This window comes from Nycticebus coucang, chromosome 6, assembly GCF_027406575.1.
Source record: "Nycticebus coucang isolate mNycCou1 chromosome 6, mNycCou1.pri, whole genome shotgun sequence".
Taxonomy (NCBI): Eukaryota; Metazoa; Chordata; class Mammalia; order Primates; family Lorisidae; genus Nycticebus; species Nycticebus coucang.
Window position 1 is genome coordinate 77,905,925 of NC_069785.1, and position 568,337 is coordinate 78,474,261.

At 47.9% G+C, this 568,337-nt stretch overlaps 13 protein-coding genes, 1 long non-coding RNA gene, 2 other non-coding genes and 3 pseudogenes across 28 annotated transcripts; 10 read left to right on the forward strand and 9 right to left on the reverse strand.

The window, feature by feature from the left end:
- The first annotated feature begins 72,992 nt into the window (after nucleotides 1-72,992).
- Nucleotides 72,993-73,100, forward strand: LOC128589374 (U6 spliceosomal RNA). The gene has a single exon (XR_008380966.1). It is a non-coding gene; the product is annotated as a U6 spliceosomal RNA (small nuclear RNA).
- Nucleotides 73,101-80,886: 7,786 nt separating this feature from the next.
- Nucleotides 80,887-94,968, forward strand: C6H15orf39 (chromosome 6 C15orf39 homolog). Of its 3 annotated transcripts, XM_053595991.1 has the most exons (4): nucleotides 80,887-80,991; nucleotides 87,184-87,282; nucleotides 90,539-93,331; nucleotides 94,536-94,968. In XM_053595991.1, exons 3-4 carry the CDS (start codon nucleotides 90,589-90,591, stop codon nucleotides 94,901-94,903), a joined length of 3,111 nt encoding a protein of 1,036 aa, XP_053451966.1. In that variant the 5' UTR covers nucleotides 80,887-80,991; nucleotides 87,184-87,282; nucleotides 90,539-90,588; the 3' UTR covers nucleotides 94,904-94,968. The 3 variants fall into 3 exon arrangements, with proteins under 3 accessions (XP_053451966.1, XP_053451967.1, XP_053451965.1); XM_053595992.1 differs by lacking the exon at nucleotides 80,887-80,991 and having other exon boundaries at nucleotides 87,092-87,282; nucleotides 90,539-93,391; nucleotides 94,536-94,671; XM_053595990.1 differs by lacking the exon at nucleotides 80,887-80,991 and having other exon boundaries at nucleotides 87,093-87,282.
- A 54,042-nt stretch (nucleotides 94,969-149,010) lies between these two features.
- On the forward strand, nucleotides 149,011-153,323 carry COMMD4 (COMM domain containing 4). Its single transcript, XM_053596023.1, has 8 exons — nucleotides 149,011-149,080; nucleotides 151,143-151,214; nucleotides 151,430-151,495; nucleotides 151,727-151,766; nucleotides 152,060-152,179; nucleotides 152,362-152,442; nucleotides 152,756-152,932; nucleotides 153,033-153,323. Exons 1-8 carry the CDS (start codon nucleotides 149,078-149,080, stop codon nucleotides 153,071-153,073), a joined length of 600 nt encoding a protein of 199 aa, XP_053451998.1. The 5' UTR covers nucleotides 149,011-149,077; the 3' UTR covers nucleotides 153,074-153,323.
- Nucleotides 153,324-154,869: 1,546 nt separating this feature from the next.
- LOC128588725 (polyadenylate-binding protein 2-like) lies at nucleotides 154,870-156,424 on the reverse strand (annotated as a pseudogene).
- A 2,093-nt stretch (nucleotides 156,425-158,517) lies between these two features.
- On the reverse strand, nucleotides 158,518-162,066 carry LOC128588726 (importin-13-like; annotated as a pseudogene).
- A 4,184-nt stretch (nucleotides 162,067-166,250) lies between these two features.
- On the forward strand, nucleotides 166,251-166,722 carry LOC128589114 (40S ribosomal protein S17-like). Its single transcript, XM_053596035.1, has one exon. It carries the CDS (start codon nucleotides 166,251-166,253, stop codon nucleotides 166,665-166,667), a length of 417 nt encoding a protein of 138 aa, XP_053452010.1. The 3' UTR covers nucleotides 166,668-166,722.
- A 1,005-nt stretch (nucleotides 166,723-167,727) lies between these two features.
- Nucleotides 167,728-174,963, forward strand: NEIL1 (nei like DNA glycosylase 1). The gene is made up of 11 exons (XM_053596013.1): nucleotides 167,728-168,088; nucleotides 168,309-168,433; nucleotides 169,499-169,955; nucleotides 172,384-172,503; nucleotides 172,595-172,658; nucleotides 172,867-172,966; nucleotides 173,365-173,492; nucleotides 173,980-174,007; nucleotides 174,183-174,244; nucleotides 174,382-174,547; nucleotides 174,699-174,963. The coding sequence occupies exons 3-11, from the start codon at nucleotides 169,522-169,524 to the stop codon at nucleotides 174,767-174,769; spliced, it is 1,173 nt and encodes a 390-aa protein (XP_053451988.1). The 5' UTR covers nucleotides 167,728-168,088; nucleotides 168,309-168,433; nucleotides 169,499-169,521; the 3' UTR covers nucleotides 174,770-174,963.
- A 622-nt stretch (nucleotides 174,964-175,585) lies between these two features.
- On the reverse strand, nucleotides 175,586-189,834 carry MAN2C1 (mannosidase alpha class 2C member 1). 3 transcript variants are annotated; one of them, XM_053595987.1, is made up of 26 exons: nucleotides 188,029-189,834; nucleotides 187,648-187,773; nucleotides 187,079-187,202; nucleotides 186,068-186,138; nucleotides 182,996-183,173; nucleotides 182,515-182,704; nucleotides 181,382-181,488; nucleotides 181,068-181,178; nucleotides 180,608-180,700; nucleotides 180,360-180,476; nucleotides 180,050-180,145; nucleotides 179,819-179,964; nucleotides 179,342-179,465; nucleotides 178,889-179,010; nucleotides 178,700-178,785; nucleotides 178,423-178,578; nucleotides 178,138-178,235; nucleotides 177,873-177,967; nucleotides 177,515-177,619; nucleotides 177,278-177,434; nucleotides 177,023-177,166; nucleotides 176,597-176,706; nucleotides 176,411-176,490; nucleotides 176,115-176,263; nucleotides 175,905-176,014; nucleotides 175,586-175,827 (listed from the first exon to the last, which is right to left on the reverse strand). In XM_053595987.1, the coding sequence occupies exons 1-26, from the start codon at nucleotides 188,211-188,213 to the stop codon at nucleotides 175,701-175,703; spliced, it is 3,207 nt and encodes a 1,068-aa protein (XP_053451962.1). In that variant the 5' UTR covers nucleotides 188,214-189,834; the 3' UTR covers nucleotides 175,586-175,700. The 3 variants fall into 3 exon arrangements, with proteins under 3 accessions (XP_053451962.1, XP_053451961.1, XP_053451963.1); XM_053595986.1 differs by having other exon boundaries at nucleotides 178,423-178,593; XM_053595988.1 differs by having other exon boundaries at nucleotides 177,873-178,248.
- A 273-nt stretch (nucleotides 189,835-190,107) lies between these two features.
- On the reverse strand, nucleotides 190,108-280,687 carry SIN3A (SIN3 transcription regulator family member A). Of its 3 annotated transcripts, none has more exons than XM_053595985.1 (21): nucleotides 280,344-280,687; nucleotides 251,889-252,110; nucleotides 246,591-246,767; nucleotides 238,508-238,614; nucleotides 237,978-238,260; nucleotides 235,032-235,283; nucleotides 233,965-234,117; nucleotides 233,664-233,822; nucleotides 231,514-231,603; nucleotides 226,728-226,846; nucleotides 225,948-226,158; nucleotides 225,518-225,634; nucleotides 220,702-220,940; nucleotides 218,725-218,908; nucleotides 215,449-216,022; nucleotides 212,617-212,786; nucleotides 207,169-207,342; nucleotides 203,706-203,798; nucleotides 202,563-202,657; nucleotides 195,675-195,882; nucleotides 190,108-191,443 (listed from the first exon to the last, which is right to left on the reverse strand). In XM_053595985.1, exons 2-21 carry the CDS (start codon nucleotides 252,075-252,077, stop codon nucleotides 191,213-191,215), a joined length of 3,825 nt encoding a protein of 1,274 aa, XP_053451960.1. In that variant the 5' UTR covers nucleotides 252,078-252,110; nucleotides 280,344-280,687; the 3' UTR covers nucleotides 190,108-191,212. The 3 variants fall into 3 exon arrangements, with proteins under 3 accessions (XP_053451960.1, XP_053451959.1, XP_053451958.1); XM_053595984.1 differs by lacking the exon at nucleotides 280,344-280,687 and adding an exon at nucleotides 275,968-276,684; XM_053595983.1 differs by lacking the exon at nucleotides 280,344-280,687 and adding an exon at nucleotides 275,903-276,180.
- Nucleotides 280,688-280,712: 25 nt separating this feature from the next.
- Nucleotides 280,713-296,677, forward strand: LOC128589118 (uncharacterized). Of its 3 annotated transcripts, XR_008380846.1 has the most exons (4): nucleotides 280,713-280,861; nucleotides 284,020-284,137; nucleotides 295,138-295,248; nucleotides 296,349-296,677. It is a non-coding gene; the product is annotated as an uncharacterized LOC128589118 (long non-coding RNA). The 3 variants fall into 3 exon arrangements; XR_008380845.1 differs by lacking the exon at nucleotides 284,020-284,137; XR_008380847.1 differs by lacking the exon at nucleotides 284,020-284,137 and having other exon boundaries at nucleotides 295,138-295,243.
- On the reverse strand, nucleotides 290,951-394,212 carry PTPN9 (protein tyrosine phosphatase non-receptor type 9). 2 transcript variants are annotated; one of them, XM_053595995.1, is made up of 14 exons: nucleotides 393,503-394,212; nucleotides 346,600-346,743; nucleotides 340,907-340,996; nucleotides 339,450-339,574; nucleotides 336,510-336,615; nucleotides 322,808-322,918; nucleotides 317,837-318,165; nucleotides 311,424-311,517; nucleotides 306,318-306,384; nucleotides 297,320-297,398; nucleotides 295,078-295,228; nucleotides 294,152-294,359; nucleotides 292,592-292,798; nucleotides 290,951-291,593 (listed from the first exon to the last, which is right to left on the reverse strand). In XM_053595995.1, exons 1-14 carry the CDS (start codon nucleotides 393,563-393,565, stop codon nucleotides 291,574-291,576), a joined length of 1,794 nt encoding a protein of 597 aa, XP_053451970.1. In that variant the 5' UTR covers nucleotides 393,566-394,212; the 3' UTR covers nucleotides 290,951-291,573. The 2 variants fall into 2 exon arrangements, with proteins under 2 accessions (XP_053451970.1, XP_053451971.1); XM_053595996.1 differs by having other exon boundaries at nucleotides 291,011-292,798; nucleotides 393,503-394,210.
- On the forward strand, nucleotides 371,820-372,268 carry LOC128589115 (40S ribosomal protein S26). Its single transcript, XM_053596036.1, has one exon. It carries the CDS (start codon nucleotides 371,842-371,844, stop codon nucleotides 372,187-372,189), a length of 348 nt encoding a protein of 115 aa, XP_053452011.1. The 5' UTR covers nucleotides 371,820-371,841; the 3' UTR covers nucleotides 372,190-372,268.
- On the reverse strand, nucleotides 372,582-372,689 carry LOC128589404 (U6 spliceosomal RNA). Its single transcript, XR_008380994.1, has one exon. It is a non-coding gene; the product is annotated as a U6 spliceosomal RNA (small nuclear RNA).
- Nucleotides 394,213-413,857: 19,645 nt separating the features above from the next.
- On the reverse strand, nucleotides 413,858-447,721 carry SNUPN (snurportin 1). 3 transcript variants are annotated; one of them, XM_053593781.1, is made up of 10 exons: nucleotides 447,313-447,721; nucleotides 444,037-444,151; nucleotides 440,381-440,543; nucleotides 435,685-435,829; nucleotides 430,195-430,299; nucleotides 429,869-429,965; nucleotides 427,271-427,368; nucleotides 421,538-421,615; nucleotides 417,369-417,449; nucleotides 413,858-414,447 (listed from the first exon to the last, which is right to left on the reverse strand). In XM_053593781.1, the coding sequence occupies exons 3-10, from the start codon at nucleotides 440,536-440,538 to the stop codon at nucleotides 414,124-414,126; spliced, it is 1,086 nt and encodes a 361-aa protein (XP_053449756.1). In that variant the 5' UTR covers nucleotides 440,539-440,543; nucleotides 444,037-444,151; nucleotides 447,313-447,721; the 3' UTR covers nucleotides 413,858-414,123. The 3 variants fall into 3 exon arrangements, with proteins under 3 accessions (XP_053449756.1, XP_053449755.1, XP_053449757.1); XM_053593780.1 differs by lacking the exon at nucleotides 444,037-444,151 and having other exon boundaries at nucleotides 447,313-447,720; XM_053593782.1 differs by lacking the exons at nucleotides 417,369-417,449; nucleotides 444,037-444,151.
- Nucleotides 415,331-415,905, forward strand: LOC128587529 (PEST proteolytic signal-containing nuclear protein-like; annotated as a pseudogene). The gene has a single exon (XR_008380610.1). The product of XR_008380610.1 is annotated as a PEST proteolytic signal-containing nuclear protein-like (transcript).
- A 20,764-nt stretch (nucleotides 447,722-468,485) lies between the features above and the next one.
- On the reverse strand, nucleotides 468,486-469,611 carry IMP3 (IMP U3 small nucleolar ribonucleoprotein 3). Its single transcript, XM_053593783.1, has one exon. The coding sequence runs from the start codon at nucleotides 469,461-469,463 to the stop codon at nucleotides 468,909-468,911; it is 555 nt and encodes a 184-aa protein (XP_053449758.1). The 5' UTR covers nucleotides 469,464-469,611; the 3' UTR covers nucleotides 468,486-468,908.
- A 6,030-nt stretch (nucleotides 469,612-475,641) lies between these two features.
- SNX33 (sorting nexin 33) lies at nucleotides 475,642-490,227 on the forward strand. The gene is made up of 2 exons (XM_053593784.1): nucleotides 475,642-478,480; nucleotides 484,983-490,227. The coding sequence occupies exons 1-2, from the start codon at nucleotides 477,010-477,012 to the stop codon at nucleotides 485,234-485,236; spliced, it is 1,725 nt and encodes a 574-aa protein (XP_053449759.1). The 5' UTR covers nucleotides 475,642-477,009; the 3' UTR covers nucleotides 485,237-490,227.
- Nucleotides 490,228-503,993: 13,766 nt separating this feature from the next.
- On the reverse strand, nucleotides 503,994-546,363 carry CSPG4 (chondroitin sulfate proteoglycan 4). Its single transcript, XM_053595313.1, has 10 exons — nucleotides 546,155-546,363; nucleotides 523,053-523,216; nucleotides 517,515-521,051; nucleotides 515,698-516,180; nucleotides 515,232-515,408; nucleotides 513,205-513,403; nucleotides 512,985-513,119; nucleotides 512,704-512,870; nucleotides 507,010-507,193; nucleotides 503,994-506,703 (listed from the first exon to the last, which is right to left on the reverse strand). Exons 1-10 carry the CDS (start codon nucleotides 546,252-546,254, stop codon nucleotides 504,875-504,877), a joined length of 6,975 nt encoding a protein of 2,324 aa, XP_053451288.1. The 5' UTR covers nucleotides 546,255-546,363; the 3' UTR covers nucleotides 503,994-504,874.
- An 11,076-nt stretch (nucleotides 546,364-557,439) lies between these two features.
- On the forward strand, nucleotides 557,440-560,878 carry ODF3L1 (outer dense fiber of sperm tails 3 like 1). Its single transcript, XM_053595314.1, has 4 exons — nucleotides 557,440-557,560; nucleotides 558,635-558,745; nucleotides 559,566-559,679; nucleotides 560,276-560,878. The coding sequence occupies exons 1-4, from the start codon at nucleotides 557,440-557,442 to the stop codon at nucleotides 560,755-560,757; spliced, it is 828 nt and encodes a 275-aa protein (XP_053451289.1). The 3' UTR covers nucleotides 560,758-560,878.
- The last annotated feature ends 7,459 nt before the right edge of the window (nucleotides 560,879-568,337 follow it).

The following is a 568,337-nucleotide window of genomic DNA, read 5'->3' on the forward strand; positions in this document are numbered from 1 at the left end:
TAATATATAGAGATGATGAACATTTTTTCATGTGTTTGTTAGCCATTCGTCTGTCGTCTTTAGAGAAAGTTCTATTCATGTCTCTTGCCCATTGATATAAGGGATTGTTGGCTTTTTTCATGTGGATTAATTTGAGTTCTCTATAGATCCTAGTTATCAAGCTTTTCTCTGATTGAAAATATGCAAATATCCTTTCCCATTGTGTAGATTGTCTCTTTGCTTTGGTTATTGTCTCCTTAGCTGTACAGAAGCTTTTCAGTTTAATGAAGTCCCATTTGTTTATTTTTGTTGTTGTTGCAATTGCCATGGCAGTCTTCTTCATGAAGTCTTTCCCCAGGCCAATATCTTCCAGTGTTTTTCCTATGCTTTCTTGGAGGATTTTTATTGTTTCATGCCTTAAATTTAAGTCCTTTATCCATCTTGAATCAATTTTTGTGAGTGGGGAAAGGTGTGGGTCCAGTTTCAGTCTTTTACATGTAGACATCCAGTTCTCCCAACACCATTTATTGAATAGGGAGTCTTTCCCCCAAGGTATGTTCTTGTTTGGTTTATCAAAGATTAGGTGGTTGTAAAATGTTAGTTTCATTTCTTGGTTTTCAATTCGATTCCAAGTGTCTATGTCTCTGTTTTTGTGCCAGTACCATGCTGTCTTGAGCACTATGGCTTTGTAGTACAGACTAAAATCTGGTATGCTGATGCCCCCACCTTTATGTTTGTTACAGAGAACTGCCTTAGCTATACGGGGTTGCCACCCGCTATCTTAATACTAATCTTCTACTCCATAAGCATGGGATGTTTAGGTCATTTTAAATTTCTTTAAACAATGTTTTGATTTTCAGAGTATCAACTTTTAAAAACATTTATTAAGCTGGGCGCAGTGGCTCATGCCTGTAATCCCAACACTTGGAAGGCCGAGCCCGGTGGATTGCCTGATCTCACAGGTTCGAGATCAGCCTGAGCCAGAGCGAGACCTCATCTCTAAAAAAAATAGCTAGGCATTGTGGTGGGCACATGTAGTCCCAGCTACTTGGGAGGGTGTGGCAAGAGAATTACTTGAGCCCAAGAGTTTGAGGTTGCTGTGAGCTGTGATGCCACAGCACTCTACCAAAGGTGACAAAGTGAGACTACGTTTAAAAAAAAAGAAAGAAAAACAACATTTATTAAGCATTTTATCATTTTTGATGCTTGAAAATAGAATCATTTTCTGAACTTTATTTTTATATTGTTCATTGGTAACAGAGAAATATGGTTGACTTTTATATGCTGATATTGTACTCTTTTTTCTTTCTTTTTTTTCTTTTTTTGGCTGGGGCTAGGTTTGAACCCGCCACCTCCAGCATATGGGGCCGGCGCCCTACTCCATTGAGCCACAGGTGCTGCCCAATACTGTACTCTTAAAACTGTTTGGATTTGTTTATTAGTTGATTCTTGAGGATTTTCTGTGTATGAGATGATGTCCTCTGCAAATAGACATAGGTTTACTTGTATCATTCTCATTTTAACAAAATTTGAAATGGACTTTAATTGCTTTGGCTATTATCTCCAGTACAATGTTGAAAAGGTGGTGAGAATGGACATTCTTATGTGGTTCCCAGTCTTAGGAAGGAACTTTCAATTTTTCACCATAAAGTTCAATATTTTCACTTCAGTTAGTGGTGGGTTTTTCATAGATAGCCCTTAAACCCTTAACATAATTGAGGAAGTTCCCCTCTATTTCTAGTTTGCTGAGTGTTTTTATCATGAAACAATGTTAGATTTTGTCAATAGTTTTTATGCATCATTGAGATCATCCTATGGTTTTCTTCCTTTATTCTGTTAATATGATGCATTACATTGATTTTCATAAATTCGGCCAACCTTGCATTCTTGGGAAAATCCCACTTGGCCATAATGTACAATCTGCTTCATGTATTGCTAGATTCAGATTGATAGTATTTTTTTTTTTTTTTTTTTTGTAGAGACAGAGTCTCATTGTACTGCCCTCGGTAGAGTGCCGTGGTGTCACACGGCTCACAGCAACCTCCAACTCTTGAGCTTACGCGATTCTCTTGCCTCAGCCTCCCGAGCAGCTGGGACTACAGGCGCCCGCCACAGCACCCAGCTATTTTTTTTTGTTGTTGTTGCAGTTTGGCCGGGGCTGGGTTTGAACCCGCCACCCTCGGTATATGGGGTCGGCGCCCTACTCACTGAGCCACAGGTGCCGCCCGATAGTATTTTCTTTTTTTTTAAGAGAAAAGCTCTTGCTCTGTTACCCAGGCTAGAGTAATCATTGCATTGCTCACTGCAGCTCAAATTCTTGGGTTCAAGAAGTACTCCTATTTTAGCCTCCCAAGTAGCTAGGACTATAACTGTGTGCCACCACACTCAACTAAATGTTTTACTTTTTGTACAGACAGAGTTTCTCTCTGTTTCCCAGGCTGGTTTTAAACTCCTAGCCTCAAGCAGTCCTCCAGCCTTAGCCTCCCAAAGTGCTGGGATTATAGGTATAAGCCACTGTGTCTAGCCACAGTTTGAAAGCATAGTAGAACGTCCATAGTTAACCATCTACCTACATTGATCACCTTATTTTTATTTTTCTTTCTTTTTTCTTTTTTTGAGACAGAGCCTCAAGCTGTCACCCTGGGTAGAGTGCCATAGCATCACAGCTCGCAGCAACCTCCAACTTCTGGGCTCAAGCAATTCTCTTGCCTCCACCTTCCAAGTAGCTGGGACTACAGGTGCCTGCCACAATGCCTGGCTATTTTTTGGTTGCAGCCGTCATTGTTTTGTGGGCCCAGGGCTGGATTTGAACCTGCCAGCTCAGTTGTATGTGGCTGGCACCACTTGAGCCACAGGCACCAAGCCAGAACGGTGATTTTTAATTCTTTTTTTTTTTTGATGAACACAATTTAAATGTGCCATGGAAGTTTAACTATAGGTTCAAGTAGGCTGTGAGATTAAAAAAAAAAAAAGTTGAAAAGCACTGGCATAGATTATTGATATTTGATTTTTTCCCCATTCTAGTATAAACATTTTGAACTATAAATTTCTCTCTAAGCATTGCTTTAATGGTATGCAAAAAATTTTGATATGCTATGTATCAATTTTCATTCAGTTCCACATTACCTGATTTCCATTGTGTTTTCATTTTGACCCATGGGTATTTAGAAGTTCCTGGATTAGTTTCCAAATACTTGGGGATTTCCCAATTTTCTTCTTTTATTGGTTTCTAGTGGAGAACATATTTTGTATGATTCCATTTTTTTTTTTGTTTTTGTTTTTAAGAGACAGATTTTCACTCTGTCACTCAGGCTAGAGTATAGTGGCATAATCATAGCTCACTCTAACCTCAAGAGATCAACCTCAAGAAATCCTCCTGCCGGGCAGTGCCTGTGGCTCAAAGGAGTAGGGCGCCGGCCCCATATACCTGAGGTGGTGGGTTCAAACCCAGCCCCGGCCAAAAAAAAAAAAAAAGAAATCCTTCTGCCTCAGCCTCCCCAGTAGCTAAGACTACAGATGCCCACCACCTTACCTCATTACTATTATTTAGAGACAGAGTCTCATTTTGTCACCCTCGGTAGTATGCTATGGCGTCACAGCTCACAGCTACTTCCAGCTCTTGGGCTAGGGAGATTCTCTTGCCTCAGCCTCCCGAGTTGCTGGGACTATAGGCATCGCCACAACACCCAGCTATTTTTGTTGGCAGTTGCCACTGCTGTTTTAGCTGGCTGGGGCCAGGTTCGAACCCTCTACCCTCAGTATATGGGGCCAGCTCCCTACCCACTGAGCCACAGGCACTGCCTATTTTTCATTTTTTGTATTGATGGGATCTCACTCTGTTACCCAGGCTGGTCTCATATTCTTGGGCTTCAAGCAATCCTCCTGAGTCTGCCTCCCAGAGTGCTGGGATTATAGGTGTGAGCCTTTTTGTGCAGCCTATCATGTTGTGTTATTTTCTTAGTAGCTGTTTAACAATTATAATTCTGGGCGGCGCCTGTGGCTCAGTGAGCAGGGTGCCGGCCCCATATGCCGAGGGTGGCGGGTTCAAACCCAGCCCTGGCCAAACTGCCACAAAAAAATAGCCGGGTGTTTTGGTGGGCGCCTGTAGTCCCAGCTGCTCGGGAGGCTGAGGCAGGAGAATCGCCTAAGCCCAGGAGTTGGAGGTTGCTGTGAGCTGTGTGATGCCACGGCCCTCTATGGAGGGCAATAAAGTGAAACTCTGTCTCTACCAAAAAAAAAAAAAAAAAAAAAAGAATTATAATTCTAACTTAACCACTATGTGTTTTATAGTGACTTAGTTCTGCCAAAATATAGCAATTTTCCTCTATTTCCTCTTCCCTATTTTGTGCTATCACTTTCATACATGTTACATTTATATATGTTATAAACCTAACAATATTGTGGTATAATTATTGCTTTATACAATTATAGGCTTTTTTAAAGTAGTTTTTTGAATTAAGCCTAACAAATGAACAAATATTAAATGGTTCTTATATGAGGTTTTTAGCAGAGTTAAATTCATAGAAACAGAAAGTAAAATGGTGATTGTAGGGGTCAGGGTTGAGAGGAGAACAGGGAGTTAGTATTTAATGGATAAAGAATTTCAGACAGGGCAGTGCCCACAGCTCAGTGTGTAGGGCCACTGGCCACATACACGGAGGCCGGTGGGCCTGAACCCGGGCCAGACCAGCTAAAACAACAATTATAACTGCAACAAAATAGCCAGGCATAGTGTGTGGGGGAGCACCTGTAGTGCTAGCTACTTGGGAGGCTGAGGCAAGAGAATTGCTTAAGCCCAAGAGTTTGAGGTTGCTATGAGCTATGACAGCTCAGCACTGTACCAAGGGCAGCATAGTAAGACTGTCTCAAAAAAAAAGAAAAGAATTTCAGTCAGGGAAGATGAGAAAGTTCTGGAGCACGATGATGGTGATGGTTGAATAACAATAGGAATGTAGTTGATGCCACAGAATTGACGCCACCTAAACATGATTAAAATGATACATTTTAAAATTAAAATTAAAAACATCTCAGAAAACTGAAGAGAAGAAAAAAGAAAAATATAATTACATTCTCCTTTATTTACCCAATTATTTACCATTTACAATGCTATTCATTTTTTCCTGTGAATTTCAACTACCATCTACTGTCTTTATTTTTCAGCCTGAAGAACTTTACTATTTCTTTTTTTTTTTTTTTTGTAGAGACAGAGTCTCACTGTATCGCCCTCGGGTAGAGTGCCGTGGCGTCACACGGCTCACAGCAACCTCTAACTCTTGGACTTACGCTATTCTCTTGCCTCAGCCTCCCGAGCAGCTGGGACTATAGGCGCGTGCCACAACGCCCGGCTATTTTTCTGTTGTGGTTTGGCTGGGGCTAGGTCCGAACCCGCCACCCTTGGCATATGGGGCCGGCGCCCTCCTCACTGAGCCACAGGCACCACCCAGAACTTTACTATTTCTACTAAGAGGGTGGAACTGCTAGCAATGGGTTCTATGTTTTTGTTTTTTAAACTATGAATGTCTCTGTTTTGACTTCAGTTTTGAAGAATAATGCTTCTGGATATAGACTTCTTGGTTGGCAGGGTTTTTGTTTGTTTAAACCCCTAGCATTCTGAATGTGTGATCTTGCTGCCTCTGACTGTCATTGTTTCTGAAAAGTCACCTGTTACTGGTATTATTGTTTCTTTTTAGTTGATGAGTCATTTTTTTTTTTTTGTCGAGGCAGAGTTTTACCCGTCGGAGCTCACTGCAACCTCATACTCTGGCTGTGGGCTCCCTGCTGCCTCAGCCTCTAGGGCCGCTGGGATTACAGGCACTCGTCACTGCACCCAGCTGGGTTTTTCCATTTTTTTCACAAGTTGGGGGTCTCACTCTTGCTCAGACAAGCCTCGAACTCCTGAGCTCAAGCAATCCTCCCGCCTCAGCCTCCCACAGTGCTGGGATTACAGGCGTGATCTATTCCTACTTTCCATATTTTCTGCTTTCAGTAGTTTATCTATGATACTTAGTTTATCCTACTTGGGGTTTGTTGACCTTCTTGGATCTGTAGTTTATTAGTACATCAACTTGGGGAAGTTTTCAGTCATTATTTCTTTAAACATTTTTTTGGTCCCTTTCTCTCACTATTCTCTTGGGAGTTTCATTACATTACACATAAATTGACATACTCAATCTTGTCTCTGAAACTCAGTTTATGTTTCTTCATTCTTTTTTTTTTTTTCTCTGTTCTTCGGATTGGCTACTTTTTTTTTTTTTTTTTTTTGAGACAGAGTCTCACTCTGCCACTCAGGCTAAAGTATAGTGGCTTCATCATGGCTCACTATAACCAGTAACTCCTGGGCTCCAGCAATCCTCTTCTCTCAGCCTCCCAAGTAGCTTGGACTACATGTGTGCACCACTGTACCTGCCTAATATCTCTTTCTCTAGTAGTAGTAGAGACGGGTCCTCTTGCTCAGGCTGGTCTCAAATTCCTGAACTCAAGAGATCCTCCTGACTCCCAGACTGCTTGTGGTATGGGAAAATTCAACTTGCATTCACAATGGATGTCGAGGGAATATAAAATTATAAGAATCTACTACAGTTATTTTTGGAAAATGTGTCCAGCTTTATTTTTATTTTGGAAGACAGTATTGAGAATATTTACCAACCTCTTTCAAACTACCACAGCCCAAGTTTCCCCTGTCACTGACTTTTGAGAAACCTTTACATATTTTGAATACTAGTCCTTTATCAAATATTGGCATTGCTAATATTTTCTCCCAGGCTGTGGCTTGTCTTTCCATCTACTTAACATTATGTCTTTTTTTTTTATTTGAGACAGAGTCTCACTATGTCACCCTGGGTAGAGTGCCATGGTGTCACAGCTCACAACCTCAAACTCTTGGGCTTAAGCAATTCTCTTGCCTCAGTCTCCTGAGTAGCTGGGACTACAGGTGCCCACCACAACGCCTGGCTATTTTTTTGTTTGCAGTTTTCACTGTTGTTTAGCAGGCCCAGGCTGGGCTCAAACCTGCTAGCCTCAGTGCATGTGGCTGATACCCTACTCACTGAGCTATAGGGGCTGAGCCTTAACATTATGTCTTGAGGGAGCTCTGAGACCCTAAGTGGAGTGGAAGTGCAGATTGGCTTAGTGGTGTGACCATGTAGGGCCCCAGGGTAAGGTCAGCTGGCCCCAAACCCAACCAAGGAAACTGTTCAAGTGCCGGTGGGTGTTGAATTGGGAGCGGTGACTGAAGCACCAGGTGGTTAGGGCTGTGATAGACACAGGGCTGATCACAAGGCACCATCTCACATAGCAGGCTTCCAGGGCACACGCCAACGTTACTCTGTCAAGGAAGAAGCACAGGAAACTTCTCCAGCAGATCCGGCTTACTCAGAAAGATAAGGCAGCCATGGAAGTGGAAGCCCCTTCAAAGCCGGCCAGCACTAGAGAAGAAGCACAGCCCAAACAGCAAAAGAGGACAAAAGCCTGCCAGAACGTAGACTTGAAGGACCTTGAAAATGAGAACTAAAGTTCTTACCTCTTCCACCACAAGTTTTCAGTTGGAGCCATAAGGACTCCAGAGGTTGTTTCACAGGACTTCGGAGAAAGCATTGCCCCTTTTCAGCTCTCCCCAGATTCCTCTTCCACAATGGCCTACTTGACCTGCCCTGTAGGGATGAATTGTGAGGAAACAGAATATGAAGAAAACTAGGGAGAGGCCTGTCTAGCAGTCAACATCATTTGAGAGCTAAAAAACAAAACAAAACAAAAAAAAAAACCCACCAAAATTGAAAGACTTTTATGAAATATAATTTATTGATTTTTTACTTTTGTGGTTTGTACTTGGCATAATATCTAATACATTTTTGCCTGACCCAAGATCACAAATATTTTTCTACAACTTTTTTCTAGAAGGTTTATATTAACACCTTTACATTTCTGTCTATGGTCTTTGAATTACTTTTAAAACAATATGTGAATTGTGGGTCAAAGTTCTTATTAAATGAATGTGCAATTGTTCCAGCACAATTTGTTGAACAAACTATTATTTCTCCATTCAATTGACTTGGTGTGCACCGTGTGTGTGTGTCTTTAATTCTGTATTCACGTTCTACTACATTAATATGTGTATCTATCCTTTTATGAATATTATACCATCTTCAATATTGTGCCCCTATATTAAATCTAGAAAATCAAGTACTGTGTCTTCCAGTTTTTTTCCTAAGTTTTATCGGATAATCAAATTTCTTTGTATTTCATTATTTATTTATTTATTTTAGAGATAGAGTCTCATTTTATCGCCCTCAGTAGAGTGCTATGGCGTCATAGTCCACAGCAACCTCCAACTCCTGGGCTTAGGTGATTTTCTTGCTTCAGCCTCCCAAGTAGCTGGGACTACAGGCACCTGCCACAACACCTGGCTACTGGGCGGTGCCTGTGGCTCAAGGAATAGGGTGCTAGTTCCATATGCTGGAGGTGGCGGGTTCAAACCCAGCCCCGGCCAAAACAAACAAACAAACAAACACCCGGCTACTTTTTGTTGCAATTTGGCCGGGGCTGGGTTTGAACCTGCCACCCTCGGTATATGTGGCAAGTGCCCTACCCACTGAGCCACAGGTGCTGCCCTTTTCATTAGTATTTTAGAATCAGCTTGATTTTATGGAAAAGTCTGCTGGGATTTGATTGGAATTGCATTAAATCTGTTGATCACACTGCCACTTAATTTTTTCAATTTATAAAAATTTCAGCATATTGATAATTGTACATTTTTTTAGATTTATACAAAGTGTGAATATGTTTTGTTTGTTTTTTTTGAGACAGAGTCTCACTTTGTCGCCCTTGGTAGAGTACTGTAGTGTAACAGCTCAAAACAACCTCAATCTGTTGGGCTCACGTGATTCTTTTGCCTCAGCCTCCCAAGTAGCTGGGACTACAGGTGCCTGCCACAACAGCCAGCTGTTTTCAGAGACGGGCCCGGAGGTGGGTGGTGGTGGTGGTGGTGGTGGTTTATCTCACTCTTGTTTGGGCTGATCTCAAACCTGTGAGTTCCGGCAATCCACCCGCCTCGGCCTTCCAGAGTGCTAGGATTATAGGTGTGATCCACTGCACCCAGCCTATAAATCTCTTTTTTATGTTATTATAAGTGCTACTATTTTTAAAATTTCCATTTTATTTGTACATTGCTAATATATGAAAAATACAGTTGATTTTTCTATGTTGATCTTATATCCTATAACTTTGCTAAACTCCCTCATTCATGATAGTAGTAACTTATTTGTAGATTCTTTGTAATATTCTACATAGACAATTATGTATTCTGCTAACAGAGATAGGTTTATTTCTTCATGTTCAATCTGTAAGTCTTTTATTTATTTTTCTTGACTTATTGCACTGGTTAGGACCCCCAGTAAAATGACAAATAGAAGTGGTAAGAGTGGACATTCTTACTTATTCCTGAACTTAAGAGTGAAAGCATTCAGGATTTTACCATAAAATCTGACAGTAGATGTAGGTTCTTTGTGGATCTCTATCAGTCCCCTTTAATTCTTAGTTTGCAGATAAATTTTAGCATGAATAAATGTTCAATTTCTTCCATGACTCTTAACTTCTTTTTCATATTTCACCTTTTTCTTTTTATTAAAATTTGTTTTTTGTTTGTTTAGAGACAGAGTCTCACTTTGTCGCCCTTGGTAGAGTGCCGTGGCGTCACACAACTCACAGCAACCTCCAAATTCTTGGGCTTAGGCGATTCTCTTGACTCAGCCTCCCAGGTAGCTGGGACTACAGGTGCCCGCCACAACCCCCGGCTATTTTTTGTTGCAGTTTGGCCAAGGCCGGGTTTCCACCTTGTACAGTATTTGGGTCTCGATACATGGGGCCTGTGCCATATTCACTGAACGGTGCTGCCATATTTCACCTTTTTATCATTCTTTGCATTATTTCTTACTAATTTCTTAAGCTTTATATTTCAATTTACACTCTTCATCTTTAGTCTGCTTTTTAATTTTTCTTTTGAAGTTTTTAATTTTAATAATTACAGTTTCGGGCGGCCCCTGTGGCTCAGTGAGCAGGGCGCCGGCCCCCTATACCGAGGGTGGCGGGTTCAAACCCGGCCCCGGCCAAACTGCAACAAAAAAATAGCCGGGCGTTGTGGCAGGTGCCTGTAGTCCCAGCTACTCGGGAGGCTGAGGCAGGAGAATCGCCTAAGCCCAGGAGTTGGAGGTTGCTGTGAGCTGTGTGACCTCACGGCACTCTACCGAGGGTGATAAAGTGAAACTCTGTCTCTACAAAAAAAAAATAATAATAATAATAATTATTACAGTTTCATTTCTAAAAGATTTATCTGGATCATCTTCAAATATGCCTAATTGTTTCTTTTTTTTCTGCAAACAGAGTCTCACTTTGTCACCCTTGGTAGAATGCCAGGACATCACAGCTCACAGCAACCTAAACTCTTGGGCTCAAGCAATTCTCTTACCTCAACCTACCAAGTAGCAGGGACTACAGGCGCCTGCCACAATCCCTGGCCATTTTTTGTCGCAGTTGTCTTTGTTGTTTTGCTGGCCTAGGCTAGATTCTAACCCACCAGCTTCAGTGTATGTGGCTGGCGCCCTTACCTACTGAGCTATGGGCGCCACCCTGTTTCTTTGTTGTCATATTTTCAGTATCCTTTTTCACTTCTTTGAACATACTAAAATACTTGTTTTCTATTCCGTGTCTCATCATTCCATCTTGTACAGTATTTTGGGTCTCATCTTATTGCTTGTTGTTTCTGCTAACTCACCCTCCTTGTTTGTTTCCTCATGAGTTTATTGATGTTTGATTATGAGCTCATGTTTCTTTGAATTCTTGGCGGGAGTTCTTGGAATCTGTGTTTAATATATATTATTCCAGAAAGGATTTTTGTTTTCTTCTCCCAGGAAGCTAGGGGAACTTAACTCAGAACCACTTAAAATTTTCTTTCAGCTTACAGTTTTTCTAATCACACAGGGAATATGATTTGAGGCTTCCCTCTATGCAAAATGCATTTTGCTGGACTTCTGTTTACCCTATGTTCCAACTCTAGCCATCTACTCTTTCCTGAGTAGATACAGGAAAGTCTTCTGTGGCTGAGCTGTTTTTCCTTCCCTGTATTTCTCCCCTAGGACACTGACTTTCGAAAAGTCCCCAGTTTAGGGCAGCACCTGTAGCTCAAGGAGTAGGGCGCCGGTCACATATGCCGGAGGTGGCGGGTTCAAACCTAGCCCGGGCCAAAAAACCAAAAAAAAAAAAAGAAAAGTCCCCAGTTTAGAGGAGGGGCAGGGTCTATGATAATCTACCTCCCAGGACCAGATCTCAGGCCTTTTCTTCACTTCCCTGTTTTGTTTAGGTTCTCCTAAAAGCAGAACCTCAGGGAAAGGCTTGTGTATAATTAACTTGGAAAGTGATTGCAAGGAGCAGGAGTAAGGGATGGAGAGAGTGAAATAAAGAAAGAAAGAGGGTGGCGCCTGTGGCTCAAGGAGTAGGGTGCGGGCTCCATATACCAGAGATGGTGGGTTCAAACAGGGCCCTGGCCAAAAAAAAAAAAAAAAAAAACTGTAGGAAAAAAAAGAAAGAAAGAAAGAGGAAAAACCGGTACATGGTGGCCTTATCAAGGGAAACTCTTACAGGTGCTTGATTCTCCTAAGAATCAGGGGCCTTATGAAATGGAAAATAAAAAGGAAAAACATTATTTATTATTTTCTTATGTGACTCACTGGTCAAGAGTGGCCCCTCAGACACTACCTCCTCTGAACTTAGGGTTTGCACATGTGGAAGGTCCAAAGAATTCCCAAGAGTATCTCATTGCTGTGGAGTCAGAGAGACACGGACAGGAAGGAGAAGTAGGCCCCGTGTGCCTGAGATGAGCTGGAACCTGCAGGAGGCTGGTTGAAGCCACGTGAATCTCATCCCCCCTAGCTGTCATTGGAATCAGAGTGGGGGCCAAGAAGTCGGAAGTGATGCCCAAGAGGTGCCTGATGCTCTGGCCATTTACAGGCTTCCGGGAGCATGGGCTGCAGTGCAGGCTTACCCTGACGGCATCGTGCTCTCCTGTTGTTCTGGCTCCGACTGATGCCCTTATTCAACATCAGTTCATCTGTGCTTTCACATAAACGTTTTTTTTTTTTCACATAAACGTTTTTGATATTTTATTCACCATGTTTAGAAACTGACTTCCCTACATATTTCCTGATATAGGAATAAATGGTCGTTCTTTTCAAAATGCATATACAAGCTGGGCATTACAGTGCCTCATGCCTGTAATCCTAGCACTCTGGGAGGCTGAGGCAGGTGGACTGCTTGAGCTTATGAGTTCAAGACCAGCCTGAGCAAAAGCAAAACCCCCATCTCTACTAAAATTAGAAAAACTGAGGCAAGAGGATCGCTTGAGCCCAAGAGTTGAGGTTGCTGTGAGCTTTGACACCACAGCACTCTACCCAAGGCAAAAGTTGAGACTGTCTCTAAAAAAAATGCATATACATATACTTTTATATTCATTGGATTATTATTTGATGAGTATTGGATTCAAGCATCTTTTCAAGCCAGTCAATAATAACATCAGCAGCAGCTACCAGGTTTTGAACACCTGTTAGGTGCCCCACATTTGCTGTGGAATTATATCAGTAAATTCTCAGATCCATCCTAGGATAGGCACTCTGCTTCCCCTTTGACAGATAAGGAAACTGTGTCCTAGGAAGGTTGCTCAAGGCCACACAGCATTTACCTTGTTGAGCCAGGATTCAGTGTAGTTTCTCCACTTTCTCTAGGCAGCGTGCCTTTCTGTGGGTAAAAGTTGTCTTCTCTCCCCGTCCTGCTTCCAAAATGCACATTCAACTACAGGAGCTCTTAAGCTCCAGGGTTCCTTGACGGCTGATTGGGGTGGGCAAGGGAGCCAGTCAGCATACATAGAACTTTCTATCCTATTCGCCCAGGAAACCTCCAAGGCCTCCGATAAGCCGTTAGAGGCCAGTGCTGGCAAATTTCAATTCCACAGGCAAATCATGAATTCACCCCCCTTGCAGACTAGTTAATGCCCCTGCTGGAGCTCTGTGGAAGTGAGTGGAAACACAGGCTCAGGGAGGGGCTACCGAGCCAGAGCCAGCTGCCCCTGCACCCAAGCCCAGGGGCTACCCAGTGAGCATCCCGGTCTCCTCAGTGATACAGTCAGGGTTAAAAGTAAGTTGCAGCTGAGAGCTGGCCACACAGGTATAGGACCCTTTCTGGTCACAATGTGTGGGAATAGGGGCTGGGAGAGATCACTGGGATACTCAGGGAACTGGAGCATCACTGGGATAATCCTCTGGCTTGAGTCTTCATGAGTGTGTATGTACTTCCAACACCATAGAATATTATTGTCGGTGTGGGCAAGGACCTTGAGAACAGAGAGATATTAAGGCCAACAGCTTGTTTTACAGATCCTTAAATTGAGGCCCAGAGACCAGTGGCCTGGGGAAGGAGCAGGGTTTGAGTACAGGCCATCTTGCCCAGAGTGCAGTACCGAGTCTCCTCCCTGGCCCTGACTCGGTGGTTGCACATGACTGTGTGTATAAATGTGTTTATGCATTGGAGGGCACGCCTTTGTGTCTCATGAGTGAAGGCACTAGAAGTGAGTATGGAGGCAGGAGAAGGTAGGGGGTATAACACCAGACAAAGCAGAGTGCAACAAGGGGACACACTCCTGTCTTCTGGTCCCAACCATGTTTGGAGAAGACAGGCGTTTTCTCATGTACGGGCATGAAGGGAGGAGAGTGTCTCCAGTTTACTGACCCCATGGCTGTGCTGATTTGTGTCATGGACCATGTGGAAGCTACCAAGATACTGGGCACCATTGTTCTTAGCCACGGCCCACTTGCAACGATGGCCATCACCCTTACTGTGTGTGGGGGCAGCACAGTCCCCAGGGCCCTGCAGGATGGTCAGAGATGTATGTCCTTGCCCTGGGACGTCCTAGTCTTCTCTGACCTTTCTGGGCTCCCAACCCCACGCCCTTTATCTCTTCAGGAGAAGGAACTTGTCCTCTACCTGGACCTGAGCTCTCAGAGGCCAGAATCACATCTTCTCTTGTTCCCACAGATCTGGCATTTCATCCAGGATGGGTTGGTAAATGTGTAACTAAAGCAGGGGAGTGTGGAGGGAAAGCTGGCGGAGCTGCAGGGGCATGGGGCACACCTCTTCCCCAGGAGTCTCAGCTTCAGTGTTGATCCTGTATCTGCGAGTGGCATCACTGTCTATGTAGCTCTGCAAGTTACAAATTGGGAGTCAATCTACCTCACACTACTGTTGACTTTCAATCAATCTGGTGAAAAAAGCCTCCAAAAAGTACATAACTCAAGATTTGGGACAGGAGCTATAACAAATGAGTCCTCACTGTACCGTTATGATACTAGAGAATGCTATGAAACACTACTGGGGTCCTGTCAAAAGGACACAAGAGCCAACCTGAGTACAATTCCAATAGCCAGTGGCAGGATTATTTGAGCCTCAGTAAGATCAATAACTGCAATGGATCAACACTTGTCAAACATATGTAAATCCACTGACTCACATATGGTTTAAAAAATAACTCACTTATCACCTTTGGGGGATATAAGTCAATGAGTAAATAAGGAGAAGCATTCAACATTTATTCTGTTCTCCCTTGGGGTGATTAAATAATCAATGAAGGGAAGTTTCACTGTATAGAAGTATGCAGGCTAATAAAAGAAGAAATAACACGGTTAAAATATCCCTATTTTGCAGCTTCTCGTGAATCTAGGCAATACTCATCAGCGGTTGCAAATTTCACAAAAAGAAATACAACCAGAAATTAGGTGCCTCCCAATGGAAGCACACATCACCAGCTTGAAAGTCGTCTTGAAATGAGAGTGGGACCTGAATTTCTTCAAACCTCTATACCTAAAAATCTATAGAAAATACAGAAGATGGAGTAACATATCAAATGGTACCACAGAGATGCAAATTCAGCCAAATTCAGACTGTGAGAGACTATGAGGATGAGCAGCTTGATTTCTTTAACAAAACAGTGTCACAAGAGAAAAAAGAAAGAGGAGGGGACTTACATATTTAAAATCTATCAACCAGCTCGGCACCCATACATAGCACAGTGGTTACAGGACCAGCCACACACCCTGAGGGTGGCGCGTTCAAACGCAGCCTGGGCCAGCTAAACAACAATGACAACTACAACAACAACAAAAGAAAAGCTGGGCATTGTGGCGGGTGCCTGTAGTCCCAGCTACTTGGGAGGCTGAGGCAAGAGAATCTTTTAAGCTCAAAAGTTTGAGGTTGCTTCAAGCTGTGACGCCACAGCACTCTACCAAGGGCAACATAGAGAGACTCTGTCTCAAAAAAAAAAAAAAAAGCTCTATGAACCAAGCCCTATTTGTAGTCCTTAATTGGCTGTCAATTCAAACAACTGTTAACATAAAAATGAAAAAACCGAAAATTATAAGATAATTGAAGAAATAGGAAACACTGGATTTCTATTGATGGGATTGATTTTTTATATGATAAAGTATCATCTTTTTTATATTTTTATTTATTTATTTATTTATTGTAGAGACAGAGTCTCACTTTATCGCCCTCAGTAGAGTGCCATGGCGTCACACAACTCACAGCAACCTCCAACTCCTGGGCTTAGGCGATTCTCTTGCCTCAGCCTCCCGAGTAGCTGAGACTACAGGCACCCACCAGATGCCCGGCTATTTTTTTGTTGCAGTTCAGCCGGGGAGGGTCTGAACCCGCCACCCTCGGTATATGGGGTCAGCACCTCACCCAGTGAGCCACAGGCACCGCTCATGAAGTATTATCTTTTTAAAAAATCTCTTATCTTTAAAAGCTATATACGAAAAATTTACAGACGAAATAATATAATGTGTTTAGTTAGCTTCAAAATAATCCAGGGGACCAAGGTGGGAGAATCACTTGAGGCCAGGAGTTTGAGACAAGTTTGGGCAATGTAGCAAGACCTCATCTCTACAAAAAAATTAAAATTAGCTGGACAGAGTGGTACACACCTGCAGTGTGGCGCTAGCTACTTGGGAGACAGAGACAGTAGGTTCCCTTGAGCCCAGAGCTATGATAGCACTATTGCACTCCAGTCTGGGTGACAGAGTGAGACTTCCTTCAAAAAAAAAACAAAAAAGGCATGATGGCTCATGCCTATAATCCCGGTGTCATCCCAACACTTTGGGAGACCAAGGCTGGAAGATCACCTGAGGCCAGGAGTGTGAAACCAGCCTGGGCAACAACATAGCCAGATTCAGTCTCTACAAAAAAATTTAAAATAAGCCAAGTGCAGTGGTATGCACCTGTAGCCCCATCTGTTGAACAGGCTGAGGCAAGAAGATAGCTTGAGCCTGGAGTTCAAGGTTACAGTGAGCTATGTTTGCATCACTGCTCCCCAGACTAGGTGACAGAGTGAGACTCTGTCTCTAAAAAGAGTAAAAATAAAAATAAAATAATATTCAGGATGAATCTGGGCAGAGGACATGAGATTGCCTTAGCCAAAGATGGGATAAATCATAATCATTGCCTTTAAAACCTCTGTACTTCTGCTCAGAAGCAGGACACTGTACTTTAAGATAGGAATCTGACAGCTCCCTCATTTGCTGGCAAATTAATAAACTTCTCTTTCCTTCTAAAAAAAAAAAAAAACCATTAATACTAAATCAAGAGTTAAGAGAAAAGTGGGTGAGTGCAGAGGCAAAACAAGATTGGCCATATGATACACAGGTCCCCAGAGGTTCATTATATTCTTCTTTCTCCTTTTGTATATGTCTGAGATTTTCCATAACAAAAAAAAAAATATTGTAATGCCCCTGCATTAGTCTGTTTTGCTACAATGTAGCTGCATAACAGAGGACCCCCCAAACTCAGAAACTCATCTATCATGAAAAGGCACTAAACTACCAATCTGACTTGGCTGTCTGACATTAGTCAGCTTCAGTCATTGGCCACCCTGGTGCTGGCACAAAGGACACATAAGGAAGTAACCACAGTCAGAGAAATGGAGCCTACGCTGGGGCCCAACAAACAGCATAGGCTCCCACTAACCAAGGCTGAGTTAGCTGCTGTTGGTATTGAATGTCCAACCTGCCAGCAAAGGAGATGAATTCTGAATTCCCCATAGATCACCATTCCTGAAGGATACCAATTACCTCCTTGGGAGCAAGTTAACTATTTTAGGTCCCTTCCATCCAGCAAAGGCCAGTGACTCATTATCATAGGATAATCATATTTCAAATAGCATCTTAACCAGATAATCCCAACCAGTAAGATATACATTCATTTCTTTTTTTTTTTTTGGCCGGGGCTGGGTTTGAACCCGCCACCTCCGGCATATGGGACCGGCGCCCTACTCCTTGAGCCACAGGCGCTGCCCGATGTACATTCATTTCAATCGCTAGACCCAAGTCCCTCCAGAAAGGTCATGGTAAGCAATGTTGACCATGTTTTCCTATGGTAACTCATACCAACAACCTGATAGGACCCACAGTGAAGGTCTTAGGCTACTATACCCCCATCTGTGAAGCAATGCCCTAGGAGTCTACCCTGTAATCTCACTAGCAGTCTGCACATGAATTTAAACCACCTCAGTACTCTACTTACTGCTTTCAAAATGTTGTTGGATTGCAAGTTTTGCTATCTGTCAATGGATGGCTGAGGTTATAAAAGCCTGCTAAATGCCATTATAAAATAGTTATTTGTGGTCCACAAAACAACAGCTCAGATGCTGAAAACAATGATCATTTACTGTCATGCTTATGGGTCTGTAGGTCAGCTGTATCTTGACTGATCTAGGCTGGACTCAAAGCTGCAGGCTCCAAGATGTGGGCTGAATTCAAGTCTATTCTACAAGTCTCTCATTTTCCTAGGACCAGCACCCATCCAGGGCACATGGTCTGTTGCTAAAGACTCATTTCCAGACACAGTCTGAAGGAGTCACATGGGGCACAAGCCATCATGGCAGATTACTGTACCACCAGAAGGTGTGTCTGACTGGGAGAGCACGTTTCAAAACTTCTCATGCCAGGTTCACAAATTTCCTATTGTCCAAAGCAAGTCAAACGTAAAGTCAAAATATAGGAAAGTATTCTCTGTCCACCATGGCAAGGGTGTGGATGGATAATTCTTATGACTGGAAGCAAAGATTTGGACAAATAATTCAATCTATCACAATCTTTTCAGCCCATACCACTGACTTGGCTCAAGCCCCCATAGTTCTCATCAGGACAAAAGGAATATCCTGCTAGGGGTCCTCCCTACCTCTAGTGTGGCCTCTTTAAACATTGCTGCAGTGATTTTTTGTAATATCTCTTCTCTAGCTTTGTTAGTGTTGTTTGTTTATTTATGTGTGTGTGTGTGTGTGTGTGTGTGGGGTAAAAAAGAAAAAAATGCGTAAGGCCAGGTGCAGTGGCTCATACCTATAATCCTAGCACTTTGAGAGGCCAAGTTGGGAGAACTGTTTGATGCCAGACAGGAGTTTAAGACCAGCTGGGGCAACATAGAAAAATAGAAAAATTAGGGCGGCGCCTGTGGCTCAGTGGGTAGGGCGCCCGCCCCATGTACCAAGGGTGGCGGGTTCGAACACAGCTCCGGCCAAACTGCAACAAAAAAATAGCTGGGCATTGTGGTGGGCACCTGTAGTCCCAGCTACTTGGGAGGCTGAGGCAAGAGAATCACCTAAGCACAGGAGTTCGAGGATGCTGTGAGCTGTGACACCATGGCACGTCACCAAGGGCAATAAAGTGAGACTCTGTCTGTACAAAAGAAAAATAGAAAAATTAGCCAGGTGTGGTGGTGGGCACCTATAGTCCCAACTAATCAGGAGGCTGAGGCAGGAGGATCACTTAAACTCAGGAATTTGAGGTTGCAGTGAGCTATGGTGATGCCATTGCACTCTAGCCCAGGCAACAGAGTGAGACCCTGTCTCAAAAAAAAAAAAAAAGGTACAATTTGCCTTTATAACCATTTCTAAGGGTACAGTTCAGTAGTGTTGAGTATATTCACTTTGTTGAGTAACAGAGAGAGCAGAGCTTTCTTATCTTGCAAAACTGAAACTTTGTATAATTCCCCATCCCTACCCTCCTAATCTCCTAGCAACCAGTATTCTACTTTCAGTTTCTATGAATATGACTACTCTAGATACCTAATATAAGTGGAATCACATAGTATTTGGGCTGGCTTATTTGACTTAGTATAATGCTCTCAAGGTTCACCCATAACAGCATGTGTTAGAATTTCTTTCCCTTTTTTTTCTTTTTTTTGAGACAGAGTCTTACTATGTCACCCTGAGTAGAGTGCTGTGCTGTCACAGTTCACAGCAACCTCCAACTCCTGGGTTTAAGCAATTCTCTTGCCTCAGCCTCCCATGTAGCTGGGACTATGGGTGCCCACCACAATGCCCAGCTATTTTTTGTTGCAGTTGTCATTGTTGTTTTAGCTGGCCAGAGCCAGATTCGAACCCATCAGCCTCGGTGTATATGGCTGGCACCGTTGCACACCAAGCCAGAATTTCCTTCCTTTTAAAGGCTGAGTAATATTCCATTGTATTTCTTTCTTTTTTTCTCTCTCTTTAATACTATATTTGGGAAGAGAAAATTAAAATTCAGGACAAACATTCAGAGCAAAGAGATGGTTGGGAGTTTTATAAAAAGGGGAAATGTTAGCTATTGTTCCTCCAGAAATTCCATTGGTCCTGGTAAGTTTTCGGAGTGCTGGCAAGTTCCTCTGGTAGCAGCAGCAGTGAGTGACCATCTTGGACTGGAGCAGGTCATCTCAAAGGCTGAAAATCTCATCCAGCTCATCATAATTTTCATTCAATCCCTTCCACAGCACAAATTGCTTTTTCTGGTTGAACACAAAGTTATCCCGACAGCGTTTAAATTCTATTACAGACATGATGTCCACTTTAGCCCCTCCCTGATAGATCCCACGAAGTCCCCTATGCATTTCTTTCTTTTTTTTTTTTTTAGACAGAGTGTCACTATGTCACCCTCAGTAGAGTGCCGTGGCATCACAGCTCATAGCAACCTCTAACTCTTGGCTTAAGCGATTCCTTTGTCTCAGCCTCCTAAGTAGCTGGGACTACAGGTGCCCGCCACAATGCCTGGCTATTTTATTGTTGTTGTTGTTTTTGAAATTGTCATTGTTGTTTAGCTGGCCTGGGCCGGGTTTGAACCCACCAGCCTGGGTGTATGTGGCTGGTCCCCTACCCACTGAGCTATGGGCGCCGCCACCTATGCATTTCTGGGTCACCGTGGTAGTAGAGAGGGGCAGCAAAGATGGTCAGGCTCAGTTTTGGGTTCCCGGTCAGAAAGTCAACCATGTGCCCTGCACAGTCCAGGTGACCTCGTAGTGGTGGTCAGGGGGCATCTCCTGGAACCAAGTCAGGAAGCCCACTTCTGCGTGCATGAGGAGAGGTCCCAGAACAGACCTGGTTTCAGAAGACCCCCCCTGTGGAAGGAGCCAGATGAGTTGCTGTTCTCATTCCCTTTCACTTCGAAGCAGAGCCAGGTGTCCTTCTGACCACGGAGGGCAGGTGTGTTGTTAAACTGCTTGTAGAATGTGTTTGGAGACTTTCGCTCCATTGGGTCACTGAAAATCTCATCCAGTTTAGAGACCAGTTCTTCATAGTTGTTTTTCGTTTTGTTCCCTTTATTGACCCAAGGATTTTCTGAGTTGACAGTTTTCCCCAGAGTGTTCAAGTTCTTCAGAGGACATGATACGCACCTGGGCCCCTTGCTCAGCACCCTGAGCAGCCCCTGGCGGTAATCCTGTCTCCAGGAGTAGTAGATGTGGGCAGCGTAGATGGTCAGGCTCACATTTGGATGTTTGTCCAGGAAGTCAGTAACTTGCCATGCACAGTCAGTGCAGGGACTCCAGGACAAGTACTAGGTGACCTGGTAGCAGTGGTCACGGGACTGCGTGGACCTGACCCAGGTCAGGAAGCACACTTCAGTGTGCCAACGAGAATGTTGAGGGCCCTGTTTCTAAAAGACCCCACTGTTGAAGGGGCCAGGTGAGTTGTCCTTGTTTGTTTTCACCCAAAGCACAGCCAGGTGTCATTCTAGAAAGAAAGTATGGGTCTATTGTTAAAGAGGTAGGAGAATGTACCTGCAGACATTCGCACCTTTGGCTTTCTGATCTGTGCAATCATCCTACAGCCTTGTCCCCGCCCTCCTCTTTGTCAGGGGAAGTAAGATTTCATTTTCTGCTTTGGTGGCCCTTGGGGTAAGACACCCCTCCCTAAAGTCTACATTGTATTTCTATACTATATATTTTGACCCATTCATCCGTCAATGGACACTTGGGTTGCTTCCCATCTCTTGGCTACTGTAAACAGTGCTGTTGTGAATGTGGTCTGCAAATAAATCTTTGAGATCTTGTTATAAATTATTTTGGATATGTACTCAGAAGTGAGATTGCTGGATCTTATGACAATTCTATTTTTAGTTTTTGAGGAATTGCTATATTGTTTTGAGAGAGGATACCCGAGAAGGGTGAGGTCTAGGAGAACAGGTCTTCTCAAGGAGACACAAGGATACACCTGCAGGGTCCTCTCCACGGTGACTCAGCTCTTGGGAATTTGTAAACTTAACTTCCTGAAACTTGGAAATTTCCAAGTTCTGTGAAATCCTGTAGTTCTGTAGGGGCGGGAATAGCTTCTCCCGCTTGATTCAAACTGGCCAATGAGAAGGGTACCTGTGGGGTGGAACTTTTTGACTGTCAATAAAAAGGGAAAGACCAAGGCAGTCGGGGAGCATGGCCATTTGAATTCTTCTATGCTGTAACCTCCCAGCTGGTGAATAAAGCCCTTCCTCTTATAAACGTGGTGTTTGGGTGCTCTTTCTCTCCGTTGGGCCTTGTCTTCCTGCAACAGTTTTCCATAGCAGCTGCACCATTTCCCATTCCCACCAGTAGTTCAGAAGGGTTCCAGTTTTTCCATTTTCTTGCCAATACTTGTTATTTTCTGTTTTGGGGTTTGTTTTTTTTTTTGAAACAGTCTCATTTTGTCACCCTCGGTAGAGTGCCGCAGCATCACAGCTCACAGCAACCTCCAGCTCTTGGGTTTAAACGATTCTCTTGCCTCAGCCTCCCATGTAGCTGGGACTACAGGCGCCTGCCACAGCTCGGCTATTTTTTGGTTGCAGTTGTCATTGTTGTTTAGCAGGCTGCCTGCCATCTTCAGTGTATGTGGCCTGATACCCTACTCACTGAACTACGGGTGCCAAGCCTGTTAATATCATTTCTGATTTCATCAGAAAAGTATTTTAAGTACTAGGAAGCTTATCAAATTCACCACAATGGATACAAATTTTCCAAATTTCTAATTTGCTTGAAAGTTTAAATTTTATCATTGTCAACAATTACTGTTAGTTGTTATGGTGTGAAAGACTCACTTCATTCATTGTTGAGAAAATATCTGCTAAATACCAGTGGTAACCAAGTTTGTCAGTCTTTTTTTTTTTTTAAGTAAAAACAGTGTTCAGTGAAAGAAAAGACAGCTAATTTGGCTGGCAACTCGATCACACAAGCACTTTTCCTTAAAATAACCATTATCTTTTGGTAAGCAGCAGAAGTGCTTTATGCATCACTTCTTTGTCAATCAAAATATTAAAAAAGGACAGTGCCTGTGGCTCAAGGAGTAGGGCACCAGCCCCATATGCTGGAGGTGGTGGGTTCAAGCCCAGCCCCGGCCAAAAAAAAATATTAAAAAGACAGAGATATACACTATTCATAGATTGAGATTTAATAAATAATATTGGCTCTTGGGGTAAGACACCCAGCTAATATTGGCCAGGTGTGGTGGCTCACGCCTGTAGTCCTAGTGCTATGGGAGGCTGAAGCGGGTGGATTGCCTAAGCTCAGAGAATGAGCCGGAGTGAGCCAGAGTGAGACCCCAACTCTAACAAAAAAAAGCTGGGCATTGTGGCGGGCACCTGTAGTCCCAGCTACTTGGGAGACAAAGGGCAAGAGAATCCCTAAAGGAAGAAAAGAAAAAAATAGTAAATAAATAAAATAAAGCTAATATTTTACTGCTCCACCAAGATCATTCATTAGTGAAATGTTTTTAAATTCCAATTACATAGCAATGAAGAATACAATGACCACTAGTACAGTTTGGTGTGTCAGGGAGGAAAATTTTTTTCTCTATCCCAGTGGTTCTCAACCTGCCTAATGCCGCAACCCTTTAATACAGTTCCTGTGGGTCGCGACCCACAGGTTGAGAACCACTGCTCTATTCTCTTAGGATCCTTGATTGGAGGTCGACAAATTAAACTAACAAAAGACAGATTAACAGGAGAAAAGGCACACAACTTTTATTAATATTTTTGTGCACAGGAGTTCACAGGAAAGAATTGAAACTCGAAGAAATAAGTAGTGACTTACATACCACTTTAACAGGAAAGAGGCTTTGGGCTTTAAGGGTGATAAACTGTGGGGAAGTTGGCAGGAAATATATGGAGGAAGTATGGAAGATAAGGGTTATTTTAGTAAAGTCTTTTATGCAAGCTCATCTTGGTGTTCCCAAAGGGAAATGTATGCCCTGCTTTTTGCAAATAAGAGGACAGAGAACTCTTCCAGTGTCTGTTGGTTTTCATTTTTTTTTTTTGCAGTTTTTGGCTGGGGCCAGGTTTGAATCCACCACCTCCGGTATATGGGGCTGGCGCCCTACTCCTTGAGCCATAGGTGGCACCCTGTCTGTTGGTTTTCAATTGCCTTCTGCTCAAAATAATCATTACGCAATAGTGGCTTATATGGGGGTTGCATATTTTGATCCTCTGCAGGTGCTACTGCCTTACTTTGTGCTAATGCAGTAACGATTTCACTTGCCATTGCTTTCGAGCAGTTAGTCACATGATAACACAGTGGCATATGATGTCTTAGTATTAACTTTTTTTTTTTTGAGACAGTCTCACTTTGTCACCCTGGGTAGAGGGCCATGGCATCATAGCTCACAGCAACCTCAAACTCTTGGGCTTGAGCAATCCTCTTGCCTCAGTTTCTCTGTTTTTCTTTTTAGTGGAGATAGGGTCTCACTCTTGCTCAGACTGGTCTTGAAACCCTGGGCTCAAGCAATCCACCCACCTGGGCTTACCGGAGTGCTAGGATTACAGGAGTGATCCACTAAAAAGGTAATTTTAAAGCTCTATGGCTCCCCACCAATGAATATAAAGTACAAATGTCTTGGCCTAAGATCCAGTGCCCCGAGTGACTGGCCTTTGCCTCCTTGTCTCCAGTGCATCCTTGCCCTATATCCTAGCACCAGCCATGCTACACAAGTTACCTGGGATGCCTGGGATGTATTGGCATGTGATTCTGTCCTTCCATCCATCTCCACTTTCTCCTAAGAAATCTTTAAGCCCCAGTCCCACAATCATTCTCCCTCACTTCCCCAAGACAAGGGTGGTGCTACAGTGATCCGTGAATGTTTGTGGATGTGCAGGTGGGGTGGGATGCAGAGCAATTGACCAGGCATCCTCCTAGAGCCTAGTTTGCTATAGGATCTCTGTGTTAAAGCTAAAATTTTGTGTAGGAAGAATAGAGGCAGGTGCTGGAGACAGAGGAATTCTGTTGGGAACTCTGGAGGACACCACAGAGGGCCATGCCTGCCTTTTTGTACCAAGGTATTGGCTCTCTCTATGCCTTAAGGCAGGGGTGTCTGGGAGTGGTCCCTGCGAGGGACCAATGGGGATCCCAGTGGGGCTGGCCTGGGGTTGTCAGATGAAAATAGAGTTTGCTTAAAATTGGATTTAAGGCCCTGCTTGGTGGCTCATACTTGTAATCTTGGTGGCTCATACTTGGAGGCCAAGGCAGGTGGATTGCTTGAGCTCAGGAGTTCAAGACAAGTCTAAGCAAGAGTGACACCCCGTCTCTAGTAAAAATAGAAAAACTAGCCAGGCATTACCAGAGGTGTCTGTAGTCCCCAGGTATTCAGGAAGCTGAGGCAGGAGGATTACTTGAGCTTAGGAGTGTGAGGTTGCTGTGAGCTGGGCTGAGGCCATGCCAGTCTAGCCTGGGTGACAGAATGAAACTCTGTCTCAAAAAAAAAAATTGGCCTGGCTTATTGTACCCTCAATGAATCCCCAACAATAAAAAAAAAAAATTGGATTTAAGATAAACAACAATTTTTAGTAATAACATGAGTATATCCCAAATATTGCATGGGACATATTTAAACTAGAGAACAATATTCAGAGCTAATAATCTCATATATCACTGGGGAAGAGACATAAATAGAACCTTCTCTAAAGAAGACAGATGAATGGCTAGCAAACATATGAAAAAAATCTCATCACCCCTAATCATCAGAGAAATACAAATTAAAACCACCCTGAGATAGCACCTAACCCCAGTGAGAATAACCCACATCACAAAGTCTCAAAGCTGCAGATGCTGGTGTGGATGTGGAGAAAAGGGAACACTTTTCTGCTGGTGAGACTGCAAACTTTTTGGAAGGAAAAAACTCAAAGAACTCAAATTAGATCTCCTATTTGATCCTGCAATTCCATTACTAGGCATCTACCCAGAAGAAAAAAAATCATTTTATCATAAGGACACCTTGCACTAGACTATTTATCAGAGCTCAATTTACAATCACCAAAATGTGGAAACAACTTAAATGCCCCACCAACCTTAGGACTGGATTAACAAACTGTGATATATATATATCATAGAATACTATTCAGCCATTAAAAAAAAAATGGAAGGCCAGGTGCTGTGGCTCATGTCTATAATCCTAGCACTCTGGGAGGCCAAAATGAGTGGATTGCTTGAGCTCACAAGTTTGAGACCAGCCTGAGCAACAGTGAGACCTCATCTCTAAAAATAGCTGGGTGGTTCGGTGCCCATAACTCAGTGGTTAGGGTGCCGGCTACATGCACTGGGATTGGCAGATTTGAACCCAGCCAGGGCCTGCTAAACAACGACAACAACAACAACAAAATAGCCAAGCGTCATGTAAGAGCATTGGATAGCATGTAGTCTCAGCTATTTGAGAGGCTGAAGCAAGAGAATCACTTAAGCCCAAGAATTTGAGGTTGCTGTGAGCTATGACACCATGGCACTCTACTGAGGGTGACATAGTGAGACTGTCTCAAAAAAAAAAAGATGGGTAGTGTCACATGCCACAGCACTCAACCGAGGGTGACAAAGTGAGGCTCTATCTCAAAAATAAAATAAAATAAAATAAAATAAAAAAGATGGAGCCTCTACATCTTTTGTATTAACCTGGATTGAGTTGGAATGCATTCTTCTAAGTAAAGCATCACAGGAATGGAGAGACAAGAATCCAGTGTACTAGGGCGGCACCTGTGGCTCAGTCAGTAAGGCGCCGGCCCATATACCGAGGGTGGCGGGTTCAAACCCGGCCCCGGCCAAACTGCAACCAAAAAATAGCTGGGCGTTGTGGTGGGCGCCTGTAGTCCCAGCTACTCAGGAGGCTGAGGCAACAGAATCGCTTAAGCCCAGGAGTTGCAGGTTGCTGTGAGCTGTGTGAGGCCACGGCACTCTACTGAGGGTCATAAAGTGAGACTCTGTCTCTACAAAAAAAAAAAAAAAAAAAAAAGAATCCAGTGTACTCAATTCTAACATGAAGACAGTAGATGATCTAATACAAGGTGGGGAGTAGGGGAATGAGGGACCATGGAGAGAGAAGAAAGAAGATAGGGGGTTACGGTGTATGGCATACCTCTTGGAGGTATGACACAATTACAAGAGGGACTTTACCTAACAAATTCAATCAGTGTACCTAATTCTTTGTACCCTCAATGAATCCCAATTAAAAAAATAATGAAACTATGTCAGAAAAAAAATGAAAAGAATATTCAGTGCTTATCTGAAATTCAAATTTAGCTAGGAATTCTGTATTTTTGTTTGCTAATTTTGGTAACCCCAGGCAGGCCATTAATATTGAGCACTCCAAGTAGGCCCTTAATATTGAGCACTCCAAACAAAGTGCCCTTTTCACATACCTTGCCACCTGCTTGGCTTTCCCAGCCCTAGTCCCTGCTGCCTCCAAGGAGGTGCACAGCTAACTGAAATGAGTACGCTCAGTCCCAAAGCCACCCAGGGCCAGGGAGCTGAGGCGAACTGTGAGCTGGAGTGGACACTGGGAATTAGGCCATGCTTTTGGCTAGCTAACTCCTCCCACAGAGGGGGCTATCTTACAGCTTAGACCTTTTGGAGGTGCCCATGGGGACATGTCCCCTGCCCCATCTACTTCTCTCTCTGACCTTCTTGGGTTGGGTCTCTGCAATCCCTCCCCCCAGGACTGGCCGACACCCCCCAAAGGGACGGAAATCCAGTTGTAGCCCTGCACTGGTGCCTGGGATTCCCCTGGTGTGATGTCTGGGATTCTCCCCTGAGGTAGGGAATGATGATGAGTTTTCCCTCCTAGCCAGTGGCTCTCTACCTCCCACAGCTTCCTCGAGTTTTCTCCTATTAAGGACCCAAGGGCAAACTCTCCTTTCCTCTGGGAAGATTTGGAGGAGCTAGGTAAAGACAGGCCTGGGACCTAAGTTGAACTACCCCAGACTATGAAATCAGGTGCCATGAACATCCCCCATTGTTGGGCACTGGTCTAGGGTAACGGTGGTCATCAACACCAGCACAGGTTTGCCTCCACAAAGGCAGGATGGAGTGTGCTCCGGGAGGAGGTCCCATGTTCTCCTAGGGAGGGTAACAGGAGAGCTGGACTTTGTCTGAAGCTGTGGTGATTATTACTGGGTATGGGGAAGTGAGCAAATGTTTTAGAGCCATCCCTTCCAGCCCAACCCTATCAATGCACAGATAAAGAAACTGATCCCAATAGCCGGGCGTTGTGGCGGGCACCTGTAGTCCCAGCTGCTTGGGAGGCTGAGGCAAGAGAATCACGTAAGCCCAAGAGCTGGAGGTTGCTGTGAGCCGTGTGACGCCACGGCACTCTACCGAGGGCAGTGAAGTGAGACTCTGTCTCTACAAAAAAAAAAAAAGAAAAAAAAGAAACTGATCCCCAGAAGAGAGGTGACTTACCCAACATCACATGGTGATCTAGTCAAGCCTAGAACCCACGGTTCTGGGCTCTCTTTCAGGAAAAGTGGCCTAACTCACAGTTATGTGCCAGATTCTTCCCCTGCTCCTGAAGGGAAAAGGTGAGGCTTCTTGATGAGTCTTGGCCAGAAATAACTCTCAGGGCTAATTCAAACATTTCTGCCCTGTTTGGCATACTTGGTATGATCTTGACCCATGCCCTAGTTGCCATTGCTTGGATTTGCAAGCCACTGCTCACAGACTGGCTGTGGGATCCTGGCTGGACACTTTCTGGTTTCAACAGGATAAACATTCACATTCATAGGTGTGGGTACCCTGGTCTGACTGGCACAAGACTGCCACCACCCCTGTCCTTGTACAGCAAGAGTACTTATGGCGGCCCCTACCTGTGCCTGGCTCCACCTCTCTTCCATGGCAGATTGTATATTTCTTTTTTTTTTTGTAGAGACAGAGTCTCACTTTATGGCCCTCGGTAGAGTGCCGTGGCCTCACACAGCTCACAGCAACCTCCAACTCCTGGGCTTAAGCGAGGCCGGGTTTGAACCCGCCACCCTCGGTATATGGGGCCGGCGCCCTACCGACTGAGCCACAGGCGCTGCCCCAGATTGTATATTTCAATGATAACCTCACAATATATCCCAATCCCTATATTCTTCTTACAATGTATACTTTGATTCTTTTCCATTGAGAGCCTTTGTCCCCTGCCCCCTAATTTGGGCAGGTTTATGACTATAGCAGAAATGCTGCTACTGTGTGACTTCTGTGACTGGGTCACAAAGGATAATACAGCTTCTGCCTGATTCCTTGGGGCACACTTGCTTTGGACCCTGGCTGCCATGGGAAAGCCCAGGCCACACAGGACACTAACCTTGGTGCAAGTGCTCTGCCCACAGCCAGCATCTGAGTGAGGAACTTCAGAAATGACGTTAAGTGTAGCCACCATCTGAGAGCAACCACGTAAGAGACCCCAAAAGAGAATTTCCCAGAGGAACCAGTCAACCCCCAGAACTATGAGGCATAATAATGAAATGATTGTTGTTTGAGTCAGAGTCTCACTCTGTGGCCCCAGGCCCCAGTGCTGTAGAGTCATAGCTCACAGCAATCTTAAATTCTTGGGCTAAAGTCATCCTCTTGCCTCAGCTTCCCAAGTAACTGGGACTACCAACACCCGCCTCAATGCCTGGCTAGTTTTTCTATTATTAGCAGAGATGGGGTCTTGCTTTTGCTCAGACTGGTCTTGAACTCCTGAGCTTAAGGGATCCTCCTATCTCAGCCTCCCAGCCTCAGCTAGAATTACAGGTGGGAGTCACCGTGCCCAGCCTGATTGTTGTTTTTTTAGAGACAGGGTCTCCCTATGTTGCCTGGGCTGGAACGCAGTGGTTATTCACAGGTGCTATCATAGCTCACTGCAGACTTGAACTCCTGGGCTCAAGTTATCCTCCTGCCTCAGTCTCTGGAGTAGCTGAGACTACAGGTGCCTACCACCATGCCCAGCTACATCCATCTTGTGCTGATCTTCATCCTGCCCTGCCCTACTAGGCTCACTGTCTTCAATGCCCAGATGAGAACACTGAGACTCACAGAAAGTGACATGTATGGGTCAGGGGCATATCATCTAGATGGAGCCATGGCAGGGCACTCTCCATTTTACCAGGGTGCTTCAAAGCCTCGCCGTGGCTTAAGATACTTGACTGAGCATTTCTTAGGAATAATGCCTCCCTACTTTTGTTTAAAAACAACATCAGGGCGGCGCTTGTGGCTCAGTCGAAAAGGCGCTGGCCCCATATGCCGAGGGTGGCAGGCTCAAGCCCGGCCCTGGCTGAACTGCAACCAAAAAATAGCCGGGCGTTGTGGCGGGCGCCTGTAGTCCCAGCTACTCGGGAGGCTGAGGCAAGAGAATCACTTAGGCCCAGGAGTTGGAGGTTGCTGTGAGCTGTGTGATGCCATGGCACTCTACCGAGGGCCATAAAGTGAGACTCTGTCTCTACAAAAAAAAAAAAAAAAAAAACATCAAAGTTAAAACTGCTTAGGCCTAAGCAGTAGCCCCATGAAGCCTGAATTAGGAAAGGCTGGCCTTGACCCCAGGGATAAGAACAGAGCTTGAAGGGCTGGAGGCATCCAGCTCCCATGGCCAGGAACCCATGCCTATGGAGATCATCAAACCAAGCTGGTGGAGCCTCATCTATCTCTTTAGCTCCCCATCAAGCAATCTTTTTATCAGCTGCCCAGTCTTTCAACCTCATGTCCACACCAGGACTCTCTTTTAAAACAGTTTGGCCTTGAGAGAGGCGATCTGCTTCTTATCTTTCTGTTTTGCTCTGTATTGGCTTCCTGGCAGGTTATCAGGGAGCCTTTAGTTTTTCTGTCTCTTGTTATCTCCCTGCTGGGCTTCAAAGCTGCCCTCTGAGCTGCTGGCAGCCTGAGCTGTCTTAACTGCAGAGACCGAGAGCTGGAGGGGGAGGGGCAGCAACTGGGCTCTACCAGAGCCTGCCCTTCTAGCAGGGTCGCCTGAGCACCCATCCTCAACACCTAGAACTTTCCAGGGAGTCCTTTTCTGCCTCAGCTCTTATCCAGGCAGGCTGGTCGTCACTTGCGACTTCTCCAGGGACATATTACACCATGAAGGAGGACCACACGGAGCCACGATCTGGGGAAAACCAGGTTGGGCCTGATGGTTCACACCCGAGGATGGCTTGAGACCAGGAGTTTGAGACCAACATAGGCCACATAGTGAGACCTCCCACCCCCACATCTACAAAATATAAAAAAAATTAGCTGGGCACTGTGACATACACCTGTAGTCCCAGCTGCTTGGGAGGTTGAAGCAGGAGAATTACTGGAACCCAGGAATTTAAGGCTGCAGTGAGCTATGATAATTCCATCATATTCTTCCCCAGGGAACAGAGGGAGACCCTGTCTCAAAAAAAAAAAAAAATTAGGGAAACCAATGTGGACTTCTCACTCCAACTCCTGGGCTTAAGCAATTCTCTTGCTTCAGCCTCCTAAGTAGCTGGTACTACAGGCGCCTGCCACAATGTCCAGCTATTTATTGTTGCAGGTGTCATTGTTGTTGTTGTTTTTTATTTATTTATTTTTTTTGTAGAGACAGAGTCTCACTTTACCGCCTTCAGTAGAGTGCCATGATGTCATGTCACAGGACTCACAGCAACCTCTAGCTCTTGGGCTTCCGCAATTCTCCTGCCTCAGCCTCCCGAGCAGCTGGGACTACAGGCGCCTGCCACAACGCCCACGCCCGGCTATTTTTTGGTTGCAGTTCAGCTGGGGCTGGGTTTGAACCCGCCACCCTCGGTATATGGGGCCGGCGCCCTACTCACTGAGCCACAGGCGCCACCCCAGATGTCATTGTTGTTTAGCTGTCCTGGGCCAGGTTTGAACCCGCCAGCCTCAGTGTATGTGGCTGATGCTGTAACCACCATGCTATGGGCACTGAGCCTTCTCACTTCATCTTTGTTTGTTTATTTGTTTTCCAACTACAATACAATATAAAAAGTAACTTCTATTTCTTAAAAAAAAAGAAGGGGCTTGGCACCCATAGCTCAGTGGTTAGGGCACCGGCCACATACACCAGGGCTGGCGGGTTCAAACCTGGCCTGGGCCTGCTAAACAAAATGACAACTACAAGAAAAAAAAATATTAAAAAAAGAAAAAAAAAGGGCGACGCCTGTGGCTCAAAGGAGTGGGGCCCCAACCCCATATGCTGGAGGTGGTGGGTTCAAACCCGGCCCCAGCCAAAAACTGCAAAATAGAAAGTAAAAAAAGGTAGCCAGGAATTGTGGGGGCGCCTATAGTCCCAACTACTTGGGAGGCAAGAGAAACACTTAAGCCCAAGAGTTGGAGGTTGCTGTGAGCTGTGACGCCACCACACTCTACAGAGGGCAACAAAGTGAGACTGTCTCAAAATAAATAAATAAATAAAAGGGCATTTAACTCTAGTGGGAAAGTTATGATGTCAGATGAAAACAATTGTGTTCCCTCACTCCCAGCTCCACCCCTTGCCAAGAAAGGACAGCTGGCAACCTCACATAACCCTAAGGCCTGGGAAAGCCTTGTCTGGGCTGCATCAGCCCCTGGGCAGATATTAAGACCCAGATCTGAGGAAAAGAGGCTCCTGGAACCCCACAGAGCTGCCATGCCCTTGCACATCATGCTTACCTTCCTCTTCCCCTGTCATACTCGCACTCACAGTCACGCTTTGCATGCAGCTCGGGCATCTCCTCTTTCCGGCAGGGCTGGCTTTATGGGGGTGAGAGCTGTCACACAGATCCCTGTGCTCAAAAGGGTTCTGTGCTTGCTTTAATGCTCTGCGATTGCCATCTTTTTTTTTTTTTTTGTAGAGACAGAGTCTCACTTTACTACCCTCGGTAGAGTACCGTGGCATCACACGGCTCATAGCAACCTCCAGCTCTTGGGCTTACGTGATTCTTTTGCCTCAGCCTCCCAAGCAGCTGGGACTACAGGCGCCCGTCACAATGCCCAGCTATTTTTTATTTATTTATTTATTTTTTGCAGTTTGGCCAGGGTCAGGTTTGAACCTGCCACCCTCAGCATATGGGGCTGGCACCCTGCCCACTGAGCCACAGGTGCTGCCCCCGGCTATTTTTTTGTTGCAGTTTGGCTGGGGCTGGGTTTGAACCCACCACCCTCGGTATATGGGGCCGGCACCCTACTCACTGAGCCACAGGCGCCGCCCCATTGCCATCTTAAAACTGAACAAGAGGCCTTGCATTTTCTTTTCTTTTCTTTTTTTTTTTTTTATTAAATCATAGCTGTGTACATTGATATGATCATGGGGCATCATTCACTAGCTTTACAGACCGTTGAGGCCTTGCATTTTCCTTCTCCACTGGGCCATACAAATAATGCTGCCACCATAACATCTTTCTTTTTTTTTTTTTCTTTTGTAGAGACAGAGTCTCACTTTACCACCCTTGGTAGAGTGCCATGACATCACAGGACTCACAGCAACCTCCAGCTCTTGGGCTTTCGCGATTCTCCTGCCTCAGCCTCCCGAGCAGCTGGGACTACAGGCGCCCGCCACAACGCCCGGCTGTTTTTTTGGTTGCAGTTCAGCTGGGGCCGGGTTTGAACCCGCCACCCTCGGTATATGGGGCCAGCGCCCTACTCACTGAGCCATAGGCACCACTCCATAACATCTTTCTAATGTTATTTCTCAACCTAAGCTGAATCCAGTGTCTCCCCTAGGTTCACACAGCCCCTGCCTACCAGCCTTGATCACACTAAAGTGTGAGCCTTTACTCACTTTTCTGTCTCGCTTCTAGACCAGTGTTTCTCAACTTTCCTAATGCGGCAATGTATTTTCATTATAACAAAGGGGTCACGGCTGGGTGCCTGTGGCTCAAGCGGCTAAGGTGCCAGCCACATACACCTGAGCTGGCGGGTTAGAATCCAGCCTGGGCCCGCCAAACAACAATGATGGCTGCAACCAAAAAATAGCTGGGCGTTGTGGCAGGCGCCTGTAGTCCCAGCTACTTGGGAGGCTGAGGCAGGAGAACTGCTTGAGCCCAGGATTTGGAGGTTGCTGTGAGCTGTGATGCCAAGGCACTCTACCGAGAGTGATAGTCTGGGGCGGCACCTGTGGCTCAGTTGGTAAGGCGCCGGCCCCATATACCGAGGGTGGCGGGTTCAAGCCCGGCCCCGGCCAAACTGCAACAAAAAAATGGCCGGGTGTTGTGGCAGGCGCCTGTAGTCCCAGCTACTAGGGAGGCTGAGGCAAGAGAATCACTTAAGCCCAGGAGTTGGAGGTTGCTATGAGCTGTGTGATGCCATGGCACTCTACCGAGGGCCATAAAATGAAACTCTGTCTCTATAAAAAAAAAAGAGAGAGAGTGACAGCCTGAGGCTCTGTCTCAAAACAAAACAAAACAACAAAACAAAGGGGTCACAACTCACACACTGAGAACCTGCTGCTCTAGACGCTGGGCTGCTTGAGGGCTGGGGCAGAGTCTACTTGAACTTGCACAGAACTTAGCACATAGCAAGTACTGTGTGTTGAAATGAACAGTCCAACGGGGGAAGGCCTGGCCCAGCTTCCTACATGATTCTGGCCAGAGCTGGGCTCCCACCCATTTCTCTTGCTTTAAGGCCAAGACAATCCTTCTTGCCCTCTCAATCTCCTGACCAATGGCCAAAGGCCAAAAACAACCCAGACCAAAGCCAAATATAAATTTGTTTTTCTGACCTAGGACCCAAATTAACGTATTTTGGTTTTCCCATTTTTTACCATTTTCTAGAACAATTCAAACCGACTAACTCAGAAATCCTAACACCCAAGGAAGACTGGAGGCCCTGCTGGGTCACAGGGGGCTCAAACTGGATCCAGAGGCAAGGAATTAGTGAGCTGTGTGCAGTCACACCCTTGTATGTGTGTGTGGGCTATTTGGATCAATTTTACAGTGGCTGGAGAAGGAACCGTATGGGTTATACCAGTTTGGCCAAATCTACCAGGCATCCCCTTGCAGCTTTCATTTGTTCATTCATCCATTGAAGCAGAAAATGTTACAGTGAAGAAGACAGATCAAGTTCCAGTCTTTTTTTTTTTTTTTTTTGTAGAGACAGAGTCTCACATTGCTGCCCTTGGTAGAGTGCTATGGTGTCACCGCTCACAGCAACCTCCAACTTCTGGGCGTAGGCGATTCTCTTGCCTCAGCCTCCCAAGTAGCTGGGACTACAGGTGCCCGCCACAACACCCGGCTATTCTTTTGTTCCAGTTTGGCCCGGGCCAGGTTCGAACCCACCACCCTCAGTATATGGGACTGGTGCCCTACTCACTGATCCACAGGTGCAGCCCAAACTTCTAGTCTTTATGATGCTTATATTCCAATCCTCTTTGAAATAAAAGAGTCCACCAGTATAAGGGGGACTTGGGGTGTGGGGGACAAGCCAAAGGAACCCACCTGGCTCCCTGTGCTGAGAAGACTCCATAGAAGCACCCTCTGGCCTTTGCTGTCTGTAATGGCAGCCCCCTTCTTGGCCCTGGGACCCAGGCCCAAGTCCAGAAGCTGGTTAAGGCCAGTGGTTGATGTGAGTATGCAGCAGGAAACACCATGCTGTGTTGTGGACTATCATCTCCCCGACAGGGGCCAACGGCTCCTTAATTCTCTTCTAACTAAGCTGAACTGTCAGCAGGCTCTGGACCCCATCTGACCAGTTGCTATTGGAGTCCAGACCCATGGCCACTAGGAGTGTGTGAGTTTCAAAGGGCCATGACCTCCAGTGAATACTTCCAGAGCACCCTCTAGAGTGTGGCCAGCACCAGAAGGAAAAGGCGCTGACCTGTCTTCTAGAAGTCTGATGTCCATTGTAGGCACCCCAGAAAGTGTTGACAAAGGACTGAATGGTCGGCTTGGCGCCTGTAGCTCAGCAGCTAGGGTGCCAACCACATACACCGGAGCTGGTGGGTTCGAATCAGCCCGGGCCAACTACAGCCAAAAAATAGCCGGGTGTTGTGGCCAGCGCCTGCCAGCTTCTTGAGAGCCAAGGCAAGAGAATTGCTTAAGCCCAAGAGTTTGAGGTTGCTGTGAGCTGTGACATCACCGTACTCTACCGATGGCAACATAGTGAGACTCTGTCTCAAAAAAAAAAAAGGACTGAATAGCCGGGTCAGGGCATTCCGGACAATCTGGAGTTTGGGTACAATCTGGTGCTTGGCTGTTCAGAAACGGGAGAATTCAGGAACGTAGGGCAGGGTGAAAATAAAACTATTATCTAAATTCATAAAAGGGAAAAAAAAATTGGGGGGAATCCAGCGCCAAGCCAGGAACAAGTCATACAGACAGAGTTGCAACCTGGCCCGATCAATCTCTGACAACGTTACTTCAGCGCTGAGAGCCAGCCAATCAGCAAAGGTCTTACTCCAGCAATCTGCTTCTGTAACTCAGTCAATCCCTAAACGCCAAGGCTGAATGTCAGCCAATGCACAAACAGTACAGCTTCTGAAAACCAGCCAATTGCTGAGCGCTATGCTTCCCTCACCTATTTAAGATCAGCCCTCAGTGAGGGGAGCTTAGAGTCTGTGGGTTTTGGTAAGGAAGTCTGCTCTTAGTTCCTGCACGTGTTGAAATCAGCTTCACTGTCTCCCATATACATGCTGGGGAAGGGGGGCTTGCACTCCGAACACATCTCGGCAGCCGTGGTACTGCGCCTCCACACACACTCAGGCTGGATCCCCTGGCCACAGTCACCTCAGTGGCATTTTGGGGCCTCTTGGCTGCTTCGCTAAATCCTTGTGTCCTTCGTTCTCCTGTGGTGTCCAGGAGAACCGGGAGGGAAGCCGTGGCTGAGGAAACTGGATGGAAGGGATATTTCTCCACAAAGTCTCTTGTGGGGTCCACAGGCGAGAGGGAGAGGCTCAGTCTAAGGGACAGCCACTGGGAGTGAGACACAATATTGCTGTCCAAGTGCCAGTCTGAGAGAGACATGGTGAGGGCACATTCCATGACATAATGCCTGATTGGAGTGACAGTGTGATGAGGGAGTCATGACTCCTAAGAGCACCCAAAAAAACACCTCTGAAGATTCCAGACCACATGGGGTCTGATGTATCTTCTGGGGTGCATGCTAAGTACTTAGGTGGCGTGGGGATGGAGAGGGTCAGTGAGGGAAAGCTTCCTTGAATCAGAGGATGGGAAAGGACAACAAGGCTCACCCCTCTCTGTCTTCTAGTCCCGTACCCAGTGTCACAGCCTCTGATGAGGTGAGTCCAAGGCAAGAGATCCTTTCAGGAGAGAAGTCAGTAAAGGACTCACCTGTTCATGTGCTGGAAGAGGAGGCCTAGGTTGGCCTGGAAGATGGGGCACTTCAAATGGTTTGGAGGAGTAAGCTGAATCCCCTGCTGCAAGGATTCTGGATCCTCTGCTTGCTGAGCCCTGCTGTGTTCTCCCCCAAAACCTGTCCCCAAACCTCCCTTTCCCATCAGTGCTTCAGGCTTCTCTTTGTGCCACAGGTGCAGCACCCACCCATGCCTCCTCCCCGCAGTCTGGCTACAGGTGCTCCGTCTTGGGCCTCCCCACCTCCACCCTCACATCATGCAAACCTCAAAGAAGCGTAGCATTTTGCCTGTGTTTGCCTGATGGCTTCTCTCTCACTTTGGAACCAGCTGAGAACTCTTCGGGTTCTCTGGTTGCAAGGAGCTCTACGTTTGCCTGCTTAGGAGGACTGGGTCCCTCAGTCCTCCAGAGGTCAGATGGGGACTAGAGCCAAGCAAGCAAGGTGCCTAGGGCAAAAGACATTTGAGGAGGCCCTCCCCACAAGGTGCACTTTTAGGGCCCTTAGGGTAAGTGCCTCCTTAATTTGTTTGCCCTAGGTGCCTCTCTGTGCCCATCCTACCCCTCGGTTGAGCTCTGATCCTTCAGGGGATGTTCTGGCTTCTAAAGTATGAAATCTCATCAAATATGCCCTAAAGCAGGGGTCCTCAAACTGCAGCCCATGGGCCACACCAGGCGGTGTGATTGTATTTGTTCCCGTTTTGTTTTTTTTCTTCAAAATAAGATATGTGCAGTGTGCATAGGAATTTGTTCATAGGTTTTTTTTTTTAAACTATAGTCCAACCCTCCGACGGTCTGAGGGACAGTTTAAAAAGTTTGAGGACGCCTGCCCTAAAGGCTGTTAGTCCCAGAGTCCTTGGGCTGGCCTGAGCTACCAGGTGCTTGTCTTCCTCCCCTGCTGCCCACCCCTGAGCCCTGTTGGGAACTGGGGTTAGAAGAGGTACAGTTTCACCGGGCGTGGTGGCTCACGCCTGTAATCCCAGCACTGTGGGAGGCTGAGGAGGGAGGATTGCTTGAGCTCAGGAGTTCGAGGTTTGTCTGAGCGAGAGTGAGACCCCGACTCATGGAAAAAAAATGGAAAAACCCAGATGGGCGCCGCCGCGAGCGCCTGTAATCCCAGCGGCTTCGGAGGCTGAGGCAGCAGGATGCCCACAGCCGGAGTCTGAGGTTGCAGTGAGCTACGATGCCATTGCCCTCTGCTCAGGGCATAGGGTACAACTCTGTCTCGACAAAAAAACAAAAAAAAAAAAAAAAGAAGAGGTACAGTTTCGGGTGCGTGGGTCTGGGAGGTCAATATAAAGATGGGGACCCCACCCCCAGGAACTGAAAACCATGTTGAAAGGACCTTGGCATGGTCTGCTGCATGGGGAACTAAGCAGGCCAGGCTGTATCGAAACCTAGAACCCCAAGCTAAACTTGACCCCACAATGACCTACCCAGGGATTACCTGGCTTTTCCAGGAGACATGTGAATGGCTCTGGGAAATGCCAGGCTGATGCGGGGGCTTTAAACCCCAGGTTTCTGATAGCAGTGTTCCTGCTTCATGGACAATTGTGAGCGCCGGGAGAGACAGGTCAGTAAAGGACTCACCTGCTCATGTGCTGGAGGTGAGGGTTGTAAACTAAAATAAAATCTAAGCCCCCTCTGCTGACTTAATGGACTCCCTCTTAGCTAAGGGGACCCCTCAAAAGCTGAGTTGCTGGCCATGAGGGGGAGGTTAGACATGCCTCATCATGCCCTCCTCTCTAGGAGATATCCTTTATAACTTATTAAAAGTCTTGAGGCTATGCAAGACAAGCCTAAACCACACCTCCAAGTAATCAATGTACTTAACAGATCACTTAAGTCTGAGTATCTGTCCAGCAAATGTCCAGTGCAGCCTTTAGACAAAGCTTCATGTCTTCATTTCTTTAACAAATTAAAAATCAGAGACTCTTTTTTTTTTTTTTTTTTTTTAATTTGGCCGGGGCTGGGCTTGAACCCGCCACCTCCGGCATATGGGACTGGTGCCCTACCCGCTGAGCCACAGGCACCGCCCAAAATCAGAGACTCTTTAAACTCACCTATAAGTTGTAATATCCTTCTTAGAATTGTCCTCTAAGACATGTCCTCTAAGGCATGGATGTATGCCTTCCATGTGTTGGTGTATGACTTGACATGTAATTCCTGTCTCCCTAAAAAGTATAAGACCAAACTGTAACCCAACCACAGCCACAGCATTTGCTCAAGGCTTCTAGGGCATGGCTCTCCAGTCTGTGGTTATACGTATTCAGCTCAGAATAGACTTTTTTTTTTTTTGACACAGTCTCAAGCTGTTGCCCTCATAGAGTGCTGCGGCGTCACAGCTCATAGCAACCTCAAACTCTTGGGCTTAAGTGATTCTTTTGCCTCAGCCTCCCAAGTAGCTGGAGCTACAGGCCGGGTTCGAACCCACCAGCCACGGTGTATGTGGCTGGCGCCCTAACTACTGATATATGGGCACTGAGCCAGTATAAACCTCTTTAAATTATGTTATGGACTTCTGGTTTTTCATTTTTTTCCATTGACAAGGCAGTGAGGACATTGCCATTGCCATTGCCATGCCTCAGTCCCTAGTAGGGCACTGGGGCGACCTCCCCCTATCTCAGCCATCCCAGGCTGTGCCCTGGATCCTCTCTGCCTGCCCCCTTTTCACTCTGCCCTGAGCCCTCAGGCATCCCTCCTGCTTTCAAAACTCTTCCTGAGCCTGGAGCCTCCCCATTGTAATCTTTTCCTAATTTAGTCTTGGGGATAACCAAGTGAGGACACCCGACTCTGGTGAGTTGCTACAAGCAGAGATAGCCGTGCTCTATGAGAGCCCTGACTGGGGGAGAGCCAGGCTTGGGAGAGGAGGCAGCACAACAAAACACATGAAGTAGCAGAAGCATTTTACTGCTCACAGATCTGTGAGAAGCACGGTGCCCACAGGGCCAACGGGGAGACCAGAGACAGTGTGTGCTGAAGCAGCAGGCAGAGAAAGAGAAGCTGTTGGACAAAGCCTTTATGGAGTCCAGGAAGTTACTCAAGCGGGTTACCTGCAGGAAGTTTTAATTGGTGGGTTTAGAGCAAGCAGGCCCACATGGTGACTGAGAAGGGTCCCTGTGGCACATCTGCACAGTCCACGTGGGGAATGGGGTCAGTGGGATAGGCCAGCAGGCTGTGTCTAGCTGTCCCATAGGGAGATGGTCACCAGGAGACAGCTATATAAGGCAGACATCTGGACTGAGCATGGTGAGGAGCTGGGAGGAGAGGGACAACTGGAAACTGTCTCAGGTGGCTGAGCCCTGCTTCTGGTATGAGAGAACCCAGCTTATTTTCAGAATGGACACTGAGGCCGCATGACAGTATAGGAATCCACTACTTTCCATCTGGGTCTGGGTCACTATCTGTGGTCTTTGAGAAGTGTTTTCCTGAGCCTAGTTGAAGGAGGGCATGTCCCTGCTCACAGGCCTCTTCTAGAGGTTGGGTGGGGTTGGAGGTGTGTAGGCCCATGGCAGGAAGGGAGGAGGGTATACCAAGTGCAGGGCAAGCATCCTCCTATGTCTTGGAGGTGCTGAGTTGGAGCTAGGATGTGTGTTTCTGAGGAGGGGCTGCTCCCCAGTTGTTGCGGGCTAAAAGTCTTCTGCATTCCATTCCCTGCATGTTTAGGAGGCGTAAGGTCACTGGACAAACCTCACCCTTGCACCTGGCAGGCAGGGCATTGCTTTCAGGAGGTATTTTCTTACTTTTGTTTGGGAAAAGAGAAAACAAAAGTGACATAGCTGCTTGGTGGCCCAGGGTGGGAAGTGATCTCAAAGTCCCAGCCTCTTACATCTCTCCTCTCACCTTCCCTAGGGCTGGACAAGCCTCAGTAGGATTGAGACTCAGCTTCCACCCAACACTTAGGAGACCTCTGAAAGGCAGATTTCTAGCCTTGGCTTGCATTCTTCCAGTGATGGGGAGCTGACTTCCCTCCAGAGAGTATTAGGTGATTAACAGGACAGACTGGGCAGTGCCTGTGGCTCAAAGGAGTAGGGTGCCAGCAAGGTGGTGTGTTCCAAACCCAGTCCCGGCCCAAACTGCAAAAAAACAAAACAAAACAAAACAGGACAGACTTTGGAGCCGGGGCTGAGAGGCAGTGGCCTGGGGACACTGGAAGGACTTGATCATAAGTCAGAACTAGGGGAACAGATGCCACAAGATCACTCCCCACCTATGACAGTGTCTGGAGCAAGGTCTGTTATGGGGTAAGTTCCAGGGAGGCAGATTTCAGCTCAACAGGAAGGACTTCTCAGCAGAGCTAGGAGCCAGTGATAAGGCATTGGGAGAGTACAGGTAGAGAGTAAGTAGACCATGGTCAGGGTTCCTGGGGCTCCCAGAAGTTCCCTTAGCTGAAGAGATAGGATCTTATCTACACTAGAAGAATGGCCAGAAAGAGAGTCCCCTCCAGAATCTGAGCTGGACTGTCTGAGAGGGCTGGGGATAGGAGGATGGGGAGATGGAGCCTGAGCATTACTTGCGCATCTCACTCTCAGGAATAGGCCTCCCCTCGGGGGGGTGGGGGGCAGAAGTCTGCCCTTGGCTTCCTCCCCCAGCCCTTTTTCTTTTCTTTTTTTTTTTTTGAGACAGAGTCTCAAGCTGTCGCCCTGGATAGAGTGCTATGGCTTCACAGCTCACAGCAACTTTCAACTCCTGGGTTGAAAGGATTCTCCTGCCTCATCCTCCCAAGTAGCTGGGACTACAGGCGCCCGCCATAACGCCCGGCTATTTTTTGGTTGCAGCCATCATTGTTTGGCGGGCCTGGGCTGGATTTGAACCCACCAGCTCAGGTATATGTGGCTGGCACCTTAGCCGCTTGAGCCACAGGCGCCGAGCCCCCCAGCCCTTTTTCTTTCTCAGCCCATCGCCTCACTTAGCTCATTTTCACAGCCAGGTGATGGGAGGACTAGAAGTGTACAGGTCAACTATGCCCAGCAGAAGAGTGGGATACCCCCTCAGACTCTTCAGGTACCTCTTAGAGCCAGGTGAGTGAGAGGGCATCTCTCCTCACGGCCCTGACTTGTTGTGGGTTAAGTGTCTGATGTCTGATAAACAGGCCTTCTCCCTCCCCAGGGAGAACTGCATGCGGGGCTGCTGACACAGACAGGGTGGGCTGATAGGGAACTGGTGTCTGGTGATACTGCCCGGAGAGGTGTTTGGAAGCCAGAAGTGGATCTCCCTAAGTCCTAGGATCCTATAGGTCTGCCTACTGTGGGTGTGAGAGCTCGGGGGCCTATTCAAATGAGATGCAAATCAACTTTGTAATGCTCTAGGGCAGTGGCTCTCAACTGTCTTAATGCCTCAATGTATTTTCATTTTTTTTTTTTTTGTAGAGACCGAGTCTCACTTTATGGCCCTCGGTAGAGTGCTGTGGCATCACACAGCTCACAGCAACCTCCAACTCCTGGGCTTAGGCGATTCTCTTGCCTCAGCCTTCCTAGTAGCTGGGACTACAGGCGCCCGCCACAACGCCTGGCTATCTTTTTGTTGTGGTTTGGCTGGGGCCAGGTTTGAACCTACCACCCTCGGCATATGGGGCCGGTGCCCTACCTGCTGAGCCACAGGTGCCGCCCTATTTTCATTGTTAAAAAGAGGTCACGACCCACAAGTTGAGAAGGAACCACTACCTAGCGGCTAGCCAATCTTAGTCCCTCCTCCCCCTTCTTCTGCCTAATGGCCCCGGAAAACTAGGTGTGAGCAGTCCTGGAGAGAGTATGGAGCTGGGTCAGGCTCTTGCCCTCAGTTTCACTCCCAGGAGATGTTCCTTCGCTCTCTCAGCCTCAGTCTCCCCATTTGATGAGCTTGTCTCAGGTGAACTGAGGTCTCCTGGGGATGCAAGTAAAGTAGAGAATGGGGAAGTCTTGGAGGACAGTGTATAACAGAGGTAAAGGTCTGAAAAAAGGCAAAATGTATTACAAGTTGTCTCTCTAACCCCTCCCCACTTTTGGGTAATTAAAACCTGCATTCCTGTCCAAGGCCAGTAATCACAGGGGCAGAGGAACGTTCTTTGTTTTCTAGTATATTAAAGCACAGGAGATGCAAATGTAATTGTCTGAGTGAAGGTCATGGGATCATTGTCACCAGAGATAAAGTTGACCAGAACCACCAACCATAGTTAAACAAGCAATAGCCCAAAGCTGAAAATCCCTTTTAAAAGCTTTGTATGTATTTCTGCTTAAAGGGAGGGTGAGGGTTTTTTAAGAGGAGAGTCTGCCATCCTCCCCATTTCCTAGCAAATTAATAAACTTCTCAAGGGTGGCGGGTTCAAACCCGGCCCCGGCCAAACTGCAACCAAAAAATAGCCGGGCGTTGTGGCGGACGCCTGTAGTCCCAGCTACTCGGGAGGCTGAGGCAAGAGAATCGCTTAAGCCCAGGAGTTGGAGGTTGCTGTGAGCTGTGTGAGGCCACGGCACTCTACCGAGGGCCATAAAGTGAAACTCTATCTCTACAAAATAAATAAATAAACAAACAAATAAATAAATAAATAAATAAACTTCTCTTTCCATTTCCTAAAACCACTTGCCTGTATTCGTTGTTAGGCCTCAGGCACAAATACTAAACTTTCTGTAATAGGAGAAAGGAGGAAGTAGTCTCAGCCCTGAGGCCTGACACCAACCATGTGGCTGTCAGCCACTGGCTCAAAGGTGACATTCTATTTTAATAAAATAGAATGAAATTTATCTGCCATTTATTTATTTGAGACAGAGTCTCACTATGTAGCCCTCAGTAGAGTGCTGTAGCATCACAGTTTACAGCAACCTCAAACTCTTGGGCGTAAGCGATTCTCTTTGCCTCAGCCTCCCAAGTAACAGGGACTACAGGCACCCACCATAATGCCTGGCTATTTTTTGTTGCAGTTGTCATTGTTGTTTAGTTGGCCTGGGCTGGGTTTGAATCCACCAGCCTCCGTGTATGTGGCTGGCGCTGTAACCACTGTGCTACAGGTGCCAAGCCACCTATCTGCCTTTTATTCTCTCCATGTTCTGGTAATTCTAAACAATGTAAAAGATAAAATACTCCTCTCTGAAAAAGTCTCTTATTGGTCAAAGTTCTAAATGATTTCTGTAATTACTATTGAATTTTAATAATATATAACATAAGCTTTAATTTAGCACCTTTATTGCTTATTCTGTAATAAACATCATATTCTATGAAAGTTAATTTGGAAAATTCCCTGTTGTACATACGCAAATCGACTATAAGCATGTATTTCACCTGTTCTTCCTAATGGGTTTCTCCTTCTTTCTACTACTTGGTATTCTTGTCTCAGTTCCTGTGTTCCATGTTCTCATGTTTTAACAGTGGATTGCAAATAAACAATGATAGCACAGTTATTATAAAGATGAAGAAAAACTTGGAGGTTGTATTTGGGTTTACATTTTCAAATAGTTAAATAGTGCAGAGTATGAGGTATAATTATTTTGTTGGATAAATGCAAATTTTAGTTCTTGATTGTCTCAGTCTGTTCCTGCTGCTATACCAATTAACATAGACTGAGTAATTTATAAATAATAGAAATTTGTTGCTCACACTTCTGGAGGCTAGAAAGCCCAAGATGAAGAAGGCTCCAGCCACCTCAGTGCCTAATGAGGGCTCACCCTCATAGATGGCGGCTTCTCACTGCAACTTCACACGGCAGAAGGGGCAAACCCTATGTTCTCCCATGCTGGAAAGCTAAAAGGGGCAAACATGGTGGCTCACGCCTGCAATCCTAGCCCTCTGAAAGGCTGAGGCGGGTGGACTGCCTGAGCTCACAGGTTTGAGATCAGCCTGAGCCAGAGCTAGACCTTGTCTCTAAAAGTAGCTGGGCATTGTGGCAGGACCTGTAATCCCAGCTACTTGGGAGATTGAGGCAAGAGAATCACTTAAACCCAAGAGTTGGAGGTTGCTGTGAGCTGTGACGCCTCGGCACTCTACCTAGGGCGACATAGTGAGACTATGTCTCAAAAAAAAAAAAAAAAAAAAATGATTGTGGGCAGCGCCTGTGGCTCAGTCGGTAAGGAGCCGGCCCCATATACTGAGGGTGGTGGGTTCAAACCCGGCCCCGGCTTAACTGCAACCAAAAAATAGCCAGGTGTTGTGGCGGGCGCCTGTAGTCCCAGCTACTCGGGAGGCTGAGGCAGGAGAATAGCTGAAGCCCAGGAGTTGGAGGTTCCTGTGAGCTGTGTGAGGCCACGGCACTCTACCGAGGGCTATAAAGTGAGACTCTGTCTCTATAAAAAAAAAAAAAAAGATCGTATGGGGATGGCTGAGAAAAGTGGACAGCCTCGGGCAGCGCCTGTGGCTCAGTGAGTAGGGCACCGGCCCCACATACCACCAAGGGTGGCAGGTTCGATCCTGGCCTTGGCCAAACTGCAAAACAAAAAAATAGCTGGGCGTCATGGCGGGCGCCTGTAGTCCTAGCTCCTGGGGAGGCTGAGGCAAGAGAATCACCTAAGCCCAAGAGCTGGAGGTTGCTGTGAGCTGTGACACCATGGCACACTACCGAGGGCAGCAAAGTGAGACTCTGTCTCTAAAAAAAAAGAAAAGTGGACAGCCTCTATGGTCAGAGAAATGCCCTGGGTTTAACCTCCAATCCTGCACTTTCTATTCTAACACAGTCTTCTCCACCCCCACTCCAGCTCAATTCATCTAGGGATGAGATTCCCCAAGAGTGGCCTGCAGCCACCCCATTGCTGAGGGGGAGGGGAGATGAAATGGTTCCAGCTTAGCCCTGAGCAAACTCTAATAAAGAGCAGAGACCCCAAGTATGTCAGGTGCCCTCCAGCCTGGTCCTATCGTGCCCCTCCCCTGTAATGATGGAAGAGGTGCAAAATACATATCTCTGTGACATAAGGATTATTTTGAGCTGAAGACATTTGAGAATCATCGGATACAAGAAGAAGATTTTTTTTCTGAACTCCTCTTATCTGCCTAAAAGCAGAGTCTTCCAAAAGAATTTAAGTGTCATAAATCCCCTCCTCAAAGTTTGGGAGTTTCCCAACCAGGGTAGATTGGTTTCTTTTACCAGACTAGAAGAGAAATCACACCAAGATAAGGAGTCACTTCAACAAACATTGTCATATCTCCCATCATATCTCCCATCTATTCTTCTAAGGGCCCATTTATCTTTACTTAAAGTCATTTGTTTTCCCAAAAGTGCCCTTTCTCTCCATTTTTTCCCCTATTGAGATGTTGTATCAGCCCTAAATTCTTTTTTTGTTTTTTTTAGAGACAGAGTCTCACTTTGTCCCCTCGGTAGAGAGTGCCATGGCGTGACAGCTTATAGTAACTTCCAACTCCTGGGCTTAGGTGATTCTCTTGCCTCAGCCTCCTGAGTAGCTGGGACTACAGGCGCCCGCCACAACGCCCGGCTATTTTTTATTGCAGTTTGGCCGGGGCTGGGTTCAAACCTGCCACCTTGATATATGGGGCCGGCGCCCTACTCACTGGGCCACAGGCACCACCCTCAGCCCTAAATTCTAGGGCCACATTTTCTGTTTTTCTGCAAATAAACTTTGTCTTTTTGCCTGTTTGTCAGTTTAATTCACAGGCCCCCAGCACTGAACCTGAGCTGGTAGAGGAAGTTTCTGAGACTCTGTCTCTACAAAAATAAATAAATAAATAAATAAATAAATAAATAGAGGGCGTCTTACTCCTCATCCTAGAATGAAGTGATGTCATCATAGCTCACAATAACCTCAAACTCCTGGGCTCAAAGGATCCTCCTGCCTTAGTCTCCTGAGTAGTTGGGGCTATAGGCACCTGCCACCACACCTGACTAATTTTTTCTGTTTTTGGTAGAGATGGGGTCTCCCTCTTATTCAGACTGGTCTTGAATTTCTGACCTCAGCAATCTTCCTGCTTTGGCCTCTAGGAGTGCTAGGATTACAGGTGAGCAACCACTTCAGCAGGCCCTGTTCTAAACCTTTATTTATTTATTTTTTATTATTGCAGTTGTCATTGTTGTTTTAGCTGGCCCGAGCCAGGTTCAAACCCGCCAGCCTCAGTATATGTGGCTGGCGCCGTAACCACTGTGCTACGGGCGCCAAGCCTAAACCTTTATATATATATACTATCTGATCTAATCTGCATAGCAAGGTTTGAGGTGTTATTGTTAGTCTCACCTTATAAATGAAAAAATCAAGACCCAAAGAAGATAAATGATTTGCCCAAGGCACGGAGTATAGGTGGTAGAACTGGAATTTGAAAGTAGTCACTCCCAAAGTTTAAAGCTTTGTGTTTGGGCAGGGCCACAGGTGCTCTGAGTCTTGCTTTTGGCTCTGCCACCCCTGGCTGTGCAACCTTGGGTCTCAGTTTCCCTGTCTTCAATATGAGGAGGCAAGGTCACTCTTGGCTCTGATAGTCCTCAATCACAAGAAGGGGCTGGCAAGAAGAACACTCCTTTTTTTTTTGTAGAGACAGAGTCTCACTTTATCGCCCTTGGTAGAGTGTCGTGACATCACAGCTCACAGCAACCTCCAGCTCCTGGGCTTAGGTGATTCTCTTGCCTCAGCCTCCCCAGTAGCTGGGACTACAGGCGCCCGCCACAACACCCGGCTATTTTTTGTTACAGTTTGGCTGGGGCTGGGTTTGACCCCGCCACCCTTGGCATATGGGGCCGGCACCCTACTCACTGAGCCACAGGCGCCGCCACTCTTTTTTTTTTTTTTTTTTGAGAGACAGTCTAATTTTGTCACCCTCAGTAAAGTGCTGTGGAGTCACAGCTCACAGCAATCTCCAGCTCTTGGGCTTAGGTGATTCTCCGGCCTCATCCTCCCGAGTAGCTGGGACTATAGGAGCCTACCATAATGCCTGGCTATTGTTTTTGTGGCAGTTTGGGGCAGAGTTCAAACCCGCCACCTTTGGTATATGGGGCTGGCTGGCCCCTTACTCACTGAGCCACAGGTGCCGCCTATTTTTTCTTTTCTTTCTTTCTTTTTTTTTTTTTAATGAGACAGTCTCACTTTGTCACCCTTGGTAGAGTGCTGTGCTATGATAGCTCACAGCAACCTCAAACTCTTGTGCTCAAGTGATTCTCTTGCCTCAGCCTCCCAAGTAGCTGGGACTATAAGCACCTACCACAACACCCGGCTATTTTTTAGAGATGGGGTCTTGCTCTTGCTTAGGCTGGTCTCAAACTCATGAGCTCAGGCAATCTGCCCACCTTGGACTCCCAGAGTGCTAGGATTACAGGAGTAAACCACCACACCTGACCTGAAGGACACTACCTTGAGTGAGGTCATCTGCATGGTCAGCAGAGAGAAGCCTTGGCTACAGAGGGAGGAGCTCTGGACTGAAGGCCTTGGATTGCCCAGGTTGGCTGTTCTGCTCAGCTCTGCCCCTGCCTTGCTATGGGCCTTTGGGCCAGTTGCCTGCCTGCCCTCTCTGACAGTGCCTTCCCTTCTCATCTACTCCATCCTCAGTCTAGGATCAGAGGAGAGGATGGAGAGTATACTCACAGTGAAGAGTGGATAAACTGCATGATGTGGTGACCATAGCATCTTATCAGCATCAACACCTGAGGGCTGCCTAATTTGCATATTTATCAGAATGATAACTAGATTTGATGGGTTGTGGAGCCAGCGTATGCACTAATCCTATCAAGATGAACACTTAAGTTGGACGTGGTGGTTCATACCTGTACTCCTAGCACTCCTGGAGGCTGAAGTTGGTGGATTGCTTAAGTTCAGGAGTTGAAGACCAACCTGAGCAGGAGTGAGGCCAGGTCTCAACTAAAAATAGAGAAAACAAGCTGGGCATTATGGTGCATGTCTATAGTCCCAGCTACTTGGGAGACTGAAGCAAGAGGATCGCTTAAGCCCAAGAGTTTGAGATTGTTGAGAGCTATGACGGCACAGCACTCTACCCAGGGCGACAGAGTGAGACTCTGTCTCAAAAAAGAAAAAAAAAAAAAAGATAAACATTTAAAGTTAACTGATTTGCATTTAGCAACCTAGAGGGTATTTGCATAAATGGCAATACCCCTAGGGAACCTGTGGTGTATATGAAAATATAGTTTACATCAATATTATATATAATATGTTTTTACCTTGAGTTCTAGGAACAGAGCTCCTAAAACCCTTAGAATTCCTTGGTGAAAAAAAAAAAGAATTCCTTGGTGATAAGCAGTGTCTTTTGGGACAGGCATGGTGGCTCACACCTGTAAGCCTAGCACTCTGGGAGGCCAAGGTGGGTGGATTACCTGAGCTCACAGGTTTGAGACCAGCCTGAGCAAGTGCAAGAGCCAGTCTCTAAAAATAACCAGGCGTTGTGGTGGGTGCCTGTAGTACCTGTAGTTGGGAGGCTGAGGCAAGATAATTACTTGAGCCCAAGAGTTTGAGGTTGCTGTGAGCCATGACGTCAGAGTACTTTACCGAGGGTGACAAATAAGACTCTGTCTCAAAAACAAAAAAAAGTGTCTTTTATTATTCATGAGTCCCTTGATTACACCTGAGTTTATGCTAATGAGATGGCTCAGGGTAGGGCCTCTACATAGCTTCCAGATAGGGTGGGTCTCTAGAAAGACCTCATATATCCTTGGAGGTGGAGAACAGGGAGGGGACTGGAAATCCAGAGGTGAATTATTTTTTCTCCTTTTTTTCTTTTTTGACAGTTTAATTTTGTCACCCTCAGTAGGGTACTCTGGAGTCATAGCTCACAGCAACCTCAAACTCTTGGGCTCAAGTGATTTTCTTGCCTCTTGGGCTCAAGCTATTCTGTTGTCTCAGCCTCCTGGGTAGCTGGGACTACAAGTGCCTGCCACAACGCCCGGCTATTTTTTTTTCTTTTTTTAAAACAGAGTCTTACTATGTCGCCCTCTGTAGAGTGCAATAGCATCACAGCTCACAGCAACCTCAAACTCTTGGGCTTAAGCAATTCTCTTGCCTTAGTCTCCCAAGTAGCTGGGACTACAGGTGCCCGTCACAACACCCGGCTATTTTTTGTTGCAGTTGTCATTGTTGGTTAGCTGGCCCAGGCTGGGTTCAAACCCACCAACTTCAGTGTATGTGGCTGGCACCGAAACCACTGTGCTACGGGCGCCAAGCCATGCCCGGTTATTTATAGAGATGGGAGTCTTGCTCTTGCTCAGGCTGGTAGCAAAACTGTGAGCTCAGGCAATGGAGCCACCTCGGCCCCCAGAGTCCTAGGATTACAGGCGTAAGCCACTACACCAGGCCTGCTTATAAAACTCTTAAAAATGAGATTGTTGGGCGGCGCCTGTGGCTCAGTCGGTAGGGCGCCGGCCCCATATACCGAGGGTGGCGGGTTCAAACCCGGCCCCGGCCAAACTGCAACCAAAAACTAGCCGGGCGTTGTGGCGGGCGCCTGTAGTCCCAGCTACTCTGGAGGCTGAGGCAAGAGAATCGCTTAAGCCCAGGAGTTGGAGGTTGCTGTGAGCTGTGTGAGGCCACGGCACTCTACAGAGGGCCATAAAGTGAGACTCTGTCTCTACCAAAAAAAAAAAAAAAAAATGAGATTGTTGACCTTTCATGCTAGTGAACACTTTAGAGTTCTAGGGGGGTACGCCTCCTCCCCACTTACCTTATCCTATGCATCTCTCCCATTTGTTTGTTTGTTTATAATAAACCTGTAAATATAATTAGTATTGTCCTGATTTCTGTCAGTCATTCTAGCAGAGTATGGAACTGGGGGTGGGGGTGTAGGAAGCCCATCTGTGGTCAATTGTAGAAAACCCCAATTTATACTCAGCCCAGCCATAGTGTGGGCAGCCTAAGCACCCCATTTGTGCTAGCATCTGAAGTGTGGGGGAATCGTGTAGAAATAAGATACTTGTAGTATCTCATATTAACTCCAGATAGGTGGTGTTGGAATTGAATTGTTGGTGTCAGAGAATTGACCACTGATGTAATAAAAACTTCTCATAGGAAACAATTACAAAAAGATAGACCTTGTCTTAGTTTCTTTGGGCAGCTATAACACAATACCTTAGACTGGGTAATTTATTTATTGCTCAGAGTTTTAGAGTCTGCGAAGTCCGTGATCGGCACCAGCAGGTTCAGAGTCTGGTGAGAGTGCATTCTGTGTCCTCACATGATTGAAGGGGTTAACAAGCTCCTTTCTTTTTTAAGGGCACTAATTGCATTTGAGAAGGTTTTGCCCTCATCACTTAATCACCTTCTTAAGGACCCACCTCTTAATACTTTTGCTTTGGAGATTAAATTTTAACATATGTATTTTGGCATACACACATTCAGACCAGAGTAGGTACCCACTGCAGAGCATAAGAACTCCAAACTTTCTCACCACGTGGTACTTGCTCCCATGTTAGGGTGCATGCTGTCCCTCAGCAGCCCTAAAGTTTGAAATAAACAGCAGGTCTATGGCAGGAGAATCTAAGTATTTCTATGAAGAGAATTTCCAAGCAGGTCTGATGCAGAAGAACATTCTAGGAAGCCACCACCATTGGAGAGAGAGAGACAGAGAGACTATACAAGTAAGGTAAATCACAACCTCCCTAGAGCTTAAGGTATAGAGGCTCATTTAGTTCTGCCCCAAAGGAAGGTGGTGTATGTGTGGTATATATTAATAGAAATTTGTATGTAAATAGGTGAAATGATTCTATATTGAGTACTTTTATGTTGGTAGTCCTATTGTATGAATAATTTGGAAATCTTACCCATCTTAGCCTGGGTCTTCTAAGAAACAGACCTTGGTGCAGGGTTAAGGTGCTAATACTTTATCAGGAAGCGCCAAGCCCAGTGAGAGTGACAAATGGGGGAAGTAAGGCCAGGGTGGGTGGAAGCAACATGGCTAAGGAGGTACTGTGCTGCCCACTGCTTCCAGCAAGCGGGTGGCTCAGTAGACATGTAGCTCTGCATGGGGTCATGGCTTGCAAAGAGGAACCACACCTTAGAGCAGTCCAAGGAGAGAGAAAGGAGGGAGAATTTATCTGCCAGCTCATTCCCATCCCTTATTTTGTACTGGTCCAGTTTCACCAGCTGGAAGAGCTGACTTGTATATTTGGGTTTCTTCAGCAAACTCCTCAGTGGCCTGACCCATGCCCTGCAAAGTGGTATTTCATGCAATTCTAAAAGTAGGAGAGTGGCTGGCACTGGTGGTGTGCAATCAAGAGAAATAGATTGCAGAGGGAATATAAGTAGTCACTCAAAGTTTGCATCCCCAGTTTTGGGGAGATCCAAAATTTGGTGTTTCCAAAAATTACTTTGAAGTCAATAGAATCAGTGTAACAAGCTCAATGCAGGTTAAGCTGCAGTTTCTTCACTTGTGTAAAGAAGATAAAATATCTGAGGATGACCTTCCCCAACATCACTCCCAACCCCCAGTTTTGACTGTTTGCTGGGGAAAAAGGCTTGTAGGGGCCCATCACAGCTCCCTCACTGGCCACCTGCTGATATCTCGACCACACCTCCACAAGAGTTCCACCCACATTTCCACATTCCCTAGGACCACATACTGTGCACCAGGGACAAAGAAGTGAATCAGACTATTTGATTGCTAATAAGAATAATAATGGCCACCAGTTACCATCTTTTGCTGAACACCAGCTTTGTGTTGGACCAATAAACATGTACATGTGCTCCTTCCTTCCTTCCTTCCTTCCTTCCTTCCTTCCTTCCTTCCCTCCTTCCCTCCCTCCCTTCCTTTCTCTCTTTCACAGAGTCTCACTTTGTCACCCTCGGTAGAGTGCTGTGGCATCACAGCTCACAGCAACTTCCAGCTCTTGGGCTTAGGCGATTCTCTTGGCTCAGCCTCCCGAGTAGTTGGGACTACAGGCATCTGCCACAACGCCTGGCTATTTTTTTGGTTGCAGTTTGGCTGGAGCCAATGTGCACCTTCTTTAATACCATAATCTTAAAGATAAGGATCATTTTCCCATTTTAGAGATGGAGACACTGAGGCTTGGATATGCTCTGGAATTTGCTCAAGATCACGGAGTTCACAGGGCCTGGTTTAGACCGAAACAGTCTGTGGTTTGAATATCCATGAGGAAACCCATTGAAGGAAGCTAGAGGATGTTCACTGTCTGTCATCACATGGGTTCTATTACTTTGCTATAAAGTGGTTTGCATCCCTTAGATCTGCACACACTTCAAGACAAGCTACCTGGCCTGGCTCTCGCCTGGGTAAGTGTGTGTGCATGTGAGTGCTCACCAGGACAGGGAGGCTCCCCTTCCCCTTCCCTTTCCACAGTGCAGCACAGTCCTGGCACCAGTGGGCCTAGTGAGCCTGGGCTTTCAGTAGTGGAATTATCATCTGAACAGAGCTTGGGGGTAGACAGAGTGGGGACTGAACTTGTGTCAACAGACTATGGGGTCCTTTGTCCTTTGCCCTCTTATCTTTTTTTTTTTTTGTAGAGACAGAGTCTCACTGTACTGCCCTCGGGTAGAGTGCTGTGGCGTCACACGGCTCACAGCAACCTCTAACTCTTGGGCTTACATGATTCTCTTGCCTCAGCCTCCCGAGCAGCTGGGACTACAGGTGCCCGCCATAACGCCTGGCTATTGCCCTCTGATCTTTGGTCTCTCCTCCCTGGAAAGATGCCCTCTCTCCTGACTCAGAACATCTAGCCACTTGTGAGAAACTGAACCTGTACTACCATGGCCAGGGGCCAGCAGGGTATGAGAAGTACTCCTTCTAAATTCTCTCTATCAGGAAGTTGATGCCTGGGACATCACGGTCAGTCACCTCAAAAGAACAGATAATCACTCTTGGTAAATGAAAATATTGTTTAAGCCAAAAACCTACTGTTCTAAATTTGCTGAAATTGGGTCAGTAATTTGGCTTCAATCCCCAGGACAAATATCAGTATGGAGAAAACTTTCACAGTTGTGGGTGCTCTATAGGCCAACAAATGCAGCCAATTATACGTTGTACAAGTGTATGAATTGTACAACAATTAAGTGTATGAAAATGTTATCTTTCGGGGCGGTGCCTATGGCTCAGTTGGTAAGGCGCCGGCCCCATATACCGAGGGTGGTGGGTTCAAACCCAGCCCCGGCCAAACTACAACCAAAAAATAGCTGGGTATGTGGCGGGTGCCTGTAGTCCCAGCTACTCGGGAGGCTGAGGCAAGAGAATCGCTTAAGCCCAGGAGTTGGAGGTTGCTGTGTGCTGTGTGAGGCCACAGCACTCTATCGAGGGCCATAAAGTGAGACTCTGTCTCTACAAAAAAAAAAAAAGAAAATGTTATCTTTCACCTGTCTAGAAACATAAGATATATTATTCTTTTTTTGAGACAGAGTTTCACTATCTTTCCCCCAGCAGAGTACTATGGCATCACAGCTCACAGCAACGTCAAACTCTTAGGTTTAAGTGATTCTCTTGCCTCAGCCTCCCAAGTAGCTGGGACTATAGGCGCCCACCACAATGCCCAGCTATTTTTTTTGGTTGTAGTTGTCATTGTTGTTTGGCAGGCCTGAGCTGGGTATGAACCCACCGGCACCAGTGTATGTGGCTGGAACCCTAGCCTCTGAACTACAGGTGCCGAGCCATGAGATACATTTTTCAAAAAAAGAAAAGTGGCACCATGCAAACATAAAACGAAAGTGACAATGCATATGGTTGGTGAGAACTGTTCCATAACAAGTCTGTATTTTTTTTTTGGTAGAGACAGTGTCTCACTTTATGGCCCTCGGTAGAGTGCCATGGCATCACACAGCTCACAGCAACCTCCAACTCCTGGGCTTAAGCGATTCTCTTGCCTCAGCCTCCCGAGTAGCTGGGACTACAGGCGCCTGCCACAACGCCCAGCTATTTTTTGGTTGCAGTTCAGCCGGGGCTGGGTTTGAACCCGCCACCCTCGGTATATGGGCGCGGTGCCTTACCGACTGAGCCACAGGCGCCGCCCCAAGTCTGTATTTTTTATTTAACGAGTGTTTGCCAAGTTGCAATGCCTCATACTTCCCCCAAGTGGAGGAGAGATTTCTCTCTGAGGAGGGGGCTTTGTGATTCTCTTTGGCTTTTACTCCCCCCAGACCCCCAGGTATTACTGATGTGGGAACTGGCCTTCCCAGGGAAGGTCCTCTCACTTGGAAGCCACATACAGTCCATGCACCCAGAGCAGCCCACAAACAGGGCCCTACACAAAGAGGGGCCCAAGCTTGGTTTAATGTGCTGGGATAAATTGGCACCTTGAAATTCCTCACAATTTTATGTTTGACTTTGTGTTTTGTAAGTAAAGGCCAATGAGATCATAGAGCATGTCTTCAGAGCTTGGAGCCTCAGCTCACAGTGTGGTCCTGCCTCCTGCCACCTCCTTGCTTCCTGGGATGTGTATCCCTCACCTTCTGGTGCCCTGACCCAGCCTGGTCTCCTTCTTCTCACCCCCACCCCACAACACTACCACCCATGGCTCCCTCAAGGGCTTGGCAGGTGCAGGAGACACCAGGGTCAAGTGCATGTACCCCACAGTGTCAGGGTGGGACAGATGGTGGTCATCCTGCCCCGAACTGGCAGCATTATGGCATATTCAGTGGGGCACCTCGGGGAAGATGAGCCTCTCTCCTGTCTGGGTGCCTAAAGTGTTCTGGCTTGGACGTTGTGACATGGGTTGGGACTATGGGCCTGTGGCAAGGGAAGATGCCTGAACTTGCTTCCTGGGGAGTCTGTCCGGGGGCTGACAGGAGGGAGAACCTGCTGGTTAGCAGGCCTCCTATGGGTTCCCCACAACTGCAAGGGTACACTCTTGTCCTGTGAGTGTCCCTATGCTAAAGGAAGTGAGACATTAAACAGGAAATTTCTTTTTCTTTTTTTTTTTTTTTGTAGAGACAGAGTTTCACTTTATTGCCCTTGGTAGAGTGCCGTGGCGTCACATGGCTCACAGCAACCTCCAACTCTTGGGCTTAGGCGATTCTCCTGCCTCAGCCTCCCGAGTAGCTGGGACTACAGGCGCCTGCCACAACGCCCGGCTATTTTTTTGTTGCAGTTTGGCTGGGCCTGGGTTTGAACCCACCACCCTCGGCATATGGGGGCGGCGCCCTACTCACTGAGCCACAGGCACCACCCTAAACAGGAAATTTTTTAAATACCTTGACAGGTTGAGAGTGAGATCATGGTAAAAAGGGAAAAGATTTTCCTCTGATTCTTGCACAAGGGATCCTGCAATTTCATTTTGTACTGAGCCCTGCAAATTATGTAGCCAATCCTGCCTGTAGTGTCACCCTGTAGTATCACACTGCAGCCAGCTTGCTCTAGCTTCCACTTCTTTTTTTTTTTTTTTAGACAGAGCCTCAAGCTTTCGCCCTCCTGGGCTTAAGCGATTCTCCTGCCTCCACCTCCCAAGTAGCTGAGACTACAGGTGCCTGCCACAACGCCCAGCTATTTTTTGGTTGCAGCCGTCATTATTGTTTGGCAGGCCCAGGTGGATTTGAACCTGCCAGCTCAGGTGTATGTGGCTGGCGCCTTAGCTGCTTGAGCCACAGACGCCGAGCCTCTAGCTTCCACTTCTGCCTTCACTGACATCATGCTTGTAGCTTGAAATGGCCATGGTAGAGTATTAACAGCACAGAAATTGGCCAAATACTACAAAACAGAAATTTTTTCAGAATTGTTGTTAGACTGGGCTTGGTGGGCTCACAACTGTAATCCTAGCACTCTGGGAGGCTAAGGCAGGAAGATCTCTTGAGCTCAGAAGTTTGAGACCTTGTCTCTACTAAAAACAGAAAAATTAGCTGGGTTTTGTGGCAGGCACCTGTAGTCCTAGCTACTGGAGAGGCTGAAGCAGGAGGATTGCTTGAACCTAGGAGTTTGAGGTTGCTGTGAGGTAGACTGTGGCCATGGTACTCTACCTGGGGTAACAGAGTGAGATTTTGTCTCAAAAAAAAAATTGGTTGTTAAACATTTGCCAGCACACCATTATACAGAGCACTCAGAGTTGGAAATTCCTTTTTTTTTTTTTTTCTGTTGCAGTTTTCGGCAGTGGTGGGGCCTGAACCTGCCACCTCCAGTATATGGGGCAGCCCCTACTCCTTGAATCACAGGTGCCGCCTGAAACTCCTTTTCCTTGTTAATTAATTAATTAATTAATTTTTTGCTGTTTTTGGCCAGGGCTGGGCTTGAACCCGCCACCTCCAGCATATGGGGCTGGCACCCTATCCCTTTGAGCCACAGGCACCGCCCCTTCCTTGTTAATTTAATTGGTTTAATAAGGCAGGCCAAAACTTCTAGGTGGACACTGTGGAGCTGTGGAAGGACGGCTCAGGAAGAACGCAGGTTACTAAGGCATTGATCCCCTTCGGGGATGAGGAAACAAGCTCAGAGAGGTAATGGGAATCACCCAGACCATATAGCAGGCCCACTACTAGCTGACATTTGGACCCAAAGTTTTATCTCTTCCAACGCAAGGCTTTAAATCCATATGCCCCTGTTCCTGCGCAGCGTTTCTGAACTTCAGAAATGAACTGGGGGCTCAGGAGGAGTAAGTGGGAGGGGAGCTGGGGGAAAGGCCCAGAAGTCCCAACCCTGCACTCTTGTACTCTTTCAGAATCTTCACAACCTGAGCCAGAAGCCTAGATGAATGGGAGGCAGGACTGAAAGATCAAAGGCACAAATATTTACATAGCCCAGGGGCCTCTCCAACATCCTAGCAGAGTCAGGATGAGCAAATATATGGGCTTCTCTTTCTGAGGGAGGGTGGGAGAAGCCCCTTAAAGAGTCTCCTTAGGCCAGGTAACATGTTGACTCAAGCCTGTAATCCTAGCACTCTGGGAGGCTGAGGCAGGTGGATTGCTTGAGCTCAGGAGTTCAGGACTAGCCTAAGAGTGAGACCTCGTTTCTACTAAAAATAGGAAAACTAGCCAGGTGTAGTATGTAGTGGTGAACACTTGTAGTCCCATCTACTCGGCAGGCTGAGGCAAAAGGATTGCTCAAGCCCAAAAGTTTGAGGTTGCTGTGAGCTCTGATGCCATGGCCCTCTACTCAGGGTGATAGAGTCACCAAAGAAAAAGAGTCTCCCTGATTTCCAGCCTCTTTGTTGGATTGGTATCTAAGGCCTTCACACCCTCAAGAGTGTGAAACCCTTGGGTGGTGCCTGTGGCTCAGTGAGTAGGGTGCTGGCCCCATAGACCAAGGGTGGTGGGTTCGAACTCTGCCGGCTGTGGCAAGCGCCTGTTATCCAAGCTACTCAGGAGGCTGAGACAAGAGAATCCCCTAAGCCCAGGAGTTGGAGGTTGCTGTGAGCTGTGATGCCACAACATTCTACCAAGGCCAATAAAGTGAGACTCAGTCTCTAAAAAAACAAAACAACAACAACAAAAAGACAGTGAAACCCAGTCACAAAGCACCTTCTCAGCCATGGGTTGAGTGGGGAGCTGATCCCCATTTTGCAGATGAGGAAACTGAGGCCCACTGAGGGAAGACAAGTGCAAAGTGAGAAGGCTGGGGAATGGGGGAGTCTGAAGTGGAAGACAGAACTGGAAACCCTGCCCCCAATGCCAACAATCCCCATCTCTGTATCTGTCTACCACGCCCTACTCCAGAACATCCCTCGACCTTGGCTGGCCTGGATGAAGTTGCTGCTTCTTGACTGACCCCAGACCATTTTCTCTGTTCAGGCCTCTCCCATATTCTTGCTTCCTACCGCCCCTGCCAGCTGCTCTCTTCCCAGGTAAGAAGAACAGCCCCCCTTTCTCCTTATCTCCCAGCCCAGGGAGCCCGCCCTATCCCACACCTTTCCAAATCCAGTCTCCTGCCTCCTTGAGCTCAGGCCTGGCTTCTCATCCTGGAAGCCCTCCTGGACTGCTCCCACTCACATCCTTTCAGGAGCACATGAGGACCAGGAAACAGGGGTCTGGGTCCTAGTCACAGTTACCATCAACTTGCTGAGTGACTTGGGGCTCCCTCATCTCTACTCAGCCTGCCTCACCAGGGAATTGAGAGTCTGGATGAGAAGCCCTGGCAGTGGGCACGGGTCACAGCTGCTGGGGTTAAGCTCCAAGCTTGGATGCCATCCAGACCCATTGTCATCCAACCACACACTGTCTTGTTCTAACTCTCCCCTGGGGGTGGGAGAGCTCAGCTGGGGCACTGTGAGCCCAGGGACTCTTTCTCTCCCACACTGGTACCAGGGAGCTAGGCCTGGGCTTGGGGCTAGAAAGAGCCCTAGTGGGCCCCAGCCCTAAGCAGTTTTGACTCTCGACCCTCTCTAGGGCATGAATAACTTTCCTAACCAAGAGCAAACTCTCCCTTCCCACCAGCAAAATCAGTAAGAGCCCCTGGGAAATGCCATTTTTGTCCACTGAAGCAGATTTCTGGGGAGTCCGAAGAAAAGCTCCCCACAGTGCCTCCAATCTGAGACTGTCAGACAATGCATCAGATGAAACCAGAGGAGGAAAGGGACCCAGGAAGATGAGGAAATCTGCTCCCAGTGCGGTGGAGACGCTGAGTTTCTGATAGGTGGTCCCTGGTCCTGAAGCCACAGGGCAGAGCAAGCTCCAGGTTTTTAGTCATTTTGAACACTAGAACTGTTGTGGGGGCTCTGACGGGAACGGTGGCCGCTCAGGCCCTTTCAGAGTCGCCCTGGGGGCGGGTCTCAGAACGTTTAAGGCGGAAACGGCACCGAACCCCACTGGCGCCCAGCGCCCCCGAAGCGGGAGGGCGGCTCAGGGCACTGGCGGGCTGGCTGAGGACCCGCGGGGACGATGGGCGGGCCCGGGGCGGGGCGGCCACCGGGTAAACAAGCGGCGGGCAGCGCCATGGGGCAGCTCCTGCAAGCCGGGCGCGGGGTTACATCACGGGTCCCCCGAGCTTGCCGCCCCGGCTGCCGGTCCCGCGCGGCCTGAGCCCGCCCCCGCCTGTGTCCAAGGAGCGGAGAGCTGGCGTGGCACCCGGCTCCCCCGGCCCGCAGGACGGGAAGGCTTACAAGTCTCCTCCGCAGGCCCCTGGGGCTTCGTTGAAATCGGGTTCAGGCCGACGGTGGGGACTCTGCTGCGGGCAGGAGCCGCGCCTCAGTTTCTCTGTCCGTGAAATCTGGAGGGTGTGGGGGGTTCTGTGCCTCCCAGCGAGGGGACAGAGAGACGCAGCCCGGGCGAGGGGCATCCGCTAAGATGGGCTGTGACTAGAGCCCAGCTACCTAGTGGTTAGTAGTCAAGCGCTGCTCACAAGGTCACGGTCCTCGAATGCACTGTGTCCCCCGCCCACCCACCCCCAGAGGCCTTGGAGACGACTGGACGGTCTTGCAGTGTCCTAGCATACAAATCTCCCAACTTGCTGTGGGGCATTGACCCTCTAGGTAAGATGGAAAAAATACTTACTGCCTGCCACCCTCACAGGGGGGTTGTGCCAGTGCCTTGGAAAAGGTATTGCGTTGCGCAACTAGTGGGGAGATTTCTGCTCAACATCAACGGCGTCTTCTGTCTACCTCGGAGCCTGGCCTGCCAGCCTGGAAGAGGCTGCCGGAAGAGGTAGCAGGCACTACAACATAGCAGAGTAGGGGCCAGGATTTCTAGGAGCTGCCCAGTTCTGGGAATCTGTGATTTGGTAATTCTGCACCTGCGCCCTTTGGTAACGCAGCCACTAGCCACATCTGACCATTGAACGCTTGAAATACGTGGGGACCTACTTGGAATTACAGAGTTCGCATAAAGCTGAAGACATTTGAGATTCAACAGATGCAGGTTGGGGGTGGTGGAAAAAGCTGCCTAAGAGCTTCCTTTAGTTGAGTAGGCTTCCGGGGAGTAAGGGTACCATAAAGGGAGGGAGAGTCTCTGGCCCTGAAGTTGGAAAGACCACTCAGACCTGTATAGAGAAATATCTTCACAAACTTTTTTTTATCTCCTGTCTATTCTCTTACAAATCCATTTGTCTTTCCTAAAGAAATCCTTTTTTCCCACAGAAACCTTTCCCTTCTGCCCCCTTGTCCTGTAAGTTAGGTATCTCAGCCTAATACTTAACAAGCCAGCCCCTCCCTTCCTTCCTTCCTTCCTTCCTCTTTCTCTCTCTCTTTCTTTCTTTTTTTTAGAGACAGAGTCTCACCTTATCACCCTTGGTAGAGTGCTGTGGTGTCACAGCTCACAGCAACCTCTAACTCCTGGGCTTAGGTGATTCTCTTGCCTCGGCCTCCCAAGTAGCTGGGACTACAGGCGCCCACCACAACACCCGGCTATTTTTTTGTTGCAGTTTGGCTGGGGCTGGGTTTGAACCCACTGCCGCCCTCAATATATGGGGGCCTGCGCCTTACCCACTGAGCCACAGGCACCACTTCCACCTCCTTTATTGGCACAGTATACATAACATAATAAACTTTTTCTCTTGTTAATCTGTCATTTGTCACAAGGCTCTAATCACAGGGCAGAAGAGCTAGAGGCCAGTATGCACTGATATGTAAAATGAGTGTAAAATATACACAGGATTTCAAAGACCAAGCATGAAACAAAAGAATGTAAAATAGGTCAATAAATTTGTATATTGAGTAAATGTAAAAATGGTAATATTTTTGGTAAATTGAGTTAAATATATAAAATTAATTTCACCTGGTTTTTACTTTCTTAGCCATCTGCTAGAAAATTTTAAATAACATGTGACTCATTTTATATATATATTTTTTCATGTTATATTTCTTTTGGATAAAACTGCCAAATAAATGTCAGGTGACCTTGGATCTTTGGATTGGTTTCTACGAAACAAAATCAACACATCTCTATTAAGTGAATGCTATGTGTGTCAGGTCCTGAACAGCTTAGTCAGTAGAGGGTGATGGGGGGAAGGCACAGTGCCAGCCCTCGGGGAGCTGCCAGGCCCCTCTAGGCTTCCAGCTCATCCTGGCCAAATTCTCCTGTAGTCCTGCCTCCCCTCCTTCACAGGACAGTTAGGCCAGAAGGCTGGGCAGAGGGTTCTGAGAACTCAGGGAGGGAGCTCCACGTGGGCCCAGGATTCAGAAGACAGTGTGGCCAGGCACCATGGCTGGTTCCCATGGCCAGGAACACAGATGTGCCTTTCAGCTGCCCAGTCCTGGGCCTCACTGCCCAGTACCTCCTGGCTGTCTCTTAGTGGCAGTAGAGCTCACTGCCAACTCTGCCAAGCACCATCTGGCTATGGTGGAATGGGCTCCCCCCTTACCCATTCTCTCTGCCACCTTCCATTCCCCTGGCCCTGCTTGATTAAAAGATTTTCTTGATAATCATTCAGAGATACAGACTGAGGTCTGAGAAAGGAAGCTATCCCAGGCTCCAGAAAAACAAGATGAGACAACAAACTTCTGCAGCTGGTATTTCTGATAAACAGTCCACACCTGGCAATTTAGAGGGATGGTCCTGGTTGGTATGACCCAAGTTTAACCCCTGCAGCTGATATGAGTGTGACAGCTTTATAGCCCTGTAAAGCTAACCAGATCTGTACATAGTTAAACAACCTTATCTAACATTCCTTTTTCTTCTACTATATAAACTTACTCATAATAGCAGCTAATACTCATACCATGCTGACTGTGTGCCAGGCACTGCAGTAGGATTTTGTATCTTTTTTTTTTTTGCCGTTTTTGGCCAGGGCTGTGTTTGAACCCGCCACCTCCGGCATATGGGGCCGGCACTCTACCCCTTTGAGCTACAAGCGCCGCCCAGATTTTGTATCTTTTAATTCATTTAATTTGCATGAAATTGGATTTCAGGCACAAAACCCTATCAGGTAAGTACTTTTGTGAGCTGTAGTTCACAGGTGAAGAAGGTAAGGCGCAGAGAGGTTACATGAACTTGCTCAACATCACACAGCCAGAAAGGCAAAATTGGGATCGAAACCCAGCAATCTAGCTCAGCGTTTGTGCTCTAAATCACTACATTACATGGCTTCCTTTAGAATGCTGGAGGAATCAATTATGTTTTGTTTTCCTTAACTAGTTCCCTTGCTAAACAGCTTATGATAACCTGTGACACTTGTTTACAATCCAAAACATGTCTGGGACTGACTTTAACAAATTAAAAATGATGAGATGGGAAAGTGACCAAATCATGGAGAAGAAGAAAAAAAAATCCCAAGAAAATAAATCTTGCTGCCATCCTCTGTCCGTTTGTCTGTGTGGGTGGGCAAGGGAACATTACCTAAGACTGGAGGCAGCTTGTTAAAAGACTGGAAACATTACCTAAGACTGGAGGTTGCTGCATGGTGGGACACACCTATGGTGCATCTTACAAGGGTACATGTGAAATTTACTAAGTGTAGAATATAAATGTCTTAACACAATAACTAAGAAAATGCTGTGAAGGCTATGTTAACCAGTTTGATGAAAATATTTCAAATTGTATATAAAACCAGCACATGATTGCATTAATGTACACAGCTATGATAAAAAAAAAAAAAAAAAGATAAACTGCAGCTGAAGGCTGCAGCCTGGATTGATAGGTGCCCCTAGTTTAGTAAGCTGAGTGGGCTTCAAATTGGAAACATCCCTGGTTTGCAGAGGTAGGAGTTGAGGACTAAATGGTTCTGAATGGGAGTGAAAGAAGCCTTTCAGACAGGGAGGAGAGAGTTGTTGAGAGGGAGAGAGAAACCCAAGAAGATGTCAGCAAACCATGACCTGAGTGGAGTGTAGAAGGACAGCAAACAGCTTATGGGTTTTCAGACCATTTAATTGTCCCCGTGGCTTGTGCTGAGCTGGAATGTTGTTCTCCATCCCCTGACCTTTCAAAGCTTAACTTGAGCACTGTTCTGTGCTAGTCAGTGCTGAGGGACTAAGGAATGGGGGTGGGTGGGGGGAGGGGCGGGGGGAGCATGCTGCTTGGAGAGGAATGGGCCTGGAGGTCATGGCCGCGGGGTAAGACATAAGCCTCTCTGCCATCCTCAGAATCACTAGGGGCACTGGGTTCCTCCTAGGGACAGGTTGGGTGATGCAGCCAAAGTAGCATCTAGCCCCTAAAATCCAGCGTGTGCTCTCCTCCCGAGTGAGATGTCTAGCACAGGGCTCTGTCTGCAGAGTGGGGTCTTCTCTCATCCATGTGGACTGGCAGGACCCTGCATGGAGCCTCTGCTGAAAGCTGAAGACTTTAGGTCCCTAGGCTGCTGCTCTAGCCCCTCCTGAATAAGAGAGGCCTCTTTGGCCCCCAGCCTTCTTCTGGGCCACCCTTGGCCAGCCTCCTCTGGGCAGTGCGCCTCTACAAGTGGGCCCTCATAGGGACGCTATGATGGGGAAGCAGACTCAAGGTCTAATTCATTTTTTATGCACTCCTTCCTATTTATATTCACCCATACATCAGATACATAGGTTTTCTAATTTAGTGTCATACATACCTTAAAGTATTTTTTTCAGTTTTTTTTTTTTTTTTTTTGGGCCAGGGCTGGGTTTGAACCCACCACCTCCGGCATATGGGACCGGCGCCCTACTCCTTGAGCCACAGGCACCGCCCGTATTTTTTTCAGTTTTTAAAAAATTTTTAAATTTCTGGGCGGCGCCTGTGGCTCAGTCGGTAAGGCGCCGGCCCCATATACCGAGGGTGGCGGGTTCAAACCCAGCCCCGGCCAAACTGCAACCAAAAAATAGCCGGGCATTGTGGCGGGCGCTTGTAGTCCCAGCTACTCGGGAGGCTGAGGCAAGAGAATCGCTTAAGCCCAGGAGTTGGAGGTTGCTGTGAGCTGTGTGAGGCCACGGCACTCTACCGAGGGCTATAAAGTGAGACTCTGTCTCTACAAAAAAAAAAAAAAAAATTTTTAAATTTCAGATTAATATAAGGGTATATACCTTTTAGGTTACATAATTTGCCAAGGTTAAAGTTGTAGTTGGAGCTGTGTCCTACACCCAAGGAGTATGCCATATATTCATGCATTGTACCCATTGGGTAGAAAGCTCCTGAACCCCCTCCTTCCACCCTCCTTTCTTGAATTTAATTGAGATTTTTCTCTCGTGTGGGTCTGTGATAATGTCCTAGTTTCACATCAGTAGTGAGTGCGTGTGATGGTTGTTTTTCCAATCCTGCGATACGTAGGAGAATGTTCTCCAAATCCATCCAGGTTTTTACAAAAGGTGTAAAATCTCCATCTTAAAAAAAAAAAAAGGCTCAGCACCTGTAGCACAGCGCTTACGGCACCAGCCACATACACCAAGGGTGGTGGGTTCGAACCCAGCCCGGGCCAACTAAACAACTTTAATAAAAAAATATCTAAGGGCAGCGCCCATGGCTCAGTGAGTAGGGCACCAGCCCCATGTGCTGAGGGTGGTGGGTTCGAACCCGGTCCTATCCAAACTGCAACAACAAAAAAAAATAGCCAGGTATTGTGGTGGGCGAATCGCTTAAGCCCAGGAGCTGGAAGTTGCTGTGAGCTGCAATGCCACAGCACTATACCGAGGGCGACAGAGTGAGACTCTGTCTCTAAGAAAAAAAAAAGGGGGGTGGGGCAATAGCTGAGCATTGTGGTGGGTGCCTGAAGTCCCAGCTACTTGGGAGGCTGAGGCAAGAGAATCGCTTATGCCCAAGAGTTGGAGGTTACTGTGGGCTGTGATGCCACAGCACTCTACCAAGGGCAACACAGTGAGACTCTGTCTCAAAAAAAAAAAACAAAAAAAAAACCCTCCATCTTTTTATGGTGGAATATATTCCATGGTATACATACACCACAGTTTATTAATCCATTCATGTTTTGATGGACACTTGGGTTGTTTTCACATCCTTGTAATCATGAACTGAGCTGCTATGAACAGTTGAGTACAACCTTAAGGCATTTTTATTGTTGAGTTACAGATGAGGAAACAGAGGGGTCAGAGTGGCTGGGACCCAACCACTGTGTGGATTATACTGGTTGTCTGCTTGATGGTGGTGAGATGGTGGTAGCCTTGGCCCAGGACCTTGAAGTGGAAGAGGGGATAAAGGGAGCTAAGTGGACATGTGGACCATAACCCACACAGGAGCCACGCCCAGGCAGGGCAGGGGATTGTGAAAGAGAAGGCAGGTGAGACTCAGGACAAAAATGGGAAAAGGGGGCCCAGCACCTGTGGCTCAGTGAGTAGGGCGCTAGCCCCATATACTGAGGGTGGCAGGTTCGAACCCGGCCCCGGCCAAACTGCAACGAAAAAATAGCTGGGCATTGTGGCAGGTGCCTGTAGTCCCAGCTACTTGGGAGGCTGAAACAAGAGAATTGCCTAAGCCCAGACTGGAGGTTGCTGTGAGTTGTGATGTCACAGCACTCTACCAAGGGTGACAAAGTGAAACCCTGTCTCTAAAAAAAAAAAAAATAATGGGAAAAGGGGACAAGGTACCCTTCAGGCTCTGCAGAAGCAGGACTCAGGGCAGGTAGAGGCTAGATGGGGTGGGATGGAGGTGGGTGCCCTGCAGGGATCACTCTGCAGGAGAGGTCCCCAGGCAGAAAGTGATGAAACTGTGTTGGTGGGGTGCAACCCACCACACAACTTCCTCTTCCTTTGGGCTGAGGAGGGAAGGGATCCAGCTGGGTGAACTGAGCATTCAGCTATGTAGGGACTGTCCAGGTGTCTGAAGGGGTGGGCCAGCCCTGTCCCTGGCAGGTGGGAGAGGGTGAGCAGGTAAGTAATGTGCTAGTTGCTTTTCATTCAGGGCTACACCCAATGAAAAAGGCATGATAGCCCCATTTTATTCTTTATTCCTTTTTTTTTTTTTATTCAGACAAGGTCTCCCTCAGTTGCCCAGGCTAGAATGCAGTAAACCTCATCATAGCTCTCAGCAACCTCAAACTCTTGGGCTCAAGTGATCCTCCTATCTCAGCCTCCGGAGTAGCTGGGACTACAGGTGCCCACCACCACACCCAGCTAACCATTTTAGAGGTGCAAACACTGGGGCCAGCCATTTCCAGTGAGCTGCCTGAGGTCACAAAGTTAGGATTGAGGTATGTCTAGGACGCAAACTTGCCTTTGCTAGTCTGGGTATAAATAGAAACCCCAAAGCAGTGGGGGCTGGGGCTTCAGTGATGGGTGAGCAAAATCGGAAGGGGAGGTAGAACAGTGGGTTATTGAACACCACACCCCAACACGTGCTTATTCTGGACTTAGGCTAGGGGGCCTGCTATGGCCCTCCTGCCTTAGGCATTAGCCAGTGCTGTGGACACCCACAGAGGTTACACCTGGGTATAGTAGGCCTGGCAGAGTGCTCTGAGGAAAGGAGAGGGGAGTGAAGAGAAGATGGGGAAGGAGGGCGAAGGAAGAGAGGGAGAGGGGGAGGGTGAAAGAATGAATGAAAAGCCATGCTGCGTGTTTGTGCCTGGCTGGGTCTGTGTCTGTGTCGGTGCGTACACACTCACACTGTGCACATCTTTTTCTCCTTGGTTCTCTAAGCTTCTGTAAGTCCCACCAGGTCAGGGCATGGTGTTAGGAGCCTCCACCTTGCTTGACTCCTGGAACTGCTGCTTCCTGGAAGTGTCATCCTGAACAAGGTACTCCACCTTGGTGTCCCCCTGTCTAAAACACACCTGACAACCTGTGGTGATCGCCTGATCACTGTCCACGAAAGTAATTACAAACCCTAAGGCTCCAGACTGATGTTATCCTCATCATAAGAAGAGCAAAAAACCCCAGGCATCGTCCATGGGCATTTCAGGATCAGGAGGTGCAGGCTTCAGGCTCGGGGGGTGACTGAAGGGGCAGTGAATACTCCCCACAACCCTATACTGGGGGAGGGGCACTCTCTCGGTTGTCCCAAACCACACAGTCCCCCAGACTTGCAGGTGTACCCCTGCACCGCACAGCAAGCATTGGGCATTGCTGCACCTGGGTCCTGTGCTGGTCTCTTCATGTCTACAGACTCACTCGAGCTGCCTGATTATCCCATGAGCTGGGTAATAGGTATCCCGAGTTTTACATCTGTGTAAACTGAGCTTCAAACAGATGGAGTGACTTGCCTGAGGCAGTACAGCTAAGAAGTAGCAGAGACAGAATTTGAATTCAGGAGGCCTGAATATCAGTCTCAGCGCCCCCCCAGCCCTCCAGCAAAGAATGTGGGTCCCCTTCCCTCTGCCCCACCCCACTCCAGCCTCAGGAGTGGGCCTGGGTTCAGGTTCAGGGAGGGCCTCCTGCTCTGTGAGGCCTGCCTTGACTTGTTCTGGGTGGGGAGCCCAGCCCCCTAATGGAAGCAGATCAAGTCACAGTGACAGTCCTTGCTCCCAGGGACTGGCTCCCAGTCACAGCTTGGAGGGGGTGGTGGGCACTGTACATCCACTGAACCTGACCACAGGGCTAGCCAGTCAAAGAGCCCCTCAAAGTCCATCAGGGTGCTGGGGACCAGTAGGATTGTAGTAGTACACGAGAGGTAGCCAGGCTCTGGCTGAGAAATAAAGAGGGCTTCTCAGAGAGTGCACATGTAGGCCTTGGATGGCTGGGCCCCAGGTAGAGCAGGCCTTTCATGTGCCAACCCAGACCCACTTTCCTACTACCTCCCTCTGCCCCACAGCTCAGCTGAGCAGTGGGCACAGTGTCCTCAGTTGCCCCCACATACCTTCGCTGGCCTTTTGTCTTCAAGGCTGCATGCTGCACTCTGGAAACAAACAGAGATTGGGGTCACAGGTGGGGTCAGGCTGACCACTCCTACCTTCCACCTGGCTGCAGTTAGCATCTCAGCACACAATGCCGGGGGTTGTCGGTGAGTCACAGGAAGCCCTATGGACTTCTGGAGAGTTCCACTCAGAAGATACATAGTGGGCAAGGAGGACCAGCATGCAGGGGGCAATGAGTGCCCCTGGATTGCCTGTTGCAGATGGACAAGGAGCCTTGTGAATTTCTGAGTCCCTTCCCCTTGATCGAACAAGCCCACCTCAAGGTCTTTTGTTCCTAGGGTTGTCCTGGTGTGTTTATTGATTGTTGCCTCAGGATTGAGATAGGAAATGGAATGGGGAGCTGGGATCAGGATGGAGGTGGGCTGGTCTTGATGCAGCTGGGGGTGGGGGCAGGAGGTTTGAAAGCAGAAGGATTTGATTGCAAGGACCTGTCTACCTGCTCTCTGCTCCAGCATTGAGCCTTTGGAGTAGTGATTTTCTTTTTATTTATTTATTTTATTATTATTATTTTTTTTTTGTAGAGACAGAGTCTCACTTTATCGCCCTCAGTAGAGTGCCGTGGCATCACACGGCTCACAGCAACCTCCAGCTCTTGGGCTTATGTGATTCTCTTGCCTCAGCCTCCCGAGCAGCTGGGACTACAGGCGCCCGCCACATGCCCAGCTATTTTTTTGTTGCAGTTCTGCCGGGGCTGGGTTTGAACCCACCACCCTTGGTATATGGGGCTGGCACCCTACTCACTGAGCCACAGGTGCCGCCCTGGAGTAGTGATTTTCAACCAGTGTGCTGAGAACATTTTAAAAGACCATTAATTAAATTATTTTCGAAAGAAGCTCAAAGCACCGTAAGTATATTCTTTTTTTGATCAACATTTATTTATTTATTTATTTTTTTGTAGAGACAGAGTCTCACTTTATGGCCCTCGGTAGAGTGCCATGGCGTCACACGGCTCACAGCAACCTCCAACTCCTGGGCTTAGGCGATTCTCTTGCCTCAGCCTCCCGAGTAGCTGGGACTACAGGCGCCCGCCACAACGCCCGGCTATTTTTTTGTTGCAGTTTGGCTGGGGCTGGGTTTGAACCCGCCACCCTCGGTATATGGGGCCGGTGCCCTGCTCACTGAGCCACAGGCGCCGCCCTGATCAACATTTATTGAAGTATGGCACAGAAGTTTAACTATAAGTTCAAGTGTCCCGTGAGATGAAAAAGGTTGACACTGCTGCAGAGGAAGGGCGGACTGGGGAGGTGGTTTGGGCTTCCTGGCCTTCCCACTGTGACTCACAGAGCTCCTTTCCAGAGAAGGGGGAGGAGACTTCAGCTTGCACCTTTTCCAGCTGGTTCCCAGGAGCTGGCCTGCGGATAGAGAAAGAGCACAGGCCGGGCAGCGCCTATGGCTCAGTGAGTAGGGCGCCAGCCCCATATACCAGAGGTGGCGGGTTCAAACCCGGCCCCAGTCAAAAACTGTAAAAAACAAAAAAGAAAGAAAGCACAGGCCTCTGGGCACTCACTGCCTGCCAGGCCAGGTGTATGAGAACACTGGGCACGTAACTCCCACTGCAAACCTAGGGGTACAATCACCATCCCACAGTCAAGGACCCTGGTACTCAGAGGCTTGCTTGAGGTTCCACAGCCCGGAGTGGCAAATTAGGATTGGGGCATGGGTTAGGTGGCTGGTGTGTCTCTAAGAAGGTAATGCTAATCCAAGGAAAGAGACAATAATTGTAGGTTTCTGTGCCAGGACAGTGAGGTGGCAGGGTCCCATCAGTGGGACTTTTTAGGATGGAGCTAGAGACCCATTTGATAGTCGAGCTCTGCTCCAGCCAAGCCTTCTCCCCAGCTACAGGGGCAATATCTGCCTGTCTCCTACTGCTGGGGCTGTAATCTCATGACTGGCCCAGCTCAAAGTCAGCCCCAGGTCACCCTTCAGTCTGGAGGCCTGAGCTTGGGGATTTACTGCCTATCTAGGTCCCCTGTGCCTCTCACCCTGTGCTATGCCCTTCACACTGGTTACCCAGGCCAGAGCAGTACCCTTTGAACTCCCACTGAGATCTCTCTCCCTGGGCCAGGGGTGCCTGGTGTCTGGGGGAGTGAAATAGAGATGTCCCTGTGGCTGGAATGCTACCTCTGCTGGCCTCCTACACCACAGCGCCACTGATCACCACATACCCAGCCTTTGGTAATCCTTTATGGCAGAGGTCCCCAATCTTTTTTGGGGACCTCTTTCATGGAACCATAGGACCAGTTTCATAGAAGTCAATTTTTCCCTGGACTGGGGTCAGGGGATGCTTTCAGGATGATTCAAGTGCATTACATTGATTGTGTATTTCATTTCTATTATTATTACACTGTAATACATAATGAAATAGTTGTATGTGTACAACTCTCCATAATGCAGAATCAGGGTGGGTCCTGAGCCTGTTTTCTTGCTACTAGATAGTCCTATCTGGGGGTGATAGGAGACGGTGACACTGAAGTGTGTTGCTTATGTTCAGTCTCTCTGTGATCTGGTTTGGGTTGCTGTCACTGCAGGAAACCCTCCTTCACAAAGACAGGATGTTGGAAATGCAAGAGGCTTTTCAGTAGTTTTGTGCAATCTCAGGATATTCTGCCTTGACTTTAATCCAGAACCTGTGGAGATGTAAGGTTGTCTCAAACATACTTTTAAGGCCACTGTCATTTGTGATCTCAAGCAGTTGATCCTCTCCTAGCACAAGGCTGATTCACCTGGCTTATTCACAAATGGGTTGTGGATCCATTTCTTCACAGTTGGAGGTCTTCTGTGGCTGGGAAGTAATGCTCAAACTTTTTTTTTTTTTTGTAGAGACAGAGTCTCACTTTATGGCCCTCGGTAGAGTGCCATGGCATCACACAGCTCACAGCAACCTCCAACTCCTGGGCTTAAGCGATTCTCTTGCCTCAGTCTCCTGAGTAGCTGGGACTACAGGCGCCTGCCACAACGCCCAGCTATTTTTTGGTTGCAGTTCAGCAGAGGCCAGGTTTGAACCCGCCACCCTGGGTATATGGGGCCGGCGCCTTACCGACTGAGCCACAGGCGCCGCCCACTTTTTTTTTTTTTTGAGACAGAGCCTCAAGCTGTCACCCTAGGTAGAGTGCTGTGACATCACAGCTCACAGCAACCTTCAACTCCTGGGCTTAAGCATTTCTCTTGCCTCAGCCTCCCAAGTAGCTGGGACTATAGGCACCCACCACAATGCCTGGCTTTTTTGTTGTTGTTGTTGTTGTAGTTGTCATTGTTGTTTGGCTGGCCCAGGCTGGATTCGAACCCACCAGCTCTGGTGTAAGTGGCTGGCACCTTAGCTGCTTGAGCTACAGGTGCCAAGCCCTCAAACTATTGAAAGCTGAGATAAGTGATCACGCACCAACTGGGAGAAAGAAGGTGCTGACTCAGTATCTTTCAAAAATCTCTGCTGGTGGCGCCTGTGGCTCTGTGAGTAGGGCACCGGCCCCATATACCGAGGGTGGTGGGTTCGAACCCAGCCTTGGCCAAACTGCAACAACAACAAAAATAGCTGGGCGTTGTAGTGGGCACCTGTAGTCCCAGCTATTCGGGAGGCTGAGGCAAGAGAATCGCCTAAGCCCAAGAACTGGAGGTTGCTATGAGCTGTGATGCCACGGCACTCTACCAAGGGTGACAAAGTGAGACTCTGTCTCTAAAAAAAAAAAAAATATCTCTGCTGAATGGCTCAGTGCCTGTAGCACAGTGGTTACGGCGTCAGCTACATACACCGCAGGTGGCGAGTTCGAACCCGGCCAAGGCCAGGTAGACAACAATGACAACTGCAACAAAAAATAGCTGAGCATTGTGGTGGGCACCTGTGGTCCCAGCTACTTGGGAGGCTGAGGCAAGAGAATCACTTAAGCCCAGAGTTGGACGTTGCTGTGAGCTGTAACACCATGGCACTCTACCAAGGGTGACATAGTGAGACTCTGTCTCAAAAAAAAAAAAAAAAAAAATCTCTGCTGAAATGTCAAAAATCCGTGTTGGGTGGCGCCTGTGGCTCAGTGAGTAGGGCGCCAGCCCCATATACCAAGGGTGGCGGGTTCAAACCTGGCCCCAGCCAAACTGCAACAAAAATATAGCCGGGTGTTGTGGCAGGTGCCTGTAGTCCCAGCTACTCAGGAGGCTGAGGCAAGAGAATCACTGTTCCCAAGAGTTTGAGGTTGCTGTGAGCTGTGCGACACCACGGCCCTGTACCCAGGGCAATAAAGTGAGACTTTATCTCTAAAAAAAAAAAAAAAAATCCCAGTGTTTACTTGTCTCCCCCATAATTCCAGTTTAACTTTGTAGCCATTTTATCTGCTGGCTTAAACACTGTTGTTCTCTCCTGAAGTGACAGATTGAGTTTGTTGAGCAGTTTGAATATGTCACACAGCAAGCTTTGTGATCTGTGTCACTGAAATGTGCTGCCCGTGGTGACTGTTTTTCTAAAAGTATGCTCTGGGGACCTTGGCTCACACCTGTAATCCCAGCACTCTGGGAGGCCAAGACAGGTGGATTGCCTGAGCTCAGGAGTTAGAGACCCACCTGAGCTAGAGTGAGACCTCATCTGTAAAAAATAGCTGGGCATTGTGGCTGGCGCCTATAGTCCCAGATACTTGGGAGCCTGAGGGAAGATGATCAGTTGAGCCCAAGAATTAGAGGTTGCTGCTGTGAGCTATGATGCCAAGGCAATCTACCGTGGGCAACAAAGTGAAAGTCTGTTTCAAAAAGAAAACAAAAGTGCTTGCTTCGGCAGCACATATACTAAAATTGGAATGATACAGAGAAGATTAGCTATGGCCTCTGCACAAGGATGACACACAAATTTGTGAAGTGTTCCATATTAAAAAAAAAAAAAAAAGGGGTGGCTCCCATAGCTCAGTGAGTAGGGCGCCTGCCACATACACCTAGGCTGGTGGATTCAAACCCAGCCTGGGTCAGCTAAAATCAACAACAACAAAAATCGCCTGGTGTTATGGTGAGCGCCTGTAGTCCCAGCTACTTGGGAAGCTGAGGCAAGAGAATCGCTTAAGCCCAAGTTTGAGATTGCTGTGAGCTGTGACACCATGGCACACTACTGAGGGCGACATAGTGAGACTCTGTCTCAAAAGAAATCACTGGGCCAAGTGCAGTGGATTATACCTATAATCCTAGCACTCTTGGGAGGCCAAAGTGGGAGGATCATTTAGCTAAAGGGTTCTAGCCCAGTCTGAACAAAAGCAAGACCCCATCTCTCCTAAAATTAGAAAAGATTAGCCGTTCATTGTGCTGAATGCCTGTAGTCCTAGCTACTTGGGAGGCTGAGGCAAGAGGATCGCTTGAGCTTAGGAGTTTGAGGTTACTGTGAGCTAGGCTGACCCCATAGCACTCTAGCCTGGGGCAACAGAGTGAGAGTCTGTCTCCAAAAAGAAAAAAAAGAAAGAAATCTCTGGAACGGCTCTTATAACTCAGAAACTCTGGCCAATCATCTACCTTTAAAAGCCATTTCACTTTTGTGTATGAAATGTGTGCACTCTGTGCCTATCTCCTCACAGGGCTCTGCGAGCAGACGTGCATTAAAGGGTATGTACTTTAACATGGCTGATAATTTTACTCACATCCTGAAAATGTTGTTTAGTTCAGGTGACGTTTTTTGGCTAGCCTGCATTTCTCTAGGGCTGACATAGTGCACAGACTCACATTCAGAACTGACCTCCTTGACCTGAGTAGTAAAACCAGAAAGCCGTCCAGTCATGGCAGCTGCTCCACCGTGCATTTACTGACATAAAATGACCAATTCAGTCTTCCTGACATGTAATTATTCAAAGCCTTGGATAGTCCTGCAGCTGTGGTGTTGGTTGGCAACAGAAGTGCACATACCATATTCTCTTGCACATCCTCCTGAAAATATATCTCATAAAATCAAGCATGTTGCCTTGTTGTCAACATTAGTAGACTGCAATTTTGATTGCATGCCACAGTGACTCATTACTCCTCTCTAATCCTCTCTCTATTCCATCCATCTACTTATGGTGCTAGAGGAATGCGCGCCACCTTTGGAACTGCAGCCTCTCCTGAAAGTTCATGGCAAATGACCATAGCAGCAGGTGGGATCAACTCTCCACCAACAGTAAAGGGCTTCTTAGCTTTAGCAGTGCAGTTAGCCACTGAGAGTGATGATCTTAGTACAGACACATTTGATGAAGTGGTGGCTTTCAGTAATTGTTTTTGTTCTTTGGGTTCCTGTTTTTTTCCTTTGATAAACTCCAAAGACTTGTCTTTTTTTTTTTTTTTTTCTGAGTCAGAGCCTCAAGCTGTCGCCCTGGATAGAGTGCTATGGCATCACAGCTCACAGCAACCTCCAAGTCCTAGGCTCAAGCGATTCTGCCTCTGCCTCCCAAGTAGCTGGGACTACAGGCGCCCGCCACAACACCCAGCTATTTTTTGTTGCAGCCATCATTGTTGTTGGTGGGCCCAGGCTGGATTCGAACCCGCCAGCTCAGGTATATGTAGCTGGCGCCTTAGCCACTTGAGCCACAGGCACCGAGCCCAAAGATTTGTCTTTTAATGCAGGATGCTTGGTCTCCATATGGAGAAAGCAATTTTGAAGTTTCCATGGCTTCAGCTGATTGCCATATGTTATACAAAACAGACTTGGAGAATATGACTCACCTATTGTAATGAGCCCTTAATTTAAGTAGACACTTGGTTTGTTGTTGTTGTTGTTGGTTTGTTTTTGTTTTCTGAGGCAGAGCCTCACTCTGTCGCCCAGGCTAGAATGCTGTGGTATCAGCCTAGCTCACAGCAACTTGAACTCCTAGACTCAAGTGATCCTCCTGTCTCAGCCTCCTGAGTGGCTGAGAATACAGGCATGTGCCACCATAAATTTTTCTATTTTTGGTACAGATGGGGTCTCATTCTTGCTCAGGCTGGTCTTGAGCTCAAGAAATCCACCCACTTCGGCCTCTCAGAGATCTAGGATTACAGGTGTGAGCCATTGCACTGGGCCAGTATTTTTGTTTAAATGCAGCTTTATTTTTTTGGCAGTCTCAGAGTCTTCTGCTGTCTCATCATTGGGTCTTCCTCCCTTGTCAGAGACACTCTCCAGCAACACTTGTTTTCTTTTTTTGCAGTTTTTTTTTTTTTTTGGCCAGGGCTGGGTTTGAACCCACTACCTCTAGCGTATGGGGCTGGCGCCCTACTCCTTTAAGCCACAGGTGCCACCCCAACACTTATTTTTCACTCGTTTTTTTATAGGGTTAGCTGTGAGCTTAACAAAACTGTGACTGAGACAAGTGTGGAGGGAAGTGGCAAATAAAATAATGGATGGGTCCACCTGCCACCAGATGCAGCTGTACAATTGAAGTAAGATGTTCATTCTTTATTATTTATTTATTTAGAGACAGAGCCTCCTGCTGTTATGAGTAGAGTGCTGTGGCATCACAGCTCACAGCAACCTCCAACTCCTGGGCTCAAGCGAGTCTCCTGCCTCTGCCTTTCAAGTAGCTGGGACCACAGGCACCTACCACAACACCCAGCTATTTTTTTTGGTTGCAGCCATCATTGTTGTTTGGCGGGCCTGGGCTGGATTCAAACCTGCCAGCTCAGGTGTATGTGGCTGGCGCCTTAGCCGCTTGAGCCACAGGTGCCAAGCCTGTTTTTTATTTTTTTATTGTTTGGGATTCATTGAGGGTACAAATAATTAGGTTACACTGATTGCGTTTGTTAGATGAAGTCCCTCTTGTAATTGTGTCGCTCCCCCAAGAGGTGTGCGGTACATTGTGACCCTCCATCCTCCTCCCCTCTCCCTGCCCCCTCATTCCCCTACCTTCCCTTGTATTAGCTCATCTACTGCCTTCATATTAGAATTGAGTACACTAGATTCTTGCTTCTCCAGTCTTGTGATGTTTTACTAAGAAAAATGTGTTCCACCTCAATCCATGTTAATACAAAGGATGTAAATTCTCCATCTTTTTAGTGGCTAAATAGTATTCCATGGTATATGTATGCCACAGCTTGTTGGTGGGCATTTAGGTTGTTTCCTTTATTTTTTCTTAATCAGATCCATGCGAGGTTCCAATTCTCCATCCCAGATTTTCAGGGCCAGCACTCCAAGTACTGAGCTCAGGACCAGCTGAAATAAGATGTCACTTGCCACTATAAAGCCTGCCATCAGGCCTGTCATGCGCCCCCTCACTGTTAGGGTTTTGCTATGAGTCTATAAGCAATTGATTTATTATGGTCTCTGTGCAGTCAAACCTCTCTGCTAAAGATAATCTGTATTTGCAACCACTCCCCAGTGCTAGCATCACCACCTCAGCCCACCTCAGATCATCGGGCATCAGATTATCATAAGGAGCCGTAACCTAGCTCCCTCGCGTGTGCAGTTTACTGTAGGGTCCTCACTCCTATGAGAGTCTAATGCCACTCCAACCTGACAGGAGGGAGCAGCAGTGGGGGACCAGCTGTGAGGCTTCTTTGGCTTGCTGGCTGCTCACTCCCTACTGTGCAACCCTGTTCCTAACATGGACTTGTACTGGCCCACAGCCCAGGGGTCAGGGACCATAGCTCTATGGAACCTCTATTGTTTCTGTGTTAAAAGAAGCTGGGGAGGGCAGCGCCTGTGGCTCAGTGAGCAGGGCGCCGGCCCCATATACTGAGGGTGGCAGGTTCAAACCCGGCCCCGGCCAAACTGCAACCAAAAAATAGCCGGGCGTTGTGGCGGGCGCCTGTAGTCCCAGCTGCTCGGGAGGCTGAGGCAGGAGAATCGCCTAAGCCCAGGAGTTGGAGATTGCTGTGAGCTGTGTGATGCCACGGCACTCTACCGAGGGCGATAAAGTAAGACCCTGTCTCTACAAAAAAAAAAAAAAAGAAAGAAAGAAGCTAGGGAAACTGAGCTCAGTAAGAGGAAGCCTCAGCCTGCCCCTTATCCCAGAGCCATTCCACTCCACTGCGCTGTGGTGCCCACTCGGTCCCTGGCCACACTTCCTTCTCTTTCTGTCTCTTGCAGGGCCTTCTCTGACTCCACCAGCAACAGGTCGCCCCCATCCCCTGGCTTCAGCTCTGGCCACCTTCACAGCCAGAGCCCAGAATCCAGCCACCTTCAGCCTGACCGTGGGTGGGTGGGGGGGCATGCTGCTCACTTCAAGGACTGTGGGACTCTGAGGCGAAAGACTGATCCCAGGGACCATAGGGGTACCAATGGGGTAAAGCTGGACAGAGTCTGGGCAGAAAGGAATGACCCCAGGCCAGGAGGCCCCTGACAAGGCCATGGCACAGTGTAAATTTCAGAGAGCACCCACCTTTCCCTTGTTGCCTTGACCCCAACCATGTATGGCTCCTAACCTTCCACTGGCTGCCAGGGCTCACAGATCAGCAGAGACGGCTGAGGAAGGTGTGAGTGCTATACAGGGTCTTGTCCTAAGATCCTCTCTTAGGCCTGCACCCAATTCAGAGGGATGTTGGGGCCTCCTGCCCAGGTACCTGTGGGTGCAGGGAGGTTGACTGGGGCCTTCTAGCCTAGACTTGTCCCAGCTCTGGGCCCTGAGGTCACAGAGACCTCCTGAAGCCCTCCTCAGGGGAGCTGTTCACAGGCAGACAGGCCTGATGAGGTGCTAATTGCTGAACTAATTTGGAGCCTGAGGTGGTTGACAGGAGGTGAGGACTGCAGGAGGAGAGGGGGCTGCAGCATAGGGTAGGAAGGAAGCTGAGGCCCAGGGTTGGTACAGAGCTGGCTGTTTGTCTAGAAATTGTTGATTTATTAGCTGTTCAGGAATTGCTGATTTATTAGCGATGACCAAGGTGCTTTGAAATGTATCCTGCTCTCCTCCATACCTCCATCCTGGCCCTGGTTTTCTCTCTGGGAAACAATTTGTGTTCTGAACCATTGCTTGTTGGGAAGGGTTCATAGAACACACTGGGGCAGAGTGCTGTGCTCTGGGGAGTAACTGAGGAAGAGGGAGGGCCACAGACTGTCCTGGGGAGTCCAGGCCTGCTTCAGCCCAGACAGACATGGCACCGGATGGTGCTGGGAAACAGCCTTGAAAACAGAGGTGACATCACTGAGTCTGGTCATTTTGGAGGGTCCTGGAGCTCATCCCATGCCAGCCCTGGCTCTTTCTGGACCTTGGCCTGGACTCTGTCCCTTCGAGAATAGCTGCTGTGTGGCCTCCCATAGGGGCCAGAGAGCCCAGGAACATGGCCTTGTGCTTGTTGACTATAGAGGCCTCACAAGTAGGAGATGAGATTATCTGCTCCCCAGATATCAGGCAGGGGAGTTAGTGAGCCCACCTTGTTGCAGCCAGAAAGGAAAGGTCCTCAGATCATCTCTCTTCCCCCAGACTCCCTTCTTCATAGCCCACCTGCTTCTGACACAAGTAACACTTGGACCTGAGCAGACTTTGGTCACTTAGGGCTAGACTCCACTCAGCAGGGCATTGTGTGGCTGTCACTCACACTGGTCCCAGCCCGCTACCTAGGTGTCTCAGTACAGCCCAGCCCAGCTCTAATCTGATTGGCTCCTCATGGCTCCTGACCAGCTCCGCACCCTCTCTGATTCCCTGGCCTATGTTTTTTTTTGTTTTTTGTGGTTTTTGGCCGGGGCTGGGTTTGAACCCGCCACCTCCGGCATATGGGACCGGCGCCCTACTCCTTTGAGCCACAGGCGCCGCCCCTCCCAGGCCTATGTTTTGCTGCCTCTCTCTGCCCTGTGGGCTCCTCCTGCCTGACCTCCAACATACCCTGCCCTTGCCTCACCATACCCCAGCCCAGGGCCCAGGACCCAGATTGTTGATTATCTGGAGAGAAAGCAGGGCCCAGCTGAAGGCTTGTCCTCCTCCCTCCCAGGATGCTCGGAGAACTAAATGAAATTACAGATAGGAAAAGATTTTTTTTTTTTTTTGAGACAGTCTCAAGCTGTCGCCCTGGGTAGAGTGCTGTGGCATCACAGCTCATAGCAACCTCCAACTCTTGGGCTTAAGTGATTCTCTTGGCTCAGCCTCCCAAGTAGCTGGGACTACAGGTGCCCTCTACAAAGCCTGGCTATTTTTTGGTTCTAGTTCTCATTGTTGTTTGGGGGGCCTGGGCTGGATTCGAACCCACCAGCTCCCGTGTATGTGGCTGGCACCCTAGCCGCTGAGCTATACGTGCTAAGCCAGGAAAAGATTTTGATAACAGTAGTGGCTTAATGACTATGATAATTGCTTCAATTTTATGAGTACCCATTTCTGAGCCAGGTGTGGTGTTAGGTACTCCCTGTGCAGGTCTCCTCACAGCAACCCTCCAGCGCTGGACCAAAGCTCAGAGAAGCCAAGCAATACATCCAAAGTCACACAGCTCCTAAGTAACAGTCTGGGAACTCCAAAGTCATTACCCCTCACCATGGGAGGGGGTTGTTATTATTATTATTATTTTTGCCAGCTTGCTTCTTTCCCCCTTTTCCCCCCCTCCCTACCTGTTATCATCTGCCTGGTGAGTTTGCATCATTACTAGGGCCCAGGGGTCCAATTAGGGCATTCCCCCAAGGAAGCTGACTGAGGCAATCCCTGCCCCAACTGGGCCCCCCTGAGCTGAAGTTTTAATTAGCCTTCACTGCTCTTCCTGAAACTCTGACCTGCCGGTGGCTCTGCCAGCCCAGGCTGGCTTTGAGGCAGGAGGCAGGACTGACAGCCAAACCAGCAGCTCAGCCAAAGCTGCCTGTACGGGAAGGAGGGTATAGCTGGGCCTCTGTCCCAGGCAGTTCCCTGCATCCACCTCAGCATTACCTCATTTAATCCAATAAATGGATTAATAAAATAAATGGATTAAGTGACTTTATCCATTCAATGGATTAAATAAATTAAATGAGTTAATATTTGTAAAGTATTTCAAACAGTGCCTGGTACAAGGTAAAGGGTATATGAGTGTTTGCTAAATTAAAACAAGTCAGCAGGGATGGGGGAGCAAGGAGCTGGGGTGGGAGGCAGGGCTATTCTTGAAAATGAAGGTGACACATTCCTAGGTTACCTGGCCATGGCAGGTGGCCATGTGTGGGCTGTTGGCATCTGCAATCCTGTCCCCTGCAATGTGGGAAGCTTGGGGCTGAATGTACAGCCTGGCTTGGGGGGTACATGAACAGGTTCTACGAGGGGCTCCACTGCTCTCATATACTGTGCGCTGCCCTAAGAGACAGACTAGCATCTCATTCTAGAAACAAGGCCGTCAACCTGTCCGAGATCATACAACCATTAAGAGGCAGAGTAGGATTTAGATCCAAAGTCTGAGCCCTAAACACTGGGAATCTGATTCCTTGTGTCTCCCACTTCAGGACACAAGGCCACACCCCTAACCCCCAAAATGCCCCTGTCTGCTCCCACACAGCCTCCCTTTGACTTCCTGGAAGCTTGAAGAAAGGCTGAGTGTGGCTGTTTGTATCGAGGACCTGAAACCCCTTTTGTGGGGTGGGCTTATGAGTCTAAGTTGAGATGAGGACAGTTTCTGAAGCATCACCCCTACCCCTCCTGGGAGCAAGAGCCCTCCTGACCATGACCCCAGCCCCCCACCCTGCTGGGCTGCTCTCCTCTGTCTCAGCCACTGCTGTTGTGCCAGCCCTGAGCCAGAGCCAAGCCCTCCCTGGACGCGGTTGCCTGGTAACCAGCCCTAAGTGACGGAAACCCCAGCGGGCCACTAATGAGGGGGCAGCAGCCAACCACCTGGCCAGACCCTGCTGTCCCAGCCGGCCTTAGGAAGGCTTTGATGATGGTCCACCTGGCCTGCCCCCACGGTAGGAGGGAAGGGTGCCCCAGCACTGGGGGAGGGGGCATGGTGGGGGAAGGAGGAGCAGGTTGGCAGGCCCCTAAAACCTTTGAACTGGGGAGCTGGGGGGAAGCTGATTCCCAGTGGAGGACTAAGGCCCAGCCCAAGCCAGGGACAGGCACTGAGCTGGAGTCAGGGTTATGGGTATTGCTTGCCCAAGCCCAAACCACTGTCCTGGAAACAGCTGGGAAGGCTCTGCCCAGGGTACTGAGGTTGGGGGAGGAGGTTCCCAGAGAGAGGCCCTGGACAAGGAAAGGGAAGGAGGTGATCAGGGAGGCTGCCAGGAGGCCAGGCTCTGGGGAGGGCCAGCCACTCCTGCAACTCTGAGGGGGAAATACATCAGCCTCTCCCACTTCACAGGGGTCTCCTTTTCTCCCCCTCACCCTCAGGCTCAGGGCCTCCAAGGAGGGAGCTACAGGCAGCATGAGGCAGGCAGGTGGAGCTCAGCCAGGTGTTTTTCCATCTGGGTCTGAGGAGGGAAGATGGGGAGGGAAGGTCAGTGTCAGAACAAGGAGGTAGTCTGGTACCTCTGACAGGCCTGAAGGATTCTAGACCCACCTGCCTGAGATCCTGACTATGTAGCTGCCCCTCTCTGAGCCTCAGCTGTCCTATGTTGAATCAGGGTCTGGGTGCAGCTATTGTTGATCTGAAGCCTGGTATTACAGGTCCTAAGAAGCTGGGGTGGGGGGTGAAGAGGCTTCAGAGGAGTTTGGGGCATCAGGCTTTCATCTCTGGGCCTGGGTAGGGTTTTCTGCTTTTCTTCCCTTTCAGATATGCAGAGTCCTCCTTCACTATTAAATCTTTAGTTCATACCACAGCCAGACTCAGTCCTATGCTGGGCATTAGATTCCCAGCCAGAGGGCAGCTGCAAGCCCTGCCCTGGAGGAGGTACTTCTCCAGTCTAGGAGGGAAGCCAGGCTTGTAACCAAGCAATTTTAGCACATGGAACTGAGGTTAGGATGGAGGTGAATTCAAGAATGCTACAGGGCCTCAGGAGAGATGGGCAAATCCAGCCTGGAGCTCAGGAAAGGCTTCCTGGAAGAGGGGGCCTGAACCAAGTCTTTTTTTTTTTTTTTTTGAGACAGTCTCACTTTGTCACCCTCAGTAGAGTGCTCCAAACAAAGCCCAACCTCTAACTCTTGGGCTCAAGGGATTCTCTTGCCTCAGCCTCCCGAGTAGCTGGGACTACAGGTGCCTGCCACAATGCCTGGCTATTTTTTTTTAGAGACAGTTTCACTTTATCAACTCGGTAGAGTGCCATGGCATCACAGCTCACAGTAACCTCCAACTCCTGGGCTTAGGTGATTCTCTCGCCTCAGCCTCCCAAGTATCTGGGACTACAGGCCTGGCTATTTTTTTGTTGCAGTTTGGCCGGGGCTGGGTTTGAACCCACCATCCTCAGTATATGGGGCCAGCGCCCTACCCACTGAGCCACAGAGGCTGCCCACGCCTGGCTATTTTTAGAGACGAGGTCTCGTCTCTGGCTCAGGCTGGTCTTGAACCTGTGAGCTTAGGCAATCCACCTACCTTGGCCTCACAAGTGCTAGGATTACAGGCGTGAGCTACCATGCCTGACCTGAGCCAAGTCTTAAAGACTAATAGGAATTAGCAAAGAAAGCCAGGCAAGCAGCCAGGGTGGAGGAAGAGCATATTTCAAAGTGTGAAGGTATCTTACAAGGGACTTTGGCTGGTTGGGGAGGGACAACCCAGAGACATGCAGAAGACAGAGTGGGGATTTGGAACCTAGGGTAGTGAGGAGGCACCAGAGACTCCAAGCTGGGAGCGACAGATATAGACATTAAAAAGACCCCTTTGGAGGTGGGGAGGGAATATTTCCCACTGTCTTCAGCACCAAGACTCCAGTGGCTGCACTCTGGGACAGCCATGATGAGGGACATCATGTTTCTTCCTCCCCCAACTCAAGGCCTAGCACCCTATCCCTGAGGCCTCTCTCCTGCTGTGGCAGCCCTGCCTGGACACAAGCACCCACTGTACTGTAGTGCATGGTCTGTTTTAAGTCTGTCCTTCGCACTGCGCTGGGAGACAGCACCTGGGCCCATCCATTGTTGTACCCTCCATGCCAGCATAAAGCCAGGGTATCCTCAGTATTTGGTGGAAGGAAGGATGGAAAGGAGAGAAGGAAGATCAGTCCACCCTGGTTGTTAATTAGACAGTGACCCCTCCCCTGCAGGGGGCCCTACTTTTGTGTGTGTGTGGAGACAGTCTCACTATGTTGCCTTTGGTAGAGTGCCATGTCATCACAACTGACAGCAAACTCAAACTCTTGGGCTTAAGCAATTCTCTTGCCTCAGCCTCCCAAGTAGCTGGGACTACAGGCACCTGCCACAACGCCTAGCTATGTTTTTGTTGTTGTAGTAGTCATTATTGTTTAGCAGGTGCAGGCTGGGTTTGAACTCACCAGCTCCAGTGCATGTGGCTGGCGCCCTACACACTGAGCTACAGGCGCCACCAAGGGGCCCCCACATTTTTGTGGATGGGCTTTTCTCTAGCCGCTCAGACCTTCAGAGGTGTCTGTGAAGGCCAACACCCCTTTCCCAGTCTTCAGGGTTCCCCTCTGAGATTCTGCTTTTCTCTGTGGTGGGGTGGGTGGGGCTCCTTCAGTCTGGAAGGCTCCCCACAGCCCACTCACCCTGGCAGAGAAGCAGGCCACTGCCTCCTGGCCTCCCCTGCAGAGGGAAGCTCTGGTGTGGCAGCACACTTTTGGAAAGTGGCTCACCTCACCCCAATCAGATCCCATGACCCTGCCCCCACCCCCAGGGCCTATCCAGCCCAGATGCCCTAAGATGCTCTCAACTGAGGCTAATGGCCACTGACAGCCCAGCTTCCATCTCTGCTTGCTTAGATGGCAGAGGGTTCTTGACTGCCAATTGTGTCTGAGCCCTCTCAGAAGGGCCTGGGGTCACACAGTGCTGAGGGGAAAATTTCAGCATCTCCATTTCTTAGCTATGGGGACAAATGGCTTCATCTTTCCTTCTCTAGAACTACTACTGGTTGAGGGCCAACTATAAGCTGTCAAGTCAGTAACCTGCACATTTGACAGATGAGCAAACTGGTTAACAGGCTTGCCTATGTTTGGTTATTTTTCAAACTCCTACCTCATGTGATTGTAAGAAGTAAATGAGGGCTCAGCGCCAGTCACATACATCTGAGCTGGGGGGTTCGAATCTAGCCTGGGCCGGCCAAACAACAATGACAGCTGCAACCAAAAAATAGCTGGGTGTTGTGGCGGGCACCTGTAGTCCCAGCTGCTTGGGAGGCTGAGGCAAGAGAATCTGTTAAGCCCAGGAGTTGGAGGTTGGAGCTGTGATGCCATGGCACTCTACCCAGGGTGACAGCTTGAGGCTGTCTCAAAAAAAAAAAAAAGCCTCATTAAAAAAAAAAAAAAAGAAATAGTAAATGAGAACTTATATTAAGTGGCTGATACAGGGTCAGGCTCCAAGTAGAAGCTCCTTGCCCTGCCCAGCCACTGAGAGTCCTCTTCTAGTGGGAAGGAGGGAAGAGAAAGTAGGGAGTGCAGTAGCAGCAGTTTGGGGAGCCTTCCGGGAGGAGTCAGTGTCTTTAGTTGAGTCTGAAAATATGGAGGGCAGCATTGCTGTGTGTCTTAGGGAAAGGTGCCACACATCTCTGTTTTTCTGCCTGTGGAGTAGCTGCCATTTCCACTTCTCCCTCCTCTGGGGTGAGGGAGCTCCTCTGAGGAAGGAAGGAGATTTGTAAATAGCAGGTGTGGCCTCATTAGAGGGAGTGACATTGTTATTAATAACCTTAACATAACGAGCTCAGGTTTAGACAGCTGACCTTTTACCTGGCTGTCCCAGGGAGCCAGAAGAAGCAATCCACATCTGGGGTGGGGTGGAGGAGAAGTGTTTGTGGAGCCTGTGCAGACCCTGTGATGATGGGGGTGGGAGTAGAGAGAAACCTCCTTTCCTACACTATGTTTTTCTTTGTTAACTCCATCCACAAAGCCCACGTAAGGACACACTATTCCCTTCTCTGCTTTTATTCACACTAATCATTCCAGTTGGGGGTACAACTTCTCTCAAGACCCCATTGCTAATAAAACATGCAGGGGCTCCCAAGACAGTCCCCTTATATGGATCTGACCCTTCTGGTACAGAGGGAAAGGGCACAATCAGAGCCTTGAGGAGCTCACAGTCCACCAACACTAGAGCTGTCTACAGCTTTTCAGCAATTTGCTGTACTCATGTTGCTGGACACCACAGACAATAAGCCAGCCTCCCACTGCTCCCATTGTGCAAGGAGGAAATTTGAGGCTCAGAAAGTTACAAAGTAGCTCCCAAGTCCATTCCCCCACACACACTATGTCCTTTCTTTGGTGGTCCAGACCTTTAAGTGATGCCAATAGGAATGGACAAAATACTGATTAATGGGGCTTGCCATATGTTTCTGAATCAACAGGCAACTGGGGGGCACTGTAGAATCTTAACTGGCCCCTAGGGTCTCATCAGGCTTATCCTGGCCTGAGTTGGTCCCACTCTGGCTCAGAGATAGTGGAAAGACCACCAGGCACACCTGAGTACACAATGAGAATCCTAGACCCCAAGAGCTAAAAACATGGCCCTCCTCCTTCTCTTCCCCACCCACAGGGCAGGGATGGGGGAATGGTGCTATCCTGGAGAATGGAGAGGGGAAAGTAGGGTAGCAAAAGTGGGGAAGAACAGCCTGTGGCCCACAGGACTATAGGCTGGGGTTAAAGAACGAGGCCTGGTGTGAGCCAGGTATTTTAGCTGTCAGCACACAAATGTATTTTCCTGGCATTAAGGTCAGGAAGATCCCCAGCATAGGCGTCAGGAGGTCCAAAGACCTAGCCTGCTGTGTGACCCTGGGAAGGCCCTAACACTCTCTGAGTCTCTCCTCCCCAAATCTTTCCAGACTCCATTTCTAAGATTCTTCCAGCTCTAATTGGAGCCACACTCTTCCCCACTCCTCAGGGGACCTCACTTCCTCTTCCTCTTCCTACTTGCAGCCCTCCTCTAAAGCTCCAGCTGCTCCATGACTCTTGGGACATGCAGCCTCAGGCCTGTGCTGCTCTGACTCAGGCAGCCCTGACCTTTGGGATTTGAGGAGGTGGCCTGGGTGGTTTTGTCCCATGAACTTACTCTGACCTTTGGCATGTCCACCTGTCTTTCCATCCCCCACTGCACACACCTGTCCCCATTCCTCAGGCAGCTCAGGAACTTTAAGGGACTAGATTCCTTCAGATAAAGTAGTAGCTCCGAGGGGCCCTTATCCACAGTTAGGTGACCCAGAGAAACAGAGCAAACAGGGGCAGCCCTTCCACCCTTCCAGCCCCTCTTTGCAACATACCATCTTGGCAGGGAACGCCCCACCCCCATCATCTCCCAGGCTGCACGTGCTCAGGCCTGTCTTCGTGGGGGAGACTACAGCAAACGTTCAGGTACCTAGTGAGGCCACTTAGCAACCCCTCCCCCAGCACCCTCATATTTGGCCAGCTACAGGGGTGGGAGTATTATCGTTTCCTCAGACAGCTGCCATGCCCTAACACAGGTTGGGATACATCTCTCTGAAATTTGCCCTCGCCGACTACACCAAAACCAGGAGAAAAAATAACGAGCCCTTCTCCAGCCCCTTAATACAACAGCCCCCTAAAAGAACTAGTGCGGGACAGGGAAGTCGCGGCATCTACTGTGTGCCAGGTATTTTAGTAACAACCTCAATGCTTTACTACACCACCACTGAGAGGAAGACAATTCCAATTTACAAATAAGGAAACTGAAGCTTAGCGAGGTCAAGTGGCAGGCACGAGGTCACATAGGTAGAAAGTGGCAGTGGATGAATGTTCTAACGGAGTGACTGAACAAGGACGCGTGACTGGCCCGCCGATTACTGGCTCGCGGAGGCGGCGGGTACAGAGAGAGCACGGCGCCCGCGGCCGGGTGCCGGGAGAGCCAGCCCCACCTAGGCCCTCTCACCCCCAGGCCCAGGGGAGGGCAGGCTCCCAGAGGCGCGTCCGGGCTCTGCCCCCACCCCGCGGGCCGCCCCGCCCCCGCTCCGCCCCCAGCCCGCCCCGCCCGGGACCGCAGACGGCGCCCGGCGGCGGCGCGAACGGCAGCGAGGAGGGTGGCTCTGGGCTCGCTTCTCACCGCAACTTCCCGCGCAGGGTCCGGCTAGACAAGGACCCGCGGCCTGGGCGGCATTGGAGGATGCGGTCGCGGCTGCGGCCCCGGCTAGCGGCAGCAGGAAGCCTGGAGCCTTGCAGGTAGGAGCTCGTCCGCTGGGCGGGCGCGGAAACTTGGGCCGAGTTTGCGGGCGGCGCGTGGGGCAGGGGCGGGTGGCTCTGCCCCAGGGCGCCCCTGCTGGCTGGCCCTGGGATGGAGGGCGCCGGGCCTGGGCCAAGGTGCTGCGGCTTCTGGCAGCCCCGGGCCCCCGGAGGGCGGGCTGCAGGGCAGGGGTCGCCCGGTTGCTTTTGACTGGCCCCGGACTTCGAGGCTCCCTGGGCCTGGTAGGCTTTGGGGCTCTGGCATGGCCCGCGCGCCTGCTCTGGAGCCTGTTCAGACTGAGCCCTCGGGCCTCGCGTGGGGCCCGGCTCACGTGGATTGCCAGAGCGGCGATGTGGCAACCGGGGGTTGGGTCTGGGGGAGAGCGGGCACTGAGGCCCCCGGGGCCCTGGACGCGCCCTGCTGGGACGGGACGGCCCTGCGGTTTCCTCGCCATCACTTGACTCATCCTCTGGCCTCAGCCCAGGCTGGCGGGATCGCCCAGAGGCGGTGGCTGCCGGGACTCTGCAAGCCAGGCCGCCCCTGCCCCAAGACCTCCCGCCAGTCTGCAGGCGTCCGTCCGTTCGTGTGTGGGTGCGCCGGCCTGCTGTGTGCACCCAACTGCCCGGGGCCCGAGCGAGGGGGGATCACAGTTCTGAGCTGGTATGTGTGCAGATGTGAGCCTTGCACGTACGTGCAGGCATGGGTTTGCATGCGTGGCGGCGGCCTGTGTGTCAGCCTGCTGGGGTGCACGTGCGCCCCAGCGCGGCCGGGAGGGGCTCGGGGACACCCGGAAGCCCGCAGGGTCCGGCGCCTGGCAGCCCCAAAGCGAGGTCGGCTGTGAGACACAGGCACCAGAGTTAACAGGCTGGGCTGGTAGAGGAAAACGGGTGGAGGCTGATCCCACCACTCTTCCCCCTCCACTGGAGACTGTGGGCTGCCCCAGGTTGGGGTTGTAGTGTCTGGAGAGCTCTGAGCCTCAGTTAGGGGTATTAGGACACCAGCGTTCAGGTCCAGCCCTCCAGGATAGTCCAGATGCTGGCCACAACTGGGCTGTATGCACACTCTTCTTCCTGGTCTCTCCTAAAGTCCATCCAGAGTGCCCAAAGAAGTGAAAGTGGGAATTGGGCCGTGGAGTTGTTTCTCTTGCTGTGCAGGGTTAGTGCACAGGTTGGGGCGTCTTCTGGACCCTGGCCGGTTTTGGAGTTCAGCTGATAAGGCCAACAGAACTACCACAAGGATGATGTGAACCTGCTCCCTGGGGCTCTGCCCTCTCCAAGTGCTTGCCTGCCTTCTCAGTATGTGGGTCAGAGAAAGAGGCACCTACATTTTGGTTAGGTTTGAATAGGGGAGGGGAATCGCCTGAGGGTGTGTATACTGTGCTCTCCATCTTCTATTGGCAGGAGATAAGGTCACCCCCACACACCTCTCAGAGTTCTCTGTTGGCTCCCTGGAGCCCCATCCCTGTCCCCAGAGACTTCTAAGGGTCCCAGGAGGCTTTGTGTCTATAAGTTGGATCCCAAGGGCAGTCCCCAGAAGTCTCCCGGGCAAAGGGCAATCCTTGGGCTGAGCTCAGAAAGAAGGACTCCTGGGGCTTGGAGCAGACCCCAAGGAGAGCATGTAGGGGAGGTGAAACCAGAGCCAGCACTTAGTTAACCCAGAGCTTCCCAGGGCAAGGGTCAGAACCCCTAAAACCGTGCAATTCTTACAACATTGCTGTAGAGCAAAATGGGGCCTTTCCACCAGAATACAGGTCCCTGTCATAGGACACTGCTATTGGTACTGTCACCTGTGTCCTGATGGCCCCTCCTGTCTTCTCTAGGCTGACCTGAGGTGTCGGATTCTGTCTGGGAGGTGAGCCAACTTTCTCTCTGAGAGTTCTGTCTGGCTTCCTTGGTGCGTCAGGCCATGGTGGGAGTGAGCGTTTGTTCCTGTGCTATCCTCACCTTTCCTGTGCCCAAAATGTACTAGTTTGAATCTGTGGCTCTCATCAGCCACCAGCCAGAAGGGACCAGAAACCTGTGACACTTGGCTCATGGCCTAATCATAGCAAAACTGAACTGAATGATCCTTTCTAAACCACTGGGAGTTTTAGGAAGCAGAGTGTTGGGTGGGGGAGGTAGAGACAGGTCAGTATGGCCCCAGAAGACAGGCTTCAGATAGAGTCCCTAGTGGGTCATAGGGTGCCTGCTGTGCTAGGGAAACCCATACTTAACTTCTCTGGTCCTCCCATCCTTCCTGTCTTATCTTAGCATCTTAGTCTTTCTTGGCACTTAGTTTTTCGATTAGCACAATGGGAGTAGTTGCCAACTCGCATTGCCTCCTTCCCTGGACTTTCTCACACACATGCCCTACCCCTGGTGCTGTCTTGCCCCACGTGCCTTGGAATAGCCGCCTGCAGCTTGATAATTAGGGAAATTGAGGATGAGCACTGGGACCTTCCCTCTGGCACCACAGCACCATCTTCTGGACAGCCTTGACCTTTCTGCTGAGAGAGGGTGGCTGGGCGAGAGGGGCGTGGCTTGTACCTATCACTGTCTTTCAGAGCCAACCCTAGTAGCTTAGCCGTTGGCTCTGGGCCTAGGAACCTGAGTTTGAGGTATGCCTCTGCCATTTTTTTTTATAAGCCTGCCAGAAATCTGTGAATTTATAGTCAATACCCGATTCCAAGTCTTGGCTGCAGTGGGCATCTGCAAAGATCATTATGGCATCTTTAAGATAGAAGCCTGCATGAGAGAGAGGCAGAAGGCCTGCTTTTCATCTTGTCTCTTTCATTTGGTGACTGGGATGGCTGGGTCTCCTCTGTATATGGAAGGGCAGCAGGGTAAGCCAAGCCAGGCGAACCTCAGCCTGTGCCACATGAAGTCTGAATCCCCAAGGAGAAGGTGTCTTTTTGTTGTTGTTGCAGTTTTTGGCTGGGGCTGGGTTTGAACCTGCCCCTGGCATATGGGGCCAGCACCCTACTCCTTGAGCTACAGGAACCACCCAGGAGAAGGGGTCTTGAGAGTTGTATGGGGGAAATAAAACAGAAGGGGCTATTGGAATGGGGTGGGGATATGTGTAGAAGAATTCATGAAAGAAGGGTTCTGCAGCTTAATAAATCAGATTTGGAAGCCTCTGCATTTTATGGCTCATGCATTCATAGTCTTAACTGGCATCGGTAAGTGCCAGGTTCTTATGTGTGGCAGTGAGCCGGTGAGAGCAGCTCACTGCATATAGCCTGTTTCTGACAACTCTGTCTTTCTCCTTGTCTCCCAGGTCAGCAATTGAGTAGCACGGGCCTGGGAAGGCTTCAAGCCTTCGCAGCAATGGCAGAGAAGCGGCCACTGGGGACCCTGGGGCCTGTAATGTATGGCAAGTTGCCCCGCCTGGAGGCAGATACAGGGTCTGGGCACAGCCTGCTTCCCCCTGCTGGAAGCCAGGACTCCTGCAGCTACAAGGGGGCCTACTTCTCCTGTCCCATGGGGGGCATGCCCAAAGCAGGGTCTGAGCGGATGGCATCTTGGACCCCATACCCACCGTTGTACCCCACCAGCATGGCAGGACCTCCACTTAGGGCCGACAACCTGCTGACCAACTGCCTGCTCTACCGCCCACCCACAGAAGGCCCTGAGAAGATACAGGATTCCAGCCCTGTTGAGCTCCCGCCCTTCAGTCCCCAGGCTCATTCCTACCCAGGCCCACCACTGGCAGCACCCAAACCTGTCTACAGAAACCCTCTGTGTTATGGGCTCTCAACTTGCTTGGGAGAAGGGGCAGCAAAGAGACCACTGGATGTTGATTGGACACTGGTTGCTGGGCCCCTGTTGCCCTCAGCTGACGCACCCTGTTCTTTGGCCCCACCTGCTGGCAAGGGCCAGTCCCTGGATGGCACCTTCTTGCGTGGGGTGCCAGCTGAAGGGTCCAGCAAAGACTCCTCAATGAGCTTCTCTCCATGCCAAGCATTCCTGGAGAAGTATCGGACCATCCACAGCACAGGCTTCCTGGCCTCCAAGTACACAGTTCCTTACTCAGGGGACCCCAAGCAAGCCATGTCCAAGGGATCCTCCAGTCCTTGGACCCAGCCAGCCCCGCCCCTAGGGCCACCCTGCCAGGATGTCATGCCCACCCACTACCCACTGCCCCACCATCCACAGGCACTGCCTTGTCCTCCAGCCTGTCGGCACCCAGAGAAGCCGGGTACTTACAGCTCAGGGCTCCCACTGCAGCCTCTGGGATCCCACAAGGGTGCTGGTTACCAGGCGGGGGAACTTGGCAGCCCCTATCTGAGGCAGCAGGCAGTCCAGACACCCTACATGCCCCCTGTGGGACTGGACACTTACTCCTACCCCTCTGCTCCACTCCCAGCACCCTCACCAGGCCTCAAGCTGGAGGCACCTCTTGCTCCACGGTGCCCACTGGACTTTGCCCCCCACACTCTGAATTTTCCTTATGCCCGGGATGACCTCTCTCTCTATGGAGCATCCCCAGGGCTTGGAGGGATGCCACCTTCCCAGAACAGCTTGCAGGCTGTCCCACAGCCTGGCGCCTTCCAGCGTGTGTGCCAGCCTTTACCAGCCAGCCAGCTGTGCTCAGAGCCTGTGAGGCCTTCAGAGAAGCCAGCGCGGGAAGCTGAGGAGAAGATGTGGCTTCCTAGCTGCAGGAAAGAGCAGCTGCAGCCCCGGCTTAATGAGCACCCCGGGGCACCCATTGTCATCCGGGATAGTCCAGTTCCCCGCACCCCGCCGGCACTTCCCACTTGTGCCCAGGAGCGTCAGTCTCTTCCACAGAAGGTGGGTGCAAGACCACCCAGCTCTCCACCAATGCCCATTATCGACAATGTCTTCAGCCTGGCCCCCTACCGTGACTATCTGGATGTGCAGGCACCTGAGGCCACAGCTGACACTCCAGCCACCAATGAGAGCCATGACAAAGGCTGCAGGGAGACCCTGCCTGCCCAAGAGGGCCCCTCGGGAGCTCACTGCTCACGTAAGGAGGAGGTGGCCCTGGATTTGAGTGTGAAGAAGCCCATAGCAGAGGCTTCTCCCATCAAGGTCCATAGTCCTGTGGTACATGCTAAGCCTACTGAAGCCATGGATGTGCCAGATGTGGGGAACCCAGTGTCAGATCTGCCAGGCCTGAAAAAGATAGTCACCAAAGCCCCAGCATTGCCTGGGGAGCCAGTGACCACAGAAGCCATGCCAAGGACCAACTTCCATAGCTCTGTGGCTTTCATGTTTCGAAAGTTCAAAATTCTCCGACCAGCACCCTTGCCTGCAGCTGTCGTCCCATCCACACCCACCTCAGCTCCTGCCCCTGCACCCGCGCAGCCTGCCCCCACTCCCACATCTGTACCTATTGGACTGCAGATTTTCAGTCAGCCCTTGCCTATGGCCTGCTTCAACCTGGCACTGCCCAGCCCTCCGGCCATAGCCATGGCCTCCCCTACTCCCACCCCTGCTCCAGCTCCAGCCCTGGCTCCCACTCCAGTTCCATCTCCTGCCCCTGTTCCAGCTCCTGTCCCTGCTCCAGCTTCAGCTGCAGGCCCTGCTCCAGCATCTACAGCAACCCCAGCAGACTCCCCAGAGCAGCACTTTACAGGGCTGCATGCATCCCTGTGCGATGCCATTTCAGGCTCAGTGGCCCACTCCCCACCGGAGAAGCTGCGCGAGTGGCTCGAGATGGCTGGGCCTTGGGGCAAGGCTGCATGGCAGGACTGCCAGGCTGTACAGGGGTTGCTAAGCAAGCTGCTGTCCCAGCTACAGAACTTCGTGTATACACAGCAGTGTCCCTTCCCCCATGTGGTGCGAGCCGGTGCCATCTTTGTGCCCATCCACCTGGTGAAGGAGCGGCTCTTTCCACGACTGCCACCTGCTTCCGTAGACCATGTACTGCAGGAACATCGTGTGGAGCTGCGGCCTACCACGCTGTCAGAGGAGCGGGCACTGCGGGAACGCGCTCTGCATGGTTGCACCTCGCGAATGCTGAAGTTGCTGGCGCTGCGCCAACTTCCTGACATCTACCCAGACCTGCTGGGCCTGCAGTGGCACGATTGTGTACGCCGCCAGCTGGGTGAGCATGGGGCAGCCCCAGTAGCCACCAGAGCTGTGTGACACGAGTGCAATGTGACAGGTGTGTGAGTGGGTCACAGCCAGAGCTGAGTGGTTCTAAGAACTTCCAGAGCAGGGCTTTAGGGACCCTCCCCATTTGACCCTTGAGGCACCAGTGACCACCTTCATAGTGTTCTTTGTAGGCTTCTGAACCCGCCAGCTGCTCTGATCTGGGGCAACTCTTTCTCAGCCTCCCTGCAATCTGTCCTTCCTGCCCTGACTTCAGCTTGCAAGAGTTTGGCGCTTGGTAAGGAAGGGACTGGGGCACAGGGTCCTGCCACTGGCAGGATTTTGGTGTCCCTGTCCCACTTTCTCCCCCATCTTTAGAGGCCACCCTTCTTAAGAGACAGAGTCTCACTTTATCTCCCTCTGTAGAGTGCTGTGGCATCACAGCTCATAGCAACATCCAGCTCCTGGGCTTAGGCAATTCTCTTGCCTCAGCCTCCCGAGTAGCTGGGACTACAGGCGCCTGCCATAATGCCCGGCTATTTTTTGTTGCAGTTCGGCCCAGGTGGGGTTTGAACCCGCCACCCTTAGTATATGGGGCCAGCGCCCTACCCACTGAGCCACAGGTACCACCCTAGAGGCCACCCTTCTAGACAGTTACTTCTGCCCTCATTTCTCATGGGCTCCTGTGCTTCCCCACCACTCTCCTTCCTGGGAGGTATGCTCTCATTCCCTCTGCCACCCCCACCCTCCACCATTCAGGGAGGGGCCCTGCCTGGGTTGGGTCCTGGCTCTTTTTTAGGCGGGGGGCCTGGCTCTTGCTTCCGCTCTGCAGGTCATATGCAGAAAGGTGATGGCTCTCTTACATATGGCAGGGCCCTCTCTTTCTATGCCTCAGTTTCCTCACTTGAATACTGGGGCTTTAGATCAGGCTAAATTGGTTCCTGGCCTTCTGGGTTCCCTCCCTCTCATCCTTGTACCCAAGGAGCCTCTCTTGAGCAGTGCTCTCATCAGATAGAGTTCTGGTGTCACCTGGGGAGAAATGCCTTTTTGGTTTGGATGGTCTGGCCAGCGGGCATATATGGAGAAGAGTTGTGATATCTGTGACCTGACTGGTGCCATCCTGGCCTGGGGCAGAGCAGAACTAGATTGTTGTAAATGGCTTTAAAGGGACTTGAGGGTGTGGGGGTCTGCAGCCTGACTATTTGTTCATTTTCCAGGTGACTTTGACTCTGAGGCTGGTGCTGTGTCCCCCTCAGAACCCTCCATGGTCAGAGATGAGCCAGAGAGCCCAGTCCTGGCTCGGAAGTCACCAGCCCCCAAGGTCAGGAAGCCAGGGAGAAAGCCATCAACCCCTGGCCCGGAGAAAGCAGAGGCAACCACTGGGGGAGAGTCTGATGGTGGCTCACCTGCCCCTGCTGGGCGTGACAGCCCACCTGGCCCCACCCTGAGGGCCCGATTCCGCAGCCTGCTGGAAACTGCCTGGCTCAATGGCCTGGCATTGCCCACTTGGGGCCACAAGGCCTCAGGACCAGACCGGCCCTCGCCCCACCCACAGCTACTGGGTGGCCAGAGCCACCACCTGTAACTCTAGTTGCTGGTACTATGTAGGCAACTGCCTGGGGCTCACTCTACTCCCCAGCTTCTGCCTGTCCAGTCCTGGGCCAGGAGTGGATGCTAGGCCCATGGCATCTCCCTTGAGGGTCCCCAGCTGTTACCCCAGGCCCACCTAGGCTGGCTTGAGGATCTTTTATTAGCTGGGAGTACTTTCTGTTTCTTCCCTAGAGAAAACACATTGGCTTTGAAGCCGGACAGATGTGGGCAAGACACTTCACCCTGTTGAGCCCTCATTCCCCATTTGTAAAATAGGACAACGCAACCTACCTCACAGGGCTGTCGTGGGGATATGCCTGACATACACACATTCACTTTGGTCTCTGCTTCCTCTGTGGGACAGGGCCTGGAATAGGCTGAGACAGCAGAACCTTCCTGTAGAGTCTTTATGTCATAGGACTTGGCTGTCTTAGAGTGGTACATTGTACAGTGTATATGACTCACACTTCCTGTAATCACCCTTGCCCCCTCCCCCCAGCCTGGAGCTCCCTGAGGGAGCCTGCTGTCCCCACTGTCCCTGCTACTGGTGGGGACAGGCCTAGGGCTGGCATGCTTGTTCTGGGCCTGTTGTTCCCACCCTTGAAAGCTCTAAGCCTGGCCTGAGTTGACATAAGTCGACTTCCCTAAGCTGCTGCCTCCTCCACCCCAGGCACTGTCCTGGGAAAGCTGTTTCTGGAAGCAGCAGTTGCAGGGACTCAGGGATGGGGCAGGCAGTTTGAGAGGCAGCTCAGTCCTAGGAGGTCACAGATCAGGATTGGGGAACATGGCACTCCTGGAGCCCAGCAGGCCTGCTGTGGGCCACCTGCCTGTGAAGTGCTAAGCTGAGCCAGGTGCTGGCACAAAGGGCATTGGCTTTAAGGGTTTGTGACGAGCTTATGGTTCCTGGAGGCAGGCCATTAAAGTTTCTGGGTTGATTTTGGAACAGGAGCCTGGCTGTGTGTTTGTGGAGGATGGTTTAGTTCTTCACCACTGTACTAGCCCTTCTCTATCCCTGCGCACAGCCTGGAAGGTGCTCAGGGTCCCCAGCACCATTGTTCTGGTTGGCTCTGGCCCTGTGGGACCTGGTAATTGGTCAGCAGCTTACTGCCCAGTGAGAAATGCTGGTCACCAGATGCTGGTGTTTTTCCCTCTCCCAGGAACAAGAATGTGCCCTTCACAGTCCTGCTGGGAAGTGTCACCCATTCCATATGCTGGGAACCATGCATCCCAGTGACCTTAGCTGGTGGGACACTGAGCAACCCCTCCAGAGACCCCCACCCTTGCTGGGCTCTATTACACCAGAGGTTTGTTCTCAGGGAAGCTGGGGTGGCTTCCTGAGCCTGGTTTCCCACTCTGCATGGGCCAACGCCCAGTCCTCAAGTGCTCATTAGGTCTGCCCAACAACTTGGTGGGTGTTCACTGGGCCAGCTAAGCTGCCGCTCCTGTACCAGCTTGGAGGGGATAGATAGAACACACTGTAGTGACAACCGGGGGGTGGGGAATGCTTGGGAGAGGTCTCCTTGGGTATCAGAGAGGTGATGTCTGAAATGAACCTTGAAGACAAGTTGGTGAGGGTACATGCAAAACAGGGTCTGAGTAGAGATGGGCTGGAACTGGGAGATCCTTGGGTGCAGCTAGAACTCTAGGACCTAAAAGGGACATGAGGAGCTGAGAAGTCTGGCTCCAAATAAACCTCAACATGGGGTGTATAGCCAGGCACCCTGGCTCACACCTGTAATCCTGACACTCTGGGAAGCTGAGGCGGATGGATTGCTTGAGCTCAGGAGTTGAAGACGAACCTAAGCTAGAGTGAGACCCCATCTCTAGAAATAATGAGGTGTTATGGCAGGCACCTATACGCCTAGTTCGGAGGCTGAGGCAAGAGGATTGCTTGAACCCAAGAGTTTGAGGTTGCTGTGAGCTGTGAAGGCACAGCACTCCACCCTGAGGCGACAGAGTGAGACTTACCTCAAAAAAAAAAAAAAAACAACCCTCATGGTGGCTCATGCCTGTAATCCCAGCACTTAGGGAGGCCAATGCAGGTAGATTGCCTGAGCTCAGGAGTTCAAGACCAGTCTAAGCCAGAGACCCCCCCTCTTAAAACAGTACAGGCATTGTGGCAGGTGCCTGTAGTCCCAGTTACTAGGGAGGCTGAGGCAAGAAAATCACCTGAGCCCAAGAGTTAGAGGTTGCTCTGAGCTATCATATCACAGCACACTACCAAGGGTGACAAAGTGAGACTACGGGGTCCAGGCGCAGTGGCTTATGCCTGAAATCCTATACTCTGGGAGGCCCAGGTTGGTAGATAGCTTTGAGTTCACAGGTTCGAGACCAGCCTAAGCAAAAAGTGAGACCCTGTCTCTAGTAAAAATAGAAAAATCTAGCTCGGTGCCTGTAGCTCAGCGGCTAGGGCACCAGCCATATACATCAGAACTGGTGGGTTCAAATCCAGCCTGGGCCTGCCAAACAATGACAACTACAACCAAAAATTAGCTGGGCTTTGTGGCCGGTGCTTGTAGTCCCAGCTACTTGGGAGGCTGAGGCAGGAGAATTGCTCGAGCCCAGGAGCTAGAGGTTGCTGTGAGCTGTGATGCTACAGCACTCTACTGAGGATGACAAAAAAACTCAAAAAAAAAAAGTCTGAGGCAAGAGGATCACTTGATAGGCGGCGCCTGTGGCTCAGTTGGTAAGGCTCCGGCCCCATATACCGAGGGTGGCGGGTTCAAACCCGGCCCTGGCCGAACTGCAACCAAAAAATAGCCGGGCGTTGTGGCGGGCGCCTGTAGTCCCAGCTACTCGGGAGGCTGAGGCAAGAGAAACACTTAAGCCCAGGAGTTGGAGGTTGCTGTGAGCTGTGTGAGGCCACGGCACTCTACCGAGGGCCATAAAGTGAGACTCTGTCTCTACAAAAAAAAAAAAAAAGAGGATCACTTGAGCCAAAGAGTTTGAGGTTGCTATGAGCTATCACGCCATGGCACTCTACCCAGGGCGACAGCTTGAGACTGTCTAAAAAAAATAAAAAGAGGGCGGCGCCTGTGGCTCAGTCAGTAGGGCGCCGGCCCCATATACCGAGGGTTGCGGGTTCAAGCCCGGCCCTGGCCAAACTGCAACCAAAAAATAGCCGGGCGTTGTGGCAGGCGCCTGTAGTCCCAGCTACTCGGGAGGCTGAGGCAAGAGAATCGCTTGAGCCCAGGAGTTGGAGGTTGCTGTGAGCTGTGTGAGGCCATGGCACTCTACCGAGGGCCATAAAGTGAGACTCTGTCTCTACAAAAAAAAAAAGAATGGTGGTGTGGGCCAGGAGATGCTCCTGAGAGGAGAGAATGAGCAAGTGGGGCTGCTCTCAATCCCAGGCTTCCCCAGGCCCAGGCAGCAGTGGGCACCTTCAGCCCCCTTATCATACCCACCTCATTGCCAGGGCCTTCGATAGGGCCATTTCTTTCCTTCAGTCCTCCCACGCTGGAGTGGCTGTGCCCCTCCATACATTATGCCAATGGCTTCAGGGCAGAGTGAGGCCTCAGAACAGGCAGTGCTCATTCCACTGTTACCCCCAGAGGACCCATAATGGTACAGAGAGCAGGTTGAGTGATGTAAGGCTGGAGGGAGGTGGCTATCCCCAGGTGGCTATCCCACAGCTCTGATCCAGGAGTCCTGCCCAGCTTTAGTGGGGGTTTGGGGGGGTCCTTATCCTGCCCTGAGGATTCTAGTCTAAGGGAAGCAGTGACTGTCCCAAGGACTACCGCTTGAGATAGTGGGGCAGGAATGTAACTGCCCCTGCTTGCATGAGGGAGGCAGTGCCCTGCTCTGGCTACCACCCCTCACAGTTTGTCACAAACTGTTGGGGGTGGAAAGCGTTGAGGGCAGGGAGGGAGTACGCGGAAGCTTGGCGAGGAGGACCCCCAGCCCTGAAGGAAATCAGAACTCACCTCAGCCTGGTTGAATGTGGCTCTTACCATCTGAGTCTTCTGGGCTGGACCCAACCAGGGAGGGCTTCTCAGAACCATCTGGAAATGGTTTCAACAATGGTCTTAGGCAGAGCCCAGGATCTGGGTTTTAATCAAACTCTCAAGATGATTCTGAGTCAGGTGTTCAGGAGCCATATTTTGAGTAACACCACCAACGTGCCCCTCCTGCCAGGTGACAGATGGGGAAACAGCAGGTCAAGTCTGTGTCAAGACCCGGCTGAGTGGGCTGTGACCCCTCTGCTCTGCTCAGCCCGCCTCCACCACCCCACCACCCCAACCTGCCTAACCTGCACCTGCCCTCTGCCAGGTTCCTCCCCTGTCCCAGGTGGCTTTAGCTGGGCCCATGTGTGCCTCTTGCCCCTAAGTTAAAAGGATGGAGCTCAGGTAAGATTCTAGTTTGGTGAGGCCCAGCCTCCTGCATGCCCCACCTGGACCCCAGCCCCGTACAAAAGTCTAGGAGTCCCAAGCAGCCAGCTTTACTGACCAGTCAAGCTTGTGAGGAGGTGAATGGGAGCCAGTGTCATGGAGAGGAAGGGCTGTATTCAGCATGCTTATTGAGACCCCCATCCCTTTGGTGAGTTCTAGGTGGCTCCTTCCCTGTCTTGTTCTTACTAAGGGGTCGAACTGGATGGGTCTTCCCCAACCCCCAGGGGTGCTGGGAGCAGGGCCCCCTCTGACTTGACTAGCTGTGCCTCCTCTGGGGATGGGTGAGGTGCTTCCAGCCCAGGGACCTGAACCCCCAACCCAGCCTACTGCCCCAGGCAGGCGTGGTATGAGGAAGGTTGTCAGGACGCCCCAAATGGGGGATGCTGGGCCTTGCTGCTGGCTATTACCCCCAGGCAGCTCCCTTGAATCCCACCTCCAGATACCTCCCCCTCCCTAGAGGGAGACCCCAGGTCAGTGCAGCCCTTCCAGGCCCCTCTCTGCTTCCAAAGATGAGGACAGCTCTAGGGCAAAGGAGGGTGCTGCAGAGCCCCTCCTAACTCCTTTCCAACTGGACACAAGCCCTGTGCTGGACTGAGGGGGGTGCTCATGGGAACCTCAACTCTGGGCATTCTAGCCACAGCATCAGCTGAGCTCTCTACCCCTCCCTGATGTACAACACCTAGCCTGAGCCTGAGCCTGAGCCTGGCCTGCTCACTGTGCCTCCAGCTTTCCTGCCTCTGCCCTACCCTGTGACTTCTTGGGACAATGAGACCTCCGCTCCTGGGAAGTGGGCGCTGATTCTCTGAGCCCCTTGGAAAGACCTTTAGAGGCCTGTTCTATGCCTACAAGGCCTGCCAGGGGGTCCCTTTTCTAAGAGTCATCAGATAAAGGTGTCTGTAGACATGATGGGACCAGGGCAGGCCCCTCTCCAAGCCATAACACCTACCTATAACTCCCAGCCTGGGACCCCCAGCTTGGTGGCTGCTAATCCTCAAACCATACAAACCTCTCAGACCCAAGCCCTCCCTTTAGAGAGGCTGGGGCTTCAACTTGGAGCACCACAGCACAAAAGCCAGTGGCTTCTGCCAGCCTCTTCAGTGAGACCTGGGCTCCTGGCTGCCTTCAGTGGACAAGAGGCCCTGGAGACAGCCCCTACTTAAGAGATGTGGGTTTCCCAACAGGTCTGGGGCCCTGCCTACCTTTCCATAAGCCTTGTACCGCCTCTGTGCAGGAAAGCCAGGGTAGCCCTGCCCAGTCTTTGCTACCACACCTCAGCTTGCCACTTCCTGGCCCTGTGGACGCATCAGGGCTCCAGCTTCTAGAGGCCAGCTCTCCCCCATCCCTGCCCATCTCCACCCTGGCATTGCCAAGCTTAGCAGGCAGCAAGGAGGGTCCCCAGCTATTAAGGCTGGTCCCCACTACATCTGCCTTGTGCTTCCCCTGTGTAGTCTTCCAGCCCAGCAGCCATCCAGGCCCCCAGCTTCCGGCAACCCAGCCCCTTCCTGGTGCTGCCAGCTTGGCGCTGCCTTATGGACCTGTGAGTGCTGTCCTATCTGGAGTTAGTTTTGACCCCTTTTTTGGTCTTATGAGCACTTCTGGCCCTAAGCCCCCAGCAGCCTGGTCTCTAGCATGCCTCAGGACCAGTGGCTCTGTCAGCTCAGCTGCCATCATTATGTATCCCAGAATTGCTTTCCTTGTCCCAGCAGGTAGCCTCGTTCCCCTGTAGCTTCCAGGCCCACCCCCTGACATGGGCCCCCAACCTCCAGCCGGGCCTGCCCAGGCAGAGGAGGTGTCCAAAGCTTCTGCAACAGTTACTCTTGTGCCAGTCTCCCAGGGAGCCCTCTGGAGCCTGGGATCAGAGCTCAGGAGAACACAGTGTAGGTCCCCTTCCCTCTCACCCTTGCAGGGATATGTTCATCAAGGCCCATGACCGCTGGGGGACCCACATCCACAGTCCCCTTCTTCTTTTTTTTTTTTTTTTAACCTGGCCCTGGCCAGGTTCAAACCCACCAGCCTCAGTGTATGTGGTCAGTGCCCTACCCACTGAGCTATGGGTGCTGCCAGCCCTCTTCTTTCTGACTGCTAGCCCTTCCACATCTTGGACACTTGAGCCCTGTCCAGAAGCTTGATGACCCATAGGGTGTTCTTTGTTTTTCTGCAGTTTTTGGCTGGGGCTGGGTTTGAACCCGCCACCTCTGGCATATGGGGCCAGCGCCCTACTCCTTTGAGCCACAGGTGCTGCTCTCCCATAGGATGTTCTTAAGTAGAAAGGCTGCTTAGCACCAGGCCCTGGCTCCCTGCACTGAGCTGGGCAGTGAAGTGTCTCCAAGGCTCCCTGGGCAGAGGGGTTCAACCCTGAGGAAACAGCCTGGGAACCCAGCTCTGCCCCAGTGGCTGCTAGAAACACCATCCTGATTCATCCACGGGTCGTGGAGACCACTCCAGGAAGCCACAGCCAACTGGGAGGTGTGCCTGGTGTTTCTGCATTCTTCTCTGTGGGGCTCCCTTGGGTGGGAGAGGCCGCAGACTCAGGTGACACCCTTGGGTGAGTGGGCTCCCAGCTCCAGAGTTTGACTGGAAGGATGGGGCTACCCTATCACAGGGGGAGGCCTGAATAGCCCAGGCTGAGCTCTATCTGGCCTCAAGCAGGGCCCCTCCCTGTGCACTTCCCCAGCTGGCCAGCAATGTCCTGGTGATCTCTGTTCCATTCGGCTGTGTCACACTCTCCAAAGGGAGTCCAGCTCCAGTTCGGGCCTGGAACTCAGATCCCTATGAATTGGAGGCCACATCTGCCAGAGGGGAACGGCCCAATCTGCTCGTGGCCAGGGCAGGAACCCTGTCAGCAGCCCCTCTGTTCACCACAATTCCCATACTCCCTTTCCACTTCTGTCTCGTGCATATCACCTGCATACTGTTCCTGATGCATCCGGGCTCTGTCAGCTGTCACTAGCTCGGCTGGAAGCCATGATGCCAGTACAAACAGTGCCACTGAGTTAGGGGCCAAGAAGGGACAGCCTGACGTGGGTGGGTGGAAGAGGTTATGGGGGTCATTGTGAAAGTTTTGAGATACACAAAAAAATCAAGAAATTGGGCCAGTCATGGTGGCTCACACCTGTAATCCTAGCACTCTGGGAGGCCAAGGCAGGTGGATTGCTTGAGCTCAGGAGTTTGAAACTAGCCTAATCAAGAGTAAAACCCCATCTCTAAAAATAACCGAGCACTGTGGCAGGTGCCTGTAGTCCCAGATATTTGGGAGGCTGAGGCAAGAGGATCACTTGAGCCCAAGAGTATGAGCTATGATACTATGGCACTCTACCAAGGACAACAAAGTGAGACTCTGTTTCAGAAAAAAAAAAAAAAAAATCAAGAAACATAAAATCTGTGCAGACAAAAACAAATGAAGCCTCCCAGCAACACCGATAAGCTGAGCAAGTTGAAACTTACATGGCTGCACTAGAAAGAATGCTGTCAACTATGTTTCTTGGAAATGAAATAGCGGACCATATCACAGTCTGTCTCAAAAACTTTTGTAGTGGCCAGGCACGGTGGCTCACACCTATAATCCTAGCACTCTGGGAGGCTGAGGCAGGAGGATCACTTGAGCTCAGGAGTTTGAGGTTGCTGTGAGCTAAGCTGAGACTACCACACTCTAGCCTGGGTGACAAAGTGAGACTCTGTCTCAAAAAAGAAAAATTTTTGTAGGGACCCACATAGCTTTCCTTCTACTTTGTCCACAAAGAAGACATTTTCTCCTTGTCCCTCTCCTGCCCCTGAACACACACAACACAGCCCTGGGTCTGCCTGCCTTTGGATATAGCCCGTCTACCTCCCTGGGGCCCCTGTCAGGTGCAATTGTCCCTGCTCTGCTCAGAGAGTGCAAACTGAGGCAGAGATTAGGAAAGGCTCTGTCATAGCTCTGGGTGGTAGTGGCTGAGTTGAGACCAGTCCTTCTCTGAGTGGTCGGGTCCAGTGGACACCAAACTTGCAGGCCTCCCCTCGTCACAGCCCTCTCCTCTCAGTGCACGCACGTGCTGTCCTCTGTGTCTGGTTTCCTAGGAATCCCCATAACCTTAAAGTAATCTTGGCTCTTGGGGTTGAGTGGGGCTGCTAGACCTGGGGTTGGTGCCCTCTCCATCCTAGTCCCCATCTCCCTCTCAAGCCTTATCCAGGCTGGGAAAGGGCCCTGGCTACCATTGCTGGCTAGCCCCCACCTCCACACTCCTCCTCCCCCCCCACCCCCCGGCTGAGTCTGTTCACACCTGCTCCTTGCAGCTTAGGGCGTCTATCTGGGTGCAGAGCTGGTTGGAGCTCCAGGGGCAGATTCTGTCCCTAGCCCAGACCTGGGGCAGGAGCCACAGTGCACTAGCACGTGCATGCGTACTTTTCCTGGCTTTGGACTGGCCTCCTTCAGCTCCAGTGGCCAATGTGAGGTTATTTGCTATCTTTCGGAACTTTCCCACCACTATACCTGTGACCCTCCTGGGCTCCCTGGCAGACTTTTGAGAGGGCCTGTTACCTACCCCTCTGGCTGCTGTAGGGCCTAGCTCAAACCCCAAGAACCTTTTCCTGAAGGGTCTTCTCCTTCCTCAGGGCCCCTCACTTCAGAGCTTTTGGTGGGGTCAGTGCAAGGGTCAAATTTATGCTACCAGTCTGGGAGAAATTGTCCCTAGGATTGTGTATCAGGAGATGATGTGAAGATTTAGACAAGGACCCAGAGAGCTGAAACTCCTAAAGGGCAAGGCCCTTAGCTACCCCGACTTCACACAGCCCTTGCTCTAACCTGACCACCTGGGATAGGTGGAGCTGTGTGCCTTTGGTATTGAGCCCTGCTGGGAACTCTGGTTGCCCTTGCTTACTTAACTTGACTTTCAAGGTGATACTGACATCCCCTGAGAGACAGAGGGGTGGGCTAAGACCTAGTATGGGGTTGCTATAGCCAAGCAGAGCTTAGGTCTTGGCCCATGGCGCCTTGGTGGCCCTTTTAAGGTTTTCCCCAATACCCCTGGCTTTGGTGCCCTTCAGGGTATCCCTGTGGCCCTTGGAGCCTGAAAGGCTTCCCCTCACATTTGTGATCCCTAGGCTCAATCCTTAATTGTGATGAAAGCCAGCCCAAACCTGCCGAACAGCCTGATGGAACAGCTGCCACCTCGGCCTCTGATCTGGGAGGATGTCATCTCAGCAGTACATGCTGGGAACAGAATCGGGCAGGTGGGGGTGTCCTCTCCAAGGGTAGCTCTGGGCTCCATGCTTGGGTCTTCTTAACCTGGCCCTTCCCCTGTGATTCTCCCTGACAAAGAAGGTAGCTTGCTCCAGGCTATCTGATGAGTAGGGACCAGTGAAGGACCTTACTCTTCCTTACCTAGTGGTTATTCCACCCTGTCCCCCAGGTGAGAGAGAGCCTGGCAGCCTGTGTCCTGTGGGAGATCCCATCTTTATTCAGCGAGGGGGTGAGAAGCCAGCTTAGGGTGGGAGGGAAGAAGGATCTGGGGCTCTCCTAGTCCTGCCTTCCCAGCTGACCCTTGCATTTGAGTAGGGGTGGCATCAAGACTGTGACATCAGTGGTTTAGGCTAGACAGGGCATTCCTCATGTCTGTGACCTGTAAGCTGCCCTGCTGCTCTTACCTGGGCTCCTGCCTCACTAAAGGTCCTCAGGGCCCCTGTCGCCTGTGTTAGGTGCCCAAAGCCTTCCCCACCTCCCTCCCAGAACAAAAGGCCTACCTGGCCCACCCTAAGAGCCCACTGGAAAGACCCTAGCCTGCCAAAGCCTTCCAGCAACCTATGGAATTCCCTCCCCCTACCCTGGTATACCCAGCCCCCAACCTGCTCTCAGTGCAGCTGCCATCTTTGCCCAGGCAGGTCTCAGTCCCCTTTCATTAAACTTGGCCTGAACCTCCCCTGGTCTCCTCTCTGAGCACATCGCCAAACCCCTTTCACCCTGGGTTCCACACCCCTCCCCAGCATAGAATCTTTTTTTTTTTTTTTTTTAAGACAGAGTCTCACTATGTCGCCCTTGGTAGAGTGCTGTGGTGTCACAGCTCACAGCAACCTTAAACTTAAACGAGTCTCTTGCCTCAGCCTCCCAAGTAGCTGGGACTACAGGCACTCGCAACAACAGCCGGCTATTTTTTGTTGCAGTTGTTGTTTGGCAGGCCTGGGCCAGGTTTGAACCTGCCAGCCCCAGTGTATGTGGCTGGCGCCCTAGCCGCCAAGCCTGTCCTGGAAGGAAGAATCTTAACAGATTCTTCTCTGTGACACAGCTTTGCTGGGTGGCCCAGGCTGGGCTAGGTCCCCTGTCCCCAACATTAACACTTTTGTGAGTCTCAACCAGACCATGAGCTGCTGCCTCAGGGTTAGGATAGGGACTGACTTAAGTTTGGACATGCCCCAGGACAAGGGGGGTTCTTGATGGTGTCATTTCAGCTCAAGTTCTCGGCTCCTATGGTTTCTTTTTGGCATGATGACCTCCTGCCCCAGGCTTAGGTGCCCAACTGTGGCCACAAGTGCCTCTGGCTTCCCTACCACTGTCCCTACCTGTGGATCTAGGCAGAACCAGAGGTAGAACCAGGCCAGCGTGGTGTTCACCCTGGCCAATAGCCCTGCTCCCTTGCTGGGGTTGGTTTGTGACACCCACCATTCCAGTCCTTTGTGGGCCCAAAATGACTTCTGCCCCTCCTGTGCCTGCCAGGCCTCTCTTCTTGACTGTCATCAACAAATGATTTATAGAGCCACTTGGGGACATCACATCTTCTGTTTACCAGGCCCTCGCCAGAGAGGTAGGGCTGGGGGTAGGTTTGGGATAGTTAGGGACCGTACTTGCCTATTGGGACCTACTCCCAGGGGCTTCAATCAGGGTGGTGGCCTGGTGAGTGGCTGCCCTTCTGCCCTGCTTGGGGATGTAGAGTGGGGAGGAAGGTCAGGCAAATGAAGGAGCTGAGGAAATCTCACCCCCAAATATGACTACTTGGCATAAAGAATACTTTGAGTTAAAGGCCATTGGAGATTAGAAAGCACTGGAAGGAGCTTTCCCTCTATTTGCATAAAACTGGACGGACCTGATCAGGGGATCAAAAGGGGCAACTGACTTCCTTTCCTCCCCCGAATGCCTACAGACCTAGCCCAAATCATTTAAAACACAATACCTATCTCTCAGGCCAATTTACAGGTCAACCTATTTCCCCACCATCTATTCCTCCTCTTAGCAACCACTTTCTGCATCTGTATTCCACATTCGCCCACTCCCTTCAAAAAGATATCTCGGTTTTTTTTTTCCTTTGAGACACAGTCTCACTTTCTTGCCCTGGGTAAAATGTCATGGTGTCATCATAGCTCACAGCAACCTCAAAGTCCTGTACTCAAGAAATCCTCTTGCCTCAGTTTTTCTGTTTTTAGTAGAGACCGGTCTCTCTCTTGCTCAGGCTGGTCTCAAACTCCCAAGTTCAAGCAATTCACCCGTAAAAGGCATCTCTAAAGGTATCTGACTGTCACTGAGACATAGGGTAATCGCTCTTGTGGTTCTCCTCATGTGCATAGTATTTGGAAATAAACGTTTGTTCTTATTAATCTTCCTTAATTGTGACTCAATCTTCCAGCGAACTTTAGGAGAAAAGGGCAAGTTTCCTTTTGCCCTATAGGAAGACCTGCTTCCTGTTTCTCACCTCCTACAGGGGATGGCGCTGTGCTCCTTCCTTGGGCAGATGCTGGCTGCAGACTTTCAGGGAGTGCTGTGGGGGTGGGCTTTAGTGCCCTCCCAGGGCCTGGGGAACTCTTGGTTCAATGAGGCTGGGCCTGGACTGTTTCCTACTCTGTCGCCTCTCCAAACTTGGCGCTGCATGCTCTGTCCCCTGGGTGGGGTGAGGGAGGCGACAGAGCTACACTTTCTGGGGTTGGGTCCTCTTGGTGTGGGGATGTAGTGGACAATGAAGGCTCTGGAACTGGTGGACTGAGCCAGCCCTGCCACTCTGGCCCTGGGCCAGTTATCCATGCCCTGCGTCCCTTCCCCCAAGCAGTAAAATGAGGGTAACAGCACCTCTTTTACGGGTACTTGAGTGCTTGGCTGTATTATGAACAGCCTCTAGAGGGGTTCCAGGCAGATGCTGGGCACTACCTGAATAGGGTTGCTGTGACAACAAGGTTATGTGATGGGGGAGCAGGGGTCGGGTGGGGGGTGGGACTCTGGAGGTGAGGTGAGCCGTGGAAGAACGTTCTGAATGTCCCATGTTGCCAACAGGGCAAATTCTCTTAGCAAAGACTTACTGTGTCTGTGTGGTCCTTTCATTATCCTACAGAACCTAGTGGTGGCCATCCAGCCTGGTGGCCACCTGGCTGGCTCATCTGTCCAGGTGGACCCTTTCTCCTATATAATGCAAATACCACTGTGGTACCTCCAGAGAGGCCGGCTGTTACTGCATGAAGAGGGTCCAGCCGTCTGTCACTGTCAGCCAAAATTCAGAGACAGGGATAGGTCTGCCAAACTTTACTTGTCAAAAGGCCAGTGATTCTGAGAATAGTGACAGTAGCCTCTCCACACTGTTCTATTTCCAAAACCACAATTTTATACATAAAGGTTCAAAGCAAAAACCACATTAACTCTTATTTTAAATAATAATTAACATAACTCAGTGACCTATTACATTTCCAATTCAAAAGTTAATTTCTGAAGTCAATTCTTCTAAACTACTCAAGATAGGTATATTTAAGGTGGGAGCTAAAATATAAAACAACAAGAATGAGAGGCAGGAGGTAAAAGTCACTTAGGACCTAAACCGACCAGACCAGTTGTGTCATGTTGGCCCTGGCCTGACTGACTCCATCTTATTCTTCCTGCTTGTGCTCTCAACACTAGCCCTTGGGGTTCTCTGCTTCGTAACCCCCATTCCTCCCACCCCAGTACAGACAAAGCCTGCTGTATTCACTGCGGATGTTTGAACTACATCTTCTTTTTTTTTTTTTAGAGACAGAGTCTAACTTTATCGCCCTCAGTAGAGTGCTGTGGCATCACAGCTCACAGCAACCTCCAGCTCTTGGGCTTAGGTGATTCTCTTTCCTCAGCCTCCCGAGTAGCTGGGACTACAGACGCCTGCCACAATGCCTGGCTATTTTTTTGTTGCACTTTGGCCAGGGCCAGGTTTGAACCTGCCGCCCTCAGTATATGGGGCCAGCGCCCTACCCACTGAACCATAGGTGCCACCCTGAACTACATCTTTGTGTGACGCCTCATGTAAGGCTTGAAACAGCTTGGCTTGCAGAGGGCCAGGAAACCAAAGCCTGAAGTGGGCGAGGGTCTCCCAGAGCTGCTGCTGGTCCCACCCATTCCCTCCTATAATACCTGCAAGAGCTTCTAAAGAACAAGGCTGCTGTGACCTTCCCTAGGAGGAGAAGCCCAAATGGGTGTTTTAGGCATCATGACAGCCTGAGGAAAGGCTTCCAGGGACCCCTGCCATACCTTGCCTGCCTGGCTCTAGCCTTATTTGTGGGTTCTGACCATAAGAGAGGGGGGCTGACCTATGTATCAGGCTGGGTTTCAGGATACTGATGTCGGGGGAGCAGCCCTTCAGGGCTGGAAATGAGAGGCTTGTATATCCCAGAGGTACAGAGGAACCTGCCACCAGCCACAGTCAATCCCCACGTGATCTGCTGACCTTTTGCATCTTGGTACTAGCCACTGTCTTTGGCCAGGTAAGATTATGGTCTGGGGTCCTGGGATACATGTGCTGGGCCTGTGGCTGTCCATAGGCAAGCGAGACTCTGGGCAGGACTGTACCTCACTCCTTACCTTTTATTTTATTTATATATTTATTTATTTTTAAGACAGAGTCTCACTTTGTCATCCTTGATTGAGTGCTGTAGCATCATAGCTCACAGCAACCTCAAACTCTTGGGCTCAAGCCATTCTCTTGTCTCAGCCTCCCAAGTAGCTGGGACTATAGGCACCCTCCACAACACCTGGCTATTTTTAGAAATGAGGTCTCATCTGGCTCAAGCTGCTCTCGAACCCATAAGCTCAGGTGATCCACCCGCCTTGGCCTCCCAGAGTGTTGGAATTACAGGCATGAGCCACCACACCCAGCAATCCTGCCCTTTTAGATCAGGGGTTTTAAAAATCATCCCCAGGTTCCACTGCCACCAAATCTCTCCTGGGCCCTGGTAGGCCTAGGAGCTTTCTAAGTTAAGGCCTTTGCGCCTACCTCTGTGTCCCCTAGGAGGTTTCCAGGCCTACCCCCTATAACTCTACACCTAAGCCAGTGAGGGGACTGCAGGGGTTGGCCTCGGTCCCAGACCTCCCTAAGTAGGATAACTTGCCCTGGGAGCCTGACTGCACCCTCCCATCCCCGCCCTTGACCGCTAGGCAGTCTTTCTCCTCTTGGTGGACTCCTCTCTGGGGTTCTCCCATTCTCATCTCATATTGAATGACTGGCTAATGTTTAGAAATAAAAGCAATTTTTTTTTTTTTTTTTTACCAACTTCGTATTAGGGTATGGAAGAGTTAGAAAGCAAAGGACCAGAGTTTCTCTCTCTCCTTTTTTTTTGAGACCAAATCTCACTCTGTCACCTTGGATTGAGTGCCGTGGCTCACAACAACCTCAAGCCTTGGGCTCAGGTGATCCCCATGCCTCAGCCTCCTGAGTAGCTGGGACTACAGATGCCTGGCACAACGCCTGGCTAGTTTTTCTATTTTTGTTAGAGACGGGGTCTTGTCTCACTCAGGCTGTTCTCAAACTTCTGAGCTCAGGCAATTCACCTGCCTGGGCCTCTCAGAGTGCTGGGATTATAGCTGTGGGCCACCACACCTGGCCTCAGAACCTGGCCTCAGAGTTTCTCTTAAGACCAAGAATGCAGGGGCAGCACCTGTGGCTCAAAGGAGTAGGGCTCTGGACCCATATACCAGAGGTGGCAGGTTCAAACCCGGCCCCGGTCAAAAACTGGAAAAATTAAAAATAAAATAAATTAAAAAAACAAAGACCGAGAATGCCAGGTGGCGCCTGTGGCTCAGGGAGTAGGGTGCCGGCCCCATATACCAGAGGTGGCGGGTTCAAACCCAGCCCTGGCCAAAAACTGCAACAACAACAAAAAATAAATAAATAAACCCAATCAGCAGAGGACAGAGTGGTTTAAAAAAAAAAGACCAATAATGCCTCTGGCACTCCAGGCCAGGCTGGCCTCAAGGGTGCCCTCTAGAGGGAGGGTTTCCATCTCCCTTCCTGCCCAACCCCCTGGCCCAGGGAGGGAGGTACCCTATGAGAGGGCTGCCCAGCTCCTGTTTCTCTGGGTTCTGTTCCCTGAGTCCCATGGTGCTGGGCCATGCCCAGGGCCTGCCTGAGTGCCCCACCCCTGAGGGCTCTGTAGACACACGTGCACGTCCAGGATCAGAGCTTGCCCCTTCCTCCACCTGCCCCCTTCTCAGCCCCCTCCTGGGTACTAGGGGAAGGGCTCTTGGCGACAGTTTCCTTCCCTGTAAGCAGTGACCTGAGTAGAGGCAAGAGACTGTGTGAGGCCAGGAAGCACTTGGAATGGGACTGGCCTGAGTAAGAATGGGTTTTCCCCAGCTTTATGTACCTCGGGGTGGGGTGTGGTGCAATGGGGAGCCCCTCTTCCCAGCATAGGTGACGAGGTGTTTTCCCCCACCTCACTTCTGTCCTGACCCTGAGAGCCCAGTCTTTGGGTGTCATGAGAGGGAAGAGGCCTCTCTTGCTGTGTGACCTCAGACTGGTGCCCTGCCCTCTCTGGCTCTGGCTTCCTGGGAAAGTCAGGATGCTGGAGCTCCAGATTCATTCTTTAGGGTGGGGAGGTATTGCCTGTGGAAGCCCTAGGGCAAAGTGAAGGGTCAGAAGAGCTTTGGAGTTTCAGTGGAGGGAGCAGCACCGTGAGGGGCCTCCTGGGGGTAGAGAAAAGAGGACCAAAGCCAGGAGTCAGGAGTAACTAAACATCCCCAGAATGGTGCTATCCACCCTGTCCACACACCCCTCCCTGGCAGAGGGGACGCAAGGCCAAGAGACGAGGGGGAAACTGGGTTGGGCCACGTGGGTCCTCAGGCAATGGGAGGTCGGGGGAAGCAAGATCCTCTCCCTGCTTCTCCTCTTCCCTCCCAGTCCTCCTGGTCTCCTGTGGGGGCCTGTGTGGAGGAGTCTACCTGACCAGCCCTGGCCACTGCCCAGGGCAGAGGGGATGAGCTTACGGGGCATACCAACCTCACCACCTGGGCACTGCCACCAGCACTGCCTGGGAAATGATTATGTGAGGCATTGGTGGCCAGAAGGGCAAAGCGCGCCCACAGAATAAACACTGGGGGATCAGGGAGGGTGGATCTCCACTTGCCTGTCTGGAGAGGGTCTTTTGTGCCTCATGGTACACGCCTACTCTGGGAACGAGGCTTCGGGTCCCCCAGGCTGAACACCCCAAAGCAAGCCCTCTGCTTTAGCACCTTGGCGAGAAGAGTAGGGTACCTGGGATCAGGCCTAGCCTCCTGGCCAGAAACCTCTGGCTCCAGCTAGAAGCTGAGACATCCCTGGGCTCAGGTGTGGAGTGAACGGAAGGGGGGTCTGCTGACCACTCAGCCAGACTCCAAGGTCAAGGGGGCAAAGGCTCAGGCTGCCCCCCAGGAAGGAGCCCCCAGCCAGATGCTCACCAAGACAAAGAGGAGTGAGACAAATAGGAGGCCCAGGACGAGGAGAGCCACAGCATAGCTGGGGAGGGAGATGGCAGGCCAGTCTGAGACTTCAGGGTGGCGGGTGCCTGTAGCAGACCAGGAAGACCATAGCCCATGGGGCCCCTATTCCCAGGCTACGATCCTCTGGGAAGCCCAGCCCCTCAGAAAAGCCCTGGTGCAGGGTCCTGGCCCAGCAGGTGCTGCATGAACAGAGGCTAGGGACACCTTGGAGGGCTCCCACAAGGAGAGAGGCTTCAGATCAGAGTGGGCAGGAACAGCAAGCCTGAGGGAGGAGGCAGGTGGATGGAGGACACAGACAGAGGGAAGGAGGCAGAGGCACTGACCGAGGTCTGGGATGATCATTTCTACAAAGAGACACTCAGCCTGCCACAGGGTGTACAGACCCCGGCGCACACAATCCTGCACGATGGCCTGGGCTGGCGCAGCCCTGAAGAAGGTGACATTCACTCTGGCAGTCAGTGGGTCCGGCCTGGGAGAAGAATCATCATGGATTTTAGGAGGCTGGGCAGCCTGGGGGTACTTAGAGAGGTCATCTCTTCCAGCCTCCTGCCCCCACCCGCAGAGGCCAGGCCTGAGCTCCAGGTCACCTAGAATCACCACGGACTCACCTAAATTCCTCCACTACCACTTGGCCAAAATTCTGCAGTGGCCTGAGGATGGTGGTCAGCTGGGGGTCAGGAGAGGAGGAAGAGGGTCACAACTCTATTGAAGTCTTGTCCAGTCTACTTTCACAACCCCCATCCAGGGCCTCCATCTTCCTCTCCTCCCCACCCTCCATCCCTCCACTTCACCCATCTCATCAGCAGCCTCTGAAGCTCCAGGAACTCAGGGCTGTTTTTGTCCTCCAAGTCCATAGTGAAGGGTTGGCCCAGGATCTGCAGCCACACCTCATACAACACCAGCTCTGCCTTCTCCCCTAGAGTGACAGTGGGATGGTGGCATCAGCCTGGCCCCTCTCTCCTGGGAGTCCTGACACAGGCCGGGCCCAGGCCCCACCCAGCTGCACATGGAGCTCTAATGCTTCCTTCAGCAGTCAGCGAAGACCAATCCCTTGCTGCCTGTTTCTGCATGGCCTGTGAGCTACCAAAAGCTCGTATGTGTTTAAATGGTTGAAGAATAATGTTTTGTGACACATGGAAATTATGTGAAATACAAGTACCATAAACAATGTTTTTTTGGGAACACAGACAGCTCATTTGTTGCCATATTGCCTGGGGCTTCTGAATCACTGTGACAGAGACCCAAGGGCTCACAGAGCCTGGAAGATTATTTTCTGGCCCTTTATAGAAAATGTTTGCCAGCCCCTGCATTAATCTCTCTAATGGAATAAGGAAAGTTACCCTGCTCACTCTGAGAGGTGCTGTGAATACGCTGTTTGGGTTTTTATTTTTCCCTGTCCTGCTCTGGCGGGAGAAGTGTAAGAAGATTCAAACTCTGGTAGGGAGGTCTTGGGAGAGGCTTGTGGCCCTGGACAGCCAGCACTCTCTAAGAGGAAGGTGGGAGGCACTATTGTCTGCTGCAAGGGGTGCAATGGGTCTTCTGGTTTTGATGGAGGAGAAATGCTACTCCCTGAGAGCAGAGGAGACAAGCCCATCTAGTCTGCGGTGGGCGGAGGCCCAAACCCATTCCCTGCTCTCTGGGGCTGCTGGCGCAGGGACAGCAGTGTAAGGGTGACTGTGAGGGCAGAGCCTGAGGGAGGCAGCACTGACGCCCCCAGAGGAGGCGGTGGGGTTGGGGGCTGGCACTGTAGGTAGACCACACCTTCTGTGGCTGAGGGGGTCCCCTGAGCAGCACCAGGCCATGTAGCTCTTGGGGACTGACTGGGCCTAAAATTCTCTTGACTTGGGCACTGAACTGCTGTCTCTGTGGATGGCACAAGCCTGTGTAAATCTGCCTATCAGAGAGGCCCCAAGAGGAGACACTGGGCTTCCTGCAGGTTCTGCACAAGGGGTAGAGCTGGGTATTTCTACCCTAGGACTTGGTGGGACAGATCTTGTCACATATGTGAGGACTAAAGAGATCCTGGGCAATAAGAGATGACTGGACCCTTTTGTCTCTCTGATCCCAGCATCTAGCCTTTATCCATTTTCTCCTAAAGCTCTATCTATGTCCACTTCCCCTCTGGGGCCCCAGCACATGAATATTTGTAGTCAAAGTTCTTCCCATTCTCCAGAAGGGGAATACTGAGGCCCAAAGAGATTAAGTGGCTACTGGCCCAAAGACACACAAAGACCCCAGCCCTGACTCACCATTGGCCATAATACTGGATTTCTGGAGAGGCAGATCCATTGTGTTTCGGGCCAGGTAATCGGCCAGGCCTTGGAGGTGGGCAGGGATGGGGGTCTGGAACTTGTATTCAATGTAAACATTCACCCACTGGTCTGTGTTACTAGGGAAGTACAAGGGGAGAGTACAAGGGTCACAAGCTCTTTGCCAGCATGTTTCTAGAAGCAGGTGTAGTGTCCCCACTTATATACCCTAAGGTGTGGGGGTCCCCACTTCCCAGGACAGAATTCTGCACAAGTAGCTGGAGCTACCCGAATAACCCCCAAATCCATGATTTTTGCATCCTGGCCCTTGGATCATGGGGTAGAGCTGCCCTCTGCCCCAAGACAGCCTCCAAGAGAGCAGAACAGGCTAGGAGGGAAGGAGAGGGACTGACCTACCTAAAGAAGAGCAAGGGGCTTTCCTGTGGCTGTGCCTTATAGAACTCTGACACCAGAGGTGTGACCTGCAAGGAGGCCTGGAGGTCAGTGTGGACCTCGGAGCTGTCTCTCCTGAGATCCAACATGGGGCAGGGATAGGTGAGCCAGCCCCTTCTTCAACATGATGTCCTGGGTAGGGGTGTCTGAATACAAAGCCTGGCTATGTCCCTCTTGGACAGACAGCCCCCTCCCCCTGGACAGGGCTGTGTGCCTTCCCCACAGTGCCTTGGGCTAGGTGCTGTCTTCAGAGGGGGCCACTGCACTGGAGCCCACCTTCAGGGAAGGCCATGTGAGCATCCCAGGCCCCAGAAGTGGGGCAGAGGCCACCTTACCTGTTGGAGGATCTGTCCCCTCAGTAGGATAAAGAGGAAAGAACCAGGGACAAGGAGCTGGGGCAGAAAGGGCCGCATGGCAGTGAAGCTGATGCTGACAGTCTCCCGGGCCAGGTCCGTGAGGTCGCACTCTGCGGAGCCATTGAGGTCAGGGGAGGCATTCAGAGGCCCCAGGAGCCTCCTCATTCACCACACTCTGCTTCAGGGTCAGGGAAGGAGCTGGATTTCTCTAAGGAGCCCACCCAATACCCCTATAGGCAGGTAAGCAGGCACTGGGTTAGAGGTGCGGTGCAGGCCAGGGAGAGGACTCACCGTCAGAGGCAAGGCTGTTCTCCTCCAAGGATAAGTGCCCCAACATCTGCCTTGAGGCCTTCACTTTGTGGTACAAAGTCCAGAGAACTTCACAGGCAGAGGGGACCGGGGCACGGCCCCCAAATACAAGGGAGGCATTCACAGCTACAGAGCTGGGCCTGGGTGCAGAGCCACATCCTCACTTGGGGTTCGGTGGGGGCATGGAGGGCCCCAAGGGCCAAGTAGGGACCTGGCTGGCATGTGAGTTGGCACCCAAGGGAAGGAAATCTATAGGGGAAGCCATGGGCTACACAGAGAGGATCCTCCCTGTGCGACTCAAAGCAGGTCACTTCACCCCTCTGGGTGCCTCCTTGGTAAAATGGAGATAACGATCCTTTTCCTGGAGGACTATGTTAGGCCTGAATGACACTCCCACCAAAGCACAAAACCAAATTCTTTTATGGAAGCTAGTCTCAGTCACATTGAGAAAAATATTTTTGGTTGCATTACAAAGAGCAGAGGATCTGGAGAGAGGGAGGTGAATCTCTGAAAGCCTGTGGGAGATGGACCAATTACCCATGTCCTGAGGAGGCAGCCTGGCCTTAGGAAGGGGCTGAAGGAGATCTGGGGGAGAAACTTGGAAACAGGCAGTCTCAGGACCTACAGTAACTTTTGCCTTTCCCTTAGCACCTATTTTGTGCTATACCATCCCAAGTTTGGGGAGATAAAACTTCGGTTCAGGCCCAAGGTAGAGAAGTCACAGAGGAAGACTTGAGTTTATTAAAAGGAAAAACTTTCAGGCGGCTCCTGTGGCTCAAGGAGTAGGGTGCCGGTCCCATATGCCGGAGGTGGCGGGTTCAAGCCTAGCCCCGGCCAAAAAAACAAAGGAAAAACTTTCTAGCCAGCTAGAGAGAACATGGCCTGCAAAGATAATGAGTTCCCCGTCATTGGCCATATTCAAGCCTCTAAATTACCTACAGGATTCATGGTCTGCACTGAGCTCACAACTCAAATGGGGCTGTGATGATATGGACCTTCTCAACTTTTCTCATGAAATTGCAGGGCTGACATCCACTAGCAAATTTGGTCTTGTATGTCTTCCAACCTCCTCTTGCCCTAGAGCAGTGCTTCTCAACCTGTGGGTCGCGACCCACAAGAACTATATTAAAGGGTTGAGGCATTAGGAAGGCTGAGAACCACTGCCCTAGAGACTCGGAACTGGATGGGGTCCTAGCCCAGAGGGGCTGTATCTATTTCTATCATTCACATGCCTGATGCTCTTGGTGCCTCTACACTCACACAATGGCTGGCATTCCTGTCCAAATACTGCACATGGAACCAGGCTCTGCAAAGGCCAAAGGCCATCTGAGGTCACACAGCACAGCCAGTGATGGCAGATGCAGATGCAGGAACCTCCTCCTGCCCTTCTCTCTAGGTGCTCCTGAACATGGTGGGGAACAGGCAGGGCTGTGCAGTCTGGGAAAGTGGCCTCAAGACTGAGAAGGTATAGACCAGCTGAAGGGGCAGGGTTGGGCTGTGACAGCCATGCACACTCACCTGAAGACCAGGGCATCGATGCCCTTGAAGCTGGGGAAGGCCTCCTGATAGACAGCCTGGAGCTAAGGATAGGCAGAAACATATGGGAGAATGGCAAGCTCCCCCTTCTCTGTACCATCAGTTCCTCCTGCCCTAGTGCACCCCTCTCTGTATCCCAGCACTTACTCTCACCTACCCTTATCATCTCTGGCCTGGCCCCCACAATGGCCTCCTCACTGACCACATGGGCTGCCCAGGCCCTGCCCTAGCTGTTCCCCACACAGCAGCCAGAGATAACCTGCCGATCACCGTCTACAGAAAAACCCAGGGAGCAGCAAACACCCAGGCTCCCAAGCTGTTTCCTTTCTTTATCTGATTTCTTGAAAACCACTCTCCAATCCAATCATTCTCAACTCTGTGGAACCGGCCTGGATGATCGCTCCTCCTCCTAACGGGTCTCAGCTCCCACTCTCTGCCCTGCCCCCAGTTCTCTACACAGCCTGCCTCCCCGTGGCCGTTGGCCTCAGCTGCTTCTGACCACCTTTCAACTCTGGGTCCTTGAACTACTGTGTCTTCTGCCTACAGAGCCCCTTCTCAGTAATCAGACCACCTTCTCTGTCCCAGTTACAGTTCCCCTTTCTCAGAAAGGCATTCTCTGGGCAGCAGCCTCCCCCGGCAGTCCGCCTACCCACTCTGCACATCCCCCCCATGGCTGCCCATGACTTTAACTGCATCTGTGCCTCCCCCACAGCCTGCAGGCTCCCTGGGGAGCTTGTTTTGCTCACTGTCGTGCTCCCAGCACTTGGCACAGTGCCTGGTGCAGTAGACAGGTAGTTGTGGGCAGAAGTGAATCAGTCAAATGAATGAATGAACCAATCAACTAATGGACAGAGGCTCAGATAGAGTTGCCCCGGATGATAGGCAAGAAGTGGCACTTCCTGGCTTCTTTTTTTTTTTTTGTAGAGACAGAGTCTCTCACTTTATTGCCCTCAGTAGAGTGCCGTGGCATCGCACAGCTCACAGGAACCTCCAACTCCTGGGCTTAGGTGATTCTCTTGCCTCAGCTTCCCGAGTAGCTGGGACCACAAGGCGCCTGCCACAATGCCCGGCTATTTTTTTGTTGCCGTTTGGCTGGGGCTGGGTTTGAACCCGCCACCCTCGGTATATGGGGCCGGTGCCCGCCTCACTGAGCCATAGGCACCACCCAACTTCCTGGCTTCTGTCAGCTGTTCTTGCCAGACTCTCCTGTCTCAGCCTGATGCTCCTACCAGGCCACAAAATCCCTAAGAGCAGCTGGGTACAGAGCCAGGCACACATGGGGGTTCTGGGAATGCTGAATGAGTGAGCACCCAGCCTGCCTATGGGTCCAGAACCAAGGCAGGAGGTGGGTTTGGTTTTAGATTCAGTTACTGTGCCTTGTTCTGCCAGGGGGTAAGGTCCTGTTGGTCTGTAATGGTGCTTTGAGCAGAGCAAAATGCCAGTGGCCACACTGGGAGAGCCTCGTCCAGCTTCCTGGCAGGTGCATAAGAAGTGCCGTCTCCCCACACCTATTCCCAGAAGCATTCCTGCCTGGCCTTCCCCACAGGCTGCAAGCTCCTCTCAGCCTTCTACTTCTTCGGATCTCATCTCTACTCCACAAACCCTCTGGAGGAGAAGCACAGGGTGGGTTCGCATTAATTCCTTCAGCACTCCCAGAGCCCCCATGTGTGCCTGGCTCTGCACCCAGCTGCCCTCAGGGAGCTTTGGCCCAGTGTGAGCAGCAGACTGGGATAGGACAGTGCGGCAATGGCAGCTGACAGAGGGAGAGGTAGGTCCTGACTCTACAAGGGCAAGAGTCTGAGCTACTAGGAGTGGTTGCTCCAAGGAGGCAGCTGTCACAAGGCAGAAAAAGAAGTGGAGGGTGCAAAATGATGAGGGAGAGGGCTAGCAAGCACGATAGCACCAGGGTGTGACTTTCTGGCATGCTCAGAAAGTAAGGGGACAGACAAGGGCCAGGACTCAGCCATTGCCCACTGCACTGTGGGAGGTGTCCTTACCTGGTGGCAGATGCTCTTACTCAGCAGCTGATGCTCCCAGGAGGCAGGGCTTGAGAGCACAGCTTCCTTGGTGATTCTGAAGGTCACAAAGCGGGTCACATGACTGGGCCTTGGGCTGGAGAAGATGGAGTCCCGCTTCGAGGGCGCCTGGCCAGGATGCAGCAAGGCAGAAGACTGGGTGGGATTGACAACCTCGGGAATCCTGGAGGAGCCAAGGCTAAGTGGGGCAGGGGGAAGGTTGGTGGCCATGGGGGCCAGGCTGGCAGGGCCCCCTGGCCTAGGCTTGCCTGTCCCCTGAAGAGTGGCTGGCTCTGGAACCATCAGGGGTGGCAGAGCAGATTCGAGGCTGGAGAGATTGAAGGGGGAGTTAGTGGCTGTGGGGTGGAACACAGACATGGAAGGGTCTGGAAAGGTTCTGGCTCTGCTAGTTACAGGAGAAATCTGTACCAGGGATGGTGATGTTGTCAGTGACTGAAATGGCAGTGGTGATGGTGGTGGGGAAAGTGACAGTGACAATGACAAAGGTGGAACTGCAGGTGATGAGGACAGGGGCAATGCTGGTAAAGGATGTGGAGAGAAGGGTGGTGACATCCATGAAGATGGTGCTGCTGAGGGCAAAAAAGAAGGGCCACCAGGCTGTGGGTCCAGACTGGAAGCCACAGCCTCTCTGGGTGATCCTGAGCCCAGCATGAGGGCAGAGGAAGTCATGGCCTGCCCTGACCACTCTGGAGCTACAGCGGAAAGAGGCTCTGTGACTGGCAATGCATTAGCAATCAACGTAAATACAGGTCGGCCCGGGGGTACTGAGGACTCAGCCTCCCCTGGGGCCCCTGGAGCCAGTGTCAGAGGTAAGGAGGCTTCTGGCTCAATGGTGCCAGCTCCTGATGCAGATGGTGTCCCGGTGTTGGGACCTAAGGTGTGCCTGTCCAGGAGTGAAGCCAGCAGTTGTGGGGATCCCCACACAGGTGCAGGGGTAGTGGGGGCAGAGGTTGCTCTGGCTGATTGCTGGGTTGGTCTAAGGGTGACAGGGGCAGGAACATGGACTATCACAGACAACCCAGGGGCCTCACTGGACTTCTGCCCAGACTCAAGGTGGTGTGAACCAGGAGAAGCCCCTGACGGTGACGTGGCAGCCATCTCTGGAGATCCAGGGGCCCGTGTCTCCTCTGCACATCTAGCCACAGAGGACACTGGCTGGGACTTGGGGGCTCTGTGGGCTATGGGCTTGGCCAGTGCTGATGGAGATGGTCCAGGAGGGTTCCTGCCTGAGGAGCCAACAGTTCCCAAAGGGCTAGGCTGGTCCAAGAGGGAACCCAAAGCTACAGGAGCTTCCTGGTCCCCAGACGACTCCTGAGAAAGGGCTCCTGCCCTCGTGCCAGGAGGCTTCCCTTTCCTGTCAGCCGAGGCAGCAGCTCCCGCAATGGCTGATGTCAAGGTGTTCAGAGACAGGAGTATCTTTTTATTGTCGCTTTGCACAGCAGACATGCCTGGGGCTGAGGGAGAGTAGCTGGGGACTTTCAGAGGAGGAAGAAGAGGCAGGGCAGAAGTGGAGACCACCAGGAGAGCTGCAAACCAGGAGGAGCCTATTTTGCCAGCTGCCAGTGGGCTGGGATGTCCCAAGCCTCTTAGATGTCCACCTCCCTCATTAAGAGCCTGAGGAGACCCAAACCCTGGCCCAGCTCTGCTTCCTGAGCTAGCCCAGGAAATTAGTTGGATCCTAGTCCACCAGGGACACGTGATGAAACCAGGCCCGCCTCCCAGGAAGGGGCACCTCGAGGACAGAGGAGCACACCTCAAGGACCCTCTCCATCTCCCACCCCAACTACACCCCACTGCTGGTCTCCTTTCCAAGAGAAGTCTTCTGGTCTTCCAGAGCTTCCCTGGAGAATGGGCTTTCCCAGTGTGGCCCTGGGTTGCTCTGTGTGAATGACTCGTGGGGCCCAGGCCAGCCCAGGGATGCTGGGAAGTACTGCTTGGAACTCTATCATGGAACAAGGCTGTGGCCTCACCATGTTCCCAGAACACAGGATGCACTTTGAGACAGGACCTTGAGGTGTGTATGGGCACCTCAGAGAGCCTTGGGGCTAACACTTGCCCTGTGCCAGGCTCTCCCAGGCATATGACCCTGAGTCCCATCAGGGAGCTTCAAGCCTGGGGGCTGAGGAGGGTACCTGAACCCTGCCTCAGCATCCTCCAGGCTGGCTGAGGCCAGACTCACATGAGGACAGCGGAGGTCAGTCCTGATGTGGATGCCGTGGGGGTTCACTGAGGAGGGCTCCTGTCCCTCCCCACCAGGTAGCAGCAGCCTGTTTCACCCTTACTCTCTTACCTGCCAGGAGAATACCCATGCTAAAGGCTCCTGCCCAGGCTTCAGAGGCGTCAGAATCTGGTGGCAGGCACAGAGATGCCCTCTCCTGTTCCCCTTCAAGAAAGGACTTGTGGGCTCGGTGCCTGTAGCACAGTTGTTACAGCACCAACCACATACACCAAGGCTGGCAGGCTCGAACCTGGCCCAGGCCAGCTAAACAACAACGACACCTGCAACAAAAAATAGCCGGGCGTTGTGGCAGGTGCCTGTAGTCCCAGCTACTTGGGAGGCTGAGGCAAGAGAATCGCTTAAGCCAAAGGGTTTGAGGTTGCTGTGAGCTGTGACACTACGGCACTCTACTGAGGATAACAAAGTGAGACTCTGTCTCAAAAAAAAGAAAGAAAGAAAGAAAGGACTTGTGTTACCAACAGTGAGCGCTTCTGCCCAGGCCCCTCCACATTCTCACCCTTGCACTTGGGTGCAGGCTCAGATGCCCTAGCTCACCTGCTGGCCTCCAGCAAAGCCCTGGTCCCCTGAATGTGCTGGCCTTATAGCCTGGGGGTTATGGGCCTGAAAACATGCTTAGGAAATGTTTGATGTCCTGTCAAGTGTGAGGTGAGTGGTCTCCCTGAGGTGGTGACAGTGTTGTTGATGACAAGGAGTGATTAGTCTTTATTTGGGGCGTGGTGGGGAGTGTCTGAGGTGCTGCTGGGGCTGTCGAGACAATGGGTAGTGGCCACGTTGTCAGGACAGTGGAGGTGCGGATGTGGTCAGGTGGGAGCCCCGTGTCCAGGTGGACAGTGTGTGCTGAGTAGGGCTAAGTATCCACCTCTGTGGCCCAGGCCCTGCCCCAGCTCCTGTCTCAGGTTGACCCTGCTCCCATTCAATCAGGCTGAGTGGGGGTGTGGAGGAGGCAGATCAGGGGAGAACAGTCCCCCTCCCTCAATGTTGAGCCCATGTGGAATTCCACTCAGAGCCCTAGACCAGGCACCACATGGCGAGCATGGAGGTGGGCAGGCCTCTGGTAGAGGGTCCTTCCCGATCCCCTCTGCTCCCTCTTTCCACTCCTGCCCTTGACCCTCCCCTGCCTTAGACATAGGAGAAGGGCTAGAGCAGACCTAAGAAGGAAGCTTAGAGCTCTGAGGGAGATGCGGGAAGGCTAGTGCCTCGTGGGAGCAGCTTAGATCTCAGACCCAGCTCCCCACCCCACCTCCTAGGGCCATGGAAAGCCTGCAAATTCTCTCCCACCAAGGCTCCTGGCCTCTGTGATCCTGCTGCGACAGTCAATATGTGTCCCAGATCATCAGAATCTCCTTTGTTGGGAAAATAATCTCTAGAACACTTGAGTAGGAAATCAGACCTGGGGAGGGCCACAGCCAGACCCCTAGACTGCCCTTTCCCCTTAACACCACCAGCTCCTTCCACCTGGACACACCCTGTACCCCAACCAGCTCCCCTTCCTGGCCTGCCCCACTGCAACACACACATCCCAGGGTCATACCCAGCTCCTTGCCCAGCCCTGTTGGCACACCCAGAGGCTGCCCTTTGGGTGCAGATAGGTTAAGAGGCCAGCCTGGCCAGGTGAGAGTGGACAGGGATGCTCTCCCCAGGAGAGGGAGGGAGGCTTTAGCCACTGGCAGATCTTCCTCCAGGCCTGGTTTCATTGCCCTGAACCGCCCTACCTAACCTGCTTCCCGGTGACCCCGTCCCCAGGCCAGCCAATCCTTTCTGGTGCCCCATTCTGCCTCCTTGCCTGTGCTCCCAGCATGCCCAGGTCTTACCTGCTGGGCCTGGTGCTGCCAAGAAGCCTCTGTCTGTGGAGGTTCTGGTGTCTGCAGACGAGGAGGTGAGAGCAGCATCAGTCCCTCTGCCCAACCCCAGCAGGGCCACCCCCTTCGTAGGCACACTTAGGGCCAGGGAGATCTAGTTTCTGATGGCTCCGCCTATACCCTGGGACACTGGGTCAGGCTGGCTGGAGCCAAAGCTGGGGGCAGGGATCTGGCCAGAGATTCTCTCTGCACTGAGGTCCACCTAGAGACACTGGTAAAAGCAGGACCTATCTGGCACATGACAAGGGGTAAGGGACAATGGGCTCTGGGATGAGACTCCCATAGTAGAGAAGAGACACGGAGGCCAGGCACATGCTCATTCTCCCCACCAATCCTCTCCTGATCAAGGACAATTTTAGAGAAAATTCAGTCAAGAACTGGAGATCAGGGCACAGTGTGGGGCTGGAGTCAGGACTCAGTCTTTGTCAACTATCAGGGCTCAGGGTCAGTGCTCAGTCTGTGATAAGTGTCAGGGCTCAGTGTGGGGCCAGGACTGGGCCAGTGAGGAACTGGAAATCTGTTCCAGGCTGCCCTGAGTGCCCTCTCTCTCATACTGCTCTTCCTGCACTGATTTCCTGTCTGAATGTGTGAAATGAATGGCAATTCTGACCTCAGACCTAGAAAGAATTCAACAAAGAAACTTTTTTTTTTTTTTTGCAGTTTTTGCCCGGGCTCGGTTTGAACCTGCTACCTTTGGCATACGGGGCCAGAGCCCTACTCCTTTGAACCACAGGCGCTGCCCAACAAATAAACTTTTAAAAGACCCACAACTTCTAGGCCAAGATGGGGTCTGGCCTTGAGGCTTGGGTGATGTTCTTCTCTTGGGCCAGCTCAGGCAGATCCTCAGCCAGGACCTCCCCGGCCCTCCAGCTATGGCAGTGATTCCCTCCTTCTCTGAGCTCCAGGGCCCCAACTGGCCAGCTGCTCCGTGGTAGGGGCCTGGCCCTGTCCACACCCCTCCTCAGCACTGCACATACAGAGAGAGCCCTCTCTTGGTGACATGCAGAGGCCGTGGCATCCCACACGCTTCTTCCTGCTTGGCTGCCCAGGGCAGGAGGCTACACTGAGGGGTCTTCCTGTGTCCTTGGTCCAGTGCCAGAGGAGAGGGTGTATGGACACCCACAGGGGCCTGGAGAGTAGCTCAGTGGCAGGCAAGGGGGGACCCCAAGGGGAGGAGCAGGACAGAGGAAGGCCATCCAGCTGAGCCAGGCTGACATTTGCCTAGACACACAGGCGGTGAGGCCAACGGATACTCTGCTTTGCCTGTGTAGCTCTGAGGTAAGCCCCCACCTGCAGGGGTGCGCTGCCCCTTCCTGGCTCTTCCTTCCTGGCCCTCAGCCTGAGCTCCAGTGCAGCGGGATGGCACGTTCCTGTGGAACCCTTGGCAAGTGCCTGCCAGCTCCAGACCTTAGTTTCCTGTCAGCGCATCAGAGGGGACCTGTGACGGTTTGAGGGCTCAGGCCCCTCGGCCAGGACAGAGCCAGGAGCTCATAGGAAGAGAGAAAAGGGTGGGGAAGCCTCTGCTAAATTCCTAATCCTCCATGTGGCCTTCAAGGGCTTGGTGCTCCCTCCCGTCCCCAGCCTGCCTTGCTGACCCCACTCCTGGGGCTGATGGGCAGGAAGTGCTCACTATCCCACCTCTCCTCCACCCTCCAGCAACATTCTAGAGCCCTCCAAGTCCCTTCTTCCCTCAGGCCAAGGATCTTGGGTTGCAGCCCTACCCACTTCCCCTTCACCCAAATATCTGGGATGTCACCCACAGCTCCCAAGCAGGTTGAAGGGTCAGAATCATGGTGTGAACTCCTGTCAGGGGCAAGGACAAGTGGACATTCCCCAATGAACTAGGTTGGCCCCCTGTCCCCCAGCGCAGCCTAGTCCCACCGGCTGCTTGTCCCTTCTCCCTGGGAGTAATGGTGCCTCAAGCCCAAGACCTGCCCTTTATCCTTAAAGGCACTTACCCCTGCTTAGGGGTCTGACACCCAGTGTCACTCCTCCTGGGTTTTCCTGCAGGGTTGGCATCTGTCCCACAGGAGCCTCTAGCTGAATCATTCCCTTTGTCAAGCCAGGCTGTGTGTAGTATTGAAAGATAATTTTTTTTTTTTTTGAGATAGAGTCTCATTTTGTTGCCCTCGATACAGTGCTATGACATTATAGCTCACAGCAACCTCAAAATCCCGGATTCAAGTGATCTTCTTGCCTTAGTCTCCCAAGTAGCTGGAACTAACAGGCACCTACCACAATGCCTGGCTAGTTTTTGTTTTTAGTAGAGACAGAGGTCTCACTCTTGCTCAGGCTGGTCTCGAACTCCTGAGCTGAGAGAATCCACCAGCTTCAGCCTTCCAAAGTGCTAAGATTACAGGTGTGAGCCACCATGCCTGGCCGTCTGAAAGATAAGTTTTTTGTTTTTTTTTTGTAGAGACAGAGTCTCACTGTACTGCCCTCGGGTAGAGTGCTGTGGCGTCCCACGGCTCACAGCAACCTCTAACTTTTGGGCTTACGTGATTCTCTTGCCTCAGACTCCTGAGCAGCTGGGACTACAGGCGCCCGCCACAACACCTGGCTATTTTTTTGTTGCAGTTTGGCTGGGGCTGGGTTTGAACCCGCCACCCTCGGCATATGGGGCTGGCGCCCTACTGACTGAGCCATAGGCGCCTCCAGATAAGTTTTTTTTTTGTTTTTCTTTTTTTTGAGACAGAGTCTCACTACGTTGCCCTTGGAAGAGTGCATGGCGTCACAGCTCATAGCAACCTGAAACTCTTGGGGTTAAGTGATTCTCTTGCCTCAGCCTCCCAAGTAGCTGAGACTACAGACACCTGCCACAATACCCTACTATTTTTTGTTGCAGTTGTCATCGTTTAGCTGGCCCTGGCTGGGTTGGAACCTGCCAACCTCGGTGCACGTGGCCAGTGCCATAACCACTGTACTACGGGCACCGAGCCTGAAAGATAATTTTTTAAAAAAGAAATATCTTGACTCTCATATAGATATAAAATGAACATATGTTAAACATTGTATTTAACTCATTATTAAGGACAGAACCAGGAAGAGGTTAGAACAGCAGTTCTCAACCTGTGGGTCGAGACCCACGAGAACTATATTAAAGAACCGGGGCATTAGGAAGGTTGAGAACCACTGGGTTAGTTAGAATCAGTTCAAAGGTGAAGACAAAGCAGGGGACATTTGTGTAGAGTAAAGAGTGTTAAAGTAATTTACAAATAGATGTGAAATTGGCTTTTTCTATTGGGAGAGGAAGTCAATTTAATCTCCCGGGGCAATTTATTTGCATGATTATAGACATGAATCAGCAGGAATCATTGCTCCCTGTCTTCAGAGTTGTAAACTAACTCAAAGGCAATGAAAGGCTGGAATAGAATTATAATCCAGAAGGGTGTGCTCTAATCAAAACAACAAGAAGTTTTCCATTAGAAGCATCTCATACTTTTTTTTCTTAGTGCAAATATCCTTAGGGTGCCCAGACTCTCTGAGCTGTAGGGCCACGGAAAAGGGACTTCAGAAGAACTGGAGCTGTCAGGGAATATTTCCTGGAGGAGAGGAAAAGACAAGGTATGAGAGAAACCTCTAGTAGAGACCACCACTTGTCCCCAAAGAATAATTCTCCCATTTGTTAAAATAATTAATTGGGTCAGGCACAGTGGCTCACGTCTGTAATCCTAGCACTCTGGGAGGCCAAGCACTCGGGAGGCTGAGGGAAGCTGAGGGAAGAGGATCGCTTAAGCCTAAGAGACTGGGGTTGCTGTGATCTGTGACATCATAGCACTCTACCCAGGGCAACAGAGACTCTGTCTCAAAAAATAATAATAATAAAACAAAAATAAATAAATAAATGAACAAATAAAATAATTGGGAGGCCATTAGGCTCTAGGATGCCAAGTTCTCTTTTGTTTTGAGACAGAGTCTCAAGCTGTCACCCTGGGTAGAGTGCCGTAGCATCACAGCTCATAGTAACCTCAAACTCTTGGGCTTAAGCGATTCTCTTGCCTCAGCCTCCCATGTAGCTGGGACTACAGGTGCCTGCCATAACTTCTGGATATTTTTTGGTTGTAGTTGTCATTGTTGCTTGGCTGGCCTGGGCTGGGTTGGAACCTGCCAGCTCCAGTGTATGTGGTACCCTAGCCGCTGAGCTATAGGTGCCGAGCCAAGGACCCCAAGTTTTTTTTTTTGGCCGGGGCTGGGTTTGAACCCGCCACTTCCGGCATATGGGACTAGTGCCCTACTCCTTGAGCCACAGGCGCTGCCCAGGACCCCAAGTTTTTATGTGAGCAAACTGAAACCCAAACCCAATTCACCATGAACGATCATATCCCAAGAAATAAAACTTAAGCTTTACCAAATCAGAAACTGCCAACTAACCTCTAACGAGGGACATTAAAGGTACTGCTCAACTTTAACCAAAGGTTTTCTTTCCCTTGATTCCGTGTGCACCTTATGAAAGTTTTCCCCTTGTGTCCCTTTAGTAGTGGAGCCTCAAACCACCTGTTAGCCTGGCACTGCCTAATTGATGAATTGCTGTTTGCTCAAATAAACTAAAATTTTAACGTGCTTGGGTGTACTTTTTAAACACATTTTTTTTTTTTTTTAATTTGGCCGGGGCTGGGTTTGAACCCGCCACCTCCGGCATATGGGACCAGCGCCCTACCCGCTGAGCCACAGGCACTGCCCTTTAAACACATTTCTAATTAGTGAGAGTAGTCCTGAATTTTAACTGGATATGTGGTGCTCCAGAACAAAGGCTGTATTTCCCTGCCTCCCTGTAGGTTGTGACCATGTGACTCAGTTCTGGCTGACAGGATGTGTGTGTGTGTGTGTGTGATGGAGGACTTAGGGAACATGTCCCTGAAAGGAAAAGCTGTTACTCTTTGCCTTTTGCTCCTTGCTGGCTGGTATGTGGAGCTCAAGCTCTTAGCATGTGTGAGAGAGGGTGTGAGTAGAAGAGGGTGGAGCAAGAAGAAACAAAATTCCAAGACATCTTTGTGAAACCACCTTTCCAAGTGCAGACTACCACCTCCACACGTGTTTTGGTGTGAAGGAGAAAAGAACTTCTCTCTCATTTGAACCACTATTATTTGGGGTTTCTTCACCACTCTAACACTGCCTTATGCACCCATGCCTGACACACACCCACCTCACGCACCCTACGCTGACAGCTCCGTACCCAGCCGCCTTGCGCAGGGCTCACCAGTGTAGGCAAAGGGCAGTCGGTGTACAGGCTTCCCCTTTCAGTGGGTCTGTCCTGCCAAACACTCTTGTCCTTTCCTGATTTTCCTCTCTTTTCCCTTCCCCGTGTCTTCATAACAAAAAAGAACCTTCCACTAAAGGCCGGGGGAGCCCTCCTTCTCCCAGGCTTATTCCCATCTCTTTGCTTTTTCTCCTGCCTCCAGGAGTGGGCTGTATGAATAGCCTATTAACCAAGGTAAAAAGCAGAAAAGCAGTGACATTTTTACCTTTCATAAACACTCTGGCTGAAAGAAAACAAAAATCTGTTTGAAGACATCCCGGAGTTAACAAGATAGTGAAGAATTCCTGGACCAAGATACAGGGGAAGACAGAAACCCACAGATGGAGCCCAGCAGCAGGAGCTGCTTACCGCTGGGGATGTTTGCCCATTTAAAAAAAATTGGCTGAGAAGGTGAGCAGTACTTTGAACAGCCTCTAGTAGTATGGGGACAAAAGTTAGGGGTCCAGGGCCTGCCAAAGCTTGGGGCAGGGTGTTGTGTATAATAGGTCTTGTAAACCATAGAACATTCTCCAAAAGCAGAACTTGGGGTAAAAACTGTGGCTTCAAGTAGTTTTTTAGGAGGTAATTCCAGGAGGCCAGATTAAGAAAAGGAGAAGTGAGGTGGGAAGAAAAGCTGATACAGGGTGTGTTATGGAGCTGTTGACGGCCCTTGGCTCTTGGTTTTCCTGGGGTTCTCTGAGGAGCTGTGTCAGAATACCTTCAGAATTTCCCACTAATGGGGAGGGAGGCTGGGGAACTGATTCTGAATTATTCTTAAGGACACTAACTCCCAAGCACACTGCCACCCCACCCCCCACCCATCCACTGAGATTTCTGGGATGTGCCTGTTTGCAGACTGAATAAGCATTCCCAGTCTTGAGGAAGAAAATCCAAGGTAGAAAGACTGAGCATTCCCAGGAAATCCATCAGGTAAGCAAAATGGACCTTCTATCAGGGGCTCTGAGGTTAGCATAAGAGGCCCATTACTGTTGAACCCTTGCAGTTCTATCATTCTTATAGTTAAATTCCATGCCTAGCTTTCATCCCATTCTGTTCTCCAGGGGCAGGAGAAGAGGGTTTCTTAAATCTTAACAGACTTTCTGGTTTCTGCAACATTCTTTGAGCTGATAGGCTTAAGTTTGACATTCTCTTTCTAGAAGATTTCTCTCTCCTTCCTTCCCTTCCCTTCCTTCCTTCCTTCCTTCCTTCCTTCCTTCCTTCCTTCCTTCCTTCTTTCCTTTTCCTTTCTCCTCCCTCCCTCCCTTCCTTTCTGACAGGGTCTTATTCTGTCACCCAGGCTAGAGTGCAGTGTCATCATCACAACTCACAGCAACTTCAAACTCCTGGACTCAAGCAATCCTCCTGTGTCAGCCTCCCAAGTAGCTGGGTCTCCTGGTGTGCGCTGCCACGCCTGTCTAGTAAAGTAATGGGATCCTGACACTTGGTATGGGGAAATTTGGATACATCTGAGAACCTTGAATTTCCAGTCTCTCCTGAATGCTCTAGGTAAAAGAAGTAGCCTCCTCCCTTTGCTAGAGAAGAGTGGCTGCCCCTTGCCTGAAGACGAGGCAAAGAACACCGAGCAGGTGTAAACCTTATAGCACAATGAGGTGTGTCCTTCTCGCTACTGCCCCACATTGCCACAGATCAGTAACTAGGAACCAACCTCATCATGGCCCAAGATCACAAGCACAATCTGCTCCAGGGAGCAGGAGATATTCAGGAGCTGCCAAGTATGTACTGGCAAAATCTTGGACAGGAAGTGAAGCAGAGAATATGATAGTGTTGGACCATGGGTGGAATAATACATGAGAATTTACTGAGCTGGGAGCACCCTCCTGTGACTAACAATGCTGGAGATATAGCAGGATTCTGAGCCATCCAGGGTTTCCACTCTTGCAGTCACAGGTCTTGTTGAATATCATATGAAGGCTTAGAAGGCCTGCCTTTGGATTAAGGAAGATTCCCTAGAAATAAGGGCAATACCAAAAACAACTCACCCTAACAAAACCTAAAACCAAGCCGGGATGTACATGATCAGGTTAATCCATCAGTTAATTAATTCTCTTCCAGAACAAAACTCAACGCTATTTACAGTAAGATAAAATAATCCACATCTCTCTAATGTACGTTCATGATGTCTAGCATATCAAAAAAATATTTACTAGTCATGTGAAAAAGAAAATATGTATACTAAAATTAAGAGAAAAACTAGTCAATACAAATAGACCCCAGAATGGTTCAGCTATTGGAATGAGCTGACAAGGGCTTTAAAATAACTATACACATGCATTAAAGAATTTAGATAGAATTTTAGTATAAGTATGTCCTAAATAAGTATGGTACATACTTATACTAAAAATTATTCATTATTTATTAGAAAGCTAAATTTTACTGAGCATCCTATATCTTGTTTAGAAGGCCCTGGCCAGGTTCAAACCCTCCAGCCCCAGTGCACGGGGCCAGTACTCTAACCATTGAGCTACAGGCACCCAGCCTAGCATGCTATATCTTGTCTGTCAACTCTACTCCAAAGCCAAGCAGGTGAGAGTACATAGTCCCATCTTCCTGCAGGTGACCTCATGTGGGGCAGGGCCTGGCTAGGAGCAATTATATATTGGATGGATTAGATATGCTCAATAATTTACTGTGTTAAAGGTTTTTCTAGACCTACATATAGTCATTATTATTTTTATTTAACATTGTATCTAAATCAACATTTTAATTGTTTTTTGTTTTGTTTTGTTTTGTTTTGGACAGAGTCTCACTTTGTCGCCCTCTGTAGAGTGCTGTGGCGTAACAAGCTCATAGCAACCTCCAACTCTTGGGCTTAGCTGATTCTTTTGCCTCAGCCTCCCAAGTAGCTGGAACTACAGGTGCCTGCCATAATGCCTGGCTATTATTTTGTTGCAGTTTGGACGGGGCCGGGTTTGAACCCGTCACCCTTTTATATGGGGCCAGTGCCCTATCCACTGAGCCACAGGTGCCGCCCTAAATTTTTGTTTTGTTTTGCAGTTTTCGGCTGGGGCCGGGTTTGAACCCACCACCTCTGATATATGGGGCCAGCACCCTACTCCTTGAGCCATAGGCGCTGCACTAACATTTGTTTTGAAATAATTATAGATTTATAAGAAATTTCAAAGATGGTACAGAGATTCCACATACACTTCACTCAGTTTCCTCTAATGATTACATTTTACATAAGTATAGTATAATATCACTATCATTTGTATAGGTCTGCATTTTTTTTTTTTTTTTTGGTTGCAGTTTGGCCGGGGCTGGGTTTGAACCCGTCACCCTCGGTATATGGGGCCAGCGCCTTACCGACTGAGCCACAGGCGCTGCCCAGGTCTGCATTTTATCACATATAAAATGTGATAAATATGTAGATTCACGTAATCACCACGAAAATCTAGACAATACGGAACTGTTTCAACACTGCAAAAATCTCCCTGTTGCTGCTTTTCTATAGTCATACCTACCTCCTTCCCTCCACCACCCCATCCCCTGGCAACTACCAGTCTGCTCTCCCTCTCTATAATCTTGTCATTTCAAGATGTTATATAAATAGAATATGGTATATAAACTTTCCAGACTGGCTTTTACTCAGCATAATATCCCTCGAGATGCATCTAAGATGTTGCGTGTTCCTTTTTAAAGCTGAATACTATTTTCATAGTTTGGATATACCACAGTTTGCTTAGCCATTCACCTATTGAGGGATTTTAGTTGTTTCCAGTTTGGGGCCATTACAAATAAGTCTTCCATGAACAATCATGTACAGATGTTAAGTTTTTAGTTTTTCTAGCATAAATGCTCAGGTGTGATTGGTGGGATGTATATAGAGGTATGTGTTAAGTTTTTAAAGAAACTGCCAAACTATTTTCCAGCAATGGTGTCTGTACCATTTTATATTCCCACCAGCAATGTATGACTCAGTTGAGTCTGTATCCTAAGATTAGATATTATCATTGGTTTTAATTTTAGCTGTTCAAATGAGTATGTAGTGGTATCTTAACCATGATTTTAATTTGCATTTTCCTAATGATTGGTGTTGTTGAACATCTATTCATGGGCTTTATATCAACTCATTTTAACAAATTACATAAATGTATTTAAAAAGGAAACTTTTGATTAGGCCCTCTCAAAATGTGCTCCCTGAATCAACCATATCAGTATCACCTAAGAACTTGTCAAAAATGCAAATTCTCAGGCTCCACACCACACCTCCTGAATTAGAAACTCTGAGAAGTGGGTTCGGCAATCTGTGATTTTTTTTGAGACAGAGTCTTACTTTGTCACCCTCTCTAGAGTACTATGGAGTCATAGCTCACAGCAACCTCAAAATCTTGGGCTTAAGTGATTCTTTTGCCTCAGCCTCTCTAGTAGCTGAGACTACAGGCTCCTGCCCCAACACCCGGCTATTTTTAGAGATGGGGTCTCACTCTGGCTCAGTCTGGTCTGGAACTCCTGAGCTCAGGCAATTCACCCTCCTTGGCCTCTCAGAGTGGTAGGATTGCAGGTGTGAGCCTAGCAATCTGTGATTTAACAAGCCCCCAGTTGATTCTGATACACCGTGTTTTATTTTTTTAATTTTCAAAAATTGTTTTAGAGATGGGGGTCTTGATATGTTGCCCAGGCTGGTCCCGGACTCCTGGCCTTAAATTCCTGGCCTCAACTAATCCTCCTGCCTGGGCCTCCCAAAGAGCTAGGATTACAGGTATGAGCCACCATGTCTGGCCTCAGATACACAATACATGAAAAATCAGTATCGTTTACTCCAACAGAAGGTCATAAATAAATGCATCTTCTGCCTACAATCCTCTTGTGGACCACCAGGTGCACACACCACACTTCTGAGTAGGGGCTCCACTCACAGAGGTTATGGCCAGAATGCCTCTCCCCTTGGAGTTGTCCTGTGCACATTCCACAACAGATTTACGTGGCGGTTCTTACTTTGGGAAACACTGATTTAGTCCTACTCACACCCTTTCCAGTCCTTAATTCAACCAAGAAAACCAAGGCCTTGAGGAGGGTGGGACTTGCCCAACATCACCCAGCAACAAGGTCAGACTCCCCAACCAGAGCCCTCACCCCTGCTGGGACATCAGGGCAGGACCCTCACAATGCTCAAAAACCTACCCTGTCTAAAACCTATCCTTTTCCCTGAGTGAAAAATCAGGCTCTAAACCAGAATATGGGGTAGGTTACTGTCCTGTGAAAATTCTATTTATAGTTGCATAAACGCGGGGGGAAACGTCAGAAAAGACTGTGGGAGCAGTTCTTTGGGGAGAGAAGGGGTTTGCTAATTTTTTTTTTTTAACTTTTCTGTATTTTGTGATTTTTGTTTGTTTGTTTTGAGACAGAGTCTCAAGCTGTCGCCCTGAGTTGAGTGTCATGGAGTCACAGCTCATAGTAACCTCAAACTCTTGGGCTTAAGTGATTCTCTTGCCTCAGCCTCCCAAGTAGCTGGGACTACAGATGCCCGCCACAATGCCCGGCTAATATTTTGTGATTTTTATCACAATAATGTCTAGTTGTATATTAAAGTGTATTAAATATAATCTGGGCTCAGTGGCTCACATCTGTAATCTTAGCCCCCTGGGAGGCTGAGGCCAGTGAATTGCTTAAGCTCAGGAGTTCAAGACCACCTTAAGCAAGAGTGAGACCCTGACTCTAAACATAGCCGAGTGTTGTAGCAGGCGTGTGTAGTCCTAGGTACATGGGAGGCTGAGGGAAGGGGATTGCTTGAGCCCAAGAATTTGAAGTTTCTATGAGGTATGATGCTATGGCATTCTACCCAGGGAGACAAAGTGAGACTCTGTTTCAATAAATAAATAAATAAATAAATAAATAAAGTGTGATAGATATCATTTTAAAAATTGGCATGAAGGGGTGGCGCCTGTGGCTCAGTGGGTAGGGTGCTGGCCCTATATTCCAAGGGTGACGGGTTCAAACCCGGCCCTGGCCAAATTGCAACAAAACAATAGCTGGGAGTTATGGTGGACACCTGTAGTCCCAGCTGCTTGGGGGGCTGAGGCAAGGGAATCGCCTAAGCCCAGAAGTTGGAGCTTGTTGTGAGCTGTGTGATGCCACGGCACTCTACCTGAGAGCGATAAAGTGAGACTCTGTCTCTACAAACAACAACAACAACAACAACAACAACAAAAAGAAAAACAACAACAAAATAAAAATTGGCATGAAGACTTTATTTGTGATCCAGCTGGGGCCTATAGTTGGCAGGATGAGGAAGCCTTCCAGATGGGCCCTGCCTGCCCCAGGTCCACGCCCCAGGACTGTGCACATGCTGGGCCCTCTACCTGGACACTCTTGATCCGTGCTCACATCTACCTCCCTCCACATTCCCACTCACCATCACCTCCTGCAGGTGAAGCCCTCTCCTGCATCCAGCCCTGGGGGCCCCTAACCAAAGGATACCTCATGGTCTGTGAGTCTCTCTTGTCTCTGAATAGAGGGCCCTCAGGATGCACGGCTGCTTGGCCCGTCACACCTGGCCTGGCACAGGAAGGTGCACAGTAGGTATGAGATAGATAAGCAAGTGAATGACAGAAAGTGGAGCTAATCCCCACAAGCCAATTCCTAAAGCCCTTCTCAACCCGTCCAGGAGAGACCAGTTCCACTTTTAACATTCTCCGGGGCAAAGCCAAGAGTGAGGGGGATGTGTGTGAGGAGCCAGGTGCTCGAAGTCTGGGGAGCAGGCTGCCCAGACAGGGGGCTTGCTGTAGTAGTCTCAGGGAGCCCTAGAATCCCTCAGTCTACCCCCAGGCCTGGCTTGTGGTGAGGGTGCACATGGACTGGACTGGAGTGGCCTGGTCCAGCCTTCAGCTCCCACTCAGGGAAACACTCAGTCTGCTGGGCCTGGGCCTTAGACGCCAGAAGTTCACACTCTGGCCAGAGGCTGGGCTGCACCCACACCTTGGTCTGTCAGGGAAAAGGGATGGGACCTTTACCTTGCCCCGGCGTTCCAGGTTCTGGTCAGGGCCTGCAGCTTTTAGGCTCAGTGACTTGGGCTGCCTCTGCCTCTCCTTGGGAAGAGACCCATCAGTGAAGCCAGGGCTGGGCCAGGGCCCTGAAGCAAGCTCAAACTGATTATTTTATGTGTGTACCGTGATGTTATTTTTTTAGAGACAAAGTCTCATTATGTTGCCCTTGGTAGAGTGCTGTAGTGTCAGAGCTCACAGCATCCTCAAACTCTTGGGCTTAAGTGATTCTCTTGCCTCAGCCTCCCAAGTAGCTGGGACTATAGGCACCCGCCACAGCACCTGGCTATTTTTGTTTTTGTTATAGGTGTCATTGCTGTTTGGCAGGCCCAGGATGGGTTCAAACCTGCCAGCTCCTGCCAAACAACAATGACAGCTACAACCAAAATACAGCCAGTCATTGTGGTGGGCACCTGTAGTCCCAGCTACTTGGGATGCTGAGACAAGACAATCGCTTTAGCTCAGGAGTTTGAGGTTGCTGTGAGCTGTGATGCCACAGCACTCTACCCAGGGCAATAGCTTGAGGCTTTGTCTCAAAAAACTTTTTTAAATAAATAAATAATTATATATATATTTGTGATTCTAATATATATATATATATATATAATTAAGTCCCATTTTTCTTTTTCTTTTCTTTTCTTTTGCCGGGGGCCAGGTTTGAACCCACCACCTCCAGTATATGGGGTCGGTGAAAAGACCAAGCTAACTCTATTTTGTTAAAAGTAACTCCATTTTGTCTCACAGCCTTCACTGACTCCACTTTGCCCCACAGCCTTCAATTTTCAGCTGCATACCAAAGGTGATAGGCAACCTGCTTCCTCCCCCGGCTCCAGTATGTCTGCTTGGATAACGGCACCCACCCTCAGCCCCAGTAGTAGTAAATCCTTCCCCTAGGCTAATCAGCCCAGATCAAACATTGTCCAGTTCCCTAACCCCCATCTCCCCCTCCCTTTTTCCTTTCTGTATCCTTAAAACTACTCTTCCCTCTGCGGTCGGGGCTTCTCTGCTCTTCTGCTGCATCAGGAACGGAGAAGCCCAAGCCCAAGCTTGTGAATAAACTACCTCTTGCTTTTGCATTGGACTTGGTCTTCAGGTGATTATGAGGGGTACCCCAGAACCTGGGCACAACATTTGGGGGGCTTGTCCGGGATTTGCCTCACAAAATCACCGAGAACCTATTCTGGAGGTGAGTGCATGTGTGCTGGCATTGTCTATTTGTCTTGTCCTATTCTGTGTTGGTTTCATTTGTTAAGTCTACAGTCGGGACGCAGAACCCCTGACTGTTGGGACGTGGAACCCCTGACAGAGTAGGAGAGGAAACGGATGGGAGACTGGGACATGGAACCCCCAGTCCCTGGTCAAGAAAACCAGGCGATTCCTCTGGTTGAGAGACAAGGCAGGTTGCAACCGCTGGGTGAAGTTACACCGTTGTCTCATTTTCAGTTTTGACTGGAAACCGGCAAGGGCAGGCTCTTGCTTTCTGGAAGTATCTTGTGTGCTATTTGTTTTGTGTGGGTCTTGTTATATTTAGAGGGTGACATGGGACAGAGGCAGATGACACCCCTTTCCCTAACTTTGGCTCATTTCCAGGATTTCAAAGACAAAGCCCGAGAGTACGGTTTCAACGTGTCTAGAAATAAACTTGTGACTCTTTGCAGAAATGAATGGCCGGCGTTACACACCAGATGGCCACCTGCTGGCACTTTTCATCTCCCCATTATCTTTCAGGTCAAAAATATAATCTACCCATCTGGGACAGGGCACCCAGATCAAATCCCATATATAACTGCTTGGCAGGACCTCGTGGAGGACCCACCATCATGGTTAAAACCTTTTCTTTCCCCGCCAGACAAAGAAGTGGCCAAGCTCCTAGCCTTGAAGGAGAAAAAGGAGAAGTCTCCTGAACCCACTGCCCTTTCCCCAGTCCTCCAAGGAGGAACTGATCCAGAAGTGCTTTTCCCCCCTCATCAACCCTCACCTCGGGGGGCACCTGTCCCTCTGAGTCCGCCAGGCAACAAGGCCACTCCAGCCCCAGGTCCAGTGAGTAATCTCCAGAGCCCATCCCACACCCGCTGTAGAGCTCTGCATGATCCGGCCGCAGACTCCACTGTGCTGCCCCTTCACGCAATGGCCCCCCCCCACATAGAGCAAACCCCCCAAACCAAGAATATCACTATTGGCCCTTTGCCACAAGTGATCTTTATAACTGGATGATGCAGAATCCTAAATTCTCTGAAAAACCTACTGCTTTAATTGACCTCTTAGACTCAATTCTTTTTACTCATCAGCCCACTTGGGATGATTATCAGCAGCTTTTACAGGTCCTTTTTACCACCGAGCAGCAGAACCGCATCGTGGCTGAGGCCAGGAAGGCCGTTGAAAGTCCGGATGGGAACCCCACTACCAATCAGGCTCTCATAGATGCAACCTTCCCCCTCACACGTCCTGAGTGGAATTTTATTTATTTATTTATTATTATTTTTGGTAGAGACAGAGTCTCACTGTACGGCCTCGGGTAGAGTGCCATGACGTCACACAGCTCACAGCAACCTCCAGCTCTTGGGCTTCCACGATTCTCTTGCCTCAGCCTCCCAAGCAGCTGGGACTGCTGGTGCCCACCACAACACCCGGCTATTTTTTTGTTGCAGTTTGGCTGGGGCTGGGTTTGAACCCGCCACCCTCGGCATATGGGGCCAGCGCCCTACTCACTGAGCCACAGGGGCCGCCCCCTGAGTGGAATTTTAATACGGGAACAGGTCAGGCGAGACTCCAAGCCTACCACCAGACTCTAATAAGGGGTCTCCATAAAGCGTCTAGAAAGCCGACTGATTTGGCCAAGGTAGGTAATGTGCAGCAGGAAAAGACAGAACCCCCCGCAGCTTTCTTAGAAAGATTATGGAGGCATTCTGTATGCACACTCCCCTAGATCCTGAAGCTGTAGAGAATAGAGCAGCAGTGTCATGTTCTTCGTTAACCAGTCAGCTCCAGACATTAAGCGCAAGCTGCAGAGAATAGATAGACTGGGTGAGAAGTCCTGTAAGGACCTCCTAGAAGTTGCTGAAAGAGTCTACAACAACTGGGAGACCCCTGAGGAAAAGCAAATGAAGGCGGCTAAACGACAGACCCAGGAATTGGCCAGGATCCTCCTGGCCTCCACGGCTGCAACTCCGGACAAAAAAGAAAGGCGACTGCACTGACTGGCGGCAGGAGGTAAGGAGGGCTCCCCAGGTGGGGAAAGACTCCGCCTCTAGAAGGACTAGTGTGCCTGGTAAGGAACGTGGACACTGGGCCTGTGAGTGCCCCAAGAAACAGACCCCCAGACCTTCATGCCCCTGCCTCAGTGCCAGTCTTGGAGCTAAGCGGGCTCGAAGGATAGGGAGGTCAGGGCTCGTCACCCCTCCCTGAGCCCCGGGTAACTCTCAGAGTGGAGGGGACCCCAATAAATTTCCTAGTGGATACTGGGACCAAGCACTCAGTCCTGACCCAGGACCACGGCTCTATGGATACCTGGAAATCATGAGTCCAGGGGGCCACAGGCATCAAACAATATTCATGGACTACCCAAAGAACTGTGGACTTAGGCATGGGCTGGGTATCTCACGCGTTCATGGTTATCCCAGACTGCCCCTACCCCATCCTTGGGAGAGAACTCCTAACTAAAGTAGGGGCTCATATCATCTTCAAAGATGAAGGACGCCTTGTCACAGATCAGTATGGGAGTCCCATACAAATATTCACCTTACAACTTGAACATGAGTACAGACTGCACCAACAGCAGCCTGAGGGCCATCAGCCGACAGATATCACTGTATGGCTGAAAACCTACCTGCTTGCCTGGGCTGAGACTGGAGGAGTGGGGCTAGCTGCCCACCGACCACCGGTCATCGTAGAGCTCAAGCCAATGGCTGAACCCGTACGAGTACGGCAGTATCCCATGTCTCAAGAAGCCTGGCGGGGCATCACGCCTCAAATCCGGAGGCTTTTTAAGAGCAGGATACTAGTGCCCTATCAATCTGCATGGAACACTCCCCTGTTGCCTGTAAAAAAGCCACTGACTAATGACTATAGACCAGTCCAGGACCTAAGAGAGGACAACAAGCAGGTACTAGACATCCACCCCACCGTCCCAAACCCTTATACACTATTAAGTGCTCTCACCCCTGATTGAGCATGGGACACTGTTCTTGACTTAAAAGATGCCTTCTTCAGCCTCCCGCTAGCCCCCAGAGCCAGGCAATGTTTGCCTTTGAGTGGAACAATGTAGAGCAAGGGATCCATGGTCAACTTACCTGGACCCGGCTGCCACAAGGGTTCAAAAACTCCCCCATCATCTTCAATGAAGCTTTACATGAAGACCTGAGTGAGTACCAGCAGCAAAACCCTCACCTGACTCTTTTACAGTATGTAGATGACATTCTGATTGCAGCCGAGACAGAAGCAGAATGCCACCAAGGCACCCAGGACTTGCTGACTGCATTAGAAGCTCTAGGGTACCGGGCCTCTGCCAAGAAGGCTCAGATTTGTCAACAAACTGTGAGTTATCTGGGGTACATCCTTAAAGATGGGCAGTGGTGGCTGTCCCAGGCAAGAAAAAAAACAGTTCTGAACCGCCCCCCCCGGCCCCCACCGACCACACAGCGAGGGGTGCAGGAGTTCCTTGGGTCAGCTGGGTTCTGCCGTCTGTGGATTCTGGGGTTCACAGAGATAGCAAAGCCCCTCTATGAGGCCACCCAGGACAGCCTGCCTTTCCACTGGAGCACAGAACAAGAAAGAGCTTTCCAGGCCCTGAAACAAGCCTTGCTCTCGGCCCCGGCCCTAGGACTCCCAGATATTACCAAGCCCTTTCATCTGTATGTAGAGAGCAGAAAGGAATAGCAAAAGGAGTGCTTGCTCAATCACTTGGTCCCTGGACCCCCTGGACACGGCCAGTCGCCTACCTGTCAAAGAAACTGGCCCCCATGCCTACGCATCATTGCAGCCACTGCGTTGCTGGTTAAGGATGCAGATAAATTTACTTTAGGGCAGGAGCTTTTGATCACGACCCCTCATGCCATTGATGGAGTCCTCAAACAGCCACCGGATTGATGGGTTAGCAATGCCCAGCTTGCCCACCACCAGGGCCTTTTACTAAATCCTCCACGAATCCAATTTCTGCCAAAGACCTCTCTCAATCCAGTGACTCTATTGCCAGACCCGGACCTAGATGCCCCCCTGCATGACTGTGTTGACATCCTGGCCCAGGTCCACAGCGTACGCCAGGACCTCATGGACCAGCCTCTCCCAGATGCAGAAGCCACTTGGTGCACAGATGGGAGCAGCTTCATACAGGATGGATGCAGGTATGCAGGGGCGGCAGTGGTGTCTGAGACTGAGATTGTTTGGGCAGAGCCCCTCCCGGCTGGAATGTCAGCTCAAAGGGCTGAACTTATAGCCCTAACACAAACTATGACCTTGGGACAGGGCCTGAGACTTAACATCTTTACTGATAGCCAATATGCTTTTGCCACTGCCCACATACATGGGGCAATCTATCAGGAGAGAGGGCTCCTCACGGCAGAAAGAAAGACTATTAAAAATAAAGAAGAAATACTTAACCTCCTAAAAGCCTTATGGCTTCCCCAGAAGCTAGCTATCATCCACTGCCCTGGCCATCAGCGGGGCGATTCCCCTGTGGCCAGAGGCAACCGGCAGGCCGACCAGGTCGCCAAAACTATAGCCACTTCAATTACCCAAGAGCTTCCTACTACCATGTTGCCAGACCCTGGGCCCCCAACACTCCCGCTATCTCCAGAGTATACCCCGGAGGACTTAGAATGGATAAAGCAGATCCCACAGGCCCACTCCCCTGAAAAGTACAACGGATGGTACGTCGCCTCTGATGACAAAGTGCTTATGCAGGCAAAACTGGGACAGGAAATCCTCAATAGAATCCACTCCTCCACCCACCTGAGGTCGCACAAAATGAAAGACTTGCTGCGCCATGCCAAAATCAAGATACAAAACCAGAATGCCAAAATTGATGAAGTTATAGCTTCATGCAAAATATGTATTATGACTAACAGTGTATTTAGCTCCCACAATCCAGGGTCCAGGGAGCATGGAACAGAGCCAGGTGCATATTGGGAAGTGGACTTTACTGAAGTTAAGCCAGGTAAATATGGATATAAATATCTCCTTGTTTTCGTAGACACTTTCTCAGGATGGGTAGAAGCATTTCCTACCAAAAACGAGACTGCACAGGTAGTAGTAAAGAAGATATTAGAAGATATAATGCCTAGGTTTGGGTGAGATAATGGCCCAGCCTTTGCTTCTCAGATAGTGCAGTTTGGCAGAAGCCTTGAGGACTAATTGGAAATTGCATTGCACTTATTGGCTCCAAAGTTCAAGGCAGGTAGAGCAGATGAACCGCACTCTAAAAGAGACCCTGACCAAATTAATCATGGAGACTGGCGGTGACTGGGTGTCTCTCCTCCCCTTTGCCCTATACCGTGTGTGAAACTCACCCTACTTAATAGGGAAAACTCCCTATGAAATTCTCTTTGGAAGGCAACCCCCTATAATCCCTAAGGTATACTGCAAGGCCTTCACCTCAGAGGATCCTGACCTTAAAACTTGGAAAGATTATGCAGTAACTTTGCATTTTTACCAAAAGGCACAACGAGCTGATTGGGAGAGACTCATAGCCCTCTACCACTCAGGACCTGTCCCTGAACCGCACGCTTTCCAACCTGGAGACTGGGTGTATGTGAAACGTCACTGGCAAGAGGCATTGGAGCCCCGGTGGAAGGGCCCGTACACCGTGGTCCTCGTCACCCCCACCTCACTCAAGGTTGACAGCATCACCTCCTGGATACATTACACGCACGCTCACCTAGCTGACCCATTCGCCACCAAAGAGGACTCCACCCCCCAGTGGAAATCCGCCTGGACACTGACAATCCACTGAAACTCAAGCTGCAGAAATGCCAGGACCCCTGAGGTTACCGTGTGTGTATTACTTACCGACTTGCTCCGCCTTATTGTCTATTTCCTTCACTACTAACCCCCATCGTCCCATTCAAGTAACCTGGCTAGTTACTCATGCTGGCACAGGAACCGTGCTCAACCAAACCTCTGGAATTCACCCTAAAGGTACTTGGTTCCCGGAGCTCATGGTAGAACTCCATGATTTACTAGGCATCACCAAACTTTGGTGTCCTCCTAGAATGACCAAGTGGATTCATATCTTCCCCGGGCACCTTCCTGATAAGTGTGGAGGAGCATATTACTGTTTCTGTAAGTCACGGGACTGTGTCTCCACTGGGCAAATATGGTGGGACCCCTCCTAGAAAAGGAGACTTGATTGAAGTAAAGTGAAAACATAAATGTCCTCCCATGAAGTCAGGGACCTGTAACCCAGAAGACAACCCCAGATGTGATAAGCTTAGCATCAACTTCACTGAAAGAGGAAAACAGTCAGTCGAATGGGAACGTGGCAAATGGTGGGGTATACAATTGTATGACTCTGCTCAGACAGATCCAGGTGCTGTTTTCCAACTCAGAGTCATATACACCCCAGTTAATGACAGGCCCACTGCAGTAGGACCCAACATGGTGCTTAAACCTCCCCCTGTAGCCACACCTAAGTCCTCCGACTCCCCTAGCTCCCCAGGCCAAGTACTCAGCATTCAAGGTTTGATTCTAAACCACACATTTGCGCCTACCTTGGATCCTGATCCACTTTGGAAATTGGTTGCTGCTATGTACCAGGTTTTAAATACTTCCAGACTAGACCTTACTAAGTCTTGTTGGTTGTGTGCAGAAGCTAAACCCCCCTATTATGAGGGAATTGCCCCAATAAGTAAACCTAAAGTCATTTCCCAAGCTAGTGACTGCTGCTGGCAGCAGTACGGGCCGCGAGTCACCTTACAGTCCATTCTAGGACAAGGAACCTGTATAGGTCAACGCCCCCCAATACCAGCATTTATGCAATCAAACTTTCTGCTGGGATGGAACGGGGTGTGTGATTCCTGCCAACAGTTCCTGGTGGGCTTGCTCTACAGGAGTCACCCTGTGCTTACACGGGGCAGTTCTTAACCTAACCCGATATTTTTGTGTATTAGTACAGCTCATTCCCAAGCTGCTCTATCACTCGGAAGAAGATCTGTACCGAGCATATGAGCCAGTTATGAGCACAATTAATAGAATTAAAAGAGAACTGGTCACTGCAATAACTCTAGCCATGCTCATGGGACTTAGCATAGCAGGGGCAGGTACAGGAATCTCATCCTTAGTTCTCTAAGATAAAAATCATGGTGCCTTGTGTGCTGCAATAGACTTAGACATAGAAAGAATTGAAAATTCCATCTCCCACCTTCAAGAATCTCTAACTTCCCTCTGAAGTAGTGCTCCAAAACAGGCGGGGGCTGGACTTACTGTTCCTTCAGCAAGGTGGATTGTGCTCAGCCTTAAAAGAAGAATGCTGTTTTTATGCTGATCACTCAGGAGTAGTTAAGCAGTCAATGGAATTAATAAGGGAAAGTCTGCGTAAAAGGAAACTTGAACGGGAACAGTCCCAGAGCTGGTATGAATCTGTGTTCAGCAAATCCCCCTGGCTCACAACCTTAATTTTGACTATAGCAGGCTCACTTGTAATCCTATTACTACTGTTGACTTTCTGTCCCTGCATAATTAACAAGTTACTAGCCCTCATCCGATCCAGGATCAATGCGGTTCAAATAATGGTTTTACGGGCACAGTATACTCCCCTCAGCTCTGGATTCACTGGTGATGACATAGAGCTAGGGCCTGTAAAACCTGCTGAAGACTCATGATTGGATTTTCTATGGACTAGAATAAGGGGGAATGAAATGACCAAGCTAACTCCATTTTGTTAAAACTAACTCCATTTTGTCTCACAGCCTTCGCTGACCCCACAGTCTCCAATTTACAGCTGCATACCAAAGGTGATAGGCAACCTGCTTCCTCCCCCACCCCTGGCTCCAGTATGTCTGCCTGGATAACGGCACCCACCCTGGGCCCCAAAAGTAGTAAATCCTTCCCCAAGCTAATAAGCCCAGATCAAACATTGTCCAGTTCCCTAAGCCCCTATCCCCCCTCCCTTTTTCCTTTCTGTATCCTTAAAACTGCTCTTCCCTCTGCGGTTGGGGCTTCTCTGCTCTCCTGCTGCGTCAGGAAGGGAGAAGCCCAATCCCCAGCTTGTGAATAAACTACCTCTTGCTTTTGCATCGGACTTGGTCTTCGGGTGATTTATGAGGGGTACCCCGTGACCTGGGCACAACACCGGCACCCTACTCTTTAAAGCCACAGGTGCCATCCCCATTTTTATTTTTCTTGTTGCTGTATTCACCTGTGGGGGTTAGTCATAAATTCTTTGCTTAGGCCTATGTCAGGAAGATTTTTTCCTACGTTTTCTTCTAAAATTTTTATGATTTCATGCCTTTCATTTAAGTCTTTAATCCATCTTGAATGAATTTTTATATTCAGAGAGAGATAAGAGTTTCATTCTTCTGCTTGTGGCCATCCAGTTTCCTCAATCTGTTTTTGTCTGCTTTGTTGAAGATCAGTTGTAGCTATATGGCTTTTTTTCTGGGTTCTCTATTCTGTTCCATTGGTCTATACCTTTACTTTTGTATAGTATCATGCTGTTTTGGTTACTATACCCTTGTAGTACAATTTGAAGTCAAGTAATGTGATACTTCCAGATTTCTTGTTTTTGTTTAAGATTGATTTGGTGATTTCAGCTCCTTTTTGGTTCCAAATGAAATTTAGAATTATTTTTTCTAGATCTGTGAAACAAAAATATTGGCATTTTGATGGGATTTTTTATTTTAAGAACATAATAATAGCTCAACATCATATTAATAGGTTAAAAAAGAGGGAAAAATAGATTTGGAAAATCATTGATTAAAAATTAGATAAGGCCAGACACAGTGGCTCACGCCTGTAATCCCAGCACATGGTGGATTGCCTGAACTCATAGGTTTAAGACCAGCCTGAGCCAGAGTGAGACTTTATCTCTAAAAATAGCTGGGTGTTATGGGGGGTGCCTGTAGTCCCAGATACTTGGGAGGCTGAAGCAAGAGAATTGCGTAAGCCCAGGAGTTTAAGAAGGATGACAAAGTGAACTTCTGTCTCAAAAAATAAACAAATAAAGCGAGTAGGGCGCCGGCCCCATATACCGAGGGTGGCAGGTTCAGGCCCCGCCCCGGCCAAAGTGCAACAACAACAAAAAAATAGCTGGGCGTTGTGGCAGGCGCCTATAATCCCAGCTGCTCAGGAGGCTGAGGCAAGAGAATCACGTAAGCCCAAGAGCTGGAGGTTGCTGTGAGTCCTGTGACATCATGGCACTCTACCGAGGGCAGTAAAGTGAGACTCTGCCTCTACAAAAAAAAAAAAAAGAAAAATAGATAGTCAAACAAATAAATAAAAATTAGATGAAAATTATTGTAAGCTGATAGAGTATTTGAAAAACAAAACAGCAGGGCGGGGCCTGTGGCTCAGTGAGCAGGGTGCCGGCCCCATATGCCAAGGGTGGCGGGTTCAAACCCAGCCCCGGCCAAACTGCAACAAAAAAATAGCCAGGCATTGTGGCGGGCGCCTGTAGTCCCAGCTACTCGGGGGGCTGAGGCAGGAGAATCGCCTAAGCCCAGGAGTTGGAGGTTGCTGTGAGCTGTGTGATGCTCAATTTACCATTGCCAAAATGTGGAAACAGCCTAAATGCCCACCAACCCAGGAATGGATTAACAAGCTGTGGTATATGTATACCATGGAATACTATTCAGCCATTAAAAAAAATGGAGACTTTACATCCTTCGTATTAACCTGGATGGAAGTGGAAGACATTATTCTTAGTAAAGCATCACAAAAATGGAGAAGCATGAATCCTATGTACTCAATCTTGATATGAGGACAATTAATGACAATTAAGGTTATGGGGGGGAAGCAGAAAGAGGGATGGAGGGAGGAGGGTGGGGCCTTAGTGTGTGTCACATTTTATGGGGGCAAGACATGATTGCAAGAGGGACTTTACCTAACAATTGCAATCAGTGTAACTGGCTTATTGTACCCTCAATGAATCCCCAACAATAAAAAAAAAAAAAAAAAATTCCAAAAAAAAGAAAATATTAAAAAAAATTTTTTTAAAGGGCAGCGCCTGTGGCTCAAAGGAGTAGAGTGCTGGTCCCATACGCTGGAGGTGGTGGGTTCAAACCCAGCCCTGGCCAAAACCTGCAATAAATAAATAAATAAAATGGAGATAATTAATTTTTTTTTTTTAGAGACAGAGTCTCACTTTGCCGCCCTCAGTAGTGTGCTGTGGCGTCACTGCTCACAGCAACCTCCAGCTCTTGGGCTTAGGCGATTCTCTTGCCTCAGCCTCCCCAGGAGCTGGGACTACAGGCGCCCACCATGACGCCCAGCTATTTTTTGTTTTGCAGTTTGGCCGGGGCCGGTATTGAACCCGCCACCCTCGGCTGTATGTGGGGACGGGCCCTAATCAAACCCAGCCCCTGGCCGGGCGGCGCCTGTGGCTCAGTCGGTAAGGCGCCGGCCCCATATACCGAGGGTGGTGGGTTCAAACCCAGCCCCGGCCAAATTGCAACCAAAAAATAGCCAGGCGTTGTCGCGGGTGCCTGTAGTCCCAGTTGCTGGGGAGGCTGAGGCAAGAGAATCGCTTAAGCCCAGGAGTTGGAGGTTGCTGTGAGCTGTGTGAGGCCACGGCACTCTACAGAGGGCCATAAAGTGAGACTGTCTCTACAAAAAAAATAAATAAATAAAAAAAAAAGGGTAGCGCCTATGGCTCAAAGGAGTAGGGCGCTGGCCCTATATACTGGAGGTGGCGGGTTCAAACCCAGCCCCTGGCCAAAAACTGCAAAAAAAAAAAAAAAATCCCCCAAATATTTTATTTTATTTTTTATAATTTTTTTTTTTTTTTTTGAGACAGAGCCTCAAGCTGTCACCCTGGATAGAGTGCCATGGCGTCACAGCTCACAGCAACCTCCAATTCTTGGGCTCAAGCGATTCTCTTGCCTCTGCCTCCCAAGTAGCTGGGACTACAGGCGCCCACCACAACTCCTGGCTAGTTTTTGGTTGCAGCCATCATTGTTGTTTGGCGGACCCGGGCTGGATTCGAAACGGCCAGCTCAGTGTATGTGGCTGGCGCCTTAGCTGCTTGAGCCACAGGAGCCGAGCCCCAAAAAATATTTTTAAAAAACAATAAAAATGGGCTCCGTGCCCATAGCTCAGGGAGTAGGGTGCCCGCCACATGCACCAAGGCTGGCAGATTGGAGCCCGGCCTGGGCCTGCTAAACAATGACAATTGCAACCAAAAAAATAGTCAGATATTGTGGCTGGCACCTGTAGTCCCAGCTATTTGGGAGGCTGAGGCAAGAGAACTGCTTAAACCCAAGAGTTTGACATTGCTTTGCGCTGTGACACCAGGAGGGTGACACTCTATGGAGGGTGACAAAGTGAGACTGTCTCAAACAAAACAAAATAAAACAATAAAAATGAATACAATTTTTGGGCCAGGTGCAGTGGCTCACACCTGTAATCCTAGGACGCTGGGAGGCTTTGGTGGGATGATCCCTTAAGCTCAGGAGTTCCAGACCAGCCTGAGCAGTAGCGAGACCCTGTCTCTACTAACGAGAGAAATACGAGCCAGGCCTTATGAGTCCCTATAGTCTCAGCTACTGGGGAGGCTGAGGCAGGAGGATCGCTTGAATCCAGGAGTTGGAGGTTACTGTGAGCTAGACTGATGCTACTGCACCCTAGCCTGAGCAGCAGAGTGAGAATTCTGTCTCAAAAAACTCCCACAAATAACAATTTTTAAAAACTACTATGTAACAGCCGTTCGCATAGCATGTATTAGGTAATATAAGTAATCTCGAGATGTTTTAAAATATAAAGGAGGATTTGTGTAGATTTTATGTAAAAACTAAGCCGTTTTGTATCATGAACTTGAGCATCTGTGAATTTTGATATCTCAAGGGTCCTGAAACCCATGACCTGAGGATGCTAAGGGACAACTGTATTCAATTTCTTCTTTGGTTATTAGTCTATTCTCTAGTGCATTTTTTGTAGTTTTGTATTTTTGTTTTTGCTTCAAGTCAATGTCAGAAACTTCATTTTCCTACACACCATCCATTTTCTGACAGTCACCGGTAAGCAGGCTATTGGAATTTAAAGTAACTGATTTTTTTTCAGATTGGCAAAAATTAATGTAAGTATCCAATGTTGGTGAAGCTGTAGCAAACGTTTTCCCGACACCTAAGAGGATTCATCAAAATGAAATAAAATACCCGTACTATGGATATGAAGGAGCTATCTGGGGGTCCTGGTAATGCTGTATATCCTTATATGGGTGCTGGTTAAGTGCGACGTAGAGGTTACGAAAATTCATTAAGTTTTATAATATGTACAATTTTCTGCATATGTTTTATATTTCAATAAAGCCTTAAAAGTATGTCTTTTGACACAGCTATATATAATGGTATTGCTTGGTGGAAAACATGAAAATGACCTTAACACCCATGGCTCTGGCGGTCCCGTCCCTTGAAGCTAGACAAATGAAATGATTTCACTCCTTCGTCACTGCCTCGATTCTAGCCTCGGTCAAACCGTGGGTTGACGCCGGTTGTTTGCAGAGAAGGGTTCTAGGGACAGGAGGCTCTAGCATTGCGCCCCCAGATACGTACGTAACTCCGGCGAACAGCAATCCTCCCACACTCCCAGGGCCAGAGCCCCGCCCTCCCGGGCACCGAGAGGCAGTCACGTGATCGTCAGATCAGCTGACCCGGGGCGACCGGAAAAAGAAATTCCTGGGCTCCAGCGTCCTGGCACGATGGTGAGAGTCAAGGGGTAGTGCGAGGCAGGAGAAGCTGGGGTAGGACGATGGGGCCAGTGACTCTGGAAGTGAGGAGAGGAGAAGTCTGCAAAAACAATGGGTATGGTCGTGGGGCCAAGTTAAGGGGGGTCTGGTAGAGAAAAGTCCACCCGAACCCCGCTGCGAGCCCTGCAGGTGGGACAAATCAAGACGCCCGGCTTAAGAGTCCAGGGTTCTTACTTGGAACAGCAGAAGCTGGGGCTTGTCGGGAGCGGGAGTCTTTCCAGGCCTTCTCCAACCTCCGGAGGACCTCCCAAGCGTGCCCACGTCCCCACGTCCCCAGCCCGCCTGTGGGTCTTTAACCAGAACTTGCCTAGAACTTCCTTTTCATACTGTTAAGGAGCCTCTCCACTCTTTCCAGAGCCAGAAAGGAGTAGTTTAGGGATTGAAATTTCCAATTCATCCCTCCCTCCCTCCAATTCATTCAACAGAGAATGTTTTTAGTGCCTAGTGTATACCATGCAGTGTGCCAGGGAGTGGGACTTCAGCTGCAGTAGGGGAAGTCGGAGGGTTAAGTTGCCAGTTCTAGTTAAGATGCTCAATGCAGAGAGACCTAACTACGCCTTGCGTCGTTTTAGGAAAGCTTCCTGAGGGTGACGTCAACTTGGGAAGGGGTAGGGGGAGAAGGCAAGGGAAGCTGCCTTGGTGCAGTGCAGTTGGTGTACCAGAGGTTGGGAGGCAAGGATAGAGGAAATGTATCTTCAAATAGGGAACAACATGTTCAAAGGCTTTAGGTGAGAGCCAGCATGGCCCCCTAGGTGTGAATGCATTTCACCCAGCTGGAAGAGTGTCATCTGGAGGTTACTGAAAGGTGAGGCCAGGCAAGTAAACAAAGACTAATCTTGGCTGGGCACAGTGGCTCATGCCTGTAATCGCAACTATCTGAGGCTGAAGTGGGTAGATCATGTGAGGCTGGGAATTTTTTTTTTTTTTTTTGAGACAGAGTCTCACTCTGTTGCCCTCGGTAGAGTGCAGTGGTGTCACAGCTCACAGCAACCTCCAACTCTTGGGCTTAAGCGATTCTCTTGCCTCAGCCTCCCAAGTAGCTGGGCCTACAGGCGCCTGCCACAATGCCGGCTTTTTTATTGCTGTTCTCGTTTTTTGGCTGGCCTGGCTGGGTTCAAACTCGCCAGTCCTGTTGTATGTGGCCGGCACCCTACCCACTGAGCTACAGGTGCTGCCGAGGCTGGGAATTCTAAACCAGCCTTGGTGACATGCAGACCCCATCTCTAAAAAAAACTGTTTTAATCAGCTGGGCATGTGCCACCATGTCAGCTATTCAGAAGACTAAGGCAGGAGGATCACCTCAGCCTAGGAGTTTTAGGCAGTGAGTTGTGATTGTGCCACTGCATTCCAGCCTGGGCAACAGAGTGAGACCCTGTGTGAAAAAAAACGACCAAATCTTGCTGGGTCTTGGATCGCCTCACCATAATCAAGATAATGAACATAGCCATCCAAAATTTCCTTCGGTGAGGGGCTATTTTAGAAAGTCTGATCAGGCAGGGCCTGTCTGCTCAGGTCTCATTTGAAAAGAGACCTGGGGCGGTGCCTGTGGCTCAAAGGAATAGGGCGCCAGCCCTATATGCTGGAGGTGGCAGGTTCAAACCCTGCCCCAGCCGAAAACTCCAAAAAAAAGAAAAGAGATCTGAATAAAATGAAGGAGAATAAGCCATGCTGAGGGGCATCAGGGACAAAGTGGGTGTGGGGTTGGATATAGAGAACGGGTGAGAGAGGCTGCTTGTGTCTGTGAGGCCCAGGACTCTGTTTTATACCCTGCTGTCCACCCAGCACTTAGAATGAGGTCTACAACAGAGAAGGTGCTGAATAATGTTTGCTAAGTAGACATCAGAAGAGGGTTTGGTGGCAGGGTAGGTCGGGGAGCGAGTTCTTTAAACAGTGGCCAGTGGCCAAATGATACTCATCCTAGATTAGGTCCTTGCTGAGCAAAGTGTGGGACACACACGGATCCTGGCCCCACCTGCACCCTCCCTCCAGCCTGATCACCTGCCTCATTCCCTTGCAGAGGTTCCGGTTCTGTGGTGATCTGGACTGTCCTGACTGGGTCCTGGCAGAGATCAGCACACTATCCAAGATTGTTGAGTACACGGGGTCTATTTGGGACTGGGGGAGGGGGCTTGAGGTTGGAGGAGTGGGGGTTGGTGAGCTTACTAGGGGGTTGGGGCCTCAGTGTTCTCAGTCTGTGCTACCATGCTATATGACCTTGATCGCCTGGCTGGCCCTTCTGAACCAGCCTCCACAATGTGGGGGTGAGGTAGGCCAGTCTGGCTGACATAAGGACTTCTCTTTCAGTCCTCTGTGAAGCTGCGGCTGCTGTGCAGCCAGGTACTAAAGGAGCTTCTGGGACAGGGGATTGATGTGAGTAGAGGACCCAGTACCCATTGTTCCATGACCTCGTGACCCCCCCCCCCCCCGGCCCAGAAACTTCTCCAAGCCCAGGGAGGGCGTGAGCCTGGCCTCTTGACCTCCCTCAACACCTCCCATCCTTCTTTCCAGCCCCAGCCTCTTCCTCACCACAGCATTCAGTCTGGGGGCGAGGGGCTGGTATGCAGTGGTCTGTCACCCTCTGAGGGTCTCCTTTCCCCATAGTATGAGAAGATCCTGAAGCTCACTGCTGATGCCAAGTTTGGTGAGTGCCCCGTGGAGTCCACAGACCTTGGCAACCCTGGGTGCTCAGCCCAGTGCCTGACACAGAGGCCCCCCCCCTTCCTGGAGCCCTTCCTGACCCATCTGCCTTAGGAGGAACAGGAGGGGAAGAGAGACATTGACAGCCCTCCTTCCTGTCCTCTGACAGCTCCTGGTAGAGCAGCAGCAGCGCATGTGGCTGCAGGAGGCCTGGGGGCTTTGAACTAAAGATAACAGGGCAACAGGGAGGGGCTGGGGCCACAGTAACACTCCCTGCCTCACCCACTGTTCCCCCAGAGTCTGGTGATGTGAAGGCCACGGTGGCAGTACTGAGTTTCATCCTCTCCAGTGCGGCAAAGCACAGCGTTGATGGTGAATCCTTGTCTAGTGAACTGCAACAGCTGGGGCTGCCCAAAGGTACAGGGTCAAAGGGTTGTGAGCGGGCAGGCGCATGAGCTGTGTGGGCCAGAGGCTGCTGGAGAGCAGGCCAGGCCGTGTGACCTTGAGGTGCACCTTGCCCTCTCTGGGCCAGGAGCCTAAAACTGGCTTCTGCCCCAGACTCCACCTGCTACTTCAAGAGATCTCCATTCTGCCCCCAGAGCATGCAGCTAGCCTGTGCCGCTGTTATGAGGAGAAGCAAAGCCCTCTGCAGGAGCACCTGCGGGCCTGCAGTCTGCGCGGTAAGTGTGGGGCCAGCCGGGGCAGAGTCTGGGCTCCATTCTGGAAGGTACATGTGGCAGGCAAAGCACCAGTCCTTAGACAGAAGACTTAACTACGGTCACACACCAGACAGTCACGGGGCAGGGGTGAGAGGTGGGTGTTTCTTTTCACTGAGTTCTGCTGTGGATAATCTCAGTTCCTAATTATTGAGCAGTGTTTCAAGCCTGGGTCAGAGGCACAAGGGCTTCTTAGAAGCGATGCAGTCTTGAAGGGTAGAGGGCTGCCTGGCTTGCCTGCCTGTGATCCCAAGAGCCACCTCACCTTGTCTCATAGTGAATAGGTTGGCAGGAGTGGGCTGGCGGGTAGACTACACCCTGAGCTCCAGCCTGCTGCAATCCGTGGAAGAGCCCATGGTGCACCTGCGGCTGGAGGTGGCATCTGGCCCAGGTGTCCCAGCACAGCCTGTTATCATGTCCCTCTCAGCAGACAAGTTCCAGGTCCTCCTGGCAGGTGAGGCTTAGCTCTGCCTAGAGATGGGTAAGGGGCCTTCCAGATCCTGCCTGACGGACTGCCTGCCACCTACCCACCCCTCTATCTCTCCTGCCTCCAGAACTGAAGCAGGCCCAGGCCCTGATGAACTCTCTGGGCTGAGGAAAAGGGTATTCCAGGCCTGTGTGGAACTGCCCTATCTGTGTGGAGTTGCTGCCCTCTGAACTCCAGGAGGTGGCTCCAGTTCAAGGATGCGGGGGCCTGGTCTCTACCCTTGCCTCCCAGATCCCTGGCTGCCCTGCCTCCCACTTGAGAATTCAGCGTAGGACTCCTGAGGACCTTTCCCTGTGAAAGGCACTTGTCAATGTGTTTTCATGAGCGGGAAGAATAAACAGAAATATAAAGAACTGTATGCATGAGTTTTTTTTTTTTCGGAGACAGAACCTCAAGCTGTCTGAGTAGAGTGCTGTGGTGTCGCAGCTCACAGCAACCTCCAACTCCTGGGCTTAAGCGATTCTCTTGCCTCAGCCTCCCAAGTAACTGCGACTACAGGCGCCTGCCACAATGCCTGGTTATTTTTTGGTTGTAGTGGTCATTGTTGTTTGGCGGCCCAGGCTGGATTCAAACCCGCCAGCTCTGGTGTATGTGGCTGCCTCCTTAGCTGCTTGAGCTATAGGCACCAAGCATGCATGAGGTTTTTTTTTCAGGTTCAGGTCCAGGGTTTTTGTGAGGGAGACTAAGGTGACATACAGACCTTCTGGGCCATTGCTCATTTTCTTTTCTCAGTTGCTGATTGAGGCAGGTGAGGGGGTGAGGCATACTGAGGACCAAAATGAGTCAGCTTGTCTGTAGAGAAGAACATCAGAGTTCTAGCTCCCAGTCCTGGGATGCTCTTGATTCTGCCATCTTTTTTTTTTTTTTTAAGTATATGAAATGGGAGGGAATGAGGAAGTGGCTTAAGTTTCCTTTTTGTTGTTGTTTTGGACTTTTTTTGAGACAGAGTCTCACTTTATTGTCCTGGCTACATTGCATCATCGCAGCTCACTGCCACTTCCAGCTCCTGGGCTCAAGTGATCTCCTCCCTCAACATCCTAAGTAGCTGGAACTATAGGTAAATGGCTAATTTATTTTATTTTTTTTTTATTTTCAAAAACAACTTTATTCATGACACATATTAAAAAAAATTCCCTCCCCCTGGAAATGAGCTAAAAAAATAAACAAAATCCACCTTCCACTTCCCTGTTCCCATTTCCTCCCATTCCCTCCAAATAAAAGGAAAAAAAAAAGCAAAGAAAAAAACAAAACAAAAAAGCTGAAAAATAAAAACACCTCAAAGCCCCCCAAAACAAGGTAGTGCATTCCCCCAAGGGGAAGGGGAATTTATACTGGAGCGGCTGGGAGCAGAACAGAGATCATCTGGCTACAGAAACCTGCAAAGAAAGACACTCAAAACAGAAAAAAGAAACACTAAAGGAAACAAAATAGATCACCAGGCAATGTGGAGGGGCAGGGAGCCGGAAAAGAGGGGTGGGGTGGGTGGTAGACCTGGCAGGACAGGAGCAGGCAGGGAGGGACTGTGCAGACGGGGAGAAGACGGAGGGAATATCACCAGCAGAACAGTTTGGTGTCCTTCTAGAGCCCTAGGTAAAAAAACCCCTCCTACCACCCATGCCCACCTACCCTTGAGCAACCCTGTGGAGGTGAAGTAGGTCAGGGAAACATAGGAAGCAGCTTGCACAGTTGAGACATGTCCGTGGCAAATCCCCAGAGTGAATGAGCAGCCCCCCGCCCCCACTCCCTGGGCCTTCCCCTATTTCCCCAAAGTAGGCCCTTCCTCAGCAGTTAGTTATGGGATTCTCCCCCCTTCCACAGTATATCTTTTTTAAAAAATACATATATTCTTTTCCATCAAGGTCATCTTTTTTTTTTTTTTTTTTTTAATTCTTTTTTTCTCTTTCCTCTTTTTTTCCTCTCTCTCCTCCTAATACACACTTTTTTTAGTAAGGGGAATACCATGATGTCGCTCTAGCCCGGCCCCTGTAGATGCAACCCTGGGGCCTGCTGTTAAAACCACCATAGAATCGGGCGGCGCCTGTGGCTCAGTCGGTAGGGCGCTGGCCCCATATACCGAGGGTGGCGGGTTTAAACCCGGCCCTGGCTGAACTGCAACCAAAAAATAGCCAGGCATTGTGGCGGGCGCCTGTAGTCCCAGCTACTCGGGAGGCTGAGGCAAGAGAATCGCTTAAGCCCAGGAGTTGGAGGTTGCTGTGAGCTGTGTGAGGCCATGGCACTCTACCCAGGACCATAAAGTGAGACTCTGTCTCTACAAAAAAAAAAAAAACCACCATAGAATCGAGAGCTGGAACTGTTGTAGTTGGTGGTCCTGGCGCGGTAGCGGGCTCATGGGAAACCCCGGTCTGTTGTGCTGATGCCTGGTCTGTTGGTTCGTTTTGGGATCACCTTGATTTGTCTTCCTCTAAATAGGGACTCATCTAAGGCCAGGAAGTCCTCACTGACTCTTTGTCTGAGAACTCTGTATATGCAAACCCTTTGGGATGGCCACTAAATTTGTCACAGAGTATGGTAACACAGTAGACTGAACCACAGCCACGAAAGTGAGCTTCTAGCTCTTCTGCTGTTGCACCATAGTCCACATTGTCAACATAGATGGAACGGGCATCAGCCTCCATCTTCTCTTCAATGGACATGATTACTGGGCCAGCATTGCCTGGAGGTAGACTCATTCATCTGCTTCTCTACCTCGTTCTGTAGCTCTTTTAGCTTCTCAGCTTCTTTCTCCGTCTCCTGGACCCGAGCTTTGATTGCTTCCAGCTCCTCAGAAACTGGGCATCTTAAAGTAGAGTCACAGTCACTTAAGATTTCACTGAGAACTACTTCAGCCATTTCAGCTCCAGCGCTCTGGGAGAACTAAAGTTGAGCACCGAGGACAAGCACTAATCTATTTTATTTTATTTTTTGAGACATAGTCTCACTATATCGCCCTGGGTAGAGTGCTGTGGCGTCACAGCTCACAGCAACCTCAAATTCTTGGGCTTAAGTGATTCTTTTGCCTCAGCCTCCTAAGTAGCTGGGACTATAGGCGCCGCCACAACACCTGGCTATTTTTGTTGCAGTTGTCATTGTTGGTTAGCTGGCGCAGGCAGTGTTCGAACCCGCCACCTTCGGTGTATGTGGCTGGCACCATAACTACTGTGCTACAGACACTGAGCCAAATGGCTAATTTTTAAAAAAATCTTTTAGTAGAGACAGGCATCTCGGTCTTGATCAGGCTTGTCTCAAATTCCTGAGCTCAAGCAGTCCTTCTGTCTCAGCCTCCCAGAGTGCCAGGATTACCGGTGTGAGCCACTGTGCCTGGTGGCTCCACCCTCTTTATACTGGCTCTGTCCTCACGCTGGCAGTGAGAGGGTGGTCCCCATGCCAGGTGCCCCATGTAGAGAAAGGAGAGAGCCCTTGTCTCCTTGCCATCTTCTTTAGGGAGACAGAAGAGCCCATGCCTGGAGCATTCACTGGTAAGAGGAATGGTTTGAAGGATTTAATGTTTGTGTGCTTGTGAGCCCTGAAAGAAAGTGATTGTCAGGCCCCGTGTGGTGGCTCACGCCTGTAATCCTAGTGGCCAAGGCAAGTGGACTGCCTGAGCCCACAGGTTCAAGACCAGCCTTAGCCAGAGAGACCCCACCTCTAAAAATAGCCAGGCATGGCAGGCACCTGAAGTCCCAGCCACTTGGGAGGCTGAGGCAAGAGAATCGCTTGAGCCCAAGAGTTTGAGGTTGCTGTGAGCTATGATGCCACTGCACTCTACGGAGGGTGACATAGTGAGACTCTGTCTCAAAAAAAAAAAAATTGTCAAGCTGATTTCTGTATTCAGTGGCTTTTACTTCAAGAATAAAGGTGGAAATCAAGATGTTCTCAGATGAAAGACAACAGATAAGAGGCCAGGCCCGTGGTTCATGCCTGTAATCCTAGCACTGTGGGAGGCTGAGGCGGGTGGATTGCTTGAGCTCAAGTGTTCAAGACCAGCCTAAGCAAGAGCGAGACCCTGTCTCTACTAAAAATAGAAAAAACGAACTGGGCATTATGGTGCATGCCTGTAGTCTCAGCTATTTGGGAGGCTGAGGCAAGAGGATTGCTTGAGCCCAAGAGTTTGAGGTTGCTGTGAGCTATGACACCATGGCACTCTACCCAGGGTGACAAAGAGACAAGAAAGACAACAGGTTACTAGTAGACCTGACCTTTAAAAAATGAAATGGCTGGCTGGGGATAGTAGTTCATGCCCAGAATCCAAGCCCTTTGGGAGGCAGAGGCAAGAGGACCGCTTGATACTAGGAGCTCAAGATCTACCTAAGCAATCTGGTGAGAAACTATGTCTGCAAACAATAGAAAAATTAGCGGGTCGTTATGTGCTTAGGGGGCTGGGGCAGGAGGATCGCTTGAGTCCAGGAGTTTGAGGATGCACTGAGATAATAATGACGCCACTGCACTCTAGCCTGGGTGACAGAGGAAGACCCTGTCCCCCCAAATATATATATTTGTAAACAGAAATGAAATGATAAAAGAGGGAATGTTGGAATATTGGGGAAGGAAAACAGAACAATGGAAAGAGTAAAAGTGTGTGGTGGGGCTCTGTACCTATAGCTCAAAGCGGCTAAGGCGCCAGACACATACACCAGAGCTGGCGGGTTGAAATTCAGCCCAGGCTTGCTAAACAATGACAACTACAACCAGAAAATAGCCAGATGCTGTGGTGGGCACCTGTAGTCCCAGCTACTTGGGAGGCTGAGGCAAGAGAATCGCTTAAGCCCAGGAGTTTGAGGTTGCTATGCTCTATGATGATGCCATGGCACGCTACCCTGGGCAATACCTTGAGACTGCCTCAAAATTTAAAAAAGTAAAAGTGTAGAGGCACAGTGACTTTCCATCTCAGATGTTTTAAATATTTTTTTTTGAGACTGAGTCTCAAGTTGTCACCCTGGGTAGAGTGCCGTGGCGTCACAGCTCACAGCAACCTCAAACTCTTGGGTTTAAGCAATTTTCTTGCCTCAGCCTCCCAAGTAGCTGGGACTATAGGCACCCGCCACAATACCCAGCTATTTTTTGGTTGTAGTGGTCGTCATTTGGCAAGCCTGGGCTGGGTTTGAACCCGCCAGCTCTGGTGTATATGGCTAGTGCCTTAGCTGCTGAGTTACAGGTGCCAAGCCTCAGGTGTTTTAAATTATGAACAGGTGAATCAAAACTCATCACACTGTTCAGTGTGTTTCTCTATATAGAGGAAACAGTTAAGATCATAAACAGGAGGCTCAGAGCCTGTAGCTCAAGTGGCTAAGGTGCCAGCCACATACACCAGAGCTGGTGGGTTCGAATCCAGCCCGGGCCTGCCAAACAACAATGACAACTACAACCAAAAAATAGCTGGGCATTGTGGTGGGCGCCTGTAGTCCCAGCTACTTGGGAGGCTGAGGCAAGAGAATCGCTTAGGCCCAGGAGTTGGAGGTTGCTGTGAGCTGTGATGCCATGACACTCTACCCAGGGTGAGCTTGAGGCTCTGTCTCAAAAAAAAAAGAAAAAAAGAGGGTTTTTTTTTTTTTTTTTTAAGGGTCCAGGTTTATTCTTTGGGGATAGGGAGGGATGAGAAGGGGTGGGTGGGACGAGGGTGCCTCTCGATAGTCAGCTGTGTAATCTGTGCCATGCAGCCCCAGCACAGCAGTGTGAACTCCTTCACCATCTCCTTTACCCGCCTCTTGTTCACTTGCTCCTGAAGGATCTGTTGGCTGAAGTTGTCCTTCTGTTCAGGGCTGAGGCTTCCAGAAGAAAACCAGGTGGCTGTAGTGCCGCTTTGATCCACATGTGCAGAAGACTGAAGCAATGTTTGTTCAGTGCAAACAGGATGTTGGCAAAGCAGTCCATGAGGCTGCGGGAGGCCTGGTCCCCAGTGGCCTCTAGCACTGCTATGAGCATCATACGACTGTCCTTCTGGACCACCTTTCCTACAGATTCTACTTCCCCACACCGAGGCAGCAGCTTTGACTGCAGAGGATGGCGATGCCCATCAGCCCCAGCTCCTTCCCACCTCTCCCTGAGGACAAGAGCTGCACATCACACCCCTACCCTCTGGAGTACTGGGCAGTGTTTTTTTGTTTATTTATTTATTATTATTATTTTTTTTGTAGAGACAGAGTCTCACCTTATCACCCTCGGTGGAGAGCCGTGGCGTCACACAGCTCACAGCAACCTCCAAATCCTTGGGCTTAGGCGATTCTCTTGACTCAGCCTCCCAAGTAGCTGGGACTACAGGCGCCCACCACAAGGCCCGGCTGTATTTATTTATTTTTTATTGAGACAAAGTTTCACTTTGTTGCCCTCTGTAGAGTGCTATGACCTCATAGCTCACAGCACCTCAAACTCTTGGGCTCAGTGATACTTTTGCCTCAGCCTCCCTAAATAGCTGAAACTACAGCCACCTACCACATTTTTTTTGTTTTTGTTGTTCAGCAGGCCCAGGCCAGGCTAGCTGGGTTCAAACCTACCAGCCCCAGTGTATGTAGCCAGCACCCTAACCACTGAGCTATGGGCACCCTGAACAGGAGAGGTTAAAGAGGTATTTTTCTACACTTTCCTCAAATTGATCAAATGTCAACACCAATGAACTGTGATATGTTATGTACGCATAATTTAAAAGCTAGAACAACCACTACAAAAGCTCTACAGCGTAATACACTGAAAAACAGTACACCCCTCAGTGGACAAATGATTACAAATGTGGATTAGCTACAAAATGGATTACTATTTAAAATTCTGTCATTTGCAACAACCTGGACCTACCTACAGGGCATTATTCTGTGTAAAATAAGCCAGACACAGAGACAAATGCTGTATCATCTCACATGTAAAATATTTTAAAAAGTCAAACACATAGGGGCGGTGCCTGTGGCTCAAAGGAGTAGGGTGCCGGCCCCATATGCCATAGGTGGTGGGTGCAAACCCAGCCCCGGCCAAAAACTGCAAAAAAAAAAAAGTTAAAAAAATCAAACTCGGGCAGCGCCTGTGGCTCAGTGAGCAGGGCGCCGGCCCCATATGCCGAGGGTGGCGGGTTCAAGCCCAGCCCCGGCCAAACTGCAACAAAAAAATAGCCGGGCATTGTGGCGGGCGCCTGTAGTCCCAGCTGCTCGGGAGGCTGAGACAGGAGAATTGCTTAAGCCCAGGAGTTGGAGGTTGCTGTGAGCTGTGTGATGCCACGGCACTCTACCGAGGGCAATAAAGTGAAACCCTGTCTCTACAAAAAAAAAAAAAAAAAAAATCAAACTCATAGAAGTAAAGAACAGAACGGTAGTTTTCAGAAGCTAGGGGAGGGGTAGACAGGGAGATGTTGGTCAAAAGGTGCAAAGTTTCTGACAAGAAAAATAAGTTCTGTTGATCTATTGCACAACATGGTGACTATACAGGTAAATAATGTGAATTTCAAAATAGCTAAAAGGATTTTATGGCAAGGATCAGTGGCTCACACCAGTAATCCTAGCACTCAGGGAGGCCAAGGTGGGAGGTTTGCTTAAGCTTAGGAGTTCAAGACCAGCCTCAGCAGGAGCAAGACCCTGTTTCTACTGAAAATAGAAAAATTATCTGGGTGTTGTGGCAGGTGCCTGTAGTCCCAGCTACTTGGGAGGCTGAGGCAAGAGTATTGCTTGAGCCCAAGAGTTAAGAGGTTGCCGTGAGCTATGATGTAAGGACGCTCTATGGAGGGTGACGAAGTGAGACTCTATCTCGAAAAAAAAAGTCCAAGACCAGCCTAAGCAAAAGTGAGACCTCATTTCTACTAAAAATAGAGAAAACAAGCTGGGCATTAGGGTGCATGCCTGTAGTCCCAGCTACTCGGGAGGCTAAGACAGGAAGATTGCTGGCACCCAGGAGTCTGAGGTTGCTGTGAGCTATGATGACTCTGTGGTACTCTAGCCTGGGCAATACAGTGAGACTCTGTCTCAAACAAACAGACAAATCTAAAAGGATTTTTTTTTTCTTTTTTTTGTAGAGACAGAGTCTCACTTTATGGCCCTCGGTAGAGTGCTGTGGCCTCACATAGCTCACAGCAACCTCCAACTCCTGGGCTTAAGCGATTCTCTTGCCTCAGCCTCCCGAGCAGCTGGGACTACAGGCGCCCGCCACAACGCCCAGCTATTTTTTGGTTGCAGTTTGGCCAGGGCCGGGTTTGAACCCGCCACCCTCGGTATATGGGGCCAGTGCCCTACTGACTGAGCCACAGGCGCCGCCCAATCTAAAAGGATTTTAAATGTTCTTATCACAAAGAAATGATACATATTTGAGGTGGTGAACCTATTTAATTGGCCTGATTTGATGATTCTGCAATGTATATATGCAACAGAACATCACGTTACCCCATGCATTTTTACAATTAATATCTGGCTAAAATGAACTTTAAATACAGATAGGTCAAACCGGCATTCTCTCTCTTCTTTTTTTTTTGAGACAGAGCCTCAAGCCGTTGCCCTGGGTAGAGTGCTGTGGCGTCACAGCTCACAGCAATCTCCAACTCCTGGGCTTAGACAATTCCCTTGCCTCAGCCTCCCGAGTATCTGGGACTACAGACGCCCGCCATAATGCCTGGCTATTTTTTTGTTGCAGTTTGGCCGGGGCTGGCTTTGAACCCACCACCCTTGGTATATGGGGCCAGCACCCTACCCACTGAGCCACAGGTGCCGCCTCCCAAAGGCATCTTCGTTCCCCAAGGCCAGCTTGTTCCCTGAGTTTCCTAAAGATAGGAATTGTGTTTCCATGTTTATATAGTGCCAATACCTAATAAAGTATTCTTTCAATAAATAGGAGGAAACAAGCACTGCAGAGGACTTAAAGATGGTGAATGAAGCTGGGCAACACAGTGAGACCCTGTCTCTAAACACGTTTTTAAAAATAGGTGGATGCAGAAGAATAAGCCTGTAGTCCCAGCTACTCAGGAGGCTGAGCGAACCCAGGAGTTGGAGGCCAGCCTCAGTAATATAACAAGACCCCCATCTCAACAACAACAAAACAATGTTGACTGTTAAAAATCCACGAGTCCATAATGATACTCTAAGAAGAAAAAGCCCCTTTCAAAACCAAACCAATCCTAATTTGTTACCAGGGGATGTCATTATTGCACTGAATTATCTTTATTTATTTATTTTTTTTGAGACAGAGTCTCACCATGTTGCCTTTGGTAGAGTGCCGTGGTGTCACAACTCATAGCAACTGCGAACTCTTGGGCTTAAGCAATTCTCTTGCCTTAGCCTTCCAAGTAGCTGGGACTACAGGTGCCTGCCACAACGCCTGACTAGTTTTTTTTTTTTGTTATAGTTGTCATTGTGGTTTAGCTGGCTGGCCCTGGCTGGGTTCCAACCTGCCATCCTTGGTGTACGTGGCTGGTGCTGTAACCGCTGTGCTATGGGCGCCAAGCATATCACACTGAATTCTTAATCTAAAAATTAATAGGTAAAAGAGAAGGAGTTAGAGTTTATCCTGTCATTTTTTTTTTTTTTGAGACAAAGTCTTATTATGTCACCCTCGGTAGAGTGCTGTGGCGTCACAGCTCACAGCAACCTCAAACTCTTGGGCTCAAGCAATTCTCTTTCCTCAGCCTCTCAAGTAGCTGGGCTACAGGTGCCCACTGTAACGCTCGGCTATTTTTTTGTTGTTGTCATTGTTGCTTAGCAGGCTCTGGCTGGGTTCAAGCCTACCAGCCCCGGTGCATGTGGCTGGTGCCCTAATCACTGAGCTATAGGTGCTGAGCCTATCCTGTCATTTTAGCATTTCAGGATAACCAAATGTAGGTAAAGCTTTACTTTATACAAGAATTTCAGCTAATGTATAAGGAATGACAGAATTAGAAAATTACCATTTTGTAACTCCCATTTAAACACTCAAGGCAGGATCATCAAAGATGCTAAAACCCTTAGGTGAAAAGTTGATGTGAAACTGGATATTTTTGTGGTGCTAAATAATCACCCCATATAAACAAACAAAATGTTCCTTAACTGGTAAATGGGTAAACAAACATGTGTCTACATGGTGGAATGCTGCTCACTAAAAATGGAATGAACTAGCAAGCATGGATCTTATGGATGAATTGCAAATGTGTTATGTTAAGAGAAAGAAACCACAATCAAAAGGCTGTGTATCCAGCCTGAGCAAGTCAGAGACCCTGTCTCTACTAAAAATAAAAAAATCAACTGGGTGTTGTGGGGTCCGTAGTCCCAGCTACTCAGGAGACTGAGGCAGGAGGATCGCTTGAGCCGGGGAATTTGAGGTTGCTGTGAGCTAGGCTCATGCCATGGCACTCTAGCCTGGGTGACAGAGGGAGACTCTATTTCCCAACGAAACAAAGCAAAAAGATGAGGATTGGGAGTGGAGGATATTGACTACAAAGGTACAAGGGCAAATTTTGGGAGATGATGAAATGTAGTCTCTCTCTCTCTCACTATTGTGGTAAGAACACTTAACATGGCTCGGCACCTGTGGCTCAAGCGGCTAAGGTGCCAGCCACATACACCTGAGCAGGCAGGTTCGAATCCAGCCCAGGCCCGCCAAACAATGACGGCTGCAACCAAAACATAGCCGGGTGTTGTGGCAGGCGCCTGTAATCCCAGCTACTTGGGAGGCGGAGGCAGGAGAATCGCTTGAGCCCAGGAGTTGGAGGTTGCTGTGAGCTATGATGTCACAGCGCTCTACCCAGGGCGAGAGCTTGAGGCTCTGTCTCAAAACAAAAAACAAAAAACAACAAAAAACCCCACTTAACATGAGCTCTATCCCTCTTAACAAATGTTTAAATGTACAATACAGTGTTGTTAAAGGTGGAACATTGTACCACAGATGTGCGGAACTTACTCATCTTGCATAACTAAACTTTCTATCTGTTGGATATGGACTGCCTGATTCCTCTTCTCCCCTCCCCATCCTGGCTCCTGGCAACCACAATTCTATTGGCTGTGTCTATGTGTTTGCCTATTTCAGATACCTCATATTAGTGGAACTGTGCTGCATTTGTTTTTCTGTGACTGACTTATTTCATTTGGCATAAAGTCCTCAAGGTTATCCATGTTGTTGCATGTGACAGGATTTTCTTTCTTTCTTTTTTTTTTTTTTTTGCAGTTTTTGACCAGGGCTGGGCTTGAACCCACCACCTCCGGCATATGGGGCTGGCGCCACAGGCACCACCCAAGGATTTCCTTTTTGATATGGCGGAATAACAGTCCATTGAATACTACTTTTTTTCTTTTTTTTGAGACATTGTCTCACTCAGTTGTCCTGGGGTTGAGCACTGTGATATCATAACTCACAGCAACCTCAAACTCTTGGACTCAAGCGATCTGCTTGCTTTAGCCTCTGAAATAGCTGAGACTACAGGCACCTGCCACCATGCTTGGCTAGTTTTTCTATTTTTAGTAGAGACAGGGTCTTGCTCTTACTCAAGCTAGTCTCAAACTTGTGAGCTCAGGCAATCTACCCACCTCAGCCTCCTAGAGTGGCTGAGCAGCATTACGGCCAGCTGCATACTACATTTTTAAAAAATCCATTAATCTGGCTTGGCGCCTGTGGTTCAAGCGGCTAAGGCACCCACCACATACACCTCAGCTGGCAGGTTCAAATCCAGCCCAGGCCCACCAAACAACAATGACGGCTGCAACCAAAAAATAGGCGGGCATTGTGGTGTCCCAGCTACTTGGGAGGCAGAGGCAGGAGAATCGCTTGAGCCCAGGAGTTGGAGGTTGCTGTGAGCCGTGATGCCACGGCATCCTACCCAGGGTGACAGCTTGAGGCTCTGTCTCAAAACAAAACAAAACAAAACAAAACAAAATCCATTTATCTGTTGATGGACGTGTAGGTTATTTCTACACCTTGACTACTGTGAATAATGTTGCAATGTGTGTTATCTCTTGATTGTGGCTGAGTTACATGACTCTATGTATTTGTCACTCTAAAAAGGTGAATTTTACTACATTTATTTGATACCTATTTAAACAAAAAGAGAACAGCAAAACAAATAAATTACTCCCATAGATTACTTACTGGTCACAAGATGTGAAACATACCTTTTACAATGGCAGACGCCTGGCTCGGCACCTATAGCTCAAGTGGCTAGGGTGCCAGCCACATACACCAGAGCTGGTGGGTTCGAATTCAGCCCAGGCCTGCCAAACAACAATGGCAACTACAACCAAAAAATAGCTGGGCGTTGTGGTGGGCGCATGTAGTCCCAGCTACTTGGGAGGCTGGGGCAAGACAATCGCTTAAGTCCAAGAGTTGGAGGTTGCTGTGAGCTGGGACAGAACAGCACTCTAGGGTGACAGCTTGAGACTCTGTCTCAAAAAAAGAAAAGAAAAGAAAAGAAAATTATAATGGCAGAGGCCTTCAGCTTGATCAATTTCAGCCTTACTAAAGTGGGAAGACCAGCTATGGGATGCTTCTTCATGTGATACATTTCAAAGTACAGAGCAACATTTAGGAGGTGTCCCTCAGTATATACATAATCAAGCCTTTAAATCTAATTCCCAGTGTGCAGCAAAAGCTACAGACAGAGGAACAAGTTAACAACACAAGAAACATTCAGACAAATCCAGAATGTGATGGAGTATCTATTTCTAAGAACTGGACTCTTCAGAGAGGTCTATATTATGATGACCAAAAAACCAAGAAAAAGGTGGGATGGGCAAAGCGAGGTGGCCCATACCTCTAATCCTAGCACTCTGGGAAGCCGAGGCAGACCCAGGCTGAACAGGAGCAAGACCAGAGCCCAGGAGTTTGAGGTTGCAGCGAGCTATGAAGACACTATTGGATTCTAGTCCAGGCAACAGAGCAAGACCTTGTCTCAAAAAGAAAAAAGTTAAAAAAAAAGAAAAAAGAAAAAAGTTGGGGAGGAGTGGGATGGAATGGGATGGAGTGAGGTGGTTCCATCTAGATTAAAAATTATTAAAGAGGGGTGGCGCCTGTGGCTCAGTGAGTAGGGTGCCAGCCCCATATGCTGAGGGTGGCGGGTTCAAACCCAGCCCCGGCCAAACTGCAACGAAAAAATAGCTGGGCGTTGTGGCGGGCGCCTGTAGTCCCAGCTGCTCAGGAGGCTGAGGCAAGAGAATCTCATAAGCCCAGAAGTTGGAGGTTGCTGTGAGCCGTGTGACCTCATGGTACTCTACCCGAGGGTGGTACTGTGAGACTCTGTCTCTACAAAACAAACAAACAAACAAAAAAACATTATTAAAGAGACATATAATCCTTGATTGGAATCTGCCATTAGAAAACAGCTATAGGTACTTCCTCTTTCCTCTTTTGCCAAGGACCCGCGAACATGGGCCGCATTCATGGGCCGCATTCCAAAACCGTGGAGAAGGCAGCCCGGGTCATCATCGAGAAGTACTACACCCGTCTGGGCAACGACTTTCACACGAACAAGCGCGTGTGCGAGGAGATCGCCATCATTCCCAGCAAGAAGCTACGCAACAAGATAGCCGGCTATATCACATACCTGATGAAACGGATCCAGAGGGGCCCAGTGAGAGGCATCTCCATCAAGCTGCAGGAAGAGGAGAGGGAGAGGAGAGACAACTATGTCCCTGAGGTCTCAGCCCTAGATCAGGAGATCATTGAAGTAGATCCTGACACTAAGGAAATGCTGAAGCTTTTGGACTTTGGCAGTCTGTCCAACCTCCAGGTCACTCAGCCTACAGTTGGGATGAATTTCAAACCACCACGTGGAACTGTTTGAATCTATCTTCTGTGTGCTGTAATATTTTAATAAATCTGGGACAACGGCAAAAAAATAAAATAAAACAGCTATAAAGACAATTTGGAGATAAATGGGAAATTTGTGGACTAGCTATTAGATGATATTAAGAATTTATTGTTAACTTCATTAGATGTCATAAGTTGGCTTTGTAGGAAATTGGGTTTTATTTTTACTTATTTGCTTGTTTTTTAGAGACAGAGTCTAGCTCTGTTGCCTGGGCAGGAGGGCAGTGGCGTCATCATAGCCCACAGCAGCCTTGAACTCATGGGCTCCAGTGATTCTCTCATCTCATTGTCCCCAAGTGCTGGGATTACAGGCATGAGCCACTGCACCTGTCCTGGAAATTGGGTATTAGAAATGCATGGTGGCGGCATAGCCTATGGCTCAAGGAGTAGGGCCCTGGCCCATATACCAGAGGTGGTGGGTTCAAACCCAGCCCTGGCCAAAAAAAAAAAAAAGAAAAGAAATGCATGCATGTTAATGTACTGGGATTGAAATGTCATGATTTTTCTAATTTGCTTTCAAATACTTCTGCTAAAATAAACGAATACATAGAGGCAGGGAGGAACAGAAGTAGTGTGAAGGAGGGGAGAAAGATGGCTGTGGCTCAGGCTCAGAATTAGAATAACATGCAAACTCTAGACATGCCCTCCCCAGGAAGTGTTTGCCTCTCAGGCCTCACTTCTCTCTCTCTCCTCCTCCTCCTCCCTTTCTCTCCCCCTCCGGTCGACTGGGGGGGCCTTTGCACTAGCCGGCTTATTGCCTTGACCCAAGCCTTGTCCTGGCTTTTTGCAGGCTGGTTCCTGACTTCTGAGCCTAAAGGTCATTGCAGAGACTCTTTTTCCCCACAGAGCTGTCTGAAGTGGGTTCTACTTCTCAGCTGCTGTTTATTTTTTGCTTGGTTGCAGTTCCCACTTGCAGGCAGTGATGGTGTTTATGTTTAGGTGCTGTGTCTGTGTGTTGATGATTAAGGTCACCACCGGGTCCCCAGGGCCTGTGTTCGTCGCGCACCTGTACAAGCTCTGCGCACAGCTGCAGGCCCCACTACACAGGACAGCTGCAGTTTCCTGCTGGGGATGCCGACCCAGCCCCGGACTTCCCCCAGCCACAGACAGCTGTGACCCGCAGCCTCAGATGACCCAGATTCCGCGGAGTTGGTCAATGGGAAGCCAGGTTCCTCTGCCACCTTCCAGCCAGGTGACTGCTCCCAAAGCCTGCCCACCACGTAGCGCCCCCAGCTCGGGTTCTCCACCTCAACAGCATCTGCCGCCTCCCTGAAACTACAATTCCCAGCAGGCGCGGAAGGACAACCCCAGCTCCCAGCGCGTTCTTAGCCTCGCCTGCCCCTGGCATTAACACTTTAGTTCCTGCAGCCCGGCCGCGAGCTGGATTGTGCGCAGGTACCGCGGAGCGGAGGCGGGGAGATGCGGGCCGGCGGGCGCAGCGGGGCTGATGAGGGTGGGATCTGGGGGTCCTGAGAGGAAGGGATCCGGGGTTAACGGAGAAAGAGCCGCAGTTGTGGAGAGGGCGGGCCATAGAGCGGCGCCCCTCACAAAACTAGGAATCTGGACGTTCGCCTTTTTCCGCAAAACGAATCTTTTCCGGATTCACTTGGCCCAGGTGGTGCTGAGCCGGTGTAGGGCGAGGTAAAGGCGTCAGTGAAGACCACCCCTCTCGTCGCCCCGACACTCATCTTCGCCTCCAATCCCGAAACGTCAGGGAGCAGAGGAAAGTGGAAGAAGAAGGTGAGGGCGTTGAGGTCGTTTCCCTGGGGACCGCGGCGCTGAAGTGCGCCTTCCCTTAACGATTCCCCAGACCGCGGCTCAAAGCTCGGGGAGCCCCTCTTGGCGCCCGGCTCCGCCCCCTGCGGAGCTGTGGAAGCCGGCACCAGCGCTATCGTGGCATTCCCTCCGCCTCGTCCTGGCTCCGGCCCTGACCCGAGCGCGGCCCGTCCTGGCCAGCGGTCGATGGCAAGCTTGTGACTGACTGCTAGCTGACCTTCCTTCGGTCTGAGCGGTGGGGTGATGAGCGAGCAGAGCTCACACCTGGCTGGGAGCGCAGGAAGGGGCACCCTCAAGAGCCTTTCAGATTGTGGGAGCGCAAAGGGGGACAGGGGAAGAGAGTGAGTCGGGCAGCCTGGGCCCAACAAGGGTGTGGACTGTACTCTAAAAGCCTAGGGCACCAGCCATATACACCGGAGCTGGCAGGTTCGAACCCAGCCCGGGCCTGCCAAACGCAATGACAACTGCAATCAAAAAAATAACCATGCGTTGTGGCGGGCGAAGACTAGGGCGCCAGCCACATACACCGGAGCTGGCAGGTTCGAACCCAGCCTGGGCCTGCCAAACGCAATGACAACTGCAATCGAAAAAATAACCATGCTTGTGGCGGGCGCCTGTAGTCCCAGCTACTTGGGAAGCTGAGGCAAGAGAATCGCTTATGCCCAGGAGTTTGAGGTTGCTGTGAGCTGTGATTCTACAGCACTCTACTAGGCAATATAGTGAAACTCTGTCTCAAAATAAATAAATAAATAATAAAATAAAAGCACCCCTGCTAGACTTTGGAGGGAAGGTGTTAATGAGTAAGGCAGAGGCCTGCTGCCCCCAACCTGTTCTTCCAGCACTCAGGACTTTACCAGCACTTGGGAGTGTGTGTGGGAGGAGGAGGGAGAGTAGCAGAGGTTTGAGCAACTGTGACCCATGCAGCCCTTTCCTGCCAGTTCTGCTGGGCACATTCCCCTGTGATCCTGACCTCTGTTTTGTAAAATGGGGGTGATGAGCACTGGTTCAACATGCTGTCCTCCCCCACAGGACCCTGCCACACTTCCCACAGAATGCCGGAGGGCCCTGAGCTGCACCTGGCCAGCCACTTTGTGAATGAGGCATGCAGAGGGCTGGTGTTCGGAGGGTGTGTGGAGAAGTCTCCCATCAGCCGCAACCCCGAAGTCCCCTTTGAGAGCACTGCCTACTGTATCTCAGCTTCAGCACGTGGCAAGGAGCTGCGCCTGACACTGAGTCCTCTGCCTGGGGCGCAGCCCCCACGGGAGCCAGTGGCCCTCGTCTTCCGCTTTGGCATGACTGGCTCCTTTCAGTTGGCACCTGGAGATGCGCTGCCACCCCATGCCCATCTGCGCTTTTACACGGCTCCACCTGGTCCCCGGCTTGCCCTGTGTTTTGTAGACATCCGCCGCTTTGGCCACTGGGACCTGGGGGGCGAGTGGCAGCCGGGCCGGGGACCCTGTGTCTTGCAGGAATATGAGCAGTTCAGGTAGGCCCAGCACCAGGTGGGATGAACACAGGCCTGGTCTCCAGGCCTGGCTCTGTTAGTGCCTTGTTAGCCAACAGTGAATCTCAGCCCCTCTGGGCCTATCTCTTCATCTGTAGACCAAGACAGTGTCTCTGCCTTGGGTCAGCTCCTTGAACCAATAGACATGGAAATTCAAAATTAATGTGGGAAGAGAGATGAGGAGCCAAGAAGAGGCTGGGTGGACACTTCCCTGAGGATTTATAGCCTGTTAATGTCAAAGATGATGTCAGGACCCAGAATCCTACATGGCCTCTTGGTGCTCCCAGGAGACTAAGGTGGAAGGGCCTTAACAACACAGGAAGAAGTAAGGCTGTGCTGGCTCGGGGGCTCACATCTATAGTCCTAGCACTCTGGGAGGCTGAAGTGGGAGGATCACTTGAGGCCAGCCTGAGCAAGAGTGAGACCCTGTCTCTAGTAAAAATAGAAAACTTAGCTAGGTGCAGTGGCATGTGCCTGTAGTCCCAGCTACACACGGAGGCTGAGGCAGAAATTACATGAGCCCAGGAGTTTGAAGTGTTGTGAGCTATGACACCACTGTACTCTAACCTGAGCAACAGAGCAAGACCCTGTCTCAGGAAAAAAAAAAAAAAAAAGCCTGAGCAGGAATTGTTTCAAGGATGGGGAGGGAACTGTGTTAAGACCTGGTTTTTGGTGGGCTTGCATGTACTGCCTGCCCACTAGTCTGTCTTGTGGTCTCCTCTGTGACTGTTTCCTGCCTGCAAGAGGGTGTAACAGCCCCATCTGGGACGTGACACGGGTCACCTAAGATCTATGGTAATACCAACTTCCTTTCCTCTGAAGAGGAAATATGTATGAATCTCTGCTTTGTGCCAGGCCTTGTTATAGGTGCTAGGGGTACAGCACTGAGCATAGAACTGATGCTTGGACAAGTGGTGGGGGGCAGAGAAACAAACAAGATGGCTTCAAATGGACACATGCCTGAGGAAAAGTCCAACAGGCAAAGAAGGTGAAGGTAGAGAGTTACTTTTGGGTAGGAGAGTAGAGGGGCAAATTAGAATGGGCACTCTTAGGGAGGTGACATTTGAGCTGAGACCTGACTGATGAGAAGAAGCCAGCCAGGCAGAGCTGTAGAGGAAGAATCATAGACACAAGGCCTGGAGTGGACTCAGCGAGTTCTCACTTCCTAGGGGACACTGTGCCTTCATTTGGCCCCTTGGAGACCTAGTTGCCTGTGGGATGGGTCAGAGATCTGACACCACAGAACACGGTTGACTCCTTACCTCAGGCCTGAACCCCAAGTGCATCCCCATGGAAATGGATTTCTCTCACTTCACTTTTCCTAGGGAGTCAGGCCGAAGGCTAACTCTGCCAGCTGACTCTGAAGAGCACTTTGGCTGTTTTCTTATTCCTGCAGCTGGGGGTGTGTAGTAGTCTACAGGGATTAGAGCACCACCCAAGCTACCCTTCCACTTCTATCTTTACTCCAGAGACTCTGGCTTCTGGTCCCCTCATCAACTCTCTTCATGTCCAGCACTGAGTCAGTCTTGTCATGATCCTTTTCCACAAAGAAACAAGATGCATTTCCTCTTCATGGTGGTGAGGAAAGACCTATGACCTACCTTGGAAGTAGCGTGAGGGCTGCTGGGACACTCACTAGCCAGGACTCACCCCTACACAGCTGCTGCACAGAGGCAATCTTCAGGGTATTGAGAAGAGTGGAACCCACCAATGTCAAATCTACTTGTGTGCCAGAGCTGGTGGCTCCACACCTGTAATCCTAGCACTCTGTGAGGATAAGGGGGGAGGATGGCTTGCGCTCCGGAGTTTGAGTCCAACCTGAGCAAGAGCCAGACTCCATCTCTACTAAAAATAGAAAAATTAGCAGGGCAAGGTCATGGGCGCCTGTAGTCCCAGCTACTTGGGAGGCTGAGGTAGGAGGATTGCTTAAGCCAGGAGTTTAAGGTTGGAGTGAGCTGTGATCATGCCATGGTACTCTAGCCTCAGCAAAAGAACAAGACCCTATCTCACAAAAAGAGAAAAAATCCACATGTGGTTTCTAACCCACTCTGAATCCTAGACAGGGAGTTCCAGACTACAGACACATCTGAGGTCCTGTGATCACCTTGTTCTCAAGTGTCCTCAGGGGTCTCTGAGGCACTTTGGTAATAAACACACAACCACATATACAGACTCATATGTGTTCTCTTGAATACATTTGCTTTTCATCAGTATTTTTCATTTTTCACAATGAATTTAAATCCTGTATCATTCCCATTTAACAGATAGGAAAACTGAGGCAAATAGAGGGAGCTGGGACTTGCAGTTTCCTTCCTCTTGTACTCAGAAACGTTCTATCGGCCCTTCTACCCCATCCCATGGAGGGTGAGGGCAAGGATAAGTTCCAGGCACCCACACTATGTCCCTCCAGAGAAAATGTGCTACGAAACCTAGCGGACAAGGCCTTTGACCGGCCCATCTGCGAGGCCCTCCTGGACCAGAGGTTCTTCAATGGCATTGGCAACTATCTGCGGGCAGAGATCCTGTTCCGGTTAGTGGGCAGGTGGTGGGCATGAGGGCAAGGGTGAGCCAGGTATGCCCACCTTCCCCACTGCTTAGTAAGACTCCCCATCCCTCCCCAGGCTGAGGATTCCCCCCTTTGAGAAGGCCCGTACAGTTCTGGAGGCCCTGCAGCAGCGCAGACCGGTGAGGAGACAGAGCTGGCATACATGTGTGGGCGCACTGGTGTTGACATGGGCTGGCAGGTTAAGTAAGGTGTCTCCAGCTTAACAATGGGGGGTGAGGGGAGAACAAAGAGCCTAAGGTACCACCTAGCTCAAGGGGGAGATCTGCTGCCTTCTTAGTGGCACTGCTCCTTGCTAATAACCAGTCCCTGCCCTTGCCCCTTCCTCAGAGCCCAGAGCTGACCCTAAGCCAGAAGATCAGGGACAAGCTGCAGAACCCGGACCTGCTGGAGCTGTGCCACTCAGTGCCCAAGGAAGTGGTCCAGCTGGGTGAGGCCTGGAGAAACAAAGATGGCAACCACCTCTGCTTTAGCACATTGAAAAACCCCGGGGCAGTTGTCCCTCTCTGGGCCTGACTCCCCACTTAGAGAATGGATGTTTATAGTCCCAGTTGCTGCTGAATGGATTAGGCCTCCTCACTTGTCAAAGGTCTATTTCCTTCAAGCAGCCCATGAGATAGGAGTCTGAAACCCAGTCCAGGATGGGGAAGTCATGGCCCAGAGGGGGAAGATACCAGCCTAGGTCACACAGAGGGAGGAGGGAGAGCTTGGCCCCTGACTTAGTCCATCAGCTTGTGTAGCTGAGGTCTGAGCCAGGTCTGACCCAGCTTCTCACTCCTCCTTACCTGAGTTTCCCTTCCAATCTCTGCCTGTTCCTCTGTCCCACAGGGGGCAAAGGCTATGGGACAGAGATTGGGGAGGAAGACTTTGCTGCCTTTAGAGCCTGGCTGCAGTGCTATGGTGTGCCGGGCATGAGCTCCTTGCGGGATAGGCATGGCCGCACCATCTGGTTCCAGGTTTGAGCCTTTCTGCTCACACAAGGAAATAAAGACCCCAGGGAAGCTTGTGGGGTGGAGTCGTGTGGTTGCAGCAGGGCAGGAACTGGGGTCTTCTCCAGGTGGAGATGCCCAGAACCTACCTAGGTGTCCCACGGGTCACACTGCTGAGGGTCATGCTATTCCCCTCCCATCCTGTTGAGTTCCAGGGTCTCAGCTAGTGGAGCAGCTCAAGGGCAGGGCAACCTTGTTGATGCTGATATTGGAGGAGGTCTCAGTTTCCTTCTCCTTGTATCCTAGAAATAGGTTCTCTTAGCTGCTCTTCCCTATCCCATGAGGGTGGAGATAGGTCTCATGTACCCAGGCTGTGTCCTTGTAGGGAGAATGTTCTTGGGAACCTAGTGGACAGGGTTCCTGGTTGTAGTTATATGGGGAGTCCTGCATCTCCAAGGAACACTGCCCTAGCCACAACCTGGGGTGATTCCTGAACTGCCTCATTCCATTTTAGGGGGATCCTGGACCCCTGGCACCCAAAGGTAAGCTGCTCCTACTATAAGAGCTAAGAGAACAGAAAGGACTTATCTGCAAGGGCTCCAAGCCCCCTCTTTTCCACCAGCCCCCTCTAGCCCTGGGCACCCCCAGGCAGAGGGGGAAGTCTGGAGAAAGGGGCTGGGCCTATGACTCTCCGACTATAGCACAGATGTCCTGCAGGGTGCAAGTCCCGCCAAAAGAAATCCAAGGCAAAACAGCTGAGTCCTGAGGACAGAGTGGAGGTATGTCTGCCTGCTCTTCCTTAGCACTTTCCTGCCCAGGCTGTGGGCAGCTGTCTTCCCCTGAGAAGGGGCATGGTGAGCCCTAATCAACTTCTGAACTGCTGAGCCCCTCAGAGACCTGTGTCTCCTCCACCCAGGACCCTCCACCTCTAAGCAGGACCTCTTCCAGGATACAAAAGGCACAGAGAAACCTTGCTGAGAAGACTGCAACCCAGCAGCCTGAAGGGGCCAGCATCCAACAGGACCCAGAAGCTCTCATAGTCCCTAACAAAGGGAGGAAGAAGAGGAGACAGGCTACTACTGGTAGGCTTTCCTTAGCACCCACTACAGATACTGGCCCTTCAGGAGAGGTTGGAATGACAGTGTAGGACCACATGGACAAAGGTGGGAGGAAGGCCGTCAGGTTGGCCCGGCCTGGGAGTCTGAGCTGACTATCTCACCTACTTTCTCCCAGGCCATCGCAGAGTGCAGAAGATTAAGGGTGATAACCCATCCTCAGAACCAGAGGGGACCTCAGCCTCTTAGCCGGAGGGTCTTCTTGCTTGCGTCTACCCTTTCCTGATATCTTGCTGTAAACTGGGGGCCTGTCTGAATACCTAGAGGCAAGCAGTATCTGAAAAGGGGGCTGTATGCCTCAGGCCAAGTGACTGTTCCTTGCACAACTGTTTTTAGTGTGCCATGGGAAAATGCTGTATTTTCCGTAAACTGATAAATTTGAACATCTTGGCACTTCTTGGGCTGCCTGCATAAGGTCGGAGATGGCCAGGTTGGGAGGGCCTGCTGCCTGGCTCCAGTGACACAGGGCACACTGAGCCCCCATCCCAGACCTCAAGGTTCTGGCTAGTGAAGGACAGCCTCTCAGAGGTGATGCAATGACCCTGGCTCCAGGCAGCCCAGGTGCCTAAGCTCCTCTAGTCCAGCATTCTCCAGGGCCTGTATTGCTCGGCTATGGGCCAGAATGTACCCTCAGCCTACTCTCTAGCCTCACACAGGGGAAGCATTTCTTTTTTTTTTGTGTAGAGACAGGGTCTCACTTTATGGCCCTCGGTAGAGTGCCGTGGCCTCACACAGCTCACAGCAACCTTCAACTCCTGGGCTTAAGCGATTCTCTTGCCTCAGCCTCCCAAGTAGCTGGGACTACAGGTGCCCGCCACAACACCCGGCTAGAGGGGAAGCATTTCTTACCTCATGGTCTCCAGCCATCTTGTGGTCACCCAAAGTCCTCAATCTCTCTTGGTGGAGCTACAGCCCAGACCCTGCACACACCAGTACCTTAGTTCTCCCCCAACTCCTAAGCCTGAGGGTGTACACTAAAAGGAGTGAGGGGAGCTACCAGCATGGTTCCTGATCGGTAGGTTTATTATACAAGAGGCGACTGATCTGTGCTTCAGGCTGGGGAGGCAAAAATGAGGAGTCCCTAAAGCCTTCTACAGCCCAAACCCCATCCCTAGGGGACTCAGTTTGGGGGAGGCTGAAGCACGAGCAACAGAGACCGCACTTGAAAGGGAGAGAAGGTGAGCTTCAAGCGGTTGTCCCGAAGTGGCAAGTGCCCAGCAGGGTCTCGCTGCTCCAGAAGATCGCAGCTGGAGAACAGGAGGGGCGGTGAGGCCCTGTGAGGGCAGGATTCCTACTCCCACCCCCAACCTGTGCTGCAACTCACAGAATGGCCTCCTGAACAGGCAGCGACGTGTGTAGCCAGCAGTCCACATGGCAGCCGTGGGCCTCATACAGCCTCAGGACTAGCGTGCGGCTGTGGGTGTTGGTCTCCGCCTGCAGGAATTGGTGGGTAGGTGGCGAGGCGGGCAGTGGCCGGGGCCAGACGGGCTCAGACCGGAACCCCGCGGGCTCGCCCATTTGCCCCGCCTCTTGCCTGCTTGACCGTCTCCAACACGACTTCAGGTGAGGACAGGGAAAAGGCACTCCAGGAGGTGGCAGGCGCTGGGCCTGGGACTGGCAGCGCCAACAAGGGGAAGTTGAGGCTGTAGGCAGCACGGATAACTCCAGCGTCTTGAAAGGAGCCTAGAGTATGACCGGAAAGCGAGGCTAGTGAAGAATAGGGCTTAGTTCCCAAGCCCCTAGAGGGGCACAGGGCCAGGCTGCTAGAGTTTGGGCTCAGAGAAGGGCAAAGGAGGGCTGCAGGAGGGCCCCACAGTCTTCAGCACTCACCCTTGTGTGGCATCAATGCATAGGTGAACTCATGACGCCCCATGTCAGCAGTGGCATCCGGGGCCTTAGGTGCCCGCAAGCTGAGATGAGGATGAAGGATATGGACCAGGCTGAAGCTGCTGAGTTCCACCCCAAGAAGACCCACACCCTCATGCCAGCTCCCGGGCTGGCTGAGTACCCACTCACAGAGAGAGGCTGAGGATGCTGCCTCGCACTGATGCACCATACTTGCAGTCATTGAGCAGGGCCAGCCCAAAGCCGTGCTCTGACAGATCCATCCAGCGGTGGGCCCACACCTGGAAGGAAGATCTGAGACCCACTTGGTGGCCCTGTGCCCCTTCTTGTGCTCCCAAATCCCAGACTTCCTGTCACTAGTGTGAGAACAAGCTCTAAAACCACAAGACTGAATATCCAGCTCCCACTTTAGGAGGCCCTGGGCATGCCACCCAACCTGCATAAGCCTTATTTGTAAAATGGGAATAAGAAATAGTACTCACCCCACCATATGGTCACACATGTCATCCTCCTCCTCCCCAACCCACCGCACACATTTATTCTCTCTCTAGCCTGTGAGGAGTCCAAGCCCATCCCCTACCCCTTGCCATGTCAGACCTCAAATCGTGCCCAGTCCCAAGAGGTGTTGTAGTGAGTGGGCCGCTGCAGGTGGCCAAACTGGATCTCATAGGTGGCCTGGGAACTCCGCACACGGGCAGGAAACTCTACCTTCAGGAACTTGTGGGCCTCATGCCAGTGCACCTGGGGGTGGAATGGAAGATGGAGATGAAGAAGAAAGGGCTGTGGCCCCTTCTCACCAGGCACACGTGGGGAAGATAATCACCACCCTACCCTGACCTGCCCCTCTGCTACCTCGGTGTGGAAGCGAACATAGGGGCAGCCAACATCCAGCACCACCTCCTGGCTGAGCCGGCTGTTGGGAGTGATCTGCAGTAAGAACCAGGCACTGCCCCGCAGACCGCCTTCAGTGCCCACTGCCAAGGTCCCTGCTTGGCCCAGCACAGGCTTCCTATGGGATGGGAAAGGAGGCACTGAGCCAGAGCAGCTTGTGCACCATCCCACCACCCTCAAGTCCTGGCCAGCCCATACCGGGTCTCTAGGTGGTAGTCCATGACATCCCAAGCGTCCCAATACAAAGGCACATCATCAAACAGCACGAATTGGTTCCCCACAGCACCCTCAGCAATGGCTTCCCTGGAAAAACATTTGGATCAGTGCATTACAACCATGTGACTTCAACCCTTCTAGTTGTTTATGGTGGCACGGTACAGAGTGAAAAGACCCAGGCAACAGAGGACCCCAGCCCACTCTGCCCTATTCTGTGTGAGCCATATAGCCCAGTGCCACTGGTGGGCTGCTGTGGGCAGTGTTGTGGTCATGAGACAGAGGAAACAGTGTCTGGGACCTACTGGGTAGGCACTGGGAAAGTATAGTGAGGAGTTGGCACCTGCCAGAGGCCACCAGGACCAGGGACGTCAGCCGGCCAGTTGGGTCCAGCCTCACCCGGATAATGCCGTTGTCCAGAGTCACGGAACCATCAGTCTTGGTGAAAGGGGTCCGTGAGACTGAGTCTGTAGGAGCTTCCCACAGCCAACTCACCCCCAGCCCCAGCCCCACATTTGCCACTTGCTCCATGTTGGAGTTCAGGCCCCCCCAAGATGTTAGGAGCACCCCAGGACAGCCCTTGCCCCCCAGGACTTGCTGGGACTCACCTCTTGCACTACGAACACAGGCTGTTGGGGCAGCAGGGGCTGCACTGAAGTGGGGGCAGGAACAGGAGCATAGCCCATGCTGGGCACTGTCACCAGGGCTGGGGGTGAGGCCTAGGCATCAGCGCAGCCTCCTGACCTTCCTGGAACCTCACTCATGTAGGGGTCAGGATGGTGGAGACTGTGGCTACTATACTCCAGCCTGGAGCACCCCCCAGGTGCGATCCCCAGGGGTGTCTGGCCCCGATCCCTCCTGATGTAGTAGCAACCTTTCCCCTTGGCTCATACCTAGGCTGTGGGCCCCACCAGGCTTAGGCAGGGCCAACACTTCGGTGCGCTTCCAGGGCAGTGTGTTGACAATGAGGAGGCCCTCAGGACCTGGTTCCCCAGCACACAGGGCTGTGGCCGCAGTGCTGAGCAGCGTATTACCATGGGAACGAATGTCTGAGGAGAGACTAGCTGGTCATGCGTAAGCAATGGGTCTGGGATGACCCCTCAGTGTCCCATAGGGGACTCTCTGGGCTCAGTCCTAAGGTTGGAGTGGTGGGACTGTTGTCAGCCTCACCTGCATAGTGGCACATGGCATCCTCTGCCACCAGCTGGATGCAGCTTCCAGTCACCACATCATGAAACTGGTTCAGAAGCAAGAGCCTGCAGGGGCCAAGGGCAGGGATGGGGAAGCCTGGGACAGACAGCCACAGAGCAACTAGGGTGAGAGGTCAGGTGGGTGGCAGGGGGCAGAAGTTAGGCTGACCTCCAGAGGTGTTGCAGCTGGGCTGCAGGGTACAGGAACTGGGTGCTGCGGGCCAGGGCCAGGCTACTGAGCAGCTCCACGTCATGTAGGATCCGCTCACACTCACGGTTCCCCTTCTTAATCTAAGCCCAGGCAGGAAGATCAGTCTGGAGTCTGCTCAAACATCCTGGGATGCCTTCCAAAGCCCTCTCTTGCTCAGAACCCCTGAGGGCTCCCCAGGGCCTCTGGATAAGGCCTCTTGTGGGTGACCTGACTCAAATGCCCTTCCTCCTCTCCCCTCAGCCCAAACCCTCTTTCTTTAGGGATGCTCAGTGTTGCCTTCTCCAAGCTCCTCCTTGGAACATGAGCTTCTTCCCCCAGGATCTGGGCTGGCTCTCTCCTCTACCTCCTTCTCTGACCCTCTGCAGACCAAGGGTACACCCTCCCTGCTTGGCTCCATAGCCTTCCCCTGACCTGGGCATGGGTGGTGTAGGTGCCATTGTGCAGCTCCAGGAAGAGCTCCCCGACCCATGTGCACAGCTGCCCCGAGTCACCCTCCAGTGCTGAGAAGAGCTGCTTTGGAGAAGATAGCTGCACCCTGAGGGAAACCACAAGCCTGGGTCTCCCAGCCTTGGGGACCACGTGGTTCACCTTCTTCCATGCCAGAGCAGATAACCGATCTCCCCAAAGAGAAGAACTTCTCCAGAAAGCTCTCCATCCACCTAGTGCCAGCCCTGGATACCCCAGAAGAGCTGCTCTCTCTGATGGATTCAAGCTTCTTCCTTTCCCCACCCTCAGCTTACCCCTTACCACCCTCATGGCAGGACTTTGGAGGAGCCGGTGGTCCAGGATTGGAGCAGGACCAGGCCCAGAGGAGGATTTGGGCCTACTGTCTAAGTGGAAGGCAGGGCTCATGGCATGAGCTGAGGGTTGATAGAGGCCTGGACTGACCTGGGCAGCCCATCCGTGTTGCCTAGCCGCTTCAAACGATCCAGCATGGTCTGGGTGGGGCCACCGCCCCCATCCCCAAAACCAAAGAGGAAGGCACTGTGGTTAGTCCTCCCCTTGTCCCGATTATTGACCACAGTTTTCAGCACCTAGACAGGTAGGGGCAGGTCAGCATAGGTCAGCCTAGTATAGGCCTGCCCTCTCCAGACTGCTCCCTTCCAAGTATCCCCTCACCTCCTCCACGCTGCCCTGCATCCCATAGGAATCACCAGGTGGAAAGTGGACCAGTACACGGGAGCCGTCCAGCCCCTCCCAGAAAAAGGTATGGTGCTGTTGGGAAATACACAAGGGAGAGCGGCCAGAGTCAGGGCTGAGTCAGATCTGGTCCTGCCCCTGCCTGCAGTGTGATCCTGCTGGAGGCCTACCCTCTTTGGGTGGGGGTTTGGTAGTCTGTCCAGGACTTCTCAAATGAGCCTTGGGAGAGATAAATGGGCCATGTGAGACCAAGGCTGACTCTCACCCTCATCCCCTGGGGTCTGCTCACCGGAAAGGAGTTCACCAAGTTCCAGCTCAATTTCTGGGTCAGAAAGTGCCTGATGCCACAGCCACGCATGATCTGGGGGAGCTGTGCTGAGTAGCCGAATGTGTCTGGCAGCCAGAACTGTAGAGAAGAAGGCCACGGAGGGTGGTAATCATGGCTCTGTTTGGAGCCACCCCAGCCTCAGCTCCTCAGGACTCTGGGTCAAGCAAAGCCACCCACTCAACACCTTGGTGCAGCAGCTCCTGGCCTACCTCAGAGCACATCTTCCCAAATTCCTGCAGAAAGAAGTTCTGGCCCTGTAGGAACTGCCTGACCATAGCTTCTCCACTGGGCAGGTTCCCATCCTGGTAGTGAGGGAGGAGGGACAGCCCAGGTAAGATGGGAAATAGGCAGGTCAGGTCTGCCACACTCCCTGCAGGAGATGCCAGGCTGCTCTGACATAAGGGTTACAGCCAGGCCCAGCAAGTGTCCCACTCCTTGCTTCAGACCTGACTATCCATTTGCCTGAGCAAGGGGCCTGAGACCAGCCATGCTGGAGACATTCTCCTCCTTGGAGTGTCAGGCCTTGGGGTTCTAGGGTCTAATGAGCCCTGCCACAAAGTGGGTATGAATGGCCTGCAGCAAGTCACCAACATAGCCCAGGGTCCTGGCACCATGAGGGAAGGCCGTAGCTACATGGATAGAGGCTGAGGAAGTGCTGAATGCTCTTACCATCTCCACCCAGGTGCCCCCCACAGGCACAAACTGCCCACGGCAGGCAAACTCCTGGAGCCGGGAGTGCAGCCCAGGGTAGCGGCTCTTCACCCACTCAAGCTGCTGCGCCTGTGAGGAAGGTGGGGTGGGAGATAAGTCGGAAATGATGAAGACCCTACGTAGTGCTGAGCATTTGGGGCACAGTGGATGGCTGAGGGTGAGGAACAGAGCTGTTCCTCAGGACTGAGAAGCCCTCAGAACCAGTTGAGCTCCAGGGAGTACCAGGTGCCTGCCCTGTCCCTCCCCCCCGCCCCCCAAGGTATCCCTCTGACCTGGGAGCAGGCAAAGATGAACTCAGGGTTCTGTTTCATGAGCTGCATGGCTGTCACCCAGCTCCGGGCACATTTCCTTATGGTCTCCTTGAAGGGCCAAAGCCAGGCTAGATGATGGGGGTGGGGGAGCAGAGGGTAGAGAGAGCAGCAAGGTACCAACAGGTCCCCAGCCCTACCCCTACTCCAGTATCCTGACCAGGCCAAGACTGGGACTCCAGAGGGTTACCTGGCTCTCCTCCCATCCCTCTGGAAAGTCCTATGGCATCCCTCCTGAGCAGTTACTTCAAACCACTCCTGCAAAGTGGGAGGAGGAGATTGGGAAAGGAGACCAGCTGGCTCAATTCTACAGGTCAGGAAATGGAGACCCTTGGCCCAGGAATGGCCTCAGTCTGAGGCTGAGTTGCCCCCCAGAGGCAAAAGGAATTACCCTGCCTTTGCACACACTGAGGATACCCTAGAACAGGGGGCATAGTTTCCAGGATGGACTTAGTTGCCAGCTGACCCTAGGCAGTTACTTCCTCATCAGCCCAGAACTCACATCCTATCCCACATCTCGGCACAGGAGACAGCCCTCATTCTGAGATTCAGAAACTTTACTTGTATCACACTCAATAGCTTGGGGAGCTTGTTAAACATATGGCTTTCTCATAAACCTCACAGTTTGAGCCCCCAGCTCAATAATTCCCTTCCTCTCTGAGAAATTGGGCACTGCTGTTAAAGCTCTACTCATTCTTAGTTCAAGGTTACCTTGTCCAGGAAGCTTCTCTGTAATCCCCCTGAACAAGCTGAGAGTTAAATGACTATCCTGAAATCCCTAGCCTCCCACACTTATCTTCACTGTGGCACACCTATGTCTGCCAATTCTGCGATCACCAGTCTCTGGAATCCTACCCTCCACTCCCATATCTAGCATGGAACTTCCTGAGGCATCAGATTTTGTCACAAGAAGAAATGAAGCTGTAGCTAGCAGATCCCACAGTCCAGTCCTCCAGCCCCATCTTACAGATGGAGGAAAACTGAGGCCAAGAGGGACAGGAACTTGTTGACGATCACATGGAGCTTCTAAGGCAAAGCCAGGGCTTCCAGGGCATTCCTGCCTTCCCAGCCAATTCTCCCCATTCCTGCAGGCCTACCTGTATCAATGTGGCAGTGCCCTGTGGCATGGATAGTGTGTTGGCTTTCACCACCACGTTGGCCAAAGAACTGGGAGGCCAGGGTCTGGGCCAGTGGGAAGGTCTCAGGCTTGGCAGGGTCACACACATTCACCATCTGGTTAGCTGTGTACAAGGCCTGGAAGCTGCGCTGGTTATCTTCCCCGAGGCCCTGCAGCAAAGTTCTGCCCCTTAATCCCTGTCTCAAGCACAGCCTCCAGAACTAGGCCTAGGGGATCTCCCAAGATTCTGAGCAGAGTTCCCCTCAACTCCAACCCTTTGCTCCTGCTGCCTTCTGCTCAGCACCATTTCCCTCCGCCCTTTACACAGGAAAATCCTCTCTCCCTCAGGCAGGCATAAACTGTCTTCCTTCTCTAGATTCTGAGTCCCACTTACCTGACCCAAGAAATAATCAGCCTAGAGGGATCTAGAGGATGACAGGGGAACAGAGGATGTTGAGTACCTTGGCTATGCCCAGCAGCAGCTCCAGATCCACCAGGAGCTTGTGGACATCCCTGCAGAACACAGCCAGCTCGGCCCGGCTCAGCTGGAACATCTTCTCAGGATCAGGGGCTGCAATCATGCTTCCCTTCCCAGCACCCAGGAGCCCATTGCAGGCCACTTCCACATAGAGGGTCAGGCTACAAATGAGGAAGCAGCCTCAGGACAAGGAACTGGCAGAGGACTTTGAGGACTTGGGGAGGGGGCACCAGGAGGCATCCATTTGATCCCTCCTTATTTGCCTCCAGGATCTACCACCCAGAAGATCCTGCAGTGTGGCAGCTGTGCATGTGTGGGTTGGTGAAGGTGGAAACACCAGACTGACCTTGCTAATGGTTGGTTTGCCTCAGTCAAGGAAAATAAGTAATAAAGGATGTAACTATGTGAATGACACTGCTATTTACCTTTTTATTTCCAAATAAGCTGTCTTCTTTTGCCTCAGTCTCCCGAATAGCTGGGACTACAGGCACCTGCCACAATGCCTGGCTATTTTTTGGTTGAGGTTGTCATTGTTTAATTGGTCTGGGCTGGGCTCAAACCCACCAGCCTTGGTGTATGTGGCTGGCGTCCTACTCACTGAGCTACGGGTGCCAAGGCATCTCTACAACACCTTTAAAAATTTTTTTTTTTTTTGAGGGCGGCGCCTGTGGCTCAGTCGGTGAGGCGCCGGCCCCATATACCAAGGGTGGTGGGTTCAAACCCGGCCCCGGCCAAACTGCAACCAAAAAATAGCCGGGCGTTGTGGCGGGCGCCTGTAGTCCCAGCTACTCAGGAGGCTGAGGCAAGAGAATCGCTTAAGCCCAGGAAGTTGGAGGTTGCTGTGAGCTGTGTGAGGCCACGGCACTCTACCGAGGGCCATAAAGTGAGACTCTGTCTCTACAAAAAAAAAAAAAAAAAAAAATTTTTTTTTGAGACAAGAGTCTCTTTCTGTCACTCTGGGTAGAGTGTCCTGGGTAGACTGCTGTGGCATCATCATCATAGCTTACAGCAACCTTGAACTCCTGGGCTCAAGTGATCATCCTGCTTTGGCTTTTTTTTTTAGTAAAGAGGGGTCTTTTGCTCTGGCTGGTCTCAAACTCCTGAGCTCAAGCCATCTGCCCATCTCAACCTCCCAGAGTTTTAGGATTACAGGCTCACCTTTTAGACCCAAGATCCATCAGCTGTGGTGAAGCTCTACTCGGACTTCCTTAGGGAAGCCTCCCTGACCCTCCACTAAGTCTAGAACAGCTTTCTCACATGAGCTCCCAGTAATCTCTTTTGGGGCCCTCATTCTTTTTGTAATTATATGAGTACATCTATCTCCCTTTGCTGTTAAGAACTACATTATTCGCCACCATAGTCCCAGTGTCTTGGAGGCATCTGAAACACAGTGTTCAATACATATAAAATTCTATGATGTCTAAAAAATACTTTTAATGGTGTCATAAATGCCCATGTTATAATATGGTATATAAAAAGTCAGGGGCTCAGCATCTGTGGCTCAAGCGGCTGAGGCGCCAGCCACATACACTTGAGCCGGCGGGTTCAAATCCAGCCTGAGCCCGCCAAACAACAATGACGGCTGCAACCAAAAAATAGCCAGGCATTGTGGCAGGTGCCTATACTCCCAGCTACTTGGGAGGTGGAGGCAGGAGAATTGCTTGAGTCCAGGAGTTGGAGGTTGCTATGAGCTGTGATGCCACGGCACTCTATCCAGGGTGACAGCTTGAGGCTATGCCTCAAAAAAAAAAAAAAAAAAGTCAGGAAGTATGGCAGCGTCTGTAGCTCAGTGGGTAGGGTGCCAGCCACATACACTGAGGCTGTAAGTTCAAACCCAGGCCGGGGTAGCTAAAACAATGACAACTGCAACAACAGTTGCAGTCTGGGTGTGGGGTGGGCACCTGTAGTCCCAGCTACTTGGGAGGCTGAGGCAAGAGAATCGCTTAAGCCCAAGAGTTTGAGGTTGGTGTGAGCTGTGATGCCACAGTAATCTATCTAGGGTGACAGCTTGAGACTCTCTCTCAAAAAAAAAAAAAAGAAAGAAAAGAAAAGAAAAGAAAGTCAGGAAGCAAAATGTCAAAGAAATTCTGTCTCAGTTAGTAAAAACTATGCCTGAAAGAAATACTAATGGCTGGTCATGGTAGCTCACGCCTATAATACTAGCATTTTGGGAGGTCAAGGCAGGTGGACTGCTTGAGCTGAGGAGTTCAAGACCAGCCTGAGCAAGAGGGAGACATTGTCTCTAAAAATAGCTGGGCATTGTGGCAGGTGCCTGTGATCCCAGCTACTCGGGAAGCTGAGGCAAGAGGATGGCTTGAGCCCAAGAATTTCAGATTGCTGTGAGTTATGACATTCTACCTGGGCAACAAAGTGAGACTCTTTCTCAAAAAAAAAAAAAAAAAAAAGAAGGGCGGTGCCTGTGGCTCAGTGAGCAGGGTGCCGGCCCCATATACCAAGGGTGGCGGGTTCAAACCCGGCCCCGGCCAAACTGCAACAAAAAAAAAATAGCCGGGCGTTGTGGCAGGAGCCTGTAGTCCCAGCTACTCGGGAGGCTGAGGCAGGAGACTCGCCTAAGCCCAGAAGTTGGAGGTTGCTGTGAGCTGTGTGACGCCACGGCACTCTACTGAGGGCGATAAAGTGAAACTCTGTCTCTACAAAAAAAAAAAAAAAGGGAAGGAAAAAGAAACACTAAGAATGTGAATGCTGAGATGTTAATAATGATCATCTCTACTCTAGGTAGTGGGATAATAGTAGTTATTTACTTCTTTGTGGTTCCTGTATTTACCTATAAGAAAGCAAATATTGCCTTTATAGTTAGGAAAAAATTATGCTTTCTAAAAACAAATGAGATTTGAGGAGTTGCTTCTGAGATCACTCGGGGTTGCTTCTGAGATCACTCGGGGCCTCAGCTCTTGAGTTGCTTCTGAGATCACTCGGAGTTGCTTCTGAGATCACTCGGGGTTGCTTCTGAGATCACTCAGGGCCTCAGCTCTTCTTTGCCTACCGGTACCTCCTCCACGAACATTGGTTGACCAGGGCATAGGGACTCACTCACCTTCGGGGTTCTCCTTCCCCCAGCCTGTCAGTCAGGACATAGCTGGTCTTCTCACCCTCTTTGGTGAAACCCTGGCAGGGAAGGGGGAGTGAGAGATGGGGCCTGAGAACTTTGGACAGTTCAGGTCAAGTGTGAACCAAGAGAGGTTAAGCCGTTCCACCTGGTCCCCAGCTCTGGGTCCTCTCTCTGAAGCAGGGCCAAGATTGACAAATTGGGGACCCTGGTAGCAGGTACCCCACCTTCCATGGCAACCAGCACCACGACCACCAAATAACAACTGTTTACTCGTGAAAAAGCCCAATATCTTTAAGGGCCATAGACAGGGGTCAGGAGGCATGGATGTGGTTTCTGGTGGCCTCTGAACTCCTGTAAACATCTGAAGGAAACTCCATAGTCAGGGACAGGTTTACCTCATTCCTTATTTTATCTCCAGTGCTTAGAACAAGGTCTGGCCCAAAATGGACACCAAGAGACATGTGCTGAGCCAGAGAAATAAAAGAGAGAATGGCTCTGCCTTCTTTTAGCACGACAGTGAGAAGAATGATAGCCCTAACCCCAGTCCAATTTGGAACGGAAGCTGTGTAAACCTGAGCAAATGAAAAAACCTTGACATATCTCAGTTTTTTAAAATGTAGTGGGCATAAAGACCTACCACAAAGGATTATAAGGATTAAACATGATATGGTTGGATGCGTGAATAAGACACTTAACAGTGGTTACATCTGGGGAATGGGATGGGGTAGTAGGGAGAGATTCATTACTTCAGGGGAAGAGTACTTAAGTTTTTACTTTTTACTATCTAGAACTTCTTGGGATTTATTCCCACAAACATGTATTACACATAATAAAAATTAGTTTGTTGAAACTAAGGACTGATTACAAAGGTGCCCAAGTGGCAACTTCCCCAGTACTGAAATCCTGATACCACCCCGCAGATAGCCACTCAGCTGTGGCTTCTCCAGAGACCAGGACTGAACTGTGGTCATAACTGATCAGGGCAGGGCTTCTCACCTGGACAGGTTCCCCATCACGCCACACCAGACCTTCTCCATCACTTTCCCAGCAAAGGTGAACTTCCTGGCCCACCCATGCCTCTGGGATGGTCAGCTCTACCCGGAACCAGCAGGTCCACCATCTGCAAGAGAGCCCTTTTGATGGGCCTAGGGATGGATACCCTGGCCTGAAATACTTCCTTCAGCTAAGAGTCAGCAAAGGCTTGAGACTTTCTCCAAAAATCGGTAGCATCACAAGGTACTCAGATTTGAGCCACAAGAAAGGAACAAGGGGAGGAGCAAGGTGAGAGAAAGAAGCAGAGAAATCAGGGGTCCGTGATCCAACTAGGGTGCCCTTCATAAAGGGTGTGCAGACGCAGAGATGGGGAGATGAAAACTCTCCCTTTAAGACTCTGACGGACCAGGGAGCTGTTCCCAGTAGAGGGTGCTGCTCTGTCCCTTGAAGCTGTCTAGGGCAGGTAGCCGACAAAGAAGGTGTCGCCGAGGCCGTGTGGGGAGCTGGATGTGGGGTGTGGCGTTCGTTCCCTTAGGCCCGCTGGCCCCGCCTTCCCGTCGGGAGTTACTCACGTCGGTCCGAAGCTGTCGCCGATCTGCGCCGGGCTGAAGTTCTGCTGGATTGCCTCCTGGTAGGAAAGCCTCTCGGGCGTCAGGAAGCTGGAGAGGGCGGCCACGGGGCACGTTTCCCCAAAGAGCCTGGGCAGAAGGGTCTGGTGGGCAGGCGCTCGAGGCCGCCCCTTTTCTGCCCATGGGCCAGCCAGGCGGTGGGGAGAGGGTTGTCTGGCAACCCACAGCACATCCTATCTCCTCCCCTTCCCTTCTGCACCCTTTCCCTGTCCTCGGCGGGCAGTTTGTCCCACGGCCCAGGTGGCTGCAGCTTAGGTTTCCCCCCGGAAGGAAAGGCTGAGACGCATGGATACGTCCCGCGGCTCCTCAGACTAGGGGCCACACCTGCCGCGGAGGTTACAGTCAGTAAAGTAGAGCGGCGACACGAACTTCTCCACCCGCTCCAGCGTGGTGCGCCAATGCTTCAAAGCCGGCGCTCCCGCCATCGTCACGCCCTGGCTCCTCTCCCCGGAAGGCCTCCCTGGCACTGCCGGCTTGGTCCACTGACTGAAACCAAAGGTTCCGGCCATCTGGAGAACGCCTTCCAGCCCCGGGCAGCTTTTCTTGCAACACCGGCGGCTTCTACAAGCCAGTTGCTGTCGAGACCTTTGAGCCAGGAGTTGGAAGCTAGAAGCTGTACTTTCCAGGTCCGAGCTAGTCACCTATAAGGTAAACCCTTAAATAAAATGGGAAGATTAACGATTAAAGCCCCCGTAGATCCCTGAATAGACTTTGGGTCATTCAGCAGGAAGGCAGGAACCTCGGCTGCTGCAGACCCAGCCTCCGAAGCCAGCACTAGCTCTGGTTATTTCCCCGAACACGAAAACAGGCATGTTTTCACACTGGAAGACATGATGTTAAGGAGCAGGAAGGACAGCTTCAGTGATCCCAGTTTCCTCTGTTACACGTTTTACTTTACGTATATATGGCTAATTCTTGCCTATCACCAGAAACTCTGTAAAGATTTTGAGATGGCAGATCACAGAGCACTGAAGATTCCCCACAGAATAATATATTTCACTGTACTGGTCTGCAAAGTCCAGGGAAGCCCTAATTCCAGAAACAGACTTCCAATTTCATTCTCATCTCTAGTATTCCACTAGCAGCTTTATTTTTTCCCTCCCGGGGCTGCCAGAGTCCTTGTCTATAAAATCAGGAAGAAAAACTATATATACAACATTAGCCCTGATGTTTTAATGGAAATACTGACCAGGTTTACATTTTAAGTGCAAATCACAAGGTGACCTAGTACAGAATACCAAATATGATTTAAAATAAAGGTAACTTTCTGCTGTATATAATGCAGGTTGGGTTTAGAGCTTGGAATTTAAATGTCAAACAGCAGGAAGAATGAAACTGCTGCTTGTAAAAACCCACCTGGCAGGCAAAGCTCCTTTTTATGTTGGTTGCATTAGTGGGTTGGGGTTTTCTCTGGCAGGCAGATGCTCTGGAGCTGACACTGTGTGGTGTTGGGAGGGTGAGGTAGAGATATGGCTAGGGCTTCCCCTGATCACATCTCATCAATTTCCCCTGTAATTAAAGGTCAAAGTCTTTCTTGAGGGGGCATGAGGGATAAGTAAATTATGGCTTAGAAAACCTCAAGATCTTTCTCCTCACTGAGTACATTATTATTCTTCCTCCAAGTCAGGCACCGCCCCAGGTCTACCCTAGAATTCTTCTCCCACAAGACTTTTGCCACGTTATACTGTGGCTCACACACTTCTGTCCACCTACAACAAAAAAGCCATGTGTTTTCAAAGTCCAGGAGCCAAAAAAATTTTTCTTTTTGGTGGTGGTGTTGGGAGGTTTTAACTAAAAAGTGAATGTAAATCACAGAAAACACTGTTGGTTATTATCTAAGATTAGGGTAACAGTTCCTGGAGAAAAATCCACCAGAGTACTGGGATGGACTCAGTGGTCTTTGTTTATAAAGTCCAGGCTAACCACATATAAAAACCCTAATCATTCATGTTCAAATGTCTGCCAGATTAAATTTATATAATTAAAAATATATCTATATATCCCATTGGCAACTGCTAAAGAGATGTATCAAATCCTTTCCCTTCCAACTCCACTTTATACCACATACTATATACACATTTCTTTCAAACACTGGCTTGGTTTTTAGTTGTTCACCCCCATCCCCAATAAGGATAAGAAAAAATATATAGAAATACAAACTACATAGCTCCACAACTTACCCAAATATAAAATATTTTCAAATAGCTGAATAAGGGGAAAAAATCTGTACTAAAAGAATTGAAATATTCTATATTAAAATTTTGGAATATTTTGATTTGGGACAAGTGCAAATGAATTATTTAAAGGAAAATCCTGTTCATACCCTGGATAAGTAAATGAAGCCAAATGCTCTGCTTCACAAGAGTTCTCTGGTGAGGACAAGGGACTTGGGTTGAGAGTTTATTCCTTAAGTAAGAACCAAGCTTTATTTATTTACAAAAAAAAAAAAAAAAAAAAGAAAGAAAAAAGAAAAAGAAAAAGTTGGGGGCAAGGAGGAAGACAAGTTTTACACAAAAGTACTACAATGGTAACTCCCTTTGGTAAAAAGTGTAATAAATGTCTTGTACATCTGTTCATAGGTACTAAATCTGAAGCCACATATTACTATGGTACACAATAAGCTAGAGCAGTTATGCTAGCACATCAAAGCATATTTCTTTTAATAAAAAATTGACATTATGTACATTATTTACAAAAAAAGAAAAAGCAAGTTAAAATTGTGTGTGCACGTGTGTGTCAGAGTAAAGCTGGTGGATGGCACTAGGGTAGACTAGTAAAGAAGCAGATACAAAACAGTTCCACGGGAGCTAAAAAGGACGACTGATTTGAACTTGAGGTTGAGAACCAAAGGAGAGAGAAAAGGGTGGGGCAGCAAGGGATTCATCAGGGATCAAATCCACAAGATGATCAATTCCAAAGCCAAACTGCAGATCCCAGTTAAAACCTAATGTGTGATCTTAGGTGTGCTCAGGTGAGGGAGGGAGGCAGGGGGAGGGTGTGAGTATTAAATCTGTTTTTTTTTTTTTCCTTTTGGGGGTAGAGAAGAGGAGCAGTGACCATCACAGTTACAATCCATCTGAGCATTAAGTCCTTCCCCAGTCTGTTTTGTAAATGCACCTCCATCCAAAGTGTGAACAGCATCCAGTTCCCTCTTTGAAGGTCAGGCCACAGAAGACTCCAGTCTTAGCTCTGCTGGTGTGTGCAAGCAAGCTGCTTGTCTCTGTGCTTGCATGGATCTCCTTCCCCTCCAGGGCAGGCTAGTTCCCTAACCCACTTGGGGAAAGTTCCAGCTCCACCTTTGTAAGTATGTATTCATGTTCCTTAAAGGTAGCCCACTTAATGCCAATTTGCACCAGCCACACAGATCAGGTGGCCATGTCCCAGAGAGGCCCAGTGAGGCTTGAAAGGCATCTTCCTTGTTTCTTCAGTGTGTGTGAGTGCACATGCTCACCACAGAGACACACACACACACACACACACCTTTAAGTTACTTGCTCTGGCTTTGCAGTTAAGGAGCTTTGAATACTGTGCCGTATTTGACACGATACTTGTTAATGCTCACAAAATGCAGGGTCTCTGTATCACAGGTGGTGGTACAGGGCACCAGGCCCTCCAGCCCCTCACCCATGAGCCACTTGCTGGTCTCTGCTGCCATTTCACGGGGCACATGCTCCTTGGTCCATTTATCTACCCAGGCCTGGAACCTCTGATGTAGACGCTTGCTTACACGTTCATGAGACTGCAAAACAGAAAAAGAGAGAAAAAATTAAGTAGGACCAAAAAAAGCCCTTCAAATAAAAAGACCAACTTTCTCTTTAAAGTAGCAAAGGAAAGATGTGGACTCAAAGTCTTAGACATTATTGGCTAGTTTCAAAAAAACAAAAGGGAGAAAAAAGTTTTTTTTTTTTTTTTTTTTTTTTTTTTTGGCCGGGGCTGGGTTTGAACCCGCCACCTCCGGCATATGGGACCGGCGCCCTACCCGCTGAGCCACAGGAGCCGCCCGAGAAAAAAGTTTTTAAAGAGGGGAACTGAAAGAGGCAAGAACATATAGAGCATGTTAAGGTAAAGGAAACCCATAAAGCCCCCAAAGAAATGTCAACACAGGCTCTGAGCAGAACAAGCTCACTGTTCAATTTTAGCATGCATCAATATGACTGGGGAACATGTAAAAATACAGATTTTCTTGGTTCCACAAATCTGCATTTTAAGCCAGCTACAGTAAGCTACAGGTATTAGTCACTTCTGTTGGCATGGAGATCCACTTCTAAGACAGTGAAAAGCAAAAGGCTTAAAACCCACTCTCCCTTGACTGTATTACCCCACCCTTGCTAGAAGAGTCCAAAGCACAGCAGATCTTCAGTGGAGTATTATGTTCCCACCTCTGCACTCACTAAATACTTCCTGGTGGCCACGTGTAAGCATAGTATGGGATACAAAGATAAAATTGGTGTTGCCCAGCTCCCTGAAGAATTTGAATCGGAGACATATAGACACACAACACATAGCAGTTACACTCAGTGCCAAGAAAGATAGTATAGCTGATCCTTAAACAAGGTGGGTTTGAACTATGTGGGGCCATTTATATGCAAATTTTCTTCTGGACTGCAGCCTCTTCCTCATTCCTCTTCCCACTTGATATGAAGACCTTTATGATCATCCACTTCCACTTAATGAACAGTAAATGTATTTTCTCTTCCTTAAGATTTTAACATTTTCTATTCTCCAATTTAACCTTACTGTAAGAATATAGTATATTCATATATACAGTTATAAAACCTATAACATGTATTAATAAACTGTTTATACTATTAGTAAGGCTTCTGGTCAACAGTGGCTATTAAGTTTTTGGGATGTCAAGTTATGCCTAGGCTTGGGACCTGTAGCTCAAGCGGCTAAGGCAGAGTAGGTGGGTTTGAATCTCGCCCAAACTGCCAAACAACAATGACAACTACAACCAAAAAATAGCCAGGCGTTGTGGTGGGCGCCTGTAGTCCCAGCTATTTGGGAGGCTGAGGCAAGAGGACTGTTTAAGCTCAAGAGTTAGAGGTTGCTGTGAGCTGTGATGCCACAGCATTCTACCCACGACCACAACTTGAGACTATCTCAAGAAAAAAAACAACAACAAGATATGCCCAGATTTGACTGTGTGAGAAAGGAGGGTCAGCATTCCAACCTCTGTGTTGTTCAAGGGTCAACTGCATATTAAACTGCTCACTCAACATCCTCTTTACTCTTTCACAGTTCTTTCAAATGTTAGTTCAAAACAGAGTGTTTCACCTGCCTTTTTTTTTTTTAAGAGATGGAGTCTTTTTACCTTGTCACCCTTGGTAGAGTGCTGTGGCGTCACAGCGACCGACACAACGCCCGGCTATTTTTTGTTTCCAGTTTGGCCAGGGCCAGGTTCGAACTCACCACCCTAGGTATATGGGGCTGGCGCCCTACTCACTGAGCCGCAGGCACCTCCTGACTCTTTCCTATTAACAAATGAACGCCTAAACTTTCAGATTACGCAGAAACAAAAACCCCACCAACCCCCCAAATCAGTCATCTGCCTTGATGTCCTCCTTTTGCTTACCTCCCAACATTTGATCCACCATCACATCCTGTCAATTATATTTCTGAATATCTACAATCCAATTCCTACAATGCTACTGCCATCCCAGTAGTCTGGATAGCTATTATATCTCACTGGAACAAGGACAGCCTTTTGAGTGCTTTACAACTTTGTAGCCACACTCACTCCCTCACAGAAGTCTGAAGTCCAAGCTATCTTTGTCAATGATGTCCCAAAGCACTTTTGACAAAATCCAAACCTTGGCCTATGAGGCACAAGTACTGTGGCCCCTGTCTATCCTAACTTCATATAAGTTATGAAGGTAGCCTTGGGCCACAATGGTGTTTTCAGTTTCTAAAGCATGCCAAGTCCTTAGGAGGCTGAGGCAAGAGAATCACTTGAGCCCAAGAGTTTAAGGTTGCTGTGTGCTATGACGCCAAGCCAAGCCGTTTCCTCTCTCCCAGCCTTGCATTGCGTTTTTTTTTTTTTTTTTTGCCTAGCAAACACGTGCCCTCAACTTTTCATTAGGTTAGCTCCTTGTCATTATTCAGGCCTCACACATCACCTCCTTACAGAAGCCTCCTCTAATGAAAGCAAGGCCTGCCATAACATCTGGTACATAAACGTACCCAGGTGGTCTCAAAACTGGGGTATAATGTGAAAATAGGTAGGATTCACACAGTAGAAGATCAGACGCTGGGGCCAGGCCTGGTGGACTGCCTGAGTTCACGGATTCGAGACCAGACCTGTCTCTAAAAGAAAATATAGCCAGGTGTTGTAGCAGGCACCTGTAGTCCCAGCTACTTGGGAAGCTGAGGCAAAAGGATCACTTGAGCCCAACAGTTTGAGTTTGCTATGAGCTATGACACCAGCGCATTCTACTGCAGGTGACAAAGTGAGACTCTGTCTCAAAAAAAAAAAAAAATTCAGACACTGCTTGAAATGTATATGTTGGGAATAGGGAATAGCTTCACCAGAAGAAAGTGTCACCAGGTATTTACCTGCTGCTTATGTGGGTTGAATTGTGCCCCCTAAACCCCATTTTTTTTCCTTATTGAGAAGAGTTTCATTTTGTTGCCCTTGGTAGAGTACCATGGCATCATAGCTCACAGCAACAAACTCTTGGGCTCAAGTGATTATCTTAGCCTCCCAGTCTCTTAGCTGGGACTACTCAGGTGCCCGGCTATTTAGAGATGGGGATCTTGCTCTTGCTCAGGCTGGTCTCAAACCTGTGAGCTCCGTCAATCCATCCACCTCAGCCTCCCAGAGTGCTAGGATTACAGGTGTGACCCACTGCACCTGGCCCTTCAACCCAAATTTGTATGTTGAAGTCCTAGTACTCAGTACTGAGGACAGTCTACAGAACTCAGAACATTACCTTATTTGGACACAGTCACACAGGTACCATATGAAAATAAAGGCAGGGATCTACTCAAGAATGCCAAAGATGGCCAATAAAGTGTCAGATTCTCCCTCACAGCTCTCAGAAGTAATCAACGCTGCCAATACCCTAACCTTGGACTTTCTGGCCTCTAAAACTGCAAGACAATAAATGTCTATTATTTAAGCCACACAGTCTGTGGTATGTTGTTATAGCATCTTTTTTACATAGCAAAGTAATAAATGTGCTCCCTCAACAATATTCAGCTCCAAAAACAGTTTTTTTTTTTTTTTTGGAGACAGTCTCACTTGGTCACCCTTGGTAGAGTGCTGTGGCGTCACAGCTCACAGCAACCTCAAACTCCTGGGCTTAAGCAATTCTCTTGCCTCAGCCTCCCAAGGCAGCTGGGACTATAGGTGCCTGCCACCACGCCTGGCTATTTTTTTTTCTTCCAGTTTTGGTCAGGGTGGGGTTTGAACCCGCCACCCCGGTATACGGACCTGGCGCTCTAATCCTGGAGCCACAGGTGCTGCTCTACGCCTGGCTATTTTTAGAGATGAGGTCTGGCTCTGGCTGGTCTTTTTTTTTGTCTTGAGACAGAGTCTCAAGCTATTGCCTTGGGTAGAGTGCTGTAGTGTCACAGCTCACAGCAACCTCCAACTCCTGGGCTTAAGCAATTCTCTTGCCTCAGCCTCCCAAGTAGCTGGGACTACAGGTGCCCGTCACAACACCCAGCTATTTTTTGGTTGTAGTTGTCCTTGTTGTTTGGCAGGCCTGGGCTGGATTCGAACCTGCCAGCTCCGGTGTGTGTGGCTGGTGCCCTAGCCTCTTGAGCTACAGGTGCCGAGCCACTCAGGCTGGTCTTGAACCTATGAGCTCAGGTAGTCCACCCACCTTGGCCTCCCAAGTGCTGGGATTACAGGCATGAACCACTGCAACTGGTCAAAACAGGTTTTCATAAAGAAAGAAGAATCACTTCCCTAGTCCTAGTAGGAGAAAGAAATGTGTAGAGAAATTCCAGTGACTCGTTCTTACCTGATGGGCCCGGAGCAAGGCAGTCCTCCGATACATGTAGTCCTCTGACTTGATCACATACACCATCTTGTAGGAATTCAGCTTGAATCTACACTCTAGCTTATCCAGGCTATCTACATTCTCCATGGTCTTCTTGCTGTTTCCTTCCTTCCCTTCCTTTTCCTGTTGCTCTCGACCACGTTGACATTTCCGAATCCGCCGAAGATTCCTACAGAGCAGAAGAGTCCTACAGGATGAGAGCTCATCGAGACAGATACCCATGACTCCCCCCAAATGAGTTGTCCTTATTAGTTACATATATACAAAAATGTTTGATGGTTTTATTGTGTAAAAAAAATTTCAACTACAAGGATACATAGAAAAGTAGAAATCTTCAACAAATTCCCTACCTACACTTCTCCAATCCCATTTGCCTTGGTAGAGGCAGCCACTTGTTAGCAGTTATAATTTGAAACTTCTAGGCCTCTTTGAATTTATGTAGCATCACAGCTCACAGCAACCTCCAACTCTTGGGCTCAAGCAATTCTCTTGCCTCAGTCTCCTGAGTAGATGGGACTACAGGTGGCCTCACAACACCAGGCTATTTTTAGAGATGAGGTCTTGCTCTGGCTTAGAATGGTCACCAACTCCTAAGGTCAAGCAATCTACTTGCCTTGGCCTCCCAGAATGCTAGGATTAAAAGCCTTCCCTTTTTTTTTTTTTTTTTTGAGACAGAGTCTCACTTGGTCACCCTGGGTAGAAAGCTTGACGTCATAGCTCACAGCAACCTCAAATTCTTGGGCTCAAGTGATCCTCTTGCCTCAGCCTCCCTAGTACGGGCACCTGCCAAAATGCCCAGCTATATTAAAGAGGCTGGGTCTTGCTCTTGCTCAGGCTGGTCTTGAACCTGTGAGTTCAGGCAATCCACATGCCTCAGCCTCCCAGAGTGCTAGGATTACAGGCATGAGCCATTGCGCCCAGCCCTATAGTTCTGCTTTGTGGTTTTTTTTTTTTAATTTTTTTAGAGATAGAGTCTTACTTTGTCGCCCTCAGTAGAGTGCTGTACTGTCACAGCTCACAGCAACCTCCAGCTCTCAGACTTAGGCAGTTCTCTTGCCTCAGCCTCCCAAGTACCTGGGACTACAGGTGCTTGCCACAACTCCTGGCTATTTTTTTGTTGTTGCAGTTGTCATTGTTGTTTAGCTGGCCCAGGCCGGGTTCGAATCTACCAGCTTGGGTGTATTGGCTGGTGCCCTAGCCACTGAGCTACGGGCACCACTAAGGTTTATTTTTAAAAGAAATAGGATCATACTACGTATTTTGTCCACAACTTTTCACTTATTGTCATGAAGATTGTTTTTAAATTTCACTACATAAAATTGGCACATTATCTCTAACTGTTGCAGAGGAACGTACCCCAATTAAACCATTCCTTAACAGCCTCTCTCAACTGAGGTCCTTAACTGAAGCACATAATAAAAAATTATCTGAGTGGCTTTTTTTTTTTGAGACAGAGCCTCAAAGCTGTCAACCTGGGTAGAGTGGCGTGGCATCATAGCTCACAGCAACCTCCAACTTTTGGGCTCAAGCCATACTCCTGTCTCTGTCTCCCATGTAGCTGGGACTACAGGCGCCCGCCACAATGCCTGGCTAATTTTTTGGTTGCAGCCGTCATCGTTGTTTGTCGGGCCTGGGCTGGATTCAAACCTGCCAGCTCAGGTGTATGTGGCTGGCACTTTAGCGGCTTGAGCTACAGGCGCCAAGCCCTGAGTGTCTATTTTTAAAAATTCTCATGAAGACATTACAAACTAGTGCCATTCTACACACATAGGAAAGAAGATAATTAATCTCATCAATGGATGCCCTTGGTGTGGGGTGCTAAGTCTTTTCAACATCTAGTGGAACAAGGCTATCGGCTAGACAATTATATCGGCATCCCATACTTACTTTGCTACTAAAAACATTGCTTCATTGAATATCTTTGTATGCATATATTTTTACAGGACAATAATTCTTTTATCCAATGACCCTGGTGGGGAGTCCCCAGGACCCCTACAGGATGTCAGTGAGATCAACACTAATATGAAAATATTATTTGGCCTCCCCCCTTTTTTTTTGAGACGGAGCCTCACTTTGTTTCCCTCAGTAGAGTGCCATAGTATCACAGCAACCTCAAACTCTTGGGCTTAAGCGATTCTCTTATATCAGCCTCCCAAGTAGCTGGGACTACAGGGGCCTACCACAACGCCTGGCTATTTTGAGAGATGAGGTCTCACTCTGGCCCATGCTGGTCTTGAACTGGTGCGCTCAGGCAATCCACCTGCTTCGGTCTCCCAAGTGCTAGGATTACAGGTGTAAGCCACCTGACCTGCCTGACTATTTGCCTTTTTCACTGTTTTGATTTGTACTGGCTGTATAAAAGTAATGGTGAAAAAAATGCTGGTGGTTGGGCCAAACTGTACTTTGTATTCTGTTCTGACCATACACTGACATTAAGGGAAAAGGCCAGTTTCACTTAACAATGTCTTTGATGAAGAAGAAATAACATGGCTGGGTGCCCATAGTACAGTGGTAACGGCGCCAGCCACCTACACCAAGGGTGGAGGGTTTGAACTGGGCCTGGGCCAGCTAAGCAACAATGACAACTGCAACAACAAAAAAATAGCCGGGTGTTGTGGTGGGCGCCTATGGTCCCAGCTACTTGGGAGGCTGAGGCAAGAGAACCGCTTGGGCCCAAGAGTTTGAGATTGCTGTGAGCTATGGTGCCACGGCACTATACTGAAGGTGACATGGTGAGACTCTCAGAAAAAAAAAAAAAAAAAAGAAGCAATAACATTTTTTGCCCTTATACCATATAAAGGCAAGGAATAACATTAAAAAAATTAAATCCCATCCCCTCCATTCATATCATTTTTGACACGTTGTATGATAAAATGGGAACTACACATAACTTCAGTGTACTAAAGTACAATGGTATTCTTGGAGAAAAGCACTTAAGTAATTGCTTGATTTATAAATGGATCACCATTTGCACCTGAAAGAATGACTGGCTCAATTTAGCTTTAGCCAAGAATTGGTAGATAATTTCTCAAAAATGAATAAGGGACCTATCACGCCAAGGTAAACAACGTTGTCATTAGTAAGATTTAAATTTTCAAACAAAAGTAGGAATTTTGGTAAAGCTGGGATCCACCAGCCTGAGCTTGATACGTTCCCAATACTTGGAAGATGTGTTTGACAAGACAATGGTGATATTAATGAATGAGATTCTGGTGGGGGGTGGGGGGTATTGTAAAATGTGTCGATATTTAGTAGGTCTTCATGTCTTAAGTGAGCTAGGTTTTTTTTTTTTTTTGGAGAGAGTCTCACTTTGCTGCCCTTGGTAGAGTGCTGTGGCCTCATAGCTCACAGCAACCTCATACTCTTGGGCTTAAGTGATTCTCATCTCTGCCTCCTAAGTAGCTGGAACTACAGGCACCCACCATAATGCCTAGCTATTTTGAGAGATGGGGTCTTGCTCTGGGCTGGTCTTGAAACTGTGATCTGAATCCACCCACCTTGGCCTCCCAGAGAGCTGAGATTACAGGCATGAGCCAGCTTGCTTGGCCTTAAATAAGCTAGTTTTGAAATCACCAATTGCATGAAGTTACAAAATCATGAATGAAAAAAGATTCACTCGAAGTACAAGATAAACCAATGGGTTAACTAAATGAAAAATTCATTGATATCTGGATTGATATTACAAGTAACCTTTTAAAAACTACCAACTACCACTGATAGTATTTTTTTTTAAATTTTATTTTATTTATTTATTTTTTTGAGACAGAGCCTCAAGCTGTTGCCCTGGGTAGAGTGCCATGGCATCAAAGCTCATAGCAACCTCCAATTCCTGGGCTCAAGTGATTCTCTTGCCTTAGCCTCCCAAGTAGCTGGGTCTGCAGGCGCCCGCTACAACGCCTGGCTATTTTTTTGGTTGTAGTTGTCATTGTTGTTTGGCAGGCCCGGGCTGGATCCGAACGCACCAGCTCTGGTGTATGTGGCTGGCGCCCTAGCTACAGGCACTGAGCCACTGATAGTTTTCTTATTATATCAAAGAAAAATTTCCACAGTTACCAATTCAGCTTTGATTTTTAACATGAAAAATATTACTAGCACAATCCACATAAATAAAAGGTCTCTGGAATATTCAAGCTCTCTTATTAGAGAATATTGGGTCTCAAGGCCAAAAAGACTCAGAATCTTAAAGACAAACAAATCATTAGAAACTGAAGTTCTAGGGTGAACATTCCATGCATTTTAACTGACCTATCCTCAGAATGACTGTATCAATTTCTTTTCTTATAATATATTAGAGTGCCCCTAACATCTTCTGTAATACAGATTATAAATCTTTTTAGAACTCTGCCAATCTGGTGAGAAATACATTAATAGTATGTATGTTTACGGTAATTGTCAAAAGGGTGTTCAACCTTTTGGCTTCTCTGAACCACACCAAGAGAAGAACTGTCTTGGGCCAGACATTAAATACACAAACACTAACAAAAACTAACAAGCAAAAAAACAAAACAAAACAAAAAATTCTGTGCTTAAATTTCATGACATCCACCATCACAGATAAGCAAAAAAGAAGTCCTCACAAAATCCACAACTGGTTTGTAGGCCACAAGTCGGACACACCTGATTGTAGACTATGTCTGTTGTGTTGTGAGGGGGCCTTGACACAGAGCAAATACTTGAAATCTATTAAATAAATGAATGCATGACTGGAGAACCTGCAAGGTTTTTCTTTGCAGGTACCCTTTCTCCACGTTCTCATTAGGGAATTAAGTCTAATAATACCAGGAAGATAACATTTTGGAAATGTTAAGACATGAGATTTCAATTCTAAACTTTTAGGAAGGAACAAAGTCACTTTATCTAGTTTTTTTTTTTTTTTTTTGTAGAGACAGAGTCTCACTTTATGGCCCTTGGTAGAGTGCCATGGCATCACACAGCTCACAGCAACCTCCAACTACTGGGCTTAGGCGATTCTCTTGCCTCAGCCTCCCAAGCAGCTGGGACTCTACAGGCGCCCGCCACAACGCCCGGCTATTTTTTGGTTGCAGTTCAGCCGGGGCCGGGTTTGAACCCGCCACCCTCGGTATATGGGGCCGGCGCCTTACCGACTGAGCCACAGGCACCGCCCACTTTATCTAGTTTTATTTCTGAAATTTGTTTTCATACCAAGAGGGCCAGCATTACAATTTGCCTGTATATGGGGGAAAATTTTTTAAATTCTGTGCAGAAAAAAGTTAATAGGTAGGTGTGTATGTGTGTGTGTAAGTTCATCCCTGTAATGTTAACACTCTGGGAGGCGAAGGTGGAAGGATTGCTTGAGGCCAGGAGTTTGAGATCAGCCTGAGCAATAAATATAGCAAGACCTCATCTCTACAAAAAATAGAAAAATTAGCCAAGTATGGTGGCACATGCTTGTAGAGTCAGCTATTCAGGGGGCTGAGACAGGAGGACTGCTTGAGCCCAGAAGTTTGAGGTTGTAGTGAGCTATGACGATATGATTATATTCAGAACTCTGTCTCAAGGAAGAAAAAAAATGTTGACATAGTAGGTCTAAGATTGCTAACCTTTGAAAGTCCTGCTTATAAAATAAGACTGGCCCTTGGCTGGGGTCTGAGATCTTGTATTTTGGGAAAGTTTCTACTATTCTCTAAATTACGTTAGTAGCTCACAGTACCTAAACTGTTTGTACCAACTATGGCTTATGTTGAAAACTTGCTTTCCTTCTGAGAGTTTGGAATTTTGGTACAAACTAGGCATAGAGTACCTATATGACCAGAATGCCATAAAAACCCTGGTACAGACCAGGCAAGGTAGCTCACGCCTATAATCCTAGCACTCTGGGAGGCTGAGGCAGATGGACTGCTGCCTGAGCTCAGGAGTCCGAGACCAACCTGAGCAAACATAGACCCCAACTCTACTAAAAATATAAAAACTAGGGCGGTGCCTGTGGCTCAGTGGGTAGGGCGCCAGCCTCATATACCGAGGGTGGTGGGTTCAAACCGGCCCTGGCCAAACTGCAACAAAAAAATAGCCAGGCGTTGTGGTGGTTGCCTATAGTCCCAGCTACTCGGGAGGCTGAAGCAAGAGAATTACCTAAGCCCAGGAGTTGGAGGTTGCTGTGAGCTGTGACACCACAGCACTCCTCCGAGGGTGACAGAGAGAGAGGCTGTCTCTTAAAGAATATATATATATATATATATATATATATACACACACACACACAAAAACTAGCTGGGTGTTGTGTAGTCCCAGCTACTGGGGATGCTGATGCAAGAGGACTGCTTGAGCCCACGAGTTTGAGGTTGCTGTGAGCTATGAAGCTGCAGCACTTTACCCAGGGGATAGTGTAAGACTCTGTCTCAAAACAAAATAAAATGTGGTGCAGTCTCTAATGAGCTTCCCTGGTAGACAGTATTTCATATGTGTTGTCACAACTTCTTGTTGGAGGAATTAGAGCATCCTGCGTGACTCCACTGGGAGAGACTCTTGGAAGCTTGAGTTGGCTTCCTCCAACTCTGCCACAGGCAACTTTTCCCTTGGGTTTTTGCTGTAAATAAATCAGTTATAGGTATGATTACATGCTGAGTCCTGTGAACCTATATTCATTCACATCCAATGTAGAGAAGTAATTGCGGATTTCTCTAAAACTTTCATCTCCCTGATGCTTTGACCCGTGCTCCAGGTAAACACATGTAGTAACAGCCATACAGACATTGAAATAGCATCCTCAGCAGATAGAACAAATGAACAGAATGAGTGAGAACCAAGAATCGGAAAGTCATTCAACTCTCCATTTCCTCAACTGTGCACAAGTATTATATATAATGCTGACAAGTGACTCAGCTCACTTACCTTGGGAGAAATACTGGTTTCTGTGCCAGATGTTCTCGAAGCTCAGGAGAGGTAGTATCAGAATTCATGTATCGCTCCACATAGTCTGACCAGCGCTAGGACGGTAAACACAAAACAGAGGTGGAGAAAGACCACAAACCCGAGCTTCAGCCTCATCGGTTAGTGTAGTAAATCCTGACTAAGATGTCTAAAACCAATAAATTTCAAGATCCGTGAAGTCTCTTTCCATAATGACATGCTTGTTATGATGTGGTATTGGAACACAGATTAAAAATTCTGTTAGCCATCAATACCACACCTTTCTCTGAGATGCTCACGTTATCATAAGTCATACATGGTTAGAAGGTGGCTCACTGACAAGTTTTATTTCATCACAGAGGCCTTTGTTAAAGAACAGAATATACAGTGGCGGATGGATTCTTCACTTGAAAATAAGGATTTCTGGCATCTCTTGAAGAAAAACAATTGAAACGTTTGGCAACAAGTCAATATTCACGTTAGTCTCCCTGCATGTCCTCCCGACATCATACATATAGCCTACGAGACTCAACTAAGATAATCCATTTCTCCATCTACTCTGTGGGCTGAGAACTCCTAGCTTCGTCTGTCCAATAAAAATGAAACATGACTCAAAGGATCAAGATGACACTGGGAAGATGGCACCTCAGTTGTTGTTTCTTATACATTAGGAAAAAGCTAGAAAGCAGTCAACCACAAAACTTCCTCAGAGGAGATAGCTTCACTGAGTGAAAGATGAGGTCCTCATCTATACCCAAGCAGCCCTTTTATTCAGTGGAAAAGGTGTCTGGACCAGGAGTCTTCAAACTTTTTAAACAGGGGGCCAGTTCACTGTCCCTTAGACCATTGGAGGGCCGGACTACAGTTAAAAAAAAAAACAAATCTATGAACAAATTCCTATGCACACTGCACATATATTATTTTGAAGTAAAATAAAACGGGAACAAATACAATTATACCGCCTCATGTGGCCTGTGGGCTGCAGTTTGAGGACCCCTGATCCATACTTTAAGCATCCTGGTTCTGATCCTTAAATGGGCCTAAGGTAGATGGGCCTTGGAGAGGGTGACTGGGCAAACGATCAGGACTTGTCAGGACATAAGGGCTCTGTGTACTTGCCCATACCTCTGCTTCCACAGGGTCATCGGAATTTTCCTCTTCTGTGTCCAGAAGCTCAATGGTCAACTGAACCTGGCCTTGGCTCTGAACGAACATAAGCTGCAAATAAGAAAACCTGAGTGTAAACAAAAGATCATTTCCAAAGCTATAACCCATCTTCTCAGGGGTTGGAGATGAAGGGGCAAAAGTTATAAAACTTTGCTCCAATTGCAGAGATAATGAAGATATGCAAAAGCCAGTGATAAAAAAAGCAAAGTCCATTCTTGCCACCAGTAAAACGAAATTATCTTAGAACAAAAAGTATCCTGTTTCAAATGTCTTTAATAAAACAATAATCAATGCCAGTAAAGAGTGCTTTTAAAAACAAGTATACTGGGCGGCGCCTGTGGCTCAGTGAGTAGGGCGCTGGCTCCATATACCGAGGGTGGTGGGTTCAAACCAGACCCCGGCCAAACTGCAACCAAAAAATAGCCGGGCGTTGTAGTGGGTCCCTGTAGTCCCAGCTACTCGGGAGGCTGAGACTAAAGAATCGCCTAAGCCCAGTAGTTGGAGGTTGCTGTGAGCTGTGACGCCACAGCACTAAAAGGGCAATAAAGTGAGACTCTGTCTCTACAAAAAAAACCCCCAAAACAAGTATTCTTTTCATTAGAAATATGGCATAAAATGTCAATGCCTTTTCAACTAATAGGACTTAATATAAAGATATAAACAAATCTAGATAGAGGAAAAAGTAATAAAGAAAATTTCATACCAAAGTTAAGTGGAAAACATTAAATACAACAAAGATGAACAATTTACATTTATACTGCAATAAAGACTATGGAAGAAATCTAAATATCCTTGAAATAAGGAACAAAAAAATATGAATAATGTTAGTAAGTGCTTTTTTTTAGACAGAGTCTAACTATGTTACTCTGGGTAGAGTGCTGTGGCGTCACAGTTCACAGCAACCTCAAACTCTTGGACTTACTCAATTCTCTTGCCTCAGCCTCCCAAGTAGCTGGGACTATAGGCACACACTACAACACCCAGCTATTTTTTAGAGACAGGGGTTGGGGCTGTGTGTGTGTCTCACTCTTGCTCAGGCTGGTCTCGGATCCGTAAGCTCAGGCAATGCCCCTGCCTCGGCCTCCCAGAGTGCTAGGATTATAGCATGAGCCACTAGGCCTGGCTTTGAAATTCTTAAAATTGAGTTCTGCTAATGTTATATGATTTTTTAAAAATTCATACTTTAAAGCAACACACTGCTAAAGGCAAACGCACCATATTTTGCATAAAACTATCAACAGTGATGGCACAAGGCTCTCCCCTTGAGAACCCTGGGGTTTTCAAGGTGTAAGGGCTTTCTATAGGCAAGGTAACTATCAGAAGCACACAGAGAAGATTAGAGCTGGAAAGAAACTGGAGAATTATTTATTTCAACCTTCTTCATTTTACACAGGGAGAAAACAAATTGAGAGAGTGGCTTTGAGAAATCACAAATCACTAGTTAATAAAGACAAAGTACCAGATGCAAGATCTGGCTCTCAGTGTTCTTTTAAAGAAGATTTAAATATTCCTATCTGTTAGAAAAATTTACAAATTTATGTTCTTGTTTACTAATGGAAAAAACAACAATCACACACACAAACATAGTTACTTCTAAAATAAATGAGAGGGGAAAAACCCTGCATTTGTATAATTTACTTTTAAGAACTGCAAAATATGCCATCCAGTATTCATAACAGGCTTTCCTTAACCAATCCCCACAGTAGGGTGGACATCTAGGTTGTTCCCAACTATCTTCTTTTATAATTAGCCATTATAATGCTGAAAAACTGGAAACAGCCTAATGCTCAGCAATAGTAAAAGCATTAATTCTCTATACTACTAAATACCCATTAAAAAAAAGGAGTTGGACAGTGCCTGTGGTTCAAGGAGTAGGGCGCCGGCCCCATATACCGGAGGCAGCGGGTTAAAAAATCCAGTCCCAGCCAAAAACTGCAAAAACAAACAAAAAAAAAAAGGTAGTTGAAGACCTGAGGCTTTGCTAGTTCAGCAAAATTAAGTTAAAAAACATTTTGCTGAGTGGCGCCTGTGGCTCAAAGGAGTAGGGTGCCGGCCTCATATTCCTGAGGTGGCAGGTTCAAACCCAGCCCTGGCCAAAAACTGCAAAAAAACAAAACAAAACAAAAAAAACATTTTGCTTAGTGTAATCCCTTTGAAAATATGTATTCAAGAAAAGTCTAGCCAAGTGGGGTAGGAGGATTTAAAAAAAAAGATTAATCGTTATGTTTATTTCTTTTTTCTTTTTTTTTTTTGGAGATAGGGTCTGGCTCTGTCACCGAGGCTGGAGCAATGGCATCATCATAGCTCACAGCAACCTCAAACTCTTGGGCTTAAGCAATACTCCTGCCTCAGGCTCCCAGGTAGTAAAGACTATAGGCGAATGCCACCATGTCCAGCTATTTAATTTTAACTTTTTAGTAGAGACAGGGTCTCAATTATGTTGCTCAGGCTGCTTAGGCTTGTCCCCAGGCAATCCCCCTGCCTCAGCCCCCAAAGTGCTATCATTAAAGAAGTGAGCCATCTTGCCTGGCCTGAAATTTTTTTTTTATTATGGCCGCAGATTTAATGCATAAACTTTTTTTTTTTTTTGGAGACAGCCTAATTTTGTCACCCTAGGTAGAGTGCTGTGGCAAATAACCTCAAACTCTTCAGCTCAAGCGATCCTCTTGCCTCCGCCTTCCAAGTAGCTGGGACTATATAGGCACCCACCACAACACCTGGCTGTTTTTAGAGACAGGGGTCTCTCACTGGCTCAAGCTGGTCTTGAACTCCTGAGCTCAGGCAATCTACCTGCTCTGGCCTCCCAGAGTGCTAAGATTATAGACATGAGCCATTGCACCTGGCCTGCATAAACATTTTTTCAACAATAAAAATTATAAAGCATTATAATACAAAAAATGTTCAGAGAAAAAGATAAAATGTAAAATTATAAAAATCATAAACTTTTTTTTTTTTTTGAGACAGAGCCTCAAGCTGTTGCCCTGGGTAGAGTGCCTTGGCATCACAACTCAGAGCAACCTCCAACTCCTGGGCTCAAGCAATTCTCCTGCCTCCGCCTCCCAAGTAGCTGGGACTATAGGTGCCTGCCACAATGCTGGGCTATTTTTTAGTTGCAGCTGTCATTGTTGTTTTGGCAGGCCTGAGCTAGATTTGAACCCGCCAGTGCAGGTGTATGTGGCTGGCACCTTAGCCGCTTGAGCCACAGGCACTGAGCTGACAACAACCAACTTTTCTAAGGGCAGGAAAGATACCTACTTCCACTTTTCCGAGTTATTTATATTTCCTCTGATGAGCTCATTAGAATTCTAAAGTTTCAGGACTGGTATCACTGGGTCAAAGAACACTGGCTTTAACTCTTAGTTTACAGAGTACTAACAATTTACACCAGCAAGGTCCTTGGCTACATGAGCAACTCTCTCACCTTAAAGCAATTCTCATCTGACATAAGCTGCTCGGCTTTCCGCTGATACGTTGACTCCAGGAGGCTCCTTGAAGTCTGTGTGTTCAGCTGGCCTCCGGTGGCCCCATTATTATTTTCTGCCAGGTAAAGGTCAGTCACCTGCACACAGATCTCATCACTTACAATGTGCTGCAGCTGGAATCAAGTGGAGGCAAGTTGTTAGTGAATCAAGAAACTATTTTTTCCTGTTATACCTTCCTTTGATCCAGTCATTCAACTCAAAAAAGGATTTTTTAGGGGGCTAGTAATTTTAGAAAATCAATCACACAAACCATTGTTATTTTCTTGGAGAATAACCAAGCCAAGATTGTCTACCATATCACTGGTCCATGAATAAAAGTTCCATATCTATTTAAAAGCAAAACCAGGTAACTTAGATTAATGGGTCACTTACTTAAAATTCTAAGGATCTATAAATTTACATGGCTCCTTTGATCCTCACAATTACCCTGGGAAACAGGCTCAAGAGGCAGGGTATGTGCTGTTATGAGACAGATTCATGTAAGTTGGAAAAACTCGCTGTGTAAACTGGGGTAGAGAGAGGCCTTGGAGAACCACAAAAGCAAGGTAGGTCCATGTCATGTTGCCCATAGTGGAGTGGAGAGCAGTAGTGTCAGCTTAGCTCACAGCAACCTCAAACTCATGGGCTCAAGCAATCCTCCTGCTTCAGTCTCCTGAGTAGCTGGGACTACAGGCACCTGCCACAAAGCTGGGCTAATTTTTTCTATTTTTAGTAGAGACAGGGTCTCCCCTTCTCAGGGTAGACACGAACCTCCTGAGCACAAGTGATCCTCTCACCTTAGCCTCCCAGAATGTTAGGATTACAGAGTGAGCCACTTTACTCAGCTAACGAAGTCATTTTCTTTTTGTTTTTTTCTTTTAGAGTCTCACTTTATCACCCTCAGTACAGTGCCGTAGCGTCATAGCTCACAGCACCCTCCAACTCCTGGGCTTAGGCGATTCTCTTGCCTCAGCCTCCCGAGTAGCTGGGACTACAGGCGCCTGCCACAACACCCAGCTATTTTTTTGATGCAGTTTGGCCAGGGCCAGGTTCGAACCTGCCACCCTCGGTATATGGGGCTGGTGCCCTACCTGTTGAGCCACAGATGCTGCCCTAAAGTAACTAACTTTCAATACAGGCCAGCCATGCAATGCTAGGTCACAATTGATAACTTTTATGAGAATCTTATTTAACTACCTAACTGACTAGAAAGCTGAACCTTTCAGTTCATAGGGAATGAAGTCCCATTCTCACAGGTCATAAGGTATTTCTATTTGAAATAAAAATTCCCACAAATGAAACTTTACCCATCAAAATGACAGAGAATGTGAAAAGCGGAAGAAAGTAAAACGTTAATTTTAGTATCAATTTGTCTATTTTGCTTTAAAATTCTCATAACCACCAAGCCATCTTACTTTTAGGAAGATACATTTTTTTTCTTTTTTTGAGACAGTCTCAATATGCTGTCCTCGGTAGAGTACCGTGGGATCACAGCTCACAGCAACCTCCAACTCTTGGGCTCAAGTGATTCTCTTGCTTCCTCCCAAGTAGCTGGGACTACAGGCACCCACCACAAAGCCCGGCTATTTTTGGGTTGTAGTTGTCATTGTTGTTTGGCAGTCCCGGGCTGGGTTTGAACCCGCCAGCTCCAGTGTATGTGGCTGGCTCCCCAGCTGCTGAGCTATAGGTGCTGAGCCGGTACATTTTTTTTGAAGTGTAACTATGACAACCACTTATTTTTAACATTAAATAAAGTGTTCAATGACAATTATGTGTATTAGTAGATAACTGGACATAGGGCAAGGTCAAGGGCTCCAGCAACTGCAGAAGGTTAAATAAATTAGAATCAAATGGATTCAGATACAACCATTAAAATACTGCCTTTGATGACTTGATTAGCATAGGGAAAAGCTTAAAATATAGTGTTTAAGAGAAAACGAGTACACCCAAAGCATAATCTCTACCATGTAGATAATTTTCCTGCTTCACATTTTCTTATCAAAGTAGACTATGCTACTGACTCCTCACTCACATCTTCTCTTTAGATATGTGACCCCTTCCTGAGTCTGTAGGAAAGGCAGCACTACAAGTCTGGGACAACCAGGCAAGACCGGTCCCATGCCTAGCTGGTGAGATTTTTTGTCCTGCTAATTTGAAATGACACATAGAGTATCTGGAAGATTTTCATCAGAGGAGCATCTGTATGCAAAAGCCAAATAATGCTGGGGCCAGAGGCACCACTGTGGCAAGCCAAAGCCTTTGAGGGCTGGAAAAGCCTGAAGTAGGTGCCCAATGTCCGTGTGAAGAGAGAAGCACAGCAATGGAGCACAAGTCTGGAACGAAGGCATTCAGGAGAAAAATAAAATGTGTAGCCCACTCTTTACATGGTGTGGCCATATTTTGACTTCTGTACATAGATGTCTGTGACATGGCCTATTCTGTTCTCAAAATGAATCCCTCTTAAATCAGCCTGGAAAAGGTAAAATAAATATATGGCTTTGACTTGGAAATGTATGTTCTACTCCCAGTTCATAATAAAGTCTGTGGGGAATACCAAATGAGTTGAGAAGAATGAGAGAAGAGATGCCTCCAACTGAAGGAGTTTAAGATGGGAGGCTTGGACATGTATTAAAACATCAATGATTCTGGGTTTTTCCGGATTAAACATGTTTCTATAAAAAAAGAATTGAGAGGGCGGTGCCTGTGGCTCAAAGGGGTAGGGTGCTGGCCCCATATGCCAGAGGTGATGGGTTCAAACCCAGCCCTGGCCAATAAAAAAAAAAAAAAAAAAAAAAAAAGAGTTGAGATCATATATATATATATATATATATATATATATATATATATATATATATATATATATATATGTATGTATGTATGTTACTGACTCAAAATCCTAACTAGATGCTTCTAGTAAATGAACTAATTGTATCTTTTATTTCAAAAACCAACCTCTGGCTTATGAAACATGTTTTATTGGACTTTTTCTTGAGACAGAGTTTCTGTTGCCTGGGCTAGAGTGTCATGGCATCAATCTAGCACACAGTAACCTCCAACTCCTGGGCTCAAGTGGGCCTCTTGTGTTAGCCTCCCAAATAGCTGGGATGACTATAGGTGCATGCCCCCATACCCAGCTAATCTATTTTTAGTAGCAACAGGGTCTTGCTTTGCTCAGGCTGGTCTGGAACTCCTGAACTCAAGTGATCCTCCAATCTTGGCCTCCCGGAGTGCTAGGGTTACAGATATGAGCCACCCTGCTCTGCCTATTGGAGTTCTTTTAAGGCCGTGTTGGCAGCCAGGCATGGTGGCTCATGCCTGTAATTCTAGCATTCTGAGAAGCCAAGGCAGGTTTATTGGTTGAGCTCCCAAGTTCAAAAACAGCCTGAGCAAGAGCAAGAACCCTGTCTTTAAAAATAGCTGGGTGTTGTGGCAGCCACCTATATACTCCCACCCAGCTACTCAGGAGGCTGCTTGAGCCCAAGAGTTTGAGGTTGCTATGAGATATGATGCCATAGTACTTTACTGAGGGTGACAAAAGTGAGACTGTCAGCTCAGCACCTGTGGCTCAAGCAGCTGAGGTGCCGGCCACATACACCTGAGCTGGCAGGTTCGAATCCAGCCCGGGCCTGCCAAACAACAATGACGGCTGCAACCAAAAAAAATAGCCAGGCGTTGTGGCAGGCGCCTGTAGTCCCAGCTACTTGGGAGGCAGAGGCAGGAGAATCACTTGAGCCCAGGAGTTGGAGGTTGCTGTGAGCTGTGATGCCACAGCACTCTACCCAGGGCAACAGCTTGAAGCTCTGTCTCAAAAAAAAAGCCATGCTGGTGACAAGGAAGACTTTGTTCCTAGCTGTAACATCAGCAAACTTATGAGCAAAAACTGCTTAAGCACAGGGGAATCTCTATTTTATACAAATTTAGGAGAAGTTAACAGAAATTAGTCTCTCAAAAATTATGTCTACTGGCTTGGTGCCTGTGGCTCAGCACCCAGGGCACCAGCCACATACACCAGAGCTGGCAGGTTCAAATCCAGCCCTGGCTTGCCAAACAATGACAACAACAATAACAACAAAAATTATGTCTACAGCTGACTGTATTTGTGTAATGATTTCCTTTTTCTTTCTTTCTTTTTTTTTTTTATTGTTGAGGGTTCATTGAGGGTAGTGTGTAATGATTTCTGATAGTCAGCATCTAGACCCCTTATGAGAAGGCCTAATAACTCACTTTTAGGGATAAACTATTTGCTTTACAACTTTCCCCAACATGCCAAGATTCATTTATGGAGAAGTCAGAACCTTCAATGAGGAAGAAAAGAACTTCAAGGTTTCACGTGGCCTGTGTCAATGCCCAGGCTCTTCAGCATGTGGGCAAAAAGAGCCAAGGAAGCTGCAGAACAGGATGTTGAAAAAAAAGAAAGCCTTATTGGAGACTTGTAGTAAAACAAAGGTAAAACTGGGTCTCAAAAACAAAAACAAAGAACAAACACACAAAAAAGTAGCATTCCAACAATGGACTCTGATCTCTTTGGGAGTTCAGAATTCAAGTCCGAGGATTAGAAACGCATGTGTTGGGCGGCGCCTGTGGCTCAGGGAGTAGGGCGCTGGTCCCATGTGCTGGAGGTGGCAGGTTCAAACCTAGCCCCGGCCAAAAACCACAAAAAAAAAAAAAAAAAAAAAAAAAAAGAAACGCATGTGTTACAAGCTATTTGTTAAAAAGATATCACTGTTGTAAAGACTATATATTTAGAACCTCTCAGGGGGCAACAGGAAAAAAAACACAGAACCAACCAAAATGTTCTAAGAGGGAAACTCAGAAGAGTGAGTGGGCAAAGTACTATAAAAGATTTATATAAAACCTTTACCATAAGAAGAATTTCAAATAGCAAACAAAGCAAGTGTATAGAATAAAAACTCCTATGGAAGAGGAAATGTTACACACTATGTGCTCATCCTGGCGGACGAGGTAACATATGTGCCAATAGGGCAGGGAGCTGGGGTCAGAACCAATGTACTGCCCAGAGGTAGCCCACAAGAAAGGGTCTGAGAGTAGGCTCACAATAAGAAAAGTAAAGGAGCCAATTATGTGGCTGGAACACTCCCATTTTGTTAACATGAGAAATAACGACATCACATTAACCCCCTCTTCCTGTCTTCAGCTATGCTCATGAACACTGTTACAGGAGAAAATTGCCTTTCCTTTCTTTCTTTTTTTTGTAATTTTTGGCCGGGGCCAGGTTTGAACCCGCCACCTCTGGCATATGGGGCCAGCGCCCTACCCCTTGGAGCCACAGGCGCCACCCAGAGAAAATCACCTTTCCTTTTTAACAGAAATTCTGCCTTTTCTTTCCCTGATCCATTGTTAAGTAAGGACTTCTTCCCAGACCCACTCTAGCTCCAGCATGCCCTCACCTGTCTGACAATACTCTGGATCAGTTTGTCCATGGTAAAGGCAATGTAGGCATGAATGGTGAACATCTCTCTCAGGGAATCTTCATACTGTGATGAGTCTATGTTGCCATCCAGCAGGCTCCGCACCATGTCCAGGAATGCTGGGTAATAATCTTCTACATCAACATCCACTGTGGGAGAGATGGGATAGGTGAGGCCTTACCCTACTAAGAAAAGGAGGAGGCTAGAGTGCAAGCAACCCTATAGCTAGCCTAAATGACATCTGAAAGAATACTAGGTATTCCAAACATGCCCACTCAATCCACGATGGACAGATGAAACCTGACAAGTGGCTACAATCACTAGCACTGCCTGTCAGAGGAAAAGTGATTCTGCAACTTCTAACATTTTGACTGTCCATGCTAGGAAAACACTTCTTTATAGCACTGCTGGCTCTGCATGACAGGAGAAGAAAATATCCCAGGGAAGCTAGTCCTTCAAAAAGTTGTTGGCTCCTCTGCTGAGAGAGGAATCTGCTCTTTTAGCCTGTACAAGAGCATTCTTTACATGGGTCACTTGCTCCTATAGCTATTTCAATGAAGCATAAAGTACAGATGAGAAAAGGCAGATACAGCCATACCCTAGAGCTGGGAAACCTCTCAAAAAGAAAAAAATAGCTGTGCAAATTAAATCCTATATGAGTAATAAAGTAATCTGCATTTGTCAAAGTCCTTTTGTTTAAAAATGGATTTGCAACACTGTACTTCACAAATTGCATTAAATGATCTGTACTTGTTATACATGATTCATTTCAACCACTAGCTAAAATATAGCTTATCAGTTGTTACGGAGACACCTGGCAACTAGCAGAGGGCACAAGGAATGGTGAAAGAGTCCTGCCTTTGGCTTACTAAAATAAGATTCATTTATATAAAGTTTGAAAACAGGCAGATCTAATCTCTAGTGTTAGAAATCAAGATAGTGGTAGGAGGCTATTGGGGTACTGGTTATGTTCTGAGTCTTTTTTCTTTTTGAAAGACGTAAGGTCTCACTTTGTTGCTCATGATGGAGCACAGTGGTGCAGTCTTGAACTCCTGGGCTCAAGCAACCCTTTCACTGCAACCTCCTGAGTAGCTAGTACTACAAGGCAGGACATCATACCTAGATATTTCTTAAGAAAAAAAAAAAAAAAAACTTTTTAAAGATGGGGTCTGGCTGTATTGCCCAGGCTGGTCTTAAGTGATTCCCCTGCTCTGGCCTCCCAAAGTGCTGGGATTAGAGGTGTGAGGCATGGAACCTGGACTTCTTAAGACAGGGTCTTACTATGTCATCCAGGCTGGCTTTATGAAATCTTTCTGCTGTAGCTACCCCCAAGTACAGATAGGTACACTGCAGTGCCCAGCTGCTCTAGGTTGCTTGCTCTGTGTTTTTAACACAGGTCGGTTTATGCTGTAAAAATTCACTGAGCTGTACAATTCTGGCTTATATACTTTATATATGTTGTACCTCGATAAAAAGTTGGCTAAAAGAAAATTATAAAAAATTCATCAACTGGTTACCTGTTTGTCCTGGGGACAAAGGCTAAGAGCAAAACTGAGTCTATCTGCATTTATCTGAAGTATAACAGAATCACTAAAGACAGAACAACAGAAAAATTGTTTAAAATAAGCAAACAGCTTGCATTCATCACAGACTATCACTGTTTAGTCCCAGAGAATACATGAGCCTCTGAAATATGCTGTGACTATGAAAAATGTCTTATGCCATAATAAAGATTGACTCTAAACCACAGACTATGATCAGGGTGAGGGTTGGCATTATCACCCTAGACCAAATTATGTAAACCTCAAACCAGGTCAAATCAGTAGTCAAGCCAAGATCAGTGCCACCCAGGATCAGGCCATTTTATCTCTTAATTTCTACCCAAGCAGATGGAATCACCAAGAGGTACACAATTTATATCTTTCAAGCTAGAACTAACCCAGACAAGGGCTTTTAGAATTAACTTTCAGTGTCATAAACTCATCAAGAGATAGGCAGCTGGGGCCACACATGAGCTTTCTACATAAGCTAAACTAAAAAAAGAAAAAGGAAAAAAAAGATACACTTCTCAGATTGGCTATTTCCTCAAGAGCCCCGAAGAAAGACTTCATGAAACAGCTTTTCCTTCACAGTTCAAGTACCTAATTTATGAACTGAACTGTCATCTAGAAGTAACACAGAATTACTTACTGCAAACGATGGTTTCCTTAACCCACACTGTTCCTGATTTCTCTATCTTCATTCCTATTCATCCTTTTCTACTGTCTCACATCATCTCTAGAGTTCCAATCTCCTTTCCATAACGATTTCTACTTATTAGCAATGAGCCAATGAACCTCACTAGTTAAACAGAAGTCTTGTCCAAACACATATGAGAAAATTCTCATCTGTCTTAGCCATGGAGAAGCAGGAATTTATGTTCTGTCATGGAGTGGAATGATTGTGACATTTTAGTTTCTATCTGTCCTTGGACTTTGCAGTAACCCAGAGAGCTGCCATTTGGGAAACTAATGGCAATTGATACTAAGTCAGTACTAATCGCTGACTGATTACCCATGATCACAGCATTATCCAGGGTGCTTTGCAAAAAGTAACCCTGCAAGGCAACAAGCAGTACCCCATAAGAATGAATTTTTCCCACAAACAGATTCAAAGAGTTTTAAGTAAGGCCACACAACCAATAAATTACGGAACCCAACTAGAGGTCTAAAGCCTATGCTTTCTTCACAAAAGAGCAATCTTGAGTCTAACTAGGTTCTGAGGTCCTCAAACCCACACATCCTCCATAAACCTATAATAAAAGCAACTCACTAGGTTCTTTGAGACGTAACTGGATGGCAGGGCTGTCACTCTTGTCACGTTTTATGCCCAGCACTTCCCGTTCCCACTCTCTCTCTCGGTTTTCCTCTTCAATTTGTCGTTCAGCTTGGGAACAAATCCGCAGAAGCCTCAAGCAGAGAATCTGATGCAGCCGCATAAAGATATACCAGTTGTTATTGACGTAGAAGAGATTATATACTTCATCCATACCTCTTAATTTTTGAGCTGCTGTGTTATTAAACATTAGCTTGGATTTAGGGGGACTGCCCCCAACACCATTGTGCTTCTTAGCTGCCCCTGTAGCCTCATCTACATCCATCTCTTCTTCTTCCTCTTCTTCCACATCCGAGAGATCACCTCTCTGAGCAAAGAGCAGATCTGGAATGAAATGATGCATGATTTGCTTGATTTTGTATTTGTCCTCCTTCTGAATGCCTGTCTGCCTCTTCACATGGTGGATAATCAGAGCAGCAGCATCTTCCAGTATTTGTTTATCTTCATAAGCAAGTGAGAGGTGTGGGCCAACAGGTACACCAGCGTTCTCTTCTGTAGCCTGCTCTTGCCTCTGATAGGAGAGACACATAAAAGTATTCTATGATCCATCTATAGCAAAAACAATGCCTACCAAACTATACTAGAAGCACATTCCATTCTTAACCATAGTGGCTATATTTTTCCAATCCAAAACTTAGGACCTGACCTTAACAATTTTTGTGCTTTTTCCAGAAACAAATGGGTAATGTGGGATACGTGGTTTTATGCCAAAATACTGGTACTTATGAATTTTCATAATTTATTAGGATAGTGGGATAGAATTGGGACCATCTTTTATTTATTTATTTTTTTTTGTAGAGAGAGTGTCACTGTACCATCCTCAGGTAGAGTGCTGTGGCGTCACATGGCTCACAGCAACCTCTAACTCTTGGGCTTACGTGATTCTCTTGCCTCAGCCTCCCGAGCAGCTTGGACTACAGGCGCCCGCCACAACGCCCGGCTATTTTTTTGTTGCAGTTTGGCCGAGGCTGGGTCTGAACTCGCCAACCTCGGCATATGGGGCCGGCGCCCTACTCACTGAGCCACAGGCACTGCCCTGGGACCATCTTTTAAAATCCTAAATTAGGATTTATGGAAGATACGATGTAAGGTCTGGAATTCACATTAAAATACTTTTGGGGTATGCGAAAAGTAATGGTATAACAATATCAGCAAAACATGGATGATTATGTTTATGTAAGAATTGTTTTTCTTTTCCTTTTTTTTTTTTTGAGACAGTCTCAAGCTGTCACCCTGGGTAGAGTGCTGTGGCGTTATAGCTCACAGCAACCTCCAACTCCTGGGCTTAAGCGATCCTCTTGCCTCAGTTTTTCTATTTTTAGTAGAGATGGGGGTCTCGCTTTTGCTCAGGCTGATCTTGAACTTGTGAGCTCAAGCAATCCACCCACCTCAGCCTCCCAGAGTGCTAGGATTATATGTGTGAGCCACCTTGCCTGGCCAGAACTAATTTTTTTTTTTCTTCTCCTGGCTAGCATGTAGTGTGACATCATAGCTCACAGCAATCTCCAACTCCTGGGCTCAAGTGACTCTCCTGTGTTAGCCTCCCAAGTAGTTGGGACTATAGGCTCACACCACCTTGTCCAACTAATTTTTCTATTTTTTGTAAGGACAGAGTCTTGCTCTTGCTCAGGGCCGGTTTTGAACTCCTCTAGATATAAACCCCTGCCCACCTCCCATCTTAAGAGTACTAAGATTACAAATGTGAGCCACCTTCCCTAGTTTTTTTTTGTTTGTTTGAGACAGATTCTCACTATGTCACCCTCAGTAGAGTGCCATGGTGTCACAGCTCACAGAAACCTCTAACTCTTAGGCTTAAGTGATTCTCTTGTCTCAGCCTTCCAAGTAGCTGGGACTATAGGCACCCGCTACAATGCCTGGCTATTTTTTTGTTACAGTTGTCATTGTTGTTCAGCTGGCCCAGGCCAGGTTTGAACTCACCAGCCTGGGTGTATGTGGCTGGCGCCTTAACCACTGTGCTGAGCCTTCCCTGGCTTTTTTGACTTTTTTTTTTTTCTTTAAAGAGATAAGGTCTCATTCTATCATCCAGGCTACAGTGCAGTGGCACAATTACAGTTCAACATAATCTCAAATTCCTGGGCTCAAGTGATCCTCCCACCCCAGCCTCCTAAAATGTGGGATTATAGGTGTGTGCCACCATGCTCTTTAAAGCTGAGAATCACACCACTCTGGGAATTCTCAGTTGTACTGCGTTTATGTTTCTATCCATCTCCTAAGATTGTAAGCAGAGAAAACAGGATTAGTTTCTTATTCACATCTGTATCCTAGCTCCTAAAACTATTTGTAGTCCTGGTTAAGTGTACTTAATAATTAAGCCTTACAAAGAATTTGGGGGCTAATGGGAAGTTGTTAAGGTGTAGTAAGCTGGGATGGTCGACATGAATACAAAGTATTTGAGGAAAACAGATGAGAGAAGTGGAAGAGGGAAGCATGAGGTATAAACTGAAACCAGGATGATAAATTAGGAAACTAGTCAAACAGCTTAGTACAAAGGTTAAATGGTAGAATCAGGGCCAGATGCGGTGGCTCATGCCTATAATCCTAATAATACTTTGGGAGGCTGAGGCAGGTGGATTGCCTCAGCTTACAGGTTTGAGACTAGCCTGAGCCAGAGCAAGACTTCATCTCTAAAAACTACTGGCCAGGAGGGAGGCTGAAGCAAGAGAGTCACTTGAGCCCAAGAGTTTGAGGTTGCTGTGAGCTATCATGCCATGGCACTCTACCAAGGGCAACAAAGTGAGACTCTGTCTCAAAAAAAAATAAAATAAGGCTCCGCGCTTGTGGCTCAGCCACATACACTTGAGCTGGTAGATCGAATCTAGCCTGGACCCGTCAAACAACAATGATGGCTGCAACAAAAAAAATAGCCATGGGTTGTGGCAGGCATCTGTAGTCCCAGCTACTTGGGAGGCGGAGGCAGGAGAATCGCTTGAGCCCAGGAGTTGGAGGTTGCTGTGAGCTGTGATGCCACAGCACTCTACCCAGGGTGACAGCTTGAGGCTCGGTCTCAAAAAAAATTAAAAAAATAAAAATAAAACGGTAGAATCAGGAATAGAAAAGCCTACTACAGTTATGATGTAAAAATGAACAGGCCTTGAAGAGTCTCACCTAAATATAACAAAGGAATTCCCAGAAATCAAACTAGGCTGAATATAATGACTAGAGCTGTTTCCTGGATATAGACATCCTGCTCACCTCATCGTAGATACTCTCAATCTCATTGAGTAAGCTCTTAGACCTCAAGACCTTGGTGTCATTCTGTTTAAAGTTGATGCCCTGGTGGTCCAGAGACTTCAAGTAGTATTTCTCATTTTGTTCTCGCCACACCTTGTTAAAGCCTCTCTGAGCTTCTCGCCATTCTTCCTCTTTCATCTTCAACCTAGTGGGATGAGAAGGGAAATGGAAACAACATTTGGCAATTCAGAGGGCTTAGATGTGAAAAATATTCCAGGCTTATTTTATTTCAAAAGTCAAAATTATACTAGGTCTGTTTAAATTATAACTTGGGATAAATACTATCAAACCAGTCTTGAACCATTACATGAGGAACTGACTCATTCAGAATTTACTTCAGGGAAGTAATTTATCTCAAAGTTGGAAATCTTACCTAGAACACTTATTTCTTTCTTTCTTTCTTTTTTGTAGAGACAGAGTCTCACTTTACTGCCTTAGAGTGCCATGATGTCACAGGACTCACAGCAACCTCTAGCTCTTGGGCTTCAGCGATTCTCCTGCCTCAGCCTCCTGAGCAGCTGGGACCACAGGCGCCCGTCACAACGCCCGGCTATTTTTTGGTTGCAGTTCAGCCGGGGCTAGGATTTGAACCCGCCACCCCCTCAGTATATGGGGCAGGCACCCTACTCACTGAGCCACAGGCGCCACCCTGAACACTTATTTCTTAAATAGCATTCCCCAGAATACCCTTGAGATGTCAGTAAGCACTCCTTGAAAACCGCATTCTCTTTCTCAGGCAGCAAAAACAAAGTTAAACAAGTTTCTTTGCTGCAGGACTTCTGAGAACGTTTACTATGCTAAAGGAGACACGAAAGCCCAAGGGCAGAGAATTTGCACAGTGATGTTTCTCTGAGCACAGTCTGGAAAATTCTGATCCGAGCAATGGATTCTAATATTCCAGAATAGGATACAGTAAAATCCAAAAAGAACACTACAACTGAAGAATAACTTACATGGCAAAAGCCAGAATTTAAGTTAAATGCTAGCAACAAGAGGAAACGGTTAATATGTGCCAATCCTCGAGAGGAAGATTAGAGAAGAAAAATAAAATTTGAGCATTTGTTAACTAATTTTCACAAGGTGATACCAAGAAAGACCCCAGCTCTGAGCAAAGGATTCACAGTGTTGTCAAAAGAGTGACATGGTTTTAGAGGACCCTGTGGCTCAGCCCAGTCTCTGGCTGCCTACTTGATGCCTGGCCTTAGATGGGTTGAACCCCTTTATATCTACCTAAGTCTGACTTAAATCTAGTAAGTTCACAAGGACTTTTTATGAAAAAGAAGACATCCTTGGTAAAAATAATAAACCAAATCTTTTTTTATAATGAACATATATTACATTTTACAAAGACAAATAATGATCTTCCTTATTTTATTTATTTTTTGGTCACCCTCAGTAGAGTGCTGTGGCATCACAGCTCACAGCAACCCCCAGCTCTTGGGCTAGGGCGAGTCTCTTGCCTCAGCCTCCCGAGTACCTGGGACTATAGGCACCCGCCACAACGCCTGGCTATTTTTTTTCCAGTTGCCACTGCTATGTTAGCTGGCCGGGGCTGGGTTGGAACCCATCAGCCTCACCCACTGAGCCACAGGCACCACCCATGATCTTCCTTATTAAAATACGAAGATGTTAACAACAGTTAGCACAAGTGATAGAAACATGGGTGGTTGCTTTCTTCTTTGCTTTTTTCCTGGTATTTTAAAATATCCGCTCAAACATACGTACAGAGCATTCCACCACAGACCTTCAGGTTTGTTTTCTAAAGTTGATTACACAGAATCCCAACAAGATAATCCACTCTGCACCTGAATTCCAATGACTAGGGTGGCGAGAAAGGTCTCACGGGACAACTAGATTGACTATGAGAGCCTTATTTAATGAGACATTATACCTGTCGTGAAATACACTCAAGCAGGAAGAGCATATTTGCTCAGGTACCTTTTAAGGACAATTGGAACAGCAATGGAGGGGTTCTTTCTCAGACCATCAATGATGTCAGCTGCTTTATCAGCATATATCCTTTGGAGTGCTTTTCGATGGATGACTTCTGATGTTCCCCCAAGGGTGTTGTCCAAGCGAAATTTGGCTTGTTCTTCAGCAGACAAGCGGGAAAGCTTCTTTTGTATTGCTTCTAGAACCCGGATTGTTGCCAGATTAGTCTCTAAAACTACGTCAAGCTAAAGTGGAAGACAAAGAAGGGTGTTCAGGACCCCAATCACAATATGGCAGTGGTCAGGAGAATAAAATAAGGAGTCAAAACTCCCTGTATTTGAATCTTGGCTTGGCTACATTGGCCATATGAGGCTGTTTCCTTATCTGTAAAATAGGGACAGCAGCACGTGCTACTCTTATAAGGTTGTTCTCTAGAGTAAATGACACCATCCATACAAGAGTGTTTAGCACAATGCCTGGCACACAAGAAACACACAATTAAGATGGATAAGTGGTAGTTATTATCTCTATTACTGCCACCACCAGAGTGTGCTTTGCTTATGGTGGCTGATTCTGCACCAGAGGAACCAACAGGAGACAATTAACTTTCCTGAATTGCTAAGATTTATTACAAACCAAAATCACTCCAAAGGACCACACAAGATTATAAATCAGTCTAAATTTGGCATAACTTGAAACATTTAAAAATACTCAAACATTTAAATATTCAATAGCTTTGTTCCCCACCTAGTAGTAATAAGAGCAGTGATTATCATTCCTTAAAGAGCTCAGTGCTGTATCTGTGGGTAACCATTTAAAAAAAATTTTTTTTTTTACCATTTAAATTCTTACTGAACTCCTGGCACTTATTTTCTGGCAGTGGCCTAGGCTGTCCTAGTTAAAGAAATGACTGGTCACCTTTGAGTCTACTTTTTCTAGGCTTAACACAAGATTATCCAAATGAGAAACAGAAAATGAAGTAAACAAGCAGTCTCAAGGGCCTATACCAAATACTAGTACAAGTGTTTCCCTACGATTTTTTGTTTTGGGATGTTGGTAGACATTTGTTAATATTTGCAGCCTCCCTGTTCCTCAAGTATGAATAAGTAATGAACTCAACTTCCCAGCTCCCTTATGACTGGATAGAACATGTAACTAGTTCTGACAAATCAGTTATGAGATGAGCAGTAGTAATGTTTATTACTTCTAGGCTTAAGTATTTAAGGGTACGAGATCCTTCTGAGCCTTCTTTTCTCTCTGGTGTCTAGCAATATTCTTTTTTTTTTTTTTTTTTGTAGAGACAGAGTTTCACTTTATGGCCCTTGGTAGAGTGCCATGGCATCATACAGCTCACAGCAACCTCCAACTCCTGGGCTTAAGCGATTCTCTTGCCTCAGCCTCCCGAGTAGCTGGGACTACAGGTGCCCGCCACAATGCCCGGCTATTTTTTTTTTTTTTGGTTACAGTTCAGCCGGGGCCGGGTTTGAACCTGCCACCCTCGGTATATGGGGCCGGCGCCTTACTGAATGAGCCAAAAGCGCCGCCCTCTAGCAATATTCATGATGGTGGCACTCTTTCATTGTGGGTCCCCAAGTAATTCTGATGAGCAAAATCCCTGCCAAATATCAATGTACACATAGAATGATGAAAAAAAATAAATCCTTTGTTTTTAAAAGGCATTGAGATCTGGGGGTTGTCTGTACTGCAGTATTACTAACCTATTATGACTGATAAAGGGACGGCCCCTACAAACTAGTCAATTGCATCAAATCCTAAGCACTGTACACACCATACATTTGAAGATTCATAGATGGGAAATATGAATGCTGCCTCTTATTTGCAGGCATACCAATTGAGAAAGAATAGGAACATCTTGTCAACAAGAGATACCACGCTGGGGTTTTTTTTGTTTGTTTGTTTTGTTTCTAAAGAGATCAGGTCTTGCTCTGTCACCTGGATGCTAGGATGTGGTACCATGGTCATAGCTTGCCACTGTCTAAATCGCTTAGGTTCAAGTGATCCTCCTGTCTCAGCCTCCTAAGTAGCTGAGATTACAGATGTGATCCACCATGCTTAGCCCAAGTTTTGCTTTCTAACTCATTATCTTCTAAACTTACTAAACACAGGTAATAAAGAATTGATTTCTTTTCATTTTTTTTTTTTTTTTTGAGACAGAATCTCACTCTGTTACCCTGGGTAGAGTGGCATGACATCATCATAGCTCATCGCAACCTCAAACTCATGTGCTCAAGCAAATCCTCCTGCCTCAGCCTCCTGAATAGCTGGGACTATAGATACCCACCACAATGCCTGGCTAGTTTTTCTTTTTCTTTTTTTTTTTTTTTTTTTCAGTAGAGACAGGGCCTTATCAGTCTGGTCTTGAACTCCTGAGCTCAAACAACCCACCTGCTTCAGCCTTCAAGAGTGCTAGGATTATAGGCATGAGCCACCTGACAATTGATTTCTTTAGCTTGATAAAACTTCCCAAGAAGTTAACATGTATCACAACTTAGATTTTTGCAAATTGTTTAAACTCTTTATAAATTCTGGGGCAAAGATGGCCAACTACCTGCCAGTGGCCAGGCAGCTTGTAGCTCTTTATTCAAAACACTCTGAAAATAGGGGAAGCAAATGTGAAAAGGGAAAACTAGCAGTTATATCAGTACAGATTAAAAAAAAAAAAAAAGGAAGATATCTCCCCCCATGTGAATAAGTATACGTAGCCAGGTGATTTAATATAAAAGATACACTAAATAGGATATATGTCATTTTACCCAGGTAGATGCATCAAACTTCTCTTTTTGGTCATATTAGTGAACCAGATATCCTAATACACTAGAGATTGTGAGCTCACTTTCAATGCTCCCCCCTCCTCACAGGGATCCTCTACCAGCTCATTTATTCACTCCACTCTTCTTTTTTCTTTTTTTAGAGACAGAGTCTCACTTTTTGGCCCTCAGTAGAGTGCCGTGGCCTCACACAGCTCATAGCAACCTCCAACTCCTGGGCTTAAGCGATTTTCTTGCCTCAGCCTCCCGAGTAGCTAGGACTACAGGCGTCCACTCTTCTTTACACAGTGTTTTATTTTATTTTTTAAGACAGAGTCTCATTTTGTCACCCTCAACAGAGTGCTGTGGTATCATAACTCACAGGAACCTCAAATTCTTGGGCTCAAGTAATTCTCTTGCTTCAGCCTCCCAAGTTAGCTGGGACTAAGAGGTGCCAGAACACAACACCCGGGTATTTTTTATTTTTTGAGACAGAGCTTCAAGCTGTCGCCCTGTGTAGAGTGCCGTAGTATCACAGTTCACAGCAACCTCCAACTCCTAGGCTCAAGAGATTCTCCTGCCTCCACCTCCCAAGTAGCTGGGACTACAGGTGCCAGCCACAACGCCTGGCTATTTTTTGGTTGCAGCCGTCATTGTTTGGTGGGCCCAGGTTGGATTTGAACCTGCCAGCTCAGGTGAATGTGGCTGGTGCCTTAGCCGCTTGAGCCACAGACACCGAGCCAGCCAGCTATTTTTTTAAAGATCGGGTCTTGCTCTTGTTCAGGCTGGTCCTGAACTCCTGAGCTCAGGCAATCCACCTGCCTCTGCCTCTCAGAGTGCTAGGATTATAGGCGTGAGCCACCTCACCTGGCTCTTCTGACGTATTTTAAAGTCTCTAATTTAACTTTCTTTCAAAAGAAGCCAAATCAAACCATATGTATAAGAGAAGAATTCCAGTTCTCATAGCAGTGCTAGTTTGCCAACCATGTCAAGATATCTGCACAGTTTAACAATATACACAGACCTTAAAATATAGGGTGTCCATAAAGTTCGATCTAATTTAAATTGTAACTTTTCAGACACCCTGTAAATCATGTAAAAACAGCTTCAAGAAAGCCCTATATAGGCCTTAGGAGGCTAATTTTCTATTCCTTATAAAACACAATGATCTTTTTTTGGGGGGTGGGGGGGACAGACTTTCACTCTGCTGTCCTAGAGGGCTGTGGCGTTATAACTCACAGCAACCTCAAAATCTTAGGCTCAATCTGTCTTCAGTAGCTGGGATTACAAGCATCTGCCACAATGCCCAGCTAGTTTTTTTACTTTTAGTAGAGACAGGGTCTCACTCTTGCATAGGCTGGACTCTAACTCCTGAGCTCAGGTGACCACCTGCCCTGGCCTCTCAGAGAAAACACAATAATCTTTAAAATGCCATTCAAAGTTCAAAGGACTATTATTCAGTCATCAATGTACAATTTCAGTTAAAAGGGCTAAAGTGTTGGCCAGGCAAGGTGATTCACGCCTGTAATCCTAGTACTCTGAGAGGCTGAGGCAGGTGGATTGCCTGAGTTCATGAGTTTGAGACCAGCCTTAACAAGAGTGAGACCCTGGCTCTAAAAATAGTTGGGCATCATGGCAGGCACCTGTAGTCCCAGCTACTTGGAAGGCTAAGGCAAGAGAATCATTTGAGTCTAAGAGTTTGAGGTTGCTGTAAGCATCATGGCACTCTACTGAGGGCGACAAAGTGAGACTCAGGCTCAAAAAAGAAAAAAAGTGTAAAGTGGCCTAAAAAGGTCATATTTGGCATAAAAAATTTACTAAAATATTTGCATAAATCATAGTAAGTACCGCAACCAGTATTCACCCACACATTTTATTATTCTCCTCAGATTTTTATATATGTTTAAAAATTTCCACAATCAGCTGGGTGCCTGTAATTGTAGGACTCTGGCATTTCAGTCCTAAAAAGCCAACCTTCAAATCTTGCAATGTAAAGATGCCTTTCGGAAGCATCTTGCATTTCCCAAAACTTCAAAAAACAAAGGAGCTTGTACCTCAAAGCGTTCATCTTCACAACGATAAATATGTTCTTCATACTGTGTCTTCTTGGAACTAACAAAGGTAGAGTCCTCAGACCATGAAGGGAAGGAAACCCAGGTATCATTTAAAACCTTTGGGTAGAAGAAGACAGACTGAAACAAAAGCCCAAAAAAAGCTTTCTGGCAATTAAATATTCTCAATAAAAAGATAGAGGTAACTCTATGGGAGGTGAGAAATAGCTAACGTTGCTCCACAAATTTCATCTTACGCAAATTTACAAAATGATTGTAAGTATGGAAAAGGCTCTCTAAATATATGTAAAAAATTTTCTTTTCAAAAAGAGAGAAGTTTCTTGATTTCAACATATATACATACAAATTCTCAACCTCTGGTTCTGGAGAAACTATAGGGTAGAGGGCTGACCATTACTAGGGAAGGCCTTACCTCTTTACAGAGAGGAGTCCGTCCTGTACACTTGGGCTGCTGGTAACTCTTGGGTAGGGCACGATAGCTGGAGCCTAATCGTTTACAAGAGGCGTAATCTATCTCCATTGCAATGCCCTCTGTGGCTCGTTCCTTTGGAAAAGTTTCCAGATGTACAGACTCTTTATAGCCCAGAAAGTTTTTAAACCAAGTAAATAATTCAGGGAATTTCCTGAAGAACCAAACCAAAAACTAGTAAGCAATTAAAGACATGATGCAGTTATCCTGCGTTTACTTCTGGCCCATTTGGTTTGGGGTCAGAACTCTACTACCAATTAAAAATTATTTCCTTCCTAAGAAGCACTGCTGTTAAGCTTCTGCTTTCCCTTTTTGTATAGAATGCTCTCAGTTAAAGTGGTAATGAAAAAGCTGCACTGAAAACAGGCAATAACCAACTATTCTTTTAATTGAGAATATTGCTTTAATGTTCACATAATTTTTAGGCTGTCAAACACATTCGAGATTCTAAAGCCCTAGAAGAGATCTATCTTTATAAACATTTAGCACTGGTCAGAGGATGATGAGACCACTAGTTTGGCCATTAGTCCATAAATACTTCAGTGTTTTCTCTATTTTCTTATTTCTAGAGTTCAAATGGAAAACTTCTCAGGACTCTTTTGACACTAACATTTGAACCATCCTACCTCAATTAAATGAGCTCTGCCTATCATACATTCTCACAGACCAAGTATTACCTGGCCTCCACATGATGATCAGGGCTGAGTCCATAATTTCACTTACCCCAGGAAAGGAGAGACTAGTTGTACAAGCTCAGCCCGAGAGATCACCTCCTGGTTAAAAATAACAAGACAGCGCAGGAAATTTTCATATGCCTCTGTGCTCCGAAGAGCCTTTCGGACCTTTTGGAGACAACGGAAAGAAAAAAGATTAACTGGGAAACAGATCCAGGACTACATTTTTAAAATTGGAGAAACTGGAACTGACATTTGATGATACTAAGGAATCAGTGTTAGTTTTCTTAGATGTCATAATGATTATTTTTGAAAAAAGTAGTCGTTTAAAAAAGAAATTTACTATAATATTTACGAATAAAATAATGTATGACATTTGGCTCCAGTTTATCTGGGATGGGTAAGAGTATGTATGAAAAGAATATACTGGCTAGAAGCTGAGAATTGCTCAAGCTGGATAGTAGGTTCTTCAGGGACCATTTTATTATTCTCCTTAGTTTTTTATATATGTTTAAAATTTTCCACAATCAGCTGGGTGCGGCTTATGCCCGTAATTGTAGGGTTCTAAAAGGCCAAGGCAGGAAGACTGCTTAAGCTGAGGAGTTAGAGACCAGCCTGAGCAAGAGTGAGACCCCATCTCTATTGGAAAAAAAAAAAAAAAAAATTAGGGCCAGGTGCGGTGGCAATAGTGCCTGTAATCCTAGCATTCTGGGAGGCCAAGGCGGATGGATTGCCAGAGCTCATAGGTTGGAGACCAGTCTGAGCTAGAGCAAGATCCTGTCTCTAAAAATAGCCAGGCGTTGTGGCAGGCACCTGGAGTCCCACCTACTAGGGAGGCTGAGGCAAGAGAATTGCTTGAGCATAAGAGTTTGAAGTTGCAGTGAGCTATGACGCCACGGTATTCTACTGAGGGCAACAAAGTGAGACTGTCTCAAAAAAAAAAAATTAGCTGAGCATCATAGTAGGCATTTGTAGTTCCAGCTACTCAGGAGGCTGAGGCAGGAGGATTGCTTAAACCCAGGAGTTTGAAGTTACTTGGGCTAGACTGATGCCATGGCACTCTAGCCTAGATGACAGAGTGAGACTCTGTCTATAAAAAAAAAAAAAATTCAGGCTGGGTCAGTGGCTCACAGCTGTAATCCTTGCCCTCTGGGCGATTGAAGTGGGTGGATTGCTTGAGCTCAGCAGTTCAAGACCAGTCTGAGGTAAGACAAGGTCCCATCTCTACTAAAAAAAAAAAATAGAAAAATTAGCTGGGTATTGTAGTGGGCACCTGTAGTCCCAGCAACTCAGGAAGCTGAAGCATAGACTGTTTGAGCCCAAAAGACTAAGGATTGCTACCAGCTCTGACAACATGGCATTAAACCCCAGGATGACAGGAGTGATATCCTGTCTCAAAAAAAAAAAAAAAAAAAAAAAAAAAATGTAAAAAGTGAAATCCTGAAGTATATCTCCCTTTTTTTTTTTTTTTGAGATAGAGTCTTACTTATTGTCCTCAGTGCCATGGCATCACAGCTCACAGCAACCTCCAACTCCTGAGCTTAGGTAATTTTCTTGTCTCAGTCTCCTGAGTAGGTGGGACTACAGGTGTCTGCCACAATGCTTGGCTATTTTTTGTTGCAGCTTGGTGGGGTTCAAACCCACCACCTGTGATATATGGGGCCGGCGCCCTACCCACTGAGCCACAGACACCACCCTATATCTTTTTTTTTTTTTTGAGACAGAGCCTCAAGCTGTCGCCCTGGGTAGAGTGCCATGGTATCACAGCTCACATCAACCTCAAACTTCTGGGCCCAAGTGATTCTCTTGTCTCAGCCTCCCAAGTAGCTGGGACTACAGGTGCCCGCCACAACGCCAGGCTATTTTTGGTTGTAGTTATCATTATTGTTTGGCAGGCCCAGGTTGGATTTGAACCCGCCAGCTCTGGTGTATGTGGCTGGCGCCTTAGCTGCTTGAGCTATAGGCGCCGAGCCTATTTCTCCTTTTCATATGCTGCTTCTGTAGACCAGTGGTTCTCGACCTTCCTAATGCCGCAAGTCTTTAATACAGTTCCTGTGGGTCACGACCCATAGGCTGAGAACCGCTGCTCTAGACCATATCAAAGTTATGCAACATTTGTTGCCTTTCCTAAAAGATGTTTGTTTACAGCAAGAATTTTTGCCAACATGGTTTCAAATTCTGACAATCTTGAAAAAAATGATACATAAGTAAGATATTTGAGTAAGAAAATTCTGTCCTCTGACCTGATCCTTTCCTCCCTATATGTACAATACTGAGCATTTTAATTTCAAAATACCTAAAATGTTCAACAGTACAAAGTAAAACTAGCCTGGTTAGATGACCAATGTAGTTTCAATTCCCAAAGTAAATATTTAGCACCGTGGTTCTTTGGTGTGGACTGTAGACTATACTCACACCAAAAGGCTTATCAATAACCCTCGCTCTCAACTTCTCGTATACTTTTTTAACTGTTCATTAGGAGACACTATAGGGAATATGGACTTTTAAATTTAAATATAAAAGAGTACTGCACCTATTATACCACATGTGTGTATGCCCATTTATTTGATTTTAAAGATATATAAAAGTAGAAAACAAAACCTATGTACTGACCCAACCTCAATGATTAATACATATTAAATTTTATTTCCTCTATACCCATTTCCCCACTACTGAATTTCAAAGCAAATTCTAGATGTTCCATCTATACATACTTCAGTATGTATTCCTAAGAAAAAGTACTCCTAAAATATCACTCCTCTTAAAATTACCTTATTTTCAAAGCATTCCTTAATAGCATTTAAATACTGAGTTTATGCATAAATTTCAAGTGTCTAATGTCTTTCAAAACCTGTTTAAATTCTGAATCCAAACAAAGTCTACATGTCACCGAATCTATAACAGTTTCCCTTTCTCATCCACCCCCTTTATTTTTTGGGGAGATAGAGCCACAAGCTGTTGCCCTTGGTAGAGTGCCGTGGCATCATAGCTCACAGCAACCTCAAACTCTTGGGCTTAATTAAGTGATTCTTTTGCCTCAGCCTCCCAAGTAGCTGGGACTACAGGCGCCCACCAAAACACCTGGCTATTTTTTGGTTGTAGTTGTCACTGTTGTTTGGCGGGCCCAGGCTGGATTCGAACCTGCCAGCTGTGGTGCATGTGGCTGGAGCCTTAGCCAGTTGAGCTACAGGCACCGAGCCACCCCCACCCCCCTTTTTAAAGAGAGAGTCTTACTCTGTCCCCCTGGGTAGAGTACCATGGCATCATCATAGCTCACAGAAACCTCAAACTCTTAGGCCTGAGCAATCCTCTCACCTCAGCCTCCCATGTCACTGGGACTATATGTACCCAGCAAAAAACCTGGCTAGGTTTTTTTTCTAAGTAGAGACAGGATCTTGCTCTTGTTCAGCCTGGTCTTGAACTCTCAAGCTCAAGCAATCTACCGGGTCTCCCAAAGTGCTAGGACAACAGGCATGAACTGCTATACCTGCCGTCCTTACCCTTTCCTTGCCATTTATTGGTGGTGATCAGGAATTCTACATAAAAGGACCAAGTGCCCAAGCAGTCCTCAGAAGTGGTTCAAGTCAGAGTCCCTTTTACACAGCTATCATAGGAATAGCAGACAGAAAGGATCAGAAGGTACCAAGCATGAAGATGTTATTATATCATTTGCCCTTCTTCAAAACCTGAGTAGCAAAATGGACTAAATCATCACATATCAATCCAGGCTGGTTTCTGCCAACAAAAAAGTCCAACAGTTGCCAACTACCCTGATCAAAGTTGCTAATCACCAACTTTACTCCAACAATGAATGAAGTCAGACACAGGAATGAAGACAAACTAAAGCACCACACAACACTGTTTAACACCAATAATCTAAACTCTGGCTGCTCAGAGGACCTGGGGAGCTCTGAAAATATATAGTTAAATCAGAATTCCCATGAACCTGGTATATGCATACCAAAAATAAGTATCACAACAATTACACAATTAAAAGTCATCTTAAGTCCTCAACAATTGATGGAAGCACCTATACTCTCCATTGTACAGACTTGGATATCTACAATGGGGAGCTCCAAACATCATTTGTGAGAAACATGATGCATTTTCTAAAACCTGTCTTCCGGCTGGATGTGGTGGCTCGTGCCTATAATCCCAGCTAACCAAAATGACAACTTCAACAAAAAATAGCCAGGCGTTGTGGCAGGCACCTGTAGTTCTAGCTACTTGGGATGCTGAGGCAAGAGAATCATTTAAGCCCAGGAGTTTGAGGTTGCTGTGAGCTGTGATGCCACGATACTCTACCCAGGGTAACAGCTTGACGCTCTGTTTCAGAAAAAATAAGAGACAAGGTCTTGCTCTGGCTCAAGCTGGTCTCGAATTCCTGAGCTCAGGCAATTCACCCTCCTCCGCCTCTCAGGTGCTAGGATTACAGGCATGAACCACTGCACCAGGCTGTGTAACAATTATTTCTACTTTGTTTTCTCTGATACTTCACAAAACAAAGCAGACAATGCTACCATTTCTTTAGCTGTGGTAACAGTGCTGGCAGATTGTAAGGACTCACCATTTGTAAACTATGTTTAAAAACAGAAAGTCCTGGGTGGCGCCTGTGGCTCAAAGGGGTAGGGCGCCAGCCCCATATGCCAGAGGTGTTGGGTTCAAACCCAGTCCCGGCCAAAAACTGCAAAAAACAAACAAACAAACAAACAAACAAAAAAAAAAAAACAGAAAGTCCTAATCAGCTTGATGCCTTTAAAAGAAAATCCTCTTGGGATGGGGTCATTTTCTCGTCATTAACAGCTAATATCAAATTTAACTCATCCATTACTTACCTTATCAAAAAATAATGATTCAGTTCCTACACCATGCTTGCTGGCATCTGCCATAGAGGACTCCTTTAGGCTGAGCAGTTTGGGTTTCTTCTGCAAAGAAGGAAAAACACAAACAAGTAAGATTCAAAGAGTAAATTTCTCTTATTTTCATCTGTGTTCCATGGTTTCATCACTGAAAATGATGATTAATAATTTAAAACAAATGAGAGAATCCAAGTCACTAACTCACTTTTAACACTCAGGGATTTCTACTCCTCTATTTCAGTTTGCCTGTCAGCTTCTTTCTCCACCAGAGTCCTGGTTCATTCTCCTCCCTAAATGTTCTCTCCAGAAACAAATCACAGCATTATGTGTGACAAAGTAATAGAATTAATATCCTTACTTTTTCCCAGAGGCCAAAAGTAACTTTACTTGGAATCTAATGCCACTGCTTTGTTTTCCTACCTGTTGAGGGAGAAGATGCTGTTTGTAAAAAGAGCTGATGCACATTGCCTAGAGTACACAGAAATCAATGTTTAAACTTTAATAATATTTCAAGTAAAAGTCATGAAAAAAGCAGCTTACTTTCCTGTTACAAGAAGTAACTATCTTGTCAGCAATACCCACTCACACTAATTTAATATTGTTCTTTTAAAGGGAATAAACAGGTTATGATATCCTCTGTCAGGCAAGAATTTACTTTTAAAAATCCACCTCTCACTATCTGCGAAGAAATGAACAAACTTTGTGAGAAGCAGCACATTTACCTCCACCATCTCAGAGTACACTTTCTTAGGAGCCATACCCTCTGCTTACACTGCCTGAGGAGAAAGTAGGTGGAGAATTGTAAGCGCCTGATGTACTGTTTCCACCTGTAGATAATTAAGTGTGGGCGGAGACAAATCTATGAATGTAACATTTACTGAGCTGATTCTTGTTACCTCTTACTATTAGAAATTCCGCTAATTTTGGTTATTCTTTAATTTCTGCAGACATATTGTCTCTTCATATTACATACTGCTTAGAATTCACTGAGGAATTCAACATTCAGTACACACAACTAGCCTTCTCCCTATCACCAGTAGAATTCATCTAAGAAAGGACAAACTTAGCTTTCTATATGCAGACCACCAGTGTTTATGATAATAAAAACTTCCCTCTGCTACGCGCAAAGGTTCTGCTTTGGAGATTAAAAAGATACAGATAAGACCTGGCCATCTGGCTCACATTTATAATCCCAGCAGTTTGGGGAGGCCAAGGCAGGAGAATCACTTGAAGTCAGGAGTTTGAGGTTACAGTAAGTTATCATCATACCACTGGACTCCAGCCTAGGTGAGAGTGATACCTTATCTCTTAAAAAAAAAAAAAAAAAAAAAAAAAAAGAGCGAGCAAGCGAGCTCTGGCAACCCAACAAAAGACTTTAAGCAGGATAATCAAAGAGATCTCACAAGCACATGCACTTTACTTAACAAGATGACTTTAGAGACCACTCACTTATTTCCGAAACAATTATCAAGGTTAAGCTTTCTCTTTCTTTGAATTGTTTCCAACACATAGAAATGACAAATACGAAGGTCATGGACACCTCAAACACCCTAAACTTGATCATTACACATTCCATGTATATAACAAAATTACACACATACTCCATAAATATGTAAAATATGCATCAATAAAAATGTTTTAAAATATAGTTTAGCCAGAAATGTAGGTATTGGTAGTAATATTTTGGTTTTAACCTATGTTAAAAAAAAAAAAAACTGTTCACGGAGTATACAACTGGAATGCCCTTTATGAACAATTTATGTTTGGGAAATTAAAAAAAAAATCTTTCTTAGCACAAGGCAGGGTTAGAAGGGAAAAATATTTAAGTCTTGGAAAGCCTTGGCAGCGAACAAAAAATAAAAGGCAGCTCATAGCAAACAGAGATAATATAGGAAGAAAACAATAAGAATTCAAAAAGCACAGTAATCTAAGCAATTAGTATTCTAACATTCTTTTGGAAAGCCAGATAAGAAAGCTTTGCTGAGTTTCTACAACACACAGCAACTTGCTCTCTAGGATCTAACTCTCATCTCAACAAGCTTAAGATAACAGGTGGCCACCCCAGAGTAGCTGTCCATTAGAATTGCCTGTGAAAGTCAAAATGAGCAGCCACTGCCCATTCTCACCTTCACTGGAGGGGTGGTTCCTGACCCAGAGTGCCTGCGGATCTGGCAGCCATTCTGGCTGGGCCTCTGTGGCTTGTTGTTCAGTTGGGGCTTCTTCACAGTGCCCCCATGGTCGTTCCTCACAGAATCAACCTTCTCAGCAGTTGTTTTGCTTAAAAGCTGATTAAAACACATGAAAGAGATAAAAGCTCTTATCAAGGCAAGTAAGTACCATTTGGTTAAGTTCTCTTCTGATTAACTTTTCAATTTATCTAAGACAATTATCCTAAATAGTGTAAATCTTCCTCAAAATAAAACTTACCACAGAGCTATTGGCATCTGGGAGGAACTGTCCAAACTCTGACAATAGATCCTCCTGGTTTTTAAAGAGACGAGCTACCTGGGCATATACCTCCTGCTCAGTCAATGCCGGGGTATAGTTTCCTCCAGCTTCCTTGGCATTTCTCTGTTCTTTCTGAAGAATTGCAAAGGGGAAGAGATCATATTAGAGGGTCATTCTTTTGAATCACTCACTTTTGCACATTTTCCGGGATGTCTAATAGGAACATTATTATCTACTTAGGCTGCACTTAAAAATAAAGCCTATGTTCTCAGCACCAGTTTTGCTTTTTTTTTTAGTCCAGACCAGATTTATTGAGCTTAGCACCAGTTTTGTCTGTAGACTTTTAAGTTGAGAAAGGGGCAGAAGATGGTATATGACAATTCCTTTTAACAAAAGGGCAGTAAATGTGAATGCCTAGGCAACCACTAACAACCAATAAACACTGGAGAAATTTCTCTTTCTATTGTAGATTAACTGGATTATACGAATCATCTAAACTTCCCAGGTAAAACAGATATTCATGTCATAGGACAGTGACGTTAAAAATCCTGACTAAGACCAGGTATAGTAGCTTACACTTGTAATCCTATCACTTTCAGAGGCCAAGGTGGGAGGATTGCTTGAGGCCAAGAGTTCAAGACCAGTGTGAGCAAGAGGGAGATCCCCGTCTTTACAAAATAATAGAAAAATTAGAAGAGCGTGGTGCTGCATGCCTGTAGTCCCAGCTACTTGGGAAGGTGAGGCAGGAGGATCGCTTGTGTGCATGAATTTGAGGCTGCTGTGAGCTAGGGTGAAACCACGGCACCCTAGCATGGGCAACAGAGCTAGACTCTGTCTCAGAAAAATCCAGAGTTGTGTCTTAGATACTACAGAGCAATCAAGTTTAGCAAATAAAACTGGCTTTAACAAACACAATCATAGTTTCTAACTGGTTCATTCCCAAAAAGAATTAATGGACACAGTAATGGTTACTCAAGTTCTTCTTGGACTAGATGGCCTCAGAGGGTGGACTGGTTTAAGACAAGCTGAAGGGACAACCTGCTTACCTGATATGTGTGCAAGATCTCCAGGAATGCTTTATAGATGTCTGGTTGGCCCTGGAATCTGTTCTTGATCTTATTAACATAGTTGATAGCATGATTGAACTCCACAGGCTGATTGTTCTGCAAGGATGGGGCTGTTCCCAATGAGATTGTCACTGGTGTATGAGGCTGAACCGGTGGAGAACGTGGGGATGCATATGGTGGAAGTGGGGGAGTCTGCTGACTGGCTGGAGTATGTGCTTGTAGTTGTGAAGGCTAAAAAGGAAAAAGTCTTTATTCTCCTCAGGAGCACAGATGGCTTGACATAGGGAAAGAAAGTTCAAACTAAAGAGAAACAAGGTGTACCTGATTGACTTATGTCCTTTACTTGTTCATTCAGACCAGGCCATTTTAGCCCAAATCAAATAATACTGAGCACGGGTAGTAGCTATGCATGGTTCACACATTCTTATACAAATATCTGTCTCAGATTTTCTAAATAAAACTTTAAAACTGGTACCATCCCCAATTACAGGGAAGAATTATTTATTTGCAATTTTAAACGCACTAGCTCAACAGGTGCAGATGGGAGGGGGGAAAATCACCCTCATTCTGTATAGATCTTTAAGGTCAAAAAAGACAACACCTCAATTATTACAGTAACTCCATAAAAAACAGTCTTTGAGGCAAGCTCTACAATAGAACCAAGATGATGGGAATGCTCTTTATCTGTACCATCTTACAATATCTGACAATTAAGTTCATGAACTTTCCACCAAGCACCAGCACTGGCAGCACTGTATAAACAACTAGATAAGGTTTCATAACTTTGGCATGTTCAATGTCTCACAGCTGTGTTTGTGTGGCATGTGGCAGTGTCTTGCTGTGTGCTGTGTAGTATTCATTATTGTTGTGTGTTTTTGTGTGCCATTGTAAGACTATCGGAGTTTGAATTAGAGCAATGAACATTTGTAAATCTTGCCTAGAAATACAGCAGAGATCTTACTGGACTACAGTGATGGTTGTGACCAGGTACTTTGGCCTACTAATGTTCAGGGACTAGCAGGTAAGAAAAGCAATGGCTGGTGGTGCCCATAGCTCAGTGAGGAGGGCGCCGGCCACACATACCAAGGCTGGTGGGTTCGAGCCCGGCCCAGACCTGCTAAACAACAATGATAACTGCGACCAAAAAATAGCCAGGCATTGTGGCGTGCACCTGTAAGCCCAGCTGCTCGTGAGGATGAGGCAGGAGAGTTGCTTAAGCCCAGGAGTGAGCTGTGACGCTGCAGCACCCTACTGAGGGTGACATAATAAGACTGTCTCAAAAAAAAAAAAAAGGATGGCCATCTGACCAGAAGTAATTGACACTGGTCAGGAGTTTCTTGTAAAACATGGCAATGGTGGAAGTGAGATCATGGACATGTTAGTCCAAATTTATGGAGATAATGCCATGAAGAAAACAGTACCGTACAAATGAATTAAATGTTTTTCATTATGTCACCCTTGGTAGGGTGCCATGGCATCACAGCTCATAGCAACTCTTGGACTTAAGTGATTCTCTTGCCTCAGCCTCCCAGTAGCTGGGGCTACAGGCGTCCACCACAACGCCCGGCTATTTTTTTTTTGTTGTTGTTGTTGTTGTTGTTGTTGTTGTAGTCGTCATTGTTGTTTAGCTGGCCTGGGCCAGGTTCAAACCTGCCAGCCTGGGTGTATGTGGCTGGTGCCCTACCCACTGAGCTACGGATGCCACCCAAATTAAATGTTTTTTTGAGGGGAGAGCAAGTGTCACTGATGAAGAGGTCAAGGCAGTCAGTAAAGAGCAGAACTGACAAAAACACTGCAAAAATTTTTGTTGAATTGTGCATCAAAATCGTTGGCTGACTGTGAGAAGAAGTGTAGCAGACCAAGTAAACATCAACAGAGAAACAAGAAAACCATAACTGAAAATCTTGGCCAAGAACTCATGGCTTTTATATCATGATCATGTACCAGCTCACACAACACTATCTGTGAGGGAATTTTTAGCCAGTAAATAAATAACCATATTGGAACACACTCCCTTACTACTCACCTGATCTGGCCCCTAGTGACTTTTTTCTTTCCCAAACATAAAGGGAATATTGAAAGGAAGACATTTTGTTGACATTCAGGACATCCAGGGTAATAAGACAACAGCTTTGATGGCCATTCCAGAAAGAGAGTTCCAAAAGTGCTTTGAAGGGTGGATTAGGCATTGGTGTCAGTGCATAGCTTCCCAATGGAAGAACTTCAAATGTGATTGTTATCATAGTGATATTCAATAATGAGGTATGTAGCACTTTTTCTAGGAAGAGTGCTTGAACTTAATTGTCAGACCTCATATACAATAGTCATTAGTCACATGTGGCTGCTGAGCACTTAAAATGTACCTAGTGCATGGGTGGCGTGTGTGGTTCACAGGAGTAGGGCACCGGCCCCATATGCCAGAGGTGCGGGTTCAAACCCAGCCCCGGCCAAAAACTGCAAAAAAAAAAAAAGGTTCCTAGTGCAACTGAAAAACTAAATTTATTTTAACTCATTTAAATAGTCACACATGGCTAGTGGCTGCTATATCAGACAGTGCCATTCTATCCCAAATAACACCCCATTGTCATTGTCATCATCAGTAGGATCTGGTGCTTAGCTTGATATGACCTAACCTAGTGAATAAAATAACTTTTATAAAAGATGACGGTGTGGGCAGTAGCATTATTTGACCATGCTATAATAACCTTTTCTGCCCGCATGAAGTACTGCTACATAAAAAGTCAGTCTGTTGGGATCTTCATGGGTTCAGTAAGAAGACACAGGGAATAAAAAAGTCCTTAGAGTTTCCTGATGTGTTGATTTAAATAGATACCTCTATTTAACTCTTACATAAAAGGGAAATGTCAAAGGAGGGTGCTTTGTAGGGATGCGTTTCACACAATGCAATATTTTCTAGGTGCTTACCTTGCTGACTTTGGTAGGTGGGGCTTGAGGAGCTGGCTGGGCAGGAGCTGGGGCTGATTGGGCTGAAGGCTGGGAAGGATGTTGGGGTGGTGGTTGGGGCTGAGGCTGGATGCCATGGGTAGGGATCTGATGAACCTGGCCAGGAGTTGTTACATTCACCATATCATTCGTTTGCACCTCAATTTTGTAGCCAGGGGGCAAGAAGGTATTGAAGCCCATTATCAAATCAGGGTGGCCTTTGAATAGCTGAGACACACGACTAATCACTCCTGGCGTGTCAATGCTAACAACAACAAAAAAAAAAAGGTAAGAAAAAGTTATCAATGTAGAGAAAACAAAAAGTCCAGTGGCTATAATTTCCATCAACAAAGCAATACAAATACTCAAAAATAAAGGCATGATACTAAAAATTCAACCCCCAAAAGGGAGTATTCTTTATCTTTCAGCAGGTACGAATAAGCTGTATCTTCCTACTTTCAAAATCGATACACCAAGCCCAAAGCTTGAGTACAACCACATGTGTCTTTTACCTTTGAGATTTAAATTCTTTCATGATGTCAAGAAAATCGTTGTAGACCTGAGGTTGACTACCAAACTGCAACTTCACCTGGTCAAGATAGGATAGCGCATCTTCCACCTAAGTTAGGGATAAATCTCAGTTACAAAAATAATTACAAAAAAACAAATGTTTATGTTTAAATAAACTTAAACATAGTAAATGAAATAGAAAGTATTAAAAGTTAGTATGGATGCCAATATTAAAACTCAAGTCTAAAACAAAAATGAACTCATATCTGTAGCCTTGCTTTAGATAATTTTGGATAGAATGATCAGTAAAGAATAATCACATTGGGCAGCGCTTGTAACTCAGTGGGTAGGGCACCGGCCCCATATACCAAGATGGCGGGTTTGAGCCCAGCCCCGGCCAAACTGTAACAACAAAAAATAAATAGCCGGGCATTGTGGCAGCTGGGTGCCTGTAGTCCAGCTACTCGGGAGGCTGAGGCAAGAGAATCGCCTAAGCCCAGAAGTTTAGAGGTTGCTGTAAGCTGTGACACCACAGCACTCTACGGAGGGTGATAAAGTGAGAATCTGTCTCTTAAAAATAAAAAAGAATAATAACATTAAAATACCATTCATTTATAAATTAATTTCTTCATTGCACAAGTATCTACTAAGCTACAAAATGCCATGACAAGTACTAAGGATTCGATGACAAGTAATTGACAGCCTCTACAGAAGTTTGTTCACATCTAGCTGGGAGTCATAATACAGTGTGTAAGTGATCACTGAATTCCTGTAGAGTACACAACAAAAGTGAGCCTTGCCTAGGAGGTGATGTATATAAACTCATATAAACTCAAACTAGGGAAAAGTACAAGTTAGCTAAAGTGAAAACCAATGAAGAAAATAAGAGGCAAAAGTATGGACAAAAATCCTAGACAGGATACCATATGACACATTTGGAAATCTGAAAATAGTTTAGTTTGATTGGAGGATCTGTGGTGAAAAAGAGTATTGAAAGGAATAAGAGATAAGACAGGAGAAAAAGCAGATCCAGAAAAGACTTGTCAATCTTGTTAAAAAGCAATTGAGATTTTTATCATAGCATTTTCAAGTACTCAATTTGGCAACAGTGTGGAGAAAAAAGTGGCACAGGGTAGGATAGACTGAAAATAAGTAGGAAGATCAGTTGCGTTGTAGAGATAACTGGATAACTCACGTGAGAATAGTGACTTGAATTATAGTACCAAGCAAGAGAATAGAACTACATAGACTGAAAAACATTTTAGAAGGTAGAAGTGACAGGATTTAGAGATTGAGTGACTATGGTAGATAAATGAGAGCTAAGCATTGGAAACTGACCCACCATGAAAAGAAGGACTCACCATGAAGAGAAGGTTTGAAGGACTAAAAGGTTGAGTCTGATTTAGGACAACTTAATTTCTGGTTACTCAGGAGATAGCCAAGGCAAAAATGCTCACTAGGTACTTCCTATACTCTGGGATACATGCATATATTTTTTTGAGACAGAGTCTCACTATGTTGCCTTTGGTAGAGTGCCGTGACGTCACAGCTCACAGCAACCTCAAACTCTTGAGCTTAAGCAATCCTCTTGCCTCAGCCTCCCAAGTAGCTGGGACTACAGGCACCCGCCACAACACCTGGCTATTTTTTGTTGCTGTTGTCATTGTTGTTTAGCAGGCCCAGCTGGGTTCAAACCCACCAGCCTCGGTGCACGTGGCCAGTGCATAACCACTGTGCTACAGGTGCCAAGGCTGGAATAAATACTTTACATTACACAAAATATGATGTTTCAGAAAGTTCCAGAAATACACACCTAATTTGATATAAGCCACACTCTTTTACTATATTGTGAATTGGAATATTTATGTTCAAATAAACCATTAAATGGTGCTATGGTCTGAATGTGTTCCCCCAAATTCATAGTATGTTGAAACTTAAGCAGCAATGTGATAGTCTTGGCCTGGTGTGACAGCTCACGCCTGTAATCCTAGCACTCTGGAAGGCCGAGGCGAGTGGACTGACTGAGCTCAGGAGTTTGAGACCAGCCTGAGCAAGAGCAAAACCTCACCTCTAAAAAAAAAAATAGCCAGGCATTGTGGTGGGTGCCTGTAGTCTCAGCTAGGACTCCATTGTAGTACTATCCTTCAACTATCTCTACAGTTGAAAAGCAAAGAGAGGGAGGGGGGTGGGGCTTTAGTGTGTGTCACACTTTATGGGGGCAAGACATGATTGCAAGAGGGACTTTACCTAACAATTGCAATCAGTGTAACTGGCTTATTGTACCCTCAATGAATCCCCAACAATAAAAAAAAAGAAAAGCAAAGAGAATGTGTGTGTGTGGGGGGTGGGGTGGTATTTGTTGTTGTTGTTGTTTTCTGTTTAGAGACAGAGTCTCTTTCACTTTATCACCCTCGGTACAGTGCCGTGGCATCACAGCTCATAGCAACCTCCAACTTCTGGGCTTAGGTGATTCTCTTGCCTTAGCCTCCCGAGTAGCTGGGACTACGTAGGTGCCCGCCACAACGCCCCGCTATTTTTTGTTGCACTCTGGCCAGGCTGGGTTTGAACCCGCTACCCTCAGTATATGGGGCCGGCGCCCTACCCACTGAGCCACAGGTGCCACCCTTGTTGTTGTTTTTTTGAAACAGAGTATCACTCTACTGCCCTGGGTAGAGTGCTATGGTCTCACAGCTCACGGCAATCTCAAGCTGTTGGGCTAAAGCAACCCTCTTGCCTCAGCCTCCCAAGTAGCTAGAACTACAGCACGAGCCCTTGTCTCTAAAAATAGCAGGACACTGTGGTGGCCTCCCTTATAAAGGGGCTAGGAGGAACTAGCATTGTTGTCCCTTTTGCCCTTTCTCCTTCCACCATGCGAGAACAGAGGTTCAGGTACCATCCTGGAAGCAGCAATCAGGGCCTCACCAGACATTAAACCTCCCAGTACCTTGATCTTGGATTTCCCAGCATCCAGAACTTCCCCAGAACTGTGAGAAGTGAATTTCTACTACCCAGTCTCAGGTATTTTGTTATAGCAGCACTGTGATAGACTGAGCCAAATGTATTTAGTTGTCCTAACTTCCATTACAGTCACAGTTAATCAGTCTTTCAGTGTTGAGAAAGTGTACAGATTATATACTTGGTCAATAACCACCTGTTTGATGATTGGCTTTTCTATACTTTCAGCTTCCCATACTGAAATGTTTCATTAATGACCAAGTTGACAGAAAACAAAACTCCTTAAATTTATAGAAGGAACAAAAATCTTGGAACAGCATTCATCATCACATGACAGTTAAGTTATCAAATATAAACCAAAATGGTTGGGTGCCCATAGCTCAGTAGTTAGGGTGCCGGCCATAAGCTCCAGAGCTGGTGGGTTCAAACTTGGCCTGGGCCTACTAAAAAAAAAAATAAAAATAGCCGGGCATTGTGGCAGGTGCCTGTAGTTCCAGCTAAGAGGGAGGCTGAGGCAAGAGAATCGCTTAAGCCCAAGAGTTTGAGGTTGCTGTGAGCTGTGATACCACACCACTGTACCCGGGGTGACATAGTGAGACGCTGTCTCAAAAAAAAAATTTTAAGTAGCTAGGTGTGAGTCTTGGTGACCATAACTCAGTGGTTAGGGCGCCGGCCACATGCATCAGGACTGGTGGGTTCAAATCCAGCCAAGGCCTGCTAAACAATGACGACAATAACAAAAAAATAACCAGGTGCCTGTAGTCCCAGCTATTTGGGAGGCTGAGGCAAGAGAATCACCTAAGTCCAAGAGTTTGAGGTTGCTGTGAGCTATGACACCATAGCACTCTATCAAGGGCAACATGGTAAGACTCTGTCTCAAAAAAAAAAAAAAAAAAAATGGAAATTAGTTAGGTATGGTGGTGGGTGCCTTTAGTACTAGCTACTTGGGAGGCTGAGGCAGGAGGATCACTTGAGCCCAGGATTTTAAGATTACGGTTAGCGGGTGACTGGTGGGATTACACCTATGGTGCATCTTACAAGGGTACATGTGAAACTTAGTAAATGTAGAATATAAATTTCTCAACACAATAACTAAGAAAATGCCAGGATGGTTATATTAACCGGTGTGATGAAAATATGTCAAATGGTATATAAAACCAGTGTATGGTGCCCCATGATCGCATTATGATTTAATAAAAAAAAAAAAAAAAATCAGCCTGAAAAAAAAAAAAAAGATTATAGTCAGCTATGATCATACCACTTCACTCCAGCCTGGATGACAGAGACCCTATCCCTAAAAAAAAAATAAGTAAAGGAATAAATAACAAAAAATAATTTTCAAAATCAACATAGATGTAGTATCTGAAAGCTATAGATTTAACAAAGCACGTGGGAAGCACCCTTAGACTCTGCTGATGTATATTCTTGGCTCATTTTACCAGGAATTTATTACTAAGGTCTTAAAGCTCCTGAAGTCTGTGATCTTGCTGGGGAGACAAAAACAAGAAAGCGTAAGGAGAATCTGCTAAATATGTACCAAATATCAGCATTCAACAAATAATCAAATCACACCAAATGTGCCTCAAATTTATTACTCAAATTTCTTTTTTCACCAATTTGCCAAAGACCAACAAAAAGTATACACAATATTAAAGCTTGAAATAATGTAAGCAAGCATTCTCACTGAATATTTCCTTATTACAGAATATAAATGATTTATTAAAGTTGATTCAAATGCTTGTAAAGCATTTTAAGACTGATCCAGGCTTGGCACCTGTGGCTGAAGCAGCTAAGGCAGCAGCCACATAAACCTGAGCTGGCGGGTTCGAATCCAGCCCCAGCCCGCCAAACAACAATGATGGCTACAACCAAAAAATAGCTGGGTGTTGTGGCGGGTGCCTGTAGTCCCAGCTGCTTGGGAGGCAGAGGCAGGAGAATCGCTTGAGCCCAGGAGTTGGAGGTTGCTGTGAGCTGTGATGCCACAGCACTCTACCCAGGGCGACAGCTGGGGGCTCTGTCTCAAAAAAAGAAAAAAAAACAAAAAACAAAAAAGACTGATCCAAAAATGGCAGGCAATGTGGGAATACTGCCATAAATTACATGGAGGCACAGAAGGATCTTGCCTCTCTTCATTAGAAAGGAAATTCAGCAAGTTATTTTATTTAGGAATATAGGTAAGAGCTTGTAAGTAAAAGGAAAGAGCAAGTAATCCTAACTCTACCCATGATTCACTCTATAACCCCAAATGCAAAGCCCTTCCTGGTTTCCGTGTCCAGTTTCTGTAAAACAAACAAAGCACAATCCGTATACTTATACCCAATACTCCCACTGTGAGGAGGTAAGGAAAATAGGTGTTGTGCTTTGATAGGACTAGTTGAAAGGGTTACATAAATAAATATGATTTTGTAAGTTTAATAGCAAGTTTATTTATTTATTTATTTTTTGGAGACAAAGAATCTCCCTCTGTGTGTAGAATGCCATGGTGTCACAGTTTATAGCAACCTCAAACTCCTGGACTCTAGCGATCTTGTCTGGACTACGGGCACCTGCCATGATGTGGGGCTAGTTTTTCTATTTTTAGTAGAGATGGGATCTCACTCTTGCTCAGGCTGGTCTCGAACTCCTGAGCTCAAGCAATCCACTGGCCTCAGGCTCCCAGAGTGCTAGGATTATAGGCATGAGCCACCACACCCAACCGAATAGCAAGTTTATAAGCTTTATTGCAATGTTAAGGTATTAATTGCTGAATACATTATTAATACAGAATTAAATCACATCCAACCAAGATTTTTTAAAAGCATTTTAAGAACTTGGTGCAGTATTAAGTCCATAGCAAAAATATATTTTGATACACAGTCATCACCCTATAAGCAGAGAGTGAAAATGTTTTTTTAAAAAAATACAAAAAACAAGAACACCAACATTGTTAATTTAAATTTTCCCAAAGATAGAGTCCAGAATGAAATTTTAGGACTTCATAGTCTCTTTAAAGACTATACCTTAATCTATATTATTTAATATATATTATTTAATACAATAGAGATAGTAAATTTTACAAAATTCCTATAAATAGCCTAGTTCGGGTATGCTCTATGGTATTTATATGGCATTCAATGTCCTTAGGCCAATATTAAATAAGTTCCTAAAAAACCAAACCAATGAAGGAGAACCAAGTACCAGAGAAAACAAAGTAGAAATAATTGTTACACAGCCTGGTGCAGTGGTTCATGCCTCTAATCTAGCACTTGAGAGGCAAAGGAGGGTGGACTGCCTGAGCTCAGGAGTTAAGAGACCAGCTTGAGCCAGAGCAAGACCTTGTCTCTTATTTTTTCTAAGACAGAGCCTCAAGATGTTGCCCTGGGTAGAGTATCGTGGCATCACAGCTCACAGCAACCTCAAACTCCTGGGCTTAAGCAATTCTCTTGCTTCAGCCTCCCAAGTAGCTCGGACTACAGGCGCCTGCCACAATGCCTGGTTAGTTTTTGTTTGCAGTTGTCATTGTTGTTTGGCAGGCCCGGGTTGGGTTTGAACCTGCCAGCTGTGGTGTATGTGGCTAGTGCCTTAGCCACTTGAGCTACAGGCGCTGAGCCAAGACCTTGTCTCTTAAAAAAAAAAAAAACAAAAGAAAGAAAGAAAAAAAGAAAAAAAAATAGCCAGGCATTATGGTGGTTGCCTATAGTCCCAGCTACTCTGAGGCTGAGGCAAGAGAATCACTTCAGCCCAAGAGTTTGAGGTTGCTGTGAGCTATGACAACATGGCTCCTGGGCACTAGCTGAGGGCAACAAAGTAAGACTCTGTCTCAAAAAAAAAAAAAAGAAAGAAGGAAATATTTGCTATTATACATGTATATGTCCTTCAAGGGAACACTGTTCATTCCTACCCATAAGCAACTTGATATAATCAGGCTGATTTGACCAAATGAAGATCTAACATCTTCTTTTTTTTGTGTGTGTGACAGAGTCTCAGGCTGTCACCCTGGGTTGAGTGCCATGGTGTCACAGCTCACAGCAACCTAAAATTCTTGGGCTTAAGTGATTCTTTTGCCTCAGCCTCCCAAGTAGCTGGAACTACAGGCGCCCGCCACAATGCCCAGCTATTTTTGTTGTTGTTGTTGTAATTGTCGTTGATGTTCAGCAGGCCCAGCTTGGTTTTGAACAGGCCAGTCCCAGTGCATGTGGTCAAGCACCCTAGCCGCTGAGCTATGGGCGGTAAGCCCTAACATCTTATTTCTTTATAGTTCTTTCGCTTACATTTCTTGCACTCAATTGTAAATTTTACATAAATGTAAAAATTAGAAAAATCTGGAATTCTTTTTTTTTTTTTAAGTTTTTTTTTTTTTTTTTATTGTTGGGGATTCATTGAGGGTACAATAAGCCAGTTACACTGATTGCAATTGTTAGGTAAAGTCCCTCTTGCAATCATGTCTTGCCCCCATAAAGTGTGACACACACTAAGGCCCCACCCTCCTCCCTCCATCCCTCTTTCTGCTTCCAAAATCTGGAATTCTTATTGCAACTATTATAATTTTGAAAATACAAGAAAGAAGAGTACGCAAACATCATTTTGCCATAATACCTCATAAATTTCAAAGCACTGAAAACCTACCACAGAAGATGAAAACACTGACACTTCATTTGCAATTACAATTTCTACCAAACTTCATAAGGATTCCCCCAAAGGAGCATGTGTTTTTACTAAGGATGGACTTGCAGATGCCAGCCAATTTAGCTATTCATAAACAGGAACAAAAAGATTAAACTCTAACATTATTTTGTACATGCCTATAGCCAATCATGTGAGTGCCTAATAAAACCTATACAACATTAAGAACTCAAAAGTTCAAATGGAAGCATCAAAAAAAATGAACATTAAGGTCAATTTTGTATGAAAATAGCACCTCACTTCTGGTAACACTGAAATAGCATGCATTCATACATTCCACAAACACTTAAGTATATTCTTCACTAGGTCAGACACTGGTGCTAAGATGGGAAATATAACCAGATTTCAAAAAAAAAAAAAAAAGTAGAACTTCTTGTGATTCACTTCTCAACTCAAAATTTGTAACATTATCATTAATAGGCTACTAAAGATAAACTTTTTGACCCAAGAAAAGGAGCTGAATACCACCTTGAGCCTTTGAAACTGCTGCTGTCCCTGCACTGGTGCAACTGGTGGGGCTGGATGAGCATGACTCTGGACCACCTGACCTCCATGGGGCTGCACAGCTGTTGGGTGATGATGGCTGCTATGAACTGCTGCAATGGTGGGCCCATGACTGCCAGAGCTCTGTGGCACAGCTGAAACCTGAGGTGGACAAAATGCAAAAAAGAAACATCAAGGCTTGTACATTCTTTCCCAAATGTGTCTGGAGAAATAACACAAACGCGCAAAGCATGCATATGTATCTTTGTATGCACAAAGATAATTAATTTTAAACCCAAATCTCCAATGAAAGAAAACTGGTAAAATAATAACTTATACCCCATTTATGTTACAAAAGAATTATTTGTAGCTATTAAAAAAATGATATAGCTGGCGGTACCCATTGTTCAGTGGGTAGGGTGCTAGCCACATACACAGAGGCTGGCAGGTTCAAACTCTGCCCTGGCCAGCTAAAACAATGACGACTGCAACAAAAAAAAAATAGCTGGGCGTTGTGGCAGGCACCTGTAGTCCCAGCTACTTGGGAGGCTGAGGCAAGGGAATCACTTAAGCCCAAGAGTTTGAGGTTGTTGTGAGCTGTGAACCCACTGGCACTCTACCCAGGGGGACAGCTTGAGACTTTGTCTTAAAAAAAACAAAAATGATACAGCTTAGTGCTTCTCGAATTACCTGTGATGAAGGATCCATTTGTCTGTGTTTTTAGCTTTTCTTTCTTTCTTTTTTTTTTGTGGAGACAAAGTCTTGTTTTATCACCTAGGCTGATATTGAACTTCTAGCCTCAAGTGATCCTCCTGTCTCAGCCTCCCAAGTATACTAGAGGTATATGCCATTGTACTCAGCTATTCTATTTTTTCTTTCTTCTTCTTTTTATTAGAGACAGAGTCTCACTATATTCTCTAGGTTGGTCTCAAACTCCTGGTCAAGTGATCCTGTTATCTCACCCTCCAAAATAGCTGAGATTACAGGTGTGAGCTACCAAGCTCAGCTCCTCAGTTACTCTTTTTGTTAAATTACCATCCATCGTGGTCCAGTAATTTTATAAAATATCATAAAAATAAATTTTTAAAAAGTGAAAAATTATGTCAACTCATAATTTTCATTATTTGATTTTTATAGATAAAAAATTATGATGTCCAATCAGTACAAAGTTCCTAAACAGTCTCAATTCTGTACTTACCTCATTACAGACCAATTAATAAAATACACAAACCAGCCATTTATAACCACCCTTTGACGAGCACTGATAAAAGATGCACATACATATATGTATGTATTTATTATTATTATTTTTTAGATAGAGTCTTACTCTGTCACCCAGGATAGAGTGCCCTGGCATCATCATAGCTCACAGCAACTTCAAACTCTTAGGCTCAGGAGATCCTCTTGCCTCAGCCTCCTCAGTAGCTGGGACTACAGGCACCCACCAGACCCCTGCTAATTTTCCTATTTTTAGTTGAGACAGGGGTCTCCCTCTTGCTCAGGCTGGCGTCAAACTCCTGAGCTCAAGCAATCCATCCACATTGGCCTCCAAGAGTGCTAAGATTTCAGGCATGAGCCACTATACCTGGCCTACTGATGCATATATTTTAACAAAATGTTCAAAACCCATAAACTGAATGTGTTGATGTACTGCATATTGTTTTAAATTTTTAAATAATTTTTTAAAATACAGTACAAATCCGGCCAGGTGTGGTGGCTCATGCCTGTAATCCTAGCACTCTGCGGGACCGAGGCAGGTAGATTGCTTGAGCTCACGAGTTGGAGACCAGCCTGAGCAAGAGTGAGACCCTGTCTCTACTAAAAATGAAAAACTGAGGCAAGAAGACTGCTTGCACCCAAGAGCTTGAGGTTGTTGTGAGCTATGACATCACAGCATTCTACCAAGGGGTGACAAAGTGAGACTCTGTCTCAAAAAAAAAAAAAAAAACAAGAAAAAACAGTACAAATCAGTGTATAACAAAATAATAAGATTTTAAGCCCTATTCAATGAATATATATAGCAAACTGTCAGCATTTAATTTTGTGATAGTAGAATTAGAGAAGACTGTGTGGTGCCTGTGGCTCAGTGAGTAGGGTGCCATCCCCATATACCAAGGGTGGCGGGTTCGAAACTGCAACAAAAAAATTAGCCAGGTGTTGTGGCAGGTGCCTGTAGTCCCAGCTACTTGGGAGACTGAGGCAAGAGAATTGCCTAAGCCCAAAAGCTGAAGGTTGCTGTGAGCTGTGCTGCCACAGCACTCTACTGAGGGTAACAAAATGAGACACTGTCTCTAAAAAAAAAAATTAGAGAAGACTTTTACTTTGTTTTATTTACTTATTTTGGTTATCTTTATTTGCTACAGTGACCAAGTATTATTTGTTCCTTCTTTTCTTTTCTTTTTCAAAAAATTTCTTTGTGGAGGCTTGGCGCCTATAGCTCAGCAGATAGGGTGCTGCAACATGCACCAAAGGGCGGTGCCTGTGGCTCAAAAGAGTAGGGTGCTAGCCCCATATGCTGGAGGTGGTGGGTTCAAACCCAGCCCCGGACAAAAACTGCAAAAAAAAAAAAAAAAGTTCATCAAAAATTAGGTGGTTGTAAAATGTTAGTTTCATTTCTTGGTTTTCAATTCGATTCCAAGTGTCTATGTCTCTGTTTTTGTGCCAGTACCATGCTGTCTTGAGCACTATGGCTTTGTAGTACAGACTAAAATCTGGTATGCTGATGCCCCCAGCTTTATTTTTGTTACAGAGAACTGCCTTAGCTATACGGGGTTTTTTCCGGTTCCATACAAAATGCAGAATCATTTTTTCCAAATCTTGAAAGTACGATGTTGGTATTTTGATAGGAATGGCATTGAATAGGTAGATTGCTTTGGGAAACTAGTACAACCTTTCTGGAAGGAAGTATGGAGAAACCTCAAAGCACTCAAGCTAGACCTCCCATTTGATCCTGCAATCCCATTACTGGGCATCTACCCAGAAGGAAAGAAATCCTTTTATCATAAGGACACTTGTACTAGACTGTTTATTGCAGCTCAATTTACAATCGCCAAAATGTGGAAACAGCCTAAATGCCCACCAACCCAGGAATGGATTAACAAGCTGTGGTATATGTATACCATGGAATACTATTCAGCCATTAAAAAAAAATGGCGACTTTACATCCTTCGTATTAACCTGGATGGACGTGGAAGACATTATTCTTAGTAAAGCATCACAAGAATGGAGAAGCATGAATCCTATGTACTCAATTTTGATATGAGGACAATTAATGACAATTATGGTTATGGGGGGGGGAACAGAAAGAGGGAAGGAGGGAGGGGGGTGGGGCCTTGGTGTGTGTCACACTTTATGGGGGCAAGACATGATTGCAAGAGGGACTTTACCTAACAATTGCAATCAGTGTAACCTGGCTTATTGTACCCTCAATGAATCCTCAACAATAAAAAAAATAGTTCAAAAAATAGACTAGGCAAAGTGGCTCACATCTGTAATCCTAGCCCTCTGGGAGGCTGACATGGGAGGGCTGCTTGAGCTCAGCAGTTCAAGACCAGCCTGAACAAGACTGAGACCCAGTCTCTACTAATAGAAAAATTAGCTGGATACTGTGGCACACTGTAGTCCCAGCTACTTGGGAGGCTGAGGCAGGAGTTACAGGTTACTGTGAGCTAAGCTAATGCCACAGCACTTTACTGAGGGCAAAAGAGTGAGACTCTATCTCAAAGAAAAAGAAAAAAAAGGGAAAGAAAGAGAGAAGCTGGGCACGGTGGCTCATACCTGCCTGTAATCCCAGCACTCTAGGAGGCCGAGGCAGGTGGATTGGTTGAGCTCGGGAGTTTGAGACCAGTCTGAGCAAGTTTGAGACCCCGTCTCTAAAAAACAGCAGGGTGTTGTGGAAGGCGCCTGAGGTCCCAACTCCTCAGGAGGCTGAAGCAAGAGAATCATTTGTACCCCAAGAGTTTGAGGTTGCTGAGAGCTATGATACCAGGGCACTCAATCCCCGGGTGACTAAGAGAGACTCTGTCTCTGAAGGAAAAAAAAAAAAAAGAAAGAGAAAAAAAAAAGCATTCAAAAATAGGCGGGGCATGGTAGTTCCCATCTAATCCAAGCCCAGTAGGAGCCAGGCAGGAGACTACTTGAGGCCAGCCAGGCATTTGAGACTAGCCTGAGTAATAGAGCAAGATATCTGTATAAAAATAGGCAGGGACAGCATCTCTAATCCCAGCACTCTAAGAGGCCTAGGATTGCTTGAGCTCAGGAGTTTGAGACAAGTCTGAGCAAGAGCAAGACCTCATCTCTAAAAAACAGCCAGGGTGATGATGGTGGGTACTTATAGTCCCAACTACTCGGGAGGCTAAGACAAGAGAATTGCTAGAGCCCAGGAATTTGAGTTTGCTGTGAGTTGTGATGCCATGGTACTTTACCAAGGGGTACAAAGCTGGACTCTGTCTCCATAAAAGAAAAAATGAAAAAAAAAAAAAAAAATAGCCAGGTGTAGGGTGCCTATAGTGCCAGCTACTCAGGAGGCTGAAGTAGGACTATTCCTTGAGCCCAGTAGTTCAAGGTTGCAGTGAGCTATGATCTGGCCGCTGCACTCTAGCCAGGGTGACAGAACAAGACCCTGTCTGTAGAGGGAACAAAAAAAAAAGAGAAAGAGAGAGAAAGAAAGAAAATTCAAAAATACCCGAACTAGCAATTATATTATTTAGAGATTTTAAAAAAAAAAGTAAAGAAAGTCAAGAGAATGATAAATACAAAGTTTAGATCAGTGGCTAGCTCTGAAGGGAGGGGAAAAAAGGGAAATGTACTTCAAAAATTCTTTTTATTCTTTTATACTTTTTTTTTTTTGTTGTTGGAGACAGTCTCACTTTGTCGCCCTTGGTAGAGTGCTTTGGTGTTACAGCCCACAGCAACCTTGGACTTGGACTTAGGTGATTCTCTTGCCTCAGCCTCCTGAGTAGCTGGAACTACCGGTGCCCGCCACAACGCCCGGCTACCTTTTTGTTGCAGTTTGGCCGGTGCCGGGTTCGAACCCACCACCCCCTGTATATGGGACCGGCACCCTACTCACTGAGCTACAGGCACCACCCGACATTCTTTTTATTCTAAACTGCATGGTGAGTACATAAATGTACAATGTTTTTATTACTTTTTTATACCTTACACATACTTCATAAATTTTTTGGAGCATCTAACTCAGTGCTTAATAAAACATTTTTTAACTGGATAAAAATCACCAACCATCTACCCTCAAGCCTAGTCCCTTGGATGGCTCCAGTTTACCTGGTAGCTGGGTGTTACAGAGTACTGAATTCCTGTGGCTGACTGCATGGTCTCAGACACTGCTTCATACACAGGAGGGGCAGGGGCAAGCACCCGGTGCTGGTGAGGAAAAGCTTCTGTACTGCCAGGAATCCGACGCTGCTGGGCCGCATACACCGGTGACTCCTGGTCATCTAAACGTCGCTTCATTCTGCACTCATGCTCAGGGATGCACTATAAAACCTGCAGAAACCAAAACACGTAGGTCAATTCCTACTCTGGTATGTTGTATACAACTCAACACTGATCACCAAGATTTAGTATAAAGCTGGACTCCCTGAACTTATGATTATATATTTCATCCGAGAGATTATCACTGGTAGTTCAAGCGCACGTGCACATGGGAATGCACACACTCGTTTCATGGCGCACAAGTTATAACTAAAAAAGGCAAAAATTCAAATAACATAGTTTTAATTAACTTGGTCTGCTAAGTTGAAAATCGGCCTCCAGTCTAAAAACAAACACAACCTTCCTTTAATTGTATTCTCATGGCTCGGCATCCGTAGCTCAGTGGTTAGGGCACTGGCCGTGTATACCTGGGCTGGTGAGTCTGAACCTGGCCAGGGCCTGCTAAACAATGACAATAATAACAATAAAAATAGCCGGGCATTGTGGCAGACCCCTGTAGTTGCAATTACTTGGGAGGCTTGAGGCAAGAGCATCACTTAAGCCCAAGAATTTGAGGTTGCTGTGAGCTGTGACACATAGCACTCTACCGAGGGTGACATAGTTAACCTGTTGCAAAAAAAACAAACAAAAAATTTTATTCTCTAGTTTTCTCCACAAATGCTATCATTCCTGATATTAATTACATATTTACGTGTAAATTATTCAAAATAATTTACCAAACCATTCAAATGCTTCTTTTTAACTCTTCTCAAAACCTAGTATTATAATTGTGGTCTAATTTTAAAAATTGTTTCAAGTAAATGGGTGCAGTATCTTGCTCCTGTAATCCTATTTAGTTAGGAGACTGAGGCATCAGGATTTAGAGACCAGCCTAGGCAACAGAGCCAGACCCCATCTCTACAAAGTAAAGATAAAAATATCAGCCAGGTGTAGTGGCATGCACCTGGGGTCCCAGACACTCCAGAGGCTGAAGTGGGAAGATCACATGAGCCCAGGAGTTGTAGATTGCAGTGAGTTATGATCAATGCCACTGCACTCCAGCCTGGGTGACAGAACAAGACCTCCATCTCTTTAAACAAAACAAACAAACAAAAAAAAAGGCAGGGCTTAGCTCATGCGTTCAAGAGCAACCTGAGCAAAAGCAAGACTCCATCTCTACTAAAAATAGAAAAAACTGAGGCAAGAGGATCGCTTGAGCCCAAGAATGGAGGCTGCTGTGAGCTATGATGCCACACCCAGGGCAATAGCTTGAGACTGTCTCAAAAAAAAAAAAAATGTTGGGCTAGGTGCTGTGGCTCACACATGTAATCCTTACATTCTGGGGAGGCCAAGGAGGGTGAATTTCCTGAGCTTAGGAGTTGGAAACCAGCCTGAGCAAGAAGGAGACTCCATCTCTAAAACCAGCCAGGTGTTGTGGTAGGCAGCTGTAGTTCCAGCTACTCAGGAGGCTGAGGCAAGAGGACTGCTAGAGCCCAAGAGTTTGAGGTTGCTGTCAGTTACGATGACACCTCACTCTATCTACTAAGGGTGACAAAGTGAGACTCTGACTCAAAAAAAAAAAAATTGTTTCAACAATAATGGTATGGAAAGAACACTGGGCCAGAAATAAAGAGGACAAAGTTCTAAACTTGCCAATTTAAGAAGCTGTGTACATTTCAGTAAGTTCCTCATTCTATGTGAGTTTCAGTTTCTCCAACTATAAAATAAGAAAGCAGGAATAGATCACTTCTAAATTTTCTTCTGGCTCTATTGTTTTGAAACAGGGTCTTGCTCTGTCTCTAGAACTGGAGTACAATGGCATCATCGTGGCTTACTGCAGCCTCAAATTCCTGGGTTTGACCAATTCTCCTGCCTCTGCTTGAGTAGCTAGAATTAGAGACCCACAACATTGTACCCAGCTAATTTTTCTTTTCTTTTTGAGACAGAGTCGCACTATGTCACCCTCAGTAGAGTGTCTTGGCGTCACAGCTCACAGCAACCTCCAACTCTTAGGCTTAAGTGATTCTCTTGCCTCAGCCCTGGGTAGCTGGGACTACAGGCGCCTGCCACAACACCTAGCTATTTTTTGTTGCAGTTGTCATTATTGTTTAGCTGGCCCGGGTCAGGTTCAAACCTGACAGCCTCAGTGTATGTGGCTGGCACTGTAAGCACTGTGCTACAACGGGCGCTGAGCCAATTTTTCTATTTTTTTTTTTTTTTTTTGTAGAGACAGAGTCTCACTTTATGGCCCTTGGTAGAGTGCCGTGGCCTCACACAGCTCACAGCAACCTCCAACTCCTGGGCTTAAGCGATTCTCTTGCCTCAGCCTCCCGAGTAGCTGGGACTACAGGCGCCCGCCACAACGCCCGGCTATTTTTATTTTTTTTTTTTGTTGCAGTTTGGCCGGGTCTGGGTTTGAACCCGCCACCCTCGGCACATGGGGCCGGCGCCTTACCGACTGAGCCACAGGCGCCGCCCCAATTTTTCTATTTTTTGTAGAGACGGGGTCTAGGTCTTAAACTCTTGGATTCAAGCGATCCTCAACCTACCTCAGCCTCCCAAAGTACTAGGATTAAAGAGATAAGCCACTATGCCCAGACATCTTGCTCTTTTTAACATTCTTTAACACAAGAACAGATTCCCTTAGCTTATAACACTTCTGCTGGGGAGACTTTACTTCCTGCAGGACATAAGAACTCTACTAACACTGCCCAGAAATCCACATGGATGTTTCCAGTGCTTTTCCAACAGCTGTGTCACTAACAGAAGCAGAACACACCATTAATAAGAAAGAATGCTGGGCGGCGCCTGTGGCTCAGTCGCTAAGGTGCCCGCCCCATATACCGAGGGTGGCGGGTTCAAACCCGGCCCCGGCCAAACTGCAACCAAAAAATAGCCAGGCGTTGTGGTGGGTGCCTGTAGTCCCAGCTACTCGGGAGGCTGAGGCAAGAGAATCGCTTAAGCCCAGGAGTTGGAGGTTGCTGTGAGCTGTGTGACGCCACGGCACTCTACCAAGGCCATAAAGTGAGACTCTGTCTCTACAAAAAAAAAAAAAAAAAATAAGAAAGAATGCTCTAGTCATCCAAAGAAAAATGGAGTCAAGCCCTACCATTTTACAGTCCCAAAAAATCTCTTAAATAAGACACCATTGCAATGGTAAGAAGATAAAAATTATAGTGATAGTGGCAGATTTTAGCAGACCAATCCCATCACCTGAAGTAAGGCTCTTTTTGTAAGTTAAAGCCCAATTTTTCAGTCCACTCATCCACTATTTCTTCATACTCTGGGAGCATAGGATGAAAAGAAAGCAGTCTTCATAATCAGTGTTTCACCTCTTCCTAGTCCTCAACCTGCCTGCCACTCTTTAATGCTTGCTTAGCCTTGACAAAGTTTTAGGTTTTTCTCATGTCTTACAAACCCAAGTGAGTCCCTGACAGAGGAACACAACTGTTTAATTTGCAAACTTTTATTTTTTATTTATTTATTTTTTTTTTGAGACAGAGCCTCAAGCTATTGCCCTAGGTAGAGTGCCGTCGTGTCACAGCTCATAGCAACCTCCAACAGGGCTCAAGCGATTCTCTTGCCTCAGCCTCCCAAGTAGCTGGGACTACAGGCATCCACCACAACGCCTGGCTATTTTTTGGTTGTAGTTGTCATTGTTTGGCAGGCCCAGGTCCGATTCGAACCCGCCAGCTCTGCTGTATGTGGCTGGCACCATAGCCGCTTGAGCTACAGGCGCCACCTGCCACTTTTAATATCTTTTTGTAAAACTCAGGTCACAAATATGCTCCCTCTATAGCCTATTACAAGTCTGTGTGTATGATAGTATGTTGAATGCAGTTAAATAAAGCTGAAAACACACTGCTGACAGCTTCAGAGGAGACAAAATCTAAAATGTTATAACTGGCTATGTCTTCCTAGGTTTTTCTGGTATGAAGAAGTATGTTCAGCTTAATATTTCAAAAATTTTCAGACATATTAAAGAATTGGAAATATAGATTTATACATGCTATTTTATATTTTAAGCACCACTGTCGAAGACTAGCCCAGTGGCTCACGCCTGTAATCCTAGCACTCTGGGAGGCTGAGGTGGGTGGATTGCTTGAGCTCATGAGTTAGAGACCAGCCTGAGCAAAACCGAGACCCTGTCTCTACTAAAAGTAGAATTACCTATGCAGGCATGGTGCTGCATGCTTGTAGTCCCAGTTACTCAGGAGGCTAAGGCAAGAGGATCGCTTGAACCCAGGAGTCTGAGGTTGCTGTGAGCTATGATGATGCCATGACACTCTACCTTGGGCAACAGAGTAAGACTTGGTCTCAAAAGGCAGTGACCATATCTCAGTGGGTAGGGCGCTGGCTACATAAACCAAAGCAGAAAGTTCAAACCCAGCCCGGGCCAGCTAAAACAACAACGACAACTGCAACAACAACAATGACGACAATAAAATAGCCGGCCGTTGTGGCAGGCGCCTGTAGTCCTAGCTACTTGGGAGGCTGAGGCAAGAGCGTCATTTAAGCCCAAGAGTTTGAGATTGCTGTGAGCTGTGATGCCACAGCACTCTACCCACTGTAATAGCTTGAGACCTTGTCTCAAAAAAAAAAAAAAAAGCCAATCAAATCACTATGAACACTAAACCTCAACCTATTTGGGGATGAGGAAGTGGACAGAGTAAAAAGTCTACAAAGACTTTCTTGGCTGCTACTTCTCTTACATCCATGACCTACCTAAACCGTAGTTTGATCTTGGGTTCTAATGGCTTGAAACCTAGATTGCTTAGCTCACCTGAGATTAATCTCTGTAACTGAAAGCCAAGTTAATACTTTATAAATAGTAAACCAATTTTAAATCTGAACATAGATCAGATCTGCATAGGACTGTGGAAAATACACTAGAATACTTGTCAAGAACTGGATTCTAGTCCAAATTCTATCACGAAGATTTGTAACTTTGGACCTATTTTCTGATCTGCAAAGGAAGGGTTTAGACTATATTAATAATTCTCAGATGCTGATCTATGGACCAGACTATAGGAAAAGGGGGGGAAGGGGAATTACAGTGAGACCTTCATACATCAACCACTAGAGTAGTAGGCTTTATTCTGATAATGTGTCCTATCTTTTTGCAATTAAAATATCATTTCTTCTACTTAGGAGGCTGAGGCAAGAGAATCATTTAAGCCCAGGAGTTTGAGGTTGCTGTCAGCTGTGACGCCATGGCACTCCACCAAGGGTGATAAAGTGAGACTGTGTCTCAAAAAAAGAAAAAAAAAAATCGGGTGGTGCTTGTGGCTCAGTCAGTAAGGTGCCGGCCCCATATACCGAGGGTGGCGGGTTCAAACCCGACCCCAGCTGAACTGCAACCAAAAAAAAAAATAGCCGGGCGTTGTGGCAGGTGCCTGTAGTCCCAGCTACTTGGGAGGCTGAGGCAAGAGAATCGCTTAAGCCTAGGAGTTGGAGGTTGCTGTGAGCTGTACGATGCCATGGCACTCTACCAAGGGCCATAATAAAGTGAAACTCTGTCTCTACAAAAAAAAAAAAAAAAAAAATCATTTCTTTTGGGTCAGGTGCAGTGGCTTACTCCTGTAATCCCAGCATTTAGAAAAGGGCTGAGGTGGAAGATTGCGTGAACCCAGGAGTTCAAGACCAGCTTGGGCAACAATCGAGACCCTATCTCTACAAAAATAGCCAGGCATAGTGGTGCATGCACTTGTAGTCCCACCTACTTGGGAGGTTGAAGCAGAAGGATGGCTTCAGCACAGGGGCTCAAGTTTACAGTGAACTATAATGATGCCACCGCATTGCTAGCCTGGGCAACAGAGTGAGACATTGTCTCCAAAAAACAAAACACCCCAAACCCCACATCATTTCTTTTATAAAGTGACTGTGATTTTAAATAAAATATGTAATTTCATTCACATCTAGAGTTTGCTTTCCAGACTGCCTCTACAACACGGAGGAGATTTTATCTTCTCTAAACTATACTTTACTCCTTTAACAAATCATCATTCATAATCCTATTTCCTAAATCTCTCTCAAATCAATCCCTTCCCATCTAGTCATACAGTTACTCCCTCACAGTCAGGCCCTTTCATCCCTCACCTCAAATCTTGTCAATGCGCTTCTTTCCTTTCCCCAGTCTAGCCTCTATATTGCTTTCAAAATGATCTGCCTCAAACACAAATTCAACCAAAAAAAAACCCGAAAAACCCACAAATCCAATCCAGCTATAAATCCATCACTGGCTTCCCATCACTTAAAATATAATCCAAATTCCTTAGTTTAGCCTACAAAATCATTCCTTACAGATTGGGGGAGGAATTTAAGTTATTCATTATCTCCTTCAGGTCCATATCTAGCCCTGATCTTACTGTTCCCCTAAACAAGTCTTAAGTCTATAAGCGTCTTCAAAGTAGAATCCTTTCAACTTTGTTTATATTCCCCACAGGCCTAACACATTACAGACATTCAAATACAGTTGTCCCTCAGTATCCGTGGTGATTCATTCCAGGGCCTCCATGGATACCAAAATCCATGAATGCTCAATTCCCTTACATAAAATGGCACAGAATTCGCAAATAACCTACACACATCCTTCCTTATATTTTAAATCATCTCTAGATTATGTATAATACCTAATAATGCCTACACATCACTTCATTTGTATGGATTTGGCATAGCATTCAGCGTATGGCAAATTCAAGTTTTGCTTTTTGGAACTCTATAAGACTTTTTATTTCCTGAATAATTTTGATCCATGATTGGCTGAATCCATGGATAAAAGGGGCCAATTGTACTATATTTACAAAAAGGAAAGAATAACGGTTAAATAATATATTGAGTCCCAAACACACTCTATACAATTTACAAATATTAATTTATTTAAACCTCAAGCAACTCTATAAGTAAGGTACTGCTATTCTCTTTTTACAAAATGAGGAATCTGAAATACAAAGATTAAAAAACTGCCCAAGGATGCATGGCTAATAGGAGGCAAAGCAGGGATATGAACCCAGGAAATCTGCCTCCAGAGCCTGAACTCTTAACCACTTCACTATCCTATTTCTTACAAAAGAGAAGAAAAGAAAAGGAAGACTCCCCTTACTTATTTAAGGTACACATGCATTAAGCAATTCTGGCTTTTTTTAACTTCTCACACACTTAGCTTACTCATCCTTTCTTCAACCTCAACCTAATAAAGCAGGAATACTCGGGTAGCATCCACTCATTCAATCAGGAAATGTTCACTGGGAAGATGTGAAGTTGGTAGATGATTCTGAGCCCTTGCCCTCAGCTTTAAAACTACTGGTAATGAGAAGACCATACATAGTCTCACTAGTAATCAAAAAAAAAAAAAAAGTAAAATATTATTTATCTGAAGAAACTGGCAAAAAATAAAAAAATGGTAACAGTGTGGGCAAGGGTACCCACTATTGGCATAAACTTTGTTTTCTGTGAGACAGGTTCTTGCTCTGTCCCTTAGACTAGAGAGCGATGGAATGATAACAGCTAACTGCAACCCCACTCCCTAGGCTTCAGTAATCCTCCTGGCTCAGCCTCCTAAGTAGCTAGAACTATAGGTGTACACCATTATGGCTGACTGATTTTTTTCAATTTTTTGTAGAGAAGAGGGTCTAACTGTGTTGCCCAGGCGGTTTCAAACTCCTGGCTTCAAGCAATCCTCTGACCTCAGCCTCCCAAAGTGCTGGGATTACAGACATGAGCCACTGTTCTCAAAAACTTATAGGTATTTATTAAAATTTAAAAGGTGCACATCCTGTAAACTAGCAACAACACTTCCAGGTCTCTATCCTACACATTTGTCAAGTATATTTATTGCAGCAATGAAAATCTAAATGTCCATCAAAACATAAGTAAACTTGATACATCCTTATTACTATGTAGCAATTAGACAAAATTTCATCTACAAGTACAAGGTAAGAACTTTAAGACATACCAAGTTGGGCGGCGCCTGTGGCTCAGTGAGTAGGGCGCCGGCCCCATATGCTGAGGGTGGCGGTTCAAACCCAGCCCAGGCCAAACTGCAACAACAACAACAACAAAAAAAAAAAAGTAGCCGGGCGTTGTGGCGGGCAGTCCCAGCTGCTGGGGAGGCTGAGGCAAGAGAATCGCGTTAAGCCCAAGAGTTAGAGGTTGCTGTGAGCCGTGTGAGGCCACGGCCCTCTACCGAGGGCAGTAAAGTGAGACTCTGTCTCTACAAAAAAAAAAAAAAAAAAAGACATACCAAGTCGGCCTAGCGTCCATAGCACAATGGTTACGGTGCCAACCACATACACGGAAGGTGGAAGATTCGAACCTGACTGGGACCAGCTAACCAACAATGACAATTGCAACAAAAAATAGCTGGGCGTTGTGGTGGGCACCTGTAGTCCCAGCTACTTGGGAGGCTGAGGCAAGAGAATCGCTTGAACCCAAGAGTTTGAGGTTGCTGTGAGATGTGACGCCACAGCATTCTATTGAGGGTGACATAATGAGACTCTGTCTCGAAACAAACAAAAAAAGATATACCAAGTGAAATGAGCAAGCTGTAGAATATATGGTATCATCTCATATGTATACACACACACACAATGTACTAAAGATTTCCACTTTTCCTTATATATAAATTTTGCATCAAAAGAAAAAATGGCCTGAGCAAGAGTAAGAACCTCATCTCTATTAAAAAAAAAAAAAAAAGACAAACATGAAAAATTAGCCAAACATAGTGGCATACACCCACAGTCCCAGCTACTCAAGAGGCTGAGGAAGATCACTTGAACCCTGGAATTTGAGGTTGAAGTAAGTCATGACAGAGATGACAGAGTGAGACCATGTCAGAAAAAAGAAAAGAAAGGGAAGGGGAAAGGGAGGGGAAAGGAAAGGGAAAGGAAAGAACTCTAGTCTATGAAGACAGAATTATAAAAAGAAAAACAAAAGTACTTTGAGAGACAAAACCAAGGGGAGATGATTAAAGTAAACAATGGCAACAGAAGACCCAAAGTCATGTAAAAGTGAGTTATAGTAAAACGTTAAGAAATGACTAGCCGGGTATTGTGACAGGTGCCTGTAGTCCAAACAATTTGGGAGGCTGAAGCAAAAAGATCACTTGTGCCCAAGAGTTTGGGGTTGCTGTAAACTATGAAACCACAGCACTCTACTGAGGGTGACAAAGTAAGACCCTGTCTCAAAAAAAAGAAAGAAAGTGAGAAATAGCTCCAAACTATGCAGGGGAGTCATAATTCCCAAATAAAGCAAGCAGAAATGGTGATTCTGACATTGTAGGCAATTTCTAGAAAACGGTGGAACAACTGGGGAGAAAAGACATATTTCAGACAAATGCTAGAAAGGCAGAGATAAAAGCTAACCCTTTCAGAAGAAAAATAGGTCAATTTTCTAGTTCTACAACCTAAACCCAGTCATTTCTCCGTGATTATTAAAATCCAAATGGAACATCAAACTTAAAAGAGTATCTTTCAGTGAGATTAAATTGAACAAATAATTGGTTTAAATGAATGCAAAATAATTACTTGAGGGTAAACTCAAATAGTGTATGTAGAATAAAAACTGCCCTATCCCAAAAGATTTTAGGAAACTAAAGCATACATTATTGTTTAATAATGCATTTACTTTATGGCTGACCCTATAGTACCTCTTAAGTTTGTATCGATATAATCTTGAATCAAACCAAAAGAAAAATTTGTTTTCTTGTTTTTTTTTTTTTTTTTTTTTGAGACAGAGTTTTGCCCTGTCTCCCTGGCTAGAGTGCAGTGGCATCATCATAGTTCACTGCAATCTCAAACTTTTGCGCTCAAGCGATCTCCTGCCTCAGCCTCTGAGTAACTGGGATCATAAGGCATGCCTGGTGGGTGCCTATAGTTCCAGATACTTGGGAGACCGAGGCAAGACAATCACTTGAGCCCAAGAGTTTGAGGCTGCTGTGAGCTATGACTCCATGGCAGTCTACCAGGGGTGACAAAGTGAGACTCTGTCTCCCCCTCACCAAAAAAAAAATCACGTTCAAAGCTTAGCTCAGTGGTATGCCTATAGTTCTAGCTACTGGGGAGGCTGCGGTGGGAGGATTGTTTGAACCAGGCAGAAGTTTGTGAGAGTAATCAGGACAACATATTGTGATCTAGTCTTTAAAAAAACAAAAACAAAACAAACAACAAAAAAACACCCCACCAGGTATGATGACATGCAATTGTAGTTCTAAGCTCAGAAGTTCAAGATTACAGCGAGCTACAATGACCACTATACTTTAGCCTGGGAGACAGAGCAAGACCCAGTCCTTTTTTTTTTGTGGTTTTTGGCTGGGGCTGAATTTGAACCTGCCACCTCCGGAATATGGGGCCAGTGCCCTACCCCTTTGAGCCACAGGCGCCGCCCAAGACCCAATCTTTTTAAAAAGAAAAAAGAAGGGCGGTGCCTGTGGCTCAAGGAGTAGGGCGCTGGTCCCATATGCCGGAGGTGGCAGGTTCAAACCCAGCCCCGGCCAAAAACCAAAAAAAAAAACGAAAGGGATACCAATAAAAAAAAAACTTAAAAGTTGTTAAAAAAGAAAAAAGAAAAAAGAAAAATCACATTCTAAAGTCCTTGTTGAATGACTACTTGGATGAAGACAATGTTTTTCTTCTTTTTCTTTCAGAAATTTATTGTACACTCATAAATTCTTAAGTTTGGGAAAACCATCTAGGGCATAATCATCTAAATACATACTCATGTTTTGTGACTTGGCTTATACCATCAATTTCACTATCAGCGTAGCACTCTAAAAGTGCTGCTGTCACACTGCACTTATCTACTAGTTCCTTTAACAACTGTAAAACACTTCCATCAATCAATCTTCTCGTTGCCATTATGAAAATAAGGAAAATGAAAAATTATGGATTCCCTGTCAAATATGTTTAATGAAAGCTGAAAAGTTATAAAAATAGTTTAAAATTGTCATATACTCTTCATCCAAATGTTAACACCTTATATAATGCCTAAGCTGTTCTCCTGACTTCTTTTACACTATTTTGAAAGATGCTGTAATGTTTCGGGCAAGGTAGTAAGAAAATTGAAGTGTTACAAGAATAATTTATTTTACTGCCGCATTATCCTTTTAAGCAATTCCATCATTCTCCCATTATCCTATTATTTTAGTCTTCTTTTTAGCATATTTGGGAATAATTAATGAGTAATGATAAAATAATCCTAGGATGATGAAATACCAAAGTATGTCAAGATACAGGAAAAATAAGATCACTAAGACCATGTAACATGTCTTAGATAAATAAATAATAACAGCTAAAATGAGTTTACTCTTTTAAAAAAAAGTAAATTTTCTCTTTCACAAAAAGTCACGAAACACACATCATTACAAGTAGTTGGGTCTACTCAAAAATTAAAACTGGGGCAGCGCCTGTGGCTCAAGGAGTAGGGCGCCGGTCCCATATGCCGGAGGTGGCGGGTTCAAACCCAGCCCTGGCCAAAGAAAAAAAAAAAAATCACAAAAAAAAAAAAACCAAAAAACAAAAATTAAAACTGGGTCCAACTGACACTGATGTTATGTCTATTGTTCTAGATAGGAAATGAATAGGAAACAAGTTAAATTCAAAAAGTATTATTAATTATTAGCAATGTTAATTTTCTGATTTAGTTCATTGGATTATGGTTTTGAAAAATGCACTTGCAGAATCTGGATGATGGTTATGTAGCAATTCTTTGGATTATTTTTCCAACATTTATGAAGTCTAAAATTACTTTTGTTAAATGAAAAATTTTAAAAATTTCAAGAATTCACAGTAGGCAGATATAATAGAAAGAAATCATGTTTCCCTATTTTCAAGGCAATTAACATTTAGTGTGCCAAACTTTCTATAAATTAAGAATGATGTAAAACAACAGAGTAAGTGTAACAGGAGATATGCTGGCTACAACTATAAAGAAAGCATTACAGGCTTGGTGCTTGTAGCTCAGCAGCTAGGGCGCCAGCCACATACACTGGAGCTGGCAGGTTCAAGCCTGGGCCTGCCAAACAACGACAACAGCAACCAAAAAATAGCTGGGCATTGTGGCAAGTGCTTAAGTCCCAGCTACTTGGGAGGCTGAGGCAAGATAATCGCTTAAGCCCAAGATTTGAGGTTGCTGTGAGCTGTTATGCTACAGCACTCTACCGAGGGTGACACAGAGAGACTTTGTCTCAAATAAATAAATAAATAAAATAAAGAATGTATTACAAGCTGGGTGTGGTGGTTCAAGCTTGTAGTCCCAGCTACAAGACCTGGCAGGCTGAGACAGGAGGAGCCAAGAGTTGGGAGTTCAGCCTGGGCAACATAGCAAGACCCTGTCTCATTAATAAAAGTTTGATAGCCGGGCATTGTGGCGGGCGCCTGTAGTCCCAGCTACTCGGGAGGCTGAGGCAAGAGAATCACTTAAGCCCAGGAGTTGGAGGTTGCTGTGAGCTGTGTGAGGTCACGGCACTCTATCGAGGGCCATAAAGTGAGATGCTGTCTCTACAAAAAAAAAAAATAAATAAATAAAAAATAAAAGTTTGAAAGAGGATTGGCACCTGTAGCTCAGCAGCTAAAGCGCCAGCCACATACACCAGAGCTGGCGGGTGCAAATCTAGCCCGGGCATGCCAAACAGCAATGACAACTACAACCAAAAAATAGCTGAGGGTGGCGCCTGTGGCTCAGTGAGTAGGGCACCGGCCCCATATACTGACGGTGGCAGGTTCAAACCCAGCCCCGGCCAAACTGCAACAACAACAACAAAAAAAAATAGCCAGGCGTTGCAGCGGGCACCTGTAGTCCCAGTTGCTTGGGAGGCTGAGGCAAGAGAATCACGTAAGCCCAAGAGCTGGAGGTTGCTGTGAGTCCTGTGATGTCATGGCACTCTACCAAGGGCGGTAAAATGAGACTCTGTCTCCACAAAAAAAAAAAAGAAAGAAAAGAAAAATAGTGTTGTGGCAGGTGTCTGTAGTCCCAGCTACTTGGGAGGCTGAAGCAACAGAATCGCTTAAGCCCAAGAGTTTGAGGTTGCTGTGAGCTGGGACACCACAGCACTCTACCCAGGGCAACATAAAGATTCTGTCTCAAAAAAGAAAAACAGTTCAAAAAAGAAAAATAAAGGGGAGAATGTATTACAAATAGGACTTGAGATGGTTCTTAAGAGCTAGATGTGTCAGTCATCTGACATTGCTTTTATCATACATAAGCTATAATTGTGCTCCGATATACACAAGGGCACATATATCTTTAATCATCAGTATATACTATGTGTATTTTAGGAGATGGAGATATAACAATAAACAAAAATAAAAATCACTTCTAACATTTTAATGGGAGAAACATAACAAATAAGACAAACAAGTGTTTAAAATATTAGAAAGCGGGCGGCGCCTGTGGCTCAGTTGGTAAGGCGCCGGCCCCATATACCGAGGGTGGCGGGTTCAAACCCGGCCCCGGCCAAACTGCAACCAAAAAATAGCCGGGCGTTGTGGCGGGCGCCTGTAGTCCCAGCTACTCGGGAGGCTGAGGCAAGAGAATTGCTTAAGCCCAGGAGTTGGAGGTTGCTGTGAGCTATGTGATGCCACGGCACTCTACCAAGGGCCATAAAGTGAGACTCTGTCTCTACAAAAAAAAAAAAATATATATATATATTAGAAAGCAACAATTGCAAAGAAAAAAAAGCAGGGAAGGATTTTTGAAATTTTAGGTAAGAATGACCAAAAAATACCTCACTGAAAAGGTAAATTTAGTAAACTGAAGAATAGCTACCCACATGGAAATCAGTGGAAGCAGCATTCTAGGCAGAGAGGACAGCAAATGCAAAGACCTTGAGGTACATATGGGTTTGATAGTTTTCAAAAACAGCAAGAAGCTCAGCACCTGTGGCTCAAGCAGCTAAGGCACCAGCCACATACACCTGAGCTGGTGGGTTCGAATCTGACCTGGGCCCGCCAAACAACAATGACGGCTACAACCAAAAAACAGCCAGGCATTGTGGTGGGCGCCTGTAGTCCCAGCTACTTGGGAGGCGGAGGCAGGAGAATCGCTTGAGCCCAGGAGTTGGAGGTTGCTGTGAGCTGTGATGCCAAGGTACTCTACCAGGGCGACCGCTTGAGGCTCTGTCTCAAATGAAAAAAAAGAAAAAAACACAGCAAGAAGACTGTTTAAAGTTGGCAAAGAATAAAGGAGATACTAGTCAGAAATGTACTCATGGGCCGGACAAGTGGGTTGCCTGAGCTCAGGAGTTCATGATCAGCCTGAGCAGGAGCAAGACCCTATCTCTAAAAATAGTCAGGCACTGTAGGCACCTGTAGTCCCAGCTACTTGGGAGGCTGAGGCAAGAGGATCTCTTGAGCCCAAGAGTTTGAGGTTGCTGTGAGCTATGATGCCACAGTACTCTGGGGGCGGGGTGGGGGTTGGGGACAAAGTAAAACTCTGTCTCAAAAAAAAGTAGTCAGAGAGGTTGGTACAAAACTTGAGTAGTATGTCAAGTTTGTTCTTGTAGGTCATAATAAGGCCTCTGACTTAATATTCAGACCAAAATGGGTAGCCAGTGGATGGTTTTAAGCAGAGCATGGACAAGGTCTGACTTAGCTTTTTTTTTTGGAGACGGAGCCTTACTTTGTTACTTCCCCCAGCCCCACCCACCCCGAGAGTACTGTGCCATCATAGCTCACAGCAATCTAAAACTCCTGGGCTCAAGCGATCCTCTTCCCTAAGCCTCACGAGTAGCTGGGACTATAGGCACGCAATGCAATGCCTGGCTGTTTTTCTATTTTTTTTTTTTTTTTTTTTGTAGAGACAGAGTCTCACTTTATCACCCTCGGTAGAGTGCCGTAGCATCACACAGCTCACAGCAACCTCTAACTCTTGGGCTTAGGCGATTCTCTTGCCTCAGCCTCCTGAGCAGCTGGGACTACAGGCGCCCGCCACACGCCCTGCTATTTTTTTGTTGCAGTTTGGCCGGGGCTGGGCTTGAACCCACCACCCTCGGCATATGGGGCCGGCGCCTTACTCACTGAGCCACAGGCGCTGCCCCTGTTTTTCTATTTTTAGAAGAAATGGGATCTCACTGTAGCTCAGTTTGGTCTCAAACTCCTAAACTTAAGCAATCCACCAGCCTCAGCTTCCCAGGGTGCTAGGATTATCGGCAAGAGCCACTGTGACCCGCCTGACTTAGATTTTAAAAGAATAATTTGGGCTCCATTGTTGAGAACAGAACAGACTTAAGGAGAGGCAATAACAAAGCAGAGACCAGAATCCAAGCTAAAGATGCTGCTGGTACTGTGTAGTGGGGATTGGGGGTATGTAGGTAGTAAGGGGTCAAATTCTGCACAGTATTTCAAATATGGACCAAGTAACATTTGCTAACCGATGACACAGAAAAAAAGAGACAAGAAAGGAGTCAAGGATGCCTATTAGCTACCCAAGAGGATAGACATTACCAGGGCCACTGGACGCATTAGTAGGTAGGAGAGGAAGAGGTCTCAGAGACAGAAATTGCGGAGTTATCAGCATTGTTTTAATTTTAGAAAGGTAATATAATACAAAAATTGTAAATCACATTCCTGTACCAGGAATTGGGTTGGGGTAGTTCCCCATTATCAAGTAGTCACATTTCTGCATTAGGCAGGGCAGCCTAGATCAGGCTGTATCCCTAAATTAGTTGTGGAACCAAACGTACCAAAAAACAAACAAAAACTCTTGCATTTTAGAATGCAAACAAGGGACTGTGGACCCATATATTCTTCAAGAGCCTAGTCAAGCCCAGCTCTGGAGGACACCAGCAGGACTAAGAAAGGTCCTGTCACGATGCTGTTAATAAAATTCTAATCTAAACAGACTGGTTGCCACTGGTGCAGCAATCTAAAACTATCAGATAGTTGCCCTGCATATATACCCAGACAAAACCTCTATACATTTGGTTGTAATAGTCTGAAAACAAATCCTTAAAGCTAGTCTTTGATGAAAAGAGAAATTTACACAATTAAAGGAAGCCATGCTTTGGAAGGATGTATGGGAAGATCTTGAGCCCAGGAGTTTGAGGTTGCATTGAGCTATGGTAACATTGCTACACTCTAGCCCTAGCAAATCAAGACAAAAGACCCTGCCTCAAGAAAAAAATAATTAGAAAGAATATAATGCAATAATGGCAAACTGATTCACAGACTATTCAAGTATGCTGCTAAATAGGTCACCACATTATTTAGCTTTCACTTCAACAAAATAAAATATTCAGAATTATGTACTTAAAAACAACACAGGGAGAGGTTAAAAGTCCTAAGATACCACTTCTATTAACTTTTAAAAGTAGCAGAAACAGGAAGGCACGTGAAAGAATAAAAGTAGGCTTGGCGCCTGTAGCTCAGCAGCTAGGGTGTTGGACACATACATATAGGCTGGCGGTTTTGAATGCAGCTGGGCCTGCTAAACAATGACAACTACAACAAAAAAATAGCCAGGTCTTGTGACCAGCGCCTGTAGTCCCAGCTACTTGAGAGGCTGAGGCAAGAGGATTGCTTGAACCCAAGAGTTTGAGGTTGCTGCAAGCTGTGACGCTAAGGCACTCTACCAAGGGTAATATAGTGAGACTCTCAAAAGAAAAAAAAAAAAAGAAAGAAAGAATAAAAGTATTAGGGAACATAGTAATAGCTGACCATATTAGTGAGATGTATCAAACTTCGACATACATGTAAAGTCCATAATGTCTTTACTGTATTTTTTTTTTTTTTACTTAATTTTCCCCCTCCTTTTTTTTTCTTTTTAAACAAACAGGGGTTTCGATATGTTGCCCACGTTGGACTACAGTGGCTATTTACAGGTATGGTCACAGTGTACTACAGCCTCAAATTACTGGGCTCAAGCAATCCTCCTGCCTTAGCCTCCTGAGTAGCTAAGACTACAAGTGTGTGCCCCCATCTCTGCTTGTGATTCTTAAATACCTCCCATAGTACTAGAAGGGATCAGGTTGCAAATTGAAGAGAGCACAGTTCACAAGCTATGGAATAAAGACTTTAGTTCAAGGCTGGGTAACCGGTGGCTCATGCCTGTAATCCTAGCACTCTGGGAGGCCAAGCTCACAGGCTGGAAACCAGCTTGAGCCGGAGCAAGACGTCCTCTCTAAAAACAGCCTGGTGTTGTGGCAGGCGCCTGTAGTCCCAGCTACTTGGGAGGCTGAGGCAAGAGAATCACTTGAGCCCAAGAGTTTGAGGTTGCTGTGACCTGTGACGCCACACCACTCTACCGAGGGCAACAAAGTAAGACCCTGTCTTAAAAATAAAAAGAGAATTCAATTTCAACATGATATCACCACTTCTAACATTCCAAAGCACTTGCAAGGACACTTTGGGTGAGACAAAGACATTTAACAACTCACTTCCACTGGATCTCATATTTCAGACTTCTTCATGTTTCTTATGGTGCCTCTCTTCCTCCACCCCAAAGATGGCCTGTCTTTCCTTAGAATTCCTTATTGCAATTTGTACTCATGGGCAGTAAAATCATCACGTGTCTCTTTGCTTTTCCATGTAAGTACGTTAACTTCTTGGGACCAAGACTCTCACGACATCAGCCCAGAGCTATTTAAGCAGGTGTTTAATGAATGAATATTGACCCACAAATCACCTGCAGAATTTGAGTCCCAATCTTTTCCTTCAAAGATGTTTTCAAAAGCACATTAATGGTTCCTACAAAAAACTAACAACACAATCACTAGGCGGGGCAGTGGATCACACCTGTAATCCTAGCACTTTGGAAGGCCAAGGCAGGAAAACTAGTTGAGCTCAGGAATTTGAAACCAGGCTGATGAAGAATAAGACCCCATGTCTACAAAAAATTAACCAGGTGGATGGCACATGCCTATAGTCCCAGCTACTGGGGAGGCTGAGGCAGGAGGATCACTTGAGCTCAAGAATTAGAGGTTGGGGCGGTGCCTGTGGCTCAAAGGAGTAGGGCGCTAGCCCCATATGCCAGAGGTGGCAGGTTCAAACCTAGCCCTATCCAAAAACCGCAAAAAAAAAGAGTCAGAGGTTTCAGTGAGGTGAGGTTGCCAATGCACTCTACCCAGGGTACCAGAGTGAGACTGTCTCAAAAAAATAAAAGAGAGAATCACTATATAATCTAGTAATTCCACTTCCAGGTATATACCCAAAAGAACTGATAGCAGTCATCTGAACAGGTATTTGCATACCAATGTTCATAGCACCATTATTAATAATAGCCAAAAGCTGGAAGCAATTCAACTGCCAGTTGACAGAAATAGAATGAGATAGTTCTAACCTGTGTTACAACACGAATGAACCTTGAAGATGATGCTAAGTGAAATAAGCCAGACACAAAAAGACAAATTTATCTGATTCCACTTATATAAAGTACCAACAGTAGTTAAATACACAGAGAGAGGATAGAATTGTGCTTCCCAGGGCTGGGGAAAGGTGGGATGACCAGTTATTGTTCAATAGGTACCAAGTTTCAGTTTGGGAAGATGTACCTAGTTCTAAAGGTAGACAGTGGAGATGGTTGCACAACAATGTGAATGTATTTAATGCCACTGAACTGGAAAACATTTAAAATGGTAAATTTTGCTATGTACGTTTTACGCCAATTTTTTATTAAGCAGCTCAGGCCTGTCTGTAACCCCAGCACTTTGGGAGGCCACAGTGGGACTGCTTAAAGCTAGTTCAACTAGCCCAGCAACAAATCAAGATCACAGGTCTACAGAATATTAAAAACTTAGCAAGGTGGGTGGTATGTGCCTACCGTCCCAGCTACTTGGGAGGCTGAAGCAAGAGGATCCCTTGAGGCAGGAGTTTGAGGCTGCAGTAAGCTATGATGGCACCACAGCCTTGAAAACAAAGCAAGACACCATCTCTAAAAAAATAAAACAAAATAAAATCAAAAGCACAGGGATGGCACCGGTAGCACAGTGGTTACAGTGCCAGCCACATGCACCAAGGGTGGCAGGCTGGAACCCGGCCGGTTTTGCTAAAACAACAATGACAAGAGCAATAAAGAAATAACCGGGGGGCGGCGCCTGTGGCTCAAAGGAGTAGGGCACTGGCCCCATATGCCAGAGGTGGTGGGTTCAAACCCAGCCCTGGCCAAAAACTGCAAAAAATAAAATAAAATAACCGGGCGTTGTGGTGGGCGCCTATAGTCCCAGCTACTTGGGAAGCTAAGGCAAGAGAATCGCTTAAGCCCAAGAGTTTGAGGTTGCTGTGAGATGTGACACCACAACATTCTACCAAGGGCGACATAGAGAAACTCTGTCTCAAAAAAAAGAAAAAAAAAAAAAAAATCAAAAGCACACTGCTCCTTCTTTGTTCTATCCTTAGTCCAGAGGCAGCTGGAAGTATAAGGTTTAAGGGACTCCAGAACAAGACTGCTAGGTTCAGATCCTGGCTTGGCCACAGCCTACGGAAAGTATAACTTAACAAACTGTTGTCTGGCGGAATTACCCAGTAGAGTGAGAAAACTTTGAAAAGCATTGCACCAGAGGCAACACCTGTAGCTCAGTGGGTAGGGCACTGGCCACATGCAACAGAACTGGTGGGTTTCAACCCAGCCGGCCCGCTAAAACAAAAACATAGCCAGGCATCGTGGTGGACGCCTGTAGTCCCAGCTACTCAAGAGGCCGAGGCAAGAGAATTGCTTGAGCCCAGGAGTTTGAGGTTACTGTGAGCTGTGACGCCACAGCACTCTACTGAGGGTGACATAATAAGACTCTGTCTCCAAAAAAAAAGAAAGAAAAGCACTACACCAGACCAGTTAAGATCTTAAGACCCTGGACAGAACCTCTTTTTTTTGGAGACAGAGTCTCACCTCGTTGCCCTTGATAGAGCACTATGGTGTCACAGCTCATGGCACTGTACCCATAGTGGCAGAGTAAGACTCTGTCTCAATGAATGAATAAATTAAGTACAGACAGGGTTTTGTTAGTGATCAGGATGGTCTCCTAACACTAAACGATCCCCCCACCTCAGCCTTCCAAAGTGCAAGGATTACAGGCATGGGCCACTGCACCCAGGTGACATAACCTTTTAATCCCAACTGTAATTCCCAGGTATTAACATCTGGTCTGCATAGCTGTCCAGTATCTTGCTTTTTTGCCCTGACAGGTGCAAGATGTAAATAGATCTACGCTTCACCAGGAATCTTATCCAATTAATACAAACCTCCTTCCTTAAAAAAGATAAAAAACCTACTCCTTCTTTAGATGAAGTATTAAAACCCTCTTAATTATAAAATGCCAATCTTGGCTCGGCATCTGTGGCTCAAGTGGCTAAGGCGCCAGTCACACACACTTGAGCTGGCGGGTTCAAATGCAGCCCGGCCCGCAAAACAACAATGATGGCTGCAACCAAAAAAAATAGCCGGGCGTTGTGGTGGGTGCCTATAGTCCCAGCTACTTGGGAGGCAGAGGCAGGAGAATAGCTTGAGCCCAGGAGTTGGAGGTTGCTGTGAGCTGTGATGCTACAGCACTCTACCCAGGGTGACAGCTTGAGGCGCTGTCTCAAAAAATAAATAAATAAATAATAAATAAAATACTGATATCCAGGCTGGACACAATGGCTCACATCTGTAATCCTAACACTCTGGGAGGCCAAGTCAGGAGGATCACTGGAGCTCAGAAGTTAGAGACCAGCCTGAGCAAACCAAGACCCCATCTCTACCAAAAATAGAAAAAGAATTACCCTGGTGACCAACCAGGTGCCTGGAGTCTCAGCTACTCTCAAGGCTGAGAAAGGAGGATCACCTGAGGTTGCTGTCAGCTAGGCTGACGCTATGGCACTCTAGCCTGGGCAAGAGAGTGGGACTGTTTCAAAAAAAACAAACAAAAAGAAATCAAACCCCCCCTGATTTCACACCTGTAATGCTAGCACTTGGGAAGCCAAGGTGGGTGGATTGCCTGAGGTCATGGGTTCAAGACCAGCCTGAGCCAGAGTGAGTCCTCGTCTCTAAAAAAATAATGGGGCGTTGTGGCGGGTGCCTGTAGTCCCAGCTACTCAGGAGGCTGAGGCAAGAGAATCACTTAAGTCCAAGAGTTTGAGGTTGCTGTGAGCTGCGACACCAAAGCAATAAGGGCAATAAGGTGAGACTCTGTCTCAAAAAACAAACAAACAGGGCAGCACCTGTGGCTCAAAGGGGTAGGGTGCCGTCCCACACGCCGGAGGTGGCGGGTTCAAACCCAGCCCTGGCCAAAACCCACAAATAAATAAATAAATAAATAAAAAGAAAATATTAAAAAAAAGAAAAATAATTTAAAAAAACAAACAAACAAAAAAAAAAACCCGGTATTTGGAAAGCAAGAAGCATTTATGAAAACTTTCCTAATAACAGCATAACGAAGTTCTTAACTGAAACCTTCAAACCTATGTGTAACTTCTGACACTGGCACACCAACCAAAGATTATTTTTAATGGCATTATGTAGGTTCTCCTGTGTTTTCCAGTATATGACACTGCAAATGGTAAGAACAATTATATTTTGACCAAATTTTCCTCAATTGTAAATTTTCCACTATCTTTACTAGTTCATAGCATCAGGAAAAACATCCAGGTTTTCAGTCTCCAGACCAATTCTATTACAGCTATCACTGTAAAGTACTACTGTTGCAATTTCCTTAGCTGAGGTGGTTCTAACTCACACTGTGTAGTATAACACATAGCACAAAAGTAGATTTTTACTTGAGCTCAGGTAATTAACCAGAGGCTCATTTAGATGTCAAAGCATAAACATTAATTCCATGTTTCTTTTCCCATGAAAAATGTCAAAAACATTTCTCTTAAAAGTAAAAGACAATGGGGGGTGGGGGGCGCCTGTGGCTCAGTGAGTAGGGCGCCGGCCCCATAAGCCAGGGGTGGCGGGTTCAAACCGAGCCCCCGCCAAACTGCAACGAAAAAATAGCCGGGCGTTGTGGCGGGCGCTTGTAGTCCCAGCTGCTCGGGAGACTGAGGCAAGAGAATCGCGTAAACCCAAGAGCTGGAGGTTGCTGTGAGCCGTGTGACGTCATGGCACTCTACAAGAGGGCGGTACAGTGAGACTGTCTCTACAAAAAAAAAAAAAAAAAAAAGACAATGGGCCAGGCGAGGTGACACACCACTGTAATCCTAGTACTCTGGGAAGCAGAGGTGGGTGGATTGCTCGAGCTCAGGAGTTCGAGACCAGCCTGAGCCAGAGCAAGACCTCGTCTCTAAAAAAATAATGGTGGTTCTCCACAGGCATTGTGGTGGGCGCCTGTATTCCCAGTTACTCCGGAGGCTGAGGCAAGACAATCGCTTAAGCCCAAGAGTTTGAGGTTGTTTTGCGCTGTGATTGCCACAGCACTCTACGGAGGGCGACAAAGTGAGACTCTGTCTAAAAAAAAAAGTAAAAGACAATACATCAAATCAGAAGAAAAACCTCATCTAATGTGTATACATTCAACCTGAAATGCCTTGAAGTGACTCCCCGATACAGTCTGGAGGGAAATATACACAGTCTACACTAGTCCACAACTTCACCGTACTCTAAAATAAAAAAGGCAAGAACACCATGTTCTACAGACTATTAATAGAAAGTGGTCTAACAGAATTACGTAAAACCAGAAAGAGAAGACTTTTCACCTATAGTTATCTAAATCAAAATTTATTTCTTTGGGAAACTAAGTTTATACAGCTGAACCATCTGTACGACTAAAGCATTAAAAAATACAAGTGTTGAAGAAGTTATTTTATTCAAAGTCTGAGTTTTTAAAAAACCACCATCTTTAAAACAGACCAGTGTTCAGATTAAAATGTAAATCCAAACATCTTTCCTGTTATAAAACTGAGCCTTGTGAAGAGCAGGAGCATTCACTGCTTTTTCATGGCTAACCGAGTTTAAAGTCCTAAGGCACCCGACGAAACAGTGCCAAGTTTAGGTACACGCTACTCCACAGGCTCAAAGGGAGCCCCGGCCCATACAGCCACGGTAACTGAACGTCGAGGGAACTCCGAGAAAGATTGTTCCCGGCCACAGTTCTCTCCAAGACTCCCCGCTCCTCCCCCTCACTACCGTTTAAGTACGGTCACAAAACTAGCAGCACACACTCCTACCAAAGGTCCTAGAGCACCTCGCCCAAGAGTTACAACCAAGAGAGGTGTAGTCGTGACCATGTTCCCACTTTCCTAGCTGCACAGTGCCATCCACGACGCGTGGAGTAAAGAGGATACAACAGATCTGGCACAGAAACCTCGTGCCCCAACCAGAAGGCAAGGCCGCCACTAGAGTAAGTCCGGACACCTCCGCAACTCCCAGTCAGCGGGGGCCCCTCCTACCCCACGGAGACTTAGGGCGGGGCAGACCTAGGCGCCGCGACTCCCAGCCAGACTGGACAGCGGGATTTCCCTAGCACCGTCTTACTGCCAAGGAGGAGGAAACCCGGAGGGGGGGGGAAGGCAAAGGGGAGTGGCACTGCCGCTCGGTACAGCCCCTCCGGCCAACCGGATCCTGAGAAGGCGGAGGAACGCAGACTGCACGCCCCCTCCCTGCCGCGCCCAACAGCCACTTGCGGGAGACCCCCTAGCCGTCCCCCTAACCCAGAAGGCCAGAGCTCGGCCACTCGCCAAAGGCCCTGCCCGCCCCGGGAGGAATGAAGAGGATGGTCTGCAGTAAACACCACTTAGCTCGAGGCCGGCCCCGCCCCTTTCTCCACAATCGCACGCGCGCGTCGGCCCCGCCTCTGAGCGGCGGCGCGAGAGCCCGCCCCCTCCGCGCGCACCGGGACTACGCTCTCCCCCTCCCGCACCGAGAGCTACCCCGCTCCGCCCCCCACCCCCCCATACATCCACACACCTCCCGCCCGTCTGCTCTACGGGAAGCCGAGGAGGTCAGCCCCCCCTAAAAATACACACCCTCGAGTCCGGCGTTACCCCGCCACTCAGGCTCCCGCCCGGACTCCAGCCCAGCGTGCTCTCACCGCAAAGCTGCTTCACTCGCTCGTCACTGCGTGTCTCTCTCGGCGTGAGCCTCGGGCTCAGCAAGGAGGCCCCGAGAACGGCGCGGGGCAAAGGCCTGCCGAAGAGGACTGGCAGCTACCTTTCCACTAACGAAGCGGTCACAGGCCCCGGTGCCCAGACTGGGAGGGAGGGAGGGAGGGAGGGAAACTCCAAGGGGGGAAGGGGAGGGGGGGAAGATGGAGAAACCGTCTCCGCCGCCTCTACCGCCGCGGCCGCTTCTCTGTTACCCGGGAAATCCCGCCCACTCCCCCGGCCCGCCCCGCAGAGGGAAAGACTCAGCTTCGTTCTGCCACAGGGCGCATTATCCGCCCGTCAAAAGATTAGCCAATCACTGAGCCCGTCTGCCAACTTCCCGCCCCTTCCCTCAACTGAGAGGGGAGGGGAACCGCTCACCTTCTCCACGCCCCTATTGGCGGGGAGCTTCCCTAACTCAACCCCGCCTATTGGAGATGGATAGCTGAATCCCACCCCCAAGCTGCAACACTATTGGAGGATGCGAGGAAGCTCTTCACGTCTCATTGGAAGACTCAATATATCCCGCCCCGTAGCATCTCAGCCACAGGCCTAACAAGTTGCCTCCCGCCTCCGCCGGTCATCGCATTGGAAGGCTAGCCCTGGCTCTCCCACCGCCCCAGGAAGGTAAGTAACTGATGTGGGGTAAAATGTCTGTTAAATGAAATAGACTCCTCCTACCACACTGCCGGGGCAGGCCCCGCCCCCAACAGTTGGATTGGATATCTTGGCACCGGTAGGAGCTCCTATTGGCCACGGCGCCCGTCTAGGAAGGAACTGATTCTGTCCAGCGCCAGGAGGCTGTACCCTATCAGTCCTTTTGTGGAATGTTTACACTAGAGACATGAAGCTCCGAGTTCCAGGGCCAAGACAGGAGGTGACGCGGAGCTCAGCTGAGGAGACCCGATACGCTGGTTTTTGCAGGGGGAAAGCTGTAGCATTATCACCCTGGAGGACCCCCTTACAGAAAAATGAGAATGAGAACCTCATCCTTCCCATCCAGTTATCTTTACAATTTACATTCCACAAAGTGCGTCTTTATAATCACAAATATCTGGAAAAGCCGGAAGATCCTTTCAGCAAGTATAGAACTGGAGTACAGGTTGGAGACCTAAGCCGAGATATAACCCCAGAGATTGCTAGCTCGCTGCTAGAGGTGGCTGCAGTCTTCTAACTCCAACACACCCTATCCTGAATATGCAGTCCCACGAGGGCGGAGATAACCAAAAGAAAGGCGGGCCCTAACAGCCACCGCCCGGGCAAGCCTCCGTAAGGCGGAGCGTGAGGCATGAGGTACTCCGGATCTCCAGGGTAGACCTGGGCATAAATTCAGACTGCAGGAAATGGAGAGAGAAAAGACCAAAACAGGTCACTACACAAATAACCTTGGAAAGACACCACACTCGGAGAAAAGATGAGATTTCGGGAGTTAGAGACAAAAAGAACATCTTTTCACTTTCTTTTTCGCCAAAGAATGTTAATGGCAGTGCCTAAGCCCTCTCTGTTTAGGTAATAGTGACAGCTCGAATACACAAAGTGCTTGAGACACCTAGGTTCTTTTTATTTATTCACCAACTAGAACGTGGGCCTGACGCAAGCCTTGCTTTGGGGGGCGCTCTCGCAGCGCCAGGAGAGGGCGGGACTAGACTCTTCCCGCTCTCCGGAGCACACAGGATACTCCCACCAGAGCTGAGTGGGGCCCCGAGGGACAGGCCCTAGGGAACCCACTCCTAGGTCCAGCTCTGTCCTCCCTACCCTAATCCAGTGGAGATTGCCAGAAACGAGCACTAGCAACAGGTGGGTCCGACTCCAAGAATGGCTTCGAGCCGCGATGCCATGGCAGCACTGTGAGCTCCACGAGTAAACCGACAGGTGAGAACAGTCTCCCAGTAGCTGTGCCCAGCCCCGGCATGGAGCTCTAAAAATAAGGCGGACCGCGAAAGCGACCACTGACCAAAGTGCTCAGAGATTATGAAGCGGCACTCCAGCAAAACTGACCAAAAGCTACCTTTAATTCTGAGCTGCCCTCCCCCACCTACAATGGCTGCCACATGGCACTCCCACCAAGAAATCCAAAATCACTCAGAACCCTAGCCAGGACTAGGCCTCCCCCAACTTCTCCTGACCACAGGGCATGGGCTGCCCTGGATCTTGCCTAAGACTTCCAGGCCAACCCGAGGCTGTCACACTTAGTAGGAAGCAAAGACACTATGCAGGCTCTGCTGAATTCTCTCTCAAGCTTAAACTCAGAGAAGTCAAGAGGCGCAGGAACAGCCAAGCCATAGGGTTCAGAATTTTAGTACTTTGCTCCGGCCCAGAAGGGCAGATCCCACCCACTGCAGAAGCCCGTGAGCCACGCTTCCCCAGTAGCAGTCCACACGGTAATCCTCTAACTTCACTCCGAAGGCTTCCAGATCTCAGGCCCGGGTGAAATCTTTGTGTGCTTTCTCAGTTCTCCCCGCCCCCCCTCGCCAAGGGCGCCGAAACCAGAACTTCCGGGCGGGAGGGCAGTTCTGAGGAGCTAGGCGGGCCTCACACATGTGCGAAGCGCGCTCACAGGCAAAGTGGGGGGCGGGGAACAGGGGCGGATTTCCCCCTCAGAGCTCTCTCCGCTGGAGGCGGGGCCATCCGAGGCCACCAATCATAAATAGGGGTGGGACCGCGCGCCTCAACGTAACCTCAGGAATCTTCCCTCCTCCCTTTACAGAAAAAAAAATCCCAGTAACTTAAACTCCAGCCCGTCCTCCCTATAGGTGGAGCTCTAGAGAATGTCATCCAATCCATATCCACGAAGGGAAAAAGGGAGTCTCGCCTAGCCAGTGGAAGACAAGAGAAGGAGGGGCTTCTGGAAGAGCCTGAGGTAGGCGGGAGAGGAAACAGCCCCGCCCCGCAGCTCCCCTCCCGGCTGGTTGCACAAGCCACCGGCAGAGTAGATAGTAAACAGTCTGTGTGGAGGAGTGGAGGCAGGGGCAGCCCCGCGGTCTGCGGACCCGGCCCTGCACCTCCTCTACCAGAGTTGCCCACCCGCGGACCCGACAATTCGCGCCGGCGCCCCGCCTCCCCACCCGGTGCAGCCATCGCGACTGACAGACGCGCCCCCTGCGCCCCTCCCCGCCCGCTGATGCACTTCCTTTTCCCGATTCCAAGCGTGGAGACTGTTTTCCCAGTTTCCGACCTTCACTGCCCCTTTCAGGCCACCCCCTCATGGGTGCGTGCCCACGCCGGTTCCCTCACCTCCGTCCCCGCCCCATCCGTGGCCCAGCGGCCCGCAGCGGCACCTCGCGGGAAGGGGGAGCCCGGCAGTGGCACCGCTGGGGGAGGAGAAGGGAGCAGTCACCGCCGCCTTGGGGTGGGCGGGGAAGGAGGCGGCTCCATGTTTGCAAGGGGATCAGCTGGGGCCGCGGGTCGAAGCCGCTGAGTTCCTGGAGGCTTTCCACACACACCCCAGGTCCGAGGTCCGCGCCGCCTCGCGGCCTAGCGGGTTCCGGCTCGACCGCCACGGCCCGGCAGTGCGGTGAGCTCTGGCGGCTCGCAGAACTAGTAGAGAGGCGGAGGGAGCTCTTCCCGGTGGCTTCTCCTGGCCGCCCCTCCCGCAAGTCTGGTGTCGCTCCCGCCCCCAGAGTCCTTAACAACCGCGGGCCCCCAGCGCCCGCGCCTCTCCGGAGCGCGCCCCCAGCCCTCTTGGACAAGTTTTCGGGCAGAAACAAAACCCTCCGGGTGGCTGCTTCCCCCGACCAGCGCGATAAGCCAAGAAAGCCGCGCGGGCCCTGGCTAGCTCCCTAACTCCGGCTCTCGAGCAACTCCGGGCGCCGTGGGTTTAGTGGGCCCAGCCGGCCAGGCTCGAGCTGCCGCCCCCTGCTGAGCCCGCGCGCTGCAGCCCGGGCCCAGTTCCAGTCCGTGTGCAGAATCCCCTTTTCTTCTTTACAATATTTTTCTTTTTAAAAAAAAGGACACAAGAAGAGTGAGGGGTCTCCCTTGTCCGCTTCCTCCGCAGTCTACCGCCAAAACCTACCGAAGCCGACTACCCGGCGAAATAAACTAGACGGCACGGCTGGCGCATGGGCGACCCCAAATCGGGCAGACCCCCTCCCCACGGCTCCAGCCCCGCTTGGAAACACACTGGCGAGCAGGCGGCGCCAAGAGCTCTTCTTCCTGGCCTGCCCCTCGCCTACCTTGGCCGCGGGACTCCGAGCCTGCCCCAGCTCAGTCCCAGGGCCGTGGCGCCCACACCAACGTCCAGCCGGCCAAACCGAAAAGCCGGCGAAGTAGCCCCCCAAACGCCCGAGATTGGGGGGACTAAATTAAAAGCAGCTGTTTAACATACCTTCCGAGCCAGGCGAGGAGTCCTGAATGGGGGAACGCCCCCCACAGACCATTGGCTCCCTGGCGCTCACGTCAGTCGACCTCGGCCCGCCTCCTCCCTTTACCCCGCCTCTTCCCCTTCCCTGAACCTCCTCCTTTCAAAAAAATATTTAAAAAATAAATAAAACTAGCCGCGAGTGGGAGACGCATCCGAGCAGACGCTCCTATATATATCGCACTGTAGACGTGAGTTCCTTTCTTGAGGCCCTCGGACTGGAGGGAGGCCTTCTGGGACTCGGAGATCCGCAGAGTAGACACGGAGGAGGAGCCTGCAGAGCTACCCGCCCCAACTTCCTTCGCACGCACGGCTCATTTGGAGGTTGGTAGTGAAACGAGTAGAGGTGCCCTGGCGACTTGCTTGAACGTCCTCCTTTGGCTGTGTAACCTGTGTCCGGCCAACTCTGTTATGCGCCTAAAGATGAGAGATGCAAACGGGAAGCCCTGCGTCCAGGGCAACAGGCACTTGTCTGAGCGCCTACGGTGAGTGAGGCCGAAATTCAGGCCGCACCTACTGCTCTGTGCAATTATAGGCTGGACGAGATGCTTACTCTACTCTCCAAAGACTGCGGGTTCAGTCGAGGAGATGCTACAGAAAAATCTAAGGCAAGGCAGGAATGTATATATAGCTTCCATAGGAGACCAGAAAAGAGAGATTCCTAGATATAGGAAAATTGAAAAAGACTTCAGGGAGGAGGTGGCATTCAATTTGGGTCTTAAGTCATGAGGTTTGGCGCCTGTAGTTTAGTGAGTAGGGCACCGGCCACATACACCAAAGCTGGAGGGTTCGAGACCGGCCAGGGCCTGCTAAACAATGACCACTGCAACCAAAAAATAGCCAGGCATTGCGGCGGGCGCCTGTAGTCCCAGCTATTCTAGAGGCTGAGGCAAGAGAATCGCTTAAACCTAAGAGTTTGAGGTTGCTGTGAGCTGTGATGCAACAGCACTCTACCGAGGATGACATAGTGAGACCCTGTCTCAAAAAAAAAAAAAAAAGATTCATGAGGCAAAATGGAGTGCAAATCATTTTCAGCACTGGGTACGCAAATGGAAAACATTAAGGACCTTCACATGTGTAGTAATGAAAATCGCGGTAGGAAAGACAAAATCAGTGAAAGATTTTTAGTAGTTGGTTAAGATCTTGGACTTGCACAGCAAAATGTGCCAGCAGCATGGTCACAGGACTACAGGCCCGGAACTATGGTGTAAAATGGTCAGCATGCTAGCAGCCGGATGAGTTCAGAGTATGTACTGAACAAGAGGTGCCTATAAGTAGCCAGAAGCACAGAGATGTTGTAATACTGGATTTGGATACTCCAGAGGTACATATTGTGGAAAGGATAGGTGGGGTGAGCCAAGAGAAAGCTTCTATTCTCTATCCCAGCCACCCAATGCAGGAAACCTTCCCCACCTTCAGTGGCCCTGAAAGTTGCATTCCGATAGTGGGTGTCGACTGACCCCACCAACTTTTTTTTGCATATTCTGTTGTCCTGCTTAAACAGATGTACAAAAACCTGGTCAGTGAGTCAGTCCATAATACCCCCATTGGAATGCAACTTTAAGTCAAAGCTCCATCTCAGATCCTTCCTTATATCATTTGCTGTGTTTATCTTAACTTCCTATCAAAAGAAGTTTCTTCAAAGCAGAGGTTACCCCACATCTGTGTCAACAAAGCCAAGCCTATAGAGCCAAGGATGCACAGTATGTGAGCAAGAAAGTTTGTTGGGCATTGGGGAAAGGCAGTGAGGATGAGGCAGGGTGTACATATTGTGAAGGGCCTTACAGTCCACTGGGCATAATGGTGGCTTACTGCCAGTTGAAGACACTATACTAATAATTCAGGTGACATATAAAAAGGACTTGGCCAGAACAATGACAATGGATGAGAATAAAAAAGAGTGAGTGTTGAGAAAGACTCAAGGCGAGTGACTGATTCAGTGTGGGGAGTAGAGTGAAAGTAGAAACCCCTAGCCTGCTGTGCAAAAAGAAGGAAGAACTTGAGGCTACTGGTTGGGTAATCTGGGTCCTACACTTAACATGGTTAGTGACTGGTATTACAGTGTTAGACAAGTTCCTTCCCCCTTCTGGGCCTCAGTTTCCTTGTGAAATGGGGTTGGAAATTGGAGTAGAAAGATAGGCTGTAAGGACTCCTTCTCAAGAGTCCATACAGGGGGCCAGGCGCAGTGACTCATGCCTATAATCACAGCAATTGGGAGGCCGAGGCAGGTGGATTGCCTGAGCTCACAGGTTTGAGACCAGTTTGGACAAGAGCAAGACCCCGTCTCTAAAAAATAGCCAGGCATTGTGGCAGGTGCCTGTAGTCCCAGCTACTTGGGAGACTGAGGCAAGAGAATCGTTTCAGCCCAGGAGTTTGAGGTTGCTGTGAGCTGTGAAAGTGAGACTCTGTCTCAAAAAAAAAAAAAAAAAAAAAAGCCTATGCAAGGGAAGCTTGCCATTAAGGAGAGAGGTCAGGTGGGAAGAATTGATTTGGGAAGGGCAGTGAGTACCCCAGGTGGAGTTTGGGGACTAGAATGTGGGTGGTAGGTCAGTTGATGAAACCATGGAGGGAAAAAGGTAAGGAAGAAAAAAGGGCAGAAGATGAGGACTATGGGTTCATTAGGAATCTCAGCCCTCACAGAGACATTGAAGTCAAGGTTCATCCTCCCTAGGGTGAAGATCAGGTTTTCAGAGAGTCCCTGGTGTCTGAATTCCCATTTTGGATACCTGCTCTATTTCCTAAGGGGCTATGCCCCAGCTGAAGGCATAACAGATACCGTGTCAATGTGAGATGAAGCAGAGTGGTAGACCTGAAATACTAGTCTGGAAGTTGAGTCTCTGGTTCCCACTTAGTCCCTTCCTATCTGTGGATCATACTCCTCTCCTGTATAAGAGGATAACATAGCAATCCTAGGCCTGTTAGGAGGTTCAAATGTGATGATAAAATGTGCCCTGTCACCTAGTAAGGTTCTGAGTGTCTGTGGAATGCAAAAGCCTGATCATTTCATGGTGATCCAGGCAGCAAGTGGTGTGCTATAGATGAAGTTACTTAGGGAGGATTTGCAACTAGAATGGTTGCTCAGCACCTGTATCTCAGTGGCTAGGGTGCAGGCCATCCAGCCCAGGCCTGCTGAACAACAATGACAACTACAACAAAAAAATAGACGAGCATTGTGGCGGACGCCTGTAGTTCTTCCAGGTACTTAAGGTAGGTGTTACTGATGGCTTGCACTTCAGGGACTGTGCCAAAAAGATTGGTGCTAACACCTTTTTGACAGAACCTCTGAGAATACAGAAGAGGACCAGGATCGCTCAGGAATATCCAGATGAGGGGAACCTGAGGCTAGGTCCCCACTCATAACCTCTAGGTTTGAGAAAAGCTCAAGCTATTGGTCAGAATCCCAGTTTAACAATTTCCTAGCAGGATGATTTTGGTAAGTCATTTGTCTTTTTAGTTTTTTTATCTATAAGAATTTATGTGAGATGAAGCAGAGTTTTCTTACCTATAAATTCTTTTATTTCTATAAAATAAGCATACCTACTTCAATGGGTGTTGAGATTTAAAATTAAGTATGCCTAACATTCACTCAAGAGTTCTCAGACCTTTTCCTCCTTAATCTCATCCCAACCCCATTCTTCTCCAGGCCACTCAAATGCAAAGTTCCTGGAGTTGCAGTTTGAGAGATGAGCCGCCAGTAGGCCTGAAGGACCAAACAATCCCACTGTGTGAACAAACTCCATTTCTCTGGAAACCAGCTTTAGGTTGTATAAATTCCATTACTTCTGATTCCTGGGTGGGTCTGGAGGCTTGGAGACTGCTACTCACTACCTTGAAATGTTTCCTCTAGCAGAACATGAGGTTACCATTCTGGATCACTCAGCATGTTCCCCACTTTACCTGGCTTTAAATTTTCAAAGTGTTTATTTTGTATGCCAGTTGTTTAGTGACTTTTTTTTTTTTTTTAAGCAGAACTCCCTTTGTTCAAATGCAATCTTATTCAGAAGCCTAATACATAAAAGATAAAGGTGGGCCTTGTTTTGGTTGAAGTAAAAACAGCCTGAGCCCTGCAGACTCCACTCCCTAACAGCCATTAAGTCCCTTCAAAGACCTCCAGTGAGCCCCCATTTCTGAGTCTTGTTTATTCATCACAGCCACTTCCTACCTCTTGGCAGCCAGTGACAGTGCAAGCTGGCCTTGTCCTAGGTTACCTCTGCCTATGGATCAGTATTCTTCAGGGGCTTTTTTTTACTCTACCCATTCCCCAACTATTGGTAGTCTCTCTGGTCTACTGTCATCCTCATTCTTCACTTCATTGCTTCTATCTAAATAAAGTTCCAAATTGACATCTCCAGCCCAGTATCTGCCCTGAACATGACTCCAGATTTCTGTGGCTGGTGGCCATGGAAAAGGTATTCATTAAAACTCAAGAAAGTTAGGGCCAGGCAAGGTGGCTCACACCTGTAATCCTAGCACTCTGGGAGGCTGAGATGGTTGGATTGTTTGAGCTCAGGAGTTTGAGACCAGCCTGAGCAAGAATGAGACCCTGTTTCTACTAAAAAGAAAAACTAATCTCTACTAAAAACAGAAAAACTATCCAGGCATTGTAGCAGGTGCCTGTAGCCCTGACTACTGGGGAGGCTGAGACGAGAGGATCACTTGAGCCCAAGAGACTGAGATTGCTGTGAGTTATGATGGCATGGGCACTCATCCCAGCTGGGGGACAGAGTGAGACTCTGTCTCAAAAAACTCTAGAAAAGACCTGGTATGGTGGCTCACACCTGTAATCCTAGCACTATGGGAGGCTGAGGTGGGTGGATCGCCTGAGCTCACAGGTTCAAGACCAGGCTGAGCAAGAGCAAGACCCCATCTCTAAAAAATAGCCAGGCATTGTGGCAGGCACTTGTAGTTCCAGCTACTCAGGAGGCTGAGACAAGAGAATCACTTGAGCCCAAGAGTTTAAGGTTGCTGTGAACCGTGACTCCAGGGTACTCAGAGTGACAAAGTGAGATTCTTATAACAAACACAAAAAAAAAACTAAAGAAAATTAAGACACCCCACAAGATGAAAAGGCTGACTTTAACTCAGCTGTGCATCTGGCCAGTTTATTTTTATTTTTTGCAGTTTTTGGCTGGGGCCAGCTTTGAACCCGCCACCTCCAGTATATGGGGCCGGTACCCTACTCCTTGAGCCACAGGTGCTGCCCTGGCCAATTTTTTTTTTTTTTTGAGACGCTTGATAAAGTGTCCTGGCATCCTATCTCACAGCAACCTCAAACTCTTGGGCTCGAGCAATTCTCTTGCCTCACCTTCCCAAGTAGCTGAGACTATAGGCACCCACCACAATTCCTGTCTTTTTTTTTTTTTGTAGAGATAGAGTCGCCCTCGGTAGAGTGCTGTGGCATTACAGCTCACAGCAGCCTCTAGCTCTTGGACTTAGGTGATTCTCTTGCCTCAGTCTCCCGAGTAGCTGGGACCACAGGCGCCTGCCACAACGCCTGGCTATTTTTTGTTGCAGTTTGGCTGGGGCTGGATTTGAACTTCGGTATATGGGGCTGGCACCCTACTCACTGAGCCACAGGTGCCGCCTATTTTTTTTTTTTAAAGAGACCGAGGTCTCACTCTGGCTCAGGCTGGTCTTGAACCCATGAGTTCAGGCAATCCACCTGCCTGGGCCTCCCAGAGTTCTAAGATTACAGGCATGAGCCAACTCGGCCGGCCTGTCCATCTAGCCAATCTTGAGGCTTAAGACAAACTACATAGCAGCTTAGAGAAGCAGCCAGATTCTAATGTGGGGGGAGGGGAAGAAGAAAGTGAGCCTAGAGTGGGGAAAGTAGCTATGGGCCTTTTTTGACTCCCTTCTGCACATCTCACTGTCTTGCCTTCCTACTCTAGTCATCATAGTCTTAACCATCAGAACATATTACGTTCAACTGCTGAAGGTACTGCAGTTCCCAAACTCCATCTAACACTCCTGGCTAGGATGGCAGTGTAATTAGCTATGTCTCCTACAGCTTTAGCCTGATACCCTGATACCCTGTTTCCCCAAAAATAAGACATCCTCCGAAAATAAGACCTACTTATAGGAAAGATAAGACATCCCCTGAAAATAAGACCTAGCGCATCTTTGGGAGCACACCTTAAAATAAGACACTGTCTTATTTTTGGGGAAACGGTATTTAAGACTGCAGCATCTCAGATTCAGTTTAAACAGGAGGAAGAATTTTATAATAGCTAAAGTGAAGGAAGACTTAAATATTGTAAAAGGCTTCAGAGTGCTAGATTTGTGAAGACCCTGTGGTCATCTAAAAGCAATGTAATCGAAAAACACACTTGATATTCCCAAGTGCTGTGTGATGGGTTTTTTTGTTGTTTGAGACAGAGTCTCAAGCTGTTGCCTTGGGTAGAGTGCCGTCGTGTCATAGCTCACAGCAACCTCAAACACTTGGTCTGAAGCGATCCTCTTGCCTCAGTTTTTCTATTTTAGTAGAGACAGGTCTCACTTTTGCTCAGGCTGGTCTCAAACTCGTGAGCTCAAGCAATCCACCTGCCTCCTCAGCATCCCAGAGTGCTAGGAATACAGGCATGAGCCACCGCACCTGGCCAGTGTGATGGTTAATTATGGGGCAGAAATCTCCCAAGAGAAAATGTAGTTTGTAGGCCAAAGCTTCACTCCTGCCTTTGGTAAGCTAACAGTGGTCTGCGGGTAGTGATGAAGGCTTAAAACAAATCTAAGATACAGGTTGGGAGTTCTGGGACCCTTGCTCAGATTCTTTGCCTCTGAATCATTGTGTCTACCCTAGCACCTACAGCAACAAGGCAGCCTTAAGGCCTACAAGGTTGGTCTTGAAAATTACAGAGAAGACTTGATCTTTTTCTTATCTATCTTTTTTTTTCCCATGTGGGAAAAGAACTGAGGGACTATAGCTGAGAGACAGCTGCTTGAAAGAAAATACTTTGAAAATAAGCTACAAATGAGGAGTGCAAGTGTGAGCTGACGCAATCGAAGTGAGGGCCTGATAGTTCCTCCAGGGGTGTCTATAGTGTCTAAAAAAGAACTAGACCCAGCTCAGTGCCTGTAGCACAGTGGTTATGGCGCCAGCCACATACACAGAGGCTGGCGGGTTCAAATCTGACCCGGCCCAGCTAAACAACAACTCCGATAAAAAATAGCCAGGTATTGTGGTGGGTGCCTGTAGTCCCAGCTACTTGGGCGGCTGAGGCAAGAGAATTGGTTAAGACCAGGAGTTTGAGGTTCCTGTGAGCTGTGATGCCACGGCACTCTACCGAGGGTGACATAATCAAACTTTGTCTCAAAAAAAAAACAACAAAAAAAACTAGACCCTTAGTCAGACTTTTAGTAGGAAGATCATCTAATGCAGCCCTTTCTTTTACAGAGGGAAATGAAGATTTGGGTTGGGTTGAATGGAAAGACCTCAAAACTACCAAAGAGCTCTGGCCATTCTTAAAAAGCTTTTCTACCTGCCTGATGACTCTTGGCCTCCCTCTTTCCAAGTCTCTCTAATATATGGGAGTCTATGTCTCATTATTCCTAGAGATAGCAAACATCTCTTTCAGGGGGGAAGCCACATCTTCCTAAGGCCCTGATGCTAAGTAGTCCAATCCATCAAGAATAGCCCCTACTCTGTCATTTACCTGGATATTGTCACATGGAAACAGACAATGGTGAGCCTCCTGAGTTGAAGATGGTGGAGTACCCGTTATCTCAGGAGGCCTATCCTACCCCACAGGGATAAGCAGGGTGCAGAAACAATAGAAAAAGAGATGACAGGAGGATTATCTCTTGTGTTTGAAAAATTATGGCCAGGCACATTGGCTCACGCCTATAATCCCAATATTCTGGGAGGCCCAGGCGGGTGGATTGTTTGAGAGCAGCTTAAGCAAAGCCAGACCTCATCTCTACGAATAGAAAAACTAGCTGTGTGTTTGTGGTAGGCACCTGTAGTCCCAGCTACCTGGGAGGCTGAGATAAAAGGATCACCTGAGCCCAACAATTTGAGGTTGCTGTGAGCTATGACACCATGGCAGTCAACCCCAGGGTGACTGAGACTGTCTAAAAAAAAAAAAAAAAATTTATATATAAACACACACACACACACACACACACATGAGAATGTTAGTTAGGTGACAAAACAGCAAAGGAAGCTTGGCACCTATAGCTCAATGGCTAGGGCACCAGCCACATACACCAGACCTGGCAGGTTCAAATCCAGCCCTGGCCTGTCAAACAATGACAACACCAACCAAAAAATAGCTGGGCGTTGTGGCAGGTACCTGTGGTTCCAGCTACTTGAGAGGCTGAGGCAAGAAAATTACTTCAGCCTAAGAGTTTGAGTTTGCTGTGAGCTGTGATGCCACAGCACTCTACTGAGAGTGACATTGTAAGACTGTCTCAAAAAAAAAAAAAACAGCAAAGGAGAAGCAGAACCCGGTTTTGGTCCAGAAAGCTTTCTTCTCTCCCCTGAATGCTTTTCTCTTGCTTTGTTCACTAAGTCTCCTGTGTGAGAACCTTGACTTCCTGAACAGATTCTCTGCTTTCCCTTTGCTTTACTTCTTCCTTCAATACCTAGCACAGCTAAGCTCACACTGGTAAAAACTACAAAGGTGGTAGGGGAAAGCTACTGGTCCCTTTCTCTCAGTTTTACCTAAAACTGAGGAGATATCCATTTGCTCACTCTCCCCAGAGTCAGGGATGAGCTAAGTCACTGGTTCCCAAACCTGGATCATTCTGTCACTCAACCACCTCCTGGGTGAGCCCAGGAATCTGCATTTTAATGGAGCTCTACAAGTGATTACTTCAGTGATCCTCAATTATGCAATGAATAATTCATGTGTAAGTTTGAATTTATAGGACAGTTGGGTCATAGCCTCTTCAAATAAATGAGTTTGAAGTTACCTCCTCCAGACCTTTTACCATTAATCCCATTTCCTATCTATTCCAATGCCCTAACCTCTGATTTCTCAGATTTGAAAGAATTTCTGATCATTTCTTGCTTGCTTGCCCCCATGAGAATGGAGGCTCATCTGGGGCAAAGATTGCTTTAAACTTCTGCTTTATACTTCGGCTCTTGATTAAGGTAAGAAACTCAAGAAAAATGTGTTGGCAGATCAAGAGATGGATTCTTAGATGGATTCCAGTGCAAGAGTTAAAAGTAAATACTTTCGAGTCAGATGGTCCAGTTTCCTACATCTCAGTGTTTTTCTTCCATCACTATCTACTTCAAAAGGTTGTTGACAATAAATGAGATGATACCTAGAAATTACTCTAAATAGCACCTACAATAGAGTAACATCCAGTATACATTAGCAGCTATTATTGTTGTACACAACACCCCAGTATTTGCTGGCTGGAACTGTCCCAACTAAGCAGGCTGTCATTGGCCAACAGGTATGTGAGAGTGGTGGTACAAGGACAAAGCTTTTGGTTCCATCTTTTCTAAGGGACAAATGCAAATAACTCAATATCTTCCCACAAAGACCAATATGTTCATATACATGGAGTTTCCCCCTGAGAGAATGACCCCTTTGGTACTCTGCAGACCTGATGACCCTGTATCAGGAGGTCCCAACTAGGATAATCAGTCACAAACCCTGTCACCCTTTGGATCCACATGAAGCATGAATTCAAGATCAACTACCTGGCTAGGCGAGGTGGAACATAACTCTAATCCTAGCACTCTGGGAGGCTACAGTGGGTAGATTGTTTGAGCTCAGGAGGTGGCTCATACCTCTAATCCTAGAACTCTGGGAGGCCATGGCGGGTGGATTGCTTGAGCTCAGGAGTTCTAGACCAGCCTGAACAAGAGAGAGACCTTGTCTCTAAAAAGGCCAGGCATGGTGGCTCATGCCTATAATCCCAGCAATTGGGAGGCTGATGCAGGTGGATTGCCTGAGCTCACAGGTTTGAGACCAGCCTGAGAAATAGCAAGACCCCATCTCTAAAAAACAGCCAGGCATTGTGGTGGGTACATGTAGTCCCAGCTACTTGGGAGGGTAAGGCAAGAGAATCACTTGAGCCCAGGAGTTTGAGGTTGCTGTAAGCTCTGATGCCATGGCATTCTACCTAGGGCAACAAAGAGAGACTCTGTCTCAAACAAACAACAAAAAAACCTTCTAGTTGCCAAAGGCAAAGTACTATCTCCATCTTTAATGCAATGAAGAAATAAAGGACTTTGTAAACCACCTTGAGCTCCAATTTTAGAGCAAATCACTGTAACCCTGTTGACCCCACCTTCGTCTATATAGAAAGGGGAAAAGGATAGATAGGGAAAAGAGAGAGAGGATAATGTCTCACTGGATTGTTGAGAGGTTTGAATGAGATAATGGGAGGGAAAGCACCTATCATAGAGTTGGCACATAGCAAACACTTAACTGTGTTGGGTCCCTTTGTTTAGAGCTAGGGCCCTGGCCTACAGACAAGGTGGGTAGCTCTCTGAATTGAAAGTCTCAGATACTGAAGCCTTGGGTCCCTCCCTGCTTCCCCATCCCTCCCAGATCAATCCTAGACCCCCTCCTCACCTTCCCAGCCTCAGACTGCTAAATTGATGAAGCTAAAAGGGTTTTGATCATGTCAGTATATTTATATGTAAATACAAAATTGTATCACTTGTAAGATATTATGAACATTACAACTATTTTCTGAATCTGACTCAGTCCATTGATGTTAAATACAAAATGAAATGATTGTAAAAAATAAGAATATGCATATTCAAAGAACTTATTACAGTATAAAATTATTGAGGTCTGATCAGCCACCAACCTCTTCTGTGATGGGGGAACATTTAAGGTTCCTAGAATTTTCTTAGGAATGTGGAGTGCTGGGGACTCTTGATTTCATCCCTGGCACATCAGGATGGGTGGACTGGGAGCAGAAAGGGACTGGGTGCAGTGGGTAGACAACCACTTCACCCAGCCAGAGAGTTAAACTTTTTATTGGCACAGAACCCACCGAGCTTGAGTTCTAGGGTCTGGCAGGCTAGCAGACAGAAATGGGCATCTCAGTAGACAGGGCCCAACTGCATAAGAAAAGGAACCATCCACCAAAGAAAAAAGGGCCCCAGTTTCTTCTCCCAGGGAGGGATTCTCATAGTAGTGTCCTCTCTTACACCTGGGCTCCCCTTCTTTCCTTCTAAGACTTCGTACCGCTTGCTTTTGGCTCTGGCTCCTCAGTGAGTTCATCCCTACCCCTCGTTTTGCATCCCTGGGGTAGTGAGAGGAAAGAGAGAACATGGAATCACAGTGGAGGTCTGTTCCCCAAAATAGCCAAGTAAAAAGAGAACAATAATCAATGATAAGGGCAATCTGTGCTGACTTAACCCCATGTCACCACAAACCAACATCCTTGGCTCCAACATGCAGCATCCGGAGGGAGGTTAAGTCCTTAGTAAAGGGTGAGGGCCCATGGCAAGAACACAGAGGAGATATGTGTGTGTGTGTGTCCTCTTTCACCACTCCGTGGTCCGACAACAGGAGATGTGATCCCCAAATCCAGCAACTCCAGGATAAACAATAGGGCCTAAGAAACAAGGAGTCCTAACTACAACATGGAGCCCCAGGAACTTCTACAGAGGAGTATCTGTGTGTATATGTATTTATAGAATACGATCATATTATCACATACAATATATATTATATACACGTACATGTGGACCCATACACATAAGTGCACAGACGCACGCACACACACAGACTGACAGAAAAGATTGGAATACACGCCCTATGTATAAACGTGCTTGGCACTCAGGATGATCTGTAGAATATGTAACTTGGTCAAGCTCTTGGGGTAGAAGGTGAATACTTGCCAAACTTTCCCATAAAATCTTAGCAAAGGGAAGGAGTGGGAGAGAGGAGACCTCCAGAAGGAGAATGAAATTGGGAAAGGGGGAGGGAGGTTCCTTCCCCACTTACCTTGGGCCCCTGGCAAAAATCAATAGCCACAATTTGGTTTTAATAAGGCACAGTTTGATAGCAGGTGCTAGGAATTAAGAACACATTGCTGCTGGCCCTTTCTAGTGGCAAACTGACCACATTTATCTAGCCAAAGGGAAAGACTGCCTTGTGTGCACATGTGTGCCAGTAGACAAAGAGGTTGATCCATGGCTTCAGCATAACTGTTGGCAACCTATAGGCTCAGCGGTGTCCAGGATAATTTAAGGAAGGCTGGCCAGCAGGTAGGAGGCTCATGGGAGAGTTACTGACCCTCCATGGCCAGCAGGTTGTGGCCAGAGGACACCATGCCCTCTTTCTCTGCAAACTCCAGGATGGCCTTGTAGCAAAAATAGTACTGCTCAGGGGTCTGGATGCTGAAGGCCCTCTGGGTCCTCATGCGTGACACTGTCTGGAACACATTAAGGGTGCCGAGCTCCTCCAGCTGTGCCAGGCAGATGTCCAGTGAGCAGAAGGTACCTGAAGAAAGAAGGAAGGGATCACATGTAGTTTATTTCTCCTATTGTCCTCCCTCTACAAAGTAACTCAGGCAGACTCAGATAAATGAATTCAAAGGCAATGTGTCTCATGGCAGGAGGCCAGATGGCCTTGGACTAACAGAACTTCAAGAATAGGTCACAGGGAGTGCTGACGGCCAGAGAAATGAGAAGGCCACTTGTCTCTCAGGATATACATGGTGGTAACAGGAAGAGTAGGAAGTGACACAAGGAACTTCCTGCTTCAATCTCAGACAGACTGATAGCACTCCCACAGTTTTTTCCTTTTTTTAAGACAGAGTCTCTGTCACCCTGGGTAGAGTGCCATAGTGTAGTCATAGCTCACATCAACCTAGTCCCACACTTAATGTCTAGAGACTCTACAACTCTAGAGGCCTAACATAAAACTATTCTTTCTAATTTTCTCCCAAAAGGACCTCTAAAACTAGAAAAGCCAACGATTCCTGTAATGCACATCCCCTTAAGCAGCGGTTCTCAACCTGTGGGTTGCGACCCCTTTGTAACAATGAAAATACATCCTGCAGATCAGATATTTACATTATGATTCATAACAGTAGCAAAATTACAGTTATGAAGTAGCAATGAAAATAATTTTATGGTTGGGGGTCACCACACCATGAGGAACTGTATTAAAGGGTCGCAACATTTGGAGGCATTAGGAAGGTTGAGAACCACTGCCTTTAAGGCAAAAGGTGCTAACTGGCTCCACAATGAGAACACAGCACAGGGTGACGAGTCTCCCCAGGAGGGAGGAGGGGAGAGATGGGAAGGAAGTAGCAAACCAGCAGAATTCTCTGAGACACCCACAGTGACAGGGTCAGAAGATAACCATACTGATGGGGTATATAAACCCTAGAGAGCTTAGCCTGTCAAGTATATCTTCTGGGCTCAGTGCCTGTAGCTCAGTGGTTAGGACACCAGCCACATGCACTGGGGCTGATGGGTTTGAACCTGGCCAGGGCCTGCTAAACAATGACAGTAACAACAACAACAAAATAGCCGGGTGTTGTGGCAGGTGCCTATAGTCCCGATACCTGGGAGGCTGAGGCAAGAGAATAGCTTAAGCCCAAGAGTTTGAGGTTGCTGTGAGCTGTGATACCATAGCACTCTACCGAGGGTGACCAAAAAAAAAAAAATCTGGGAAGCACCTAGCACTATGGATACCAATGGATCCATAAATTATACCAAGGATAATTTTTCACAGCAATTTACCACCAAGGGATTAAATGAGTTCTTTTTCCAAATCATAGATATGGCTAAGAGTTTTTCCCCACCCACTGCCTCTGGAGGCACCAAGAGGTGCCTGGTACATTACCTGTCCTGCCAATGCCTGCACTGCAATGAACCACAATGGGTGGCTCAGGACACTGCCCTTTGGGGCGTCCTCCCATGCTGCTCACAGCCAGACTCTGCTGGTTTCTGACCACTCTCAAAAAGTCAATGAGGGAAGCTGCTGAGGAAGGGACGCCATAATCTGGCCAGCTCAGGAACTGGAAGTGGGTCACCTGGCGTTTCTGCCGCTCCTTAGGTGAGAAAAGCAGCACAAGTTAATGAGGAGATTTCTACCTGCCCCAACCACCTCCAGCTTTTCAGGATTCTCAATACCCTGCTATCCCCAACATGGTTCCTGTCTACCTCTGTCAACATTACCAATTGCTTCTATTAACACTTAACTTCCCTACTATAAACCCAAAGGAAGGGTTAAATGTTTGAAAAAGGCAGAATTCCTATATTGTAAGATACAGATTTCTTTTTTTTTTTTTTTTTTTGTAGAGACAGAGTCTCACTTATGGCCCTCGGTAGAGTGCCGTGGCCTCACACAGCTCACAGCAACCTCCAACTCCTGGGCTTAAGTGATTCTCTTGCCTCAGCCTCCCGAGTAGCTGGGACTACAGGCGCCCGCCACAACGCCCGGCTATTTTTTGGTTGCAGTTTGGCTGGGGCTGGGTCCGAACCCACCACCCTCGGTACATGGGGCTGGCGCCTTACCGACTGAGCCACAGGCGCCGCCCAAGATACAGATTTCTTTAGTTATAAGCTTTATTCCTATATAATGCCACTGTGATGTTGAGGTAGTACGGGCAATAAAAGCTGTGAGTTGAATATCCTCATCCCGTTCCCAGAAAAACAGAAACAACTTATAACCTCCCTGGAATCCTGCCCATTCCCTCTGGAGATTTTCTTTACAGTAGTGGTTCTCTCCTAGTTTCAAAAGGTAAGAAAACAGAAACCTGGATTTACCTCCATGTTGAGAATTTCCAGTGTTGTTTTCTTGTAATGGTTCATGTTCTCCACACCTAGATTGGTAACTGTGAGGAAGCCAAATCGGATCCGAGAGTCTTTTTCTAAAGGCCAGTACTGGCCACACTTTCTTCTGCCACCTTCCTCAAAGCTGAAAAGACACAGGGTAAGGTAAGCCTCCACCGTAGTAACCCAGCTCCCCCGAAGACCTGCTACCCTTAGGCATCAGTGTCATCCCCTGCATTAGTTCTAACTTACATCTTTGATTCTCAGCAGAAGAGGAAGGAATCCTCTTTATTCTGTTTTTTTTTCTGAGACAGAGATTCACTATGTTGCCCTCGGTAGAGTACGTGGCGTCACAGCTCACAGCAACCTCAAACTCTTGGGCTTAAGCAATTCTCCTGCCTAGCCTCCCAAGTAGCTGGGACAACAGGTGCCTGCCACAATGCCTGGCTTTTTTTTTTTAGAGACAGTCTCACTTTATCACCCTCAGTAGAGTGCCATGGCGTCATGGCTCACAGCAACCTCCAAATCTTGGCTTAGGCGATTCTCTTGCCTCAGCCTTCCGAGTAGCTGGGACTAAGGCGCCTGCCACAACACCTGGCTATTTTTTTGTTGTTGAAGTTTGGCCGGGGTCAGGTTCGAACACTCCACCTCAGTATATGGGGCCGGCGCCCTACCCACTGAGCCATAGGTGCTGCCCAAAGCTTCTTTATTCTAAACAGATGTAATAACCGCTAAAGTTGCTGCATGGACTTCTTTAGCCAACATTTACTGAACACTTTACTATATCATTTAGTCTCTCTGCTGATACCTCCTGGTATTTCTCCTGGTATATCTGGGATATATAATGAGAGGAGACAAAAACAGTAGACGGAATATGATGGCTCACAGAGAACACTCTGGTTTGTACCTCAGCCACTGCTCAGTCTCTTCAACAATAGGGGTTGTTAGCTGAGAAAGGACTGGGAAAGACACACTCCCATGCTAGTGGGAGGTTTATGTAAAGGCCTAAAGTCCACCCCACCACTTCAGTGGCCCCAAAGTACTCCAAGGTGGTACTTCTCTCAGTACCTCTGCTCCAAATCAAGGTGGTTCTAATAGTGCTCTGAGGAAGGGAACTGAGCAAATATTCCCATTCATTTTTTTCTTATCATCTGAAATAACTTATAATGATAATGATATTGATGATATAGGTAATTTCTTAAATTTGGCAAACTTGTACACCAAAATTTCAAAAATACTCCTTTTTTTTTTTTGCGGTTCTACAGTGAAAGTATCTACAACCAGAAAAATGGTCAAAAGTAGCAAATGGAGAAGAGAGCAAAGAGGAACTGGTACTTCAGGAACCAAGAAGAAAGCTTCCTTCTAGAAACAGGATTTTCTGTCTAAAGGTGAATTCAACAGATTGAAGGTGAATTGCTCCATGTTTCCCAGTACTTCTTTTACTGGATAAGGCCAGGACCTCAGAATAGGTTAGAACTGGCACAGGGTCACCAGAGCCATGGACTAGCAGGCATCCTCAAACTACGGCCCACGGGCCACATGAGGCGGTGTGATTGTATTTGTTCCCGTTTTGTTTTTTTACTTCAAAATAAGATATGTGCAGTGCGCATAGGAATTTGTTCATAGTTTTTTTTTAAACGATAGTCCGGCCCTCTAACGGTCTGAGGGACAGTGAACTGGGCCCCTGTTTAAAAAGTTTGAGGACCCCTGGACTAAAGCATTGATAAATTAGACCTTTGAATCTCCACCATCGTATTAACATTTGACCAGCTGAGAAAAATCTAAGATATCTCCAAATCTTTGCTATGGCTTTCCTAATCTTCACTGTATCTTTTTTTTTTTTCCCTTTTCTTTTCTTTTTTGTTGAGACAAAGTCTTGCTCTGTTGCCCAGGCTGGAGTATTTATAGCTCACTGCAGCCTCCAAATCCTGGGCTCAAGTGATTCTCCCACCTCAGCCTCCCAAGTAGCTGGGTCTGTAAGCAAGCCTAATCATACCCAGCTGAGTTTGAAATTTCTTTTGTAGAGACAGGATCTCAATATGTTGTCCAAGCTGGTCTCAAATTCCTAGCCTTTAATGACCATCTGGTTTTGGCTTCCCAAAGCACTGGAATTACACATGTGAGCCACTACCCCCAGCCTCATCCTCACTATTTCTAAGAGCTAAAATTCCTTCTTGAATCACCCATGCTTAGGGACACAGGGTGGGAATCATTGGGGAAAAAGGGATTAACTCACCGGGTGGTCATGACAATCACCAAGACTTTCTGCTCCCATACCATAAGCCAGAAATCACGGTAAGTGTTCTCCAAAGGGCCTGGAATGAAAGGAGAAAACAAGGACCATGACCCTGGGAAGCCTTTGTTCTTTCTTAGGCTCTTCTGGGTTCTTCTTCCCACCCCACCCCCACCCCCATATTAACTCCAAACCACAGATGTTAGCTCCCTGCTCGTATCTCCACAATCCTGATTTTCAGTGTGGTCCTTGGACCAACAGCACCACCATTATATGGAAGAGTGTTAGAAATGCAGAATCCAGCTGGATCACAGCTGTGATCTTAGCTGGGACGTTGAGGCAGGTGGATTGCCTGAGCTCAGGACTTCAAGACCAGCTTGAGCAAGAGCAAGACTCCATCTCTACTAAAAATAGAAAAAGTTAGCTGGGTATTGTGGTGGGCCCCTGTGGTTCTAGCTACTGGGAAGGCTGAGGTAGGAGGATCACTCCTGAGCTCAGGCAATCCACTTGCCTTGGCCTCCCAGAATGATATCAAGTTCTACTTTTATATAACAGAACCTGCACAGGGCTGAGCACTTGATAAGAACTTTGAAAATACTTGTGGACACCAACTCCCTTTCAATCAAGAAAGTTACAACTCAGGATAATTCTTTGTACTTTCCCAGTACTTTTTCATGTTTCTGCTTTCAGAGAAGCAGGGCAGCACTAAGAGTAATTTTGGCCTAGAAATCTGGTTCCATTAGCATTTTTGCTAAGTCTTTTAGCAGGGACTAAAATCTTATGATACCGGAATTCCCACTTTATAGAAGCAGAAACTGCCAAAAGCATGTGAGATCTTGGAAATAAATTAAATGTAGTAAAAGAGGAAATTATATTAGTTACACAGCATACCCATAATTTATGTAGACCATAAAGCCCATGTAAGATCTGTATTTTTTGTCATTAAAAGGTATTCACTAGATATCATTAACTGAAAAAAGAGACAATGTACAGAAAGTATATTTGGGGCGGTGCCTGTGACTCACTGAGTAGGGTGCCAGCCCCATATGCCCAGGGTGGCGGGTTCAAACCTGACCCTGGCCAAAACTGCAACAACAACAAAAAATAGCCAGGTGTTGTGGCGGGTGCCTATAGTCCCAGCTACTCAGGAGACTGAGGCAAGAGAATCACCTAAGCCCAAGAGCTAGAGGTTGCTGTGAGCTGTGACACCACAGTACTCTACTGTGGGTGACAAAATGAGACTCTGTCTCTAAAAAAAAAAAAAGAAAGTCTATTTTAATTATATGATTATATCTATATGTATGCATAGACAAAGATCTAGGAGGAACTGCTGCAAACTTTTAACATTATCTCTGGATGCTAGGGTTAGAGTGATTTTTTTTTTTTTTTTTTTTGGCCGGGGCTGGATTTGAACCCGCCACCTCTGACATATGGGACCAGCGCCCTACTCCTTAAGCCACAGGTGCCGCCCTGGTTAGAGTGATTTTTAAAACCCTTTATTATCTATATGTTCTATAAGAGACATGTATCATCCTAGTGTGTACACATCAAGAAGATAACAAGAACACCATTTCCACATCTCTGATCCCCACCGTCATCGCCAGCCTCCTATTCTGCATCACACTCTCATATACTTTATTTTCCACATTCAAACCTCTTGCAGAATTGGGATTGCTGAGTAAACAGAGGACCTGGTAACCCAGATACAAGACTCAGGCTAAGCAGAAAGGGTCAAACTTTCCCAAAGGCAGAAGAGAGAGACTGAGGAAGGACAGTTGTACTTCCTAAGTTAGTGCCTTTAACAATAGACTTCTCTGGAGGCTTGGTGCCAAGGCTCATGCCTGTAATCCTAGCACTCTGGGAGGCCAAGGCGGATGGATTGCCTGAGCTGAGCATTTCAAAACCAGCCTGAGCAAAAGCGAGACCTTGTCTCTAAAAATAGCTGGGCATTGTGGCAAGCATCTGTAGGCTCAGCTACTTAGGAGGCTAAGGCAAGAGGATTGCATAAACCCAGGAGTTTGAGGTTCTTGTGAAATATGATGCCATGGCACTCTACCCAGGGAGACAGAGTAAGACCCTGTCTTTAAAAAAAAGAAAAGATTTCTCTGAAGAAATAGTGATATATACTGACACAGGTGAAACAATCTCTTGACTTGGCTTGCAAGGGCTTCTGAATCAAACAAATATGGGTTCAAATCCTGGCACTGTCACTTCATAGTTGTGTACCCTTTGGGCTTCAGTTTGCTCAACTACAAAATAAACTAACAAACCTACCTTATAGAGTCTATAATGATTAGATAGCAATTATGCCCCTGATAGATACTAGGGTGCTTTTAGTAGATGACATTATAAATAGAAATATTATTATGAATAAGAATCCAAATACTCGGGCGACACCTGTGCTCAGTGAGTAGGGCACCAGCCCTATATACCTAGGATGGTAGGTTCAAACCTGGCCCCGGCCAAACTGCAACAAAAAATAGCTGGACATTGTGGTGGCCGCCTGTAGTCCCAGCTACTTGGGAGGCTGAGGCAAGAGAATCGCTTCCGCCCAAGAGCTGGAGGTTACTGTGAGCTGTGATGCCATGGCACTCTATGGAGGGGGACAGAGACTTTGTCTCTAAGAAAAAAAAAAAATCCAAATACTAAATACAGCCAAGAAGTTTAGTCAAACAAATTAAACTAGCCTTCTCAACACCATAGGACCTATTTTCTGGTCCTAATAGAGTACTGAAGCTCCCTAAAGATGATCAGTGCTTGGCTCGGCACCTGTACCTCAGTGGCGAAGGCGCCAGCCACATACACCAAAGCTGGCAGGTTTGAATCCAGCCCAGGCCTGCCAAACAACAATGACAACTACAACTAAAAAATAGCTGGGCATTGTGGTGGGCACCTGTAATCCCAGCTACTCAGGAGGCTGAGGCAAGAGAATCACTTAAACCCAAGACTTTGAGGTTGCTGTGAGCTGTGACACCACAGCACTTTACCCAGGGAGACAGCTTGAAACTCTGTCTCAAAAAAAAAAAAAAAGATGGGTGTTTGACTCAAAAAATCCTCCCCTCTTAGCTCTTTCCCTGCCACTGCTGAGTTGTACAGGAGTACAGGCTTGGATGCAAGATTCAGCTTCACCCATCACCATAGCCAAGAAAGACATTGCTATTGCAGGTGTGACAAAAGTTACTTTTTATTTTTTGTAAGACAGAGTTCCACTCTGACCCCTTGGATAGAGTGCCATGGCATCATCATAGCTCACAGGAAATTCAAACTCTTCGGCAGGCGTCCTCAAACTTTTTAAACAGGGGGCCAGGTCACTGTCCCTCAGACCGTTGGAGAGTCGGATTATGGTTTAAAAAAAACAAACAAACAAAACTATGAGCAAATTCCTATGCACACTGCACATATCTTATTTTGAAGTAAAAAAACAAAATGGGAGCAAATACAATCACACCACCTCATGTGGCCCATGGGCTGCAGTTTGAGGACTCCTGGGCTAGAGTAATCCTTTTGCCTCAGCCTCCCAAGTAGCTGGGACTACAGGTGCATACCATTACACCTGGCTAGTTTTTCTATTTTTAGTAGAGATAGGGTCTCACTCTTGCTCAGGCTGGTTTCAAACTCCTAAGCTCAGGCAATCCACCTGCCTTGATACCCCATTGTACTAGGATTACAGGCATGAGCCAGTGTACTCAGCCTGACAGAAGTTAAGTCTACTTTACAAGAGGTACTAAAGACCACACTTATCCACAACAGCCTATTATGTGCAACTCATAAAGCTGCTAAAAATCTTAGAAAAGCTCCAAACCTATCTTTGTGTGCTTATATTCAACTGTGATGAGCCTATCTATGTCAAGATGGTGGAGGCCATTTGTGCTGAACACCAAGTCAACCTAATTAAGGTTGATCACACTGAGAAAATAGAAGAACAGGCTGGGCATGGTGGCTCACACCTGTAATCCTAGCACTCTGGGAGGCTGAGGCTTAGGCTGGTCTTGAACTGACGAGTGAGCAAAAATGAGACCCTATCTCTACTAAAAATAGAAAAAAACTGAGGCAAGAAGATCCCTGAGGCCAAGAGTTGGAGGCTGCTATGAGTTATGATGCCATGGCACTCTACCCAAGGTGACAACTTGAGACTCTGTCTCAAAAAAAAAAAAAAAAAGGAGGAGAACAGGTTGGCCTCTAGTTGCAGTTATATAGCAGGTAAGGACTACAGCAAAAACTCATAGTCCTGGGGGCACCTATAGCTCAGTGGTTAGGGTACCAGCCACATGCTCCGGGACTGGTGAGTTTGATCCTAATCCCAATCTGGGGCCTGCTTAAAAAAAAAAAAAAGGTAGCCAGGCGTTGTGACGGGCAACTGTAGTCCCAGCTACTAGGGAGGCTGAGGTAAGAGAATTGCTTGAGCCCAAAAGTTTGAGGCTGCTGTGAGCTATGACGCCAGGGCACTCTTCCAAGGGTAACAAAGTGAGACTGGGTGGTGACTTTGGCTCAAAAAGAGTAGGACGCAGGCCCCATATGCTGAGGTGGTGGGTTCAAACCCAGCCCCAGCCAAAAACTGCCAAAAAAAAAAAACCTCTAATCAGTACCGTCTCCCTTCTTTTTTTAAGACTGAGTCTCAAGCTTCGCCATGTAGACTGCCGTGGCATCACAGCTCACAGCAACCTCAAACTTTTGAACTTAAGTGATTCTCTTGCCTCAGCCTCCCATGTAGCTGGGACTATCGGCACCTGCCACAACATCTAGCTGTTTTGTTGTTGTTGCAGTTGTCATTGTTGTTTTAGCTAGCTTAGGCCAGGTTTGAACCCACCAGCTGGCGCCCTACCTACTGAGCTATAGTGCCGCTACCAGTGCCATCTCCTTAAAAGCCTAGAGAAATGGGTGGCGCCTGTGGCTCGGTGGGAGGGCTCAGTGAGTAGGGCGCGGCCCTGGCCAAACTGCAACAAAAAAAAATAGCCTGGCTTGTGGCAGGCGCCTGTAGTCCCAGCTACGCAGGAGGCTGAGGCAAGAGAATTCCTAAGCCCAAGACCTAGAGGTTGCTGTGAGCTATGACGTTACAGCACTCTATCGAGGGCGACAAAGTAAGACTCTGTCTCTAAAGAAAAAAAAGCCTAGAGAAAGAAGCATTCTGAGACCCCCTAGAAGCATTCTGAGACCCCCTTAGCCTCCATGTCATACCCTAAACCTGCCATACATTTTCCTGATAATTCGTTTGTTTCTTTACAAGGTCTCAAAAGGACTCCTTATGGAGTCAGAAGTACTAGGGCAAAAAAATAAACTTGTGACAATCAGTCCAATTAAGAAATGTCCTAAGAATCCAAAGCCCCCTTTCCCTTTTTTCTACCCCAACTTTCATTTTGAACAAGTTCAAAACTATGAAGAAATTTTTTTTTTTTTGTAGAGACAGAGTTTCACTTTATCGCCCTCAGTAGAGTGCCATGGCATCACACAGCTCACAGCAACCTCCAACTCCTGGGCTGACGCAATTCTCTTGCCTCAGCCTCCCGAGTAGCTGGGACTACAGGCGCCCGCCACAACGCCCAGCTATTTTTTTAGTTTGCAGTTCAGCTGGGGCCGGGTTTGAACCCACCACCCTCCGTATATGGGGCCGGCGCCTTACTGACTGAGCCACAGGCGCCGCCCGAAGAAATTTATTTATTTATTTTATTTTTGAGAGAGTCTCACTATGTCACCCTCGGTAGAGTGCCATGGCGTCATAGCTCATAGCAACCTAAAACTCTTGGGCTTAAGCGATTCTCTTGCCTCAGCCTCCCAAGTAGCTGGGACTACAGGTGCCCACCACAATGCCCAACTATTTTTTGTTGCAGTTGTCATTATTGGTTAGCTGGCCCGGGTGGGGTTCAAACCCGCCAACTTCGGTGTATATGGCTAGAGCCTTAACCCCTGTGCAACAGGCGCCAAGCCCCTATGAGAGAAGTTTAAAGAGGAGTATAATTCACCCATACATTCTTTAGCTATAAAGCTATCATTTTGCAACATTCACTTCTCTCTCTACACACACATATTTTTCCTTTTTACAGAATCATGTAAAAGAAAGATGTAAACTTAACAATACTGTTTTGTGAATGTAAAAATTTAAGAGGGTAGGTCTCAAGTTTTCTTACAATAAAAAAAAGTTACAGACGGGCGGTGCCTGTGGCTCAGTCGGTAGGGCGCCGGCCCCATATACCGAGGGTGGCGGGTTCAAACCCGGCCCCGGCTGAACTGCAACCAAAAAAACAGCCGGGCGTTGTGGCAGGCACCTGTAGTCCCAGCTACTCGGGAGGCTGAGGCAAGAGAATCGCTGAAGCCCAGGAGTTGGAGGTTGCTGTGAGCTGTGTGAGGCCACGGCACTCTACCGAGGGCCATAAAGTGAGACTCTGTCTCTACAAAAAAAAAAAAAAAAAGTTACAGATATAATGATATTTCACTCCTAAATACTTGAGCAGGTTATTAGGAAAACAAGAATATGCCCCTATAGAACAATACCATTATCACGCTAATACAATTAAACACTGATATGATAGCTAATACAAAGTCTCCATTTTTTTTTTTTTTTTTTAGACAGAGTTTCACTTTGTCACCCAGGACTAGAGTACCTTGTCGCATAGTTCACAGCAACCTCACACTCTTGGGCTCAAGCAACCTTCTTGCCTCAGCCTCCCATGCACCTGGGACTACTGGCACCCACCACAACACCTGGCTATTTTTTCTATTTTTAGAGACAGGGCCTTGCTCTTGCTCAGACTGGTCTTCAACTCCTGAGCTTAAGCAATCCACCTGCCTAGGTCCTCCAGAGTGTTAGAATCACTGCACCCCACCACTAATTTTTTTTAATTTAATAGAACTGTTGGCCAGGCGTGGCGGCTCACATCTATACTCTTACCACTCTGCGAGGCCAAGGCAAGTAGATTGCCTGTGCTTGGAAGTTCAAGACAAGCCTGAGCAAAAGCTAGACCCCGTCTCTACTCAAACTAGAAAATCTAGTTGGGAGTTGTGGCATGTGCCTGTAGTTCTAGTTACTGAGGAGGCTGAGGCAAAGGGATTACTTGAATCCAAGAGTTTGAGATTGCTGTGAGCTATGATGCTACGGCACTCAACCTAGAGCAACAGAGTGAGATTCTTCTGTCTTAAAACAAACAAACAAACAAAAAACAGGGCCAGGTGCACTGGTTCATGCCTGTAATCCTAGCACTCTGGGAGGCCAAGGCAGATGGATCACTTGAGCTCATGAGTTCAAGCCCAGCCTGAGAAAGAGTGAGACACGGTCTCTAAAAAATAGCTGGGTATTGTGGCAGCCAGCTGTAGTCCCAGCCACTCGAGAGGCTGAGGCAAGAGAATCACTTGAGCCCAAGAGTGTGAGATTGCTGTGAGGTATGATGCCATGACACTCTACCAAGGACAAAAAAGTTAAGACTTTTATCTCAAAAAAAAAAAATAAATAAATAAATAAAAACAATTTAGTAAAGACCGTGTTTCCTTATGTTGCTCAGGCTGCTCTTAGATTCCTGGCCTCAAGCAATTCTTCTGGCCTCAGCCTCCCAAAGAACTGGGATTACTGCCCCTGATAGATACTGGGTGCTTTCAGTAGATGACATTATTAGTTATCTAAATTACCTCAGCCTCCCAAAGTGCTGGCATGAGCCACCATGTCCAGCCCTCTCACTGTCCTAATAGTTTGCCATTAATAGTTTTTTTTTCTAAAATAGAGGATTTAATCACAGATTACACATTGTCTTTGGTTATCTCTTGGTCTCTTTTACTCTAGAACAATTTTGCTTTTTTTTTTTGGTTTTTCATGACAGTAACTTCGAAGAGTCTGAGCCAGTTTTCTTATAGTATGTCCCACAATGTGGATTTGTTTGGTTTGTTTTTCATGATGAGGTTTATATTTGAAAACTGTCAACATACAATATAGGTGATGTACATCACATCAGAAAGCATATACAGGCTCGGTGCCCGTAACTCAGTGAGTAGGGCACCGGCCACATATACCAAAGCTGGCGGGTTAGAGCCTGGCCTGGGCCTGCTAAACAACGACAACTGCAACCAAAAATAGCCATGCGTAGTGGTGGGTGCCTGTAGTTCCAGCTACTTAAGAAGCTGAGGCAAGAGAATCGCTTAAGCCCAAGAGTTTGAGGTTGCTGTGAGCAGTGATGCCACAGTCCTCTACTGAGGGTGACATAGTGAGACTCTGTCTCAAAAAAAAAAAAAAAAAACAAACCCAGAAAGCATATACAATGTCCAGTTGTCCCTTATTGGTGATGTTACATTTGATTACTTCACTTAGTTAAGGAGTTATCCACCAAATCTCTTGCTGGCCATGTTCTACAATCGTCAAAGTCCCTTAAGGCCTTAAGCCCATATGGTGGCCTCTTTTGTTTTCTTGTGTAGTGATCTTCTCCCACCCTCTCTTCCTCCCACCCTCTCTAAAGGATATACCAGAAGTCAGGTCAGGAGAAGTACTAGGCCCATAGGAGTGTTTATAAATGCTTCATTTGAAATCTTCCTAAGGTATAGTACTTCACTGTCAGACATAGCACAGAATATTTGTATGAGTGCTCTGTGATGGTACAGGGACCAACGAAGACCTGTTAGGACAGCAATGATCACTCATTTCTGCATTGTATTCAAATTCCAGGAAACCCCACTGCCATTCACAGCCTCTTACTTACCATGAACATACCATTGGCTGGTGAATCCTGCTACCCTATCCTCTTGGATTGGGAATATTAAGATGTAGCCCCAAACCTTGCAGGCAATAGTGCTATGTGTTTAAATCTCCAGTTTATCTCTATGCAGTGAGTTTCCAGGCACACCTGGTACCAAAACCCTACACCACTCATCTGCCTTTATCAACTGCCACCAATATTTATGAAAGGTCAGGATTTAATGGCCATATCAATTCAAGTTACCAGTTCATCTAAAAATTATGCCATCATCTGACAAAAGGAATCACAGCTACATGGCATCAAACCAAAGTGTAAGGGCCAGAGCAGCTTACCTTGTGTACCAATGTAAGCATTCTTCTGCTTATAGCCATCCATGAAACTGGCGTTGATGTAATCTGTCTAATGATAAAAAGGAGACATCATTTCAGTTGCATGGAATATATACCATTTGGGCCATAAAATGATGTACTGGATAAGTACAACTGAAGGTGTGAATACTGCCTTGTTCAAGCAGAAAGTGAGGAGTAAAGGGGCCAATTCAAAACCTCACTTCAACAAATGGTGCTGGGACAACTGGATATCTAATTGCAAAAAAAAAAATCCAGTTAACCCTTCCTTATATCATACAGGTAAATGAACTCAAAATGGATCACAGACCTAATGTAAGAGATTAAAACTAAAACTCTAAGATGAAAATAAAGGAGTTATGGCTCAGCACTTGTAGCTCAGTGGTTAGGGTGCCAGCCACATGCACCAGGTCTGGTGGGTTAGAACCCGGCCAAGGCCTGCTAAACAATAATTACAACTACAATGAAAAAAAAAAGCCAGGTGTTGTGGTAGGCGCTTACAGTCTTAGCTACTCGGGAGGCTGAGGCAAGAGAATCGCCTAAGCCCAGGAGTTGAAGGTTGCTGTAAACTATGACACCATAGCACTCTACTGAGGGCGATAAAGTGAGACTCTGTCTCTAAAAAAAATAAAAGCAAATTATAGGCACAAATCGACCAATTCATTGATAAACCTGAAACTTCTAAATAACAGTATATTGTATATTTGAAAACTGCTCAACGAGTGTCTTTTAGAGCCGGGAGAGATGGCTCACACCTGTAATCCTAGCACTCTGGGAAGCTGAGACGGTTGGATTGCCTGAGCCAGAGCGAGACCTCATCTCTAAAAATACCCGGCTGTTGTGGTGGGTACCTGTAGTCCTAGCTACTTGGGAAACTGAGGCAAAAGAATCACTCTTAAGCCCAAGAGTTAGAGGTTGCTGTGAGCTATGACACCATGGCACCTATTAAGGGTAACAAAGTGAGACTCTGTTGCAAAAAAAAAAAACCAAAAACCAGAATGTATTTTAAATGTTTTCACTGCACAAAAAAAAATGTGAGGTAATACCTTTAGTTTGATTTAGCTAATGTATACCTATATCAAAATATTATGTCGTATACTATAAATACATAAATTTTTGTCAATTGAAATAAATCTCAAGAAACAAAATAAGAAAGAATGCCACAGAGGTAGAAATATCATGAAAGATTATGTCTCTGAAGTTAAATAAATAATTAAATGTCAGACCTGGTACCATGGCCCACACCTATAACCCCAGCACTTTGGGAGCCAAGGCAGGAGGATCACTTGAGGCCAGAAGTTTAAGACCAGTGTGAGTAACACAGTGAGACCCTATCTCTAAAAAAAACAAAATTTTTTTAAGAGTCTCAAGCTGTTGCCCTGGGTAGAATGCTGTAGCATCATAGCTCACAGCAACCTCTAACTCTTCGCTTCAAGTGATCCTCTTGCCTCGTTTTTTTCTATTTTTAATAAAAATGGAGTCTTGCTTTTGCTTAGGCCGGTCTTGAACCTGTGAGCTCAAGCAATCTACCTGCCTCGGCCTCCCAGAGTGTTAGGATTGCGTGAGCCACTGCACCTGGCCATAAAAATAAAAAATGCATTAAACTTAACCAGGCATGCTAGTGCACATCTTTACTCCTAGCTACTTGGAAGGCTGAGGAGGGAGGATTGCTCTTAAGCCCAGGAGCTAGTTGGAGGCTTCAGTAAACTATGATAGCACCAATTCACTCCAAACTAGGTGATAGAGTTAGATCTTGTCTCAAAAAAATAATTTTTTTTTTTTTTGGCCGGGGCTGGGTTTGAACCTGCTACCTCCGGCATATGGGGCCGGCGCCCTACTACTTTGAGCCACAGGCACCACCCTCAAAAAAATAATTTTTTGCTTTCTATTTGTGCCCTCCCCAAAAATAAATAAATAAAATAATGTCAAACAAAATGAAACAAAAACAAAATTAAAAGCCTCTGATAATGTTTATAGTAATGAAAGAGACTAAAAATCAGGCAGTGATCTTCAGATTAACCAAAGGATGGAAGAATGGTTACTGGTACACTGAGACTGACTCATTCACAAATATTCCCTGAGTATCTGATATGTGCCAGGTACCACTCTAGGTATTAAGAACAGAGGAGGCGGGCGGCGCCTGTGGCTCAGTTGGTAAGGCGCCGGCCCCATATGCCGAGGGTGGCGGGTTCAAACCCGGCCCCGGCCGAACTGCAACAAAAAAAAAATAGCCGGGTGTTGTGGCGGGCACCTGTAGTCCCAGCTACTTGGGAGGCTGAGGCAAGAGAATCGCTTAAGCCCAGGAGTTGGAGGTTGCTGTGAGCTATGTGATGCCATGGCACTCTACCTAGGGCCATAAAGTGAAACTCTGTCTCTACAAAAAAAAAAAAAAAAAAGAACAGAGGAGGCAACAAAACAGATAAATACAGTTATCTCTGAATCCATAGCCACAACCAACCATTGTACTCCCCTCCTTCAGAATATACACTATGACAAGCTCAGCAGTACCAATGAATTTACTCTCAAGTTTGCCAGACTTTTAGCAAATGTTCCTGCTGGAAAACCCTCTAAAAGGGTCTGGACAAGTCTGTAAATTCAGTTTATTTACTTTACTTAACGGTAGGGCAAGAAAGATTAAGACCATGATTCTCTTAAAGAATAAGACCAAAGATTAAGACCATGATTCTCAGGACCTGACCTGACCATGTGTGCCCAAAAACAAGGCAATGATGTTTCCAAAATTTATCCCCTAGAAAAAGAGGGAAGAAAGGTGATATGACAAGTCCTTATAACGTGTGTCATGTTAAAGAGGCATTTTTTAAATCCCTTTACTATTTAAATCCCTATACTATGACCAGCAACTTCACCAGACAAAATTCTTATATCAGAAGGGAAAAAAAGGAATATAACACCTATTCAGTCTTTTCAGATTATATTAATGAGGATTTTAAAACAGAATAAGTGAATCATGTTACAGAGGATGCATGAGATGCAGGGTGGATAAAAAGAAAAACCTGTATGGCGGCGCCTGTGGTTCAAGGAGTGGGGCGCCGGTCCCATATGCCGGAGGTGGCAGGTTCGAGCCTAGCCCCGGCCAAAAACCAAAAAAAAAAAAGAAAAACCTGTCCTAATGTTATCCTAATAGATGTTTTTGGTTTAGGATAAACTGTCCAGTGATACAAACACACACCTACAAGGAAATAAAGATGCTGTGCTCTAAAAAACCATGTTAGATTGACTAAAAAAGTGGCTCGAATGAGGACAAAGATACCAAAGTTAAAGGTATATGTGAAGAGTTTGAATAATTTTTTTTTTTCTTGAGATAGGGCTTTGCTCAGACACCTACACAGGAGGGCAGTGGCATGATCATGCTCCAGCAATCTGCTGCCTTAGTCTCCCAAGTACCAGGACTACAGGCATTTACCACCATGCCACACTAATTCTTCTTATTTTTGGTAGAGAGAAACTCTCATTATGTTACCCAGACTGGTCTTGAACTCCTGGCCTCAAGTAATCCTTCTGCCTCCGCCTCCCAAAGTGCTGGAATTAAAGGTGTGGGCCACCTCTCCCAGCCTGTGATTAGTAATATGTACAGATGTCAAATTAACATATTAAATAGTAAAGTAATTTGACCATTTCATCTCAATCTCTAGACATTTATATATAAACTATCCCAAATTTTTTCAGATCTAAATGGAAAAATCAGAGGTCACTTACAATCAATGTTGCCTTGCATCAGTACAAAATACCCTGCCCAACAGAACTGGACCATAAGACCATGACTTTACAACTAAGGAGTAAAAGGAAAAATACTTGGGCGGCGCCTGTGGCTCAGTGAGTAGGGCGTTGGCTCCATATGCCGAGGGTGGTGGGTTCAAACCCAGCCCCGACCAAACTGCAACAAAAAAATAGCCGGGCGTTGTGGCGGGCGCCTGTAGTCCCAGCTGCTCGGGAGGCTGAGGCAAGAGAATCGCGTAAGCCCAAGAGTTAGAGGTTGCTGTGAGCCGTGTGATGCCACGGCACTCTATCCGAGGGCGGTACAGTGAGACTCTGTCTCTACAAAAAAAAAAAAAAAAAAGGAAAAATACTTAAACATTTATCAATAACATGCGCACAATCAGGCTGGGTGCAGTGGCTCATGCCTGTAATCCTAGCACCTGGAGGCCATGGTGGGTGGATTGCCTGAGGTCACAGGTTCAAGACCAGCCTAAGCCAAAGCGAGAGCTCGTCTCTAAAAATAGGCTGGTGTTGTGGTGGGCGCCTGTAGTCCCAGCTACTCGGGAGGCTGAGGCAAGAGAATTGCTTAAGTAGGGCCTGGTTAGTACTTGGATGGGAGAATTGCTTAAGCCCAGGATTTTGAGGTTGCTGTGAACTATGACACCAGGGCACTCTACCATGGGTAACAAAGTGAGACTCTGTCTAAAAAAAAAAAAAAAAAAATTTTAAAAAGCAGCTCAGCACCTGTAGCACAGTGCTTACAGGACCAGCCACATACACCAAAGTTGGCGAGTTCAAATCTGGCTAGGCCAGCTAACCAACAATGACAACTGCAACAAAAAATAGCTGGGCATTGTGGCGGGCGCCTGTAGTCCCAGCTACTTGGGAGGCTGAGGCAAGAGAATCGCTTAAGCCCAAGAGCTAAAGCTTGTTGTGAGCTATGATGACACTGCACTCTACGGAGGGTGACATAGTGAGAATCTGTCTCAAAAAATGAAAGAGGGCGGTGCCTGTGGCTTAAAAGAGTAGAGCGCCAGCCCCATATACCGGAGGCGGCGGGTTCAAACCCAGCCCCAGCCAAAAATTACAAAAAATAAAAATTAAATTAAATTAAAAAAAGAAAGAAAGAGAGAAAGAACTTGTATTATCAGCATTCACATAAAGAATTTCATTTAATTTCCACTCAGTACTGTGAGATAGATATATAGGGACTTGCCTATGTATATAGACTACTATACAGTAAAATATGAACTCGAATCTTATCTCTCTGTCTTCAGAGTCCATTTAGGTTCTACTACAGTATTAATAAGTTCTACTTTGGAAGAAGTTCAATTTCCCTAAGTGCTCCTAAAAAGATAGCATTTATCTGTCTACCTGAGTATGGCCACTTCGCTTTGTCAGCTTCACTCTAGTTTGGTCCAGGCAGGGTACATCCCCATAACGGTTCTTCTCTAGGTTTCCTGGAGACCTGAAAGAAATGAAACAAACAAGCTAGAATAAAGAAAAAGTGGTTCGGGGCGGCGCCGGCCCCATATACCAAGGGTGACGGGTTCAAACCCGGCCCCGGCCAAACTGCAACCAAAAAATAGCCGGGCGTTGTGGCGGGCCCCTGTAGTCCCAGCTACTCAAGAGGCTGAGGCAAGAGAATCGCTGAAGCCCAGGAGTTGGAGGTTGCTGTGAGCTGTGTGAGGCCACAGCACTCTACCGCGGGCCATAAAGTGAGACTCTGTCTCTACAAAAAAAAAAAAAAGAAAAAGTGGTTCGAGAGTTGGTTTTCAGATGCAAGAAAAACAAGAAAAAGTGGAGGCTGTGTGTGTGTTCAAAGTCTGGCAATGCAAATATGAGTGTTAATAACTATTGGGAGGGACAGGAGAGCTTTTCACTCTATTAGTCTATAGTTTCCATCATCTAATGTGTTTTATGACAATATGCACTATGTGAAATAAATATATTTCTTTTCAAAAGAGAGAGGGAGTTGAATGGACTAAGACAGAAATTGTGACTGAAAAAAGGTGCAGTTGTAACAAATCCTAAAAATGTGGAATTAGCTTTAGAACGGGGTCACGGGAAGAGGCTCAAAGAATCTGGAGATTCATGCTATCAAAGAGCCTACATTGCTGTGAACAGAGAATAAACAGCAATTCTCATAAAAGCTCAGAAAAGAAGAGCTATGGAGAAAGCCTCAATTTTCTTAGAGATTACCTAAACAATCACGATCAAAGTGTTGGTAGAAATAAGGATGGTAAAGGACATTCTTGGGCTGGGTGCAGTGGCTCACGCCTGTAATCCTAGCACTCTAGGAGACTAGGCAGGTGGATTGCCCTGAGCTCACAGGTTCAAGACCAACCTTACCAAACGCAAGAACACCATCTCTAAAAATAGCCGGGTGTTGAGAATCCCTTGAGCCCAAGAGTTTAAGGTTCCTATGAGCTGGGATACCACGCCACTCTACCAAGAGTGACAAAGTAACACTCTGTTTCAAAAAAATAAAAGCAAAAAAATATATATATGGGTGGCACCTGTGGCTCAGTGGGTAAGGTGCCAGCCCCATATACCAACAGTGGAAGGATGGAACCCGGCCCCGGCCAAACTGCAACAAAAAAACACTGGGCATTGTGGCGGGCCCCTGTAGTCCCAGCTACTCAGGAGGCTGAGGCAAGAGAATCACCTAAGCCCAGGAGTTGGAGGTTGCTGTGAACAGTGTGACACCATGGCACTCTACCAAGGGCGAGAAAATGAGACTCTGTCTCTACAAAAAAATAATAACTGCCTGTGGCTCAGTGAGTAGGGTGCTGGCCCCATATACCGAGGGTGGTGGGTTCAAACCCAGCCCCGGCCAAACTATAACAAAAAAATAGCCGGGCGTTGTGGCAGGCACCTGTAGTCCCATCTACTCGGAAGGCTGAGGCAAGAGAATCGCCTAAACCCAGGAGTTTAGAGTGCTGATGCCACCGCACTCTACCGAGGGTGATAAAGTGAGACTCTGTCTCTAATAAATAAATAAACAAAAAATAATAATAAATAAATAAAGGGCATTCTGATGAGATCTCAAACAAAAAGGAGGAACATGTGTATAAAAAAGAGAGAGAGGGAATGAGGGAAAGAGAAATGGGGTATAACCCCAAAATATCTGGGCAGATAAAATTTTTATTATTCATTTATCAAAAGATGTTCAAATAAAATCTCTCTTTTTTTTGTTGAAACAGAGTCTCATTATGTCACCCTCGGTAGAATGCCGTGGCATCACAGCTCATAGCAACCTCAAACTCTTGGGCGTAAGCAGTTCTCTTGCCTCGCCTCCCAAGTATCTGGGACTACAGGCGCCCGCCACAACACCCGGCTATTTTTTGTTGCAGTTGTCATTGTTGTTTAGCTGGCCCGGGCTGGGTTCAAACACCACCCTTGGTGTATGTGGCTGGCGCTGTAACCACTGTGCTACGGGCACTGAGCCCAAAGCAAATCTCTTAAATTCCAGTTTAATATGGTAGGTTGATAACACACGTCAACTCCACTCCATCTACCAAGTAGCCTCATTGAAATGATAATAAAGGAACTCTTTGGTATAAATCCAAAAAGTGGCAATGCAGACAGTGCAAAAAGATTTCAACCTGTTTTGGCAGAGAGAAAGCACCTGGGAGGATTTGGGGAGATTGGGCCAAATGTAGGAGGCTAGGACCTAAGAAGGTACTGAAAAACAAAATGACTAATCTTCAGAACTCTTACACCCTGAAGATAAAAAGAGGCACAAAGCTAAAAGGAAAATGAGAAATACAAGAAAATGCCTGTCCCATTCTCCCTGCCCTTTGCTATATTCATCAACAAGTGTGGATCCCATAAGGCAAGAGACAGGAGAACTCTCCTCATGAAAAAATGAATAGCACCGGGTAAAAGAATTCTGTTATTTGGCATACACCAACAACAAGCTAGCTGTCTGATCATTTTAATTTGGAAAAACAATTTAGACATAGTCTTTTTTTCTTTTTTTTTTGCAGTTTTTGGCCGGGGCTGGGTTTGATTCCACCACCTCCAGTATATGGGGCCAGCACCCTACTCCTTTGAGCCACAGGCACCGCCCAACATAGGATTCAATAAAAACAGTGACAGGCCAGGCAAGGTGGCTCACTCCTGTAATCCTAGCACTCTGGGAGGCCAAGATGAGTGAATTGCCTGAGCTCTCGAGTTTGAGACCAGACTGAACAAGAGCAAGACTCCATCTCTAAAAAATAGCCGGGCATTGTGGCAGGCACCTGTGATCCAGCTACAAGGGAGGCTAAAGCACGAGAATTGTTTTGAGCCCAAAAGTTTAAGGTTGCTATGACTTATGACGCAATGGAATTCTATCCAGGGTGACAAAATAAGACTCTGTCAAAAAAAGAAAAAAAAATTATGGCACGTTGGCTTGGCGCCTATAGCTCAGAGTCTAGGGTGCCAGCCACATACACCAGAGCTGGAGGGTTCAAATCCAGCCAGGGCCTGTCAAACAACGACAACTACGATGAAAAAAGTAGCTGGGTATTGTGGCGGGGGCCTGTAGTCCAGGCAAGAGAATCGCTTAAGCCAAGAGTTTGAGGTTGCTGTGAGCTATGATGCCATAGCACTCTACCGAGGGCGACATAATGAAACTCTGTCTCAAAAAAAAAAAAGACACAAAATTAGTACACATTGGAAAAATACTCAAAAGGGAAGTAGAGACATGGTATAAGAACTAAATGCTCACCTACAATAAAAATCTACAAACTTTTACATTCATTTTAATTTAGAATTATGAAAGAAATGGCCATGAGGTAGCTCACGCCTATAATCCTAGCACTCTGGGAGGCTGCGGTGGGTGGATTGAGCTCACTAGTTTGAGACTACCCTGAACAAGAGCAAAACCTCATCTCTAAAAACAGCTGGGCATTGTAGTAGGTGCCTTGAAGTCCCAGCTACTTGGGAAGCTGAGGCAAGAGGATCACTTGAGCCCAAGAGTTTGAGGTTGCAGTGAGCTATGACAGTCTACCAACGGCGACAAAGTGAGACTCTGTCTCAAAAACAAACAAAAAAAGAAATTATGAAATAAGTTGGGCATGGTGGCTCACTCCTACAATCCTAGCACTCTGGGAAGCCAAGGTGTGCAGCTAGGTTGAGCTCACAAGTTTGAGACCAGCCTGAGCAAAAGTGAGACCCCCTTCTCTACTAAAAATAGGAAGAAGAAAAAAAAAAAAAAACTGAGGCAAGAGGATTGCTTGGCCACAAGAGTTGGAGATTGCTATGATGCCACAGCACCCTACCTGGGGCAACAGATTAAGAGTGTGTCTCAAAAAAAAGAATAAAACAAAAAAAGAAATACCAGGAGAAACAGCCACAAGAGTTGAAAACATATGACCACAGTAAAACTGAGGTAAGGCAGAAGACTGCTGTTTATCATTGCTTTTTTTTTTTGGGGGGGGGGGGTGCCTTTTGGATTTGAAAAATTATTTGTATATGTTATAGACTGAAAGCAAAAAAATTTAAAGGTCATACATATAAAATAATATTCTATCTTTTTCTTTTTTTGAGACAGAGTCTTACTTTGTAGCCCTTAGTAGAGTGCTGTGACATCACAGCTCACAGCAACATCAAACTCTTGGGCTCAAGAAATCCCCTTGCCTCAGCCTACCAATCAGGCGCCCGCTATAACGCCCAACTTTTTAGAGATGGGGTCTCATTCTGGCTCAGGCTGATCTTGAACCTGTGAGCTCAGGCAATCCACCTGCCTCAGCCTCCCAGAGTGCTAGAATTACAGGTGTGAGCCACTGTGCCCAGCCCTAAAATGATATTCTATATTGTTCATGGGCACATGTGTATATCTAACAGTATAAATAAAATGAACTACAAAAAAACATACCAGGGCCTGGTACGGTGGCTCACACCATAATCCTAGCACTCTGGAAGGCTGAGGTGGTGGATTAGCTGAGCTCATGAGTTTGAGACCCACCTGAGCCACAGAGAGACATCATCTCTAAAAATAGCCAGGTCTTGTTGGCAGCCACCTATATTCCCAGCTACTTGGGAGACTGAGACAAGGGGATCATTTGAGCCCAAGAGTTTGAGGTTGCTGTGAGCTGTGATACCACAGCACTGTACCGAAAGTAACAAAGTGAGACTCTGTCTAAAAAAAACAAACAAACCATATTCACACTAATACTTGTGGGGAATGGGGAAAACTAAAGCTTATAAGGGATTTGAGACTTGTAATTAATAACTTCACAATTAATTAATATAATTAATTTTATATAATAAAAACAAAGTCTTAAAGCGAACATGACAACGTATGAATAAATATCAGTGTCAAGTCTGGTGGCAGGAACATAATTGTCATGTTATACTCTGTACCTTTCTGTATCTTAACCCACCCCCTTTGTTTGAAAGAGTCTTACTCTGTCCCCATGGGTAGAGTGCCTTGACATCATAGCTTACAGCAACCTCAAACTCTTGGGCTCAAGCGATATTCTTGCATCAGTCTCCCTGTAGCTGGGACTATAGGTGCCCACCATGACACTGTGCTAGTTTTTTCTGCTTTTAGTAGAAATGGGGTCTCATTGTTGCTCAGGCTGGTCTCAAACTACTAAGCTCAGGTTATCCACCCACTTCTGCCTCCCAGACAAAAATTTCCCTCTTCCCATACAAATATGCCCAGTTGTCAGCTTATTTTGGGGGTTTTTTTTTGAGACAGAGTCTCACTATGTTGCCCTCAGTAGAGTGCTGTGACGTCACAGCTCACAGCAACCTCAAACTCTTGGGCTTAAGAAATTCCCTTTCCTTAGCTTCCCAAGTAGCTGGGACTACAGGGGTACACCACAACACCCAGCTACTTTTTGGTTGCAGTTGTCATTGTTGTTTAGCAGGCCCGGGGCCAAGATCGAACCTACCAGCCTCAGTGTATGTGGCTGCTGCTCTACTCACTGAGTTATGGGTATCGAGCCCCAGCTGATTTTTTTATGAATTTGCAAAAAACTTTATTTATGTATTTATTCATATGTCATCGTGTTTGCGTCAAGATTTTGTTTTTAGGCTCAGTGCCTATAGCTCAGTGGCTAGGGTGCCAGCCACATACACTAGAGCTGGGAGGTTCGAATCCAGCCGGGGCCTGCCAAACAACAATGACAATTACAACCAAAAAATAGCCGGGCATTGTGGCGGGTGCCTGTAGTCCCAGCTACTTGGGAGGCTGAGGCAAGAGAATTGCTTAAGCCTAGGAATTGGAGGTTTGCTGTGAGCTGTGATGCCACAGCACTCTACCCAGAGTGACAGCTTGAGGTTCTGTCTCAAAAAATAAATAAATAAAGCTATAAATAAATAAATGCTCTAGGGAGAAAATGCCCAAATCAACAGACCAGCACTCACACAAAGGACAGGAATAGTGAGCAGTCCATTCTAAGCCAACACTGTTTTTTTAAGCTTGCATTTTAGGAATAGTCCCAAAATATGTCTAACAGGGTTCCCGTGTTGGCACCAAAAAGACTTTCAGAAATTTCAGAGCATAGGATGTTGGTAACAAGTACCAAAGTAGAAGGTACCTCTTTCCAAAAGAGAGAAATCATCATTTAATAAGCGTGATGCTGGGTGGTGCCTGTGGCTCAAGGAGTAGGGCACTGGCCCCATATACCAGAGGTGTTGGGTTCAAACCTGGCCCTGGCCAAAAACTGAAAAAACAAAAAACAAAAATAAGTGTGATGCTCCTTAACATAAGGACTAGCCTCTGGTAAGGAAGCAAGGTGTGGAAGGAGCTGTTACAACCAATTGTGGCCCAAACGTCTCCTACTTACATGGAACAATGGAAAGTGCCAACGGGGTTCTCACGACGAATGTCTTCATACTCCTCATATATTCCCTGCTTTTGCCTGGTATTAACATGGTCCACCAACTCTTGGATGGTCATAGCATGGGGACCTGGAACGTGTACTGAGTCCCAGTCTAAGGCAGGAGGGAGAGAGAACTGGATGATCTCATCGAAGGGATCTGGGTGGCCATTCACCTGGGGTAGAAACTGGAAATTCCAAGTGTCGAGGTCAATTTTGACATATCCACCCAGGTTTTCTGGAAGGCACTCCCTAGGCAGGTGGTGGGTGACCTCAGATGTCTTTAATATTTGAATCTGAAAGGCCAGAAAGAACCACATGAGTATATAGTGAGCAGATATAAAGAATTAGTATGCTTGTATTAGGTTTGGAAAATGAGATTTGCTTGAGATACTAGGTATAACTGTAAATGAAATGATAGTCTTACTATGTTGCTCTCGGTAGAGTGCGATGATGTCACAGCTCACAGCAACCTCAAACTCCTAGGCTTAAACGCTGTTCTTACCTCAGCCTACCACGTAGCTGGGACTATAGGTATTTACCACAACGCCTGGCTATTTTTTGGAGTTGTCATTGTTGTTTAGCAGGCCCCGGCCAGGTTTGAGCCCGCCTGCCTTGGTGTATGTGGCCGGCACCCTAACCACTAAGCTACAGGCTCCAAGCCTTTTTTTTCTTTTTTGAGACATAGTTTCACTCTGTTGCCCTCGGTAGAGTGCCATGCCATCATAGCTCACAGCAACCTCAAACTCCTGGACTCAAGCAATTCTTTTACCTGAGCCTCCTGAGTAGCTAGGACTATAAGAGCCTGCCACAATGCCTGACTAGTTTTTCTTTCTTTTTTTTTTTTTGAGACAGTCTTATTATGTTGCCCTCAGTAGAGTACTATGGCATCACAGCTCACAGCAACCTCAAACACTTCGGCTTAAGCAATTCTCTTGCCTCAGCCTCCCCAGTAGCTGGGACTACAGGTGCCCTCTACAATGCCTGGCAATTTTTTGTTGCAGTTGTCATTGTTGTTTAGCTGGCCCAGGCTGGGTTTGAACTCGCCAGCCTTGGTATATGGGGCTGATGCTGTAAACATGGTGCTACGAGCACCGAAGCAGCCTGAATAGTTTTTCTATTTTTGCTAGAGACGGGGTGTCACTCTTGCTCAGGCTGATCTTAAACTCCTAAGCTCAGGCGATCCACCTGCCTTGGCCTCCCAGAGTATTTGGTTACAGGTGTGTGTCACCGTGCGTGGCAAGTAGACTACATTTTATCTGCCTGGGATTGAAGTCCTATGAATTTGCCATATAAAAAGTCTGAATTTCCAGAATGTATATCAAATTCACTCTTGGAATAAGGAGCCATTTATTTTATTATTATTATTTTTTTAATTTTTAGAGACAGAGTTTCACTTTGTCACCCTCGGTAGAGTGCTGTGACGCCACAGCTCACAGCAACCTCCAGCTCTTGGGCTTAGGCAATTCTCTTGCCTCAGCCTCCTGAGTAGCTGGGCTACAGGTGCCTGCCACAATGCCCAGCTATTTTTTGTTGCAGTTAGGCTGGGGCCAGGTTTGAACTTGCCACCCTTGGTATATGGGGCCAGCGCCCTACTCACTGAGCCACAGGTACCACCTAGAATTAGGAGCCTTGTTATTTATCTTCTGAAAGGACAGAATAATGAACAAAGCTTTACACTTCCCAGTACTATCTCATGCTTATACTCTCTTTTTGGCCACTAAGAATGCATAGGTAGTAGTTATTTGTTTCAATCTTATACTAAGGCAGCCAATTCTAGGCCTATTAGATGTGTTGTACTAACTGTTTGGTATGGGTGTTCACAAAGATAGCTTTCTGTGAAAGCAAACCACTCAGGCAGGATAGCTCAGGAAAAATGTTAGGATAGTAATCATAATACTTAATTCTGTTCTCTGCGCCAACACAACCATGCTAGAGCAAATTAGCCTAGTTGGTTCTCCTGAGACTCTGTAGAAATGCTGTTTCTCCCAAAAGCTTCTCTCTCTTCCTATTACTTCTTCTCGGAATACCCTCTGTTCCTCCTCTGCCTCCTCAAGAACCAGTACATAGCTCACATTTTCTGTGAAGCCCTTCCTGACCGTGCTCCTGTAGAGCTAAAGTTCTTTAATATGTTTATCTGTGTTCCCTATCAAGACCATGAGCTTCTCAAGAGTAAAAACTGTCTCACTTCATTGTTAATTCTTAGGATGCAGTGCCTGTACTGTAAAAGAATATATTTTTAGTTTATACATGCATGTATAATTTATATGATTTATATGAATCATATAATTTATATGATTCAAGTGTGAGAACTACCCTAAGGAGGCCTCTCAAAGAGTTATCTTAGGAAAGATGTTATTTTAGGAAATATGACCTAAGTCATAAAGTCTCCAAGTAGCTTCCACAAAAACAAATGTCTTCACTTGGCTTCACCAATTTAATTCACCTCAGCTATGAAGACCAGTATTATTATTAATTTAATTTCCTATTTCTTGGCACAAAAATTGCTGACAATAATATTTCAAAAGAAATGTCGATTAACCCTGGTATGCCAATGTTTCATATACCCTATCTTTCAAAGGCTGTAATCAGTGACAGAAACCATTATATCTTCTTTCAGTCCTGGAACACTCAGAAGATTATAATAAAATTAAGGCAATTCTGGACAACATTTAAAAAACAAGGAAGCAAAAAACTGTTTTAAGAAAAAAATGCCAGGCAGTACCTGTAGTTCAGTGGGTAGGGTGCCGGCCCCATATACCGAGGGTGGTAGGTTCAAACCTGGCCCCGGCCAAACTGCAACAAAAAAATGGCTGGGTGTTGTGGCGGGCGCCTGTAGTCCCAGCTACTCGGGAGGCTGAGGCAAGAGAATCGCGTAAGCCCAAGAACTGGAGGTTGCTGTGAGCTGTAACGCTATGACACTCTACCAAGGGTGATAAAGTGAGACTCTGTCTCTACAAAAAATAAAAATAAAAAAGAAAGAAGGAAAAAGAAAAAATGACAAGTATAGGCCAAACACAGTGGTTCACTAGCACTCTGGGAGGCCAAGGTGAGAGAATTGCTTGTGGTCAGCAATTTGAGACCAGCCTAAGGAAGACCAAGATTCCATCTCTACTAAAAATAAGAAAATTAACTGGGCATGGTGGTACACATGGGTAGTCTCACCTACTTGGGATGCTGAGGCAGGAGGATTGCCTGAGCCTGGGACTTTTTTTTTTTTTTTTTGAGACAGTCTCACTTTGTAGCCCTCGGTAGAGTGCCATAGTGTCATAGCTCACAGCAACCTCAAACACTTGGGCTCAAGTGATTCTCTTGCCCCAGCCTCCCAAGTAGCTGGGACTACAGGCACCCAGCACAGCACCTAGAGATGGGGTCTTCCTCTTTCTCAGGCTGGTCTCAAAAGCTGTGAGCTTAGGCAATCCACCTGCCTCAGCCTCCCAGAGTGGAAGGATTACAGGCGTGAGCCACCGTGCCCAGCCTCCTAAGCCCAGGACTTTTGAGGTTGCAGTGAGTCACTGTACCCTAGCCTAGGCAATAGTATTAGACTTTGCCTCCAAAAAAAAAAAGTAGGGGGAGGGACTGGGCGCAGTGGCTCACACCTGTAATCCTAACACTCTGGGAGGGCGGGTGGATTGCTTTAGCTCAGGAGTTCGAGACCAGCCTGAGCAAGATTGAGACCTCGTCTCTAAAAATAGCTGGGTGTTACAGCAGTTATCTGTAGTCTCAACTACTTGGGAGGCTAAGGCAAGAGAATCACTTGACCCGAAGAGTTCGAGCTCAAGTTCCTGTGAGCTATGATGCCACAGCACCCTACCCAGGGCAAAAAAGTAAGACTCTGTCTCAAAAAAAAAAAAAAAATGACAAGAATATATATAGATGGCTCAGCGCCTGTAGCTAGCTCAGCAGCTAGGGCACTGGCCACATACACCTGGGGTTGACAGGTTCAAACCTGGCCCAGGCTTACTCAACAACAGTGACAACTACAACAACAACAAAATAGCCAAGCATTGTGGCAGGTGCCTGTAGTCCTAGATACTCAGGAGGCTGAGGGAAGAGAATTGTTTAAACCCAAGAGTTTGAGTTTGCTGTGAGCTGTGACATCATGGCATTCTACTGAAGGCAACATAGTGAGATTCTGACTAAAAATAAAAAAGAATATATATAGAACGAGACTACATTATATTAAATATTAAAGGCCTGTGAAACACAAGGTTAATTTTGTTTTTTGTTTTTTTTAGAGACAGAGTTTCACTTTGCTGCCCTTGGTAGAGTGCTGTGGCATCACACTGCTCAGAGCAACCTCCAACTCCTGGATTTAGGCGATTCTCTTGCCTCAGCCTCCCAAGTAGCTGGGACTACAGGTGCCTGCCACAACACCCGGCTATTTTTTGTTGCAGTTTGGCTGGGGCTGGGTTTGAACCCGCCACCCTCGGTAAATGGGGCCAGCGCCCTACTCACTGAGCCACAGGCGCCACCCCAACGTTAATTTTGGAAGTAGTAGCCATCACTAAATTATTTCCAGGACAGATTCCTTAAGTACTTTATCTTATATAAAGTACTTTGAAGAGGCAGAGCCAGATAAACTGGTTCCTCCATTTTGAGGAGCTTATAGGATAGCAAGAAAGACAATCTGTTCCAAGCTGACTAATGAATAGACAATGTGAATGAAAACACCAACAGAAACAAAAAGTGCTCTAGGACACAAGCTGGGAGGATATTTTTGAAGGTAGTTTTTTTTTTTGAGACAAAGTCTCCCTCTGTCACCTTGGGGTTGAGTACTATGGCATCAGAGCTCACAGCAACCTCAAACTCCTGGATTCAAGCGATCCTCCTGCCTCAGCCTCCCAAGAAGGTAGAAAATTAATTGGCAGGATTTCACCAGTAGAGCTGGGAATATATCTATTTTCCTCCAAATAAGAAAAGGCCTGCTTGCCTTACCCTTTCCCGGACTTTGTCCTTCAGGAGGAGGCTGATGATGGAATAGGGCACTCGGAACCATATGGGTGCTCCCACAATTAGCACCTTCTTCAAACGAGCTGGAAATGCTCCCTGTAGAGAAAATATAAGAGGATTTAAAGCCAAATGGGAATTGTGACTGTAACTAAAATCCCAGAGTTTAGGCTTTGTGCTCTTCTTCACATTCTTACCCAGTAGGGGGAGTCTACAGCCTAATTCAGGCTTTAACTTAGTAGCTAGAGGACAAGTGGCTAAAGAAAGAAAGAAATCAGAAGTTGATTCACCTTGTAAAAATAACTATGTTAAATTCATGTTAACCATAATCTTTACGGATCAAAAACTATTCTGACTTTTCTTATCAGTTATCCTATGCATGTCACACATTACCACACACATATGCATCTCAAAAATATTCTGCTTATTAAAACTAAGGTAAAATAAGATCATGAATAAATTGAACATTAAAGAAACATTTCTCAACTGGGCATGGTGGCTCATACTCAAAAACAAAAAACAGTCATGGGGGCGGTGCCTGTGGCTCAGTGAGTAGGGCACCAGCCCCATATACCGAGGGTGGCAAGTACGAACCCAGCCCTGGCCAAACTGCAACAAAAAAAATAGCCAGGCATTATAGCGGGCACCTGTAAGTACCAGCTACTCAGGAGGCTGAGGCAAGAGAATCACCTAAGTCCAAGAGCTGGAGGTTGCTATGAGCTTGACACCACAGCACTCTACTGAGTGTGACAAAGTGAAACTCTGTCAAGAAAGAAAGACAGAAAGAAAGAGAGGAAAGAGAGGAAGGAAGGAAGAGAAGGGAGGAAGGGAAGGAAGGAAGGGAAGGGAGGGAAGGAAGGGAGGGAAGGAAGGATGGAAAGGAAGGAAGGAAGGAAGAAAAAGAAAATCCCAGCTGGGCAGTGTGGGGAGCGCCTGTAACCCCAGTGGCTTCCCGAGGCTGAGGCAGCAGGATGCCCACAGCTTGAGTCTGAGGTTGCAATGAGCTATGATGCCATTGCACTCTGCTCAGGGCATAGGGAGGGACTCTGTCTCAATAACAAAAAAAAAGAATAGTAGCTAAATATCTTCTACCCTATTCTTTTTACCCTTATTATTATTGTTATTATTTTTTAGAGTCAGAGTCTCACTTTATTGCCCTTGGTAGAGTGCTGTGGCGTTACAGCTTACAGCAACCTCCAGCTCTTGGATTCTCTTGCCTCACCTCCCAAGTAGCTGGGACCACAGGCGCCTGCCAGAACACCCGGCTATTTTTTTGTTGCAGTTTGGCCAGGGCTGGGTTCAAACCTGCCACCCTTGGTATATGGGGCCAGCGTCTACCCACTGAGCCATAGTCTCTTCCCTTTACCCTTATTATTGTTGTTGCTTTCAAAAGACTATTTCTCAATTTGATAAGTCATTATCTGTTATTTTCAGTTATTCTTCAGTTCTACTGACTTAGGGGATCCCCAAACACTCCTTCACAGAGAATGTATAGCACCCAGAAGAAAATTCTCCATGGCCCTTGCTAAAGTCTGATAAACTACCTTTGAACTCTTCCTCCAAAGATGTGACAACTTATTTCGGGGTTTCATTCCCAAAGCCCCTTGAAGTCCAAGATCAAAAATCCATCTAGAGAAATACCTGTATTTCCATAAAATGAGAAATCAAAAGTAGAAGCCATTATATCGTCTTCCTCAGAGCATAGATCCAAAGTCCCCATTTAAATGACTGTACAGGATCCTGATACTGTCAGAAAACTGGTTAATACCTTGGGAAAGATATATGGCTTTATATCCTTTAAAAAGTCCACATATTGAGGAATTCCGTTTTCCTAGATTCTGTCCGAAGGAAATAATTAGAAACATAAAGATGTATGAAAAGAATATTTGCTGTAAATGTATGTATGCACATATGTATGTATTTATTTATTTTTGGAGACAGAGTCTTACTCTGTTGCCCATGCAAGAGTGCTATGGCTTCAACAGCAAATAGCAACATCAAACTCCTGAGTTCAAGTAATCCTCCTGCCTTAGTCTCCTTAGCACCTGGGACTACAAGCGTTTGCCACCATGCCTGGTTAATTTTTCTGTTTTTAATAAAGACAGGGTCTCATTCTTACTCAGGCTGGTCTCCAACTCCTGAGCTCAGGAGATCCTCCCACCTCAGCCTCACAAAGTACCACTACGCCCAGCCTATGAATTTATTTATTCATTTTTATTATTTATTTATTTTTTTTTTTGTAGAGACAGAGTCTCACTTTACCGGCCTCGGTAGAGTGCCATGACGTCACTCGGCTCACAGCAACCTCCAGCTTTTTTTGGGCTTATGCGATTCTCTTGTCTCAGCCTCCCGAGCAGCTGGGACTACCGGCACCCACCACAACGCCCGGCTATTTTTTGGTTGCAGTTTGGCCGAGGCCAGGTTTGAACCCACTACCCTCGGTATATGACGGGGCGGGTGCCCTACTCACTGAGCCACAGGCGCCACCCGAATTTATTTATTTTTATTTTTGAGACAGAGTCTCACTCTGTTGCCCCGGGTAGGACGCTATGGCATCATCATAGCTCTCAGCAATCTCAAACTCTTGGGCTCAAGCAATCCTCTTGCCTCAACCTCCCGAGTAGCTGGGACTACAGGCGACTGTCATAACACCTAGTTAGTTTTTCTATTTTTATAGAAGAGATAGGGGTCTCATTCTTACTCAGGCTGGTATGGAACTCATGAGCTCACATAGCCCACCCACTTCAGCCTCTCAGAATGCTAGGATTACAGGCTTAAGCTGTTATGCCTGAACAGCACTGTTGGGTTTTTTTTGTTTTTGTTTTTTTTGAGACAGAGTCTCACTACATCACCATGGTAGAGTGCCATGGCAGGACAGCTCACAGCAACCTCAAACTCTTGGGTTTAACTGATTCTCTTGGCTCAGCCTTCCAAGCTGGGACTTTAGGCGCCTGCCACAACACCCAGCTATTTTTTTGTTGTAGTTGTCATTGTTGTTCAGCTAGCCAGGGCTGGGTTCAAATCCCATAGCCTGGGTGTATGTGGCTGAGGCCATAACCATTGTGCTACAGGCATGGAGCCAGCAAGGTTTTTTTTAATGTGTACTGGTCTTTGTCTAACATTTTCTACAATTCCCACTGCTAAATTTGACTGGCTTAAAATAAATAAATAAATAAATAAATATTTTCTACAATTGAAGTTTCTTTCATCCCAAAAGGGAAAATGGAAAATTGTAGCCAAATGTACCTTCATTTACAAAATATTCTTTTATTTATTTATTTATTTTTTTTGTGTGTGTGTGTGTGGTTTTTGGCTGGGGCTGGGTTTGAACCCGCCACCTCTGGCATATTATGGGACCGGCGCCCTACTCCTTGAGCCACAGGCGCCGCCCTACAAAATATTCTCTACCCATTGGTCACTTTTTTCTACACACAAAGGGTTCTCTCCCACACATGACAAACATGTTCCAAGGTATCTGTTGTTACACAAACTTGTTAATTTTTTCTACGCATGGCAACTTTTGGGACACCCCGTATAAAAGATGAATATGGAAGAAAATAGTCACCCTATATATAATAAGCATTAAAGTATAATGGGAAAACATCTGGGCCAGGCTTGGTGGCACATGCCTATAATACTAGCATGCTAGGAGCCAGAGGTGGGAGGATCACTTGAGTTCAAGAGTTCCAGATCAGGCTGAGCAAGAGCAAAAAATATATAAAATATAAAATTTATTTATAAAATATAAAACTTAGCCACACATTGTGGTGGGTGCCTATAATCCCAGGTACTTGGGAGGCTGAGGCAGGAGGACAGCTTTAACCTAGGAGTCTGAGGTTGTTGAGAGGCCATGGCACTCTACTCTGGCACTCTTTCTCTGTCTCAAAGAAAAGAAAGAAAGAAAAAGATTTATTGGGCTGGGTGCTGTGGCTCATGCCTGTAATCCCAGCCCTTAAGAGGCAGAGGTGGGTGGCTTGCCTAAGCTTGAGACCAGACTGAGGAAGAGTGAGACCCTATCTCTAAAAAATAGCAAGGCATTGTGGCGGGCGCAGGTAGTCCCAGCTACTTGTGAGGCCAAGGCAAGAGAATCCCTTAAGCCCAAGAGTTTGAGGTTGCTGTGAGCTGTGACTATCACAAGCCCAAGAGTTTGAGGTTGCTGTGAGCTGTGACTATCACAGCGCTCTATTGAGGGCAACAAAATTAGACTGTCTCCCCCAAAAAAGATTTATCCTTTTTATCTGTTATGCTATAAAACACTATATACTATATGTACATTATATATATATACACTCTTTTTTTATTACATCTATATGAAAGCAATATTTTATATTTCTATTAAAATATAATATTATAACTAACAATATATATGCTTTACATGCACACGCATTTTTCAAACCCAAGAATAGAAATATACAATAAAAAATAATTTTAAAATTTTATTGAAAGACCTAAGAAGAGACCATAAGCAATGAAACACACACATACAAACAAGCAAAAAATAGAAACATAGCATTCCTGGATGGGGGAAGACAGCATTGTAAATATATCCATTCTCAGGCCAGACATGATAGCTCACATTATAATTCCAGCACTTGGTGAGGCAGAAGGATCACTTTCAGACCAGCCTAGGAAACAAGCAAGACCATGTCTCTACAAAAAAAAAATTTTTTAAAATTAGCCAGGTGTGGGCGGCGCCTGTGGCTCAGTCGGTAAGGCGCCGGCCCCATATACCGAGGGTGGTGGGTTCAAACCCGGCCCCGGCCAAACTGCAACCAAAAAATAGCCGGGCGTTGTGGCGGGCGCCTGTAGTCCCAGCTACTCGGGAGGCTGAGGCAAGAGAATCGCTTAAGCTCAGGAGTTGGAGGTTGCTGTGAGCTGTGTGAGGCCACGGCACTCTACCGAGGGCCATAAAGTGAAACTCTGTCTCTACAAAAAAAAAAAAAAAAAATTAGCCAGGTGTGGTGGCATGCACGTATATTCCTGGCTACTGGAAAAGCTAAGGTGGGAGGATAGCTTGAGCCCAGGAGTTCAAGGCTTTAGTAAGCTATGATCATGCTACTGCACTCCAGACCGGGTGACAAAGTGTGACCCTATCTCTGAAAAATAAAAGGAAATTTTAAAAACAATTTTTTTTTTTGAGACAGAGCCTCAAGTTGTCACCCTGGGTAGAGTGCCGTGGCATCACAGCTCACAGCAACCTCCAACTCCTGGGCTCAAGCGATTCTCCTGCCTCCATCTCCCAAGTAGGTAGGACTACAGTACCCAGCTATTTTTTGGTTGCAGCCATCATTGTTGTTTGGTGGGCCCCGGCTGGATTGGAACCCACCAGCTCAAGTGTATGTGGCTGGTGCCTTAGGTGCTTGAGCCACAAGCATCGAGCCACAATTTTTTTTTTTTTTTGAGAGAGTCTATGTCATCCACTGTAGAGTGCTATAGCATCACAGTTCACAGCAACCTCAAACTCTTGGGCTTAAGTGATTCTCTTGCTTTAGCCTCCTAAGTAGCTGGGACTACAGGTGCCTGCCACAACGCTCAGCTGTTTTTTGTTGTTGTCGTCATTGTTGCTTAGCAGGCCCGGCCCGGTTCAAACCCGCCAGCCCTGGTGTACGTGGCTGGCACCCTAACCACTAAGCTATGGGCACTGAGCCAAAAATATTTTTTTTAATTTAAAAAAAGATGCCAGGCCAGTTGCTCATGCCTATAATCCTAGCACTCTGGGAGGCCAAGGCAGGAGGACTGCCTGAGCTCAAGAGTTTGAGACCAGCCTGAACAAGAGCAAGATCTCATCTCTAAAAAATAGCTGGGCATTGTGGAGGACTATACTTCCAGCTACTTGGAAGATTAAGGCAAGAAGATCACTAGTGCCCAAGAGTTTGAGGATGCTGTGAGCTATGATGTGACAGCACTCTACCAAAGGTGACAAAGTAAAACTCTGTCTCAAAACAAAACAGCAACGAAAAAAGATAACAGTTCTCCCCCATTAGTTTATTTATTTTTTTTTTGGTTTTTGGCCGGGGCTGGGTTTGAACCCGCCACCTCCAGTATATGGGACCGGCACCCTACTCCTTGAGCCACAGGCGCCGCCCCCTCCCCCATTAGTTTATAAAGTCACTATATCCAAACAAAATCTTGAATGTTTTATTTCTTAGAAGTAGAAAAAATGACTCTAAAATCTCTCTAATCAAAAGATGGAAATGAGTCTCCTTTTAAAAATATTTTCCAGAGCGGCACCTGTGGCTCAAAGGAGTAGGGTGCCGGCCCTATATGCCAGAGGTGGCAGGTTTAAACCCAGCCCCGGCCAAAAAAAAACTGCAAAAAAAAATATTTTCCCGTCAGATTAATAATTTTGATTCTTTATTTCTTTTTTAATTAATTTTTTTTTGTAGAGATAGAGTTTCACTTTATCGCCCTCATTAGAGTGCTATGGCGTCACAGCTCATAGCAACCTCCAACTCCGTGGCTTAGCGTAGGCCAGGTGTCCTCAAACTGCAGCTCGTGGGCCACATGAAGCGGTGTGAATTGTATTTGTTCCCGTTTTGTTTTTTACTTCAAAATAAGATATGTGCAGTGTGCATAGGAATTTGTTCATAGTTTTATTTTTCCTTTTTTTGTAGAGATAGAGTCTCACTTTATGGCCCTCAGTAGAGTGCCATGGCATCACACAGCTCACAGCAACCTCCAGCTCCTGGGCTTAAGTGATTCTCTTGCCTCAGCCTCCCAAGTAGCTGGGACTACAGGCGCCCGCCACAACACTCAGCTATTTTTTGGTTGCAGTTCAGCTGGGGCCGGGTTTGAACCCGCCACCCTCGGTATATGGGGCCAGCGCCTTACCAACTGAGCCACAGCGCCGCCCAGTTTTTTTTTTTTTTTTAACTATAGTCCGGCCCTCCAACGGTCTCCTGTTTAAAAAGTTTGAGGACACCTGGCTTAGGCAATTCTCTTGCCTCAGACTCCTGAGTAGCTGGAACTACAGGTGCCTGCCACAACACCCAGCTATTTCTTTGTTGCAGTTTGGCCAGGGCCAGGTTCAAACACACCACCCTTGGTATATGGGGCCGGTGCCCTACTCACTGAGCCACAGATTAATAATTTTGAAAATATAGTTACCTTTAGGGAATGGTACTAAGGGTGTCAAACTTTTCCTTAAATTATTTCATAATTGCTTTCACAATTAAAAAACTAGTTAGAAAATAAAGTTCATTTTCAGTATGCATATTATATATAAGTAACATTTTATATAAAGGCACATAAAAGTAGATATATAACAAAAATACAAAAATTGTGAAAAGTTTTGGAAATTAAAACATGAAGGTTGTCCTATAATGATTATAGTGATTATAACACTACAATAAATAAAGTAGTACATATGTCAGTCTAGATGGCTAGATTTACACCAACCCTTTGATCTTATAAATCCACTTATGGCAATTTATCCTAATAGGCAAAAAATATGTGAAGATTATGTGCACTAAAGGCTTCAAAACAAAATAAAACAAAATAAAATGGCATGAACTTGGCACTTCTTTTTTTTTTTTTGCAATTTCTGGCCGGGGCTGGGTTTGAACCTGCCACCTCCGGCATATGGGGCTGGCGCCATACCCCTTTGAGCCACAGGCACTGCCCAAAATGGCATGAACTTAAAGGAGTTTGAGGATACTGTGAGCTATGATGCCAGAGCACTCTAGGTAAGGGCAACAGAATGAGATTCTGCAGCAAAAAAACAAACAAACAAATAAAGAATATTCATAATCTTTGGCCAAATAATCCCAGTCTTAGAAATATCATCTTAAAATGGTTTGTTTGTTTATTTATTTATTTATTGAGACAGAACCTCAAGCTGTCATGCTGGGTAGAGTGCAGTAGCATCACAGCTCACAGCAACCTCCAACTCCTAGGCTCAAGTGATTCTCTGCCTCCGCCTCCCAAGTAGCTGGGACTACAGGCGCCCGCCACAGTGCCCGGCTATTTTTTGGTTGCAACCATCATTGTTGTTTGGCGGGCCCGGGCTGCATTTGAACCCACCAGCTCAGGTGTATGTGGCTGGTGCCTTACCCACTTGAGCCACAGGCACCGAGCCATCTTAAAATGGTTTAAAAGGAAAAGCCAAAACAAACATATCTACATTATTTAAACCTGGAAACAACCTGAATAATACAAAGTGATGGTTGGATAGCTCATTAACTTACCAATGGTATATATTAGTTCCTGAGGATATTGTGACTTTGTTAAACTGTCAAATAGAAAGTTTAAATTTGGGAAAGGAGGGACTATTTATATTTAATACTGGAAAACAAAACAGCTACCCATATAGGAAAAAAAGTCAGATTCCTACATCTTTTTTTTTTTTTTGGTAGAGACAAAAGTTTCACTTTATTGCCCTTGGTAGAGTGCTGTGGCATCACACAGTAACCTCCAACTCCTGGGCTTAGGCGATTCCCTTGCCTCACAGCCTCCCTAGTAGCTGGGACTACAGGCACCCGCCACAACGCCCGGGACCCGGTTTGAACCCGCCACCCTCAGTATATGGGGCCAGCGCCCTGCCCACTGAGCCACAGGCGCCACCCAGAGTCCTACATCTTATACCATGCTCAAAAATCAACTTCAGAGGGGAGACTTCCAACTTGGGTCTTCCCCTTTGCCAGAAGCTCTGGTGCTTTTTACTCCTTCTGTATTCCTTTCTGACTAATAAAATCTTACCACTGGGGGGAGGAGGGGAGGAGGAATCAACTGCAGATAGATGAAGGAATCAAATGACAAAAACAAAAGTTTAAGTTTTTGTAGAAAATAGCTACTTTGCCGGGTATGTTGGGTCATGCCTGTAATCCTAGCTCTTTGGGAGGATAAGAGATAAGATGGGAGGACTGCCTGAGCCCAGAAGCTTGAGGTTTCCACTGCACTCTACAGTGGTGAACAGAGCAACAATCTGTTTCAAAAAAAGAGAAAAACATGGCTCCTCAAAAAGTTAAACATAGAAATTATTATATGACCCAACAATTCCCCCTCTAGGTTTATGTCCAAAAGAATTGAAAGCAGAGATTCAAACAGATACTTGTGTACCAATGTTCATAACAGCATTATTCATAATATCCCAAAAGTGTAAACGACCTAGAGGCCTACCATCAGATGAGTAGATAAGCAAAATGTCCTACAAACAATGGGATTATTATTCAGCAGTACAAAGGAATGAAATTCTGATATGAGCTACAATATGATTGAAGCCTGAAAACATTATGCTAAGTAATGTAACGTAAAGTAAGATAAAACATCCACAAAAGGACCAATGCAGTACAATTCAACTAACATGAGGACCTATAATAAACAAATTTATAGAGATGAACAGTACACTAGAGGTTATTAGGGATGGGGGAGGAGGGAATAGAGAAATAGCATTTAATGGGTACAGAGTATTTGTCTGGGATGATTACCAGTTTTGAAAATGGATAGTACTGATGGTTGCATTGCAGAAGTACTTAGTACTATTTGTTTTTCCTTTGATGTAGGGAAGGATTTAAGATACAAAACAGAAAAGAAATTTTTATTTATTTATTTATTTTTGAGTCAGAGTCTTATTTTGTAGCCCTCAGTAGAGTGCCAAGATGTCACAGTTCACAGTAACTGCAAACTCTTCGGCTCAAGAAATCCTCTTACCTCAGTCTCCCGAGAAGCTGGGACTACACGTCCACCACAACATCCCGCTAGTTTTGGTTTTTTTATTTTAATTTTTTTTTTGAGACAGAGTCTCACTTTGTTGCCCTCAGTGGAGTGTGTCACAGTTCACAGCAACCTGTAACTCGTGGGCTCAAGCAATTCTCTTTCCTCAGCTTCCCAAGTAGCAGGGACTACAGGTGCCCACCACAATGCCCGGCTATTTTTAGAGGTGGGGTCTCACTCTGGCTCAGGCTGGTCTCCAACCAGTGAGATCAAGCAATCCACCCACCTCAGCCTCTCAGAGTGCTGGGATTACAGGCGTGAGTCACTGTGCCTGGCCTACAACATGTTATTTATATCCATTTCATTGGTAAAGACATTAAGAAGTCTGACATTAGCAAATTTTGAAGATGTGGATCAATGGAAGTTTTTGCACAAGTGGGTACAACCACTTTAACAAGCAATTCAACATTGTCTTATAAACTTAAATCTTCATAGGCCTCATGACCCAGTAATCCACTCCTAGGTGTACATTCTGTTCTTTTTCAATGGGGGTGATGTCACTCCTATAGGGGGTAAAATTAGTTAAGGGGCAGCAAGCAAGAAAAACCTCTTTTATATAAAAAGAGTACACAAAGTGATTTATAGTATATCTACAGAATTAAAATTTCATTCAAAGAGAAAGTACTAGGGGAAAAAATGTTAAATAAAATGTTCGTAACACAGGTTGAGTATCCTTTGTAGAAAATGGTTTGGGCTGGACCTAGTGGCTCATGCCTATTATCCTAGCACTCTTGAGAGGCCAACGTGGGAGAATTGCATGAGTCAGGAGTTCCAGACTAGCCTTAGTAAGAGCAAGACGTTGTTTCTACCAAAAATAGAAAAAATTAGCTAGGCATGATGGTGTGCACCTGTAGTCTCAGCTACTCAGGAGGCTCAGAGAGGAGAATTGCTTGACCCCAGAAATTTGAGGTTGTAGTGAGCTATGATCATGTCACTGCACTCTACCCAGGGCAACAGAGGAAAAAAAAAAAAAAAAAAAAGAGGAAAAGGAGAGGGAGGGGAGTGGAGGGGAAGAGGAGGGAGAGTGAGGAGAGATTTTTTTATTTTATCTCAAAATAAAAAAATGTTTTTAATAATTTTGTGCGTGAAACAAGGTTTTGATGACTTTTGATTGTGACTTGTCACATGATGTCAAGTATGGAATTTTCCAATTATATGGTCATATTAGTGCTCAAAAAGTTTGGATTTTGGAACATTTCAGATTTTTATTTTTTTTTTGAGAGAGAGTCTTACTTTGTTGCCCTCAGTAGAGTGCTGTGGCATCATAACTTATAGCAATCTCAAATTCTGGGGCTCAAACGATCCTCTCGCCTCAGCCTCCTAAGTAGCTGGGATACAGGTGGCTGCCACAATGCCTGGCTGTTTTTTTTAGAGATGGGGTCTCGCTCTTGCTCAGGCTTATCTCAGATTCCTGTGAGCCACCATGCCTAGCCTAGCATTTCAGATTTTGAATCAGGCCTCCTCAACCTGTAACAAGTCAGTTAACAACCCAAGGCCAAGCCACCAATAAAAGAATAAATGTGAATAAACTCGTATTCACCAATGGATAAGGAATGAAAAGGTATGACTCCTTCAGTCCCACAATGACAAAGAATGAATCCCAGCTACATGATAAAATTATGAATTCTAATAATAAAATATAATGTTGAGTAAAAAAAAACAAGACCACGGGGGGCGGCACCTGTGGCTCAAAGGAGTAGGGCGGCGGCCCCATATGCCAGAGGTGGTGAGTTCAAATCCAGCCCCCGCCAAAAACTGCAAAAAACCCCCCAAAAAATCAAGACCAGGCACGGCGCCCATAGTACAGTGGCTACAGTGTCAGCCACATGCACCAAGGCTGGCAGGTTCAAGCCTGGCCCAAGCCAGCTACACAACAATGACAACTGCAACAGTAACAACAAAAAATAGCTGGGCGTTGTGGCAGGCACCTGTGGTACCAGCTACTTGGAAGGCTGAGGCAAGAGAATCACTTAAGCCCAAGAGTTTGAGGTTGCTATGAGCTGTGATGTCACGGCACTCTACCAAGGGCAAAGAACAACATAATGAGACTCTATCTCAAAAAAAAAAAAAAAAAAAAAAAAAAGACCTGGCGGTGCCTGTGGCTCAGTGGGTAGGGCGGGTTCAAACCCGGCCCTGGCCAAACTGCACCAAAAAAATAGCTGGGCATTGTGGTGGGAGCCTGTAGTCCCAGCTACTTGGGAGACTGAGGCAAGAGAATCACCTAAGCCCAGGAGTGGGAGGTTGCTGTGAGCTGTGTGACACCGTAGCACTCTACCAAGGGTGACAAAGTGAGACTCTGTCTCTACAAAAAAAACCCCCAAGACCAAGAGAACAACATAAAGTATAATACCCTTTTTATACAATGTCTGTTATAGAGCTCTAAAGTAAATAAACACTTCTAAAAATGTAGTTTGGGGAGAGGATAAGGAATAAAAACTCACCTGGTGGGTACAATGCACACTATTCTGGTGATGGGCACACTAAAAGCCCTAACTTCAGGATTATATGATTCATCCATGTAACAAGAACACTTGTACCCCCTAATATTTTGAAATAAAATATTTAAATAAATAAGCAAACAAATAAATAAATATAAAAATCTAGTTTAACAGTACTCCCAAATGAGGTCCTGGAATAAAGACTGTATAGATTTGTAGGCCAATGTTTTTCAAACTACAGGGTGTGATTAATAAGTCCTAAAATCAGTTTAGTTAGAGATGACTGACATTCTAGAAATATGAAATGGAAAAGCATAAAGTGAATATACATAAGGATGAATCTTTTTTTGTGATACTTTTTTGTTTTGTTGTATAAATATGTACACATAAAAACACACACCCTCATTCTCAATTCTAAAATCTAAATAGATTTAAAAACTTTAGGTTTCTTTTTTAAGTTTGGCTCATTCACTGGGAAACAAAATCTGACCTGAAGGTGGCGCCTGTGGCTCAGTGGGTAGAGCACGGGACCCATACACCGAAGGTGGCAGGTGCAAACCCAGCCCCAGGCCAACTAAAACAGCAATAACAACTGCAACAACGATGACAACAAAAGCTGGGCATTGTGGTGGGCACCTGTAGTCCCAGCTACTCAGGAGGCTGAGGCAAGATCGCTTGAGCCCAAGAGTTTGAGGTTGCTGTGAGCTGTGACATTACAGCAGTCTACCAAGGGGGACAAAGTGAAGCTCTGTCACAAAAATAAATAAATAAATAATAATAAATAAAAAAAACAAAAACAAAAACAAAATCTGACCTGAAAAGGCATACGCTTTACTCTGCTCTAGTCACTATGAATAATAATACATTTTATTGCTTAATACTGTGTTTGATTATATTATAGCATATATACATTATCTTTTAAATTTCAAAAACTTAAAAACATCTCAAAATATCGAGCAGCGCCTGCAGCTCAGTGAGTAGGGTGCTGGCACCATATACCAAGGATGGTGGGTTCGAACCTGGCCCCGGCCAAACTGCAACAACAAAAAAAAATAGCCGGGCATTGTGGCAGGCACCTGTAGTCCCAGCTTCTCAGGAGGCTGAGGCAAGAGAATCGCCTAAGCCCAAGAGCTGGAGGTTGCTGTGAGCTGTGATGCCACAGCACTCTACCAAGGGTGACAAAAGTGAGACTCTGTCTCTAAAAAAATAATAAAAAAATTAAAAAACTCACGATATCTAAAAAGTCACTGGCTAAGTGCTTTTTTTCACAGGCGCCATACCTAAGCCTTCAATAGTTCATCATCTACATACCTCCAAGAAAGGGACATCCCACATTTATAACTTGGAATGTTCCCGTGTGTTTTTTTATTTTAATTCCTCCCACTTCATTTTTAGGAGAATTTCTCATTCTAAGGAAGCAGATTATTAGTGGCCTTTAAATTGAACATAATGTCTGAAGTTTATACCATTCCTAAATCTTTTCTCAAAGAATATTTTAAAAATCCTAATCACTGAAGGAGAGTTGAGAGTTGCAGCCTTACCTTCAGCAGGTTTAGGACTTTCTTGCCAAGATCCAGCTCAAAGTTGGTGTAATTAGAACCACACATGTCATAGATAAACACCAGTCCATTCCTTTGAGTTTCAAAGCTGTAAGCCAACCATTGAACAAAAACATATGTAAGTAATAAGATGGACAAGGAAGGTTGAAAACCTACTACAGAACAAAGAGATATGGGACACATCTAGGACTAAAATAACTGCTGGGCTGAATACTGGTCTTATAAAAAGATGGTTTATCTTTGGTATCGCCTATGTTTATTAATCCAGGTTTACCAAATGCTAAGACATAGCTTCAGAATGCCCCAGAACAACTAGATTATTAAAATTTGAACTGTTTTCACCCACCCCTCTGAATCTACTTAACCAAATCCTAAAATATACTCCACACTCAATCCAAAAGTTTCCTCTTCTTTAAGGGTCTCGCTGATAACTGTAATCAAATGTACTACCATCCTTCACTCTGTTAAAGACTCAAAAGTTTCCTGTGGATTTTTCTTGTGCTCTTCACATACTTTGACTTTTTATACCAAGTGATTCTCCCCTAGAGGGTGAGAACCTGTCAAGCACAGAGCTTGTATATAAATGGTCACTGGGCTGTAATTTGGTAGCCTGGAATCCCATCTCTAAGAAAATATTTTAGACTTGTGGAATACGGTGTAGAAGAAAACTTCTCTAAGTTCACTGATGGTGAATTATCTCTTATATCTCAAAGGAGAAAAAAAACAGACCCACAAATAGTCTTTGGAAAGCATTTTAAAAAGTAGACCAGGCCAGGTATAGTGGCTCACACCTATAATCCTAGCCCTTTGGGATGCCCAGGCAGGAGGATGGCTTGAGCCCAAGAATTAGGAATTGCAGTGAGCTATGATCGTAAGACAAGGATAACCACATTCTCACCACTATTATTCAACATAGTGACTGCAAGTCTTAGCTAGAACAATCAGACAAGAGAAAGAAATAAAAGGCCAGGCATGGTGGCTCATGCCTATAATCCTTGAGCTCATGCGTTGGAGAACAACCTGAGCAAGAGGGAGACCCATATGTACTAAAAATGAAAAACTAAGGCAAGAGTTGCTTGAGCCGAAGAGTTTGAAGTTTCTGTGAGCTATGATACTATGGCACTTTACCAAGTGTGACAAAGTAAGAAAAGAAAGAAAGGGAGGGGAGGGGAGGAGGAGGGAAGGGGGAGGGAAGGGAAGGAGAGGGAGGAAGAGAGGAAGGGAGGGAGGAAGGAAGGAAGGAAATTGGAAAAGAAGAAGTCAAATTATCCTTGTTTGCAGACAATATGATCTTATATCTAAAGAAACCCAAAGACTCCACCCAAAACTATTAGAACTGACAAATTCAGTAAAATTGCAGAATAAAATAAACATACAAAAATCAGTAGCATATCTATATGCCAACAGTAAATAATCTGAAAAAGAAACCAAGAAAGTAATCTCATTCATAATAGCTACAAATAAAATAAAACAACTAGGAATAAACTTAATCAAAGAAGTGAGAAATCTCTATAATGAAAACTATAAAACACTAATAAAAGTTGACAAGGGTTGGACATGGTGGCTCACATCTATCCAAGCACTCTTGGCTGAGGCAGGAGGATCCCTTAAGGTCAGGAGTTGGAGGCCAGCCTGAACACGAGTGAGACCGCCATCTCAACTAAACATAGAAAATATTAGCTGGGCATTGTGGGTGGCGGCTATAGTCCCTGCTACTCAGAAAGCTCAGGTAAAGGATCTCCTGAACCCAGGAGCGTGAGGTTGCTGTGAGCTATGACATCACAGCACTCTATAGGGCAACAGAGGGAGACTCTGTCCAAAAAAAAAAAAAAAAAAATTTTTTTTTTTTTTCTTAACTTTACTCTTTTGGACTCCTCTCTCCCGAAAGTTGATTCTCAAGATCCTCTGAGCTAAACGGCACTATTCCTGTTTTACAGAGAAAGAAACTGAACAACACCCCACCCCACCCCAACAACTCAGGAGGGAAAAGTAAGTCTTGCTGGAGGCCAGAATTTCAAGACCAGCCTGAGTAACATAGCAAGCCTCTATCTCAAAAAAAAAAAGATATTTTTTGAGACAGAGTCTCAAGCTGTTGCCATGGGTAGAGTGCTGTGGCATCATAGCTCACAGCAACCTCCAACTCTTGGCTCAAGTGATCCTCTTGCCTTGGTTTTTTCTATTTTAGTAGAGACAGACGGGGTCTCACTCTTGCTCAGTCTGGTCTCAAATTCGTGAGCTTAAGCTATCCACCTGCCTCAGCTTCCCAGAGTGCTAGGATTACAGGTGTGAGCCATCACACCCAGCCCATCTCTAAATTTTTGTTTTTTAAGTTTTTGGCCAGAGGGGCCGGGTTTGAACCTACCACCTCTGGTATATGGGGCCAGCACCCTACTCCTTGAGCCACAGGCGCCACCCCATCTCTAAAAATTAAAACAAAACAAAACAAAACTAGCCAGGCATGGTGGCACAAGCCTGTAGTCCCAGCTACTTAGGAGGCTGAGGCAGGAAGAGGAGGCTCTTCCTGCAGGAGTTAGAGGCTGCATTAAGCTATGATCACACCACTGCACTGCAACCTAAGTGACAGAGTGAGACCCACTCTTGATTATGAGCAAAAAAATCAACATAAGTCATCTCTCTCTCACTCTCTTCCAATAAGTAATTCTCTATACATTGAGGATTGATAACAATTGACTTTCTCAGCTTCTGAAACATAGTCAAGGTGGTAAAGAGAGAGAATACCCACCATTCTTACAATACTTAAAACATGTCTACCCCTCAAAGACATGAACTATTTTCTATTCATAGAACTGTATGGGACATACCCTAAAAACAGGGTAAAGGCGTTGCTAAATTTAATAAGTCAAAAATTATCACTTTCCTATATGAATGTAGACCACCTAAAAAAATAATCTCAATGCTTACCTATCCACTGCTCTGTCTAGCAAGTAAAATAGAGCCTGAAGTACCACATGTTGGACTGACTTGTGGGGATGATGCAATCTGGCAGTAAACAGAGCTATGGAAGCTCCTGTTGGGTCTCGAACATTCTAGAGCAAATAAAACAAGAAATATTAAGAAATCAAATAGAAAATCACAAGAATAAAAAGGCTTATGTGGTGGATAAGGGTATGATAAATAAAAAGAATGAATGCTAGCAACACTCCCCTGACTTGCATCAACTGCTCCCCAAAGGAAAAATTATTAATATTTTTTTGTTGTTGTTGAGATAGAGTCTCACTATGTCACCCTTGGTCAAGTGCCATGGCATCACAGCTCACAGCAACCTCAAACTCTTGGGCTTAAGTGATTTTCTTCCCTCAGCCTCCCAAGTAGCTGGGACTACAGGCATTTGCCACTGCGCCCAGGTATTTTTTTGCTGCAGTTGTCATTCTTATTTAGCTAACCCAGGCCAGGTTCAAACATGCCACCCTCGGTGTACATGGCTAGCACCCTAACCACTGTACTAAGGGTGCCAAGCCCGGAAAAATTAATAATTAATAAGTGGTATCATCCCATATCTGATTCTCTCAGCACTCCTGGACCCTATTACTATGGTAAGAAAAAAAAAACCACATTCTTGACCAGGCACGATGGCTCACGCCTGATAATCCTAGTATTCTGGGAGGCCCAGGTGGGTGGATTGCTTGAGTTTAGGAGTTCAAGACCAACTGAGCAAGAGTGAGACACAGTCTCTACTAAAAATAGACAAACAAGCTGGGTATTGTGGCAGGTGCCTATAGTCCCAGCTACTTGGGAGGCTGAGGCAAGAGGGTCATTCTAACCCAAGAGCTTGAGGTTGCTGTGAAGGCCATGGCAATCTACACAGAGCAACAGAATGAGACTCTATCTCAAAACAAAACAAAACAACAACAACCCCACACACACACAGTCTCTTTGCTTTTCACATGCAAAAATCAAAAGATAGTACTGCACTGGAGTCCTAGCTAATTTTTCAGGCAGGATGGCAAACGAATTAAGTGGCAGGAGAGAATCATAGAAAAGGACCATGGTTTCCATACTTTGCCTTAAAAGTAGCATCATATACTTACTGAAAGGCTGAGGGCTCTAGTGAAGAGCTTGTGTTAAATAAGGAAGGATGGGTGTCATCCCAAAGACCTTAATGGACCAATGAAGAAACTTTTCTAAGTGTGCTATACAAGTGATTCACCATAATTCATTTAATTATTATTAGTAACTTGAATTACCAAAAATTATCACTAAAATAATTTTGTGCCAAAGTGCATAGTTGTTTTACATCTGTTCCTGACTGTGGATACTCTCTCAATTCATGAGATATCTAGGAACAAAGTCCAAATAAGACAAGAACTACAAAAGGAATTAGTAATGAGGCCCTATAAGAGGCATCCATAAAGACTCACTAAGATGGTAAATTTTCCACTGAGGATTTCAGAACGGAGAGGTTCCTCATGAGGTTTCAGCTTCACAATGCCTTCCTTCCTTCGAGTTTCCTAAAAAGCAAACACAGAAAGATGTATTAATATAAAAATACTAAAGCGGCGCCTGTGGCTCAAAGAAGTAGGGTGCCAGCCCCATATGCCGGAGGTGGCGGGTTCAAACCCAGCCCTGGCCAAAAAATACAAAAAAAAAAAAAAAAACCACAACGATATATTGGGATGGTGCCTGTGGCTCAGTGGGTAGGGTGCTGGCCCCAGGCCTGCCAAACAATAATGACGACAACAACAACAATAACAAAAAATAGCTGGGCATTGTGGTGGGTGCCTGTAGTCCCAGCTACCTGGGAGGCTGAGGGTGATGGGTTCGAACCCAGCCCTAGCCAGCTAAAAAAAAAAGAAAAAAAACAGCAACAATAAAACAAAATCATTTCATTTAAATAAGAAATACTATATATCCAGGTGGTGCACACCTGTAATCGTAGCATTCTGGGAGGCTCAGGCAGATGGACTGCCTGAGCTCAATGAGTTCAAGACGAGCCTGAGCCATAGAGAAACCTCATCTCTAAAATAATAAAGCCAGTAGTCTCAGCTACTTGGGAGGTTGAGGCAAGAAAATCGCTTAAGCTCAAGAGTTTGAGGTTACTGTGAGCTGTGATGCCAGGGCACTCTACCAAGGGTGCAAAGTGAGTCTCTGTCTCAAAAAAAAAAAAAAAGCGGTACCCATAGCTCAGTGAGTATGTTACTGGCCACATACATGGAGACTGGCAGATTTTAACCTGGCCTGGGCCTGCTAAACAACAATGACGACAACAACAACAATAAAAAAATAGCCAGGCGTTGTGGTAGGCGCCTGTAGTCCCAGCTACTTGGGAGGCTAACACAAGAGAATTCCTTAAGCCCAAGAGTTTGAGATTGTTGTGAGCTGTGATGCCACGGCACTCTGCCAAGGGCAACATAGTAAGACTCTGCCTCAAAAAAAAAAAGGCTGCTGTAGCTCAGCAGCTTGGGTGCCAGCCACATACACCAGAGCTGGCAGGTTCAAATCCAGCCTGGGCCTGCCAAACAACAATAACAACCCCAACCAAAAAATAGCCAGGCTGGGCGGTGCCTGTGGCTCAGCGGGTAGGGCGCCGGCCCCATATGCCGAGGGTGGCGGGTTCAAACCCAGCCCCGGCCAAACTGCAACAAAAAAAATAGCCGGGCGTTGTGGCGGGCGCCTGTAGTCCCAGCTACTTCGGAGGCTGAGTCAAGAGAATCGCCTAAGCCCAAGGATTTAGAGGTTGCTGTGAGCTGTGTGACGCCACGGCACTCTACCGAGGGCGATAAGGTGAGACTCTGTCTCTACAAAAAAAAAAAAAAAATAGCCAGGCATTATGGCGGGCACCTGTAGTCCCAGCTACTTGGGAGGCTAATGCAAGAAAATCACTTAAGCCCAAGAGTTTGAGGTTGCTATGAGCTGACTCCACAGCACTCTACCCAGGGCGACAGCTTGAGACTCAAAAAAACCAACAAACTATATATCCAGGATAGCTTCATGTAAACCCCAAATCTCAGAGATAAAGGAATTTAGAAGTCAACTGAACGAATCATTAATTCCTTTGTAACCCCTTTCCAGGCCAGCAAAGTATTATCAGAATTCCTATCCAAAGCCACTTTACCAGCTCCTTAGGTCAGGTATTTTTCTTTTTCTTTTTTTTTTTTTTTTCTTTAGGTCAGGTATTTTTCTCTGGAAGAAGAATACAGAGAAGAATCCCAACCCTGAACACCAACCAATATGTAACTTTAGGGTTCAAGTCAAAGTTCTAAAACATGCAGCAGCACTGACATTATGCCATGATACTAAAATATGGATCTAGAAATTATCTGGAAGCGGCAGTGCCTGTGGCTCAGTGAGTAGGGCGCTGACCCCATATGCCGAGGGTGGCGGGTTCAAACCCAGCCCTGGCCAAACTGTAACAAAAAATAGCCAGGTGTTGTGGCGGGCGCCTGTAGCCCCTGCTACTGGGGAGGCTGAGGCAAGAGAATCACCTAAGCCCAGGAGCTAGAGGTTGCTGTGAGCTGTGATGCCACGACACTCTACCAAGGGCGATAAAGTGAGACTCTGTCTCTACAAAAAAAAAAAAAAAAAAAAGAAATTATCTGGAAGCATATATCATCATACATCCTCCAGACTTAGCCTTCTTCTACCTTGAACAGGAGCTCTCTCTCCACTTAACACCCCCTCCAATAGTAGCCAACACGACATCATTTTCCTCATCTCAGAAAGACCAGATTCTTTTTTCCCCCGTTTTCTTCTTCATTTTTTCCAGATTAATATGAGAGTACAAACAATTAGGTTACAATGTTTGCATTTTTTAGGTAAAATTTCTTTCTTTTTTTTTTTTTTTGTAGAGACAGAGTCTCACTTTATGGCCCTCTGTAGAGTGCCGTGGCCTCACACAGCTCACAGCAACCTCCAACTCCTGGGCTTAAGCGATTCTCCTGCCTCAGCCTCCCGAGCAGCTGGGACTACAGGCGCCCGCCACAACGCCCGGCTATTTTTTTGGTTGCAGTTTGGCCGGGGCTGGGTTTGAACCCGCCACCCTCGGTATATGGGGCCAGCGCCCCACTGACTGAGCCACAGGCGCCGCCCTTCTTTTTTTTTAGGTAAAATTTCTGTTGTTATTGTGTCCTGCAGCCAGGAGGTGTGCCATATACCTTACATGGTGTCCATTAGGTGGGTGCAAACCAGGCCAGATTCTTGAGAGACAGGGTATTGTTATGTTGACCAGGCTGGCCTTGCCCCAAATTTCTGGCCTTAAGCAACCTTCCTACCTCAGCCTCCTGCAAGGCTCAGATTACAGGAATACACCCAACTTGATGGTCAGATTCTTTAAATTCATCCCCAGTTCCCAGACCCTCAGTTCACTCTATTCTGGTTTCTTCCCAATCCAACTACTAAATTGAAAGCCCCCGCTACAATGAGCAAGACCTTCATGTAACTGAATCTACTGAACTTTCAGTCTTCTTTTTCTTTCTTTCTTTTTTTTTTTTAGAGACAGAGTCTCACTTTATTGGCCTCGGTAGAGTGCTATGGCATCGCAGCTCACAGCAACCTCCAGCTCTTGGGCTTAGGTGATGCTCTTGCCTCAGCCTCCTGAGTAGCTGGGACTACAGGTGTCTGCCACAAAACCCGGCTATTTTTTTGTTGCAGTTTGGCCAGGGCTGGGTTCAAACCCGCCACCCTCAGTATATGGGGCCGATGCCCTATTCACTGAGCCACAGGTACCGCCCAGAAAAAAAAATCTTTTCAGAATGCAAACATGACCAAATAATTCCACTGTTCATAATGTCAATGAATTTCTCTGCCCTTCAAGAAAAGCAGACTCTCTGGCCTTGCTTTCTTCTGCTGTTTAATCTCTTACCATGTCCCCCACTCCCACTCAACATTTCTACTCAGCTTTCTTTCTTTCCACTAAGCCTTTGAACTTGCTGTTCTCTCTGCCATATCTCCTCACCTGCTCTATTCCTACTTATATTTCAGATCTTAATTTAGAAGTCATTTCTTTCAGGAAAGCTTCCTTGACTCTAAGGAAATGTGGTTTCACAGAATCCATAGGGTCCTATCATAACATTCCTGTAACTGTTTACTCTCCTTCCAGATAGTAATCTCTGTGCCTAAAACAGAGTAGGTCTACAAGAAATATCTGTCGAACAAATGAATATTGAAAAGCTGACCCACAAGATAAGTCAGAGTATTAGTCCTAAACTAATCCTAATGCTTATCTTAATTTTCTCGGCTTGGCGCCCGTAGCTCAGTGGTTAGGATGTAAGCCACATACACTGGGCCTGATGGGTGTTTTGTTGTTGACAACTAGAACAACAAAAAAAAAATAGCCAGGCGTTGTGGCAGGTGCCTATAGTCCCAGCTACTTGGGAGGCTGAGGCAAGAGAATTGCTTAAGCCCAGGAGTTGGAGGTTGCTGTGAGCTGTGACACCACAGCACTCTACTGAGGGTGACATAGTGAGACTCTGTCTCAAAAAAAAAAAAAAAAAAGGCTGGAGCCAGGTGCAGTGACTCACGCCTGGCTGACTCCCAGTACTATGGGATGCTGAGGAGGGAGAATTGCTTGAGCCCAGGAGTTCAAGACTCGCTTGAGCAAGAGTGAGACCCCGACTCATGAAAAAAATGGAAAAACCCAGCCAGGTGCCACGGCATGCACCTGTAATCCCAACGGCTTCCGGAAGCTAAGGCCATGGGATGCCCCCAGCCTGAGTCTGAGGTTGCAGTGAGCTACCACACCACTGCACTCTGCTCAGGGGCACAGGGTGGGACTCTGTCTCAACAAAAAAAAAAAAAAAAAAAAGAGAGAGAAAGGGTGGCTCATGTGGTTCAAGGAGTAGGGCGCTGGCCCCATATACCAGAGGTGGTGGGTTCAAACCCAGCCCCAGCCAAAAACCGCAAAATAAGTAAATAATAAATAAATAGCTATATTACATTAAGTAATTAAGGTACTATCAAGTACCTTACAGTAACATTAAAGTACTATTAAGATAATGGACTTAGGTGGTACCTGTAGCTCAGTGGGTAGAACACCCAGCCACATACACCCAGGCTGGTGGGTTCTAATCCGGCCTGGGGCCAGCTAAATAACAATGACAATTGCAGCAAAAAAATAGCTGGGCATTGTGGCAGACACCTATAGTCCCAGCTACTTGGGAGGCTGAGGCAAGAGAATCACTTAAGCCCAAGATTTCTTTTCTTTTCTTTTTTTTTTTTTTTTTTGTAGAGACAGAGTCTCACTTTACCACCCTTGGTAGAGTGCCACGACGTCACAGCACTCATAGCAACCTTCAGCTCTTGGGCTTTCGCGATTCTCCTGCCTCATCCTCCCGAGCAGCTGGGACTACAGGCGCCCGCCACAATGCCCGGCTATTTTTTGGTTGCAGTTCAGCTGGGGCTGGGTTTGAACCCGCCACCCTTGGTCTATGGGGCCGGTGCCCTACTCACTGAGCCACAGGCGCCACCCTTTTCTTTTTTTTTTTTTGCAGTTTCTGGCCGGGGCTGGGTTTGAACCCGCCACCTCTGGCATATGGGACTGGCGCTCTACCCCTTTGAGCCACAGGGGCCACCCTAAGCCCAAGATTTCGAGGTTGCTGTGAGCTATGACGCCATAGCACTCTACCAAAGGCAACATAGTGAGGCTCTGTCTCAAAATTTAAATAAAAGATAATGGACTTAGCTAATACAGTTGTTCTTTTCCCTTCCTGAACTGTCCAGTAAGCTCAGCATTTATCTGAATGCCAAGTTTCTAAAACCTCCGAAATACTGAAAACTAGGTTAGTAAAGGAGGCATGTGACCAGAGGTCAGTGACGGAAGCTAGGACTCTAGAAAAGGTAACCTACTAACCTGCAACCAGGATGTTGTCAGACTATTTCCTCAGTCTCAATTATTAGAAGTGGCATGCTGGTCTACAATCAAAACTTAGGCACATAAGGGGTGCCTTCCAGGAACTGCCCTGCCTGGCATCAGCTCTCAAATGAGTACATGGATATTGATCCATTTTTTACTGAAGTGGAGAACATTAGATAACCAATAAGTGTGTCAAACATGGCAGAGAGAATAGCAACACTTAGCCCAACTACCACAGGTCTGGTCCAACCCTGTGCAACATACTCGGTAGGAGTGGAATAACTCTACGGCGCGGAGCACATCAAACTTCCTGGCCATGAGGAACTTGACAGCCACGTTCCAAGAGAGTGGAGAAACATTGTACTGCACTGTCCACTTGTTAATCTCTTCAAGAAACTGCTTGGTGGCCTGTTTGACAAAGAAAGCAAGAATAATTAGTAAAAGGAAAACATATTTATGGGACCAAAATCTAAGCAATCAAAAATTATCATCCTTTCCCAAGGCAAGTCCAAATCAAAAGTTTACTACACAGGTCTGGGCGCAGTGGCTCATGACTCTAATCCTAGCACTCTGGGAGGCCAATGCAGATGGATTGCTTGAGCTCACAGGTTCGAGATCAGCCTGAGCAAGAGCAAGAGCTCATCTCTACTAAAAATAGAAAAACTGAGACAAGACGATCGCTTGAGCCCAAGAGTTGGAGGTTGCTGTAAGCTATGACAGAACATCACTCTACCCAGAGCAACCGCTTGAGACTCTGTCTTAAAAAAAAAAATTTTACTATACAGAATAAAAAATGATAAAAATTTTAAAAAGATAAAAAACTCATCTGAAAAAAAAAAACTCATCTGAGGGCGGCACCTGTGGCTCAAAGGAGTAGGGCACCGGTCCCATATGCCGGAGGTGGCGGGTTCAAGCCCAGCCCCAGCCAAAAACTGCAAAAAAAAAAAAAAAAAAAAAAAATTAATTAATTAAATAAATGAGCAAAATTACACATTAAAAAAAAACTCATCTGAAACCAAAAATAATAAAATTTATAACTCAGCAAGCATAATGGCTCACATCTATAATCCTAGCACTTTGGGAGACCAAGGCTGGAGGATCACTTGAGGTCAAGAGTTTGAGATAAGCCTGAGCAAGTAAGAGACCCCGTATCTACTAAATATAGAACAATTAACCAGGTAGAGTCCTGCTACTCATGAGTCTGAAGCAGGAGAATCACTTCAGCCCAGGAGTTTAAGGTAGCAGGGAGCTACGATGACATCACAGCAATCTAGCCTGGGCAACTGGTGAGACTCTGTCTCAAAAAAAAAAAAAAAAGGCAAACATGATGGCTCACACCTGTAATCCTAACACTCTGGGAGGCTAGGATTACTGAAGTTCAGGAGTTTGAGACTAGCCTAAGCAAAAGTGGAACCACATCTCTACTAAAAATGGAAAAATTAGCCTGGTGTTGTAGTGAGTCCCAGTTACTAGAAAGATTGAGGCAGGAGGATCACTTGAACCCAGGAGTTTAAGGTTGCTGTGAGCTAGATTGACACCATCGCACTCTAGCCTGGGCAAGAGAGTGAGACTCTCAAAAGTAAAAAAGAAATAATGGGGCAGTGCCTCTGGCTCAGTGAATAGGGCACCAGCCTCATATACTGAGGTTGGCAGGTTGCTTCAAACCTGGCCCTGGCCAAACTTCAACAAAAAAATAGCTGGGTGTTGTGGCGGGCACCTGTAGTCCCAGCTACTCGGGAGGCTGAGGCAAGAGAATTGCCTAAGCCCAGGAGAAGGTTGCTGTGAGCTGTGACGCCATAGCACTCTATGGAGGGCAATAAAGTGAGACTCTGTCTCTAAAGAAAGAAAGAAAGAATGAAGCTGAAACCATGGCTCCCAAATAAGATGTAAATTACTGCCTCCAATGCATAAAAATAGAATTATTTATGGTTGTTTTGTTATTGTTGTTTTTAGGGGGCTGGACCCTCTGAAGGATTATTGCATAATGCACAGTGTAATATAACAGTATCAGCTGCTGCCTTGGTCTCATAAGCCAACTGGACACAGCAAAACAATTAGAAAATGGTTTGGGCTTTGGAATTAGCAGAACTATTTAAGAATAGCAAAACTGTTAGGAAGAATTTAACAAATCAAAAGGCTAATTTGTTAGCCTAGTGTTCTTTGTGCTGACTGACCCCACAGGACTTCTTCATGCTTTACATGGCTGCCCAAAAAGCAGACACTAGTGCCCAGAGTCTTTAGTAGACCTTCTGGATAGTGGTTTGGGGGAAGGGTGAGAAATTTTCATTTTTACTGTCTGACCCCCAGGTAACAAGATGTCTTTTTGCAGAACTGTTCCTACCTCTTGACTAACTCATGTTTTTATGTTCTCTTGCCTTATTTCTCCTCACATTATAACCAATTTCCTCTGTAGCCAAACTACCCTTCTGTTTCTTTCAATGATTTGAATTGAGATTTTTTGCATGCACTCTGAATTGCTAAGTCTTCTGTATGGCTATGCTATTCCTTCCATTTAGAAACTTTTCCCAGCTGTTGGTTCACAATATGATCAACCTGATGAGAATTCTCAATATTTTTTTAGAGACAAGATCTTGGTTAGCCGGGCATTGTGGTGGGCGCCTGTAGTCCCAGCTACTTGGGAGGCCAGGGCAAGAGAATCACTTAAGCCTAAGAGATTGAAGTTGCTACGAGCTGTGTTGCTACGGCCACTCTACCAAGGGTGACATAGTGAGACTCTGTCTCAAAAAAAAAAGAAAGAAAGAAAAGAAAAGAAAAGATCTTGGCCAGGTGAGTGAGTGACTTATGCCTGTAATCCTAGCACTCTGAAAGACTGAGTCTGGAGGATCCCTGAACTCAGGAGTTAGAGACTAGCCTAAGCAAGAGACTCCATCACTACCAAAAATAGAAAAATTAGCTGGATGTCATGGTGGCCACCTATAGTCCCAACTACTCAGGGGGCTGAGGCAGGAGGATTACATGCACGCAGGAGTTTGAGGTTCCTGTGAGCTAGGCTGCCACCGCAGCACTGTACCCTGGGCAACAGAATGAGACTGTCTCAATGAGAGAGAGACACTCTTTATGTTACCATGGCTGAATCACACTGATGTGATTACAGCTCACTGTGACTTTGACTCCTGGCCTCAAGCAATCCTCCTGCCTCAGCTTCACAAAGTGTTGGGATTACAGTCATGATCATACTCACCCAGCTAAGAATTCTGAATTTTAACAATACCCCTATTCCTGATCAACCCACAATTAAGATTTATTTATTCAGATTTATTAAGCACCTATAATTTGCTAAGCTAAATTATATAATTCTTACTAAGAAGTACAAGGAATACAAAATGAGGTTTGTTTCAAAAGGTACAATACAACTTACTATGTGACCATGGACAAGATAATTCTCCCTCTTCACTAATCCTTCAACTGAAAAATAAGAGGAGAAAGGATAACAGCAATGACCTACTTCAGAGTCTTGGCAAAAAGTCCTACCTCAAAAGTACAATCCAAATTGCTACATACTATTTAAACAACTAGTAAACTAGAATTGTAGGAAAGTCACCAATACCTCATAACAGAACACCTTGATTCATCCCTCAATTTCTAGGACAAGACAGATATTTTCCACACCAGGGAAAAGTCGAAATAGCCTAAGGTGGACCTGCGACAGAGGCAATATAATTTACACCACTGGAAAAGACAAAAACCAGTAAAATCAATCAGGCAAAGTGCATGAAAAGAGTCAAAAAATAAAGATGTATACAAAAAGCTTTCAGATCACTTTGGCCCAGAACCAACTGAAGCCATACCAAAGAAAGGAGTCCCAAAGAAGACAAAACTTAGAAGGCCCCCAAGAAAATTAAGTTGCCTCTGTGGAGCGAGTGGCCAGCATCAGAATTAGGAAAGACAGAAGGGAAAAGAAGTGGGCAAAGAAAGGTCCCATAAATAAAACTCCACCCACAGTCAGGAAAGTACCCAGGAGACTTTGTAAATGGTACTTATTTTCCAATTAAAGTATTATCTTTTAAAGCCAGGCCTCCAATGGGCTTCTCTGATGTTGTCTATAGAATAAAACATCAGAATATGGTCAACAAATGGTCAAGGACAGTGCTTTGGAGGTGACAGTAATGATATTCAGGAATGCAATATGTAGCACATTTTCTAGGATGACTTTCTGTCCTTATACTTTACCCACTTCTTAACTATGTATACAATCTCATAAACAGATAAATCAGTGTACAGGCAGGAGAAATCTAAATGACAGGAAAGTGATACGAACTCATAACATACCCCTCTGTTAAAATGGCTTTTCAAAACCGGGCGAGGTGGCGCACGCCTATAATCCTAGCACTCTGGGAGGCTGAGGTGGGTGGACTGCCTGAGCTCAGGAGTTCAAGACCAGCCTGAGGGCTTGGCGCCTAAAGCTCAGGCAGCTAGGGCACCAGCCACATACGCAGGAGCTGGCGGGTTCGAATCCAGCCGGGCTTGCCAAACAACAATGACAACTATAACCAAAAAATAGACAGGCGTTGTGGCAGATGCCTGTACTCCTAGCTACTTGGGAGGCTGAGGCAAGAGAATCGCTTAAGCCCAGGAGTTGGAGATTGCTGTGATGCCATGGCACTCTACCCAGGGCAATGGCTTGAGACTCTGTCTCAAAAAAAAAAAAAAAAAAAAAGACCAGCCTGAGCACAAAAAGCAAGACCTCATTTCTAAAAATAGTCGCGCGTTGTGGGGGGCACCTGTAGTTCCAGCTACTAGGGAGGCTGAGGCAAGAAGATCTCTTGAGCCCAAGAGTTTTAGGTTGCTGTGAGCTATGATACCACCGTACTCTACCAAGGATGTTAAAGTGAGACTCTGTCTTTAAAAAAAAAAAAAAAAGGCTTTTCATTTTTCATAAATAAACTACCCTAATAAGAGAACGACGCACAGGTTTCTTTCTTTCTTTTTTTTTTTTTTGTAGAGACAGAGTCTCACTTTATGGCCCTTGGTAGAGTGCCGTGGCCTTACACAGCTCACAGCAACCTCCAACTCCTGGGCTTAAGCGATTCTCTTGCCTCAGCCTCCCGAGCAGCTGGGACTACAGGCGCCCGCCACAGCGCCCAGCTATTTTTTGGTTGCAGTTTGGCTGGGGCTGGGTTTGAACCCGCCACCGTCGGTATATGGGGCCGGCACCTTACCAACTGAGCCACAGGCGCCACCCCCTTTTTTTTTTTTTTTAGACATAGTCTCACTTTGTCGCCCTCAGTAGAGTGCCATAGTGTCATAGCTCACAGCAACCTCAAACTCTTGGGCTCAAGCGATTCACTTATCTCGGCCTCCCTAATAGCTAGGACTACAGGCGCCCGCCACAGCACCGGGTTGTTTTTTAGAGATGGGGTCTGGCACTCGGTCAGGCTGGTCTCCAACTTGTGAGCTCAGACAGTCCACCTGCCTGAGTCTCCCACAGTGCTAGGATTACAGGCGTGAGCCACCATGCCCAGCCATGCCACACAGGTTTCAACACTTCCTTCATTGTGCATCATTCCTTCCCTTTTTGGGGGGCATGGGGTCAATGTATAGGAGTTTATTCTTTCATAAAACATTTTCTAAACAGCTGCCATGACAACTTCATAAAATATCTGATCTCAATCGCTTATCACTTTCTCTAGCATTCCAAGACCATGGCTTCCATCCTTAAAGTCATCTTAGGATTTAGGAAAGCTGCTGGAGGGTGGCGCCTGTGGCTCATTGGGTAGGGCGCCGGCCCCATATACCGAGGGTGGTGGGTTCAAACCTGGCCCCGGCCAAACTGCAACAAAAAATAGCTGGGCATTGTGGTGGGCGCCTGTAGTCCCAGCTGCTCCGGAGGCTCAGGCAAGAGAATCACCTAAGCCCAGGAGTTGGAGGTTGCTGTGAGCTGTGATGCCACAGGCCTCTACCGAGGGCGCTAACATAAGACTATGTCTCTGAAAAAAAAAAAAAAAAGAAAGAAAGAAAGCTGCTGGAGCTCCAGCCATTAATCTAGAAAGGGTGCAAATTAAAAAAAAAAAAAAGTATACACTTTTAAGAAAAGAAAAACTGTTAAAATTGTAATATTCAAGTCACATTTGACTTCTACAATTACAAGAGATACAAGATAAAATATACACAATAACAAATGTTATCAGTATATACTGAGTATTATTTTAATACAGACTTTTCCTTTCTTTTTTTTTTTTTTTTTTTTTTTTGTTGTTGTTGCAGTTTGGCCGGGGCCGGGTTTGAACCCGCCACCCTCGGCATATGGGGCCGGCGCCCTACTCACTGAGCCACAGGCACCGCCCCCAGACTTTTCCTTTCTTAAAGTATATATACATAACATAGGTCATTATGAAAGTTTTGAGACAGACTGAGTTATGGCCCATTGTATCACTTCGAAGAAACACAGTTGACAGCATCCTTTCTGATTAACCTATGAATTCACCTAGTAGGTTTCAAATCGCTTGGCTTATTGGTGTTGATGAGAGGGCTTCAATTTGTTTCCATCTGTGTGGATTTTACATTTCTTGATTTTTATGTATCTCAAAACTTTCATCAGCAGTATTTTTTGGCATCCTATATATTCTAGTTTCACAGCAGAACAGAGCAGGTAAAAGATAAAGAACACTTACCCATACTCTTGTAAAGAGTCTTACTAGAAATTCTACAACTGTTTACAGTTTACTACCATGCAATAACTAAAATAAATAGTGTCAGACCGTAGTCTGTTTTGGGTTCTTAATGTGCACTAGGCCAAAGAATGACCAGACATACTGAAGGCAAGGCAAGCATGAAACGGTGCTTTCCTTTTCATTAAATTTACTTCCTCTAAGGTTTTTGGGTTTATTTTAGAGACAGAGTCTCACTTTGTCACCCTCAGTAGAGTGCCGTGGTGTAACAGCTCACAGAAACCTCTAGCTCTTAGGCTTAGCCAATTCTCTTGCCTCAGCCTCCCAAGTAGCTGGGACTACAGGCGCCCGCCACAACACCTGCTATTTTTTGTTGTAGTTTGGCCAAGGCCGGGCTCGAACCCACCACTCTTGGTATATGGGGCCAGCACCCTACTCACTGAGCCACAAGCGCCACCCTCTCTAAGGTTCGTGATGTCCTGTAGCTCCCCAAAGCCCTTGCTATGAACTGACCTCTGCCCCCCTACTGGTCAGGATGTTATTCTTGACTGTAAGCACGGGAACAATTCCTCCTAGTTTGGCCTCCACAGGCCTTGTATGAAGAGTCCAGTGTACTGTAAACAGTGATGTGCTATTTACAGATACAAATACATACACATATCACCTGCTCTGTTAAGCCTCAGATTCATGCTCTTGCATCCCCCAAAGAAACAAACCTCTGAAGAAGTCAGAAAGAATAGTCAACAGTTAATCAGATTTCTTCCTCTGTTTACACATGGATTCAGTATAACCACTGAATACAGACTAATGTGTGGCCCTGCTGGTTACTAAAAAAGCAAGTCCCACTAACTTTAATAAGCAAGAGACTCTTCAGAAGGGATAATTGAAATTCTTAAAATTAACATTCAGTATATTTCCCAGTAAGAAGAAAGGATGAACCAAAGGATCGATGACAACTTAGAAAACATTTCAACTCAAGGTAAGTCATGTTTGTTGTTTTTTGTTTTTGTTTTTGTAGAGACAGAGTCTCACTTTATCGCCCTTGGTAGAGTGCCATGGCGTAACACAGCTCACAGCAACTTCCAACTCCTGGGCTTAGGCAATTCTCTTGCCTAAGTAGCTGGGACTACAGGTGCCCGCCACAATGCCTGGTTATTTTTTTGTTGCAGTTTGGCGGGGGCCAGGTTTGAACCCGGTGCCCTACCCACAGAGCGCAGGCGCTGCCCCCAAGGTAAGTCATTTGAATCAGTCTAGACTTATGAATAACCACAAATTATCGATACCTAGAAGCTAAGAAGTGACTACAATTCAAACAGCTTTGGTCTTCCTTTGGGAAAGGAATTGATATACAAGAACACTAACATTGCCACCTATAACCCTCCTCAACCAGCTTTTTAGATAAAGGTAAGATTTATTCTAGCACAGTCAAAAGGCTTACTGTAATTATATATTTCTCTCAATCATTTCTTAAATAAATAAAAACAAATTTAATTTCTTGTTTCTTATGGCCATAAAGATAAAGACACTAAAGGACTTGCTATAAAACAGGTGAGAAATCTGCCAGTTAAGCGGGGTACACTGTGGACACCATTCACTGGTGTTGAAATAATGGTATCAGGCAGAATAAAACCAACAATATGGGGCGGCGCCGGCCCCATATACCGAGGGTGGCAGGTTCAAACCTGGCCCCGGCTGAACTGCAACCAAAAAATAGCCAGGCGTTGTGGCGGGCGCCTTAGTCCCAGCTACTCGGGAGGCTGAGGCAAGCGAATCGCTTAAGCCCAGGAGTTGGAGGTTGCTGTGAGCTGTGTGAGGCCACGGCACTCTACCGAGGGCCATAAAGTGAGACTCTGTCTCTACAAAAAAAAAAAAAAAAAAAAAAAAACCAACAATATGCCTTCATGTTACAGCAAATTCCCAAGAGCAGTTACAATTTTGAGGTCAGCTTTGGGCAAGGTACTAGCCACTCCCAAGGTTAAGAAAAATGTGCTGGTATCCTTAATTCCACAGGTAGTACTTTAAATCATATATTCTTGTAAACAAAGGATTTGAGTGAAAAGCCAAACCTGTAAGAAACCAGTTCTTGAAATAAATAGAAAATTTCTGTCTTCTGATACGTCAGCCACCCAACCACCAAGGAGTAAGTCCAGTGTGGGTTTGGGAGTCACGAAGAATCAATCCATCTTCTTACTCACTGCTGCATATTATTTATGCAAGTCATTTAACCACTCTCAGCTTTAATTTCCTCATCAGGAAAGATGAGGATTGAATGAGATTACGGATGGAAAAGCATCCCCTACTGTACTGTTAGCATGCAGTAGTCTCTGAATGGATAAATATCCATTTTCTTTTTTCTTTACTCTAGTCATTTCAAAGTAAAACTTCTTTCAACAGAGATAGGGTTTCTTAGAATCACGTGAACTCCGTTGTTTCTCTTTAGCCTATACCCATTGAATTTCTCTAATCCATTTTATCCAAAAGCATAAATTTAAGTTAGAAACTTCCAGTGTGTATTTAACTGAAAGAAAAAACAGTCCCTAAAGAAGAAATTCCTCCTCATTCACAGGTCTGCAGTGATACTGAAGAAGCTGGGTCCAGAAGTATTTAAGCTTTAACTCCCATCATTAAATCTTTTTGTCCCACTTTCAGACTACTCTGGCAGCACCAAGGATTAACACTGCCATCCTGAGCACAAGTTCCTTTTAATAGCATGAAACTGATGAGGAGGTTCGGCGCCTGTGGCTCAAGTGGCTAAGGCGCCAGCCACATACACCTGAGCTGGCAGGTTCAAATCCAGCCTGGGCCTGTCAAACAACAATGACAGCTGCAACCAAAAAAATAGCCGGGCGTTGTGGCGGGTGCCTGTAGTCCCAGCTGCTTGGAAGGCTGAGGCAGGAGAATGGCTTGAGCCCTGAGTTTGAGGCTGCTGTGAGCTGTGATGCCACAGTACTCTACCCAGGGCCATAGCTTGAGGCTCTGTCTCAAAAAAAAAAAAAAAAAGAAAAAGAAAAGAAACTGATGAGGAACTACTATTCATTATTTTTTTTGTTGTTGTTGTTGCAGTTTTGGCCAGGGCTGGGTTTGAACCCGCCACCCTCAGTATATGGGGCCGGCGCCCTGCTCACTGAGCCACAGGCGCCGCCCCAGGAACTACTATTCATTATAATAAAGGTATCTGTGCAGGACAAACACCATGCAAAAAATGCAGTCAGTTATCCCATGCTGAATACCAAAGGAAGGAAAGCAATTCAACTGAAGAGTCAATGTCTGGCTTTTACCAAATTTGAATTTACCTCTGTATTTCAGCAAATATGCTGTATCTCCATTAGTTCACTGGCAGATTTATTAGTTAACTACCTTTCCCTCATGCCTGTTTTCCCCTTTCCTTCCTTGTGAATTTTTGCCTTGTTGTGTATATTAATCCATTTTGTCCCCATCAATCTACTATAGAATCTAAGCAAAGACACATTAGCTTGTTATAAGGCAGCAAGAAAAGGTTTGTTGAATTTCAAAACTAAAACTACAATTTTTCCCTTAGCTTTGTTACTAAACCAACAAACATGGAAATAATCCTAGTCTCTTTGAATTAATATGAACTGATTTATCGCAAATATTTTCATTGTATCAGAAAATACTGACTTTTCCTAAAATCTGATTTTAAAGAGAAGATGCTTTCTTAAATAGTTTTATTGCACTTGGAAAGGGAAAACTTTTAAGTAAATTTCTGATTTTATCATGTTACAAAACAATGTAAATAAATAAAATTTGCAAAAAAGGAAAAGGTCACCCATAATGCCATTAAATCCTACACAGCTACTTTCATGTTTTTAATGATTTAACAATTAAACTTGGGGGCTCGGCGCCTGTGGCTCAAGCGGCTAAGGTGCCAGCCACATACACCTGAGCTGGCGGGTTCGAATCCAGCCCAGACCTGCCAAACAACAATGATGGCTGCAACCAAAAAATAGCCGTCACTGTAGCAGGCGCCTGTAGTTCCAGCTACTTGGGAGGCGGAGACAGAAGAATCACTTGAGCCCAGGATTTGGAGGTTGCTGTGAGCTGTGATGCCACAGCACTCTACCCAGGGTGGCAGCTTGAGGTTCTGTTGCAAAAAAAAAAAAAATTAAACTTGGGGCCAGGCATGGTGGCTCATACCTATAATCCTAGCACTCTGGGAGACTGAGGCAAGTGGATTAGTTAAGTCTGAGATCAGCCTGAGCCAGAATGAGACCTCATCTCTAAAAATAGCCAGGTGTGGGCGGCGCCTGTGGCTCAGTCGGTAGGGCGCCGGCCCCATATACCGAGGGTGGCGGGTTCAAACCCGGCCCCGGCCAAACTGCAACCAAAAAATAGCCGGGCGTTGTGGCGGGCGCCTGTAGTCCCAGCTACTCGGGAGGCTGAGGCAAGAGAATCGCTTAAGCCCAGGAGTTGGAGGTTGCTGTGAGCTGTGTGAGGCCACGGCACTCTACCGAGGCCCATAAAGTGAAACTCTGTCTCTACAAAAAAAAAAAAAAATAGCCAGGTGTTGTGTCGGGTCCTGTAGTCCCAGCTATTCGAGAGGCTGAGGCAAGAGAATCACTGGAGCCCAAGAATTTGAGATTGTTGTGAGCTATGATGCCACAGCATTCTACCCAGGGCAACAAAATGAGACTCTGTCTCTGTCTCCAAAAAAAAAAAAAAAATTCAACACTCATTTAGAATTTAAAAAAATTAACTTAACAAACTAGGAATAGAGGGAACTACCTTAATTTGGTAAAGATCACCTTTGGGTCATTAAATATAAAATGTCCGATTTTGAATTAAAAGTTTAATTTACTATATCTCAAATAGGAAGCAGTACAATTAATCAAAGAGCCTAAACTGTCAACACAGTTGCCATCTTAACAGTAGCTTGTTTATTATGCCAACAGTGAAGAAGCCTCGAGAGCAAGCAGCAATAAAATTGCAACAGGTGTTTTCCACAACTTATTAAGAATTGAATATTTTTCTTGCAAGAACTGGTTCAAAGCCTGGAAGAAGTGGTAGTCATTTGCTGTAAAGTCTGGTGAATACAGTGGATGACAGCAAGTTTCAAGTCGAGTCTCTGTAGGTGTAGCAGCATTATATGTGCAACAGACACGTAGTTAAGAGTTGTCTTGCGGCGGTGCCTGTGGCTCAAGGAGTAGGGCGCCGGTCCCATATGCCGGAGGTGGCAGGTTCAAACCCAGCCCCGGCCAAAAACCACAAAAAAAAAAAAAAAAAAAAGAGTTGTCTTGCAAGAGCAGGAGTCCTCAAACTTTTTAAACAGGGGGTCAATTCACTGTCCCTCAGACCCTTGGAGGGCCAGACTATAGTTTAAAAAAAACAACTATGAACAAATTCCTATGCACACTGCACATATCTTATTTTGAAGTAAAAAAACAAAACGGGAACAAATACAATCATACCGCCTCATGTGGCCCACAGGCCTCAGTTTGAGGACCCCTGTGCTAGTGGATTGCCTGTCTCTATTGACCAATCTTTGCTGCTTAATTGAAAGTATCCTCATCATGTAATCACTTCATCATGTCATCCAACTGCATGCAATATACATCCGCTATAATTGACTGACTAGGTTTTGAAGCTATAGTGGATACTACTGGTGCTGGACCACCAGACAGACACCATTAGCTTTTTATTTATTTATTTATTTATTTATTTATTACCATTTGCTTTTTTTGATGAATATTTGGTTTTGGATAATGGATTCACTACATACATTCATTTTGCAGCATCGTTTCTCAGGAGAAAATATGAGAAATAACTTATATAACCATATATTTAAAAATGAGCAAATTATGGTGGGTCTACTGAACCACTATACAATCACCAAAGCTGTTAGGTAATTGCCCCAGAGAAAGCATCTCCCCCAGAAAGCCCCTTCCTGACTGACTGACCAAGACTAGCTGTCTCACTCTTAAACTTACAGATACCCGCTGAAAATTTCAAACTTATGGCCTGCCCCTGATGACTCTTCCTGCCAGAGCAGTAACTCCTTATTGGCTATTCTACCATCCTGTCACCATCACCATTCTAAGACTTCCTCTAACCAAACTTATATAAACGTGCACTCTCTCCCCGCCCCTCTCTCTTTTCTCTCCCCTCTCTCTTCTCTCTCCTCCTTGGTGCTGCTCTGCAGCATCCCTCCCTCACCAATAAAGACCTTTCCTGGCTGAGGCAAGAGAATTGCTGAAGCCCAGGAGTTGGAGGTTGCTGTGAGCTGTGTGATGCCACGGCACTCTACCGAGGGCTATAAAGTGAGACTCTGTCTCTACAAAAAAAAAAACAAAACCTTTCCTACAAGCCTTGGTGGTCTGTAAGATCTCTGCCGGTCAAGTGCCGCCCTTTCAAAAGCACATCACGATTTTCTGTTAAAAATACTCGGGAGGCACCTGTGGCTCAGTCGGTAAGACGCCGGCCCCATATGCCGAGGGTGGCAGGTTCAAACCCGGCCCCGGCTGAACTGCAACAACAACAAAAAAAGCCAGGTGTTGTGGCAGTCGCCTGTAGTCCCAGCTACTCGGGAGGCTGAGGCAAGAGAATTGCTTAAGCCCAGGAGTTGGAGGTTGCTGTGAGCTGTGTGATGCCATGGCACTCTACCGAGGGCCATAAAGTGAAACTCTGTCTCTACAAAAAAAAAAACTCATAAAATGGGTGGCGCCTGTGGTTCCGTGAATAGGGCACTGGCCCCCACATACCGAGGGTGGCAGGTTCGAACCTGGCCCCAGCCAAACTACAACAAAAAAATAGCCAGGCGTTGTAGTGGGCGCCTGTAGTCCCAGCTACTGGGGAGGCTGAGGCAAGAGAATCTCCTAAGCCCAGAAGTTGGAGGTTGCTATGAGCTGTGTGACGCCACAGCACTCTACCGAGGGCGTTAAAGTGAGACTCTGACCCACAAACAAACAAAAAAAAACTCATAAAACACCACCAACTTAGATAACCTAGACAAAATGGATAAAACCCTAAAAACACAAAACCTACCAAGAGGCTCAGCGCCTGTGGCTCAAGTGGCTAAGGCGCCAGACACATACACCTGAGCTCGTGAGTTGGAATCCAGCCTGGGCCTGAATCCAGCCTGGGGCCTGCCAAACAATGACAGCTGCAACTAAACAACAGCTGGGAGTTGTGGCGGAAACCTGTGGTCCCAGCTACTTCGGAGGTGGAGGCAGGAGACTCACTTGAGCCCAGGAGTTAGAGGTTGCTGTGAGCTGTGGTGCCATTGCACTCTACTTAGGGCAACAGCTTGAGGCTCTGTCTCAAAAAAAAAAAAAAAACCTACCAAGAGTAAATCATGAAGAAAGAGAAGCCTGAATAAGTAAGGAGACTGAATAAATATCAAAAATCTCCTGAGAGGGGCAGCGCCTGTAACTCAGTGAGTAGGGCGCTGGCCCCCAAACTGCAACAAAAAATAGCCGGGCATTGTGGCAGGTGCCTATAGTCTCAGCTACTCGGGGGGCTGAGGCAAGAGAATCGCCTAGGCCCAAGAGCTGGAAGTTGCTGTGAGCTGATGTCATGGCACTTTACCGAGGGCAACAAAATGAAACTGTCCCTTTAAAAAAAAAAAAAAAAGCCAGGCATTGTGGTGGGCACCTGTGGTCCCAGCTACTTGGAAGGCAGAGGTAAGAAAATGGCTTAAGCCAACCTTCAACCCAAGAGTTGAAAGTTGCTGTGAGCTGTGATGTCACAGCACTCTACCAAGGGCGATATAATGAAACTCTGTCTCAAAAAAAAAAAAAAAAAAACTCTCCTTAGAAATTCCCAACAATAGAAATAAATTAAATAAATAAATAAGAAAAAAATAATCTCCTGACAAAGAAAAGCCCTGAACCAGATGGCTTCACTGGCAAATTCTACCAAACATTTAAGAACTTCAGGTACTGAATTTTGCCAATCATTCTCAAAGTTTTCCAAATAGTTAAAAAGAAAATTTCCTAACCCATTCTGTAAGGACAGAATTACCCTGATACCAAAGCCAAAGACACTACAAAAAAAGAATACTACAGACAAATATACCTTATGAACAATGATGCAAAAATCCTCATCAAAATACTAACAGCCCTGGCACAGGAGCACATGCCTGTAATCCCAGCACTTTGAATGTCCAAGGTGGGAGGATCACTCGAGCCCAAGAATTTGAGACCACCTGGGCAACACAGTTAGACCTTGTCTCTACAAAAATGAATGAATAAACGAATGAGTAAAACTAGCAAACCACGGCGGTGCCTGTGGGTCTGTGAGTAGGGCGCTGGTCCCATATACTGAGGGTAGTGGGTTCAAACCCAGCCCCAGCCGGCTAAAACAGCAGTGACAACTGCAACAAAAAAAATAGCCAGGTGTTGTGGCGGGCAGCTGTAGTCCCAGCTATTCAGGAGGCTGAGGCAAGAGAATCGCCTAAGCCCAAGAGTTGGAGGTTGCTATGAGCTGTGACTCCACGACACTCTACCAAGGGTGACAAAGTGAGACTCTGTCTCAAAAAAAAAAAAAACTAGCAAACCAAATTCACCAGCATATTAACAGAATTATATGCCATGACCAAGTATTGGATACAAGGACAGAAAGCAAGAATGGTTCAACATATGAAAATATATCATAAAAGCAACCCAAGTGTTCAGGGACAGATGAATGATTAAGCAAAATGTGGAATATACACATAATGGATACTCTACAGTCTATAAAAAAAGGAAATTCTGACATATGCTACAACATAGATGAACCTGGAGATCACTATGTTGTGTAAAATAAACCAGTCACAAAGGACAAATACTATATGATTCCCTTTATCTGAAGTACTTAAGAGTAGTCAAAATCATAGGAACAGCAGCTTCCAGGGTCTAGCAGTAAGGGGAAATGGATAGGCACTGTTTAAACAGGTATACAGGGTGGTGCCTGTGGCTCAAGGAGTAGGGCACCGGCCCCATATACCAGAGGTGGTGGGTTCAAACCCAGCCCCAGCCAAAAACTACAAAAACAAAAACAAAACTTCCCAATATAATACAAAAGGATATAGAATTTTGTGGTTTTTTTGGTAGAGACAAAGTCTCACTTTATCACCCTCACAGCAACCTCCAACTCTTGGGCTTAGGTGAGTCTCTTGCCTCAGTCTCCCAAGTAGCTGAGAGTACAGGTGCCCACCACAACGCCCAGCTATGTTTTTGTTGCAGTTCGGCTGGGGCCGGGTTTGAACCCGTCACCCTTGGTATATGGGTCTGGCGCCTTACTCAGTGAGCCACAGGCACCACCCTAGAATTTCAGTTTTACAAGATGAAAACAGTTATGGAGATGGATGGTTGTAATGGTTACATAACTTTTTTTTTTTTTGACAGAGTCTCATTATGTTGCCCTCAGTAGAGTGCTGTAGCGTCACAGCTCACAGCAACCTCAGACTCTTGGGCTTAAGAAATTCTCTTGCCTCAGCCTCCCAAGTAGCTGGGACTATAAGCCCACGCCACAACACCCAGCTATTTTTGTTGTTGTTGTAGTTGTAATGGTTGTTTAGCAGGCCCAGGTCAGGTCTGAACCCGCCAGCCCTGATGTATGTGGCTGGCACTGTAACCACTGAGCAATAGGTGCTGAGCCAATTTTTTAATTTTTTATTTTGAGACACAGTCGCAATCTGTCACCCTGGGTAGTGTTGTGGCGTCATAGCTCACAGCAACCTCAAACTCTTGGGGCTCAAGCGATCCTCGTCTCAGCCTCTCAAGAAGCTGGGACTACAAATGCCTGCCATTACGCCCTGCTAGTTTTTCTATTTTTAGTAGACATGGAGTCTTGCTCTTGCTCAGACCAGTCTTGAACTCTTGAGCTCAAGCAATCTACCACCTATCTCAACCTCCCAGAATGCTATGATTACAGGTGTGAGCCACCGTGCCTCGCCCCATTTTTTACAACTAAGACAAGGTCTTGCTCTGTCACCCAGACAAGAATGCAATAGTGGGATCACAGCTCATGGCAACCTCCTACTAACTCTTATGCTCAAGTAATCCTCCTGGCTCAGCCTCCAGAGTAGCTAGAACTACAGGCGTACCCCACCAGGCCTGGCTAAATTTTTTTTTTTTTTTTGAGACACAGATTCACTATGGTGCCCTCGGGTAGAGTGACATGGCATCACAGTTTATAGCAACCTCAAACTCTTGGGCTTAAGCAATCATAGTTCACTGTAAACTCCAACCCTGGGCTCAAGCAATCCTCCCATCTTAGCTTCTAGAGTAGTTGCAACTACAGGCATGTGCCACTAATGAAAGAAATAGGAAATTTCACTCCAAAATGAGATTCCTTGGTATAAGGAATATTTTTAGGCGGTGCCTGTGGCTCAAAGGAGTAAGGCATCAACCCCATATGTCGGAGGTGGTGGGTTCAATCCCAGCCCCAACCAAAAACTACAAAAAAAAAAAAAAAAAGAATAAAAGAATATTTTTAATTAAAGCCCATTCATAGGCTGGGCACGGTGACCCACGCCTATAATCCTAGCACTCTGGAAGGCCAAGGCAAAGAGATTGCCTAATCTCACAGGTTTGAGACCTCATCTCTAAAAAAGTGCGAGACCTCATCTCTAAAAAACAGCCAGGTGTTGTGGAAGGCACCTGTAGTCCCAGCTACTTGGGACGCCGAGATAAGAGAATCTGCTTGAGCCCAAGATTTTGAGGTTGCTATGAACTATGAAACCACAGCCTTCAGTTATGGAGGAGGACAAAGTAAGACTCTGTCACAAGGAAAAAGGTCATTTGTGATCAGAGCATTGGAAGAGGGCTCTCTTCTATCTACATAAAACCTGAGTAAACTGATTTAGAATCAGAAGAGGCTGCTGACTTCCTTATTACACGTTAACATTCCTGGCCCTAAGGTCAGTTGAACCACAGACCTGTCTCTCAGGTTAATCTACAAATCAATCTGTTTTTACCCATCTACACATATCCCCCTCTAACAACCATTTGCTGCACCAATACTTTCCATATTATCTCTCCTCCTTTCAAAAAGGCATCTATAAAAGTCTCTGACCATCACTGAGACTTTGGATAATCATTCTTGTGATTGCCCCCATGGGCATGGTATTTGGAAATGAACCTTTCTTTCATTTATCTACCATAATTGTGAGTTGATCTTTCAGCAAACCAACCAAAGGGAAAAGGGCAGGTTTAGCCCTGATCCCTACAAGGCCCAGATAATTTTTTTTTTCAGACAGGATCTTCCTATATTGCCCAGCCTGATCTTGAACTCTTGACCACAAGGGATGCTTTTGCCTGGGCCTTCCAAAGTGCTAGGAGTACAGGTAGTAAGCCACCAAATCCAGCCTCATGTTTGGTTTTTTTGTTTGTTTTTTGTATGTTTATCTTTTTTTTTTTTTTTGAGACAGAGTCTCAAGTTGTCACCTTATGTAGAGTGCCATGATGTCGCAGCTCACAGCAACCTCCAACTCCTGGGCTTAAGCGATTCTCTTGCCTCAGCCTCCCAAGTAGCTGGGACTACAGGAGCCTGCCACAACGCCCAGCTATTTTTTGGTTGCAGTTGTCATTGCTGTTTGGCAGGCCCAGGGATTCAAACCCACCAGCTCCGGTGTATGTGGCTGGTGCCCTGGCCACTAGAGCTACAGGTGCCGAGCCTGTTTTTTGTTTCTTGTTTGAGATAGTCTCACTATGTCACCCTCAGTACACAGCAACCTCAAACCTTTGGGCTTAAGCGATTCTCTTGCCTCAGCCTTCCAAGTAGCTGGGACTACAGGTGCCCACCATAATGTCCCATTATTTTTTTCTTGCAGTTGTCATTGTTGTTTAGCTGGTCCCGGCTGGGCTCACCTTGCCAACCTTGGTGCACGTGGCTGGCGCCGTAACCACTGTGCTATGGGCACCGAACCAGCCTCATGTTATTTTTTTTTAAGTATTTAAAGAGCATTCAAGTCTAGTTGATTCCTACTTCTTTTCCTTTACTGTCTATATACAGCATTTGCTCTATTTCCATGGACCAATTTTCTTTAAAAAGTCAGTTGTGGCTCGGCGCCTATAGCTCAAGCGGCTAAGGCGCCAGCCACATACACCAGAGCTGGCGGGTTGGAATCCAGTCCAGGCCTGCCAAACAACAATGACAACTACAACCGCTCCCCCAACCCCCCGCAAAAAATAGCCAGGCGTTGTGTTGGGCGCCTGTAGTCCCAGCTACTTAGGAGGCTGAGGAAAGAGAATTGCGTAATGCCCAGGAGTTGGAGGTTGCTATGAGCTGTGATGCCACTGTACTCTACCCAGGGCAATAGCTTGAGGCTCTGTCTCAAAAAAAAAAAAAATAAGTCAGGCGGCGCCTGTGGCTCAGTGAGCAGGGCGCCGGGTTCAAACCCAGCCCCGGCCAAACTGCAACAAAAAAATAGCCAGGCGTTGTGGCGGGCGCCTGTAGTCCCAGCTACTCAGGAGGCTGAGGCAGGAGAATCGCCTAAGCCCAGGAGTTGGAGGTTGCTGTGAGCTGTGTGACGCCACGGCACTCTACCGAGGGCCATAAAGTGAGACTCTGTCTCTACAAAAAAAAAAAAAAAAAAGTCAGTTGTATTTTTATTTGTTTTTGATTCTGACACTTTCCTTGACAAAGGTAGAGAAATTACGGGGTATTTTAATGGCTCTGATTTTTTTCCCTGTACTTTGCTGAGTCCTTAGCTATAAGAAACTCTGTATTTCATACTTCCTAATAAATAAAACATGACTACAATTCATAAGTTTACGTATTCAAACAGGTAAACATTTCCCCCTTCCAATAGCTCTCCACTTAAGTCTTCTCTCCTAAATACCAAGTCCCTTTCATGGGGAAAGAGTAAATATAATTTGTTTACAAAAGATAAATCATTAATAGCATGACTCCCAGCAACCTGGGTAACAGTATTTTTAGAACTCAGAACCTACTACTTAAACATCCAGTACAGAACCTATCACAGTGAATATACAAAAACTTTCTAACTTTAAAAGATAACACATACTACAGGACTCTTTATTCTGGTATCTATGTGGTACAAGACAGAAAATCTTTCTTTCACCTATTAAGAGACCAAGAGAACTTCAAACTCAAAGCCCTACAAATCTCATCAGAAATGCTAAGGCAAAATAACCATGAAGAAAGGCCCACCACCCACTGTTTTGATGAAACCAAATGGGAATGAGTCTTAGACGGTGGGACCCTTCCATCTATTACATCAAGAATTACATAAGAACAAGGATTAACATCATACTGGAAACTGAACAACAGGAAACCAGGGTTGAAGTGAAGCTTTCCATGGAGTCCAAAGCTTCAGGCAACATGGAGGGCCAGAGTTAATTGAACTATTAAACATGAAAAGCTCCTCAGTGTTAATGACTTCCTACCAGAGGAAGTGAACGGCTAAGGTTTATCAACACTCCACCAGCCAAGTGTGAAAGATCAGGAAGAGCCTGTCTCCAATACCAGACAGAGCAGAAAATGTTCTATTCCTTTTGAACATTTCTGTCTTCCTTGGCTCATAGTTCCCTTCTACACTAAGACAGCATTAATCACATATTACAGTAAAGAAGGCAATTCAATCCCTTCATTTGTTAAAGTAAAACTTTATAAGGCGGCAACGGTGGCTCAGTGGGTAGGGTGCCGGTCCCAACCCAGCCCCGGCCCAAATGCAACAAAAAATAGCCGGGCGTTGTGGCAGGCGCCTGTGGTCCCAGCTACTCAGGAGGCTGAGGCAAGAGAATCTCCTGGGCCCAGGAGTTGGAGGTTGCTGTGAGCTGTGATGCCACAGCACTCTACCAAGGGTGACAAAGTAAGACTTTGTCTCCAAAAAAAAAAAAAGAAACTGTGGCTCAAGTGGCTAAGGCGCCAGCCACATACACCTGAACTGGTGGGTTCGAATACAGCCAGGGTCCGCCAAACAATAATGACAGCTACAACCAAAAAAATAGCCGGGCATTGTGACAGGTGCCTGTAGTCCCAGCTACGTGGGAGGTGGAGGCAGGAGAATCACTTGAGCCCAGGAGTTGGAGGTTGCTGTGAGCTGTGATGCCATGGCACTCTACCCAGGGTGACAGCTTGAGGCTCAGTCTCAAAAAAAAAAAAAAAAAGAAAGAAAGAAAAACTAGTGAGAGAGGTGCTGCTAAAATTAATATTTTCCATATTCCTTTTTGAACTGTTTTTTAATTTTTTTTTTTAGAGACAAAGTCTCACTTTGTCGCCCTTAGTAGAGTGCTGTGCTGTCACAGCTCACAGCAACCTCCAGCTCTTGGGCTTAGGTGATTCTCTTGCCTCAGCCTCCCAAGTAGCTGGGACTACAGGCACCCGCCACAACACTCGGCTATTTTTTTGTTGCAGTTTGGCAGGGGCTGGGTTTGAACCCGCCACCCTCGGTATATGCAGCCGGCATCCTACTCACTAAGCCACAGGCACTACCCAGTACTGTTTTTAACTTTAATCTTACTGTAGTATCTACTCAAAAGATAAAAATAAACACCAAATATATTAATTTTATATAGCCCTTAAGTAAATTCATATAATAGGAATTTTTTAACATAATACCTTTTTTTTTTGTAGAGACAGCATCTCACTTTGTCACCCTCAGTAGAGTGCTGTGGCATCACAGCTCACAGCAACCTCCAACTCCTGAGTTTTAGGTGATTCTCTTGCCTCAGCCTCCCAAGTAGCTGGAACTACAGGCAACCGCCACAACGCCTGGCTATTTTTTTGTTGCAGTTTGAACCCATCACCCTTGGCATATGGGGCTGGCGCCCTACCCACTGAGCCACAGGCGCCACCCCTGAACATAATACCTTTTAAACCATTAAACTATGCCACCAAACAATATTAAGTTTGCTGATATAGCTGAGTGCCTGTAGCTCAATGGTTAGAGCACTGGCCCCATGTACTCTATACAGAACTCTAAAAAGGAGTAAAGGATTACAGCTGCTTTTATAACCCCTAACCCCAGACAGGAATCCTTCAAGGCAGTGCAGGAAGTGTGCCACATTCACTTTCCTGCTGGAGGCATTTGTCAATAGCAGATTTACTAAAAATAAACTGGCATCTCTCCTCTCAGGCTTAAAAACCACTCTCCAGGCAGAACTTACCAAAGAAGACGAAGAACTCCCAAAGACGAGAGGAAATAATTCAACAAGAGAACAAGGATGTGAACAATTCTAAATCATCACAGGAGAAAATCCATGCCAAGAGGTTGAGAGGCAGAAAAGAAACATAGAAAAATAAAAAAAATCTGGAGAATAAACAGGAAGCTCCTCACCCATCAACAAAAGCAGAGTCATCCAGGTTCCCAGAGGGAAACAACAGTAGCTGGTCACTGCATATGGAAGAAGCTGAACACTGGCAATGGCTATACATTCTAGCTGTTTAATAAGGGGGTAAACCATATAACTGGAAGAAATCTGGAAAGTCTGAGGGCCTAAACTCTAAATGACTTGGCAGACCTAGGGGGAGGGAGGTGCCTTTTAGTAACAATTTTTGCCTCTCTTCTGATAGCTGGCACTTTGGGAAAGAAAGGAGGAATTTGAATGGCTGTCAATAATGTGGAGTTGGGGCTTGGAGCCTGTAGCCCAGTGGCTAGGGCTCTGGCCATATACACTGGTGTTGGTGGGTTCGAACCCAGTCCAGGCCTGCCAAACAACAATGGCAACTACAACAAAAAAATAGCTGGGCATTGTGGTGCGTGCCTGTAGTCCCAGCTACTTGGGAGACTGAGGCAAGAGAATCACTTAAGCCCAAGAGTTGGAGATTGCTGTGGGCTGTGATGCCACAGCACTCTACCAAGAGCGACATAATGAAACTCTGTCTCAAAAAAATAAAATAAAAATGAATGAATGAATAAATAAAGTGGAGTTGGCTTTCCAGATGATGCCAGAAGATTTTTTCCTCTTCTCCTTCCCCCTCAAACCTGGCATATTCCTATTTATTCTTTAGGTTAGCCTTAATCCTACTTCATCCTATAAATTTCTACTGCTTTCCAGCGAGGCACTGACTACATAGTATTATAAAAGCTTATGTTATTCTCTAACTGCTCCTACTAAGATGTAAGGTTGGGAGGTGCAGGAGCCATGCATGTCTTCTACGCCATACTACATAGCCAAGGCTAAGAACAGTAACACCATTCTGATAAATAGACTAACCAATAAGCTCTTGATTGGCTAAAAGAGTGCTATTTACAGAAGGCAGGGAGAACATATTTGAATACTTACCAATCTGATTATGAGAACTTAAAATTAAAAATAGAGAAGGAGATAGGAAAAATTCTCAGATAAAACTGGGAAAGACTATCAGGAATAACATAAGAAAAGGCATAAAAGAGAATGACTGGGAATTAAATTGTCAGTATCTTTAGACATCTATAATCATACACAAAATAAAATAATTTAAAGTAACTTTTGGGTTGGGGGGGGGGGTTGTAGTTGTCATTGTTGTTTGGCAGGCCCTGGCAGGGTTTGAAACCCCCAGCCCCGATGTATGTGGCCGGGGCTCTAGCTGCTGAGCTATAGGCGCTGAGCCAACTTTAGGGATTTTATAAAATAAGACATGCTCCCTACCCATAACAATCTGAGCTTAGTGGATTTGTGAACACAGTATGTCGATGAATGAGAATTCATAAATATAAATACACATATATATATGTTTTTTTGAGACATAGTCTCACTATGTCGCCCTCAGTAGAGTGCCATGGCGTCATAGCTCATAGCAACCTCAACGTCTTGGGTTTAAGATTCTCTTGCCTCAGCTTCCCAAATAGCTGGGACGACAGGTGGTTGCCACAACACCCAGCTATTGTTTTGTTACAGGTGTCATTGTTGTTTAGCAGGTATGGTCCGGGTTCAAACTCGCTAGCCTTGGTGTATGTGGTCAGCACCCTAACCACTAAACTATGGGTGTCAAGCCTATCATTCAAATCTTAAAAGGGAAAGTGGGCTGGGTGCGGTGGCTCATGCCTATAATCCCAGCACTCGGGAGGCCGAGGTGGGTGGACTGTCTGAGCTTACAAGTTCAAGACCAACCTAAGCAAGAGTGAGACCCCATCTCTGAAAGATAGCCAGGCACTGTGGCAGGCGCCTGTAGTGGCAGCTATGTGGGAGGCTGAGACAAGAGAATCACTTGAACCCAAGAGTTTGAGCACTCTACCAAAGGTGACCAAGTGAGACCCTGTCTCAAAAAAAAAAAAAGAGGACAAGTGGAATGGCAGCACACCTCAAAATGCTATTAACCAGGAGAAATCCATAAACTACTTGAGAACTTCTAAATGAGGACAAAGGAGAGATATGGATGTGATACACTTATTTTGGAATCACCCATCAGACTGCTCAGTAATGAAAAATATGGATTGTCTTCTTGACTCACATCCTAAGACTGGCATAATGAGAAATGATGTTATAGAAATAGGGAACTTCAGGAGGCGCCTGTGGCTCAAGGAGTAGGGCACCAGCCCCATATACTGGAGGTAGCAGGTTCAAACCCAGTCCTGGCCAAAAACTGCCAAAAGAAAAAAGAAATAGGAAACTTCAAGCACTTTGACATTTGCTGAATATCAGATTTACCTTAAAGAAAAAAAAAAAAGGAGGGAAGGGCAGCACCTGTCGCTCAAAGGAGTAGGACACTGGCCCCATATGCCATAAGTGGTGCGTTCAAACCCAGCACTGGCCAAAAACTGCAAAAAAAAAAAAAAAAAGAGAAGACAGAAAGCCTAACAAATTCTTCCTGGCAGTTTCATTTGAAAAGGATGAGGGGGCTCAGCGCCTGTAACACAGTGGTTAAGGCACCAGCTACATGCACCGAGGCTGGAGGGTTCAAACCCAGCTCAGGCCTGCTAAACAACAATGACAACTGCAACAAAAAAATAGCCAGGTATTGCAGCAGGCCCCTATACTCCGAGCTACTTGGGAGGCTGAGGCAAGAGAATCACTTAAGCCCAAGAGTTTGAGGTTGCTGTGAGCTGTGATGCCATAGCACTCTACCAAGGGCAACACAGTGAGACTCTGTCTCCAAAGGGGGAAAAAAGAAAAAACAAAGAAAAAGAAAAGGATGAGGGAACTATCACACTGCACTTAATCCAGACCAAGGAAAAAGACTAGGCCAGGCATGATGGCTCATGCCTGTGATTTCAGCACCAGTCTAGGAGTTTGAGACCAGTCTGAGCAATATTGAGAAACTGTCTCCACTAAAAATGTCAAAGGTAGTGAGACATTGTAGCACACACTTGTAGTCCTAGCTCATCATGAGGCTAAGGCATGAGGTTCATTTGAGTCCAGGAGGTAGAGGTTGCAGTCAGCTATGATAATGCCACTGCACTGTCCTAGGTAACAGAATGAGCCCCTGTGTAAAAAAGAACAAGGCAGGTGGATTGCCTGAGCTCATAGGTTCCAAACCAGCCAGAGTCAGAGGAAGACCCTGCCTCTAAAAAAATAGCTGAAGGCGACTCTTGTGGCTCAAGGAGTAGGGTGCTGGCCCCAGATGCTGAAGGTGGCGGGTTCAAACCCAGTCCCGGCCAAAAACTGCAAAATAAAAATAAAAAATAAAAATACCCTGTTTCACCGAAAATAAGAAAGGGTCTTATTTTAAGGTGTGCTCCCAAAGATGCGCTAGGTCTTATTTTCAGGGGACGTCTTATCTTTCCTGTAAGTAGGTCTTATTTTCGGAGGATGTCTTATTTTGGGGGAAACAGGGTTAATAAAATAACAACAACAGCTGGGCATTGTGGCCGGCACCTGTAGCCCCAGCTATTTGGGAGACTGAGGCAAGAGAATTGCTTAAGCCCAAGAGTTTAAGGTTGCTGTGAGCTGTGATGCCACAGCACTCTACTGAGGGCAACATAGTGAGACTATTTCAAAATAATAAATAAATAAATAATATAAAATAGCTCTTTCGCGTCCTTGCTTTGAAGATGACAAAGAAAAGAAGGAACAACGGTCGTGCCAAAAAGGGTCGTGGCCATGTGCAACCTATTCGCTGCACGAACTGCGCCCGATGCGTTCCCAAAGACAAAGCTATAAAGAAGTTCGTCATTCGGAACATAGTGGAGGCCGCGGCTGTGAGGGATATTTCTGAAGCGAGTGTCTTCGACGCTTATGTGCTTCCCAAGCTCTATGTGAAGCTACATTACTGTGTGAGTTGTGCCATTCACAGCAAGGTAGTCAGGAACCGTTCTCGGGAAGCCCGCAAGGACCGAACACCTCCACCCAGATTTAGACCTGCGGGTGCTGCCCCAAGACCTCCACCAAAGCCCATGTAAGGAGTTGAGTTCTTGAGGACTGAAGAATAACTATCCTTTGGGAAAAAAATAAAATGGAAATTATACTTAAAAAAAAAAATAAAATAAATAAATAAATAAATAATATAAAATAAAATATGGAACGCTTCAGGCAGTGTATGTGGCTCAGCCCATATACTGAGAGTGGTGGGTTCAAACCTGGCCCGGCCAAACTGCAAAAAAAAATAGCCAGGTATTGTGGCAGGCACCTGTAGTCCCAGCTACTCGGGAGGCTGAGGCAAGAGAATCACCTAGGCCCAAGAGTTGGAGGTTGCTGTGAGCTGTGTGACGCCACAGTACTCTGTCAAGGGCGATAGAGTGAGACTCTATCTCTTAAAAATAAAATAAAACAAAAAATAAATAAATAAAATTTAAAACATACGGAACGCTTCATGAATTTTGCATGTCATCCTTGTACAGTAGTCATGCTAATCTTCTCTGCAGCATTCCAATTTGAGCATATGTGTTCCTGAAGTAAGCACACTAGCCCCTTTCCTCCTGGGTCTATTATTCCCTCCACTCCATACAAGTGAAGCTATCTAACAACTGTTTCCATCTCTATCCCTCAATAACACATTCATTCTCATATATTGCCTCCTCACACATCCCTGAGATTCAATTTTGCCCTAGTCTCCTAAGGCAAGAGGATCTGACAGAAGTGACTTGAGGACTTCTAGTCTAAAATTCTAGGACCTGGCTCATGCCTATAATCCTACACTGTGGGAGGCCCAGAGCTCAGGAGTTTCAGACCAGCCTGAGCAAGAGTGAGACCTCATCTCTATTAAAAATAGAAAAACTAAGGTAGCTCAGTGGGTAGGGCGCCGGCCACATACACCGAAGCTGGTGGGTTCGAACCTGGTCCAGGCCAGTTGAAAAAAAACAATGGGCGCAAAAAAATAGCCGGGCGTTGTGGCAGGCACCTATAGTCCCAGCTACTTGGGAGGCTGAGGCAGGAGAATTGCTTAAGCCCAAGAGTCAGAGGTTGCTGTGAGCTGTGACACTACAATTTACTGAGGACAACAAGTAAGACTCTGTCTCAAAAAAAAAAAAAAAGAAAGAAAAGAAAAACTAGCCAGGTGTAGTGATGGGCACCCTGTAGTCCCAGCTACTTAGGAGGCTGAGACAAGGATTATTCAAACACAAGAGTTTGAAGTTCCTGTGAGCTATGACACCAGGGCAATCTACCCATGGCAACTGAATGAGACGTTATCTCAAAAAAAAAAAAAAAATCTAGGACTGATATGTTAGACTTTGTACTTACCTGACCCTGGCCTGCAGATTAGACCTGCTGCTAATCTGCACCAAATCTAACTGGCCCCCTGCTTTCTTCCTGAAACTGAAACCCAACCTTGTGCCCTAGGTAACAAAATCAATCCTGAGTCTTAGTCATATACTCAAAAACACAGGACTCTTCCTCAATGTCCCCTTTACCCAGAGCTCCATTACTCTCACAAAGGAATGCAACTGGTCAGGAATCTACAATTAGGCAACATCAGTCATCCCAGAAGCTAATCTCAGACTTCAGCTATTTTAAACACACTAGATGGATACTTTCAAATCCAAGGAGGCTCTGACATAAACTCAGGAAAAAACATAATACACACTCATAAAATAGTACAAGTTGAGCAGCTTATTGTACCTAAGAGGCCATTTGCAAACCTACAAATAATGAAATCTTGAAAAGCTGCCTGCATTCTGGCCATCCTTACTGCAATGTCCCATTTTCAATTCCAATTAGAACTGAGCTCAGCTTTCTGGCAGAACCCAGACAGTAAAATCTGGTAACTCCTAGATCCAGATTTTTAAGGCAACTAACACTGGAGTAACATGAGCTTCCCTGTGGAATAGCCTTGTCAAAGTTGGCAAGTTTTCCTGGCTGAATCAGAACAAGCCTGTGTCCAATTTCATTCAATACTCCCTTGGAAGCCAAGGGAATGCCATCTGCAGAGGACATCAGGTGTCTCAAAACCCTCTTTTTAATGATGCAGACATCTTGGTTTCATTTTTATTTCTCAAGTGGATAGAGGATCTGCTCTTTATTTGGATGAGAGAAACCATGATAAATGCTAGTCACTGAGAATCTTGCCTTATTGTTCCTCTCCCAGGGAACAGTATTCTGTTTGATACTAGTCCTGAATCAAATGATTCCACGAGCTTTCATCTAGTTCCGACTAGCTCTTATACCTAAAGTTCCAGAGCTGGGCGGGTGGCTCACGCCTGTAACCTCAGCACTTGGGAAGCCAAGATGGGTGAATTGTCTGAGCTCACAGGTTTGAGACCAGCCTGATCCAGAGCGAGACCCCCATCTCTAAAAAATTAGCCAAGCATTGTGGCGGGTGCCTGTAGTCCCAGCTACTACAGAGGCTGAGGCAAGAGAATCGCCTAAGCCCAGGAGTTTGTGGTTGCTGTGCACTGTGATGCCACAGCACTCTACCAAGGGTGACAAAGTGAGACTCTGTCTCAAAAGAATAATAAAAATAAAAGTTCCAGAGCCAACTTGTAAATCCAGGACTTCCCCTCCTCAATGTCTAAACTTACTTCTCAATGGTTTCTTGACCACCACCACAACACCCTATATATTCTCAAATTTTAAGCATGCACTTGGAGACTTGTTAAAATACAGATTATTGGGCGGCGCCTGTGGCTCAGTGAGTAGGCGCTGGCCCCATATGCCGAGGGTGGCGGGTCCAAACCCAGCCCCGGCCAAACTGCAACAAAAAAATAGCTGGGCGTTGTGGCGGGCGCCTGTAGTCCCAGCTGCTCGGGAGGCTGAGGCAAGAGAATCGCGTAAGCCCAAGAATTAGAGGTTGCTGTGAGCCATGTGACACCACGGCACTCTACCAGAGGGCGGTACAGTGAGACTCTGTCTCTACAAAAAAAAATAATACAGATTATTGGATTCCACCTCCAGAGTTTCTCATTCAGTAGATCTAGGGTTGGACTTCAAAATTTGCATTTTTGATAAGCTCCCAGAGGATGCTGATGTTACTGGTCTGGGGAACACACTTTGAGAATCATTGCTCTAGATCAGGGGTCCTCAATCTACGGCCAGTGGGCCACATGCGGCCCGCCAAGGACATTTATCCGACCCGCTGGGTGTTTTTGCCACAGCTGCCTGTCTTGCTTAGTAGCCGACTTGTCCTGGCCTGCAGAGTGTTTTTGCTGCCCTGCCTGTCATGCTTAGCAGCCGACTCGTCCTGAGCCACAGTGCGCATGTGTGGAATGTGCGCCAACTCTCCGACTCCACTTCTCTCTGTCTCTCCCTGCCCCTCCTTCTCTCTGTCTCTCCCTGCCAGGTGTTTTTGCCATCCTGCTTAGCAGCCCACTCATCCCGGCCCGCAGTGTGTGTGTGTGTGTGTGTGTGTGTAATATGCGCCACCTCTCTGACTCCACTCCTTCTCTCTGTCTCTTGACTCTTCCTCTCAGTCTCTGGTGTAATTGGAGGAGTCACCAGGTTGCCTGTGCAGAGCCTGCTGCTTCCTAAGGACCCAGGTAAGAACAAGTTAGGATTTTTCTCTTTTTTTTGTGGTTTTTGGCAGAGGCTGGGTTTGAACCCACCACCTCCAGCATATGGGACCAGCGCCCTACTCCTTGAGCCACAGGCGCCGCCCGGATTTTTTTTTTTTGAAGTTAGGAGGTCTATTTTTTTTTTATTTTGCAGTTAGTAGGGCCTTTCTTTTTTTGCAGTTAAGGGGGGGCCTTTTTTTTCTGAAGTTAGGAGGTCTTTTTTTTCAGATGGGGGCGCCTTTTTTTTTTTAAATTGGTTAGTTGGTTGGGGGTGGTTTCTAGGGGGGTTGCATCAGTGATAACACAAATAGTCAGCACTCATTGCTAATGCAAATTGTCAGTGCTCAGAGGTAATGCAAATGGTCAAAGCTCAGAGGTAATGCAAATAGTGCTCAGTGGTAATGCAAATTGTTAGCGCTCAGTATTAATGCAAATTGTCAGCAGTCAGTGTTATCACAAATGGTCAGCAGTCAGTGTTATCACATGGGGGCCCCAAACTGGTAATCTGCCTAGGGTCCCATGGAAACTTAATCTGGCTTTGCAGACAGCCGAGGAGTAGGAAACCCAATTTAATTGACAGTAAGTGCATTCATATTCTGATTGCTATTCAGTTGTGTATGATGTTGTATGTTGTGTGCTGTGTAAGCCCCGGTTCACACTGCTGCGATCTCTGAGCAGTGCGAGTTCAGTTTAGCTTGTATGGCTAAACTCACATTAGATTCGGAAGAAAAAAAGGCATATGTGCCTTCTTTTTTCCTGCAGTGGAATCTGATCACATGGGTGAGAAAACCCATGCGATCAGATTCCTGTGCAAGTTCACAGATCACAGTGCGGTTCACACAGGGTAGTGTGAACTGGAAAGGTGTTGGAGGAACTGGCTCTGTAATCGTGCCTGTTCCCACACGGCACCAGTGTGAGCCTGAGGTAAAAGTGGAGTTCCACCATATGGGCACTGGCAAGGCTGAAATGATGTGGACTGGCAAGGCTGCATTGGTGACACTGATCAGACTGCACTGATGGGCAGTGCAGTCTGTATGTCTCTGTGTGGGCAAAGTTATTGCTGGTATATTATTTTTGCAGCACGTGTGCAAAAATTTTTTTTTTTGTGTGTGTGTATATATATATAGTTATTTTACTAATAGTAATTTGGAATCCCTAGGAAACAATGATATCAAGAAAGAGAAAAATTGACTCGAAGTTGGGCGGCACATGTGGCTCAAGGAGTAGGGCGCCGATCCCATATGCCGGAGGTGGCAGGTTCAAACCTAGCCCCGGCCAAAAACCAAAAAAAAAAAAAAAAAAATTGACTTGGAGTGTAGGATATTCAAAGAACAGTGGACTTATGATTACTTTTTCGTGCAGTACAAGGAAAGAGCTGTGTGTTTGATATGCCAGGATATAGTGTCTGTGTTCAAAGAATACAATTTGTGTCAACACTACCAAACTCAACATAAAGATAAATATGAGTGGTTGGAGAAGTGAGAAAAGATAAAATATTAAAACTGAAATATACATTGACAACTCAGCAAAATATTTTTGTCAAGCAGAAACAGCGAAATACTTCATCACTGCAAGTTTTCAAGTTGTCAAGCTAATAGCATGCACTGGCAGACCATTTGTGGAAGGAGAATTTGTTAAAGAATGCCTTCTTTCGGTTGCCAAAGAGATGTGTCCAGAGAAGGCCAATTTATTTAGTACAGGGAGTCTTTCAGGACCCTCAATTACACAAAGGATTGAAGTAATGGGAGACAATTTGCATCAGCATTTGCAAAACTCTGCAAACAAACTTTCCTATTTTTCCTTGACACTCAACGAAAGTAATGATGTTCATGATTCTGCACAACTTCTAATTTTTATTCTTGGGATGAATGACTATTTCGAAGTCAAAGAAGAGCTTGCTGTACTGCAAAGCATCAAAGCAACAACTACAGGAGAGGATATCTATGAAAAGGTTTGCCAAACTGTGAATAGTCTGGAGCTGGACTGGGCAAAACTAGCCAGCATGACAACTGATGGTGCTCCTAGCATGGTCTAAGAAAGGAGTAATTGCTTGCATTAATCAAGAGATGGACAAACAACCATTCTCATCCAATAGCCATACACTGCCTCATCCACCAACAAGCACTGTGTAGTAAATCACTGAAGTGGGACTCTGTTATGAAAACTGTGGAATCTTGTGTTAACTTCATTAGAAGTAATGCACTAAACCACAGACAATTTCAGGAATTTCTGTCTGAGCTAAATGTAGCCTGTGAAGATGTTCCGTACCACACAGAAGTCCACTGGCTAAGTCCAGGGAGAGTTTTGAAACATTTCTATGAGTTACTCCCACAGATTACAGCTTTACTGCTTTAGAAAAACAAAAAAGTACCAGAGCTCAATGATGCAGAATGGAAATGGCACCTTGCCTTTCTGACAGATGTAACAGAGCTACTCAACAGTTTCAATGTGCAACTTCAAGGAAAGGGGAAGCTCATCTGTGATATGCAATCACATGTGAAAGCACTTGAAGTAAAATTAGCAAGACCCTATCTCTACTAGAAATAAAAAAAATTAGCTGGGTGTGGTAGCATATGCCTATAGTCCCAGCTCCTTGAGAGGCTGAGGGAGCAAACTCACTTGAACCCAGGAGGCTGAAGTCTCTGTGAGCTAGACTACTGCCATGGCACTCTAGACTGGTCAAGAGAGTGAGACTCTGTCTCCAAAAAGACAGACAAACAAACAAACCACAGGCAAGTTGGGGAATTGAAGAAACCAGTAATGTTGAACCTACATATGCCAAGGCAAATCTGTTTCTGATGTGTGTGTATAAATAGAAGTGTCACACAAAGAAATATGTGGCTAAAGGGAGATGAAATGAGGCCAGGCACTGTGGCCAGCGCCTATAATCTCCGCACTTGGAGGCCGAGGCTGGTGGATTGCCTGAGCTCATGAGTTCAAGACCACCCTGAGCAAGAGCAAGACCCCATATCTAAAAAATAGCTGGGTGTTGTGTCAGGTGCCTATAATCCTAGCTACTTGGGAGGCTGAGGCAAAAGGATTGCTTGAATCCAAGAGTTTGAGGTGTGAGCTATGATGCCATAGCACTCTACCTGGGTGACCAAGTATGACTCTGTCTCAAATAAATAAATAAGTAAATAAATAAATAAATAGATAGGCTCAGTGCCTATAGCTCAAGTGGCTAAGGTGCCAGTCACATACACCAGAACTGTGGGGTTCGAACTCAGCCCAGGCCTGCCAAAACAACAATGACAACTACAACCAGAAAATAGCCAGGCCTTGTGGCAGGCACCTGTATTCCCAGCTACGTGGGAGGCTGAGGCAAGAGAATCGCTTAAGTCCAGGAGTTGGAGGTTGCTGTAAGCTGTGACACCACAGCACTCTACCCAGAGCGACAGCTTGAGGCTCTGTTTCAAATAAATAAACAAAAATAAGAAGGTAGATGAAATACACTAGAAAGAACACTGTACTTAATCAGAAGAACAAGTCTCAGAGCTTCTCCTCTGAAAGCCTCTGTATATCATCCATGTATCTTACAGATAATCATCCTAAAGAAAACAATATCTGCTTCATAAACTATGCGAGAAATAAATTATTATTTTTTTTTTTTGGTTGCAGTTTGGCCAGAGCCGGGCCTGAACCCGTCACCCTCGGTATATGGGGCCGGCACCCTACCGACTGAGCCACAGGCGCCGCCCGAAATAAATTATTTTAATACAGTTTCACTCATTCTTCAGCAAACATATTTTGAATTTTTCACAATGTATACTAAGGAGAAAATTGAGTCCCTGATCTTACTGCATAAAACAAGACCTCCTGGGTGGCACCTGTGGCTCAAGGAGTAGGGCGCTGGCCCCATATGCTGGAGGTAGCAGGTTCAACCCCAGCCCCAGCCAAAAACTGCAAAAAAACAAAACAAAACAAGACCTCCTCTTGGATGGGTACCCTATAATTCTTGGGTACCTCAAGAATTTTTTACTGAGAACCAGACAGCAGTTCCTGAATGACAGTGAGCTCCAAACCCAGGCTAAACAATGACTTGGCACATAGCAAGAGACAATAAATGATGGCTGACTGAACAAACTGTGTTCCTGTTCATGTTATTTAAAAACCTCTCAAAAAGGCTCTGCACCTGTGGCTCAAGCAGCTAAGGCACCAGCCACATACACCTGAGCTGGCAGGTTGGAATCCAGCCTGGGCCCGCCAAACAACAATGACAGCTGCAACCAAAAAATAGCCAGGCACTGTGGCTGGCGCATGTAGTCCCAGCTACTTGGGAGATGGAGGCAGGAGAATCGCTTGAGCCCAGGAGTTGGAGGTTGCTGTGAGCTGTGATGCCACAGCACTCTACCCAGGGCAACAGCTTGAGGCTCTGTCTCAAAAAAATTAAAATTAAAATTAAAAATAAAATAAAAACCTCTCAAAAAAACAAAAACTTCCTCTCAGTTGACATTAACATGAAACAGTAAAAGTATTGATACATAATAATCACCTTACTCACTTAAGGAATAAGACACTTTATAACAACACTCAGAAACATCTGGAGGTGTACTATCAGTATTGAAATGTCACATTATACCCCATAAATATATACAATTACTATGTTTCAATTAAAAATAAACTAAGGGTGGTTACTCATGCCTATGACCCCAACAATTTGGGAAGCTAAAGTGAGAAGATCTCTTCCAGGAGTTCAAGACCACCCTGGGCAATACCGTGAGATCCTGTCACTACAAAAAATTAAAAAAAAAAAAAAAAAAAATTTAGTTGGATGTGGCAGTACACACCTGTAGTCCTAACCACTAGGGAGGCTGGGGCAGAAGGATCCCTTGAGGCCAAGAGTTGAAAGCTGAAGTGAATTATAATCACCTCACTCACTGTACTTCAATCTGGGAGACAAAGCAAGAATCCATCCCTAAAACAATTAAAGTAAAAACAGTTTTTTGGTGTTTTTTTGGTTGCAGTTTGGCCGGGGCCAGGTTTGAACCCGCCACCCGGGGCATATGGGGCCAGCACCTGACTCACTGAGCCACAGGCACCGCCCGTAAAAAAAAGTTTTATCAATAAAGGACCAGGTAGTGCCTGTAACTCAAGCAGCTAAGGCACCAGCCATATACACCAGAGCTGGCGGGTTCGAATCCAGCCTGGGCCTGCCAAACAACAATGACAACTACAACCAAAAAACAGCCAGGCGTTGTGGTAGGTGCCTGTAGTCCCAGCTACGTGGGAGGCTGAGGCAAGAGAATTGCTTAAGCACAGGAGTTTGAGGTTGCTGTGAGCTGTGACACCACAGCATTCTACTGAGGGCAACATAGTGAGATTCTGTCTCAAAAAAAAAAAAGAAAAAATTCTGGTGGGTGAGGCCAGGCAGTGGCTCACACCTATAATCCCAGCACTCTGGTAGGCAGAGGCAGGTGGATTGCCTGAATTTACAGGTTCAAGACCAGCCTGAACCAGAGCAACACCTTGTCTCTAAAAAATAGCCACGTGTTGTGTGGCAGGTGCCTGTAGTCCCAGCTGCTTGGGAGACCGAGGCAAGAGAATCGCTTGAGCCCAAAAGTTTGAGGTTGCTATGAGCTATGATACCGTGGCACTCTACCAAGGACGACAAAGTGCAACTCTGTCTCAAAAAAAAAAAAAAAAAAAAAAAGGGCGGCGCCTGTGGCTCAGTCGGTAAGGCGCCGGCCCCATATACCGAGGGTGGCCGGCCGGCCAAACTGCAACCAAAAAATAGCCGGGCGTTGTGGTGGGCGCCTGTAGTCCCAGCTGCTCGGGAGGCTGAGGCAAGAGACTCGCGTAAGCCCAAGAGTTAGAGGTTACTGTGAGCCGTGTGATGCCACGGCACTCTACCCGAGGGCGGTACAGTGAGACTCTGTCTCTACAAAAAAAAAAAAAAAACTGTTTCCTATTCCATAGAGGGGAAAATACTATCATTTATTGAGCATTTTGTAGCTACAAAAGATTCTACTTATGTGATTTAAGTAGACCTTCCAAAAGTTCCTTAAGGAAAGAAGATAAAACAGACTCAGAAATGTTAAATAAAATCCCTAGAACCACAAAGGAAACTGGGGGATACCTTAAGTCTACCTAAGGTTCATCACCATCATATTACAAAAGGCCTAAGTTTCACTTGTAACTCCTCCCATTTATAAAAATGCCAAGTTTGTGTTCATCTTAAATACTGGGATCTCAGCACTTAATTTTTATAGTCCTGAACATGAACAAAAAAAAATTTATCTTCAGGATTTTGTTTGGTTGTTTGAGACAGACTCTCAATGTCACCCAGGGTAGAGTGCAGTGGGATTAGCCTACCTTACAGCAACCTAAACCTCCTGGGTTCAAGTGATCCTCCTGTCTTATCTTCTAGAGTAGCTGGGACTACAAGTGCCCACTACAACAACTGCCTAATTTTTTTTATTTTTAGTAGAGATGGGGTTTCACTCTTGCTCAAGCAAGTCTCCAACTCCTGAGCTCAATCCACTTGCCTCAGCTTCCCAGAGTGCTAGGATTACAGATATGAGCCATCACCCCTGGTCTACAACCAGTCTTTTAAAAATTGGGCTTTTAGGCTCGGCACCTGTGGCTCAAGCGGCTAAGGTGCCAACCACATACACCTGAGCTGAGGGTTCAAGTCCAGCACGGGCTGCCAAACAACGACAGCTGCAACCAAAAAATAGCTGGGCCTTGTGGCCGATGCCTATGGTCCCAGCTACTTGGGAGGCGGAAGCGGGAGAATTGCTTGAGCCCATGAGTTGGAGGTTGCTGTGAGCTGTGATGCCACGGCACTCTACCTAGGGCAACAGCTTGAGTCTCTGTCTCATTAAAAAAAAAAAAAAAAAATCTGGGGCGGTGCCTGTGGCTCAATGAGTAGGGTGCCGGCCCCCTATACCAAGGGTAGTGGGTTCAAACCCAGCCCTGGGCAAACTGTAATAAAAAAAAAATAGCTGTGCATTGTGGCAGGCACCTGTAGACCCAGCTACTTGGGAGGCTGAGGCAAGAGAATTGCCTAAGCCCAGAGTTAGAGGTTGCTGTGAGCTGTGACGCCTTGGCACTCTACCAAAGACGACAAAATGAGACTCTCTCTCTAAAAAAAAAAAATTGAGCTTGTAGGCTTGGTGCCCGTAGGTTACGGTGCCAGCCACCCAACAAGGCTGTTGGGTTCAAACATGGCCCAGGCCTGCTAAACAACGACAACTGCAACAAAAATAGCCAGGCATTGTGGCAGGTGCCTGTAGTCCCAGCTACTTGAGAGGCTGAGGCAAGAGAATCGCTTAAGCCCAAAAGTTTGAGAATGCTATGAGCTGTGATGCCACCACACTCTACAGAGAGCGACAAAGTAAGACTCTTGCTCAAAAAAAATAAAAGTAAAAAATAAACTGGGCATGGTGGGTCCCTCCTGTAATCCCAGTGCTTGGGAGGCTGAGGCAGGTGGATTACCTTAGATCACAGGTTCGAGGCCAGCCGAAGCCAGAGCAAGACCCCCATCTCTAAAAAATAGCCAGGCATTGTGGTAGGCACCTGTAGTCCCAGCTACTTGGAAGGCTGAGGCAAGAGGATCACCTGAACCTAAGAGTTTGAGGTTGCCATGAGCTAAGACACCAGCGCACTCTACCAAGGGTGACCAAGTAAGACTCTGTCTCAAAAAATAAATAAATAAAAAATAACAATTGGGGCTTGGTGCCTGTGGCTCAAGCTGCTAAGGCGCCAGCCATATACACCTGAGCTAGCGGGTTCGAATCCAGCCCAGGCCCACCAAACAACAATGACGGCTGCAACCAAAAAAATAGCCAGGTGTTGTGGTGGGCACCTGTAATCCCAGCTACTTGGGAGGCAGAGGCAGGAGAATCACTTGAGCCGGAATTGGAGGTTGCTGTGAGCTGGCACTCTACCCAGGGTGACAGCTTGAGGTTCTTTCTCAAAAAATAAATAAATGAAAAAATAAATAAAAATAATAACAATTGGGCTTTTAGGCCAGGCACAGTGGGTCACGCCTGTAATCCCAGCACTCTGGGAGGCTGAGCGGGTGGATAGCTTGAACTCATGGGTTTGAGACTAGCCTGAACCAAAGCGAGACATCATCTCTAAAAACAGCTAGGTGTTGTGGCAGGTACCTGTAGTCCCAGCTACTTGGGAGGCTGAGGCAAGAGAATCACTTGAGCCCAAGAGTTTGAGGTTGCTGTGAGCTATGATGCCATAGCACTCTACCAAGGGTGACAAAGTAAGACTCTGTCTCAAAATTAAAAAAAAAAAAAATTGGGGGCAGCGCCTGTGGCTCAAGGAGTAGGGTGCCGGTCCCACATGCTGGAGGTGGCAGGTTCAAACCTAGCCCCGGCCAAAAACCAAAAAAAAAAAAAAATTGGGTGGCACCTGTGGCTCAAGGAGTAGGGCACTGGTCCCATATGCCGGAGGTGGTGGGTTCAAACCCAGCCCCGGCCAAAAACCACAAAAAAAAAAACTTTGGTCTTTAAGATTCTCTGTAATTTACGGGGTGTGGTGACCCTGTCTCTATTAAAAACAGAATACAGGGTCTGCTCCTATAGCACAGTGGTTACAATGCCAGCCACATACACCGAGGCTGGCAGGTTTGAATCCAGCCCAGGCCAGCTGAAACAACAATGACAACTGCAACAAAAAAATAGCTGGGCATTGTGGCGGGCACCTGTAGTCCCTGCTACTGGAAAGCTGAGGCAACAGAATCACTTAAGCCCAAGAGTTTGAAGTTACTGTGAGCTGTGACACCACAGCACTCTACTGAGGGTGACATAGTGAGACTCTGTCTCAATAAATAAATAAATAAATAAAAGAAAACAGAAAACATTCTGGGAGGCCAAGGCAGTGGATCCCTTAAGCTCAGGAGTTCCACACCAGCCTGAGCAAGAGGAGTCTCTGCCTCTATTAAAAATAGAAAGGAAAAAAAAAAAAAAAAAAAAAAAAAAAAAAATATATATATATATATATATATATATATGAGCTGGGCATCGTGGTGGGGACCTGTAGTCCCAACTACTCCAGAGGCTGAAGAAAGAGAATCACTAGAGCCTAAGAGATTAAGGCTGCTCTGAGCTATGACACTACTGCTGTCAGTAGTGCCCTCTACCCAGGGCAACAAAGTGAGACTCTATCTCAAAAAAATTTAAAAAATTTTTAAAAATTTTAAGTAAAAAAATAAATAAAGGGGCTTTAGGCACAGTGGCTCACACCCATAATCCTAACACTCTGGGAGGCCAAGATGTACAGATTGCTTGAGCACATGAATTCAAGACCAGCCTGAGTAAGAGCGAGACCCTGTCTCTAAAAAATATCTGGGCGTGGGGTGGTGCCTGTGGCTCAAAGTGGTACGGTGCCGGCCCCATATGCAGGAGGTAGAAGGTTCAAACCCAGCCCCGGCCAAAAACTGCAAAAAAAAAAAAAAAAAAACTGGGCGTGGGTAGGACACAATTATAAGAGAGATTTTTATCTAACAAACGTAATCAGTGTAACCTAATTCTTTGTACCCTCAAAAAATCTCAAACAATTTTAAAAATATATAAATAGCCAAGCATTGTGGTGGGCTTATCCCAGATACTTGGGAGGCTGAGACGAAAATCACTTGAGCCCAAGAGTTTGGGGTTGCTGTGAGCTACGTAGCCACAGCACTCTACCAAGGGTGATGAAGTAAGATTCTGTCTCAAAAATAAATTAACTAGGCTTGGCACTCGAAGTACCGTGGTTATAGCCCCCAGCCATACATGGAGGCTGGTGGGTTTGAACCCAGTTGGGGCCAACTGCAACCAAAAAACAGCTGGGCGTTGTGGAGGGTGCCTGTAGTCCCAGTTACTGGGAGGCTGAGACAAGAGAATCGCTTAAGCCCAGGAGTTTGAGGTTGCTGTGAGCTATGATGCCACAGCTCTCTACCGAGGGCGACATAATGAGACTCTGTCTCAAAAAAATAAATTAATTAACTAAATAAAGTGATCCATTTAACCAAAAATATTTGTATCCTCGTAATAAAACTTTGAAATAAAAAAAAAAAAAAAGACAGGCTTGGTGCCTGTGGCTCAAGCGGCTAAGGCACCAGTCACATACACCTGAGCTGGGGTTGCTGTGAGCTGGTTTGAATCCAGCCCAGGCCCGCCAAACAACAATGATGGCTGCAACCAAAAAAAAAAAAAATAGCCGGGTATTGTGGCAGGCGCCTGTAGTCCCAGCTACTTGGGAGGCAGAGGCAGGAGAATTGCTTGAGCCCAGGAGTCAGAGGTTGCTGTGAGCTGTGATGCTATGGCACTCTACTCAGGGTAACAGCTTGAGACTCTGTCTCGGAAAAAAAAAAAAAGACAACTGTGTGTATGTGTTTTGCATAAGTTTGGTATTAGAGGAAATGTGTACGCATTACAGAAAATGCCTTTCCCAGAGAAAAATGGAATTTTTTTTCTTTTCTCAGAAGCTAAAACCAAAGCAAAAGTCATTTCTTATTCTTTTTTTTTTTTTTTTTTGTGGTTTTTGGCCGGGGCTGGGTTTGAACCCGGCACCTCCGGCATATGGGACCGGCGCCCTACTCCTTGAGCTACAGGCGCCGCCCAGCAAAGGTCATTTCTAATCTACTGTTTGGGTCACATTGTTTAATAAGCAAATGATGTTCCTCACAGGTTCTGGAACCGCTCAGCCTCCCTCCCATACCCACATCTTCATGCTTAAGAACCTAACTTAAGGCTTGGCACCTGTAGCTCAGCGGCTAGGGCACCAGCCATATACACAGGAGCTGGCGGGTTCGAATCCAGCCTGGGCCTGCCAAACAACAATGACAACTAAAACAAAAAAATAGCCGGTCATTGTGGCAGGTGCCTGTAGTCCCAGCTACTTGGGAGGCTGAGGCAAGAGAATCATTTAAGCCCAAGAGTTGGAGGTTGCTGTGAGCTGTGAGGTCACAGCACTCTACTGAGGGCAACATAGTGAGACTCTGTCTCAAAAAAGAGACAAACTTTAGGCCCTTAATATTCACAAAACTAAAGTCAGCTACCCTTGATGTGCTCAGAAATTTTTAACAGAGCAAAAATTCTCATATCCAGTAGGGCACCAGCCCCATATACCGAGGGTGGTGGATTTGAACCCAGCCCTGGAGTTTGAGGTTGCTGTAAGCTGTGAAACCACAGCCCTCTACGGAGGGCGATAAAGTAAGACTCTGTCTCTATAAAAAAAATAAATAAAAAGAAAAAAATTCTCATATCCAAACTAGATCTTATGTAACTACTACTTACAGTATCATTAACTACTGGCAATAATGAAAATAATGAGAATTCTTCACCTTTTCCTCCCTGGAAGGCCTCAATTTAACATCATGAATCACTTGGTCCTTGACGTATGGTTACTTCCAAAGGGAAAGATGACATTTAGCATGGGACATGTAAGACTGGGAAAAGGGAAGTTCTTGGCCACAAGAAAAAGGACAAAACTCCTACCCTTGGGAAAAGGGCCAAATGTCTCTGAAGTCCACTATAAAGCAGTTATTTTTTTTTTTTTTTTTGTAGAGACAGAGTCTCACTTTATGGCCCTCTGTAGAGTACCGTGGCCTCGCACAGCTCACAGCAACCTCCAACTCCTGGGCTTAAGCGATTCTCTTGCCTCAGCCTCCCGAGCAGCTGGGACTACAGGCGCCCGCCACAACGCCCGGCTATTTTTTGGTTGCAGTTTGGCCGGGGCCGGGTTTGAACCCACCACCCTCGGTATACGGGGCCGGCGCCCTACCGACTGAGCCACAGGCGCAGCCCAGCAGTTAAATTTTTAGCTTTAGCAGATTGCATCGGCCAGGTGCAATGGCTCATACCTATAATCCTAGCTCTCTGGGAAGCCAAGGCAGGTGGACAGCTTGAGCTCAGGAGATTAGCCTGAGCAAGAGAAAGAACTTGTCTCTAAAAATAGCCAGGTATTGGGGCAGATGCCTGTAATACCAGCTACTACTCAAGAGACTGAGGCAAGAGAATCACTTGAGCCCAAGAGTTCGAGACTGCTATGAGCTGTGATGCCATGGCACTCTACTGAGGGGGGAAAAAGTGAGACTTTATCTCAAAAAAAAAAAAGAAAGAAAAGAAAAAACAGGCCGGGCACAGTGGGTGGCTCACACCTGTATTCCTAGCACTCTGGGAGGCTGAGGCAGGTGGATCACTTGAGCTCACAAGTTTGAGACCAGCCTAAGCAAAAAGTAGAGACTCCCATCTCTACTAAAAATAGAAAAACTGAGCACAAGAGTTTGAGGTTGCTGTGAACTGTGACACCACAGCACTCTACCCAGGGTGATAGCTTAAGACTCTGTCTAAAAAATAAAAAAGAAAACTACTCTGTTGGGCCAGGCAAGGTGGTTCACCCCTGTAATCCCAGTGACTCAGAAGGCTGACACAGAAGGGTAGCTTAAGCCTAGGAGTTCCAAGCTGACATGGACTATGAGTGAGATCCCAACTTTACCTACATACATACATACAATATAGACACAAAACAATTTTATTGCCCTAAACCATCAACCACTACTGGGATATGCATGCAAAACCAAAAGACCCTGAAAGGCTGCAATTATACTAAATTCAAATCTTCTGAGAGTTTGAGTTAAGCGTCTTTACTTGGAGGTTGCTGTGAGCTGTAATGTCTCAGCACTCTATCAAAGACAACAAAGTTAGACTCTGTCTCTAAAAGAAAAAAAATTTATGTATGTTACACAGACATAACAGATTTAAATAAGAGACTTTTTTTGGAGACAGTCTCATTGTTGCCCCAGGCTAGAGTGCCATGGCATCATCATAGCTCACATTAATCTCCAACTCTTGGGCTCAAGTGATCCTCCTGCCTCAGCCTCCTGAATAGCTGGGACTACAGACTCCTGCCACAACACCCTGCTAATTTTTCTATTTTTTTTTTTTTTTTTGCAGTTTTCTTTTTGGCTGGGGTAGGGTTAAAACCCGCCACCTCCAGTATATGGGGCCAGTGCTGTACTCCTTGAGCCACAGGCAACACCCACTAATTTTTCTATTTTTAGTGGAGACAGGGTCTCACTCTTGTTCAGACTTGTCTCAAACTCCTGAGCTCAAGAGATCCTCCTGCCTTGGCCTCCCAGAGTGCTAGGATTATAGGCATAAGCTAACATGCCCCACCACGCCTGGCCCTTATTCTTTTTTAATGTCCTAATTTTTATAAGCCCCTCCAAAAGGAAGTAATGCTGCCTATATATAAATCACTAGTAGAACTACTGTTCATACCACAGTATTTCCCTGAGTGCCAGTTATTCTGTCAGTCATTATACTAGGCAATGTGCCTATGATGGTGAGCAAAGAAAAAACAGTCACCAACAGTGGTAACCTTCATCGCCAAAGTGGCAACATTCATCCAGCTTGCAGTCATGTACTTACACTAACAATTGTTAACTCTTTGATAAGTGACTGAAGGACATGCACATGATGCTCTGAAAGCCAATAACAGAAATCTAACCTAATTGAGGAAATCAAGGAGGCCTTCCTGTGGAAGTGAAACCTAAGAGCTGAAGGATGAACAAAGGGAAGTGTTTCCAGATAGAAGAATGCAGCTTGTGCAAAGATACTGTAGCAGGAGAAAATACAGCAAGAATGTAGAACCATAAGGCCAGAGTGCCTGTACTAGAAACGAGTGTGAGAATTAATTAAGACCTGAGGCTGCACAAGGGCAGCCTAGACATATAGACCATATGGGCTCGGTTCCTGTAGGTCAAGCAGCTAGGAAGCCAGCCATACACCAGAACTGGCGGGTTCGAATCCAGCCCAGGCCTGCCAAACAACAATGACAACTACAACAAAAAAATGGCCAGGCGTTGTGGTGGACACCTGTGGTCCCAGCTACTTGGGAGGCTGAGGCAAGTGAATCGCTTAAGCCCACGAGTATGAGGTCACAGTGAGCTGCAACACCATGGGACTCTGCCCAGGGCAACAGCTTGAGACTCTGTCTAAAAAAAAAAAAAGAGTTATGACTTGATCTCAAGAGCAGTGAAAAGGGGGCTGTGCGCGGTGGCTCACTTCTGTATCCCAGCACCTGGGAAGACAAGGTGGGTGGACTGCCTGAGCTCACAGGTTCAAGACCAACCTGAGTCAGAGTGAGACCTTGTCTCTAAAAAAATAGCTGGGCGTTGTGGCAGGCGCCTGTAGTCCCAACTACTTGGGAGGCTGAGGCAAGAGAATCACTTAAGCCTAAGAGTTTGAGGTCACTGTGAGCTATGATGCCAAGCACTCTACCAAGGGTGACCAAGTGAGACTCTGTCTCTAACAAACAAACAAACAAAAAAAGGCAGTGAAAAGCTACTAAAGGGTTTTATGAATGCTTATTTGGGGGACAGGCAGGCTGAGGGGAAGATGCAATCAGATCTGCAATTTGACTTTGCTTCTGAATACAGATGGACCAGATAAGAAACAAAAGTCCTGTCAGGATATGTGAGTACCTTGGACTAGGGTGATGGCAGTAGAAAGAAGCCAGTGAATTCAAGAAATATACAGGAAAATCTGGTGATAATATTAGATGCAGGGGCCTAGAGATGACATAGTATCCATGACTTCCGGGTTTCTTTTTTTTTTTTGACACAGAGTCTCACTATGTTGCCCTTGCTCTCCAGTAGCTGAACTACAGGTGCCCGCCACAATGCCCAGCAATTTTTTGTTGTAGTTGTTGTTTAGAAGGCCAGGGCTGGGTTCGAACCCACCAGCCCCAGTGTATGTGGCTAGTGCCCTAAATACTAAGCAACGGACTTCTGAGTTTCTTATTCACATGACTATAATAGGAGATAACAGTCAGGAGGGATCTGCGCCAGAAAATCTTTAAGGTCAATTACACACTCTAAAAAAGGGCTAAATGTCCTATGCTTTTGCCTAAAAATGTGTCAACTACTTTGATCCCCTATTTTACTTATGAAAGAGGTTCTAAAAGTTTTATTGCTATTTCCAAAAATCAAACTGACTCTCCAAACTACAAGGATTTTCCAACACTAAAGAAATTTCAAAGATTCTGCTATAAGCTTTAAATCCAAATCAAAATTTTTTTTCTTTCTTTTTTTTTTTGAGACAGAGCCTCAAGCTGTTGCCCGAGACAAAGTGCCATGGCATCACAGCTCACAGCAACCTCCAACGCCTGGGCTTAAGCGATTCTCTTGCCTCAGCCTCCCAAATAGCTGAGACTACAGGCGCACGCAACAATGTCTGGCTATTTTTATTTAATTTTTTTTTTTTTTTTTTTTTTGGTTGTAGTTGTCATTGTTGTTTGGCAGGCCCGGGCTGGATTCAAACCCGCCAGCTCTGGTATAAGTGGCTGGCCCCTTAGTCGCTTGAGCTATAGGCGCTGACCCTCAAAATGGGTTTTAAAATTGATTTGAGCAATAAAGACAGCCTTATGGAATGAATGTGTCATTTCCCACAAGGACCATTTTGGTAAGGCTAACATGCATTTGCTGCTGTTTAAATATTTTAAAGAAACCTTAATTATTAAACATACTCTGATTTGATATTAACAAAAATATAATCAGGCCTTACAATAATCAGAACCAAGTTGCTTTTATGTTTATTTCAACATTTTGAAATGCCAGTAGAAATGGGGACATTTTGTAGGGAAAAAAAGATTCAATTTTTTTTAAAAACTCATAACCTCTAGACCTTAATATTTTACTGTTTCCATCCAGTCCTTGTTAATGTCCATCACATATATCTGAATATGAAGTTTTTACTAGTTAACATGCCTCTATTGGTACACACTACATACAGAGTAAAACCAATATTTTGCCAATACTATTAATACCATAATATTTACTTTTTATATTTCTAAATTTGCAATCTAATGCCATTTTTTATAGAATATTGATGTGATGCCTATAACTCTTAGAAACATAAACTTCAAATTTGACTGACTGGGCGGTGCCTGTGGCTCAACAGAGTAAGGCGCCATATGCCAGAGGTGGTGGGTTCAAATCCAGCCCCAGCCAAAAAAAAAAACAACACTGCAAAAAAAAAAAAATCTGACTGACCCCAGGAAAAAAAAGATGAAAAGATGAAAGGAGATTTACCCCTTTAATTCTTATTTATTTATTTATTTATTTTTTAGAGAAAGAGTCTCAGTTTATTTCCCTCAGTAGAGTGCTGTGGAGTCACAGCTCGCAGCAACCTCCAGCTCTTGGGCTTAGGCGATTCTCTTGCCTCAGCCTCCAGAGTAGCTGGGACTATAGGCGCCTGCCACAACACCGGGCTATTTTTTGTTGCAGTTTGGCTGAGGCCAAGTTCGAACCCACCCCCCTTGGTATATGGGGCCGGCGCCCTACCCATTGAGCCACAGGCATCATACAATTTACCCCTTTAAAATAAACGTAAGACATTATACCTTAGTACTGAAGTATTTCTGATTCTAGTAAGATGGGTTTCTCTGACACCTACTTGCACTGGGGTCTAACCAGCATTTTATCAATATCCACTTGCAGTTACCAGGACATTACCACTGCTTGTGCAAAGCAGAATTCTTTTAAGTTTTCCCATTCTGATTTTATCTCAAGGCCTCAAAAGGCAAGACCACAATCTGCCTTTATTTTAAAAAGTCACCTTCCGGAAGCACTGTGGCTCAAAGGAGTAGGGCGCTGGCCCCATACACCGGAGGTGGTGGGTTCAAACCTGGCCCCAGCCAAAAAATGCAAAAAAAAAAAAGTCAACTTCACAAATGAGAAGAAAAGTCAAGAGCTTTTTAAAAATCAGGTCTTAAGCCTATTATCCAATAACAGTTTGTAAAACCAGATTGTCTTCATGCTAGAGACTGCTAGCAAATGTGGTAAACTTGGGGGAAAGGGCTGGAAAGGTTGAAATGGCTTAATGGTTCACTTCTTTTTTTCCATATTTAAAAAAAATTAACATGGAATCAGACTATGGCTATATTTGAGCATAGATAGCAATGGCTGGGTATGGGCAGTGCCAAGAGACAGAGAAAACCCCATAGGGTTCCCCACTCTACCAGCAGACTTTCCTCCTTCCTCAGAAGAAGTGGTCCATGTCTCCACAGCTGGAATGTGAGGGAGGGAAAGTTATAAGGGCCCTGGGCTTTTCCCGTATCCAACCCCCCAAAATAACACCGCAAACCACTTCCTCTGGGAACTAAAGGTCATAGCTTTAAGGGACAACAAAACTCAATGTAAGCTTCAGAAAGATGGAGACAGTCAGAAGAGATGGGGGTAGGGAAGTGAGGGTGAAAAGATGCACCTAGTCCGGGATAGCTGAATAGGGAGGTCCAAGCCAGGGACGTCAGGAGCACAAGAAGGGCTGGATCTTCCAGAATCTGCCTCAGTAGGCCTGTCCAGGCCCTCCTTGAGGAGCCTAGGGGACTCATCTGAAAATCTAGGGCGTCTATGTACCCAGTGCTAACACCACTATCCCCGGGAAGGGAGATGGGAGATGATCCCCATGAGAACCTTTCCCCCTAAACTGAGGCTTTTGTTGCCCTTTAAAAAAAACCCTCATGGAAAAACATTTATAAGGGAGAGAAAGGACCGGGAACAAGTAGCGGTTTTGCAAACATCTAGGCAGGAGGCCTCAGCTCGAGGAACTTTACCCTGGGGATGAGAAGTGGGGAGAGGACAACATGAGGCCTCGCCGACCGAGGGGGCACGGAGCCTCCGGGTGCAGCGGCGCCCCGGGAGGGGGATGAGCTCCGGGGCGCGGTCACCCACGGAGGAAGCCAGCCTGCGGGCCCAGCGCGGAGTGGGGGCGCCTCGGGAGGCAGAGACCAGGGTAGGCCTCGGGGGCCCCGACACACCCACCGCCGCGGCCGCAGCCCGGCTTACCTGCTCCTCCTCCGGGGTCAGCTCCGGCGCCATGTCGGGCCGGGGCGCGGTCACGGGCTCCATGCCGCCGCCGCCGCCTCCTCCCGCCGGCCAGAACTCGCTCCGGAGGCCGGCGCGCTCGGCCTCCGCTTCCGCGTCCCGGAGCCTCAGCAGCCCGAGGCCGGCTCGCGCATGGTCGGGCCGGCGGGGCCCGGCGCCCACGGCGGCTGCAAACGCCGCTTCTGCTTCCTCAAGAAAAACCTCTCTGGACTGTCGCTGTCTTCCGGGGGGGAATCCTTTTTTATTTTCTTCTCTCCTTTCCTCACACTCCCCCTCCTCTCCCGGGGGAAAAAAAGAAGCGCAAGCAAGGAGATATTAGACGATCGGGACGAAGAAGGGAAGATGAAATCAAGAACTGCTCAGCCCAGAGCGAAGGGTCGTAGCGGAAAGTTCCCCAGGGCCGCCGCTTCCTCCGTGTCCCGCTTCTTTGGCCGCACTCCGGCTCCTCCGGAACGTGACGGCGCCTCGGGGCCGCGGGCCCTGCGACCCGCGCGGCGGCCTCCCAGCCCGGCTCCTCAAGAGCGGCCGCAGCGACAGAGAGGGAGGCAGGCAGAGAGAGAGGAAAATGCGCCCCTCTCCCGGCTCACGGCCAGCACTGCGGCCGCACAGCAGCCGCCCGAGCCCCCCGCGGCTCCATTGAGAAACTGAGCGGCTCATTCACAAACAGACAGAGAGGAGGGCCCGGCCGAGCCTGGGCGCCGTCCGGGAGGGGGAGACAGAGAGGAGCCCGCTGAGGGGAAGCCCGGGAGGGGGATGGGCTGCGGGAGGAAGGGAGAAAAAGGAAGAAAGGAGTGTGCTTTTTGTAAGATTAAGATCGGGGAGGAAGACGACAGTACATTCCTTTGCAAACTATCTGCTGACTGGCACCTCTCCTACGGTTAACTTGCCGCTACCACCCACGTGTTGGGAACCTACCACCCTCATCTATTTCCTTGTCACTTGCAGACCCTGGAAAGGTTGCCTGTGAGGTTCGGGATGCTGAAGTGGAAGAAACAAACGCAGCTAATCCCGGCTTGCTGGCACCCTCTCTCCCTTCCTCCTTGCTGGCTGTCTTCGGTAATCTACGAGTGTAGTTAATTTTAATCCTGCACAAAAATGACATCCGGAGGAAAAAAAAAAAGACATCCGATTTCAAACCTCATTCAAAAATCACGCAGCCTTTGCAATTCTTTGATTTTCACTCGAGCAAGCACAGCGGCAAAGAGCTTATGGGGGTTTGACAAGGTTCAGAATATGGAATACCATCTTGAAATCCGTGGGACGAAAAGGAGTCAAGGCTGGGTGGGCATGTTTTTGCATCATTCCAAACCAAAGATAAATATTCCAAAATGGATCCAAAGAACAAGATGCTGCCACAGCTAGTCCTAAGGATAAACCCCTGAAAGCTTCCCAGAGAGACCCAATAAGAGGGGTCTTCAGACAACTGAAGAGGGAGCTGTGGCTTCAGATGCTCAAGCTAGAGTGTTTTTTATTATTGTTGTTGAGTCAGGGTCTCTCTCCCTCCCCCAGGCTAAAGGGCAGTGATGTCATTACAGCTCACTGCAACCTCAAACTCCTGGGCTCAAGCTACCCTCCTGCCTCAGCCTCCCAAGTAAAAGGGACTACAGGTACCTCCAACCATACTCAGCTAATTTGTTTCTTTACCATTTTTTGTAGAGACCAGTTATCTCCCTCATGCTTGATCTGGTTTCTAATTTCTGGCCTCAAGCAATCCTCAGGCCTGGCCAGGTGACTCACTTCTATAAACCTAGCACTCTGGGAGGCTGAAGTGGGCAGATCCCCTGAGTTCCAGACCCTCTCTCTAAAAATAGCCAGGCATTGTGGCAGGCCCTGTAGTTCCAGCTACTTGGGAGGCTGAGCCAAGGGGATCACTTGAACCCAAGAGTTTGAGGTTGCTGTGAGCTGTGACATCAAGGCACTCTACCAAGAGTGACAAAGTGAGACTCTGTCTCAAAAAACAAAAAAAGCAATCCTTAGGCCTGGGCCTTCCAAAGTGCTAGGATTACAAGTGTGAGCCACACTGCTGTACAAGGTGGCTAACGCCTGTAATCCTAGCACTCTGGGAAGCTGAGGAAGGTGGATTGCTTGCTCATGAGTTCGAGACCAGCCTGAGCAAAATCGAGACCATGTCTCTACTAAAAGAGGCAAGAGGATCTCTTAAGCCCTAAGAGTTTGAGGTTGCTGTGAGCCATAGCACTCTACCCAGGGCAACAGCTTGAGACTCCATCTCAATAAATAAATAAATAGGGCAGCACCTGTGGCTCAAAGGAGTAGAGCGCTGGCCCCATATACCGGAGGTGGCAGGTTCAAACCCAGCCCCAGCCAAAAACTGCAAATAAATAAATAAATAAGGAAAAAAAATTGTGAGCCACCAAGAGCACCTGGCCTCATTCTACCTCTGACCTCACCTTATTTCTGCATCAGTGCAATAGAACTTCAGGCTGCCCTTTATGAGACTCAGAGAAAAGTACCTTTGGTGTTTGGGTCCCTATCTCAGGTAGGGTATTTTCTTCTTCGCACCAAGAAGGCTGACTCTAGGTTAAGTTCATCACCCCATATGGGAGTTAAGGTTTAAGAATTACAGCCAGACACTCCTCTGAAAGACAGTCTGCTTATTTAACAAGTATATTTATATCCCAGGCACTGAGCTATGAACCAGACTTATGACAAGGCAGTTGTCTCTTCCATATGAAAGGATATACAATAATACCTGAGCTGTACTATGAAGTGAAAAAAGCAAAATTTAGTGTGTATAATATGCTGTCACTTTTTTTTTTTTTTGAGACAGAGTCTCACTATGTTGCCCTCAGTAGAGTACTGTGGCGTCATAGCAACCTCAAACTCTTGGGCTTAAGCAGTTCTCTTGCCTCAGCCTCCTAAGTAGCTGGGACTACAGGTGCCCGCCACAGTGCCTGGCTATTTTTTGGTTGGTTAGTTATCGTTGTTTAGCTGGCCCAGCCCAGGCTGGAACCTGCCAACTTTGGCATATGTGGTCGGCACCCTACTCACTGAGCTATGGGCGCCAAGCCATATACTGTCATTTTTATAAAGAAAAATATAATAGGCCTGGCTGGGTGTCTCATGCCTATAATCCTAGTACTCTGGGAGACTGAGGTAGATGGATTGCTTGAGCTCAGGAATTCAGTTTGAGACCAGCCTGAGCAAGAGTAAAACCCCGTTCTAAAATTAACCAGCTAGGGTGGTGCCTGTGGCTCAAAGGAGTAGGGTGCCAGCCCCATATGCCAGAGGTGGCGGGTTCAAACCCAGCCCTGGCCAAAAACTGAAAAAAAAAAAAAAAAAAAAAAAAGGGCAGCACCTGTGGCTCAGTCGGTAAGGCACCGGCCCCATATACTGAGGGTGGCGGGTTCAAACCCGGCCCCGGCCGAACTGCAACAAAAAAATAGCCGGGCGTTGTGGCGGACACCTGTAGTCCCAGCTACTTGGGAGGCTAAGGCAAGAGAATCGCTTAAGCCCAGGAGTTGGAGGTTGCTGTGAGCTGTGTGATGCCATGGCACTCTACTGAGGGCCATAAAGTGAGACTCTGTCTCTACAAAAAAAAAAAAAAAAAAAATAGTTAAAATTAGTCAGCTAGGGTGGTGCCTGTGGCTCAGTGAGTAGGGCGCCAGCCCCATATACCGAGGGTAGCGGGTTCAAACCCAGCCCTGGCTGAACTGCAACCAAAAAATAGCCGGGCATTGTGGTGGGCGCCTGTAGTCCCAGCTGCTCTGGAGGCTGAGGCAGGAGAATCGCTGAAGCCCAAGAGCTAGAGCTAGAGGTTGCTGTAAGTCCTGTGACATCATGGCACTCTACTGAAGGTAATAAAGTGAGACTCTGTCTCTATAAAAAAAAAAAAAATTAGTCAGCTATAGTGGCGGGCACCTGTAATCCCAGCTACTCAAGAGGCTGAGGCAAGAGGATCTCCTGAGCCCAAGAGTTTGAGGTTGTGATAAGTTATGACAGCTTGGCACTCTACAGGGTGACAAAGTAAGATTCTGTCTCAAAAAAAAGCAAAAACAAAAAGTCATGCAACTAATTAGTTTGGAGCAAGAACTTGAAATGAGACATTCTAACATTCTAAGTCCTAGCCCAGGAATCAAATCGGGTGAGGAGAATTAATAAAGGAAGATATGTAATTGAGTGGGCTAAGAGAGAGAACTCAGAAGTGTTTTCAGAGACACAGCTGTGTGTGAGGGCGTATGGGTGTGTAAGGGAAGAGTTCGGCCTATCACAATCTTACCAAGACAATGTTTGGAAATTTTTGAGCACAGACATGGGTAACAAAACCAGATACAAAACAGCTGACCAGCTTTTCTTTGAGAGGTAAATCTTAGGAGAACCAGAATAGAAACACAGCTACCTGGCTTGCCTTTAACTGAAATCTTGAGCAAACAAAATTAAAAAAAAATTTTTTTTGAGACAGAGTCTCAAGTTATTCCCCTAGGTAGAGTGCCGTGTTGTCAACCTCAAACTCGTTGGGCTTAAGTGATTCTCTTGCCTCAGTCTTCCAAGTAGCTGGGACTACAGGCGCCCACCAGCCTCAGTGTATGTGGCCGGCGCCCTACCCACTGAGCTACAAGTGCTGCCCTAAATATGGTATTTTGTACTGTCATCCTGCTCAATCAAATCTTAGAGACTGCAGAATGATTTGTAATAGCACAAGCATAATGGCCCATCAACAGGAAACTCTGTAAATACAGTACACAAGTAAATTGAAATAATAAGTTGACATTTATTGTGTCCCTATATTTCTCCAGACACCATTCTAAATGACTTTCATTCTTCTAATCATAACAGCATGAGATAGAAAGTCGAATTATGATTCTTATTTTACAAAAAGTATGTAAGGTACATCCTTTATATGTACTGATATAGCCTCCTTAGATTTTTTAATACTTGACTGCATGGCCTGGGAGAGGAATTGGGGACGAGGTAGTGTAGGTGATAGATAAAATCACATTTTTGTTAAATTAACATGAACTGAAATCTGAAAATGGAAAATACAAAAAGGAAACTCTGTAGGGGAAGAGTGTTAAGATTTGTAATTTTGGGCGGCTCAGTGGGTAGGGTGCCAGCCACATATACCAAGGCTGGCGGGTTCGAACCTGGCCCGGGCCAGCTAAAATGACAGTGACAATTGCAACAAAAAAATAGCCAGGCGTGCATACATTCCAGCAACCTTTAGGCCGTCCGTCTGCATCTCAGGAGTGGAGTTGCCAGGACAAACTCAACTGCCATGGAGAAACTTGTGTCCATTTCCTCCACAAGCAAGACATTTCTGGGGACACTGAAAAGAAATATGATACCCCTAGCTTTGCAGAAGAAATGAGAACTCTTCATTGCCAAGACCAATCAAAGACATATTTTGAGGTCTGAGCTGCCCACCAGGCTGATCAGCTACATCTTCCCAAAGCCCATGACTAGAATCAGGTCCCATCCTGACAATGTGGTCTGACATAGGCCAAGGGACGAGAGCCTGGAGAAGCCCCAGCAACTCTGTGCGTACAGGAGACTGCAGGGTCCTCAGGCCTGCAGCAGTGAAGGGGAAATTTTAAGTCCCATGGATTTTGCAAATGCCTTAAAAATAATTGCTCCAGGAATTCCAGAGAGATGCCTGGGTGGAGCTGACAGTAGGGGTCTGCACAGCCACCCCAGCCCCACTCCTGTCCCATCTGCAGGTTCAGTGAAAGGAAGCCCAGGAGTGGGTGCTCATCTCTCACTGACCCTCTACAACCAGCTGGTGACCACTGCAGACATCCAAAGACAGGCTAGGAAAATGAAGAAAGCCAGAGAGAGGCTGGCTGAGGCCCTGAGGGCAGACAGTCTGGCCAGGGAGGCAGAGAGGGGAAGGACCCAGAGGGAAATGCTGATGTACAGATGAGAACGGGATGAGCTGAGGCTGACAATTCATGTGGGGTGGGCCTTGCCACTGATTCAGCCTGAGGGGTCCTGACTTTATGAGCCTGTCTTTCAGTGTGGACCCTCCTTCCTATTCTGAACTGGGTCACTTTGTTATTCCCAAACTGGCCTTTATTAAATGCATTTGAAAGACAAAAAAAAAAAACCAGCCAGGTGTTGTGGCTGGCGCCTATAGTCCCAGCTACTTGAGAGGCTAAGGCAAGAGAATAGCTTGAGCCCAAGAGTTTGAGGTTGCTATAAGCTGTGACACTACAGCACTCTACCAAGGGTGGCAAAATGAGACTGTTTCTCAAAAAGAAATAAACGAGGGCAGCTCCTGTGGCTCAAATTAGTAGGGCACCGGCCCCATATGCCGGAGGTGGCGGGTTCAAACCCAGCCCCAGCCAAAAACCGCAAAAAACAAAAAGAAAGAAAGAAAAGATTTGTACTTTGGGGTTTTTTCTTTTTGTTTTATTTATTTATTTATTCTTAGACACAGAGTCTCATTTTGTTGCCCTTGGTAGAGTGTCGTAGCATCACATCTCACAGCAACCTCCAGCTCTTGGACTTAGGTGATTCTCCTGCCTCAGCCTCCCAAGTAGCTAGAACTACAGGCTCCCGGCACAACGCCTGGCTATTTTTGTTGCAGTTTGGCCGGGGCTGGGTTCGAACCCACCACCCTCAGTTTATGGGGCCAGTGCCCTACTCACTGAGCCACAGACGCTGCCCTGTTTTATTTTTTGAGACGGAGTCTCTCTTTGTCACCCTAGGTAGAATGCCAAGCTCACAGCAACCCCAAACTCTTGGTCTCAAGCAATCCTCTTGCCTCAGCCTCCCAAGGAGCTGGTCTACAGGTGCCCTCCACAACACCTGGCTAGTTTTTTACTCTTGCTCAGGCTGGTCTTCAACTCCTGAGCTCAAGGGATCCACCCACCTCAGCCTCCCAGAGTACTAAGATTATAGGTACGAGCCACCACAAATTCTTATTGCTATTCTTCTAAAAGACACAGTAAACAAGGCCATATTGCTAATAAAATATTTTTTTTCCTTTTATTTATTTATTTTTTTTTTTCAGTTTTTGGCTGGGGCAGGGTTTGAACCCGCCACCTCCAGCATATGGGGCTGGCGCCCTACTCTGTTGAGCCACAGGTGCCGCCCTTCTTTCTTGTTTTTTTTTTTTTTTCTTTTTTTTTGTAGAGACAGAATCTCACTGTACCGCCCTCTGGTAGAGTGCTGTGGTGTGTCACACGGCTCACAGCAACCTCTAATTCTTGGGCTTACGCAATTCTCCTGCCTCAGCCTCCCAAGCAACTGGGACCACAGGCGCCCGCCACAATGCCCGGCTATTTTTTTGTTGCAGTTTGGCCGGGGCTGGGTTTGAACCCACCACCCTCAGCATATGGGGCCGACGCCCTACTCACTGAGCCAAAGGCGCCACCTTAATCTTTTTTTTTTTTTTGGTAGAGAAAGAGTCTCACTGTACCGCCCTGGGTAGAGTGCCGTGGCGTCACACGGCTCACAGCAACCTCTAACTCTTGGGCTTACTCGATTCTCTTGCCTCAGCCTCCCGAGTAGCTGGGACTACAGGCGCCCGCCACAACGCCCGGCTGTTTGTTTTTCTTAACTATAGACTAAAACTACAATCACTAGTATAATTGAAGGTGAACTCTGTTAAGGAAGGTGAGAAATCTATAGATTACGTTTCCCCAGTTACCATTGTTCTTTACATATTGCTATAGTCTGCCTTTTTTTTTTTTTTTTTTTGATACAGAGCCTCAAGTTATTGCCCTGAGTAGAGTGCTGTGGCATCACAGCTCACAGCAACCTCCAACTATTCCTGGGCTTAAACATTTCTCTTGCCTCAGTCTCTCAAGTAGCTGTGACTACAGGTGCCCACCACTACGCCTGGCTATTTATTTTTCCTTGTAGAGAAAGAATCTCACCTTATCACCCTCAATAGAGTGCTTTGGCATCACACTGCTCACAGCAACCTCCAACTCCTGGGCTCAGGCGATTCTCTTGTCTCAGCCTCCTGAGCAGCTGGGACTACAGGCACCCACCACAGCGCCCAGCTATTTTTTTGTTGCTGTTTGGCCAGGGCCAGGTTCAAACCTGCCACCCTCAGTATATGGAGCTGGCACCCTACCCACTGAGCCACAGGTGCCGCCCACCTAGCCTGAGCTAGATTTTTTATTACACTTCTCAGTGTTGTTTAATTGGCCCGGGCTGGGGTCAAACCCGCCAGCCTTGCTGTATGTGCCTGACACCATAACCATTGTGCTACCGATGTGCGCCGAGCCACATTGTTGCCACTTTGTATTAGTTATTGGTAGGCTAGGGCACAATGGATAAATTAAGACTACAGATACACCTTATTTGAGCCAGTTTCAGCTTCCTCCTTTTGTGTGTGTGTGGGGGGGACAGAATCTCAAGCTCTCACCCTGGGTAGAGTGTCATAGCGTCATAGCTTATAGCCACCTCCAACTCTTGGACTCAAGCAATCCTCTTACCTTAGTTTTTCTATTTTTAGTAGAGATGGCATCTTGCTTTTTGCTCACGCTGGCCTTGAACTCATGAGCTCAAATAATCCAGCTACCTCACCCTCCCAAAGTGCTAGGATTACGGGTGTGAGCCACCACACCTGGCCTTCAACTTCCTCCTTTATAAAAGTTTTTGTTAAAGTTGCCAATAAAGCATTACCTTTTGTACTCCTTGACTGCACTAATGTACACAGCTATCATTTAATAATAAAAAATAAACATATCTAAAAAAAAAAAGTTGCCAATAAAGGGCGGTGCCTGTGGCTCAGTGGGTAGGGCATCCACCCCTTTTCTGAGGGTGGAGGGTTCAAACCCAGTCCCGGCTGAACAGCAACAAAAAAATAGCTAAGTGTTGTGGCAGGCGGGAGCCTATAGTCCTAGCTACTTGGGAGACTGAGGCAAGAGAATCGCCTAAGCCCAGGAGTTGGAGGTTGCTGTGAGCAGTGTGATGTGATGGCACTCAACCAAGGGGGATAAAGTGAGACTCTGTCTCTATAAAAGAAAAAAAAAAGTTACCAATGGATGATGGGTCTACCAGTGAGTGAGCAACTGCATTAAAAGGGCATAGGTGCAGAAAGGAGAAATCCACAGGACTACAGAGGGAGTCAGCAAGGGACTTCTGGAACCCAAGAGGAGGATGAAAACAGCAGAAAACTGGCAAGTGGTTGCATGTGTTCGATCAACCTAATCCCGCTTGCAACTGTAAGTACAAGCAGCAGTGAGACTGCAAACTGGAAAGGCCTTAACTGTGAACTGTTTTGGTGTTTTTGGACTTGGCACTCAGTTGAACTGCCTTGGGGAGAGCTTGAGCAGGAGTGCCGAGAACTTTGGGCATTGTCTAGGGCCCCAGACTGAGCCGCTGGGCCGGACGGAGCTATTATTCAGCTGTGGGCCGCAGGGAGCCCTTCAGAGAGAACTGCCCCAGCAAGCTATGCCCTCAGGGTCGCAGAGCAAGGATGGTATGGGAGCTGGTAACCTAGTGACTGAGTAGCCTAAAGGCGGGTACTGAGCTGCCTTACAGCCTTAACCCTCAGAGGCAGAGTGAGACTAGTTTTGGCACTGGAGCCTCAGGCTGTTGCCCTGGGTAGAGTGCCCTGGCATCACAGCTCATAGCAAACTCAAACTCCTAGGCTTGGCACCGCCCGGACCTCCATAAGAGCTGCGCCGTGACCCCCGACCTGCAACCCACACCCGACAGGCCTCCGCATGCCCTTACCAGGAACTGCGGGAGCCATGCAACCCCACGTCCTCCCTTCTGTACGCTCCCTGACTCCACACCAGCCCGCTTGTCTAGCCAGGGACAATGGTAGCTGTATGCCATCTGGAGCCCTCCCTGCCTCAGCGCAGAGCCCTTCTCCTGGCCAGAGACTGCTGGAGCCTTGGGCTCTCTGTGCCAAAGTCACTGGGCGCCAGGCACTCCCAGAACTGTGCGCATCACCTCCCACCCTGTTGCTGGATCCGGGTGTGTCAAACTCCAGAGCTGCTTCCACAACCAGAACTCCCTGGCTGGGGCAGCCTCAGAGGAACTACACAGGGTCACTCCATACAAAGATCCAGCAACAATAGAGTGATCTAGCTGGGGTATAATTTGGAGAGACACCTCCCCAACACTGAGGACGGCCAGGGGCAACGGTGAAAAACAATCATGAGGCGAAATCAACAGAAAAACACTGGCAATATGAATAATCAGAGTAGATCAACTCCCCCAAGGATCAATGGGGCAGACACAGCACAAGATCCCATGCACAAACAAATAACTGAGATGTCAGAAATCAAATTCAGAATCTGGATAGCAAATAAGATCAAATTAGAATTCCAAGCAGTAACCCAAAAGATATCTCAAGAATTTAACAAATTCAAAGACCAAATGATCAAAGATTTTGACACTTTGAGACAAGAAGTTCCAGCCCTCAAAGATCTGAGAAACATGGGCAGCACCTGTGGCTCAGTGAGCAGGGCGCCGGCCCCATATACCGAGGGTGGCAGGTTCAAGCCCAGCCCCGGCCAAACTGCAACAAAAAAAAAACCTGGGCGTTGTGGTGGGTGCCTGTAGTCCCAGCTGCTTGGGAGGCTGAGGCAGGAGAATCACCTAAGCCCAGGAGTTGGAGGTTGCTGTGAGCTGTGTGACGCCACGGCACTCTACCGAGGGCAATAAAGTGAAACTCGGTCTCTACCAAAAAAAAAAAAAAAAAAAAATCTGAGAAACACAGTAGAATCCCTCAGTAACAGAATGGAGCAAGCAGAATGACATTGAAGACAAAGCTTTCAAACGCTCCCAAATTCTCAGAGAGGAAGAGAAATGGAGGGCAAAAACAGATCACTCTCTCACAGAGCTCTGGGACAATTCGAAGAAAATCAATATTCATCTTATAGGTATCCCTGAAAGTGATGAAGTGGCTTCACAAGGCACAGAGTCTCTTCTACATGAGATTATGAAGGACAACTTTCCAGACATGCCAAGAGATTATGAAATTCAGATAGCAGTTTCAGAACTCCAGCACGACTCAACCCAAATAAGACATCCCCCAGACACATCATAATCAATTTCACTAAAGTTAATATGAAGGAGAAAATTCTGAAAGCAGCTAGACAAAAGAAAACCATCACCTACAAGGGGAAGAATATTAGAATAACTGCAAATCTCTCTGCTGAAACCTTTCAAGCTAGAAGAGGATGGTCATCGACTTTTAATCTCCTAAAACAAAATAACTTTCAACCCAGGATCCTGTACCCAGCTAAACTGAGTTTCATTTATGATGGAGAAATTAAATACTTCAATGACATTCACATGTTGAAGAAATTTGCCATAACTAAACCAGCTCTCCAGGATATTCTCAGACCTATCCTCCATAAAGACCAGCGTAATCCTCCACCACAAAAGTAAACCCATCTAGAAAATTTTGATCAAATTCCAACTTCCACAGTCGCAAAAGGAATAAAAATGTCCACAAGACTCTCGAAAGGCTTATCAATATTCTCAATTAACGTGAATGGTTTAAATTGTCCTCTAAAGAGGCAAAGGTTGGCTGACTGGATACAAAAACTCAAGCCAGATATCTGCTGCATACAAGAATCTCATCTTACATTAAAAGACAAATATAGACTCAAGGTGAAGGGATGGTCATCTATACTCCAGGCGAATGGAAAGCAGAAAAAAGCAGGCATTGCAATCCTATTCACAGACGCAATAGGCTTTAAATCAACCAAAATAAGGAAGGATAAAGATGGACACTTCATATTTGTTAAAGGTAATACTCAATATGATGAGATCTCAATTATTAATATTTGTGCACCCAACCAGAATGCACCTCAATTTATAAGAGAAACTCGAACCAACATGAGCAACTTGATTTCCTCCAGTTTCACAGTAGTTGGAGATTTTAATACCCCTTTAGCAGTGCTGGATAGATCCTCCAAAAAGAAGCTAAGCAAAGAAATTTTAGATTTAAACTTAACCATTCAACATCTGGACTTAACTGACATCCACAGAACATTTCATCCCAACAAAACTGAATACGCATTCTTCTCATCAGCCCACGAACATACCCCAATATCGACCACATCCTAGGCCACAAATCTAACCTCAGAAAATTTTAAAAAATAGAAATTATTCCTTGCATCTTCTCAGACCATCATGGAATAAAAGTTGAACTCAATAATAACAGGAACCTGCATACCCATACAAATACCTGGAAGCTAAAGAACCTTATGCTGAAGGATAGATGGGTTATAGATGAGAATAAGAAGGAAATCACCAAATTTTTGGAACAAAACAACAATCAAGACACAAATTATCAGAACCTCTGGGATACTGCAAAGGCAGTACTAAGAGGGAAATTTATAGCACCACAAGCCTTCCTCAAGAAAACGGAAAGAAAGGAAATTAATAACTTAATGGGACATCTCAAGCAATTGGAGAATGAAGAGCACTCCAACCCCAAACCCAGCAGAAGAAAAGAAATAACCAAAATCAGAGCAGAATCAAATGAAATTGAAAACAAAAGAATTATACAACAGCTCAATAAATCCAAAAGTTGGTTTTTTGAAAAGATCAATAAAATAGATAAACCTTTGGCCAACCTAACCAGGAAAAAAAGAGTAAAATCTCTAATTTCATCAATCAGAAATGGTAATGATGAAATAACAACAGACCCCTCAGAAATTAAAAAAATCCTTAACAAACACTACAAGAAAGTCTACTCTCAGAAATATGAACATCTGAAAGAAATCGACCAATACCTGGAAGTATGCCACCTACCAAGACTTAGTCAGAATGAAGTGGAAATGTTGAACAGGCCTATATCAAGTTCTGAAATAGCATCAACTATACAAAATCTCCCTAAAAAGAAAAACCCAGGACCAGATGGCTTTACATCAGAATTCTACCAAACCTTTAAAGGAGAACTGGTACCATATTACTAAACCTCTTCCAAAATATAGAAAAAGAAGGAATATTACCCAGCACATTCTATGAAGCAAACATCACCTTGATCCCCAAACCAGGGAAAGACCCAACAAGAAAAGAAAATTATAGACCAATATCACTAATGAATATTGATGCTAAAATACTCAATAAGATCCTAACAAACAGAATCCAACAACACATCAAAAAAATTATACACCACAACCAAGTGGGATTTATCCCAGGGTCTCAAGGCTGGTTCAATATACGTAAATCTGTAAGTGCAATTCAGCACATAAACAAACTAAAAAATAAGGACCATATGATTCTTTCAATTGATGCAGAAAAAGATTTTGATAATATCCAGTATCCCTTCATGATCAGAACACTTAAGAAAATTGGTATAGAAGGGACATTTCTTAAACTGATAGAGGCTATCTACAGCAAACCCACAGCCAATATCGTATTGAATGGAATTAAATTGAAATCATTTCCACTTAGATCAGGAACGAGGCAAGGTTGCCCATTGTCTCCATTGCTCTTTAACATTGTAATGGAAGTTTTAGCCATTGCAATTAGGAAAGAAAAGGCGATCAAGGGTATCTACATAGTGTCAGAAGAGATCAAACTTTCACTCTTCGCAGATGATATGATTGTATATCTGGAAAACACAAGGGACTCTACTACAAAATTTTTAGAAGTGATCAAGGAATACAGCAATGTCTCAGGCTACAAAATCAACACCCATAAATCTGTAGCCTTTATATATACCAACAATAACCAAGCTGAAAAAACAGTCAAGGACTCTATTCCTTTCACAGTAGTGCCAAAGAAGATGAAATATTTGGGACGTGAAAGATCTCTACAAAGAGAACTATGAAACTTTAAGAAAAGAAATAGCTGGGCGGCGCCTGTGGCTCAGTCGGAATCAACATTATTAAAAATGTCTATATTACCCAAAGCAATATATAATTTTAATGCAATTCCTATTAAAGCTCCATTGTCATATTTTAAAGATCTTGAAAAAACAATACTTCGTTTTATGTGGAATCAGAAAAAAACTCAAATAGCCAAAACATTACTCAGCAATAAAAACCAAGCAGGAGGAATCATGCTACCAGACCTGAGACTGTACTATAAATCGATAGTGATCAAAACAGCATGGTACTGGGCGGCGCCTGTGGCTCAGTCGGTAGGGCGCCGGCCCCATATACCGAGGGTGGCGGGTTCAAACCCATCCCCGGCCAAACTGCAACCAAAAAATAGCTGGGCGTTGTGGCGGGCGCCTGTAGTCCCAGCTACTTGGGAGGCTGAGGCAAGAGAATCGCTTAAGCCCAGGAGTTGGAGATTGCTGTGAGCTGTGTGGGGCCACGGCACTCTACCGAGGGCCATAAAGTGAGACTCTGTCTCTACAAAAAAAAAAAAAAAAAAAACAGCATGGTACTGGCATAAAAACAGAGAAGTAGATATCTGGAACAGAATAGAAAACCAAGAGATGAATCTATCTACTTACTGTTATTTGATCTTGGACAAGCCAATTAAAAACATTCAGTGGGGAAAAGATTCCCTATTTAACAAATGGTGCTGGGCGAACTGGCTGGCAACCTGTAGAAGATTGAAACTGGACCCACACCTTTCACCATTAACTAAGATAGGATAAAATATTTAAACTTAAGACATGAAACTATAAAAATACTTGAAGAAAGTGCAGGGAAAACTCTTGAAGGAATTGGCCTGGGTAAATATTTTATGAGGAGGACTCACCAGGCAATTGAAGCAGTATCCAAAATACACTACTGGGACCTGATCAAACTAAAAAGCTTCTGCACAGCCAAGAACACAGTTAGTAAAGCAAGCAAACAGCCCTCAGAATGGGAGAAAATATTTGCAGGTTATACCTCCTATAAAGGTCTAATAACCAGAATCCACAGAGAACTCAAATGTATTAGTAAGAAAAGAACACGTGGTCTCATCTCAGGGTGGGCAAGGGACTTGAAGAGAAACCTCTCTAAAGAAGACAGACGCACGATCTATAAACACATGAAAAAAAGCTCATCATGGGCGGCGCCTGTGGCTCAGTGAGTAGGGCGCCGGCCCCATATGCCGAGGGTGGCGGGTTCAAACCCAGCCCCGGCCAAACTGCAACAAAAATAGCTGGGCGTTGTGGCGGGCGCCTGTAGTCCCAGCTGCTTGGGAGGCTGAGGCAAGAGAATCGCGTAAGCCCAAGAGTTAGAGGTTGCTGTGAGCCGTGTGACGCCACGGCACTCTACCCGAGGGCGGTACAGTGAGACTCTGTCTCTACAAAAAAAAAAAAAAAAAAAAAAGAAAAAAAGCTCATCATCTTTAATCATCAGAGAAATGCAAATCAAAACTACTTTGAGATATCACCTAACCCCAGTAAGAGTAGCCCACATAACAAAATCCCAAAACCAGAGATGTTGGCGTGGATGTGAAGAAAAGGGCACACTTCTACACTGCTGGTGGGAAGGCACACTAATACGTTCCTTCTGGAAGGATGTTTGGAGAATACTTAGAGACCTAAAAATAGATCTGCCATTCGATCCTATAATTCCTTTACTAGGTTTATACCCAGAAGACCAAAAGTCACAATATAACAAAGACATCTGTACCAGAATGTTTATTGCAGCCCAATTCATAATTGCTAAGTCATGGAAGAAGCCCAAGTGCCCATCGACCCACGAATGGACTAGCAAATTGTGGAATATTATGCAGCCTTAAAGAAAGATGGAGACTTTACCCCTTTCATGTTTACATGGATGGAGCTAGAACATATTCTTCTTAGTAAAGTATCTCAGGAATGGGAGAAAAATTATCCAATGTACTCAGACCCTACTATGAAGCTAAATTATAGCTTTCACATGAAGGCTATAACCCAACTATAGCACAAGACTATGGGGAAAGGGCCAAGGAAGAGGAAGGGAGGGAGGAAGTTAAGGGAAGGGAGGGTAATGGGTGGTGCCACACCTACAGTGCATCTTAGAATGGGAACAGGCGAGATTTACTAAATGCAGAATACAAATGTCTACATACAATAACTAAGAAAATACCATCAAGGCTACGTTGAACAGTTTGATGAGAATATTTCAGATTGTATACGAAACCAGCACATTGTACCCCTTGATTGCACTAATGTACCCAGCTATGATTTAACAATAAAAAAAAATAAAAAAATAAAAAGTTGCCAATGAAGCGAGGCATAATGGCTCCAACCTGTAATCTCAGCAACTCAGGAGACTGAGGCAGGAGGATCACTTTATTTATTAATTGATTAATTTATATTTTTGAGAAAGAGTCTCACTCTGTTGCCCAGGCTAGAATGCAGTGCTGCCTAGCTAATAGCAACCTCAAACTCCTGGTTTCAAGCAATCCTACTCAGCCTCCTGAGTAGCTGGGATTATAGGTGCCTGCCACAACTCCCAGCTAATTTTTCTATATTTAGTGGAGACAAGGTCTTGCTGTTTTTTTTGTTTTTTTTTTGAGACAGAGCCTCTAGCTGTCACCCTGGGTAGAGAGTAACCTGGCATGACAGCTCACAGCAACCTCCAACTCCTAGGCTTAAGCGATTCTCTTGCCTCAACCTCCCGAGTAGCTGGGACTACTCCTGCCACAACACCCAGCTATTTTTTGGTTGCACCCGTCATTGTTGTTTGGCAGGCCCAGGCTGGATTCGAACCTGCCAGCTCAGGTGTATGTGGCTGGCGCCTTAGCCGTTTGAGCCACAGGTACTGAGCCCAAGTCTTGCTCTTGGCTCAAGTTGGTCTGGAAATCCTAAGCTCAAACTCGGGAGGATCACTTTATAAGTCAGGAGTTTGAGACAGCCTGGGCAACATAGCAAGACCCTTTCCTCTTAAAAAAAATGGCTTGGCGCCTGTGCCATGACACTCTGGAATCTTTCTCTTTTTTTAGACAGAGTCTCACTATATCACCTTCAGTAGAGTGCTGTGGTGTCACAGCTCATAGCAACCTCCAACTCTTGGCTCCAACTCTTCAAGCCTGGCCCAGGCCTGCTACACGACAATGACAACTGCAACAAAAAAAAATAGCCAGGCGTTGTGGTGGGTGCCTATAGTCCCAGCTACTTGGGAGACTGAGGCAAGAGAATCGCTTAAGTCCAAGAGTTGGAGGTTGCTATGAGCTGTGATGCCATGACACTCTACCAAGGGTGACAAAATCAGATTCTGTCTTTCTAAAAAAAAAAAAAAAAGAGTTTGAGACCATCCTGAGCAATAGCAAGACCCCAGCTCTAAAATTAGCTGGGTGTTGTGGCAGGTGCCTATAGTTCCAACTACTCAGGAGGCTAAAGCAAGAGGATCTCTTGAGCTCAAGAGTTTGAGTTTGCTGTGACCTATGATACCATGGCACTGACTCTACCAAGGGTGACAAGTTGAGACTCTGTCTAAAAAAAAAGAACAAGTAGAAAAATTAGGAATTGGCTCAGTGCCTGTGGCTCAAGCAGCTAAGGTGCCAGACCACATACACCTGAGCTGGTGGGTTCGATCCAGCCTGGGCCTGCCAAACAACAATGACGGCTGCAACCAAAAAATAGCCAGGCATTGTGGCAGGTGCCTGTAGTCCCAGCTACTTGTACTTGGGAGGTGGAGGCAAGAGAATCGCTTGAGCCCAGTAATTTGACAGCTTGAGACTCTGTCTCAAAAAAAAAAAAAAAAAGAAAACTTAGTCATCATGGCAGGCACCATAGCGGGCACCTGTGGGCCTAGTTACTTGGAGCACTGAGGCAGGAGGATGGCTTGAACCCAGGAGTTTGAGGGTGCTGTGAATTAGACTGAGGCCATGGCACTCTAGTCTGGGCAACAGACTGAGACTCAATCTCTAAGAAAACAAACAAACAAACAAAAACCTAAAAAACTTACTTTGTAACTACTGCTTGAAAAATCTGGTCTTTTCTGGTACATTGGTTCCAGCAGCACTTGAGATGAAACAGTCGTTCCTTGCTAACTCATGCTGATCTTGCCTGCCAGCCAAGGAGAGGAAGGTAGGCCACACTGGGCAATGCTATCAGTTACGGTTCTTTGGTTGCAAGCCCAAAAAGCAGCTCTGGCTAATTTGAGCAAGATGAAATTTCCTGGATGCTCACAAGTTTCACAGTAAGAAAAAGAAACACACATACACACCTACACATCAGCAAAGTAAGTGAATTCCAACTCAATTACCCTCTTTGTTACTCTGCTTGAGATACCTAGGCCAGGAGCAGTGACACACGCTTATAATCCTAGCACTCTGGAAGGTCGAAGTGGGTGAAACCCTTGAGCTCAGGAATTCAAGACCAGCCTAAGCAAGAATGAGACCCCATCTCTAGTAAAACTAGAAAAACTGAGGCAAGAGGATTGCTTGAACCCAAGAGTTTGAGGTTGCTGTGAGCTAGGACACTTTAGCACTCCACCCAGGACAATAGAGTGAGATTCTGTCTCAAAAAACAAACAAACAAACATATATATGTGTGTGTGTGTGTGTGTGTGTGTGTGTGTGTGTGTGTGTGTGAATGGAGCACTCCGAGGAAAGTCAGTCCTTCAAGCTACCATTCAACAATATCAAGCTGTGCTTGTCGATAAGTTTGGTTGATATGTCCTTTGACTCATGCATCTGTCCCCAGAGAGTACCCTTTGGGGAAACAGTCCTTTTACACCTAATAATTTCTAAGCAGAATGTGGCCAATTCACTATTGATGCCAACACACACAACTCCTGAACTGACACAGTGGGCTGCTGAGAACACTCAGGAGGTCATCAGGCAGAGACTAAACATCTACGCAGCCTACAACATGCTCTGTGGCAAAAGGAACACAGTGTTCCTATTAAAGAATTGACCTAGGGCGGCGCCTGTGGCTCAGTGAGTAAGGCACCGGCCCCATATGCCGAGGGTGGTGGGTTCAAGCCCAGCCCCGGCCAAACTGCAACAAAAAAATAGCCGGGCATTGTGGCGTGCGCCTGTAGTCCCAGCTGCTCGGGAGGCTGAGGCAAGAGAATCGCCTAAGCCCAAGAGTTAGAGGTTGCTGTGAGCTGTGTGATGCCACGGCACTCTACCGAGGGTGATAAAGTGAGACTCTGTCTCTACAAAAAAATAAAATAAAATAAAAAATAAAGAATTGACCTACATTCAGGAAAGAGTTTATTGATGTAGACAAACGCTTGAATCTGTAGATAGCAGGATCATCAGTGAGTGAATGTTGGTGGGGGGCGGGGGGTGTTCTTCCTTCTCCAATTTTACAGAATCAGCTTGAGCTGATCTCTTAAGAGCCAGTGCTGAGACTGGTTCCACTGGATGTGCTGAAGTTGTGTAATGAGGCTTTGCTTTAACCACTACTTCTGCCCAGATCTGTTCCCAGAACTAATATACACAAAGGGACCATTGCATGTCACACAAGATCTGACCTGGATCCCTGTGAAATTCTGTAGACAGGACACTGGTGCTGCTGGAGGGAATTGTAAAGTCCTTGTGTCCAATCAGAGAAGTCCTGGAGAGATATAAAGCAGTATGGGGAGCACAGTGCGGCCACAGAAATGGGACCCATTTTCTGAGCACAGAGCAGAAATGAATTGATTAGCTTCAGATACCATCTTCCAACCCCACAGCTACCAAACAACTCTACAAATTTGAAGGGACCTTGCTTTCTCAAAGCTCTTTCTCGGCTCCCTTTCACCTATGACATAAAATCTGATGGCTCCTCTCTTCGTCCAGCCTCCTCTCTCAAGTTCTTCAATCCTACCTGAGCTATGCTGAGCCTATTTCAGTTTCTAGACCAGGATCTACCCCACTCTGGAGGGGTGCAGCTGCATGCCATTGCCTATGAGGAACTCCTCCCATCCTTGTCCACAGAGCACACTTGTGTCTCTTCTCACAGCCTTAGCCCAGCTCTAATTACCTCTGTAAAGCCTCCCTCTGCTCTTCCTTGCAGCCCCTGATCTTCATACTGTAAATATCTTTCTGCACTAAAGCATCTCACCATCTTGCCATGCTCTGTGTACTGGTGGGCTTATTTTCTCACTGGAGTGTGCAGTCCTTAAGGGCAGGCACTGAGTCCTGTCCACCTCCACAACCCACTGTACATATCCCAGGAGCCTACAAGGCTTTCCTCCTGGTAGGAGCTCAAACATTTGCTAAATTAATTAACTCCCTTCGCATTTTATCTTTGGCAAAGAAAATCACACTTGTCTTCTCAGAAAAGGGAACATATTCAAATACCAAGAAGCGCAGTTCCTGGTAAGACCTTTCAGAAAATGTTACCAACAGCAGCAACTGGAAACTCAGCAGAATGTTTAAGTGCTAAAAAGAGTGAAATGGGGTAAGACTTGAACAGTTGTGATTTAAAATAGCCTCAGAGTGGGCTGGGGAGGGGAGATTGATGGTGGTCTAAAGCTTAAGAATCTTAAGAAGCTTAAGAATCATAAACTTACCCAATGATCTTGAAAGATCAAAAAAGAAAAAAAAAACACAAACAAATTCTTAAGAATTACATATATTTACATTGTAGATCTGGGATACACTTATCAAGGTAGGAGCTGCTCAAATCAATCCAAATGCCACCCAATCTGGGAATGCCTCCCCCTCTTAGAGCCAGCATTTCAGATTGAAAATAAGCTATTTCCAGCTGGAGTGGCTTTGAAAAGTCCACTCTAAAACGAAGTCATCTCTTGTTACCATCCTCCTCTCCAGTCTTCCTTCTGGGCCAAGTACCATCCGTGACTCCTTACGGGGGCTTCCCTCTTTTAATTCTCCATGAGGTTCTCAGCATGGTCTGGGTTATAGGGAGAGCTCTTCAGCTTGGGGGTAGATAGGTGCTCCAACTCATAGTGCCCGTTCTCAGAAGCCTTGTGTGTGAGTTTCTCCTTCATGCCCTCCTTCTGGCTCCTCTTATGTTCAATAATCTGCTGGAGTTGGTGCCCAGCATATTCTGGCTTGGTGGTTAGTGGGCCAGCTGGCACAGCTACACCAAGGACATCAGACACCATGTAAGGGCGCAGCCAGCCCACCAAGGGAGTGCTTCCGGGGCTGTAGTGGGTCTGCTTGTGGTAGAAGAGAAGTCCATCTACCTACAAGAGGGGAAATTAAGGATCACAATGAGTGTGGGGCCACATTTCCAGGACAGCCTATATATACAGGGGCAGCTCTTATGGTCCAAGTCCTCGTTCTGGGTCACTGACAGAGGAAAAAAAAGAGTCCTCACTCCGCACATGAAGAAATGGCCTACAAAACTAAATTTTTGAAAATACAAACATAAATAGTACATTCCTATTTACAAGGTGCTCTCCTACTTACTGTTTTACCCTCTTCTCTACCATGAGGATGTCTGAGAGAATAGGGTTGTTCAGACTCGGGGAGTTCCGGGGGTTTCCCTAAAAACACACAGTGAGTACAAAGCAGAAATTAAACTTGAACCCAGGCCAGACACGGTGGCTCATGTCTGTAATCCCGGCACTTTTGGAGGCAGAGGTAGGCAGATCACCAGAGCTCAATAATTCCAGACTAGCCTGAGCTAGATCAAGACCCCTTCTCTAAAAATAGCTAGGTATTGTGGCTGGTGCCCAAAGTCCTAGCTACTTGGGAGGCTGAGGCAAGAGAGTTAGAGGTTGCTGTGAGCTATGACACCAGAGCACTCTACCGGAGGTGAGAGTGAGAACTCTGTCTCAAAAATAAATAAATAAAGGCTCGGCGCCTGTGGCTCAAGCGGCTAAGGCGCCAGCCACATACACCTGAGCTGGCAGGTTCAAATCCAGCCCAGGCCCACCAAACAACAATGACGGCTGCAACCAAAAAATAGCCAGGCGTTGTGGCGGGCGCCTGTAATCCCAGCTACTTATGAGGCAGAGGCAGGAGAATTGCTTAAGCCCAGAAGTTGGAGGTTGCTGTGAGCTGTGAGGCCACTGCACTCTACACAGGGCGACAGCTTGAGATTCTGTCTCAAAAAAAAATAAATAGCGCGCAGGGAAAATGGCAGACAGGAAGGCGGGAGAGGAGAAGCCTGAAAAGTTGCAGCGAGCTGGAGCTGCCGGAGTAATGGAGGGGAAAGTACCAGTCTCAGCGCTGAGAAGAGATCAGCTGAAGAAGAAGCTGCAGACCTCCCAAAAAAGCCTACAAAGATCTCCAAGTCTGGATTTGCCATAGGTAGTCAGATGACAAAGAAAGCATCAGCTATATCCATCAAACTTGGATCAAGTAAGCCTAAAGAAACTGTTCCAACTCTTGCTCCAAAAACGCTGTCAGTAGCAGCGGCTTTTAATGAAGATGAAGATAGTGAACCAGAAGAAATGCCTCCAGAAGCAAAGATGAGAATGAAGAATATTGGAAGGGATACACCAACATCAGCTGGACCAGACTCATTCAATAAAGGAAAGCATGGGTTTTCTGATAACCAGAAGCTATGAGAACGAAATATAAAATCTCATCTTGGAAATGTCCATGACCAAGACAATTAAATGATGTGTTTGAAATTGGGGTGTGGGGTGGGTGTAAAGTTAAAAGGAACAGTTTCCTTTTTTAAAGAATCGTATAAGACTATCTCTGGAGCCGCTTTTTTCCCCCTTATTTTTCTCTTTTTTTTTTTTTTTAAATTTTTGGGGATTCATTGTTTTTTCTCTTTTTTTAAGATTGAGTGGTACACTAATAAATGAGAGTTTGAAATTAAAATTAATTAATTAATTAAATAAAAATAAATAAATAAATAAATAAACTGGAGTTGGTGCCCAGCATATTCTGGCTTGGTGGTTAGTGGGCCGTGCACCAAGGACATCAGACACCATGTAGGGGCGCAGCCAGCCCACCAAGGGAGTGCTTCCGGGGCTATAGTGGGTTTGCTTGTGGTAGAAGAGAAGTCTTCTGCCCCCAAATTCCACCACTCATGAGATCTGTGTGGCAGTGGATGAACTCCATCCATAGAACACAAAGCAGGGGAAGTGGACAGCCCCTCCAGGCACTAGACTGCTAAGCATGGGGAACAGATTGTCCAGAAGCCCTGCTTCCCCAGCTATTGTTGGCTGCCTGAACCTCTCCTAAACTGTGTGCAAGCCATGTTCTGGGAAACTCAGTTTTTCTCAACGGGAAGACCTCCTACAGTCCCACATTTTCTTTTCTGTGATTCAGTGACTCATCTCTAAAAAGCATTTATTATCACTGGGGCATAAGGGTTATAAATAAAAATGGTGTTCTTACCACTTTCTTAATTGACTCCCAGAAATACAGACAACTTAGCTTTTGTCATTTCCTCATTCGGAAAGCTGTGATCCTTTTATAAAATTATATCCACTTCAAATAAATATTTGTGGGTGACTAGGCAGAATTTTTATTTATTATTTATTTTTTTTTGAGACAGAGTCTTGCTTTGTTGTCCTTGGTAGAGTGCCATGGCGTCATAGCTCACAGCAACCTCAAACACTTGGGCTCAAGTGATTCTCTTGCCTCATCCTCCTGAGTAGTTGGGACTATAGGTGCCCATCACAACACCCAGCTATTTTTTAGCAACAGGGTCTCGCTCTTGCTCAGGCTGGCCTTGAAACTGTGAGCTCAGGCAATCCACCCACTTTGGCCTCCCAGACTGTTAGGATTACAGATGTGAGCCATCTTGCCCAGCCTGACTAGGCAGAATTTTAAAGGGTGTGATGGGCAAAGGAAAATTTGATTGTTGAGCCTGAAGAGGGTAGCAGGAAGAGGCACATAAGAAGGACCTGGGAGTGGAAGTCTTTGCCCTATCTGGGCCTTACTTTACCCATCTATAAAATGAGGGAGTAGATGAGCTATCCTTAAAGGGCCCTTCCAGCTCTGGCATTCTGACTTATTTATCCGGAATAGAGCTAAGGCTCTGAAGGGCAGTAGGCACATGCTTTCCCCACGAGCAGCTTTCAGTCCCTTCCTGATGCTTTGACACAGCAAAATCAGAGGATATTTTAAGACCTTGTGTAATTTAGTCTCCTTGTATCCTATAATCACATCAAGGCAATAAAGACAATAGTTTTGTTACCTCAAAAGGGAAATCCATGGAAAGCACCTTACACAGGCTTTCAGGGGTACAGGGGAAATTCTTTAGCCCCACAAATTTAAACTGAAATGTAAATTGAAACAAATAATTAGTACATGTTACAAATGATACTGTTTCTAGCAATTGAGCAGCTCTATCAAAGAAGGAAAAATTTCAGTTTCATCCTCTCTACCCTTTCCCTTCCACTGACCCTCTGAACTACTCAACCTTTGGTCTCAACCTTCCTTTATACACAAGAATCAGGCCAAGCCTTGCGGCTCATGCCTGTAATCCTACTTCTCTGGGAGGGCAATGCAGGAGGATCCTTTACAGCCAGGAGTTCAAGGCTGCAGTGAGCAAAGATCTCACTATTGAACTCCAGCCTGGAAGACAGAGAGAACCTGTCTCAAAAAAATTAAAAAAGAGGCCAGGTGTGGTCTGTAATCCTAGCACTCTGGGAGGCCCAGGCAGGTGGATCACTTGAGCTTAAGAGTTTGAGACCAGGGCGGCGCCTGTGGCTCAGTCGGTAGGGCGCCGGCCCCATATACCGAGGGTGGCGGGTTCAGACCCGGCCCCAGCCAAACTGCAACCAAAAAATAGCCGGGCGTTGTGGTGGGCGCCTGTAGTCCCAGCTACTCGGGAGGCTGAGGCAGGAGAATCGCTTAAGCCCAAGAGTTGGAGGTTGCTGTGAGCTGTGTGAGGCCACGGCACTCTACCAAGGGCGATAAAGTGAGACTCTGTCTCTACAAAAAAAAAAAAAAAAAAAAAGAGTTTGAGACCAGCCTGAGCAAGAGGTAGACCCTGTCTCTACTAAAAATAGAAAAAAATTAGTTAGGCATGGTAGTACATGCCTGTAGTAGTCCCAGCTACTTGGAAGGCAAAGACAAGAGGATCATTTGAGCCCAGCAGTTTGAGACTGGGCAACAGAGTGAGAACTCTGTCTAAAAAAAAAAAAGAATCATCCGAGGACCTTTTAAAAATAATTACTGGGGTGGTGCCTGTGGCTCAGTGAGCAGAGCACCGGCCCCATATACCTAGGGTGGCGGGTTCAAACCCAGCCCCAGCCAAACTGCAACAAAAAAATAGCCGGGCGTTGTGGCGGGCGCCTGTAGTCCCAGCTACTAGGGAGGCTGAGGCAGGAGAATCGCCTAAGCCCAGGAGTTGGAGGTTGCTGTGAGCTGTGTGACGCCATGGCACTCTACTGAGGGCAATAAAGTGAAACTCTGTCTCTACAAAAAAAAAAAATTAAAAAAAATAATAATAATTACTGATGCCAGGCCCTACCCAGAGATCCTGATTGAACTGGGTGGGTTCAGACATTTAAAAGCTTTCCAGCTGATTTTACCACACAGTCCAGACTGAGAACCACTGTGCTGTACTGGGCTGAGGGATTGTGTATTGGCCTCATGACATCTATCCCTAATGAAGGGATAGTGAAGCCTTTTTCATACCAGTAGGGATTTTTAGACTAAAGACTGAAGCAGTATAACAAACTGATTAGGACTACAAATTCTTTTTTTTTTTTTTTTTTGAGACAGAGTCTCACTATGTTGCCCTGGGTAGAGTGCCATGGCATCACAGCTCACAACAATCTCAAACTCTTGGGCTTAAGCGATTCTCTTGCTTCAGGCTCTCAAGTAGCTGACTACAGGCACTCACCACAATGCCTGGCTATTTTTTTGTTGTTCTTCTAATTGTCATTGTTGTTTGGCAGGTCCGGGCTGGTTTGAACCCACCAGCTCTGGTGTATGTGTCTGGTGCCCTAGCCGCTGAGCTATAGGCGCTGAGCCGAGGACTACAATTCTAAAGTCAGATTGCCTAGATTTTGACGGATGCCTGTAGTCCCAGCTACTGGGGAGGCTGAGGCAACAGAATCACTTAAGCCCAGGAGATGGAGGTTGCTGGGGGCTGTGTGACGCCATGGCACTCTACCAAAGGTGACAAAGTGAGACTCTGTCTCTACAAAAAAAAAAAAAAAAGAAAAGAAAACAGATTGCCTAGATTTGAATCCAAGTGCTGTCAATCATTTAATCTCCATACGTTTCCATTTTCCCATCTGCAAGACAGGATAATAAAAGTACATAGCTACTTTGCAGGGTTGTTGTATGGATTCAGTGGGATAATGCATGTAGAACACTTCAAACAGCATCTTAGAGAGAGAAGCTCCCACGTCCCCCTTCCTCAGTGCATGCTCTTCCAGGACCTGCTTGATGACACCACTGAAAGTACTGGTCATATTTATTCTCCTATAACTGACCGTCCAATGGCCTCTAAAATTTTTCATAAGCAATCTAATCAAATTCCAATCTTGAAGGCTTAACTAATAAAATGCCCTGAAGATAGATGTTACATATTTAAATCATTCAGCAGATAGCAAGATACCTGGGTTATGCCTACACTGTGGCACCTTGGGGAAGGTAGTCCCCTCTCTAGGCCTAAATTCTCATCTGTACAATGAAGGGACTAGCTAGATGAGGGCTCTCAGCCACAAGAGCAGTAGTTAGAGTGGTCCCTGGACTGGCAGATAAGTGCAGATTCTCAGGTCCTACTCTAGACCTGAGACTTACTGAATCAGAAACTCAGGGGTTGAGGCCCAACAGTCTGTTTTACCAAGCCTCCAGGTGCTGCTGATGCATGTTCATGTTTGATAACCAATGGAATAGAATTCCAAATAGCATTATTAATAGAAGTAGCTAGTAGCATTTTATATCAACTATTATTTATTGAATGTCGACCTTTTTTTTTGAGACAGAATCTCACTATGTCACCCTCCGGAGAGTGCAGTAATATATCACAGCTCACAGCAACCTCAAACTCTTGGGCTTTGGCCCTGTGCCCATAGCACAATGGTTATGGAGCCAGCCACATACACTGAAGTTGGCAGGTTCGAACCCAGCCCAGGCTAGCTAACCAACAATGACAACTGCAACAAAAAATAGCTGGGTGTTGTGGTGGGTGCCTATAGTCCCCACTACTTGTGAGGCTGAGGCAAGAGAATCGCTTAAGCCCAAGAGTTTGAGGTTGCTGTGATTTGTGATGCCACGGCACTCTACCCAGGGTGACATAGTGAGACTCCGTCTCAAAAAAGAAAACTCTTGGGCTTAAGTGATTCTATTGCCTCAGTCTCCCAAGCAGCTGGGAATACAGGCACCCACCACAACACCCGGCTATTTTTTTGTTGTTGCAGTTGTCATTGTTATTTAGCTGGCCTGGGCTGGGTTCGAATCCGCCAGCCTGGGTGTATGTGGCTGGCACCCTATCCTCTGAGCTATGGGCGCCGCCTTGCATGTCTACCTTAAGTATTATGCTAAGAGGACTTGATATATAGGTTCCTATAACAACCTTACTTTTTTTTGTTTGTTTGTTTGTTTTTTGAGACAAAGCCTCAAGCTGTCACCCTGGGTAGAGTGCTGTGGCATCACAGCTCACAGCAACCTCCAACTCCTGGGCTCAAGTGATTCTCCTGCCTCTGCCTCCCAAGTAGCTGGGACACCCAGCTATTTTTTGATTTCAGCCATCATTGTTCTTTGGCGGACCTAGGCTGGATTCGAACCCGCCAGCTCAGGTGTATGTTGCTGGCATCTCAGCCGCTTGAGCCACAGGCTCAGAGCCAACAACCTTACATATTAGATGTTATTAACCCTAATTTATAGATGAAGAAACTAAGGCCAGTGAGATCATTAACTTAATCTAGTAATAAAATAAAAAATGAAATTCAGATCTGGATTTGTTTTGTTTTGCTTTAGTATTTTGAGACAGAGCCTTACTCTGTTGCCTAGGCTACAGTCCCATGGCATCAGCCTAGCTCATAGTAACCTCAAACTCCTGGGCTCAAGTGATCCTCCTGCCTCAGCCTCCTGAGTAGCTGCAACTACAGGAACCCACTGAAATGCTTAGCTAATTTTTTTTTTCTATTTTTAGTAGAGATGGAGGCTTGTTCTTGGTTAGGCTGGCTCTTGACCTTAAATGACCTACCCACTTCAGCTTTTCGGCATGCTAGGATTACAGGTATGAGCCACTCCCCTGGCCTGGATGACTGTTAAGCCCATATGCTTCCTACCATACATGCTGCCTCAAAAAGAAGATTTCATTAATAATGATTGCACTTAGATAACAGGCCAATCCAAACCAATCTCCATAAAGAACTCTGTGATCCTAATACCAGGCCTTACGGGATTGAGTTTGGTTTTCTCGCCCAGTCCTTCTTCTTCTGGTAACTTTGAATGCATCCAGTAGAATCGGAAATCAGTCTGTCAGAGAAGGAAAGAAGAGAGGTGAAATACTGATTGTCTCAAATTCTAAGACCATTCTAAATGGGTCTTATGAAGACTTAAGCCCTCTGTCATCACTCTCATTTCTTTCAAAACTATAAGGTCAGGGGCTTGGCACCCATAGCTCAGTGGTTAGGGTGCCAGTCACATACACCAGGGCTGGTAGGTTCGAACACAGCCCAGACCTGCTAAAACAACAGTGACAACAACAACAAAATAGCTGGGCACTATGGTGGGGGCCCATAGTCCCAGCTACTTGGGAGGCTGAGACAAGAGAATGGCTTAAGCCCAGGAGTTTAAGGTTGCTGTCAACTATGATGTCACGGCATACTACCCAGGGTGACAAAGTGAGACTCTATCTCAAAAAAAAACAAACCAACCCCAACCCTGTAAGATCAGGAAGATATTTATAAAATATTTGAATATTATTTTCTTTTTCTTTATTTTATTATTTTTTCTTTTTTGAGACAGAGTCTCACTATGTTGCCCTCAGTAGACTGTATCACAGCTCACAGCAACCTCAAACTCTTGGGCTTAAGCTATTCTCTTGCGTCAGCCTCCCAAGGAGCTGGGACTACAGGCGCCCAGCACAGCACCTGGCTATATTTTTGTTGCAGTTCTCATTGTGGTTTAGCAGGACCAGGCCAGGTTTGAACCTGCCAGCCCCAGTGTATGTGGCCAGTGCCCTAACCACTGAGCTATAGGCACCGAGCCATGAATATTATGTTCTTAATATAGTAGGATTATTAACAATGGTAGAGCCAACAATTATCACTGAAGGACTCTTCTATGTCAGGTTCCATGAGAAGGGCTTACACACAGAATTTTATTAGTCTTCAAACACCCTCTGGGAGGTTATATTATCATAATCTCCATTTTATAGATCAGGACTCTGAGGTTCAGAGGGGCTGAGTCATTTACTAGGTACACAGAAAATATTAGGGGACACAGGACCCTTCAACTCCAAACCATAGGCTCAACACCTATAGCACAGTGGTTAGGGCGCCAGCCACATGCTCCAGGGCTGGTGGGTTTGAGCCCAGCCCGGGCCTGCTAAACAACAATGACAACAACAACAACAAAATAGCCGGGCGTTGTGGTGGGTGTCTGTAGTCCCAGCTACTTGAAAGGCTGAGGCAAGAGAATCGCTTAAGCCCAAGAGTTTGAGGTTGCTGTGAGCTGTGATGCCACGGTACCTCACCGAGGATGACAAAGTGAGATTCTGTCTCAAAAAAAAAAAAAACCAAACAAACAAGGGCAGCGCCTGTGGCTCAGCGAGTAGGGCGCCAGCCCCATATACTAAGGGTGGCGAGGTCGAATCAGCCCGGCCAAACTGCAACAACAACAATAAAAAAAAAAAAGCTGGGCGTTATGGCGGGTGCCTGTAGTCCCAGCTACTCAGGAGACTGAGGCAAGAGAATTGCCTAAGCCCAAGAGCTAGAGGTTGTTGTGAGCTGTGACGCCACAGCCCTCTACTGGGGGTGACAAAAAAAAAAAAGCAAGGGCGGCGCCTGTGGTTCAGTGAGTAGGGCGCCGGTCCCATATGCCGGAGGTGGCGGGTTCAAACCCAGCCCTGGCCAAAAAAAAACCACAAAAAAAAAAAAAAAAAAAAAAAAAAAGCAAAAAACTCCAAACCTTATTATGTTAATCCTTTTGTTTTATTTTAATTCTAAGTATCAGGAACTACTATATAGTTATATAGTTGTAACATTTCATAAACTATTCTTATTTACTCATATGTACTCTTTGTAGTTATTTAGGATCTTTTCATTCTTTTAAATTACTTTGCTTTTGGAAATTAAAAAAAAAACACATACAGGCTGGGCAAAGTGCCTCGCACCTATAATCCCAGCACTTTGAGAGACCAAGGCGAGTGGATTACGTGAGGCCAGGAGTTTGAAGTTGCAGTGAGCGACAATGACTACTATTGGACTCTACCTGGGGTAATACAGTGAGATTCTGTCACATAAATAAATAAATAAAATAATAAATAAACACATGCTCCTCTTCTTCTCTCTTTTTTTTTTTTTCTTTAGAGAGAGAGTCTCACTCTGTTGCCCTGGGTAGAGTGCCATGGCATCACCACAGCTCACAGCAAGCTCAAACTCTTGGGCTCAAATGATCCTCTTGCCTCAGTTTTCTTTTTTTTTTTGAGACAGAGTCTCACCCTGTCACCCTCAGTAGAGTGCCGTGGCATCACAGCTCACAACAACCTCCAGCTCTTGGGCTTAAGCAATTCTCTTGCCTCAGCCTCTTGCGTAGCTGGGACTACAGGCGCCTACCACAATGCCCGGCTACTTTTTTCTTGCAGTTTGGCCAGGGCCAGGTTTGAACCCGCCACCCTTGGTATATGGAGCTGGCACTCTACCTACTGAGCCACAGGTCCTGCCCAGTTTTTCTATTTTTACTAGAGACAGGGTCTCACTCTTGCTCAGGCTGGTCTCGAACTCCTAAGCTCAAGCAATCCACCTGCCTCAGCCTCCCAGAGTGCTAATCCTCCCATGATTATAGGCATGAGCCTATAATCTTGCCTCAGCCTCTCGTGTAGCTGAGAGGCCAAATGCAAATCTTTTTTTTTTTTTTTTTTGTAGAGACAGAGTCTCACTGTACCGCCCTCGGGTAGAGTGCTGTGGCGTCACACGGCTCACAGCAACCTCCAACTCCTGAGCTTACGCGATTCTCTTGCCTCAGCCTCCCAAGCAGCTGGGACTACAGGCGCCCGCCACAACGCCCGGCTATTTTTTGGTTGCAGTTTGGCCGGGGCTGGGTCTGAACCCGCCACCCTCGGCATATGGGGCCGGCGCCCTACTCACTGAGCCACAGGCGCCGCCCGCAAATCTTTTTTTGTTATTTTGTTTTGTTTTTTTGAGACAGAGTCTGTCTATGTAGCCCTCAGTAGAGTGCAGTGGCATCACAGCTCACAGCAACCTCAAACTGTTTTTGTTTGTTTGTTTTTGAGACAGAGCCTCAAGCTGTTGCCCTGGGTAGAGTGCTGTGGCATCACAGCTCACAGCAACCTCCAACTCCTGGGCTCAAGCAATTCTCCTGCTTCCGCCTCCCAAGTAGCTGGGACTACAGGCGCACACCACAACACACGGCTATTTTTTGGTTGCAGCCATCATTGTTGTTTGGCGGGCCCGGGCTGGATTCGAACCCGCCAGCTCAGGTGTATGTAGCTGGCACCTTAGCCACTTGAGCCACAGGCGCTGAGCTGAACCTCAAACTATTGAGCTGAAGCGATTTTCTTATCTCTGCCTCCCAAGTAGCTAGGACTACAGGCGCCCGCCACTAAGCTCAGCTATTTTATTTTTTTGTTGTAGTTGTCATTGTTGTATGGCAGGCATGGGCTGGGTTCAAACCAGCCAGCCCCAAGGCATATGGCCAGCACCCTAGCCACTGAACTACAGGCGCCAAGCCTTTTTTTTGTTTGTTTTGTTTTTTTAAGAGACAAGGTCTCACCACGTTGCCCAGCTTGGAGTGGCAGTGTCTATTTATAGTTATGATCATAGTGCACTCCACCCTCACTGTGGCCTCAAGAGATCCTTCTGTCTCAGTCTCCCTGAGTAACTAGAACTATAGGTGAGTGCCACTGTGCTCAGTTTAGCAATAAAAATCCTTTTTTTTTTTTGCAATTTTGACCAGGGCTGGGTTTGAACCTACCACTTCTGGCATATGGTGCCAGCGCCCCACCCCTTTGAGCCATAGGAGTCGCCCCAGCAATGAAAATCTTAACTGTTACTGTTTGAATGAAATGCACTTTAGAATTCTGAAATCACTACCTGGCATGACTTGAAACTCTAATGTCTATGGTGACAGTTTGTGAATTTTACACTTGAACCTGCTTGCAGATGACCTTGAGCCTTTTTTTTTTTTTTTGGTAGAGACGGAGTTTCACTTTATTGCCCTCGGTAGAGTGCCGTGGCGTCACACAGCTCATAGCAACCTCCAACTCCTGGGCTTAGGCGATTCTCCTGCCTCAGCCTCCTGAGTAGCTGGGACTACAGGCACCCGCCACAATGCCCGGCTATTTTTTTGTTGCAGTTTGGCCGGGGCTGGGTTTGAACCCGCCACCCTTGGTATATGGGGCCAGTGCCCTGCTCACTGAGCCACAGGCGCCGCCCAGACCTTGAGCCTTTTTCAAATATCAGCTTCATTCAGCTTCAAGGAGTTCTGAGAATGTGAATTTCTATAACTTTCTTTCTTTCTTTTTTTTCTTTTTAAGAAATAGGTTTTTATTCTGTCCCCCAGGCTGGAATGCAGGGGTAAGATTATAGCTCACTGTAGCTTCAAACTCCTGGGCTCAAGCAATCCTCCCAACTCAGACTCCTGAGTTGCTGGGACTACAATAGAGTGCTATCATTCCTGGCTCATTTCTACAACTTTCTGATACAGCTAGTCTGGAGACCACACATTGAGAATGACTACAATAAACCAACTGACAGAGAGCAAAAGGAAGTACTAAAATCCACCATTATACAACTGGGACAATGATAGGGAGAGTATTACTAACAGACATGGAGACCTCTGGGGTTGACTCAGGCTCACCTGATGACTGCTGCCAACACCAATGTGCAAAAAATGTCAGGGAGGAAGGTGAAGCTAGAGAAGAGAATACAGGGTCCTTTCCTCTGTTGGAAAGCCTCATCCTGGAGCTAATCTTTGAGATTTGAGGTTTTGTGTCATACCAAGGAGGCCCTCCCATCCTTAGGATCAGAATGCATCTATTAAAGGAGTGGAGGCTGAAGAAATCTATTTGAGGCTGGGCACCTGTAGCTCAGCGGCTAGGATGCCAGCCACGTACACCAGAGCTGGTGGGTTCGAATCCAACCTAGCCCTGCCAAACAATGACAAAACAATAGACAAAAAATTACTTTTTTTTTTTTTTTTAGAGACAAGAGTCTTACCCTGTCAACCAGGGTAGGGTGCCATGAAGTCACAACTCACAGCAACCTCCAGCTCTTGGGCTTAGGCGATTCTCTTGCCTCAGCCTCCCAAGTAACTGGGACTAGAGGTGCCCGCCACAATGCCTGGCTATTTTTTGTTGCAGTTTGGCTGGGGCTGGGTTGAAACCCACCACCCTTGGTATATGGGGCCAGCGCCCTACTCACTGAGCCACAGGCACTGCCCACAAGAGAATTGCTTAAGCCCAAGAGTTTGAGGTTGTTGTGACATGTGACACCACAGCACTCTACCCAGGGCGACAGCCTGAGATTCTTCTCAAAAAAAAGAAAAAAGAAATCTATTTGATGGTGACTTAGCTTCCACCTTCTCTTCCTGGTGCTGCCTGGAAGGGTGTATCCCCCTCACCGCACATTCTTCCCAGGCAGCAATTTTCCTATACTCTGGAGAGAAGTAAGGGGGCAGGTATAGCTGCTCCAAAGTCCCAGCCTACACTTCTGCCATTTCTTTCTCCCCTCAAGAATTGCAGATTTCCTTTGTTCCTCCTATGTCTTTTTAAAAACTAAGCTAATTTAAACACACTCAAAGATGCAGGGAGCATTAGATAATGTTCTTGATATACCACATCCTGTACACAGGAAGAAGCTGGTCACATAGCAAACCCACATGCCGAGTCACTTTCCCGGGAGGAGAAGAGAACACTGGAAAATACACGACGGGGAGCATCATTCCTACCTGGCAGTCATAAAAAGGGTGTCCCCGCCAGCACATCACATCCAAAACATAGTAGGTCTGGTTCACCTCACTGTAAATGCAATCTAGAATGGTGTAGTCTAGGGACACAAAGCAGAAAGTTAGACCAGGGTTCCCCTTTCAAGCAGGGTTCCTGTACCACAACCTAGGGAGCCCCATTTTATTTATTTATCTGAGACAGAGTCTCACTCAGTTGCCTGGGGTTGAGTGCCCTGGCATCATAGCTCACAGTAATCTCAAACTCTTGGGCTCAAGCGATTCTCTTGCCTCAGCCTTCTGAGTAGCTGGGACTACAGAGGTGACCACTACAACTCTCAGCTATTTTTTAGAGACAGGGTCTAACTCTTGCTCAGGTCTGTATTGAACTCCTGTGCTCAAGCAATCTGCCTGCTTCAGCCTCCCAGAGTGCTAGGATTACAGGTGTGAGCCACCATGTGGGAACCCCATTTTAGAGCCTCAAGCACAGCAATCCTCAGTGCCTGCACCAGTCGCCAGTGCTGAGGACAAAGGGTTTACTAGAGAGAATCTGGCATAGTCCTTTCTGGCTGCCAGGTACAACTGAAGGGTGATTGGGGCCAGGACAGCACAAGAGGGATTAAGGCAACCCTAAGGCAAGTGGGAATTCTACAGTTTTAGATAACTTGGGATATTTGCTCACCTCAAAGATGTTTAAAAGCCAAGTAATCTTCCATTTTAGTTTATAACTTTTTGAGTTCCTATCATAGGCACTATAGGAAATATGAACAGTAAGTAGGCCCTACTTTTAAGGAAGTTATAATCCAGTTAAGAAAATAAGATGATCAGAGAAGAAAGAGCTGAAAACTTGCACCAGCCAGGCCAGGCATGGTGGCTCACACCTGTAATCCCAGCACTTTGGGAGGCCGAGACAGCTCACAGGTTTGAGACCAGCCTCTAAGCCAGAGCAAGACCTTGCCTCTAAAAATAGCTGGTTGCTGTGGCAGATGCCTGAAGTCCCAGCTACTCAGGAGGCTGATACAAGAGAATCACTTGAGGCTTGGCTCCTGTGGCTCAGAGGCTAAGGCACCAGCCACATACACCTAAGCTGGCAGGTTCGAATCTAGCTTGGGCCTGCCAAACAATGACGGCTGCAACCAAAAAATAGCCAGGCATTGTGGCAGGCGCCTATAGTCTCAGCTACTTGGGAGGGAGAGGCAGGAGAATAGCTTGAGCCCAGGAGTTGGAGGTTGCTGTGAGCTGTAATGCCACAGCACTCTACTGAGTGCGATAAAGTAAGACTGTTAAAAAAAAAAAAACAACGGGCGGCGCCTGTGGCTCAGTCGGTAAGGCGCCGGCCCCATATACCGAGGGTGGCGGGTTCAATCCCGGCCCCGGCCGAACTGCAACAAAAAAATAGCCGGGCGTTGTGGCGGGCGCCTGTAGTCCCAGCTACTCGGGAGGCTGAGGCAAGAGAATCGCTTAAGCCCAGGAGTTGGACATTGCTGTGAGCTGTGTGATGCCACAGCACTCTACCGAGGGTGGTACAGTGAAACTCTGTCTCTACAAAAACAAAACAAAACAAAACAACAACAACAGGAGAGCTGAAAACTGAATTTCGCAGCACATACTAAGAGCAACAGGAGTCCCAGAAAGAGCAGCAGGAGAGGCTTCAGGAAAAAAATGCAATATAAACAGTCTCTGGCATCAGAAGAATTTAAACCACAAGGCAGAGGAGAAGAGGAAGAACATTTCAGACTTGAGTACTGAGGTGGCGTGAGCAAAAGTCCAGAGGCAGAATGAGCTGGGCACATGTGAGCAGCAAGAGGCTAGTCAGCTGACCAGAGGGTGAGTACGAGGAGTAGGGTAAGGACATGAGGATGGGTGGGCCAAATCTGCATAGGCAAGGGTCCCAAAGGCCAACAGAGAAGTCTGTGCTCAGTACAGAGGACAAGAGGAGCCACTGAAGGAGCAGGAGCAGTCAGAGAAGAGAGCAGGGTTTGGGGCCTGTTCTCAATTCCCCATCGAGTGACTGTGGGCAAGTCATGTAGCCACTATGACTGTAGCCTACTTAGCTAAAGTGGGAGGGAGAAGCTAAGGTTAGGACAACAATAAAGGAAAAAAGAGAAACTGACAGGTAGGCCCAGCAAACTGTTTTGCTTGGCTTTTTCTCAGGCACATTGTAACAAAGGTCCGGAAATGTACTGACCTTAAATCAGGAATTTATGGCCCAGTAGGCTTCATAGGGCTTCAGGAATTGTCCAACTTAGGAGGCCTAACTTTGAAGGGGAGGCCCTAGGCCCAGGGGCCAGGACAGCATCTATGTGCTGTTTGAAAGGTATAGACCCAAACAGACCCACTGTTTCCAAGTGGGTCTTCAATGCAAATGACACTGTCTTTTACTGATTATAAAACTTAATAGACATTTTAGCCGGGTGTTGTGGCGGGCGCCTGTAGTCCCAGCTACTCAGCAGGCTGAGGCAAAAGAATCACTTACCCCCAAGAGTTAGACGTTGCTGTGAACTGTGATGCCATGGCACTCTACCAAGGGTGACATAGTGAGACTCTGTCTCAAAAAACAAACAAATAAAAAAGCCCAACTTAATAGACATTTTATGTAGGTACCTTTTGCTGTTGTTGAGTTTTGCCTGTTGCCTCCTGGCAGAAGAGAGGGAAACCTGTTGACACAGTAGCCACTCTTGGTGTAGGCACTGGTAGAGCCCTGTGTAGAGGAAAGTTACCATTCTCATTAGGCACAAGGCCTCCTTGCCCTCATCCTGCAAGCGTGTGGTCAGCCCAAAGATGACTCTCAACATACCCTTCCCGCAGGAGAGCACTTCCAGACCATACCAGGCACAGCTGATATGGTAGATGAGGAAACAGAGGCAAAGAATCCCTCCCCCATACAGACCAGGCCTGCTGGCACTGGGGAACAGGAGGAAGCTACTTACCCTGGATGCCACAATAAGGGCTCTTTTTCCAACAGGGCACACGACCACAATCCATTCCTGCCCCAAATCTGAAGGTACATCAATTAACCACTCAGAGAGCATCAACTGGGAACATAAAAAATGGTGTTAAAGAACAGCAAGGATTTGGTGCTCCCATGTTTACAATGATGAGGCATTCACATCCTACATATATTAAAAAAACACAAGTGAAGGAATGACAAAGTGAGGCTGGGCACAGTTGCTCACCTGTAATCCTAACATCCTGGGAGGCCAAGGTGGATGGATTGTCTGAGCTCAAGTTTGAGACCAGCCTCAGTCAGCGTTAGACCTCGTCTCTAAAAATAGCTGAGGCTTGGCACCCACAGCTCAGTGAGTAGGGTGCTGGCCACATACACTGAGGCTGGCGGGTTCAAGCCCGGCCCAGGACTGCTAAACAATAACCAAAAAAATAGCCGGGCATTGTGGTGGGTGCCTATAGTCCCAGCTACTTGGGAGGCTGAGGCAAGAGAATCTTTTTTTTTTTTTTTTTTTTTTGTGTGTTTTTTGGCCAGGGCTGGGCTTGAACCCGCCAACTCTGGCATATGGGACTGGCGCCCTAATCCATTGAGCCACAGGCACCGCCCGAGGCAAGAGAATCTTAAACTCAAGAGTCTGAGGTTGCTGTGAGCTATGATGCCATAGCACTCTACCAAGGGCAACAAAGTGAGACTCTGTCAGAAAAAAAAAAAAAAATGAAAAAAAATAAAAAGAGAAAGCCAGGCGCGGCACCCGTAGCTTAGCGGTTAGGGCACGGGCCATAGGCATCGGGGGTGGCAGGTTTGAACCCAGCCTGGGCATGCCAAACAACAATGACAACTACAACCAAAAAATAGCCAGGCATTGTGATGGGCACCTGTAGTCCCAGCTACTTGGGAGGCTGAGGCAAGAGAATCGCTTAAGCCCAAGAGTTTGAGGTTGCTGTGAGCTGTGATACAGTCTACTGAGGGCAACATAGTGAGACTCTGTCTCAAAAAAATAAAATAAAAAAGAGTTAGATGTTGTAGTGAGCTATGATGATGCCACTGTACTCTACTCAGGGTGAAAGAGTGGGACTCTGTCTCAAAAAAAAAATAAAAATAGTTAAGCTGGCTCGGCATCCGTAGTTCAGTGAGTAAGGCGCCAGCCACATACACCGAAGCTGGCAGGTTCGAGCTCGGCCCGGGCCTGCTAAAACGACTACGACAACTACAACCAAAAATAGCCAGGTATTTTAGCAGGCGCCTGTAGTCCCAGCCACTCAGGGGGCTGAGGCAAGAGAACCGCTTAAATCCAAGAGTTTGAGGTTACTGTGAGCTGTGACACCAGGGCTCTCTACCGAGGGTGACATACTGAGACTCTGTCTCAAAAAAAAAAAAAAAAAAAGCTGAAGTGGGATCTCCAGCCCATGTGCTCTCAGCAGGTGGTATATCTGCTACACAACGACAGACTGAAGGCCACTGACTGTGGACTTCAGCTTCACTCCTCCTCGTTTGTCATCACCTGCACCCACACCATCCTTTCTTTCTTTTTTTTTTTTTGAAACAGAGCCTCAAGCTGTTGCTCTGGGTAGAGTGGTGTGGCATCACAGCTCACAGGAACCTCCAACTCCTGGGCTCAAGAGATTCTCCTGCCTCCGCCTCCCAAGCAGCTGGGACTACAGGCGCCCACCACAGTGCCCAGCTATTTTTTGGTTGCAGCCGTCATTGTTGTTTGGCAGGTCCGGGCTGGATTCGAACCTGCCAGCTCAAGTGTATATAGCTGGCGCCTTAACTGCTTGAGCCACAAGTGCCGAGCCTTTTTTTTTATTGAGACACGAGTCTTTATTGTCCTTGGTAAAGTGCCATGGCATCATAGCTCACAGCAACTTCAAACTCTTAGGCTGTAGTGATCCTCTTGCCTCAGCCTCCCTAGTAGCTGGGACTAAAGGGACCCTCCAAAATGCCCAGCTATTTATAGTGTCAGAGTCTAGTTCTGGCTCAGGCTGGTCTCGAATTCCTGAGCTCCCTTGGCCTTCCAGAGTGCTAGAATTACAGATGTGAGCCACTGTGCCTGGCCTCATCCTTACTTTCCTCATCTCCTGTTTCAGATGATGGGACCCTGTTCCTCTCTGTCCAACCCCCACTATCATCAGAACTATTGTTCCAGAGGCTAGCACTCAGAGGTGAACAAGGTCCCTGACCTTGAGATGCTCACACCCAGTCTTAAAACAAAAATAAAGGCCTATTACCACCCTCCATTTTACGGATAAAAAATCAGAGACCTAGAGAGATTAAATAACTTGCTCAAGGTCAACACAGAACCTGGCTTTGAGGTCAGTCTATGTGAGCAAAGAGCTTAAACCCTTGATCACATCTTATATTGCCTCTCCTTTCCACTTCAGTGATAAATTCTTCTGTTCTACCTAGCAACATTTCTCAAAGTCATGACCTCTTTTCCTTCCCAGCTTCAATGCCCTCAGCACCTATCATCAGAAGGCTTTAGCCAATCTGACTTCCTTATTACTACAGTCTCTTTCTCCTTAGGCTTCTTTGGCACATTGGTATAGGAGTCATCACACAAAATCCCAATTCTGGCCCTACCTCAAAAATTCTCAATGGTTCCCTACAGTCTAAAGCCCTTCCCATATTTTTGAGGCCTTTTATATCTCTTCTACCATACTCCTTTCATCCTCACTGGCCTGCTCCTGAACACACCATATATTCCTTTCCTATTTCTGGGGTTCTTGCTCTGCCTGTTCTTGCTGCCTAGAATGTTTTGCATTTCTTTTCTTTCTTTTTTTTTTTGATTTTTTAGAGACAGAGTCTCACTTTGTCACCCTTGTTACAGTGCTATAGCATCACAGCTCACAGCAACCTCCAGCTCTTGGGCTTAGGTGATTCTCTTGTCTCAGCCTCCCAAGTAGGTGGGACTACAGGCACCTGCCACAACTACCACTGACTATTTTTTTGTTGCAGTTAGGCCAGGGCCAGGTTCAAACCCACCACCCTCGGTTTATGGGGCCGGTGCCCTACTCACTGAGCCACAGGCACTGCCTGAATGTTTTGCATTTCTATTAATAATGTCCTACCTATCTTTCAAGGTTGCTGCCTTCTTCATTAACCCTACACTAGCCCATGATGTGATACCCCTCTTTCCTCCTCTCTGGTTGGAAGGAATCTCGATTTTTTTGTGTGTGTATGTGACAGAGTCTCACTTTGTCACCCTCGTAGAGTGCTTTGGCATCACAGCTCACAGCACCCTCAAACTCTTGGGCTTAAGCAATTCTCTTGCCTCAGCCTCCAGAGTAGCTGGGACTACCGGCATCGACCACAATACCAGGGTATTTTTGTTGTTGTTGCAGTCGTCATTGTTGTTTAGCAGGCCCAGGCTGGGTTCTAACCAGCCAGTCCCAGTGTATGTGGCCAGCACCCTACCAACAAGCTCCAGGTGTCCCGGAATCTCCATTTTTTTATAGCCAAAAAAGCATGTTCTACTCCTATTCCAGGAGTATAGGAGCTCTTTCTAGTCCACAACTATCTTCCTCATAGTATAGCCTAGTTTAACCCAGAGTTCAACAATGTTTACTGAACAAAATTGGATTGTACTTTGTTTCTTTTTTTTCTTTCTTTCTTTATTTTTTTTGTAGAGACAGAGTCTCACTTTACCGCCCTCGGTAGAGTGCCATGATGTCACAGGACTCACAGCAACCTCCAGCTCTTGGGCTTTCGTGATTCTCCTGCCTTAGCCTCCTGAGTGTTTCTTTTTTTACTTTTTTTACAAGACAAGAGTCTTACTATGTTGCCCTCAGTAGAGTACCATAATGTCACAGCTCACAGCAACCTCAAACCCTTGGGCTTAAGCGATTGTCTTGCCTCAGCCTCTCAAGTAGCTGGGACTATAGGCACCTGCCACAACACCCAGCTATTTTTTGGTTGTAGTTGTCATTGTTGTTTGGGAGGCCCTGGCTGGGTTTGAATCTGCCAAGCCCTGGTGCATGTGGCTAGTGCCCCAGCCGCCAAGCCTGGATTGTAGTTTATTACAGAGTATATTATCCGTGATGTATTTGGGGCAGAAAAAGGAGATGGAGGAAGGTACACCTGGGAAGCATATTCTAAAGGCCAGGAAGATTTGACAAGATGTTTAGGTTCTAGAGCAGCGGTTCTCAACCTGTGGGTCGCAACACACAGGAACTGTATTAAAGGGCTGTGGCATTAGAACCACTGTTCTAGAGGGAAATATATGATAGCAGGATAGACTCCTGCTCCCATTTGAACCCATAACCTACCTTCTGAGTACGGGACTGCCTAAACACAAGGATAGCCTACTTCCCTTATGATGTCACAAGCCATATTGGTTTTTTTCTCCATATCTAACATTGCACTTAGTCAAGTTTATTATAGTATCTGTTGTTTCTTTCTTTTTTTGTTTTTGGAGACAGAGTCTCACTTTGTTGCCCTTGGTAGAGTGCAATGGCATCATAGCTCACAGCAACCTCAAAAGCCTCCCAAGTAGCTGGGACTACAGGTACCTGCCACAACACCCAGCTATTTCTTTAGAGACAAGGTCTTGCTCTGCCTCAGGCTGGTCTCGAACCCGTGAGCTCAGGCAATCCACCTACCTCGGCCTCCCAGAGTGCTAGGATTACAGGCGTGAGCCACTGCACCTGGCCCAGTGTCTGCTGTTTCATGGCCTCACCTTCACCTTGGCCAACTACTGTCTGACTTGGGGTGGGTAGACAGGCTTGCTTTATTCAAGGGCAACTGTACTCCCAACCACCACCACCACCTGAGAATGAAGTTTAAGTCTGGCCTCAGAACATACTGTCTGGAAAAGGCTCTACCAACCAGGGAATGGGGACAGGGAGGCAGTGTGGCCTGGGTTGGCCTAATCCAGAACAGCTGTGCAGTGACTACTCAAAAAATGATACAGACATAGAGTCTTATTATACCAATAATTCAGGGGCTTTCAGCAGTGGGCTGGCAGGCTCTGGAAACATCATGGGCTAGCAACTCCCAAATCTACTACCCTTAGAGTCCAGCAGTGAGTGCCAGTATGTCCACAGCACTACAAACCATCTCTTCTCAACCTCCCATACATCCTATATATGCCAGCACCTCTGCGGTGCCAATTTCTTTCTTTCTTTCTTTCTTTAAGACAGCGTCTTACTATGTTGCCCTCTGTAGAGTGCCGTGGCATCATAGCTCAGAGCAACCTCCAACTCTTGGCCTTAAACAATTCTCTTGCCTCAGCCTCCCAAGTGTCCACCACAACGTCCGGCTATTTTTTGGTTGTGTAGTTGTCATTGTTGTTTGGCAGGCCCAGGCTGGATTCGAACCTGCCAGCTCTGGTATATGTGGGTGGCACCCTAGCTGCTGAGCTACAGGCACCGAGCCTACAGTGCCAATTTCTTTTCCACAGCAGCACTGATTTCAGTGGGATTCAACTGCATAGTAAAGGAAGTGAAACTAGATCTAACTTCTCTGGAGTACTTACTTGATTAGCATAGCGTTTTGGTAACTTCTTGCCACTGTCAATGTCCATTTCTTCATCATCTTTCTTATCTTCTTCTTCACTCTCTATTCCTGTCCAGTCATCTTCAGCCAGTCTTCTGGCATGGTTCACATAATCTAGCCGTTTGCTGGAGGAAGAAAAGGCATTAAGGATAGGTCTTTATGGCTGGGCATGGTGGCTCATGCCTGCAATCCCAGCACTCTGGGAGGCCAAAGCGGATGGATTGCCTGAGCTCATGGGTTCAAGAACAGCCTGAGCCACAGTGAGACCCTGTCTGAAAATAGCCAGGCATTGTGGCAGGTGCCTGTAGTCCCAGCTACTCAAGAGGCTGAGACAGGAGAATAGCTTGAGCCCAAGAGTTTGAGGCTGCTGTGAGCTATGATGCCAGGACACTCCACTGAGGGTGACAAAAGCGAGACTCTGTCTCAAAAAAAAAAAAGAAAAAAAGGATAGGGCTTTATATCTTACAGGAAGACACCCTATAATATGACCTTTTTTTTTTTTTGAGACAGAGCCTCAAGCTGTCGCCCTGGGTAGAGTGCCGTGGCATCACAGCTCACAGCAACCTCCAACTCCTAGGCTCAAGTGATTCTCCTACCTCCACCTCCCAAGTAGCTGGGACTATAGGCACCCACCACAACGCCTGGCTATTTTTTGGTTGTAGCCATCATTGTTTTTTGGTGGGCTCAGGGTAGACTCAAACCTGCCAGCCCCAGTGTATGTGGCTGGCGCCCTAGCTGCTTGAGCCACAGGCTCCGAGCCTAATATGACCAATTTAATTTAATTCAAAGGCCCTAAATTTGCGAACAACCTGGTGATTCTAGTGGGAATAATAAATAATGAAATCTGCTTTGTAAGGTTAAACTAGTCACTTCCTCCTCCCTAATCTTAAATGGGAAAGTCCCTTTAGTACACGATCAGTCTTCGTCGGAGTTTCCTAAGAATGGGAAAAGGAAAATATTTAAAGGACTTCAAGGTTCACTAGTTGAAAAGGCTGACTTCAGCTAGGTGCCTGTGGCTCAAGTGGCTAAGGCACCAGCCACATACACCTGAGCTGGTGGGTTTGAATCCAGCTGGGCCCACCAAACAACAATGATGGCTGCAACCAAAAATAGACAGGTGTTGTAGCAGGAGCTCTCCCAGCTACTTGGGAGGTGGAGGCAGGAGAATCGCTTGAGCCCAGGAGTTGGAGGTTGCTGTGAGCTATGATGCCACAACACTCTACCCAGGGTGACAGCTTGAGGCTCTGTCTCAAAAAAAAAAAGAAAAGGCTGACCTCACTACCCCCCACAGCCCACCTCAGACTCCCATCCTCACCCTAGATGAGTTGACACTTCAGCAAAAAGTTGCCAGTGATGGAACAAAGGAAATACCTGAGATGCAGTTAGAGTTCTAATACAAGAACAGCTTCTGGGGCTTTATAGAGCTTTCTCTTTTTTTTCTTTTTTTGAGATGTAGTCTCACTATGTTGTCCAGGTTAGATTCAAATTCATGGGCTCAGTGATTCTCTTGCCTCAGCTTCCCAAATAGCTGGGACTACAGGAGGCATATGCCACCATGCTTGTTTTACATAGCTTTCTGAGAAGCCAGGTCTTTATCCAATTCATGTGTAACTTTCATAAAAGGGCATTTAGTTTATGATTTAGTATCTGTTACTTCTTTCCCTTTGTCATTATCTTTCTTTTTTTTTTTAAACTACATATCCTAGAAAATTTAGGAAATTGAGGCTAGGCGAGGTGGCACACTCCTATAATCCCAACACTTGGGTGGCTGAGGCAGGTATGTTGCCTGAGCTCACAGGTTTGAGACCAGCCTGAGCCAGAGCAGACCTTGTCTCTAAAAATAGACATGTGTTGTGGAGGGTGCCTGTAGTCCCAACTACTTGGGAGGCTGAGGCCAGAGAATCACTTAAGCCCAAGAGTTTGAGGTTGCTATGAGCTGTGACACCACAGCACTCTACCGAGGGTGACATAGTAAGACTCTGTCTCAAAAAACAAACAAACAAAAAAAGAGGATCACAGCTCGGTGCCTGTGGCTCAAGCAGCTAAGGTGCCAGCCACATACACCAGAGCTGGAGGGTTGGAATTTACCCGGGGCCCGCCAAACAACAATGATGGCTGCAACAAAAAACAGATGGGCATTGTAGTCCCAGCTACTTGGAAGGCGGAGGCAAGAGAATCATTTGAGCTGTGATGCCACGGCACTCTACCCAGGGTGACAGCTTGAGGCTCTGTCTCAAAAAAAAAAAAGAGGATCACGGGCAGCACCTGTGGCTCAAGGAGTAGGGCGCCAGTCCCATATGCCGGAGGTGGCAGGTTCAAACCTAGCCCCGGCTAAAAACCAAAAACCCCCCCAAAAAAAAAAAAGAGGATCACTAGAAACCAGGAGTATGAGACCAGCCTGGGCAACACAGTGAGACTCTGTCTCTAAAAAAATAAGAAAAATAAGCTAGATCGGGGGCAGTGGCTCATGCCTGTAATCCTACCACTCTGGGAGGCTGAGGTGGGTGGATTGCTTGAGCTCACAGGTTCAAGACTAGCCTGAGCAAGTGCAAGATCCCGTCTCTAAAAAAATACAGCCAGTAGTTGTGGCGGGCACCTGTAGTCCCAGCTACTTGGGATGCTGAGACAAGAGAATCGCTTGAGCCCAAGAGTTTCAGGTTGCTGTAAGCTATGACACCATGGCTTACCAAGGGTGACAAAGTGAGACTCGTCTCAAAAAAAAAGCTGAGTGTGGTCACATGGGCCTATAGTCTCAAGTACTCAGGAGGCTGAGCCCAGAAGTTCGAGGCTATAGAAAGGTATAATCATGTCACTGCACTCTAGTCTGGATGACAGAATAAAATAAATAAATAAGGCTGGGCAAGGTGGCTCACACCTGTAATCCTAGCACTCTGAGAGGCTGAGGCAGGTGGATTGCTTGAGCTCATGAGTTGGAGACCAGCCTGCACAAAAGCAAGACCCCCATCTCTACTAAATAAAAAAAGAAAGAAAGAAAAGAAAAGAAAAACTGAGGGAAGAGAATCGCTTGAGCCCAAGAGCAGGGGTCCTCAAACTATAGCCCATGGGCCACATGAGGTGGTGTGATTGTATTTGTTCCCATTTTGTTTTTTTACTTCAAAATAAGATATGTGCAATGTGCATAGGAATTTGTTCATAGTTTTTTTTTTAAACTATAGTCTGGCCCTCCAACAGTCTGAGGGACAGTGAACTAGTCCCCTGTTTAAAAAGTTTGAGGACCCCTGAAGAGGATGCTGTGCACTATGACATCACAGCACTCTACCCAGGGCGACAGCTGGAGACTCTGTCTCAAAATAAATAGAGCTGGGTGCGGTGGCTCAGGCTTGTAATCCTAGCAGTCTGGGAGACTGCGGCAGGTGGATTGCTTGAGCTCATGAGTTCGAGACCAGCCTGAGCAAAAGCGAGACCCCATCTCTACTAAATATAGAAAAACCGAGGCAAGAGGATCGCTTGAGCCCAAGACTTGGAGATTGTTGTGAGCTATCACACCACAGCACTCCGCCTAGGGTAACAGTGTGAGAATCTGTTCCAAAAAAAAAAATCAATCAAAATAAATAAATAAATAAAATAGGTTGGGCATGGTGGCTCACGCCTAGAATCTCAGCACTCTGGGAGGCCTAGGCAGGAGGATTGCTTTCACTTAGGAGTTCTAGACCAGCCTGAGCAAGAATGAAACACTATCTCAACTAAAAACAAAAAAATTAGCTGGGCATTGTGGTGGGTATCTATAGTCCCAGCTACTCAGGAGACTGAGGCAGGAGAATCACTTGAACCCAGGAGTTTGAGGTTGTGTGAGCCAGGCTGATGGCACGGCACTCAAGTCTGGGCAATAGAATGAGACTCTCTCTCAAAAAAAAAAAAACAATTAGCATAAATAAAGGACAGGGAAGAATGACCTGGGAGTGTAATTGGCAAGCAACCGAGAGGCCATAGGGAACCACTGGCCTCTTGCATGGTTCACATGCAGTGATGATCCAGCACTAGGCAAAATACAAATGTATGAAAACTGTGCAGCTGTTAGTAGTTTCTCCTAATCCCTAATTCCTAATTTATGACTCAGAAGAGGCCTAAGGTACATTGAGAATAAGAAGACAGGCCCTGGCTTCAGAGCAGCTCAGCCCCAAACGCTCCTATCCTGAGTTCTCCCCCTGTTTGTTCATCTTGGCAGTTAGAATTAAATATATGGAAGACATTTCCTCAGATTCCCTGTTGAATTATTTGTCTTGAACTCCCAAGGGCTCCATAGAAACATTTGTGCTGTAGGCAGAAGGGAAGACCACAACCAATACCAGAATTCAGAGTGCAGGAGAAGCCACACACAAGCAAGCAGGGAATGTGGGAAGTGGAAGTCTGGGCGTGGCTTTCACAAGTTTCTAATTTGCAAAGCTCAGTACTACTGCCAGGAAAAAGACAAACATTTAACCCAATAATTGAGCTTTTACTTTCACACATTAGTTTCTTCCACTTCATCTTTTCCTAAGCTCCAGGTATAAAGGATATCTACCTCTGCCAGGATTTATCCCTCCCAACCTTGCGGGCAAGATCACTCTACAGAGGATTTACTTTGAAGGGGTTTCTGTAGAGATAAGCCTAAAGCCGAGCAAATGGTTCATAGCTCCAGCTTGGAGAAAGAAGCCAAGGAGTTAAAGCATCCTTACCATTTCTGCAATTCCAGTAACCGGCGGCGCCGCTCACTTTGCTCCAAGGAACTGTACTTGGATTTGTACTGGGACAGGCGGGGGTGTGGGGCAGCTGTGCTGTTCAGATCTTGAGACACAGAAAAGCTACCAGCCAGGGCTTGGCTCAGCTCTTCCATCTTCCCTACAAAGGAAAACATAAGAAAATGGTTCATTCATTTCTTATTATCCCCTGTGTATAGGCAGTTATGATGTAATATGATGGCTATATTCCTAAAAAAGTTCTCATTTAATGCAAAGTCACAATTGTTTCCATTGGAAAAAAGGAAGTTAAAGGGTAAATGAGTACATATTAGTAATAATATTATTTCCTACAGATATTTCATTGGTGATTTTTTTTTTTTTTTGAGACAAAGTCTCACTTTGTTGCCCTTGGTAGAGGGCCTTGGAGTCACAGTTCACAGCAATCTCAAACTCTTGGACTCAAGCAATCCTCCAGAGTAGCGGGGACTACAGGTGCTTGCCATAATGCCTGGCTAGTTTTTTTTTTTTTTTGCAGCTTTTTGGCCGGGGCTGGGTTTGAACCTGCCACCTCCGGCATATGGGGCCAGCGCCCTACTCCTTTCAGCCACAGGCGCCACCCAGGCTAGTTTTTATTTTTAGTAGAAACAGGGTCTCACTCTTGTTTAGGCTGTCTCAAACTCCTGAGCTGAGGCAATCCATCCACCTCGGCCTCCCAGAGTGCTGGGATTATAGGTATGAACCACTACACCCAGCCCATTGGTGACCATTTTGATAGCTCTTAGTATATATATAAACTGAAACATACAGACAGGTGTAGTGGCTCAATGCCTATAATCTCAGCACTTTGGGAAGCCAAAGCAGGAGGTTTGCTTGAGGCCAGGAGTTGGAGACTAGCTTGAGTAATACAGCAAGACCTGTCTCTACAAAAATAGAAAAAAAAAACCGGCTAGATGAGGTTGTAGTCCCAGCTACTTGGGAGGCTGAGGCAGGAGGATGACTTGAGCCCAGGAGTTTGAGGTTCTAGTGAGCTATGATGATGCCACTGGACTCTAACTGAGGAAACAAAGACCCTGTCTCAAAACCAAAACAAAACAAACAAAAAACCCCTGAAGGCTGGGCTGGGTAGACTGCCCTGGTGTGATAGCTGAAAGCCACCTCAAATTCTTGGGCTCAAGAATTCCTCTTCCTCCAGCCTCCCGGGTAGCTGGGACTATAGATGCAGTGGTTCATGTAGGTGGATTGCTTGAGCTCAGGAGTTTGAGACCAGCTTGAGTAAGAGCGAGATCTCATCTCTTTAAAAAAAATAGCTGGGCATTATGGTGGGTGCCTGTAGTGCCATCTACTCTGGAGGCTGAAGCAGGAGAATCTCTTGAGCCTAAGAGTTTGAAGTTGCTATGAGCTGTGACCATGGCACTTTACCAAGGGAGACAAAGTGAGGCTCTATCTCCAAAAAAAAAGGGAAAAACACCTGAATAAAAATCATGATTCACGGGTTTAAAAAAGCAAACAAACAAGCAAAAGAAAAATCAGGTGGGCATTTTGGTGGGCACCTGTAGTCCCAGCTACTTGGGAAGTTTGAGGTCTGAGGATTGCTTGAGCCCAAGAGTTTGAGGTGAGTTATGATGGATGTCACAGCACTCAACCCTAGGGAGATAGGGTAAGACTCTGTCTCAAAAATAAAAACACACGGGCGGCGCCTGTGGCTTAGTCGGTAAGGCGCCGGCCCCATATACCAAGGGTGGCGGGTTCAAACCCAGCCCCGGCCAAACTGCAACCAAAAAATAGCCCGGCGTTGTGGCAGGCGCCTGTAGCCCCAGCTGCTCGGGAGGCTGAGGCAAAAGAATCGCTTAAGCCTAGGAGTTGGAGGTTGCTGTGAGCTGTGTGAGGCCACGGCACTCTAGCGAGGGCCATAAAGTGAGACTCTGTCTCTACAAAACAATAAAAAAATTAAAAAAAAATAAAAACACACATGGCTTGGCACCTGTAGCACAGTGGTTACATCACCAGCCATATACTCTGAGGCTAGGGGGTTCGAACCTGGCCTAGGCCAGCTAAATAACAATGACAACTGCAACAAAAAATAGCCGGGCCTTGTGGCGGATGCCTGTAGTCCCAGCTACTGGAAGGCTGAGGCAAGAGAATTGCGTTAAGTCTGGAAGTTTGAGGTTGCTGTGAGCTGTGATGCCACTGCACTCTACCAAGGGTGAATAGTAAGACTCTGTCTCAAAAAAATAAATAAATACACACACGCACAAAAACAAACATCAGTCACAAGCAAGCAAATTCACTCAGCAATTGAACCTTTTTCTTTGCTACCCTTCATCATGAGCCCTGCCATTAATTCCTTAGCACCACTGACATCTAATGATATGATCAAGCATTTAATGTTTCCTGAATTTTCTCCAATTCTAAACAGCCGTCACTCAATAACTAATATGATTCTCTGATGCAGAGTTCATCCAATTGATTAATAAAAGCCAACTCATAACATAATTTAGCTCCAGGATAAACATTTGTTGTGGGGTTCTTGGAAGAAGACCAGAGAAGTAAAAAAACCTTAATCCCAGGTGTTACTGCCTCATTTTACAGTTTTGTTTTATTTCTGGATGGGGTGAAGGAACATTTCAGGGCCACCCATGTGAGACTCGCTTCGGAAAAAGCTAGGATGTGAAGAGCGCCTAACAGGTAATGCCAGTGATACGAGTGTGAAGATATCCCTGTGAACATTAGGGAGACAGGCAGAGAGCAGGTGTCATTTTTGAGACAAACTTCCCTAAAGAATGGGAGTAGGGAGAAAGAACTGAATTTATTCTTCACTCACACTCCTGTGAATAAAGGTATAAGATGACACAGGAGTTCACCAAGGGTTAAGGGTGTGCCTTAGACCTTAAGAAAACAGAAATATCTGGGAGAATCTGACACTGCTGGGATGGCCCAACCCTTTTAACCCTTTTGTGCTAGTGTAAACCACTAGTGCTTAAACTCCATCCTAGGGCAGATACAGTGCTCTGATTACCAAAATCCATGGTATCATTCCAGAGCCTCGTCCATAGTTACAAATACAACTTCACAGGCCACTACTTGGCCCATGAGTCATTTTCCATTGTATGCTATTTGAAGTCAGAGTTTTTTGTTAATTTGAAGGATTAGCTGGGGTTTTTGTTTATTTTTATTTTTTGTAGAGACAGAGTCTCACTTTATGCCCCTTGGTAGAGTGCCGTGGCATCACACTGCTCACAGCAACCTCCAGCTCCTGGGCTTAAGCGATTCTCTTGCCTCAGCCTCCCGAGTAGCTGGGACTACAGGTGCCGGCCACAGCACCCGGCTAGGGTTTTTTTTTTTAATATTAAAGGAACTTTGGCTCAGCATCTGTAGCCCAACATATAGGGCACCAGCCACATACATCAGAGCTGGCAGGTTGGAACCCAGCCCGGGTCTGCCAAAACAACGACAACTACAACCAAAAAATAGCCGGACATTGTGGCGGGGGCCTGTAGTCCCAGCTACTCGGGAAGCTGAGACAAGAGAATCGCTTAAGCCCAAGAGTTTGAGGTTACTGTGAGCAATGATGCCATGGCACTCTACCGAGGGCAACACAGAGAGACTATCTCAAAAAAAAAAAAAAATTAATAGCCAGGCGTTGCGGTGGGCACCTGTGGTCTCAGCTGCTTGGGAGGCAGAGGCAGGAGAATCGCTTGAGCCCAGGAGTTGGAGGTTGCTGTGAGCTGTGATGCCACAGGACTCTACCCAGGGTGACAGCTTGAGGCTCTGTCTCAAAAAAAAATTAAAGGAACTTTAAAACTACCTTTTGCTAGGCATGGTGACATATACCTACTGCATAGTCCCAGCTACATGTGGAAGGCTGAGGCAGGAGGATCTCTTGAGCCCAAAAGTTTGAGGCCAGCCTCGGCAAACAAATAAATAGCAGTTACATACAGATAACATGAAATTCAACAGCTTAACTTCTTTTTTTTTTTTTTTGAGACAGAGTCTCACTATGTCACCCTCAGTAGAGTGCTGTAGCATCACAGCTCACAGCAACCTCCAACTCTTGGGCTTAAGCGATTGTCTTGACTCAGCCCCCCGAGTAGCTGGGACTACAGGCACTCACCACAATACCTGGCTATTTTTTGGTTGTAGTTCTCATAGTTGTTTTAGCAGGCTGGGGCCGGGCTTGAACCTACCAGCTTTGGTGTATGTGGCTGGCACCCTACTCACTGAGCTACAGGCGCCGAGCCAGCTTAACTTTATTTTTATTTTTTGAGATAGAGTCTCACTCTGTCACCCTGACTAGAGTACAGTGGCATCATCATAGCTCACTGCTAACTCTTTTTAATTTTTTTTTGAGACAGAGTCTCACTATGTCGTCCTCAGTAGAGTGTCCTGGCGTCACAGTTCACAGCAACTTCAAACTCTTGGGCTTAAGCGATTCTCTTGCCTCAGCCTCCCACGTAGCTGGGACTTCAGGTGCCTGCCACAATGCCAGGCTATTGCTTTTTGTTGCTGTTGTTGTAGTTGTCATTGTTGTTTAGCAGGCTCAGGCTGGGTTCAAACCTGCCGGTCCCGGTGTATGTGGTGGTCTCCCTAACCACTGAGGTATGGGCGCCAAGTTAGGGCCCCAACACCTAACTCTTGGGCTCAAGCAATCTTCCCGCCTCAGCTTCCAGTATAGTTGGAACTACAGGCATGCACCATGATGCCTGGCCACTTTTTTCTTTTACTTTTTTTTTTTTTTTTTTGAGACAGAGTCTCACCATGTCACCTTCAGTAGAAGCTGTGGCATCACAGCTCACAGCAACCTCAAACTCTTGGGCTTAAGTGATTCTCTTGCCTCAGCCTCCCAAGCAGCTGGGACTATAGGCGCCTGCCACAATGACAAGCTAAAGGCCAGTATTTTTTTTTTTATTTTTTTTGTAAAGCCAGGTTCTCACTCTTGCTGAGGCAGGTCTCAAACTTTTGAGCTCAGAGTCCTCTTGCCTCAGCCTCCCATGGTACTAGGATTACAGGTGTGAGCAACCACATCCATCCAGTTTAACCATTTCTTTTAGCTTACTGTTCCATTGTACCATTTTTATGTGCATAGTTCTGTAGTGTTAAGTACATTCAACATTGGTGTGCAACCACTCTCCAGAACTGTTTTCATCTTGCGTAACTGAAACTATATACAGTTCAAACATGAAAGGAACTGTTTTAGTAGGTAAGATTAACATATTTCAGTGTAAATTTGATGTGTGTCTTAAAATATTTGTACAGCAACAAGGGGTAGCTATTCCTGGATGATTCTTGAGGCCCTAGGAGGAGCACTTGGGATCCGTATGGTATGCCATCCAAACCACCTATAATGGTATGCTGTTTGCTTTGCTTTTCTGCATTTTTTTTTTTTTTTTGAGATGGAGTTCACTCTGTCATCCTGGGTAGAATGCCATGGCGTCATAGCTCACAACAATGTCAAATCTTGGGCTCAAGAGATCCTCTTGCCTCAGCCCCCTGAGTAGCTGGGGCTAGGACTACAGGCGCCTGCCACAACACTCGGCTAATATTTTTCTATTCTTTTTACAGAGTCACCTGAATGCTTACATTGAGCCATATACTGCTGTACAACCATTATCTTATTTAATCTTCTAATAAGGGAAATAGACTGAATCTCAGAGAGGTTAAGTAACTTAGCCAAAGTCACAGCTTTTCAAACAAATGTTTGAATTTGTTTATGGAGAAGTTAAGTTGCTATTACTATACTGCAGAAACAAAATAGCCAAAGTTGACACATTTTGAGCTCAAGCAATCCCCTGACCTCGACCTCCCACAGTGCTAGGATAACAAGGGTGACCCACAGAGCCTGGCACTTTTTATTCACCGTTTTGTATATTTGAAAACAATTTCCATGGCTCAGCGCCTGTAGCTCAGTGGTTAGAGCGCTGGCCACACACACCGGGGCTGGCGGGTTCGAACCCAACTGGAGCCTGATAAACAATGACAACTATAATAACAAAATAGCTGGGCGCTGTGGCGGATGCCTGTAGTCCCAGTTACTTGGGAGGCTGAGTCAAGAGAATGGCTTAAGCCCAAGAGTTTGAGGTTGCTGTGAGCTGTGACAGCACAGCACACACTACTGGGGCGACACAGCGAGACTCTGTCTCAAGGAAATAAAAAAAGAAAACAATTTCCATAGTAGAAACTCTTAAAAATTCACTGAGCCTTCAGTTTACCGAAGGCCAAATCCAAAGCACCTTTAAGAGGCATTATCATGCATTATCTGCTCTGCCAAAACCACACAAATCCTTAAAACTGAAGCCCTGGACGCTGAAGCGGGTCCCTGTACTTCCTGTTCTAAGCGGCACAGGCTCTTACAACCCATAGCTTAGCTGATGCTGGCTTCAGGCCGTGGGACCCTAGCCCCAGGTGATCTTATCCTGGGTCAGAATCCACGAGTCTAATTCCCAATCTTCCGCCCCGCCCAGGCCCCGCCCCGCGCTCTATACCCTCCCCACTTCTCCCCGCCCCTCCTGCTCCACCCCCTTGTCCTTTCCCCGCCTCTTCCGGCGTCGCTGCCGCACGTCCCTCAGGTCCGCATCCAGGCATCCGCCGCGTCTCCGTACCCTGGATTAACCGGCTCTAGTCTCGGAGACTCTTTATCTGTGCAACTCGGCCGATCTCCCAGCCACCGCCCCCCACTGCCTTTTTCTAGGAATGAGGTCATCTAAGCCTTGCACGATCCTCCCCTCCCCCACAAAAGTCCTTCAGGGGTCCTGGCCAGGCAGCGTGGGACAGAAGAACGGAAATGCTCCCAAGGGGAGGCTCGTGCCTGGGCTCTGCCCCTCCAGAGGACGCCCCGGGAGGCTAGAGTGCGGAGCCGGCCGGAGAGAGTCATGGCCCGGCGACGAGGGGGAGCTGTGGAGCAGGTGGGGCCCGGGCTCCAACCCAGAACTCACCGGACCGAGGTGACAGTTGCACGCGCCTGTGTCGCCGCCGCTGGGGGCCAACCAATCACCTGCCCTGAAAAATCCGGGCCCGCCCCTTTGCTGCTGCCCCTGCGCTGGGCCCACAGGTCTCGTGCCCGGAGTTTCTGGCTACAATCCTCGGGAGTTTTGTCTCCTGGTGGCGGTTACTTCCGCCCTCAACGGCTGCAGTTTTGAGAGGGGATCGTCTTGTATTTGCGTTGCACTATCGTGCAAGATAACTTGGACAGGCCGAGTTCTCTCTCCGGAGCACAAGCTCCTCCGGATTCGTTTTCCCAATAGGAGGTGCTCACATCACGTGGCTGGGCGTTCAAAGCCCTGGGTCCCACCGCCTTCCCCGGACCCTCAGAGTCGTTCGGGCTGCGCCAAGAGTTTGCTTCCTCTCCAGTGCCCATGCTTTTATACTAGCAGTGCCAGTTGCCTGGATGACTCCCTTCACCCGTCACACCCCAAATTTCAGACCATTAGACGTTCACTTCCCCTTCACCCTTACAAAACCAGGAACCTAGCGGTTACTGGGGAGTTTCTCTTTCTTCTCTGGATCTCGGTTTGGCAATGGCAGAGATCTGGGTTAACTCCTACTAAGTATAGTCAGTGGCAAGCACAAGGGATGGCATTAAGTAGACCTTGGATGAAGGAATGATTGAATTGGTGCAAGGGATTGAGGGAAGCAGCCAAGATTTAGGAGACCTAATCAAAACATGCTGCAGGGCGGCGCCTGTGGCTCAAAGGAGTAGGGCACTGGCCACATATACCAGACGTGGTGGGTTCAAACCCAGCCCCGGCCAAAAACTGCAAAACACATGCTGCAGCCTCTGAGCGGCCAGAATGATGAAATGCAAAATTAAAACCTAGGCTTGGCGCCTGTAGCTCAGCAGCTAGGGCGCCAGCCACATACACCGGAGCTTGCTGGTTCAAACCCATCCTGGGCCTGCCAAACAACAATGACAACTACAACCAAAAAGTAGCCTGGTGTTGTGGTGTGTGCCTGTAGTCCGAGCTACTTGGGAGGCTGAGGCAAGAGAATCGCTTAAGCCCAAGAGTTTGAGGTTGCTGTGAGATGTGACGGCACAGCGCTCTACCCAGTGCAACATAGTGAGACTCTGTCTAAAAGAAAACAACAACAAAACCTGAATGCTTACACTGAGCCAGATACTGCTGCACACCCATTATCTCATTTAATCTTATAATAAGGGAAATAGACTGAATCTCAGGTTAAGTAACTTGGCCAAAGTCACAGCTTTTCAACCAAATGTTTGAATTTGTTTGTGGAGAAGTTAAGTTGCTATTACTATACTGCAGAAACAAAATAGCCAAAGTTGACACATTTTGAATCTAAGGGATGCCAAGATGTGAACTTGTATATATATTTTTGTACTTGCATTTTTCTTTAAAAAACAAAGTCTGAAGCAGTTGCCCTGGGTAGAGTGGCCTGGGGTCATCATAGCTCACAACAACCTCCAATTCTTGGACAAAAGCGTACCTCTTGCCTCAGTTTTTTTTTATTTTTACTAGAGACAGAATATTGCTTTGCTCAGGCTGGTCTCGAACTCATAAGCTCAAGTAATTCACCCACCTTGGCCTCCCAGAGTGCTTGGATTACAGGTGTGAGTCACTGCTGTGCCTGGCCAGGGTACTTGCATATTTTATATACATGATACCATCCATTTGGACTTAACAAGAGATTAGATTTAACAAAAGGTGATTACCAAGCTGGTAAAGGGTGGAGACCCTAGAAGACTCAATTTTGTGGACCTCAGAATTTAATTAGGCGATTACCTGGACTCCAGTGGCACATGCCTATAGTCCCAATTATTTGGGAGGGTGAGGCAGGAGGATCGCTTGAGGCCAGGAGTTTGGTCCACTGGGCACAACACAGCAAGACCCCATCTGAAAAAATAAATAAATAAAAATAGTTTACTTGGGCGGCGCCTGTGGCTCAGTCAGTAGGGCACCGGCCCCATATACCGAAGGTGGCGGGTTCAAACCCAGCCCCGGCCAAACTGCAACCAAAAAATAGCCGGGCGTTGTGGCGGGCGCCTGTAGTCCCAGCTGCTTGGGAGGCTGAGGCAAGAGAATCGCTTAAGCCCAGGAGTTGGGGGTTGCTGTGAGCTGTGTGAGGCCATGGCACTCTACCGAGGGCCATAAAGTGAGACTCTGTCTCTACAAAAAAAAAAAAAAAAAAAAAATAGTTTACTTGTGGAGGTGCCTGGGGCTCAGTGGATAGGGCGCCAGTCCCATGTATGGAGGGTGGTGGGTTCAAACCCAGTGCCGGGCTTAAGCGATTCTCTTGCCTCAGCCTCCCAAGTAGCTCGGACTACAGGCACACACCACAAAAAAATAGCCGGGGATTGTGGCGAGCACCTATAGTCCCAGCTACAAGGGAGGCTGAGGCAAGAGAATTGCCTAAGCCCAGGAGTTGGAGGTTGCTGTGAGCTGTGAACCTATGGCACTCTACTAAGGGTGACATAGTGAGACTCTGTTTTTACAAAAAAAAAAAAAAATTTACTTGGTGATTCTGTCTTTCAATGGCCAGGCTGAGGAAAGCTGTGTACTAGGTTATTTATTTGGTATATCCACAAATAAAAGATTATGTTTGCTTGACTTGTGAAACTGACAAAAAAGAAAAGTCCAGAGCCTGATGTCACTAGGGAAATTGACAATGATATTTTGTGTTCCACAATCATGGAGATCACATCTACTGGTCAGAACTGCACAGAAAAGAACAAATACTTTAAACATTGGAGGATAGAACAAATACTTTAAACAATAGACTGATACTGAGGAAGAAGTCTCCAAATTCACGGACCAAGATCCGGGAAAAGGTTCCAGTCCACTCAAACCTAGCTGAATAACTTCCCATATCACTGAAGACAGCAAAACAGGGCGGCGCCTGTGGCTCAGTCGGTAAGGCCCCGGCCCCATATACCGAGGGTGGCGGGTTCAAACCCGGCCCTGGCCAAACTGCAACCAAAAAATAGCCAGGCATTGTGGCGGGCGCCTGTAGTCCCAGCTACTTGGGAGGCTGAGGCAAAAGAATCGCTTAAGCCCAGGAGTTGGAGGTTGCTGTGAGCTGTGTGAGGCCACGGCACTCTACCAAGGCCATAAAGTGAGACTCTGTCTCTATTAAAAAAAAAAAAAGGAAAGCAAAACAAAATAAAGTGGCACCTGGCCCAGGGGTTCATTTGGAGCCAGTTGATGTTCCAGGAAGATGGAACTTTACCTTCACAATGTTGGCCACGTACCTTTGCTTAATGTCTTTAAATCAAATCACTTGTAAAAAAAAAAAAAAAAAAAAAAAAAAACCTGAAAAATGCCCAGCACAGTGGCTCACACCTGTAATCCTAGCACTCCGGGAGGCCAAAGTGGATGGATTGCCTGAGCTACAGGTTCAAGACCAGCCTGAGCCAGAGCGAGACTTTGTCTCTAAAAATAGCTGGATCGGGCGGGGGCGCCGGTCCGATATGCCAGAGGTGGAGGGTTCAAACCTAGCCCCGGCCAAAATCCAAAAAAATAAAAAAAATAAAAATAAAAATAGCTGCATGGTTGGGTGGTGTGTATGGCTCAAGGGGTAGTGCGCTGGCCCCATATACCGGAGGTGGTGGGTTCAAACCCAGCCTGGGCCAAAAACTGCAAAAAATGATAATAATAATAATAAATAAATAAATAAAACAGCCGGATGGACTTGGCGCCTGCCTCACATACAGCAAGGCAGGCGGGTGTGAACCCAACCCAGTCCTGCTAAACAACAATGACAACTGCAACAAAAGAATAGCCACTGTAGTGGGCGCCTGTAGTCCCAGCTACTTGGGAGACTGAGGCAAGAGAATTGCTTAACCCCAGGAGTTGAGTAAGGTTCCTGTGAGCTATGACACCACACCAAGGGTGACAAAGAGAGACTCTGTCTCAAAAAAAAGAAAAAATCCTGAATGCATTTATTGAAATGGCAACATCATAGCATTACCTTACATCACTTTCTTTCCTTTATTTTATTTTTTTTTGAGACAGAGTCTCACCCTGAATAGAGTGCCATGTTGTCATAGCTCACATTAACCTAAAATTCTTGAGATCAAGCAATCGTCTTGCCTCAGTTTTTCTCTTTTTAGTAGAGATGGGGTCTTGTTCTTGCTCAGGCTGGTCTCGAGCTCCAGCAATCCACCTGCCTCGTCCTCCCAGATACTAGCATTACACCATGTCTGGCCACCTTATATCACTTTCCACTTTAATAGAAGGTACCCACAAATAAGTATAGTAAAAATAATGTAATGTTATAATCTTGCTAGATACTGATATCTGCAGAAAGCTGAGATTCTGGGGAATTTGTAAAAATCAGAGATTAGGGCTGGGCAGGGTGATTCACCCTTGTAATCCTAGCACTCTGGAAGGCCAAAGTGGGAGGATCCCTTGAGGCTAGGAGTGAACAAAACCAGCCTGCACAAAACTGAGATCCTATCCATACAAAAAATAGAAAAATTATGGCCCAGGGCCTGTAGCGCAGCAGCTAGGGTGCCAGCCACATACACCGGAGCTGGCGGGTTTGAATCCAGCCCAGGTCTGCCAAAACAACATTGACCACTACAACCAAAAAATAGCCAGGCATTGTGGTGGGCGTCTGTAGTCCCAGCTACTGGAGAGGCGGAGGCAAGAGAATTGCTTAAGCCCAAGAGTTTGAGATTGCTGTGAGCAATGACGCCATGACACTCTACCCAGGGTGACATAGTGAGAGACTCTGTCTCAAAACATAAATAAATAAATAAAAATAGGAAAATTAGCTGGGTATGGTGGCATGTGCTGATAGTCCCAGGCATTTTGGAGGCTGAGGTAGGAGAATTGCTCAAGACCAGGAGTTTGGGCGGCGCCTGTGGCTCAGTGAGTAGGGCGCCGGCCCCATATGCTGAGGGTGGCAGGTTCAAACCCAGCCCCGGCCAAACTGCAACAAAAAAATAGCCGGGCGTTGTGGCAGGCGCCTGTAGTCCCAGTTGCTCGAGAGGCTGAGGCAAGAGAATCGCGTAAACCCAAGAGTTAGAGGTTGCTGTGAGCTGTGTGACGCCATGGCACTCTACCTGAGGGCGGTACAGTGAGACTCTGTCTCTACAAAAAAAAAAAAAAAAAAAAAGACCAGGAGTTTGAGGTTGTGGTGAGATATGATGAAACTATTGCACTCTAGCCATATAGAGCAAGACTCAGCCTCAAAAAAACAAACAGGCCAGGCCAGGCGCTGTGGCTCACACCTATAATCCTAGCACTCTGGAAGGCCAAGATGGGTGGATTGCTTGAGCTCAGGAGTTTGAGATCAGCCTGAGCAAGAGCAAGACCCCGTTTCTTTTCTTTTTTTTTTGTAGAGACAGAGTCCCACTTTACTGCCCTCAGTAGAGTGCCATGGCGTCACATGGCTCACAGCAACCTCCAGCTCTTGGGCTTACATGATTCTCTTGCCTCAGCCTCCAGAGTAGCTGGGACTGCAGGCGCCCACCACAATGCCCGGCTATTTTTTTGTTGCAATTTGGCCGGGGCTGGGTTTGAACCCACCACCCTCAGTATATGGGGCCGGCGCCCTGCTCACTGAGCCACAGGTGCCACCCAACAAGACCCGGTTTCTATGGCTCAGTGCCCGTAGCTCAAGCGGCTAAGGCGCCAGCCACAGACACCAGAGCTGGTGGGTTCGAATCCAGCCCGGGCCTGCCAAACAACAATGACAAGTACAATGGAAAAAGTAGCTGGGGGCACTGAGGCAGGCGCCTGTAGTCCCAGCTACTTGGGAGGCCAAGGCAAGAGAATCGCTTGAGCTCAGGAGTTGGATGTTGCTGTGAGCTGCGATGCCACAGCACCCTACCCAGGGCGACAGCTTGAGGCGCTGTCCAAAAAAAAAAAAAGACCCCGTTTCTAAAATAAATACCCTGTTTCCCCGAAAATAAGACCTACTTACAGGACAGATAAGACGTCCGCTGAAAATAAGACCTAGCACATCTTTGGGAGCACACCTTAAAATAAGACACTGTCTTATTTTCGGGGAAACAGGGTAGCTCAGCATTGTGGTGGGTGCCTATAGTCCCAGCTATTTGGGAGGCTAAAGCAAGAGGAACACTTAAAGCCAAGAATTTGAGGTTGCTGTGAACTATGAGGCCACTGCACTCTACTGAAGGTGACAAGTGAGACTCTGTCTCAAAAACAAACAAACAAATATAACACTATCTGTAGGATGGACACAATTATAACCTTTACTCAGACTATACAAAAGTAATGCACATAACCAAAAATTTATATCCCTGTAACATTCTGAAATAAAGTAAATAAATAAAAATCTATTATACCCAACCACCCCAAAACCCCTCAAAAAATCAGAGATTGACAAGTGTTGAAGTGATAAGGATTCACAGCTATTAAAATTTTTCTTTAATGTAATAAAAACTACTTTCTCATTCTAGTACTCAATGTCATTTAAGGTAGAATCTGTTTGCTCCCCAAAATCTTCTGGCAAGTGTCCAAGGGTAGGGGAATCTCTACCTAGAATAAAGAAAGTTTAGAGTAGGAAGGTGTCCAGTCTTTCTGATAGAAGATGCTCTTGCCAGTACCCTGAAGTATCCTCTGTCAGTCAATTATCAAAGTGTAGTTAATGTTTACTGTTTGTCAGGCCCAAGAGATACCCAAATGACCAAGACTGGCAAGATCCCTACCCTCTGGGAGCTTACAACCCTCTTGCCATAGAGAAAAATAAATTCTGTAACAGAATACAGATGAATGCCAAGGAGCCCAGGTGGCTGGGAAGGAAGGAGTACGGGGGCTTCTGGGCTTGTAGTGTTCAGGAACACTGAGGAAGTGACATTTGAGTGGCCAGAAGGAACGAGCTATGAGGATAGAGGGGCCAAGTATTTCTAGCAGAAGACACAGTGTGTGCAAAGAAAGGCTTTGTGTGAGGGGAGAACAGAGGGAAGCAAGGGTACAGGGGCAGGTGGGACACAGAGGCAGATAGAGGGCTATAGGTGGAGGGTTTGGATTTTACCTGTGTTGCAGCTGAGGGTTTTTAAATTTTTTTTTTTTTTTGTAGAGACAGTCTCACTTTATGGCCCTCGGTAGAGTGCTGTGGCCTCACACAGCTCACAGCAACCTCCAACTCCTGGGCTTAAGCGATTCTCTTGCCTCAGCCTCCCAAGTAGCTGGGACTACAGGCACCTGCCACAACGCCCGGCTATTTTTTGGTTGCAGTTTGGCCGGGGCCGGGTTTGAACCCGCCACCCTCGGTATATGGGGCCGGCGCCTTACCTACTGAGCCACAGGCGCCGCCCTAAATTTTTTTTTTTATTTTTAATTTCAGTTTGCTTGTTCATTCTTCTTTGTTTGAAGTACTCCTTTTTTGTTCATTTTCTTCTTCCTCTAGCGGTGCTGGCTGTTTTTGATGTTAGTAGAGACGGGGTCTTACTCTGGCTCACTGCTGCTCATACTGGTCTTGAACTTCTGAGCTCAGACAATCCACCCGCCTCGGCCTCCCACAGTGCTGGGACTACAGGCGTGAGCCACCACGCCTGGCCCAGATGAGGGTTTTTAAATAGTTATGAGATAGCTGGATTCCAGGGCTTCAGAGAGCTCACACCAGCTACTTGGTAGAGTGCTGAATATAGCCAAGCAAGTGTGGAGGCCAGGAGGCCAGGGAGCAGGGCTTGCACAAAGTGTGCCAGTGGACATGATAGGGAGTGGCTTGATTTAAGATACACAATGGGCCAAGTGACACAGCTCATGCCTATAATCCTAGCACTCTGGGACGGCGAGGCGGGTGGATTGCTTGAGCTCAGGTGTTCAAAACCAGCCTGAGCAAGAGCAAGAGCAAGACTCCAACTCTACCAAAAATAGAAAAACTTGGCTCGGCGCCTGTGGCTCGAGCAGCTAAGGTGCCAGCCACACACACCTGAGCTGGCAGGTTCGAATCTAGCCCGGGCCCACCAAACAACAATAACGGCTGCAACCAAAAAATAGCCGGGCATTGTGGCAGGCAACTGTAGTCCCAGCTACTTGGGAGGTGGAGGCAGGAGAATCACTTGAGCCCAGGAGTTGGAGGTTCCTGTGAGCTATGATGCATGGCACTCTACCCAGGGGGACAGATTGAGGCTCTGTCTCACACACACACACACACACACACACAAACTAGAAAAACTTTCGAAAGCTGCAGATGTGTTTGGATGTGGAGAGAAGGGAACACTTTTACACTGTTGGTGGGACTGCAAACTAATACCCTCTTTGGAAAGAAGTATAGAGAATTCTCAAAGAACTCAAAATAGACCTTCCATTTGATCCACAATCCCATTACTAAACATCTACTCAGAGGAAAAAATCATTTTATTATAAGGACATTTGCACGAGATTGTTTATTGTACCCACTGAGCCACAGGTGCCACCCAAGACTCTGTTTCAAAAAAAAAAAGAGAGACTTCACATCTTTTGTAATAACCTGGATGGAGTTGAAACACATTCTTTTTTTTTTTTTTGGTTTTTGGCCAGGGCTGGGTTTGAACCCGCCACCTCCGGCATATGGGACCGGCACCCTACTCCTTGAGCCACAGGCGCCGCCCAACACATTCTTCTTAGTAAAGTATCACAACAATGGAAAAGTGAGTATACAATGTACTCAATACTAATAGGAAGCCAGTAGATGAGCTTATTCATGCACACATAAGAGAGAAACTCAATTCAATTTCAGGTTGGGGGGTGTGGGAATGAGGGAAGCCGAGAAATGGAGGAAGGAAGGGGATTAGTATGATCCTACTTAATGGGCACAGTGTAAGGGTATATCGCACACCTCTTGGGTGCAGGACACAACTACACCCAAGGGACTCCACCTAACAAATGCAAACATTGTAATCTAATCATTTGTACCCTCACATTAATCTGAAATATAATAAAATATATAACATTTTAAAAAGAAATAAAAATAGAAAAACTAGCCTGGCATTGTGGCAGGCCCCTGTGATCTCAGCTACTTGGAAGGCTGAGGCAAGAGGATCTCTTGAGGCCAGGCATGGTGGCTCATGCCTGTCATCCTAGCACTCCCTCTAGCAGGTGGATTGCTTAAGCTCAGGAGTTCAAGATCAGCCTGAACAAGAGTGAGATGCTGTCTCTACTAAACACAGAAAAAATCGTCAGGTGTTGTGGCAGGCCCCATGGTCCAGCTACTTGGGAGGCTGAGGCAAGAAGGATCACTTGAGCCCAAGAGTTTGAGGTTGCTGTGAGCTATGATGCCATAGTACTCTACTCAGGCAACAGAATGAGAGTCTGTCTCAAAAAAAGAAAAAAAAAGGCAGCGCTCATAGCTCAGTGGCTGGGGCGCCAGCCACATACACCAGGGCTGGCAGGTTCAAACCCAGCCTGGGCCTGCTAAACAATAATGACAACTACAACAAAAAAATAGCCAAGGGTTGTGGTGGGTGCCTGTAGTCCCAGCCACTAGGGAGGCTGAGACAAGAGAATTGCTTGAGCCCAAGAGTTTGACGTTGCTGTGAGCTGTTACTCTATGGCATTCTACCGAGGGTGACATAGCGAGACTCTGTCTCAAAAAAAAAGATACAGGCTGGAAGTAAAAGCAGTAGGGCTTATTTCTCTTAGAGGGGGAGAACTAGCAAGAATTATACCTGGGTTCTAGTCTAGTCCCCAGACAAGACTTCCACCTGGAGTTAGACGGAAAGAAAATAGAAAAAGGAATTTTCTTCCTATGTAAATCAACATTGTTAAAGGCTGTCAGTCATCTTGAGGACCAGTGCTTCCCACTGCCCATTTGGAGATATCCTATAGGAATGTAAACAAGCCAATTAATGCCAAGAAGAAGAAGAACACTTGACAGGGTGCCAAAGGCAGGAATCAAAGGGGATCACTTCATACAGGATGCATAAATTTCAAAGCTGAGGGACACCAGAGAGCCAAACCTGTTCCCCTATCCAGCCCCCGTATCTCAAGATCCTTGAGGCCCAGCTCTGGGTGAGAAGAATCATGAAAGTAGTTAAGGGTTAAAGTCTTGGGCTCTGGATATAGATGGCTTGAGACCAAATCTGTAGTGTGGGTTTGCTATTTCACCCTTTCTTTTTTTTTTTTGAGACAGAATGTCACTATGTTGCCCTTGGTGGAGTACTGTGGTGTCACAGTTCACAGCAACCTCCTACTCTTGGGCTTAAATGATTCTCTTGCCTCAGCCTCCCAGGCAGCTGTGACTACATATGGCCACCACAACGCCCAGCTATTTTTTGTTGTAGTCGTCGTTGTTTATCTGGTCGGTCTGGGCTGGGTTTGAACCCACCAGCCTCGGTGTATGTGGCTGGTGCCGTAACCACTGTGCTATGGGCGCTGAGCCTTTTTTTTTTTTTAAAGACAAAGTCTCATTCTGTCACCCTGGCTAGAGTGCAGTGGTGTCAACATAGCTCACTGCAACTTCAAACTCCTAGGCTCAAGCAATCCTCCTGCTTCAAGTCCCAAATAGCTAGGACTACAGGTGTACACCACCATGCCCAGCTAATATTTCTATTTTTTATAGAGACAAGGTCTTGCTCTTGCTCAGGCTGGTCTCAAATTCCTGGCCTCAAGTGATCCTCCCACCTTGGCCATGTGGCTGCTGGAGACATGGCTTCTGTTTGTAAGTCACTGTTTTTTGTTTGTTTTTTTTTTTTTTGAGACAGAGTCTCAAGCTGTTGCCCTGGGTAGAGGGCCGTGGCATCATAGCTCACAGAAACCTCAAACTCTTGGGCTTAAGCGATTGTCTTGCCTCAGCCTCCCAAGTAGCTGGGACTACATGCGCTCACCACAACGCCCGGCTATTTTTTGGTTGTAGTTGTCATTGTTGTTTGGCAGGCCCAGGCTGGATTTGAACCTGCCAGCTCCAGTGTATGTGAGCTACAGGCACTGAACCTGTAAGTCACTATTAAATGTTTCTTTCTTTCTTTTTTTTTTGTGGTTTTTGGCCAAGGCTGGGTCTGAACCCACCACCTCCAGCATATGGGACCGGCGCCCCATCCCCTTGAGCCACAGGCGCCGCCCAAATGTTTCTTTCTGATGAACTGAATTTGTCAACCTCTTTCTTTGGCTTCTCAGCTCCCTTGGCCTTTGGTGGGTAGACTTGTTTACTGCAAAACACAGATATATAGAACTAAGCAAGTACAAAGCAAGGAACTTCACCTCTGGGGTCATCAGTCTCCACATCTATAAAACAGGAATAATATTGCTTTCCTATTCTAAGGACCAGATGAGATAATAAATGTAAAACAGTAATCCTAATACTTTGGGAGGCTGAGGTGGAAAGATTGCTTGAGGCCAGGATTGGAGACCAGCTTGAGCAAGAGCTAGATACTATCTCTACAAAAAAATAGAAAAATCAGGTGGGTGTTATGGCAGGTATCTGTAGTACCAGCTGATGGGAAGGCTGAGGCAGAATCAGTGCTGCTGATCCCAAGAATTTGAGGTTGCTGTGAGCTAGGCTGATGCCAGCGTACTCTAGCCTGGGGCAGCAGAGTGAGACTCTTGTCTCAAAAAAACAAACAAAAAAATAGATAAATTAGCCAAGAGTAGTGGCACATGCTTATAGTCCCAGCTACTCAAGAAGCTGAGGCAGGGAGGCACCTGTAGTTCAGTGGGTAGGGTGCCGGCCACATACACCTAGGCTGGTGGGTTCAAATCTGGCCCAGGCCAACTAAACTACAATGACAACTGCAACAACAACAAAAAAAAAAATAGCCGGGCATTGTGGTGGGTGCCTGTAGGCCCAGCAACATGGGGGCTGAGGCAAGAGAATTGCTTAAGCCCAAGAGTTTGAGGTTGCCATTAGCTGTGATGCCACAGCACTCTACTGAGGGCAACATAATGAGACTCTGTCTCAAAAAAAAAAAAAAGAAAAGAAAAAGAAGAAGCTGAGGCAGGAGTATCAGTGGAGCCAGGAATTTCAGGTTGCAGTGAGCTGTGATGGATGCCACTACACTCTAGCCAGGGTGACAGAGTAAAACACTGTCTGAAAAACAATAAATAAATAAATACATGTAAAACATGAAGTCCAGAGTCTGGCACAATAAATGTCAGTTCCTCTGCCCCTTTTGCATCCTTGGCCTTTTAAGTGGGTCCTACCTACCCAATCTGTACTCGTGATAAGAGGAATGGGAGACTGCAGGAGGCTAAAACAATCTGCCTGAGATGACCCAGTAAGTACCCACCATTAAGGCAATGATTCCCACGTTGCCTGCTCACCATAGCTATCTGTCAGGCTCTTTTGGAATTTAGATACCTGTATCTGACTCTAACTGGGAAGTTGTGGGCTGGACCCAGGGTCCCTATTTTGAAAAAGCCCCACTGGTGAGTCTCAGCCACTAGGATTTAGAATTGGGAGTGATCAGTAACTGAAAGTAAGAATGGTAGGTAGCAGGCTAAAATCAGTGCTGCTGACAGGGCAACCTCTAAGAGCTTAGAGGCTGCGGCAGGCAAGGAGGTCTTCGACAGCTAGGCCTGAGGGCCCAGGTGGAACAGTAGAGCTGAGGAGAAAGGACGTGCAGAGAGAGAGAAAGCTGGGAAGGACCTTTGGAGGGGCTCAAGGCATGGTATTGGTAGGGAAGACCAATGACCTTGTGCCCCAACCAGAGTCAACAAATGGGGCTGTGTGCCCACAGACCTCAGCTCTAGGCTCTGCTTCCTCCTCAGAGACAGTAGGTCTGCTGTTCATCCTGGTGAAGGGCTCACAGAGAAACTGTCCTTCTCCAGCAGGATGAGGAAACCCACTTCTCTTTCTCCTCAGCTCAGGTTTTTCTTTTCTTTTCTTTTCTTTTTTTGAGATAGAGTCTCAAGCTGTTGCCCTGTGTAGAGTGCTGTCGCATCATAGCTCACAACAACCTCCAACTCTTGGGCTCAAGTGATGCTTTCGCCTCAGTTTTTCTATTTTTAGGAGAGACAGAGTCTTGATTTTGCTCAGGCTGGTCTCGAATTCATGAGCTCAAGCAATCCACCGCCTCAGCCTCCCAGAGTGCTAGGATTACAGGCATGAGTCACCATGCCTGGCCAGTTCAGGGTTTTGTTTGTTTGTTTGTTTGTTTTTTGTTTTTTCTCTGAGACAGAGTCTCACTCTGTCACCCTAGGTAGAGTGCCATGATGTCACAGCTCACAGCAACCTCAAACTCTTAGGCTAAAGAGATCCTCTTGTCTTAGCCTCCTAAGTAGCTGGAACTACAGGCACCTACTGCAACATCTGGCTAGTTTTTCTGTTTTAGTAGAGACGGGGTCTCACTCTTGCTCGGGCTGGTCTTGAACCTGTGAGCTTAGGCAATCCACCGGCCTGGCCCTCCCAGAGTGCTAGGATTACAGGCGTGAGCCATTGCACCTCGCCTGAGTTCAGTTTTGCTCTGGAGTCTCTGCTGAGTTCTTGGCACCTCTTCTTGACCAAATAGGACCTAATTCCAGGCTGGTTGTAATAGACCAGTGCTGCTCTAAGGAGGAGAATGGGCAATTTAGCTGTTGCAAAAATATGAAGTTAAAGAATATTGGATGACAAAGTGAGAACATTTTCTTTTCGAGACAGTCTCAGTTTGTCACCCTCAGTAGAGTGCCAGGCACCTCAGCTCACAGCAACCTCAAACTCTTGGGCGCAAGCGATTCTATTGCCTCAGCCTCCCAAGAACAAGTAGCTGGGACTACAGGCACCCGCCACAATGCCCGGCTATTGTTTTGGTTGTAGTTGTCATTGTTGTTTGGCAGGCCCGGGCTGGATTCGAATCCACCAGTTCTGGTGTATGTGCTGGCGCCCTAGACTACAGGCGCCGAGCCTAGTTTTTCTATTTTTAGTAGAGATCAGGTCTTGCTCTTGTTCAGGCTGGTCTGGAACTCCTGAGCTCAAGAGATCAACCCGCCTTGGCCTACCAGATTGCTAAGATTGCGGGTGTGAGCCACCAGGGCCGGTTCTTAAATAACTTGCTACAATAATTTTTAATGTTTGTATTGTGTTTCATTATAAGGATATCTAATAATTTAACCAGTCCCCTTGGGTCACATTTCCAAGTTTTCCCCATTACTCTCTGTTATAAACACTGTGATGAAGATCCCTGGGATTCTTTGCAAATATACCTAATTCTCTTATGCTAAATTCGTTTTTTAAAATTTAATTAATTAATTAATTTTTAAGACAGAGTCTCACTTTGTTGCCAGTAGAGTGCTGTGGTGTCATAGCTCACAGCAACGTCAAACTCTTGGGCTCAAGTGATTCTCTTTCGTCAGCCTCCCAAGTAGCTGGGACTACAGGTGCCTGCCATAACATCTGGCTATTTTTAGAGATGGGGATCTCCCTCTGGCTCAGGCTGGTCTCCAACCTGTGAGCTCAGGCAATCCACCCATCTCTGCCTGCCAGAGTGCTAGGATTACAGGCATTAGCCGCTGCACCCAGCCTATGCTAAATTCTTGAAGAGTGGAATTTCTAGGTGAGAAGGTATATAACACATGCTTTGTTTGTTTGTTTTTGAGACAGAGTCTCACTATGTTGCCCTGGGTAGAGTGCTGTGGCTTCACAGCTTACAGCAACCTCAAGGTCTTGGACTTAAGAGATTCTCTTGCGTCAGCCTCCCAAGTAGCTGGGGCTACAGACGCCCGCCACGACGCCCGCCACAACGCCCGCCTGGCTTTTTTTTTGGTTGCAGTTGTCACTGTTGCTTGGCAGGCCCAGGCTGGATTTGGACCTACCAGCTCCAGGGTATGTGGCTGGTGCCCTACCTGCTGAGCTACAGGCGCCAAGCTGATATAACACGTTTTCAAGGTTCTTGATATGTATTATAAAATTGCTCTCCTGGGGCTGCGCCTGTGGCTCAAAGGGGTAGGGCACCAGCCCCATATGCCGGAGGTGGCAGGTTCAAACCCAGCCCCGGCCAAAAAAACTGCAAAAAACAAAACAAAACAAAAGAAAACTGGGCAGCGCCTATTGTTCAGTGGGTAGAGCGCCGGCCCCATATACTGAGCGTGATGGACCAGCGCCTGCCAAATTGCAACAAAAAATAGCCAGGCGTTGTGGCGGGCGCCTGTAGTCCCAGCTACTCCAGAGGCTGAGGCAAGAGAATCGCCTAAGCCCAGGAGTTGGAGGTTGCTGTGAGCTGTGTGAGGCCACGGCACTCTACCAAGGGCCATAAAGGGAGACTCTGTCTCTACAAAAACCCAAAAAAACAAAACAAAAAAAAACCCCTGCTCTCCTGGCTTGGCACCTGTGGCTCAAGCAGCTAAGGCGCCAACCACATACACCTGAGCTGGTGGGTTCAAATCCAGCCCGGGCCAGCCAATCAACAATGACGGCTGCAATCAAAAAAAAAAAAAAAAAAAAACAACAGCCAGGCACTGTGGCGGGTGCCTGTAGTCCCAGCTACTTGGGAGGTGAAGGCAGGAGAATCGCTTGAGCCCAGGAGTTGGAGGTTGCTGCGAGCTGTGATGCCACAGCACTCTACCCAGGGTGACAGCTTGAGGCTCCGTCTCAAAAAAAAAAAAAAAAAAAAAAACTGCTCTCCTTAGAGGCTGTACTAATTTATCCCGCTCCCAACTGTGTGAATATTATTTGTTAATCCATTAGGCTTTTTTGTTGTAATATATCTAGTTCCCTGCTTCTGTGGCTTGAGGAAGGGAGGAAGAGGGAAGAGTTTTTACCACCTGCCAGGAGGTCTTCTAAGCAATAATTTAATTCTCTATACATTTTTTTATTTTTGAGACAGAGTCTCACTTCGTCACCCTCAGTAGAGTGCCGTGGCATCATAGCTCAACAGCAACCTCAAACTCCTGGGCTCAAGTGATTCTCTTGCCTCAGCCTCCTGAGTAGCTGGGACTACAGACAGCTACCACAATGCCTGGCTATTTTTAGAGACGGGGTCTCACTCTGGCTCAGGCTGGTCTTGAACCTGTGAGCTAGGGCAATCCACCTGCCTTGGCCTCCCAAGTGCTGGGATTAGGAGTGTGAGCCACCACGCCCAGATCTCTCTATAATTTTTTTTTTTTTTTGAGACAGAATCTCACTATGTCGCTTTCAGTAGAGTGCCATGGCGTCTCTTGCTTCAGCCTTCCAAGTAGGTGGGATATAGGTGCCCCCACAATGCCTGGCTATTTTTTGTTACAGTTGTCCTTGTTGTTTAGTTGGCTTGGACCTGGTTTGAACCCACCACCCTTGGTGTATGTGGCTGACGCCATAGCCAATGTGTTACAGGTGCCAAGCCTAATTTTTAATGTTCGTTCTATTTTTTTTTTTTGAGACACAGTCTCACTCTATTGTCTGGGCTAGAGTGCTGTGGTGTCAGTCTAGCTCATGGCAACCTCAAACTCCTGGGCTCAGATGATCCTCCTGTCTCAGTTTCCCAAGCAGCTGGGACTACTGGCACTTGCCACAACATCAGGCTAATTCTAGTTTTAGTAGGGATGGGGTCTCACTCTTGCTTAGGCTGGTAATGTTAGTAATATTTTTATCCCCCTTTTCCAATTATTAAAAATTATGGTAAAATATACATGTTAAAAATTACCATTTCAGCCAGGTTTTTTTTTTTCTTTTTGTAGAGATAGAGTCTCACTTAATGCCCTTGGTAGAGTACTGTGGCATCACACAGCTCACAGCAACCTCCAACTCCTGGGCTTAGGTGATTCTCTTGCCTCAGCCTCCCAAGTAGCTGGGACTATAGGCATCCACCACAACGCCCAGCTATTTTGTTGTTGTTGTTGCAGTTTGGCCGGAGCTGGGTTTGAACCTGCCACCCTTGGTATATGGGGCTGGCACCCTACCCTCTGAGCCATGGGTGCCACCCCATTTTTTTTTTTTTGAGACAGAGTCTCATTATGTTGCCCTTAGTAGAAGGCCATGGTGTCATAGCTCACAGCAACCTCAAACTCCTGGGCTTAAGCGATTCTCTTGCCTCGGCCTCCCAAGTATCTGGGACTACTGGCACCCACCATAACGCTGATCTAGCCATTTTAAAGTATATCAGTTAATGGCATTAATTATATCCACAACATAGTACAACAGTAACCACTATTTCCAAAATAGGTTCAAAACCTGTACCTATTAAAAAATAACTGCCCCCTGGCTCGACGCCTGTGGCTCAAGCAGCTAAGGCACCAGCCACATACACCCAAGCTGGCGGGTTCAAATCCGGCCCAGGCCCACCAAACAACAATGACGGCTGCAACCAAAAAATAGCCGGGCGTTGTGGCGGGAACCTGTGGTTCCAGTTACCTGGGAGGTGGAGGCAGAAGAACCACTTGAGCCCAGTAGTTGGAGGTTGCTGTGAGCTATGATGCTACGGCACTCTACCCAAGGTGACAGTTTGAGGCTCTGTCTCAAAAAAAAAAATAATAATAATAATAACTGCCCCCATGTCCTACTACACTTTTATGATGATTACACAGCTAGCTAAACACAGAGGTCAAGATTTAAACCAGGCAGACTGGTTCCAGAGCCTACTTTCTGAACCATTGTCTTGCACAGATTTTTTTTTGTTTGTTTTTAGCCTAACATTTCTGCTTACTTGTTCTGTAATCTTTTATTTTTCTCCAGAACAGTCTAGCTCTGTTTCCCTGTGTTAGAGTGCAATAATGTCATCATAACTCACTGCAACCTTAAACTTCTGGTCTCATGGAATCCTCCTGTTTCAGCCTCTCAAGTAGCTGGGGCTACAGGTGCAAGTCACTATAGCCAGGTAATTTTTGTTGTTTTTTTTTTGGTAGAGACAGAGTTTCACTTTATTGCCCACGGTAGAGTGCCGTGGCGTCATACAGCTCACAGCAACCTCCAACTCCTGGGGGCTTAGGTGATTCCCGAGTAGCTGGGACTATAGGTGCCTGCCACAATGCCCAGCTATTTTTTTTTTGTTGCAGTTTGGCCGAGGCTGGGTTTGAACCCGCCACCCTCAGTATATGGGGGCGGTACCCTGCCCACTGAGCCACAGGTGCTGCCCAATTTTTCTATTTTTTTATAGAAGAGGGGGTGATTTCACTATGTTACTCAGGCTGGTCTCAAACTCCTGGCCAGCCTCAAGTGATCCGCCCTTTAGCTTCCCAAGTGCTAGCATTACAGATGTGAGCTGCTGTGCCTGGCTCTGGTAAGTCTTTTCTTTTTTTTGTAGAGACAGAGTCTTACTTAATGGCCCTCGGTAGAGTGCCATGGCATCACACAGCTCACAGCAACCTTCAACTCCTGGGCTTAAGCGATTCTCTTGCCTCAGCCTCCCGAGTAGCTGGGACTACAGGCGCCCGCCACAACGCCCAGCTATTTTTTGGTTGCAGTTCAGCCGAGGCTGGGTTTGAACCCGCGATCCTCAGTATATGGGGCCGGCGCCTTACTGACTGAGCCACAGGCGCCGCCCTCTGGTAAGTCTTTTCTTTCACATTTTCTACAAAAAGGGAGAAAGAAGACTATTTAAAGTATCTTGTATTAGTTCTTAAGCCCAGTTTCCTTCAAGAGAACTTTTGAGGCTTTTGAGATTGTATGTGTTAGGACTATGGGCATAGGCTTCAGTACTACAAAGGGGCTGATATATTGCCACACCTTATGGGGTCTGGTGGGAGCTGTATGGCCACAGGAGGGTCCTGCCTTGCAGTCACCTTACTCTCTCTCTCTGAGATGTAAAACTCTGAGAGGCCTGAGAGTATGTTTCCAAATGGGTTGAGACTGTGTCCAGCCACCACAGCTAAAGAGTGGGATTCTCTCTCCTTTCACTTCTAAAGAGACAGCACTGAAAAGAACATGGTCTTTGGAGTCACATGAGCCTGGACTTGGAACCTCAGCTTCAGACAAGTTCTTTTTCCAATTCTGTTTCCCAAAGGGAAAAGTTATGAATAACAACAGCTACCTTGCAGAGTTGCTGGGAACAGTACATGGCACCCTAGCTTAAGAACTTAGTTCCTTAGCCAGGAGTTGTGGTGGGTGCCTGCAGTCCTAGCTACTTGGGAGGCTGAGGCAAGAGAATAGCTTAAGCCCAGGAGTTGGAGGTTGCTGTGAGCCGTGATGCCACAGCACTCTACCGAGAGCGATAAAGTGAGACTCTGTTTCCACAAAACAAACAAACAAAAACCCGAAACTTAGTTCTTCCCCTTAACTTGAATATCTTTCCCGTAAAGCCTTCCCACTTCAATGCTTGCTTCCTGCTCAAACCTATACAGCATCCTGTCAAGACCTATCAGATTGCATAGTGCTATTGCTTTTCCCTGCTGGTTTGTAAACTCAAATTCAGACTCTAATCTCTGACACACTGCAAGGGTTAGTTGTGCTGACATTGACAGTCTCCTAAAGGGAGCCAGATCCCAATTTACCACTTAGCAGTTGTGCATTCTTGGGTAATTTGACCCATCTCTGCATTAGCTCCCTCATCTGAAAAGTGATGAATAAACTGATTCTCCACTTCTTTTTTTTTTTTGAGACAGAGTCTCTCTTTGTTGCCCTCTGTAGAGTACCGTAGCATCAGAGCTCACAGCAACTTCAAACTCTTGGGCTCAAGTGAGTCTCTTGCCTCAACCTCCCTAGTAGCTGGGATTACAGGCACCTGACACAACACCTGGCTATTTTTTGTTTGTTTTTTTAGCACCAGCTCCAGAGCATGTAGCCAGCTCCCTAACCACTAAGCTACAGGTGCCCAGTTGGATTCTCCACTTCTTAGAATTGTTGGGAGGTTTAAGAGTTAATTCACGGGCAGCACCTGTGGCTCAGTGGGTAGGGCACCAGCCCCATATACCAAAGGTGGCGGGTTCGAACCCCATCTCAGCCAAACTGTAACAAAAAAATGGCCTGGCTTTGTGGTGGGCACCTATAGTCCCAGCTACTCAGGAGGCTGAGGCAAGAGAATCACTTAAGCCCAGGAGTTGGAGGTTGCTGTGAGCTGTGACGCCACCACACTCTACCAAGGGTGATATAGTGAGACTCTGTCTCTACAAAAAAAAAAAAAAAAGTTAATTCACTTAAAACTGAGCCTGACATATACTAGGATTTCCTATTTTCATCATCCCATGTTATCTTCCCCTACATCATTTCCTTGCCAAATGCTACCTCACCCCTGGAAAGCCAATCCTCTTATCTTAGCATTCTGTTTATTCTCTTTTTAGAAATTTTAGGTAAAACTTGGTAGTCTCCCTACTCTCCTTAATTCTCCACCACTTCTAAGAACATCTAAGTTTCCAGAAACCTCCTGAGCCACTTCTAACCCCCAGATGGCCAAACTACAGGGTGATTATTTCCTTAGGCAAGCAAACACTTCAGCCCTCTAATATGGTATTTCCTGGGGCTAAAATATCAACAGGAAGCCCTGTGGGGAAGAGCTCTGCCAAAACATTCATTTCAAGGAAGGGATTGGTAAAGTGACAAATTTGCCCAGTCCTGTACAACATCCTGCCATCCTCCACATGCAGCAACCCCTATTACAGACCTCACACACAGGCAGGGTGCTGGTGACCCTATTCCTTTTTTCTGGATTCTGGAGAGAGATGTATAGATATAATCCTATGTAGAAAATCAAATAGACAACAAACTGCACTTACGAAGCAGTTGGGCCATTTGTTGAGATTGAGATTTGAAAAGCATTCTTTAGAAGAGGAAGGAGAGGGCAGCGCGTGTGGCTCAGTGGGTAGGGCGCCAGCCCCACATACCTAGGGTGGCGGTTCACACACGGCCTCGGCCAAACTGCAACAAAAAAAATAGCTGGGAGGTGTGGCGGGCGCCTGTAGTCCCAGCTACTCGGGAGACTGAGGCAAGAGAATCGCTTAAGCCCAGGAGTTGGAGGTTGCTGTGAGCTGTGACGTCACAGCACTCTACCAAGGGTAATAAAGTGAGACCGTCTCTTAAAAATAAAAAAAGGAGGGGCGGCGCCTGGGGCTCAGTCGGTAGGACGCCGGCCCCATATACCGAGGGTGACGGGTTCAAACCCGGCCCCGGCCAAACTGCAACCAAAAAATAGCCGGGCGTTGTGGCGGGCGCCTGTGGTCCCAGCTACTCGGGAGGCTGAGGCAGGAGAATCGCTTAAGCCCAGGAGTTAGTTGGAGGTTGCTGTGAGCTGTGTGAGGCCACGGCACTCTACCGAGGGCCATAGAGTGAGACTCTGTCTCTACAAAAAAAAATACAAATAAAACAAGGAGAGAGAGAGAGGAAGGAGACCCGAAACACTTAAGTCCACCCACTTAACAAAAACTTGAGCCCAAACTCTCTATCATGTGTACACAGTTTAATCTTGGCTGTGAACAAGAATTCGAGTTAAATAAATTGACCAGTCCTGTTACAAGAAGACAAAGGGAAACGGGCGTGAAGGGGGTAGTTCTTGCTTTTACACTACCATGTTTCAGGCACAAGAAGTTAACAATTCCCCAGGGCAGCACAAAACCACTTCCTCCTGTCTCCCAAGGCACAGTCATTTAATTATCAGTAGTCCAAATCTCAAGAAAAACTTCTGGAAAACAGGGACGCACCTCCCGTGGCTCTGTTGCATGGCCTGAAGTTGAGGAACTAAGTTCGTAAGAACCTATGACCGGCTGACGGCTGATAACACTCTCGGGAAGAGTAGCCTCACAGATTCTCCAGCATCAGGCCTCTGTGTTCCCATCTGTAAACAGCAGCGTGGACAAAGGGAGACCACTTAGGCTTCCAAGTCAAAATCATCGCGCTCCTCATTGTACTCTAGCACATGCCGCTTGATTTTGGAAGAGTCGACCCAAGTGACAAAGTCCTCCATGCTGCGCGTGACAAGGAAGGCGGGGTCAGTAACCACGTCGGGGCCCACGCGCACGTGGCCTTGCTCCACGAAGGTCACGGCAGCCTGAAGGTGCTGCGCCATGCGCAGCTTGAGGAGCACTGTAGGCAGGCGGCGGCGGCAGAAGGACGAGGCCGTGACGAAATCACAAAGCTCGAGAGAGCCGCGCGTGGGCACCAGGCCGAGAGCATACAGCTTATCCAGCAGCGCGGCCGAGGCGCGCACGCGAAAGGGGTCGCGCTCGGGCAGGTCACGGATACGCCGTGCCAGCTCACGCACCGCACGGCTCAGTTGGTTGTAGCGCGTGTAGTCTTCGCGCCGCTGCAGCCGATAACGCCGCAAGACCCGCAGCTCGTGCAGGTTGTGGTCGGTGACCTCCCAGTTCAGGAAGTCCACCTGCTTCAACAGCTTCTGTTCGTGGAACTTAAGCTTCCGCACCATGATGGCGACTGTCCAAGCGGCCGAACCTAAACCCAAGAGCGCCTTCAAACGCCTGGGCGACTTCCGCGGCGGTGCGCTAAGACCAGGGCACTTTCAGACTCTGGGCCAATGAAGGAAAGGCTCGAAGCCATGCCCTCATTTTCCATTGGTCAGAATGAGGCCGCGCCTTTACGTCTGTATCTCGCGTTTTTTCTCTTTGCGTTCGTTCGGGGAGGGGGAAGAAGCCCTGAGCGAGGCCGTGTGGGTCGGGTTCCGATGTGTCTCCTGGAGGATTTTAGTAGCCTAGAGAGCGACCTGTAGTGCGGTAATAGTTTCTTCTTAGTCTTCTGCCCTTTGAGGACTCTGAGGAGAGTGCTCCTGCAAGAGCTGAGGAGACCAATTCTGAAGAAGAGGAGTGACTGGGGGATTGTTTGATTGGGTTACTACCACCCGACGCCGGTCAATGTCAGGTCTTCACCAGGCAGGCCCAGCGGTTATCCTTTAGTTCGAACGAATTAGCCTGACGTGGTGGATTTCTGGCCACCAAGTATTGAATTAAATTTCAAATTTAATTCCTTCCATTTAAACGCTGTTTCAGCTAGTTACGTATGTTTACGTCTGAGGGTCCTTTAACCCCTTTTGCCCCATCTTTGACGCCACCTAGCTACTTTGCTGATATTTTTGTTTTATTTTATATGCTTTTCCACCGTCTTTTAAAATGTTTGATTCCTAGAAAATAATATATGTAAACTTGTAATACTCATGAATCTAACAGTTTTAAGAAAACACCACCAGGCTGGGTGTGGTGGCTTGGGCAGGTGGATCCCCTGAGCTCAGAAGTTAGAAACCAGCCTGAGCAAGAGCCAGATCCCCATCTCTACTAAATAGAAAAAGTAGCTGGGCATTGTGGTGGGCGCCTGTAGTCCTGGCTACTCAGGAGGCTGAGGCAAGGGGATCACTTGAGCCCAAGATTTTGAGGTTGCTGTGAACTATGTTGGCATGGCACTCTATCTAGGGTAACAGATTGAGACTCTAAAGAAAAAAAAGGAAAGAAAAAGAAAAACCATCACCAGGACCACTTCATATACCTATTCCAGCCATTCCCTCTTTCCAGAGGTAAATGTCTCTCCTCTCCTGAATTTTATGTTTATTTTCTTTTCTTTGAAAATAAATGATTTTATCATTAAGATACATCTCTAGATCTACTACACAATGTTTTTTCTCTAAGTGTAGCCAACAGCAAGTTTATTGAGAATGCAGAATCTCAGGCCTCATTCCTGACCTATAGAATCAGAACATGCATTTAAAGAAGATCCTCTGGCTGGGTGCCTATAGCTGGGCTGGCAGGTCTGAACCTGGCCTGGAGCCTGCTGTACAACAGTGACAATTGCAACAAAAAAATAGGCTAGCATTGTGGCAGGCACTTGTAGTCCCAGCTACTTGGGAGGCTGAGGCAAGAGAATCTCTTAAGGCCAAGAGTTGGAGGTTGCGTGAGCTGTGACCCCACCATACTCTACCAAGGGCCACATAGTGAGACTGTTCCCCCCACCCCAAAAAGGAAGAAGATCCTGGGGTAATTTGGATACATACTGAAGTTTGTATACAAAGTGACAACACTTTGAGAAATGTTGCATAGAAGACATAGCACTGTGTGGAGTTTGTTACATTGGCTGTAATTACAGCTTATTTCCTATTGTATAATATTCCTTTGTTTGACTTTATTAATCCATTTTTCTGTTGGATTTTTTTTTTTTATTGTTGGGGATTCATTAAGGGTACAATAAGCCAGGTTACCCTGATTGCATTTGTTAGGTAAATGGATTTTTTTTTTTTTTTTGAAACAGAGTCTCACTTTGTTGCCCTCTGTAGAGTGCGGTGGCATCACAGCTCACAGCAACCTCCAGTTCTTGGGCTTAGGCGATTCTCTTGCTTCAGGCTCCTGAGTAGCTGGGATTACAGGTGCCTGCCACAACACCTGGCTATTTTTTGTTGTTGTTGTTGCAGTTTGGCCTGGGCTGGGTTTGAACCCACCATGTTCTCTGTTGGATTTTTTTTAAATATTATTTTTTTTGAGACAGAGTCTCACTGTGTTATCCTTGGTAGAGTGCTATGGTATCACAGCTCACAGCAACCTCAAACTCCTGGGCTTAAACAATTCTCTTGCCTCAGCCTCCCAAGTAGCTGGGACTACAGGTGCCCGCCGCAATGCCTGGCTATTTTTTTCTTGTAGTTGTCACTGTTGTTTGGCAGGCCCAGGGCGGGTTCAAACCTGCCAGCCCCGGTGTATGTGGCTAGCACCCTAGCCACTGAGTTACAGGTGCCAAGGCTGTGATGGTATTTCATTGTGATTTTAATTTGCATATTCCCTGGTGAATATGAATTTCATATGTATTTCCTCCTCCATGAAATGCCTCTTTATGTTTGTCTTTTTCTTTTTTTTTTTATAATTAACTTTTTTTTTTTTTTTTTTTAATTGGGCCAGGGCTGGGTTTGAACCCACCACCTCCGGCATATGGGACCGGCACCCTACCCGCTGAGCCACAGGAGCCGCCTGTCTTTTTCTTTTGAATTGTGTGTTAAGTAGAATTGTGGCCTCCCAAAGATGTTCACCCAGAACGTGTGGCTGTATTACCTCATATAATAAAAAAAGACTCTGCAGGTATGGTTAAAGATCTTGAGGTGGGGTGATTATCATGGTGAGTTCATATAATCACAAGAGTTCTTTTTTTTTTTTTTTTCGAGACAGTCTCAAGCTATCTCCCTGGGTAGAGTGCCACGGCGTCACAGCTCATAACCACCTCCAACTCTTGGGCTTAAGTGATTCTCTTGCCCCAGCCTCCCAAGTAGCTGGCATTACAGGTGCTCACCACAACGCCCGACTATTTTTTTGGTTGTAGTTGTGATTGTTGTTTGGTGGGCCTGGGCTGGATTCAAACCTTCCCTCCAGCTCTGGTGTATGTGGCTGGCACTCTAGTCACTTGAGCTACAGGTGCCCAGCCAAGCACAAGAGTTCTTATAAGTGAATGAGGCAGACAGAAGAGTCAGAGATATGGTAACAGAAGCAAAAGTCCCAGTGATGCAGTTGCTGACTTTGAAGATGAAAGGGATCCGAGAGCCAAGGAATAAGGGCAGCCCCTAGGAATTTGGAAAAGGATTCTTCCCTAGGGAAGGAACACATCCCTGCTGATGCCTTGATTTTTTTTTTTTTTTGCAGTTTGTCCGGGACTGGGTTTGAACCTGCCACCTCTGGCATATGGGGCATAGGCGCTGCCCTTGATTTTTTTTGTTTTTAATTGCAATTTGGCTGGGGCTGGGTTTGAAACCACCATCCTTGGTATATGGGGCCGGCGCCTGGCCCATATACATATATATATTTTTTGAGACAGCAAAAATGCCCCAATGTGAGAATTTAATAAAGGGACTCTTTCCAAAAGAATGGGCAAAGTGGACAGTGCCTGTGGCTCAGTGAGTAGGGCGCCAGCCCCATATACCGAGGATGGCAGGTTCAAACCCGGCTCTGGCCAAACTGCAACAAAAAAATAGCCGGGCATTGTGGCAGGCGCCTGTAGCCCAGCTACTCAGGAGGCTGAGGCAAGAGAATTGCTCGGGTGGCGCCTGTGGCTCAAGGAGTAGGGCGCCAGTCCCATATGCTGGAGGTGGCGGGTTCAAACCTAGCCCCGGCCAAAAACCAAAACCAAAAACAAAAACAAAAAAAAAAAAAAAAAAAAAAGAGAATTGCTCAAGGCCAAGAGCTGGAGGTTGCTGTGAGCTGTGACACTACAGTACTCTACTGAGGATGAGAAAGAGAGACTCTGTCTCTAAAAAAAAAAAAAGGGCAAGGTATAGGGAGATCACAAAGTTAGTGCAGTTTCCTGAAACTATGGGACTCTGTTACACATAGGCCTGAAAAGGGTTCCTGGAGAGGAAGGAATAGGAAGATACAGCTTCTGGAAATCTCCATGGAGCTGAAGACTGAGTTTCCCCCACAAAAATCAAGAAGTGTGAGGGCGGCGCCTGTGGCTCAGTTGGTAGGGCGCTGGCCCCATATACCGAGGGTGGCGGGTTCAAACCCGGCCCTGGCTGAACTGCAACCAAAAAATAGCTGGGCGTTGTGGCGGGCGCCTGTAGTCCCAGCTACTTGGGAGGCTGAGACAAGAGAATCGCTTAAGCCCAGGAGTTGAAGGTTGCTGTGAGCTGTGTGATGCCACGGCACTCTACCGAGGGCCATAAAGTGAGACTCTGTCTCTACAAAAAAAAAAAAAAAAAAAATCAAGAAGTGTGGCTCCCGAAAGTTACAAAAAACCTACCTGGAACAGATGGGAGTAAATCCAAGATGACTGGTCTGTAAATGTGTGAGTAAAGTGTTTGAAAACTAACCAAAGGCCCTGAAGGTGGTGGCCAGGCACCCCTCGGGGGGTAAGGCTAGACTGGGACCCCAGTTGGGTGAGTAGAAATCCCATTTATTTTATTAAGAAAGCTAATAAAAGTAAAGTATATACAACAGTGTCTAGCACTGAGCAAGCACTAAGGAAGTAGATGCTATTATTAAACCCAGTTTGGAGAAAGGATACATGAAGAGAAGATAGATGATAGGAAAAGGACAGTCCTAAAAGTTGCTAAGGAAAACATATTCAGGCTTTAATCTTGGAGCTACTGGGCTGAACTGTCTTTAGAGTCAAGACTGCCCCTATGGTAGAGAAAAAGCTTTCAAGGTGACTTGTCTGACAGACTTGTCATACCATCTCTTCTTCCCCTTTTGGGGATTGGTTCCAGTTCCCTGAACTAACCTTCTGGTAACTGGGCTTCCCAAGGAGCAGCCCCAATTGCCTTGACAAAAATTCAGTTCTGCTTGACAGTTGTATTTTTCTGTGCAAATTAATACCTGGACTTTTGAGGTTTCTACACAAGCCTTTATTGCAGTCATATGACAGCCCTGGGCAGGGAGAACAGATCCACCCACTGCACGAGTGAAATTGGGTTTTGGAGCCAGAGGTGTGGGAACCATACCCCTCAAAACAGCCAAAGGTACCCATCTTACAACCTCATGCCAGTTAATCTGCAACAACTGGGAACAATGAGAATGAAGGGAAGAGAGTTGTGCTACAGGAAGGTGACAAGGCTCTAGGGTAGCCAGGAAAGGAGAGGACCTTAGGCACCTCCTCCTCAAGGAAAATCCTGGCTCCACTTAGCCTGTGAGTTGCCCTCACATGTACTTTCTATGGCACTGGTCACTCTGAGTAGAGAGCATCTGACTGTTTATCACAACATATCTGAGCCTTTGGAAGGTAAGGATAATGTCTTCTTGGGCTTTGTAAATCAGGGGCCTGGTACAGAGTAGATACTCAGTTAATGCTTAAGTGCATGACTGACTGAATGAGACAAGAGATGAATTAAAGAAGGTGGACTGTCAGCTCCCAGGGCAGTAACTCCTACTGCCTTACTCCCCAGTGCCTTGCAGAATCTGTGCCCAAAGTACCTTGTACATTCTACCAAGGGGCAAACTCCGGCTGCCTCTTGTGTAAGTCTATCTGCTGGACCACTTCTCTCTGCCACTGCTGACTAGGACAGAACATCTTGAATACGCTGCTGCACAAAGCAACATGGAACCGGTTCGTGCTTAGGTTTGTTCCTTGTTGCTGCAGATGTAGGATTCCTTCCCCTTGAAGGAAGTCGCCCAGGGGAGGGGGTGCTCCTGGTTTTGTCTGGCTAGGGGATTGGGACCCGCAGCGGCTGATATCCCAGAACAGACACCACAGACACGCAGGATGCTTCTGTCGCCCCGAACAATTCCCGCGCGCCACAACCCTGTCCAGGCTGAGCAGCAGTGTGGGGCGGGGAGGCGAGTAGGAATGTGGGAAGGGGGCGTCCATGGCTCTACTCCTCTCCGGCTGGAACGGCTCTCCCGCACCCTCATCCGCGTCCTAGCTCTGGCGCCCCGCTTGCAGCCCCGCACATTGCAAAGTTTCGGAGTTTTACTCCACTTGCGTCATGGAAAAGGCAGGAAGGTGACGCAGTCCTGGAAGCGAGGCTGCGGCGGCTGGCGAGCTCCCCCGCGTGGCGCTCAAATCCCTGGGGGCGTGAGGTGTCTCCTGGTGAGGGCGGACAGGCTTAGTGGGAGAGGGGAGGTGGCAGTCCCAGGGACCGGTCCTAGGGGCTCTCACGGCCCCTAGCTCTCGGGTCGTCTCTCTCCTTCTCTTCAGATCGAGCACCCGCCAGACGGAGAGAAGCGCGGAGGAGTGGGCGGGGACCGGGCTCCAGAGCCCCAGGCCCGCGGGAGGGCGGAGCCGGGCGGTCCCTTCCTAGCCGGGACGCACGGAAGTGCGGTGGAGTTTGCCCAATTCCCCAGCCTGCTTTTCCTCCCTCTCCCCACCCTTCACCTCCCCTTCGGCTATTCCCTCCTTCCTCGGGACGCCACCTCCGGGAATCGCCTTTTTGTTTTGGGGCTGGGCGGCGCAGAGGGGCAGCGAGTCTGGGAGAAGTCAGGCTGGGGACGCAGCCCGCCGCCCAGCCCGCCGGGCCCGCGGGGCAAAGTGGAGGACCGACGGACGCCCGGCGGGGCGCGCCATCTGCTCGCCGGAGCTCACTCGTCAAACTACTGTTGAGTGTGTGCGTGCACGCGAAGGGTGCGGGGCGGGGGTCGTAAGTCTCGGGTGCGGGGTTACTGGTTTCCAACGAGGTACCTTTGGACGGGAGTCCTTAGACTCAGATCGGAATTAGGCAAACAAAAGAGACCAGTCAGCGAGTGGCGAGAAGTCGCCCAAGCTCCTCGCCGCGCCCCCTCCTCCCTCCTAGGTCGGAGCTGGCCACTTGCGGGGCGGGGAGAGGCCACCGAGCCGACTGGGGGGCCCGGCTGCGCCGCCAGGGTCGAAGAGTTGGCGGCCTGTTGTGTAAGCCTCAGTCCTTGTTTTCCCGGCCTGGCTCGTTGTGAAGCCGGACACATCCACCCTTGGACTCAATTCAGGAGGCTGCTGCTTTTCTCCTTGCCCCTCTTGGATTTTCTGGATTTTTGAAAACCCAATGGCCTAGGAGGAGGAGGAGGAAGAAGGAGGAAGGGGCAGATCTGCAGAGGAATGTGAGAGCCTCCCAAAGCCTGAGCAGCCAAAAGGAGGTGGGAGCCAGAGGGACGACAGAACCCTGCTGGGTTTCTGGAATGGTGGTTTCCCAGTGATTCTCTTCTATTTTAGAACATTGTTTCAGTGGAAAGTGTCGAATTCTTGCCCTTGCAGAGCTGGTTTCTCCAGGTCACTTGACTGTTCTGGAAGTGGGAGGAAACAGAGACTCCCCCCACCCCCCTAGGGACTACTGAGGGAGGGGAAGAAGACTATGGATGTGAGCTGTCCCTGCTCACAGGCATGTGCCCAGAGACCTGATGGGGCACTTTCTGGGCCATGGGCAGTGCTTTGAAGAACAGGCTGAACAGCATTTGTGGATGCTGAAAACCCACCCTGGGGGCCGAGAAACTGAGCTGTATAACAGGCATTGAGTTGCTAGTGCATTCTTGGACATTCTAGTGAATGGTCTGGGCAGGACCCTCTCCTTCCATCTTTTTCTATTACCCAGCCCAGACATGGCACTGAAAGGCCGAGCCCTCTATGACTTCCACAGTGAGAACAAGGAGGAAATCAGCATCCAGCAGGATGAGGACCTGGTCATCTTTAGTGAGACTTCACTGGACGGCTGGTTGCAAGGCCAGAACAGCCGTGGTGAGACAGGGCTCTTTCCTGCTTCTTACGTGGAGATCATCCGTTCTGGCATCAGCACCAACCATGCTGACTACTCCAGCAGCCCTGCAGGCTCCCTGGGCACCCAGGTGAGCTTGTACAACAGCCCCAGTGTGGCCAGCCCGGCCAGGAGTGGTGGGGGCAGTGGTTTCCTCTCAAACCAAGGCAGCTTTGAGGAGGAGGATGATGATGACTGGGATGACTGGGATGATGGATGCACAGTGGTGGAGGAGCCACGGGCTGGTGGGCTGGGCACCAATGGGCACCCCCCCCTCAACCTCTCCTACCCTGGTGCCTACCCCAGCCAGCACATGGCCTTCCGGCCCAAGCCACCCCTGGAGCGGCAGGACAGCCTGGCATCTGCCAAGCGAGGCAGTGTGGTGGGTCGCAACCTCAACCGTTTCTCATGCTTTGTGCGCTCTGGAGTAGAGGCCTTTATCCTGGGTGATGTACCCATGATGGCCAAGATTGCCGAGACATACTCCATTGAAATGGGTCCTCGTGGTCCCCAGTGGAAGGCCAACCCCCACCCGTTTGCCTGCTCTGTGGAGGACCCCACCAAACAGACCAAGTTTAAGGGCATCAAAAGCTACATCTCCTACAAGCTCACACCCACCCATGCTGGCTCACCAGTCTATCGCCGCTATAAACACTTTGACTGGCTCTATAATCGCCTCCTACACAAATTCACTGTCATTTCGGTGCCCCACCTGCCTGAAAAGCAGGCCACAGGCCGCTTTGAGGAGGACTTCATTGAGAAGCGGAAGCGGAGACTTATCCTCTGGATGGACCACATGACTAGCCACCCTGTGCTGTCACAGTATGAAGGCTTCCAGCATTTCCTCAGCTGCCTGGATGACAAGCAGTGGAAGATGGGCAAACGCCGGGCCGAGAAGGATGAGATGGTGGGTGCCAGTTTCCTGCTCACCTTTCAGATCCCCACAGAGCACCAGGACCTGCAGGATGTGGAGGACCGTGTGGACACATTTAAGGCCTTCAGCAAGAAGATGGATGACAGTGTCCTGCAGCTCAGCACTGTGGCATCAGAGCTGGTGCGTAAACATGTGGGGGGCTTCCGTAAGGAATTCCAGAAGCTTGGCAGTGCCTTCCAGGCCATCAGTCATGCCTTCCAGATGGACCCCCCCTTTAGCTCTGAGGCCCTCAACAGTGCCATTTCTCACACGGGCCGTACGTATGAAGCCATTGGGGAAATGTTTGCTGAGCAGCCCAAGAACGACCTCTTTCAGATGCTCGACATGCTGTCTCTCTACCAGGGCCTGCTCTCCAATTTCCCCGACATCATCCACCTACAGAAAGGTAAGACTTGGTGCCTGCTGGATGCATCTGGCTATCTGCTGGATGCCGGAGATAGGGGGACAGCTGTGGAGCAGCTCATTTTGTCTGTCTATAATTCATTCAACAAGTGTGTTGAGTATCAGTTGTGTGGCAGGTGCAATTCTAGTTACAGGGATATTATGTGGACAATAAGGTTGTCCCTGATCTCATGGAGCCTGGTATTTATTTACCTTCTTGTCAGCTCTTTCATTTTCTCCATTTCTGCCTTGTTTACGGCATCGTGTGTGGAGTGCCTGCAAGGTATCAGGCTGGGGTCTGGGAACACAGAGATGACCAGGTTCCAGGCCTTGCCCTTGAGGAGCCCAGAGGGTAATGGGGGACACAGACCCAGACCCAGATAACAAGAGCACAGAGTGTGGGCCCATCTTTCCCTCTGCACAAGCTTGCCTTCTGACCTTTGAAGTTTCAGAGCCTGCTCTCATGGGTTGTGTACCCTATCTGTAAGCTCCCTATCTGTGTGAGGGAGGATCTCTGTCCCTGTTTTGCAGATGAAGGAGCTAGTGTCCATAGAAGGGCGGTTGCACAGTGAGTCCATGGCTCAGATGGGACTGCCCCGTCCTCCTGCTACCTCCCCAGGAACATGTCCTTGTTGGTGGCCTTCCAAGCCCAGCCGTGTTTTCAGTTCTTATGGCTCCTCTGTGGGGGAGGGACAGGATGGGCCCCTGCCTGTTACTGCTGGGGCTGTCAAGGAACTGCCAGGGAAATGACTCATCCCGGGTCACCCAGGGGCGCCAAGCTAGGCCGGAGGAGCGGAACCAAGGGTCCAGGGCACTACCCACATGGCCCATCCGAATCCTGCTTCCTGAGCCTGGCTTCTTATCTTGCCTGAGGAGTGTGTCAGGGGCTGACCCGGCAGGTGGCTGGGTCCTGGGGACTACAAGGAGGGCAGATGTCAGGAGAGAGGTGTGGTCCTCCCTGGGGCTGCTTGGTAACTCTGGAAGAACTTCTGCAGGGCCTGGAAGAACTTCTGCAGGGCGTGGGGCTGGCTCCCTGGCCCTTAGGCCCTGAGGTCAGGCCTGGCTTGATGGGGAGTTTTACTCTGGGTGGAGCCAGGAGGCAGACTTCTGGATTGAGCCTGAGGGACTGCAAACATGCCCCCTACTACCCAGGAGAGTCTGGGGCTAGCTGGCCCTGCTCTCCTTTACCTTCTTTAGAGGTTGACTTCTAGAACTTCTCCAGCTTCTATCCTCCTTTTTGTCTTCACTTTCTCCTCCTTTTCCTCTCTTTTTTGCCCCACCTCCCTTTTTTCCTCATCTCCACCTTTGTTCTTCTTCCTTTCAGTTCCAGGAGACACAAACCTGAGCTCTCATCTTGGCTGTGCCCCCAATTTGCTGTGTGCCCCTGAGAAGTACCTTTGCCTTTCTGGACTTTAGTTTCCTAATCTATAAAACAAGGAAAGGAGAGCATCCCACTGAGTCCTCAGACCTTTAAACGACAGGGTTGGAAGGGACACCTGGGGAGGGTCTGGCCCAGAAGCAAAATGATGCCTCAAACCTGGCTCTGAGCTCTGGGCACTCTGTGCGGAAGTGGGAAAGCTGGTTCAACCAGCTCCTCAGTGGCTCAGTCCTGTGTGGGCAGCAGGAGGCTGGGACACAGTGCTTAAATAGCTGCCCCCATGTAGGGGCTGGGGATCCGCAGCCAGAGTAGAGCTGAGGGCATGAAGGCAATTCGCTATCCAGGGCACCCAGGACTCCCAGGCTCAGGCTGGCCTTCCTGATCCTAGAGGGAGGCCATTTCTGGGTTTCCACTTAAGGTGTTTCTAAGAGTCAGGGGCCATTGTCCTCTGTGGTGATGCCTTTAGCTTGAAGCACAGGCTGCCCCACCTGCCGCTTCCCTCCCCAGCAGGCCAAGCTGTCTTGGGTTTCCTCTTGGTTCTGGGCTCCGCATACCCAGGCCTGTGGTGTAGGGCAAGCTAGGGAGGGGGTCTGGAATCTGGCTAAGACAGAACTGGGCAGGCTTTGGGGACCACAGCCTGACAGGAGGTTGCAGGGAGGGAGCCCAAGCTGACCCTACAAGTGGAACCCTTCTCAGAGGAAATAGCAGGACAGTCAGACTCTGGATCCCCTGGATTCTGTCTCATCTGTCTGGACATCTGAATGGACAGCAGGTGTATGTGGGAGAAAGGAGAGTGGAGGCCTGTGTGGGGAGTTGGGAGACCAGGATTTGGACAGAATTTGCCTCAGGTGACCTTGGGAAAGTCTCTATAGTAATAAAATGGGACATGAAGCTTGGCTGGAGCTGAGATGTGGCCCACCAGCCTGGTCTGCCCACTGGAGTCCAGTCCAAATGTCTCCTAAGAGATGTATACTATAATTATACATATAATTAGATGTCTAAACTGGGGCAGTTATAGGGGTGAAGGGGGGCCTAAAAATAATTATCATGGGGCAACAAGGGGAGAGTGACTGTCCGGGGCAAGCTAAGACCTATGGTCCCCACCTGAGAGCCAGCAAGGCCAGGGATTGTCCCTAAGCCTCATCACAAGTCAGGAGGAAGTAGCCTTCATTTCCAGATGAGGGAAGTCAATGTCATAGCTTTCATTTCTAGATGAGGCACAGTGAGGTGAGACTGTATGTAGGGCAGGAGTTCGAGCTTTGGTGTGCCTGACTCCCTAGTTCAGCTGTTTCCTCTGTGCCCTACAGACGGGGGCTGGGGTTCCCCAAGGGATGGACAGCTGGGGTAGATGAGCCAGAAGGGGAAGAGGGAGGCAGGGAGCAAGGTTTGGTGCCCCTGAACTTACTCAGCTGGCATCTTCTGGGACTAGAGGCAGGCCCAGGACCACAGAGCATCCATGGGCTCACAGCTTGGCCAAGGCAGAGTGGCTCTTGTAGGGGTAAGCTCTTGCTTAGGGGGCAGGTGGGTCCAGCCTCTGATGGTTCTGAGCCATCATCTAACCCTCCCTCTACTTTCCCTCCTAGGCTAACATAAACAAAGAATAATACTGCCATGTGCCACCACCAGCTGGTACTTGCTGTAAGCTCATGGATAGAAAAGCAGTACCATACCCTGTAGCATCTTGAGCTCTTATTCTGTGTCAGATGAGGTCCTTGGAACTGTGTACAACTATACCACAGGGCGGGTGCTATTATCCCATTTTACAGTTATGGAAACTCTAAAACACTATACTGTTGTGAGCAGTTGCCAACAGCATCACATCTAGTTCAACCTGGCCCATTTGTCATGGGGAGATATGCACCCCAGGTGAGGGTAGAGGTTTGCTGGAGGGGACACAGCTGGGACTAGAACTCAGACCTCCTGCCCCCAATCTGGGGTGGCTGGCACCTACTGCCAAGAGGTAGGGGCAGGCTGGATGCAGTGTCTCATGCCTGTGATTATAACACTCTGGGAAGCTGAGGTGGGTGCATTACTTGAGTTCAGGAGTTCAAGACCAGCCTGAGCAAGAATGAGACCTTGTCTCTAAAAACCGGGCGTTGTGGCCAGCACCTGTGGTCCCAGCTACTCAGGAGACTGAGGCAAGGGGATCGCTTGAGCCCAAGAGTTTGAGGTTGCTGTGAGCTATGATATCATGGCACTCTACTGAGGGCGACAAAAGGAGACTCTGTCTTTAAAAAAAAAAAAAGGTAAAAGCAAGATGGATTGAGGCTTAGGGACTCTGCCTGGGACCCTGGGTCTCTGCACTTGGTGGGCTCCAACCCTCCTTTCCCCTTTCCTGGGACTCAGCCTGCAGGAGAACTGCTGAGGCAGGAGGCTCATTTGGGTCCTCAGCTTGAGTCCTGTGTAGAATATAGTGGGGGATGCAGGATAGGCCTGAGCCCCGATTTCCACCTTGGTGGGTAGGGTGTATTAGCATTAGCTGGTCCTGGCCCCAGAACTGAGTCATAGGGTGGAGAAGTGACGGAGAGCAGGGTGGGGCCTTTGCTGTCCCCCCTGTCTTGTCTTTGGTTACATAGCAGTTGCAGTAGGCTCATTCCCACTATTTGGGCCTCAGGCTCCTCATTAACAAAAGGGGCTTTTTTGTTAGGGCCATAGGCAGGAAAAAGCCTCAGGTATATAGATCCACCCTCACTATACCCAGACTTTCTCAGGCAGGTGGAATACAGTCTAGTTCAGAGTTTCCTTACTCAGGTAAGTTCTTTTTACTGAAGTTTAACTCCAGTTTCTTTGTTCTGCTATTTTCTACCTTTTTTCTTACCATCCTTCCTATCCTTTGGGATCTTTTGAATCCCTCTGTCCATTGTCTGGAGGTCCCACACATACTCCTGGAGGCCCCAGCACCTGCTGTGGGGGGCCAGGTACCAACCCCTAACTTAAGGGGGGCCCTTCTCAGGGCTTTGGCTTCCTCTGTACATAGTAGGGTGGGGGTGAGGGTTGAACAGCTGACTTCTAGCGCCTCTCTAGCTGTGAACTCTCTTACTGTTGCAGTCCCAACCCCCAGGCTGGTCCCTAACTCCCTGGCTGTGGCCTGTTAGGAACCAGACTCAATAGCAGGGAAGCTTCATCCATATTTACAGCTGCTCCCCATCGCTGGCATTATCACCTGAGCTCCGCCATCTGTCAGATCAGTGGTGGCATTAGATTCACATAGGAACACAGACCCTACTATAAACTGCACATGTACAAGTTCTAGATTATGGCTCCTTATGAGAATCTAATTCCTAGTGATCTGAGGTGGAGATGTTGTGCACTTGAATCATCCTGAAACCCACCCTACTCCCAGCATATGTGGAAAAATTGTCTTCTGTGACACCTGTCCCTGGTGCCAAAAAGGTTGGGGACTGCTGTCTTACTGGGTCCCTCCTAGGCCTTGGGGTGATCCCTTTCTGCTGTCCAAGGCTGGGCTTTTGGGGTAGTTCAGGGAAGGTGGCAGAAGGACTAAGTGGGCTGGGACCTGAGGACTGTGGATTTCTTTTGGGTGCTAAGTGAGCAGCCCCTGGAGACTCTCTGATCTTGAGTCTGCCTGAAATGCTACCAGTAGGCAATTAACCAGGCACTTGCTAACTAGTATGGGTGTTGATCCCCCTAAAGGCATCCAGAGTTATTTCTAGCATGTGGATCCCTGGCATATAGTAAGTGCTCAAAAACGCATTTTGAATGCACCAGACAACTTGAATGAGAGTCAAAGGAATACCATCTAGAAGGCCCTCAAGTGCCCTCCTTGAGAAGTGGAAAGCATGGATAATGAGCATGCTATTTGTACTCAGTGAGTGCATTTGAAGTGCTCAAGGTATATGCTGTCCTCCATGACAACCTTTCCCACCTCTTAATCTTCTTTGCACGGTGAATTCCCAGTATCCCCCAGGAGTCAGTTCTAGGCACAGGAGTACTGCTTTCCCTTTTCAGCAACTATCCCCACTAGCTTGCAGGCAGATTAATCAAATGCTTTTTAATTCAGAACTGAAATTCATTCACTAACTGCTTGTTGATTCATTCAGATTTTTCCAAATTTGGTCCCCTGCCCAGGTTCATCTCCCATCTGTCACCTGGTTGTTACTAAAGGCTCCTCTAGTCCCCTAGGGGTTGGGGTGAGGATGGAGCAGGATTGGAAAGGGGAGACACAGCATGTGGCCTTCAAAGTGCTGATAGGGTGGGGATGGGAGGCAGGGGAGAGGAGAGATGGGGAAGACATTTTCCCTGGGGGAACTGCAGGAGGCTCCACTGTAGAAGTAGAGCCTGATGAAGCCTTGAATTATGAATAGGGATCCAGTGGGAAGAGGTAGGAAGGCAAGAAAAAGAACTGAGTGAGTCTGATGAACATAGGGTCAGTGTGGAATACATGGAGGCCAACTCCCAGAGGGCCTCCTGGCTAGGCAGGTGGATGTAGGTCTTGAGCTGCAATCAGTGGGGAGCCAGGGAAGGTACCCAAATTAGGGGACCCTTTTGGGCACTGCCTGGGACCTCTCAGAGGCTCTGAGGGTGGGGAGGCCGTGGGGGACTGGCACAGCAGTACAGTGAAGGATGGGGTTGGATCAGTTCAGCAGACACGTGGCCTTGTTCTGGGTACTAGGGACACGGGGAAGATGAGGACAGGCCCTGTCCTCATTGAGTTTACAGTCCAGAGAGAGGCAGTCAGAGAAACCACAGGGTGGAGATAGCTGTGGTAGAAGGAATCCCAGGGAGCCTGGGAGCTTTGGGAGGTATCCAATGCAAGGAAGGTTTTCTGGAGGAGGTGGTATTTGAGCTGAATTAGGAGCCAATGTGAGAGATGATGAGGGTAGGGACAGGAAAAGCCCAGTCCTGGAAGTAAATATGTCTTGAAAGATCAGATGTGGGTTGCTGTTGATACTACAGATTTAGAGGGAAGATGGCGTGTCTGGTTGGGGAGGGTGAGGGTCTGGGGAACCTTCTGGCAGAGACGTCCAGGTGGCTGGACCATGGAGTTCAGGAGTGAGGTCTGAATTGAGCTGATGAGGGTGTTGTCTGCTCTTGCGGGGTGTAGGGAGGCTAGAGGAGCAAGTAAAGAGGAGCTGGGCTCTAACCTGCTGCCTCTGCTCTGCCTGGCCAGGCGCCTTTGCCAAGGTGAAGGAAAGCCAGCGCATGAGCGACGAGGGCCGCATGATGCAGGACGAGGCCGACGGCATCCGCAGGCGCTGCCGCGTGGTGGGCTTCGCCCTGCAGGCCGAGATGAACCACTTCCACCAGCGCCGTGAGCTCGACTTCAAGCACATGATGCAGAGCTACCTGCGCCAGCAGATCCTCTTCTACCAGCGGGTGGGCCAGCAGCTGGAGAGGACCCTGCGAATGTACGACAGCCTCTGACCAGTGTGCCAGGCCCTCCCTGCCCCTGGGCCTGGTCGCTGCAGTGCACCCTGTGTCCCAGTCTCCCTGTCCTGGCAGTAGCTGGAGGGGTAGTCGTTGTAGGGTGAGGTAAATAGCCTGTGGCCTCCTGAGAGAAGGAGCTTTTAAGGAGTCATGGGTACTCTTCACCCCTTAAAAGTAGGGGCATAGCTGGAGTGAGAATGGGGCCAGGAACCCTCCAGGCCAAGGCTTGGGCTGTTGATCCGTGTGGGCCGGGCCAGGGTCTTAACCTCCTTTAGAGCCTAAAGTGCTTACTTCATCTGGCCACCACGCCTTGTCCCCTCAGCAGACACCTAAGCCTGCTGTGACCCTGGATCAGAAACTGGGCACCCAGGGCTGTGATGTGCCACCCTTGAGGAGTCCTCAGTCAAAGTGGGGGTCAGACATAGAAACAGAGATAGGCAGTATGACAGATGGTTAAATCAGGGGTTCCTGGAATCTCAGAGGGACCACAGCATTCTGCTGGTCAGGGAAGACCCCACAGAGGAGGCAATATTCAAACAGTGTTTTGTTCTACAGTAAGTGAGGAGGAGGACATTCAGGGGAGCAAAATAGCTCGGTAAAGGGACAGAAGCACAAAAACAACTTCTTCTCTCCTTTACCTTTCCTGAGCAAGGTTGGTGGCCCAATCCCCAAACTGTAGCCTGTATGGCAGCCACCTGCAGCCCTGGCTTTCTTTGCTTCACCCTGTCCCCCACAGGAGGGGCTGCAGGCCAGCTCCCTCCTGTAGGCCTCTGGGTGCATCCCACTGCCGAGCCCCATCCTCCTTTGATTAGGAAACCGCTCAGCATCCCTCCCGACTTGGGCTCAAGGTGCTGACACACTAGGGGCCCTAGAGACCTAGTGGCACCTTCCTAGAGAAGACTCTCCCAAATTACCATATGTTTGAGTTCATCAGCAATAACTCTCCACACTCCAAGCAGGCCCAGACCTCAGGCTCCCAGAGTCCTTGGCCTCTGAGGCACTGTCTTCCCCAAATTGTCCCACTTATACAGTGGGAAACCTAAGAGGAAAAAGACAGGGGCCCGCTTACCACCATTCCAGGGATTCCAGACCCATCTACCCACAGCCAGCCTCACTGTGATGTGCACCCTAGCTCCTGGTCAGATTGTGCTGTCTTGGACCTATGTTTACATCCCCAAGGGATTACTGCCTCCTCCCCACCCGGGCCAGGGTGTGGTCCAGCAGCTTGTCAGGGGAGCTGACCTGTGCCACCACTACCCCCCCTCCCCCAACCAGGTGTCATGGTCTGCTCCTGGCTGCTGCTGCTTGAATCTTTTTTCTTCCTTTTTTCCTTGATAAACCTTTTACAATGAAGACAACAAAAACATGATGTTTTCTGTTTGGATCCCAGAAGGGATGAGGGCGGGGCAAATATAGAACCCTGATTACTCCTGGGAACCTTTGGAACAGATTCTGAGATCACAGTGGGCAAAAATTTATCACAGAACCTTAAAAGTTGGGGGCAGCTGTGCCAATGGGAGATGTTAACTGGCAGGAGGGGCTGGAGGTGGCCTCAGACCCTGGCTGGCTGCACTCCTTCCCCAGATCTCACTCTCCTTATCTTTGAAATGGGTGAAATGCTGCCCAGGGCTTTGGCTGTGCTGCTCCTTGATCTAGGACTGAGGGTTATGTGAGGAAGGGCCAGGAGGCTGTGCCCCAGGACATCCCAATAGACAGGTGTTTCCTCTCCCCAAGGAGCCATGTCCTAGAAAGCCCTAGTGCAAGGCAGGAAGACTCAGTAACTGTGTCTTTCCCCCAAGCCATCCTGGGTGCCCAACCCTGCCGTGGCTGCATGTTGGAAACTGGAAAGGACCCCCAGCTATGCCTTTGGGAGTGCCCTGGTCAAGATGGACAGGAGCCTGTTCATAGACAGAAGAGAGAAGAGCACTGGCTGAGATGTGGTTCTCTTTCAGAGGCAGTGGGGACACGGTGGAAGCAAGGCTTCCAGGCTCTAGGCCACCAGGGAGGGTTTTGGCCAGGTCAGGGGCCTGGGAGCTTGTGGCAGGGGAGATGGGGAAGGGCCAGCAGGTGGTGGGCAGGGCTCCCTGTTTGGGGAAAAGCATCTGAACTTGTGGAGTAGGTCCCCCTGGCCCTGGGTCAACATTAGGTCAGATTCGGGACTTTTTGAGGAATTTTCCCCTCCCTCCTCCTTGCCCTCCTTCCTTCCTTTTCTAGCCCATCCAAGAAACTTCCCACCCTTAACCTCTTCTCAGCTCTGACCTCCGTATGGTCTTCTGCAGAGGGGGCTCTGAGCAATGGGTGGAGGGGTGTTTCCTTCCCAGGCCAGTCTGGGCAGAGCTGCTGGGAATCCTCTCAACTCACGGTGACTGGAAAAGTCCCCTGCTAATGCTTCCTGCTTTGGGAGCAGCGTTGCCCTCCTGTGTCCCTTCCTTGACAGGGAGGGCTACCTACTATGGCTGTCATCCTCAAGGTTAGGCAGTTGGGCTGATACTTTTCTCAGGGGGGCTTGGATCTAGGAGAAGAATCAGAAAGTGAAGTCTTGGGATGGGGCCAGGCCTGCTCTGGGCATCCTGAGGCCTCCGGGCTAGGGCGGAAGTGTGGGTGGGGAGTGAGGATATCTGAGGATATCTCTATCTTTCTGTGGGTTGGGGTGTTGGGGAAATTTGGGGTTGTCTGGGCTAACTGACCCCTCTTAGCAAGGCATCGAGGCCATCCTGGTGGTGGCAGGGCTTGCTGTCTGGCCTCATCACAGGCAAGGCAGATGTTCATACTGAGCTGGGCCCAGCTGCCTCCAGTTTCCTCCCTCACTTTGCTCAGAGTGGGGTGGAAAACAAGGCTTCTCTTTCTGTGTGGGCAGCTACCAGGACCTGGGGGTGGGGGACTCCTGGTCCCCAGTCTTGGCCCAGCCCAGGAAAAGGAGTCTGCTTTGTGACTACAGGTGGGGGCTGGGGATGGATACAGATCTCAGTTCCTGCAGTCCGTCACTGCCTGGGCACAGGAGGGCTATGAACCGATATGCTGTGACTGTGCCATTGGCTGGAACAGAGCCAGGCCTCAGAGAGACAGGTGGCTCCATGGCCTCAGCCCTGCACCAAGTCCCCATCTGGTGACAGAGCTGCATGTTGTTCACACACCCACAGTCTCAGACATGATCGCTTAGTCTCCGAAGCACAACAGCAGCAGACACAACCACACATAGTTGCATGGGTACGGAGGCCACACCTGCACGCTCATGTGCTTACAGTTGCACCCCAGCTGCCCTGCCACACAGTGTTACATGTTTACAACCATGGCCACACTCAGCTACTTCCAAGCGTGTTACCATCACAGCATCAGTTTCAGCTGCTTGGTCACACACAGCCTTACATAATGACACACTCAGATGTACATAGCCACAAAGTCACACATGCACAGGGCAGAGGTGTCACAAGCTTGGCCATGCCTGGACCACACCTGCATCATCTCCTAGGTCCGTAGGCCAGCCCATCAGAGACCTCAGAGGAGAGCTTTGTGGGATAAGCATCCCTGGAAAGGTTGCAGTTGGGATGATCAGACACAAGTTCAACTTTTCATTGCACTGGCGGAACCTGAGGCCCAGTGAGCAGTGACTGCTGGCCACACCACCTACAGGGCAGGGGATACTCTGGTGCCAGAGCCTAGCTCTGAGCAGGTTCTGTGGCCTGTCCTTGCCCACCCCTGAGCCAGTCCCTAGTGCAGCCTGCCTCTGAAGGCCCCTGGATGAACCCATCTAATAAAGCTCCAGACACCTCCCATTTCTCAAGCTGGAGCTGAGCTGCAGTGTCCACAAGAGCAGGAGCCAGGATGCAGTGGGCAGGGCCTGGGCCGGGGCGGGAAGCATTCCTGCACCAGCTCCTCCCCAAGCATGTGAGGACCGGCCCCACCCTGCCCGCTGACTCAGGCCTCACAGAGCCAAGCCTGCTCAGCTCCCCTACCCACCCCAACCGGTTTCCTCACCAATTGCATACCCCTTCCTTTCTACTGATTGGGGCAGGGGGTCAAAGAGGGTGAGTCCTCGCAGGAAGACCATGGGGAAGATCAAACTTTACCTCCCCCAGGCATAGCTTAGAGGGCTGATTATGAAACCCAGCTCCGTGGTTCCACATAGTGTAACACAAATCTTTTTTCTTTTGGTTTTGTTTTCTTAGTCAAACCCCAACGTCCTGCAGTTGATTTAAAAAGCAGGGCTCACGTAGCTGTGGTCTCCAGGGTCTGCACAGTGGCCCCAGGAGGCAATGTTTTTCCATTTCACAGATGAAGAGACTGAGACTTGGCTAGAGGGGAGATGACACCTGCCTAGGATCACACAGTGAGGCTGTCGCAGGGCTGGACTTGAACCCAGCTCTCTGCTTTCACTCCTTAAATTCACATTGATTAACTCATTTAGGCCCAAAGGAAGAGGAGGTGGCAGATCTCTGCTCCAGAGGTATGAAAGGATGGAAGGCTGGGCAGCTCAATAGGTAGGGCACTGGCCCCATAAAGCAAGGGTGGTGGGTTCGAACTCGGCCCCAGCCAAGCTGCAACAACAACAACAAAAAAGGATGGAAAGCCAGTGAACTCAACTACTGTCACGTGAGGGGTGTTGAAGGGTAGGGTGAGTCTCCCAGCCCCCCTCAAAAAGAGTTTGAAGACAGCATTGCAAGGTGACAGCTGCAATTCAGGACCTGCATTTATAAAGGAATGTGTGAGGAACATAACTTCATTTTTCTGTATCTTACCTGAACTTCTCTTTTTCTCCTCCATTCTCCCAGATGATAGAAAAGTAATCTCAAATTACTTTGGGACCCCCTCCCTTGCATATAAGTTTTGGGGATGGCACATGTGAAGATATTAGGCAGGCCCCCGGCACTTTGAATTTCAGAGGCTGAATCCTAAACTCTAACACACATATTAAAATTTGCCTGCATTTGCATTAAAGTGATCCTTGGTTTGGTTTACAATTTGACAATGTAGCTTTTTTCTTGTAGATATTTAATTAAACTTATTAATTTTGATTTTGTCTTTTTCTTTTCCTTTTTTGCCCTTTGTTTTGGTGTTCTGCTCCCCTGTACTCCTGCCTGGCTGCAAACGTTATGGGTTGGTTCCTGCAGAGCACCTGGACCCAGGTATGGGGCCTGCAGGCCTGCCCTGGTCACGGTCAGTGCTGGGCCCTCTGATCATCTTCCCCTACCTGCTCCCCTCCCTTGATGCCCATCTGAGGCTCTATAGGTCTGGCTTTTTCTCTGCTCTGCTCTTGGGCACATAGGGATCCCTCCATTGACCAAGGGGCTGGCAAAGATTCCTTGTGTAGCCTAGGGCCCACTCTGGGGCCCATGGTCATCATCCCACAGCTCCCACCTTGTAGTCAAGCCCAGGGAGCTCTGCAGTGCTGCTTAGACACCCTGTGCCTTTGTCACCTGGGGTCTGGCTGCCTCTTTGGGGTTCTACATGGCAAGGGGGTATAAGTCCTATTGCTCTTGGATCCTCCCACACTCTCTGTGGCTCTGCCCTCTTCCAGTGCAGGCCAGCACCATGATGGACACTGGGTGGTCATTATATTATTTTATTTTGTTTATTTATTTATTTATTGTTATTATTTTTTGCAGTTTCTGGCTGGGGCTGGTTTTGAACCCACCACCTCCGGCATATAGGGCCGGCGCCCTACTCCTTTGAGCCACAGGTGCCGCCCTGTTTATTTATTTTTTGAGACAGACTCTTACTCTGTTGCCTTGGCTAGAGTGCTGTCATGTCATAGCTCACAGCAACCTCAAACTCCTGGGCTCAAGTCATCCTCCTGCCTCAGCCTCCTGAGTAGATAAGACTACAGGTGCCTGCCACAGCATCCGGCTAGTTTTTCTATTTTTAGTAGAGATGAGGTCTCATTCTTGCTCAGGCTAGTCTGGAACTCCTGAGCTCAAGCAGTCCACTTGCCTTAGCCTCCCAGAGGATTGGGATTACAAGCATGAACCACCTTGACCGGCTTGGGGAGTCATTATTTTACCACCACCCTGTGTGCAAGAGATTATCCACATCATTGTACAGACCAGGAAATGGAGCCCAGTAAGGGAGGTGCTGGATGGCCAGGCCTGGGCCAACTGTGTGCAGAGGCAAATGGCCAATGCCTGGGTTAGGAGTCGGAGGCTGGCTGAATCCTCGGAGCCTCTTCTGGACTGACCCAAACTCCCTTGCTGCATTTTGGCAGTAGTGCTCTGAGGTTAAGGAGGGCAGTATGATGCCTTTTTGTATAGCCATGCTACCCCCCAGATGGCAGGATTTCAGAGCCAAGCGCAAATTCTGCCCAATGTGGACTTGATATAGGGACATTTCTTTCCTTTTTTTTTTTTTTTTAGATAGAGTTTCACTCTGTTTCCCAGGCTAGAGTGCCATGGCCTCAGCCTAGCTCACAGCAAACTCCTGGGTACAAGTGATCCTCCTGCCTAAGTCTCCTGAATAGAGACTAGAGGTGCCTGCCACAACGCTCAGCTGCTTTTTCTATTTTTAGTGGAGATGGGGTCTCATTCTTGCTTAGGCTGGTCTTGAACTCCTGAGCTCAAGCAATCCACCTGCTTCAGCTTCCCAGAGTGCTAGGATTATAGGCGTGGGCTACCATGCCTGGCCTGTGGGGACATATCTTAACTGTGCCATGTTTTCACTTCTCTGTTGGTAACATGGAGTTCCACATGGGTGTTATAGGGTTATGTGAACAAAACACCTCAGCTGAGCTTGCACATAGAGAGGAATAGCTGGGTTATCAGCCTCTGAGCAGAGCCAGAGCAGCCCTGGAGAGAGGCTGGGCCAAGAATACTGGCAACCCTCCTTCATAGATTAGAAAAGTGATTGGGCAGCGCTTTAAGGACACATAGTAGGTAGATGGCAGAGCTGCCTGGGAACAGGTGCTGACCACTTCTAGGCCTTGAGCCTTGCCCCATATTGACACACTGTCTTCATGGGGAGCAAACTCCTTGGGATGTTCTGACTAGCATGGTAGTCATCAGTCCAGGGCGGGGGCTGTCCACTGGGCCACCGGCAGTCACTTACACCAACACATACAGGATAGCATGGTTATAGGGGCTAGGAAACCCCATCTCATACCCCCAACTTCCTGTGGGGTGATTCACTGGATGACCTCCAGAAAGGTCATCACTCAGGGCTGTGAGTTCATAAGCATGGATAGTCACTGACCCAGCTGGGCTGTGTCCTCACAGCAGCAGAGGCCTGTCAGGTAGCTACCATTTTTTCAGTCTTAATATGTGCTGGGTCATAGGCTAATTGCCATGAGTTATCTCATTGCCCATGACTATCTGGAAGGTAAGAACTCCCATTGTTACGTTTCCCAGCAGACAGTGGCTCAGAGACATTGAGTCCCTCCCTGCGAGACTGTACAACTGGTCCATGGCAGCCCTAGGTGGAGCCCTGCCCACACACGGTGCTGGGCACTTTCCACTGTACCAGGTTGCCTGGCTTCTTCTCTGTCAGGGCAGGCTAGGGCTACTGTCCTACTACAGTGGGAATGCAGGGGTGCTGGGAATTGAGGGCAGTGGGGGGGCAGGTGGCATAATTGGGTAGAGTTGGCTGTGTGCTTCAAGTCAGCAGGTGAAAGGGCAGAGGGCTTGGCCCTCAGAGAGTGCTGAGTACATATTTGTGGAGTGATAATTTTCTGTAGGGCCTCAGGTTGGAGTATTGGAGCAGGATCTGGTCGTGGAGAAGGGGGCCGGACAGATGGGGCCAGGGACAGTGAGCTGGGGCAGGGGCAGGACTCTCCTCTCTGGAAAGAATTGAGTCAAGAGCCTCATGCTTCAGGGCCCAGTATGGGGGAAGAGGGAGTGAGAGTTGGCAGGAAAATGCTGAGACGGTGGAGTGGGGGTTCCATGTATGCCAAGGCTGAGCTGAAGGGAAGAAAGGAAGGGGCACTGACTGACCCCAGAGCTTCACTGGCGGGTAGGAGGGCCAGGCAGACGTGGGGTAATGGAGTCTGTGCCTGTGCCTGTGCCTGATACTGGAGTGTGTGTGTCCACATGTGGTTAGGAGTGCCTGTCATCGTGTGTACATCCCTGTAGGGGTGTGTGGTGTCTACAGTGGCCGGCCCCACAAGCTTTTCCTTGTGCTCACCAGCATGGAAAAGGCAATCCCTATCTTTTTTTTTTTTTTTTTTGGTAGAGACAGAGTCTCACTTTATTGCCCTCGGTAGAGTGCCGTGGCATCACACGGCTTACAGCAACCTGCAGCTCTTGGGCTTATGTGATTCTCTTGCCTCAGCCTCCCGAGCAGCTGGGACTACAGGCGCCCGCCACAACGCCCAGCTATTTTTTTGTTGTTGCAGTTTGGCCGGGGCTGGGTTTGAACCCACCACCCTCGGCATATGGGACTGGCGCCCTACTCACTGAGCCACAGGCGCCGTCCGGCAATCCTTATCTTGAAGCTTGGGCTCAGCCTTGGAATCATGCCTGGCTCCTCTCTTTCTGTCACGTTCTACATGCCCTCCATGAGCAAAGCCTTGTTAGCCCCTCAAAAGAGACTCCAAATTTGACACTCTCACCACTTGGGTTCATACCACTAGGTACACCTGGACTTTGCAGTAGCTCCAGGCTGGTCTGCTCCCTGATGATCTAATAGGAGGCAGGGGGATCTTTTAAATCATATCCGAAATTCAATCACGTCTCTCCTCTGCTTTTGACCGCCAGGGCTTCTGGCCCTGCTTAGGATGATCTCCAGACACCTACCATGGCCCACAAGGCCTCTCTGGGATCTCACCATGGACAACTGTGCCCTCTGGTCATGGAACTCCAGACTGATGCGTGTACTTGCTCGTTCCTCTCCTAATTTTGATTATAACCCAGGGCCTTTGAGTTTGCTGTCTTCTCTGTCTGGAATGTTCTTCCTCCCAGATATATGTGTGGTTCTCACCTCAGCTATTTCAGGGCTCTGCTTAAAGATCACCTCCTCGGAGAAGCCGTCCCTGATGCTCCAATCTAAAGAGACTTCTTAGTCCTTCTATTTCCTTATCTTGCCTTATTTTTAAAAATTCACTTATATCCAGCTGCCAGCTATATATGTGTATGTATTTAATTTTTTATTATGGAAAGTTTCAAATGTTTACAAAAATAGAGAAAGTAATACAATGAATCCCCATGCGCCCATCCCTCAGCTTCAACAGTGACCAACATTGGGTCAAGGTCTTACTCCCCCATGTCCCCTGCTTTCTCACAAGCTTCAGATATCACGTAATCCCATGCATGGATACTTCAGTGCAAAGTTTATAAAGATTTTTTCTTTTATTTCCCCACCTCTTCTTTATACTATTTAGGTCTATATAACAGCTTATCTCAGAAGAGAGAATATTGGAATGGGTCAGGCTTTTTTGCAAACTCATAAAGGTTATGTTTTAAACAGATCTGTCTCTTTTTCTGTCTCCCCAGTAGAAAGCAGCCTTGGGGGGGAGTTGGTGTCTGTCCTCTGGGTTGATCACTGCTGTGGCCCCGGTGCCTACCACAGTGCCTGTTTCCCAGCAGGTGACTCAGGAGATCTGCACAGCTGTGTCTTTGGGTCTCTGGGGCAGATGTGTGTGCAGGCTCCACTGTTGTGGATTGCACAGGTCCACCATTTTGTCTGCGAGTGTCTGCACATGCCTGTGTGCACGGCTGCATGTGGCAGTCCTGTGAACCTGCGTGCATGTGCACGTTCCTACAGCAGCTGGTGGCTGAGTGCGTGCCTCTTCCTTGATGTCATCTCCCACACCCCCTTGGGTACCCAGTGACTCGTTCTGGGAAGTATTTTTCTCTTTCTCTGTAAGGCATGGGGTATGAATAGGTGGAAGAGGGGTGTGTACTAGCCCTCTGGAGGACGCGGACAGCCTCTTTCTGCCCTTCCTTGAGCAGCAAAAGGGTGTGCAGTCCCTGCCAGGAGAGCAGGCAGCCTCCTCCCTCCTTGGCCTGGAAGCCCAGCAAGTCTAGCTGGCATTAGCAGGGTGGGGCATGGGGTGTGTATTTATGAGGGGTAGTGCTGATCCCGATGGCCTGCCCTAAGGTAACTACTAGATATTTGGGCATCCAGTTGCTACTTAAGCTGGGGGCAACTGGGCACAGAGGTCTGGAGTTGGGCTCAGCTGCGCTGCCGCTCTCCATCCTAGTTCTGCCCCTTAAAGGGTTGGCCCTGGAGGCTGATAGTGATGGAAGACTACGCTCTTAGCCCAGGGCTGGCTCATCCTCGGGACTCCTCTGTGTTGGAGAGTGGCTTCTCTCAGCCTGCTGTCCAGCACTCCTGTCTGCTCTAGGGGCCAGACTCCTCACCACTAGGCCCAGCCCCAGAGTGCCCCCACCCTTCTGCTCTGACTTAGGCTCACCACTCCTTCTTTAGGGCCCAGCCCAGATAGCCCTTGTTTTTTTGTTTTTTTTTTTTAGATTCTCTTGCCTCTACCTCCCAAGTAGCTAGGATGACAGGCACCCACCACAATGCCCAGCTATTTTTTTGTTACAGTTGTCATTGTTTTTTAGTAGGCTGGGGCTGGGTTCAAACCCGCCAGCCTTGGTGTATGTGGCTGGCGCTGTAACCACTGTGCTACAGGTGCTGAGCCTAGACAGCCCTTGTGTTCTTCTGGTCCTCTGCCCGCTCTTCTCACACTGCCCGCCTCCACCTGGGCAGCCTATTCATGGGGCTCCTCCCTCTTGGATCGCTGTGGCTAAGCCCCCTCCAAGGTAGGCCAGACCAGATGGTCCCTTCTTATCCCCTGCCCCCATCTCAGGAAGAACCTTCTGAATCAGCAGGGTGGGGATGGAGGAAGGAAAGTCAGAGTGGGACTGCCAGCTTCTCCCACCCAAAACTTGGTCTCTTGCTGAGAACCTCACTCCTGCCTCAGTTCAGCAAAGGTGAGTGCCCCTATGTTTCTCTTGGCCAGATGGGGAGTGTATAAAGTGGGCCTTCCATAGGAGGGACTGAGCATTCATTCAGCACTTACTATGTGTTAGGCACTGTGATGGCTTTAGTAAAGTATGATAATAATGATAATGTCAGCTTCTACCATTTATTCAGCACCTACATATAGTATGCCAGACCCATATGCTGGGCCATTCAATAATAACAACCGTTGTAACAGCACTATTGACAATGGTCAACATTTATTGGGTATTTCTGAGAGCTTTGCCATACCACTGACCCTTTGAAAAAAAGGCTTGACCAGTTGTAGTGTTTTGATAGATTTTAACTCAGAAGTAAAAGCTGGCTGGGCTGGGGCCCTCCGGCCAGCACATACCAGGGGTACTGGTAGGGATAGGAAATGGGGCAGAAATGAAGACAGGAGGTGAGGTTCTAGGCAGAAAGCAGGCACTGAGCTCCCGCAAGCCTGACTCCATACCTTTTTTTTTTTTTTTTGTAGACAGAGTCTCACTTTATCATCCTCAGTTCACAGCAACCTCCAACTCCTGGGCTTGGGCAATTCTCTTGCCTCAGCCTCCTGAGTAGCTGGGACTACAGGTGTCCACCACCGTGCCCGGCTATTGTTTTTAGAGACGGAGTCTTGCTCTTGCTCAGGCTGGTCTTGAACCTGTGAGCTCACGCAATCCACCCACCTGGTCCTCCCAGAGTACTAGGATTACAGGCATGAGCCACCATACCCAGCCTGACTCCATACTTTGTGGGGCCAGTAATCTCCTCTGGAGTTAGAGCAGGTGGATGGACTTGTATAGGTTCATGAGGGTGGTCATTGCCTCTGCCCTCCCTCCTTCAGTTCACAGATGCTGTCTCTAGATTCTGAGGTTCCCAGGGAAGATCATGGAGCAGAGTCCTGAGGCCTAGAACATTCTTGGAGTCCCTAGGTCTTGCCCTAGCCACCTGTCCAGATGCAACACTCATAAGGCAAACATTTAGCAGTGCTGACCCAGCAGAAGGAGCCCTTGTAGCCTGAGTCACTTCCTCCCAGGAGTGCTCAGGCTCTGCCAGCCTTGTCCACCTGCCTGCCAGTGCTGCAGCCCTTTAGGCTGCTGCTAACCGAGGCTCCACCTTTCCCAACAAGACTCAACAGGGTTCTCCTGCCTCACTCTGGTCCTTGGAGGCCTCTGCCCTGGCCAGTGTCCATCCCTGGCCCATCACACTTGCCTTGATATCTTCCTCAGTGCTGGGAACCCCTCTGCCAAGAGATGTACCCTTGGTGTCCAGCTTCCAGAAGGCTCGGCTCTGTAGGTGAATTTCTGTGTGACCGGGTGAGTCAGACCTCTTCTCTGGGCCTCAGATTGGGACTCTGGGCCCCTTGACTGCTTGCAAGGTCTTGAGGGTTTGGGAGAGGTGAGGGCATCCTTGCCTCTGTTCTGCTCCTTGGCCCTGAAGGTTGGATCAGGTGAACCTGCAAGTGGTCAGCTGGCTGGCACAGGGGCCCTTGAACCTGGAGGTTCTGAGGAGGGCAGGGAGAGGCCGAGTGTGAGGAGGGTCTGGGTGTCTCCTCTTTCCCATTTAATCAACTTTGAGTCTATCTGTGGCAAGCTCCCATGCATGAATAGGTGAGCATGTCCTGCCTATAGGGTTCTGAGCAGATAGATACCAGCCCAACTAGCAACCCTGGGGATGAGAGAAGCCAGGGGAACCAGAGTGGGTACCTAGGAGAGGAGGTCTGGGTGAGATGGGTGGTCAAAAGCCTCTTGGCTTGAAAGCAGCATCTCTGTGGAAAGGGAGGGGCTATATTCTGGCAGGAGATGTTTACTGAACATCTACTATGTATCCAGGGCTGTGCACAGCTGTGCTGGGCGAGGCTGCATACTGCCCTGCTGGAATGTATAGGACTAAACAGTGTTTATTACGTAGTGTGGAGGGCTGAGGCCTTTACCCAGGCCAGGGGCCAAATAACCCAGAAGGAAAGGGGAGTTGAGGGTTCCAAAGGCACACAGGCTGGGGGCCATAGCCCAGCCTTTCTTCCAGAAGATGGACAGTTAATGTGGCAGCTTCAATTCCTACCTTCTGCAGGACAGAGAACCCCAAAGCCCATCCCCTCTCTCCTGACCAGGAATGGGCAGGAGCCTGGCAGGCAGCTTCTATCCCTTCTGCTGGCTGCTTCAGCTCCTCTATGTGGGACGCCCTGTGCTTGGTGCAGGCACTGACCTTGGCTGACACCTCCCTTCCTTCCTTTCTCAGATGGGCAGGGCGGGACTCAGAAAGAAGGACCAGCTGGATTACAGAAGGCAGGGTGGTGGGGGTGTTGCATTTCCTAGGGGCCTGCCTTTGGGAAGTAAGTGTGGGAATGGGCTGTTCCCTGCAGACCATCTCTTTAGCGTCAGGCCTGGCAGTGAGCCTTCCCCCTTTCTTTCCCTCTCTTGTCCTCATTAGAGGCCCCTGGAGTAAAAGCCTATATCTGAACCCTATCCGTCTCAAACCCACAGGGAATATGAGGACTTCACAAGAGAGAAAAGACAGGCTTGGCGCCTGTGGCTCAAGCCGCTAAGGTGCCAGCCACATAGGCCTGAGCTGGTGGGTTCGAATCCAGCCTGGGCCCACTGAACAATAATGACGGCTGCAACCAAAAAATAGCTGGGCGTTGTGACAGGCACCTGTAGTTCCAGCTACTTGGGAGGCAGAGGCAGGAGAATCGCTTGAGCCCCAGGAGTTGGAGGTTGCTGTGAGCTGTAACGCCACAGCACTCTACCCAGGGTGACAGCTTGAGGCTCTGTCTCAAAAAAAAGGCGAGAAAAGACAGAGAACTAAGTGGAAGACAAAATTCTGGGACAGGATCATGGAGTCTGACCTCCTTCCAGCTCAGCCACTAACTTACTGTGTGATCTTGGTCTGGGCCCTGCCTTTCTCATCTTAGTTTCCCCTAATTAAGGGTTGAGGGAAGGGATTTAAGTCAGTGCATCTTAAACTTTACTGTGTGGAGCGTATTCTAATCACCCCAGGATCTTGTTAAAGCATGATCTGATTCATCCAGTCTAGGGTGGGAGGCTGAGATTTTTCATTTCTTTTCTTTTTTTTTTTTTTGCAGTTTTTGGCTGGGGCTGGGCCAGGTTTGAACCTGCCACCTCCAGTATATGGGGCCAGCACCCTACTCCTTTGTTCTTTGAGCCACAGGCGCTGCCCAAGAGATTTTTCATTTCTAACAAACTCCTAAGTAATGCTGTTGCTGCTGGTCTCTGGACCCCACTTTGAACAGTGAAGACTCAGATATCTCATCTAATTGAGTTTTCAAGACCCAGAGACTGGGTCACTTGAGCCCTTTGAGACCTTGTAATGCATCATAAGGAAGCCTTGGGATTACTGGGCTAACAGGGCTGGTGTTTCTCAGTTTGGCCAGCAGGGAGCACTCCGCTAAGGCTGTTTTTAGGTAAAAAAAAGTCTCCACTTGACCACTGGCTGATTTAACCAAGGGCTGCTTCTATGTCTGGGGGCTCTTAGGACATCTGGAATGTGAAGGAACTTCATAGCACAACCCATCAATTATGCTGATGGCTACAGAAGGCCGTCTAAGGAGGTGATGCCCTTTGTAAGGATAGCAGCCATCAGTTAAATACTGTAATTTGTCACACTGAGAATAGAAAAGTAACCAGCTGTAGCCGCCCATGTGGCTACCCTTTCCACGGGAAGGCCCTCCCACTCCGGGCTTCCCCTCACTGGCTGGCTCTCACCACTGGCTTGACCATGCGTCATGGTTTGGTAGCTATTTGCCGGCGTATCTGGGGCTCTTCAGGAAGGGCTGGTGGATTCCTATCTGTATCTCCCATGGTATTTTTGGTACAAAATACCCTTGCCAATGCCTGACTGATCTTAGTGGTAACTACACAAGGATGGCATTAACTATGTGAAGCCCTAGGGTAGGATGGGAGCCTTGTAGAGAGGAGTCCAGTGGGTCTGGTTCCCCACCTCGGTTACATCTACTTGTTAAGGCTTCCTCACATATTGTCTAGGAATGGGTGACCCATGCAGAAAATTCTGGAGATCTGCCCAAGCACCTCCACCCCTTTAAGATCTAGAATCTTCAGGCCCCAGAGGAAGGTGCCAGCATCCCTGGCAGTTCCCTTTGGTCAAGGGGGTCGGGGGGATGCTCTTCTTTGGCTTCCTATTGGACGATTGGTGTTCCAGCTCAGTGGGTGCCCCAGCTGCTATAGCAATCCTCATAAAGGGCCAGCTTCTAGGGTAAGAAGGGCTCTCAAAGTGCTAAAGGTCTCTTTAGCACTAAGAGACCATAAACCATTTACGAGTGTGGGCAGGGTTGCCAAACTGGGGACCTGGACCTCTCTGGCAAGCCCTACCCCCATGGATTCACTTTCCAATTCTGCTAATGCCAGCTTAGGGCATTCTGGCCCCCTAAGCCACACAGCCAGCTCCTGGGACTATAGGAGAGCCGTATACTTCTAAAGTTTGTGTGTGTGCTATGCAGGCCAAACCTGAACTGTGTTCATATATATAGCTGTGCATTTGTGTAAGAAGGAAGTGGCAGGAGCTCTCGAACATTCCTGAACACTTGCATACTGATTGGTTCTTTCTTTCTTCTTTTTTTTTTTTTGAGACAGAATTGCCCTGAATAGAGTGCCACATGGCATCATAGCTCACAGCAACCTCAAATTCTTTTTTTTTTTTTTTTTTTTGAGTCAGTTTCACTTTGTCGCCCTTGGTAGAGTGCCATGATGTCATAGCTTACAGCAACCCCAAACTCTTGGACTCAAGTGATTCTTTTGCTTCAGCCTCTCGAGTAGGTGGGATTACAGGCACCTGCCACAATGCCCGGCTATTTTTAGAGATGGGGCCTCACTCTTGCTCAGGTTGACCTTGAACCCATAAACTCAAGCAGTCCACTCACCTTGGCCTCCTAGAGTGCTAGGATTATAGGCATGAGCCACTGCACCTGGCCCAGCAACCTCAAACTCTTAGGGGGCTCAAGCCATCCTCTTGTTTCAGCCTTCTAAGTAGTTGAGACTACAGGCACCCTCCACAACACTAGTTTTTCTATTTTTAGTAGAGACGGGATCAAGTTCTTGCTCAGGCTGGTCTTAAACTCCTGAGCTCAGGCAATCCACCCACCTTGGCCTCTCAGATACAGATTGGTTCTTATCTTTGGTAGATGGGAGGAGCTTGCTCCTTAATAGAAGGGAAGGGTGAATAATTTTGTAAGGTAGATAATAGCCCCCTTAGGCCCTGGGTGCAGATCTGAATGGAACTTCACATTTAGGTTGAGCTCCTGGCTCTAGCATGCCAATCAATGAAAGACCCTTTCCCAGGTCCTGGCAGAACTTGCCACAGTGCCCTGGGGGCCAGCCCACTGTCTAGCACAGGCGCAGGGGGGCCAGGGCTGTGTCAACTGGTGCCAGCTCACTGGGGGCAGGGCAGGCCAGACTGTGTGGACACAGTGCGTCATCAATCCTCTGGGGGAAACTGGAGATGAGGCCAGATCCTGCCTGGTGGCTCTGTCACCCTCTTCTCAGCTTACACTTCTAGGGAAACTAGTCGCCCTGGGTGGACACTGGCCCCAGGTATCAGGGCCCTGAGGCTCCAGTCCTGAGCTCCTGGGAGGGGCAAAGAAGAGTGTGGGGGATGGTGTGGAGATACCCTTGGCAGGGCCCCTGTATAAGGCTGGCCTGGGGATGACGGAGAGACCAAGCTTGTAGAAGGAATCTGGGGCTAGGACTGCAAGCTCAGGGTGCAAAGGGACCTCTGGGGCCCTGGCCACCCTCTGTGGGGAGCAGCATTTTTCAGTGTGGCAAGAAAAGCCTTTCTGGGCCTCCAGGGTCTCATCTACCATCACTACAGTACTATGTGACTCCGGACAAGCCCCCTCCTCTCCCTGACTTCTACTCTCCCCTTGGTCCTTTGGGGCCCCTTTCAGCAGTGAAATACCTGGATCCTCGGTTTCCTTCCTGAAGCTTCCAAGAGTGAAGGAGGACCTGGGAGGCCAGAGGCTGAGAAGGTGTGGAAGGCATTGAAAGGAGGGTGTCCAGGGCAGGCTAGCAGGGAAGGGAGTGCTCTAGTTTCTGGTTGAAATGTTACAATGTGGGGGCACAGGGGAGCGATGACTCTGGTCCCCAGACTGCAGGTCAGCTGCCCAAGGCCGGCTGAGGCTCCCCACCCCCAGCCCAGCTGTGCTCAAGTGCCCCAGGGCTCAGACACCTCTGTTTCTTTTTCTGATGACTTCAACCTACTCTTAGGGTGGGTGTATATCCTGGGACCCAAAATCTGTCGCCATTGTCCCCCAACCCTGTGACACTCTCAAGGTCCAGACGCAAGGATATTCAACCTGTGGCCTGTGGGCTACATGCTGATTTTGTGAACATTTTTTTTGCTTATCTGTGATGCTGGATATCACAAAAAGTGTGCACAGACCTTTTTTGCTGATCAGCTTTGCTAATCAGTGCTTATGTGTTTAATGTGTGGCCTAAGACAACTCTTATTCTTCCAATGTGCAGCAGCAAAACAAAAAGGTTGGATAGCCCTGGCCTGGTGGGTAGTGGCTCCTCAGCAACTCATAGAAAGACCTTCTAGCTGCAAGTGGAGGCACGCACCTGTAATGCCAGGGAGGCTGGGGGGTGGAGGGTGGGGAGGATCACTTAAGGCCAGGAGTTTGAGGTTGCAGTGAGCTGTGACAGCACCACTACACTCTAGCCTGGATGACAGAGCAAGAGTCTGTCTCCAAAAAAAAAAAAAAAAGCATTCTAGAGATTTTGTAGTCTCAGAACTTTTCCTTTTTTTTTTTTTTTGTAGAGACAGAGTCTCACTTTATGGCCCTCGGTAGAGTGCTGTGGCCTCACACAGCTCACAGCAACCTCCAACTTCCTGGGCTTAAGCGATTCGCTTGCCTCAGCCTCCCGAGTAGCTGGAACTACAGGCGCCTGCCACAAAGCCTGGCTATTTTTTGGTTGCAGTTTGGCCGGGGCCGGGTTTGAACCTGCCACCCTCGGTATATGGGGCTGGGCTTTGCCTTACCGACTTGAGCCACAGGTGCCGCCCTTTTTTTTTTTTTTTGTGGAGACAGAGTCTCAAGCTGTTGCCCTGGGTAGAGTGCCATTGTGTTATAGCTCACAGCAACCTCAAACTCTTGGGCACAAGCAATCCTCTTGCCTTAGATTACCAAGTAGCTGGGACTATAGCTATTTTTAGAGACAAGGTCTATTTTTAGAGACAAGGTCTCACTCTTGCTCAGGCTGGTCTCAAACTTCTGAGCTCAGGCAATCCACCCGCCTTGGGCTCCCTGAGTGTTAGGGTTACAGGCATGAGCCATCACATGGGGCCCAGGTTTCAGAACCTTTCTGTAACCAAATGATGAACTCTGAGGACAAGGACATCTGCCTTTTCTGCCCCCTCTGCCTTTGAGAAGCACCCTTGGTCCTCCTGTTGGAAGGACCAGTGGAAGTCTTCCTCGTAAAAGCCTCCAATAGCTGAGGGAAGACACCTTTGGTGGTTCTCCTCCTCCTCTGCCTCAGCAGCCCGTCTCAGCACCCTCCTCACTTTGCTGCTTCAGCCCTTGAGAGGTAGGTGGGAAAGAACAAGGCTATGGAGGCCAAAACTCAGGTTAAGAAATCTCGGACCAGGGGCATATATTTATTTTTTTCTTGAAGTTCTTTGTAGAGAACTTAGCCTTTTTCTTTTAAACTGAAGGGCTTTGGTCCCATCTCCCGAAGAGTGGCCCACCTGCCCACACAGGTTGGGGTGCAGGAGATCTGAAGGCCCCAGGATGTAGAAATTTGGGGGTTTGCCTGGCCCTGTTCATTGTATTGGCTGAGGCTGGGCTGATGAGGAGTACAGGCCAACATGAACAGGGCCCAGTGCACACTTAAACACAAATAATGCACAGCTGTCCAGAGCCTCCAAAGCACCATTTATCCAGGCTCCATAGAGCCAAGTGTCCCCAGCTGCCCGCACCGAGTCCTCAGGAACACCAGCACTGCAGTGGCCCCTGGCCTGAGCTCCTTCACGATCTCCAGCCCAGCCTGCTTCAGAGAGGCTGACCCACACTTGCTTAGCCCCAGCCTATCAAGGTAGGCCCTGGGGATGAACCGGCTGAAGACTCTCCTCCATCCTCCACCCCTAGGGGCTCATCAGTCCTGGCTAGCTCAGCACCACTTAAATAGCTTCCTTGCAATACCCCTTAAATAAGCCTGTTCCCAGGCTTCACCCTGAATATATTATTCTATTGGCATACGCCTTCTAGAGAGTGGAAGGGCTCTCCCTGCTCCAGGGAATACCATCTCCCTAAAAAAGGAAGAAGTTTTCTCTCAATCCTGGGGCAGAGACGAGGGGAGGCCTGTACTGGGATAGAAAAGTCAGAAATCCCTCTGCTCTGTCCCTTCCCTCCCCAGGGTACCTTCTTTTTGCTCTCTTAGAAGCCGGTGTCAGGTGTGACTTACCCAAGGTCACAGACCCAGCACCCAGAGTCCTGATCCATATAGGAGGTCACCCTGGTTTGATAGCCCAAACTAGCTCCAGGGCAGGAGGACTGAACTTGAGCCTGTTCCCACCTTGGCCTCTGCGGTTCTCCAGGCTGAGGGAGATTCCAACTCTAGACTCCACCCTATCTGGGTCCCCTGGGACTATCTCCCAGCACTCTCTACCCATGGTGTCTCCGGGTCTCTCTTGCTCTGGGGATATTGAGACAGCACCAGCGCAAGAAAGCAATTGGGCCTGGGGTGTTGGCATGCCTGTCCCTGGCCCAGTCAGCATCTGGGCCCAGGCCAGGCCTCACACCCAGTACTGGCCATTCTTGAGGGCAGGGTTGGGTGTCCGGCAGAACTGCAGCAGCTCTGGGTCAGGCTGGCCTCCCGATGGGGGCCCCTGGCCAGGCACAGCTGTGAGTGGGATGGTCTGGCCCGGGTCCACCTTGCGAAAGGTCTCAGCATCGCCAGCCAGGCTGTTGCGGGGCTTGGCGGTCAGGACCTGGACGTCGTGCTTGCCTGTCTTGTTGCGTTTTCGGAGGTAGAAGAGCAAGGGCAAGATGAGCGCCAGGAGCAGGAGGACCAGGCACAGGGGGATGATGACGCTGAACATGTTGGTCTCGAGGAAGCCCAGGAAGCCTCCCCTGGCCCCAGTGGGCACAGGGCTGGATGCCACCGGGCCTGGCTCGCCTGTGGGGGTGCTACTCTCTGCTTTCCCTGCTTCTGTCCGAGCAGCCTCAGGGACACTGAGCAGGGTTACGCTGTAGGACCGCGCTGCATCATAAGGCTCAGTGGCAAAGTCCAGGGAGGCCACAGCAGGTGGGACACCTCGTGCCCATAGCTCCAGAGTGAGGCTGTCTCCTGCAGGGCCCCTACCCTCTGGCCTGCCCACCTCCAGCCCCAGCCTTCCATCCTCAAGTTCCTGCTGAGTGAACTGCTGCACAAGCTGGCTGCCCCCAAGCTCTGTCCTGGCCCTGGGCACACGAATCACACGACCATGCCGGGGTCCTGCTAGGAGCCTAAAGCGGGGCACACTGCCTGTGAAGTTGGCCAGCTCGCCAGCATCTAGGACAGTAGGGTCCAGGCGTAGGGTGGCACCCTGGGGCCATGACCCACCTTTCCATACATGCAGCAAAGCCCTCACGGTGACATTTACTATGGCTGATGCATTGACACCCCTGGCCAGTGCCAGGACTCTGAAGTGGTCGTGAGAAGACGAGAAGTTAGTGAAAGCAAAGACCACCTCACCCTGGTCTATCTGGAGCTGGCTGAAAGCTGAGGTAGGCTGCCCGCCCACCAGGAGTTGGCCATACTGGGGCCCCTGGGTTAGGCGGTAGGCTACGTCTGGCTCCTCTCGGTCTGACACCACCTGGAGCTGTTGCCGGCTCAAGGAGGAGCGCCCTAAAGCTTGGGGTACTTCTAGGGGTGCCTGCAGCTGCACTTCAATGGCAGATGGTAAGACGTCCACGGCCAGGGACATGGGCAAGGGTGGGCTGGCCCCATCAGACATGCTCAACTGGAAGACACCTGCCACGCTGCTCCCATTGGCCACGAAGGCCAGCCGCCCTGCATCCACGTCGGCTTGTGTGAAGTAGGTCACAGGCCCAGGGATGCCCCCCACCAGGCTGAGGAAGCCATTGTGGGGTGCCCTCTGCACCTGATACTCAATCTCCCCAGGAGCTGAGTCTGGGTCTACCACACTCAGCTGGGCCCGGGAGACAGGTGCGCGGGAGCCTCGGGTGAGCCGGAGTGGGACAGAAGCCTGTGGCTGAGGCGGCCGCTCATTCACGTCCCGCACTGTGATGGTGAAGGCCTCTGAGGTTTGGGGTCCTGTCACAGAAGCCCCTGCTGGCCCCTGGAGGTGGGCACGGAAGCGGAAGCCATCCTGCTGGGTGCCCCCACCACCATGGGCATATGAGAGCTGCCCTGCAGCCAGCTCAGACTGCAGGAAGTGGGGCCGCCCAGCGTGGAGCGGTTCTTCAGATAGCAACAGCTGACCCCGTATGGGGAATTGTGTGACCTGGAAGAGCACATCATGCTCTGGGCGCCGGGGTGATGGAATGCTGGCCAGGAAGTTGGAGGCATCCAAGGCAGCCACGGTGATCTTTGCCCGCTGGCCCTCGGGGACCCAGAGACCTGGGGGTGGACACAGGCTATGAAGATCCAGTCCATTAAGAAAAGTCATGGGCTCACAGAGGGGACTCCAGGGCAAGACTATGCTCCCTCCACTCCCAGCCCTAGGTACTCCAGAAGGGGCTCAGGGTCCCCAGGAAGATAAGGACTATGTCAGCCCTCTGATCTCAATTCCCCCCCCCCCACACTTTCTAGAACCTCCCATGGCATCTGAAGGGTTGAGACAGGAGCTGCTGGCCCAGGCTTTCTGTCCTGTCTCTGGACCCTTCCACTGTTGCCCCAACCTTGTCAGCTCATCAAGTTCTTCACCTTTGTTCTTCCATAGGCGGCTGGGGCGCTGGGGACAGGCAGCCTCAAAAGACACAGTCACAGCAAGGGTGACAGTCACATCGGGGGCAGGAGGTGAAGACAGCTGGAGCTCTAGGGCATCATGGGCCTCCCAGAAGGGCTCAGGGGGCATCTCGTGCTCATACAGAACATTCCCATCATATACCTGAAGGGAAACATCACTGTTGGGGTGGGACGCAGGTCCAGCCTATGGTGTCCAGGAGCCCACCCCAAGGATGGCACTGGACACTCCTCTCTCCCCACTACTCCCTCAGTGCCCAGCCCCCCTCTGGGCTTTCCTGGCTATGGCCAGGTCTGTGTATGTGACCCACTTTCTCCCTCATTAGCCCAGTGGGTCACCATTAGGCAGTTGTGTGGTGGTGCAGAGGTGGGCTTTGGAGCCAGATGTCTGGGTATGAACCCTGGCTCTGCCCCACCCCAAGTTTCCTCCTTTCTCTGAGCCCTGGGAAATGCACTGACCTAGCCTTGCTCTGTCTAAAGCAAGTCTTTACTCTTGCACACTGTATCCCGTCCCCTCTGGCCTATTGAAGACACACATACAGTCTCATTTTTTTCTCCTGTGGTGTCAGTTCCCCCCCAAAATGAATCATTCCCTTCATTATGCAACTGTGCTATTCTTTCTTCCAGCTTAAAGAAGAAACTATTCTCGATTTTGTTTTCTCCATTAGCATCCCCCCACTTTGCTTTTCTCTGCAGCGAGAAAATTCTATTCTTTTTTCTCCAAAAAAAATAGTCTACTCTCTGTCCTCATTGTTCCCATGATGTCACCAAAACTGTTCTCGACAAGGGCAGAGAGAGCCTTAGCGCTGTTGAATCCAGTGGTCGGTTCTCAGGCCTCCTCTCACTCACGGGCCCAGCAGCACTGACCTCGCTGTGGAAGGAACATTCCTTCCTCTAAAAGACCTGCTGGGGCACCCTACTCTGCCTCCCTCACAGACTCTTGTTGGTTCCTCCTCTTCTCCCCAGTGGCTTTGGGCTCAGTCTTTACACCCTTTTCTATCTAGGGGCACCCCCCATGAGCTCTCACTAAGTCTCTTGGCTTCAAATGCCAGTGGTACTGAAAAGGCCCTTGTTTGGATCTCCAGCCCAGACTGCTTTCCCCTGGGCTCCAGACTCAAGTTTCCACCTGTTTCCTTGACAGTGCTGTGTGATGTGTAAAGGAATCTCAAAGCCAGCCTGCCCCTGTGAGAGTTCTGATCTGTCCTGCCTTCCACAATCATCCTACTTCTGATGATGGCACTGCCATTCCTCAGTGGCTCAGGCCAAACCCCTGGAGTCATTCCCTCATGCCTGGATTAGTGCAATAGCTTCCTAACTGGATTTCAGCTTCACCCCCTGCAACCTAGAGGTTTTTTATTTTTTTTTTGTAGAGACAGAGTTTCACTTTATGGCCCTAGGTAGAGTGCCATGGCATCACACAGCTCATAGCAACCTCCAACTCCTGGGCTTAAGTGATTCTCCTGCCTCAGCCTCCCAAGTAGCTGGGACTACAGGTGCCCGCCACAGCACCCGGCTAGGTTTTTTTTTTTTTTTTTTAGACAGAGTCTCGCTCTGTTGCCCAGCTACTAGAGTGCAATGGTGGTCATCATAGTTCACTACAACCTCACACTCCTGGGCTCAAGAGGTCCTCCTGCCTCAGCCTCCCAAGTAGCTGGGATTATAGGTGCCTGCCACAACACCCAGCTAGTTTTTCTATTTTTGGTAGAGATGGGGTCTCACTATTGCTCAGACTGGTCTCAAACTGCTGAGCTCAAGCAATTCACCTGTCTTGGCCTCCCAGAGTGCTAGGATTACAGGTGTGAGCCACTGCACTTGGTCCAGAGTGAACTTTTTTTTTTTTTGGGCACTTTTTGACCAGGGCTGGGCTTGAACCCGCCACCTCTGGCATATTGGGCCAGCGCCCTACTCCTTTGAGCCACAGGCACCACCACAGCGAACTTTTTTTTTTTTTTTTGTAGAGACAGAGTCTCACTTTACTGCCCTTGGTAGAGTGCCATGGCGTCACACGGCTCACAGAAACCTCCAGCTCTTGGGCTTATGTGATTCTCTTGCCTCAGCCTCCCGAGCAGCTGGGACTACAGGCGCCCGCCACAACGCCCAGCTATTTTTTTGTTGTTGCAGTTTGGCCAGGGCTGGGTTTGAACCCACCACCCTTGGCATATGGGGCCGGCGCCCTACTAACTGAACCACAGGCGCCGCCAGAGAGCGAACTTTTTAAAATATAAGGTTATGTCATTCTTTTGCTTAAATATTGCATTGTCTCACCATTAGACACCTAAGGCCCTGATGGAACCTTATTACCACTGCAACCTCAGTTGTCTGCATGTTAAACAGAAAGGAATATTCTTCACTCTCATAAAAAAATGAGCTCTCACCTCTTCCAAATCAAAATGTGTCCTTTTGGATTATCTTTTGTTTTCCCCTTTTAGGACTATTTTCCTTCTCCCAGGAAAACAGGCCTTGTGCAATAGTAAGATGGAAACCAAACAAGATCTTAATGTGCAGAAGACTCTAGGAGCAGTAGGGACTTTGCCTGGAAGCAGAGCCCAGTCTAAAGAGGAGCAGAGGCCAGGCACAGTGGCTCGCACCTGTAATCCCAGAGCTTTGGGAGGCCAAAGTTTAAGGATTACTTGAGGCCAGCCAGGAGTTCAAGACCAGCTTGGGCAACATAGTAAGATCCCATATCTAAAAAATCTTTAAAAACTTAGCTGTGCATGGTGGTATGGCGGCCTATAGTCCCAGCTACTTGGGAGGTTGAGGTGGGAGGATTGTTTGAACCCAAGTTTGAAACTATAATGAGCTATAATTGCATAACTGCACTCTAGGTTGGGTGATAGAGAAAGACCTTGTCTTTCAGAGTATATGGCCTGTAGGCTCAGTGAGTAGGGCATTGGCCCCATATACCATGGGTGGTGGGTTCGAACCTGGCCCTGGCCAAATTGCAATAAAAAAATAGGCATTTTGGTGGGCACCTGTGTCCCAGCTACTTGGGAGGCTGAGGCAAGAGAATTGCCTAAGCCCAAGAGCTGGAGGTTGCTGTGAGCTATGACACCACAGCACTCTACCCAGGGTGATAGCTTGAGACTGTCTTAAAAAAAAAAAAGAACATATGGTTTGGAGCAGTGGCTCACACCTGTAATCCTAGCACTCTGGCAGGCTGAGGCAGGAGGATGCTTTTTGCTCAAGGTTCAAAACACACCTGAACAAGAGCGAGACCCCTAACAGTAGAAAAAAAAGGGGCATTGTGGTGGGTGCCTATAGTCCCAGCTACTTAGGAGGCTGAGGCAGGAGGAACACTTGAGCCCAGGAGTTTGAGTTTGAGGTTGCTGTGAGCTGTGATGATGCTACTGCACTCTAGCCTGGGCAACAGAGTGAGACTCTGTCTCAAAATAAATAAATAAAAAGAAAGAAAAGAAAAAACAAAGGACAGCAGAGCCTGATCTATATGGGAGGCAGTATTTGTTGTAATGGAAGTGGCTGCCTCTCAGCTGTTTGCCATAAGTGGGAACACAGGACTTTTAAGAAAATGGAAATTGGTTTTTTTTGGTGAAATCTCCCAAAGGTTATATGTTGACAATTTGAAAATATTAATTGCCTCTTGAAGGTCAAATAAAACACAGGACTATAGGACTGCCAGTTGTAACCTCTAGCCCAGGCTGGGGAAATGGAGCCCCCAGCAATGGGGATGAAGTCTGGCTGCCTGGGTTCAGGAGCTTCATGGGTAGGAGGTGTCAGGTGGGGAGTGAGGTGAAATTCAGGGAAGGTGGGGCAGGCTCCAAGCTCTGGGGTGCCAGCAGTGTCCTCTGGTTAAAGAAACCCTGGACTAGCAGGCATAGTCCTGGCTTTGCCTCTTTTTTTTCTGAGACAGAGTCTCAAGCTGTCACCCTGGGTAGAGTACTGTGGCATCACAGATTCTCTTGCCTCAGCTTCTCAAGTAGCTGGGACCACAGGTGCCTGTCACAACACCCAGTTATTTTTTGGTTGCAGTTGTTGTTTAGCAGGCCTGGGCCAGGCTCGAACCTACCAGCCTCGGAATATGTGGCTGGCGCCCTACTCACTGAGCTACGGGTGCCAAGCCCTGGCTTTGCCTCTTACTAGCCATGTGCTCTGAATAAATTTACCTGACCTTTGTGAGCCTTGGTTTCCTTCTTTTGCACAATCAGGACTCCTGATCCCTGCCCTGTCCAGCTCAGAGTGTTGTGGAACAGTGGCACTGTCAAGACATTGCCCAGTTCTGCCCTCTCTCTGAGTAGGGGAGGGTGTCTGCCACGTAGCCTTTTCCCAGCTTCCCTGGGTGGCATTGCCAGCCTGGCCCCCTGGTGGCCATTCAGTCTTTACACTGCTGGGGTACGGAGGAAGCTCTGAGTTAATGTGGGACAGTTAGGAGGAGGAGGGTCACTGACAGCCTAGGCCTGTACCCTCCCCTTCCTGGGCGTGGGATGACAAAGACTCCCAGCACCTCAGGGTGCACAGCTGCTATAGTCACCAGCCTGCTGAATATTTCATTGTGGGGCGGGGACGGGGTTGGGGGGCCAAAGCAGGAGAACATAGAACCCAGGCCTGAGAAACTTTATTCCACCCTGGTCAAAGCCACCTCCTTCCCAGATGCCTGCACACCTCAGTCTGAGCCACTTGCTGGGCAAGGACTCTGGCTTTGCACTTGCTGAGTACCCCCTGCTCTCAGGAAAGAGCATGTACCCTGGGGTGGGGGGAAGAGGGTGCTAGGCTCTGGAGGTCTCTGGGGGAGGGAAGGTTGAAAAGGGACCCGGGCAGTACCAGAGTACAGAGGCTCCTGAGGGGCAGTCAGCTCTGTGCCCACTAAACTTAGTGGGTTTTGCCATCCACACAGCCTCTCAGCTGGAGCATCAGGTGTAGTGCCTGCTCAGGAGAGCCCTGTTCTGGAATAACTGCCTTTAGGGCAGTTGTTCTGCCTGGTCTGCCTTCAGGGAGAACCAAGGTTGTCCTGGCAATAGTGGCACTGTCTGTACTTAGAAGAGGTGTTCATTTAAGTGATGGCTGCTGGCACCCCAGCACAGTTAGCAGAGAGCCCTATGATCCAGCAGCTTAGTAGTCTACCTCTGCCCATGGCTGGAAGCTCTAATTTTCCCTGGTGGGCTCTGGTGTGCTGTGGGACAGCTGTGCCCTGAAGCTGCCATGGTGGATGAACGGTGGCTTCATCCCCTTGGCCTACTCAGCTGTCTTCTGTCTGCTCACCTGATCCCTGGACCTGTTCTGCCTCTTGCTAGCACCCAACCTGAGGCCCAGGCTCAGACATTTTCAGTTCCATCTCCCTGAATCAAGCACTGCTCGTTACCAGCCTCTGGGGTGCTCCTAGTGTCTCCACAGGGTGGTGCGCCCTTTCTAATCCCTCAGCTTGGCTGCAGCCTCCTTCTAGAAGATATGCCCTAGGCCCTGATCCCTGCTCTGGGCCCCTGAGGCCCTGACCTCCTGCATCCTTTTCCTTCCCCCTTGGAACTGCCACTTGTGCTACCAGCCTGGCAGCTCCTGGAGGGAAGCACACATGTGGCCGCCCGGGGAGTGTCTGCTGCCAGCCATGCTGTAGCTGGTGCCTGTGTTCATCTGGATGTCCATCAGCACAGCAGGCCCCTGAAGCTGGAGGGAGTTTGAGTGGTGGCCGCAGAGTTGGGCCCTTACCTCAGCCTGAGTGAAGTTTACCAGGGCCTTCTCTGTGCTGTCCTGCTGGGCATGCAACAGCCGTCCCAGCTGGGGGCCCCGCACCACGTGGTAGTGCAGGTGGTGGGGGTCAGTGCCTGTACTGGAGCTGGCTCTCAGGCTCTGGCTGCTGAGCACCTGTACAGACCCTGCAAGAGGCAAAAGGGGCCTGTCAGCCAGTGACCAGCAGCCAGGGCACAGGGTACAACTGCAGAGAGGCAGTGTGATCCTCGGGTGCTCCCTGGCACGCTCTGCAGACCCACCTGGGCAGACAGTCAGTATCTGGCTGCCCTCTAGTGAGAGGAGCACCTGCTTCTGGGCCATCACTCGGAAGAAGTGTCCAGGGGAAAGGTGCTTGCCGTCAGAGAGGCTGAATTGGAAGCCTCCGTCCAGGGCTCCTGAGGATAGAGGCAGGCGGAGTTGGGTCCCCCTGGGCAGAGAGAGCTCCCCATCCTTAGGGCAACCCCACCTCTCAGCACCCACCTCTGTGTGAGAACAGCACGAGACTGCCATCCAGCTGGGCCTGTGTGAAGCTGCGGATCTCGGTGCCCGGCGCCACCCGTAGCACTACCCGTCCGTTGCTGGGCTGCTCGATGGTGTAGACCAGCTCCTGAGGCTCAGAGTCGCCGTCTGTGCTCCCAAGGGCTTCCTTGGGTATGGGGACAGTGGCCCCCTCCCACATCTAGGGACACAGGTTGTGAAGGTTCTGCCCCCAGGATATTTTCCTGCCACCTTCCTCCCTGGCCTGGAGCTTCCATCAGGCCTCAACCCCACTGTGGCTCAGGCACTCAGCCAGCACCAAGGCTAGGGCCAGTCTGGGCTCCCCTGTACTAAGGGCCCTCCAGGCCCAGGCTACCGCCTCTCCATCTGTCCCCAGTCCTGCTTGTCCCTCAAGGCCAGCTTGTGCCCCCTTACCTGGGATGGCCCCAGCTCTTACCCTCCCCAAGTTCCCTCTCTGCAGAGTCCCCCAGCCCTCAGCAACAGTGCTATTGGATCTGGCTCTGTCTTGCTGGTGTGTGTGTGGGGTCTCCCTTCAGATGTCCATGGTGCTGGGCAGGGGCTGGGCATAGGGTGGGAATGCCAATCTGGCTTGCCCAGAATACTTAGAAATGTTCTAGCAGTGGTGGAGGGGGAGACAGGGAGGGAAGGGAGGCTGGCACTGGCCCATGTCCCATAGCATGGAGGCAGCACAGGGAGTGAAGGGCATCCCCTTTAGGACTTCCCCTTAGCCCAGCAGGGTCCCCTTTCTGTGGTCCTGGTACACATCCTGCTGGGTCAGTTACTTATGGGAACTGTTGGCAAGGGGCTACACTAATTGGAAGACAGAGCCGTCTGTCATCCCTGGGCCCTCTCCCGTAGGCCCAGGCAGAGCTCAGGCTGAGCCGTGGAAAGAGGCACCTTAATGTGTGCTGCAGAGCTTAGCACTAAGTTCCTGGAATAAACATGGGGGACAGCACCCTCTGGTGGCTGAGCTGTCACATAGCAGTCCTGGCCTGTGGTCCAGAGGGGTCCTAAGTCCATGTCCCACTGCTCTGCTGGCCTCCCCACCGCCAGGCTGGCCCTTATTCCATCAAAGCCTTCCTTTGACCCATGCCAGAGACAGCCCATGTCAGCCCTCTTCTGGGACTTCCGTGGCTCCTGTTGACTGGGGAGAACGAACCTGCCAGGCTGGCATTCAAGCCACACTCCTTCTGTTCCTCCAATAACTACTCTTGTAACCATGATGAAGTTTTATCCCCTGTCTGGGCCTCAATTTCTGCCTCTGATGGCTGGGGGCACCTCTGCTCTTCTGTGACAAAAGGGGCAGGAGCTCAGGGAGCGGAGCTGTGGCCTGGGCTTACTGGAGGTGGAGGTGGGAAGCTTAACTGCAGCCCATACATAAGGGCGGGTAAGAAATTCTGTCCAGTGCTCTGGCCCTGAGCCCCAGGGAAAGCCTCCTGCTGCAGGCAAGTCCAGGGACCAGGAGAGCCAAGTGCAAGTGCAGCCGTTTAGAACTGCCTGCTGGCTTGGCGCCTGTGGCTCAAGCGGCTAAGGCGCCAGCCACTTACACCTGAGCTGGTAGGTTCAAATCCAGCCTGGGCCTGCCAAACAACAATGATGGCTGTAACCAAAAAATAGCCAGGCATTGTGGCGGGTGTCTGTAGTTCCAGCTACTTGGGAGGAGGAGGCAGGCGAATTGCTTGAGCCCAGGACCTGGAGGTTGCTGTGAGCTGTGATGCCACAGCACTCTACCCAGGGCAACAGCTTGAGGCTCTGTCTCAAAAAAAAAAGAAAGAAGAAAGAACTGCCTGCTGCATTCCTAAGTGCCTAAGAGCAAAACCTCTTTTTGTGTTCTGTTTTCTATGCAGTATCACCACACCTGTCCTTCCCATGACCTGGTGAGGCATGTGGCAGTGTCCCCATTTTGCAGAGGAGGAAACTGAGGTTTAGAGAATGGGAGCTCTATACAAGGGAGTAGGGGGCTCCTGGCCTCTATTTAGGAGCAGAGATGGTCCCAGGGATGTGCTTACCCGCAGGCCTGTGTTTGTGGTGAGCATTGGGGGCTGGTCGTTAACAGGCAGGATGGTGATGGTGAAGGCCACAGGCTGGCTCTGGCGGTCCATCTTGGAGGCATTAGCCACCAGGATGAATCTGTCTGTCCGTGTCTCGCTGCCATCATGGATGTAGTGGATCAGCTGCTCTTCTACCTACAGGCAGGCCGAGGGCTGGCGGTCAGGCCCTGGTAGCACACCCTGTGCGTCCTGCCTGTGGGTGCTGAAGAACACTGAGTCTTTCAGAACTTCAGTTTCCATCAGTGGAAGATGGGGACAATAATTTTTATCTCCCAGAGGGGTTGTGAAAAAGAAATGAGGTCAGGTATTTAAAGCAGAGGTGCTTTCCAAACATGGCTCCCTGTCTGTTCTCTGTGCATACCCCAAGGTTGAGAGGCCCGTGGCTTCCCCCATTCTTCCCCCAGGGCCTTCCTGACAGCCGTACCTCTCTCCAGGAGAAGGTGCTGAGGGTCCCATCTTGAGGTCCTTCCTCTCGCTGCAGGACCCCATGCCGGGGTGGCTCCAGCACCTGCAGGTTGAGGCCTGGCAGTGTGGGGAAGTAGGGCCCAGTGACACGGAGCAGTGGAGGGGCCAGGGTGCAAGTGCCACCCTCAGGGACACTGAAGTTCTGTGCCTCCAGTGGGATGGCAGCAGGTAGCACCTGCAGTTCCACTCGGATGCCCTCAAGGGGAACACCCAGGCCTGAGGCCACGTCCAGTGAGAAGGCATCACTCCAGGCATCAGGGTGGGAGTGCAGGTACAGGATCCTGCCTGAATCCACCGCCTCCTGGGAGAAGCTCTGCACGGGGTCCAGGCTGGGTGACTTATCTGCCGAAGCACTGTGGGACACCATCACCAGGTAGCCTGCACTTGGTGGGCTCTTCACTAAGAACATGATGTCTGCTGGTGACACTGCCTCCTGGGCTGCCTGGTCAGACAGAGGGTCATAGGCATTCAGTGGGAAGGTCACAGGTAGTCACAGGGGGATCACAGAGAGGCCCTGTTGTGGCCCTGAGCAGTCAGAACAGGCTCAAGCTCCATATCCTCCTCACTCCCCCAAGGCACTACTCATTTAGACACACAAACACACGTGTGGATTCACACATGCCACACTCAGACATGCAGCCAGAGAGGCTACATGCATTAACACCATCCTGTATATGGGGCAGTCACAGCCCGGGATATGCTCCCTCTGAGGGGTACACATCTCCAGACTCGGTGACATGGACATAACAACTTCATGATGTGCTGACTTGCATGCACTCAGGGCTCAGGCTGGTGACTTGGAGCCTCCTTTCCCTGCCCATGCTATCACCACCCCCGACCATCAGAGGGCACCCCACCCCTCCCAGAGGCACAGCTCCTACGCTGGAGATCCCACTGAGCACACAGACCTGGGTCCAGCCTGAAGGCTGCTAGGTGTTCCCTGTCCTAGTGGTCTAACCACAAATAGCTAAGATCACCCCCAACTCACATTCCTAATTCTTTCCCTTTGCTTGGAATGTTCCTCCTGCCTAGAATACCATCCCCTCTTCTCTGCTATTGACACTCCACATTCTTCAAAGCCTGGCTCAAATGCTGCCTCCTCCAGAGCAAGGTCTTCCTGACACCAGATTTGTTTGCTCATAGTCTTCCCCCAAGTCCAGACATCCAGAACCAGAAGGGTCTCAGAAATTGGGAGTGTAGGAGAATAAGGTCAAGAGAGGGCAAGGGACAGGCCTGAGGTCACACAGCAAGTCATCGAGCCTGCTGGTTGGTTGGTTGTTCTGTGAGGTTCCTGGGTGGACAGGAGCCCTTCGTAGACAGACCCTGTTAGTCCTGGCCTTGGGTCCAAGAAAAGAGCTGAGGACATGGGGACCTGAGTGGCAGTGAAGTCCATCTCCATGGTCAGCAGTCCTCAAAGCTCAGTACCCATGATACCCTCCCAAAGAATTTACTAGAATACAGATTCTCAGGCCCCACTTTAGAGAATCTGTGAATCTAGGTGGGGCCCAGGAATCCACATGGCTAGCCATGGTATGTACATGTATGGACATGACATCTGAAGGCACACATAACTCATAGACAGATGTACGTACAACAAACTCCCCAGAAACTCCTGGGAATGCAGTATGCACAGGTACACACCCAAGTGTACAAACACTCAACCCAGGAGCCACCACAGTCACATCCAGAATCATACAAGCACACTCAGCATGAAGCCTGGGGTGGAAGGGCCCCTCTACCGGCCCATACCCACGCCTACCACCTCCAGCTCCTTACCTCTAGCTGGTCCCTTCTGATCTCAGTGGCCTCTCCCTGGAAGACATAGATCTTCTTGTGCTGGACCAGCTGCAGTGGGGCCAGTGGCCCCTCTAGGGCAATGGTCACTTGTAGGGTGGCATCTGTGCGCACTGGCCCTGCTTCTACAGAGAAGGCCAGGGTGTCATGGGGGCTGAGGCTACCATTGTGGGTGTACAGAACAGCCCCATCCAGCAGGTCCTGCTGGGAGAAGGCTGTGGCTGGTTGGTTGGCCCGGAGCAGCTGCCCCCAGTGAGGGCCAGCAGTGACATGGTAGAAGACCTCATCCCCACTGCGGATGTCAAGGTTGGTGTCCAGATGGAGCACAGCTGTGTCGATAGTGCCCTGGCCTCCCTGAGGGACCACAAGGCTAGAGCCATTGGCCACACGGAGATAAGGCTCTGAGGCCTGCACCTCCAGCAGCGCGGTGGCCTGGTGCTGCCCATCAGACACCTGCAGCTGGATCCAGCCACGGTCGGCCCCTGAATGTACAAACAGCACTCGCCTCTTCCTGAGATCCTCCTGGGTGAAGCGGTAGATGGCCCGCGTGGGCTCATCTGCAGCCACAATACTGCCGAAGAGGAGGTCCTTGCGGGTCAGCACTAGCTGGGCGTCAGCAAAGCCCGAGTCAGCATCACTGAAGGCCACATCGTCTGTAGTCAGTAGTCGCTGCCCACCCCGGGCCACATGGAAGACACGGCTGATGGTCTGCACAGGGGCATGGTCATTCACAGGCTGGATGGCCACTCGGAAGACACCCCGTACTTCCTCCCAGGCCATGTCACCACTGCTCTCACCCTGGCGGGTAGCCACAAATGGGATATCATCTTCCGTGGTCTCAGAGTCGTCATGTTGGTAGACCAGCCGGCCTTGCAGCAGATCTTCATTGGTGAAGGATGTCACCGCAGTGGTCTTATCTTGTGTTCCCTGCCAAGCCAACCTTCCATGACGGGGTCGCTCCATGACCTCATAGAGGTAGTTGGCACTGTTGAGACTCTTGACAAAGAGGTGATCAGCAGAGAGGACACCCTCACCACCCTCGGGCACCATGAGCAGGACATTGGTGAGGATGGGAGCATCGGGGTCACCGCCAATGTGGATAGGAAAGGTATACAGTGGGGAGAAGTACGGTGGGGCTGTGACACGGAAACGGAAGCTGTCCTCAACTGCCTCTGAGGCACGTGCTGTGGCCCCATAGGTCACCTGGCCAGCCTGTAGGTCATCTTGGGTGAAACATTGACCATCTGACAACCGTGTCCCTTGTAGCTGAAGATTTCCTTTCCTGGGAGCCTGAACTACCTCATAGTGGAAGGTGGTGGGGCTGGGGCCTGCCTCCTCCAGGGTGGCCTCCAGGTGGGCTGTGGTGAGGGCCTCCTGCTGGGTGTTGTGCGTGTGCAGTGGCTCTAGTCGCAGCATCCACACCGTGGCTCTCTGGATGGTCACTGGGAAGGACACATTGCTCAGGGTCTCCTGGCCCACCTGCACCTCGAGGGCCAGGTTCTCCATGGTGTCCTCCTTGCGGTGCTGCGGGTCAGTGCTCAGATACCTCACACGGCCCTGCTCCACGTCCCGCTGGTGGAATGCCTGCGTGGCCCACCACTCAGCACCTTCCACCCCACCTGCCCCTTGCTTCTGCAGCTCCCCAAACTGCAGGGCGGTGGTAACTCGGAACAGCACACTCACATCCTGCCCCACGGCATTGGTCTCCACCGACAGGTTGGCAGGAAAGATGGGTGCCGCAGAGCCTTGAGCCACGTGGAGGCCTGTGCTGCGGCGGATCTGTATGGCTGGCCGGACAGCCACCACCTTCAGTGTGGCTGGGGGGCTGGCCTGCAGCCCGTCACTGACCCGGAATGTCAAGTCCTGTGCAGGGCCACCATGGTGGACATAGACAAGGCTGCCTGCCTCCAGCTCCCGGCAGGAGAATTCAGTCGCTGGCTCCCCAGGCTGGTCTCGGCGTTCCACGGGGAGGCCAGTGGGGGCACCAAGGAACTGGAAAGTGAGGCCCTCACAGGCAGAGTCTGGGTCATAGGCCTGGAAAACTTCAGGGCCCAGTGGTTTTTGCGTGTGTTCCAGGATCACCGTGAGGCTGCCGTGCGGGAAGATGATGCGGGGTGGGTCATTGACGGGGTTTATCTGGATTGGCAGGATGTAAGTTTGGCCCCTCCGCAGGCATGAAGGCACAGGCACCCGAGCCGTCACTGACACCTCCAGCATCAGCTGGTCAGAGGTGTCCTCAGAGCCATCGTGGACAAAGCGGGCCTTCCGATTCACCACGTCTAGGAGGGTGAACATTTTCCGTGCCTGGGCACCTGGGATGTCCAGCTCTAGCTCGCCATGGCGTGCCCCTTGGCTCACGCTGAATAGCACCTGGGACTTGCGCAGCTCAGCCTCAGTCAGGTCCAGTGTGGGCTGCACATGCCGCCACTCAAGCCAGGCTGTGCCACCCTCGGCTACCACTAGTGGGTTGATGGTCAGCAGCTGGGTGAAATTGGCAAAGATAGGAGGCAGCCCTGGCTCAGGTACACATGGCTCAGGCAACTCCATAGCCATCCAAGCCTCGGGGGCCAGAGTGGAGAAAGCTTCATACAGGCCATAGACGTCCTCCTCATACTCCTCTTCCTCCAGCTTACAGCCGGCAGCCATGTTGCGAGTCAGCAAGGCTTCCCGGAGCCCCTTCCTCTGGCCGTTGATGCTGAGATCTTCCATGCAGCCCAGTAGGGAGGCGTTGGCAGCCTCTGGAGTCAGGCCCAAGCGGTGTTCCTGGAGGTGACGAGCAGCCTCTGCATCCAGCCCCCCAAGAAGAAGGCTGCCACGTGGCTCCGGGTGGCTGAGGACCCCACGGTTAGAAGTTCGTGTCGGGTACTGGTCCACAGAGATTTCCAGCTGGTGAACGTCCATATGGACGGTGACCTCATGGGGCTGTCCATCAGCCACAGGCACACTGTTATGAAGCAGCACAGTACCTTGGCCCTTCTCAACCACAGCCCGCAGATGGCCTTCAAATATGTCCACATAGATGAAGTCCCCATGCCTGCCCCCTGCCTGGAAGGCCAAGGGTGCCTGCCGGCTCCGTGTCGTGAGTATAAACTCCAGGGTGCCTTCGTCTTGAGTGGCCCAGGCAGGGAAGGCAGCCAGAGAGTGGGGCCCAGAGAAGCCAAGGGCCACATCATCACCAGCAGAAAATTCTTCTGCACATCCCTCGTGCACGTCTGGGGTCAGTGGCCGGAGGAGGCTGTGGCCATTGAGGGTGGCCGCATGGAGGCAACCCCTCAGGGGCCGGCTGGTCCCTCTCAGGTAGGGCAGGCCCAGGCTCCCAGTGCCCCCCACAAAGATCCCATAGGGGACCTTTAGGGGGACTTCTGGGACTGGGGCAGAGGTGTTCAGAAGCCCGTCAACTGACAGCACGGCCCAGCTATCTGAAATAGTCAGCACCACAGTGTGGGCGATGGAGTCACTTAGCAGAGTCTCTGCTGGGGTCTGCAGCCTCAGCTCCTCCTGGCCCAGGACCAATCTGACCTAAGGAAAGACGAGGGGAATGGGGGATGGGGGAATGGCACTTTAAAGACCTAAATTCCCTTATAAAAGCATAGTGGGTCCCCACCCTTGGAGTCCCAGAGCAAAGAACCACCCCTCTTGCCTTCTGCTATTTCTTTATTCTTCTTCTAAAACACTCAACAAAGTAAACCTTGGGCCTGGCCTGGATGTACTCTGGGGACCCCCATGTGAATCATATGTGGTCCCTGCCCATAAGGAACTGACATATGGTAAGATGCTCCCTTAGAAATTCAACTTATAGGGTGGCGCCTGTGGCTCAAGGAGTAGGGCGCCAGTCCCATATGCCAGAGGTGGTGGGTTCAAACCCAGCCCCGGCCAAAAAAAAAAAAAACAAAAAACCAAAAAAAAAAAAAAAAAAGAAATTCAACTTATATATTTATTTTTATTTTTATTAAATCATAGCTGTGTACATTAGTATGATCATGGGGCACCATACACTTGGTTCATAGACCGTTTGACACATTTTTGTCACGCTAGTTAACATAGCTTTCATGGCATTTTCTTAGTTATTTTGCTAAGACCTTTACATTCCACATTTCTAGGATTCACATATACCCTTGTAAGATGCATATTTTTTCATTCTTCTCCTCTTTCCTTGGGTAAGAGGTCTCAGAAAAATCACCTCTAAATCCAAAATATTTCACCCCTGGAATAATGGACACCTGGGAATCCTCTGAGGAGTCCTTCTAAGCAGGACAAAGCATCTTGGGGTCACTGAAGGTAGCCAGGCTCACTGTTCAGGGATGGGGAACCCAAGTAGATCTTCTGCATTCTGAAGGTTTGTAAAGAAAAGCTCCCTGGCTTGTGTTGGAGAGAGATCTTTGTGGAAAGACAAAGGACATACATAGCTCTGTCTCCATTACACTGACACCAGATCTGGCTTTGTTGTGGTGCTACCATATCAGATGGCAGAATGGATGGTGGAAGAGCATGGGAACTGAGGAAGCAGAGTACTAAGAACCATGACCTTGGAGTTCAAGTATGGGACATCTCTGTAGGAGTGTGTGCCTGGCAGAGCTGAACACTGGGGTGTGGAAGTAGATGGCTGCTTCAAATTTGGACTAAGATCCTGAGTTTTAAATTCTTCATGATTAGAGGGAGGACTCAAAGAGTTAGAAGCCTCCTTGTTAATAAAGTTTATGATTTCTGGATGGACGAAATGGAAGAATGAAGCTGTGCCAGTACTGTGACCATCAAGAACAGATAGTGGGCCTGGCGCCCATAGCTCAGTGGTTAGGGTGCTGGCCACATACACCAGGGCTGGCAGGTTTGAACCCAGCCTGAGCCAGGTAGACAACAACAACATAGCTGGGCATTGTGGCAGGTGCTTATAGTCCCAGCTACTTGGGAGGCTGAGACAAGAGAATTATTTAAGCCCAAGAGTTTGAGATTGCTGTGAGCTGTGACTCCGCGGCACTCTACCAAGGGCAATATAGTGAGACTCTGTCTCAAAAAAAAAAAAAAAAGAACAGATAGTGGTGGTGCTGAAGGATTGATTCAATGCCAGAGGGAAGCACTGGGGTTGGGGGAGCTGACGAGAGGGGGTTTATTCCAGGCAAGCATCAGCGGGATATTTCCTGGAGGAGGGGACACTCATACTGAGACTTCAGGGAGAGGCTGGAGTCAGGCAGGTGTGTGGAATGGGTGAGGCATACATTAGGCAGAGGGAGTGCAGTTAGCAAAGCCTGCCATCAAGTGACCACAAGATGGCCGGGAACTGAAAGCAGTTCAGTGTGGTCAGAGGACAAAGGCTAGCTAGGGGATGTGGTAAGAAATGGACTTGGAAAGAGCCGGTGGGCACAGCCAGATCATGAGAGCTTCACGCTTTCTGAGAGGCTACTGCCGATCCCACAGTGGCAACTTGAGACCCCAAGGTAAAACAGTGACTTGTCACACAGCTAGTTGGGGTTCACTTAAAGATAGAGAAGGACTCTCCCTCCAATTCCAGGGGATGTCACTGACCTGCAGGCGTCCAGAGTAGAGTTGCAGCAGGAGGTGGTCAGCCGGGCCTGCTGCCAGGAGAAGTAGGGCTTCGGGCTGGGATGTGGCAAACTGGAGCTGTATGTCTATATTGGTCAGAGCTGTGGCCACAGGCACCTCCAGGTGGTTCTCCCCAAAAAAGGAGGCTGTGTGAGAGAGGCAGCTGTGGTTAAGGCTCAGATTCTTGCCTGGAGGAGGCCAGCTGCTGAAGAGTTGGATGGCATGCCCTCAATGGTTCTCCTGCATGATGCTGCCTGTGAAATGAGCCAGATCCCAGGCCCTGTTTGGTCCCAGCCCCAGAAGGCACAGCCTCATCTCAAGTTCCCTCAGACCTTGAGTTGGAAGGAGGCCAGACCCAGAAATTTCCAGCAACTCAGGTCTCCCCCTTGGAGGATCCTGAGGCCAGAGGCCTCTGCCAGCTCTGGCTCTCTCCCAGAAGAAACTCTTATCTTGGATCTGGGGCCTCTCTGGTCAAAGGGAAACCATCACTGGCCTGATAACGTGGTTTGATGGTGACAGCCCCCAGGAACAACCCCTCACTCAAATTGAATTGATCCCTGCTCAAATTCCTTCTCTAAGTTCATTCAAAGCTAGACAAGGAATCTTAACTGCCCTTATGCTTGGGCTCCTGGGCAATGATGGCCATGCCATGCCCGACTTCCGTGGGTTGGCTGTGGCCATGACTGGTGCCTGGTAGTGCTGTTGGGCAGCCCACCCCCTCTTCCTCTCTCAGGCCATTCTCCCAGCTGCTTTTGGGGGTGGGGGTGACAGTATATTGGTCTGTATCTGCCAAAGAGCAAAGGCTCTGAGGCCAGATGGAAAGCATGTGCAGTGTCAGACTCAAAATGGGCCAAAACTTCCTCCATTACCCCTGCTATTGCTTCCTGCTGTGGTGCTATTAACAGTCCCGGGTGAGCGTTCAGATCCGGTCCCATTGTTTCCATCATGGCCAAGGAGCTGGGGATGAGAACATCTGTGCTCCCACTTCCCCCAGGCCAAGCCTTGGGCTGAGGCTGAAGACAGGGCCTGGGAAGGGGTGAGGCTCTGGTGAGCAGGCCTATCTGGGTTTGCCCAGGGTCACTATGGAGGGCACCTTCTGTCTCATTCTGGGGAACCTCCTCCTTTAAGTTGCCACATCCTCTGGGCAGTTTCCCCAAACCTCAACCTCCAACCCGCAACCACAATTTCTGGACCATTCCTTTTGCAGTGATTAGAGCCAAATATAACTTTGACTTTGTTCACAGATGTCCAGGGCTGGGGGACAGACACAAATGGATTAAAAAGGTGATTCAGGCTCAGCACTCGTAGCATAGTGGTTATGGCTCCAGCCACATACACCGAGGGTGGTGGGTTCGAACCGGGCCTGGACCAGCTAACCAACAATGACAACTGCAACAAAAAATAGCTGGGCATTATGGAGGGCGCCTGTAGTCCCAGCTACTTGGGAGGCTGAGGCAAGAGAATCGCCTAAGCCCAAGAGTTTGAGGTGGCTGTGAGCTGCGATGCCATGGCACACTACCCAGGGTGACATAGTGAGACTCTGTCTCAAAAAAAAAGTGATTCATCCCTGTTGGGCTTCCCCTTAAACCTGTCACACATGAGCTAGTCCCCAGCTAGCCTGAGCCAGCTGATATCCACCTGAGGCAGCAGCATCAGCTACTGGAAGAGTCTGAGACTTGAACATCCTAAGGGCAGCCAACACTGCTGGGAGTGATGTCCAGGAAAAGATAATGTTCTTCCCCTTGGGCTGAACTGGAGTCCCCTCAGTTACCTCCTCTTGCCAGCACTACTGGCAACACCAAAACCTTTTCTAGGAAGCTACAGGAATCAAATGAGATCTGCAAAACCTTCTGGGTGGGTATGGCCCAGGAGGCCAAGCACACCTCAGTGCCAGCAAGGAACAGACCAGGGAGCTGGCACATACTGGGCACCCATACAGCACCTTAACTGCAAGGACACTGATTCTTTTTATTTTCTTGTTATGTATTTCACCAACATTTATATGTTGAAAAACATTGATTTTTTTGGTTTTTAGAGACAGTCTAGCTCTGTCACCCCAGTTAGAGTGTGGTGGCATCATTATATTTCTTTTTTTTTTTTTTTTGTAGAGACAGAGTCTCACCGTACCGCCCTCGGGTAGAGTGCCGTGGCGTCACACAGCTCACAGCAACCTCTAACTCTTGGGCTTACGCGATTCTCTTGCCTCAGCCTCCCGAGCAGCTGGGACTACAGGCACCCGCCACAACGCCCGGCTATTTTTTTGTTGCAGTTTGGCCAGGGCTGGGTTTGAACCCGCCACCCTTGGCATATGGGGCCGGTGCCCTACTCACTGAGCCACAGGCGCCGCCCCCATTATATTTCTTATTTTAGAGACAGAGTCTCACTTTATTGCCCTCGGTAGAGTGCTGTGGCGTCACAGCTCACAGCAACCTCCAACTCCTGGGCTTAGGCGATTCTCTTGCCTCAGCCTCCTGAGTAGCTGAGACTACAGGCGCCCGCCACAATACCCCGCTATTTTTTTTGTTGCAGTTTGGTTGGGGCCAGGTTCAAACCCACCACCTTCGGTATGTGGGGCCATTGCCCTACCCACTGAGCCACAGGCACTGCCTGGTGGCATCATTATAGCTCACAGCAACCTCAAACTCCTGGGCTTGAGTGATCCCCTGCCTCAGCCTCCTAAGTAGCTGGGACCATAGTTGCCCACCATGATGCCTGGCTAATTTCTTTATTTTTAGTAGAGACAGGGTCTTGTTCTTGCTCAGGCTAGTCTTGCACTCTTGTTTTTTTGTTTCCTTTTTTTTTTGAGACAGAGCCTCATTATGTCACCCTCAGTAGAGTGCTGTAGCATCACAGCTCACAGCAACCTCCAACTCTTGGGCCCAAGTGATTCTCTAGCCTCAGCCTCCCTTGTAGCTGGGACTATAGGCGTCCACCACAACACCTGGCTATTTTTTTTTTTTAGCAGGCGTAGGCCGGTTTGAACCATGCATCAGCTCTGGTGCATGTGGCCCGTGTCCTAACTGCTGAGCTACATGCACTGAACCTGGTCTTGCACTCTTGCCTTCAAGTAATCCTCCTACCTTGGCTTCTTAGAGAGCTAGGATTATAGACATGAGCCATCATGCTCAGCCAAGACATTGGTCCTTAGGAGTAAAACACAGTACGCTAAAAACTGAGGGCAGCTATAGCACGGGGTGGGGGTGGGGGGCACAGAGGCTATAGCACAGAGGAAGGAGCCACTACCATGGTGGGCTGGAGTAGCTCATAGCAGCTGGCAGGAGCTAACTATTGAATTTTCAGAATGTTATGAGCCAGGTCATGTTGCCCATAGTGAGAATATTTATATAATGGAAAGAGGCAAACACTATAAATCAGAGTTCTCCTCCCCCATAAAGCCCACTGCTAAACATTCACCTGCCCAGTGCCCATGGGGAATAGGGCACAGCTCCTTCCCCTGTGCTAAAGTGACCCACCCTTGCACTACAGATATATGTATCTCCCCACCGGGGCATGGTCAGAGTTAAAACTTTGGGCTGTACAGGAACTGAAGTAGATGGCTGGCCCTAAACACTGAGCAACCTGCCTGTTGCCCCCTCCCAGGAGGAGAGAGCAGCAGCCTGTTTGGCCAGAGTGGGAGGGTGGCAGGAAGCAGAGGTACTTTCCAGAGAGCTGGGGTCTGAATGGGCCCATTGAGGGGCTGGGCCCTGCTGCTTCCTGTGGGGCTGAGCAGAGACTGCTCACACAGGCTGCCTTGTGCTGCTGCAGTGTGAGGGCCAGGCAGCCCCCTCACCCCAACACAGGCCTCTGAAGCTTTGCTGGCCAGGGCTTTGGAAACTCTGAGAGTGCCATCTTCACCCCCCTACTCCAATATCCTGGCTCCTTTTTATTATTATTATTATTATTTTTTATTTTTATTTTTTTGTAGAAACAGAGTTTCACTTTATGGCCCTTGGTAGAGTGCCATGGCATCATACAGCTCACAGCAACCTCCAACTCCTGGGCTTAAGCGATTCTCTTGCCTCAGCCTCCCAAGTAGCTGGGACTACAGGCATCCGCCACAACACCCGGCCATTTTTTGGTTGCAGTTCAGCTGGGGCCGGGTTTGAACCCGCCACCCTCGGTATATGGGGCCGGCGCCTTACCTACTGAGCCACAGGCGCCGGCCTATCCTGGCTCCTTTTTCTCCCCTTTTACTCTCTTTGATGGGCTGTAATTGCAAGAACCCAGGATCTCTGTCCTATAAGTTTGGGGGGAGGATTGGAGAGGGGCTTCAAATGGAGAAGGGGTATAGGAAGAATAATGAGCTAAGAGTCAATCCTAGAGGACTTCTTGGAAGAGGTGAGACTGGTATAGAGCAGAGAGGGAGGGGAATAGGCAGTCTCAGGGCTGCAAGGCCAAGTAAGAGACTGGTAGGGCTACACAGGTTCCCCTTGGGTGAGACAGAGGAGGGCTTCTGTCCCTTTACCCTCTTAATGCTCTTGAAGGCAGATTAGTCAAGGGAAAAGGAGGGCAGCCTGATCAGGGTGGAGGGTGGGGGAGGAGTGCGAGGGATTGGCACAGGCTGGATGGGACCTGCACCAGACTTTTGGGTCAAGAAGACCCATGATTCATCAAAACACCAGTCCAGACCTGCAGCAGCTGTGTGGGTTGCCCTCAAGGTTAGAGGGCAGAGAAGGGGCCCAGCTCAGGCCTCAGTGTCACCATTCTATAAAACGGGCATTCCTTCCCACTGTATCCCCCTCCTGTCTGTGGGGCTTAGTCCCAAAAGTCTGGGAGTCTGCTCTGAGATACAGATGCACAGATGGTTAATGGTATGGGCTGCCTGGGCAGTGCCAAACCTTCAACATGGGAGTAGCAGGGTGCTACACAAGTCTGGGGGACAGTAGGAGAGGCGGGGATAGTACCACATGTATGGGCTTCTCTTTCTGGAAGAAGGTTCACAGCTGAGTGTCCTGGGCTATGCAGATGAGTATCTGCATGTATGTGCAAATGTGTGGGTGGTTGCCGGGGCATGCTCTGGGTTTGCGTAAGGCGGTATGTTTTTGTGTGTGCGCGTGTGTGGGCCAGGAGCTGCCAGGACAGAGCAGTGATTGTGCCCAGGCCTGTTTTGCTACTCGCTGCCTGTCCGCTGTTGTGTGGCTCCATGAAAGGGGCTGTGTGTTCCTGGAGGGTTCCTGCCCCTCCTGTCCGGCACCCATGGTGAGGTTTGCTGAAGGTGGAGAAGTCCTCATGACTTCCCGCTCTTCCTCCCACAAACAGGGCATGGCTGTCTGGGCTTGAGGGTGGGGTGGCTCCATCCTTCTTAGTGAGACCTAGGGCTAGGGGCACAGAAGAAGCCTGTGTCCTTGCTTATCAATCCCCTTCTCAGAGGGGCCAATGAAGCCTTGGTCAAGGCCCCTTAGCAAGGCCCCCTCTTGTAGGGTGCGGGTTGTGCTGACATCTCCTGGCTCCTGGGGGAGCTCCTAGGACAAGCATGAATGGGCACTTGGTCCCTACCCCTGGGGTCCCCATGCTGCTGCAATCCTGTTCTGAGTCTTGAGAGCCCCCGGGGGTGAGCCAGACTACCTCTCTGTCAGCCCATCTCTCCCCTGTCTCTGTCTCTGCTTTTCCCTGGTCTTGTCTTTGGCTTCTCTTCCCCCTGTCTTATCCTGGTTGTCATTTGGAGCACGTCTATGGCCTAGGGCTATCTGGACAGTTGGGATGGGAGCCTCCGGCCTCCCTAGCTCTAGACCCCATGCTCCTTGGGTGTTGAGTTCCACAATGTGAAAGTTCTCTGCAGCCCAAGCCTGCAGTAGGGTGGTCGGCCTCCATTTTCCGGGCAGACAAACTGAGGCTCCAGAGGAGAAGCAATTTGACAGAAGAAAGCAGAAAGAGAGCCTGTGGTTCCCAGTGTGCCACCTGCCTAAGCCCCACACCCAGGGACCCCTACCACACCTCATTCCCTGGCAGTGGATCCCTGTGTGCCCCATTCCCACTGCTACATTCCTGGTCGCCTGGGGGCAGCCAGGCTGGCCCTACAGACAGCATGCGTCACAGGCAGTAGCAGCATTCCTGGGTGTCTGCTGTGCCTGACTTTATAAGGGAGAAAGTTTAGGAGCCCAGAGCCACTGGGCAGGATGGCTGAAGGAAAGAGCCTGGCCCATCCCTGAGGGTGGGGGCCAGAGACCTGTTGGGGAGGGACAGGAGGTAAGCTGTGGATGGGGAAAGAAGGGGGACAGATTTTTTTTTTGACCCAAAAGAAAGGGGTATAAGGAAAGTATAAGGAAAATGGGCCAGCGGCGTTTTACCCACCACCAGGAGACCAGCTGCTGAGTACAGAAGACTAGGGAGGGGACAGGTATTCATTCAATCATTCATTCATTCAATTGATGACAAATACTATAATGCAGTGACAGGGATGGAAAAGAGAGCCACCCCTGGGAAGCAGAAAGCCTGAGACAGATACTAAGACTGAGAAATAGGGACGCTCTCTTCCACAAAGGCTGGACTCTAGAATTCAGACCAAGACCTGAAGAAGGAGATGGAGGAGGACAAACCAGGAGAGAGGATGGCACCTGCGGCTCAGTGGGTAGGGCTCCGGCCCCATATACTGAGGGTGGCAGATTTGAACCCGGCCCGGCCAAACTGCAACAGAAAAATAGCCGGGCGTTGTGGCGGGCGCCTGTAGTCCCAGCTGCTCGGGAGGCTGAGGCAGGAGAATCACCTAAGCCCAAGGAGGTTGCTGTGATGCTGCGGCACTCTACTGAGGTGGATGAAGTGAGACTCTGTCTCTAAAAAAAAAAGAAAAAGAAAAAGAAAAACCAGGAGAGACAAGAAGACAGGCTGCTGGCAGCAAGAAGATAGGATGCTGGCAGGGAGCCTGTGGCTGTGAACAGGACTGAGAAGGGGGCACCCAGACAGCAGGCTGGGGAGGGAGGGAGCCGGCTCTGAGGTGAGACTGGACTTCTCACTGTAGCTCCTTGGGGTCTGGCACCAGGGGTGGCAAATCCTGGTTCCAGGTCTGGGCAGGCAGGGGTGGGAGAGTCCCCACCAGGGAGCCTGAGGCAGTTGTGAGGTAGAGTGCTCTGAGAAGGCCGAGGCAGGGATGAAGGGCTCTCTGTCTCCTCTCATGGGTGTGGAAGGGGCAGGTGGCTCACCTGGGACTGAATGCCAGCCTGTGTGAGAGCAGGATCGGGCCAGGTGCCCTGCCTTAGTGGCTGGATCCTCCCTGTGCTCACCGGGCCCTCTAGACCTCTGGCCAGATCCCTCCCCTTGCACTTCTAAGGGACTCCCCCACTTTTTTCCACTAGCATTCTGTCCCCAAGCCAGGGATCCTCTGAAGAGGCTGGGAGTTCCTTCTGAGGGAGTCAGTTCCCTCTGACTTAGAAACAGACTCTGCTCCTGCCCATTCAGAGCTGGGGGAACAAAGTGATGAGCTGATATGACAAGTCAGCCCCACAGGGCACTCACACACTGTGCAGGGCCACGGTGGGCGGGTGTGGTGAGCATGTGTGTGGGTCAGGGCTGTGTGCACAGCGGTGCACGGAGGCCGCCATGGGTAGGTGGGGATGTGGTGTGTCAGGCCCACTCTGGCCCCAGCTATAGGCTCTGTATGCTTGGCCATGATTACAGGCCTTCTCCCCATCATGTCTGCCTCCCTGGACTCCTGGCAAGGAAGAAGCTTTCTGCTGTGTTTACTCAGGTGCCAGCCCCTCCATCAGCTCATCCTATAGACTCCCCCAAGGTTCAGCCACATAAAACTGAGCTGTCACCTTCTCCCAACCCTGTTACTCTGAAGGTAACAAGGGAGAAGGTTATAGGGGAGACTTTAAGGTCTCCTTGAGAAGATCAAGGGGAAAATATAACCTGCTCAGCGGTGACACTGGGGTCACCAGAGCCCAGGCTAGATGGCTCACTGCCACCTAGGGAAGGCTGTCTGGGAGACACTCACACACCTTGCAAACCCCATGGGTGTTCCTCCCTTTAGCTACCCTGGCCCCTGGTTCTACAATGGGATTCCATAGCCCAGGGCCATCCCAGCAGCCCACTGACTACCTGCTTCTCTCCTGTCCTGCAAGTTGCCACCATATGAACAGTAGGTGAGTTCAAAATCACAGGGAACTTAAAAGAGCAACTGTCCTTCTCAGGAGACAAGACCTTATTACTGAAGTGTGCTGAAACATTGGGTACCGTGGTGCTCAGAGGCAGATTGCCTCCACACCTGAACTCTGCAGAGACCTCTGCTGGGGTCAGGGTGGCTCCATTCCTCCTCGGCCCAAGAACTTTGGAGCCAAGAGATTCATACTCAGGGCATGTGACCTTCTGTTTGGTTGCCTTTCTGGTCTCTTTCAAGGCCAAGGAGGCCAGGGTAAAAAGAGTTTCATCAGCTACTGGCTATGCCCTGACCCTGGCCACTGCTTCTCTTCTGGTCCTCTAGCCAAGTGCCTTGACTCACCCATGTTAAGTGCCATGTATTGGGGAATGTTTCTAATTTAGGGACCCTCTCTGGAAATACCCTTGGAGACTGAAGCAGGGGATAAGTAGGGTGGAGATGCTGAGCTTGGGACACTGATAGAAACAGGGCTGATGCCCTGGGCTTCCAGCCACGTGGTTAGACCCTGGGGCCATGTGGGGCACAGAGGAAGTGGGAGGGGAAATGAGAGGTTTTGATGGAAGCAGCAGCCTTGAGTCCACCCAGGCTGCTGGACTGGAGCAGGAGAGGAGAGGAAGCAGGAATTCAGCCAGCACTTTGTGGAAGTGCTGCTGCTCCCCAGGCCCCAGGCAAAGAGGGCAGAGCTACTACTACTGCAGGAGCAGTTCCAAGAGGCTTTTCCCTGCCTTATAATTTTCCTTGTACAGGCAGAAGGGTGGACTTCCCAGCCTGCTCCATACCCTCCTTTCTCCCGGGAATATGAGACCCTCATCTCAGTGGACTCCGGCTGGGGTAGGGCTTCTGGCAGAGAAGAGTGAGGGACCCTCACCAGGTGGTAGGGTGGGCCTGCCCAGTCCCCCAGCCCGAGCAGGGTCCCTGAGAGGCTTCTTCCATCTTACAGGTGAGGAAACTGAGGCTTAGAGAGGGCAGTCCCCTGTGCTAGGGCCTCATGGGGAGAGGGAGTAGCAGGGCTGGGATGTAAGCCTCTGTGGGTGAGGGGTGTGTGCTGCGTGCAAGGGGGGGCTGGTTGCCAAGTCGGAAGTGGAACATCTGCAGCTGGAGTGGGGAGAGGGTATGAGAGCTGGCCCCCGCCTGGGGAAGACACACTTTTTCCCTTCTTGTCCCCTGGGGCTCCTTCTGTCAGGGTCGGGTGGAGGTGGGAGGGAGTGAGGAAGGAGGGAAAAGCAGCTGCTTTCCAAGGGCGGTTTGGCAGCCCGGCCTCCCTGGCTCCGGGGCTTGGTGGAACAGGGAGGGGCATCTTCATGGGCTGGCTGTGGATGGCATGTTCCAGAAGCCAGCGATAAGTGGCAGCCCTGCCCACATGGAAGGGGATGGAGAGGCAAGGGGTCTGGGCTGTGCTGAGGTGGGAAGCTACCCCCAGGAGGCTGATGGGCCAGGCCCTCTCCTGGGCAGAGCCAGAGCCTGAAGCCCATCACTCCCTTTGGGTCTTTGCTTAGCGCTGGCAGTAGAAAGTGACAGGGCTGTCAGGGAGGTGTCTCTGGGCTGGGCTTGGAGATAGTGAGTGTATGAGCTAGGATGGGGGATAGTGGAAATGATGACTACTGGTCTTGATGATGGCCTGGACCTGAGGTCTGGTGGCTCAGCTTGTGCACAATAGGCTGCACGTCTCTTCCTCAGTCCCACCTCCAAAATGCAGGGGAGAAGGCTGGGAAGAAATCTCAGCTCCAAGGAAGATGCTTAGGTTAGGGATCGCCCCCCCCCCCCCCGTGCACACACTCTCTCTCTACTTACAGCTACGTGCTTCCATGCTTTCTGTGGCCTCAGTTTCCCCTTCTGTAAAAGGGTACCTGGATAGAAGGACTAACACACCAGGACTCTGCCAGCCCAGCCCCGCAGAAAGTGGCTGGTGAGCGTTGCGGTCACTATCATGGGTACAGGAGAGCTACCCCTGGACTAAATGGCCACAGACCTGGCCAGACTGGACACTCCTGAGGACAGGACCCAGGGCCCTTATCTCCTGCCTGGGGCCATCTGAGCATCCAGAAGGCCCATTGACATGTGCAGATGAAGGAAACATCAGCATTTGAGGGAATTAAGATCTAATGGAGATGGCATTTAGCCCTCATAAGAGGGATTTTCTACTGGGCAGGGTTGTCTCACGGCAGATTGGGGGAAATAGCAGGCCCCCAACACTGGCAGTGTACCAGCAAGGTAGACCAGGAAACCTCAGTGTCCTTTCCAGTGGCCCTCTGGGCTAACCAGGCCCTCTAGAGATCCCCAGAGTGAGACCTCATCTCCTGTGGAGGTCTGGCTCCTGGACTAGGTTCCTGCCTGGCATTCCCATCTGCCAGCTGCCTGGATGCCTTTGGCCTGGGGGCCCCTCCAGAGTTATGCCCACCACTGCCACACTCCCTCCAGCTCTTCTTTAGCCTCAGGTATAGCCTCTTTGCCGGTATACCTACATCTCTGTCACTAGCACCAACTCTCAGGGTGTGGGTACACTGCCAACACCCACAGGAGCCCTCAAACCCGACCCCGCCCATTGCTGGCTGGACTTAGCGTCATCTCTTCCTCAACCTGCTAACTTGCCCAGTGAAGGCTCAACCATCCACCTCCTGCTGGGTAGAAATCTGAGAGTCCTCTGGACCCTCTTCCTCCTCCCTTTGCATAGCCATAGCCAACTGACACCTATGCTCCATCCATCCTGCCCCTAAATTCTCCTTCAAATTCATCTCCCCTTCTTGCTTCCCTGGGCTGTGTGCAAGGCAGGCCACTACCATCTCTTGCCTGGCTTAATGAATTTCCTGCTTCCCTCTGCTAATAGCAGTTCCAGTTAACCTAACCTTCATCATTCTCTCTTGCCTGGAAGCCTTCTATGGCTTCCCATTGCCTCAGGTTCAGGCCCCAACCCCATTCAGTGTGGCACTGGAGGCCTGGGTGCCCTTGCTCACCAGGCTCTCCTGCTCTCCGCCCTTGGATGTTCCATTACCAATCTTGCTAGCACCTGGCTGTTTACACACACAGTAGGTCCCCATGCTGTGTTTGCTCAAGCTGGGCCTTCTCCCTGGCAAGCTTTTCTCTCCTTTCTGCCTGTGAAATGACCTAATGCTCTTTCAGGAAGAAAGTCCTCCTCCTCCCCCATTGCCCAAAGCACCTTCTCTGTACTTGGGGTACAAAGACACTCAACTGTGGTGGGAGGAGCTATACTGCCGTCAACTCTCTCCATTAACACTGTGAGCCTTGGGACATGACTAACCTTGCTTGGGGAAGAAGGAGGGCAGGGCGCAGTAGGGAGCTTGGTCCAGCCCTCCCCACCCTGTCTCACCTCCAGGGTCCTCTCTGAGCCTCCTTTGCCTCTAGGGCCCCACTGCTTAGAGGCAGGAGGGCATAATGGCCTGGGAGGGGTAGGAAACTGTTCCAGCCAGGGACTGCTTTTCTGGGCCTGTGGTGACAGAGTCTGCTGCTTGTTTTTAAAGAAAATAGAATCAGAGCCCCTATTTATAGCTGGAGGCCACAGCCACAGCCAGGAGACTGTTGGGACTTGAGGCTGTACAGGCTCCCACTCTGGCTGGGTCTGGGGGTGGGGCCATTCCCAGGCCCCACAGCCCCCCTTTCTCAGCCCCCAAGAAAGAGTCTGTGGGATCTTAACATTCCCTGGGACAGGATGTAGCCTGCACTTTGGGGCAGGGGAAGGGAACCTGGGGGAGGGGGATGGAAAATTTCTTAGGATTGGTCCCTGGGGCCTAGAGTCCCTTGTGGGAATTGGCAGAGGTGAGGGTCTGTTATGTCTACTGAGAAGGCAGAGAAGGGCCTTGGGTGGTGGTGCCAGCTGTGGAGGAGCACTTTGGATGACCACTGGGACTGGGTAAAGGACAAGGGAAAGAGAAAAGAGGGGGACCAGAGAGAAGGGGCACACAGAGACAGAGAGATGTTAACAGGGAAAGAGAGAGAGACAGGGATGGGGGTGGCAGAGACAGAGAGATAAGGATGTAGAAAAAAAGAGCGAGAGAGACATGAGGGAGAGAGCTGTCTAGCTCAGGCGAAGCCCTGATATGTGAAGCCCTGAGCCGAGGAAGACAGAACAGGAGGGGAGGATGGAAGAGGGTGTTTCTGTCCCATAGAAAGTCTTATGGTACCCTAGGCAGAGTGATCAGTATGAGTTGGACCCATGTGAGGAAAGGCAGGATTTGGGCATTTCTGTGTCCTTTACCCTAGAAGGACCCTAAAAGGACAGGCCTTGCCCGCCCCTACCTCCCAGGGCCCAGGGCTAAGATACCCTCTATCTCTTAGGGTGAGGGAGATGGCAAATCTCCCTGGCCCTCCCCAGGCGATCTCAGCCAGGGAGGCCCAGGCCTGGTGGAGGCAGAGCCTATGAGGATGGACTTCATCACCAAGATCCCTGAAGAACTGTCTTGGAAAGATGGACCAGGGCAGGGCCGGGACCCCTGAAGACGACTCTGGTCTCTAGCTTACTAGAGGGAGAGTTCCTGAGGCCTGGAGGGGCTATAAGCTGGGCATGGCCTGGGCTTATATCTGCTGCCAGCCCCTGTTCAACCCCACCCTTGGTTGTGCTTGTTGGGGGCTATAGGGTGACTATAGCCTGGGGCATGTGCCATGGAGACATAGCCACAACTGGTGACTCAGATAGTTAAAAAAAGAGCAGCTTCCAGCAGTGACTCAATTGGCTCTGCAGGGGCTGGGTGGGTCTGGCTGGTACAAGACGGGGTGGTCTGGGTTTATTTTTGGCAGGGTGGGGCTGGGGCCAGGGGGAGGAAGTTGGGAACTGGGGGTGGAAAGGAGCCACTACTCTCATCCTGGGAGAGCCCCTGGGCTATGAGCCAACTTTGGAAAGTGGTTTTCCAATGCCAGGGAGCTCTGGCAGGCTGGGAAGCCTCTCAGCCCCATTCCAGGCCCAGGCTGCCTTGCTATATGGCCCAGGACAAGTGGCGCTGGCTTTCTCTGGACTGCAGAGACCTCTGTTCTGTTTCCATGTGGCTTGAGCTCAGAATTTTATAGCTGACCTAAGAGATTAAAGACCCCACCCAGAAGCTAAGAAAGGGATAGGGGTCTGCCCAAGGCCACACAGCAGGGCCAGGTATACCAAAGGCTATGGTGTCATCACACAGCTGGCTTAGGTTTCTACAACATCTCCTCTGATCCAAGGTTGTCATGTCAACAGTTTGGAGAGAGGCCCCCATTGGAGACCCCACCCATGAAGGGGCTCAGCTGGACTACAGATGAGTGGCCAGAAACACATGGGCCCCAGACAATTGGAGATGGAACCTCAGCCAGGGGCAGGAGCCTGGATTCTGTTGGCACACATCCAGGGGGCTGGCAGGCCCTGCCCCAGGGTCTATGGAGAAGTTATCTCTATGGGGGAGAAGGCAGAGGGTGTGTACACAGTGGGATCTTGACCTGGAGCTTAGGCTCTGGCCAGTCCCTCATCTAGGGTGTCTCTCTAGGTGTGACTGCCCCCAGCTGCTTGCCCCACTATTTAATTAATAATATTATTATTATTATTTGAGACAGAGTTTCACTATGTCACCCTCAGTAGAGTGCTGTGGCATCAGAGCTCCAACCTCAAACTCTTGGGCTTAAGCAATTCTCTTGCCTCAGCCTCCCAAGTAGCTGGGACTACAGGTGCCCACCACAACACCTGGCTGTTTTTTGGTTGTAGTTGTCATTGTTGTTTGGCAGGCCCGGGCTGGGTTTGAACCTACCAGCTCCATCCAGTGTATGTGGCTGGCGCCCTAGCCATAGAGCTACAGGTGCCGAGCCTTTTATTATTATTTTTGAGACGGAGTCTCACTCTGTTGCTTAAGCTAGTGTCACAACATCGGCCTAGCTCACAGCAGCATCCAACTCCTGGGTTCAAGTGATCCTCCTGTTTCAGTCTCTCCAGCAGCTGAGACTACAGGTGCCTGCCACAATACCCAGCTAATTTTTTGATTTTTAATAGAGATGGGGCTCTTACTCTTGCTCAGGCTGGTCGCAAACTCCCGAGCTCAAAGGATCCTCTTACCTCAGCCTCCCAGAGTGCTAGGACCACAGGCAGGAGCCACTGTGCCTGGCCTTGCCCCACTCTTGAGCCATCTCCCAGGACTCACTTCCTCTCACCTCCTCCAACTCTCATCTCACAACACATGCACCTCAGGCATCACCAACACCTTTGATGGGTCCAAGCGGTCCAGAGCAGAGAAGGTCCCTCACCTTCCTCAGTCTGGATTTCTCCTCCTCATGATGCGGCCACTAATGCGTATCATGAGTGGCAGCTCTGGTAGGTAAGCAGTCTCACCTCACTGGGCCCTAGCTTCTAGCTCCTCCCTCCAGAGAGAGGTCCCTGAGCAGGTGGCAGAGAGCAGACTGACAGCCCTCCAGGCTTCCCCCCATAAAAGGTGCTGGTATTGCTCTCTCACTCTGTTGCCCAGGCTAGAGTACCACGGCATCAGCCTAGTTCACAGCAGCCTCACAGTGGCTCCCGCCTGTGATCCTAGCACTCTAGGAGGCTGAGGTGGGAGGATCCTTTGAGCTCGGGAGTTGGAGACCACCTGCTCTGGGTTAGTTTCACTTGATCATTTGTTCACCATGCATCGACTAGGTTCCTTTTGCACTCCACCTGTTAGGTTATGGGGAAAGGGCCTAAGTGGGGCTGTCCCCACTTTGCTTCACACTGGGAGAGATGTGTGGGCCTTAGCTCAGTAAGCCAGAGAGAAGCAGAACCCCAGCTTTCCTGAAGGGTCCTGAGCTGGCAGGCAGAGGCTGGCTGATATCCCCCTTGGGCACCTACCTCCCTTTTTTCATGTCACTTGGTCCCCACACAGACAGGGCCTCTACTACTACAGGGCCCTCACAGGGCCATCTACTCTAAGCCCTTGCCATGGAACCTTTCTTTCTTTTTCTTTTTTTGAGACAGAGTCTCACTATGTTACACTTGGTAGAGTGCTGTGGCATCACACCTCACAGCCCATTGGAGAGAGGCCCCCATTGGAGGCCCCACCCATGAAGGGGCTCAGCTGGACTACAGATGAGTGGCCAGAAACACATGGGCCTCAAACTCTTGGGCTTAAGCAATTCTCTTGCCTCAGCCTCCCGAGTAGCTAGGACTACAGGTGCCACAACTCCCAGCTATTTTTTGGTTGTAGTTGTCATTGTTGTTTGGCAAGCCCCTGGCTGGGTTTGAACCTGGTGCCCTAGCTGTGGAGCTACAAGTGCCAAGCCATGGAATCTTTCTTTTTCTTTTCTTTTCATTGTTGGGGATTCTTTGAGGATACAAGAAACCAGGCTACACTGATTGCATTTGTTAGGTAAAGTCCCTCTTACAATTGTGTCTTGCCCTCCAAAGGTGTGGCACACACCAAGACCCCACCCGCCTCCCTCCTTCACTCTCTCTGCTCTTCCTTTCCTCCACCCCTCCCTCCTTCTTTCTGTCTCTGCTCTCCCCTTCCCCTATGGAACCTTTCTTAAAGACTTCTGAGCAGAAGCTCCAGATAGCTGGGCCTGCCTCACCCTGAGAAGATGGTAACACTACAATAACAGCGCCCTCAGCCACAGACTCTTACTGAGTATTTATTCCAAGCAAAGTATCTTGCTTAATCCTGGATAATGTAAGAGATAGGAAACATTTATCTGCATTTTAGAGAGGAGAACACTGAGGCTCAGAAAGGCCAAGTCACTTGCCCTTGGTCACACTTGGAGTGAAGAGCTGGAATTCAAACTAAACTAACACCAGTTTTCAACCTCTGTGTGCCTGGCCTCCAGCCTCCATGCATAGGTTTCAGGGGAGCTCAGGCCTCAGAGGTGGGGCTGGAGTCAAGATTGAGGGGCAGGGGAAGGAGCTCATTCTTAGCTGCTCTGAGATTCCCAAAGAGGGTGATTTGTTCCTACTCTGACCAGAGTAGGAAGAGAGAGAGAGAGTGTGTGTGCACGGCTGGGCCTGCGGCCTGCCTGGCTGGCCTCCAGCTGCAGGGGAGCAGGGTCTGGCCCCAGTCGCTGTGCACAGGGAAGGGACTGGGAGGGGCTGGTGCCGTGGGAATCCTGGGCTCATTGATATTTATAGCTGGCCCCTCCTGAAATGTGGGCGGGGGAAGGGGTTGCTCTTAGGTGGGAACGGAAGTTGGTCTCCTCTCCCCAGTTCCCTCTATCTCCCCAGAGAGCCAACTGACCCAGACAAGAGGTCCTGCCCTGGCAGTGGAGTGAGGGGCTGTGTCTTAAGTTGGGGTTTCCTCTAGGGCTGCTGGCTTAGAGTGGGACACTCTCCTTGCCAGAGCCTGCTGAACAGGCAGGTATGTGTGTGTGTGTGTGTGTGTGTGTGTGTGTGTGAGAGTGTGCACCTACTAGGTGTCAGACTGATGAAGGTTGTGGACCAGGGGGTGGAGGACAGGGGAGTATGTGGGGGAGAAAGACCTGCAACCCTACGTGATAGGCCATAGGGTAACCTATGGTTAGAAAAGGCTCCTGGTAGCCGGGCGTTGTGGCGGGCGCCTGTAGTCCCAGCTACTCGGGAGGCTGAGGCAAGAGAATCGCTGAAGCCCAGGAGTTGGAGGTTGCTGTGAGTTGTGTGAGGCCACAGCACTCTACAAAGGACCATAAAGGGAGACTCTGACTCTACCAAAAAAAAAAAAAAAAACAAACAAAAAAAAACAAAACAATTCCAGAAAAGGCTCCTGGGGGCAGTAATACTGGAGCTGAGCTTTGAAGTATTAGAGGAAAAGAGAAGGCCAGCTGGAGGGGAACAGGTAGAGTGAAGGTGGAGACAGCCAGGGATTATGGATTATTGTCTGATATTAGTTTATCAGCCAGGCTGTGGGATGCAGGATCACCTTGAATATGGAGGCTGATCTATTAGGGGAGAGAAGGGCATGGCATAGCATAGATGGGGCATCTCTCTTTTAGTTTTTCTTTTTGAGGCAGAGTCTCAAAAGGCAGGCCCAGCAATCCGGAGCTTCTGCTCAGCCGTCTTTAAAAAAGGTTCCATGGGGCAGCACCTGTGGCTCAAAGTAGTAGGGCTCCGGCCCCATGTACCGGAGGTGGCAGGTTCAAACCCAGCCCCAGCCAAAAAAAGAAAAAAAGAAAGGTTCCATGGCTTGGCACCTATAGCTCAGTGGGGAGGGCGTGGCCACCCACACCAGGGCTGGCAGGTTTGAACCCAGCGCAGGCTTGCCAAACAACAATGACAACTACAACCAAAAAATAGCTGGCCATTGTGGCAGGCGCCTGTAGTCCCAGCGACTTGGGAGGCTGAGGCAAGAGAATTGCTTAAGCCCAAGAGTTTGAGGTTGCTGTGAGCTGTGACGCAGAGGGTGACACAGTGAGACTCTGTCTCAAAAAAAAAAAAAAAAAAGCCAGGTTCCATGGCAAGGGCTTAGAGTGCCATGGCATCAGCCTAGCTCACAGCAATCTCCAACTAACTCCTGGGTTCAAGTGACCCTGCTGCCTCAGCCTCCCGAGTAGCTGGGACTACAGGTACCCACCACAATGCCTGGCTAATTTTTCTATTTTTAGTAGAGATGGGGGGCTCTCATGCTTGCTTGGGCTGGTCTTGAAATCCTGAGCTCAACGAGTCCTCCTGTCTTGGTCTTCCAGAGTGCTAGCATTACAGGGTTGAGCTACCATGCTCTGCCAAATTGAGCTTCTCTAATCTGGAAATTTGAAATCTGAAGTGCTCCCAAATCCAAAACATTTTGAGCACCAACATGATGCCATAGGTGCAAAATTTCAAACTTTGTCTCATGTACAAGGTTAACAGTTGTATAAAATTACTTGCAGGCTATGTGTAGAAGGTATATATGACATACAAATGAGTTTTTATGTTTAGACCTGGGTCTTGTTCCAAAGATATCTCATCATGTATATGTAAATGTTCTAAAATAAAAAAAAAAATTCAAAATCTGAAACACTGGTTCCCAGCATTTCAGATAAGCGATGCTTAGCCTGTAATGGTGTTTTCGGGCCTGGAGGCAGGTGACAGGAGGGTCATGCTGGGATAGGAGAGACCACAGAACCCCCAGGCTCAGCTAACAAGGAAGCTGGGATTGAAAGGGCCCGAGTTTGTTAGGATTCTTTGAAAGTCAGAAAGTTTTCTTTTTTTAGACAGAGTCTCATTTTGTCACTCTCGGTAGAGTGCTGTGCTGTCGCAGCTCACAGCAACCTCCAGCTCTTGGAGGTTTTCTATTTTTAGAAGAACCCTTTACCAAACCACATCTTCCATAAACCCAATCCTTACATTTGTGGTCAAGGAGCTGCTATGTGTGACCTGGGGTGGGGCAGACATCTCATAGGTGTATTCCCCTCCAGGTCAGCTCAGGTGTGAAGCCCTGGAGTGCCTAAGGGCACAGTCTGAAGATCCCCATTGGCACAGAGATCTCTATGCTCCTCTGGGGGCCCAGCCCTGTGCAGACCCCTGAAAAGGCAGATGGGATGTTTGTCTCCAAGGAGCTTCTGGTCCAACCAGGGTATAAGGACAAAGGGTAGGGAGGCCTAGGCTCTAAGCTGCTAAGGACTCACTGTGGGGCTCTGAGCCCTGGTCTGGAGTTGGCCAGTTTCTGCTGCAAGGCCCCGGAAGGGAGGCAGACTCACTGACGCACCACGACCATCAGCCACGAGAGACCCGCATGCTGAAACGTTTAAACATTTGCAATGGCTGGAGGCCTGGGTAGCACACACCAGGGTTGGCAAGGCTGGCTCTTCTTCAGGCTGGGAGCTTGCCTGGGTGTGGGTAGGAGCTGAGCGAGAGGACAGAATGCTCAACAGGACGGGCACTGTCCTTGGCTGGACCCACCCATGCCACCACCAGAACATAGGTGAGCCATGCCACCGAGCCACCCAAACGGCAGCCCCTACAGCTCTTCCACTACACCGGAGACAAATGCCACTTTGTAACCTCAGCCATGAAGAGGTGGAGGTTTTTTTTTTTTTTTTTGTAGAGACAGAGTCTCACTTTATGGCCCTCGGTAGAGTGCAGTGGCATCACACTGCTCACAGCAACCTCCAACTCCTGGGCTCAGGTGATTCTCTTGCCTCAGCCTCCAGAGAAGCACCCGTCACATCTCTTGGCTATTTTTTTGTTGCATTCGGCTGGGGCCTGGTTTGAACCCGCCACCCTCAGTATAAGGGGCCAGCGCCCTACCCACTGAGCCATAGGCGCCACCTGAGGTGGAGGTGTTTTTTGGGAGGGGATTCACTTATCCTGTGAGAAAGTGTGGGGGGTTTGGAAACACATGATAGAGGGACATGGGGAAATCAGAACAAAGGTTTCTTCAGTCTTCAGGGAGCTGTCTCTCCCCTACTGGAGTCTTGAGCCCACTAGAGGGTGGTTGCCTACCTGGCTTGATCTGCGAAAGCTGGCTACTATTGGAGTGATTGAGAACACCAGGGCCTGTGTGCCCAAAGAGTGATATGGGGCAGGGTCTGATTTTCTCATCTGTAAAGTGGGAATGATTCCTGACTTGCAGTGCTGCTGTGAGGCTGCAGGGCAATGTGGTTAGTGCCTACCATGGGATGTCCCTGGAGGTAAAAGCTCAGTGAAAAGATAGCTCCATCCCTTCCCCTGCTCGCAGAAGGAGAGGGAGCTAGGAGCCCTACCCCTGACAGGATCCAAGTACAAAACTGTTCATACAAATTCAGTTCATTCAAAATTTCCTCACACAAATTGAATAATATAATACTAATGCAGTAAGTTTCAAACCTACTCTAAGTGTGCACTTAGAAGAGTCATCTTAACTCTAGAAGGCTCTATAGAATTGGATATAAGCTGGGCCAGAGGGCCTGTAGGAGGCAAGAGGGGAGTTGGATCAGTCCAGGAGTTGGGAGAGGGGGTGAAGGAGCAGAGGGACTGGACTCTAGTCCCAGATCCACAGGTCCCCCCCGATTCATTTTGCTCCTGAGCTGGAATAGGAGCCACAGTACAGCATCCCAACCACCACCCTGTGCTCACCCCCTTCCCTACCACTCAGCTCAGGCCCTGAGGCAGGGGGCTTAGAGAGAACAGCAGCTACCTCATCCAGGTCTGTGAGTGCAACTGTGTGCAGTGTGTGTGCCCACATCTGTGCGTGCCAGTGAGTGTGTATGTCAGGGCTATTTCCAACTCCTCCTCCCCTGCCTGCCCCTCCTGGGCAGCACGCCCAGTTCCCAGACGGAGCCTATACACTTCCTCTGTGAGCTCCACACGCCCCACTCCCCTCCATCAGAATTGCCAGCAGCCTGCTGGCCCACCTGGTGTGGCCCGCTCCCCAAACCCCCCAGGCCCCCCAGGCAGGCAGCACTGAAAGAGTCTTCTTATCCTGCCTGGGTGGGCAGACTTGGGAGGGAGGCTCAGTTGTACTTGGTTCTGGAACAGCTTTTCTAGAGCCTGGGTGGGCTGGCCCCTGCCCTGCCCCAGAGGCCTGGGACTGCACACATGTACACAAACAAAGCTCAGGGTCTGCCCTGAGCACCACTGGTCCCCCAGACCATCCTTGGGGCAGCAGGAGCTACCCTGGTTCAACTATTTACACCTGGTGCCCCTGCTGCGCTGCTCCTTAAGACACTCCCATCAGTTCAGAGCTCCCACCAAGGTAATGCACAAGCTTTCCCTGCCAGGTACTCTCACCTGGGTCCCACCTGAATCCCTCATATCCTGCCTTTCAAAGTCAGCCCCACCAGGCTGGGAGGAGGAGCTCTCTGCTCATGGGCTGTTCCTCTCACTGGAATGCTGTCCCCTTTTTTTCTCTGCCTGCCCTTGGAGCATCAGCTGAAATCCAATATCCCCCAATGCTTGTCCCTCTCCTGAGAGCCCCTACAGGGCTCAGGAGGAGATGGAAACCACATTTGTCATTGTCATCCACACTATCACGGTTACCCAACTCTAATCCCCCAAGCAGGCTGGGAGCTCTTCCTGGGCAGGTGGGGTTCTCTGTGGACTTAGAATACATTTCTTCTTTTCTGGGGCCTCAGTTTCCCTCTCTGTACAATTGGAAGTTTGGCCCAGATGGTCTCCTAGGGTATATGACTCCAGTCCAGGCCCATGACCCACATGCTCTAGAATGTTGAGTGGTGGGAGAGTCCCCTAGGATGCCTCACCCTGGCACAGGAGAACTTGAGCACCCTTGCGACAAGGGTGTCCTTCCTCAGTGGGAAGTGAGTGGGAGTGATGCCTTTCTCAGGTAGGGCCATACCACTTGCAGAGACCAGGCCAGCAGTGGTGCTAGAGATGGGTTAGTTATTGGATGGGAGCTCTCCACCTGCGCCCCCCTTTCCAAATCCTTCCCAAAGGCAGGGGTTGGTTTAAACTTATAAAATCCCCTAGACATCATGCCACCCTCCTGCCCTAAAATCTTTGTTGGCTCCCCATTGACAAAAGGGCATAGGCTACGGGCTTCATTTTGCCATTTAAGGTTTCTGTGTTTGAGCCTAATGGCTCTACCTGGCCTGTGCTCACCCAGGCTGCAGGCTGTCCTATCTCAATACCCCTCTGTCTACACCCACCTCATTGCTAAGCCCCTGCCTAGAGTACTTGCTCTCTTCCCATCCTTCAAGGCTTGCTTCAAGGAACACCCTCTGTCCCGCCTAATACCTTTCCTCTGGATCTTTGCAAATACAACTGGGAATTGCTGTTCAAGTTGTAATCTGCATTTCTGCCTCTTGAATGAGTCTAAGTTCAGTCTGTCCATTGCTGTGCCCCTCTCATAGCCCAGCACAATGCTGGCATGTTGTTGGTGCTAGGAAGGCATTTAAGAATGGCTCTTAGTTGAAGCCTAAGGAGGCAGGGGTGCTGGAATCTCTCCCTTGCCTGGGGGCTGGATGAGCTGACCTCTGCAGTGACCTTGGATGCTCCCTTTCCATTTCTTCAGTGGCCTGAGCCCCACCCAGACCCTGAGACCTCAGGGGATCAGGTCCCTGCAGGAGATCTGGGGATCCAGCCCTGACTCAGTCCAGAGGGTCCTCCCTTGACTCATTTCCCTTCTGGGCACCTCATGATGTCCTACTTTAGAGCTGGCTTCCCCATCTGAAGGGGAGAAGGGTGTGGCCTGGGACCTTGGAAGGGAAATTCAGGCCCTTTTGCTTAAAGTTGCTCTTGGGAATGGTCCCAAAAGATGTAGGCTAAAGCACTGATTCATACATGGGCAGTAATGACTGATGGGCCCTGAGGCCACAGTTCTTATGGCATAACCAGACCATGCCTTCACTAAAGGAAGAATGCTGTAATGTTGGGATTTCTGGCATTGTGACAGAAAGGGGATGCTTCTAGCACCTCTCAGAAAGCAAACCTCCATTCAGTCTCTGCTGGAGTCTGGCACCAGTACTAGGGACAGGGAGGCATGGCAGAGGCTTGCTCAGGGCTACCTGAGGGACAAGCTCCCCCTGGACACAGGGCCCTGCCTCTAGCAGATGAGTTGGTCAGGGGAGGGTCCTGTCTGTAACCAACAGGAGTGAGAAGAGGAGTGCAGAAGGAAGAGGGAAGGCGGCAGACAGACAGATCCAAGAGGGAGCAAGGGGAGGGGAGGAGGATGGAGTTGGGAGAGGCTGGAAGGGGTCGAGGCTGAGGTGTGTGTGGGCCCTTCACAGGGTGGGGCAGGGTGGCTCCCTCCCCACTTCTAGTCCTGCAGAACTCTCCATTCCTGGCCCAGGGCATCTGAGGCAGGGTACCCACTGCTGCTACTGGGTACCATACTATCTCAAGTTTTCCTGGCAAACGAAGCGTGGACAACATTGGGGTGGCCCCACTGGGTGTCTCAGACAATCCCAACAGGCAAAGCCACACACTAAGCGATTCCACCCTGGGAACCCTGGCCACCCCAGGTGGAAAATACTAGAAGTCCCCAGAACCTGAGGTCGCTGGGGGTCCTGCCTGTGTCCACCACCCCAGTGTTGCAACCTGGAGACTCTAGCCTGTGGTGGTGGGAGAAGCGCTGGGGATCTAGGCGCTACTTCTGGCCCCTTCTTTTCCTTTTTCCCTACCTGAGAAACCCCTCATAAGCTCCCTAGACTGGGTCGGGGATTCCGGCCCCTTACTCACCTGTGGATGCTAGTCTGGCCCACATAGCCATGGTCAAAGCCATGGTCAAAGCCAGGTCCAGGGCGTGGGCTGGAGGTGGGGGCCGCGCGCCGGAACGCATCACGGCAGGCTGGGCGGCAGGACTTGCAAGGAGCTGAGCGGAGCCCTAAGAAGTGACTCTGGGCGGCAGATCCGGCAGCGGAGGCAACAGGCTCTGCTCAGCAGGGCGGGCTGGGGCTCGGTCCACGGCACTTAACTCGGGGGCGGGGCAGGAGCCGACCCGCGCGCGCTCGGGTTTCAGGCCCAGGCTGCCCCAGCGGCCCCCACCCTCGGCTTTCTTAAAGGGCCCGTGCTGGGCTGCTTCTTACCCGGGCAGGGGTGAAGGGACCCTTACCAAGAGGTCAGATCCAGGCCCCACCCTGGAGTTTTGGAACAAAGTCGCCGAGGGACCCAGACACCCTAAGTTCTGACCCCAGCACCCTGGAGACGCCCTCTGGAAGGAGGTTGACCTGGGCCAACTCCCTCACTTCTTCCCTTTATGCCCTTGCAGGGGCTGAGGAGGACTCCTCCATACCACACAGGCCGCAGGACGGATGCCCGCCTGCTAGCAGGCTGCCCTCAGGACGCTTTGAGGCCTCAGAGGCACCAGTGAGGTTCTGCCGCCCTGCGGCCTTGACCTTCTCTGCCCCCAAGGGCCTCAGTCTCTCTGTCTATAAAGGAGACAAGTCTGGACTGTCCTACAGGGCAGAAAAATCCAAAATAATTAACCCTGAAAGGTGGGTGAGGACCACCCCTGCCCCACTTGCGAAGGAGTAAACTATGGTTCAGAGCAGAAAGTGGTTCTTACAAGGCTTCCAGGTGGAGAGTTAAGTCCCTAGCTATTTGGGTTCGGAAAACCAGGCCTCCGGACCCCTGAATTCCAGTGTTTCGACTTCCTGGGGCTGCCTCCTGGAAATCTGGCCCTGGATTTAGCTCCTACCTAACAGCTCCAGGCTGGGGCTCTTCTCCTCCTGGCTCCCTCCCATGCGGCAACATCAGCCTGGTCTCAAACAGGAGGAGAAAAGGGGAAAGTAGTTAGTAGTGTAGTGCTTCCAGTGCCTGGAGGCACTGCCTGTCTCAGTGCAGGCCCAGCATTACCTTGCTTTATTTGATTTACTTCTTCGATCCAAATTCTTCCTTTGCTGGCACCTGCCTGCCACAGCCCACCTCACCTTCACCCTCCCCTTGGCCAATGACAGTCCCACATTGTGTACAGGGCTTCATAGATTGCAATGAAACTGAGCCTATTTTGCAATTGAAGAAACTGAGGTGGTAAGGGACTTGAGTAAGTATGCAGCTGCTAAGGGGTGGAGCCAGGTCTTTGACTGGAGCTCAGTGCTCTTACCACCACAGCACGGTGTGATGGTGCCCAGTCCCTGTGGTGATTATAAGTACTGGTTTTGAATGCAGGCAGACCTGGGTTCAAATCCCAGCTCTCTTACTTGGCAGCTCAACCTTGAATAAGACCTTTTACCTCTCTGTGGTTCAGTTTCCTCATTTGTAAAATTGGATTTATGAGAATTAAATGCTTTAATGTACTTCAAGTACCTAGCCCAGGGCCTGGTATACAATAGGTGTTTAATAAATGCCTGTCCCTTCTCTTCTGTCTCTGTCACCCTGCATGTCCCTATGCTTCATGGTTTATATGCAGCTTTTTACACATCACCTCCCTTGATGGAAAGTTGGCTATGAAGCTTGACTATTCCCCTCCAGAGGCAGCTGTATACAATAGGTGTTCAGTAAATGCTTGCTGTGGTGGACTAAGAAACCAATTGCTGCTGTTCTGTGCAGATTTTGGCAAACCTAAGAACTCCCTTCTGGGCATGCCAGGAGGCCTAGGCAGAGGCTGTGCCCAGCTGGCCTCAGTGGCAATAAAGCCATTGATTCTACTTGTCCCTTGTTTTTCCTTCTCACCAACTCAGCAAGGCACCTGGTCCTTGTTAGGGGCTAATTACTGGCCAAGTATGGGCCCAGAGTTGGAGGGACACTTGGAAGACTGCTAGAAGGAAAAGAGCTTTCATTTTAGGAATGAGAAAAGAGGGGAGAAGACTTTTGCTTCTTTATGAATCAAAAACTTGGGTGAAGATTTCTACCAGCTTCATCTCCCCTATACTTCCCTCCTCCCCATCTTCTCCCATCTTCTCTGATTCCACCCACACAGATGTCTGTGGAGCCTCGAGACTGGGTGCTCCCGCCCACAGCTGAGATTCAAGTCGGGCTTAGCTTGGCTTGTTGCTAGCTGGGCAGAGAAACACAGGCCTGGAAAAATAATGGCAACCAGCGCCTCAGTAATAACAAAGCTCTCGCATCTCAGCTGGGGCGTCCCAGTTTACAAAACATTCACCTGGTCTCTTAACCCTGGCAAGTGTGGCTGTCAGTGGTAAAGGGATTCTGGGGCTCTGGTGCACACAGGTCTGGCCTTTGTTTAGCCCATAGCCCAGGACTTGAACCCCAGACCAATGCTGAGCAGTGTCATGCCAGGCAAACTGGCAGAAAGTTGAGGCCTCCATGTTGCTTTGTAACTGGTCCCTGACCACTTCCCACTATCTCAGAGCACAGGCTGTTAGACCAGGCAGCACCTGCTCCTCAACTGTCCCCTGTAGCTTTCTCAGCACGCTCCCCTGAGCCCTGAAGCCCCAGTCCTGAGTAGAGTTGACCTGGGCCTCCCTGGAACCCTCAGGCTTGGCTCAGAACTTCTCCCTTCTGCCTTCCAATATTTGCTGTTACTTTCCTTGGCTTGAGTTGATGACCATCCCTGACTACCCCTACCTCCCTGGACACATCTCACCTTCCTCCAGGAAGCCCTCCTAGCCTTCCTTCCATCACACTGGCCTGTCTTTCCACAGATTCCCTTGAGTTCCCCCTGGGGCCTGCCTAGCGGGGTCAGGAGGTGTGCCTCAGTGCCTCCCCAGCAAAGCACAAGACAGGGCATGTTTGGTGGGGAGGCAGGAAAGAAGGCCACTCAAAACCCACTTGAAGAATGAAGAAGGCTCAGCACCTGTAGCTCGTCAGTTAGGACACTGGCCACATACTGGGGCTGGTGGGTTCGAACCTGGCCCAGGCCTGCCAAACAACAAGAACAACAACAACAAAAATAGCTGGGTGTTGTGGTGAGTGCCTGTAGTCCCAGCTACTTGGGTGGCTGAGGCAAGAGAAGCGCTTAATCCCAAGATTCTGAGGTTGCTGTGAGCCAGTGGTTCTCAACCTTCCTAATGCTGCAGCCCTTTAATACAGTTCCTGTGGGTTGTGACCCACAAGTTGAAAACCACTGCTGTGAGCTGTGACTCCATGGCGCTCTACTGAGAGCATAGTGACATCTGTCTTAAACAAACAAACAGCCCCCAAAGAATGAAGAAGAATGCACTTGCCCCAGGGTAAAAGAAGATTCAAAATTCTTGGAAGGTATAATGAGCTCTGGTGTGTGCTGCCTCAGTTTCTCCAAGTGATCTTGGAGAATAGGACAACAAAGAGCTCAATAACAACTACTTCCCTGCCAAGCATGCTGGCCAGGCACTCCTGGTCACTCTTGCCTCTAATGCTTCCTGGACAAAGAGTACCCGCTCTGGCAGTGGCTGTGGCCTGGCCCCACCCTTGGCCAGAGGGGTTTGCACCCTGACTGCCCTGGCCCCATCTGAGGATCCTGTGGCCATGTGCTTGTGCCCCAGAAGGGGTGTGTTCCCACTGTGGGCCCTGCCCTCAGGGAATTGGCCCTCTGCCATGAAGGACACAGAACCTAGGCCACAACCATGCAAAAGGACTTGGACTTTAGGTGCTAGCTTTGAGCTCCACAGCTGTGGGTCCCAAGCCTGGGCCTCTGACCAGGGGCCTCTTAGAGGAGAGGTCTTGCTCCTGCTTCTGGCTGAGCTATCTATGGGGCTTCTCCAAGCAACAGGCAGCCAGGCTCAGGAGGGGCCGGAGCAGCTAGTCCCAACAATTACACAATTCAGGAGCTGAAAAGTTATGTTTGCCACCCTCGGGAGCTGGCTGTGGACAGGAAGCCAGCGGAGGGCTTTGCCCTGACCAGGGTCAAGCTCTGAGCCACACCCCAGCCATACTGGAAAGACAGGGGCCAGGGGTGGTGGAGGAGCCCCTCGGAGTCTCTGTTCCCTAGAAGCAGGCACTTATCTTCCATACCACGTCCACAAAGGCTTGTGGCTTCAGTGACTGTGACCAGCTGTCCGCAGCTGACTCCCCCTGGGGTTGTGCTATTTCTAAATATTAATTCATGCCATTAACCCCTGTTGTGCTACCCTGGTGGACATCTAGCTGCCTACAAATTTAGCATTTTGGAGGGGGAGTAAACAATCCTCATCTGGATGGAAAATTTGTGAATGTTTTTGCTTGGGGCTTGGCACAGGGTAGGCACATTTGGGGGCTGGCGTGGGGTTCCCAGAGAAAGGATGAGAAATACCTGCTTAGGACTGGGAATGAAGCTTACAGTGGGCGTTAGGGGATGTGGGTCTAGCTGGTCACTGGGCAGGGCAGTGGAAAGAATGTGGGCTTAGGAGCCAGAAGTCCTGCCAAGCCTTTTTCTATGTGACCTCAGGAAAGACACTTCACCTTTCTGTACCCTTTTTCTCATCTGTAGGCCATCATGGTGCTTGGTTGATGGCCTCCAATAGAGGTTCTGGGGCTCTATAAACTGTGAAGGGCAGTGCCTGGTGGTTCTGATGGTGGCTATAGTTTTGCCAGGGTCCTGCTCTCTGCATGGCTTCCAGGAGTCCCTTGGAGGAGAGGCAAAGCTGACAAGCAAGAGACAGCTAGCTAGAGCAAGCTGGCAGGGCTGCTTTTAGACTGCATGGAGCTTATACAAGAATATGAAGCTTGGATTTTAGCCCCCACAGACCCCATTCATTAGCTGTCCTTGTACAGTGAAAAACATTGGGGTAACCAGCCTCAAAGATGGCCTCGCCTGCTGGCATTTATGCGCTGTGCATTCCCCTCCCACAATGGGTAGGGTTGACGTGTGTAACCAATAGAGCATTGCAAAAATGATGGTGTGACTTCCAACGTCATAAAAGACACTGTAGCATCTGCTTTGCTGTCCTCTGATTGTAGCCATTATGACCTGAGGATAGTGAAGGGCCCACACAGAGAGGGGCTGAGGCCTCTTGCCAGCAGCTGGCACTAACACACCTTTCCTGTTAATGAGCCATCTTGGAAGTGAATCTGTCAGGTCCAATCAAACCTTCAGATGATTGCAGCCCCTACTGACATCTTGGCTACCACTTCCTGTAAGACCTAGAGCCAGAACCACCCATAAAAGTCACTCTCAAACTCCCAACCCATGGAAGTTATGTGCAACAGAAGGAGAATGATTTTTTAAACTGTTAGATTTTGAGGGTGATTTCTTATGCAGCATTAGATAGCTGATACACATCTGCACAGTTGTAAATGGCAGTCCAGTGAATCAGACTCAGCATGTGCCTAGGACTTAGAACCTGGACCTCTACTCCCATGGGGAGGAGTAGTGTTTCCTTGATCAATTGACGGATCAGTTAATCCATTCATTCAACAAATATTTCTTAGGCACAGATCGTGTATTAGGTACTATGTTGGGGGCTGGGGACACAAGGGTGAATAACAGGAGTGTGCCTTTGGGAAACTTACAGGCTCCCCAAAGTGATGTGGGGATTGGTTGGATGTGGGAGTGAAGATGAGGGAAGTGTCTAGGACCAGCCCAGCTTTCCAGCTTGGATGCTTGGATGGGTAGTGGCAGTGTCATGCATGGAGATGACAAGGGGTGGGGGCATATCACAAGAAAATCTTTGGGCATGTTGATTCAGGGTGCTTGTGAGAAACTCAGGTGACACTGTGAGGGCTGTTGTGTGCAGCAACAGGGGACTAATGCTCTGAAGAAGGCCTGAGTGGAATTGTTGGGGTACCATTAATGGAATTAAAAGCAACAATGGGAGATGAGACATGAAACTGCCCAGGAGAGAGGAAGGTGGTATAAAATTAGAGGAAGACCTAGGACTGAGTCCTGAGACATGTTTTTTTTTTATTTATTTTTTTTTGTAGAGACAGAGTCTCACTTTATGGCCCTTGGTAGAGTGCCGTGGCTTCACACAGCTCACAGCAACCTCCAACTCCTGGGCTTAAGCAATTCTCCTGCCTCAGCCTCCCGAGTAGCTGGGACTACAGGCGCCCGCCACAACGCCCAGCTATTTTTTGGTTGCAGTTCAGCCGGGGCCGGGTTTGAACCCGTCACCCTCAGTATATGGGGCCGGCGCCTTACCGACTGAGCCACAGGCGCCGCCCCCATATTTTTTTATTTTAACTTTTTACTTTGACGTAACTTCAGACTTACATAAAAGTGGCAGGACTATTAAAATATTTCCCATGTATTCTTCACCAAGATTTCCCAAATGTTAGTATTTTACCTCATTTTAAATTATTTTCTCTATATATACATATTTTTTCCAAAGCACTTGAGAGTAAGTTGCAGACATAATGCTCCTTTATCACTAAATACATGTATGTATTTCCTGAGAACAAGGACCTTTTCTTTCATAACCAGACTGCGTTTATCAAAATCAGGAAATCAACATTGGTGTAATACTTTGAACTAAGCCCTGACCCCCTGCCCCAGCTGTGTCAATTTCCTCAACACTATCCTTTATAGCAAAAGAAAATCCTGGCCTCCACACTGCATTTCCTTATCTTATCTTTTCAGTTTCTATTAATCTGGCATGGTTCTTTAGTGTTTCTCTGTCTCTCGTGATGTTGCATTTTTGGCAAGTACGGGCCAGTTATTTTGTAAAGCGAATTTTGGTTTGAGTTTGTCTGATTTCCTCATGATTAAATTCAGGTTTTGCATCTCTGCAGGAATGCCCTGGAAGCGATGCTATGTCCCTCTATGAGGAGGTGCATGTCACATGTGTGTGCCATTGTTGGGATATTAGCTTGTATCAGTTGGTTGAGGTGGTGCCTGCCAGGCTTCTCCCCTGCAAAGCTGCTGTTTTCCTGTTGCAATGAATAAGCATAGGCCAACATCAGAGAGGTCAGGTTGAGGAAGAAGAGCCAGGAAGAAAGCCTATGATGGGGCAGCCAGAGAGACAGGAGAAAAACCAGGAGAACATCTTGGAACCAGGAAGAGGTGCTGTAGGGAGGGAGTGGCCGGGTAGGCATCTTGGGCCAGTGCTATGGAGTGGCCAACACAGAAGAGGAAGAAAGTGTCCTCTGGGTGCAGCGGCTGTGCAGTGTGAGCGGGGTAGTGGACCTGAAGCTGACTTGGGCAAGTCAGGCACAACAGGGAGGTGAGAATGGGGACAATGGGAAAATGTCTCTCTCTCTTTTTAAAAAAAATTATTTTTATTACTTTGGAGACAGAGTCTCACTTTGTTACCCTCTATAGAGTGCTGTGATGTCTCAGCTTATGGCAAGCTCAAACTCTTGGGCTCAAGTGATTCTTTGCCTCAGCCCTCCAAATAGCTGGGACTGCAGGCCCTGCCATAATGCCTGGCTATTTTTTTTTTTTTTTTTTTGAGACAGAGCCTCAAGCTGTTGCCCTGGGTAAAGTGTCATGGCATCATAGCTAATAGCAACCTCCAACTCCTGGACTCAAGCGATTCTCCTGCCTCTACCTCCCAAGTAGCTGGGACTACAGGCGCCCACCACAACTCCTGGCTATTTTTTGTTGCAGCCGTCATTGTTGTTGGCGGGCCCAGGCTGGATTCGAACCCGCCAGCTCAGGTGTATGTGGCTGGCGCCTTAGCCATTTGAGACACAGGCGCCGAGCCAATGCCTGGCTATTTTTTAGAGATGAGGTCTCGTTCTGGTTTAGGCTGGTCTCAAACCTGTGAGGCTCAGGCAATCCACCCGCCTTGGCCTCCCAGCGTACTAGGATTACAGGTGTGAGCCACTGTGCTCAGCTTTTCTTTTTTTTTTTTTTTTTTTTTTTTGGTTTTTGGCCAGGGCTAGGTTTGAACCCACCACCTCCAGCATATGGGACCAGCGCCCTACTCCTTGAGCCACAGGCGCCACCCTTTTTTTTTTTTTTTTTGAGACAGAGTCTTCACTGTCCCCCAGGCTAGAGTGCTGGGGCTTCAGCCTAGTTCACAGCAACCTCAAACTCCTGGGTTCAAGGGCTCCTCCTGCCTCAGCCTTCTGAGTAGCTGGAACTATAGGTACCTGCCACTATGCCTGGCTACTTTTTCTTTCTTTCTTTTTTTTTTTTTTTTCTTTTGCAGTTTTTTTTGGCCGGGGCTGGGTTTGAACCCACCACCTCTGGCATATGGGGCTGGTGCCCTACTTTTTGAGCCACAGGCACTGCCCTAATTTTTTTATTTTTAGTAAAGATGTGGTCTGGCTCCTTTTTGCTCAGGCTGGTCTCAAGCTCCTAAGCTCAAGTGATCCTCCCACTTTGGCCTCCCAGAGTGCTAGGATTATAGGCATGAGCCACTTGGTCTGCTGGGAAAATGTCTGTTTGGGAAGTCTGCATGTGGACTGGGCAGAGAGGTGGTAAGAAGCACGTGGGGATAGGGAGATGGTTTTTAGCACATGGAGGGGACGGTGAGGCTATGTGGACAAGGTAGACTGGGTTGACTCAGGGCTGGAATTTACTAGGAAAGAGGCTGGACAAGGAGGGCCGTGAAGACAGAAGGGGCCTGAAGGATGAGGAGGAAGTGCAGGGTCAGCGATGGGGTCTCTGTGATGGGAGGCAGGGGCTGGCATTCAGGGATGGCAGTGGGGAGACAAAAGGTAAGTGCCATGGGAAGTGGTGGGAAGCCCAGGGTCATTGTGGGGCACCGTGGCTGAGGGGGAGTAGAGTGGAGGTGTTTGTACATGAGGGGGCTGGCAACTGGGAACCCATGGGAATGGTGGGTGATCCCTGGGGAGACCCAAGTCACCAGGATAATGGCAGGAGTTGGAAGACAGGTGGAGGCAGCCATGAACCAAGGTCACCTAGTATGCAAGTGAGGGACAAATGGCAGCTGGGGAGCTGAGGGGGCATGACTGGGTGCTGGGACCCTAGAGGAATGGTGCATTTGACAGGGAGGGATCACTGAGTCCTAGGGAAGCCAGGGACCCACACCAGTGAGTGCTCTAGGCATGAGGGTGACTGATGGAATAGTCAGCTTTGGGGAGGCCCAGGGCCAGGGGTGAGTTAGGTCTCCATCAAACTGGTAAGAAGGGAGCATTTGGACCAATGTGGAGTGGCTTGTGACCTGTTTGGACATGGAGGTGACTTAGTTTCCCCAAGAGCTGAGCACAGGAGAAGTGCAGGGAGGAATGCAGGGGGCTCCCCAGAGCAGGAAGGTGGAGGTTCCAGCCTCAGATCTTGCCCCTATCAACATTGGGGATCATCAGGGCTCATAACTTCTTATGGAAAAAGGTGATGAGGATGGGGAGAATGGGGCTGAGGTTATAGCACTGCCTGTGGCCTGAGGTCAACTGAAGCTGGGGCAAGCCCAGTCTTGCCCAGAAACCAGAGGCTTGGTTGCCCTATGGGCATATGGGGGCCCAAGGAGGGGTCCGCTATCACTGAGGTGGGGCTCTGCCCTCTGTTCTGAGCCTTCTAGTCCCTGTGGACTCTGGAGCGCCCAGCATGCCTGGTCTGTCAATGCTCTGAATCCTCATTGTGCCTGCTTGTTGGAACAAGTTCAGGGCATGGTTTGGTTTCCATTAAATCAGAGACTTTGATCCAAAGAGAGCCTGGGATTTTGTGTCCTGGTTCCATCTCTGCTATTCTTGTAATAGGAGACTTTGAATAAGTCCTTGATCCTTCTTGGACCTCAGTTTCCTTATGTGTCTGCCATGGTGGTGACAGACACCCTCTCGAAAGCCATATGGTTCCTAAGATGGATATCTCTTACTTGGTTCCAATCAAATCTCCAGTCTGAGTAATGATCTGGTGGGTGTGACTGGTCCAGAGCCCCAGACCTCCTTGAATTTTAGGAATGAAGTACTCTCCAGTATTTCCTCAGCCCTGGGGCTAGTCCAATCTTAAAGGGGCTGGATATCTTCTCTACCCCTCAACATTTCCTCCCACACTTCCTCCATTTGAGGGAGTGCTCTTGGCCACAGACATAAGAAGTGGTCCCTTGTGTCCTCAGCATCGTCCTTTGGTCCTTTTTTCTTTTTTTTTGCAGTTTTTGGCTGGGGCGGGGCTTGAACCCGCCATCTCCAGCATATGGGGCCAGCACCCCACTCCTTTGAGCCACAGGTGCCGCTGCCCTGTTCTCTTTTCTTTGCCTCCATTTCCTTTCTGAAATGCCACCAGCAGCCAAGAATCCTTGAGCCAGACATGAGTCTCTAAAGATAGATCCATGTGTCTTGGACCAGGTGCAGTGGATCATGTCTGTAATCCCAGCACTTAGAGAGGCTGAGGTGGGAGGATCACTGAAGGCCAGGAGTTCAAGACCAGCCTGAGCATGAATGAGACCCAGTCTCTACAAAAAAAATAGAAAAATCAGCTAGGTGTGGTGGCATGTGCCTGTAGTCCCAGTTATTGGGGAGGCTGAGGCAGGAGGATTCCTCCAGCCCAGGAGTTTGAGGTTGCAGTGAGCTATGATGATGACACTGTACTCTAGCCCACGTGACAGAGAAAGAACCTGTTCAGAAAAAAAACCAAAAAACAAAAAACAAGATACCAATACCAAACCCTGGAACTGAAGTCTGGGAAGGAACTATTAGACAGTCACACCTTAGTGTGAAGTAGTTGGCTTGATCCTTTGCCCAGGGAAAATCAGACTGTGATAGGAGGGAGGGCAGAGGGTGTGTCCAGAGCCTGGGGAGATAGGTGGTGGTGGGGGCGGGGTAGAGGCCCTGGATCAAGGGGCTGTGTGTGCTGCAGAAATTCTTCACCCATGACACACTCATCCTTTCGATTCCTTTTCCCCAGCCTTGGGGAACCCACCCGAAGTGAAGAGCTGTCTGGATTACAATGCCACCTCTTCCTTTCCCTTCCTTGACCCAGGAACTGGGGACAGGTTATTTAGCCTGGTTGGTGGTAGAGGACAGTGGGGCTGAGTTCTCAGAGTTTCACAACTAAGCTCACAGCGTAGAATTTCTATGGGACAGTTCAGGCGCCACGGCAACCAGGGGAAATAAACAGAATTTTACAGTCCAAGTTCTTCTCTGATGTCATCTCCAGCTCCAACCTGCTGGGCCCTGTAGTTGGCTGCACACCAGACAGCCTCAAGCTCCTCATGTAGGAGAACTGTCTTCCTTCCCAGCCCCACACAGAGCCTGGAGCAGGGCAGAGAGGGTAGACAGAGGGGTTTCGGACTGCTTGGATCCTGCCGTAGCTTCTGGCCCCAGCCATGAAACGGCCCAAAGTGGCCAACAAGTCTGTGTTCTATGGGCAGCACTCAGAGAAGATGGAGCCATTGCCCTTATGGCAGGAGATCAAGCAGACCCCTGCTGTCATGGCCATGATCCAAGGTGAGAGCAGGCCCACCAGGGACTTGGACCCACTCCCTCTCACTGCAGGGTTGCTGAGGGTGTCCCAGCCTTCTGACTTGCCTTCTGTGAAGCCCCTTCAGATTTCCTCAAAGCCTTACCTGCACCTCTAAGCTAAAGCTCACAGGCAGTATTAGCTGCTGGGATTATTTAAGGGGGTGGGGGAGGATGGGAGCATGGGGCATGCAGCTAGTGTCAGTAAGACCAGAAGCCTTTAGCCTAGCTTTAGCTTTCTTCACTTCCCCTTCACTCTTACTGTCAAGGGAGAGCAGACAAGCTAATTCTTACTATGTTTTTTTTTTTGGTTAGATTTATTTATTTATTTATTTAATTTATAGAGGCAGAGTCTCACTTTGTCACCCTTGGTAGAGTGTGCTGTGGTATCACAGCTCACTCTAGCTCTTGGGCTTAGGTGATTCTCTGCCTCAGCCTCCCAAGTAGCTGGGACTACAGGCGCCCAGCACAACACCCAGCTATTTTTTTATTGCAGTTTGGGGCCAGTTTTGAACCCACCGCCCTTGGTATATGGGGCAGGCGCCCTACTCACTGAGCCATAGGCGGTGCCCATTACTATGTTGTTAATGACTGATTATTGCCCGAAGTGGGAGGTGGTGTAGTGCAGTGATTAAGTGCTGAAGTTCTGTTGGCTGATTATCAGAATTTTCACATTATCACATTGTGTGACTTTGGGTAGACTGATATTTCTAAGCCTCAATATTCTCATCTGTAAGGTGGGAATAACAAAAGTATCTACCTTACAAGGCAGTAAGGAGGCTTAACCAAAATAATTCGTATCAGATGCTTAGCATAGTACTTGGGGCAAAGTGCTTAATTAGTTGTAACTGTTACCTTTCTTATTATGCACTGTCTGTTCAAGGGAAACTGCATTTTATCTGGGAACACTGCCTTCCTCCGAAGAAAGCAACTTGGTGGGAGGTAGGCTTTGTGCAGTGTGATACCAGTAAGAGCAGGACCCCAGTGTGCACTGTATTTGGGGATTTCTGTGCCTCTGACCTAGTGGGCCCAGGCTGAAGACTACCCTGTCCATCCTTTCAGGTCCAGGGCCTGCCAAGTACCTCCGGCCATCTTGCACGGGCTATATAGATCACGACATCTCCATGTTCCAGGAGCCAGCTTACAGCCTACACACCCGGCACTCGGAGAAGCGTGAGCGCACCCCAAACCCCTTGGAGGCAGGGTCATGGTGGAGGTGTGGGGCAGTGAGAGGCCACAGGCCACTGGGAACTGAGGGCTGAGCTGAGTTAGACACTCAAGTGGCCTCCTGGGTCCAGAGGAAGCCAGCAGGGATGCTCAAATGACCCCACCCCCTCTGAAGGCAACGCTGTAGGCCTCTCCCAGCCAGATTACCCAAGGGAGTTGTGAGGGGGTGCTGACCCCATTCGGGGGGTGGGGCAGAGGCTCCTTTTTGTCTGGCCATTGGCTGTTATCCTTCAGATCTGGCTGCCATGGTTCTGCTGGGGTCACCTGCCACAGTAGCTGGGCAGGAGCATCTGGGGGCAGCAGTGGGGAGGTGGCCCCCAGAGCTTCCCAGATGGCCTAGAACTTCCGGAAGGATGGGAGCAGGGGGTCACTGAAGACCTGGGGCTGCTGGCTAAGAGCAGCAAGAGGAGGGGCTGAGCAGGGTATGGTGTTGTGTACCTGGTAGTCTGAAATCTAGGGTGCCTTCCAGGCCTCTGCTCTGGGGCACACACCCTCTGCACAGGGAAGCCTCTGGCCTGGGCTGGGCTCTCTGAATACTGACAGCTGCTATGCTGCTGCTATTTCTTCTGTTCCTCCAAATAAGTTCTCAAAAATGGCAGGTCATGTGTTAAAAGTCCCATTTTACAGATGAGAAAATCAAAGGTCCCCAAACTCCCCAAAGCCAAAGGAATCTGAAGGGAGCCCTTGTCCTCCTGGGGGGAGAGAGGTGCTGTGTGAAGGCCAGATGCTACATGCTGACCAAGCCCTCTCCTTGGCTGCTTTGCAGGAATCACAGATGTATACAGCCCTGGGCCTTGCTACCTCTTGGATCCTAAAATAACTCGATTTGGAATGTCCAGCTGCCCACAGGTCCCCAATGAAGAGCGCATTGTCAACCTGCGTAAGATGGGGCTGAAGAGGGAAGTGGGGGGCTGGGAGGTTGGGGGACGAGGGTCTTGAGCAAGGGCAGGCAGTCATGACTCCCTCCCCCAAGTGTATCTGGGGATGCTGGCATCTTCCCACAATGTCACATCAAGACAGTAATGTCATGGTGTCAACACCATCATGTCTTGAAGCCAATGTTATGATATGCATGCATGTCACAGGGTGACATTTTGATGTCACAGGGCTCGTGTTGAGCAGCGCAATATTGTCATGCTAATGAGCCCACAGCCTATAGTGATCTCAGGATGTTTCCGTGATGCTGTCAGAGGGACAATATCAGGATGCTGAAAGCCTTCACCAGAGGGTGAAGTTATGATAACACTTGTGTATCATAACACATTATGATGACAGTGTAATCATCCTGATGTCAGGATGGCCTCAGTGACCATCTTGCTATCCCTCTCTCTCCTTACAGTAGGAGTTGTGATGTTCCTGCCTGCTGCTAAGGTCATATCAGGCTAACCAGGACCCATCAGTTGGCTATCAGGTGATGTGGCTTGGTCCCTTCCCTGAGACCCCTCTTCTTCTGTCCCTTCCTTTGCTCACTTTCAGGCCTGAGCCCCACCTTGGCCCCTTGCCACTACTGCTTTGAAAAGATCGCCCCACCTGCAGAACGTAAGGCTCCCCAGTATACTTTTGGCTATCGATGTCCATATAGAGTGATGGACCCCAATCCAGCCCCCAACCGGTACCAGCTGCCACTCATCTTGGGGCCCAATACCCCTGCCAACCGAGCTGCCCCCTGCTATAGTCTGGCCTCTATGGATAAGAACTGGTTCTACAAGGAGGATGTGGCAGGAGGCCCTGGACCTGCCATGCACGCCCGACCAGAGCCATCTGTCTACCAGAACCGCAGCCCCATCTACAGCGTGGCCAAGCGCTTCGCCTACCCGAGGGACCACACCCTTCGGCCTGGCCCTGGCTCCCATGAGGTCCAGCAGGTCACAGTGCACAAGCCCCGCTCACCGGCTTTCACCATGGGCATTAAGCACTCACCTCACCTGTGTCCACTGGTCCTTGAGATTCATGACTGAGGCCCTTTCTGGTGCACTAACCACTCCTCCCTCCCCTGGAAATTGTTTTTCTGTATCAAATTGAGCAGTTTGACCAAGATTTCAAGTAGCAGAGCTGGTGCCTGCTGAGTGTCCAGCATGAGGAAGGCATTAGATAAATATTTTCATTTATTCATTCCTTTGTTTTGCAAATACTCACAGCTGTTTCCTGTGGGCCCTGCTCTGAGTGAGGGGCTGGGGATACTGGGAAAAATTGTACAGGTCTCTGTCCTTGCAGAGTTCCATTCTGGTTCACCAGGGAAAAGAACTGTGTGTCCTCTAAGGAGCCTTTTGGGCAGGGACCCTGGAGAGCTGAGTTCCAGTCCTAATTCTGCCACCAATATGCCATGTGGCCTTGTGAAACTTTTGTCCTGTCTGGGTCTCAGGATTGCACTTTAGATAGTGTAGCGGGATAGGTCTAGAAGCAGTCCCAGTTCCCCCAGTTCCTGTTCACTGGTGCCAGTACCCCAGAGAGGAGCAGGGCAAGTGGGGGTACAGGCAAAAGAGGGAAGGGCCAATGTGGTTCACATAGGGGAGGGACACAGAGGAGGGCAAAGGTGACAACAAAAACCAAGGACCAAGAGCACGGGGAAGGGGACCTGGGCTGCAAGGGGTAGGACTGGTACCCCAGACCAGTTGAGAGGGGCCTCAGGCCTTTGTCCTGAGGGTGTTGGGGCTGGAAGATTCTTTGGGCAGTGAGAGAAGCTTGGACTGGGTGGGCACAGGTTTGAGGCTGTGATCAGCCTAGCAAGCTGTGGGAGGGGTCTGCCTGCAGAATACTGTCTTTGGATAGTCCTTCGTTACTTTACCAGCCTCAACAGCTCAGCCTGGCTACGCCTGTTGAAGGAAGAGCCATAATATGGCCAGCAGGGGGCAGAGTTGGCTTGATTTTCAAGTCCAAGACTATCCCACTCGCCCTGGCTGCCACCCACTCAGGTTTCTCCGCTTTTGGTCTTTGGGAAGGTCGAGGTCTTTGAGGATGTATTTATCCTTCCTTAATTCTTAGCCTCCAGATCCCCAATTCACTTCCACCACTGGAACAAGCTCCTCTCCCTGCAAGGATGTAGGGAGGGAGTTCTACACCCATCTGGCAGTTTGAGGCCAAGGTGAGGCCCAGAGCAGGTGCAGCTGAGGCCAGCTGGGAAGCTGGGAGGGAGGGTGGGAGCCATGGAGGGAGAGAGGCTACGAGAGGGAGGTGAGGAGGAATGAGAAAACTCCCAGACTCAACAGCTCAGGCAGAGGCACTTTCCTCTGTAGCCGCTGCCCCAAGAGCAGAGGGAGGCAGGCAGACAGGACACCTTAGAACCAGTGTCCGATGGCTCATCCTTGCAGACTTGAACATTGTCCATGTTTTCATTGAAAATGTAAATGGAATCGAAGACCTAACTTTGGACAGAAATGAGCAGAGAGTATCTCTGGAATATTAAAATCACACACACATAGAGCTACATATTTAGAAAAGAGGCTTGTAGTAAATCCCGTGGGGACATACCTGACATCACACCCTGAAATCCGCCCCCCAACTCCACCTGACCCCCAAGGTGGGTACTGAATCTGCCTTGTCCTCCCTGCTTCTCAACAAGGCCAGCCTGGGCAGGCTCTCTAGAGGCTGAGAGAGCTGGGGGACCCATCTGTCTTGTAGCAGATTAGAAAGATGTCATTTTGCCGACAATGCCATTTATCATGGCGCTGCAAAAATTAGTGATGCCTGGGCTGAAAGTATTGAGTGGGGTAGGGGCTAGCTTGTGACAGCTGCTGATATGTTCCTGTGTCACCAGGTCAGGAGAGAATTGCAGGCCAAACTCTAAACAGGGTTACTTTGATTTAGCGCCTAGCCCGGGCCAAGACTCCTCATTAGAAAGAAGAGGAAACTGAGGCCTAGATCCTGGAAAGAACTCTGGCCGCCTGGCAAATTAATGGCCTGTGTCAAAATAAAGGTCTAGGCTCAATATGTGATCAGGATCATGGCTCAGTCTGGGGTGAGATGCTTTATTTATTTTGAGACTAACTACTAATTTTTGCCTCTATGGCTCAGACTAGGACAGGTTTTTCAGCCTGGCCCTGGTTGCCACCACCTAGCTCTAGGGCAAGAACTAACTCTTAGGGTAGGTTTTGGTCCCAAGGAGAGGAAAGGAGAGGGAGGGAGTATTCAGAATTTTACGGGGATGAAGATGTTTGGATGAGAGATGGTGCCTCCTAGAAGGCAGACTCCAGGAAATAACGAATGGGGCCTCTCTTGTTCCTTGGTTTGCAAAATGACAGGGTCATTTAGCTTGGGATCAACCTCCATGAAGCAGTCCCATCTCTTGGCCTTGCTTCCCTGCTGCTGGTGCCTCCAGGTAGGTGACCTGCAGACGTTCAGACATGCTTGGCCTCCCATGGCTGAGTGCTGATTTAGCTCCTAATAAAGAGCCCAGAGGGCCCAAGCTTGACCTTGCAGGAAGCCCTGGTTTGATCCCTCTAGAACTTGAACCTTGCCTTCAGGTAATTAGGCCCTGGAGCCTGGCACTTGATCACACAGACACAATCATCCATTCATTTATTCATCATTCAGTAGACATTTGCTGAGTTCCTTCTCTGTGCCAGGCTCTGGCTGGGCCCAAGGGTGTGAGAGACTGTTTCACCTGGAGCCCTGGCCTCTGGGGGTTTGGAGGCAGCGTGCAGGTGGGTGAGAATTAGCTGCCTCCAATGTCAAGCAGCCATTGGAGGGTGATGAGGCAGGTGCCAATCCAAGTTTCCTCCCTTCTTTCTCAGGGACAGGGAGAGGCCTGGCCTCCATGTGGAGTCACCCAAACCAGGGCTTAGTGGCAAAATTGAAGTCACACGACTCTCCTGGACACTGGCTGGGATGGCAGAGCTGGCCTCTGTCCTTCTATTGATGGTGGAGAGAACCCGAAGGCCAGTCGTGACTCTGGTTCCCAGGAGATGGAAAGATGGTGGCCTGCGGCCAGGAGCAAAAAAAGGCCCCCAGGCATAAGGGTAGGGGTTGTGTGCAAACACATATCCCTTACCCACATATACAAGGAGCCAAGATGCACAACTACACAGACACCATACCTTACTGTACACTCACACACCTGCTAACAGCCACACTCAACACACGGCGTATACTACACTTGCAGGGAAAAAACAGGCGTGAAATACACGTATACCACACACGTACACAGACACCACACACACCTTGTACCCCTCCCCAGTCACCTCATCTCACACACCCACTTCCACCCAGGCTCATTCACACACTTACTGCAGAAGTCAAGTATATAAATCATGTGGCTGCCACATGCATACGCACACACTCACACTCGCCATAAGAGTGCCACACACGCATACCAGGAGAGACCACACACACACCCATGAGGATGTCACTCACACACCCCCTGTGACAACGCCGCACACGCATACCATGAGAGCACTACACACACACACTCATGAGAATGTCACTCACACACACACCCTGTGACAGTGCCACACACACACACCCTGAGAGTACAACACACACACACCCATGAGAATGTCACACACACACACCCATGAGAATGTCACACACACCCCCCTGTGACAGTGCCACACACGCATACCATGAGAGCACCACACACACACATGAGAACACCACACATGAACACACCATGACAACACCACACACACACCAGGAGAACGCCACACACACAGATATATCATGAGAATGCCCCCCCACAAGAACCTCCCCCCCCCCCCCCGCACCACGGGAGCGCCACAGCACACACAGGCACGCAGACATGAAAGTGAGCAGGGAGCGGTGGGGGTGTGATGGGAAGGGAGGCTGGGAGGGTCTCTGCTCACACAGGAGCTGGGCTCCCGTAGCCCTCTAGTTTGGGGTCCTGCCTCTGGGCAGGGTGCATTTGGCTGTGAGGGGACATCCACGTGTTCTGAGCCCTCACCCATGAAGACAAGCAGAATCCCCTATGTCTGTCCCCAACACTCAGAGGTGCCCTCCCAGAGGCCGCTCAAGAACCAGAGGCTAGAATAGGAGCTCCCGCCAGGCTCCTCACAGCGTGATGCAGGGGTGGGTGAGTGAGCGGCTGGAGGGCACATTCTCCCCCAGTTCTGGTGGGGGTCAGAAGCCCCATCTCCTGGCTTGAGGATGGGAGTCGCCTGCCCCTCTTCTCTTTTCTCTCCCTCTCTGCACCCACCTTCTCCCACAGAGCTCTTCCCTTCTCTCGGTCTTTCTCCTACATCTGGGTTTCCTCCCTCTCTCCTGTGTCCCTGTGCCCTGCTTATCTTCTAGAACAGGCGTCCTCAAACTGCGGCCCGCGGGCCACATGAAGCGGTGTGAATTGTATTTGTTCCTGTTTTGTTTTTTACTTCAAAATAAGATATGTGCCGTGTGCATAGGAATTTGTGCATAGTTCTTGTTTTTTTTTTAAAACTATAATCCGGCCCTCCAAAGGTCTGAGGGACAGTGAACTGGCCCCCCCCCCCCGTTTAAAAAGTTTGAGGATGCCTGTTCTAGAATAAAGAGCGACATTTTCAATTACTCCCCCCCCCCCACCCCAAGTAACAGGGCCATTCCTGGAGGCCCTGGCTAGAGGAGGGTTGTGTGGGTGCGGCCTCTGTCCCACTGTCCTTTGTGTGATTTTTCTCTTCTGGAGTCTTCATTTCTTCCTGAGAGATTGGAAGCACATTTCCCTCCAGGGGAGGAAGGGAGACAAAAGGAAGAAATAAAAAACTGTCATCTTTGTCTTGTAAACACAGTGTGTAGTGCCAAGCGGGGCTCAGCAGGACAGAGGGATGGAGGGAGAAGCAGGGACAGAGAAAGGGGGGCTGGAGAGTGGGGGTGAGATAGGAGAGCGGTGGGGGAGAAGAGGTGAGCTGGAACTGCTACCTCAAGGCCTGGTGGGGGAACATGGGCACAGGAAGGGCTGCCAAGAGGAAGACAAAAATGCAAGTGTTGATCCAGGATCATGGAAGGGAGAGAGACGCTATGCCGGGTGCCAGGGAGGGAGAGGACCTCCAAGCAGGTGTCATTCTCTGAATCCCCACCCGGCGCCAGGCTCTGGGGATGCCAAGGTGAGTAAGACATGTCTCTTCTCTCAGGGGGCATAACATCTACTGAAAACAAAGTAGTAGCTTTGTGTGTTCATTGCTTGCCATGTGCTGGGCACGTACAGAAACTGAGAGTCACAGAGGGTGACTTGGGACCTGCCCAACGACACAGCCAGAGGTGAGGAGACCAGGATTCCAGCCTAGGTCTACCCGACTTTAGATCTCCTTTCACACAGCTCTGCTATGAGTACAGGGCTGGGAGAGAGGGCTGGGGACTTGGTTCTGCCACACCTGGTTGTACGACCTCGAACAAGGCCTCCCCTCTCTGGGCCATCAGTTTCCTCATCTGAAAATTGGGGAGGATATAGGCTGCTGTTAGGGCTGTGAGGAGGATCAAATATCTGGATGCTGTGCTCACCCAGCTCTGTTCTCTGGAAAGTCAGCTGGGGAGTTGGGGAGTGAATACCATCAGGTAGTGGGGAGGGACCGACTAGCAGCCCCTGCTGCCTCAGCCGCTGGAAGAAGGCTGGGCCCCAGCTCCACTCCCTGCTGCCTCTCAGTGGCAATAACTGGGTACTGCAGGAGATGGGCTGGGACGTGCAGGTCAGAGCAGGAAGGCTCTGCAGGGAGTGTTGTTTGGTCCTCCCTGACCCCTTTTTGCAGATGTCCAGAGAGAGGAAGTATACTTGCCCTCAAGTCATTCAGAGCAGAAGTTTAGTCTTGGGATGAGATGGGCTTTCAGGTGAAGATCTTTCCCCTCATGCCTGTAGCACTAAAGAAACCCCCAAGCAGCCTCAGAACAAGAGAGGTGGAGTACTGGGTCCTCTGCTCAAAGCCACCTCCTCAAGGGAGACTTTGAGGGTCTCTTCCAGTAGGAAGTGGCCTCAGTCTTCCTTACAGCCCCACACATGAACTCTCCTTGCTCTTCCTGTTCCACCTGAACCAGCTGCCCTCTTTCCCGCTGGCAGATCATGCAGAGGAGCCCCGGCAGCCGCTAGGAATGGCGGAGAATGTCTCCACTCAGGAAGGCTCTCCCAGGGCTCTGCTCTGTCCCGGGGCATTATCTCACTGGAACCTCATAATGACCTTGGGAAGTGGGATTGTTTTGAGCGCTGTGTTTCAGGTGAAGAAATAGGCACAGAAAGGTTATGATTTCTAGACACAGCGTGGTGGAGTGGGAATTCAAATCTGGCCTGTCTTTTTTTGGGATAGGAGGCCTCATTTGGAGATGAAAACTATCCCCATGGCCATATGACAGTCAGCTATGATAAAACACTGACATAACTAGTCCAGGGGTCTTGTGGGCTCAGGTCTCAACTTCACCACTGTGTTGCTGTATAACTTTGGGCAAGGCTTATCCCTCTCTGGACCTCAGTTTCTCTCCTACGAAATGAGTGCGTGTGTGTGTGTTCTGGGCTACATCAGAGTTCTGTCTGGCTCTGAATTTGGTTTGTCCAGTCTGGGGCAGGTCCCAATGTATGGGCCCTAGGCTGGATAGGTTTTGAAGGGCATGGGAATGGTGAGCAAATGGCAAGTCTGGGAGGGCAGAGCCCTGGCTGGATGGCTGGGGGATCCTGGGGAGGTGTGGACTGTGAGGACAGGAGGGGCCCAGGTCTGGGATAGATATGGGATGATGGGTTGGTCCTGGGGCCTGGATGCCTTCCCCTCCATTGCTTGCCATAGAGGGGAGTTTGTCTTGGCAAGAAACAGCCTCATCAATCAGCGGCAATGGGGGGCTGACAGGTGGCCACTCCCTGCCAGCCCAGGCTTGAGGCAGACTCATAAATTCCCCTCCAGGCTGGGCTGTAAATTCCTGTGATTCACACCTGGCCTCTCAGAGGACAGAGACATTTGGGACTGTGGAAAAGCCTGTTCTCTCCTGGGCAGAGAGAACAGGTGGACACCATGGAGGAGCCTATTCATGGCCCAGGAGCCTCAGACCCCTCCCTAGGAGTTGTGGCACTGAGCCCCAGGATGCTGTAGGCTCACCCTGAGCCACCTCTGCCCAAACTCAGACCCCCTCTGCCATAAGCTGGGGCCATTCCTATGCCCTAGTCTGAATCACCTGGGGTCATGACTGTGGACACTCTGTGTCCTGTGAGATCTTTGGGGGCTTGTGGCTGTTTCACTTGCCTCAAAGGAACACGTCTGCCCCATCGTGGGATTGTGGGGGCAAAGTGGGTACTGGGGCCCAGTCTGTGTACTCCTCATGCCAGGAGGCCATGGCCCTGAATCCATGGCCTCTCAGGCTGAAAGGGCCTCAGAGACCATTAGACTTAGGGCTGCAGCCATTTGTTAGCTTTTATCAGGACTTATGCCATACTCAGGTGACAGCTGAATGCTTATTTACTTAATGTTTTTCTTAAAGCAACTCACTTTCAAAATGTAAATGTGTTAGCCTTGTCTTATGCAATACTTGTGAAATCAAGGTCTGATGTACTAGTTAAATACACACACGTACACACGTACACATATATACACACATCCAAATACACACATATATGAAATATACATATGAAAATGAATACATAGTTAAA

Excerpts from the sequence above, each read along its gene's own strand:
- C6H15orf39 (XM_053595991.1), top strand. The coding sequence starts at position 90,589 with ATGGCAGAGAAGCGGCCACTGGGGACCCTGGGGCCTGTAATGTATGGC. Across the intron at positions 93,332-94,535 it reads TTGTGTACGCCGCCAGCTGG|GTGACTTTGACTCTGAGGCT; the intron begins GTGAGCATGGGG and ends TTCATTTTCCAG.
- LOC128589115 (XM_053596036.1), top strand. The coding sequence starts at position 371,842 with ATGACAAAGAAAAGAAGGAACAACGGTCGTGCCAAAAAGGGTCGTGGC.
- NEIL1 (XM_053596013.1), top strand. The coding sequence starts at position 169,522 with ATGCCGGAGGGCCCTGAGCTGCACCTGGCCAGCCACTTTGTGAATGAG. Across the intron at positions 172,504-172,594 it reads CGGGCAGAGATCCTGTTCCG|GCTGAGGATTCCCCCCTTTG; the intron begins GTTAGTGGGCAG and ends ATCCCTCCCCAG. Across the intron at positions 174,008-174,182 it reads TGGACCCCTGGCACCCAAAG|GGTGCAAGTCCCGCCAAAAG; the intron begins GTAAGCTGCTCC and ends GATGTCCTGCAG.
- COMMD4 (XM_053596023.1), top strand. Across the intron at positions 151,496-151,726 it reads TTCTGGGACAGGGGATTGAT|TATGAGAAGATCCTGAAGCT; the intron begins GTGAGTAGAGGA and ends CTTTCCCCATAG. Across the intron at positions 151,767-152,059 it reads CACTGCTGATGCCAAGTTTG|AGTCTGGTGATGTGAAGGCC; the intron begins GTGAGTGCCCCG and ends CTGTTCCCCCAG.
- MAN2C1 (XM_053595988.1), bottom strand. The coding sequence starts at position 188,213 with ATGGCCGGAACCTTTGGTTTCAGTCAGTGGACCAAGCCGGCAGTGCCA. Across the intron at positions 187,774-188,028 it reads GACTGTAACCTCCGCGGCAG|GCTCTTTGGGGAAACGTGCC; the intron begins GTGTGGCCCCTA and ends CCTTCTGCCCAG. Across the intron at positions 183,174-186,067 it reads GGGGAAGGAGAACCCCGAAG|CCTGACCCTCTATGTGGAAG; the intron begins GTGAGTGAGTCC and ends CCTCATTTGTAG.
- LOC128589114 (XM_053596035.1), top strand. The coding sequence starts at position 166,251 with ATGGGCCGCATTCATGGGCCGCATTCCAAAACCGTGGAGAAGGCAGCC.
- CSPG4 (XM_053595313.1), bottom strand. The coding sequence starts at position 546,254 with ATGCGTTCCGGCGCGCGGCCCCCACCTCCAGCCCACGCCCTGGACCTG. Across the intron at positions 513,120-513,204 it reads CGTGCTGTTCTCACACAGAG|GAGCCCTGGACGGAGGCTTC; the intron begins GTGGGTGCTGAG and ends CTCTATCCTCAG. Across the intron at positions 507,194-512,703 it reads TAAACTTCACTCAGGCTGAG|GTATATGATGGGAATGTTCT; the intron begins GTAAGGGCCCAA and ends GTTTCCCTTCAG.
- IMP3 (XM_053593783.1), bottom strand. The coding sequence starts at position 469,463 with ATGGTGCGGAAGCTTAAGTTCCACGAACAGAAGCTGTTGAAGCAGGTG.
- SIN3A (XM_053595985.1), bottom strand. The coding sequence starts at position 252,077 with ATGAAGCGACGTTTAGATGACCAGGAGTCACCGGTGTATGCGGCCCAG. Across the intron at positions 246,768-251,888 it reads CTGTAACACCCAGCTACCAG|GTTTCAGCTGTGCCACAGAG; the intron begins GTAAACTGGAGC and ends TGTCCACCTCAG. Across the intron at positions 233,823-233,964 it reads CAGATGCCAATAGCTCTGTG|CTTTTAAGCAAAACAACTGC; the intron begins GTAAGTTTTATT and ends TGTTTTAATCAG.
- SNUPN (XM_053593781.1), bottom strand. The coding sequence starts at position 440,538 with ATGGAAGAGCTGAGCCAAGCCCTGGCTGGTAGCTTTTCTGTGTCTCAA. Across the intron at positions 430,300-435,684 it reads CAAAACGCTATGCTAATCAA|TTGATGCTCTCTGAGTGGTT; the intron begins GTAAGTACTCCA and ends TTATGTTCCCAG. Across the intron at positions 421,616-427,270 it reads ACCCTTTTTATGACTGCCAG|ACTGATTTCCGATTCTACTG; the intron begins GTAGGAATGATG and ends CTTCTCTGACAG.
- SNX33 (XM_053593784.1), top strand. The coding sequence starts at position 477,010 with ATGGCACTGAAAGGCCGAGCCCTCTATGACTTCCACAGTGAGAACAAG. Across the intron at positions 478,481-484,982 it reads CATCATCCACCTACAGAAAG|GCGCCTTTGCCAAGGTGAAG; the intron begins GTAAGACTTGGT and ends CTGCCTGGCCAG.
- PTPN9 (XM_053595995.1), bottom strand. The coding sequence starts at position 393,565 with ATGGAGCCCGTGACCGCGCCCCGGCCCGACATGGCGCCGGAGCTGACC. Across the intron at positions 322,919-336,509 it reads AAGTCCTAAACCTGCTGAAG|GGAGCATTTCCAGCTCGTTT; the intron begins GTAAGGCTGCAA and ends TTTTCTCTACAG. Across the intron at positions 295,229-297,319 it reads GTGATTGTCATGACCACCCG|CTTTGAGGAAGGTGGCAGAA; the intron begins GTGAGTTAATCC and ends GTGTCTTTTCAG.
- ODF3L1 (XM_053595314.1), top strand. The coding sequence starts at position 557,440 with ATGAAACGGCCCAAAGTGGCCAACAAGTCTGTGTTCTATGGGCAGCAC. Across the intron at positions 557,561-558,634 it reads TGTCATGGCCATGATCCAAG|GTCCAGGGCCTGCCAAGTAC; the intron begins GTGAGAGCAGGC and ends CCATCCTTTCAG. Across the intron at positions 558,746-559,565 it reads CACCCGGCACTCGGAGAAGC|GAATCACAGATGTATACAGC; the intron begins GTGAGCGCACCC and ends GCTGCTTTGCAG.